At 35.3% G+C, this 557,463-nt stretch overlaps 33 protein-coding genes across 44 annotated transcripts; 18 read left to right on the forward strand and 15 right to left on the reverse strand.

Moving 5' to 3' along the window:
• The first annotated feature begins 3,609 nt into the window (after nt 1-3,609).
• LOC136801917 (heterogeneous nuclear ribonucleoprotein Q-like) lies at nt 3,610-6,471 on the forward strand. The gene is made up of 2 exons (XM_067058597.1): nt 3,610-4,160; nt 5,115-6,471. The coding sequence occupies exons 1-2, from the start codon at nt 3,666-3,668 to the stop codon at nt 6,018-6,020; spliced, it is 1,401 nt and encodes a 466-aa protein (XP_066914698.1). The 5' UTR covers nt 3,610-3,665; the 3' UTR covers nt 6,021-6,471.
• An 8,202-nt stretch (nt 6,472-14,673) lies between these two features.
• Nucleotides 14,674-15,315, forward strand: LOC136801979 (P2X purinoceptor 7-like). The gene has a single exon (XM_067058673.1). The coding sequence runs from the start codon at nt 14,869-14,871 to the stop codon at nt 15,313-15,315; it is 447 nt and encodes a 148-aa protein (XP_066914774.1). The 5' UTR covers nt 14,674-14,868.
• A 439-nt stretch (nt 15,316-15,754) lies between these two features.
• Nucleotides 15,755-39,940, forward strand: LOC136801918 (MRN complex-interacting protein-like). Of its 2 annotated transcripts, XR_010845930.1 has the most exons (6): nt 15,755-15,837; nt 16,520-16,691; nt 17,004-17,120; nt 17,697-18,286; nt 35,796-36,344; nt 39,563-39,940. XR_010845930.1 is itself a non-coding variant. In XM_067058598.1 (5 exons), the coding sequence occupies exons 1-4, from the start codon at nt 15,778-15,780 to the stop codon at nt 18,269-18,271; spliced, it is 924 nt and encodes a 307-aa protein (XP_066914699.1). In that variant the 5' UTR covers nt 15,755-15,777; the 3' UTR covers nt 18,272-18,286; nt 26,768-27,329. The 2 variants fall into 2 exon arrangements, 1 of the variants encoding a protein (XP_066914699.1); XM_067058598.1 differs by lacking the exons at nt 35,796-36,344; nt 39,563-39,940 and adding an exon at nt 26,768-27,329.
• A 7,967-nt stretch (nt 39,941-47,907) lies between these two features.
• Nucleotides 47,908-57,272, reverse strand: LOC136801942 (nucleolysin TIAR-like). 2 transcript variants are annotated; one of them, XM_067058639.1, is made up of 13 exons: nt 57,119-57,272; nt 54,807-54,841; nt 53,412-53,529; nt 53,109-53,204; nt 52,633-52,693; nt 51,940-52,027; nt 51,480-51,555; nt 51,157-51,253; nt 50,484-50,570; nt 50,181-50,265; nt 49,809-49,884; nt 48,563-48,718; nt 47,908-48,259 (listed from the first exon to the last, which is right to left on the reverse strand). In XM_067058639.1, exons 1-13 carry the CDS (start codon nt 57,122-57,124, stop codon nt 48,038-48,040), a joined length of 1,203 nt encoding a protein of 400 aa, XP_066914740.1. In that variant the 5' UTR covers nt 57,125-57,272; the 3' UTR covers nt 47,908-48,037. The 2 variants fall into 2 exon arrangements, with proteins under 2 accessions (XP_066914740.1, XP_066914741.1); XM_067058640.1 differs by having other exon boundaries at nt 47,908-48,256; nt 57,119-57,245.
• A 122-nt stretch (nt 57,273-57,394) lies between these two features.
• On the forward strand, nt 57,395-71,467 carry LOC136801941 (major facilitator superfamily domain-containing protein 9-like). The gene is made up of 4 exons (XM_067058638.1): nt 57,395-57,511; nt 69,403-69,534; nt 70,004-70,133; nt 70,418-71,467. Exons 1-4 carry the CDS (start codon nt 57,461-57,463, stop codon nt 71,329-71,331), a joined length of 1,227 nt encoding a protein of 408 aa, XP_066914739.1. The 5' UTR covers nt 57,395-57,460; the 3' UTR covers nt 71,332-71,467.
• A 6,680-nt stretch (nt 71,468-78,147) lies between these two features.
• Nucleotides 78,148-81,975, reverse strand: LOC136801919 (SH3 domain-binding glutamic acid-rich-like protein 3). The gene is made up of 3 exons (XM_067058600.1): nt 81,835-81,975; nt 79,096-79,263; nt 78,148-78,651 (listed from the first exon to the last, which is right to left on the reverse strand). Exons 1-3 carry the CDS (start codon nt 81,877-81,879, stop codon nt 78,589-78,591), a joined length of 276 nt encoding a protein of 91 aa, XP_066914701.1. The 5' UTR covers nt 81,880-81,975; the 3' UTR covers nt 78,148-78,588.
• A 1,255-nt stretch (nt 81,976-83,230) lies between these two features.
• LOC136801934 (coiled-coil domain-containing protein 186-like) lies at nt 83,231-104,660 on the reverse strand. 3 transcript variants are annotated; one of them, XM_067058628.1, is made up of 19 exons: nt 104,428-104,657; nt 96,897-97,250; nt 96,342-96,579; nt 94,529-94,663; nt 93,677-93,874; nt 93,119-93,223; nt 92,695-92,793; nt 92,316-92,402; nt 91,886-92,028; nt 91,358-91,538; nt 90,576-90,638; nt 90,122-90,206; nt 89,840-89,919; nt 89,662-89,693; nt 89,186-89,339; nt 88,061-88,257; nt 87,709-87,778; nt 86,076-86,225; nt 83,235-84,516 (listed from the first exon to the last, which is right to left on the reverse strand). In XM_067058628.1, exons 1-19 carry the CDS (start codon nt 104,454-104,456, stop codon nt 84,445-84,447), a joined length of 2,472 nt encoding a protein of 823 aa, XP_066914729.1. In that variant the 5' UTR covers nt 104,457-104,657; the 3' UTR covers nt 83,235-84,444. The 3 variants fall into 3 exon arrangements, with proteins under 3 accessions (XP_066914731.1, XP_066914729.1, XP_066914730.1); XM_067058629.1 differs by lacking the exon at nt 104,428-104,657 and adding an exon at nt 100,468-100,492; XM_067058630.1 differs by lacking the exons at nt 87,709-87,778; nt 88,061-88,257 and having other exon boundaries at nt 83,231-84,516; nt 104,428-104,660.
• A 4,739-nt stretch (nt 104,661-109,399) lies between these two features.
• On the forward strand, nt 109,400-114,231 carry LOC136801920 (charged multivesicular body protein 1B2-like). 2 transcript variants are annotated; one of them, XM_067058602.1, is made up of 11 exons: nt 109,400-109,505; nt 109,698-109,717; nt 109,868-109,945; nt 110,131-110,199; nt 110,384-110,461; nt 111,775-111,843; nt 112,136-112,243; nt 112,458-112,501; nt 113,195-113,279; nt 113,808-113,859; nt 114,165-114,231. In XM_067058602.1, the coding sequence occupies exons 1-10, from the start codon at nt 109,478-109,480 to the stop codon at nt 113,844-113,846; spliced, it is 618 nt and encodes a 205-aa protein (XP_066914703.1). In that variant the 5' UTR covers nt 109,400-109,477; the 3' UTR covers nt 113,847-113,859; nt 114,165-114,231. The 2 variants fall into 2 exon arrangements, with proteins under 2 accessions (XP_066914703.1, XP_066914702.1); XM_067058601.1 differs by lacking the exon at nt 114,165-114,231 and having other exon boundaries at nt 113,808-113,929.
• A 988-nt stretch (nt 114,232-115,219) lies between these two features.
• LOC136801921 (brefeldin A-inhibited guanine nucleotide-exchange protein 3-like) lies at nt 115,220-133,004 on the reverse strand. 2 transcript variants are annotated; one of them, XM_067058603.1, is made up of 24 exons: nt 132,634-133,004; nt 131,971-132,052; nt 131,536-131,670; nt 131,236-131,304; nt 130,834-130,944; nt 130,122-130,149; nt 129,726-129,822; nt 128,842-128,961; nt 128,269-128,572; nt 127,870-127,988; nt 126,028-126,362; nt 125,634-125,759; nt 124,600-125,031; nt 123,291-123,976; nt 122,635-122,992; nt 121,920-122,066; nt 121,200-121,407; nt 120,213-120,807; nt 119,692-119,871; nt 118,549-119,467; nt 118,254-118,362; nt 117,696-117,927; nt 117,226-117,356; nt 115,220-116,660 (listed from the first exon to the last, which is right to left on the reverse strand). In XM_067058603.1, the coding sequence occupies exons 1-24, from the start codon at nt 132,798-132,800 to the stop codon at nt 115,598-115,600; spliced, it is 6,753 nt and encodes a 2,250-aa protein (XP_066914704.1). In that variant the 5' UTR covers nt 132,801-133,004; the 3' UTR covers nt 115,220-115,597. The 2 variants fall into 2 exon arrangements, with proteins under 2 accessions (XP_066914704.1, XP_066914705.1); XM_067058604.1 differs by lacking the exon at nt 124,600-125,031 and having other exon boundaries at nt 132,634-132,894.
• Nucleotides 133,005-178,491: 45,487 nt separating this feature from the next.
• Nucleotides 178,492-184,852, reverse strand: LOC136801863 (uncharacterized). The gene is made up of 7 exons (XM_067058526.1): nt 184,275-184,852; nt 183,714-183,787; nt 182,964-183,065; nt 182,721-182,822; nt 181,333-181,428; nt 179,927-180,028; nt 178,492-179,527 (listed from the first exon to the last, which is right to left on the reverse strand). The coding sequence occupies exons 1-7, from the start codon at nt 184,850-184,852 to the stop codon at nt 178,497-178,499; spliced, it is 2,085 nt and encodes a 694-aa protein (XP_066914627.1). The 3' UTR covers nt 178,492-178,496.
• A 21,633-nt stretch (nt 184,853-206,485) lies between these two features.
• On the reverse strand, nt 206,486-242,076 carry LOC136801922 (uncharacterized). Of its 4 annotated transcripts, XM_067058605.1 has the most exons (19): nt 229,599-229,695; nt 227,741-227,932; nt 223,807-224,124; nt 222,920-223,099; nt 222,281-222,451; nt 220,014-220,184; nt 219,397-219,576; nt 218,772-218,942; nt 217,425-217,610; nt 216,974-217,144; nt 216,656-216,805; nt 216,348-216,497; nt 216,041-216,190; nt 215,783-215,932; nt 214,067-214,378; nt 213,519-213,716; nt 212,636-212,749; nt 212,244-212,496; nt 206,486-206,989 (listed from the first exon to the last, which is right to left on the reverse strand). In XM_067058605.1, the coding sequence occupies exons 1-19, from the start codon at nt 229,657-229,659 to the stop codon at nt 206,806-206,808; spliced, it is 3,462 nt and encodes a 1,153-aa protein (XP_066914706.1). In that variant the 5' UTR covers nt 229,660-229,695; the 3' UTR covers nt 206,486-206,805. The 4 variants fall into 4 exon arrangements, with proteins under 4 accessions (XP_066914706.1, XP_066914709.1, XP_066914707.1 ...); XM_067058608.1 differs by lacking the exons at nt 216,041-216,190; nt 219,397-219,576; nt 229,599-229,695 and adding exons at nt 241,310-241,484; nt 241,927-242,076; XM_067058606.1 differs by lacking the exon at nt 219,397-219,576.
• A 454-nt stretch (nt 242,077-242,530) lies between these two features.
• LOC136801924 (hatching enzyme 1.2-like) lies at nt 242,531-256,272 on the reverse strand. Of its 2 annotated transcripts, none has more exons than XM_067058610.1 (7): nt 256,144-256,272; nt 248,498-248,662; nt 247,861-248,031; nt 246,982-247,102; nt 246,152-246,327; nt 243,541-243,631; nt 242,531-243,111 (listed from the first exon to the last, which is right to left on the reverse strand). In XM_067058610.1, exons 2-7 carry the CDS (start codon nt 248,529-248,531, stop codon nt 242,958-242,960), a joined length of 747 nt encoding a protein of 248 aa, XP_066914711.1. In that variant the 5' UTR covers nt 248,532-248,662; nt 256,144-256,272; the 3' UTR covers nt 242,531-242,957. The 2 variants fall into 2 exon arrangements, with proteins under 2 accessions (XP_066914711.1, XP_066914710.1); XM_067058609.1 differs by lacking the exon at nt 256,144-256,272 and adding an exon at nt 250,478-250,655.
• A 766-nt stretch (nt 256,273-257,038) lies between these two features.
• LOC136801925 (uncharacterized) lies at nt 257,039-260,638 on the reverse strand. Its single transcript, XM_067058611.1, has 4 exons — nt 260,447-260,638; nt 260,144-260,254; nt 259,694-259,898; nt 257,039-259,405 (listed from the first exon to the last, which is right to left on the reverse strand). The coding sequence occupies exons 1-4, from the start codon at nt 260,618-260,620 to the stop codon at nt 257,259-257,261; spliced, it is 2,637 nt and encodes an 878-aa protein (XP_066914712.1). The 5' UTR covers nt 260,621-260,638; the 3' UTR covers nt 257,039-257,258.
• Nucleotides 260,639-261,770: 1,132 nt separating this feature from the next.
• On the reverse strand, nt 261,771-266,843 carry LOC136801932 (uncharacterized). The gene is made up of 4 exons (XM_067058625.1): nt 266,535-266,843; nt 266,139-266,240; nt 265,555-265,783; nt 261,771-265,079 (listed from the first exon to the last, which is right to left on the reverse strand). The coding sequence occupies exons 1-4, from the start codon at nt 266,649-266,651 to the stop codon at nt 262,513-262,515; spliced, it is 3,015 nt and encodes a 1,004-aa protein (XP_066914726.1). The 5' UTR covers nt 266,652-266,843; the 3' UTR covers nt 261,771-262,512.
• A 3,429-nt stretch (nt 266,844-270,272) lies between these two features.
• LOC136801864 (prefoldin subunit 5-like) lies at nt 270,273-270,761 on the reverse strand. The gene has a single exon (XM_067058527.1). It carries the CDS (start codon nt 270,759-270,761, stop codon nt 270,273-270,275), a length of 489 nt encoding a protein of 162 aa, XP_066914628.1.
• A 148-nt stretch (nt 270,762-270,909) lies between these two features.
• LOC136801943 (putative leucine-rich repeat-containing protein DDB_G0290503) lies at nt 270,910-272,068 on the forward strand. The gene has a single exon (XM_067058641.1). The coding sequence runs from the start codon at nt 271,009-271,011 to the stop codon at nt 271,972-271,974; it is 966 nt and encodes a 321-aa protein (XP_066914742.1). The 5' UTR covers nt 270,910-271,008; the 3' UTR covers nt 271,975-272,068.
• Nucleotides 272,069-273,020: 952 nt separating this feature from the next.
• Nucleotides 273,021-289,749, reverse strand: LOC136801935 (TBC1 domain family member 14-like). Its single transcript, XM_067058631.1, has 9 exons — nt 288,865-289,749; nt 278,620-278,985; nt 278,205-278,311; nt 277,816-277,994; nt 276,478-276,549; nt 276,064-276,192; nt 275,712-275,821; nt 274,113-274,216; nt 273,021-273,725 (listed from the first exon to the last, which is right to left on the reverse strand). Exons 1-9 carry the CDS (start codon nt 289,698-289,700, stop codon nt 273,523-273,525), a joined length of 2,106 nt encoding a protein of 701 aa, XP_066914732.1. The 5' UTR covers nt 289,701-289,749; the 3' UTR covers nt 273,021-273,522.
• A 15,771-nt stretch (nt 289,750-305,520) lies between these two features.
• LOC136801936 (uncharacterized) lies at nt 305,521-322,081 on the reverse strand. The gene is made up of 15 exons (XM_067058632.1): nt 321,981-322,081; nt 321,507-321,534; nt 320,825-321,037; nt 320,302-320,463; nt 319,334-319,393; nt 318,642-318,776; nt 310,622-310,730; nt 310,078-310,378; nt 309,807-309,834; nt 309,139-309,351; nt 308,480-308,641; nt 307,909-307,968; nt 307,051-307,185; nt 306,456-306,564; nt 305,521-305,916 (listed from the first exon to the last, which is right to left on the reverse strand). Exons 1-15 carry the CDS (start codon nt 322,043-322,045, stop codon nt 305,696-305,698), a joined length of 2,001 nt encoding a protein of 666 aa, XP_066914733.1. The 5' UTR covers nt 322,046-322,081; the 3' UTR covers nt 305,521-305,695.
• A 1,931-nt stretch (nt 322,082-324,012) lies between these two features.
• LOC136801946 (26S proteasome non-ATPase regulatory subunit 4-like) lies at nt 324,013-342,332 on the reverse strand. Its single transcript, XM_067058642.1, has 10 exons — nt 342,189-342,332; nt 331,377-331,517; nt 330,925-331,036; nt 328,105-328,191; nt 327,324-327,392; nt 327,059-327,120; nt 326,666-326,819; nt 326,245-326,406; nt 325,728-325,850; nt 324,013-324,486 (listed from the first exon to the last, which is right to left on the reverse strand). Exons 1-10 carry the CDS (start codon nt 342,212-342,214, stop codon nt 324,283-324,285), a joined length of 1,140 nt encoding a protein of 379 aa, XP_066914743.1. The 5' UTR covers nt 342,215-342,332; the 3' UTR covers nt 324,013-324,282.
• Nucleotides 342,333-342,461: 129 nt separating this feature from the next.
• On the forward strand, nt 342,462-359,453 carry LOC136801947 (DENN domain-containing protein 10-like). The gene is made up of 9 exons (XM_067058643.1): nt 342,462-342,559; nt 352,252-352,448; nt 352,634-352,666; nt 352,964-353,159; nt 353,345-353,456; nt 354,259-354,431; nt 354,950-354,988; nt 356,512-356,606; nt 356,946-359,453. Exons 1-9 carry the CDS (start codon nt 342,520-342,522, stop codon nt 357,114-357,116), a joined length of 1,056 nt encoding a protein of 351 aa, XP_066914744.1. The 5' UTR covers nt 342,462-342,519; the 3' UTR covers nt 357,117-359,453.
• A 3,272-nt stretch (nt 359,454-362,725) lies between these two features.
• Nucleotides 362,726-380,090, forward strand: LOC136801948 (transient receptor potential cation channel subfamily A member 1 homolog). Its single transcript, XM_067058645.1, has 21 exons — nt 362,726-362,886; nt 363,333-363,395; nt 364,641-364,809; nt 365,620-365,694; nt 366,173-366,324; nt 366,764-366,922; nt 367,364-367,559; nt 368,493-368,658; nt 369,161-369,347; nt 369,818-370,029; nt 371,082-371,192; nt 371,755-372,039; nt 372,704-372,822; nt 373,061-373,329; nt 373,858-374,007; nt 375,142-375,318; nt 375,784-375,908; nt 376,589-376,802; nt 377,412-377,588; nt 378,321-378,389; nt 379,058-380,090. The coding sequence occupies exons 1-21, from the start codon at nt 362,761-362,763 to the stop codon at nt 379,247-379,249; spliced, it is 3,393 nt and encodes a 1,130-aa protein (XP_066914746.1). The 5' UTR covers nt 362,726-362,760; the 3' UTR covers nt 379,250-380,090.
• A 2,822-nt stretch (nt 380,091-382,912) lies between these two features.
• LOC136801952 (innexin inx3-like) lies at nt 382,913-391,582 on the forward strand. The gene is made up of 7 exons (XM_067058650.1): nt 382,913-383,086; nt 387,839-387,986; nt 388,607-389,005; nt 389,321-389,516; nt 389,975-390,069; nt 390,435-390,565; nt 391,144-391,582. Exons 1-7 carry the CDS (start codon nt 382,940-382,942, stop codon nt 391,222-391,224), a joined length of 1,197 nt encoding a protein of 398 aa, XP_066914751.1. The 5' UTR covers nt 382,913-382,939; the 3' UTR covers nt 391,225-391,582.
• Nucleotides 391,583-402,204: 10,622 nt separating this feature from the next.
• On the forward strand, nt 402,205-403,582 carry LOC136801949 (probable palmitoyltransferase ZDHHC24). Its single transcript, XM_067058646.1, has one exon. It carries the CDS (start codon nt 402,515-402,517, stop codon nt 403,397-403,399), a length of 885 nt encoding a protein of 294 aa, XP_066914747.1. The 5' UTR covers nt 402,205-402,514; the 3' UTR covers nt 403,400-403,582.
• A 2,383-nt stretch (nt 403,583-405,965) lies between these two features.
• LOC136801950 (U5 small nuclear ribonucleoprotein 200 kDa helicase-like) lies at nt 405,966-428,742 on the forward strand. Its single transcript, XM_067058647.1, has 34 exons — nt 405,966-406,061; nt 406,292-406,464; nt 406,706-406,883; nt 407,020-407,085; nt 407,705-407,831; nt 407,981-408,039; nt 408,364-408,453; nt 408,736-408,888; nt 409,138-409,237; nt 409,391-409,527; nt 409,670-409,750; nt 410,045-410,218; nt 410,881-411,174; nt 411,426-411,860; nt 412,280-412,461; nt 412,900-413,107; nt 413,812-414,037; nt 414,520-414,737; nt 414,888-415,950; nt 416,307-416,467; nt 417,378-417,605; nt 418,256-418,447; nt 420,718-420,896; nt 421,267-421,429; nt 422,258-422,654; nt 423,075-423,151; nt 423,555-423,642; nt 425,087-425,208; nt 425,485-425,628; nt 426,344-426,520; nt 426,746-426,829; nt 427,170-427,246; nt 427,607-427,738; nt 428,168-428,742. Exons 1-34 carry the CDS (start codon nt 406,017-406,019, stop codon nt 428,364-428,366), a joined length of 6,429 nt encoding a protein of 2,142 aa, XP_066914748.1. The 5' UTR covers nt 405,966-406,016; the 3' UTR covers nt 428,367-428,742.
• A 942-nt stretch (nt 428,743-429,684) lies between these two features.
• LOC136801951 (mediator of RNA polymerase II transcription subunit 24-like) lies at nt 429,685-463,837 on the forward strand. 2 transcript variants are annotated; one of them, XM_067058649.1, is made up of 28 exons: nt 429,685-429,742; nt 435,587-435,687; nt 445,536-445,612; nt 446,625-446,663; nt 447,161-447,234; nt 447,580-447,685; nt 447,917-448,055; nt 448,418-448,544; nt 448,741-448,831; nt 449,049-449,117; nt 449,302-449,421; nt 450,880-451,001; nt 451,283-451,600; nt 452,053-452,096; nt 453,795-453,874; nt 454,320-454,471; nt 455,206-455,305; nt 455,569-455,681; nt 455,917-455,946; nt 457,715-457,800; nt 458,055-458,098; nt 458,595-458,720; nt 459,024-459,066; nt 460,162-460,283; nt 460,699-460,787; nt 461,180-461,247; nt 461,920-462,059; nt 462,864-463,076. In XM_067058649.1, the coding sequence occupies exons 1-28, from the start codon at nt 429,726-429,728 to the stop codon at nt 463,002-463,004; spliced, it is 2,778 nt and encodes a 925-aa protein (XP_066914750.1). In that variant the 5' UTR covers nt 429,685-429,725; the 3' UTR covers nt 463,005-463,076. The 2 variants fall into 2 exon arrangements, with proteins under 2 accessions (XP_066914750.1, XP_066914749.1); XM_067058648.1 differs by having other exon boundaries at nt 429,698-429,745; nt 435,590-435,687; nt 462,864-463,837.
• A 399-nt stretch (nt 463,838-464,236) lies between these two features.
• On the forward strand, nt 464,237-467,248 carry LOC136801865 (dynein axonemal assembly factor 4-like). Its single transcript, XM_067058528.1, has 5 exons — nt 464,237-464,571; nt 465,820-465,962; nt 466,269-466,410; nt 466,789-466,951; nt 467,232-467,248. The coding sequence occupies exons 1-5, from the start codon at nt 464,449-464,451 to the stop codon at nt 467,246-467,248; spliced, it is 588 nt and encodes a 195-aa protein (XP_066914629.1). The 5' UTR covers nt 464,237-464,448.
• A 2,310-nt stretch (nt 467,249-469,558) lies between these two features.
• On the reverse strand, nt 469,559-474,636 carry LOC136801955 (astacin-like metalloprotease toxin 1). The gene is made up of 8 exons (XM_067058652.1): nt 474,511-474,636; nt 473,948-474,076; nt 472,861-472,972; nt 472,357-472,466; nt 472,001-472,072; nt 471,358-471,579; nt 470,545-470,778; nt 469,559-469,879 (listed from the first exon to the last, which is right to left on the reverse strand). The coding sequence occupies exons 1-8, from the start codon at nt 474,575-474,577 to the stop codon at nt 469,689-469,691; spliced, it is 1,137 nt and encodes a 378-aa protein (XP_066914753.1). The 5' UTR covers nt 474,578-474,636; the 3' UTR covers nt 469,559-469,688.
• Nucleotides 474,637-477,145: 2,509 nt separating this feature from the next.
• Nucleotides 477,146-485,292, forward strand: LOC136801866 (dynein axonemal assembly factor 4-like). The gene is made up of 7 exons (XM_067058529.1): nt 477,146-477,200; nt 477,767-478,002; nt 478,536-478,642; nt 479,789-479,869; nt 483,058-483,130; nt 483,610-483,715; nt 484,579-485,292. The coding sequence occupies exons 1-7, from the start codon at nt 477,146-477,148 to the stop codon at nt 484,686-484,688; spliced, it is 768 nt and encodes a 255-aa protein (XP_066914630.1). The 3' UTR covers nt 484,689-485,292.
• On the forward strand, nt 480,755-482,541 carry LOC136801953 (synaptic vesicle 2-related protein-like). Its single transcript, XM_067058651.1, has one exon. The coding sequence runs from the start codon at nt 481,034-481,036 to the stop codon at nt 482,414-482,416; it is 1,383 nt and encodes a 460-aa protein (XP_066914752.1). The 5' UTR covers nt 480,755-481,033; the 3' UTR covers nt 482,417-482,541.
• Nucleotides 485,293-489,181: 3,889 nt separating the features above from the next.
• Nucleotides 489,182-502,650, forward strand: LOC136801961 (uncharacterized). The gene is made up of 3 exons (XM_067058659.1): nt 489,182-489,565; nt 501,739-501,897; nt 502,260-502,650. The coding sequence occupies exons 1-3, from the start codon at nt 489,263-489,265 to the stop codon at nt 502,557-502,559; spliced, it is 762 nt and encodes a 253-aa protein (XP_066914760.1). The 5' UTR covers nt 489,182-489,262; the 3' UTR covers nt 502,560-502,650.
• A 9,931-nt stretch (nt 502,651-512,581) lies between these two features.
• Nucleotides 512,582-519,743, forward strand: LOC136801956 (lebercilin-like). The gene is made up of 7 exons (XM_067058653.1): nt 512,582-513,711; nt 514,693-514,877; nt 515,276-515,425; nt 515,685-516,001; nt 516,495-516,674; nt 517,459-517,596; nt 518,104-519,743. The coding sequence occupies exons 1-7, from the start codon at nt 512,642-512,644 to the stop codon at nt 519,640-519,642; spliced, it is 3,579 nt and encodes a 1,192-aa protein (XP_066914754.1). The 5' UTR covers nt 512,582-512,641; the 3' UTR covers nt 519,643-519,743.
• Nucleotides 519,744-522,413: 2,670 nt separating this feature from the next.
• LOC136801958 (uncharacterized transporter slc-17.2-like) lies at nt 522,414-541,417 on the reverse strand. The gene is made up of 10 exons (XM_067058656.1): nt 540,947-541,417; nt 539,648-539,857; nt 535,420-535,453; nt 526,512-526,711; nt 525,875-526,058; nt 525,436-525,566; nt 524,854-525,003; nt 524,304-524,433; nt 523,600-523,838; nt 522,414-523,166 (listed from the first exon to the last, which is right to left on the reverse strand). The coding sequence occupies exons 2-10, from the start codon at nt 539,855-539,857 to the stop codon at nt 522,675-522,677; spliced, it is 1,770 nt and encodes a 589-aa protein (XP_066914757.1). The 5' UTR covers nt 540,947-541,417; the 3' UTR covers nt 522,414-522,674.
• LOC136801959 (zinc metalloproteinase nas-14-like) lies at nt 528,322-533,620 on the forward strand. The gene is made up of 7 exons (XM_067058657.1): nt 528,322-528,537; nt 528,692-528,733; nt 529,236-529,391; nt 530,158-530,281; nt 530,876-531,063; nt 532,307-532,406; nt 532,750-533,620. The coding sequence occupies exons 1-7, from the start codon at nt 528,486-528,488 to the stop codon at nt 533,438-533,440; spliced, it is 1,353 nt and encodes a 450-aa protein (XP_066914758.1). The 5' UTR covers nt 528,322-528,485; the 3' UTR covers nt 533,441-533,620.
• Nucleotides 541,418-557,463: the final 16,046 nt, after the last annotated feature.

The following is a 557,463-nucleotide window of genomic DNA, read 5'->3' on the forward strand; positions in this document are numbered from 1 at the left end:
ATATATATTTATAAAAAATATACAACTTGGTATTAGTAAAAACTTCGTTCTAAAAATCAGAGGATTAAGATTTATGACTAAAGAATAATAAGGATTAGAATAGAGACGCACGAACAATGCATGGCGAGAAAAACTAAAAGTATTTCAAACAAGAAAGAAAAAGACCTAAATTTGGCTAAAATAACTCTTAAAATTCGTTAAAATTTAGGGATAATAATTTCTCTTCAAATTTATCACATTCTACAATATTCACAATATCATCAGGTAGACGGTTCCATAAGCAAATTGAACTTGGAAAGAATGATGAGCTATATACTTGTATTCTGCCGTGTGGTTGGATGAATCGTAAGGTAGAGCAGCGTTGACGTTTTTGGGATATTTTCTGGATCTATTTCTTTCGTCCTGTGATAAATGGAATGCAACATCTTTAGTTTGGCAATTGACCTACGATCCTCAAGTGACTTTAATTTAGATTTGATTCTTAGTAATGTGGGGCTGACATCATAATCCCAGGGAGTTATAAATCCATCGCAGCGATTTTCGTTGGACCATTTCGATTTTTATCTCGTAGAGCATTATTATTGGAAGGGTCCCAAACTGTGCTTGCATATTCTAAGATTGGGCGAATAAAGATTTGTAACACTTTAAGCGAGTTTCGGAGTTGCTTTTAAACAAGGTTTTTCTTTGCAGGAAGAATCGAACAGCGTTGGCTTTTGCACATACATTATTAATGTGAGAGTTCCAAGTAAGACGTTTAGTTAGAGTGACTCCTAGGTATTTAGCCTTCTCTACCAGTTCAAGGTTGATATTGTGTATGTTGTAGGATTCTACAACAGTGAGTCTTTGTTAGTGACGGTTAGGATCTTACATTTGTCTGGGTGGAATTCCATCTGCCAATCGTTCTCCCATTTTGTTAGATTGGATAGGTCTTTTTGTAGCTCCTCTGCATCAGCACTGGTTGATATTGGGCGATACAGATAAGAATCATCTGCAAAAAGTGCAAGTTTAGAGCTTGTTACATGGGGCATATCGTTGATGTATACTAAGAAAAGCAGTGGGCCCAGAACTGTACCTTGTGGAACACCTGATGTCACAGCTTTACAGCTAGATGTAGCTCCTCTGACGACGACGGTTTGGGTGCGATTAGAAAGGAAGTCTGATATCCAGTCATGAATGTTTCCACAGACACCGTAGTGTCTTAGCTTTATCATGAGTTTTCTATGAACCACCTTATCAAAAGCCTTACTAAAGTCAAGCAATACACTATCAACTTGTTCTTTATCATTCATTACTTTTAGCAAGTTTATGTACGTTTGCAGAAGTTGTGTCTCACAGGATCTGCACTTTCTAAAGCCATGCTGTGATTCAATGAGAACTTTCTCACTTTCCAAGTGGTTTTATACATGGCTGTGAACTATGTGCTCCAAAACCTTACAAGTAGTTGAAGTGAGGCTGATTGGACGGTAGTTTTTTTCTGCCTTAGCTCTGTTTTTGTTACCCCCTTTGTAGAGAGGAGAAATGGTTGCTTTCCTCCATTCATCAGGGATTTTGCCTTGTTTCATCGAGGCTGAAAAGATTAAGATGAGAGCGTCGGCTACNTATTTGTCTATCCAGAATAAAGTGTTTCGATTTCGCGCGGCCGAGTAGTGGCGGAATACTATGCCCCAACAAACCACCTCTGGCGCTAAAGGATGCAGGAAAAGTGTGTAACCCGTTATCAGAAGTAAGTTCCCAATTTACGTTATGAATTTGGCTTTGAAAAGATGCTAATATTGGTTTATCAAACTGATCGAACCGATCAAACTTAATCGAACACTCACAATCTTTAAAAAATCTTAGAGCTTGATTAAATTTTTTAATCAAACTTTAATCATTCGATGGAGTTCAATTAGTTTGATTGTTTCCACAAGTTCGATTGATCAGGTCTGGCTCACTCGAACACATCGAATATTACCCAGGAATCGGCCTTTCGATTGAGATTCAATTGACTATCGACAATCGAATTGCAATTATTCGATTGCGTTCAATTGATTGGCGTTTAATTGACACCGTCTGGCCCTCTGGCAGTCTAAGCTTAAACTCCTATATCAGGAATAGAAACTAGGCTAGTCTTACCTCTTTCAGTCACAGAAATCCTTGCATTTGCATGGGGTGTGCTTTGCAACGGTTTCAACAATTTTTTCCAACCCCTGCAAGTGAGCTAGAACGTGTAAGGCAAAATGCACGAAAATTATCAAATCTCAACTTTAAAATGAAAATGACATAAAACGAAGACGAATGGCATTTTCATTTTTTTTCTTTAGAAGATTCTTTAGCCTTTTTAGAAAATTTTTGTCTACAGGTTAAAATTTTTATCTGTGCATTTTTTTATAATCAAGTGAAACATTTTTCCACTCTGTGTAAATGGAACGGGTTGCAGTGATCGAGTGTAATTGCACGGGGTTTTTTCGTCACTTTGGTTTTCAACCCATTGCATTTGCCGCATGTCGAACCCTGTAGTTTTTCTAGAAACCGACCAGGTGAAAGATAATAATTTTTTGACCCGACCGCAGACTATGGGTTAATCTATATGGTCAGGGGGGGGGGCACGCAGTTACTCTACAAGACATGATGTGTAGTAAGTGCTTTTTCAACACTTTTTTTCAGGACCACCACCCTTTGCAGTTACTACACCTTGGTAGTAACTGTTTTCAGAAAAGATTTCCAGGTACCACCCCTGTTTTTGAGTGATATCATCAAAAAAGCTCGAAATTACCCTAAATTGCAATTATTTTTCAACCTAAAGCCATTTTTGTGCTAGATTTTCTTTTAATTTACTTGGTTAACAGCGTTAGAACTTTTGATGATAATAGGGAAAGCTAATTTCAAAGTTGGGTCTGAGAAAAATTTCAAATTTTTTTTGTCCATTTATAACAAAAATATTTTTTTTAACAAAGAATTTTTTCACAAAAAACATCATTTTTTGTGAAAAATTTTTAAAGTTCTTTCTCCTTTTACAATTGATGAACTTTCAAATTGTGTTAAACTTTTTTCAAATAATAAATCTTTAGGCGTTGATAATATTCCAACTCTGCTTTGGAAAGATCCCGTCTTTATGGAAGCTTCTCGATTTTTGGGACTTACTACACCAAAAGTGCTAGTTTTAGTGGTGGTACCACCCCCAAACAGCAGTTACTACACTGTGTAGTAACTGTTTTCATAACTTCTGAATACAGTACCACCACGGTAGTAAGTGTCATACTGTCTTGTAGTAACTGCGTGCCCACCCCCCTGATATGGTTCATCATAAAGAAAATTAAGTTGACCGTTCAAGCTATCAAACGTCGTTTGGTTGATGTTCCCGCGTGTCAATCAAGTTTTGTTTGTTAGTACTTGATACATTATATTTAGGGCTTCATACTGTTTCTACATAAAAGTTATCTTTTTAAAGTTCTATTTCAATGATCTGAAGTTATCAAAAAAGCAAAAAAAAGTAATTTTTCAGGCCGGCCGCATGAAAGCTTTTTTTCTTCACCCACATTCCGGAAACACTACATTTTTTTATTTTGCCTAAACATAATTTTTTTTGCTGCTTTTTTATTTGATCATACTGCCATAGCTTAACCTGCATTCTCTTTTTTCAGAAATTCTGTTCCCAAGTATTTATTGGAAAGATACCAAGAGACATGTATGAAGATGAATTGGTTCCGCTGTTTGAGCCTTATGGTCAAATCTATGATTTACGTATTATGGTTGATCCTTTTAGTGGACTGAACAAAGGTTATGCATTTGTTACATACAGTACCAAAGAAGGAGCACAAAGTTCTGTCAAAGCTATGGAGAACCATGAAGTAAGAGGTGGGAAAAAGCTTGGTGTTTGTCTTTCACAAGCAAATAACAGACTCTTTGTTGGATCTATTCCTAAGACAAAAACCAAACAAGATATCATGGAAGAATTTAAGACCAAAGTTGAGGAGTTGACAGATGTTATTATGTACTTTTCTGCAGAGGATAAAAATAAAAACAGAGGTTTTGCTTTCCTTGACTTTGCCACACACAAAGATGCTGCTCAGGCAAGACGAAAATTGCAAAGTGGGCGTATCAAGGTTTTTGGACACATTACTCCAGCTGTTGATTGGGCTGATTCCATGGATGAACCAAATGATGAAGTCATGTCTAAGGTAAGAGATTACCGCAAACCACTCAAATTTCTTCCCCATTATACTCCTAATCATCATTTGAATTGCTTCCATTTTCCATTTTTGTCACAAAGAACACAATTACAATACAAGTGCTTTATTTATGCCCTGAAGTTAAAAAAATTAATATTTAGGGTTTACACCGCCAAAGTCAGCAATATTTTATTAAAAAATCCCAAACTTATTGATGTGAATAACCAAGAATATTGAAGTTTTGCGGAATTTAATTTTGCGATTTAAAGGGCCAAATTTGCATTAATTAATTCTGCATTAGTTAATTTTGCATTTATTTGTTCCCTCAAGGCAATACTGATCTGCTATTTTAGTAGTATAGTTCAGTTTATACATAGTTTGCGCCCCCTTTTTTTAATGGGGCGGGATGCTAGATTTTTGGGGGGCCTTTGAAGGGGTTACCAAAATGTGCCTAAATTTTTTGGGTGGGAATGTAGGGGGGGGTCAAAAAAGAAAAGGGGGTTTGGAAATCTGGTCAATACATTTCATATAGTCGAACGTTGTTAAAATAATAAATTTATGTCCCAACCAAAACATACACTTGGTATCTTAAACGTTCTTATATACGACTTGACAAAGAGAACATTTCTGGGAATAAATTTTGGTAAAAGATACGACAAGAAAGTTCAAATTATGACCTCTCGTTACCAGACCCCTTTTTTGAAAACGCTGTCTTGTATTTGTACGGTACAATATGAAGTACAGGATTTATGTAAGCATTTTAAGCCAATCAGATTGCTTATATTTTTCATGTTGATGATAAATAATGTTATATCTTGAAATTGTTACATTTTGGACTCTTTGATCATTTTTTTTGGGGGGGGGGGGCAAGATTGCATTACAAAAGGGGGATGAAATAAACCTAGGGGGTTCATACCCCTCTGCAAACTCTGTTATAGCAATCAGTTTTTCATTTCTTTTTAGGTGAAAGTTGTCTATGTCAGACATTTATCTCCAGCCATCGACGAAAACAAATTGAATGAACTTTTCGAACAATATGGTCCTGTTGAGAAAGTGAAAAAGATTAAGGATTATGCTTTCATTAACTTTGCTAACAGGGATGATGCAATGAGAGCTATTGAGGAACTTGATAACCAAGAATTGGACGATTTAAAAATTTCAGTACAACTTGCTAAACCTCAAGTAGATAAAACAGGTCAACGACGTGGGCAATCTGGGTTTGGTGCTCTTAACAAAAAGGGTGAGTCTGACAATTTTGTCCCCAGAGGAAGAGGTGGTTTTTCTGGTCGTGGAGCTGTTGGCCCAAGAGGGCGTGGAAGAGGAGGATTTGGAGGTGGTTTCTCACATGGAGGGAACTACTCTCAAGGTGGATATAGAGGTTATGGAGATGACTCTTATGATGACTACTATGCACCACCAGCCAGACCTCGTGGTGGTCCACCAAGCCGTGGCCCAAGTCGTGGTGGAGCAATGAGAGGGGGAAGAGGTAGTCCTCGAGGAGGTTCAACTGGTGGTTTCCGTGGTGCTTCCAGAGGTGGATCATCTAGAGGTGGTACTTATGGACAGCAAAGAGGAGGAATGAACAGAGGGCGTGGTGGCTTTGGACGAGGAGGTTCAGACTATGGATCAGGCAGAGGTGGATCAAGAGGAGGTACTGGTGGTTATGGCTCAAGAGGACGTGGTGCTGGGGCACCAAAAAGGAAAGCAGATTATGGTGGTGATTATGGCACCCCCTCTAAACGTAAGAATGAGTGGAACTCCCAACCCATTGCCCAACAACCCCTTGGTAACTCATCCAGCAACTATTACAATGATGACTACAGTGGCGGTGACTGGTACACAGATTTATCTGAGCCCAGATGGCAATAAAAATCTTTTCTCAAAAACACAAGAAAAAGGCATACACCAAATATTTGGATTTAAAACTCTAAAACAAGGCATTGCTTTAAAACTGAAAAACCAATGAAGCATTGATTTTTTTCAAGGATAACAACGATCACTAAATTAACCTCACGAAGAGTCAAAACGATTCAAATCTGTACAATTGTAAATTTACTGAAAGATTTTTAAAAGCTTTCTATGATTTGAGAGGAAACTGAGAGATTAAAACAAGGACACAAAAGCTCATAAGTTCATACTTGTACAGCCAAAATTTGCTGTTTTATTTTATAAAAAAATGTAAAAACTGGATGGTGCTTATGTGGTGTTGTCGAAATGTAAAAATATTTCTTTGCATCATTTTACAGGTTTCGCTAACAAAGAACATATATTTTTAGTTTTTAATAAACAAAACTTTAGTTCATTCTCTTTCTTAGATAAAGTGTTGATTTATGAAAACCTTTCTTTTTGGGGTTTGTAAAATTCAAATTTCGAATCAAAGTCTTTGTCTCTTTTGCTTATTCAAAATAAGCTGACTCCTTTAATTTAAATGTTAAAAAAATTCTTTACAGGGATTCAAATATATTCCAAATTTCATGTCGAAGTGATTGTTTTATCAAAAAAAAGGAAACTAGAAAAGGAGATTGTTTTTTACTATTATGTGTCCCTCTGAATTTTATTTATCTTTAAAAATGGTGACTTAAAATTGAGAATACCTTTTGTGTTTCACAAAACTTAATTTGGTTGACTCTTTCTGTCATTTATAAAACTGCTCTTATTTTGCTTAGCTATCAAGCAAGCCTTCAATAACTAATTTTCTTTGTTTAAAAAATGAAAACTTTTCAATGTCGAACTGGTGCATCACCTTAAAATCAACAATTATTTCAAGGTAAGTAGTATTTGGTAAGTATTTTGTTTTTCCTCTACATGTATAGTTGCGTTTTTATACCGGGTGCGCCACAAAAAAGTTTCTCTCTTTAAAACTAACTTTCTAGAAATCTAAAAACTTTGAAAGAACCATTCCTATTTCATTGGAAAGCAGAAAGATAAACTTAAATTTGGATGGGTCATTTATTAAATTTAGTTCATTAGATCAAAAGTTATCCTCAATTGAATAAAAAAGTTACTTTCAGAAAGTGCTTGAAAACGTTGAAAATTGACCTATCAAATTTTTATATTAAAATTGCAATCGCAATAGCCTTTACATAATTAAAAGCATTTTTCAGTAATTAACCATATAAATTTTGAAACTGAAAGGCCGAAAGGGTTTAAAATATTCATCAAAATCACTTTAATTTACCGAAATTTTCCTCCGATTTTTGGTTTTAGATTGGAAAAAGTCTATGTAATGCTTATCTCGAAACCCATATTTGATGTATTTTTGTGAATTTTACCAGAATTTTCTGCCTTTTATTGAAATTCAACCTTCTTTTACATAACAAAAGGTCATTTAGACAGCTAATTATCGTTTTTAATGACTGAAACGAAGATAATGATGTATCATGTAATTATGCTTCTTTTTAATTTGATAGGTCGATCTTTAACGTTTTTGAGCACTTTCAGAAAGTAACTTTTTTATTTAATTGAGCATAACTTTTGTTCTAATGAATCAAATGTAATAAATGACCCATTAAAATTTAAGTTTATCTTTCTTCTTTCCAATGAAATAGAAACGGTTTTTTAAAGATATTTAGATTTCGAGGAACTTAGTTTTAAAGAGAGAAACTTTTTTGTGGCGCACCCGGTATTATATATTCATATCACATTGGCTTTGTGATTTGTTCTGATTTTGGGACTTTTATGGGATATTTATGATATCACCTATTGACATGGTGATGTACCAAATTAGTGCGGTCGTTTAGCATAATTTACGGGGAAAAAATAAGATCTAGCTGAAAATTTCTCCAGACCTTCTCTATAGGATGGTTATGCCTTATGGAATAAATCCCTTAAAATCCCACTGGGGGAACATCCCTTTTTTGGGACATTTATTTTTTCCCCAAGCAAAACCCTAAGGGCGAAATTTTTTGAAAATTTCAAACTCATTTTCAGACATTATCAAGTATACCATTTAAAAGCTCTCGGAAAACTATAGAAGACTTTTAATTAGTGCACAGTACGCCAAATATATTCCGCGTGAGGCTGTAATTACTTTAAGCGTATTGGCGTAAGGAGCAGATATAAAGTAAGAAATGTGGCTCATGGTCATGATTCATTTGACTTCACATAGTGTGCACACCCCCCCCCCAGAATAGTGGGGGGGTTTTGATGTTTCCGGTCAGAAATTTCCAGGTGGGATTTGGAAATTTTCAGGTTTTAGGTGGGAGAAACAAGTTAAGGTGGGGATTAATTTCTTTAGGTGGGATTTTTGGTGTTTTGATAAAAGTTAATGTTAGTTCTTTCTTATTTCAAATTTAATTATATTTTTTTCTAAATTTCATATTCTATAAATAATTCTTTTACTATACTAAACTTTTCTCCTTTTTATTATTAAACAGTAAGAATTTTTGTTTAGTTCCTCGAATTACCTTAAAGGAAGAAATTTTGGCGGGAAGAAAATTTGGCGGATTTGGTCAAAATCCGCCAAATTAAGTTCCCGCTAAATTAAATTTTTTTCGTCATACGCCAAATTAAATTCCCGCCAAATTTAAGTTGCTCTATTTATCCCCCCAAATGTGTGCTATTTCAGGCTTTAAAACAGACATTTCCTTTTTAAATGGTGTTTTTTTTGGAAAAAAATGTCCTTCGTCCGCCAAATTAAATTCCCGCCAAATTTAAATTTTCAAGCTAACCGCCAAATTAAATTCCCTCTGAAAAAACTTTTTCGGCAATACGCCAAATTAAATTCCCGCTAAAATTTCTTCCTTTAAGGTAGTATAATTTTTCGTGGGGATAGCATTTTTAGCTGGGATCTGGGAGTTTGGATTGAGGGTTGGAATTTTAGGGTTAGGTGGGACCTGGAACCCCCTTGCACACTATGCTTCATACATTTCTTTCTTAGAAGTACCAGCAATTCAAGCTCTTTTTCTACAAATTTTGAACAATTTTAGGCAACAGAAGATAAGATATCTCAGAGCTTTCAGGACTTTGCCCCTCTGAACCCCCACCAGGGCTCAGCATGTTTGGGGGGCTTACAGCGCCTGCAAACCCCCTGCAATTTCGCCTGCCTGCGGAACTTTTTTTTGGCGTGCACCTCAGTTTAATCAAATAATAATTCGGCGCAGACTTTGCACCGTTTCCACACTGGTCAATTTTTGACCAAAATGTGGCGAAAAGTGGAACTTGCACATGAAATATCTCGAGTTAGGTAAGGAAATCGGCTATAACCATTTAAAAGTCTTCTATATAGCTTTTCGAGAGCTTTCGAAGGGTATACTTGATATTGTCTGGAAATAAGTTTGAAATTTTCAAAAAAATTCGCCCTTAGGATTTTGCCTGGGGAAAATAGAAATTGCCCAAAAAAGGAATGTTCCACCAGTGGGATTTTAGAGGTATAAGCATTATATAGAGAAAGTTTCAGCTACCTTAAGGGAAGAAATTTTCGCGAGAAGAAATTTTCGCGGAAGAAATTTTCGCGGAATTTAATTTCGCGAATTTGGGCGTAATTCGCGAAATTAAATTCCGCGAAACACACCAAAATTGTTAAATCGCGACATTAAATTCCGCAAAATTCGATTTTTTTTTTTCTTCTTCTTTTGTTTTGTTGCTTTTGACCAGGTATTACCAAAAAAGATGGACACAATTGATTTTTAAGCATTATAACGTGTATTTTTTATCAAATATAAACAACTCCATGGTGCTTAAAAGTTAATCTAAGTTGATAAATTCTTCTCAATCGCGAAATTAAATTCCGTGAAACTTTTAAAATCGGCTCATTCGCGAAATTAAATTCCGCGAAATTTGCCGTTTTGAAACTCTGATTCGCGAAATTAAATTCCGCGAAAATTTCTTCCCTTAAGGTAGATCTTATTTTTTTCCTACAAACAGCCTGTATTTTTGTAACACGACCACACTAAAAAACCTTGCTTGAAAACCTTTTAGCATGGCTTAATTTTTCCTCCCAGAAATTTCAAATCATATGTCCTAATGCCCTAACAAGTTGTGAAAAGGATGGGAAAACCTGTCATGAATTGAATATTGATGTTGACATCGAAAATTCTAATATTTCACAAATTTTTTGCTCTACCAGGCCTTGTCTAAAAAATTTTAAAAGATTGGCACAACTTAAATGGACTTCACAAAAAATTTAAAATCCCGAAATTGACTGAAAGCCCCAGGAAAATGAAAGAAATCTGGTAAAAGGAGGCTCGATTCGTGAAAAAAGGCCACCCAAAAATGAATCCACTTAAGATAAAATTCTGTGCTGTTCAGTTAGAGAGAGCCACTATGTTCTGAAAACATCCTTCGTGTGCACAGAGTTGTTAAAAGCAAACTAACTTTTTTAAATGATCAATTAGGTCAATAAGGCGAGACCAATTTGATTAGTTGTGTCCGACCCTTAAATTCTGAAAATCAAAATCAAAATAAAATTAATTTTGGTAGTACTCTTAGGTGCCAAATAAACGCCCCCTCCTCCCTCTGCTTGTTAATTTTTCGAAAATTTTCCCGAGAGTAGTCTTTTTTGTCTCCGCTGCAAATCATATTTTTAGACCAGAGGAATGTAAAGAGATGGAAAAACAGCTTTTCTGAATACTCAAAGTTCAACGATCACTACTATTGAAAATTCTATTGTAAAAACGTTGATTAGGTCATTAAATGAAAGTCCAGAAAAGACGGCTCGCCATACAAATCGGACGGTTTCTACATGATTTGACGATAAAAATAAATTTGTTTTTCCTTTTTTGCCGATTACTAGTTCCATTGTTAAGAATAAGGAGCAATATTTTAACCAATGTATGGTAAAAGAAATTCTTAGCGCAATGATATTAAATTGGTTCTTGTAAAACTGTCAGAAGTCGACTAAAATCAAGATGAAGTTATAATTTTCTCGAGCTCTAGCTTTCCATATTATGGTGCGGTCATGATGCGGTTATATTAGTAGAATCGCTAGGAAATTCTGAGCAAGATGATATAGGTACCTTTTCGTATAGGAGAGGTGTACCCAAAATATAAGCCCTAAAAGTTTGCGCATAATCAGGCTTGAAACAAAAGAATTTTGTCACAACACGCTAATTATGCAGATTTTTTATAGTGACAACAAAAGAAACCTATTTACTCGACATAAACTCCCTTAAGGGCTAGAGACCTGGTATATGACGAGCCGTTTTTCCATTGTTTTCAAGAAGCTGTTTTTCCATCTCTTTACATTCCTCTGTTTAGACAGACTTTATTTCCTTCACTTTCCTGAATGAAAACACCTGAGAGAAAGAATAAAACTTCAGGTCATTTTATTACACTTTTTCTGTAAAATTATGCTTGCAAGGGTTTGTACTGAAAAGGCGTCATCATAAAATCCCTTTAAAGAAATCAAAAAATTTCGAATGGTAGGCAGGTTTTTTGGTGGATGTTAGAGACGCTAGTGCTGAATTTCAGTAGTGAGCAGCTTGAATAGATTACCCTGAGTATCCAAATTCGGCCTAAATTTGCCCAAAGAATCATTTTTTCGAAAATCAAGCTCCATCAGAAATTAATCATTACCATTTTATATCATTAGTACTAGTAATCGTATGGTTTGGAGTGCAATTAACGATTAATCACGAGTAACAAAGGAGAAAATAGTAATTTGCACGAGTCCGAAGGAGGAGTGCAAATTACGGTATTTTCTCCTTTGTTACGAGATGCGTGCAGCCTAGGAATTTCCCTAAGTAAGAAAATCCAATTTTTACGACGTCATCGATGACGATAGTCAAAAAGTCGTCAAATTTCGAAAAAATTTTGTTTCGTTTGAAAGAGAACCATCTAGTGAACAAAAAATATTCCTAAAACAAAAATCTGAATTTCTCCCTATAAGCCCCTGTCGGCAAATTTGTAATTCATTAAATTTGCCTAAGAAAGGTTAGCCTCGGGCACGCCCAGGAATCTTTAAAGATCTTGAGAGTCAAGTCAAACGCATTTCACAGAATAATTTCCTAATAGCCCTCTACTATTATGCTCCTCTAATAGTATCCAAAAATGGTATGGTTTGTTAACTTTCAATGTCTAGATCTCGAGATATTTTGGTTTAAATATTGAAATTAACGATATTTCTTGCGTAGTCAGCAGTTTTTCAGCATTTTTACCCACCTTAAAAATGAATTATCTCGAAATCTAGGCATGAAAGTTAACAAACCATGCCATTTTTGGATACTACTAATTCAGGGCTATCCAGCTGTGAGAATGATTTTTCTCAAAATACTCCTATGAAAATGCTGACGTCATCGGAAAACGTCCAAAACGTCAATTTTTCGCCTTAAAATGCCATTTCTCGGCACCAGGTGGTCGAAACTTAACAAATAATCCCATTTTCTTTATATACTCTTCACACTGAATCCGTTGGTAGCCTCGGATATTTGATTTTCAGACTTCGAAAATATAGTTAGTAAAGGGATAAGATAAGTTCTATCGATTAACTCGAAAACCATCTAGATTCGAAGTGAAAATTTTTTTTGTCAATTCTACACCCTATTAGAAGCATAATATCAAAAATTTGCCCTGATTTAAGGGGTCCCCTACGAAGTGACACATTTCACTGCCTCGGCGGCTGTTCTAGTGGTGCAAACATAAACTCTACATGATTGCGTACAATCCTGCGAATTTTCATGCTTTTACCACCCTTTTTGTAGATTTTATGGGAAGGGGACCCCTTTCTGCTGGGAAAAATTGTACAAAATATGCTCTCTCGCTTGCCATCTGTCTTGTTATCAAAGACTAGACCTTTGTTTCTTTCGACGAGTTTCTTGGTTTTAGTAGAGGGCATTTTGTAAAATCGCTCGACTGTTTTGTTAAAAGCACTTGTTATACATTTTTGGAAAGCTAAGGGGTAGGGGAATCGAAATTACTGTTTCCAATTTTTTTTCGGACACTTTGGTGTGATTTTCGGACAAATATGACGGTCTCAGGCAAAAATCATAGGGTTAAAAATTAATGAAAATTTTAGCTCGAGAAAACGGACACCTGTTGTATATTTTTGGAAAGCTCTCAAAAAATTAGGATTAGAGATATATTGAAAGTATAGGTGATTTCAGTACCTAACTCGAGATATTGAACTTCAAAAAGCGCAAAAACTGGACAAAATAGCTGTTTCTGGCTGAAAAACACGGTTTTCAAGGGTTAATATCTCGAGTTAGGTACAGAAATCACCTATACTTGCAATATATCTCTAATCTTAATTTTTTGAGAGCTTTCCAAAAATATACAACAGGTCTCCGTTTTCTCGAGCTAAAATTTTCATTAATTTTTAACCCTATGATTTTTGCCTGAGACCGTCATATTTGTCCGAAAATCACACCAAAGTGTCCGAAAAAAAATTGGAAACGTAGTAATTTCGATTCCCCAACCCCTTAGCTTTCCAAAAATGTATAACAAGTGCTTCTAACAAAACAGTCAAGCGATTCCAAAAAATCGAACAAAATTCCCCCTACTATTTTCTGTAAAAAAATTTGGGTGGTCTGTCAGGTTGGGTGTTGAGATTGTTGTAATGTTGCAAATCAACTGAAGGTTCGATTTCTGTTCGCCGTACTCTTTGCCATTGGCTTGAACTTTTAATACCTTCGGCTCTTCCGCAGGGTGTCAATCATCTCATCAGCTTTCTCCTCTTATGTTCTCAAAGTGCATTTGTTTTTGAAAGGCTTGATTTGTGCTGTCTTGTCGAGTTGATGATGTACATCTTTCCGGCCTGCTACTCGTGGTTTGCCCCATCTTCTTAATGTCAAGATCCTCTGCATGTACTAATTATTTTTTGCCAATATTTCAGCGTCCTTGTATGAATTTTTCTATGGTGAAAGATTTAAATTAGTTTAAAACTTAGCTAGGTACTCTTAGGTTCCAAATAAACGGGGGGGTTCGAATAAACGAGGGGAGTGGGGTTGGAAAATGTTCTAGATTTTAATAAACGGGGGGGCCTAATTGCCGGGGGGGTTGGAAATTGTACTTCTGAAACCCAAAAATAGGCTAAAATCAGGCTATTTAGAGCAAAATAAGGGGCCTTCTCTTTGAAAGCTGAAAATATTCTTAGAGATTAATAAACGGGGGGGGGGTCCTAATAAGCTCCGGGGGGTGGAAAATTTTCGAAAAATTAACAAGCGGGGGGGTGCGTTTATTTGGAACCTAAGAGTATAGAAGTCTCTACGAATATTAAAGGGTAGTATTCACTTTTCGTCCTTAGCTGAATGTCGAATATACAAAGAATTAAAATCCTGGATGAAATTGTAATTCTGACTCGATGATGATTTGAAGAGTTGTGAGTTCATCTTCAAGAACTCAAAACCTTTTTCAAATGGGAATCTAATTATTATGACATTTGAATCCTTTGGTTCTGCTTTATTTCTCCCTGTTTGAATTTTTATAATTTCGACAGGTACTTGAAGTAGAAACTCAAAATACTTTAAAACAGTGAAAGTTTAAAAGAACTGCGGCAGAAAGGTTTCAGCTCTTGTATGATAATTTGTTCATGACACGACTTGAGCTATTTCTCAAATCAAAAGTTAGTGTTAGAATGGCATTCATGATGGTAGACAGGAGTATTCTATCAATATACTTCGCGTTTGACCACACCCTTAATACCAGGTTTCGCCTAGAAAGTGAAAAGTTGTTTTTAAAGTGGTTTATGTACTCGCGGGAATTTTCTAGATAGAAAACTTTTCCGTTTGCTTCACAAAAATTCTCATTTTATAGTGATTAAATTTAATATTCCGAATACTCGATGAGTGGCCCAGAAGAAGAAAATGGTTTTATTAGCAATGTTGAGTCAGGTAGAACTCAAAATCTTGAATGGTGTTCGTGTGGAAATTGTAGAATTGAGAGTGAATCAAGTGACTGTAAATGTTGTTGGGAAGTTGAACAATTGAATGCCAGATTCGTGCAAGAGAACATCACATGTATTAGGAACTTTTCTTCCTTTAATACGCTTTTCTTGGACAAAACAATGCTGGAAATGATGTTAAGAGACAAACATTTTATTAGAGGCGATCCTATAGACGACAAACTAACCAATCGTTCCTATCGAGTTGCAGCTTATAAACAATTCAATACATGGGCTTTTAGAGTACGACAGTTAGGCAAGAGAGAACGGCGAGGTCCATTGCCCTCATGTGTTGTGGCAAGGATTAGAAAAAAGTTTCCTGAGACTGATGGCAATTATGGATACTAAAAAATAAACATTTCGAAGCTTCATTCTTGAGGCTTTCTTTTCTACAGAAGTCTAAGGGATTTTCTACTTGTTTAGGATTTTCGTGTTTTAATTTGAGGAAAGAAGCAAATAAACCTTTCCACTGATTGTGAAACAGGTTCAATATAATTTCGGAAGTCTAATTTGTAGCCTTCAATTACTTTCACCCACCCAAGGATGCATGGTCTTATGCTTTACAGCACACTGATTTGCCCCTGATCAACAAAGTATCTTCATTATCGAGATCAACCCCTTTTTTCAACCTTAAGAATTTGCACTCAAACTTGATCATTTTCCATTACATATCGGGAACATCGGTCGACAGTATTATTATAATTGTCATTTATTACTTTACGGACTCAATTAGGCACCAAGAGGATGGAATCTAGAAACAGAAGCTATTGATCTATTCTTTTTTTGTAGAGAACATACTAAAAAGTAAAAATGGTACAAGAATTCAATGTGGTGTGCTGTTATTCGTGTCAAACCTATCAAGTTGACCAGGTATTATTAATTATAAAATTTCAATTGAACTCGGAGGCTATTGAAATTCTGAAAAGATATACTTTAGGCGTAGAAACTTTCGCGAGCAGAAACTTTCGCGATTTTCGCGAATTTTGGCCCTTTTCGCGAAAGTAAATGTCTTTAAAAATTCTAGGAAGGGCCATTCGCGAAAGTTTATGCTCGCGAAAAATTCTTGACAAAATAGAAAATCTGTAAAACTTCAAACTTTGAATAAAATGTAACTTTTATGGCACTTTTTAGCCTGCTAAAAGACTAATAAGTCAAATGTTTCAAGCCAACCAAAGAAGTATTTGTGTCTCGAAGCCATCTTTTCATGTGAAAATTCTCAATTTTGCGTCTTGATTCGCGAAAGTTTATGCTCGCGAAAAATATTTTTCCGTTAAATTCGCGAAAGTAAATGTCGTGAATTTCGCGATTTTTCGTCCTCGCGAAAGTTTCTGCTCGCGAAAGTTTGTACGCCTAAAGTAGCTTGTCCATTAAGAAATTTTGTAGGAATCTTTTATTGGCGCAATTGTTTATAGACTTACACGTATCGAGTTTGAATTTGATGGTGATTTATATTCGCCCCTTATTCGAAACACGGAGATTTTCGCTGTTTTTTCAAAAAAGAGAGCTAGCGAAGTTTGCAGTGGTAAAGCTCTATTAATTTTGTATCTTTTAGGTGAAGAAAAGTACCAACAAATGGACTTGTAAAATGTGCCAAGAGAAACAAACATTGAAGCAAGTTTTCTTCAGAGGCTCAGGGAAGGATTGTAGGCTTCAAGCTCAGCAAAGAAATTTAAATAGACAAAGACAAACTACTCAAGATGAAGAGGCTATGCTTTCAAAACGAGGTATTTTGAAGTCTTATCTAACTTAGTTTTGATCTGGTAATACCATTCTCGGGATGGATTTTTCTTAAGGGATATCATTTTAGGTATGTACTTTTATTTTCATACACCGTATTTTCAAACAGTTTTCCTTTCTACATTTCTTTCTTATTTATGTTATGTGAATGTCAGCTGGTAAAACGGGCCCAGTGAGTAGTTAGTATCTGGAATTATGTTCGCTGCCGCTGTTCACTCAAATAATAATAATTTTCTACGTGTACAATTTTTTCTGGAAGAACTTCTTCTCAATTTAGCCGTTTTTGTCTTTAAATACAGATGAAGAAGAGGAACACGATGATTTTGACGAAACCCACGATACTTATCATCAAAATTATGTAAAAGATCCAACACAAAGTAGATGGAACGCCTTTGTCAATAAAGAACAGAGTTGTGGTATGATTCTGTCAATTCTTTGTTTATTTTTTCCAAAGTTGCATCGTATCCTTGACTGAAGATTTTCGGGCGACCAAAATCTTAGAATTTCGCCAGTTTACACTATGAGATTCTGTCAGTTCGAAGCAATGGAATAAAATACCTTATCGGGGAAAAAGATGTCGGGGAAAAGTGACGAAAATTTTGAGGGGGTGACGAAATTTTTCCCTGCTGACGAAATATTCTCCCGATATTTTATCACTCGACCTCTATGCTCGACCAAAACTTGCACCCGATTTTCTTATCCCCAACCAAAACGTTTACCTGAAATTTTATACCGCAACCAAAATTCAAATCTAATTTACCGAATTTACTGCTTTAAACGTCTAATTACAAGATCCATTTTCGAGCTAGTGAAGGAAACCATTTCTTTTGGACAGTTTAGTCGGGTGAAAGTGACGAAAATGCCTCTAGGTGACGAAATTTTTCTTCGACGAAAGAAAACCCCGACTAAATAAAGCTCTGACATTTTTTCCCCGATGAGGTATCCATTCTGATCAAAAGCTAACCTTTCTTCTCATTTCTTTCTTACTTCAGATCTTGATTCGGAAGATGCGCCGCCATCAGTTGGATTCCGGGGTGAATATATTGGTACTAAACCAAGGAAGCGTAAATCTTCATCAGTGAACGAATCTAAAACAAACAATCACACAGAAAACGTTCAACGAAAGTTTTTCAGATCAGTAACCTCCCTGGACGGTCGAAATCATATGCAAGATTCGTATGGTTCAAAGACTGATTCTCCGATAGAAACATTTCCTAAACCAGCTAATACTGAAACGTCTCGAAGTAAGTTCTTTCGAAGTCATAAGACACTGAAAAAACCGTCCACGATGAACTTGAACAATGAAATAGCACCAAATACTTCTAGACAGGACGGCAGATACGAATTTGATTATGAGAAATTTTGGGATGATAAAAAGTCGACATTAGAAAGCAAGCAAGAGGGTTTGACTGAGACATCATTTCTAGAATTACAGTATGGAGACGAAAACTTGTTAGCCACAGAATGCAAAACGACTACTGAAACAAAGACGTGCAACGATTTTAAAAAGCCTTCCAAATGGTCCAATTTTTTAACGGTTGAAGATGAAGTTGACAGTGACGATTAATAAATGGAGAACAAGGTATGAATTTTTATTGGTCGACTGATTTCCAGTTATTTAGGCCTTTGATTTAATGTTATCTTTTGTACTTTTCGAGACAAGTTTTGTTGACTCGTTATAAATGATGTTATGGAACATCAGGTTTTGAATTCGAATTTTAACTAGCTTCGATAAGAATGAACCATTCCATTTTGAATCCATACAGAGGGACAGACGAATTTCCAGGGGGTAAAAGACTGATTAAGGTATGAGAAAAATTTTTCCGTGGGTTCTTTTGCAAACTTTGTCATTTTTCAGGGGGTTCTCGCACATTTCTAAGAACATTTGTTTTTCAAACCCCCTGTCCCTGCCCTGTATGGAAATTTAATGGAATAGCCCAATTCACATAAGACTAAGAGTGCGACGATTCGATTTATTATTTCCTCCATGAAATTAGAAAGAGTGACAGTCTTCATTTTGGCTCAATTAGCATTATTCTATAAGCTTGTTTGGTATTCTTGGAAAGTTAGCGTTTATATTGTAATTTTGTGTTATTTTTTGAGCACGTAATCTCTCCTCTAACGAAGTATAGGGTTTGTCATCGTTTCGAAACTTCGTGAATCAGATTCTTATACTTATATCTTTGCTTTCTGAATAAATTATACCACAGATTTCATGGTCAGTTGTTCCTCTGATTTCAAAAAATAAACGGGAAGGATGAAAGTAAATCTCTTACTGCTATTTCCTCGTTACAACAAATACTTCGGCTTATCTTTGTTTGTAAATTTCACATTGAGATGTATTGACTCAAGGCACGTGAGCGTAATCGTCTTAAAATCATTTAAACCCGAGATTAATCACTCCTAGAAGCCGTTAGATTCTTTATGAAATTTCAACATACTTGAAATATGCCTAGCTGTGCTATACTCTTATCTGTTTATGAAAGTACTTTCAAACTCCAACGCATTACTTAACCATTCTTTAGATTCAAAGTGGATTTAAACCAACTTTCAATTCTCAATTTTCGGTAAAATTCACACTGGGGAGTCTTGGCACGGACACTTTGACGCCTAACTGTGCAAATTTTTCGTTAAAATTTAGCTTTGGACCGAGCTCAAAGATAAAGCTTTTCGAAATGTATGTTCTGGTTTTTTTCCATGATTTAAGAATTGGTTTTACCCTAATGTTTCTCTATAAAGCTGTATCAAATCGGATCCTATCATGCATGTTCTTTTGTTTCAGAAAAAAATATTGCTGAATCTGATCAGGGAACACTTGTTTGAGAAAGGAAAGGTTTCATACAACCATTAGATAATTCTCAGTGAATTATGACTTGAAAATTTGATCGAGCGCGTGAATTAAAAGGGATAAGCTTTTTTGATGCTAATATTACGCTTTAGAGCTTCAACTATTCAAAAAGATTTGAACGTAAAGTATCTCAACATGATGAAATTCTTCACGTTTGACCTGGACGGTTTTGAAAATTTGTTGGCAGCTTCTGGATCGAATTACCAAGTTTATGAAATTTCCAATCATGTAAGGGAAGAAAATGTTGAACGGTGGGAACCGTGGGATTAGTCACCAGTGAAGTATTTTACTCATTTCTGAACCAATTTTCATGTTGTGTACATTGCGATATCCTAAAGATCTTTAGTGGTAAACTTTTGACCGGTCTTGTTTTATTTTGATTTCTCTAACTGTCAATATCAGCAGGTCAATGTGTAATATTTGGATTTTGGCAAAACTTCTTTCTCATTACAAGTACCTCGCACCTGCCAAGGTGACTTGAGTATTTTTCACAATCCTTTAACTTCCTTTCTCATGGTATCTGCCAAAGTTTTTTAATACAATGTCCTTTTTCACTTGGATAAGATTTGTTAGTTTTATATTTTCATAATGCAACCCTACCTCGGAAACTGCCGACACAAAACACATTGCCACTTGAAAGAAGTCCAGCCTTTACGAATATCGATATAAACTATACAAATGGGCACTGTTCACAAGTAGATCGAGAAATCTTAAACCTATTAACTGGGCAAGTTTTTCATGAAATTATTGCTCTAAAGATTAAAATACGAGTAGTATTTAGTTCATCCAAGATTTTATTTTGCTATCAAACGTTCTAAGTTTTTCACCCGTTTGCCGAATAACTCGATCAATTGGAGTATTTCAGTCTTTCCGCTAAGCGACGCATAGTATAGAAACGTACAGACAAGCGTTGATTTATTCTGTTTCGATTATCATTCATATCATTTCTAAAAAGGGAAACTCCCTCTATCATCTGTCATGTTTGGTGTAACAAAGGAATGTTTCTAAAGTGTTTCATATTTTGATATTTGAATCAGTGATGGTTATAATTAGAAACGTCTGTCGTCTTTGACGGACTTTACGGATGTCTTTGCGTCTGGCCTTCGACAGGACAGTCTCTGTCCAATTTTATATTTCCTATAATAATAAATCTACAAGGGATTGTTCTTACTGCAAAGCCCTTCCTTAATTGAATTATTACCTTTTGGTTAAGATTATTCAAAACCCCTTCTTTATTCTTAAAGCTTTACCACCACTTCTTTAGCTCTTGTTGTGACATCTTTCTATCTACAATATTCTTATGTCGACCAACCCCATTGCTTTTACTTTAAAACGCTTGTTCTGTGAACCAAACTCCCAGGGTGGTGATTGACATTAATAAAAAATTTCCTGCTTCCCTATAATCAACTTTCGGGGTTTTACTTACAATTTCCATAATTATGAATCACAGCCAAGTCTTTTTGGGACCTGAATCATATTTTTGACATTTGTGTTTTATTAAGGATCTTCGTTATTCTTCGAGGTGGTTTAGATTTTCAAAATAGCTCAAATAGCATTTTCTCTCAGACGTGAACGGAAAAAGCATTAATCAAAACACTTGTCAAAATTATAACGAATGACATGATTGTATTATAAATCAAAAGCCGATCAAATCTATAACTAATGTGTAACACAAACCTTCCAATTATCTTTTTCACTTTTCTCTTGAAATTCGGTCACAGGATTTCCCGAGAGCATTCTCTTTTTTCCTTTCACGGCAAGGTGATCGCGACATTGTGAGACTTTAGGTGACAAGGTGAATAATCTCTTCTTTCGATCAATTTTTCATGTTGAGACTTGTTATTAGTTTTCAAGTTCCTTGATTGTTACATGTTGGTGAATCTCCCAGTGGATGTTCTGGATTAAAGTTACAGTGCATAAAAGGTTTTCTCTTTTGTAATTGTCAGTTTTATTAGCAGAGCCACCACCCTGAAGTAATATAACCCATTAAAAGCAAAGTTTAAGTAAAATAATGGGGTGAAAGCTTCAGACAGAGCTGAATCTCAAAACAAAATTTAGATAAGGTTACTTAAACTGCAATACAGGATAGCTTTTGGGTTTCTTTGATGTAAAAGCCCTCCTTTCCACATTATATTAGTGAAAACAGGCATAAGACTATGTAAACAAAAAGCGGCGAATTGCTAAATAAGGTAACTGTTAGGTGACGACCGTTCTCTACATTTATTAACTACGGTGACCCATAAGGCTCACGGCGTACTTCAGGTTCTGACACAATTGAAGCTCACATATTTTATAAGAACTGGACTTGGCTTGGGGTTAATGGCCCAAAAGGCTCAAAATAGACACTACACACTTCTGACAAAAACAATTCTTAAAGAGTTTTAATGAAGTTTTAACTATACCTGTATGACAAAATATATTCTGGTGTAACTCAAATAGAGTCTGAGTTACAAGAGACGAGTTGAGTTATCGAGTTATTCAATTAAATAGTTGCGTTATCTGGTGTGCATGTCCTTCATGGATCATTATTGGCTTGAAAATTTTATTTCCCAGTTTGTTTAATCGGGCTTGATAAAGGTTTTTGAAAATTTATTTTACCGACTAAGTAATCACTCGCAAATCGTTTTTATAACTCTGCCTAAATTTCCCAAACTAGAAAAGGGATTTTTATGAAGAACATGTTGAGAAGTTTTTATTCTTGAGAATATATTTGTTGGCTTGAAAATTTCTTTCCAAAGTGCGCAGTGTCAGTTGAGCCTAGACAGTTCTGGTGCACAAAATTTAAATTTTCAAATAAGTTACGAAATACTTTTTGAGATTTATCAGATCCGATTATCATTTTAGTTAATTTGGGGTCAAATATTACTTCAATTTTCATATTTTTGCTAAAATTACGTAACGTGTCACAAAATCTTTTACTATTTTCAGACATCCAATAGCACTCTCTTGTTTACATTTTTGACAACTATTTGCTTCTACTGTCAACGAACTGATAATACAATCACAATTCAAGATTGTAGTTTTAGCGTTTTGCTGTTAAGTTACAATGACCACCCTTGAACCTTTAAGAGTGAAGTAATGATTACCCGTCACCTTTGGGATTTCTTTCTCCTTATCTCAAAGTGTCTGCGGACACCTAAGCCCAAAGCTCGCATGAAATTTAGTATGGTGACAAAACGCTAAAAAATGTTGCAAATTTTCTCGATTCTCTAGAGCTAGATAGGGCTTCCTCGTTTTACTTGCAAAATTCAAAGTATCATAAAGTATCGATATTATTTATGGATTAGTACGTGCTTACTGGAATCCAAATTTGGTTTATAATCGTTTCCCCTTTTCGCTTAACTGTCCTCTTTTGTTTACCCGGAGTACTCTTTCCCCAGATCTCCTCCCTTTTTATTGTATCAGGCGATAAAGAAATTCCTCAACTAAATGATCGCAAAAAAGAAGAAAGAATTTCCACGCATTATACATTTGCATTTCCTTAATTATTGAAAAGTTTATTTTTAGAGAGGTCTATACGCGCAAAGTGTTACTATATTTGTGATCGGTCGCTAACCAGTTAAAAGGTTGGATTCTGTTTTTTATAAGACAAAATTCAAGATTCTACCAAGCACGGCACCGCCGTTTCGTAGACTTAACATAGACAGTACTTCGTGCTACCCATGCTTGCTTGGTACAGCTACATTTCTCTAATTATGTAAATTATTCAAAGAAAAGCGCCTTACACTTGTTAAAATGAATCGAGTTTGCTTTACTTAGAGACTTTTTTCAGTAGCTCTTATCGATTCTTATAAAAAGTCATGTTTTTAATGATAGCCGTCGTTTGATGTTGATCGCTGGTGCAAGCGAAATATTTGAAGAGAAAAGAGGCTGTCAGTTTGGGGTCATTAGAGTAAACCATATTATAATTAATGCGAAATATTATTGAAAAAACAGTCCTTCTTGACGTCACGACGGCGCTGCACTGACATAGACCGGTTATTTAGCTGCTTTTATACAATTCTATTCTTTCTAGCGCCTTTTTTATTCTCTACATGATGATGTTGATGACGTTTATTTAAAAAGAAACAAAACAATAGAGTCTATCCTCTCATCTATGGATGTTTTTTTGTTTTCTTCCAACTCGGTCAGTGATTACCAAATTTCATTATCATTAAGGTTGTAATTGAGTGTTGATTTCATTCCAAAATTTCGTACATATCTAATGCTATTAGATAGGGGGTCGTTACCACAGGCCCACAGTCCCATCTTCCATTAGTTCCATCTTCTTCTGTTCTGTTTCAGTCTTATCCTTTGCCATTGATATCCTGATATCCTCTATTATAATACACAGTACGTAATAGGTCTACGAAAACTTCCCAAACCTCTGTTCTGAGCGATATTTTGGCAAAAACAATACTAATCTTATCCCTGATAAGTCCTTAGTCCTATCCATTAGTCCACAGTGCTATTTTGCCAGTTTTAATTGCAATATTGAGCTTAGTTTATGTACCAAATCTAAAAAGTAGATTTGGCTACGTTGACCCCACTGCCAAATTGATTTTGTTTTTTATTTTGCAGTGGTTCTTTTGGCATGAAATTTGATCGTTAGGATGCCATAAAAATATCGACACCCTTTTTCATCGAAATTCACATTATTACTTATTGACGTCAGAAAATGCTATACCAATTATGTTTTGCACATCTTTGCAAAAATACGGACAAAACATCTCTAGGAGATACAAAACGTTAAGGAAATTTATCTACCTAATCTTATTGATTAAATTCCTTGATTTGCTTTTGGGTGGGTCAGTTTGATTTCGTGTTTTAGTGGTTCTAACCACTGCGCTTCGTGATAGATCTATTCTTTCGATATCCACTAAATTTGCATAAAATCTTATCGGATTCATTTCAGTAAGATTTTTCTTTTTTCCACGTGATTCACTATTCATTCATTCATTCATTCATTGGCCCATTTATTTATTCATTCGTTTATAATTTTTCCCACAACCATTTCAGTCAAACCTTTTGTGTGATTTTGGTTAAATTCATCTCTTAGACGCCATCTAGATTTCTTCCTATCTGGACCTTAAAGTCACAGTCTAGCCTTTGAAGTTTATTCTTGATGTTAACTGATTTGGTGTTTTCTGTCATGAATTTTTTGGAAAGCGCAAATTGGACTTTCACCTACAGGAGTCAATAGTTAAAATGGTTCAAAGTAATACCTCCCGATTTGTGTCATTCCCGACTTAAACGCTATACGGAAACTTCTCAAAAAGTCCGACTTCTTTCTACTAGTTTGAAGTTCAAACTATTAATCTAGTGACAAACAACCGGCCTTTATGGGTGATTCCGTATAAAAAGTCACTCCATAAAGCTCAAAACATTCAGGGGGTAATTGAATTGTGAAACGAGAGTTTGAAACTGAGTAGAAAATTTCGCAATACGTGAGAGATTTACCACCTTGTTAAAATTCTACTGGACGTATTTCTTTGAAAACTGACCTCAGAATCTATATTCAGAGAATGTGTGTGCTGGATGGACTCGACAAAACACCTCATTTTGTCAAGAGCTTCAAATATTCCCTAACGGCTACCTTCCAGTTTATGAAGCACGGATATTTATGTATTCGATTTCAGATTCTGCTCTATATGGAACTTTATTATATGAAAACGTCGAATGTACGTCTTTCTAACGTAGCTCGGCAAACTTACTTCTAAAACGTGTTCTGATATCAGGCACAGTTTTTAGATAATGAGCTTTTTGCACGTTTTCCTTGAAGTCTGGGATCTTGTCGGGACTTTCAGACTTTTCGAGACTTAGTGTTTTCAGTTTTCATTCATTGCAGAACTACCAGGAGGCTTTTACTCTTGCAGACCTGTGTAGACCTAAGTAATGGTCATACTTTGGTTGAAATTTGGAACTTTTTTGTCCTTTGGTAAATAAGTGGGTTCTTTTTCTTTTTCGAAAACTTTTGGAAAAATGGAAAAAGAATCATGCTTTTTTATAATTATAAGCAAGTGTTTGCCCCTATATCAGGCTCGCATTATTCTTAGCATCCTATTGTTCTTAAACAATAAAGCCATTGTTCAGGTACCAAAAACTGAGCCTGCATCTGCTTATAAATGTTATGCTTATATAAAAAACATGTAAACTGACGAGCCTTGCACCGTAATTTCCTAAATATTTGTAGTATATATATATAGTATGAAAATAAAATGTTTTCTCCTGTCAGATCTACAAACAACAAAGAATGGCCGAATTCTTTTTCCTCTTAGAGAGACGATGTTATAATGAAAGGGTAATTAGTCCTCTCTGGGTCCCTCTGTCTTTATCCTGACTTGGGACAGGCTGACTGTCATTCAAGACAGGCAGGCGACATTACCCCAGCGGCCTGTACAAGATGACAACAAACTCCAGGTAGACTGGATATATATATAAATATAAAAGCAGATTTGTATGAAGTTTAATGACGTTGACTTTTCCAGTATGCAATTTGCTTGATCCCCGCCCGTTAAAAACAAGAGATTTCATCCAGTTTAGCATTTAACTCTTTTATTCATTTTCGAGCGGCTGCAAGATTTTAACCGGGTAAATGAGACAAGGATGTATGCAAAATTTCCACGCTTAAAAGTGTACTGTTCTACTTTGAAATCATGAGCATAATAGTGTAATACATAATCCAACAAAATAAAGAAAATAAAAGCAAAGCAACGCATCACAAAAGATGACACTCTTCTCGACGCTCATTAAGAAAAAAACCTTCCGTGATTGATTTAATTGTGTACGCCGTGTATAAAAGAGACATGAGTAATTGACAACTGATCAGTATTCGAGTGCAGCTCCAACTGATCACTACTCTTCTAACAAAAATAAACTCCTGCTCGAATAACACAGGCTAAAACAGAAAAATACATCAATGTAAGTAGCATTTATCTGTTTCTTTAGCCTCGGATCACATTTTTTTGTTTACTTTTCTTGATGAATGGTTCTCCAAGTTATGTGATTACTCTCTTAGACTGTTCTGTCGTTTTGAAGTTGACATCTCAACGAGTTGACGTATACAATGCTAATGTGTTTTCTCTTGTGGTTTTGCTGCGATTTTTGGATGTATTATTTCTCATCATTTCTCTCAGAACTTTGTTTACTTTGCTTACATATCTGTGGGATATGAATACATTATCTGAAGGTCTCGCTACTGTTTTATTTTATCGTAAACGTTTATTTCCTTTATAGATTTTTCAACCTCACAAATATTTCGAAAGAATTCACACAATCATGGCTACCTTATTGAGATGTTTATTTGCTCTTTGTGTTTTGGTCTCGTTAAGTTATGGACGACCCAGTAACAACGCACCGCTTTCATGTACACAACAATGCTTCGACAGAATGGACCTTTGCGGCCCCATGGACTTAACATCATTGGAAACATATTTCGATAAATGTTTCAAAGACTCGAAAAAATGCCGAGACCAATGCCGTAAAGCTGGACAACAACCTTCGTTGAAAGCAGCAAAGACATTCGATAAATTCGAAAAAATCCAACAAGCGTACAACAGTTTCAGACTCCGCGTTTTGAAGATCCGAATGAGTAGTTACTCAAATTAAATTGACGTGAATACCAATTTGGTTACAGAGTGAACTGGAGTATGCTTTTCGTGTAAGATACTGTGCGTGGTTTAAAATTGTGAGAAAAAATGGTTCAATTACTTATCGCGATTTTGTAAACTCACTAAAACACGATAGCCCACACACAAACACGGAGATGGAAGGGATTTTTATGTTGTTTTTTGTTGTTTTTTGTTGTTAAAAAATGGATTAAGACAATAAGCTATACTTATGACATTAAATATAGTCTTGGTCATGCAAGCTCGTGCAAAAGACTTTGAAGATTTTTGCTAATTTAATTTTGATTATTTTAACAGAATTTATACATAAGAAAGTTATAGGTAATTTATATTGTAAAACATAGTAGTGATGTTTAATTTATACTGAAAGTTTTTTTTTTCTTTTGTCATCTTTTAGTTTTGGTAGTGACCGTAGTATTTTGTACATACATAAAATTTAGACTTACTGTAAATGGAAAATTTAACGAAAATTTATTTGAGAATGAGAAAAATATCGACTATCCGAAAGTTAAAAATTTTCATAAGTCAAATAATCTGCTCAAACTTACAAACTTTGACAGTCTCTCCCCTCCTTTCAAGTCAAAATCCGCAAAGAATCTCAAGCACACCGAGAGGTCTCAAAAAACCAATCTCTTCATTGGAGTTAATTGCTATTAAAGGTACCACTCTGGGTAAAGGCTTTGCATTTTTTTATTTGCCTAACAATAAGCATGAGTGGTAGGTCTGATTTCAAAAATTACGAAAAAGATACTGATATTAAAATAACGGAAACTCGGGTGGGACCACCCGATTAGAAAATTCGGCACAAATTTCGTCTCTTGTGATAAAAATGCCCTACAATTTCAGCCCCACTGGAAAATTGACTTTGATTTCATCCCCATTCGAAATTCAATGGAACAATTGCACCCCAAAAACATCCCCGAGCTGGAGACTCGAGCTAGATTCTTTATCCCCATTCGATTGAACTTTTTCATACCCACTCCGGGAAAAGTTCCACCTGGGCTTTGAGACAGCGGTGTCACTAAAGGACATCTATCTATACAACATTCCAGTCTGAGTAAATTCTAAAGAGCAATCGAGTCTAAGCCAAAAAGTTACTGATATTTTTGAAAAGCCTATTGAAGAACTGGGTGTCAGAATAGGGTAGATAAAACTCTTGCTTAGATCAGTGATTTATGGCTTGTTACGATTTCGCCGCATTCTTTTGATTAGATGGTATGTCTTGAACAAATATAAGGCAAAAAGTTTTTTCCTATGTTTTTTTATTTGGTTTAAGTATCTGTCAGTATTTTGTCATCGCCAAGGAGAATGGTATGTACTGACAAAATGTCATTAAAAATGGACTCAATTAAAAACCTCAGACAAATCTTCGGAATTTTTAACTGCAAGTCGTGTATGCCTCCCTACAGGTTTTACAAAATTGCCAACACTTTTTTGACGTCAAGCGTTAAGTATAATTAGATAAAGATTTGATTAAATTGAATATTAAGAATAGGTTGACTCGTGTCGTGGGTTTGTTTGTATTGTAAATTCCATGCCATTTTTCATCTGTTTCTAATAAACTTCATTATAATTTATTCTGAGAGGGTTGTCAGGGGTTTTTAATCCCCTAGTTTATGGGTTATTTTCCGGTGTGTGGAGTATATTTAGACATGTATACAGGAAAACCACTCCTACTTAGTAGGAGTATTAATGCTGATGTTCAGCACTATTTTTGTAGAATTTTCTTGAATGCAGAATGCTTAGGTCTTATATCTATCAAAATGAAACTTTCAACGCCCAGCCGTGCTTGTATCTTCAATAAAGGTGTCGTGTGTATCAGGAGTTTTGTACCTGATGCTGTCACCGGGCCATGATATCCTCCATTGCATACATGTGTTCTCATGAAAAATCAATACACTTGACGCTCATTTTACTACAGTAAAACCTCTAATTAACGGACACTCTAAAAGGCGGACACCTGTGATTAGCGGACAATTTCATTTTCCCCGGCCGTTTCCTAGTCAAATCATCATAAAAAAGTTTCTAAAAGGCGGAGACTCAATTAGCGGACCCTCTGTGAAGCGGACAAATTTTTTCGCACGAAATGGCCAAAACCCCTATTTTAGCTCTCCAATTAGCGGACGGGTATATCAAACGGGTCACAGACGTGCAAAATCGAATTTTTTTTTTATTTCAAGCACTTATTATTATTTAAATTATTTCTACAATTTCCAGTTTCCCTTGACCCATTCAACGAATTTAGGTGGGCCAAAGAAATCATAAATCACTGATTTTCTTTTATTTGTTAAAAACTAAATTGTTGCGTTTTAATAACCTTTCTCTTGTTATTCTATGGCCTAGTGTCTGCAGATAAGTACTTTAGACCCTAATTTTGTATTTTCGACACCCTGGCTGGGATGGCCTAATTTCAAAATTGGAGCTGCGAGATCAAAATTTTCTAAAAGGCGGACACTTCTAATTAGCGGACACTAACCCCTTTCCCCGATGGTGTCCGCTAATTAGAGGTTCCATTGTATTCGATAGTCTCCCTTATTCAATGAAATTTAAAGTCCCCGTCAACAAGAAACTCTCTTAAACGACGCTCCCTTATTCGATGAAAATACAATTCCCCTTGAAGATCAAATTAGAGAGCGTCAACTGTATCCGAAAACAGAAAGTATTCATACAGAGTGTTTTGTATGTTTTCAAAGGGCATCAGTAAATGTATTACCGCCATTTCCTTACAAAGCATTTTCCCATCTTACACCACGTGAGCAAAGATTTTAAAAATTCATTTGTTATTTCTGCATTGTCAGCAAAGAGGCCTGCCTACATTCCTATATCATAAAAAAGAATATATTTAAAGGGTGTAAACTGTGAATTTCCAGCTGATGAGGATGTTTTTATGAAATTTTTATGCACATACACGAACCCCCTCTACATTTGCAAATGGACTGTCTGTGTCAACACAGTGCTTTTTACAATGTAATTACTTTTTTGTCAGTGTAGTGCAACCCGATCTAATATTCTGTCATAACTTAATTGCTTTCTGATCGAATTGATCGGTCTTAGTCAGTTTGCATGTAGTATTGACTTTTTGACCTGTTGTTTGGAGTTTCATTTTCCTCAACTTGTAATATTAGAGATGGATTCGTGTAACTTTACACACATCCATTCGAAATCAAAATGTTTTTAGCCAAAATTTGTTACAATAGGAAATTTCTCCGTTAAGTGATTATTCCAGAAAAACACCCCATCCAGCCCCATCCCTTCACAGCGGACCTTCATACTGATGAGGTTTTTTTCGAAGGTTATTCTCCCTTGGAATTCGGATTAGATTTCAGTTAACCCTTGTATTTTGCTTTATTAAAAGAGAAAGAGACCCCCTATATTTTCATCGAAATTTCATAACTCCCTTAGCTGATTGAAAGAAGAAATTTGACCTCGTCAAGACGGAGTAGAAGAGGAGGGGAGAGTAGATAATCTTTCTATTAAACCATTTTAAGAATTCCCCTTTCTAGGGTTATCATCAACATCCCCCCTTTTCATTATTTGAATGTTCTAACCCTCCCTGGTGTTTGGATTTCATCACTTACAATTTTGGTTTTTGTACAAATTTTTCCTCCCTTCTTTTACGTTAATACCTCTTAAGAAGGAAGTCGCCTTCAATGGTATTTATTATTTCTGTGCTTTCGCTTTTCAAGTGATGTGGTTGAAAGATACCCACAAGTCTTACCAATATTGGCACCCCTTCTGGCCGATCTTTTCAACATCAAGACTTTCGTTGTTGGGCTAAATTACTTTAAAGTACTTTCCCTTTCGTTTGGTTGCTAAATACCTCTTTGAACCCGACGGCCTTGTGAACATTTATTATTCCCTTTTTCCCCATAAGTTGAGCTTATCAAATGGTAGTGACCATTTCTAGAATTGACCTTTTAATACACCCCTACTCACAGACGGACTGAAACACGACGAGGTTTGAATATTCCCATGTTTTTATATGGCTGGGACTTGATTCCATTGTTGATGGAAAAATCAACACAAAATTTTTGCAGTGTGGATTTGTTCATTTGATTATTTTCAGCTAGGGTGAATATTGAGGTATAATTTTCCACTGAGTAAGCTAGGGTGAAAATTGGATTCAAGTTTTCCACTGGAAATGATATTTTGGTCAACTTTTTCCAGTAGGAGGGGTGCCACCGGGTCTGTGAGTTAAAAGGGGGTTTAACAAGAAGATTGTTCAGGCACCAGACCTTGTTACTATTGTAGAATGTGTATGAGTTGTAGCCTGGGCACTGTTTTTTTCAATTTTTATGTGATGTTATATGGTAATGTTTTGATTTATTTCAGTACCTTAATGGATTAGTTATTTTTAACATACATGCTTTTCCTTGTCAAAACATTGCTTGTGAGCTTTTCTCGTCAAAAATATTTCCACTGCTTTATTCAACAATATTAGATTCTTCATCTTTTCGTTCAATTTCAGTAATTTCTTCCTTATGACTTCTTGCATAACCCCCACAATAATACCTTTCTGTGTATTTGTTTGTTCGAAGCTTTGGAATCTCCACCAACAAACTCCTCGCATTTTTGTTTGCACGTAAATCCTCTCTATACAGTCTATCAGTTTCATTATTTCTATGTCTCGACGTCATTCGATATTCATCCAAGTAAAGGTTAGCATTCTATAACACCTATATCAACCCTTATTTAGATTTGAGCAAATTGGGTTAGAGTTTACCAACAGGTAGGATTGACTCTAAATGTCTGAAGTCGTTGCATCGATTTTCTCTTAGAGAATCTTGAATTTTAAACGAGGAACAAAGTTCTTTAAAATTTAACAAATTCAAGCCTTGTGGTTCCTTTAAAATGAAAAACTGTGTCATTTTTCAATAATTCAAGTGCTCCCAAACAGCCCCCCTCTCTGTGATTCAATTTTATCCCATACAGGTCTGCCATGCACCAAAATGTTCCCAAACCAAATGACCTGGTGCACAAAGATCTGTATTGTACGTAGTTACATAGGTATGTGAAAACTAAGAAATAATTTGACCCATTAGTAGAGGGCCAGCATTCTCAATTAAAACTGCGATTGACTATGTGGTTGAACGTCTGGAGGCGTAATCATTATAGAATGATAATTCGTTCAAGGTCAATATTTCGCAAATTTGGCAACGGATCCTATTCCTTATATTTGCTTTTCTTTTTGATTGAATTTGTTTCAGGATTTATGAAATCTTTGATATTTTTCATCCCGTTCAGTACCTTGTACCAGTACAAGAGGGTCGACTGTATGTTTGTTAGCTCTGGTTTAGAGGCCCACTTTTCGCCCTGCCTATTCTAATTGTGAATTATAGTGGGCATAAAGTGGGCTGTCTGAAGTCAATACATTGCCATCTTTTCACGTCAATACAATGACTTCTTTCAATACAATTTTCCAAACAAGGATTTTAATACCAATTTTGTGCCCACTTTCTGCCTACTCTTACAAGTGCAATAGGCAGGACAGTAAGTCGGCCGACTAAACTAGAGCTTACTTACTTGTACTTGTTAGTTTAGTTGTGTTATCAGTCTGAAGACTGTTCTCTGTCATAATGAACCATGACTCTTGTGTTTGAGTGCATTCTAGTAAAACGCATAAGAAGATTTCCCTACTTTGTCTTCCGTGTTTCTGTTGGTCGATCAATTTTCATTCGTTTGTTTGCATTGAATAGGAGCTTTTTCCTCAAGCAGTTGTTGAATATTCTTATCCAAGTGTGCAAGATAGCTTGCTTGTTGTTGTTAAGTTGATGCATTAACTAAAAATTTTTAAGCCATTTCAATGTTCATTGATTATGAGCGACCGTAGTGCAGTGGTAGAGCATCTGGCTACGATGCGCACCCCCAGCCGGGTCATACCAAAGATTTCCAAAATGGTACTTGATGCCTCTCTGCTTGATGCTCAGCAATTAAGAGAAGGGTCAAGGGTAAGTGGAACAATCCAGGGAGAAAGAGTGGCGCCCTCCAGTAACCTTCAGTTAGATAGCTATCGAAAGAGGAGCCTTCGGGTCGCCTCTGACTGTGGTCGCAGACTTACTTACTTCATGTATCGTGCATGTGTCAATTTGTCCAAACGAGATAGTTTAGGGTGTTGATAAACTTTTTCACATCCAATGAAGACAATACTAAAGCACTATTCAAACATTTACTACAATCTGGCCACAGTGGCTCACGCGAGTACGTTAATGGGCTTTAGTCGTTGCGTTAATGCGTTAATGCTTGAAAGTTTTCACATTCTGTACAGAAATCCATTTTATTGACGTCCCTCTCCCCGACTAGAGCAAAAAGTGAAATTTAAGATTCAAAGGTTCTTAAGCTTGCGGGGGAGGGCTCGAAGATCTTTAAATTGTTAGTTGGTTGCTCATTCATTACCAGAGATATTTGAACAACAGTTATTTAGGGTGATACCATGTCGTTATAAAAAAATTGCAGATCCAACATTTCATTTAAATTTGAATTTTCCATCTTTGGGGAGTATGGAGAATTGCCAGCTCGTTACCTTCATTTAGCTTCCTAGGCTCCATGTCAACAATTAAGTTTTGGCAAACAGAACGATGCAGCTTGCCAAAAGAACCACTTCTTGCAAAATAAGGTTTTTTAAAAATGGTTTTCGTTGAATTAACTTTTACTTGCAATTAATGATTCGTCTCTTGCTATAAAGATACGTAACTAGGATTTAAACTGAAGCTGTCTACTATTCAGGGCTAAGTATTCTAAATTCGTTATTTCAATTTCAATTAATTGGCTGAAACCCTACCATTGCTCGAATATCCTTAATGTTCCTACAAAAGAAATATTTTCTCAAAGTTCCGGTGATTGACACTGCTACAGATATGGGCGTGATAATTAATTACATAATTATTGACGCATGCTTCTTTTTCCGTTAGTCGTCTGTTTATCCCGTGATTTCTCTTCTCTAACGTATACATGATGTTTAAAAATTTGTTTTTACGAATCTGAATACACCTTTTCGACCGTAGTTGCGTGGTGGCGCGTGCCACTTAATCATTTAATTATCCCCCTAAACTCTAAACTCGATCCAATCCCTTTTTGACACATTTTTATATTGTCTATAGATGTGAAAAAAGGACTGGGACGGTTTTAGTGGGATAAAGCGGACAAAAGAATGTCCGCGCGGCAATTGGCGGCTACAGTCGAAAAGATGTATAATCGACGAAAGTCGGAGTGAATATGTGACCTGTAATGATTGATAAAAAGTATTTTGAAATTTTTGACAGTTTTCTCATATCCAATTTCTCAATCATGATTTTTGATCAAATTCTCCAGCAAACCTTCCTTTGGTTCCATAATTTGAAGTGACCCTTAAGTGGAGGACCTCAACATCGGAATGCCCCTTATAAAATATGATATAACGGTCTTTAACATATTGTAAGATTTTAACGTTCTACAGTCGTTTCCATGGTGAATTGACAGTTTTGAACGCCTATACTTTATCTTAATCTTGTCCTCAAATGATCGAAGATCAAAGGAGAAAAGATCAACTCTTACCTATGTCAGGAACACCACCAATTAATATTTTGTTTAGAATGTGCTACTTAAAAGAAGATATTTTGGCCGAAATTTATTTGGCGGATGGCCGAAAAAGTTTTTTCGGAGGGAATTTAATTTGACGGTTAACTTGAAAAATTAAATATGGCGGGAATTAAATTTGGCGGGAATTAAATTTGGCGGACGAAGGACATTTTTGTCCAAAAAACACCATTAAAAAAGTAAAAAACTGTTTTAAAGCCTGAAATAGCACACATTTGGGGGAATAAATAGACGAACTTAAATTTGGCGGGAATTTAATTTGGCGGATGACGGAAAAAATTAAATTTGGCGGATCCGCCAAATCCGCCAAATTTTCTTCCCGCCAAAATTTCTTCCTTTAATGTATACTAGACGAAACCCCCATATGGTTCCCATTTTTGGCCATTCATTCGGAGGGCTGTAGCTTTTAAGGTTTGGAATGATATAAAATTCTTAGCAAATTGTCTGTTAAATACACCAGTGAGTGCCCGAAAAAATATTGCTATCCATAAAATTCGGACTATTTTATCCAAAATTGTAAAACAAGTGCTTTGACTAAAAATTCGTACGATTGTACAAAATTCCCTCTACTATTAGAAATTCTTCTAGAGCAAAGAACAGAGGAAAAGAAGGTTTCTATTTTTACAAATGATATGCTACTTAAGGACAGAGAATCTATATATTGATCACTTTGACAGATCGCATGTCGTTTATCAGACGAAAAGCGGAACATGGAATCCCCTTTCTTCCGTTAGAGGGACATCCTAACATACATCAAATTGTGGATATATAGGTATCTTGAAAATGAAATATATAATTTTTGAGCGTTTAGCCGGGAGGATTCCTTATATGCAATATTCCACTCGTTCTTCAAAGGTACGGAATTGCTACAGTATATTATTTTTTTCATATTGAAGTAATGATTTTTATTGTTTTTCTAGCAGTAAATCGGAAGTCTTTTTAAGAAAAAGTCAAATAATTGACGTCAATAATATTCAGAAACGAACTGACGTCTAATTTCATGAGCATCGTTTTTTTTTCTATTCTTCGTTTTTATTTTCCTCTTTCTCTCTATATTTCACCAGATTTCGCCAGCCCGCTGTAACATGTTAGATATGGATGCTGATTCGTTACAATAAAATCAACATCAAAATGGCGTTTGGGCGATAAAGACAGATTTCACCTCCTCCTTCAACACGCAAGAAAATGATCTTTAGACAACAGAGGGATGGGTAGACGGCATCCTTTAGAGAAAAGTTTATCTATCTTCCCATTGGTTCCTCAATCAAAACAAAGTCTCGTGTCCAGCTCTCTTCAACACGAAAACCAATCAACATCCGTAAGCCTCGCGCGCCGTCAACCTCAAACAAGACGCCCGTCACAATGTCATCAAGTGGAAGTCAACTTCCCGCCCGCATCCGCCATCACAAACGTAGAACATCCATCCAAAGATTCTTTAAGAGATGAATTTTATTTTAATACAAAGCGAAAGTTGGATCAAGCCTCCAAATTCATTCCGAAGAAAAATGTTATGATACCTTTGAAATTGCCACCTATTTCGTCAAACGCGTCTTCGCTTTCGTCGCACTTTACTGACGGTCAATCATTGAATTTAATTGCCACTGCTAGCAAAGGTGAGCAGACTTTCCTTAACTTTTTCACTTTTTCCCCAGGAGTACTCAATTGCTAAAGGAATCATTGTTTGTTCAGCGGCGAAAGGTATGAGACTCTACTATATAAGTGCATCTTTTTCCGTTTTAAGTATAACATTTTTAAACATGTCCGGCTAAGAATCGGTTCTTTAAAAAACAATAGGACCTTCAAAGTATGTACCGACCCTTAGCAAATAGCAGACAGTACTTGTTAAAAAAGATAGAATAAACAGTTCTTGAAAATTTAATTTTCATCATTTTTTTCATCTATTAACAGCTGTTGATAACTTGCATTAGTTGTACTAGATTTTAGGGTGGTCGAAATCCGAAATACCATCGCTACACGGGGTTTCTCTTATCCAATGTTTTATTATGAACGTGGGTTGATCAGAAAGAAGTTGTGATCTTTGTTGGTGTCTGTTATTCTCTTTTGATCTTTTCTTTCTCCGTTACATTTTTGTCATTTTTTGACATCACCAAAATCCGTTACATGTCAGCGTTGCCAAAATTTTCGTCTCTGAATTTGATGAAAATAGATTTTTCGTGTTATTTTGTTATTTTTGTTGTTACAAAAAAACGTTTTTTGAATGTTGCTGCCAAAAATACTAACCTTTCGCTTTTTTAAAGTTAGAGCTATTTTCTACGAATCCTATAACCAGCTATAACAAGTGAAAAATGAAGTTTTTGAAATTTTTGTAAATTTTGCTTCCATATAGACATTTGCCGAAGAAAATTCCTTTTAACAGCCAAAGCCTCTTTCAAAAACTGTAATCGTGTTACAAAGGCTCTTTCTCCTTTCTGGTAAAACTTCCATTGGGATAGCGACCCTTTGTTGATTAATGGACCTTTATACAGTAGTCTCTTTAACTCGAACCTCTACAAATTGAATGTCTCCTTAAACCTCGAACAAGTTTTGTTTGTCCGTTTAGTTAAAAATGCCTTATAGACCTTTCTCCATAACTCGAAAGTTTTTTAACTCGAATACATTTTCCCCTGTGCGTATCGAGTTATGGAGACTCAACTGTACTGTGATTTCGATGGTGATCTTGTTTAACGGGAGCCAGTAACAGGCTACTTAATGGCATCGAATCGATCCTAGAAATACCACTGGAATGTTTATAAGTAACTCAGAAAGTAAAGTAGTTGTACGGTACATGTGATCCTCAATTCCGTCACCATCACGTACTATGATAATTTTCTTGTTTTTTTGTTCTTTCAAATGAAAAAGAAAACAACAAATCAATAACTATTTTCACAGTAAAGACTTTTCGGCATACGCTATCATGTGCTTGCAATAACTCTCACTACCAATATTTTGTAAACACGAGAAGTGATAGCCAAGTAAATGACGATTTGTTTTTCTTCATTATTTCGGAATTCCATCTTTGATTTTGAAAATCTCTCCTGGAAACCATTTTTCCCTGCCAACAACATACTAAAGTTGATAATCTTCATAGTCGAAAGGCTATTTTATATCTCTTTTCGCATTTTGTGAATTTTCTTGATAGATGCCCAGTCAACTACTGTGGCTACTGAACAATTTTTCTGGTCCTCTGAAATAATCATATGCTATTTTATCCCTGCTATTTTGAGTAAGAACATATTTAGCTAACCCTGGGTTTATAACTTAGCTAGATTTTCTTTTTAGAAGTATGCTGAAATTTTAACCGCAGTGACCCACTAAATAGCCCTAAATATGTTTACTTGACCATTACAAAGCTGTAAAGGGGTCATTAAAGAAGACAATTTGATTAGATACATACGTATGTAATTATCTTCTAGTTCTAAAAATAGCAACCAGATTCTTTGATGTGCACTGGGCTCCCGTTAGTAATTACCTCTTCGAAGTCTCGCCTCAACATTTTTCTCAGTGACGTTTTTCTTGTCACATATTACCACACCATTAGATTTGAAGAATGAAGTCAAAGGAAATATGAACATTTCCACCACGCACTTTGTTTGTTTTGTACATAGGAGGTCGTGCACAATCAGAAAATCTAACGGTTTTTCTCTATTCTCTCACGTATGTCAATGATCTAATAGGATATGGGCGTTCGAAGTAAATAATATCAAATAGGAGGGTCTACTACTTGCTTTAATATTGTAAGATCGGTTTTCTTGGGTTCATTGATATCTTGATGAACGAGAACTATACAGATAGTTTTTTGTCGTCTTTAATAACTAGAGTTGATAATTTCCCATTGGAATAAATATATCTAAACTCCAGTTAATACTGGAGAGCTGTTCAAGCAAAAGCCAAAAAGAGGTACAAGAGAGGTACTCTTTTGCTATTGGATTCTTTCCAAGAAGTTTTCTTAATTCATATAAGACAAGCAGCATTTCTCCATAAATCAAAAACCATTTCGTAATGTCCGTTTTTTGGTAATAAAAAACAACAGGAAAATAATTGCCATGATTTCTCAAACTATATTGTGAATTTTACGTCAACTCTGATGTCACCTAAAGTTGGTCAGAATGACGACAGGAAATTGGGTTCGGTTACGCCATAATTCATGTTTAAATATTACTGACGAATATTTTGAAAATGATATTGTGAAATGGATGTAAATTTTAAATGAAATTCTCATTCCAAGCATAATTTACTTTGGTCATTACCATTTTTACACTGATTCCATTGATGTCACTCGAATTCGGGCAATAGCCTTAAGACATGCTATTTATTTGACAACCATCTTTAGCGAAAAGATACAACACCCAAATTAAAATGTTCCACCTTTTCGTCAAATTGAAACTCCTTTCATAAAATTTGGCTTGGTAAAGGGGTCATCCATATAGTGTGTACACACAGTGAAGGGTTAAGCAAAAGCGTGCGTCTATTGTTTGAATGACGTAATTTATATTATTCACTGCGTACAAGAGGGAAGTGGGTGTCGAATATTTGGAAAGTTTTGATGTGTGTACTACATATATGTAACCTAACCGTAACCGTAACTAGTTACCATTTGAAACCCTAAGAACAAATTGCTTTGTAACGTGAACATTATCCTGATGAACTCTTATAATAAAAACGGTAATTCTGGTATCTTAATAGAATATCAGGTTGTCGAGCCCGTTCTAAATCGAACTCCTTTAACAAGAGAGGTCTTTTTCCACCTTAACATGATTCAAAACCACTAAAATTGCTTTACCGTGCGTATACCATCGAGCCAAATAGATTTCAAATTTTCATTTCATTTTAGAGCGAAAATGGAAGCCTTGTACATGTGGGCGAAAGAAGACAGCTAAAGACGATTTGTCCAATCTGAAAGACAAAACGGTATCTGGATCGTATCAAGCCGAAGAAACGCCACGTTTGTTCTCCGTATACGTACGTTGGAAGACGTATCGCGATGGCACAAGTGAGTACAACTTTCGTACGTTGCGCGATACATTCCAAACATTCGGAGAGATCGTAAATATTGTGTTTAAGACTCGTAACAGCGCTGTTATTGTTTTTACGACGAGTGATGCTGCGTGTACGGCAGCTAAAGTGTTTATGAATGTTGGACAAGAAATGAGATTGTATGTACGCTGGTTGAATGATATGACATAATGCAAACAAAACAGAATAGACCCTTAAAACGATAAATAGTTATTTTCTTGTTTGAGTTCTATTGAGGATCAAAGAATTTGACAGATTTTATATTCCTTATAACCGATCCAAGCAACAAATTTCGAGACATCCCTCTGGCTGCCATGACTATTAAGCATTCACGCCTATTCGATCTTGGAAATGGAAATAGCGTTCTCGTAGAGGAAACTTAACAAGGGCTTCCTAAACAGTAGGAACCTATTCTCATAAATTAATTTTCCAAGGAACCTAATCTCATTAATTAATTTTCCAAATTTTCCAGGGAGTTGTTAACCCACAAACACACATTGGTTGTTTGATGATCAGCAGACGAGTATGCGGTTCAGTATTTGATAGCATTCCCGTAAAATTGGCTAAAACAAGGATCGATTTTTGCCTGAAATTGGCCTAGATTTTCTCTATACTGTAAGGGTCTAACTTATGAGACCCCAATGTTTTTTATGGTTTTCAAATCGCGGTAGAATTTAAATATAAGCGTAAATGTGTTTTAAGTTTTTACTGTAAATAGTTCAAAAAAATTTGAGAAAAATGATTCCTGATAGTGGAATAACTGTTGCTAATTTTCCAGCATGAGATTCAAGTTAATTTTCTTGTAATGTGACGTAGGATAAAACTAAGTATTTGACGCCAAATAAGATCGTCACTTTTGTCGATCCAAATGGAGTGAAACTGACCGTCAATCCCTCAAAATTTCAATGATTAAAGGAGTGCGCCTTGCTTCCACCCAATGTAGGTCAACCGTCGAAAACTGAGTCCAACTCATCCACCAAGAAGAACTTCAGATTGAAAACAAAAGAAGAAAATAAGAGCGAAGATGCGCAAAGCCTTCAGATGCTTCTCGAGCTAACGAAAGATGATTGCTTCTGGAACATATCAAAAGAGCGTTTAGCTTTCGCCCAAGAACTCATGAAGCAATTGATATTTTTGAAGAGATTATGTTTTTTACGGAGAGATCGTAAATATTGTGTTTAAGACTCGTAACAGCGCTGTTATTGTTTTTACGACGAGTGATGCTGCGTGTACGGCAGCTAAAGTGTTTATGAATGTTGGACAAGAAATGAGATTGTATGTACGCTGGTTGAATGATATGACATAATGCAAACAAAACAGAATAGACCCTTAAAACGATAAATAGTTATTTTCTTGTTTGAGTTCCATTGAGGATCAGAGAATTTGACAGATTTTATATTCCTTATAACCGATCCAAGCAGCAAATTTCGAGACTCTGGCCGCCATGACTATTAAGCATTCACGCTTATTCAATCTTAAATTTAAATTTTTAATGGAAATAGCGTTCTCGTAGAGGAAACTCTAGCGAGCGTTTCTTAAACAATAGGAGACGATTCTCATGAATCAATTTTCCAAATTCTCCAGGGAGTTATTAATCCACAACAATTCTATATACTGTAGCGGTCTAATAATGAGACCCCAATGTTTTTTTGGTTTTCAATTCGCGGTAGAATTTAAATATAAGCGTAAATGTGTTCTAAGTTTTTACTGTAAATAGTTCAAAAAATTTTGAGAAAAATGATTCCTGATAACTTACTTAAGTGGAATAATTGTTGCTAATTTTCCAGCATGAGATTCAAGTTAATTTTCTTGTAATGTGACGTAGGATAAAACTAAGTATTTGACGCCAAATAAGATCGTCACTTTTGTCGATCCACAAATGGCGTGAAACTGACCGTCAATCCCTCAAAATTTCAATGATTAAAGGAGTGCGCCTTGCTTCCACCCAATGTAGGTCAACCGTCGAAAACTGAGTCCAACTCATCCACCAAGAAGAACTTCAGATTGAAAACAAAAGAAGAAAATAAGAGCGAAGATGCGCAAAGCCTTCAGATGCTTCTCGAGCTAACGAAAAATGATTGCTTCTGGAACATATCAAAAGAGCGTTTAGCTTTCGCCCAAGAACTCATGAAGCAATTGATATTTTTGAAGAGATTATGTTTTTTGCATTTTAAATGGCTTCATGGATGACATCAATTTGAAAACGCCAAAAATAAACTTCCGTGTGACCAAAAAGAATTAAGTTACGGTACATGATGAAAATTTTCATAAACAGTTTGAACAAGTAGTCAATGGAGAAAGTTACCGTGCCGGTCTTAATAATTTTTGTTTTGAAGAAAACCAGCATATCCCTTTACGATTACGCCAGATCTGCTAAGTGTATCTAAGCAAAGCATCCCTAATCAACAACGTCTGTCTCAATAAATCTGCAGCGGAGACAAAAATTCTTTGAAAGCTGTTGTACCTGAAAAATGGCTACCTTCTGTCATTATATACACGCGATTCAATCAATCTTTTTTTCTCTTTACAGTAGATTATGTGTAGTTGAAGTGTGAGATGTATATGATGTTTTTACTCTAGATTTTAATCTTGTTTTTATTCTAATTTTTAGCCTGATGATGATCTCAAAAATGATCGAAATATATTGTAAAAAATAAAAATCAAAAAGATTATGTTGGTTCCTCTTTATGAGGGAGACAAGAAAGGCTATAATTTTAAACGAATTCGCATTAGGTTGCGGTTTTGTATTCGTTAAAAAGCTCATCCCGAGTGGGGTATTATTAAAAAAAGAAAAAATCTAAAAATTTAAAGATTAAGATAACCAAGCTCAAGCCGAGTGGACCTAGTTGAAGATTAATGTTATAAGAAAATGGAACAAAAGGCAAAATGAAAAATCAGAAAAAATACCAAGCCAATCGCGAGAATGGCTCATTTTACCTAAAAATGACAAAAGAGAAATTCCCCAAATATTTCAGCCAAGATAAATTTTCCAGAAAAAAACGGCTTTAGCCACTTTTTAGAGAACCTTGTCCTCTGTCTTTTACTTTTCAGAACGAACTTCTGATTAAAGGACTGGGGGAGTTTTAAAATAAAGCCTTCGTTTTTAGAATCGTAGATTGCGTTCGTGTATTTGAAACCGCGCACTTTATAGAAAGCCTAGGTCTTCAGATTATATATTTCATTTCCAGCTACTGAGATACAACCTGGATATTTATAATATTTTTCAAGAATGTCGGCAAGAACATGTGTATTTCTTGTGGATTCTTTCGCTTAATTAATGGTCTCGTAGTTGTCTTTTATTTTACCACTTTCTTGAAATGTATGTAGTTGAAAGGAGACTTAGAAAGTTGGTGTCTGCGAAGTTTCGATCCCTGATTTAGTATTCGTAAGCATCATAAAGGTTCGTAATGCATGCATATTATTTGATTCAAGAATATAAAATAGGTTTTGATCTTCCTGGCTTCACTCTAAGACTTTGTACTCTTTAAAACTGATTAATGCTTTTTAAATGGACTGAACTATACTTAGCTTTATATCTCAGCCGGATAGGCTCTTCTTTTTCTTTTCCCACAGGGACACCCTTTTCTGAGATTGTAATTTTCTCAACAGTATTTTTCAATTGCAACAAATTCACCATTTTTTTTCTTCTTCTGTCGACTTTCTCTCAGATAACAAGAGTGTTGCCAAAAATGTCAAAATATATTAGATTTCCAATATTACTAATCGTAATCGTAGCGCACTTACCGTTTGTCTTTTTTTATTCTAATAGAGTTATTTTTATAATTTCATTTTTCTGCAGAGGAGAGCATGAAATCGTTCCTCGACGTTCGAAATTGCAATAAAACCCGGGGGGGGGGGCATCTAAAACGTAAAGTGACCCCCGACGTTTGACGATATGGGAAAACTTTGTGGACATTTTTTGGGAGTTCCGGAGGCATTTAAGGGTCAGGACCATTTTCGAGCAAAATTTTTTTGGCAAGACATTACCCTTTACAAGATAGAATAACATCAGCACCCCCTCCAGAGAAATAAAAGTAAAAATACAGAAGACTGAAAGATTTTTCTTTTTGGAAATGTTTCTCTGTAATGAAATATCACTTCGTTAGCTAGTCTTACAAGAAGATTGGACGATCTAATGCAAAAGGCGCCTTCTCCCAAAGGAAATTTCCACCTGTTTGTTATGTTTTTTTGTTTTCCCACGTGACTTTTTGTTTTGTTTTGTTGTTTTGTTTTCTTGACAGCGCGCGACAATGACATTCACAACTCCTATACTTCCTTAGGAAAAATTTGGCCGAAAGAAAAATTTGGCTGATTTAGCCAAAATCCGTCAAATTAAATGGTGTTGAAAAATCTCAAACTTATGAGCGGGGGGGGGGGGGTGGAATAAGAATGTCCTGGTGCATAATTTCGAAAAATTATTAGCTGGGGGTGGCTCCTGGCGAAATCATGATTTCCACTTGTAATATAGGAACATTTCTCCCCCCCAGTCTTTCATGAATTTCAACGGACTTGAAAGTCACCTTTCGAACGTGTAATATCGAATCTATTGAAAATCTAATATTCACGGATTTCCATCCATTGAAAGTGTCTTATATATTCAATATTTTGAAAATATGAAATTTTCATGTCGTTTAAAATCTCTGAAATATGGATTTCACCACGGATTCCGTGATTGCCGAATTTACCCTTTTTGAGATATGGCGCGCACTCTAACTGGCGGCATAGATCTTCAACAGGGGGTCAATAGAAAACCAATGTATTCGTTGATTCGTATTTAAATGTAAATAGTTTTAGAGATTACTCCAGTTTAGTTTAAATCACTCGAATATTTTATCGAGAACGCCTAATTGTTGGTGTCTATGTTATATTTTGAGTATCTTAAGCAAATTAATAAGTAACCCCCTGACCAGATGCCAGATTCGCTTTACGAATCAACATTAAAACAGTTTTCAATTTTGTGGTTTCTTTGATTGAGGTACTTGTAGTGGTGGAATGATAACTGATCTGGGTCTGGTGTACGAAAATGAAAGGAGAAATTAATTCAACACCAAATCATATGTGTAAGTTTTCTTCACCGATTTCTATCTATTTTTGCTATTCTATATATAAACTAAGGGCGTCAGACAACACTCATTTAGGATTTTTGCCTTTTTTTGCATTTTTTTCTTTAATTTGCTTTGCGATTGTCATTCATTCACCCAGATCAGGGGTCTATTTCTACTTTTTTTTTACTTTTTTGTAATGTTTTTTCCTTTACTGTCTGTTTGTTGTCAAATTTTGACTCTTTTGTCTTTCTACACACAGTCGGATGCTGTATATCATAACCTGAACCCCGCGAAACCATTTTCGTCACGTCAACAGGGTTAAGTACGGAAATTATCTGCTATTTGTATCTTACTTTTTTAAAAGAACTTAGTAGATAATTTGCTATATATGAGTATTTCAATTTTTTTTTTGAGCAATGCAAGTTTTTGGCAAGCTTCTTCTCAATTTTGACTATTCTGAGATATGATTAAAAGGTTTCTTGTTTGTGATGATGAGGAGCAACTCTAATCAGTTTGTTATTTTTATGCAGGTAATGCCTTCTCAATCACTGAAACTTGGACCACTCTCTGCACCATAAAGGACAAATCCAGATTCGCTACACCACATGATTCTGACACGACAAAACGAGAAAGGATTCTCTAACAGAATTAAATTAAATTTTTTCACCCCCCCAATTCTAGTCCATTTGCTTACAAGGAACCTTTTTCTCGAAACTAGAGATCAAATAAAATTTCCCGCGCGGGGGGGGGCACTAGTCAACTTGGGTATGGGGACGTTTGCTGGGTAGGGTCCCTTTTTTTCTACTATACTAACAGGGGAGGGATGCAAATTTTCCACTTTTCAAGATGAGTTTCCTGATAGGGCGAATTATTTTGATTATTTGGACCTTTTCAGGGTGGAAATGTAGAAAATTTAAAAGTTTTTCGGCTACTTTGATTAATTTTTGCATTCCAGGGTGAAAATGAGGAGATTTTAATTTTTTATTTGACAGGGTTCAATTTTGCCAAAAGTCCACATTCTTATAGATCAAACTTTTCGTGATACGATTCATATTTTACTTTTGATAGTTTGACCATATATTATCGATTTTCCAATTTCTTCAGAGAACACATGAAACTGACACTATCTTTGAAGAAGCTGATGACTATGATCTGAAAATCGAGTTATTGGAAGTGGACGGTTACTATTTCTTGATGTTTTGCGTGTTTGATTTCAAAGAGCTAAAAGGCTTGAAATAGGCGCTCCTGCATCTTTGGAATTTTAATACAACGTTGACCCATTATCAGTGTAACTTATTGTGTGTATATTATCTTAAGTTTGCCCATAGTGTATACACAGCATTTTGTATTTTCCGTATTTTTTACTTGCTAATTCGTTATTAAATTTAAAATTACTTTCTCTTATTTAATAGCCTTTTATTCTTCTAATATTGAAAATTAATACATTAAAATGAAATTAATATTTTATTTATTTTTTTTTTTTTTTATGTACCTGTGTCTTCCCTTCCTTTTCTCTCTATTCATTACATTTCTACTACTTTAAACTTTTGCAATTTATTTTTTTTTTTTTTTTTTTTTTTTTTTTTTTTTTTTTTTTTTTTTTGTTCTGGAATGAGTTATCACACACGCCCCACCCACCACACCACCCCACCCCCCCCCCCCACACTAGATTCAAAACTAAAACTTCTGTGTTGTGAAATGTTTTAAAACTTGAATTACATTCCATTAAAGTTAGTTTTAAATTTAATATTTTTCTCCCTTCTAAACTTTAAAAACTTGAAACTGTGTATTGTTGTCCTGACACGGGTGGGGCCCCTGCCTTGCTTTCGCCATCTCCTCTCGCCCACCCACCCCACAACCCGCCGCCCCATGTCGTCCCTCGCTGGACCTATCGCGAGTCTAGACTCCTTCTCGCGTACACCCGACACCGGCACTCCGCTAGCCACGGGTTTCGTTCACCTTGCCCTGCCTACCCCAGTCTCGCGCGCCTCCCTCGCGCTGGGTCTCGCGACGCCGGTCCATCTCGCTCCTCTTCGTACCTCAGTGTTCTCGCGGCCTTATCTCTCGGAGAGTCTTCACTTTCGCCACGCACATTGAGTATTTTTTGTACTTTGGCTCGCGAATAATTAGAAAAAGTTAGATTTCCTATATATTGCTACATTTAGAAATCTATGATTTCGCCCAGTGGACGGCTATTAGTACCCGAGAGTATACTCATCGACCTCATACTTTAAGTGGATTAATTTTGGCGATTGGCAGGAATGAGATTTATGGCAGAGAATTAATTTGGCAAATTGGGAAATTGGAGACACTGAAATGGATGAAAGATACTATAAAATATACTAATTAAATTTTGACGAGGATTTAATTTGGCGAATTTTGTCAAAATTTGGACCTAAGAGAATGGGAAATTCCCCAAGCTTACGTAGTGTGTAATAGCGGGGAATTTCCCCACTTACAAACGATTTTCTGTAAAGCTCGTGGTCCACTTAGCTTTTTTGGTCGCCCAACAACGCACTTACATATTCCGATCTTATTGGATCTAAAGCTCTGAGAGGAGCGGGCCCATATCACCATCGGAGACCTATAGTAGTCACCCGCATCCTTGTGTCTAGCTATCCTTACACTTTTTGCATGAAATGATCTCTGCTGCCTAGAGAAACCTTACAGAAAAATGAAAAATGGTAACCCAAAGGTTCCAGCTGTTAAAATTTTCCCGACCTTCAGAGCTTTAGTGTGTCGGAAGAAAATTTCTACATCGATTACCAGATAAACACAGCTCGAGCGTTTTGTTCGCTGAGCGCTTTTATACTTCCATTGTAAATAAGAAAAACATTACCCGCAAGAGAAAATCAAAACAAAAGCAATTGCACATGATAAAAACAAACACACACACACTATGTTTACCTTCTCGCCCGCTGATTGGCTACTTTAAAAAGAATGCAAAAATCGAGCCGTGCGCGTTGTTCGATGACCAGAAAAGGCCACGTGGACCACGAGCTTAATATATAAATTGAAATTTTACGTGCATGTGAAAAGGAATGATCAACCAGGCAGCAACTAACATTTGCGGAGAACAAACTTAAGTTACAAATACAAATGAAAACTAGAGTAGCAATTTCTTCATTTTTTATAAAATTTTCTTCTTTATAAAATCGACACAAGTTGTTGGTGTAGTTGGGTTTGTAACAATGAAAGCAAAACCTATTTACAAGCGCGCAAGCAGTTCGTTAAAAAAATAAAGTCGGTTAGTTTTGTTGTTGATAACTTTGTTGTTGGTGATCGCCTCCTTGGTTACTTCCAGCACTTTGTTGACCGTAACCTTGGTAACCGTTTTGTTGATAGTTACCACCACTGGCTGCAGGGTTGCCCCCAGCACCGCCGCCATTTTGTTGCATCTGTTGTTGATATTGATATTGTTGCATCCAGTATTGATAATATTGTTGTTGGTAGTATGGATTGTATTGCTGCTGGAATAGATACACAATGAGAAAATTATTTTTACTCTCGTTCAATTATCTGTTGTGTGAAAAGAGCTCTTAGAGAATAGAGAATAGTGGCTATTGAAAAGTAAATATGGCTTCATAGTGTATCTGGGCATCACAGTCTTTGAAATTTAATGTTTTGACTGCCGGATACAAGAAAGTTACTTTAGAAAGTAAGAGGATATGGATTCTAACATTTCCTTAAGAAGAAAGGGAAAGTTTTTTTTAGATGTCAACCCTTAAAAATAGGGGGGAGGTGTTCTATCTGAGAGGATTTGTTTCACTCACCATATATTGTTGCATATATTGTTGTTGCTGTTGAGGAGTCATGTTTTGCATGGCGTGTGTGTGATCTTTGTTGTATCCACCACCATGGTGAGAGTTGTTGTAATTGTTGTGTGGACGGCTGCTACCTCCTTCGGGTCCTTCTTTACCCCACCAACACTGTTATTAAGAAAAAGTCAAGTTTAAAGGGGAATTAATGTTTCAAATTTGTCAACAAACAAATGACAGATTCAAATACTGTAGAGCTCATTGAGACGATTTCAAATATATATGGTTTATAGGGCTTTACTCTTCTACATCCGGAATGGGCTCTTCCAGAAAAAAATTGTACATGGGGGGTGGAGGATATTTTGTCCAGGGGGTAGCAAAAAATCAAAATTTGCTCTGTCTGGGGGGTCAACAGATGATTGTCCGGGGTGTAAAACCTATTGTCTGGGGGGCCAAAAGTCACTCTGTTCGGGGGGTAAATCACTAAAAATTGTTATATCCTCCACCCCCCATTTACAATTTTTTTCTGGAAGAACCCAATAAGAGTTCTTTGAAAATTCCCTTGTGTTGCTATCGATACGAAAAATGTGACATAGGGTGCGAACTGTGTTTCTCTTTTTTATATGCAGTTTTTGAGTTTCTTTTTACCGTCAGTGAATTTACTGCACCTTTGGAATACTAACTACATTCTCCTAGTTTTATGTCTTCGACGTTTTGCTATAATTACTCTAAAAAAGATTCATTTCTAACGTTTTATATCTCTTTTACATAGAGTGTAACAGTGAGAATAGTTGCAGTGCACTTTACGTCAAAAAATACACAGAGGGGGAGTTTTTCTCCATTGTAGAGTCAAAATTGTGAGAAATTAAAGATTAATAACTCAATGAATAAAAGACATTTTGAAGTGGTTCTTTTTTGTTCGATCACATTTTTCTTCCTCTTTAATGTTTGGAAAACAAATTTCAGGGTTAATTCCAAACGTTAATTCCCCTTTAAATTCTCTTAGGGTGAGAATTTCTTTGTTTGCAAAACTGTTGATTTTCAGTTAAGTTTTGCATGATATTGAACCAAATAAGTGCCAAACAACACTTGTTAAACAACATTTTTGACCGGCCAAATCTAATTCCAAACTCAATGCTTCTTCACAACAAAATGCAATGATTCAGGCAAAGTTTGAGATCTTTTTAAAGAAATCTAAGTTCTATAGCTTTAGCCATTGTTTGCCTGCTGTGACAAAAGAAAGTGATAAGTTTTGCATTACCTTTAAGGTTGATCCCATTAAATCACTTCCGTTCGTTTTAACGATTGCTGTAGCTGCGGCAGCGTGTGATTCGAATCTAAGACGAAGAAATTTGTTTTGATCATTGTTTTACAAACTGTTTTTGCAAGCTCAACACTTTTTACAGCGATCCAGACCTCACTTTTTATACTGTCGATTTGGCTTTAATCAAAACCGCTTAAATTTTACTATCTACTTTTTTTTAACAGACTAAATAGAATTTCAACATGGTAGAGAAAGTTTTACACCTGAAATCGTCAGTCATTTCAGTCATTTGAAAGCAAATATCTTAGGAATTTACCTAAAACGATCATTTTGTGACTGTAACCCTTTTGATTTGCAGAAAATATTTACCTAACAAATGCGTAGTTTTTGGCAGGAAAGATCCTAACATCAGTAACTTTTCCATGATCTTCAAAATGTCTTCTGATTTGTGCATCTATTTAGAAAATAATAAAAATATGAAAGCAAACTGCAGACAGAAGAATTTCGAGAATTTTCCAAAGAGCTAACAATTTTTCATATTGACTTTAAAACAAATCGAATGCACTCTGTACGCCATGGCCTGGCCATAAAACGAACATAACACTATAGAAAGAAAGGTAGTTTACTTTGAAAAATATAGTGATTGCTGAAGATTAATCAGACATTGTATACCTTGACAATTAACAGGGATCCCACCAACGTAAACCGTGCAATTGGTTGTTTCTGTTTCTCGGAATACTTCATCATAGTCTAACTCCTCTGCAGAGAGAAATATTTTAAGAAAAAAAAAATCATTTTATTTGCTGAAAATTTAAGGAAATGAAATTCTACCGTTGAATGAAGACTTCGACTAAAATTGCTATTACTTTAATTGGATAAAGAAATCACGAAATTTTTTCGATTTAATTTTGCAAGTTAATTGTTTCGAAAAATTCTGTGCAGACTTAATCTAGAAAACGAGCCTGAAAAAAGCTGAAAATTTTCATTTTTTGGCATGAATAGTGTTTTGACTGGTTCCTCCACTGAAAAAGAGTTTTTTTAATTTCACGTTGATTTAATCTTGCAAGTCAGCAATCTCACACATTTTCTTTGCAAAATTTAATTTTGTGGAAGTTAATCCAATTCAAGTATTCTAACTCGAAGGTTGCTTTTTCCCTTTGCATGCCATCTATTTGGTTACCCATAATACTTTATGATTTTTTTTTTGAGATTTTAGTAATGACACTCTGGATCATGTAGAATTTAACTTTCTAATCAAAGCTGATTACAAATTTCATTCTTTAATGTTTTCTGTGAGTCGTTTCCAAGCCATTGTTAATAGTTTTAAAAAAAGCAAAAAACATACCTCGCTTTTGGTTTTGATTTCTTGTTGCCCAATTTGTCTTGATGCTCCTTGTTTTCAACATAGCCTGGTTCATGTCTCTGATAGCTTTTTCAGCATCCTAAAATAATCGTTTTTCACCTTGCAAATTCATGATATTTTAACCTTGTCTTTCATGCACCAAAAAATCATTAAAAGTTGAGATTAAAACTTCAGCTGCAAATACAAAGAATCTTTTTATGACCTTTTTAAAAAGTTGATTCTTTTCTGAAGGAGTCACAATTTAACACATGGGAAATACAAAAACAATATAAATAGATTCACACTCACAGATAGAAAGTACTCACAGGTTTGTTTGTGTAAGAGATGAATCCTATGTTTTTACTTTTGTTTGTGACTGGATCCCTGACAACTTTGATATTTCTGAAAGAAGGATTTAAACTTAAAAATAACAAAATGCACTTTTACAAGAAGTCTAAACTAAAATAACAAAAAGTAATAATTAAGTAAAAGAAAGGCATGCTGAAATACCAAAAAATTGAAATAATGAAAAAGAAATAAAAAAGAAAAAATGAGACAAATAGAATAACTATAGAGATTTACTCTTTTGCAATTCAGGTTGCTTTGATGTTTTCATTTTTGTTGGAGCCATCTACAATAATTATGAGATGATAAAATTATCATTTAGCAATTTATGAAAAAATAAATTTGAAAGTTTTAAATTGATATTGATATAAAAACAAGAAAATATGAAGATGGAAAAAGGATTAATAAAAGTGACAACTAATGAGTTAAAGAAAAACTTACATGATTTCTCCAAAGACTTCAAAGGCAGTTCTTAAGTCATTCTCGTCAATGGTGTCATCCAAGTTTCCAACATATATTGTGACACTTGCTAAAAGTAAAACAAGTAAAAGTTTTTTTCAATTTTGATTTCAACATGAAATTTTAATTATACTCTAGCACTACTTAGTTTAAAATACAGTGGTCAAAGCAAAGTTTTCATCACAGACGGAAATAGACTTTAAACAACAAATCTGGCCAGATTCTTCATGTTTTGCTGAATTTTTGTTGAATTTGGTGACGGAAAAGCCTCTTTTTGCACCTTGCTAAGACGGAAATCCGTCTGAGACGGAAGAACTTTAAACACTGAAAATAACAGGCAGTCAGGTTGTATGTACACAAACTCAGTATCTACGGCTTATTTCAAAATTCATTGCCGTAGAGGGTCTGTTGTCATTGTCTTTTCTCATTTGAGATTTTTCAAACCGACTGCTGCAATGGAGTGTTGGTGAGAGAGGGGAGACCATGAGAGAAGTGGTTGCTATTTTAAAATCATACTTCATCGCAGAGGTCTCTAGACAGGAATTTTTAATTAAACAGACAGTGAGCACCTAGAGTGTACTAAGAAGCGATAAACGCCAGGTACACTGTGGTACAGAGTAGCAGTCAGGTGGCATACAGAAAATAAAATGCATTAATAAATTAAAAAATATTTACTGCCAATAACTTTTGGAGGTCCTCCTGTTGTTGTATTTGTTGCCCAATTAACTTTCACTTTCTGTGGAAAAAAAATAAATATACACATTCTTTTTTTTAAGAAACTAGTTTTACCAAGCAGCCTCAATGTTTCTTAAAAAATCGGCCTTTTGAGCCTTAAATGTTTCTACACTTTTTGACATAATCAGCCTAATTTCATGCAAAGAAAAAAAATTTCTTTTGATTGGAAGGTTCTTAAAAAAAACGAATTAAAAAATGTTATTTTCTCATTCTCAGCCTCAGCATGTTTCTTAGATGTTTCTTAGTTTTTAGGCATTTTGAGCCTCATGTTTCTTAAAAGTGTGTTTCTTAAAAAAAAAATTTCATTTTTCATGATAGAAAGGTCTCATTGTTGATTTAGGTTTTGCCCACATGAATCTCAAATTATCCACTGTTACATTCATTCAGGATATTTCCCTGCCATAAGGATTTGTTACCTTTCCACAAAAATCACGACCATTCAAAAATGTCATTGCTTGACAAGCAGCATTGTTATCTTCAAATTGGACAAAGCAATAACCATCTGGATTATTCTGAAACAGAAATACAAATTTGAAATATGATGGAAATTCATTATTATGTCGGCATGGGTGATTTTGGTGACTTGATAGGCTTATATTCAATATACCTTGAACTTCCTTAATTCAGGATAATGCAAGCCTTAATAATTAATATATAAAAGTTGAACATTTTCACTAATTCACCCTTTAGATTTCCTTTTTTAATAAGATAATTATTACCATATCACCAGGAAACATATTGCATGCAAGAATTTTGTTTTCAATATGTCCAAGTCCAGTTTTGAGAATATTTATCATCATAGCGTCTGTAACTCTTTTATCCAAATTTCCAACATACCTATAAAAGAATTACTTCCATTTATAAATATTCATTATTGAGCAATGTTTGTTGGAAAGGACCACTTGACTACAATTTTTTAACTGCTAATCCAATCCAAGAACCATAGTCATCATCATATTTTCTATGTTTTGTATTTATGGCCTCAGTTAGCTATGTTTATCGGGACCTTAAGTATATGACCCAACATTTAAGATTTCTAATACATGAGGATTCTTGTCACAATCTAGCTGTGAGACAAATTTGTCAAAATAGTTTCTCTTTTCTTTTTCTATTTGGTTGAGTCGCAGGAGGCTTAGAGGCCAATTTTCGCAACTATAGACGCTTTCAATTAGCGCCCCGTCAGTACCTTGAACTGACTACCCAATTCCCCTCACATGGCATGGGTTGACCCGGGCGAAGGTTTATTCACTTGCCAAGTGAACCGCTGCGAGTGGGAATCGAACCTCAGTCACCTGTGCAGCAACCAAGGTCAATGACCATATACCACAGCGCCTTTCTTTTCATTAAAATGTTAACGAAATTTTCGTTCATTTTGTCTTTGTTTGCTGAATCTACCCAACGAACCTAACAACTCTTCGAGATGCTATGTATCCTTTGAGCACCTAACGAGTACAGGACAAACAAAGGGATTTGCTCAGCTTTTTTCAGTAAATTGAGGAGGGGAAAAAATCCAAGCCACAAATGACAGATTGAAACAAATATATGAAGGGTGGGATTTTACAGCCGCTCGTTGTGCAAGGCACTGAGAGGCAACGGATGCCAAAGAGAAGGGCCGTTTGAAATGCGGCAACCTTATTGGTGGAAATTTGATAAACAGCTGTGAAGGAGCGCTGGGAAGCAATCAGTAGAAGAGACAACTTTTGTTATTGTTGCAGATTTCGGAATAAACTTCTGAGGGATTACTTGTCAATGTACATGTACACATGTGTTGTGAGCATTGAATTGTTATAAAGGAAAAGATAAAAGAGGTAAGACCAGCCTAGTTTCTAACCCTGATATAGGAGTTTAAGTTTAGACTGTCTGGTTGGTTTTTCATTGTCTGAATTGACGCCATTTTATTTTGAAAGAATGAATGAACTAATTATTGTTGAATGGTTTTTTAAAAAAGTCCCACAAACCTGAAGTTTTGCTTCAACCAACAGGAGTTTTCCATCCAACATTTCATCCAACATTGGAAAGTCATGTTGGATGAAATGTTGAACTGGTTTGCCCTGGCCTTTAAACAAATCCCTGAATCATTGCCTTCATTACAATTTCTTTAGATGGGAACTTACAGAACTGTTGCATTGGCATCTGGGACATCTTGAGGCTAAAAGAGATAAAAACAAAGGACTTGAAAATTTGCACACATAAAATTTCCCGGGAGCCATAAGCAAATAGTGCCAGGAGGACAGTGTAAAACATGATTTTTAATTACCCAGAAAATCTCAATCGAACAGAACTAATGATTGAAATGTTATAATGGATTCATAGTATCCTCCCCCCCCCCTTTATAAAGGGGGAGAACCAATTTTCAAATTTTGGATGGGTGAGGGGGGGAAATGAAAATTTGAATAGTAAAGGGGGGAAAAAAAAGAGGGGGTAAAATATCGATAGTTGGCAAATTTGGTGGGGGAAGTTGTTTCGATTTTATTTAGGATTTTAATTTTTCATTTCATTGTTGTTTTAAGACTGCTTTTCTAAGCATGTTTGTTTACATTAACCCATTTTCGTTCTATTTTGTCTGGTTTTCCTTTTGCAGCAAAATTTTACGTTTGTGCCAGGTTGAAATTTATATGGGTATATGGGGGGAACTGATATTTTCAGAATTTTCTGGGGGGAAAGCAAAAAAGAGGGGGGAAACTAAAAAACTGAAAAGTCATAGGGGGAAAAAAAAGAGGGGGGAGATTTAAAAAAATCAAGAATTTGGTGGGGGGAAAATACCCTGGAGGACACTATGGGATTTGTATATTTGTCATTTGACTTTGAACCATAATAATCCTCCCTAACTTTTGATCCTTTTTTACCAATGGCCGTTCGTAAAAAATCCCTTGGTTCCCGTCATTCCAACCATCAAAAAGTGGGTATTTTCTGTTTGAACGAAACAGTCCAAGAGGGCGGAATTTTCCTTAGAAAAGGGTGGCAAATGAACGTTTGGTCTTTTTCAGCCCCTTCACAAAAGCTCCGCTGGTTTGTTTTGGTGCTTCCATATGGTAGGGTGGTCAGGCCAAAATTTTCCCCTCAAATTTTGAAAACCAAACTAATTTTATTTGAAAGTCCTTACCTTTGTGAGAAAAATGAGGGGTCATTTGTTAAAATTGGTTAAGTAGTTCCAAAGTTATTCCATTTTCAAACCACAAAAAAACCACCTTTTCAAAGAATCGCCTCCTTACACCACGCCAGCAAGAAATAATTTTCGGAAGCACCAAAATCGCGCCAAAAATGGCGGATGAAATCTAGTCTTCCGTGTGGCGGGGCGTGAGGAGTTTTGCTGGCGCGGTCTGAAAATCGGCCCGATGACTGTTAAACTTTAGCCTATCGCTAATGAGCTGGAAATGATAGCTAAAAACAAATTTTACCAATGAAAAGCTGAAACCCTTAGCTTTCCAACCATATATGGTAGCCCTGATAAAAATTTCAGGAAAGTCCCGAAAAATCGAAATTTCTTCTTTTTTCTCGATTTAAAGACGGCCCGTAGATTATCGAAAAGGCTACCACGTGACAAACTAAAGTACTATCTTTCCCGCGTTTTATAAAAAAAACCGCGAGTCTATAACTAATCCAGCTCATTAGCGATAGGCATTTGAAAAATGGTGGTCAAGGTAGACGGTGGTGCCACGAATTCCGAGTCGCCATTTTTTCACCTTGATGTCTAATAAATGGTATATCTTTTTATTGAAGGTAGGTAATGGGATGGGGTTTTTTTCTTTGTTTTCTCTGATAAATTATGAGTATTTAAAAAAAAAGAATGAACAAGTTTGGAGTTGTTAAGGATAAGTTATGATGGATGGAATGTTCTAATTTTGATTTTTCGACTTTTTCCACGCAAAAAATCCCGACGAGTGCGCACCCTACATATGGTCCGCAATGAAAAATCGGACTTGAAAATTGGGAAAAAACGGAATTAACGGGTTTCAAATTGTTTTTTGGGCGAGATTAACGTTAGCTCTTTCTCTCAAAAAAGAAAACATGGAGGGTGATGGTGGAGTTTCAGCTGTCAGGAATAATTTTTCAGTAGAAAAATCACGGTCGGTCGGGTGACGGGAACCAAACATTTTTTTACGAACGAACATTTTGATAAATGACACCCCTCGTTCATTTTTCTCAAAGAGGTAGCTAAGGTAAGGACTTTCAAATAAATTAGTTTCGTTTTCAAAAATTGAGGGGAAAATTTTGCCTTAAAAACCCTATCATTTGATGTGATTGAAAACATTGAAAACCGTCTGAAATTAGATGAGTGAATGCTAGCTGGAGAGACTAAATTTTGTCCATTTTAATTGACATTTTCAAATTTTAGTCTGAATATTCATTTTGCTTGCTTAAGTACCCACCCCCCTAAGAATGAACAATAATGAGAATGTTTACAAATTCAAACCCCTGTTCTTACCTCCATAGTGAAATCGTTTGTGTTTTGTCGATGGTAATATAATAAAGTTTTAAGGTTTCGAGGAAAGAGGACTTCAGTGTTCTTGCTTCGCTGCTTGCTGCTTGCTCAAAGAGAAGGTTAAGTTAAACGCATGCGCAGTTGGATGAAAACGTCGCGCGTGTCTTGCTCAGTCAAAATACATGTCTTTAGTTTTTTGGTGGATTTTGCAATAATCAAGCCAAAATATTCGACTTTAAAGATGGTAGCTCAGTTAACGTGAATTTCCAGGAATTGAAGAAGTTCCTTTCATTTTCGATCATAAAAAATATTTTTGGAGGGACATTTTCTACTATACTTTTGGAGATGAAACCTCACGAATCTATCATTAAACTTGTCTGCATATCAGGATTTTTGGTAAGTTATAATATTATCAAAATACATAAAATTGTACTTGCAAAAATTGGATAGATCTTTCCAGACGATCTCAATCGAACGGAATCGACGATCGAACCAATCGAACCAAATCGAACGCAATCGACCAATTGAAATTCGATTGTCGAACGCAATCGAATCTCAATCGAATGTCAAAATTCTGGGTAATATTCGATTGGTTCGATTGTTGTTCGACTGGTTCGATCGTCGATTCCGTTCGATTGAGATCGTCTGGCTTTATTCTTGCAGCTTCACAATCATCCAAGCTCTCAAACATCACAAGCTGAATGAAATTACTTTCGATTTCCCGTAGAAATTATGCGATGAACAATCCGGGGGTCAATGATTCGACGATCGAACGCAATCGAACGCAATCGAACATCAATCGAACGCAATCGAATATCAATCGAATCTGAAAGGTGCGGTAATATTCGATTGAGATTCGATTGCGTTCGACAATCGAATTTCAATCGGTCGATTGCTTTCGATTTGGTTCGACTGGTTCGATCGTCGATTCCGTTCGATTGAGATCGTCTGGATCTTTCATTTTGGTTATATTTTTTTCTTTTGGTTCTTTTATATTCTGAAGATGATATTACAAAAAAGAAGAAAATAGGCTGCCATATTTCAATCACTCTTTTGTCATTTGCATGTTTTTTTCCCCAGACATTGCACCATATTGCATTTACATTTGGTATGGAAAACCTGTTATAAAAATGCCACACCCCTGCATCCATCATGTGCATTCATGTGCATGTGCAACCCACCACTGCGGTCGGTGTGCAACTGCAAAGAGTTCTACTCAATAACAACTTAACCACTAGGCTACCAATCCGCTGAAAATTTACGTGATTTGAGCAAATTTATAAAGTGACATATACTATAAGTTGGTCTAATGAGGACCCTCTGCCGACGCACCGGACTTAACGAACACCGGACACGCGAAAGTCTGGTGTAAAATGAAAATTTTTTTTACCACTGGACAATTTCTAAACCAGACTTAAAGAAGTACGATGTCCGGGTCGGAGAAGGATATTTTTTCCCACCGGACAATCAAAACACCGGACATGGCCAGTCCGGTGGGTCCGGTGTTTCTTAATTTTTTGTTTCATAAATGTCCGGCGTCCAAAATCCTCTGTATGCAACACCCGACTGACACCGGACTTATTGCGTCCGGTGTAGCGAAAGGATACTTTTTGCCACCGGACAAATACACTGGACAGTCCGGTGCGTCGGCAGGGTCCTGTCTAATGTCGACATCCGTCTACTAAGTTAGGGAAACCATCCAGGATCCTGCCATTCTATAAGCCAGCAAAAACTAAATGCCACTTGTAAACTTAAGTTTCTTACTATTTTCCATCAATAACAACCAAAAACATTGCTACTTCCCAAAGCTGGAGACCAAAACAAATTATCTTCCAAGATTATGGCGCCCTTTTGGATCTATTGTCATGGCCATCTAAAATGGTGGAAAGAGTTGCGGAAAGACAGGGGCGCCCGCTAGCTTCGAGGGTGGTAACGCCAAAACGCCCAATATGATCTTCCAACAAAAAGCGAGTTAGTTACCGCGCGAGTTACGTCATACACTCCACCGCAGCGCACAACGAACGGTGTTTTAGTGAATATCAACAATTATAAGAATATCTTATGTGCTTAAATTCAGTAAACTTTGAGTGCTTCATTGAATATTAAGAAGATAAGAAGATAAAAAATGCGCTGGATAATTTCCATTGTAACAGTTTGGTCAATCATTGCTGAAAGTTTGAAAAAAATTTTCCGACGCAAAAAAAAACTTCAGCCAATTAAAAGCACAGTGTGCTTATATTTACTATGTTTGCTACATCGTCTAGGCTAAAAAAAGTGCAAAAAGACACGAACGTCATTTTTTAATGAGTGTTGTTATGATTTTTTAGATCGCGGTCGCGTACAGGAACTCGCCAAATGTTCCTAACTGTCTTTATAGATAGGAATAATAAGAAGGTCGAAATCACTGATAGACTAAAGATTTTTCCTCTCATCGCGCTAATCAAAGTCAATCAGCGATTCCGACCTTCCTTAGTTTCTATTGTTCCTATCTCTAAAGAAGGGTGTCAAAATTAGAAGACGGATGTCGACATTAGACCAACTTACGGAAGTACCGTGAGATTGGGTATATAACTTGAATCAGTGGAGGCTAACATGCATAGCCCTCAAATGAAAGACCTGGCTGGTCATTAAAATACAATAAAGTTAAATCAAGACAAAAGTGGTAGAGTAGGGCTGCGAGCGGAGCTGCGTACTGTAGTTGTATTTTAACGACCAGACAAGTCATTCATTTGAGGGCTATGCATGTTAGCCTCCACTGATGCAAGTTACCCAATCTCACGATATATAATAGACGTTTTTTCAAAGAGGATGTTCTGTTGAATAATAAAGTAGTCCATCAGTTATTATGTAATAGTCAGGTAGAATTAGCCTGAGACCTGGACAAAATTGCCATCAAGCTGAAAATTGGCACAGATGTTCTTTAGGGTATACTGAGTAACCAAAAAAAAAGCCCCATCAATCCGGACAGGGGAAACCACTTTTTCGGACAGTTTAAAACCGGACATGTCCGGAAATTATGTCCGAAAAAAAAATTGTTCAGATATACAAGTATTATATATCAAAAGAAAGATAATTTCAAGACGAACAAAAAATTTGCTTACAAAAAGTCATGGAAATAAACAAAGAAAAAGTTATGAGTATCAGAAAAAACCTTACTGTCCAATTATTTTTGAATTATGTAGTAGTATTCCCTATTCTCAATGGCAGCGAATCTTCTTACAGCTTCAAGCCATGTGTTTTTAGACCAGCTCCTGAGTGCCGGGTAGGGCTAGCCTAGAGGGGTAGTAATTTTCTATACGATTTTCATGCTCCTCAATATATTTATGGAATGAAGAGGTTAATAGCGTTTTAAGGGGGCTTTTGAATTATGGGGTCCTAAAAGAGCTCGGGTAAGGAATTATTATTGAGAAGCCGTTTTATGTCAGTAACATCAGTGCATATCTTTTTATCTTAGCCATGGAAATGTCTTGAAACTTGGTAAAATACTCAAAAGAAGTAGTAAAACAATCTTAAGAAATTTTTGAAATATGTTTTCCGGGGGCTTGCGGGTAAAAGTAGCCATTTTTGCCTATTTTTAGCCTGTTTTCATCCTCATTAACAAATTACACGCTTTAAAATATTCAAAAATGCAACAAAAACATAGAAAACGTTGGACTTAATCGAAATCGTTAAGAAAATTAAGGTTACGTTGTCATTACTGGCAATTTTCAACGCTTCAGGGGGTAAAAAATGCTATTTTTACCTATATTTTGACTATTTTGCTTACCTAAGCTAGTTGGAGAGCTCAAAAATGCCCACAAACCTCATAGAAGTGTGCATAATATTGAACTTCAAAACTTTTGCCTATTTTTCACCTATTTTGTTTACCTGCGAAAGCAGCCGGCGAGGCGACCTTTTTTTCAAATGTGTTCTGAGAGCATATTTCTGCTAGAAATTTTGATCTGTTCTGATCTGAGAACTTCAAAAATTAATCAGCTCGAAATAATAATGTGTTCTGACAAGACAAGGGATAATCAAGTTCATCTAACGTGTTCTTGTTGTCTAGGTAACCCTAGAAAGTTTCAGGAGACAGGGGTATAATCAAGAGAAAATTGATGTAATCTTGTTGCCTAGTAATCCTAGAAATTTTCAGAACACATCTTTTGTGGAGAAAAACAAATATCTTACAAGTTTATCTTGGCAAACTGTTTTTCCTAGATTTTAGAACACATCAATACGTGTATAGTTTGTGAGTTTCCTTAAGATTCACAGTCAAATCTCAGCCGCCTCAGGTTCCTTATAAAGGTGTTTCTTATAACAAAAATACAACGTGTAGTCAAATAAAAAAAATCTAAAATTTCAGTGATCCGCGAAATTAAATTCCCGCGAATTTTTCGAAAATCGATGAACCGCGAAATTAAATTCCCACAAAAAAAAAACAATTTGACCAACCGCGAAATTAAATTCCTGCGAAAATTTCTTCCCTTAAGGTACTACAATTTCACGACACGTTTATTTGCACTTTTTGGCATCTCAGGGGGCAAAATTCGGGGCATTCTCCGACCGCCATGTTGTACACTGAGTATCAACCTCAGGACGACCAAGTATAGAAATTTTATGGCGCTTGTGTCAATCCAATCACTATAGAGAGAATCAAAGATGAAAGATATTGCTGTATTAATGTCTAGCAGATTGTATCAGTATACATGCTTACCATTGACTGACGAATTCCCCCAGAAACCTCCGAGTTTAATTGAAATGTGTTTCTTTCAAAAGAAATCCTCTACATCATTCCCAAATGTATAACAGTAATTGTACTAAACTATTAATTATACTTCAATGGAATCGAAATAATACACAGATCTTTATGTTATCATTCTCTATCACTGACTCTTTTTTTAAAGCGTCGATGATATTTTTGAGATATGCTTTCCACGACGCGAGTAAAAGTATCAACTTTAAACTTAATCCAAGACCTTAGATTGTCGTCATGCTTACTTTTCACAGCGTTGATTGCGCGCTGAATAGAATTGATATTCGCTGTCACAGGTCAGAATATGATTTCGACATGTGATTTTCATGGTAGTCATGTTCTGATCGAGGTGATGTTTTGGTGTCAGTATTCCCTCTACCGGTAAGTAGGTACCTCTATCATTGAACATACTTTAATCATAGGAATCTTAGCAAGACTAATTTTAGCGTTTTGGCGAGTTTTCCCTATTTTCGCTAAAATTTATCCGCGCGAAATTTCTGGTTATATTGCCTTGATACATTTTTATCAATAGGAAGGGTTTCAGTACAAAGATATGCTAGAAAACGAAAGCGATTAATAATATAATACGAGTATTCGCTAAAATTTATCCACGCGAAATTTTTAGAAATCGTGATTCGCTAAAATAAATCCAAAAAAAATCAAGATTTTCCTGACTCGCTAATATACTGTAATATACGCTAAAATAAGTCTCGCTAAAATTTCTACGATTAAAGTAATATCTGTGTTTATTTTTCTCACTTTCACTAATTTTGTTGTCTGGTCATTTATTTTCACCAATTCTTTCTTAATATAAAGATCTAGGTAATTTTTTTAGTAACCCGCATGAGTTCAACACAATGTTTGCTGAATTGAAAAAATGTGGCATCATGGTACCGTGAGATTGGGTAACTTGCATCAGTGGAGGCTAACATGCATAGCCCTCAAATGAATGACCTGTCTGGTCATTGAAATACAACTACGTAGCTCCGCTCGCAGCTCTACTCTATCATTTTTGTTTTGATTTAACTTTGTATTTTAATGACCAGACAAGTCATTCATTTGAGGGCTATGCATGTTAGCCTCCACTGATGCAAGTTACCCAATCTCACGGTAATTACTCTTACCAGAATATGATTTATTTATTTGTTACGATATGCACTTGTATTAATAGACCATGGCTGCATTCGAATGCGACCCGAAAGCTTGGCTATCAACCCAAAGGTGGAGGAAGGTGTCACTCTTTCTCCCTGGACTACTCACTACTCCAATTACCCTTTATCTTTCTCTTTAATACTGAGCATTAGGATTGAACCTACGACCTCGCGCATCTTTTCACTATGGTTCGCTTCAACGTTTCATTTTCAGGGTTTGCAATTAACTGTATAGCGAGTTGATTTTTATCAGGCGGAAAAGTTGGGTCCAAATTAATTGTTTCATATCTAAGGAACTGTATCGTACGGGTTGTTCGACAATATATCCAAGCAGATTTCTGGGAAATTTCTTGTAACGGACTTTTTTGCTTTCATTTTAATGCTTAGGTCGTAAAGTGTTGTTTTCCCTTGCTCCTCATTACTAAGCCTTGGCGATTGCGTCAGTCAAAGCTGTTTCGAATGACGAATGACGATGCGCTCTCGAACTAGGTAAGGTAAGCAAAATAGGCGAAATATAGGTAAAAACTGGCAAAAATAGCATTTGAAACGTTGAAAATTGCCAGTAATGACGACGTAACCTTAACGATTTCGATTAAGTGCAACATTTTCTATGTTTTTGTCGAGTTTTTGAGTTTTTTAAAGCGTGTAATTTGTTAAAGAGGGTCCAAACAGGCCAACAATAGGCAAAAACGGCTTCTTTTTACCCGTTTTTCGCCTTGCGAGCCCCTGGAAAACGCTTTTCGAAGTTTTTTTGTTTTACTACTTCTTTTGAGTATATTTACCAAGTGTCAAGACATTTCCATGGCTAAGATAAAAAGATATGGACTGATGTTACTGACATAAAACGGCTTTTCAATAGTAATTCCTTACCCGAACTCTTTTAGGACCCTCTAATTCAAAAGCCCCCTTAAAACGCTATTTACCTCTTCATTCCATAAAATGGATGTTGAGGAGCATGAAAATCGTATAGAAAATTACTACCCCTCTAGGTTAGCCCTACCCGGCACTCAGGAGCTGGTCTAAAAACACATGGCTTGAAGCTGTAAGGAGATTCGCTACCATTGAGAATAGGGAATACTACTACATAATTCAAAAATTGGACAATAGGGTTTTTTCTGATACTCATAACTTTTTCTGTGTTTATTTCCATGACTTTTTGTAGGCAAATTTTTTGTTCGTCTTGAAAGTATCTTTCTTTTGATATATAATACTTGTATATTTGAACAATTTTTTTTTCGGACATAATTTCCGGACATGTCCGGTTTTAAACTGTCCGAAAAAGTGGTTTCCCCTGTCCGGATTGATGGGGCTTTTTTTTTGGTAACTCAGTATACCCTAAAGAACATCTGTGCCAATTTTCAGCTTGATGGCAATTTTGTCCGGGGTGTGGTGAAATTTCAACTAATTCTACCTGACTATAATGAAAAATACCTCAAATAGGGTATGGCGTCAACAGTCATTTTTGGGGCAAAGTCAGAAAATTCAAGATGTAGTGTTTTTTTATGAAAATTTAACCTATTGTGAGGCATTCTGCGCAATTTTTAAGGTCAGAAGTTCAAAATTGGCCGAACCCCCCTGGGGGTACTGATTCGCACTACAGGTAAAAATTGGAAAAAATGGCATTTTCTGGCCTTTTCAGGCCTGTAAATATGTCAAAACTATTGCAAATCTTATTTTTTTCACTTGCTGTACTAAATCTTATGAAGAAACAACAAAATAATCATATTGGATTGAAAATTGTGCCCATTAGAGCCCTAAACGAGCCGTTTTAAGCCAATTTTGGGTAACAAAATGCTTTTTAAGGCCAATTTTGCAAGCTCATAAACTTTAAACTGATTGATTCACATATCTGAAATTTTCAGAGATGCAAGTCTTCAATAAAGTCTTTCAAAAAATCATAATGGCGTCTTCAAAAATCGCTTTTTAGCAAAAAAAATCATATTTCTCAAAAAACAGCATTTTTTAAGGCACACTTCTACAAACTGAGTTTAAATGCTGACTGAAACTTTTTTTGTAGTGATAGTATACTTGAGATACTCCAGGGAAATCAAAATCATTTGGGTCTGGGATGCGTCTATGTCCGCCATTATGGAAATAAAATCCCTGCTAAGAACCATTTTTCAGGCCAAAAACCCAAATTTGGACTGAAAAAATCTCTAAAATGTCAATAGACATGGGTCGAAATTTTCTTGCAGTGATAGTATTCTGGAAATACTACAGGAAAATCAAAGTCATCTGGGCTTGGGATTTGGGTAAATCCACCATTTTGGAATTGAAATTCCTGCTAAAACGCAATATTTCAATCAAAAATCAATATTTCAATCAAAAATCAAATTTTTGACTCAAAAAATCTTAAAAATGGCAATAGACATGAACCAGGCTGCATCATTTGAAAATTTCAGGCGTGTGGTCAATCACACTCCTAAAACCTTAATTTTAGTAATTTAGGCGTGTGATAAAGAGTGCTATGCACAACTTTCAGTTGTGAAACTTACTTTATGGGGTGTGATTGATCGCACTCCTCAGACATTTTAGGTGTGTGTGGAGGTGTGCGCATGCTATCGCACGCCTCAAATGATGCAGAACCTAAAATCTTTTTGCAGTGATAGTCTTCTGGAAATACTCCAGGTAAATCAAAATCGTTTGGGTTTAGGATTTGGGTATATCCCCCATTATGGAATTGAAATATGTGTTAAAACTGGCTAAAATACAACGTTTCAAGCAAAAACCCCCGTTTTTGAATAAAAATTGCTCTAAAATGACAATAGACATGGACCCAAATTTTTTTGAAGTGATAGTATTCTGTGAATATTCCTGGGAAAACAAAAACATTTCAGTCTGAGATTTGTTTACATCCACCCTTATGGAAATGAAATCTCTGTTAAAATGCTACATATTTCCATCCGATACATCATAATTGACTAAATATTTTGTATATTATATTAAACAAAGAATGTGAATTTACAATCTTTTTATTTAGAATTACTAGTTGAAATAAATTATTTAAAAAATCCCATTTCACTCAACAATTCTTTATAGCCCACTTACATTTCCATTTTCAAAACTTGTTCCGTCAAAAAAAGATTGAATTTTAGCTTGAAATATTATATACATTTTAAAACTGGCTTCAGTTTAAAAATTGTGGTCCCAGAAGCATCTTATACCTGAATAGTTTTTACCCCTAGAATATTTACAGAACACTATCACTGCAAAAAGATTTTAGGTTCATGTCTATTGCCATATTAGAGCAGTTTTTAAGTCAATATAGGATTTTTGATTGAAATGTTGCAATTTAGCCAGTTTTAGCACAGATTTCAATTCCATAATGGGGGATATACCCAAATCCTAAACCCAAATGATTTTGATTTTCCTAGGAGAATTTCCAGAAGACTATCACTGCAAAAAGATTTTAGGTTCATGTCTATTGCCATTTTTAAGATTTTTTGAGTCAAAATTTGGATTTTTGATTGAAATATTGCGTTTTAGCAGGAATTTCAATTTCAAAATGGTGGATATACCCAAATCCCAAGCCCAGATGACTTTGATTTTCCTGCAGTATTTCCAGAATACTATCACTGCAAAATAATTTGGACCCATGTCTGTTGACATTTTAGAGATTTTTTCAGTCCAAATTTGGGTTTTTTGCCTGAAAAATGGCTCTTAGCAGGGGTTTTATTTCCATAATGGCGGACATAGACGCATCCCAGACGCAAATGATTTTGATTTCCCTGGAGTATCTCCAGTATACTATCACTGCAAAAGAAATTTCAGTCAGCATTTAAACTCAGTTTGTAGAAGCTTGCCTTAAAATATGCTATTTTTTGAGAAATATGATTTTTTTTTGCTAAAAAGCGATTTTTGAAGACGCCATTATGATTTTTTGAAAAAAGTGAAAAACTTGAAATTCATTTTGCTTAAAGACTTTATTGAAGACTTCCATCTCTGAAAATTTCAGATATGTGAATCAATCAGTTTAAAGTTTATGAGCTTGCAAAATTGGCCTTAAAAAGCATTTTGCTACCCAAAATTGGCTTAAAACGGCTCGTTTAGGGCTCTAATGGGTACAATTTTCAATCCAATATGATTATTTTGTTGTTTCTTCATAAAATTTAGTACAGCAAGTGAAAAAAATAAGATTTGCAATAGTTTTGACATATTTACAGGCCTGAAAAGGCCAGAAAATGCCATTTTTTCCAATTTTTACCTGTAGTGCGAATCAGTACCCCCAGGGGGGTTCAGCCAATTTTGAAGTTTTGACATTAAAAATTGCGCAGAATGCCTCACAATAGGTTAAATTTTCATAAAAAAACACTACATCTTCAATTTTCTGACTTTGACATTTGATGCCCCACCCTACCTCAAAGCAAATGATCGGCCGCAGTGACCACGCTGAGCTTTTTTTCTTTATGGTTGTTACCTATACAAGTGTCTACGCAGCAAGCTAGATAGTACAGATGCATTCATTAGATTGGGAATTCGAGACCTGATGGTGTATCTCCACTTTCTAGCTTGCTGTACTGACAATTTCATAGGTAACAGCTGTAAAGAAAAGCGTGCGTCGCTGTGGCCAATCATCTGCTTTAAGGTATTTTTCATTACGTAATTTCTACTGGACTATTTTATTATTTTATTATTAATATTAACGTCTATGGGTAACCAGACCTCACGAGTTAGGCTAATTGTTATGATCCCAAATCCTCCAAATGAGCCCCACCCATGCAAACATCCTTGGAGGGTAAACCTCCAATCAGGTGTGGGGGTTACTCGTTTTTTCCAGGTTGGGCAGCTTTGCTGGCTCACTCTATATAGGCACTGCGCGCCCTGTGCATGATACTTGTGTCTTCTCGGGATTTAGTTGCTTCTTCTTCCATGGGTCATTTTTTCGTACATATTTCAAGCCTATTCTATGTTCAGAAGAAATAAGATTGCATTGCTCTTCCCATTCATAAAATTATAAATTAAGCTATAATATATAGATAGATTTTTAGGCTTTTCACATGCCATTATCTCTCTGATATATAGTTGATGTACAACACAGTGCTGGTGAGTCCCAATAACTATAAGTCCCAAAAAGGCATACAATTGCTCTCAGGTAGCAGAGCAGAGCAAGTGTATGCAATCTCCAGATAGAAGGTAGTTTGACAGAAATTCTATGAAACCAGTAAAATATATACCTAATTGAAAAAAGAGACACAATATACCTATTAACCCTAAGCAGCACAGTTTGCTTTTTAGGGGTCTGGTAATGAATTTAAAAAGAATTTTTGTGGCATTTTCAGGTTAACTAAGTGAAACCAAGCAAATTCCTGCCTAAACTCTAGACACATTTTCATAGTGCAAACTATTTTAGCATTCAAATGACTTACCGTCAACTGCTCCAACTTGGGACTATCTGACGCAACATGGGACGGCCATGCCACCACCATTTAATCTATTTGTTAATCCCATTGGGCGGTAGGCAGTTAGGCGGCGGGCATTCTCTATCCTCCATTCGGTGTCCGCTCATTTTGAATGAAACAAAAGTTAAAAAGGTTGCACTATCAGTGAAAGTTATCGTGACATGTTATGACAGAAAGTATGATTGATAAACTTTGTGGAGTTATCAAAACAAATTTGTTGTCAACGAGATTTAACAGTAAGTGAAAATACAGGCCAGATATCAACAAGTCCCATGTTGTGACCACTTGTCCCAAGTTGGAGCAGTTGACAGTAACTATATTGATGTTACGATATCACTTCAATGCAAATGTATCTTTCATTTTTCAAAAAGCATTCCTACACTTGTTTTTTCTATATATTTGTCAAGAAAAATTTTCCTTATATTTTCATCACCAGTTTTTTCAAAAGCTCTAAAGGTTGTAATATGCATAGCAAAATTCACAGGATAAAAACATTAAGATACTTTAATCTGCAACGCCAATTAAATTGCCCGAAAACAGCCTGCTATATTTCCTAACACAAATATAATTCAAAACAAAGGACAAAGAAAGGACACGAACAAGACAACTTAATTTCTAATGCCTAAATTTGCACAAAGTATTTTGAAATACCGGCTGAATAGCTGATACAAAAAAATATGAGTCAGATCTGGACAAAGTTATTTTCTATCATGAATTAACGTCATAACGATGTTGAACCAATTTCCAAAACGTATACCACTGTCTATCAAGAGTTATTAACTTGATTCTTATAAAATAGATGCTTAGAAGAAAAATAGATATGCTCATATTGAGCATCTTTCCTTATTTACTTGTGAGAATTGATGTCGAAAGGAAAGCGTGCATATATACAATTTTTTTTAATTTGGCGTGTAGGTCCATCCCCAAAAATCCCCGCGAAAGTTTATCCCGTTATAGTACGCTAAGGCAAAATTAATAAAATTGTTGCCCTTTTTTACTTAACAGGATTTATTTGGTGTTGCTATGGTCTATCCCCAATTAGTCCATCGTGCAAAAGAGTTAGGGGCAAGCCCTCGCAATATTGGATTATTTGGATCAATTTATGGAACACTCCAGTTTTTTTCAAGTCCTGTCATGGTAAGTAGAGGATTTTGTATGAAAACTTTTTGTTGATGAATTACCCCCATATGTCCCAACTGCCAGATAACAATGAAATAAGGCATATATTTATATACCTCATTTTTCATTCAGATTTTGAACATGTTCAAAAAAAGTTCTTTGCCCAGCCAACTATCTAACAGGTGGTGAGGTGAGGTATTTACAAATTACGTATTACTGTAGTTTGAAACAAAGTTTTAGATTTAGGGTCATATGTAACCAATTGCTAGATTCATTATGAGACTAATATATATTTTAATAAACCAATTTACTGTAACAAGATAGCAGTGCATATTAGTACCGTGACAAAAGTAACTAAAAAATTAACTTGAAAAACATCATTGTAACAGTGTTTTGGTGAGAAATTATTCTGAGCATATCAGATATGTTATGTTGAATATTCTTCCTCTAAATTTTGTGTTATTTTTCTGCCTTTCTTTTTATTTAGGGGCAAATAAGTGATCACCTTGGACGAAGAAACGTGTTGATAGTTGCATTACTTGGGACAAGTTTGAGTTACTTCTTGTTGGGAACAGTTGGAAGTATTTTGTTTCTTAGTTTAGCAAGGATTCCCTCAGGTAGGTTCTTTATTCATGTAACAAAAAAATTTATATTAGCTCTACTTTTACATGCATAAAAACAATGATTTGCTGTGTTCTTGACACATTACAAAATCTTAGAAATCTTCAAGGTTAAAAATATTAAATTATTAATATTATTGTTATTATAAAATTGTATGGGAACTGAGTTCTGAGGAACTTTTTTTTCTTTGTCAAGGTCCTTCGCATTAAGTGCTTTCCTCCTTAAATTAAGTGAGCAACAAAGTTAACAGTTTCGTTTTCATTTCTTTCTTTACGTCTAGGGATCTTTAAATTCAGTTCCGCCATGAACAAAGCATTCCTTGTGGATATAAACCCGCCAGAATCGAGAGCTGGTGTTTTGGGTAAATTCAATGCAGCATCAAGTATAGGGTTTGTTATTGGCCCAACTATTGCTGGATGGATGATGCAAACAAGTGGTGGATTTCAATTAGTTGCATATATTTCAGGAACTATTTTTATTATCAATGCATTATTTAATCACTTTGTCGTGTCAAAATATTTAGATACGCTTATTGATGTCCAACAAAACAATCAGAGAGACAATGATAAAAAGCCAATATCATTATTTGCTGCATTTAATGTTTTTCGGGATGCACAGAATGTACCATGGCATGCAGTATGGGAACCGTTTTTGAATAGATTTTTAATGAGTTTTAGTTTGATTATATACAGAGCTAATTTCACCAGTATTTTAGCATTCAAGTTTGGTACTGATACATTGATGAATGGTTATATTCAATCTTTTAATGGTGCAACAAGTATGGCAACTGGATGGATGTTAGGAATTATCAGTAACTTCTTCCCTAGCAATACATTAATGCATAATACATTTTCAATCATATTGGTCATTTCTTTGTTTATTTTGAGTGTAACACCATCATTATATATTTACGTATTATGTATAATTCCTCTATGCGTATCATCTTCAGTCTTAAGAGTTACAAATGGAACTGCTATTGCTAATAGAGCTGGAGAGGAAGCAAGGGGACTTGTAATGGGTCTTGCAGACACTCTTACTGCACTTGCCAGAGCATTTGGTCCCGCTATTGCTGGATTTGCATTGGAAGTAAGTTATGAAGCACCTGGTCTTTGTGCTGCTACCTTTGCTTTGATTGGTACGTTGATTGGGTTGTATGCGAAATCAGAGGCTACACGTATGTTACATGTGGAATAGGTTATTTTCCATTTTTTTAATTTCAGTTTTTGAATTTCATATCATTTTTGATACAGGATATGTATATTAAATTCGCTAGTGTTTGAGTAATGCTCAACTGTAAGTAGCGTTACATATCCATCAAGAAAAAGAAAATGAATGAAATCGTTGGTTTTTTTCTTGATTGTAAAAATGTATTACGTAAATTTTGCATAATTAGCATATTTCGCATATTTACCTTTTTATATTTTTTTTCTTTGTATAGTCTTTTATTTAGATCACGTAATTATCTCGTGGTCTTCTCAGTATTTAAATTGTGAGCTCACCTTTTTAGAGCAGAGCTATCATTAGGAGTTCGAGATGTACAGAAGAGTATGTAAAACAAGTTAACTATCAAGAACTATTCTGCTAAGACCCATCTGAACTGACCTCCGATACATAAAAATGAAATAAAATGGAGACCTGGAAAACACGGTATATAATAGACCTTTTTTCAAAGAGGATGTTCTGTTGAATAATAAAGTAGTCCATCAGTTATTATGTAATGAAAAATACCTCAAAGCAGATGATCGGCCGCAGTGACCACGCTGAGCTTTTTTTCTTTATGGTTGTTACCTATACAAGTGTTCACGCAGCAAGCTAGATAGTACAGATGCATTCATTAGGTTGGGAATTCGAGACCTGATGATGTATCTCCACTTTCTAGCTTGCTGGACTGACATATTTACCTTTTTATATTTTTTTTTCTTTGTATAGTCTTTTATTTAGATCACGTGATTATCTCGTGGTCCTCTTAGTATTTAAATTGTGAGCTCACCTTTTTAGAGCAGAGCTATCATTAGGAGTTCGAGATGTAAAGAAGAGTGTGTAAAACAAGTTAACTATCAAGAACTATTCTGCTAAGACCCATCTGAACTGACCTCCGATACATAAAAATGAAATAAAATGGAGACCTGGAAAACCCGTAAGTCTCGAATTATGACGTCATTATCATTTTATAAATCGAAAAAGTTAATTTTGTATCTCTATCTAAGTCGAATTTTTTTTTCAGGTTTTAGTTTTCGAGTCACGTTACGTTTTTTCGAGTTAGAAAACTCGAATATTTATTTTACATTTCTCTTTTTGAGTTACGTAACTCCAAAACAAAACTTTAAAGAAATAATTCGAGTTACATAACAACAGTAAACAACCTTTCTGAGTTAAGAAGTCCCCTTATGACGTCATAATTTGAGACGCCACATTCGTTGTTACTCGGTTTTTGTAACTCGGGTTTTCTGGGCCTCAATTATTAAAATGAATGCAAATCCGATAAAGTTACAGTTTTTTTTTTTCAGTTTAATTTTAGATTTTTGTAATTAATATATAGAATTATTATTTTCTACCATAAAGGTTATTTTGTATTCAAATGGGTCTGTATGTTAAAGTTTTATATTTTATTTAGTCATATGAAGTTAAATTTTATTCATGTTATATATTAGTACTTTTACGATGGATATTCTGATATTTTGCGGGTAGATTTTATTTTATGAAAGAGTAGAATGATGGGGATGAATTCATTAAATGTTTCCAATTATTGATCATTTTGGTTTAGCATTTTCGGCATCAATTTTTAGTACTTTAATGGGCTTGTTGAGTTAACTGAACGTTCCATTGGTGTTTATCAGGTTGCCAACCAATGCCGTGTCAGTAATTCTTAATACAGGGATTTTGGGAGCTACCAACAGTTTAAGGATTCATGGCTTTATCTCATAGTTATGGTAGTGGTGTTTTCCCTTTGCTAGTATACTGTGCCTGTGTTAATACAGGATACGTGTAGTTGGAGTTGAATCAAAATTATAAATTATTACACTTATTTTTCAGCAAATTAAAAACAAGAAAACATAATGAGTATCAACTTTTTCGCAAAAAGACAATATAAACGTAAGACTACTAAACCCGATGATAAAGATGAAAAAGAAAACGATGGTGATGAAGCCACTGCTTCTCAAGAGAAGAAAACAAATATTATAAGTCTTAAAAGTAAGAAGTTAAAGAAAAACACATCCACATTAGAGCAAGAGAGACGTCGTCTTGGGGATATGGTCAAAGCGAAAATCCACTTCGAAAAATACGCCGTTAAGGCAAATTGCACGTGTACATGCAAAGATATTTCTAAAGAATTGTTTGAAAAATTAATCGTTCCTAATTCAAGTAGCGTAACTCCGGAAACCTTTACGAAAGAGACACCCGTCGTGGTGGCAACCGTCAAAGGCCCCCTAGCTGCAGCAGAGATCTTGGGTAAAACCAAGATCAAAGCTACCAGTAGGTTTGAATGTCGAGAAATCCAGAAAATGGATATTGTTTTTTATCCTCCTCAAGAGAGGGTCACCATGTGGTGGACTATGTACACTGATTTCGATGACAGCGAAGAAGAAGATTGATTTGATTTCAGATTTTAGCGAGTTTATGTATTTGAAATAAATCGAAGGAGACGGTACGAAGCAAAGTTGAAATGTCACCAGAATCGCCGTTCACTTTGCTCGACAATGATACTGTCGTCAGTTTAGGTGAGCAAAATTGATAAAGAGCCGTACATCAATTCTTTGTTTTGCGTTGGCTTCACTAACCGTCGCCCTCGATATCTTCCGATACATAAACTCGCTTTTATGGATCTTGATTGTGATGTTGTGATTTAATATTCTGAACAGGAGAACATTACCCTGAAAATCTTTCATTGGATATTAGTTTTTTTATGTTGCTAGATTACCAAAAGAGTGAAATATTCAAAACAATATTGTCATTGGATTTGGTTGAGTTAGTTGAAATCTTCCGTTGCTTGATCAATTTGGAAATTGGTTAAGAAAACTTTCCAACTTCTTTTTGAACCCTTGAGAGACATTCTTTATTATGTGGTCTGTGCTTTGGCTATTACGTGTTTTGTGTTGCTATACTGACGGCTAAAGACTTTGTCGTGTAAGTAGAGTAACGCACTTTTTACCTTAAGTGGATTAATTTCCTTGTGGACTTTTTTTTCGCGAATTGAAAATTACGTGGACAAAATTTTGCAAATCGGCCTCTTTTTCACCCATTTTTCATATTTTCATATTTTGACCAAAATTCGAATTTTTCGTGAGGACTAATTTTCGTGAGAAAATCGCAAAAAATTAATTCATTTAATAAAACGATATCCTTTAATGGAATTTTTTAGATGTAAATAAGATTTTTAAAGTATATATATATATAGGCTCTAAACAACTCATATCTGCTCAAGCAAATATATGACTTCGGGATATAGTAATATTCCCTTTCTGAGACTATAAGAGGGAACTTGTATTAGAGGTTTTAAAACTTTGTTTATCGGAGGGTATTACTAATCTTAACAAATTATTGCCATAGTGATAAACTCCCAGCAGATTTTATTAAAACTACTTTCTATTCATAAAAAAAATCATTTTAATGTCTCAAGGGACATACTTTAATGGGATAAACTTTCGCGGGGATGAAATTTCGCGGTTAGGCCTATCCACGAAATTCAAAAATTTCGTGGGAACTTAATTTCGCGGGTGGCACTATTGGGTGGCAATATTTTCACGATTTTGTGACTTTTACTGCCAAATCATGCCATGTTGGTTGTTGAAATACACATTATTTGCGCCTCTTTGATGCAAGTAACCATTCAAATAGTATTTATTCAGATTTATTTGACATTTTTGGAGTTTTGTTTTGAAATATTTCGCGGACGAGGCCCTTCCAACATTGGGACTTAATTTCGCGGATTTTCGCGGTTGACACCCAAATCCGTGAAATCAGCAAAATTTAATCCCCGCGAAAGTTTATCCCATTAAAGTAATCACTATGGAAATTGTTTGAATACGAGGCAACTGATGTTCGTGACTTCATTTATGAAAAGGTCTATTAAATGCCATCACTCTGTAACAAAGAATAACTAAGAAAAGAATTTCAACCTTGTTCAAAAAAGGGTGGCATTTGTCGCGGTCATCCCAGAAAAAGAAAAGAGCGTTCTCATACAGTGCCGTAGCAATTGGGGGGCTATGCCCACCCCAATAACTTTTAAAAATGGTATTTTGCAAAATGCTAAGTTTTATGTGTTTTTTTTCTCGAAAGCATTTTGTTTTGAGTGCATTTTCAAGGAATCTAGAGCTCAAATTTTCAAAATCCCCCCCCCCCTCGGGCCAAAACCGGTTGGCCCTTGCGGTGTCACTAAACTTCAACCCCCTCAATATAAAAATGCTTCCTACGGCACTGTCATATGATACTAGAGTAACTTAATGGGTTAAACGCAAAAAAAAATTATAGATGAAGATCATTATTTGAGCTCAAAATTCAATTTTTCGATCAACCAATTAATTAATTCATTTATAAATGACAACCTTGACTTGGCAATCAATCAATTTAGGCAGGGGTACTTCTAGGCCCACAACCTCGGTCAAAATATAATGAGAATAATTTTGGTTGATTCCTCGTTTTTAGCAATTTAAAGTTCGGGCGAGAACGTCGCTTTTGGGCTAATTGATAAATCAATTCGAGTTTTTAATTTGGGAGGGGGTTTATAGACTTCTAGGCTAATATTCCAAGCATTATTGGAGCAAACTTGAACTTTTGGATCTTAAGCTCCTAAGTCTTAAGTCTAGCGTTTAAACTCAGAGTTAGAACTCTTGATTATTCAACCATGGTGATCGTACCCCTTGAGACATTAAATGATTCAAAACGAGGCAGGTGATGTTCGTGGCGTAATTTATGAAAAGGCTATCCCTTTTTACATTTGCACGAATGGTTCAAAAGTTATGATCGCTTAAGGCCAGGGCAAACCGATCTAACATTTCATCCAACATGCCTTTTTTCTGATGTTGGATGAAATGTTGGATAAAGTTGGATGAAGTTTGATCGCCATCAAACATTGCATCCAACATTTGCGGCAGATCAAAGAAGCTCTCTCATTGAATTGTGTAATTTTTCGTGTTGGATTGGTTTGGTGGTACTTTTTTTCTTTTTGATGGAAGAAAGATTTGCGTTGGAAATCAAGCGAAAATCAAGGCCGGGGCAAAGCAAACTGATCCAACATTTCATCCGACATGACTTGGAAACAATGAAAGTTCAAAAAATATAGAAAACAAGCTAGATGCTGAATGGACCTACATATGATGAAAGTTAGATAGTAATGCAAGGAGAAAAAGGAAAAAAATCAGTCAGAAAACATAGCGTTTAGCGAAAATGCATAACGCAAGAAATTCATCATTGATTGATGGTAGGGGGAGAGGGAAGGGTTGTAGGGAAAAACTAAATAGAAAGTTCTGGTCGCAAAATTCAGTTTTATTGACAATAGACGATATCGGATTTAGATAAATGCAATGCATTCTGGTTTCTAGGGACTCTCAAAGGAATTATAATCTATTATAATTGATCTATTATAATTCCTTTGAGAGTCCCTAGAAACCAGAATGCGTTGCATTTATCTAAATCAGATATCGTCTATTGAATCATGCTTGATGTTACCATTGTTATCAATAATGTTTTTGTGTGAAAAACATAGAAATATAAGGAAAAATTCCAATGAAAATCTGCAAAAACGGCGATTTCCGGAATTTTCAACCGGAAAAATTTTTTTCTCAAAAATCGAACTCGGCCATGTTTTGAGCATTGCGAATACGCATCTTTCTGCAAAAAATCAGAAAAAACTAAAAATAAAAATTCGAGAAAATGTCAAAAAACCAGTTTTTCTGGCATATTTCCGGCATTTTCGGCCGGATAAAAATGTTTTTCGAGAATCGGGCTCCGTGACATTTTAGGTATTGTCATATTGCGTATGTGTGCAAAATTTCATAAAAAAATATAAAGTACAGCTCGAGAAATTCAAGAAATACTGTCTTTCCGGCGAAAATAGGTTAAAATTCCGGCGACTTTTAAAATAGTTCCGGCTTCAAAAATCAATTTTATTGAATATTGAAACATGCTTGATGGTGGGCATTGCTATTAATAATGTTTTTGAATGAAAAAACAACCAATTATAAGGAAAAAGTCCATGAAAATCTAGAAAAACGGCGATTTCCGGCATATTTCAGGCATTTTCCGCCGGAAAATTTTTTTTCTCAAAAATCGGCCAAGTTTTGGACATTGCTAATACGCATCTTTGTGCAAAAAATCAGAAAAAACTAATGATGAAATCTTGAGAAAATGCCAAAAAGCCAGTTTTTCCGTCATTTTCGGCCGGAAATGATTTTTTTTCGAAAATCGGGCTCCGTCACATTTTGGCCATTGCCATTTTGCATCTTTGTGCAAAAAAATCAGAAAAACTAATGAGCCAATCTCGAGAAAAGCTGGTAACAGACGAACGGACGGACGGACGGACGAACAGACAGAGGTTAATTCATAGGACCTCCACCGGGGCACCCGGAAGTAGGTCCAAAAAGTACCACCAAACCAATCCAATACGAAAAATTACACAATTCAATGAGAGAGCTTCTTTAATCTCACCGCAAATGTTGGATGAAATGTTTGATGGCGATCAAACTTCATCCAACACCGTCCAACACGATTTTTTTCTTCTTTTTTTTGAATTTTCATTTTTTTCCAAAAATTTGAATTGACGCAAACCGGCCCAACAACATTTCATCCAACATGCCATTTTTAGAATGTTGGATAAAATGCTGGAAATTCAAAAAAGTGTTGTATGAAGTTTTTAGCTTTCAATCCAACATGTTATCCAATGCCTTTCATTTACTCTCGTTCTCCCCCCTCAAAAGCAATATTTTAAAAATGAGCCTACTGCAGAAGCATGGCTCCAGTAAAACTCGCAATGGTCAAAGGAGGTAAATACCAGAAGAAAAATAATCATCGAAATTCATAGTTTATAATATTTGACATTTTATGTACATTTGATTTTGTATTTCAAGACTTAAAAATAAATTGCAAATAATGATGGACCATCAGTTAAATTTCATTTTGTTGTAACAAAGACTAGAAATAGGAACAGTTGACAGAAGAAAATAGAATACAAAATTAAGAAAATTCATTCTGGAAAATAAATAAAAACTTGAACAAAAAGTATAGGAACAAATAATATAATATTTGGCATATATAATAAACTATAAAATAGTGATAAAATTATATTTTCGAGTAAACTCTTCATCACAAGAAACAAGAGACAAGATGGAAGTTTTGAGATAGCGTTTACGTAGGTATTGTCTTTTTACTAAGCGATCATGCATTTACCGTTGGTGTTTGTTGGGATATTTGATCTGTGTGAATGTTTTAATGTTTTTAAAATAGTGAATAATTATTTTATAACTTCAGGAATTCGTTCAATGTTTCTTCTTCGACTGCAGCATCAAATGCACCATAGTCCTGTGAAGAAAAGTTGGGAAAAAATAAAATTGAATGTGGTATTGAAATCTACCTTAAAAAATGCAGAGTTGCTAAATACCATCATATGTAAATTACGTTTTATATCTTAAGTAGAAACTGTAAAGAACAAAATTGAGTTAATTAATTGGCTGTGAGTAAGTAAAGTTGTAAGTTTAAAAGTTTCAAAATGAGGTAATAATTATATAGACTATTTCATTCAATCAGAGAGTTTTGTTAAATCAATTTCTTTTTCATACAAGTTACAGATAATCATTCAAGATTTCTTTCCGCATAGGAAAATACAGGAGAAAATGGACCATGTAAATGGACCGCACCCAGGGGCAATCTTCCCGAAGTCGATTTTTGCATCTTTTCCAGATCAATCTTTTTTATTATCAAAGACAATTTAAGAGTAAAAATGATAAAAATGAAATCAAGACTCACCCCGCAGTATTGGTCACCGTTAGCAACTTGTGGTGGTAAAGCCTTTGGGTCACCAGCAATCTCTCTCATTTTTGCTTTGCCTTCTTCTGAAGCAGAAATATCAACGACTGTGTATTGGATTTTCTTGCCATCCAACACCATTTGAATCTTCTGTTGATGTTTCTTGATCTGAAAAATGAATAAATTTTTGGTGGCTGAATTTCTATTAGCTCATTTTGACAATTTGACCAGAATTGGGGGAAGTGTTGTCAGAAAGGTAGGATTGGTACCCTGCATTAGACTGAGAAGGGTTGATATTAAAGAAAAAATATTTTTTTCAATTTTTAAAAATTATATAATTATTTACCTTTTTATATATATTTTCGTGGGTACTAGTGAGGTCTGTTAGCACAAAAATACTTCAGATGGTGATTAAAGCATGAAATTTGGCACAGATGATCCTTAGAGGGTCTAAAACTTAATTTTAAACAGTAACACCAAATTTTTCCACCTGGCCACCTGCCAGATGACGTCATCAAGTGGCTGGTCAAAATATTATTTTTTTGAAAATATTCAAAATCTGATGGTTCCAGCGGAAAGAGCATGAAATGCTGATAAAAATTGAGGTATAAAACATGCCTTGAAAATTTTCCTATCAAAAGTTATGGAGGTTGAAAGTTTTTTGATGACGTCATCATAAGCCTTTCCAGGCAAAACTTAAAAACCTCGTAATTTTGGTACAAGTTGACCAAATTTCATGTTTTATACATGAATTCAAATTCCACACATGTAAATGGGTCGGCGTCTGGGTCTTTCAAATTAAATAAACGGGGGGCATAATTACCGGGGGTTGGAAAATAGACCTTAAAAAACCCTAAAAAGGGTCAAAATTGACTAAATTTAGGCTTTTTAGAGTAAAACAAGGAACTTTCCTTTTGGTAGCTGGGAATTTTTTCAAAAATTAATAAATGAGGGGGTCCTAATAACGTCCGAGGGGTTGGAAAAAAATTGAAAAATTAACAAGCGGGTGGGGGGGGGGGCGTTTATTTGGCACATAAGAGTAATCTTTGATACACATTTCGGCAGGACGCTAGTGTGACTAACTGAATAGACCTTTTCGCCTTTCCATCCGCCATATTGAATTGTATGCAAAAATTATGTGGCCGAATTGCCGTGGTGAAATTCCCTTAGAAAGTATGCAAAACATATGCAAAAAGAAAGTATTAATATAAAACTTACATGCATAATTAGCATTATATTAAAGTAATCTTGTAGAAGAAAGATTAAATTTGCTTCTTTTGAAAACTAGAAAAAATAATCAAATTCGCCCACTTCTTAGAACAAGCACTTCAAAAAACCATAACATTAGACATAAACTCAAGCTGAAAAATCACCCACGAAGGTACAAAAATAATCCTTATTCGGCTGACGGTAAATTATTCTCCTGGGAATAGAACCGCCAAACGATCAAATCAAAACATCGATCTGAACCCGCTGAATGAGTGACGTCATAATTACTTCTTTCAGTTTGCATGTTTTGAAAGTTGATGTGTGTACTCCGTCTTCGTGGAATTTTTTAATGGCATGAAAACAGAATATGCAATGTCTTTAAGAACAAATTCCTAAAAGGCTTTTGTTGTTCGGTAAATATTTCTTTTTGGATTAAGAAATTCCATCTTTTATTGTTCTAATGATTATAAAATTTATTTATAAGATGCTTTGTTGTCTTTTTAATCTTTGTGTAAACTTGCATATGTTTTGCATATTTTCCAACTAAATCAAACCACAGCTTTTTCGTTCCTATATTTTTGCATACAATTCAAGATGGCGGATGGAAAGGCGAAAAGGTCTATGGTATTATTAATGGCTTTCAAATGGTCAAAGAGGGTTACAACCCACCAGAAGAAGAACTGGAAAAGATTAGATTTTGCAAAGGGGAGGGGAGCTGTAATAAATTCTCAGACATCGTGTTGTCTTTCTGTGACAGCTCTTTATATAAAGCTGTGGTATTTTATCAACCACCCCTGAAAAATGGCTTGGTATCGTGAAGTCGGGTAACTTGCATCAATGGAGGCTAACATGCTTAGTCCTCAAATGACTAACCAATCAAAGCAGCAAAATTTCAAAACAAATGAACTACGCAGTTTCGCTCACAGCTCTACTCTACCATTTTTGTTTTGATTTAACTTTGTATTTTAACTTAAGGACCAGAAGAGGTCACTCATTTGAGGGCTATGTATGTTAGCCTCCATTGATGCAAGTTATCCGACTTCACAGTACCCTCAACTCACCAAATGGGCATAGTTATACAGCTAGAGGATATTTAGTAACTTATAGCGTTTATAGTCCAAGGCAATGACTTAAAAATGCAGGGGGGGCTATTGATTGGGCTGTTCCAAGTGTCCCACATGGATATCCATAACAATTAGCTTTTGAAAACTTCAACATTTCCTCAACATTAAAGATTCTTTTTAAGGAAAAGTCTTGGATTTCCCGATACAGATGACAACCAAATAATTAGGAAAATCCTTAGAAAGAACCTTTTCCAAAATTTCTTAGGATTTCCAAGTGGAAAAAATTCCAAAAAACCATGTTGTCTTCAGGGGGTAATGGTCTTTTTCTGGAACTGTCCATTACACAGAGCCTTCTATTTCATGTCTTTCTAGACTTTACTTTGGGACTGAGGTTGCTGGAAATATCATATGACTATGAGGCCTAAACTCTTGGATAAAATCAAACAGAATCAAAAGAAGACTTTACCTCCATGTTGCTGGAAACAGTTGAGAAGTAGCAAGTAATAGACATGTTGAATTTGACTTGACAGAGATAACAGATGACCCAAAATGAAAGTTGAGTGTAAAACTGAAACACAGTCAACCAAAAATCAGCCGAACCCTCTCCGTGTCTTGTCAAATGAGATATAATCGTAAAGCATAGTGGATATAGAGCTTCAAAATAAATCAAGCAGAGCTGAGCGATTAAACTCGAGTTTAAAGTTACAGTCCTTTGAAGGGAGATTTAGTTTTCTATTGAGGGCTAGCTTCGTATAGAAACAGCGGAGCGAGCGGTTTCCAATTGGAAACGGAAAGCCCCGCCTACTTTTTAGGTTTTTCCCTCTACGTTTTAACTTTTACAAAGTACAGTGTAATTGTTTATTTTTGTTGAGAAATTCATATGTTTTCAATTACTTCCATGTCAAATGACACAATTCCTCTTAAAGGCTTTATATATTTGTTTGGTAATATCCTAATCCTGATGGATGTGACAAGAACATACGCGCGTTTTTTTAAAAGAAAGTCAAACGGGAAGTCATACATAGCACATTAGCAGTTCGATTGAAGACCTTACTAATACTACCAGACTCAGTAGTCTGAATCACAGAACATGACCGCAGGCACCACACAAGGTAATATATGAGCACACAGCCGTTAGTGCATATCAGCAACCTAAAGATCTGAATGGTTTGAAGTGCCTGCCCTGCTTACCTCACAAAATGATCAAACGCGCTCGAGTACCGCGAGTATCACAGCTCGAATAAAAATATAGAAGAAAAATTGGTCTCTTGGTCTCAAAATAGAATAGATAGTTCGCCCAACAGGCCCTGATTTCTGCGGAACCTTCAAAAAACGTTCTGGTAAAGATTAGGGGCTAGAGATAGGCTAAAAGGGGGACACCATGTAATATATGAAAACATAAAAACAACAAACAACAAAAAGACAAAAATGATTAGCGAAAGGTTGACATTACTCGAAATACAAAGTATTCTATCTATCTAAATTGACCTTGAGAGAACGCTCGACACACACGTTCAGAATGAACGGATTGGTTAAACACGAGAAGGCATTTTAACATTATTTCAGATGATCTTCGTTTGGTATATATTTATTTGACAGTGTAGAAATAAAATCTATTCTCAAAATAAAATGTTTCAAATATGATAAAAAATGAAAACATAATTGTAGATCGTGAAATTGAACATTAAATTCTCATCAGATCATTTCGGATTTAGTTTTCAGGCGGAGACAGATTGTTGTTCAGTTTTCTTATAAATTCTTGAGAAAAAAGTATTAAAATTCGTCAACAAGTCGAAAGTCAACATGACCTTGCACGAATGAGCAGGAGGAGGGTTTGAAAATAAACGTCATACATTTATTATGCTTTATTGATAGAAGAAAACTTCATCCGAGTCATGTTTTGTATATTTTCATTGTAAAAGTTTTAGTTGCCATATCACCAATTCATATTTGGTGTAGATATTTCTACAGAATACGAAGCTCTACAACCTTGCTGAAAAGCTACTCACTTGAAAATTACGTATCTTCATGTGTCAGTGAAACATATATAATGTTCGACCTGAAGAAATTTTGAACCCGCCATCAGATCAAGTGACGGATTTCGGAACGAAAAAAACTAGAAGTTAAAACCAAAGAAAATACACGAACACCCAAATGAAAAAAAATCTTTAAAAATTTACAAAAAAACAATTATTTGGAATCTTTTATCAACTCTACAAGTGTATAAATGGGTCTATAATAATAAATAGAATGTATAAAAATTTATCAGAACCTGGATGGAAACCTTAATCATATTTTCAAATAGTTTCGTTCATGTCTTCTTGTATTCATTTTAAGCGAAATACATCCTTTCTATTGGTTAGAGGTGACGTAAAGAATGAATTAACCAATAGAATAGGCTCAAAATAATAACTGAAATATAACCAAGTGCGGTCAAATAGTCTCGACATTTAAGATTTCAATCATCTTTAATTCATAATCAAATTGAAAACAGTTTAGGTCCTTTGAACTGAAAGCATATGAACCCAGCCCCTCATTATCCAAATAAGAACTAACTAAAAAATGTTTATAAAAATCAAAAAAACATAAACATAAACAAAATTAACCAAAAAAAATAACGCTATAGACAATTCGGAAGATATAAACAATATTTTTCAAATACAGTGTGTTTCAAATTAATTGACCATATAAATTATAATTTTATCAGGAAACCTTGAAAAGAAACAATGGTCGAATGAATGTGCTATGAGAAATCTTAAGTGAGATAAACATATTTATATTCAAAGATAGTTGAACTTCTCTGGCCCTATCCTCATTTATTAGGCTGCACGCACCCCGTGGTAAGTTTTCATACCAGGGATCTATATCGGGTCAAAACCATTGTTTTCTTGGCATGCTACGATCTCTTGGTATACTACGCATCGCCTATATCAAAACATATCAGAAGGGATGCGTGCAGTCTACTTATTTGTTTGATTTCTTATTCGATTTTGTATTCATCATTAAAGAAACACATTGTATTTGATAACAGAATGACATAAAAATAATTCTTTAAAAAATTCTACGTAAAGTTGTGTTACGTTTTTTCTGCAACAGCCTTATCGTTTGATAGTTTTGCAATTTCAGCTCCTAATGTGTTGATATTTTCCTGAAGTGGTAAAAAACAAACACAAATGTTAGAACTCAATATCAAGTTCCCTTCAAAAGTACGAAAATACGGATAGGCATAAACTCCTTATGTTTCCTTAAAAATTTGCATGTATCCAAATTCTAAGGAAGATTTCCGATTCTCCTTCTTTGGTTTTTCGGAACGTAACGATATCCTTTTTAAGAAAGGGGAGTTCGAAATAGTGGATTTTGGGTGATAGGCGCTCAACACAACCAAAAAAACTCTTTTTTTGAAATGTTCACATAATACATAAATTCTTTTCGATATTAATGTAAGTCCGATAATCCAAGAGACTCGTGAATATTTTAGGCAAAATTCTTCTTCCGACTTCCAAAAATCAAAGAAATTTAAAAAAGGAGTTTGAAGGAAAAAATCACGCAAACCTCTAGGGGAATGAGATTTTTTTGGATATTCTAACAAGAGACTCCTTTATAGACGCATACAATTCGTTAGAAATTGCAGTTAAGCCACAAAAAAATGGTAGCCAAGCATACATAAAAATCAACACCGCGTGTTATGTGGAAATTGTACACTGAAACATGGCATAAACCATGTACATTATGTGAACAATCAAAACATTCACGCTGGGAAATCTCAATTATATGTGTATCAATATAAAGCCTCACAAGAAAGGATCATGCTGGGTTTTAACATTCGAAAGAAAAAACACTTTCATTGAGTAAAAAAGCCACTAATAACATGACTGAATCTCCATTAAATCTAGAAGCATTACTGCATGGAATACCTAGCTAGTATAAACCACTGCCTGAGTAGAAGAAATCCATGAAAATTACTTTTTCATGAACCTAGACGCAACCCTGCGTTTGCACACAAGGGATCGATGAATTTCGAAATTGTGTTACGTTAATGCATGAGGGGGAGGGGGTGGGGGTACCGAATCAGTGTACGGACCAATAGCTGATGGGTTGGTGTATAAGATAAATTTATACAGTGTACTATTAAAGGGTGGTATTGAAGCTCTGGTCGTAGAAATATGTAAGTACAATGTACTAAAAGGGTAGTGGCTCTGACTGCCGAAAGAAGTTCTAGTACAATGTACTAAAAAGGGTGGTGGTCTATTTTTTTGGAAGAAAAATTCCAAAAGTCAAGTTAGTACAGAGTACACTATGGGTTAGTACAGTTGGTATCCCGCCTGGTTAATGTTTGAATTGCGAAAAAAATGGCGTGACCGCACGAAATTTGGGTCAGAATGGGGCCACTAATAATTGCTTTAAAACTGAAAAGATCTTGGCAAAAAGGGATGATATATACCAATTTTTGGTTGAAAATTAGTGACTAAATGGTTGTGAAAACTCAACATAATGGGTGTACCTTAAATATATTCAAGGTAAAGTTCCAAAAGTTTGCGTAAAAATCGGTTATCAAATATTGTTTCATAGAGTAACTGTGTCATCCTGGATAATTCCCCATTATTTTGAACAATATTCATATATCAATCATCTTCAGTTCAGCTAGAGAAACATATGAGATCAAATCCACTCCAGATTGGAGTTTCATTTAGGAAAGAAGAAACATACTTTTAGAGTGATATTTTTCAATATGGTGTCTTCAAGGACAGCTTGAAGTTTTCGATTTATAGTTAATGAGAGATCTAGCGTCATCCCTTTATCGGTAGTTTTTCCTGAATACACAGACGCCATGATGCCACCATGTTGGCTGACTTCAGCCTGAAAAAAAAACGAATTCAAAAAATATGAAATGAGTAGACGGAGTGTATGAAAAACCTCTTCCTAATTTAGTAATAGGTAGCAAAGTTAGATATCGGTAGATACTTTGCAACAACATAGGGGTTTCTGAAGAGTTCACTTGCACTACAACGTTTTTCTATTTACGATATGCACCATTGCAATGTCTTCCACGGACCCAACAGCTGATTAATTGCAAGTGACGTATTGACTGATTTTACGTCACTTGCAACCAATCAGCTGTTGGGTCCGTGATGCAATATCAGAAGCCATTACAATGGTGCATATCATCATGAATTGGCTAACCGGAGATTAACGCACCCTGTCCATCCTAGCAATACATCTACCAATACTTAGCTTCACGAATGTGCATTAAAAAATGGAAAACCATAACCCCGACTAAAACTAGAGTCTAATGATTGAGTATGCACAAAGTTAATACAGACTTAGAAGTATCAACACAAAGTGTGTGATTCAGAAAATGTATTTAAGTCAATCAGTTCAAAAAGTAACAGTCAGTACAGTCAGTCGTGTGTCAATTATTTGTCAATAAAAAGTGAACGTGCATGCATGCTAGTGTAATATGTACAATACAGTAATAACGTAATGTGGAGTGGAATGGTAAGAAGACATGCATTATGAAAAACTGAAATAGGATGAAACACATGCACATAAAAGTATACTATATAACGTAACATATAATATCGTAACATATAAATTAGCACAATTAAAATAAATACTTTAAATTTTAAACCAATTAACTAGGATCCCAATAAAATATATGAGATAATAAAACAAAACATAATAACAACTAAACATGAAATCAAAATTCAAAATAACATATGCTATCCTAGTATGCATACACAAACGAGCATCATAGGTGTAAGCTAATATAAAGTTAAAATTTCTAACTAAGATATATACTATCGTAAACTATCAAAAATATAATTGAAAAATGAATTTAGTATAAAAATGTAATTGAAAAGAAATAAAATTAAGTTAGTATAATTTAAAATAATTATTGCAGGCTAAGAAAAAAATACCCGAAAAAAATAATACTAAACAATTTTAAAAATCCAACGTCTATTTAGGGTACTAAAATACTAAACGTGTAGCATAAGGCGCCTAGTAAAATTTATCAAAATAATATATAGAACGAAGAATAATAAGATAAAATAGATATAAAAATAAGATATATTTAAAGATTAATAGTCGAATTAAAATGCATTAAATAGCGTTATAGTGTGAGTTTAAAATAATTTAAATGTTTGTGTGTTTGGGTTAATGTTAAGTGATGACGTCATTATAATTGGGAAGAACATGGAAAGAAGAAAAGAAATAAGAAATGGACGTGGTGAAAGAAGAGTTTGTGTCAGTTGTGTGTACGTGTAGCGTCTGTCTGTGCGCATTTAACACGAGATGAAAAAATCTGAAATAAAGACATTGCTTAGCCTGTATACCCTACCTTGATTCGATCATAACGATCAGGGGCTATTGAGCCTGATTCTTCTTTGAGTACATACGATTGTATAATTCTATGAAAGTAAAACGACGTTCTCAGAATTGTTACAACTTTCTAAATAGTATTCACCATAAACCTATGGTGAAAACCTGAAAATTCAAGCTGAAGAATTTAGTATAATAGATGTTAATTTTACACGGGTACAGAGGAGTATCGAATATCCAACAAAAAAGAGCATAATTGAACGAACTAGATCGCTTCTTAAGAACACAGTAAATGAAGCCAGAACACAGATGATCAGAAAGCTGCGAAAAAAAAGAAAATAAACAAAACAAAAATAGTGTCTGAATCTAACTTTGTTTTTCTCTGTATATCTTGTGTTAACTGATTAATATGTTCTTCCATGAACTCTAGTTTCTCATTTTTCTTTGCTAACACTCTTTGTAATTTACAGATACGTTCGATAAGAACTTTCTTGTCAATCTCCACTTCAGGAAATTGTTGAGGTTGTAAGGCTCTGTGTGGTTGGCTGATGTAGTGATCTTGTGGTATCTATAGAAAATCAAAAATAATTTAGTTTGTAAGTAATATGTATAGGCTATAAATTGTGCATTGCCATCAATAAAAATAATTGACCAGGTAGGAAAAATGACCTAAAAGAAAGAATATATTAGTTTTAATTGATAATATCATAAAAACACGAGAATTGGTGAAATTACAGAACTGCTCAAGTGCTCAGTTTCAGTTACCGTACTTGATGAGCTCCCTTTACTTTAAAATCGATTATCGATAAGAAATCAATGCACCTAGACATCGATATGGCTTTATCGATTTCATCAATAATCAATTTCAATGATAGTTATCGATAAAGACAGCTTTGTAAGGTTTCCAAGAGACGGCAGTTAATAAAAAAATGGAATTCAAAAATTCCAATCAATACAGATCAATCGATTGAATTCAATGTACGCAAATCTAGGAACGGATCTAGGTTACGGACCTGGTCTGAAGAAGGTAGTTTACAGAAAAAGGATAGTTGTGAGTAAAATCTTTTGAATTTAGTATTTTAGGTAAATTTTATAGTTCTTAGAGAGGATTACGTGATTTTATTTATGAAGCAAACACAAAATATAAACGTTAACGAAAATACAAACACAACCATAGACATCGAAAGATAAACATTCATAGACTAACATTGAAAAACATCTATAAAATTTTAAAAGAAAACATCAAAAAGTTTCGTACCCTCACTTATAAATTAAGTACTAAAACACCTGAACATGCTATCTATCCTATTTATCATATCTTTAATTTCCATTAGATGTAATACTCACCATAAGTAACCACCCAGTGACGCCCACTCCTAAAAAAGTTCACGAGGACCCCGAATCTGAAATTAAAATTTGAATGTCAATAATCATGGAAGGATATGGAAAGCTATCAAAAAATAGCCTTGAAACTCGACTCCCTTTTTCAATCTTACCATAACACTTTCATGTTGAAGGAGAGGAGATGCATTAGGTGGTGATTCCGGATTTTGACCAACACGTTCCAATGAATTGCATGATGAAGTACGTGAACGGCTACTCAAATTCTCGTTCGAACCATTGTTTGATGACTCCATTTGCTCGATTTTTCTGAAATAAAGTATATAAGAATATTTGAAAATAATGTAACTGAAGGATGTAGTTGATTATTCCTTGGGTATGAGGGCAATGATCTCATAACAGACATCTATTCTACGTACACCATGGTCTGCTATAAAAGTATGTAGCACACTAGCTCTTTCGCCATGGCCTTTAAAGTGAAGAATCTGCTTGGAGATTAGGAGGACAACGAATAGGCCAACCCCCCCCTCCCAAAAAAAAAAAAATACGTAAATAAAGCGTCTGTGTCGGTATCTTATCAGGAAAATACAACTGTCAGAAAATCAATGAAATCAAAATCAATTGAATTTACTTTGTAGTTTGTTGTAGCTGTCTTTGAAGGTCCTATGAAGAAGTAGAAAAAATACTTTAAATACAAATACAGCGATACACACGAATTAAAATTTTAAAATAGCTTCAAGCTTTTTGTTGCGGAAAAATCCTATCGGGTAGGGATCCGAATCAATAATGGTAAAACCAAAAATGCTTACTTTGACGAGGGCCGCGTTTTTCTTTTTCAAAACTTTCAGTTCGTCTTTGGCTTCTTCCAATGTGTCATTGACTTTTTGCACTAAAAATAAAAATAAGATGAATGACAGGAACCCTGATTTTCAGGTCCTCTCCTCAGTCAATCAGGATTTAAAGGTAGAGAAAAAAGCACTGGGTCTTAGGTCGTTCAAAAACGAAAACATATGATATTTTTCATAAGTCATGAATGGATTTTCTCTTGATTATCAATTTAGATTATCAGTATAATATGAAATATTTCAAACCTTGTGTATCTTTCTCTTTGATTGTATTATTAGCAACGTCTAATGCTTCTTGTATTTGCTTCTTCTCCTTTTCTAATTTGCCAATCTGAAATCGAAAGAAAGCAACAAAGTGTTACGATAACAAAGAAAGGTGTGAACACAAGAAATTCTTTTTGTGTATTTACCTCGGCAACAGTAATGGAGTGTAGCTCGGCAGCACGTTATTTACAGGAACATAATTTTGGCTAAATATGTTCAAAGTCCATTCCGTTATTCGTTGAAATGGAGAGAATTGCCATTTATCAAGATAAATCAAGCATAAAAATCCAAGAAAAAATTCAAAATATAAAACATATTTTCTTTGAATGATATTTCGCGATCTTTACAGATCTTTATCAAGTTATTCTTCATCATTTATCAAGATACATTTTCTATCCGAGTCGAAGTTTTATACATAGAATAAAATGATACATACACTTGTTTGTGTTTCATTGAAATCTTTACTCGACTGTGCTTTCTCTAACATCACAGCATCCAACTAAAACATGGAATTACAACATTTGCATCAACATTTCAATATTATGCCCTTGCTACCCCGGCCTACCTCGTCAGGTTTTTTGCACTAAGGGCCAAAAAACTATAGTTGGTCACCCTTAAAATCGCACATGTATGGATTTTCCTAAAATATAGCTTTATTCCAATGTTGTAGATGTCGTCAAAACCTTCTTTGGTAGTTAAAACTTTTTTGGATTGCCACCAAATTTCCAGAGATTTTTTGCAGTACGAAGTTTTGAGGTACCTTGTTCATTCAGACACTATTTAATAAGAGAGCCCCTTCCTTGATTTTCATGAAATTTTTTCCACTAACAACCTTCCTTGATTTTCCAGTTTTTCGAGGAATGGTTGATTTAAATATCAATTGAGCGTTTGTTTGAAAACCACGCAGGTCACAGGTCTAGGAAGTTCACTTCTGGTCCTTCTGGCTTTCATTCCATTGTACAGATCCACATTATTATATTGTATCGGCCCTTGTTCACAGACTTTTTTTATAAGCAACTCAATTTTTCGGGTCAGGGCTTGAATTGCATAGCATTCTAGCTCATTTTCTGAAAATTAGCTTTGACCACTCCTGATATTATACCATATTTAGGCTTATTGGGTCAAGGGCTATCGTTTGCCATGCTTAGATTATTTAAAAAGCTTTTACTTTCAGAGATCGAGCCCTAACAACTTGGGTGCTTATAAAAACATGTGTACCTTTGTTTGTAGTTCAGCCACAGTTGATTTGGATGATACATTGTTTTCAGTGAGAGATTGTGAATATTGTAAGATTTCTTGATGACGTTCTGATTGCTCTTTGGCCTCTAGCTCCGCATCGTGTAATTGTTGTTTCAGAGTTGTCTCCACCATTTGAAGTCCTTTGATCGTTGTTTCATATCTGTCAAAAAGAATGGTTCGGTCAATGCTAAACCGTTTTGTATATTGAAGTTTAAAGGACACCTTATTTTATCAAGTCGATAGAGAAATACTGAAAATTGGGCAAATATTTAACACAACCTCATCAAAATAATTGTAATCTTTGTGGAAGATTCAATACTAGGACTATTTTTGAGCAAATGGACGATTGCAAAAATGAAATCGCGTTATCAATCTTTAACTAAGGTTTTATGTTGAAAAAAAAGAAAAAAGAAAAAAGAAAATGCCCAGTGATTAATTTTTTCGCATAGAGAAAGTCCAGTCCTAAAGAAACGAAACTAGATATGCATGCAGTCTTCTGGTTCTTACTCTAGTATGGTTGCTTGAACATCTTCGAATGTTTTGACTTTCTCTTTCATTTCATCAAGTTTTGTCTCCATCTCAGCATAATCTTTCGTCTTTTCATTCAATTGTAGCAACAAGGAACTGTTTCGACCTTCCAAAACCAAGAACTGTGCAAAGAGACGTAAATAATAATTTGTTGTTATGTCAAAAGGCGAGGTATTCCCACTTTCCTTGGAGACTATGGGCTAAAAGCTGTTTTTTTGGGTATTTTTACAATAGTTTTCAGATTTGAACATAAACGCCCCGTAGAGATTGTGGGATTGATGCAAAACCGGTAGTTCTTGGTTCATGCACCATAAAGTAGAATTAAAAAACGGAGGGTCGTCCAAAAATCATCCTTGACTTTGTTAACACCAAATTAACTGACAGTCTGACATTTTTGTTGGAGCATTACCTGGTTCTTCTTATCACACAATTCGTCTGCAAGTTTCGAATTATCTTCTTTGATAATACTGATCGCCAATTCTTGTTCTTTATTGATCTATAGAAGAAAAACAAATAGAAAGATTAAGATACAGTTATAAGTCATCACCCTCGATACATATGATATTTGAGGCTCCATAATTCAGCATTTAAAAATCACAGGTGTCAAAGAACAAAAATATAAAGAGTTTCGTAAAAAAATCGTTCCTTGTGCCAGTAATTGATACAGGTCGTATTCTGAGCGTTTGTGACCTAAGTTGTCATTTTTAAATATTTTCACCAAAGAAATTAGAGGGTAGATATTACGAAACAATTTCTTCTTGAATTTGAATGGCAGAGTAAATGCTAGCCTCGAGTTGTTTAGATGATTCTTCATCATGTTCTTTGAGTTTCGTTCGACATTCTTCCAATTCTTTGTCTAAACGAACTGATTTGATTTCTTCATCACCCTGCCAAGGAAAAAAACATATGCTGATTCTTCATTTATGACTTAATATTGAAGAGTGTTTTACATAGGGCAAGTTCTATTTTAAAGACTTTGTTCGATCCGAACTTCTTTGCTGGAATTTTGTAACATTTCGTGTCGGCCGACACATTATGGCTTGAAAACTCGATGATACGCTGTTGTATGCTTCTTACTCGATGTCTTTATAATAACCATCGAGCGCAAGCGAGGTTGAGCTATGCTAGCTTGGCTATGATCTCTACGATGATGAAGCTTAAATGATTTTAGAGGGACATCGTATTCATTCGACAACCAATCTATAAACCTACCTGGTATCTCTCGATCATTTGTTGGCAATCCTTACGAATCATGTCTCCTTCTTCTTTAGCTTGTTGGATGCGTGATTGGTATTGAGATATCAGTTTCTTCGTCTCCTGGAAGGTGAAAACATAGTCCGTATAAAAAACCTGATCTGCGGTAGGTTTTTGTTAGTTTATTTCCATTGTTCGTAACAAAGGATTAAAATCGATTTGCTCAGTTTTTGATCAAGTTACCAAATAGTCCTCTTGGGATTTTAGACTTAATCACATGATCAACAAGTAAGCAAAACAAACTAATTTCTCAGCGCACGTTCAAGTTAGAAACAGTAGAAAGAAATAATAGGCTTCCAGACCAGGGTTTCTTATACAGACTATGGTGAAAATGAACAAAAAGATGACCCAGAATACTAAAAATCGTTCTTTCTCCAAAATCAAGATCTAGACAAATTTGCAAGTTAAGTACCAGATGGTTTTTTTGCAACAAGCTTTTTAAAAGGGTGCCGTGTCATAAAATTAAATTCTACAGCCGATCCATTTCAAATTTCATTCCCAAAAATAAACGTTTACCTTGTGAGCTTCTAGTTCAGCTGTCAACTTATTCTGCGCCCAATTGATTTTTGTTTCTTGATTTTTGATCTCTTCCTGTTGTGTTTCAATTTTCTTGTGAAGTTTTGCGAATTCTTTCTCGTGAGATTCACTGTTCGAAAAGATGGACTTGATTTCGTCTGTTTTGCTTTTCAATGACGATTTTGTTGTTTCTATCTCCTGGAAAAAGAGAAAAATTTGTTGAAGACTATAAGATTCAGAATGCAAGAATGGCCGTCTGTTTGGCTTTTCAATGATATTATCTCCTGGTATTATATGCATATGTTTAAGTAATCGGTATTCTGTTAATAATCTGAATTAAGTCAAAAGAGCCTTCTTTACTGAATTCCAGGAAATAAGGTTTTCGGGCTCCTTTTCACTCTTCAGTAACTCAGCCAGTTAGTCTTCATTCAAAATCTTAACTCGCCGGCCTTGTGCATCTTCTATGTTTGTTAAAGTTATAAAGTTTCACAGTAAAGTTGCAACCAATTCAATTCAAAGATAATTTATTTGCCTGCATAACATTAAATTAGTTGAAATTTACAAAACTTGAAACTTATATAAATAAATTGGGGGAGCAGGCCAGGCTGGCCATCCATATAGAGGTTTAACCCGACTAATCAATGGGATAACTGCTGCAATCGACACCTTGACATTAACAATCCCCTTTCAAATGTCCTATCCCCTATAATATGACAACTCATAGGCCTTGTTTTGGTATACATGAGTTCCTAGAGAAAGAATGAAAGCATGTCTATCCCGAGGGTTTGTGTTCTTTGGGGGTCTCGAAAGATGATAAGTAGCCCGCAAGCTGCCCAATCCTTATTCACTTACATTTTGTTGATCAAGTATCTTTTTACTTTGCGTTGTATTGTTTTGTTTGAGTTCGTAATTCAAGGCTTCCAGTTTTGAGATTTTGATCAAGTGACCGTCTTTCTCTTTCATTGTGTCTTGGTATAGTTTGGTGACCTGAAGAAATGATATACCCAATAAAAGGTTTGCCTTTCATTTGATGCGCACTGGGCTATCGACTTGTAATTATTTGATATAGCCTCTGCCATCCCAATTACAGCGGAACAAGAAAACCTTTATTTTGAGCGATGTTTACAAAAACAGTTTAGTTCACAGGCTAACCTCTGATTAAATCCTTATTACTCCGATCACTCTGTAAAACATGACTCTGTTCAGAGTCAAGGGGGGGAGCGCTTTTATGTTTTTCATCTAAAAATAGGGATAAATTTTGAACAAGATTTTGAGTGCAAAAGGCGACGCGGTTTTGAATGTTTTGGCTGAACCATTCTAAAAAGGTTTAAATTTCTTTAAAAAATCCTTTGAATTTTGCATAAAACTCATAGCTGTTTGCAGAATGGTGCCATTCGATGTTAATTCGATTTTACAATCGACTCTATATCTCGATATTTTAGGAACTATCGATTAAAATATAGATTTGAATTATGTGAACTATTTCGTATCGCGGCTGATGAAGAGCTAGTTCGAATTACAGGCTTTACAGATCATACAGCCGGGAAAGATCTAAATAATAGCCAGAGATTCATTCATGACATGCGTAGGTTAGCAAAGTGTGCCCTAAACAAAACGAACAATGATACGACCCCCTGTCTTTAAGTCGGACATATAAATATAGAGAGAAGTGTCCCTTATGCTTGATTATAATTTTCATTTTCTCACTTTGCAAAATTAGGAAAACTGAATATAGTTTATATATTAAGGAAAGGTGGCGGAAAAATCATTTCCATATTATTCCTTATTGCCGATTCTTTCATGGTCATGGAATCATGGCAATAAAGTATGGCTAAGTCGTTTGGATTTTTTTTACAAATACTTAAAGAAGGAAAAGGATAAAGACAGAGATCTCTCTTTTCATTCAAAAAGATTATAAATACCGAAAATACGATACAAAGTGTATGGGAAATTGTGCGACGGATAAGACAAACAAAAGTGGGTTATATAACAGATAGTTTACAGAATGATACACCAACTAACGGATGACATAACATATCCTTGATGAAAAATCTATCTTAAAAAAATCACTTCCTCAAAAAACAAAAATAATAGCAATTTGCTACTAATTATTCATTAGCTCATTATCTTTTGATGCCAACATGTCATCATATTATAGAAATGTTTAAACGACACTTTGTATTACGTAGTTATTACAAAGGTTACGAAAGTGATTATAAAATACTTTTATGTGAAAATGTTCACTAAGGAAACCATAGAGTTTTGGTGCTAATGATCAAATTAGCGTATGTTTTACTTGAAATGTAACATTTTCAAAAGATGTAAATTTTACACCGCCATAGAGTAAGAAGAAACTCTAATGAATGACGTCAAAACCAAACTTGTGACAAATCCCTACGCGATTCTTTTAAATTTTAGCGAATGAAGTTAAAATAAAGTTGATAAACAAGCCCATCCCTTCCTGAGAAGACTTTGAAAATAACCTTATTTCACACATGGGATGTCAAAATTGAAAGAAAGCTTATAAAATTGCCAAAAAATAAAGCATTTTGTTGATGTTTTGACGCAACAAAAAACAATACATCTTTAACGAGGCACTTCTTCAGAAATCAAGATAGGAAAGGAGAGATTATCAGACACAATGAAGAGAAAATGTTGTCTTTACCTGTTCCACCTTGGCACCCATTTCCTTTTGCAGCACGCCGATCGCACGTTTGGCAGCCGCATCGTGGGCTGTTAGTTTTTCGTTCGATTCGCTCGTTAGCGCCTTTTGTTGTTTGATATCATTCTCTAGACGATCTATAGTCTTTTGATATGCAGTGGAGAGTTCTTCTCTAGATGCACTCTCTTTTTCTTTTTCCTTTTTTGACGTTTGATTTAATGTGTCTATTTGATCTAAAAGTCTGAAAAAAGATATTTCAAATCAAAACTTTGATGACGCTATGACATACTATGATAAAACCAAACATGACTTGACTGGACAAAACATTTCCACAAGAAAGAAGACCTTGACCCTTGAAAAAACATAAAATGTACTGTCCTCCAGACGAATGGGAATACCTTCCAAAAATAAGGTTAAAGTAGAGTACCTTCCAATGATTATAGAAAATTAAATTAACCGGAAAAAAAAGATGGAGAAAAAAGTTGAAAACTCGTTCACCTGTTGATCCTTGAGTAAAAAAATGAAGACAGAAGACTGAAGGGTCTTACGATAACTTACGATTTATTGCTTTCTTGTAGCCGTTTGATTTCTAACTTTTGTTCGTCTATCAGTTTTAAATGAAGTTCGTTCTCTTGAAATTTCGCTTCAACTTGCTTCTGTAATGCTACATAAGTGTCTTTTAATATCTCATATTCTGAGATAATCGATTTAAGTTCTTTTAAACCAAAATGGTTTTCTTCTTCGTTATTTTCATTAGAGTCATTAGAGCTTGCTCTATGTATTTCGATTTCATTAATGTGTGACAGATCTGTTTCCAAAATAGTCTTTAGCTGGGATACGATGTTATTATCAAAATCTTTCTGTGGTGTTTTGTCTTTGCTTCCAGTGATGTCCATCTTGACATTTTTCAGCCTGGAATAGAAATTTGAAAAAGCCATTGCCTAAAATGTGTCTCTTAATTATAGATCAACGCCATACAAAATGCACGTGAATAAAAAGTTATAGATGTATTAAAACCGGGTTGAAATAATACCAAAACAAAATCACAAAATCTAATTTGAAACATCATGAATTCTTAACAAAGAGATCAAGCTTCTCAAGAAAAGCTTTAAGAAAAAAAACTGAAAATATACATTGAACTGTATGTCTAGAAAAAGAGAAGAAAAACTCATTTATGTAAATATTATGTCACCATATATCATACTATCCTATTAGAAAAATCAGTTGATATTTTGAAAATTTTCTCTATCTGATTTCTGTAAATAACATTAGGCATGTTAAAACAATCAGAGGCTATCAGAAACGTTTCAGTCGGGTTGACATTGAAATTCATTAACTTATACATTTTTTAAAATACTAACTTATAATATCTATAAAACCCTATTGCTTAATTAATATAGTCGCCCTATAAACCAACTATATTGGCATAGCTCCCGACTTTTATTATGGAATATTATTATGGGCAATAAAAATAGAGTACAATAGAGCTAGTAAGTCGACTCCTTTTAGTGGGGATTTTTAGAAGACTGGAAGATGAAATGTTCATTAAAGTTATTAGTTTTTATAATTGAAATACCAAGGCATATGCTCATTAAGTGGCAGATACATGAAGTGCTTCTGATAGAGATCTACAACTGTTTGTAAATTAATTTTTAGATGGATATCACATTGATATTCTTTCTCATGTTTTTCATTTTTTAAACGTAGACTCTGAAGTGGAAATCTGCAGACAAGTCAATCTTTATTTTAATGATAAACATTTTAAATTTTCTTATTACGATGATGTCGCAATCACTGAAACACAAACTTTACATTTATCACACATCTTATTTGTTATACTTCATTTTTGCAAATTATTTTGATTGACAAGGATAGAAAAACTTAAAAGTCTAATTCCGTTTTCCTTTTTTGAACTGGTATAGATTAGCCTCTTTTCTCTTTTCCACTTTCTTTCTTTCTAGTCTCTAGTGCCTTTTTAAGCATTTTTTTCCACAGGTTACAACTTCATTGTCATTGTTATTATAAGAATTTGAACAATATTTGTTTCCAAATCGTAGGGTTTTTAACTACCTTATTGGAACTAATTTTCGCGGGTTTTAATTTAAGCGTTTTTCGCGGTTTTTCGTCAAAATCGCGAAAATTTGATCCCGCGTAAAATTTTGAGAGTTGAAAACCGCGAAAATTAATTCCCGCGAAATACAATTTTTTCCAATTTTATCGAAAATTTTGAAAAATCCCTAGGAAAATGAAAGAAATTTGTCCAAAAAAGGGCAAAGCCGCGAAAATTAAAACCCGCGAAAATTCCAGAATGGAAAAAACCGCGAAAATTAAAACCCGCAAATGCAATTTTTCGGATTTTATTTTTCGACCGCGAAAATTAGTTCCCGCGAAAATTAGTTCCAATAAGGTAGCAGAAATAGTATATACACCCCTGTCTCAGTGCCCCGGTGGCATGGTTTCAGTACATGATTTTTTTCAGTACATGGTTTCAGTACATGATTTTTTCGCAAATTGCAATTTGTAAAAAAATTTCATTTTCGCTGTCTTTATTGAGTGCCAGTGAAAATTGTTCCACATCTGCGACGATCTTATGAACTTCCAGATATCTCTATGGACACAAAATTAACACCCCGCATTTCGGGAGGCCCCTGGTGGCATGTGAAAAAAGTACCTTTCAACGCAATATTTTGGACGACACTTTTGCCTGCATATTTTTTCCTAAACTACAAGTAAGAATCGTGATTTTACCAAGAAAAGAAAAAAAAGAAAAAAAAAAAAAAGAAAAAAAAAAAAAAAAAAAAAAAAGAAAAAAAAAAAAAAAAAAAAAAAAAAAAAAAAAAAAAAAAAAAAAAAAAAAAAAAAAAAAAAAAAAAAAAAAAAGAAAAAAAAAAAAAAAAAAAAAAGGAAAAAAAAAAAAAAAAAGGGAAAAAAAAAAAAAAAAAAAAAAAAAAGAAAAAAAAAAAAAAAAAAAAAAAAAAAAAAAAAAAAAAAAAAAAAAAAAAAAAAAAAAAAAAAAAGAAAAAGCAATAAAAAAAAAAAAAAAAAAAAAAAAAAAAAAACAAAAAAAGAAAAAAAAAAAAAAAAAAAAAAAAAAAAAAAAAAAAAAAAAAAAAAAAAAAAAAAAAAAAAGAAAAAAAAAAAAAAAAAAAAAAAAAAAAAAAAAAAAAAAAAAAAAAAAAAAAAAAAAAAATGAAAAAAAAAAAAAAAAAAAAAAAAAAAAAAATAAAAACAAAAAAAAAAAAAAAAAAAAAGAAAAAAAAAAAAAAAAAAAAAAGGAACAAAAAAAAAAAAAAAAAAAGGGAAAAAAAAAGAAAAAAAAAAAAAAAAAAAAAAAAAAAAAAAAAAAAAAAAATAGTGATTAATACTACGGGTTGAGAGATAGGGGCTTGTTTGATAATGAGACTATTATCTCAAACATAGTATCGGATGCCAGAATTCAGTCAAAAGAAATCAAAGGAGTGCAGCTCTCTGACACTAAAGCTGAAAAGTTCCTTCTAAAACTACGAAAATTGATTTTTATGGTGACATATGAAACTTTTGTTGAAACATCAAAAGTATATGTGAGAATAATCTAACTAGACATTTTTCTAGCAGCTAGAATGACTATCTCCAAAATCCTCTCCATCTGAATCCAAATGTATAACAATAACACCATTTTTAGGGGTGTCCCATATTTACCCCTTAATTTTAACTGTCCCGTAATTACCCCAGATGACTATACTGAAAAAAATCATGTACTGAAATCATGCCACCGGGGCACTGAGACAGGGGTGTGTATATAAACTCTATTATTTTATGAGACTGATGATGGATTAAACTCTGGAAAGCTTCGAAAAAAGATTAATTTGTTATAGCTATGCTATCATTTTAACTTTGCCCTCAACAAGCCAAGCCCTCCCAAACACTGACTGCCTAAAGAAAAGTCATCATTCTAAGAACCAGTATAAACGCCTGGATAAATTCAATAAGTCACTCATTTCAAATGTGTGAACAAAACAAATTGCAAAAAAATATATATTGGTGAAAACATAAATTTTCCACACTGAGATCACTGAACTTTTATGGCTCTGGACACACTTTTTCTCCCAGTTCTGTTGGATGTTTGTAAAAAAGCCAACGCAATACTTACGACTTTGCCTGGCATCATAATATCTAAAAAAGTAGAATTAGTGCTACCTATTGATTAACCTTTTTTTTAGCTCTGATCAAAGATTTTGAAATATAAATCAAGGCCAGTGACCATTGCAAAGCTCTAAAAATAACTATATAAACAAATTTTAAATTGGTAATTTCTTTAGAATCTTGAGATAATTTAGTCAGAAGTTGGTGATTCATGGTCATGGTAAATTTTGGACCATTATTAATCCCAACTTGGGAAAAATATCTATTTAGCCAAGGTAAGGTAATTGACTAATATATCAGTTAAAAATCTCCTATATAGTTTTTAAGAACTTTTGAATTGTGTATATGATTACTTCAAAATAAGTTTTTAAATTTTCAAAAAATTTTGCACCTTCAGCAGTAGGCTTAAATAAAAAAAGAGTCAAAATTTTCAGTTTTGGCTTCATATATTTTTTTCCTACAATTACGAACAGTCTTTATCTTTAAAACATGATCATGTTAATATTGAATTTGAAAGGTAATTTTCAATATTCAACAAACTGTAACTGAGTTCTGTGTGACTGTAAAAGTTATTTTGCTTAGACTTCAGGCTGAAATCAAATTACAGCATTGTTTATAAGGTAGAAATTATGCAAGTCATATTATTCTTGTATGAAAGTTTTTATTCTGTGTTATGATTTTACTAACATTTGTGACATGTGTTCAGCGTCCATCTGCACGTTTGTTCCCTAAAAATCTAAAACCCTAAACAAGAATTTTACAGGCAAGAAAAATAATAAAAAATAGGATAGGCACAATCACTGCTTGGGAAACAATATTTTACTAAGTGAAAGAAAATTTGACTAAATCAGTGATTCCAACATCCTATCTAGTTCTTTCTTCAAATCAGTCCAAATAAGTAATTGGAAAAGAGTGGCCAAATTAGACCAAATTATCATTGTGTCAATTAAAGACAGTCTCAAGTCCATTTTTTCAATTTTGTAATACAGATGATTCAGGTGATGAAAAGAAATCTTACCTCTTACTAATCAACATAATACAAAAATAAAAACTCCAGGATTGACGACCCTTTACTCAAAAAAACAGTACTATAATTTCATTCACAAGAAGAATTTATAATGCCATAATTTTAATACAAGTTAGCATACTTTTAAGATAAAAGATTTTTCAAACACAAGTGATAAAATGACCAGACATTAGACGTGTAAAGAAAACCATTGGACTGTCGAAAATTGAAATATCTTAGCTTTAATAAACAGAAAAAGAAAGGAACTTTTATTAGTTTAAGAATAACTATATGTAAGATGTTTATAATAGCATTGTTACAATGGACTGTGAAAAAATGTTTGGGTAGCGGCTGGACGAAATTTAAAAAAAGTTCACTTGGCCAATTTCTAAGGGGTATCTATAACTTTTGTAGGACCAAATGTCATGTTGAATTAATTAAAAAAACTCCAAAGACTCTAGCATTAAAACATAGAGTTAAATGACAACACATCCTACAAGGGAATTTTTATGGCTTGCTCCAAAGGCTTTCAAATTGGATTTATAGTAGGACTTAAAAGGCTATATTGTATTGCACTGAAAATTTATGGGCTAAACTTGCAAGCATATTCAAGATTTAGGGCCTAAAGCTTTGAAGCTAACTATTTTGGATTGATTCAAAATCAGTTAGTTTTTTAGTTGCAAAAAACACCCATTTCCCACAAGCATTTTGTGGCTTTTAAGGCCATTTTTTGAAAGTGTGCATGCTGCAAAATAGGGTGTATGGCCTCAAGTTGATTCCAAAAAGAATGTTAACACCCTTGTGCTTATTTTCAACAATCAATTATTTGGTAAAAATATAGGAAATGCATCAAATCAAATGAGAAAAATACATTTTGATTTCGCTCACTTTCTTCATTTTTTAAACAATCTTCAACACCTAATAGAAAATCTCAAAAATTGAGTATTTTTGCACCTGGTGAGCAAGGGCTTTCAAGCAAGAAGTTTGGAAAAGTGTGCTGGGGATCGTACTTATTTTAAAATTTTGGAAGAGCGAGAAGACGTAGCTATCTTGATAATATATTTTGCAAAATAAAGCTGAATAAATTCTCTTGAAGTTGTTTGAAACATTTTTTGCTAAAAAAAACTTTCTTTCCTGGAGATTGGAAATTAGAATTTTTTCAAAAATCCTGTAATTATGTTACTACTAAGAAGACGTCAAACCGATTGGAGAATTAGAGAACGCCCGCCGCCCATTGCCCGATGGGATTAACAAAAAACTCGATTTAGTAGTAGACAGGCAGCTGACGACATCTGAAATCTGGACGACTTTGGGACAAACGTAGAGTTGATTTTTCTTATTCCCATATATCTACTGATCCTAAAAATTTTACTCGGCGTCCGAAAATTTATTTAACGGACATGTCCGGTAGTAATTTGTCAAATGATGACGTCACTACCAAAAGTGAAAATTTGATTTCAGCATATAATATTGATATATATATATACCATTCGACGCATTTTTCTATCTAGATTCTAAATCACATCAGTCTCAATAGGTTAAAATTTAGATTTCAAAAGTTATGACTTAAATTTGACATGTGATTTTGGTCAATCATGACCCTCTCACCCCCTAAAAATGTCAAATTTCAACGTCATCAAATCGAAAAACAATTTACACCATTCGAAAGCTCGTCAAAAACTATATAGAAGACAATTAAACGGGTATATTCGATTTCTCAGCCTAACTCGAGAAAATTGAGATCGTAATTCCTTATAAAATGAGGCATTTTTTCAAAAATGACGTCATAGAAGAGCTACGGACCTCAATAACTTTTCATATTCTAATTTTTACTTATTAAGATTGATGTGATTTGAAATCTTTATAAAAAAACGCTTCGAATGGTATATAAAACTTTGAAATTTTGCAACATCAATTTTTCACTTATTGCTTGTTACATCATCAATTAATAAATTATTCTCGGACACGTCCGGTAAAGATTTTTAAACACGCCGAGTAAATTTTTCTGACTCTCTAAACTATAAAGATTTCAAAATAAGTACTCAATATTTGTCCCTCGAATTTTCACTTATTCACTTTTTTTGATGTCATCAGCTGCCTGTCTATAGGCAGTTAGGAACATTTGCCGAGTTCCTGTACGTGGCCGCAATCAAAAAAATCATAACAACACTCATTAAAAAATGGCGTTCGTGTCTTTTTGCACTTTTTTTTAGCCAAGAGAATGTAGCAAACATAGTAAATATAAGCACACTGTGCTTTTAATTGGCTGAAAAATTTTTTTGCGTCAGAAAAACTTTTTCAAACTTTCAGCAATGATTGACCAAACTGTTACGATGAAAATTATCCAGCGCATTTTTTATCTTCTTACCTTTTTCATCTTCAATGAAGCATTCAAAGTTTACTGAAGTTAAGCACATAAGATATTCTTATAATTATTGATATTCACTGAAACATCATTTTGGGCGTTTTGGCGTTACCACCCTCGAAACAGCGGACGCCTCTGTCTTTCCGCAACTCTGTCCACCATTTTAGATGGCCTTAACAATAGATCTAAAATTGCGCCATAATCTTGGAAGATAATTTGTTTTGGTCTCCGGCTTTGGGAAGTAGCGATGTTTTTGGTTGTTTTAGATGGAAAATGGTAAGAAACTTAAGTTTAAAAGTCATTTAGCTTTTGCTAGCTTTATAGAATGGCAGGATCCTGGATGGTTTCCCGAACTGAAAGGAGGTGGTGGTTAAACTTCACTTCCAAATAGATCAGATTTCTTTAATATATATAATATATTTGAAGTACCTCCTTTTTTGGTTTGAGTGAAAAGCAGCTATGCTCATTGGGCCATCCCAGAAAATTTTTGTTACCCCCCGTCAAACACGTGCATTTCTGTCGTCCGCCCCCCTGTTACAGACATATTCTGGAATGGCCCATTCCAGGGACAGAAAAGGAGTAGAAAATTCACATACCATGATTGTTGCCTTTGAAAAAGTTTCATTATGTACTTGTAACTCTTTTAATAACTGACAGGAAAGTAACTTAAGTTGGTCTTTTGGTCTTGGTTGAACTAAGACCTCTTTCCTGGATGTTACTCAAACTCAAAATGACTTAAAGTGGAAAATCAAAACTCAGAAATTGTGACAAGGAAAACGAAAGTAATAGATGAAGAAAGGCTCATTTCCTGTTTGAATTTGGCAATTATACTGAAACAAGGAATGAAAATACTTATCAAAAAGAAATAATACATTAACTGATACTTTAATCTTCGATTTCGTAACAGACAATTAAAAAAACATGCCTCCTCTTCCTGATTTGCAATCAAAATCTTCAGCACAAAAAACTCATATAAACATTACCTTTCGTGTTTCGATTACACGAATACAAGATGGTTGACACGAAAACGGTAAGTCCAGGCTAAAAAGAACACTAGCCTGGGTTATCAACGCTTCTTTATCTTGATTGGTTGGTGATTACCTCATCTTTCTTTTTGCGATTTTGTCAACAAGGGAAAAAAAGGATGGCGGTGGTGGAGTTCCTAAACCAACTTTTTCACGAATGATGCTTTGCTTGCATTTTAGCTGTTTAGTCACTGATAATAATTGTATACAAGCGAATCTTATGATCTTCTAAGGTTGGTGAGTAATAATGAATTTGGTTATATTTTTGTGTAGACTTTCTTACAAAGACTTTTTTGTTCATTCATAACATAAAACCAACGTGATGATGATGATGATGATGATATTATGGTTGTGGTTGGTGGTGTGGATGCTTGTGTAGCAACTTTTTTTTTGCTTTGACGTAACTCAGGCTGATATTAGGCGCCAGAGCCCTGATATACTAGCGAGTTTATGTATTTGTGCTTTTGAGCACGGTAAAGTGACTGAAGCGATTTGGAATAACCCGCAGTTCTGCCCCGCAAAATCGAGGACGGTAAAAGTGATGATTTACCGTCATCCTCAGTTGGTTAGGATCTACTAAAATTATAACCTTACCGTCTCCGTCGCAGAAAACACACATACATAAACTCGGTACTAACTACTCAAGAGGTGCTACCATGTGCATGTCTGGCGCAGACAGACAGGCTAACATTTTTAATAGGTCAGTGTCAGTCAGGAGTTCTATCCTAATTAAGCATATTTTTTTCGATTGCACAGACTTTCTTAATTAGGATTATCCCTTTGTTTTTCAATCCTAATCAAGAATATATATCGAATTTCCAGTTTTTTTCCAAAAATACAAATTTCCGCAGATTCTTATCAGCCTCCAATGAAAGAAGTTAGTGTGTAGAGCAGATTTTGAAAGTTTGATACAGTAATATGGATGTAGTCTTGAGTTATGACATTTAGAAAAATGTTCTATTACCCGCGACAAAAACGCGTATAAAACGAGGGTGTATTGCCCTATCTACACCGTAGCAGATAAACATTTATAATGTAGCACGGGCTTTAATATTCCTAATTAGAACTAACGTGCCTAATTAGGCAGATTTTTACTTATGGCGTCATTTTGAAGCCCTCCGCCCAAATTTTGTTTTGATTTTTGGCTCAATATATCATCTTTGACCTGCTCTATCTATTGCTCATAGTTAGAATTTGCGGATTTTGTTTGTTGGTGAAGAATCTGAATTTAAAAAATCATATTCTTAATTAGGATTGAAAAACAAAGGGATAATCCTAATTAAGAAAGTCCGTGCGATCGAAAAAAATATGCTTAATTAGGATAGAACTCCTGACTGAGTGTGTGTATGTATGTATAAGCCAGACATACAGCATGGCAGTAGTGTATGGCCCGAGAATTCTCGGACCTCTTCTGGCCATGTTCGGGCCGAGAGATCCTTTTGGCCCGAACATGAGCCGAGTCATTCGGGCCATGTTCGGGCCATGTTAAATGTTAAATTGATTCAGTATGTCCAGTCAAACAAAATAGTACAAAATAAGATTTGTCTGTTTTGTTTATATCGCTCAAAAAAACTTTACGAGCTTCCCGTGGACACGCACCCATGGACACGCTTCAGTTTAAAGCCAGGACCAGTTTACTAGCAAATATTTCCACCCTAAGTATATTTATAACTATGTTTTCATACCAAATAAGACATTTAATATTTATATGAATTTACAACATTCATATATTTAATATAATTAAGAGAAACCAAGTTTTTCTCAAAGAAAATGTTAAAAAAATTCAGTCCTGAAATTATACGCCGAACACGGCCCGAATTCTCAGGCCAGCTCGGGCCATACTCGGGCTTTACGCGAATTCCAATGAAAGTGTTGTTTTGATTGTCGAACGCAATGGACCTTTTTTTAAAGAGGCAGCCATGCATGTTGAATAATTATGTACACCAGCATAAAAACAATGATATGATACAGCCATGCATAATTTTTAAAATATGCATGATACAGTAATTATGCATGGCTGTATCATTGTTTTTATGCTAGAGTACATAATTATTCAACACGGCTGCTTCTTAAAAAAAAGGTCTATCAAATCATAATAGAATCAGGCTTTTCCAGGAAGAAATAAGTAGGAGAGCGAGGAATCACTCACGTAACAAAGGCGGCAATCTAAAATATGTTCCGTTCGCGTCGCCCGACCGACTCACCTTCAAAACATAAACCCCGAGTCGGACAAGGCTGAAAATGTCGGAAAAAGTTTTTGATAGCTAAGCACTTCTTTGAATCATCATTCGCTACGAGTTTTTGTTTACTTAACCCACATTGAGTCCTGATTGAGTTTTTTCATGTACCCTTATTGAAATTTTCAAGTCGAAAAATTCGGCAACGCGGCCGAAAGTAAGGTCCGCTTTTAAGGTTCACATGCGCGCGCATATTTAATATGGCAAATCCAAGATGGTGGCAAGAGATTTTGTTGATTGCCGACTTGATTCTTCGGTATTTACTAGATTTAAAAAAACAGATAGAATTTACTACCAACCGACCAACCGACTGGATTTGAAGATGTTTTATGACGCAAACAGAACATAGTTTAGATTGTCGCCAAAGACAACGCGTGCAAAGCATGCAAAGCTTTTACGGAATCGCGCATGTGAACCAATTTTAGCATTTTTCTATAGAATCAAAGTATAATTGACGCGCACAATTTTTCGCTCACCATACGAGATTGAGGAACGTTTTACTATCGCGCACGCCTTATTGAAAAGCATGCGAATATTACCCAGGAACTTAGCTCTGGCAGATCATTTTGATGGAAGTTGTTGGAATGTTTACAAGGTTTGTCAATGATGACAGTGCCATTGTTAATTTTGTTAGATCTAACAGATTGATGTTTGTAATACACCTCAACCAAAATTCAACCTCCTCGCGTTGTTGCTACGCAACACTTTTTGGAAGGTAAATAAAGCGTGATATTGCGGTTTTCAGGCGAAAAGCCTTACAAAACATCCAAAATATTGATGCCAAAGAGCCTCCAAATCAACTGAAGAACCACCGAAGTTGTTGTTTTTCTCTTTCTTATAGCTTCTGCTAGCATCTTGAAAGCTTTGTTTAGTTTGTTTTTTTCAAATTCACTGAAATGAAGTGTATTTTTAGGAAGATATAAACAAGCCAGATATAAGCAAATGAGTTCTTGTTTTACGCGAGAACCATTTATGTTTACCTCCCAATTTCAACGGATCCATTTTAGCGCAATTGTTTTTGTGGAATTTCCGATGAGGTGTATTGCACTTTTGCAGTTTTGATTCACATTAAAGAATTACCTATATTCTAGTTTTCATGTTGTTAGATATGCTGTTTTAGAGTTTTGGAGAGAGAGAGATAAAAACTGCAATTATTTTTTTTTAAATTGACATATTTCGCGCGCGGACACGCATGTACTGAAAACCGCAATTTTTTTAACAATGAAATGCTGAATCAACAGAAAAGTAAAGAAAGTAAATCAATGAAAATTGCCATTTTCGGCAATTATTGCCCTTTTTGGAAAGAAAAGTTGATTTTATTATTGAACATGTGGTATTTGACACCATCGCAATTAGTAGGGCCACTGTGCCTTGTTTAGTTTTGTCTTCAACTGGTTTTGTTGGAAATGTAGACTAGAAAAAAAGTCAAGTCAAATGCAAACAAACTTACAATCTGTTACAATGGGAGTTTTGTTTTTTTCCTTCTGGCTGTGTTTCGGCATCGATGCAGGATCTTTTTACATATAATTTTAGAACTTTTCATGTTATTGAGCAACGAAGGATTGAAAAAGTCACTTTTAAAAATCCAAAAAACCTTTTCTTTGATGGGATTTTACAATTTTCAAACACCTCTGTCATTTTGACCTTAAGGACAACTTATTTTGCTGTTTTTAGCAATAATTGCTGTTTTTATTTTATTAATACCCAATTGAATGTGATCAGGTCAAGCCTGAAAATATCTGGATTTTCATTATTTTTTTACAGTTTTAGACGATCATCTGTAGAAAAGTGTTGTCTAACTGCCTTTTTATTAGGCTGTTAGGTTTCTAGGTGGGTAGGGCGTTAAAGGAAGGAACATCTCTGATATTTGGAACAATATAAAGGGTCTATAATACAACGACCCACAGTATGGCTCAAGATTTTTCGGGCCACTTGGTTATTTTTAACTTGAAAAAGTCCCAAACATTACCTGAACTGGCCCTTGCATGTTTGAGGGCGTGTTTGGGCCAGGTTTTTGGAGGCAAAAATACAAAATAGTTTAGCTAAAAGAATACCTATTTTGATTTTTTTGGTCCAAACATGACCCATAAATGTTTATACAGGTCATACAGTGGGTAAGTATATTAAAAAATTTGGGCAAATGCAAAGCAAAAAAAGATGAAAATGATGTAACTTTTGACCTAAATAGTTTATAAAATTGACCAATCAAATTTGAAGATAGCATTCAACTAGAACATTCTTTACCTTTCACACAAGAGTTAATTTCCACATCAATGTGAAAATATATTCACATGAGGTAATTTTAGTTATTAACTTTTATGACTTTTTAATACCTTTCAGTGATCAGTAAGATAGTTATAAAATAAGTGAAAGATAAAATCAACATGTTTGGTGGTGGAAATAATTTGGAGAGTATCCTTTTCAACAAATTTTACTAAATCACATGCAAAATACATGTCAACACAATTCCATTAGCTTAAGAACAGTGATCCCTTTATATTTCAAGATAAATTATGTTGAAAGGTGTTTATCAAAACAACCTAATTTCATGCATACATAATTTTCATATTATTCTTAACTTGGTTTCAAATTTGTTGTATGCAGAGCAACTTTTTAACTTGAAGGTAAGTCTCAAAAACTTTTTACAGTATTAAATGTTATCTATTATAGTAAATTGTCATTGAAAATATGCATAAGCCATCAGGAATGAAGCTGTTGAATGAGCTGTAACTTTAAATTAAAGATTGTTCAAATATATTGCTTTGTTTTTGTAGTTTGCAGCAAAAAACTTGGAAAGAAGCTCAAAGAAATGTGAAAAAGAAGAAAAGGCAGAAAAATTAAAATTGAAAAAGGTAACAATGATGTGCTGTGATGTGATGAAACTATTTATTCGTACTCTCTCTATATATATGATGTAGATATCAACTCCCTTTTATAGCAGAACTTCCAAAATAAAGTTGTAGCTATACCCTCAGCTTAGTATGAAAAAGTAATTATGTTACTTGAAATTATTTATAAAATGATATCCTAATTTTAGGCCATTCAAAAAGGAAATGTAGATGGAGCAAGGATATATGCTGAAAATGCAATCAGACAAAAGAATCAAGTAAATACACATTATTACACTGTTTTGTATATCGTTTGAAAATATTGTTTATTGATTGGAAATAATTAGCTATCAATAATTAAGCTTTTTAAATGCTTCTTAAAGGCTTTTGAAACCAATCAAGTTACACCAAGATTTTACAGTGGATATGCTTCCTACTGATTTATTTCTTTACCGTTTTCAGGCACTACACTTTTTGAAATTATCTTCAAGAGTAGATGCAGTATCACAAAGAGTACAAACAGCCGTCACAATGAAACAGGTACTTGTTGTTGCTTATATGGGATGCATGTGATTGGATATAGAAATTGGATTTATTGTATACTGTAAACCAGGGGGGTCGGTACTAAGTTGTGGGGGCCAGTGCCGGGTAGTGGTCTGATAAGGTAAGTAAAAAACAACTTAGTACATGGTACTAAGTGGTGGTCCTAATTGAAAAAGACATTTTTACAACTGTGTCAAGGGACTAGATGGTGGTCTCAATACCAAATATGAGGCATCAAGTTAGTATCTGGTACTCAAAATCCTGCAAAAGCATAAAAAATGTTCTTTTACTTTCTCTTGACTTAACCAATTTTTAAGAAAATGCAAGAAAATGCAAGAAAATGAGTTGAATAGAAAGTTTTTAAAGTTTTTTTGCTGTTTTCACAGCATGCAATTAGTGGTCACCATTTGTTTGATTTAATTTGTTTTTATTATTTTAGGTAAATTCTAATTATATAAGTGAATAATTTTTTTCCAGCAAATTTATTTTTTGATGTCGGTCAATTGTTGAATCTGTTTATTTCAGTAATTTTCATTTGGCTATAATTCGGTTTGCACTGATAGCTAGAGTAGCGTGTAACCCTTTGAATAACTGAGGAGAAAAAAAAACAGTTATTTATCAACTTAGCTTGATTAAAGTTTATGTTGATGATGTTTCAAATTAAAGATTAATTAATTAGTTAAATAGAGCTAAATTTGTTTTTATTTGAAACTTTACTTCTTTTGATTAAAAAAGAATTAGCTTGAAAATGATAATTTGGCTTGACCTAACTTGACAGGAATTTTTTCTGAGATATTGAGGGTTGTACAGAGTGGTGTGGTACAGAGTGGTGTTATAAAGTTTTTTTCGAAAATTTAAAGGAGGTGTACCAGAAAGTACCATTACGAAGAAAAAAGGGTGGTATACCTATTTTGAGGGAGAAAATCAACTCAGTAGAGGGTACTTAAGGGTGGTGTGTCATTTCTCAATGTTGATATCAAGATTGTACCCAGTTGTACCGGGTACTTAGGTGTGGTAGATCTATTTTAAGGGGTAAATTCAACTTAGTACCAGGGTACTAAGTGGTGGTGGTCTCAGATAAATTTCAAAAAACAAAAAAAGTACAACTTTTCAGCACTGGTCCAGTACCACATTTTGGTACCCCCCCCATGTGTAAACAATTTTCTTGATAATATGTATCGTTGATTTCTAGTACAGTCTCTACAACAAGATGATATTTTTCACAAAAACAACACCTATAAACATACTAAGGCTAAGCTTAAAATGATATAATGCATAATATATGTTATATATATTTATTTTTTTGTCAGGTCACAGGCTCAATGTCCAGCGTAGTAAAATCAATGGACTCTGCTTTAAAGAGTATGAACCTTGAAAAGGTAAGCAAAATGATATTATTTTCTCAGGTGTTTTAAAAAGTATAAAAGTTTGATTTAACATTCCTAGAAATATGTATGTGCCATCAATCTAAACCCTTTGCTGTTCAAAAGAGTTGAAAAATGTCAATTTAATTATGCTCTTTTATTTTACTTTGCGCGTTCCATTTCAAAAATTTATAACAATAAATTCAGATGTTCCTTCTGTTGTCTCTATTGAGAGGAACAACAATTTTCATGCGAAAGTTGTACGTTCACAAGGATGATATCATGATATCATGATCATGTTTTGCAGGTGTCAGCTATGATGGATAAATTTGAGAAGCAATTCGAACAATTGGACGTTCAAACACAAGTCATGGATGAAACAATGAGTGCTTCAACGACCCTTACTGTTCCACAGGTTACTATCATAATTATGAATATCAAGAATATGATGTTAATTATTCCCTTAATATTTGCTCTTGATATGGGTCTAAAATTGTGTTAGTTGTAAAAGAAATTCGTTGTCAGCATTCTGTTTAAAATTAAAAAAGTGGAAATGAATGGCTGAATCGAGGGAAAAATAGAAAATGAACATTCACGCTTTTCTAAATTTTACACTTCATCATTTTTAGAATCAAGTGGATAGCTTGTTGCATCAAGTTGCTGACGAACACGGGTAAGTTGCAAGAAATAAGATCTTAAAGTCACCGCTACATAAACCTTCAAGTGATTATTCTAGTATATGATAATGTGTAAGATTTGTTCACTGAGGAATTAAAAAACGTTAATGCTTGATTGTCTTCAAAACGCCATATTGTATCTTACAGTATCAAATCCGTCCAGCTGAGAGACAAATACATCACCATGATCACTAATCCTAAGGTTTCCGTCCATACATGCTTTTTATAGGCAAGTGTCGGCCCTTGGTCAGGCTCGAGTATGCTTAAGCTTCCAAAGCATTCAGGCATAGCATATGCTTATTATATGCTTATGAACTATTATGCTTTTGATTCACCCAACCCAATTTTTTATAAAACTTCAGAAATTATGTTAACATTCGATTCAAAAAGCATTTAGATTTTTGGAGCAGTAAAATGTGGCTATTCGTGGAATGTCTGTTTTTACTTGATCATTTCCAAACCTTTTTGAACAGAAAAAGATTGACCTCATGAAATATTTCAGGCTGGCGTATATCCTTTTGCCATGTTAGGAAATCTGCAAATCTGAGCCTTCAGATGCTCATAAGCTTTATGCTTATAAAAAAACATGTATTCACAAAACCTTGTTTTATTTTAACACAGATCTGAAAAAAAGTCTATGAGTTATTTTGTTTTTGTTAACCTTTATGTATCAATTATTGCACCTACAGCCTTGAAGTGAATATGGAATTACCGAACAGTGAAGCTGGAGCCATTGGAGCTGCAAGCGCATCAACCAGTGCCTCACAAGAACAGGTAACATTAATAGCATGTACCTCCTTCTATCTTATCGTCTCAACATGCGCGCGCTGCAATCGCACCTTTTGGCTTCAATCCTAAAAAAAGATTACGTCATAAAAATGTAGCGCACGCTCAAAAAAAGTTGAACAACCGCTACGTCAGATCGCGCCAATGGAGCTTCTTCATTTTTCTTTTGACCAATAGTTTGGAAGCTTTGCTTGAAAAAGTGCGATCGAAGCGCGCGCAAGTGGAGATCGGCCTTTATAACAAAGATCAAGAACATTCGTTGCATAATTTTGCCTCTTCGTTGAAGTGAAATGCAAGTTTGAAGACTCAGTATGAGCCAACTTTTGTTTTTTTTGCTCGGATAGCTAGAAATAGGTACGAACCAACCTCGAGGTTACAATAGAGATAGGCTGTGAAATCTATATAATATTATCCTTTTATGAAATAAAGGAACTTGCTTTCTATGTTATATTGCTACAAGTTCTTCTTCAAAATAAAGATAGATGTATAAATATTATTTACTTCTTCGCTTTTTAGGACGATTTATCACTTCGATTGGCCAAGCTTCGGCAGTAAATTCTTGGCTCCTCTACCACAGATATCTAAGCCCGAAGGGCTAGATTTGCAACTTTAAGCTTTCTCCAGCAAAAAAAAGTGAAGCTAAAATTTGACTTTTTAAATTTCGTGCCGATGGATAGGATCTAGCATTTTAATTGTTTTCGGAGCGCGAGATCAAAAAACGTAGCCGACAAACGCTATTTCACATCTCTCAAACCGTTGAAATTGCATATTTTAGTCACGTGACTCTGGTAGGAAATCCTTCCAAAGATGAGCTTCACTTTTTGATAAAAGCTGCAAATCTAGCCCTTCGGGCTTTACAGATATCTGTGTCCACTACATGATCTTTTGACAATGTTAAAAATGTTAAAATGAAATTATTTAAAAAGTGGAAATATTCGATTCAGGGGGGGGGGCACGCAGTTACTACAAGACAGTATCACACTTACTACCGTGGCGGTACTGTATTCAGAAGTTATGAAAACAGTTACTAAAAAGTGTAGTAACTGCTGTTTGGGGGTGGTGCCAAACACTAAAACTAGCACTTTTGGTGTAGTAAGTGCTTATATTTTAATTCTTTTTAAAGAACTTTCAAAATTTTGCACAAAAAATGATTTTTTTTGTGAAAAAATTCTTTGTTAAAAAAAATATTTTTGTTATAAATGGACGAAAAAAATTTGAAATTTTTCTCAGACCCAACTTTGAAATTATGCTTTCCCTAATTATCATTAAAAATTATCGTTGAAAAAGCACTTACTACACATCATGTCTTGTAGTAACTGCGTGCCCCCCTGTTCGATTTGGGATATCTTTGCTACTAATTGCACATTCACACACAATATTGGCTACTCATAAGAATTTAAGGATGAATTTATTTACGGAGATTCATATGCAAGTTCAAACAATAAAAACAGTTAGTCCAGTTATAAACTTTGGATGAACTGTGAACCCATTAAAATATGAATGATCTTGCTCTTTTGAGTTTGTCATGTAAAAATCATTGAAGAATTATTTTCATTTAAAATTTTAATTTAAAATGTCTTTTAGTAATTTTGTTGACAGTTATTTTGTAAATATATCGGAAAATCTTTATACTAAAGACATATTGTCTTTCTTCTAGCTAACAAACTTTAGATTGGGCCCTCCCAGAAAAAAAATTGAATATGGGGGTTAGAGGATATAACATATTTTGGAAATTTACCCTGCCCCCAAACAAGGCAAATTTTGTAGATTTTTCACTAACCCCCCCCCCCCCCCGGACAAAATATCCAATACATCCTCCAAAATTGTAACTGTACAAAAATTTTCTGGAAGAGCCAGTTTTACTAAATCTTTAAGCCTTAGGATCCGTGTTTTATAATTTTTAGAAAACGTTTTAGTGTGATCACTTTCCTGGATGACATTCAAAATTTATTTCTTCAAAAAAGATAGAATTAAAATAAAATATTTCCTGTTTACAAAAATATTAATTAATTATTTTCCCTTTCTTGGGAATCGACTTCGCATGATAAGAAGAAGTTGTGGAATCGAATCCCGCTTAAAATCGTTATTTCCAGATTTATGAAGCAAAAAATTCTAGATTGTAGTATCTCAAAACCTGGTCAAATTGTTCTATTAAATTACTTGATTAAAGAACTGGTTAGGGAAGAAAATATATATAATGTAAAGATAAGATATACAAATACAGTTAAGACTTTAAGGGGCTAAACATTAAAAAATAATCTACAATTTACAATAAAAACTACGAATGATAAATAAATACTATCCCATTACAAAATTCCATAAATGGACCCACAGCGTCGTACGACGTCGCAAACAAGTTGCCGTACTTTAGGTTCATGAACTGTTGTGATTAGTGACGTCACAGCTGGAAAAACAGCTGGTAATACTGATTTGAATTGGAGAGTTGGTAAGCCGAGTAGCAAGTCTAGCATGCTAATAATAAGCTGTGACCATGAAGTTAGGTGTAGCAAGTCATCTTCTCTCTTTTTTGGATCTATAAGGTTCATTTTCGTACTACTGCTATCTGTACTTTGTGTATCGAGCTGCCCGCCGCGTTTTCTAAGACGGAAAGGTGAGCTCTTTTTATCGATATAGGCGCCTTTCATTAAACGTGAGACGTCTAAACTTTCCTCTGAAACGTCCGAAAGATTTTTGTGTGGCGAGGCTTGAGGTGTTGATAGAGTACTTGATGAGTTGTCGATAAAACCAGAATCTTGTTCGATGAAGGTTTCCGTTTGATGAAGTTTATGGTACATTGTGCTGATCTGGTTACATGCTTCGTGTAAACGTCGAATAACCCAATCTATATTTTCACTGTTTTTTAAAAGTTCTAGTTTAGCTGGATTGATAGATGATTTGTGTGGGCTTTCTGGGCTAACCACTTCTAATAAAACTTTCTCTCCGGTTAAAATACGTTTTGTGTTTGAAATTGAAAAATGTTCTCCATCGTATTTTGAGATTTGGAATAAAGTGTTCAAATAAAATGCGAAGGATGTAATCGAGGTTCGAAGTAAATTTGCCGGAACATGAAAACGTCCAAGTTTCTGTGTCAAAGACCGTAATCCGGGCCTTGTATTGAATTCATGGGCCACATCATGTGTGTCTAATAGACACCCGAATAAAATATTCAAATTTAAGGGAGATAAATAATTCAGTAGTCCTGGTAAAGATTTCTCTTCGTTGATTCTCTTGATTAATCCAGCTTCTGTTATGGTGGAGATAATAGATCCATGAACTGCTGAGTCAGCACTTTCAAGGAGAATGGAACCGAGCATTTGGATGAGAATTTGATTGGATAATAAACTGATGGTGAGTGAACGAAATGGTACCCTAAAATGAGACGATAAAAGCAGGAATGAGAAGATGAAAGGTATCTTCAGATTATATTTATGATTGCAAATGCATACTTTTCATCTCAATAAACTACATATCAACTTTTTGTGAATGAGGCTTGCAAAAAGATGTCTTCAAAAAGACTAATTAAGTTCTCTGAACTTCCTTAGTTTTTTACGAGTTGCCATGAATTCGTTCGGCGATTCACTGTCAGAGTTATTTCCACCAGCTCTGTTTCTTTAAGCGTCGCTATTGCCCAAATATTTAGTCTTTTGAGTCGGTTGTCAGAGGTCCGGCCCATATGGCTCAACATTCTCCAATCCTTGCTCCCTCCCCACAGGTTTGTAGGCTAGCAAACTCAGAGAAAGCTACTAAGCCAATAAGCGCTCGTGAAAATCTTTAAAAGGAGAACAAAGGGGCTATGAACAAGAAGAGACTCAGAGATTGTTCATTAGCCCAGCTGGTACACAAAGTTTTAACGTTATATGGACGTTGTGAACATTAGATAAACGTTAAAACAACGTTATTTTTCAGCTGGGCGAAAGCTTTATCTAGATGTTACCTTATTTTCTCGTCTTTCTTTTTGTCATCCATCGGGGAGATGAGGAAAATATAAGACCGGTTATCATCTTCATCTAAATCCGATTCGGAACGTGGTGACGTCACTGTAAGTTGTGATTCAAGTAAAAAAACCTGAAAAAGAGGCGATTTGATAATTAATTGACTTACTTTTGGGTGGCTAATGAACCCCAATCAATGAATGAGCCCCCCCCCCCCCCCCGTTTAATAAAATTTGAAGATTTTTCCAAACCCCTTTTATTCCGACCCAACCCGTTTGTTAGGAAACTAAAACTGATAGCAAAAGGTTTGGGAAGATTTTCGCCATTGGTTTAACACAAATATTTGCTATTTTTAGAGTCGATAACAACTCTGTATCAGTATCAAGTAACAGCAATAGTAAGAAAACCCCATTCTAAATTATTTTCGATCCTCAATGTGTGAACAAAGTCTAATAAAAAGCCATCAACAAACCTGTTCTGCAAGTTGTAAAGCTCGCAAACTTTCGGTCGGTGTTACATCACGTCGAGCGACGATTTTAACTTGAAAACCATTATCGCCTGTTACACTTTTGGAGTTTGGGACAAAGCAATCAATCAGTTGACGTGTCTGTGAGAGGGTAGAGTCTACAATTTGTTTGATGCCAAGACATAAGATGTGCCATAACTCTTCGGTGAATTGTGAACCAGCTGATAGGAGTAAATGTCTGGTATGAAAAAAGTGAAATTTATTTGGTTATGTTCTTTGGATACAATGCATTATGCAAATTTGTTTAAATCAAGGATATTGCATTTCGGGAGCTCGAAAACTCGTCTAAAAGCCTGAAAATTCTATTGTGTTCCTTTTTTTAATTATTCCAGAAAATGAACTTTAGGTTGTTGAATGTACTCTATCGCTCTTATTTGTGTAGTAATACTAGGAGATATTTCTCAATTCTTTCGATTCTTTGTTTCTTCTTGGTGAAAAATTAATCGATCTTGATTTGGCTAATAACTTCACGGAGTTAATTGACTGTATAAAGGAAATAAATACCTGAGACATGAACAACCAAGTCTTGCAATGACTTCAATGTGTTGAGAAACACAATCATGGAATAAGTCTAACAATTGCTTCAACATCAATGGAACACACTCGACAGCTCCTATCGTAGGAAAAGAAAAATTTTGCCCTTTATTATACGATTTTTTTTATTCTCTTTGTGAAGAACAAGTATATGGACAACTTTTCTAATCACCTACTTTCGTCCATACAGATTTTCTATTAATTTTTTTTTTAAGTTATAAGGCTGTCGCGTCAACTTATTTTATCAACTACTTAAATTTCTAACCTTCCACTTCTAGGAAATGTCCAATTTCATCTGCCACAAGTTGAGTAGCCAATCCACACGCGTGTTTGAAATTGTTTAGTGTGTAATCCCAATATGTTTTCTTCCTTGCACCACGTTCAACCCAAGCTTGTAGCATCGGTAACAGTAAATTGGAGATTGCAAACATTGAGAAATGAGGTCCTGGTACAGCTGTTAGTGAATTCAGAATCTCAAAGAAAGATTGAATGATCATTGGTTGATATCGTTTCGGACTGTTGGCAACGCTACTGGTCAACCCTTCGAGAATTAGAAACCAGATTCTCAAGACACCAGTATCATCTATGGCTACTATAGAGTTTGCAGTGCTCAGAATTGCTGGTTTCGATTCTGCATCAGGACTGGTGGTGGTGCTGGATCCACAGGACCAGTTATCATCCCAGACTTTATCATGAGATTCTGCAATGTTGACCAACAGGATTGAATAGGATCCATGGAAAATGACTGAAGATGGTTGCAAATATATTGTGGATAATCGCTTGGAGATTTGTAGGAGGATGTCGAGGGATGGTTCACAGAGATCATGTTCTGGCGATGGTTCACTTGATTGGCTATCGGTATCACTTCTTGGGTCATCGAGACAAGGTGGAAAATCAAATGAATCTTCACTCGTGTTGGTGAATTCTCGCCCACCTCTGATAAATTTGAGAAGACATAAAACAGCACTGACCACACTGGATGAGAAAACATTCGTTGTTTTGAGTTGAACAAAATGTTCGATCATGTTGAATACTAATTTTCTTCTTTGTTCACCGTCATTGAAGTCGTTCAAGTTGCTTCGATTGTCGATCTGCGCATGACTGACTGCATTGAAAAGTGACCGCCATCCAGACTTGATGGAAGGTCCAAATCCTTCGACTAATTCGTACAGTGTGTATAAGATCTAATGAGAAATGAACAGAAAAGTTTTTGAAAACATCAAAGTTAATACAAATGCTCACAGAAATGTAGTATGTATTTGAGTTATTTTAGCCTGTAAATTGGTAACAGCCTTGGTAAAAATATATCGTAAAAATCTCCAAACTTAACCATGTTTCTATCCCTTAACGGAGAATAAGAGGGTTTCATGGTTTTAGTGTGGTAAAAAATTACAAAAATTTTCCTTACCTGATCATGAATATCATCTTCACAGCCATCCGCGGACATCAGCGTTTCGAACGGTTTGAATAACGCGTCGTAAAACCAAAAATGGGGAAGCTCGTTTCGTCTTTTCAACAGCTCACTCAATATGTCATGGATGGAAGTCAAAGCAACTTTGGAAATGTGCTTTTCTTTACTGTAAGCTGCCTGGAAATTATAAAAGATAAGATCAAGACTTTGGTAAAACCAGCTCTGTTTGACGTTAAACAATGCCCTGCGACCTGTTAAACCTGCTAAAGCGTGTAAGAAGCTGGTCAAAAAGAAATGGCGCTCATTCATTGGCTAAGAGAAAATTACCTATTCTGTCAGCCTACTAACATACCTCAGCGCATTATTTTGCAATTTAAGGGCGACTTTTATATGTGATGTTTTGGAATATAGGAAAACTTTTGTGTCATGTTTTAAATGTCAGTATGTCACATGACCATTATTTCTCAGCTGTAAAATCTGGTAGCTTCAACAATATTTGAAAAGCTATAACAAATTACCTCAACAAGATGGGATGAAATTATAGACCATGCTTCCATGACGTGTAACAAGGGCCTTGTATTATTTCGTGCGCATCGTAACATGACATCACAAATATGATAAAGATGTAACGTGTTCATTGAGATCAGCGTCTCTTTGATGGCTGCTTTGTCTAGTGGGCGCTCTGATAATTTAGCCTGGTCAGAAAATAATTGATCGTGGGATGCTTCGACTAACGATGCTAAAAATTCACGAAAAGCTTTAAGTGGTAGTGTAGTTGCAGCCATGTCAAACAAATTGTCCACGGCGCTTGATAGTGCGAATACAGCGCGACAAGCATCTTCTGCAGGTAATATTCCGTTGAGCGTTAAAGAAGTATTCGCTCGGCTGTTGGATAGATTACGATCGTCCGGAAATGAATTTGTACTGTCCGGAGACATGTCCGAGTCTTCGTCAGTGGAGTAATAATCAGGTGAAAGAATATTGGATTTTTGGAGTTGTAATTGTAGATGTGGATGAGCTCCACTTGGAGGTGCGGGAGGATAGTTTGGTGATGAACCTCCTGTTGGACTGTCGAAAGATGCATGCTCCAGATTGGAGATGTACATACAACACCTGGTATAAATTACAAGTTAAACATTAATTAAAGCTAATCTACAGTATACATTTTGCTGCTTTGCTGATCTTGCGAAAGCTCCATCAAAAATGTAGATTGTTCTTTTTAATTCTTATTCAAATTTTCAATGTCAAAGCGGTCTAAATTGATTGTCTGTATTAAGTTAATTTGGAAAGAAGACAGTTTTAAGAAAAAGTTCGGAAATTTGAAGTCAAAGAATGGAGTAAGAAGATGGTTTGATGAGCTACTACGGTTGAAATAAAGAGCTTCAAAATGAAACCCGAGTGAGTACAAAATTTGCATTATATGCCTCTAAGTAATAGTTTTTAGCTGTCGAGGTTACACAAAACTAAAGATGTATTTTCCATTAATTATTCCATTGTTAATATACCTGAAAACGTGGTTCCATGCTTGAGGCGCTCGACTTCCAAGTTCCAATCCGGCAGCCAGTAGCGCGTCCATACTCAAAACATGCGCGGCGTGCAGTTTGACGGAAGGCGGGATCCCGTTTTTTGATAACTGTTTCTTCTCGTTTATGAAATAACCACACGAAGCTTCGGATAACCGAGACAAAATGATATCACATCTTGATTGAATATCTAGGTAAACGAGACAAAAATATGGACAATTTTTTCACAAAATACATCTAGGTACTGAGAGAGAGAGAGTGAACCATCCTAGATCATTAGATCATCTAGGTACTGTATTGCTTTCAAAAGGGGTCAGATGCGATGTACAGTTTATAGGTGCGTATTCAACCAGTCAAAAGCAGCCACATATTTTTCATACTACAGTTTTTTTTATATAAGAACAACCAAAGCCTTAGGATGTTCTTAACTTTTTTAGCTTTAAGCCTAAAAATGTTCTTAACATGTTCTTAATTTCACTATTTTGTGAACATTGTTGGTCATTTTAGAGTCTGTTAAGCCTTAAAATGTTCTTAACTTTTTGGCCATCGAAGCCTTATGTTCTTATATAGTTTGTTCTTATAAAAAACGTGTACTTTGATCTGATGAAATATTATAAATCATCATCGTATTCAAAGACGTTTTAAAAATTTGTATAGATGAAGAAATCATTCTATACGATTGATTAAAGGGAGGCTTCATACCGAGATCACAGCATAGTCTAGCAGCTCTTCTGAATCCATCCAAACTCAAACATACAAGATCACGTTCGAGCATTTGTTTGGATTGAAGTTCAGCTCGGTTGTTCACATTGGTGTTGTTGATCAAGAACTTCATTCCGGCTGAGTCAGCTGAAAATATTGAAAAATCAAAATCGCTATTATAAGGGAAGGAACACCCAGTATTTTATATCATCCTTTTAGACTTTATCTCATCTAATAGACCTTTTCATAAATTACGTCACGAACATCACTTACCTCGTATTCAAACATTTACCATGGTTACTGTGCCCCTTGAGAAAAAATTGTTTTCTTTTATAAACTATGATATAATTTTAATAAAATCTGCTGGGAGTTTATCACCATGGCAATAATTTCAAAACGAAGCAAGTGATGTTCGTGACGTAATTTTATGAAAAACTCTAATGTCTTTTCATTCATCATAAATATTCCCACGAGTATACCCAAAATTAATCATCTTATTCCCAAAGCAACCAAACAGCTGTTTGCTTCCGATGATAAATCAGAATAGAACAAAAGGCGTTGCCTCTACATCTATCTTTATTACCTTCATAATATGAACAAGTACTATAGTAGAATATCAACCCTGTTTCGCTTAGAAGAACAGAGTAAACCGTATGCCTTTCTTATAAACATTCAGACTTGGATTTTGATCATTAAAAGAATAAGTATGACTTACAGGAGATCTGAGTTGTAGAACTAAGCGGTACTGCCAGCGTGTCTAAAACTTGGTCCCATGTCGATAATAAAAGACGTCTTGCAAATTTCTGTCCTTCACGTTTTCCAGCTGTAATCGGATCTCTAAATTTCCCTGAAGTTCCGATCTCATCCGTTTCTTTAATCCGGTTCGGATGATGAGTGTAAATCTTCTCGGAAAGAATTCCGATCAAAGCCCGATTTGTATCGCTGGATTCAGGATGGTAACCAGCTTTGGAAAGGATATCATATGTGGTGATAAGACGATAGACCTCGCTTAACCAAGTTCTTGAAAGACGAACTGGGAAACCAAAGTCAACGACAGACTGGATAAACGAGTTCTAAAAAAATGTGATTATATGAATTTTCACTATTTTCCAGCTAAGAGAACATAGGTTTATGTATATTCTTTAGAATGCGAGAATCATTGGATGTTAAAAATCAAAGACAAATTCGTGTCTTTGGGAAACCGGGTGTTAACGAGTTATTACATTTATAAAAGCTTCCCTGATGTCTTGAATAAAATATCGGCTTTTATGTTTTGTCAAATGAAAAGTCGGATAATAGGGCGTCCACTCCACTCTTAAACAATAAGCTTCCCTAAAACGAAGTCTGATGAAAAAGAACGAAATAATGTACCTGTGATACGTGAGGTGTTGCACCTGATTTCTCATAATAACCAAGTTGATTGAGCTCGTAACTCAATTTCAGAGCTTCGTAAACCGCTTTATAGACGCATTCAGCGTTTAAAGACGGGTCGTTTGTTTCTTTTCCATTTTCCTCGGCCGTCTTCATATCTAGTGTCCGTACAGTACCGAAATTCGGAACATTTTTTCGTTTCAGCGTCATACACGTGACTGCTTCACAGACATCTGAAGCGAACTGTTGTAGAAGTTCGTCCGCGGCAGACGGTTCGGTCGCTTTAAGAACACTTGGTAGGATACCCAATAGACAGCGAGCGAAATTGCGCGCACCCTCTTTCTCAAGCTCTTCAGGAGTTTTAGCGGAGGTCTTTTTCGGTGAATCTGCTTTGATGGATGACTTTTTGGGAGACGAAGCTTGGCCCTCTTTTGGTGGTGTTTGTTTTAGTTTCAACGAATTTGGCTTTTTAGCTGACTTCTTGCTTTGTGAAGCTTTTTGGCGTTGTATTTTGCTCAGTGGGATTCCATTAATGGTTGTCTCCTTGGAAGGTGATGTGTTTTCAATCTCAATTTTCTTTTTATTGGAATCTTTTGGTAGTGGTTTAGCGATTGGTTTGATGGGTTGTGGCAGAACACCAAAGATGTCACTGTCTGGAAATTGTTGTTGCTGGTCTGATGGAACACCTTAGAATAGAAGACAGAATTTGAATGATGAACAATAACATAGAATTCCAGTGAGTTGACACCCCTGTCTCACAGCCCCCAAAAATGAAAATTTTGTTGAAATACCAATGGAGATAGAAATTTTATTGTTCCCAGGTGGAGTATTTTTTCCCACTTGGTATGAAATTTTCCAGTTGGGCGGGGGTCCCATCGGGTCTGTGACAAGGACGTGAGTTGGGATAAGGAAAATGAGTATCATCTCTGATTTTAAATTTCATGTTGTGTAAATTAAATAAACATACACAAAACTTAGAACTATAAGATCTTTAATCTGTTACACTTCGTAGATTTCGATTGTCAATTCTTGTTATTCATGACGTAATCTTTTATACAGGAACACCAGAAAAACGCCGGACGTTTGCCACGTTTTTCATTGTTTAAATTCAAAACTGGCGGCAAACACCCGGTTTATTTCGGATGTTTCCGTACAAAAGATTACATCATGAATATCAAGAGCTACATTTATTGTCTATTATTATTGTAGTATTGTTCTATATCAATTCTAACTGTATTCAAATGACAAGACTATCATGCATCTTTCACCAGAAAGCATTAACTAAAATAAGTGATAAAACAACTTATACCTCCTCCTTTTTCCTCTTCACCGAAAAACCGATTAGACTTTCGTAAAATAGGTTTCGGCGATCGTTGCTGTGCTTCATCTGAGGTTTGTTTACTGTTACGAGATGGTTGTCGTAACTTTAAATTGCGTTTTCGTTCCTTCTCGAAAAAGGCGTGATTTATGACGACTTGCTCGACTTTTGACGGCTGTTTGTCTTTGATTTCAAGTTGAGAATAAGACTGGACCCTTCTTAATGGGAATTTCTGTATTCCTTTGTGTATTTTGATTGATGTTTTTGGTTCTCTCAGATCGGTCGCGGAGTGTGACCGCGAGAGATTTGTATAGTTAAATTGATGACGTTTGAGTTTAGGTAATTTTAATCCTGAGTCAGTTTTAGCCCTGACGGCTGGGTAGTGTGATTTGAGCTTTGGAGATGGAGATTTACGAGGTGGTTCTTAAAACGAGAATTAATTAATTAATATAATGAATGAATGAAAAATAAATAAATGGGCAAGTCACAGGCCCGGCGGAAGCGGGTAGACTGGGGAGACTTCACCCTCCCCAACTTTGAGTAAAGTAATTTTTTTATCAAATTTCTAGCGAATTTTATCTTATTTTGAGCCTTCAGCCTTCCCACTTTTACGATTGTTCCGCTCGGCCAGAGTGAACAAGGAACAAATGACTCTAGCAAAGAGACACATAGTCACATATCTTAGTATGCTACATCGAGACTCGATCCAACAGTGAATAACGAGTTTATGTATTTGCACTTTTGAGGACGGTAAAGTGACTGAAACGATTTGGAAAAACTCGCACTTCTGACCCGCAAAATCGAGGACGGTAAAAGTGCTGATTTACCGTCGTCCTCAGTTGGTCATGATCTAGTCAAATTAGAACCTTACCGTCTCCGTCACAGAAAAACACACATATATAAACTCGGTAATGTATGACGATTGAACGAAAAAAAAGAATTTTGTAATGGAGAAAATCTCGTCAATGAATATATGATTTCCTGAGAAATGTCAATACTTTCTTGACGGTGGGCTATTTACTTACCAATCTTGTTTTTATATTTCTGTGGATTGGCCATCATTTCACGGTTCTCAATAATCCTCTCTTCGTTATGTTCTGCCCATGACACAGATTTCGGTAAAATGACGTCATCATCCTCAAAGGTTGAATCTGAAGAAAATTGGAAAATAAAAGATTTTCAAATTACTTACAAAGTGGTACAAATCATCTTTACTAGGCAAGCACCATAGGACCCCCTTGGATTTTTTTCTCATTTTTTTGGACCACCCTAGATTTTTACACTCGAAAAACCAAGCTCCCTGGATTTTTTATTTTCCAGACCACCCTGGACGTCAAACCTCCTCAATATAAAGGGTGCAGACAATTTCTGGAATAGCCCATTGGTTGAATTTATCACTTGATAAAATCTTTCTCTTACTGTATTCATTCTCTTCATAGTCCATTTGCCAACGAATATGTTTCGATTTCGATGGTCTCTCCTCATCACTCTCAGCCTCACTTTCCCCCGAATCGAGGCTACTGCATTTCAAAGTAGGTGCCATGCCATTGTCATACAACACTGCTTTACCACTCAGCTCTTGAATATTGAGTGGTTCTTTGACTTTATGTAACATTTCAATGTTTTCGTCACTCAGACCTCGACCGTTGGAAAGATCTTCAAGTGTACCCAATAAAGCGACTACACAAGACACGCTTGCGTTTGAAACTGAAGGATCTGATTGGTTGGATGACTCTTGAATACCATCCATAATTCTGTGATTGAGAGAAGTATTAAGGTTATTTTTTGAAAAATGACTTTAATTCAATTTTCAGGGGAGTTTGGATTTTTATCGAATTAGTCGTTTATAAGAGTTTCTTGTTGAGAGCAACCTTCAATATCATCGAAAATAGAGCGTATCCCCTGGTAAAAATTCTTGATAAGATCTGAAAAGATCGTTGAAGATCTTTCAAGAATCTTTAATAAGTAAGAATCTTTAAAAATCTTTGTAAGATCTTACAACGATTCTTAGGCAATCTTGAAAATTTCTTCCAACAAAAAGATTTTTAAAGATCTTGTAAATAAATTGTTAAGAATTGTCAAGATTCTTTCCGCATATTTATAGTAAGAAAATTTATTATTTATTATTAAGTTCTTAAGCAGAATCTTACGAAATCTTGAGCCATAAATTATTTTAAGATTCTTTGCGTAACTTATAAAGTTTTTATAAAGAGACTTTCCAAATCTTAACTAACTATTATGTGCAAAGAAGCTTTAAGATTTTTAGTGGTTCTTATCAAGTTCGGGTTAAGAATCTTAAAAACACGTAAATTTCTGGTTATGATTGTTTTTCATAAGAAGGAGTCTTTAGACTCAAGGAGAGCAATCTCTTAGGATAGTATTTACGAATCAGTTTTTGGTCAGCTTCGAAATACGGTAAGTGGTTTTTCTTTTGTGTGTTTGTTATCATTGACTGTATATTAATGCTTGGATGATTAATGGGAAGTATTCACGAGGTCATCAGTTGAAAGGTGTCACTCGAGCGAAGCTTTCGGCTCTTATTCAATAACTGAAGGGGAATAGTAGTAAGATTCCGTCAGCGACCGTAGTGCAGTGGTAGAGCATCCACCTACGGTGCGCAAGGTTGTGGGTTCAACCCCCAGCCGGGTCATACCAAAGAGTCCCAAAATGGTACTTGATACCTCTCTGCTTGATGCTCAGCAATTAAGAGAAGGATCAAGGGTAAGTGGAGCAATCCAGGGAGAAAGAGTGGCACCCTCCCCTACCTTCGGGTGGAACTGCGGTCGTAGACTTATTTTTACTTAAGATTCCGTCAAGATCTTGAATCACTGTAAGGGACAAGAATCTTATTCAAAACTTATAAAAAAGTCTTATCAGATCGTTAAAGATCTTGAAAGATCTTGGCACGTTCGTAGTAAGAAACTGAAAAAGAATAAGCAAAGTTTCTTGATAAGATCTTTTCAAGAACTTTTCAAGAATTTTTACCAGGGTCGAATTAGTAGAACGTCGAATTAGAGTGTCAACAGTATGAGGAATTTGAAACAAAACGGGATTTCATGATGGGAAAACATGAAAATAGAGGTTTTAACAGCAATACTATGAATTACCCAACTTGAATTAGGACAAGAGTCAGTTATTAAGACTTTTCTCATAGATATGATTGGATACTCTCGCTTTTAAAATCAAAGATTTTTATTTCATAAGGAGATGGAATAGAAGCTTAGATCATACAATGATTTAAATTTCCAAAAAGAAACTTACAGTCTAAACAAATCGAGATCTGTTTTGCGTTGATCGGTGGGCGATTCCGGTGTACCGGGCTCCCGATCATCTATGGTCGGTCCGGCTAAATCGAAAATACGTTGCGGACTACCAAGAATCTAAATTGATTATAGAATTTCAGTTTCAGCATTTATGTATACACTCGTATTCCTTCTTTCTCCTTCGGGTTATAATATCTTCTTCTTACTTTTTAATACAAGCTACATAACAAAGACAAATATGGCAATATCATGTACCATTGCACACTAGATTGCTAGCTGCCTACAGATTTTCCGTGAAAGGAAGTCCAGAAAGTCGACTAGTCCACCATATTGTTTTTTAAAACATTCGAATCCCTTGGTTGACAACCAGAAATGACAAACAAAAAAAGTTACAAACCTCTTGTATGACTTTCAGAGCCTCAATTCGATGCTGTGGTTGAGAATACAAGACAATCCTATGAAAGAGTGATTCTAATGTTGGTCTCAAAGAGTTCAACGCGCCAACCAATCGCACTAGTTCACCAGCAATGACATAGATTGTTCGCGCCATAACTGGATTCAACGATTTATTCGTACTCATTCCTCTTGCACCGCGTCCGTCGTCCGGGAAACCATTTGTTAACCCGATTTGACGATTTCGAGTGTTGATATCGTTGATCGGGGAACCGAGAAGTTGGATCAGTGCTGGACAAAGCACTTGCCTGAATGATGAAGAAGAAAGATTTGTTAGTATTTGTACGATTTGCAAAGAAGAGAAATCTTCTTCTAGTCTCGTCAATAGCATCTTTGACTGGAATTTAGGGTATAGGCTAGACTAGAGTCCGTGTAATACAGTAATATGGGTGTCATATGATAATACGATAATTGCAATACAAAAATATAACAATTTGTTTCTTCTATTATTTTTTTGCTTTGTTTTATGTCTGAACTAGGGTCGTTTAGCATGCTAAACTAAGAGCAAGCTCAATACCAAATCAAGTTCACAAATTCTTTATCCTCTTGCATAGATGTGGAGAGGTTGTATAAGATCAATTCGATGCTATCCAGATGTAATTGTAAAGCTTGACTTTGGTGGAGTAATGGTGTTGCCCTTGAGTAATGAAAAAAAACACGGATATTAATTAGTTATTGCCGGTTGCTCACATAAAGTATAGATCTCTGTTTTATCATTGGCCTCGAAGAGACAAGATAAAAACACTGGTAAGACCTTGTCAGCCTCACCATATGATAAAACTACTAAAAGAACCAGAGAACTTTTATAGGTTGACGCCCGGGGGGGGGGTACTAGGTTTGCGAGGTGACGGGTATGTCCGAGCCGAAAATCGAAAATCGACCCTTTGAGAGACAAAATTTTCGCGATTTTGGGACCCTTTGAGAGACTTTTTCCAAAATTTTGGTCCATTTTTTCCAAATTTTGGTTTGATTGTCACCAAATTTTGGTCAAAATTTTTGGAATTCGTGACCCTTTGAGAGAGAAATTTTCGATTTTCGTGATTTTGGGACCCTTTCAGAGACTAACTTTTGAATTTGCACCCCTTTGAGAGACTTTTGAGGAATGAGAAAAGGTACCCTTATGGCTCGCACATACCCGGCACCCATTTTGCCTAAGTACCCCCCCCCCCGGGGGTTGACGTAACAAAGACAGTAATGCAATATGGGGGTATTGTGGAGGAAAGGCTATTCAGATTTACCGACGCAAGTCAAAAGATGAGGACGATGATGAGAAAACTTCCTGACTTATATCAGCAACAGAGGACAAACGGCTGCCAGATTATCGGTCATATTTCAAATTAACGGACTAAAGCATTATAGCCTTATGGGATAAAGGAAATCTCAAAATTTCAAACAACTTACGTATTTGGCTGCTGCAGTTTCAAACTGAAATCTTTGAGTAACATAACGATATCATGACTGAGCACTTTACTGGTGTCTGTTGATATATTACCAACACCTAATGAAAAGCAAGATCATTTTTTTAGTTTCAATCAGTTCCAATCCCAGGAGTTGATCAGAAAAGTCACATTAGGGTCTATTTAACGTCCAATCAACATCCGGATAATGTGTGATAAATGGGGGGGGGGCATGTATTTAGACTATCGAGAAAGACATAGTTAAAGAACAGATTTTCTGGGAGCTTTAAAGACTCGTTGTGATTTCTATCGAATCCAAATTTACCCAAGTGTATTTTTTTTTCATTTTCTCACATTATCACAAGTAGTGAATTAGGGGTTAAAATTAGTAATCACTTACCTTTTAAATCAGATGAATGTCGATTATGCTGAAAAAAAAAAAAATGAAAAATTAAGTCAGATGATCAGATTTATAAAAAAAGGAATGAGGTTTTAAGCGAACTTAGAATTAGGAACGAACTTGAAGAATCAATTCAAAATCGATTCGACAAAAAGAGGTTTATAAGGGAGAAGGCCCATGCCTGTAATTTCTTGGTTTCGATTAAGTTTATAGGTCGTGGCCAGTGGATTGTCATTGTTTCAAAAATAAAGAAAAAATTCAAAATGTCTGTGACCAACTTTTTGACATGTTTCTTACTCAATTTGAGGGTGCTGATTCCAAATCTGAATGTTACCAAGCTTGAAAACCCGCAGTTTTTGCGTGATTTGCGATTTTTTGCGTTTTTAGGCAAAATTGTAAGCCCTGAAAATTTGTGATTTTTGGGGGGTCTGCATATTAGGTGAAAAGATACTTGTTTTATAGAACACTTGACCAATAGTGAAATCCCGATGGGGATATAAATTTTATTGTTCCAAGCTCGAAAAATCCAGTGTGGATGGTTTTGACTGCAATTTTCTACAGGGGAGGAAATCAAAGTCAATTTTCCAGTGAGGCTGAAATTGTAAGGTATTTTTCCCACAAGTAGTAGGAAATTTTCATCAGGCCTCACAGGGTCTGTGACACAGGGGTGTTAGTACATAAAACGGAGCTGTTAATCAAGTGTCCAGCTTACCATACATTCTTGGAAGAGCTGACAAACCGTGCTCAACATCTCAGTTAAAGTTGCACGACATGCTGATTTGGTGGAAGGACTGATCGCTTTCACAAATGTCTGTACACAAATCTAAAATTTGAAGGTGGTACATATGCAGTGGTGACTCTTTAACTTGAGCCTCTATAACTCTAATGTCTTCTTAACTCGAATAAGTTTTCTCGTCACTTCATCTTGAAATTTCATTAACTCAGGCAAATTTGTATTCCCTCTGCGTGTTCGAGTTATGGAGATGCTACACTGTATTTGAGTGAGTTTAAAGCTTTTCAAAACTTCCATTGTCAATTTCCACGTTCAATGATATAATTTGATATAATTATTGAATGTTTATAAAAGTATATTAGTTTTGAGCAAATCACATACCTCCGCCATTTTGACAAGATTTGGTCCGTGCAAGTCACATGTTTTCGGGTTGACCAATCGCAGGAGAAGCTGAAAAAGAACACAAATGAAACAATAATATCAGAAGGTTTGCTAAAACTTTTTTAAACATGTATCCACAAATTAGTGCCCACTAACATCACGAATAATGTGCTCAGCTTGGAGAAATGATACAGATACTAAAACAACAATCCCATTGAAACTGTGTTAAAAACGATTGAAATGAAGAAAGCGTTCATCGAGGGCTGTGATGTTGTAGCAAAATGATGGATGTTAACTTACTTTCATAACTTCAATTTGAGCTTCGTCTGATTGAGAGGGAACAGCCGTAATAGCATTCAAGAATTGCACAGAAAATTGATCTTCGATGTTTTCTTCACGCCCGTCCGTTTGAAAACGATCGTCTGCAAAGATTTTCTGTTTAAAGATATTCAAAAATGTGACATTGTTTATCTTCAATAATGTTCGAAAGATTGTTTGGTGATGTTTTACAAGGGTAGAATTATGAAAACGCTGACCAAGTTAAAATTTGAAACTTTTCAGTTGTCCCGATACAATGATCTAGGTGGTAAGAAACGTAATGTATTTTTTCGTAATGTTATTTTAGGTTTCGTTATGTTTCAACCAAATAAATAACTGTGGATAATTTCTTCAAGAAAAGCTAAATAAACACTTAACAAGCTTCAGTAAATGTCGGATGAAGAAAGAATAATATACCTGAAAACCACTGATGGCGAGCGTGGCCAATTTTGTGGAGCCGGATTCCAAAGCGATCTTGAAGGGAAGGAAACACACATCTCTAAAACGAAAAATAACGATGATAATTCTGGCAGAACAAAACTCCAGTTACATCTAAACCTACCCTTTTTTATAGAACAAACAATGTATTGAGAACATAATGTTTTGGTTGCAACGAGACATTTTAAGGTTTTTCAAACGCGGAAATTCCTTAGGAAATGCACAAAATCACTCACAAAATGGTGAAAAAAAGAACATTTTTAAGAACATTTTTAAGAACATTCTTAGGCTTAAAAACCCAAAAATCTAAGAACATCCAAAGTTTTCAAAGGTTGTGATTTTTCTTATAAAAGGCCGTGTAGTTCAACATTATTTCATACGAAAAAGTTTTCAAAGTTTAATTCTAATTGATATTGCCGAGTCGACAAAGAAATTTTCTTTGTTTACGGTAAGGGAGCTTTGTTATTCAGTACCAATCTAGAGACCTGCTGTATTCAATTGGTGAATTATCATTAATATCAGCCATGATTTAAAGCTCAAACTTGTCAAAAAAGTAACCATTCGTTTCAGCTTATCGCAAGCACATTGATAGACAGTTAAAAATCTAAATGCTGAATAAGAGAAAGGTAATATCATTTTTACCGTAAGGCGTAGGCATCATAGAAACAGCTTTTATCATACCACGATTGCAATAAATCTGATGCTTTCTCGCAAGCCTCTTGTAAACCTTTATATTTTCCAGAATTCACATCTTGATTGAGTTCCGCTATAATATCCTCAATCTTAAAGCCATGCTCTTGGGACGCCATTATGTTAACAAATAAATGAGCCAAAAAATAATAATATGGCCAAATCCAATGAAATCAAGAAAAATGACTCGTCCTTTTTTACATTTTCTCTTAATTATAAGCATTAAGTTTGTGATTTTATATAAATTCTTCAAAGATAAAATTCAGAAAATTCTTCAAAAAAACACCACGTCTATTCTTCACGAAGGCTGGTCGACAAAATTTTGAAAATGAATTTGAGTAATGCGCAAGGGGAGCGGAACGTAGGCGAGTGATCTTTTGAGCGTGCGGTCTATAATTTATGTGAAGACAATTAAAAGAAGATACAGATAGAAGAAGTGTGTTCACTGAACGGTAACAAAACTGTTTTTTGAACTTTCGAAACACTCTTTTTGAAAAACAATGTAAACAAAAGAGTTTGAAATACATGTTTTTTATAAGCAAGTGTATGCCCCTTGGTCAGGCTCGTGTATGCTTAAGTTCTTAAAGCATCCAGGCCTAGCTTATGCTTATTATATGCTTATGATTCACCCGAGCCAAGTTTTTAGTGAAATTTTGTTAAAATTTGTTCAGATTTTGGGAGCAGTGGAATGTAACTAGCCGTGGAATGTCTTTTTTTACTTGACCTCTACCAAACCTTTTTAAACAGATAAAAAATGACAACTTGAAAAATATTCCAGGCTGACATGTATGCTTATGTTATGTTTAAGAATTCTGCAAATCTGAGCATTCATATGCTTATGAGCGTTATGCTTATAAAAGAAAAAACATGTAATAAAAAAAATAGCATTAAAGGTTTTGTTTTTAAATAAGAGTGATATTGTTTGCTTACTTATCAATTCAAATTCACAAGCTTTTTCACATTGGATTGATACGTATGTGGAGCAAGACTTGTCAGAAAAAGGAAATGAAAAACATTTTTTCGCTTATATCAGCATAATTTAACAAAAGCAGACACTGTCCTGATATGAAATATGTGTCTGATATGAAACGGGAACACTTATGTAAAAATAAAACCTTTAAAGTCTATCATCTAAAGTCTGTTCTGAAAGAATCAATTTCATAACAGATCATTCATTCTGCGAATACCGCGCACTGCCTCACCACACTTTTTTATCAGAGCATCCAAAAGTTTGAAGCCTCTGGATGTTAAGAAATGTTCTCAACCTGTTCTTAATACTTTAGCGATTGAAAGCATATGTTCTTATATAGTTTTTTTTCATATAAAAAACGTGTACAGAGATGGGGCGGAAGTAATGATCTGACAAACTTATTCAGCCAAAACATTCCCACTGCATTACTTTTAGCTTAGACTAACAAACTAGTCTGTTAATTAATCATGTCAAAGAGCGGGAACATAAAGGCGGCGGACGTTTGCTAGAATAGGAGCTGCGTAGGAGAAAGAGCAAAAGTTGGTGAGAAGCTGCTGATTTTATCTGGCACCCAGATGGTGAAATTTTCATTCGACACGCTAAAGCTCTGAAGGTCGGGAAAATTTTCAACATCTGCAGAAGGTTTAGATTACAGAATTTTGCAAGACTGCGTCAAGGATTCTGCAGCGGGAGGTCTGGTAACTCAGCCCTCGTTTTCGGGGATTGGAGGGTCCAGCTGAAATATTTTTAGCTTCACGGGCAAGGGCTGTTAAACCCGACTGCCGATGCGGATCATCAAAGGCCGACTATCATTCCACTCCGATGGGAAATTGGCCCGCTCCCTTTAGTGCTTTAGCGTGGGCGGCCATCAATCCGCCATCGGAATATCAGATAACTGCTGATTAACAGCTTTCAGTCCTTGCCGCCGAAAAACTTCTTCCTACAATTACCTAACTACTCACGCTCACTTTTCCCACGTGATACCGTTCCAGCCCGACTGGCGTGCCACTCTATGTTTAGCTGAATAAAACGAACGCGAGTACGACTGGGTATCGGTACTCGTCGGTACTTATCTTTATGATTGAAGTGTCTTTCGGTATGATTATCTTCAACCGATCACTGCGCGCTTAAAAGCTCATTTAATATTCATCCGATATCTGAATGAAAATACTCAGATTTCGCAGTTTTTTTTCTATTTGGTTTAGTCACATGAGTCTTTGAGGTCCATTTTCGCAACTATAGACGCTTTCAATAAGCGCCCCGTCAGCACCTTGAACTGACTACCCAACTCCCCTCACATAGCATGGGTTTACCCGGGCGAAGGTTCATTCACTTGTCAAGTGAACCCCTGCGAGTGGAAATCGAACCTCAGTCGCCTGTGTGTCATAATGACCACTATACCACAGCAGTCCTCTAACGGAGAAACAACCTTTAGAGCAAGTGAGTCGCGAGAGCAAAAACGAATAATTCTCCACACATATTTTCTTCTAGAAACGGCGAAAAAGAATTTAAAACTGTCGGGTTTTATGATTACGCTCTGGTTTTACTAGGCAGCCATATATGTAAACTGAGAAACTCGTGAAATACAAAATTTCATGTTTGTGTTCTTCTTGGCTTTATTTTATTATATTCAAAATCTACAAAAATATACAAATTTAAGTTTTCCTTGTTTTTCAGTGTCTTTCTGTTTTTTGTCACATGTGGACAGAGCTTTCTTTAAGGGTCTAGACACATTTTGGAAGTTTTCTTGCATGTCCACTTTGTTCTGGTCTTTGTCCTTTGTTTTGTTCTGCATTTTACATACAATTCAATTTTAGAATAATTTATATAATTTATGCACAAAAAATAATTGATTTATTCATAATTTATTACATATCTACTTTGTTTTTTTATAATTTTTGTCCACTTTGCTTTTTGACACAAAACCAGCACTTTGCTTTTTGTCATCAGTTGTCAACTAGCTTTTGAGGAGTTAACATCACTCTCAACTTTCAACTGAAGTCAATTCAACTCAATTCAAGATGGCTTCCAGTTAACTCTTAAGCTAAGTTGGGAACATCAATCAGTCAATTCAAATCAAATCTCAATTCAAGCTCTCAAGCAAACTTCATTCAAGCTCTTCATTTTGTCTAGGATTCTCACCACTACATTTCCTGGCATGCTGGTAAATATAGACTTATATTTTACATTTTTCTTTCAACTTAGACTTATACTTTCATAGACTTATACTTTCAACTCAGACTTATACTTTCAACTTAGACTTATACTTTCAACTCAGACTTATACTTTCAACTTAGACTTAGACTTTCAACTTAGACTTAGACTTTCAATCAATATCAATTTTCTTTGTACATTGCTGCTAGAACTTAGATTTTCACAAAGTAGGCGTGTCAAATTTGACTTTATTTTTTTGTTCAAGTTATTTATTAGTTATTTATTTTTTCTTTTGTATTCTTTTTTCAGTTTTGAATTCTTAATGAATTACAAAGAGCTTGCAAAGAAATTGGTGCACACCTTTATAACATTCAAAACAGCACACCAACAGCTACATGCGTCGAAGCACACGTGCGGCTGCAAACAAACCCATCAATTATAAATCGTTTGGCACTCAAGGCATACGATTGCCACCCGAAACAATCAGTCAAGCATCATCAAGCGATGAATCAGATGCTGATATATCAACATTAGAGCAAACGTTCAACTTATATCAAAGTTTATACGAGAGTGATACCTCTACACAATCAGTTGACGCAAATCTTTCACAACTTGTCCGAGGTTTAACAATCAAAGACCAAATTATGGAAAACGATATTAAAAACATTTCAATTGAACAGAACGTTCTCTCTAGTGAAATTGCTGATATCGGTACAGATTATGACATTGAGTTTATGACATACAGTGAACTGGAACAACTCTTTAAGGAAGTAAAAACAATGCGCAACCGCTTGAAAGTACTACACAATGAAATACTTCAATCTATCGGAACAGAAGAATACGAGAAAAACTTTCTGAAATCCTACAATGAAACTATCCATAATGCACAGACAGTCATTCAACGCGTCAATGCTCGTCGAAAAGAAGTCCGCCCTGATGAGAAAAACGCCCAACGCAAAAAATCATTATCAGACTTTTTAATGAAAGAGGTAAAATCTACTATTACTTCACTTGAGGCAGTTTTTAAAGAGGATCCAAGTGCATTTAGCTATGATGAACTTGTACTTGCTGAACGTAATCTTTCTTCACATCAACAAAGTATCAACAACCTGACAAAGCATATGGAGAAACTCCTTGTAAGTGAACATTTTCAAAAGGATGAAACTGATATTGTTACTAAGTCGTACGATGCACTCGCTAAACTGAAATCTACCTACATCACAAAGCTCGAATCAACACTCAAAGTTCAAGAGATAGCCAAGAGCAGAAATTCCAATCTTCAAAGTTGAACATTAAGCTAACAAAATTCAAAGGGTATGATTCATCTTCGGATTTTTACTCCTTCAAAAGTGACTTTGAGAAATTGCATTCAAAATCAACACCTTCCGCTCATCTTCCTGACCTCATCAAAAACAATTACCTTGAGGGGCCAGCCCTGACCCTTGTTAAGGGAGTTGACAACATCGAAGAAATATGGCGTAGACTTAAGTTATCGTACGGAGACCCAAAACTGCTTTTATCAAAGAAACTGTCTGATATTCAAAACACTACTCGTTTATGGCGTGTCAGAAGTGACCCTGAGAAACAAATTGAGTCACTAGTAAAATGCTAAACTTCATGAGAGATACAATGAACTTAGCTCAGAAACACCAAATTGAGAACTTTCTTCTTTATGGAAAAACACTTGAGGATGTTTATCAACTTATGGATGACACCCGCCAAATCAAATGGTTTTCCTTTCTTGAAGGGAAAACACTTCATCAATCAACTATCTGGGAGGAATTCATCAAATTCCTAGAGAAAGAAATATCAATCCAACAACTCAAGATGATACACTGTTCATCGCCAACAACAATCAACCCTGGTAAACAAACACCAGGAAATGGAAAGACTTCAGGAAGTGGTAGACAAACATCACCAGGAGGTGGTGGAAGCTCATCACATCTTACAGACAACAAATCTCCAATCATCCAGACAAAGTGCTTCATCTGCGGTGAGAAGGGGCACGTCCAAACCAATGGTCCTAATAATTCCAAGTTGCTACAGTACTTCTCCTGTCCAGAGTTTGTTCAAATGAAGCCATCTCAACGATTCAGCACCCTACGCCAAAAGGGTTACTGCACACAGTGTCTGTTTCCAGGCGCTCAACAATCAAAAGGTAAACATCAAGAAGGACGATGTCAACGCGAATTTACCTGTCCACATCCATCCCATGACGACTACGACATCAAAAAGCATGTTCTCATCTGTCAAGACCATGCTACAACTCCAGAATCCCACCAAGTCCTTCAAAACTTCAAAGAAAGATGTATTCTACGACAATCAAGACTTCAACAATTCTCTAAAGACATCAAACTTGCATTTCACATTGATACAAAATCTCTTTCCTTCAACTCTTCAACTATTCCAAACAACCATCAGCATCAGATACTGAGGAGGAGGATAATGACGCCATCTACATTCTTCAAACAATCAATGTTGATGGCCAACAGCTTACGATATTTTTTGATTCAGGATGCAGCGACATGGTCATATCCCAGAGTGCAGTCAAACGTCTGGGGAAGAGAGCAAAGATGGAGTATGGCGGCAACATCCCAATAGGAGGTGTCGGCAATGTAAAAACAATCAGCTCTGGCTCCTACAAAATCAACATTCCACTACATGACGGTCATGACGCACAACTTAAAGGACTCTGTCTTCCAAAGATCACCTCAACCTTCCCTACTTACCAACTCAAACAAGTGGAGGAGGACATCATCAATGCATATCGACAAACCGGATGCAACCCAGAAGATCTGCCATCACTCCCATCATCTGTTGGTGGGGAAATAGACATCATGCTTGGTATCAAATATCAACGCTACCATCCAAAAGAAGTATTCCAACTCAAGACCGGTTTAACAATCTTCCGCTCTTTGTTCAAGAACAGCGATGGCAGTCGTGGTGTTGTAGGGGGCCCTCATTGTGCCTTCAACGTCATCAACCAACATCACCTTGCAATAAATCAAATGAATGCGTTCCTTGCAACCCATCGTCAACTGTCAAGTCAGCAGCTTACAACCCTACCAGATATCGACCTGATTCACATCAAGGTAGAGAAAGACCATCAACAAGACCTTATGCTAGAGATCGACCAACATCCAACAGCACATGTCACCAGAAATATCAAGATATTTGAAGAAGCCGAAAATTCTGGTAGTCAAATCACGTATCGTTGTGTTCATTGCAGAGACTGCAAAGAGTGCAAAATAAGTGAATCAATTGAATCAATCAGCTTGAAGGAAGAAGTGGAACAACACTTGATCAACCAATCCGTCTCAGTCGATTTGAAGAATTGCGTATCACATGCAAACTTACCACTCCTTCACAACCCAGAGACCAAGCTGGCTAACAACAAACATAAAGCACTGAAAGTCTACTTCCAACAATTGAGAAAGTTAGACAAAGAACCAACCGACAAAGCAGATGTCATCGCATCAGAAGCCAAACTCCAAGCAATGGGATACGTTGACTACGTAGAGAACCTCACACCACAACAACAACATATGCTATCCAATACTAAAGTACTCAATTTCATTCCGTGGAGAGCGGTATGGAAGCCAAATTCCATATCAACACCGTGCAGAATTGTATATGATGCATCGCAACCAACTGATTCAGGATACAGTCTGAACAACATCCTTGCGAAGGGAACAAACAACATGAAACATGAAGAATGGCATTCTATACTATACTGGCAGAATTCTACCCACAAACAATATAACAGCAACCGGAAAACTCACTAGCATTATGCTCGATCTCACCACAACTTCATTTGTTGTCCCATTGGTGGATAGGCACTCTCCAATAGCCTTCAGCATTATCAATCATATCCATTGGAACCACCCAGTTGCCAAGCATGCTGGTGTCGAAACTGTCCTTCGTTATGTACTTCAAATTGTATACATCATTGATGGTCGGGACCTTGTTAAGCTCATTCGAAGGCGCTGTGAAAGGTGTCGGTACATTGCCAAAAAAACGATCAATGTGGAAATGGGACCGATATCAAATCACAATTTGAACATCGCCCCTCCATTTTTTTCGACTCAGGTGGATTTGTGTGGACCATTCACATCTTACTCAAACTTTCACAAACGCACTACAATTAAACTATGGATGGTAATCTTTTGCTGCACAACTACATCCGCCACCAAGATAAAAATCATGGATGATTATAGCACGCCCGCATTCATCTTATCATTTACACGATTCACCAGTGAAGTTGGATACCCAAAGTACTTACTACCTGACGAAGGAAGCCAACTTGTCAAGGGATGCGGAACCCTCAAATTATCGTTTCGAGATATCCAAAACCGCCTTTTTCAAGATGTTCTCGTTGAATTTGAAACCTGTCCTGTATCCGGCCATCACATGCACGGCAAGGTGGAACGAAAAATTCAGGAAATCAAGAAGTCCCTTGAAATCAACTTCGATAAGTATCGTTTCTCCGTGCTCCAATGGGAAACCGTCGCCAGCCAGCTGTCTAACACTATCAATGATGCACCATTGGCTCTCCGTGGACATACAGAATTTGAAGTATCTGACATCTTGACCCCCAACAGACTTTTGTTAGGACGCAACAATGACAGAAGTCCAACTTTTCCAGTCGAAGTCACAACTAAACCCGACAAATTTCTCAAGCAAAATCAGGAGCTTTTCAATGCCTGGTTTGAAGTATGGTTAACAGTTCACGTACCAAAACTCATGCATCAACCCAAATGGTTTGACAATTCATTCAATCTGAAAGTTGGTGATATCGTTTTATTCAAGAAACAGAAAACCTGCTTTGCAATACCTACCAATACGGGAAAATAAAGAACGTTGAGACAAGCAAGGATGGTCGCATTCGCAGAGTTGAAGTCCAATACCGGAACGAAACCGAAAACTTCGATCGTACCACCTACAGACCAGCGCGTGGCTTGGTAATGATTCATCCTGTAGATGAGTTGGATTTGTACAATGAGTTGATCTTAAATGATATTGACGACAATTGAAATTTTGCATATGCCGGCCGGGCAGTGTAAACTGAGAAACTCGTGAAATACAAAATTTCATGTTTGTGTTCTTCTTGGCTTTATTTTATTATATTCAAAATCTACAAAAATATACAAATTTAAGTTTTCCTTGTTTTTCAGTGTCTTTCTGTTTTTGTCACATGTGGACAGAGCTTTCTTTAAGGGTCTAGACACATTTTGGAAGTTTTCTTGCATGTCCACTTTGTTCTGGTCTTTGTCCTTTGTTTTGTTCTGCATTTTACATACAATTCAATTTTAGAATAATTTATATAATTTATGCACAAAAAATAATTGATTTATTCATAATTTATTACATATCTACTTGTTTTTTTATAATTTTTGTCCACTTTGCTTTTTGACACAAAACCAGCACTTTGCTTTTTGTCATCAGTTGTCAACTAGCTTTTGAGGAGTTAACATCACTCTCAACTTTCAACTGAAGTCAATTCAACTCAATTCAAGATGGCTTCCAGTTAACTCTTAAGCTAAGTTGGGAACATCAATCAGTCAATTCAAATCAAATCTCAATTCAAGCTCTCAAGCAAACTTCATTCAAGCTCTTCATTTTGTCTAGGATTCTCACCACTACATTTCCTGGCATGCTGGTAAATATAGACTTATATTTTACATTTTTCTTTCAACTTAGACTTATACTTTCATAGACTTATACTTTCAACTCAGACTTATACTTTCAACTTAGACTTATACTTTCAACTCAGACTTATACTTTCAACTTAGACTTAGACTTTCAACTTAGACTTAGACTTTCAATCAATATCAATTTTCTTTGTACATTGCTGCTAGAACTTAGATTTTCACAAAGTAGGCGTGTCAAATTTGACTTTATTTTTTTGTTCAAGTTATTTATTAGTTATTTATTTTTTCTTTTGTATTCTTTTTTCAGTTTTGAATTCTTAATGAATTACAAAGAGCTTGCAAAGAAATTGGTGCACACCTTTATAACAGCTTTATTTTATTATATTCAAAATCTACAAAAATATACAAATTTAAGTTTTCCTTGTTTTTCAGTGTCTTTCTGTTTTTTGTCACATGTGGACAGAGCTTTCTTTAAGGGTCTAGACACATTTTGGAAGTTTTCTTGCATGTCCACTTTGTTCTGGTCTTTGTCCTTTGTTTTGTTCTGCATTTTACATACAATTCAATTTTAGAATAATTTATATAATTTATGCACAAAAAATAATTGATTTATTCATAATTTATTACATATCTACTTTGTTTTTTTATAATTTTTGTCCACTTTGCTTTTTGACACAAAACCAGCACTTTGCTTTTTGTCATCAGTTGTCAACTAGCTTTTGAGGAGTTAACATCACTCTCAACTTTCAACTGAAGTCAATTCAACTCAATTCAAGATGGCTTCCAGTTAACTCTTAAGCTAAGTTGGGAACATCAATCAGTCAATTCAAATCAAATCTCAATTCAAGCTCTCAAGCAAACTTCATTCAAGCTCTTCATTTTGTCTAGGATTCTCACCACTACATTTCCTGGCATGCTGGTAAATATAGACTTATATTTTACATTTTTCTTTCAACTTAGACTTATACTTTCATAGACTTATACTTTCAACTCAGACTTATACTTTCAACTTAGACTTAGACTTTCAATCAATATCAATTTTCTTTGTACATTGCTGCTAGAACTTAGATTTTCACAAAGTAGGCGTGTCAAATTTGACTTTATTTTTTTGTTCAAGTTATTTATTAGTTATTTATTTTTTCTTTTGTATTCTTTTTTCAGTTTTGAATTCTTAATGAATTACAAAGAGCTTGCAAAGAAATTGGTGCACACCTTTATAACAATATAGGCATTCGTAGTGGATTAGTTTATGCAACATTAAGTAAGCCTTCGGATGTTCTTGACTATTAAGTTTTCAAGCTTAAAAATATTTTTTTACATATTCTTATTTTTAACGTGTTCCATAGTCAGCAAAACCTCTTGGAATGTTCTTAAATTTTGACCACAAAGCTATTAAAGAAGAAAGGTGTATATGGTTCAAAGAAAAGAAATTCTAAATGCGTGATGTCATAAGTGAAAAATTGACGTCTATGCAAATGAGATTTCAAAAAAGAATTTGACGTCAAAAAAGGCGGCTTGAAATCAAAATTAGTTCACGCTTTTAAGAGGATCAGAAAGTGACTTGTCTTGTGATGGAATGGCAACGGCAAAAAATGGCAAAAAATGACAAATTAAAGTAAGTAAGTGAGCTAAATTACTTTAAGATTATAACTTCTATATTGATAAGGGACGTATATACATTTGCAAGAAAATAAAAGGTTAATATTTTTACTAGCCTATACAACACTTACTCTTTCTTACATCACTCATTTTGAAGCCTTTCTCTCTGAAACCATAAAAATATTTTAAATGTTTATAGCTATTTATCTAATTTATTTAACTCATTTAGTATTTATTTCTTTGACTTGAACTTCTCATCACCGCCAATTTACATTTTCAGCTTGAGGATTCAACTTAATTTCAACTCCTAGTTTTCAATACCGCCCTGCCTTCACATTTTGGTATTCTCAGCACCAAGCCATTATGTTAGGCTTTGTGTCAATATTCTCAGCCTTTAATTCTCAACTTTACTACTTTCCTCGGTTTGATATGAGCTTTTTCTTTAGGAATTTTATATTATAAATTATTTTTGAATAAAATAAAGAACCAAACATTTTATTTTAACTCATTTTCATTTATATTTTTTGTTAAATGTTTTTATATGTAGGGAGAACGAACATGTATGTTTTGTTACTACTTAAATATATAGATAGATAGATAGAACAGACGGCTCCAGGGTATTACATAGGCTTTGGAAGAGTAAGAATTTCATGTTCGAAACAAAGAAAGATATGACGAAACATTTGTATTTACAGGAACAGTGAACACAGCGAAACATATCAGTTGGCAGAAACGCTGTAAATTGTTTTCGCAATTTCATTTTTCGAAAAAAAGAAACAGGGTTTCTGGCTGACGATATGTACAATCATGGACATTTTGAAACTTAAGATTAATTTAATAATTCAATTTTTACCGCCCTCTCAATGTTGAAAGTATCTTTCTAAAAATTAATTTTATTTATTATAACATAAGAAATTGGCGTTCCAATACGTTAATACGCTAAATTTGGAGGATAAAGGTATATAATTGAGGGGTGTCAGGGCTTCCAATATCTTCCATTGACCAATAAAATGCTGGAAAGTGACCATAAAACAACCAACAATTTTGGCAAAAGTCAGTAACCATCGAGTACAAAAAAATATTATATTCTTCTCTATCAGATGGTTATCGGTTACCCGTTGTTTGTATATGTAATCACATGATAACGAGTGCAATTCGAATATAATTGCACGAGTGATTTTTTTGTTATTAATTTTTCGAGTCCGAAAGGACGAGGGAAATTCGAAACAAAAAAATCACGAGTGCAATTTTCGAATTGTACGAGTTATTATGTGATTACGAGCTAATCGCACAATGGCTTTCACTACTTTTTCCCAGTTAGGAAAGTAAATTACAGAAATTACACTGAGAGTTTTATATTTTTCTCTTGCTTCTCTTTATGTCTTTCTTTTATTGTTGTTTATTGATTTTCTTTCTCACAAAATAAATTTCGAATGCAATTAAAACGTTCGATGCAAAAAAAATGTAAGAAAAAACATTAAAATTAATTTTGTAAACATTGGCGCGGCATTGGAGAGTGTGATTAACGATTAATTGCTCTCTACAGGATGCAATTAACGATTAATTGCTCTCTTTGAGGGCGTGCCAAATAAGAAAAAATAACCCATCGTGCGATTAAGTAGATTTATTGCAAGGGTATAAAGGTCAAAGTTCTATCAATCAAAGCAAAAAAATAATGACGTCGACGTATCAAATAAAAAAATTTGACGTTAATTTAATTAAAAAACAGAATGCAAGAGTGCAAAAATATTGATATTTTAAAGATGATAAACAAATTGGTTTAATGGCTTCATTTGTTTATATGAATATGTCGTTAGGATTTCTTTTAGAACGCCTTGGTGAATTGTCTTGATCAAACTAGATAACAAAAGACCAGAGGTTTGCGGTAAGTGTACACTTAATTAGCTTAGCTTCTCATTTTTCATAGAAAATCAGGTGATAAATGAAGAAAAAACTTGAAGTGAAAGGGAAGTTGACAATTGAGGCTGTCCGAAAGATATTCCATCAAACCTCCAAATATTCTACTGTTAAGAAGTTCATTCTCAGGGCATTCAGTTGAGAATTTAATCTACGAATATCAATAGCTGGAAAAAATTTGAGTCGAGAAATTCTACTTTGATTTATAGCCATGGTTGAATTCCTAACTTGAATGATTTTCAGTAGACCACTCAGACAGTTTTAAATGAAAACTTCATCTTTCGTACAAACATTAGAAGCTGGAAATAATCTGAATCGCGAAATTTTACTTTGGTTTATAGCAAAGCATTGAATTTTTCATCCAAATGATTTTCAGTAGACCATCCAGACAGATTTCAATTGAAAATTTAACCTACAAATATTAGAAGCTGGAAATAATTTGAGTCGAGAAATCTTACTTTGGTTTATTTTATAGCCATGGGTTGAATTTTTTATTCAGATGATTTGCAGTAGAGCAAAAACAATTAGGGATTATGGCCCTGAAACAAAAAATCAAAAATCGACTTGATTAATGGTTGGTTGCCCAGGCTGAAAATAATTTGAGCAGAGGAATTTCGTCATGGTTGTTATATCACTCGTGTTTTTTTGTTACAGATTATTTTTCAGTAGAGCTATCATACAGTCGAAATTACAACAATAATAATACAATAGTTTTTGGGTCTCTGATCTACAACAATGCAAACTACAGTTAATTTAAGGCTGGAAATAATTTGAGCCAAAAATAATTCCATCATAGTTTAAACCAATATGGCGCTTACTTTGGATTCAAATTATTTTTAGCGGAATTAGAAAAGTGCACCCAATGATCGATTATTTTTCTCGCTAATAAATTGCGATATCTAGTCTATTTTTGAAGGAGTCGTACAAGATTTTATGTTGCTCAGAAATAATTTAAGCCAGTTTGGGGCTGTTTCAAAGGGCGGAGTTGGGAAATAAAAAAGGGGGACTGAACCAATAATAGCTTTTCAAGGAACAGAATATGCACCCCTGCGATGGATTCAATTATTAGTTTCAGACAGACCATTTATTCGATGAATATCTTTCAACTTTTCCCTGTTAGCTAGCAAATAATTCAGCTGGAAATGATTTGAATCGATAAATTCAACTTTTGTTTACATCCATTTGAATTCTTCATTCAAATGATTTTCAGTCGGGCGAAAATTATACGGGATTATTGGTGTTTAGGTATTTAGTCCGTTGAAGACTTCTCTGCTTTTAAATAATTGTTAAACTTCAACATTGAGATATAAATTTCTTGATTTTGAGGTTGGATGTATTTATGAGCGAAAGTTGAGAAAATTAAATAAGGAATGGACTGTTCCGGCGTACGGAACTCCGGTAGCTGATTATTTGTGACCGGTTTTTGGGTATATTATTTAGTTTTAATCAATTAAAAGTATCACTTTAGATTTTTTCTGTTTTGTATGGTTAAAAAACCGTAAAAATGACAAAGGACACCTTTGCCGCAATTGAATATTTCACAATATAACTGAATGGTATTTATTTTGTTTTATCAGTATTTTATATCAATTGAAAATTTTCGCAAATGAAATAAATAATGATAAAATAAAATTCTACTGCAACAATGTTTATAGCGGGTTTGGGTTTGATTCAAAGCAGGTCGGGCATAAAAACGAAAGAAGCTTGAAGTTCCTAAAACGCCAACATTTGGTGACCTTAAGTTTTTAGTCATGACAATCTAATCTGTTGTTTTCCAAGCTGTTAATAATTTGTTCCGACAAATTTCGTCATGGTTTAGATCATTTCAGTTATTTTTTTGGAGCAAATTACTCTTCAGCAGAAAAACACAGCACTTGAAATGTAGCATAACTTTAGACTGAGAACGGGGCGAATTAAAAAAAACAATTCGCCACAAATCTTAATTATTTTGCCTAGAAATAATTTGATCGGAGAAATTTCAGCATAGTTCATATCAATCGGTAGCCTGTACCAGACGACCGATGACTAGTATATGTCAATATACTCGTACATGTCAATATACTCGTACAATTTGAATATAATTGCACTCGTGATTTTTTTGTTTTGAATTTTCCTCGTCCTTTCGGACTCGGAAAATTAATAACAAAAAAATCACGAGTGCAATTATATTCGAATTGCACTCGTTATCATGTGATTACGAGCTAATCGCACAATGGCTTTCACTACTTTTTCCCAGTTAGGAAAATAAATTACAGAAATTACACTGAGAGTTTCATATTTTTCTCTTCTCTTTATGTCTTTCTTTTATTGTTGTTTATTGATTTTCTTTCTCACAAAATAAATTTCGAATGCAATTAAAACGTTCGATGCAAAAGAAATGTAAGAAAAAAACATTAAAATCAATTTTGTAAACATTGGCGCGGCATTGGAGAGTGTGATTAACGATTAATTGCTCTCTACAGGATGCAATTAACGATTAATTGCTCTCTTTGAGGGCGTGCCAAATAAGAAAAAATAGCCCATCGTGCGATTAAGTAGATTTATTGCAAGGGTATAAAGGTCAAAGTTCTATCAATCAAAGCAAAAAAATAATGACGTCGACGTATCAAATAAAAAAATTTGACGTTAATTTAATTAAAAAACAGAATGCAAGAGTGCAAAAATATTGATATTTTAAAGATGATAAACAAATTGGTTTAATGGCTTCATTTTTCTATATGAATATGTCGTTAGGATTTCTTTTAGAACGCCTTGGTGACTTGTCTTGATCAAACTAGATAACAAAAGACCAGAGGTTTGCGGTAAGTGTACACTTAATTAGCTTAGCTTCTCGTTTTTCATAGAAAATCAGGTGAAAAATGAAGAAAAAGCTTGAAGTGAAAGGGAAGTTGACAATTGAGGCTGTCCGAAAGATATTCATCAAAACTCCAAATATTCTACTGTTAAGAAGTTCATTCTCAGAGCATTCAGTTGAGAATTTAATCTACGAATATCAATAGCTGGAAAAAAATTTGAGTCGAGAAATTCTACTTTGATTTATAGCCATGGTTGAATTCCTAACTTGAATGGTTTTCAGTAGACCACTCAGACAGTTTTCTAATTGAAAACTTCATCTTTCGTACAAACATTAGAAGCTGGAAATAATCTGAGTCGCGAAATTTTACTTTGGTTTATAGCAAAGCATTGAATTTTTCATCCAAATGATTTTCAGTAGACCATCCAGACAGATTTCAATTGAAAATTTAACCTACAAATATTAGAAGCTGGAAATAATTTGAGTCGAGAAATCTTACTTTGGTTTATTTTATAGCCATGGGTTGAATTTTTTATTCAGATGATTCGCAGTAGAGCAAAAACAATTAGGGATTATGGCCCTGAAACAAAAAATCAAAAATCGACTTGATTAATGGTTGGTTGCCCAGCAGTAGCGGCCTGGCTTAATTGTCTTGGTGGTGCAAATTATGAAATTGGCGCCCCTGGTATTTTTGTCCTTAATTGCGCCCTACACCATTAAGTGAAAATATTTAACTGTAAGAGCAGTGACTTGTTGAAAGTAACGCCCGGAAATCTCTGAGTTAACAAACTCTTATTTATACGAAGGTGGTGGTAATGACAACTCGATATCTACTTCCTTGTTATTTCCTGGTCTTACTTTACTCTCCATTTATGATCAATGGCTGAAATTCAAAAGTTGGCAGGGAATAAGGGTTCTTTGTAATTGTGGCGCCGCAGGCAAAAAAATTTGGTGTAAGAAAGGTCAAACAGCTTAAAAGATATTCTAAAAAGGAGAAAGTTAGTCCGCATACTGTATGTAAGACCACAAAAACCACAGCGAGCAGTTTCGATCAATCTCTCATTTTTGGGGTGAGCATCCGCTTTAACCCCTGGTGGATACACAACACTTCTCTTGCTTTGACTTTTCGCAATTCATTGTTGATAGTAGTTTTGAAAAAAATCGTAGAATAAAACGAAGCGCCGCAGGCGAAAAAAAATTAACATTGCACTTATAAAAGGCGCTAAAAACGTGTCAAAGGGTGCCAAATCGCCCAACCAAACATCAAAAAAAATTTGGCGCCCCCCTTGAAAAGCTTTTTTTGGCGCCCCTCTCAGGTCTTTCTGGGTGGTGCACTGCACACCTTGCACCCCCTGCCAGGCCGCCACTGTTGCCCAGGCTGAAAATAATTTGAGCAGAGGAATTTCGTCATGGTTGTTATATCACTCGTGTTCTTTTGTTACAAATTATTTTTCAGTAGAGCTATCAAGCAGTCGAAATTACAATAATAATAATACAATAGTTTTTGGGTCTCTGATCTACAACAATGCAAACTACAGTTAATTTAAGGCTGTCAATAATTTGAGCCGAAAATAATTCCATCATAGTTTAAACCAATGCGGCGCTTACTTTGGGTTCAAATTATTTTTAGCGGAATTAGAAAAGTGCACCCAATGATCGATTATTTTTCTCGCTAATAAATTGCGATATCTAGTCTAGTTTTGAAGAAGTCGTACAAGATGTTATGTTTTATTTTTACATCGTTGATCTCTCCTTCCTTTATGAAATCATTCATTGTCTCAATCTAACACCTGAGAAAACGATTGACCGGAATATCAAGTTTACAGCGTCAGAAAGCTCTTAGACTCTTTATGACATGAAACATCGGTGAATTACGTGAAACGTTTTAGGAAATCGACAAATTCTTTATACGATATTGCAGATATTTTATTACGTTTTGTGGATTCAAGTAAAAAATAGTGAACCATTGCTATATCGTTGCTATATTGCCCTGCAATACAACTGTCAATCATTTTTAAGAAAACTGATTGGATGATTAATGTCACGTGGCCGGTCAATATTTCCCCATAGTGACCAGTTATGAAATTGACATCATTAAAATGTCAATTTTTACGATGTAAAACAATAGAATACACTTGTTAATTACTTTTATTACTTTATTTTTGCAGGGCTATAAATGGATTATTAACCTCAGAAGCCCGTCTTGCAAAATATCGACCTCGTTCGCTCGATAATTTTCCAGAGAGACCGGCTTTTCAGTTAATAATCCATAACTATTATACATTTATTCCCCGGGGGGGGGGGGTACTTAGGCAAAAATAGGTGCTGGGTATGTGCGGACGGTAAGGGTCGAGTTTTTCACCTTTCAAAGTCTCTCTAAGGGTTACAAAAATCAGGAAATTTCAAAGTAGTCTCTCTAAGGGTGAGAAAAATCACGATTTTTAGAAAAAAAATTTGATTTTGAGAGAAAAAATTACTTTAAGTCTCACTAAGGGTAGGAAATTTTTGAAAATCAGGGAAGATTTTTCGAAAAGTCTCTCTAAGGGTCACTTTTTCACTAAAATTTGGTCTCTCTAAGGGTCGGTTTTCGGAGGTCCCGTCCGCACATACCCCTCATTCATCAACCCTAGTACCCCCCCCCCCGGGATTTATTCTCGGTGAGATTTTCAAAATAAGAATGAATGTTACTTTTCTGTCAAATTGATTTCTTTTATCTGAAACTGATCTGACGATGAGAGCCAGGATATGAATACTTATACTCCCTATACTTTTAATTACGGATAATTTCTTCCGTCGATTGGCATAATCCATTTAACATGTCAAAGTCAGAATACAAATTAAAAAGCCCACAAAACAGTACTTAATACCTCTTTCCTTAAGGCTCAGCAACTAAAGAGATGGATCAAAGTGAATAGGTCCAAGGAAAGAAGTAGTGTCCCCTACCTTCGAGTAGACTGCAAAATGAAAAGTGAGCTTACTTTAAGGTAAAATTTCGATTAAAAGATGACGTCGGAAGGTTAATATATTTGACGTCAAATAAACTTAATTCAGCAACATTAATAAAAACATTGAGACGAAACTTACCTTTTTGTGGAAGTTTCATTTGATTGACTTCATTGATCGATGAGTGGCTTGATTTGGTTCGTTGGTGGGTTTTTTCTTTGACTGTGTTGGTCTATAACGAATTTTAATATACACACTTTTTTATTTATAAGCACGATTTTATAAGAACACCAGCCTCAGATTAAGGATGCTGATTAATAACTCTATTGTTTGAAACAATAGAAATTTGAGAACAATCGAAAACACAGCCAAAATTTACTGGTTCTTATGTTTATTTTAAATATTCAGTTAGCAAGAAAATAAAAGCTTGATAGGGGAGTTTTATGTTCGAAACCAAGAAAGATATGACTTTACATAAATATTTACAGGAACAGTGAACACAGCTGTCAGTTGGCAGAAACGCTGTTGACTTGTTTTCACAATTTCATATTTCGAAGAAAAGAAACAGAATTTTTATTGGCTGATGTTATGTACAATCATGGATATTTTGAAACTTTACATGAATTAAATATTTCAAATTTTTTATGCTTATAGAGTGTTTAAGTTTGATTCAAAGCAGGTCGGGCTTATAAAGAAAGAAGCTTAATGAATACAATAACTTTTTATCGTCAATTTCTTGAAACCCCAACATTTGGTGACCTCTAGTTTTTAGTCATGACAATCTAATCTGTTGTTTTCCAAGCTGTTAATAATTTGTTCCGACAAATTTCGTCATGATTTTAAATCATTTCAGTTATTTTTTAGAACAAATTATTCTACAGAAGAAATACGCAGCACTCAAAATGTACCATAATTTTATACCGAGAACGAGGCGAATTAAAAAAGAGACTATTCGCCACAAATCTTAATTTCTTGGCTGGAAAAAATTTGAGCGGAGAAATTTCAGCATAATTCATATCAATCAGTTGAGTCTTTCTGTTCAAATAATTTTCAGTACGAAAAAATATACAAACGAATCATTTACACCGATAACGTTATCAATCAATTTATATTCGCGCGTTGAAGTCAATGTCAATAATCAATAACTCTCAAAAAGAGACAAAAACTTCACATTCGTTAACTAGTCAATAATCGAATATCAATCGAATACTAACGCGATTTAAAGATTCGATTAGTTCGGTTGCTGGCATATGATCAACGAACATTCGAATGGGATCGAGTACTCAAATCCCAATCGAATTTCACCTAAAAGTTTGCTTCTGTGCTCAATCAATACTTTTTATCAACAACTTCATGGTCTCCATAGTTACAGGTTACAGCAAGAGTACAAAGGTCAACATCTTAGCAAAAAAAAATAAAAAAAATTACGTCGACATATCTAATAAAAAATTTGACGTCAACTTGACTTAAAAACAAAATGTAAGAGCGTGAAAAAAAAAGCTTTGAACTTTTGAACAAATTGGTTTGATCACTTCATTTTTCCATATAAATGTGTCGTTAGGATCTATTTTAGAACTTCTTGGTGAATTGTCTTGATCAAACTAGATAACAAAAAATTAAGCCCAGAGGTTTGTGGTAAGTGTATACTTTTTCTTTTGCTGCTTATTTTTCATAAAAAATTAAAATATAGGTGAAAAATGAACAATAAATATGAACTTTAAGGGAAGTTGACAATTGAGGCTGTCCAAAAAATGGATTCATTCCATCAAACCTCCAAATATTTTACTATTAAGAAGTTCATTCTCAGAGCATTCGGTTGAAAATTTAAATTACAAATATTAATATCTGGAAAAAATTTGAATCGATAAATTCTACTTTATAGCCAAGAGTTGGGTTTCTAACTTAAATGATTTTCAGACAGATTTAGTTGAAAAACTTGATCTTTTGTACAAACATTAGAAGCTGAATTGAGGAATTTTACTTTGGTTTATAGCCAAGGGTTGTTTCTTTTACTAAAATGATTTTCAGTAGACCACTCAGAGAGACTTCATTGGAAATTTAATCTACAAATATTAGAAGCTAGAAATAATTTGAGTCGAGAATTCTTACTTTGCTTTGGTTCACAGCCAAGGGTTGAATTTTTCATCCAAATGATTTTCAGTAGGGCACTAAGACAGATTTAATTAAAAACTTAATCTAATGTACAAACGCTTGAAGCTGGAAAAAAATTGAGTTGAGAAATCTTACTTTCGTTTATAGTGATGGGTTGAATTTTTTATTCAAATGATTTTCAGTAGAGCACTCACACAGACTTCATTGGAAATTTAATCTACAAATATTAGAAGCTGGAAATAATTTGAGTCGAGAAATTTTACTTTGGTTTATAGCAAAGAATCCATTTTTATGACTCAAATGATTTTCAGTAGAGCACTCAGACAGACTTCATTGGAAATTTAATCAACAAATATTAGAAGCTGGAAATGATTTAAGTGGAGAAATCTTACTTTGGTTTATAGCAAAGAATCCATTTTTATGATTCAAATGATTTTCAGTAGAGCACTCAGACAGACTTCATTGGAAATTTAATCTACAAATATTAGAGACTGGAAATAATTTGAGTCGAGAAATTTTACTTTGGTTTATAGCAAAGAATCCATTTTTATGACTCAAATGATTTTCAGTAGAGCACTCAGACAGACTTCATTGGAAATTTAATCTACAAATATTAGAAGCTGGAAATGATTTAAGTGGAGAAATTTTACTTTGGTTTATAGCAAAGAATCCATTTTTATGACTCAAATGATTTTCAGTAGAGCACTCACACAGACTTCATTGAAAATTTAATCTACAAATATTAGAAGCTGGAAATAATTTGAGTCGAGAAATTTTACTTTGGTTTATAGCAAAGAATCCATTTTTATGACTCAAATGATTTTCAGTAGAGCACTCAGACAGACTTCATTGGAAATTTAATCAACAAATATTGGAAGCTGGAAATAATTTGAGTCGAGAAATTTTACTTTGGTTCACAGCCAAGGGTTGAATTTTTCATCCAAATGATTTTCAGTAGAGCACTCACACAGACTTCATTGGAAATTTAATCTACAAATATTAGAGGCTGGAAATAATTTGAGTCGAGAAATTTTACTTTGGTTCACAGCCAAGGGTTGAATTTTTCATCCAAATGATTTTCAGTAGAGCACTCACACAGACTTCATTGGAAATTTAATCTACAAATATTAGAAGCTGGGAATGATTTAAGTGGAGAAATCTTACTTTGGTTAATAGCAAAGTTTCCATTACTTTACTGAAGTGATTTTCAGTTGGGCACTCAGACGGATCAATTTAACACATGATCTACAAAGGATACAAACATTTGGAGGTGGACATAATCAACTTTGGCTCATAGTTACGGGTTGAATTTTTTAAACAGATGATTTGCAGTAGAGCAAAAACAATTAGGGATTATGGCCCTGAAAAAAAATCGCTATGATTGATGGTTGGTTACCCAGGCTGCAAATGATTTGAGCCAAAAATAATTCCATCATGGTTTAAACCAATGTGGCGTTTACTTTGGATTCAAATTATTTTTAGCGGAATTAGAAAAGTGCACCCAATGATCGATTATTTTTCTCGCTAATAGATTGCGATATCTAGTCTAGTTTTGAAGAAGTCGTACAAGATGTTATGTTGTTAACTACATCTAGAAGCATTAGTATGGTCGCTAATATTCATAATTTCAAGAAACTACTTGTACTCACATCTTGGTAAGCATAGCATGAGTTAAATTTTGCTTGATTAGTGACTTGAAAATACGTCTGATCCACGCTTTTTTTTATGAGAATGGTGTAAATCCATTTCATCATGGATATTCTTAACTTTTTTGGGAAGATCACCTAAAATATTCTTACAGCATTCTTAGGTTAGGATCCTAATTCAGACTAGATTCAGCAGTTAGTACATACGTCTCAACCATATAATGGCATTTTTAGAAAAGGAGTGAGCCTTACTTTGGGGTAATTGACAATTCATAATTGAAAATGCTCTAAAAATGGCATTCTTAGCTTGAGAAACAAAATTCCATGATGGTGATATTCTTAGCATTATTCTTAATTTTTTTGACCATTTTCATCATGAACATTTTTATAAAGTGTATTCTTATATAAAACAAGCAACATGCTGAATGGACCTACCTGATGATGAAACTTAGATAGCAATAAGGAGAAAAGCAATCATTAAGAAAATATAGCGCTTAGCGAAAATGCATTAAATGTCATCATTGATTGTTGATGGGGGGAGGGGTTTAGGGAAAAAAGAAATAGAAAGTTCTGGTTGCAAAATTGCAAAAGTTTTATTGACAATTGAATCATGCTTGATGGTGGCATTGTTATCAATAATTTTTTTAAGTGAAAAAACAAAGAAATGTACGGAAAAAGCCCAATTCAAATCTGCAAAAACGGCGATTTCCGGCATATTTCCGGCATATTTCCGGCATTTTCGGCCGGAAAAATCTTTTTCTCAAAAATCGGACTCGGCCATGTTTTGGGCATTGTTATTAGGCATCTTTGAGCAAAAAATCAGAAAAAACTAATGATAAAATCTCAAGAAAATGCCAAATAAACAGTTTTTCCGGCATATTTCCGGTATTTTCGGCCGGAAAAAAATTTTTCTCAAAAATCGGACTCGGCCATGTTTTGGGCATTGTTAATACGCATCTTTGAGCAAAAAATCAGAAATAACTAATGATAAAATCTCGAGAAAATGCCAAAAAACCTGTTTTTCCGGCATATTTCCGGCATTTTCGGCCGGAAAATTTTTTTTTTCCAAAATCAGGCTCCGTCACATTTTAGGTATTATCATTTTGCATCAGTGTGCAAAATTTCATAAAAAAATATAAAGTACAGCTCGAGAAAATCAAGAAATACCGTTTTTCCGGCGGAAATGGGCTGCACCGGCGATTTTTAGAAAGTTCCGGCTTCAAAACTCAGTTCTATTGACGATTGAACCATGCTTCATGGTGGGCATTGCTATCAATAATGTTTTTGTGTGGAAAAACAACGAAATAAAAGGAAAAAGTCCGATGAAAATCTGCAAAAATGGCGATTTCCGGCATATTTCCGGCATTTTCGACCGGAAAAAATTTTTTCTCAAAAATCGGACTCGGCCAAGTTATGGGCATTGCTAATACGCATCTTTGTGCAAAAAATCAGAAAAAACTAATGATGAAATCTTGAGAAAATGCCAAAAAACCGGGTTTTCCGGCATATTTCCGGCATTTTCGGCCGGAAATAATTTTTTTTCGAAAATCGGGCTCCGTCACATTTTGGGCATTGCCATTTTGCATCATTGTGCAAAAAATTAGAAAAAACTAATGAGCCGATCCCGAGAAAAGCTGGCAACAGACGAACGGACGGACGGACAAGGGTTAATTTAAAGGACTACCTTAGGGTAGGTCCAAAAAGCGTGTATCAGTACTCAAAGAAAATCGAACATTGTTTAATGAAATTTTGAAAATAATGTTTATGAGACAGGGGAGTAGTAAATTAGAACGGGGGTTATAACCAATGTATGTTCAGGAATAAATTAAGCGGGTTCGGGTTGATTCAAAGGGACGGGTTGGGAAATAAAAAAAGGGGAGACTGAACCAATAGCTTTTCAAGAAAGAGTATATGCACTGCTGCGAGGTCTCCTGACATTGCGTCACTTTTACAACGTCTGATCGGCTACAAGTGGCGTATTGGAAGCCCGAAAATTGTATAATTATATCATAAGTGCTTTAGAGTCAGCAAAGCCTTAAACTGTTATCAAGTTGAACTTAATATTTATGCCATCGAAGCCTCATGTTCTTTTATAGTTTGTTCTTATAAAAAAAAAATTCAGAGTGACTTTGGAGTGTTTAAAAAATCTATAAAAAACTTAAAATTCTTATAAGTCGTTTTAGAATTGAATTAAGGTGAAAAAAAAAGAAAAAATTCCGAATTCATCTACAAACAAATATATGGCCCAATATAAAATCGAAAAACGATCGTTTGGTTACATCTTTTAGCGCCTTCTTTTGAAAAGCTTTTGATAGTTCGAAATCTTTTTCATAGATATTTGGTTGTTCAGAAGCATTACAAGAGACGATATAAATGATAGTTTTCTCTTTTCAAAGCAAAGGTTGAAAAAAGCCTTGTGATATACACCCCTGTACCACAGCCCCGGTGGAATTTTTTTTCTCAGTAGGGATAAAAATCCCAATTGAAATCCTAATGGGGATAGAAATTCTATTGTTCCAAGGTTAAAAAACGCAGTGGGATTTTGGATTACAATTTTCGGGAAGTTCCAATGGGGGGATGAAATCAAAGTCAATATCCCGGTGGCGCTGAAATTCAAGGGTATTTTCCCACCGGGGACGGAATATTTTCTTCATTTTCAAGTGGGGCTGGGGTCCCAGCAGTTTTGTCAGGAGTGTTGATACAGAAACAGGCTTTAAGCATCACTTTACGGGTACGAAGTGTTTCTTAAAATCAGAAGAAAAATTTAATATTTCATGATTTTGCAACAACAGGTAAATCTGTCAATTTTTTCAGCATACTGTAGCATTATCTCATCAACAACTCCATGGCTACAGCCATGTAGCCAATTGTACAAAGGTCACACAAAAAATTACAGCAAAAACAAAAAAGAAAAAAAATTGACGTGGCAAATGAAACGAAAATATTTGACGTCACCTAAACAAAATGTTACAAAAAGAAATAAAAAAATTGAACATACTGTTCTATATTTGTTGCAGTGAGGTTGTGCAAAACAATGAATGTCACTTTAAGGTAATGAACGGATTGGTTTTATGGCTTGAATGATCCATTTTGGTCGTTAGGCTTTAGGGTGCAATAGGTTCGTCACGTTGACCTAGATAACAAAGAAAATATTTTCAAAAGTTTTTGGTGAGCATCTGGGCTGACATCTTCATCTTCTGCGAGTCACCCCCTTAGCTGTTTGGTGTACAAAGCTACTTTAGATTTTAGAATGATCATTTGACTTGAAAATCAACAAACACTATTTATTATCAAGTTGATCTACTTTTGTTGCCAAATAAGCAAACAGTCATTCTGCTGTGTTTTCTAAAACATACAGAGGTCTTTTTGGCTATTTGCTAACAAAATAATAATCATATATACCTGAAAAAAAAAGAAGAGAAAAATCAAAATCATAACAGCTGCATTCTTTTTCACCGCCCAACATAATCATATATACCTGTTAATCTCTTTCATCTACAATAATCAATGTCACTCACGACCATGAAATACCTTATTGGTTATTGGGCGGTCCAAGGTATTATTACACGCTGCAATGAACGTCAGTTCTTTCAAATAGTGTGAATTGGAAATTAAATTTTCCAGTTTTGCATTATTTTAAAGAATTGATCAGATTCCAGAATATGGTGTTTAGAAGCACCAAACTGATCTGTGGCGAGTTTTTTTATCAACGATTTAGATAAGTACAGTAATGAATTGTTGAACCACGTACAAAATCAAGGCTATGTTATCATTAGCATCCAGTAATTGACAAAGTGGTTTTACTCAGAACTTACTTGACCCTAAACATTTCTTGCTAGATTGAGAAACGAACAAAAACTCGAACGGGATAAAGAGTGACTTTATTAAATGCCATCTTTTTTAATCTTTCGAGTTTTTGATAGTTTGAAGAAAAATAATTGAAATGGTTTTTTGCTTTAGAGAAGTTCTTTAGGCAAATTTGGGGTTTAATTCCAGTAAAGGGTACAGAGTAGGCACTTGTTTTTATTTGACGTCAATTAGATCAGACGCTTTTGCAACGCTCTTCGAAAAAATGGCTGAAAACAAATAAAAACATCAAAATTCATGAAAATAACATCAAAATGGATAAAGATCAGCTTTTCGAAGCAGCCTCACCACCTCAAGCTTGCACGCCGTCAAGATGTACTGAAGACAATGACCTGGATCGCTTAACATGCAAAACATGTAAAAGATCAGTTCATTATTAGTGCACACAATTACCCCTGTATCAATTACAAATATTCGTGACATCCTACAACGATCATTACTTATGTTCAAACTGCGTACGAATAACGAAAAACCTAAGAAATAAAGTGGGAAAAAACACTCAACATATGATGCAAAATGAACTTAAAAAGAAAGACGACGTCATACAAAAACTGAACAATGAGGTCAACACCAACACAAAAACCCGTGATTCCATCAAAAATGACCTCAAAACCTACAAAGAGAAAACTACAAGAGATGGAGGAAAAGACAAGAAGCATGATAAAGGAGGAAATAAAGCACACAGCAGAAATAATGACGGAAACATCAAAGAAACATACGCCGAGATTACCAAGAAGCAAAAAAGAAGACTTAAAATCTGCCGAAGAACAAAAACGGAAGGAAGAAAGTGAAAAGAGAGACATAGAATCTAGAAAACTGAATATGATCGTTCACGGGTTTCTCGAATATTCAGGCCCAGATAAGGAAGAAGAAGAAAATGGGAAAAATATGACATATTTCGGTTCCGAGAACTCCTAGATGACATCAATATTCCAGAAATCAATGTTACTCACCACAGATTAGGAGACAGAAAAACAAAAAATGGCCGTCCTCTGAAAGTCACCCTGCAAAGTCAACATGACAAAGATCTTATCATGAAGAATTTACACATGCTAAAAGAAACTTGTTTCTTTCAGGTAAGTATAACGGAAGATTTCACAATCAACGAACGGAAAAAGATCAAGGAGATGCACGAACAAGCAAAGAAACTCAACAAAAACAATAACGATAAAGCATTCAACTGGCGCGTAAGAGGAAGCCCAAGAACAAAACTACGCCTCGTTAAAAAATTACAAAACCAAACAAAAATATTTTCAAATTACAAACCAAAATGCTCTACAGAAGAAATCGTCAGCGATTGGGCATTAACAGATGATGATGAATGAATCATTTTGTAAAATAGGCAGTCGAACTCTATTAGCTTTAAAGCTAGTACACATTTGTACACATTTTTCGACTTTAAAGAATATATACATTAACATTAACATTGAAACAAGAAGCCCGTTGGGCGTGAAGGCCCAGCGAAAAGTAATGTGTTGAAAACAAGCGTGCAAAACAGCAAATGTATGACCCCGTTGACATGGATCAAAGTGAAGACAGGAAAAAAATTTCAAAATCACCGCGGTACTTCTCATTGGTTAGACGCTTGAAATTTTATTGAATGGTCTCCTACCAACCGGGCCTACACAGGCGCAGGTTCAAATTTCCAATAAAATTCTAGCCTGTGTATCCAGACTCAAAATTTCAGAAAAAAAAATCTTACCTGGTGTAACTAAAAATTTCGGGACAGACTATCAAAACCCAGGCAGACACACATAATTAACATACCATATAACCTCTTTTACAAACTCAAAAAACTTTCAAAACTACTCTAAACTACATCAAAACATCAGCCACATTTTAAAAAGGCTCCTTTCCAGTGGCCATTTTGTTTAGAAATGAGCCTGTGTTTTCATTTTCAGTTGTTCATCTTTTTTCACAAGGTCAGCTTTTTCCATAAATTATGCGCGCCCATAGAAAAAAATAAAAAAATTCCCCGAATATTCTGCTTAGTGAGTGGGCACTTTTTAACGAATTAGGTGCACTCACATATGCAGGGAGAAATATCCCTGCAGGCATGTTAGTTGGACCAGACCGTAGACCAGAAAAATGATCTTCAAAGAACTAGAAGGTGAAATAGTTTTTATGGTCTGCATATCCAAGCTAATAAAATTCATGTGGTTAATGTGAGTTAACAGTTAATGCAGAAATGACCATTTTCACTGTTCATGCCTTGCAACCATGAGAAATGTTCAATCTAGTTTGAATTTACCCATGAGCTGCATTTTAGTCTCCTCTAACATATTCCATAATCAGCTTGAAATAATTCTGTGTCGAATTTGAAAAACCAAGCCACTGCACCAATCGTCAAACGAGACGGATCCAAAAAAAACCATTTTCACGTGTAGCCTCGTGGAAAAAGTACCAATCTTGTTCCAATTTACACATGAGGTCCATTTTAGTGTCCATTACCAAATTCCAGAATCAGTTTACTTTTAATAATCATGTGTTGAGTTTGAAAATCATACCACGTCCCACCACTGACCGCTGTTAGCGACATATCCAGAAGTGACTGTTTTCTTGTGTAGCATCAAGGAAAAAGTTCCAATCAATTTATAAATGAGCTGCATTTCAGTTTATTTATTTCTATATCAGAAGCCATTATTTCCTAAAAATAAAGTCTTTTCGAAAACAATAAACTAAAAATATAGGTGATTTAAGGTAGAATTTTCACTCATAAAACGTTATGAAAACTTGAGCAAAGACTATAAGATATGGCAGAATGTTGAAAAGGTTTATAAAAGAAAACCATTACAAAATATCTTTGGTTTGAAAGTCTCTTGACCACTAAAGCAAAGAAAATGTTCAAGAAAGTATGAATCAACCTCCTCGCTTCGACCGCCATCTTTGTTTTGTTTTGAAAATTGTTTTTGAAAGAGCGCGGAATCAGAAAATATATCTTTTATAGCCAGTATCCGACTTTAGCAACCTTTTCCCTCTCCAAACGGCAAAATTAAAAAGTGCGGTACTGGTTTTAAGCGCCGTTTCTACCAAAACGGACGGACAGACAGCGGAAGGACGGACGGAAAGTTGCAAATGAAAGGCCCTATCGCTAGCGCTGGGCCAAAGACTACAAAACTCTCAATTAATTCAAAATGTTCGAATTTTCAATTTTTTATATGCTTATTTTTTATGAGGAAAAAATAAGTTGCTTCAAGATTGGAAATTCCATTTTGCGAAGAGAATTAATAGTTTCCACTACAATATACAGCGATTAAAAGAAACAACGCGTAACAGTTTTTTCACGATGAAGCGTCTAGCTAAGTGTAAAGTATGAAATTATTTCATTGTCTCAATCTAACATCTGAGAAAACGATTGCCCGGAATATCAAGTTTACATCGTCAGAAAGCTCTTGAACTCTTTATGACATGATACATTGGTGAATTAACGTGAAAAGTTTTAGGAAATCGCTAAATCTTTTATACGATATTGCAGATACTTTATTACGTTTCGTGGGTTCAAGCAAAAAATAGTGAACCATTGTTATATATTTATACATTTATTCTCAGTGAGATTTTCAAAATAAGAATGTTACTTTTCTGTCAAATTGATTTCTTTTATCTCAAACAGATCTGACGACGAGAGAGCCAGGATATGAATACACATACTCTTAGGTTCCAAATAAACCGGGGGGTGGCGGTTGGAAAATTTTTGAAATTTTAATAAACAGGCTATTTATAGCAAAATATACTTGACGTCAGATGAACTGAATTCAGCAAGAGCATTAAAAGAATCATTGCGAAACTTACATTTTTGTGGAAGTTCATAAAGTTTGATTTGATGCGCTTCATTGATCGATGAGTGGCTGGATTGGTTCGTTGGTTGTTTTTTTCTTTGATTTGATTGAATTCAGATGACTGTGTTGGTCTATAGCGAATTTTGAAATACAAAAGTTTTATTTATAAGCACAATTTTACAAGAACACCAGCCTCAGATTAAGGCTGCTGATTAATAGCTTCATTGTTCGGAACAATAGAAATTTGAGTCTATTAAAAAGAAACAATTCCACAAATCTAAAGTTATTTTGCTACAATCCCCCAACAAATATCTTGAGACAGATAATTTCTAAACATTTTTGGAAGATAAAAATCCGTCCCCCGGACCCCACTGTCAGTGTTGTGTTGAGTCCGGAAATGGCCATGTGAAGTATCTCCAATATAAATTGGGGAATTAAAGAAATAATTTAAGCGGAGAAATTTCAGCATAATTCATATCAATCGGTGGAATTTTTCTGTTCAAATAATTTCCAGTTGAACAAATATATACAATCGAACCAATTTAACCAAATAACGTTATCAATCAATTGATATTCGCGTGTCGAAGTCAATAATCAATAATCAATAACTCTTAAAAGGAGACAATAACTTCACTGTCGGCTAGTCAATAATCGAAAGTCAATCGAATATTAACGTAATTTAAAGATCCGATTAGTTCGGTTGTGGGTATATAATCAACGCAGAACATTCGAATGGGATCGACTACTAAAATTAAATCGAATTTCCCTTAAAACTTCGCTTTTGATTGAGATCTGATTGTGATAATAGCAAACAGCTTTTTCTCACTCTACCCTACTCAAGCATTATTTTATCAACAACTCAAAGGTTAAGGGTTACAGTAGGTACAAAGGTCAAAACTCTATCAACCAAAGTAATTAGAAGCTGGAAATAATTTGAGTCGAGAAGTCTTACTTTGGTTTATAGCCATGGGGGAGATTTTTATTCAAATGATTTTCAGTAGACCACTCAGACAGATTTCGTTGAACATTTATTCTACGAATATTAGAAAGTACTTGGTTTATAGCCATGGGTTGAATTTTCTATTCAAATCATTTTCAGTTGAGCAATTAAGGATGATGACCCTGAAAAAAATTAAATGTCTTTTCCCTGTTAGCTAAGGAATAACCGAGCTGCAAAAGATTTGAGTCGATAAATTCAACTTTGGTTTACATCCATTTGAATTCTTCATTCAAATGATTTTCAATCGGGCGAAAATTATACGGGATTATGGGTGTTTAGGTATTTAGTCCATTGAAGACTTCTCTGCTTTTAAATAATTGTTAAACTTCAACATTGAGATATAAAATTTTTGATTTTGAAGTTTAGATATATTTATGAGCGAAAGTTGAGAAAATGAAACTGTGAATCGTAAAATTTGTTCCCCGGTGGGAAAGAGGGAAGTTGACAATTGAGGCTGTCCGAAAGATGGATTAATTCCATCAAACCTCCAAATATTTTTCTGTTAAGAAGTTCATTCTTAGAGCATTCAGTTGAAAATTTTATCTACAAACATTAATATGTTGAAAAAATTCGAGTCGAGAAAGGCTACTTTGGTTGATAGCCGAGGGTTGAATTCTTTACCAAATGATTTTCAGTAGGGCACGTTTAGATAGATCAATTTAATATATGATCTAAAAACATTAGAAGTTGGAAATAATTTGAGTTGAAAAATCTTACTTTGGTTTATAGCCATGGTTTGAATTTTTTATTCAAAAGATTTGCAATAGCGCAAAGATAATTAGGGATTATAGCCCTGAAAAAAAATCAAAAATCTACTTAATTGATGGTTGGTTGCCCAGGCTGCAAATAATTTGAGCTTGGGAATTACGTCATGGTTATTATACCACTTGTGTTCTTTTGCTACAAATTATTCTTCAGTAGAACTATCAAGCAATCGAAATTACAGTAATATAATACAATAGTTTTGGGCTCTCTGATATACAACAATACAAACTACAGTTAATTTAAAGCTTGAAATAATTTGAGCCGGAAATAATTCCATCATGGTTTAAACCATGAAACTTAATTCGGATTCAAATCATTTTTAGCAGAAGTAGAAGTCCATCCAATTATTTCCACGCTAATAGATTGCAATATATAGTCTAGTTTTAAAGAAATTGTACATGTTGTGATGTTAAGTTTTGCATGAGTAGTGGCTTAAAATACGTCCCATACACGTCAACACTCAAAGAAAATCAAGCATTTTTAAATTTCGAAACTAAGATTTATGAGAAAGGGGAGTAATAAATTTGAGCTGGGGTGATAAGGAACGAATGTCCAGGATTTTAGCGGGTTTGGGGTTGATTCAAAGAGATTGGAACCATGAAAACGAGGGGACTGAACCAATAGCTTTTCAAGTAGAAATTCCTAAAATCCCAAATTCTTATTGTGATCAATCTTCTTACAGCACGCCAAACCTCAAAATGGAGTCTACGTTTCTTATTTTCCAAGTTGTTAATAATTTGTTCGAGAACTTATTCCTCATGGTCTTAGATCACTCAAATACATGTTCAGAACAAATTAATCTTCAGTAGAAATACACAGTTCTCGAAATGTACCATAATGTTGGAAGAGGCGAATGAAAAGTCGAGTAATATGAAATTTGTTGTTCTTTTTTATCGTTCTTTATGAAATTTGTCGTTCTTTTTGTCTATTTTTTAGTAATGCAGGATTTGTTAGATAGACCCTCTCAAAAGGTAAATTGGTCAATTTTTTCTAAATTTTCATTGTACTCAAGCATTATTTTATCAACAATTCCATGGTCACAGCAAGAGTACAAAGGTAACAATTATAGCAAAAAAAAAGTAAAGAAAATTTGAACATACATTTGTTGCAATCAGCGGTTGTGCAAAACAATGAATGTCACTTTCAGTTAATAAACGGGTTGGTTTTATGGCTTTATTGATCCATGTTGGTCGTTAGGCTTTCTGAATCTCTTCGTGCAATAAGTTGACCTACACCTAGATAACAAAGAAAAAATTTTGAAAAGTTTTTGGTGAGTATCAGGGCTGACATCCTCATTTGTTGTATCTTTCATGGATATTCTTACAAGTTTTCATTAAGAAGAAAGATGACGTGAATTTTTTTATCTGTTGATCTCATTAGTTTAGCGCACACTGTTTCACTGGATCTTCAGAGAGGCTACTCGGTAAAAGTTGCGTGATGCTAACCAAAAGTAAAAACGCTATTAGTTGTAAAAGTTGTGAAAATTGAACTGCAGTGCCTTCTACGAGTCACCCCCCCCCCCCTTAGCTGTTTGGTGTAAAAAGATACTTTGGATTTTAAAATGATCACTTGACTTGGAAATCAGACAAACATTATTCATTATCACAGTTTGGTTTACTTTTGTTACCAAATAACCAAACCCTCATTCTGCTGTTTTCTAAAACATACATGGGTCTTTTTGCCTATTTGCTAACAAAATAATTATTCATCTACAATAATCATCAATGTCACTCATGACCATGCAATACCTCATTAGTTATTGCACGGTCTCAAGGTATTATTAAACGCTGCAATGCAACGTTAATTCTTTCTTGTCATGCGAACGGGAAATTCCATTTTCCATTTCTGCATTATCTGATAGAAATGATCAGCTTCCAGAACGTGTTTAGAAGCACCAAATCGAACTGGCGAGTTTATTTTATCAACCATTTGGATAAGTTCAGAGATAAGTTGTTGAACAGAGATTATACACCACGTACGATATCAAGGCTATGTTATCATTAGCATCCAACACTCGAGATAGTGGTTTTTACTTAAAACTGACTTGAACCTTAAACATTTCTTGCTAGATTGAAAAACGAACAAAAAACCGACAGGGAAGAAGATTGACTGTTAAACGCCACTTTTTTAATCCTTTGAGTTTTTGATAGTTTAGGAAAAGTGACTAAAATGCCAAGATCTTTGTTCAGAGAAATTTCTAGAACGTGGTGTTTGTAAGCACCGAACCAGAAACAGCAGAATATCAAGTTTACACCGTCGGAAAGCTTTCGCACACTTTATGACATAACACATTGGTGAATTATCGTGAAACGTGTTTCTGGAAATCGACAAATTCTTTATACAAATTTGTCTCTTTTTTATTACGTTTTGTGAATTCGAGTAAGAATAGTGAACCATTGCTTTATCGTCATTTTACATTTAGAGTTAGAGGGCACAATACTGTCTCAAGGGCATAAGGGCTATTAATGCACAGGCCAAATAGACGTTTGCAAAGACGGGAGAAGTCTAGTTTATCCTAAGCGAGATTTCAAATTGAGAATGAATGTTAATTGTCTGAGCCATTAACATGTGAATAAAGGTCAAATACTAAAGAATTAAAAAATGGTATTTGATGCCTCTCTTTTGTAAAGCTAAGTTAGTTAATGAATAGATCCAGGGAAATGGGTAGCGCCCTCCCCTACCTTCGGATAGGGGAGGCGTACCTCTGGGTCACCTGCAACTACTGCTGCAAAATTACTAACTTTCAGTTGTAAAAATGACGTTGCAAAGTCAAGTCAAATAAAATCAAACATATTTGAAGTCAGAAAATTTTAATTAAACATAAGCGTTATAAGAAGCAACACGTCGCGAAATTTTGATTTGATTGGTTTTATTGTTCGATGAGTTGATTGATGGATTTTTTCTTTGATTTGATTGGAGTGAGATGGCTTTGTTGGTCTATAACGAATATTAAAATATTACAAATAGTGGTGCCAGCTACAACATGTAAAAATGAGATACATTGCAGCAGAATGGTTGGTCAGACCCTCACAACTACTTCGACTGCCACTCTTCTGATTGACGAAAAACAATTTATATTTCAACGGGTATATTGAATTTTATCAATCAGAAGATTGAAAAAAGCCTTAAGCTTCCCGCTCAATTTTATTTCGTTTATTTTATAGCAATATATCGCAGGACTATGGGCTATTATTATAAAAACATGGATTTTGAAAAGTTTCAGACTTGCAGTTTCGGTACAATGAGTTGACTTGAATGTAAGCGTGTAACGCATTCACCAGCATAAGAATCATTTCTTATCCTGTTTCCGTTACGTAGTGACTGCAAATACCAAATCGATCGAATTTTTAGCGATAAGTTTGAGTAGATAACTTGTTGAACAGAATTTATGCATCACCTTAGCCTGGGAATCCAAGTGTTAAACTTTTTTCACAGTCTAGTTTATGATATTTTTGCTGCTGGTTTAACGCTTGGTGCAGGTAACTCGCCTGCAGGGAGATTTTTCCCTGCAATGTAGGTTCGGCCTGATTGGCCAGCTTTTGGCGTATTACTTAGCAGTACTTTCGCGCGCATTTTGATATTTTCGATGCGCGCGCATAATTTATGGAAAAAGCTGACTCTGCAGAAAAAAGGAAAACAAATGAAAATGAAAACATAGAATCATTTCAAAACAAAATGGCTGTTGGCTGGAAGTCTAAATACATGTGGCTGATGTTTTTATTTGGCTTTTAGTAGCTTTGAAAGTCTTTATAGATTGTGGAGGAGTTTTATGGTAAGTTGATTATGTGTGTTTGCCTGGGTTTCCAAAGTTCAGAAAGTCTGTCAACAAGGGTTCACACACAGACTGTTTATAACATTCTGTGTCAGACTAATCTACCTGCACCAAGCTCTATAATTTTAGAACTTTGTGAGGTGAGGTATTTTTTGTTTTTTCTAAAATTATGAGCTTGGATTCCCAGGCTAGCATCACCTTTGACATCCAGGCTATGTTAACATTAGCATAAAGCACTCTATTGGTCTTTACTTAAAACTGACTTGACCCTATAAACATTTCTCCCTGGATTAAAAAACAAACAAAAAATACCAAAAATCGAGCAGGGAAAACGTGACTGTTAAATGCCACTTTTTTATTCCTTCTAGTTTTTATAGTTTGAGCATGAAGGTAATAAAGATAGATGGAGAGTCAATGCCTTTTGTTCTATTCTGATTTATCATCGGAAGCAAACAGCTGTTTGGTTGCTTTGGGAATAAGATGATTAATTTTGGGTATACTCGCGGGAATATTTTAGATGAATGAAAAGACATTACATTTTTAACAAGTATATTGAAATATAATAGCCTTGTCATGAAAAATTGAAAAAAACTTCACATTATAAGCACAATACTCCAAACTTCTAGGGGAAGCTGCCCAGAAAGCCATCGATAGATTTAAAAAAGAATAACGTGTTACGATTAGGAACCTTGTATCGATCATTTTGTCAGAGTATGAAAACCGCTGCCCACTAAGACGTGAAGATTTTAAGATAAGAAACTTTCAATGATAATGTGATGCGACTCTCAATGTTCACAAAGTGCCAGCCCAAAAATATATCCTTATGAAATCAATATATTCTTTTATCCTTAAATCAGTTGAAACTATTTCGAATCGCATTTTAACTAAGATTTCTCGCAAAACTAAGTTTTTCAAAATAAACGGACCAGCCTTTTTCTGTTCATATAAAGTTATAAATTGATGTTTTTTGCTTCCAATGATGGTACATCAAAGAAAAGCCGCTTTGAATAGATTTATAAAAGATTTCAACGACCATTTAGGTCATTACCGAGACGTTTTCTCTCCATTTGTATTTTTATTACCTTCATGGTTTGAGGACAAATGATTGAATTGAAATGCCTTAACATGACGGAAGTTAAGTAAAGGATAGAGTGACACTTGGAAAGACTACAAAGCTCTCAATTTATTCAAAATGTTCGAACTTTCAATTTTTTATCAGCTTATTTTTGATGAGAAAAAGTAAGTTGCTTCAAGATTGGAAATTCCATTTTGCGAAGAGAATAATAGTTTTCACTACAGTATACAGCGATTGAAAGCAGCAACGCGTGACAGGTTTTTCACAATGAAGCGTCTGGCTAAGTGTAAAGTTTGTTCTCCATAAGCGATGATTTCTTCCCTTTTCTTTATGAAATCATTTCGTTGGCCCAATCTAACATCTGGCATAACGGTTTACCAGAATATCATGATTATACCACTTGCTGGGAAGGCTCTTTTGACACTTGATGACATGACACATCGGTGAATTATCGTGAAACGTTTTCGGGAATTGCCTTAACCTTAAGGTATGTGTTCACCTTTCTTGACACATTCTCTTTAATTGATCATATCTTTAGAACAACAAATTTTTATATATCAAAAGTATATATTTTCTGAAAGCCAATAATATTCTCTTTCTAATGGTAAAAGTTTCAGCTGAATTTAAAAAACTGGGCAGGATATAATTAAAATCTTAAGAATTTTAACCTTACCTACTTCAAAGAAGTTAAAGTCACCCATAGCTTTTGAATTTTGAAAAAATAATTTCGATACTTTGTTTCCAATAGATCGAACTAAAAAAGTGTCTTGGGATTTTTTTTGGAATTGACTTTAACTTTTTAAATCCTAAATTCTGTAAAAATATCGATAAAAAAGTAAATTTAAATGTGACTTTTTCAGTTATCTGTAAATTGAGGAAAAACAACTCGGTTAGAAATAAAATCCTAAGACACTTTTTAAGTTTGATCTTTTGGGAATCTCATAAAAAAAAAATGAAGTCGATATCTAAATGCTATGGGTGACTTTAACTTCGTTAAAAGTAGTATGGTGTGGTAAAATTTCGTTTTTTTCTACATCAATTTGAAATTTTTAACAAGATGATTGCTGTTTATTTGAGTAATCAGTGAATTGTGTCAAAAATATTACTATTCAATAGAGGTGAGAATAAACATTAGCTGAATTCTCTCTTTTGTCTTTGTTGTTTCCGAAAGAGACAATTATTTGAGTAAATAATCCATCATAAGACGAACTTTGTTTTGAAGTTTAAATGGTTATAACTCTGGATCAAAAAAATATTTTAAGATCGCGATTTTGCCAAAATGAAATCAAGTAACTTTTCTTCCACTTTGACTGAAAAAAAATTTTTTGACAAAAAATCGGAAAACAGGTGTACACATACCTTAATACGATATTGTAGCTTTTTCGTTACGTTTTGTGACTTCAAGTAAAAAATAGTGAATGCAATCTTAACTTGTTACACCATCGGATAGCTCTTAGATTCTTTATAATACAACACATTGGCGAATAATCATGAAACGCTACTGGAAAGTGACCATTTCTTTGAAAAAAAATCTCTTTTTTATTGCGTTTTGTGACTTCAAGTAAGAAACAGTGAACCATTGGTATACCGATTTCTTTTCACTTATTCTAGATGGGATTTTCAAAAAGAGATTGAATATTATTTTTCTGACAGTTTTAAATCTTTTATCTGATACTAATCTGACGACGAGAGAACAAGGATATAAATATACATATTCCGGCCTTATCCTTATAATCACAGTCCAGGGAAAGAGGTAGCGCCCTCCGCTACCTTCAGTCAAACAGTTATATGAAAAGGGAGCCTTCAGGTCGTCCACGACTATAGTCACGAGCTTTACTTAAAATCCAAATTTCGATTTAAAAAATGACGTCGGAAAGTCAATATTATATACTTGACGTCAGATAAACTGAATTCAGAGAGCGTTAAAAAGGATCATTGCGAAACTTACATTTTTGTGGAAGTTCATAAAGTTTGATTTGATTGTGGCTTCATTGATCGACGAGTTGCTTGTTTGGTTGGTTGGTTGGTTGTTTTTTTCTTTGATTCGAATAAATTCAGATGGCTTTGTCGGTCTATAACGAATTTTAAAATACACGCTTTTTTATTTATAAGCACAATTTTACAAGAACGCCAGTCTCAGATTTAGGCCCTTGGAACAGTAGCTCTATTGTTTAGAAGAACAATAGAAATTTGAGAACAATCGCAGTCTCAGCCTAAATTTACTGGTTATTTCAAAGAAAAGTGTGCATTTTAAATATTTAGTTCGCTTAACATTTTTGACTAGTCCACAAAGAAGACAGCTCCAGTGTGTTACACCTGAGTAGGGGAGTTTTAGGTTCGAAACCAACAAAAATGCAATATTCAAATTTTCAATTTACTTTTACTCAGAATCAACTTTCTTTGTATGTACAAAGAACTTAAATCTTTTTCACAAAGTAGGCGTGTCAATTTTGACTTTATTCCATCTTGTTCAAGTTATTTAATTATTTTCTTTTTTCATTTTATTTTTAGTTTTGAATTTGACCTGAAATACAAAGAGCTTGCCAAAATTTGGTACACACCATATTCATAGACGCACATCAGTTGGCAGAAACTCTGCAACTTTTCGTCGCAATTTCATATTTCGAAGAAAAGAAACAGGATTTCTATTGGCTGACGATATGTACAATTATAGACATTTTCAAACTTTAGATTAATAAAATAATTCAATTTTTTACGGCCTCTCAATGTCGAAAGTAACTATCTAAAAACCAATTTCATTTACTACAACATAAGAAAGGCGTTCCAATATATTTTGTCCATGATTGTTATAGAAAATATTGAAGAAATTAAATCGAGGGGTGTCAAGGTTTCCATTTTCTTCCGTAATCCCATAAAAGTGCTGGAAAAATAACGAGTAACCGTAAAGTAACCATCAATTGTGGAAAATCTAGGTAAAAGATGATTACTGACATCAAGTACAAAAAAATATTGTATTCTTTTATTATCAGATACAGTAGTTGTCGGTTACCCGTTGGATCCCATTAACCAAGGTATTCAGTCCATGGAAAACTTCTGCTTCTAAATAATTTTCAACCTTCAGTTTAGAGATATAAATTACTTGATTTTGAGGTTGGAATGTATTTATGATCGAAAGTTGAGAAAATGAAACTGGGAATGGACTGTTCCGGCGCAGGGAACTCCGGTAGGTGATAATTTGTGACCGGTTTTCGGGGATAATATTTGCTTTTAATCGATGGAGTTTTACTTAAGGTTTTTTTCTGCTTAGTATGATTTGAAAACTGAAAAATGACAAAGAGGACTGTCAAGAGGCGATTGAATATTTCACAAAGAAACTCAAAGAATTGTTATTAATTTTGTTTCATCAGGTTTTGAAATTTCAAATTTCGCATTTTAAGATGAAATGATAAAATAATAAAAAACATTTTTAATGATGTTGATAGCGTGTTTGGGTTTAATTCAAAGCAGGTCGGGCATAAAAAGAAAGAAGCTTAACGAATAACTTGTAATTGTCAATTTCCCGAAACCCAAACATCTGGTGATGTTTAGAACCCTTTAACTGCCCATGTCGGCATATGCCGACATGAGCATTTTCGATTTCTTTGCCCATGTCGGGATTTGCCGACATGAGCATTTTCGATTTCTTTGCCCATGTCGGGATTTGCCGACATCGGCGCTTTCCATTCCTTTGCCCAAAAATTTAACACTTCTACAAAGATTTTGTATTAGATGGTTTGAAATGAAAAAAGATAATAGTTAAAAGCTTTTCTATGTTGAAAAATAACTATTCAACAATGTTCAACTCAAAATTATAGTCCTTGGCTGATACTTCATATATTATTCAGAAAATGAGGTTAAAATCGCTACCTTTTGACCATGTCGGCAAATGCCGACATCGGGCAAATAGGTCGAACCTTCTTTTTTTCCCGTGGCAAAAAGGTCGAACTTTTTTTTTTCCCGCGGCAAATAGGTCGAACCTTAAAAAAAACGACGGGCAGTTAAAGGGTTAGCTTTTAGTTATGACAATCTAATTCAAAATTTTCCAGGCTGTTAATAATTTATTCCGAGAAATTCCGTCATGATTTTAGATCATTTCAGTTCTCTTTTGGAACAAATTATTCTACAGAAGAAATACGCAGCACTCAAGAAAATGTACCATAATTTTAGACCGAGAACGAGGCGAATTAAAAAAAGACTATTCACCACAAATCTTAATTTCTTGGCTGGAAATAATTTGAGCGGAGAAATTTCAGCATAATTCATACCAATCAGTTGAATCTTTCTGTTCAAATAATTTTCAGTACGACAAAATATACAAACGAATCATTTGCACCGATAACGTTATCAATCAATTGATATTCACGTGTCGAAGTCAATAATCAATAACTCTAAAAATGTAACAATAACTTCACATTCGTCGTCTAGTCAATAATCGAAAGTCAATCGAATATTAACGCGATTTAAAGATTCGATTAAAGTCTATTCACGATAAGTGTGCACTCTTTTTTCTTTTACCTATAACTTTTGAAGGAATTCTTCAATCTTTATAAATTTGCTATCGTTGGAGAGATATTAGTGAGTGGAACAATTTGAAATAAAAAAATCTTTAAAAAAATGAAGATGAAAATGAAGAAGAAAAAAATGAAGATCTTATGGAAAAGAGCTATAACTAAAATTTTCACTGAAGTGAATCCTTGATCATCGAACGTTATCACTGTGAAAAAAATTCTCAAAAATAATCATTCAGTCAAAAGATATCAAACAAAGTTATAAGCTGATTGACGTCTAAAAACGCTGTTTTCTGCAGTTTTTTGCTATTTTTTGGGGTCAATCACTTATTAACTTTGTATCATAACTTTATATTTAATAAATATTTTAATGAAATTCCTTCACAGTGATGATCTACGGTGGCCTACAAGGGCAAAAATCTTACTTTCTTTTTTTTTGGGGGAATCTTTGTTTTTTTGGGGGAATCTTTGTTTTTTGGGGAATCTTTCTTTTTTTGGGGGAATCTTTGTTTTTTTGGGGGAATCTTTTTTTTTTGGGGGGGGGGAATCTTTAATTTTGTTCGAATCTTTAACTTTGGAGGAACCCTTTTTTTTTGCAGCGGGGAATGTTTTTTTGAGTGTAAATACTGTATGAAACTAACGTAATTATAATTTAAAACCATGGTGTATTATTCGAATACCTTAAGGGAACTATTTTTTGCGGGAACTAATTTTTGCGCTTTGCAGTTTTGCGATTTTTTGCAGGAACCTAATTTTGCGGATTTCTCACTCATTTGAAAGAAAATTAGAGCCTCGTGAATTATTCGACCCTGTTTAACGCATTGAAAAATTTTGCGGAAACTCAATTTTGCGGTTTGGCCCAAATCCACAAAAACCACAAAATTCAGTCTCGCAAAAACTAGTTCCCTTAAGATATTATTTGCTTCTCTGTTTTCCAATTCCTGTCTTCCAATTGTGGATGAGAATTTTGCTTTTCCTCCCTGAAGATGTCATGTCAATCCCCACTTTCTTCATTTTTCGCAAATTAAACTCCCTTAAGTAGACTCTTTTACCGTGGCCCACAAGTGCAAAGAGAATCTTTTTTGCTTGGGGGAATCTTTTTTTTGAGGAGGAATTATTTTTTTTTTGAGTGGGAATCTTTTTTTTTTTGTGGGAATTTTTTTGTTTTGAGGAGGAATCTTTTTTTTTGAGGGGGAATTTTTTTTTTTTTGATGGGGAATTATTTTTTTTTGAGGGGGAATTTTTTTTTTGATAGGGAATTTTTTATTTATTTAGGAAATTTTTTTTTTATTCACGAAATTTTTTTGTATAAGGGGAATCCTTTTTGGGAAATCTTTTTATTCTTTGGGAATAAGTTTTTAAAGGGGGAATTCTTTTTCTTTTCTTCTTACGAAACTTCGCCACACAACTCGTCACTTTCCTTCATTATTCAAACCGTAGAATACGTTTCATGAATACTGTAAATTCGGAATTCGTAAAGTTGCCTACTTAAAACAAGCACACAGTGTGAAATGTAGATGGTCAGCCGTAATAAAACGCGGATACAAAGAGTTCGTTTACAAGCATCTCAAGTACGGGGGCGGTCTGAGAATTTTCGGTAGGGTTTACAGTCAAAAGTTTCATGCCGTTCGCATGTCGGAGCGGTCTGAAATACCGGAGCGCTTCAGTTAAAATTACCGAAAACAAAGTCCGCCCAGAAAATTCATGTAAAGGCGTTTATTTTTTAGTTCGGGATGGTCATAGCACTATTTACGGGCCGATGTCTGAAGATCCCAAATCAATTTACTGGAACTGATTTCTCTAAATTTTCTCAAACCACTCTGCATTTTGTTTTTCAGATCGGTTGTCAACATTCGGCCCGCTTAAGTACTACGACCACCCCCAAACCGAGCTGAAACACCTCATGTAAACAAGAAAAGGCTCAGAACGGTCAGAATCTCAGACCGTACGACAACCAGTAAACGGGCTCAAAGATTCAATCCGCCGAAACAAAATTATTAAGTCACTTTCTCTTGGTAGACCCCACGGTTCTTATCTAAGCCTTGCCAATTTTGATAACAATGAGTTCGAAAAGCATCAAAATCTGGTAAATTCCAAATTTATAAAATAGCTGCTAACGAGGCAAGTTTGCCACTGAAAGTCCACCTGGAGTTTACGGAAGGAAAGATGTTGACGGGATGAAAGACAAAACAAAAACAAAAGCAAAAGTTGAAGAGAACAATTCCATATCTTGTGTTGTGTTGTGCTCTTCAAGAAAAAGCCTATACGAGGGGAGGGGAGGGGGTCTGAAGAATATACTGTTTGGGTTGCCGATTGAAAAATGTTCAAGGGTAAACTTTTGTTTCCAGAGGGTCAACGACGGGGTAAAAGCTGTGACTAGGAGTAAAGTTTTGAAATATCCAAGGGTAAATCGCTGAAAAAATAATATATGAGTAAAGCCCCCATTTTCTTCTGGAAGAGCCCATTTCTAACTAAAAAATATACAGGAGGTACAATAAAAATATTGGGCATGCCAAATTCTATTTTAACTATTATATTTAAAACTTTAACTCTTGCTACAATCAAAAATCGTTTCCCTGTTCTGACAAAAGAGACTTTTATTTTGTGTCACCTGAGGATAAAATTTGTATAACAGTTCATGCTTAAAGACACGGAAGAAGAGAAAGGCTGCTTCAAATTTTGGAACAATTTCAATTGCACTCAAATATTTTTTCTTTGCTGGTAGGTTACGCTAAGCGACTTGATGTAACATCAGCAGAGTAGCACAAGTTAAAGCAAAATTCTGTAAATAACAGCTGAAAAAGAATTATGTGTGCTCAGAAAAATGTAGCCAATTCTTTTGTTTAAAAATACTGAGTGGGCAAAAAATGGGACTTTATCTGAATAATTGGTACAACAATTAAAAAACCCGTCAATCAATTTAAACTTGAAAAACTTCAAACACATTTGGATCATGTAATTTAGTCGATTTCTACATATTGATATTAAAAACCGTAACTAAAGCCAGTGTATTCGAATAGTCCCATTTTTTGCCCACACAAGATTTAGCAGCATCACTTTCCAGTTACTTTTGCTTACTTATAAAACACAATGTGGCAACATGCGAATAAAGTTTTGTTTTGCAATTTGAAGGTTAGAGAACTCGGGTAGTATCAAGAAATCACACAGGTAGTTGAAAAAATCGACGCTGTTCCTGTCAAAATTATTTTGGTCCATGTCATTTTCCAAGTTAACTGAATATCCTCGAACAGTAGCAATATCGGCAGGATTACACTGGGTACAATTTTCTCTGAAACCATTCGGCGGGAAGGAATATAGCACATCAGGGCGACCACTAGCTTCTACATTAGGAGAGTGCCTAATGAAATGTGAATTCCACTGTTCCATACAAGAATCAAGCTCGTGTTGAATCAACGGAGCAAAACAATAAAACGCACAGGCCCGGTGAAGATAATCGCCTGTATTATAGATACCTTCGTCCACCATATCTTGAAAAAAATTTATTAAATACTCGGTATTTAGTCGTCGAAATTGTGACCACCAACTTTCTATGCGCTGATTGTGATTTGAAGATCCATACAAATGAGCTCGATGATCACTTTGACGGTTGAAGTAGCATTGTGCTGCAGCTAAATAACCATTCTCTGTACCGCAGTCCGATCGCACACATCTGGGAAACACACCAATTTCTTCTACGGTTTTCAAAAAAAGGTTGCAAATTATTTTTGGATTGTTGTTACTGTTGATAACACGTAGCCACAAAATCTTCCTGCTGAAACCATCACAGCACCCATGAATTGGGAAACCATACCTGAAAAATTAGAAAATTTAAGATTTCTAACATAGAAATTTTACTAAATTATGGATTTAAGGATGATATCGAGATTGATGACATGTTGCGTTGCTTGAGATATTCAAAAACTAAGGGACAAAAATACCTTTTAAGTTTGTCATAGCCATCCACATGCCACGTGTAGTTTGGTCCATCTGATCTATAGCTTCTTCTCCGCAGGCGTCGAGATCTTCTATGTGCTGCCCCATCCGGGTCAAGAAACTTCATTGCTTCCATCACAAAATTTCGAGAAATTCTAATTCCATACTTGACTGATAGTCTGTGCCATATGGTACGATATCCAACAGCATCACAGCATAAATCTATTTCTCTTGAAATCGCAGCAAAGGCTTCAGCAAAGTCTCGTTGACTAAAATTCTTTCGATTAAGATTTAACCGACCTAAGTGTGATTTCAGTGTTCTCATGCAAACTTCCGTACCATGATGATGAGACAAAAACTGTAAAATTTCATCGTAATTGTATCCTTTGTAAAAGTATTTGATCAATAACTCATCAAATTCATTGTAAGGGAACCTTTCACCACAGTTCGAGCAAAATAGATACCTCCCAACGTGTTCACAATTCGGACATTTCATTTTTTTATTAGTGTTTTTCTAGAACGATAAAATATAGTTAGTGAAAAGAAACGGTAAAGAAAAAGGAATGCAAGCAAACGATAATCTTTTAAGATACGATTAAAGGCAAATGTGACTTTGATATTTCATAAGAGTGACAAACAACATTAGATATGAATTCAACAGTGTAACGTATAGTAGAACAGACTTTAGTATATTTCAACACACTTAGAAAGATATAAATCAATCTAAAGCTATCATAAGAAAAAATAACAACGTTTCCAGACGTTTCCGTGCAATATTGTTTTTAAAATAACAATAAAAACAAAACAGGTTATAATTTTGCAATAGAATATTAAAATTTTATGTACTTCGTATTTTGATCTCCACGAACACTCAAAGGTACTACTATTTCGGATAAATTTTACAGGATAAAAAGTCCCAAAACATCACATCTAGTAATACCATCGATGTTAACTAGTATCCGAAAGGAAAATTCAAATGTAGCATTTAATTTTTACAAACTCTTTTTGCAAAGTTTTGAGGTTTGAAAATATAAACTAGTAAACTGTTATCTGGTGATAAAACCTCGCAAATATGTAAACGTATAAATCATAAACATAACTCTATTTTTCACAGCCTTAATTGTAGATAAGGGGAACCTGATACAATGGATAGTCAAATTTGAAATTTCTATTACACTAGTATTAGTATCAACAAAAAAGTATTAGAACAACAAAAGGGAGCTTTAAGCTCAGGACAAAAGAAACCGGTAATGTTAAACAGACGAAGTAAAAAGTCAAAAAGAAATCATACAATATCAACTGTTCAAGTTCTTAAAGATTTTATATTTTACAATCAGCCAAAGTGAAAGCTGTATGCATATTTTGAGTTGAGAATATCCTTAAACTCTTGCTCAAAGACATTGTAGCTTTCATAGTCATCTTGAAGAGTAAGTGATGGAACACACGTTCGAGAAAGCGGTCCTCTTGGCGTTTGTTTCTCTGGAACAATGTTTATCAATATTTTATCTTCACCAATTAAATCTAATGCTGTTACAAATGTTAGAAATCTAAGCAAGTCTGCTTTGCTTAATTCTCTTAGGAATTTGATCAGATAATCTAGAGTGTTCCTTTGATTTAATGTTTCTGGTTCACTGTAACTTAAGTGCTCGATTACCTTCCTGTTGGTTGGAGCTTTATCAAGATAAAAATTCTGGATTGATTCCACTGTTGCAAAAATAGTTTTATTGCATTTATAGAAAACTGCTCTGAATATATTGGCTATATAATTTGGCTTTTGGATGAGTTCTTGAAAAGCAATTTCATTGATCAGACCCAAAACGTTTTCAGATGTCGGCTTTGTGTGTAATTGAAACTGCCCCAAAATTTGAAGAAGCCTTTTTCGTGACTCATCTGTGTCTTTAAGCATAAACTCCTCTATGCAAATTTTGTCCTCGGGGGACACGAATTTCCAAAAGCCGTCAATAACATCTGCTTCGGAAATACTTTCCTCTCCAAACAAGGTATGTGTGATAAAAATTGATGAAATAGTAATGGGAAAATAGCCAATTTTCTTACCATAGATGAGAATTTTCCCAACCGCTTCCCAATGTTTTTTGGTCATAGTATGCCTCACTATGGGAACTTTTTCAGCAAACCCTGTGCAATTAGTTACTCCAAATTTGTTCCAAAAAGAGGTAAACACATCACGCGTGACCCCGATTCCGATACCTTTTTCTTCTTTTCCTCTCGCATCAATGACATGAAATTCTAAGTTATACCCCATTATTGAATGGTCCATAAACAGCTCAATTAGATCTTCCACAATTTTAATTCGGTGGATCGTAGCCGATTTTGCAACCAAGACTTCTTCATCCATTGTTAAATCTATAGGGAATATGTTTATTTTAAAATGACAAGGACAAAAACCACTTTTAGTTGTGTATTCATTTAAATAGATAAAATCATTTTAAAGTATCCGCATCCGAAATGTACAAACTGCAAAAAAGGTGGTTCCTTGACAAAAAAAAAATGCCAAAGGTTACTAACCGCATGGATGGATAAAATAATTTAAAAGGAAATCTTTGAAAGATAACCCCAATTTTTACCAAATTTTTGAAAATATTAATGTTTAAAAAAATTCGATGCAAATTAGGGATCCATGTATTTTTGCAGAAAATGTTTTATAAAATACTGAAAGAACAAAGACAGTCTAAGTTATAAGACATTAGGCATTGCGTTTTGCTTTCATTTTGATCAAAACGGCATCTCTTGTTAAAAACATACCATGAATCGATGTAGAATCAATTGAAGAAAGAAGCTGATCATTTGAAGAACTTGCTGCCAGTTCAACAGAAGTGTTGCGAGAGACTACAGAATCAGTTGAATCTACAAAAAAAAAACAAAAAAAATAGCTAACACTAGATCTTCAACGAATTCAAAATGATAGGATACCGAGTGTGTTTCAAAAAACGCCCCTATCTTTCAATTTTTGACGTACATTTTTCTACCAGATAAAAATAAATGAAATTTTTAGAATAGATTTGAAATTCAATTTCCTACCCTTGGTGAAAATTATACATTTATATAGCCGTTAATTATGACTTTATGACAATTTTGCTGACGTACGTCAATTTTTGATTGTTCACAGATTTTGATAGCTGAATTTTCCCGTAGGGAACAAAACCCAAAAGCACACTAAGCTTTCATCTTCTTATTTTGTCTCGCAACTTTTAAAACATCGAAATGGCATAATTGTTTCATATGCCAGGTTATTTTTTGTTCCAGGATCAATATTTCATAGATATTCTAGCTTGTTCCAAATAAGTCATTTTCAACGTCAGTTGCGACGACAAAAAAAAAACACTCTTCAATCATCAGTTATGTACAAAAAAGCCGAAATAATCACTTTTGTCACTGCAAAATCTCCAGATTTTCATTTAAAGGTTTTCCCAAAAAAGGTAAAGAAACAGCTGGGCTTTTGAGATATATTAGGATATGTTAAATCGAGTTAAATAATGGAAATCAAAGGAGTTAAAGAAGTTTATTTTACTGGAAAAGGTTTTACATCGTCTTGAATACACTGTGTAAATTGCGAAAAAAAATTCCAAAAGCCACCTTTAATTTCAAAAAAGATAATTTGACATCAAATTAATTTTAGTTTAGTAAAATTCCCTTTTCTACATCTCGCTTAAGCTTTAAGTTTTCTTTAATAATGTCTTTGTTGGTAAAAGGAAATCTGTAATCTAGACGTTGTGACGTCTTTTTTGACGTCAATAGAATGCTTCTGTGAGCAACGCAAAAAGTGGTGATCTTGCAAGAATGTTCATTACTTTAATTAAATTTACCCAAAAATTAAAAAACTTACAAAAAATTACAAATTTTACTAGTTTTTGGTAGTAAACGTTTCTAAAAAATCGACACATAGATACCACCTATTTTGGTATTTTACTACCCTAGGTAGTAAAAGTTTTTTTTTTCCATTTTTTGTCACACCACCACCGTAGTAAAGGTCATTATATCTGAGATTTTACTACCGACCGACCCCCCCCCCCTTTGAATAGGGGCGTTTTTTAAAGCACACCCGGTATAAAGCTGGTGTTTAAAAATGAATTACAAAAGGAAACCCATCCCAGTCATTAAAAAAGTTCAGATAGCAAATACTGAACTATAACTATAACATTAAAACCTACCTTGAATTGAGTTTGGTGCAATTGAAGAAAGAAGCTGGTCATTCGAAGAGCTTGCAACCAAAGAAGTGTTGTGAGAAACTGTAGAATATGTTGAATCTACCAAGAACAAATAATAAATTGACAATAGTAACGTGTTAAAATGCACTGCGCGCAACTTCATTATCTAAAATGGAAATCAAAGGCTTTTTTTTTGTGGAAGTCAAGGCTATATTTTTTTACAAAAAGTGATATTGGGAAAAGCTTTACTTAGTCGCCATGATAATTATCAGTTTTCTTCCGAGTTTAAGGAGTTGATTTTTGTTAAAGTTAATTCATATAATCTGATGTACATACGTACATTCTGAGATTAATGAAGGCGCGTCTTTGTCAGACTCGATTCTAGGTGTGTCAAGCAGTAACTACTGTATTCGAACTTTGTTGACTGATACATAGCGTCAGCCTAGGTTTAGGTCCAAGCCAAAAATTTTAAAAGCAACTGGTCGAAAAGATTTGACTTTGTCGGGGCCTGTGCGCGCCATTGTCAATTGACGAGTACAGGCTGAAAAGTGTTTTTTTGACGTGCTATTGTGCGCGTGCGTAAGAAAAAACCACAAATGATCAATATACCTCCAAGTAATATGGTCAATTCTCTCTTTTTAAATTATATGAGATACTTTCCTCAAATGAATTATTAAAGCCTGTAAAAGCAAATAATTTTTTAACTAATTAACTCTTTATTAATTGCTTGCCCGATTCGAGTTACCCTCATAAAGCAGTTTCGCTAGATCCACCCCTGGGTGTGTTTGTTCTTCTTTATGAGTGATCAGTACTAGAAAAATCATTAAACGATCCTTCTAAAAGTAATCACTCATACGAACCTTTAACTGTACTATTATCACCCTGAAAACACTGAAATATCACAAGAATACAGTGCACTTTCATCTCCATTAGAAATTAAGTTTAAAATACTGTTCTTGCAGGAGCCCCTCCCACTGGAAATATCATCTCCAGTGGAAGTTTCTATCTCCGCTGAAAATGATTAAATAAATAAATCCTCACTGCAAAACATTGTGACTTCTCTGATTTGAAAATAATGGAATTTGAATACCCAGTCATAAAAAACGTGGGTATATCAATCCCCATTGAATTTCAGTCCTCAGTCTTTTACTTTTAAACTTCTTCCTGAAGCATATCAGTAAAATATTCTCGCAAAAAAAAGAGTAAAAAAGAGAAAATACAAAACGACAGAAAGAGACAGACCGATTATACTTGAAAGTCAAAAGTATGGTAAACTCTAGCCAGCCCCCCCCCCTCGAAATATTTGAAACAGATTTAGCCTCCATCTTTTTTGGGGTGTAACCTCACTTTTAAGGGGGGGCTATAAACACTCAACACAATTAAAAACATACCCTCAATTGAAGCAGGTGCAATCAAAGAACTGAGTTGATTGTTCACATGATTTGTTGAATATTCAAAAGAGGTGTTGCGAGCGGCGGCAGAATCCATTGAAGCTGTCAATAACAAAAAACATTTCATCAATACAAAGTGTCAAAAGAAAGGAATATACTAGGAGAACATTCTTTAATATGCTTGAATGATAAATTTTCACAAACCTGCTTTAATTAAAAATTTTCACTTATCAACAAACTTACCATGATTCCAGGGATGCGTGACTGAAGAAAGAAGCTGATCATTCTGAGAGTTGGCTCCAAATTCGACAGTAGAGTTGTGTGGATTTGCAGAAACTGTAGAGCCTATCAATAGAGAAATACAATTTTGAATTCAAAATAAACCAGCCGTTTAAAGGCATTATTTTTTTACGCTATATTTCAATATTTATAACTAAACAATTTCTACTGAATGTTTTAACTTTTTTTTTACCCAACTCATTTTTTATAAAAGAATGACTGGGTGAGTTAAATTAACAGAAATACCCATAAAGTGAGGGTTTACAAAGTTTGGAAATACCTCTCTTGTCCTACTTCCTCAGAAATTTGCCTTAGTAAATCTTGAGTTTTGATAAATAAAAACAGTCGAAAAATATTTAGATCAGACGAAAATACGAATGTTATATTTTTTAACTTTTAAGCAAACCAAAAGAACCCACTTAAACATTATCTATAATATGCATGCATTAAAATGATTAGCATGAATTATGCATGAATCGTGCATCTTAAATTACACAGACCTAAAAGAATTTTGAAATTCAATAAATATTGAGTTATTAAGATTGGAATTCTTAGATAACTGTATAGTAGTGTAATGATTTGAAAAAATGTTATGAATTATCAGGAATAATCAAATGAAGCCAAAATGTCATTTTTGTGAGAAGCCAATTCAAAAAACATTTCATAAATCACAATAAAAACACAATATTAATGATTTTTATCATGCAAAAATACTATTATTGTTGAATGATATTGCTGCTCCTGTATCAAAGATATTGAAAGGTAATGGATTCACTGGATTCTCGTCACTAAAAAAAAACGCATTGAATTAATAATTTACTGTGATACAGTACTAGAAAGAAAATTGTATATAGCTTTAAGATATCTTCTTTTAGCCTTTGGCACTACCCATATTAATAAGGACGAGGCGGGTGGGATCTTACTGGTTTGACAGGGTTGCTAAGTAAGTGGTACACTTTAAAGCAGCTCACAAGAAGACAGAATCTACTGTAGACCAGGGTCAAATTTGGTGTCTTAATTTCCTCATGGAAAAAATATGGTCACAATCTCAAAGACGTCAAACTTTGTCAAATTTTTGTTAGCATTTTTGACTTTTAAGCCCAATTTTGAATTATTTTTGAAAGAAATCCTGGTAGAATCTTTCTCCTGCAACAATCTTCAAAATTTGTAATGTTTTATTTACATTTCCTCAAAACTTTTCCTGAATAGAAAAAAAATTTAAATTCTGCCAAAAATTGTTTCTGAAAGGTAAACCAAAAGATATTGATTGCTTACTTTTGTCTTTTGCTTAGTGCAGATGGAAGCGGTTCATCATCGTCTTCGTCTTCAATGAACATTGGCAACAGATAAAACAACATATCTTTGTATTTCTTACAGATATCTCTTTGATATTTTTCCAATGTGAATGGAATGTTAGTTCCTGGAATTGTTTTACAAATATCACCATCCTTATTATATACAAGTTTTACATCTTCCAGCTGTTTTGATGCAATCAGTTTGTTGTAACGTTTTTGTTTATCAAAAGCAGCTTCTCGTAATTTGTAGTAGTCCCATTGAGGCTCACATTCAAGTGGGAGACGGGAGTTTGGTACTTGTTTGTAATAAGTCTCGAACTGTTGCCCAACAAATTCATTTAAAACAGAGACATTAACAGTAACTTTAGAAATCTTTTGTTTTTTGGACTTGCATATACGATCAGTCTTCTTCTCTTCTAAGAATTGCTGGAATGTTTTTTTTCCTTGATTTGATGTACTTGTGCTGGCACCAGTATTTTGTGTAGTATTTCGTTTACCACATGCAGTACAAAAAACTTGATTAGATGCAATGGGATAGGCGCAATGACAACAATACATTTTTCATTAACTAAATAATAATAATAATAATAACAATATCAATGATGATAAAGGATGGTGTTTCAGTGAATAACAATAATCATAAGAATATGTTGTGTGCTTAACTTCATTGATCAGATGAAGAAGGAAAATGATGAAAAATGCCTGTGGTTTAAATAGGGTTGTTTTAGCATTGTTGAAAGTTGAAGAAATTACTACCGACGCAAATTTTTTTACAGCCAATTTAAGGCACAGTCTGCTTATAGTAGCTATGTTTGTTATATCGTCTAGACAAAAAATAGTATAAAAAAGACAAGAACATATTTTTTTATGAGTGCGGTTTGATTGCGGCCCCGTACTGGTACTCCCCAAATGTTCCTAACTGAGTGAGTATTTGATTACCAATAGAATCGATAAGTGGTAATTTTGACCACCTTTTTTGATCATTTTCAATCATGCATTATTGATTATACTTCAATTACAATCGAATGTTCGATTAGTACTGCCTAGAGTACCGTCTGGAGTATAGCCTGGAATCCAGACTCAAAATTTAAAAAAAAAATCTTATATACCTTAACATACAAAGTTTAGAGTTTGGTACAACTAAAAAGTCTGGCACAGTTTGTTTGATACGGTCAGTATAAGTGAACCCTTGTTTACAGAATCTCAAAACTTTGGAAACCTAGGCACTAGGCAGCCGGGCCAGGCAGACACACATAATTACTTACCATAAAACCACTTTCAAAAACTCAAAAAACTTTTAAATTTACTTTAAACCACATCAAAACATCAGCCACATTTGCAAAGGCTTCTTTCAAGCAGCCATTTTGTTTTCAAAATAAACCTGTACGGTATTTTCATTTTCATTTGTTTACATAATTTTGCAACGACCCTGCCGGTGCACCCGACAGTCGGGTGCTGAAATTTCTAAATTTGCGAAAACACCCGACAATAGCACACCCAACAGTCGGGTGCTAAAATTCCTAACTTTGTGAGAGCACCTGACAATAAACACCCAACGCCACCTGATGGCATTTTGTTGGTAGTAAGAAGACCCTCTTGTTTCCGCCCTCTGGAAATCGCCACCCACTCGTTGCATGTGGGGTGCTGTTTTGTTAAAAGCGCCAAGATGTAGCACCCGACAAAATGCACCCGACTGTTGGGTGTTTAAATTTCTAACTTCGAACACCCAACAACAGCATCCCGACTGTCAGGTGCACCGGCAGGACCCTGCCGACGCACCGGACTTAACGAACACCGGACACGCGAAAGTCCGGTGTAAAATGAGAATCTTTTTACCACCGGACCATCTCTACACCGGACTTAAGGAAATCGGATGTCCGGTGTCGGAGAAGGATGCTTTTTTCCACCGGACAATCAAAACACCGGACATGACCAGTCCGGTGCGTAATCATAAATGTCCGGTGTCCAAAATTCCCCGTATGCAACACCGGACTGACACCGGACTTATTGCGTCCGGTGTAGTGAAAGGATACTTTTTGCCACCGGACAAATCCACCGGACAGTCCGGTGCGTCAGCAGGGTCCTGCACCGGCAGGGTCGTTTTTGCAAGAATGTCAGCTTTTTTTCCATAAATTATGCGAGCGTATAGAAAATAATGCAAGTAAAAAATTCTGCTCAGTGACTCGTAGAGAACTGGCCAATCAGATTCACTCGTCGCAGGGAAAAATATACCTGCAGTTACTTGGACCAGACCATAAACAACCAGAGAAAAGATAGACGGTGAAATAGTTTACGGTCTGGATATCCAGGCTACATGTAGTAGGGTCCATTTTTCAGACGACAGCAGAACACCCACTGCCACAAGTGTACCAAAGAGGTGCCAGAGCACTCCTTCATCCTTGTTTTCAAGATTTCAAAAGTGAAAAAATAATGACAATATCCGCAATATCTAGCCAGACACGAACAGACAGACTTGTGACCTGCAAGGCAGACCCCCTGGCCTGATGAGTGATCAAATAAAAGATTGAAAGTTAGTTTATCTATAATACCCTAATGTTTAACACATTTTAGCTAAGAACCAACCACACAGCCAACCAAACCACTTAACTTGGTTTTTAATAAAAGTTTTTCTGCTTGATCAGTGCTGTTTATTTGTACGTTTGCAGTCAGAGGAATGATGTATGTATAGTCTTCCAACCTTTCAATTTTCCAAAGCAGTACTTACACACAACACGACCAAGTATCCAAGTGTGATTTGATGCATTTGGGTTTAGCTGTAGTATACTAAAAACCCTTATTATGTTAGATTGTACTCTTTCCACGCTATAAGACTAAAGCATTAACGAAATGATATAATATAGCCTAATATAGCATAATTACAATACAAGATGTTGCTCCAATAATATACTATATACCACTGTCAGACCCGACTGATAGCCAGTTTATGAAACACGTGCACGAAAAAAAGAATCCAAAAAATATTCTCCCTCGAAAAAATAAAAATTCCAAAAAGAAAAAAGATTCCCCGAAAGAAAAAAAATTCCCCCTTAAAAAAAATTATTCCCCAAATAAAAAAAAAAGATTCCCTAATAAAAAAAAAATTCCCCTCAAAAAGAAATAATTCCCGCTCAAAAAAAATAATTTCCCCTCAAAAAAAAATAATTCCTCCTCAAAAAAAAGATTTCCCCTCAAAAAAAAGATTCCCCCAAGCGAAAAAAGATTCCCCCAAGCAAAAAAAGATTCTCTTTGCACTTGTGGGCCACGGTACTCTTTGCTGGTTGAAGTGGTGCATCTGCGTTGTATCCATTGAGTTTAAAGCCCGAAGGGCTAGAGGAGAATCTTTAACCTTTCTTTGGCAAGAAAAAGTGAAGGCTTAAAATATATGCCGTGTTTTTGATGACGGATTGAATCTAGCAATTCCTTTGTTTTCAAGTGATATTTTTTTCGAAATTAAGCGGTAAATTTTAGTTTTAATCTGTCATTTGTATAAAAACCAGGCGGATCGCTCAAGGCCGCGCAACTTTGGTGGGATTTGTCCTACCAAAGAGATTGACTTCTAGCCTTCGGCTTCTACTTCATTGGTTGTATCAATGTACTTTCTTACACAGGTTCAACACAACAATACACTCTTCTCGAGATTAAATAATACACTCTTCTCGAGATGCATAAATTTATTGTTGTCCTCGTTTTCAAACAGATTTCATTGCTATGAAATTATACATTTAAACCAATTTAAATTCCCAAAAGGCAAACATTAACTCTAAAACAAAAGTACATGAAATTCAAAATGTCTCATGAGGTGTAAACAACACAATTATCATTGTGAATATGTAATTTTATAGCAATGAAATCTGTTTGAAAACGAGGACAACAATAAATTTATGCATCTCGAGAAGAGTGTATTTAACAAAATTTAATCCAATGAGTCCTGAGAAGTCCATAACAGCTAATGAAATTTCTGACGGACGAAGGGAGTTGGAAACGGATTTCCTTACGGTTTGGGAACGAGTTTGTCATGTGTAGCGTGTGTAAATAAAAATGGTAGCATTTTTCATTATCGCCCTCGGCTCACTTGAACATCTGTGCAGTTTCATCATCAAAAAAAAAATAAATAAATAAAATTTTTTTTTTAATCTAATGCAAGCTTCTAATCGAGACTTCAAAAGAAGAAAGAACGATGGTTACAGCGTGTCAATCGGGTCGAACGGAAAGTTCAGTGGCGCTAAGGAAAAGACAACAAACAAACGACAATGATAAATGTTTTTGAATTATATTAATATTTTCATTTGTAGCTCAAAGGTTCTCCCTGTCAAAATACTCATACTTGGTATGTACTTCTGTAGTTCGTGAAGAGACTGAGGGTTTAGTCCATGAGGAATTGGGGCCCATCTAGCCTTCGGGGCCCCTATTCAGCCCTATCCGAAAGTTAGTCTGATTCGTCAACCTTGAGAACACGACAAAGAGAAGTACGTTTCACAATGTTGCAACCAGGCTAACACCTAGGTAGGAAGTAAGATATGTAATATACTGTACACTGTTCACGCCAGCCAAAGACCAAATGCTCAGAGAAAACAAATATGTGTATTTCAATGTGTTTTGAACCCTTTGCCGTATTGTATAAGGGTTGCGAAGCGATCCAGACTCCACCTCAATTCGCAAGTTGCTAGCAAAATAAGAGACACTCTAAATTAATAAAGCCGCTATTCATGATATGCACCATTGCAATGTCTTCCGTTCCACCCAATAGCTGCGAGAAATCTTACTTTGGTTTATAGCAAAGCATTGAATTTTTCATCCAAATGATTTTCAGTAGACCACCCAGACAGATTTCAATTGAAAATTTAAGTCTACAAATATTAGAAGCAGGAAATAATTTGAGTCGAGAAATTTTACTTTGGTTTACAGCCATGGGGGAGATTTTTATTCAAATGATTTGCAGTTGACCACTCAGACAGATTTCATTGAACATTTAATCTACAAATATTGGAAATTTATTTGGTTTATAGCCATAAGTTGAATTTCCTATTCAAATTATTTTCAGTTGAGCAATTAAGGATGATGACCCTGAAAAAAATTAAATGTCTTTTCCTTGTTAGCTAAGGCATAACCGAGCTGGAAAAGATTTGAGTCGATAAATTCAACTTTGGTTTACATCCATTTGAATTCTTCATTCAAATGATTTTCAGTCGGGCGAAAATTATACGGGATTATGGGTATTTAGGTATTTAGTCCATTGAAGACTTCTCTGCTTTTAAATAATTGTTAAACTTCAACATTGAGATATAAAATTTTTGATTTTGAAGTTTAGATATATTTATGGGCGAAAGTTGAGAAAATGAAACTGTGAATCGTAAAATTTGTTCCCCGGTGGGAACTCCGGTAGCGGGTTATTTCTGACCGGTATTTGGAGAATATTATTTGGTTTTGATCAACAGTATTATTTCGAATCTTTCTGCTTGTTAAGATTAAAAGACCGGAAAAATAACAAAGGACACTTTTGCCAATTGAATATCACAATGCAACTACAAGAATGTTATTGATTTTGTTTTATCAGTATTTTATTTCAATTGAAAATCTTTTAATTTTTCGAAAATCTTGTATACTTTAGAATATTCTCCTTGGAAATATCTTTCCAACGGTGTATAAAAACAAAGTATAAATTGGTGGTGAGAAAATACTAAAGAAAATAAAGTGTCCACATACTTTTGAGAATGACTTTACCGGAGGTTTGTGGTAAGTACACTACACAATACTTTTTCCGCTTCTCATTTTTCATAAAAAAATTAGGTGAAAAATGAAGAAAAACATGAACTGAAAGGTGGAAGTTGACAATTGAGGCTGTCCGAAAGATGGATTAATTCCATCAAACCTCCAAACATTTTGCTGTTAAGAAGTTCATTCTTAGAGCATTCAGTTGAAAATTTAATCTACAAACATTAATATGTTGAAAAAATTCGAGTCGAGAAAGGCTACTTTGGTTGATAGCCAAGGGTTGAATTCTTTACCAAATGATTTTCAGTAGGGCACGTTTAGATAGATCAATTTAATATATGATCTAAAAACATTAGAAGTTGGAAATAGTTTGAGTTGAAAAATCTTACTTTGGTTTATAGCCATGGGTTGAATTTTTTATTCAAAAGATTTGCAATAGCGCAAAGATAATTAGGGATTATGGCCCTGAAAAAAAATCAAAAATCTACTTAATTGATGGTTGGTTGCCCAGGCTGCAAATAATTTGAGCTGGGGAATTACGTCATGGTTATTATACCACTCGTGTTCTTTTGCTACAAATTATTCTTCAGTAGAACCATCAAGCAATCGAAATTACAGTAATATAATACAATAGTTTTGGGCTATCTGATATACAACAATACAAACTACAGTTAATTTAAGGCTGGAAATAATTTGAGCCAGAAATAATTCCATCATGGTTTACACCAATGTGGCACTCAATTCGGATTCAAATCATTTTTAGCAGAAGTAGAAGTCCATCCAATTATTTCCACGCTAATAGATTGCTAATAGTCTAGTTTTAAGGAAATTGTACATGTTGTGATGTTAAGTTTTGCATGAGTAGTGGCTTAAAATACGTCCCATACACGTCAACACTCAAAGAAAATCAAGCATTTTTAAATTTCGAAAATAAGATTTATGAGAAAGGGGAGTAATAAATTTGAGCTGGGGTGATAAGGAACGAATGTTCAGGATTTTAGCGGGTTTGGGGTTGATTCAGAGGGATTGGAACCATGAAAACGAGGGGACTGAACCAATAGCTTTTCAAGTAAAAATTCCTAAAATCCCAAATTCTTATTGTGATCAATCTTCTTACAGCACGCCAAACCTCAAAATGGAGTCTACGTTTCTTATTTTCCAAGTTGTTAATAATTTGTTTGAGAAATTTCCTCATGGTCTTAGATCACTCAAGCATATGTTCAAATTAAATTAATATTCAGTAGAAATACGCAGTTCTCGAAATGTACCATAATGTTGGACGAGGCGAATGAAAAGTCAAGTAATATGAAATTTGTCGTTCTTTTTTATCGTTCTTTATGAAATGTGTCGTTCTTTTTGTCTATTTTTTAGTAATGCAGGATTTGTTAGATAGACCCTCTCAAAAGGTAAATTCGTCAATTTTTTCTAAATTTTCATTGTACTCAAGCATTATTTTATCAACAATTCCATGGTCACAGCAAGAGTACAAAGGTAACAATTATAGCAAAAAAAAAGAATTGACGTAAGAAAATCAAATAAAAATATTTGACGTCAACTAAAAACAGAATGTTACAAAAAGAAAGAAAATTTGAACATACATTTGTTGCAATTAGCGGTTGTGCAAAACAATGAATGTCACTTTCAGATAATGAACGGATTGGTTTTATGGCTTGAATGATCCATTTTGGTCGTTAGGCTTTAGGGATCTCTTGGTGCAATAAGTTCGTCACGTTGACCTACACCTAGATAACAAAGAAAAAAATTTTTTGGTGAGTTTCTGGGCTGACATCCTCATTTGTTATGTCTTTCATGGATATTCTTACAAGTTTTCATTAAGAAGAAAGATGACGTGAATTTTTTTATCTGTTGATCTCATTAGTTTAGCGCACACTGTTTCACTGGATCTTTAGAGAGGTTACGCGGTAAAAGTTGCGTGATGCTAACCAAAAGTAAAAACGCTATTAGTTGTAAAAGTTGTGAAAATTGAACTGCAGTGCCTTCTACGAGTCAACCCCCCCCCCCTAGCTGTTTGGTGTACAAAGATACTTTAGATTTTAAAATGATCACTTGACTTGAAAATCAGACAAACATTATTCATTATCACATTTTGGTCTACTTTTGTTACCAAATAACCAAACCCCCATTCTGCTGTTTTCTAAAACATACAGGGGTCTTTTTGGCTATTTGCTAACAAAATAATTAACCATCTACAATGATCAATGTCACTCAAGACCATATGTAATACCTAATTAGTTGTTGCATGGCCCAAGGTATATTCCACGCTGTAATGCAACTTCACTTCTTTCTTGTCATGCGAACTGGAAATTCCATTTTCCAGTTTTGCATTATTTGATAGAATTGATCAGCTTCCAGAACGTGGTGTTTAGAAGCACCAAATCGAACCGTGGCGAGTTTTTTTGATCAACTATTTGGATAAGTTCAGAGATAAGTTGTTGAACAGAGGTTATACACCACGTACGATATCAAGGCTATGTTATCATTATCATCCAACACCCGACATTGGGGTTTTTACTTAAAACTGACTTGACCCTAAATATTTTAGATTAAAAAACGAACAAAAACTTGAACGGGATAAATAGTGACTGTTAGAAATGCCATTTTTTTAATCCTTCGAGTTTTTGCCAGTTTAGGAAAACTGATAAAAAAAATGCCTTATTGACAAGACCTTTCTTTAGAGAGGGTGTCCCGAACGTGGTGTTTGGAAGCACCAAAAGCGAGTTGTTTTCTGTGCGTTTTTGGAAAAGTTTTGTCTAAATCACAGACCTCTACAAAACCGCAGGTAGTATAGTTTTCTATAAGAAGCAAATGAGCAAAATGAACAGTTTCCAATATGCAGTGATTGAGAGCTGTGGGCATCAAAACAAACCGTGACAATATTTTTGTCATCAAGCGTTTGGATAAAGTGTGAAGGTCGTTCTCCATAAGCGGCGATCTCTTCTTTTCAACTGAGGCCTTGCTTTACGAAATTATTCCATTGTCCCAATCTAACATCTGACAAAACGATTGAACGGATAGCTCTTGAACTCTTTTCGATTGAACTCATTGGTGAATTATCATGAAACATATCTGGAAATCGATAAATTCTTTATTCGATTATGTCAATTCTTGATTGCGTTTTGTGAATTCAAGTAAAGAATAGTGAACTATCCACAAACTCTCATTTTATATTTAGTTAGAGAGCATCAACATAGCTATTGATGCGCAGGCTAAACCGGCGTTTACGAAGATAAGAAACGTCTAGTTTTTCTAGGTAAGATTTTGAAAATGAGAAAGAATGTAACTTTTATGACAATTTTGATTATTTTCTCTGAGATTGATACGACGTCGAGAAAGCCAAGATACACAAACACATTCTCCTTCACTTAACATTATAGAACGACGACGCAATCTGAATTTGTTATACCATCAGATAGCTCTTGGACTCTTTATGAATAATCATGAAACGTATCTGGAAAGCGACAAATTCTGTTTACGAATTTTCGATGTCTTTTTGTTACGTTTTGTGACTTCAAGTAAAAATAGTGAACCATTGCTATACCTCTATCTTTTCATTTATTCTAGGTGGAATTTCAAAAATGAGAATGAATGTTACTTTCCTGACAATTTTGATTATTTTATTGTCAGAAAAAGACATTCATTTTCATTTTAAAAATACACATACACATCCATTTGACATTACTGAGTGACATTCCCGTCTACTGGTATTATCAGAATAAACATTGAATTGAAAGGCCATAAAGGACAAAATACCAAAGACTCGCAAAATGAAATTTGATGTCTCTCTGCTTAAGGCTTAGCAACTACAGAGATGGATCAAGGGAAAGTGAATTAAGAGACTGGTGCCCACTCCTACTTTCTGGTTAACAGCCATCTGGAAAGAGAGCCCTTGGGTCGCCTTCGACTACAGTCACAAAGCTTAGTTCTAGTTTAGACGGCCCACTTTTCACCATGCCTATTCTAATTTTGAATTAAAGTTGGCATAAAGTGGGCTGTCTAAAGTCAATGCATTGCCCTCTTTTGACGTCAATGCAATGGCTTATTTCAATCCTTTCCAAGCAGCGATTTTGACTGTCAACTTTGTGCCCACTTTCTGCCTACTCTATCAATTAGAATAGGCAGGGCAGAAAGTCGGCCGTCTAAACTAGAGCTTACTTACTGAATAGTCTATTTCGATTATAAAATGACGCTGGAAAGTAAAGTCAAATAAATTAAATATATTTGACGTCAGATAACCCTCAGATAAACATTGCAAAACTTACATTTTTGTAAAAGTTCATACATATAATGAGGATTTTGATTTGATTGACTTCATTGTTCGATGATAGTTGCTTTTGATTGGTTGCTTGATTGGTTGGATATTCTTTCATTTGATTGAAATCGCATGGCTTTTCTGGAATGTAACAAATATTAAAATATTATAAAAAAAGTTGTACACAACCTAATCAACTGCAACTCTTCTGGTTGACGAAAAACAATTTATACTTTTAACGGGTATGGCGGTTTTTTTTCATTCAGAAGATTGAAAAGAAGACTTTGTAGAAAGCTCAAATTTGGGAAAGGGATGGTTCAAACTTGCAGCCTTGGTACAAAGAGTAAGTGAGAACAAGCTTGTAACGCATTTACCAGCATATGAATCATTTCATACCCTGCATATAATTAGATTTATCATAATTAACAGTTGAAGTAATTAAATAAGACTATGAAATGAACTGTATTCATTACTTGTAGATATTCAAATACCCTATTAAAGGGGTTGCTCTCTCTTCTCATTGACTTTTCTCCACACTGTTTGTATAGCACAGACATACACCAAAGAGATTTAAACCAAACATAAATTATCTCTAGACTAAATCTACCTTGCTTGTAAAAATCCAAGGTGCAAGTATTCGCAATTTTCATATTGTGGTGATTGAGCCGTGGATATTTTGGAAGCAAGAGATTGGAAAATCTTTTTATCAATTGTGACCTGTTAGTCCTATTTTGATCAGGTTTCTAATTATTACGTTATCATCTAATCTGATTCCTTTGGTCCAATAATTCGAATCTTGATTATCCGGAGTGTCCGACGAATGGGGAGCAGGAGCATACCTCTGGTCAGATTTCTTATTTTTGAAAAAGCCGAAAATATGTAACATGGTTGGAAAGTCACAAAATTCTAGCGATTCTTAATTAAATCTTGTCGGAGATGTTGAAAATCATATTTAGTTTAATTGTCTTACTTGTGAAAATCTGAAGCATCACTATCACGATTATTGCATCATGATTATCGATAATCAGATATTTGGAAGGAGGAGTTTGAAATAAAATTTTGAATAGTGATTTGACCTGTCAATCTTATATGGAAGGTTATTTTGGATTAAAAATCAAAGGCAACTATTCTTATCATTTTATCCTGGCCCAGATATTCGGAAATGACTGAGGGTTTGCTGTCAAATATTTGTGAATTACTCATTTGAAATTGTTAAACTTTCGAATCTGCGAGACTAAATATTTGTTGGTAAGAGATTAAGGAAGACATTTCTTGGGGGACAATGCAATCAGACATTTCCAGGTAAAAATCGCATTTTGAAAGGTTTTAAAACAAAAATTGACATTGAAGAGTGTTTTAGGATACTGAAACTGAGAGATGTTGTCTTAGAAAATTTGTTTTTATTTTATCATAAGAACCAGTAAATTTTGGCTCAGGCTGGGCTGTTCTTAATTGTTCTTATTGTAATACAACTTTAGATCATTATTCTTTCATTTAGAGTCTGTAATGTTCTTAATTTTGATAAGCAGACCTATTATTAAAACCATCCTTCGCTCAGCTCAGGGGGTGTGATTAAGTTATTTTGAAGTCGTATGCTGTTGGTACATTTGCATCTTTCTAACTCGATATTCAAGACCTGAGATGGATCTTTGGATCATAGAAAGCAATTTTACACTGAACGTTTTTAATAAGAAGATCTCTAAGAAGTTCTTCCAAAATATTAAGAACAAGTTAAGAACATTTTAAAGCTTCATGGGCTCTAAAACTAAAACACCCAAATTCTTAGGAAATTGCACAAAAATACTCACAAAATGGTGAAATTTAGAACATTCTAAGAAAATTTTTAGGCTTAAAACTCAAAACGTTAAGAACAAGGCTTTTTAAACATATACCTTCTATCTGAATGGGCGGGTAGTTTAAATTACAGAAAGATTCGAGTTAAAGAGGTTCGAATTAGAGAGAAAGTTGACTGTAATCATAATCGTTGGCCATTATTTCAAAAAGTCCAGTAAAAATGGTATCCAATATTACAAAATCTGAAAAGCAAAATTAAGGAAAATTGACGTCAATTAGAAATAATGAATTAAACAAAAAGAATTTTTTGAAAGATTTCACATTTTGGCATTTTGTACAAAACAGTGGTTGTGAGTTGGGTCTTGATTAGAAAATATGTTTGGTTTGCTTAATGGATTGATTGAGTCGGTTTGCTTTTAATCCTTTAGAATATCCTGGTGTAAGATCAATTTTTAAGCATTTGAACAAACTTTTTTGCAGTAAAATACACATTCATTCTTTAGAATCTTGAATCGATGGTTGAGTTGCAAAAAATTTCCTTTCAAATAATTTTAAGCTGATTCTATCAAAAACTCTTCTTTTTACTGAAGGATTCAAGTTATTTTTCCGCATGTTGAAAGAAGTACAATGTTTTTCAAAAGCTTTATAATCTTAGTAATTTTCGAGTTTCAGCACAATGGGACTTTCCTACAACAAAGTCATACCATATAGTGAAACTAAAGCTAAAGCATAGCATGGTTCCTAGAAATTTAATTTAAGTAGTTTTGGACTTGTTTCTCTCAATGTAGGATAAAACATTCTCTCTCCATTCTCTGCTCTAGCCCATTTTGGAGTGAAACAAATTTTTTCTGCGATCAGGAAAATTCTTGAAGAAAACATTTGAGCTTTTATTTCAAAGTTGTCTATTGAAGGATTTTCCGTTCGCCGAAGCTTTTAGCAACCCTACCCAATGAGTCAGCATTTCCAATGTTCTTTAAGTCAATCAATTTTTCACTTTGTAAATCGATGCATTTGTTTTGAGATGCATAAAATTATGACAGCCCCGTTTTGAAAGTAGTGTTGCCAAAGTCTCTTCCTAAACATTTTTGAAAATTGTTTTTCTTTTGCTTAATTGATACTTTCTCGCTAAAATTCTGTGTTTTTTTTAGAATTTAACGCAAACACAATTTTCGGGAAAATCGTGGATATTGCGTTTCAAGAATTTACGAGGGATTGTTGAAGCCGCGTTCATCTTACAATTAGTGAAATATACTTGTGTGAAGCACATTTTCCAAGAAAGTTAAATAATACGTAAGAGTGCATTACGGATGTTTTCAAACACTTTTCAAGAAAAGGTAACCTTTTTGGCTTACTTTTACTTTCGTTAAGTGTATGAAGATAATATGAAATACTCATCTTACAATAGCAAAATATGAACTGTGAAAAATACATCCAAGGAACTTTTTTGACTTGGCCTTTCTTTCGTGGTTAAAGAAGTTGAGTGATAGTTGATATATAAATAATGAAACATAAAAGATGAGCTAAGACTTGTGTGAAACACTGCTCAAGGCAACAAGGGAAGGTAACTTTTTTTGGCTTGTCTTGTTTTTGTAAGTGTATTTCAACAAGATATGAGTGATGGTTGATAAACGATTTCATCTAACACGGATGAACTATGACTTGTGTGAAACATTTCTCAAGGAAATCTAACCTTTTTTGGCTTACTTTATTTATAGTCAGGTAGAATTAGGTCATAAACTGCCAAAACCGGGACAAAAATGGTGTAGAGATGAAATTTTGCACAGAGGTCCAGGAATATGTCAGGAATCGCCAAAAAAAAGCCCCACGCCCAGGAAGATGGGAACACCCTTAAATCCATAATGGCGGACATGGTACTTTTTTCTACAATTAATCAAGGGGGACCCTTGACAACTGATTTTTAATTGTTTTAAAATGTCAAAAATAACTAGACAGGGAGATTCCTCTCGATGAGTAAATAAAGAAAATGGGGTCACTTTTGAAATTTGGACCACGTGGTCCCGAGATATGACCTCTAAAGTCCAAAAAATGACGATTTTGATGACGTCAGCATTTTTACTGAGATGGATAAATTGGTACGTCGATGAGCTAGTCATGTAGCCCTGATCATGGGCTTTCAGAAAAATATATGGTTTAGTATGTTTAAACCAACTGTTGGCGAGATATAACGATTTTAAAATCGAAAAAAAGTGCTGACTCAGCAAAAATAAGCGTTTTAAACGATTTTAAAATCGTTATATCTCGCCAACAGCTGATCTAAACATACTAAACCATATACTTTTCTGAAAGCCCATGATCAGGGCTACATGATGAGTTTGTCGATGTTTCAATTTATCGCTCTCAGTAAAAATGCTGACGTCATCAAAATCGTCATTTTTTGGACTTTAGAGGTCATATCTTGGGATCACGTGGTCCAAATATCAAAAGTGACCCAATTTTCTTTATCTACTCATCCAGAGGAATCTCCCTGTCTAGCAATTTTTGACATTTGAAAATAATTAAAAATCAGTTATCAAGATAAATTGTAGAAAAAAGTACCATGTCCGCCATTATGGATTTGAGGGTATTCCCATCTTCATGGGGGTGGGGCTTTATTTTGGCGATTCCTGACATGTTCCTGGACCTTTGTGCAAAATTTCATCTCTACACCATTTTTGTCTGGGTAGTTATGCAATTCTACCTGATTATTATGTGAATGGATTCCAACAAGTTATGAGCGATGGTTGGTAAATCAAAAAAGGATGAACTAAATTTAAGTTAAATTATGCTTGAGTAGTGACTTAAAAATACGTCTGATATCAGCACTCAAATAAAATAAAGTCGAGCATTATTTAATAAAATTTTGAAAATAAGATTTATGAGACAGGGGTGTAGTAAATTAGAACGGGGGTTATAACGAGTATATGTTCAAGAATATTTTAAGCGGGTTCGGGGTTGATTTAAACGGCTGAGTTGGGAAATAAAAAAGGGGGACTGAACCAATAATAGCTTTTCAAGAAACAGGATATCCACCCCTGTGATGTCTTTAATTACTCAACTATTAGTTCCAGGCAGACCATTTATTTCATGAATATCTTTCAATCTTTCCCAGGGCCGGCGAATCGGTTTTAAAAGTGAGGGGGCTAAATGATATAGTGACTAAGGAGGCCCCACCATGGTTGGGGCGGACGGGCTGGAAAATTTTTGAAATTATGGTACTATACATTGGCCTAGAAGTGGTCTAAATTAAATTTTTATTAAGTTATTGGATTGAAAAAATCAAAGAAGTTAGGCGTTTTTTCATAAGTAAAAGTAGATTGAGAGTATGCTTTAACAGACAGTAAGCATACAGTAATAAAAATTAAAATTGTCCAAAGTATTTAAAGCGATGCTCTCGAGTCGACACAAACTCTCTACCAACTTCATCTATATCAAGTTTATCCGTTAGATTTTTATGGATATGGAGCAAAAGAAAGATTGTTAGACCGTTTTGGCTTCATTGTTGAGCGTAGCCAAGTCTTTTTTTCTCTCGCCCTCTCTTTCTCTCTCTCACTCTTTTTTTAATTTTTTTGCAAAAAGTGGAGGGGCTACAGCCCCCCTAGCCCCCCCGGTTTCGCCGGCCCTGTTTCCCTGTTAGCTAGCGCATAATCGATTTGAGCCGACAAATTCAATTTTGGTTTACAATTTCTTCATACGAATGATTTTCAGTAGGGTAAAGATAATAAGGGATTAAGGGTAACGGACACATAATGTCCTGAAAAAAAATCTAATATCGACGTGATTGACGCAAGTATAAGTAAATGTTATTTTAGGCTTTTGATGACTGCTTTTCTCTAATAATCTAAAGCGCGCCGGTGTTCGAATACTTTTCTTGAAGAAGTGCAACGGACGAACAGGAGGATTGAAATTTCTGGGTCATGTCTTAAAATCAAGGAATGAAGAATTTAAAGAAATTTCAGCATGCTTAATACTAATTTCACTCTTACTAGTATTATGTTTTTCCTTGCACAAATCATTTTAATTGTGTTTCGTCATATCACTTATCCTTCTCTCGAAAAGCTTTTGACAGCTCAAAATCTTTTTCATAGATAATTGTGGTTGTTGAGATGCATTTCGAGCGATAGACAAAATAAATGATAACTTTCCCTTTTCAAAACAAAGATTGAAAAAAGCCTTGTGATATACAAACAGGCTTTACAAATTATTTTACAAGTACAAAGTGTTGCTTAAAATCAGAAGAAGAATTTAATATTGCATGATCAAGTATTTTGCAACAACAGGTAAATCCGCCAACTTTTTCAGTTTATTTTATCAAAATTCCATGGCTACAGCAAAGTACAAAAGTCACATTTATAGCAAAAACAAAAATGGAAAAACAAAAATTGACGTGGAAAATAAAATGAAACTATTTGACGTCAACTAAACAGAATGCTACAAAAGAGAAAGAAAATATTGAACATAAATTTGTTGCAATGAGGTTGTGCAAAACAATGTCACTTTCAAGCAATGAAAGGATTGGTTTTATGGCTTTATTGATCTATGCTATGTTGGTCGTTAGGCTTTAGGGATCTCTTGATGCAATGAGTTCGTCCTATGTTGACCTAGATAACAAAGAAAATATTTTCAAAAGTTTTTGGCGAGCATCTGGGCTGACAACTTTATTTGCTGTGTCTTTCATGGATATCGCATCTGTTATTGCATGATCAAAGGTGTAATGCAACACGCTGCAATGCAACGTCAGTTTTTTCTGACCATGCGAACTGGAAATTCCATTTTCCATTTTTGTATTATCTGATAAAAATGATCAGCTTCCAGAACTAGGTGTGAGAAGCACCAGATCGAACTATGGCGAGTTTTTTTATCAACTATTTGAATAAGTTTAGAGATAAGTTGTTGAATAGAGGTTATACACCACGTACGGGTTTTTACTTAAAACTTACTTGATCCTAAACATTTTAAATTAAAAGACGAACAAAAACTCGAACGGGATAAAAATGCCACTTTTTTAATCTTTCAAGTTTTTGATAGTTTGAAGAAAAATGATTGAAATGCCTTATTTAGATTTAGATGTTTAGATTGACAAGACCTTTCTTTTAGAGAGAATGTCCCGAACGTGGTGTTTGGAAGCACCAAAATGGACCTCAAGCGAGTTTTTTTTCTGACGCGCGTTTTTGAAAAAGTTTAGTCTAAATCACAGACCTTTACAAAACTGCAGGTAGTATAGTTTCCAATATGCAGTGATTGAGAGCTGTGGGCATCAAAACAAACCGTGACAATATTTTTGTGATCAAGCGTTTGGATAAAGTATGAAGGTCGTTCTCCATAAGCGGCGATCTCTTCTTCTCAATTGAGGCCTTCATGAAATTATTTTGTTGGCCCAATCTAACATCTGACAAAATAATTGACCAGAATATCAAGTTAACACCGTCGGATAGCTCTTGGTCTCTTTAAGATATACCACATTGGTGAATTATCATGAAACGTATCTGGAAAGCGACCAATTCTTTTTACGAATTATTGTTGCCTTCTTGATTGCGTTTTGTGAATTCAAGTAAAGGATAGTTAACCTATCGCCATACATACCCTTATTTTAGATTTAGTTAGAGAGCATCAACAATACAATCTTAAAAGCCTAATAGCTATTGATGCGACGGCTAAACCGGCGTTTACGAAGATGAGAATCGTCTAGTTTTTTCTAAGGGAGATTTTCAAAATGAGAATGTATGTAACTTTTATGACAATAATTGACTCTTTTCTCTGCTGAGATTGATATGACGGCAAGAAAGATACACAAACACATTCTCCTTCACTTAACATTATAGAACGACGCAATCTTAATTTGATACTCTATTGGATAGCTCTTGGACTCTTTATGAATAATCACGAAACGTATCTGGAAAGCGACAAATTCTGTTTAACGAATTTTTGATGTCTTTTTGTTACGTTTTGTGACTTCAAGTAAAAAATAGTGAACCATTGCTATACCGTTATCTTTTCATTTATTATAGGTGGAATTTCGAAAAAGAGAATGAATGTTACTTTCCTGACAATTTTGATTATTTTATTGTCAAATTGTCAGAAAAACAACATTCATTTTCATTTTAAAGTACACATACACATCTTCCTTCTCGTAACATTACTGAGTGACGCAATTGAAAATTCCCGTCTACTGGTATCGCTTGATAACAGAATAGACATTGAATACAGGTCAAAATACCAAAGACTCATGAAATGATATTTGATGCCTCTCTGCTTAAGGCTCATCAACTAACGAGATGGATTAAGGGACAGTGGATTAGGAGAGTGGCACCCACCCCTACTCTATGGTAGACGGCATCTAGAAAGGGAGCTCTTGGGTCGCCCTCTATTGCGGTCACAAAGCTTACTTACTGAATACGTAGTCTATTTCGATTTAAAATTGGCGCTGCAAAGCAATGATAAATAAATAAAATAAATTTGACGTCAGATATAAACTACATTAAGCAATAGAAGTTTAAGGAGCGGAACATGGCAAAACTTACATTTTTGTGGAAGTTCATACACGAAGAGGATTTTGATTTGACTGATTTCATTGTTCGATGAGTTGCTTGATAGGTTGCTTGATTGGTTGGATATTCTTTCATTTGATTGAAATCATATCGCTTTTCTGGAATGTAACAAATATTAAAAAATTATAAAAAAAGTTGCACACAAATTAATCAACTGCAACTCTTCTGGTTGACGAAAAACAATTTATACTTTTATAACGGGTATGGCGGTTTTTTGTCATTCAGAAGATTGAAAAGAAGTCTTTGTACCGGGTGTCTCTGAAAAAACTTCCCCCTGTTTGATTCAAAATTGCGAAAAAGTGAAAAAATATATTAGCTTGATTTTTTTGAAATCGTTTAGAGGAGGGTTTAACTTAAACTTTGGTATATCAAACTTTAAAATTGCTTCATTAGACCAAAAGTTATGAGAAAAAGAGTAAAAAATCTTTTTTCAAAAAGAGCGAAAAAAGACGAAAAAACAGGGTATCAAATCTTTTGTTAGAAAAAAAGACACTCAAACTTTCTCTTCTCCACTCAAATAGACTCGCTAAGCTTTGGAAACTTTTGGAAAAATTTTGATAAAAGTTTGTTGCTTGTTTAAACTTCATGCTCATTAATGAATCCAAAAGGAGCTCTAAATTGGCAATAAAAATCATTAAAAACGAATAATAAAACAAAAAAGATGCACAGAAGTTCAAAAGTAAAACTTTACTGTCAATAAAGTAGTGTTTTCTTGTCTAATTTGATACCCTGTTTTTTCGTCTTTTTGCGCTCTTTTTGAAAACAATTTTTTTACTCTTTTTGTCATAACTTTTGATCTAATGAATCAATTTTAAAGTTTGATATACCAAAATTTAAGTTAAACCCTCCTCTAAACGATTTAGAAAAAATCAAGCTAATATATCTTTTGACTTTTTCGCAATTTGAATCAAACAGGGGGAAGTTTTTTCAGAGACACCCGGTAGAAAGCGCAAATTTGGGAAAGGGATGGTTCAAACCATTGAGTTTAAAGCCCGAAGAGCTAGAGTTCAATCTCTAACCTTTCTAAGGAAAGAAAAAGTGAAGCCTTAAAAAATGCGCCGCACTTTTGACGACAGCAACTTTGGTAGGATTTGTTGGCTTATTTTTGCTGAGTCAGCACTTTTTTTCGATTTTAAAATCGTTATATCTCGCCAACAGTTGGTTTAAACATACAAACCATATATTTTTCTGAAAGCCCATGATCAGGGCTACATGACTAGCTCATCGACGTTCCGATTTATCCATCTCAGTAAAAATGCTGACGTCATCAAAATCGTAATTTTTTGGACTTGTCTCCCTGTCTAGTTATTTTTGACATTTGAAAACAATTAAAAATCGGTTATCGGTCCCCCTTCATTAATTGTAGATTTATGATTTATGATTATGGATTTGAGGGTATTCCCATCTTCATGGGGGTGGCTTTTTTTTGGTGATTCCTGACATGTTCCTGGACCTATGTGCAAAATTTCATCTCTACACCATTTTTGTCTGGGTAGTTATTCAATTCTACCTGATTATTGGTGTCGAGACGCGTTTCAATTCTAGTAAACTAAAACTGAGGAATGTTATCTTAGAAAAATATTATTTTTTCATCATTAGAACCAGTAAATTTTGGCTCAGGCTGGGCTGCTCTTAGTTGTTCTTATTGTAATTCATGATATGCACCATTGCAATGTCTTCCATTCCACCCAATAGCTGATTGGTTGTAAGGGATGTATTGACTGATTTTACGTCACTTACAACCAAAAAGCGATTGGTTCCGTGATGTAATGTCAGAAGACATTGCAGTGGTGCATATCATGAATACAACCTTAGATTATTTCTATTTTGTTAAGGCAGTTAGTTAGCCTTAATTAGATGAGTCTCAGGTCCCACACAGCACTCTCACCATTTTGCAGTTTGTCATTTTCGTGTTTTCTTTTGTTTTGATCATGTTTGTTTACCTTTTTCAGTTTGGTCAGCATTTTAATCATATTTTCTACCATTTTGAATACACTCAGTGGCAGGAAATATGCAAAAACTAATTTGAAATTTGAAATCGGCATGAAAAGTTGATCTTAAATTTTTCATTCAAAGTTAATTCAAAGTGAAGCATTTTCAAATTATAAATTTTTCTTAGTTTTGAAGATTTTAGTAAAAAAAAGACTCCAATACCAGGCCAAGGGTAAGAGTTGTGACGAAATCATGGCGTTCTAAATTCAAATGACATCATTAATTAGGTCCACAGGATTTTGACGTCAAAGCACGCTTGCTAGGCCTTGAATTTAGAACGCCATGGACGAAATGAATTTCAAATTCAGAATCAGCATGAAAAACTGATTTAAAAAAGATATCACATCACTAGAAAGCTACTCATTTTGTTTTATAAGCATAACGTTTTTAAGCATATTGAAGCTCAAATTTCCAGAAAAATTAAGCATATGCTATAAGCATACCTTGAGGCTCAGCCAAAGAAAAATATATAGAACAAACATGTATAATGCATATCAAAACTGGTAGTACTGTATTATACAGAATTCAAATTAATCCCTATATACTATATAATAGTCGAACGTGCACAACGCACTGGGCTCAACTTCAGTGGCTTCAAATCATTCATAGGCCCAATTGTAGACCCCCAGATATTCACCCAATGAACAAGTGTGCCAAATTTCAACCAAATCCGATCATTTTGGAGGCCTGTAGACTGCTCCAAAGCTTTAGCCTCGTTTTGGCAAAAAACTCGTTCCCAGGCCCCAAAAATCAAAATTTTTGAAAAATGCAAAAAGCGCCCCCAGATATTCACCCAAGGATCAAGTGTGCAAAATTTCAGCCAAATCAAACAATTTTTGAAGTCTCCAGGCTGCCCCAAAGTTTTAGCCTCGTTTTGGCGAAAAACTCGTCCCCAGGCCCCAAAAATCAAAATTTTTGAAAAATGAAAAAACGACTTCCAGATAATCACCCAAGGAACAAGTGTGCCAAATTTCAGCCAAATCAAACAATTTTTGAAGTCTCCAGGCTGCCCCAAAGTTTTGGGACATACACACAGACACACACACACACACCCATTCTCAGATTCTAACTCAACTGAAGTTGAGAATATCAAAAAGCACCAAGTCAAGAGAGAAAGTGTAGCAGTCTTTTTTTGAAACATGAACACAACACTATAAAGATTCGAAATCATATTGTAAACATTCGAAAACAATAGAATGTCTTCATTTTTCTCAAGATTAAAGATAGGGGAAAATGCGCGAAAATTCCCCCCCCCCCCCCCCTTCATAATTTTTTTACCAAGCATAGGGTTAAGCATAGTGGAGGCTCAAAATTGAGCTTTACTTAAGCATAGTGAGCTTCAGCCGAAATTTACCGTATGCTTATAAAACAAAATGAGTGTATTCAAAATAGAAAATTTCAAAAAATTGACTTTTTGCGGTTTTTTGCGGTTTTCCGAAAAAAAGGTCTCCGGTAGCCGGCCAGGGATAAGAGATATCGAAAAGTGGATTTCAAATTTGGAATCAGCATGTAAAATTGGTTAAACATAAAAATTCCCAAAAAAGTCATTTTTGGACCACCCCTACTAAATCAAGGTCATATCTGAGTTTCTTTCTTCATACATAGTAAATCGAACTTCAAATCGAATCCTCTTATCTCAAAACCACATCATCCGAGGTGTACAAATTGTGTCTACAATTCACCATTTTAAAAACCTCATATCGAATAAATTTAATTTGATAATAGTGACAGTGTTAATTCTCCATTCAAATTTTTGGGTATTATTACATTAAACTTTTTACAAAGGTTTAGGCATTGTTCAATTTCTCTCTACCCTAGTCTAAATTCATTCCATCTAAAGTCAACATTATTTTTTTAAGAAAATAAATTCTCTCAAATTCAAATTCGATATTCATGCCGAAAAACCGATTCGATTTCATTATTTGAATTGTTTTAAACTAAAATTGCTAAAATTATTATACGAAAATCAAAAGCTAATAAAATTGGAAATTTCTATCTAAGCTGATCCACATAAGTCGGATTATAATCAACACGTTCTCTATCATTGGATACAGCCATTTTTTTGAAGGCTTGGCGGTACAGGAGGGGTGTTATTCTGTGGTACATGGTTAATGTTATTCCGAAGTTGTTGTTCAAAGTTGTTTTGCAATTTTTTTTTGGGTACAGCGCGGTACAAACGCCCATTATCTTCGTCATATTCATTGCAGAGTGCCTTCGCCGTATCTATACGATGGTATGGGCTGGAGGCTATTCGGTGTAACATTGCCATTATGAAGTAAAGGTTGGCTGTCTGAATTCTCCTCATCTGTGGCCAATTCATCTTGATTTATTGATTCCGATTTATAATTCTTGTCTTTATGTAACAATGAAATAGATAAACTCCTGAAATTAAAATTTTAAATAAAATATTTTGGATTCTATCGAAAGTGTACAGGCCTAGCACCAAGCTAAATTTAGTGTTGACACTATATGAAATGGTCAATATCTATCACTGGTGATAAAAGTCAAAGACTTCCGTAGTTCTTGAGATCCGACAGGCCCAAAAGATCCGACACGGGGTAGTTGTGTACTTTACAGACCAGTTTGCAAAGGACCAGATATCATAGATTTATAAAGCCCGAAGGACTAGATGTCGTGCTTTGGCTGAAAAGTGTGCCGAGGTTAGATAGGAAATCCTGCCTAGGTCACGTGCGTGACATTACAATAGAATTTCTGCGTTTGACCAATAAGAAGCTTCGCGGGTTTTCGAAAACAATAACAGCAATATTTATTTGCGATATTTAGTTTTTTTTTGCTTGGGAGAGCTTAAAGCACGACATATACATGTTTTTTTATAAGCATAACGCTTATAAGTATATGAAGGCTCAGATTTGCAGATTTCCTAAGCATATTGTGAAGCTAGTAAACTAATCATTGATGAATAATGCAAACAGAGACTAGGACTGAGCCAACGCGATATCAATGAACTGAAAGATGAATAGAAATCAATAGAGTGGGGCTCAGGCCCTCGAGCCCAGACCCCTGAATAGGGCGAGCAAACATGAGCGAGAAAAGGAAAGAAATCGAGGACTTGGTAGGAAGAGCTCGAAGGAAAAGGACTTGGGAGAAAGAGCTCGAAGGAAGAAGACTTGGAAAGGAGAGCTCGAATAAAAAGGACTTAAAAAGGAGAACTTGAAGGAGAAGGACTTGAACAGAGACTATCGTTAATTACATGCCAGAGTTACTAAGTTATTTGATGTTATTTATGTTACGCTTATTTGATAAATATTACTTAATTGGAAAAAGACCTAAAGTCCCTTCGTTACACTGAAGGTGAACCAGAAGAACTCGCTTCGCAAGAATCAAAGATCCGAAAGGAGAGAGCTACATTACACCAAGGAACAAGAACAATAAAAGATTACACCACAGAAACTGAACTATTGTTGATTGGTAGTTTGGTTGATTTCGCGATTAAGGACACGTTATTTTGAAAAGGACAAAAGTGATTTTACATGAGAGTTTTACACAAAATCAATTATTTAAAGTCAACGAGAAGAGAAGTTTAACGTCGAACTCTCGGTATCAATTATTCAACAAACTTGAACGCAGTGAACCTTTGCCGTAACCAAGCATTGGTTACAATTGATTCAAGTAAAATAATACCTAACATTGTGCAGTAAATTTTGATTTCGATTTTGTGATGAATGGAAAGATAAATAAGTAAAGGAAACTAGGCAAGAGGAATACAGCATCTAGAGGTAACACATTTCGACTACTTATAAATCATTCAACATGCAACTCGCTAAAACGACAGTGTCGATGAAAGCGAAAACAAGCAAGTAATGACGAACATCTTCAAGATGAACGTAATCCAAATGACTTTGGACGATATACCACAATTCAATGGAACCAGTAATAAAAATATCAAAAGCTATTTCGAACGTTTCGAGAGCATAGCAACCATTGGCAAGTGGAGCTCCAAAGAACGTTTGAACGTTCTAACAGCATATGGCTTACAAGGTCACGCGATGCACTATTACAGAGCGCTACCAGCAGGCGTGAAGCCTTCATACAAGCTGATAAAGAGATGTTGCTGAACTACTTCTGGTCGTCCGATATCAGAATGTTAAAGAAAGCGGAACTAGCCAAACTCAAACAAGAGGAATGTTCATCACTAAATGTCTACATTGAAAAACTCGAAAATCTAGTTCATCAATTAAATTATAACAATGAGCAGAAATTGGACTCACTCATCGCCGGACTGAATGACGGTTTACGAATATCAGTCATTTTAAAGAGATTCAAAACCTTCAATGAAGCAGTGGCTTACATCAGATTGGAGAACACAATCAAGCCGAATTATAATGTGAACTCCACCAAACTATTCAAAGAGCTGAACGAAAAGATCGACAAATTAGCATACTGTCCAATTTTCCGGTGCAACACCAAGACGAGTGTCATTAAATGAGTACGCCGGTGAAAGAGATCTCGATGAACAAGTATCCGAGGTGATCGAACAAAAGTTACGAATGATAATGCCTCAAACAATCAATACGCTTGGCCGACCCCCAAATTTGCATCATCACAGACGGAATGAGAGAGATCGAAAGAATGCAAGCCAAAATCAAGAATCTCAAGCGACACGGAACAGACTTCCTCAACAAAATAGAAGAATCTCCTTAGATGGACGCCGTTACACATCAACGCGAACGCCAGTAAAAGATCAGGACCCTCGAGAACCCCCCCCCAAATCTACCCACCACCGATATTACCTACCGCCCACCGCCCCCTTATTCGCCAACACGCAAGACCATTTATAACCACCAAAGCTTCTCCGCCACCTATCATTATCGAAGTTCATCACCACCGAAATTTCATTCCGACCACCAAAGATTATTCGCCGACCACGTCTAACATGTCAACAACGCCGAATTTCACTCATCGAGGCAAATGTTTATGAAACGTTCAAACTTCACTCGTTGTCAAGGATTACAACCTGTCTCCAAGATATGCCATCTTTCGCTAAAAATCACAAGAAATGATTCACATTCTCTAGAATTATTCAAACCCCCTCCAAGGTTATCCATCAGCCACCAATAATTCACAGCATTGTCAGAAATTAGAAAAACCTGTCCAAGAATATTTGAAAGTCTTCCAGAATAACCCAGTCGAGAATTTGTAAAGCCGTCAAGATTGTTAAAAAGCCGTCCGAGATGTCAATAAAAGCCGTCCGAGATTGTCAAAAGCCGTTTGTTAAAAGTCATCTGAGATTGTCAAAAAGCCGTCGAGAGTGTCAAAAAGTCATCCGAGATTGTCAAAAAGTCAGCCGAGATTGTCAAAAAGCCGTCCGAGCGTCCGAGACTGTTAAAAAGCCGTCGAAATTGTCAAAAGCCGTCCGAAGTTTTGAAAAACCGACCGATATTATCGAAAGACCATCCGATATTATGAAGAAGCCAATTGGAGTATTAAAAATCCATGTTGTAGTGTTCAAGAGCCGTCCAAGAATATTGAACACCCGTCCAATAATATTCCGAAATCATACGAGAGTGTTCAAATATCCACAAAACAGTCGACAGAATGTATGACGCTTCAACTGAAATGCCGAAAATACCAGATAAATCGAAGCAGAAGCAAGATACAACTGAGTCTGCTACTGAAAATAATCTTACCAACGTTGTACATCCTGATTATGAATATCATATCGTTGATAAATCTTACATATACAATACCAAGTGAAGAGCCGGCAGCAACCAGAAATCAGTGAGAGAATTCTCAACGATGATAAAATATACGACCAGAAAAACCAATGGCACAACCGAAAGATCTACGAGTACAAGAAAAGAATTTGTGAAAAACAACAAATTTATCCCAGAAACAAAAATAAACTTCGTTCATTGTGTTGAGTACTCAATACTTAACCATGCTTGATAAAGTTGATATTTAATGAAACACGAATATTTAAAGAGCTGCACAGAGCACCAAACCAGAAAAAATAGTTATATCGAGTCAAAATTGCGTACATTGAGAAGGACAGTTAACTGACTACAACCAAGACAAAATTTAGCGCAGAGAAATTGTTGAATAAATTCCGAGATGTCGAATAGAATGCAGATATGTTTACCGAATGAAACTAACAATTACCTAAAGACTGAAATGTTAAAAGAGAAACTGAAATTGGACAAATAGTTTATTGATTTTATGACATTTTTAAGAGATGAGTTTATGTAATATTTATGAATCAGACGATAATTTGTAATTTAGTTGTTTTCAAATAAAATATTTCAGCATTAGAAATTGTTAACTATACGTAAAATTTGATATATAAAGAACCGACATCAACAATGAAAACAACTTGAAGACCTGCGAAGATGAAATGCAGTCCAGGATATACCGATTATGTTATGTTTTAATTTAGTGACGAGAACGTCACTTGTCAAACGTGAGGATATGAAGTCATATCAGTGTACGAACTAAAATCCAGAGAAGAATAAACATTAAACATTGTGAAAACTCGATAAGTAAACAACCACAATTGAGCACTTAATTGCACCAATCATCAGCACGAAAGCAAAAACATTAAAAAGTTAATGATTCCTGAGAGAAAGAAGTAAGCAAAACCACGATCTCGAATTTTTTTTGAAGTGACGAGGACGTCACTTGTCGAACGTCGGAGATGTGAAGCTAGTAAACTAATCATTGATGAATAATGCAAACAGAGACTAGGACTGAGCCAACACGATATCAATGAACTGAAAGATGAATAGAAATCAATAGAGTGGGGCTCAGGCCCTCGAGCCCAGACCCCTGAATAGGGCGAGCAAACATGAGCGAGAAAAGGAAAGAAATCGAGGACTTGGTAGGAAGAGCTCGAAGGAAAAGGACTTGGGAGAAAGAGCTCGAAGGAAGAAGACTTGGAAAGGAGAGCTCGAATGAAAAGGACTTAAAAAGGAGAACTTGAAGGAGAAGGACTTGAACAGAGACTATCGTTAATTACATGCCAGAGTTACTAAGTTATTTGATATTATTTATGTTACGCTTATTTGATATTTATTGCTTAATTGGAGAAACAGAATTGATGTTGATTGAAATCTATTAGCGTACCTTTACTACGTGTCCATAGACTTATCCGCAATAAGGGATACCCTGATCGAAGGAACAGTTAAGTGATCTGAGAGGTCCCCTCGATAACTAAAGGGTGACCCCAATCGCCTAACTTCCCTTCGTCACAATATCATGAGCATATACGCCAGCCTGAAATATTTTTCACGTGGTCAATTTTTTTCTGTTCAAAAAGGTTTGGAAGTGGTCAAGTAATAAAAGACATTCTATGACTAGCCACATTCCACTACTCCAAAAATCTGAACGCCTTTTGAATCGAATGTTAACAAAATTTCAGAAATATTATAAAAATTGGGTTGGGTGAATCAAAAGCATAACAATTCGTAAGCATATAATAAGCATATGCTATGCCTCGATATGTTGAAAGCTTAAGCATATTCGAGCCTGACCAAGGGGCATACACTTGCTTATAAAAAAAAAACTGTAGCCTTTTGGGATTTATAAATCTATGCCAGATACCCATTGGATCAAGCTTTTAATGAGAAAACAACTTTAAGGAACAAATTTAAGTTTAGTCTAATGAGCTAATCGAACTTACCTCCTAATCTTGCGAGCTAACTCCCTTTTATAAAAGTACCAAAGCACAGATTCAATCGCAAGACCAATTAAGAAAGTGCCGACAATCAACATAACGAAGCCTATAGAGTCGTCATTTTCGTCTTGTGAAACGTATTTCTGACCCACTTTGAGTACTGGTTTATCAGTGCTCGGTAAAGATGGCGGTGTTGTTGTTATAACACTGGTCGTAGTGATGGTAGTGGGTGATGTTGTAGTACTTGTTGTGTCACGTTCTATGGAATTGGAGAACAAATTACATTTTCGTTAATTTACTTTTTCCCGATAATGTATTGTGGAAATGGTGACCATTTAGGAAAGAAGGAAGACAGCATAAAATAAACTTCACTTGAAAATCAAAATGGATTTTCATACCTCTCACAGTAACGTTGAAATAAATATTGGCAATGGGGCATTGATGAAAACGAGTTGACCATTTAAGCTTGTATATTCCACCATGTCTCCGTTGAGGATTGAGAATCTCCAAAACTAGAATAAAAGTAGCACAGACTTTGAAAATATTACAACGGACAGACATATTGGTTCCCAGGTTTATTCGAATGACCATGTTAGAATACATCGTTACATTAAGAAACAGAAACATCGACACCAAAAAAGCTAAGCTGTGATCCGGGGCTGTGATAGAGCTTCTAATCACTTGTTTGGGCCACCAGAGCAGGGCACACGATCTAAAAGCTACTGTATGCGCAGAAAAAAATTAGGGTAGCAAAATTGGACCCTTAAAGTGCATAGAAAGTTATTCAAAAGAGTTAATTTGAGCGAAAAATCGACCCTCATTTTGCCAAAAAAACTTCGTTTTTCTCGCGTTACACACCCTTTTAGTGCACTTTGGGAAACCTGAAAAGAATTACCCTTAAGAAAGGGTAAAGGGCAAGATTCAAATGTCAAAAAATAGTCGATGAGAAAATTACCGTTGCAGTCGAAACAAATGTATTGTCTGCTGCCAGTATCCCTAGATGCATCTGAACTTTTTGCCCCGATGATGTGTTTAGGGGCCCCCAAAAAAGGTGAAAAATGAATAAATCAATAAATTTCGTTCTCAGCGCGACAACAGTCTCTTGCAAAACGACTTTGACGTTTCCTAGCAATTTGAGAATTTCTAGAGATATTTCCATGGACTCCAGGATGTGTAAGATTATTTTCCAAGAGAGGTTTTCTACTCTCATAAGCAAACTATTTCACGAAAAAATATTTTATTTACTACTGTACAAAGAAAACAGATTTACATTTTACTTACTTTGTGCAGTAGGGCCAAAATCATCAGTAGATGGCAAGTTATAATGAGGAGATGCTTTAATTAAAGGTTCTATCAAACTTTGTCCATTAACAGTCCAGCTTGTTTTAGATGCAGGGTCTTTTGCTTTCACTGCAAGTGTTAAATCTTCGCCAGCCAGGACGTCAAATTTATCTTTGCCATCATTATATTCCAATTGCACTATAAATTCAAAAAAGTGACATACTTTGATAAAATTAAAAAGCTTTTTTTCAAGTGACAATCCATCAACTTCATGAGACCTTTTACCACAAGATTTTTTACTTTAGTGATATCTTAAATTGTTTAACTGTTTCGTGATTTTCAATAATGATATGGTCATTGACGTGTCGTTTACCCGACTGAGATGTTCCACTGATGCTCGAAAATGGATGCTACGTTTACTAAAATTTGCGAAAAAGTGATCCTGGGTGGGACTGAAATGTTTCACTTTTTGTCCAGGTAGGTAGGTAGGTAGGTAGGTAGGTAGGTAGGTAGCCTCCCCCCGGGGGGCAAAGAGCAATTTAACTTACGAAAAGCTGTCACTTTGTAATCATAACAATCAATGTAGTTCAGATTAGCTTTCCTGAAAGCGTAAAATCCTTCGTGTTTAACCATACTGAAAGAACGAATAGTCAAACTGCTTTTTGTTGGATCACGGTCGGAGTATGTAATTGAGTACTGAGAATCGCTGTCCAATTGTACTAGTGAATCCTTTTTGCTCTTTTTGTACCATTCATATTGTTTAGCGCTGGCACCATTTTTTGCTTTTCCATGTAATGTATAGGAGCGTCCATAACACATAACCATTACTTCTTTTTTAGGTTCACAAACTACAATAAAACCTGTAAAATCATAAAAAAATTAATTTAAACTGCTTAACCAAAATATTCGGGTATACACCCCTGTGTCAAAGTCCCACTGGAACCCCAGCCCCACTGGAAACTTTGGCAAAACCATCCCCACTGGATTTTTTTAACCTTGGAAGAATAGAATTTATATCCTCATTGGGATTTCAATAGAAATATTTATCCCAACTGAGGAAAAAGTTCCACCGGAGCTGTGAGACAGGGGTGTGGGTATCAATTTACATCCAATTTTTATTTCATTGCTATCCTTTGTGTACATAATCCCAAAAAGCAATCCAGGTGCCTTTTCATGTTATTATATACATAAATTTACTTATCTTATATACTTTATAGTTATAGGAAAAAGTTTTAGCGAAAATAACATTTGGCAGAGCTTGGCCACCCTCCGCTGTATTAAGTTCCCGCTAAATTTAAATTTTCTCAGGCATTCCCAAAAAGTGTGCCAATTCAGACCTTAAAAACAGGCTTTTTGTTCATCGTGTACCATTTTTTTGCCAAAATTATCTTTCATTCGCAAAATTTGATTCCCGCAAAATTTAAATTTTCTACCCAAAATTGGTGTCCGGACAATTCCCCCCTGGTGAATTCCCTCCAGTAAATTCCCCCCTGGTGAATCCCCCCCGGAAAATTCCCACCCGGTGAATTCCCCCCTGGTGAATTCCCACCCATATATTTTCATATGTGTTTTTAAGTTTCGAAATCATGGACTGTAACCCCCGGGGGTACTAGGGTTGGCGAATGAGAAGTATGTGCGGACGGGACCTCCGAAAACCGACCTTAGAGAAACTGATATTTTTGCTGAAAAGGTGACCCTTAGAGAGACTTTATTACAATTTTTTCTATGGAAATCAAAAGATTTTCTAAAAATCCTGAATTTTTAGACCCTTAGAGAGACTAATTTAAAACTTTCAATCGAAACAAACCTCCAATTTTAGGGTCACGAATTTTTACAAAGTTTTAAGAATCACAACTCGCTTATTTCAAATTACATGATTTTTTAGTTCACCAATTTTCCGGGAGAGAATTCACCAGGGGGGAATTTACTGGAGGGGAATTCGGCGGGGGGATTCACCAGGGGGAATTGTCCGGGAATCCCAAAATTACACTCCCTAATACACGGGAGCAAAATTACATCGGTGCAGTCAAAACATGTGATTACTCGAAAAAGTTCAAGTGATTTTATTCCCATGTTACTTGCTTTACAACTTACAGTAAATTACTTTATTAGTGTCAATGAATTCGAACCAATCAGAAATAAATATCATGTAACAGGGACTTAAAAATTTCGAGTAAAAGCGTGATTTGTCTTCAGACTTTTACAGCCTGTGTATTGCTCGTTAGACCAGTCTCATAATATAAATTAAAAGCTAACAAGCTTACGAGTCGTTGAGGCACAAGTTTTAGGGCAATGTTTTGATACGTCAAATCTTCGGTCGCCACATCCAAGCACTTGACCACAATTCCTTTTCATATCAATACATTTCATTTTACAAACTTTTTCAGCTATTTCGTTTTCGTCTGTTGTCAGATCTAAAGTTTAAAAGAAATTTCAGTTAAAAGGCTATTTGTGGCATAAATGGTAAAAATATTACATAGTTTTTCATTCAAATCTTGAACTGAATTCTAAAATCAACTTACGAGTCGTTGAGGCACAAGTTTCAGGGCAATGTTTTGATACGTCAAATCTTTGGTCACCACATCCAAGCATTTGACCACAATTCCTTTTCATATCAATACATTTCATTTTACAAAATTTTTCAGCAACTTCGTTTTCGTCTGTTGTCCGATCTAAAGTTTAAAAGAAATTTCAGTTAAAAGGCTATTTGTGGCATAAATGGTAAAAATATTACATAGTTTTTCATTCAAATCTTGAACTGAATTCTAAAATCAACTCCACATGCAAGCATTTGACCACAATTCCGTTTGAATTCTAAAATCAACTTACGAGTCGTTGAGGCACAAGTTTCAGGGCAATGTTTTGATACGTCAAATCTTTGGTCACCACATCCAAGCATTTGACCACAATTCCTTTTCATATCAATACATTTCATTTTACAAAATTTTTCAGCAACTTCGTTTTCGTCTGTTGTCCGATCTAAAGTTTAAAAGAAATTTCAGTTTAAAAGGCTATTTGTGGCATAAATGGTAAAAATATTACATAGTTTTTCATTCAAATCTTGAACTGAATTCTAAAATCAACTCCACATGCAAGCATTTGACCACAATTCCGTTTGAATTCTAAAATCAACTTACGAGTCGTTGAGGCACAAGTTTCAGGGCAATGTTTTGATACGTCAAATCTTCGGTCGCCACATCCAAGCATTTGACCACAATTCCTTTTCATATCAATACATTTCATTTTACAAACTTTTTCAGCTATTTCGTTTTTGTCTGTTGTCAGATCTAAAGTTTAACAGAAATTTGCCGTCTAATTTTTTGACATAAAATCTCTTATAGTGAGGAGTCGTTCCTTAGGACACGTGATAACGATTTGCGGAGTGGAATTTGTTTGCGCATTCATTCACTATTTATAGATGTATTAACCTTCCTCTTTCTTATGTTATTCCTTACCCAGACATGGCTTTGCATTGCAATTCCGAACAACACTGTCAGAGTCTGCACAATTCAATCCGCCATGCTGAGGTTCAGGATTAGTACATGTTCTTGTTCTAGTTTGCTGACCAGTGCCACATGATGCACTACACTTTCCCCATGAGCTCCAATCCGACCATTTGCCATCGACTGAAAATTTATGAAATAAAGATATTTACTACTAGCTAGGTCAAGCCAAAAATTACATAATCGTTTATAGAAATATATTTTTTATAAAAGTCTTCGTGGCTTAGGCTTCGTGGTTTATTGTGGAGCATAAACTCTATAATTAACTAATCTCTATAATCTTAAATTTGAAAACTAAAGTTTTAACAATTTCCAATAAATTACCATTAGTTTTTCGTTATACAGCAGGGGTGCCTTCAAAAAATGAAATTTAGGAATACAAATTGAATTTCGTGTTGCTTACTTGGCTCACTTGGGCATAGGTGTGAAGTACATCTTCGAATTTCATTTTTACTATCAATGTCTGTACAATCCAATCCGCCATACTGAGGTACAGGATTAGTACATGTTCTTGTTCTAGTTTGCTGACCAGTGCTACATGATGCACTGCACTTTCCCCATGAGCCCCATTTTGACCATTTGCCATCGACTGAGAAATGAATGAAATGAAATATTGAATTAGTGGTTGATATGACGTGGTTGATCGAAAAGGGAGCTCTTCTGATTCTAGTAGGTAGCCACAAACTTTTCGATTGATGGACCTTTCCAATAACGGACCAACGGATTTTCCCCGATCGAAGTTTTCCTGATAGACAATTTCATAAAGGACGCTTTGTTGATGGTCGCCTCCCCGAAATAACGTTTCTATAAACGGGAAATTCCTACCCTGAGTATCAGAGGTTGAGAATATTTCAACCTCTGAAGACCAACGATAGAAACTTTATCGCGCATGTGTCAATCTAATCACTGTAGAAAAAATCTAAGATGAAGAGCAAATATTACCATATTAATGTCTAACAGACTGTATCAGTATGCAGTTTACTATTTATAAATTCCCCAGAAACCTCCAAATGTAATTGAAATGAGTTTCTTTCAAAAGAAATCTTTTACATGATCCCCAAATGTATAACAGTAATTACTAAACTTTTGATTATGGAAATGTCACTTTAATTGAATCGAAATAATAGACAGACTTTATGTTCTGATTCTCTATCATTGATTCTTTTTACAAAGCATTGATGACTTTTTGTAAGTTGTGTTTTCAACGACGGGAATAAAAATATCAACTTTGAACTTCATCCAAGATCTTGGATGGTTGTCATGGTTACTTTTCTTTGCGTTGATTGCGCGCTGAATAGAATCTGGATTGGTCGGCACAGCGTCGATATATGATTTCGACCTGTGATTTTCACCGTAGGAAATTCCCCGATCTTCGGGAAATGAAAAGTTGCATGAGGAAATGTTTATTCAGGCTAATAATGTCCGTTCGGGGGAATGGTCCGTGAGGGGAGTCCAGTCGAGTAATTATCAATTGGGGTAATGTTTGTCGGGAAAAAAGCCAGTGACGTTTACATGAGGTAAGTTTTTATGGAGAACCATTCATTCCCATATAAGAAATAATAATTGCAAAAATAACAGACTCCGTTTTTAATTCTTAGTAACTTCTGTAGCCGCAGTTGCAGTGTCAACAAAAATTCGATCGGGAAAATGTCTATCGGGTTATTATAAGTCAGGGTAAAATTTGTTATGGACTATCCAGTTACCACTTTCTAGGAAAAATAAGGAACAAATCATAATTGGCATTTCTTACTTGGACATGGCTTTGTATTGCAATTCCGAATAGCAGTACCAGAGCCTATACAATCCAATCCGCCATGCTGAGGTGCAGGATTAGTACATGTTCTTGTTATAGTTTGTTGGCTAGTGCCACATGATGCACTGCACTTTCCCCACGCGCTCCATTTCGACCATTTGCCATCGACTGAGAAATGAATGAAATGAAATATTGAATTAGTGGTTGATAGGAATAATTGGTAATTCTTTATAAACTAGACAAAGTTCTGGCTTCAACTCAACTGAATTTACGGGCATCGTGTAAAGAGATAAAGGAGAAAGCAGCCGCAAACTTTTTGATTGCCGAACCTTCCCAATAACGGACCCATGGATTTTCCCCGATCGAAGTTTCACGATAGACAATTTCATAGAGGACGCAGTAATTATCAGTTGGGGTAATGTCTGTCGGGAAAAAGCCAGCGGTGCTTACATGAGGTAAATTTTTAATTCTTAGTAACTTCTGTAGCCGCAGTTTCAGTGCAGTGTCAACAAAAAATCCGATCGGGAAAATGTCTATCGGGTCAGGGTAAAATTTGTTAGGGACCACCCAGTTACCACTTTCTAGGAAAAATAAGGAACAAATCATAATTCGCATTTCTTACTTGGACATATGTTCGTATTGCATTTCTGAATATCAGTATCATAGTCTGTACAATCCAATCCACCGTTTTGAGGTGCAGGATTAGTACATGTTCTTTTTCTAGTTTGCTGACCAGTGTCACATGATACACTGCACTTGTGTAATTTTGAACACCAAAATTGATTTTTAAGCGCCTTAAAAACTACAGTTGGAAAGTAGAGTTTTAACTCTGAGTTTTAACATGAGACTTGAGACTTAAGACCTTAGGATCTCAGGATTTAAAAGCTCAAATTTGCTCGAACAAGGCTTGGAATATAGACTAGAAGCCACCAAACCCCTCTAAAATCGAAATGTTTAATGGAAGAAAGTGGAAGTGCTAAAATAGCAATTCTCGCCCGAACTTTAAATTCTGAAAAACGTTAAAATACACTAAAATCTCAATATATTTCGAGGGTGATTGTAGCAAGTTAATATTACTTTTATACCTACCTAAAGTCTTAGTCTTTTTTAACCTACCGAATGTCTTGGTCGTTCTCCGCTATAAAGTGGCAAAAGGAAAGTTTCTCCGGATTTGAGAAAATTTAGTTTAGCCATCCTGCGAAAAATCATACTTGAGGATAAGAATTAAAATGTCCTTACCCGGACATGGCTTTGTATTGCAATTCCGAATAGCAGTACCAGAGCCTGTACAATCCAATCCGCCATGCTGAGGTGCAGGATTAGTACATGTTCTTGTTCTAGTTTGCTGGCTAGTGCCACATGATGCACTGCACTTTCCCCATGAGCTCCAATCTGCCCAGTTGCCATGAACTGTAAGTTTATATGAAACAAGCGATACTTTTATGGACCTACCTGGTTATCAAACTAATCAGTGAACATTGAAACAATGAAACACATAAGACATAACTGGTCAAAATACAAAAAATAAAGAAAATGAAAGCATATCTATTGAGAGAAACTATCAACACTATTGAAAAAGATTTTTGAAAAAGAAATAAAAAAGCTATTAAACGCTTTTCTTTATAAAAACCACTATCAGACAGAAAAATGCACAGCTTAATAAATAAGGTTTCCAGAAAACTCAAACAGTCGCACTCTACCGTGACATTTTCTTGAAAAAATGAAGGAAAACCGTTTTACGCCGGTTTTCGCCTGTTCCGGTGATTTTTAAGGAGTTCCGGATTCAAAGGATGATTTTTTTGGAAATCAAACAATGCTAAGTTTTGGGCATCATCATAAAGAACATTTTTCTGTAAAGAAACAATTAAATAAGTTGAAAAAATGTGACGGAAATGTGAAAAAAACGACGATTTCCGGCACATTTCTGGTTCTACAGACCGGAAAAAAAAATTTTTCGACAAACGGTTTTCGACACCTTTTCGGCAGTACTAATGTGCATCTATGTGCAAAAAATCGCAAAAAACTAATGAGAAAATCTCGAGAAAATCTCAAAAAACCGCTTTTTTCGGGACATTTCCGGTTCTACCGGCCGGAAAAATTTTTTTTTCGAAAATCGGGCTCCGTCACATTCGAGGGTTTATAGTAATGCACCTTTGTGCAAAAAATCAGAAAAATTGAATGAGCCAATCTCGAGAAAAGTTGGTAACTAACGTACTAACTAACGAACAATAATTAAATAATTTAAAGGACCTCCACCCCACCGGGGTAGGTCCAATAAAAACATTAAGTCTACTCAAGATAATTAACTCTTAGATATGCGCACGTACAATTCTGACGATTCAATTAAAAATAGGTCTCAAGCAGAGGTGATAAACTTTCATACGCTGTAAGAGGTTTTTTAGGTGACCCTTAAAAATGAAAGGTAAGTCACAAGGGATAACCGAAGTTGAATCAACAATGTAGGATTTGAAGCCAGTTATTTCCTATATAATATTATGCGGCCCGCATTAATTTAATACAAACGCAGGATTGGAAGTAACATGTACCCCAAGAATTCGACAAAATGAAAAACTCGGTAGATTTAATCCGCTATCCAATATATGGCGCATATGTTAAGGTTGAAGATTTGCCCATAGCTTTCGTCTTGAAACTGAATGGGTTAGGTCGTCTATTGGGTTAGTAATATTTTATGAATTTTCTCTGTGAAAAAGGAAAGGCTAACTTGCCGAATACGAGTATACTGGTAGTAGAGGTAATGAATTTTAAGCCCGAAGGGCTAGAGGCGAAACTTTAACCCTTCTCAGGCAAGAGAAATCGAAGATACTCATTTCCCATCCAAAACGCGCATAAAACACGCATATAACGCGCCGTAATAATGACGACGGATTCTATCTAGCAGTTCCTTTGTTTTGGAGGACTACATTTTTTGAAACCTAGCGATAGATATTACTTCAACCCGGTGTTTGTGTAAAAACTACACGCGGGCGTTCTGGATGGGAAATAAGTGGTTTCATTTCCCTCAGGAGTCTCGCCTCTAGCCCTTTGGGCTTGAAACTCAATGAGTAGAGGGGTCAAAATACCAGTAGTAATTCAAAGGGCTTTAACTTAAGACGAACAACTTTTGTTTGCTTTTTTATTGCATTTTTGAAATCTACATGAAATTCTACGTCCATTTGGTATACAATTTGAAGGCATTTAAAGCAAAGCTGAGGCTGCAGGACCCTCTGAAAGTCAAACTTTCGATAAAATTCGAATGTGTCAATTTTTCGATTTCTGTAAAGACTCGGTAGTGAACATGTTAAGCTTTTAAACTAAATCATTGGTACTTATTTCGGATGGTCTGTAAAATACCCCTTTCAAAACTCAGGAAACATTAAATTGTTCGATTAAAAATTTTTCTGCACATGAGTATTATACTATACAGAGGGGTAGATACTTTACCAAATATTCGATTTGAAGCCTTAGGGTCGTTCTCGAATGATCAAACTATAATTCGCACTTCTTACCCGAACAAGGCTTTGTATTGCAATTCTGAACAGCAGTATCAGAGTCTGTACAATCCAATCCACCATGCTGAGGTGCAGGATTAGTACATGTTCTTGTTCTAGTTTTCCGACCAGTGCCACAAGATCGACTGCACTTTCCCCAAAAGCCCCATTTTGACCACTTGCCATGAACTGAAATAAACAGATTTGTTGCGTAGACAGATTATAATTAAAGAAATGGAAACCATCAAATTAAATAGATCCAGAAGTTTAAAATTCAGAAATCCTTTCTTTAATACTAAAAGTACGGGACTTCGTAATACCGATCACTTTTCATATATCACCAACATTCATATGTATATTTTCTTAAACTCTGTTTCCCTTGTATCTCTTGATACAATTCTTGAAAATGTTTGGTTACCCCCTGGAAGATGGCAAAATTTGCAAAAATACCCTTGGAAAAAATCTTTCCATACCTTAAAGTGAGGGTGGACGAACTAAAATCAGTCATTTACCCCTGGAAATTTTAGAATATCTTTTTACCCCCTTGGAAAAATATAAAAACACCCTCTGGAAGTTTTTCTCGGATTACCCTCTGGAATAGTTCGTCCACCCCCATGTATGGATATGAAATGGAACGGCCCAATACATTATTCTTACTTGGACATGGAGGCTTCTTCTCGCAATTCTCAATTTCAGTATGTTTATCAGTTTTTGGACAATCCGATCCACCATACAAAGGTTCAGGATCGGTGCATGTTCTTGTTCTATTTCGCTGACCACTTGGACCACATACAGGACAACCAGTCCATGAGCTCCATTGAGACCAGACGCCATCAGCTAAAAATAATTTTATGGAAAAGTTGCTAGGGAATTCCATTACACACCAACGTTGCACTTACAACATGAGCAAGGTTTGGAATATTTAAAAACTAAATTATCAAACCAAGTGTATTATTTTCATTGTTGTCTGTGTTGTACTAACATGATCAATCTCTTACCGTCAACTGCTCTAACTTGGGACTATCTGACAAAACATGGGACGGCAATTCGGCCACCATTTCACCGAACCTCCAAAGTCATTTGATTTGACTTAATGAACGGCGTATTAAAAAATACACAAAAACAAATTTGTTGTCAAAGAGATTTAAAACAGTAAGTGAAAATACAGACCAGATATCAACCAGTCCCATGTTTCGACCAATCGTCCCAAGTTAGAGCAGTTGACGGTATATGATAACTTTTTTTAAGAAAGTTTAAAAATATTGTACCAAAATCGACAAGAAGATCAGGGACACTAAGGTGAAATTCATTTTCGCGGGGTTTTTTCTTGAATGAATCGTCCCCTTTTTCAACTGATTCCTTTAATTTTCCTTTGAATTTTGACAAAAAATCTAATGCTTTTGGCAGAAATCCTGATTTGGTTTGAGGATTTACGCGAGCATTAACTTTCGCTAATTTGCGGAGAAGCTTGTGAAACTCGCGAAAATCCTCGCGTAAATTAATCCACTTTAGAAATATTGTTTTAAAGATAAAACATGACTTACTTTTACACTTAGATAGAACCCAACAATAAGTTTTTTCATAACCGTTTCCTCTGGTCACAGGTGCAGTATGACCATAGCATCCCTTATTAGTCCAGTATCTTGAATAATCATGTGTGCGATAAGATCCAAAAGGCATTTCGCAGGCTGTAATACCACGTGTTTGAAGACACTTTTGCATACAGTTTTTTCTTTCCCATATTTTCCATCCACGCATTTCACTACTTAGCTCCCTAACACCTCGCCTGCTAGGCTTACGTCCATTTGGTCCAAGACAATACCCTTGTTCTCGTTTACATAATTTTGTTGTACGCCAGGTACCTATAAAAGCAGACACAGTTCATGATATAGATTTAGAACGCCATGAGTAGAGGGTGTTTATCTTCTCCTCGTAGAGTGCTCGATAAGTAAACAGAGCGTTACTATAATAAAGAGTTGACACAATATCTATGTTTCAAACTCAGATTTATGTAGAAATCTTTATGATAAAGGTTTTATTCTTTCATAAGTGTTCCCGTTTCATATCAGACACATATTTCATATCAGGGCAGTGTCTGCCTATTGTATAATTATGCTGATATAAGCAAAAAAGATGTTTTTGTTTTCCTCTTTCTGACCTATCTCTGTTTGAATGCTAAGAAAACAAACATGGCTGTATTTTCAACCAGACAGCTAGCACAACGCCACTTGCTTGCTGACTCGGTCACCGAGAGAAAAGTGCCGGCCAAGACATCGAAAGAGTCCAGAACTCCAAAATTCTCGGCGTCAAATCCGACGAGCATCTTGATTGGACTGAGCATGTTAATCAGACGCTAAAGTGCTGTTGCGCTAAACTTAGTAATTTGAAACAGTTTAAAAACATCACAACCTGACACCAATGCTAGTGGAGTCTTTGGTCTTCAGTAAACAAATGTATGGATTCGTGCTACTTTCAGATGCTGCTAAATATCAACTAAAACGTTTGCAGAAAGTTCAGAACGCCGCGGCTAGTTTTGTGCTGAAGCGCCACGCCTCCATCAAAGATGTTATCGAGCTGAAATGGCTACCCGTCACTGAAATGATCGACTTCACCATGGCAAAAACCGTACATAGCGCATTCCATAACCCCGATTGGCAATCTTACCTACGCGTATCAAAAGTAACCAATCCTGACAGAGAGCTGCGCTGTAAAAACATAATTTTTCATGATATTGAAAACATAAATCGTGTGGCTGGTACCTTTGAGCACGAGGGTGCTACATGATCAACTACCAGCTTGAAATTTTTATTTTGATAGGGTATTAGCTAAATCATCGAATTCAATTTGAACTTTGAAATTTTTCAATAGTTCACCTACAGTATCCGAAGTTATCTAAGTATCTCAATACCTAGATTCTTGACCGGGTTGCGAATTCTAATGTTTTACTACTTCAAGATCCTAACCTAACCAATCCTAGCCAGCCAACTTCATCCTTTCCTTCTCATTGTAGCTTACTTTAGGTTCTGACATATTGAGCTTTAAATTGTTTAAAATTTATTTACATTTATGCTTAATATATCTATATCTAATGTATAGCAATGTGCCCTCCCGGTTATTACCATAATGGCTTTATGGCAACTCCTGAACTTGGGCACAGGATGTACGGTTATTATATCTATATCTATGTTTTTAAAGATAAGGCTGTTGCATTTTCGTAAATATCCTCATTTTTTTTTTATATTTAGTAATTAATTCTATTAGCGACGTATCACATTCCTCAACTCAAACGCCACATAGAATCAACTACAATAGCTTTTTTTCACACTTCTCACAATCTTGTTTCTATGCCCAGTCCTCAGTCTATAACTATATAAAATCATAATACATTTATGAGATATTATTTATCTAAGAATAGTTTATTTATTTCTTACTGTCTGCCATAATTTATCTAGGACGACTATCTTTCGACCAAGCGTTGTCCAGTCTAAGCATAACTAATCGAAAAAAACTTCTGAACGGCATATCTCAGTATTCTGATTCATTTAGTTTTCCTTATTCCTTCCGATGAGTCCTTCTTCACTTTATTGCCGACCCAAAAAAATATCAGCGTTTTGATTGGTCGAGAGCATCGAGATATTTGCGATATTTCATATTTCTCTAGTATGGAAATATGACCGCGTTGACTTTTGGGGGACTGGGTAAGCGGCAGGAGAAAAATCAAAACAAAACAGCCGAAAAGAACTAGGAGAAACTGGGAGTCAAAGGGAAAAACGCAACAAAAATATTTTCAGATTAACTTTTACTTTGGAGTTCTTCCAAATAACACTAAAATCAAATCTGATAAACTAAGAAATTATAAAACTACTTGACACCACCCAAATATTTTCAGCTTTTGGTATAAAATTCGTCCGTGTGATAACCAAACAGTTTTTTATCAATGCATACAAAAAAATTTGAGATTCTTGAATGTTTGCCAATAAGATTTCTCATAACATAGCAAGGGAAGTGAAATGTCTTGTATTAAACCAAATGACGAGTGATTTTTTATAAAAGTTTTCTCCTAATTCTCGTTCTCGACAAGGTACGTCCTTGAATTTTCAACTCAACAATCATTACATCTTTCTTCTAAAATTCAAACCATTTAAGCTTGACGATAATCAAGAAAATATCCAAATTGTTTTGCTCTTGAAAATATGTTGTTCTTCAACCATTATTACAAGCATACATTTCCATCATGGAACTCCTTTCCTCTGCTATTCTTTTTCATGCATCGAAACAAAAACATAGAAAAAGACTGAATGTTATCAATAAGATCAATCTGATTAATCCAATGATGAAGGGTTTCTTCTCTTTCGAAACAATACTGTACACCATCTGCATTTTGAATTATCAATCTAGAAATTTTCAAATACATATCTGAAAAATCTACAACTCTTCAAAACAAAACTTCTGGGTCGAAAATGATCGAAAACGTCGAAAATGCTTCTCTGTTTTGTTTTTGTGTGAATATTTTCGGCGGGAACATATCGAATGTTTTATTGTTCGAATCTAACGTTCGAATTAGATTTTCGAATAAAAACATTCGAAACTACACAGAAGAAAGAAGCAAGGCGGAAGTAAGTTTTAAAACAAAAACAAAAAGAAATTTATATCAGGACAATTTTTTTGAGTCGACAATAAATTAGTTATCACATGACTTCTCGTGCAATACTCGATATTTTACTCGTTCCGACATTTTACCGATATTTTTCCTCGCCTAAAGGCTCGGAAAAATATTACGGAAAAATCTCGGAACTCGTAAAATATTTCTCGTATTGCACTCGAAGTCATGCGATAACTAGTACGTATCTGTTCGAGCTGTTAGTTATTTATATATTTTATACACACAACATACATTATAAAACACTTTTCTTGTAAGATGAACCAATACTTCTGTAGGTCAAGGAAATAATGTTTAAAAAAAAGCGATGGGCGTTTGCTAGAATCTAGGAGCTGTGCAGGAGAACTAGCAAAAGTTGGTGAGAGGCTGCTGATTAAACTTTCAACCCTAGACGCCGACAAAATTTCTTCCTACGCTTAACCTAACTCCTACGCTCACTTTTCTTGCGTTATACTGTTTCAGCCCGACCGGCGTGCCAGTCTTAAGGATCTCGGATGAAGTAGGTAATGTTTAAAGATGTTTTAATTAAGGAGTGGAGATGTCAATACATCAGATTTAAATACAATACGAAGGCGGGACTCTCTTCTCTAATTGCACGCCAGAGTAGGTATTAACAAAGAGACACTTACTTACTTAACCATGTTGAGTCAAACTTAAGCTTAGGTTCTCTTTGCTTCTAGATTTTGATAATGATTATGATGAAAAAAGACTCTCACGTTGGTATAATCTGATGAATAACACGAGAGTAAAAAAATCCAATATTGGAGTATGCGCGAGAGATTACAGAAATGCTAGGCATTAAAACATGATTAATATACCTCCTAGTTCACGCTCACATAGGTTTGTATTACACGTCTTATGTTCTCTGTTATCTCCTGCACAATCCAATCCGCCGTTCTGAGGTGCAGGATTGGTACATTTTCTCCATCTGTATCGGAAACCGGTACCACATGGTTTGTCACAACCACCCCAGTCGCCCCATGGCGCCCAGGTGCCATTCACGATTGCGTCTAAGAAATAACAAAGAATAACCGTTAGTTCACACATTACATTACGTAATCATACTGAGAAAATCTCAAAAAATATCTCTTGTTCTCTACACTGACCAAGTCTTAGCTCAAATCTAGGATCAGCTCCTTCAGACCATGGAGGTAATAAAAATATAGATGGAGTAACAACTTTTCTGTAATAGCCAGAGAAGTCATAAAACTCTTTAGAAATTTCTTTCAAATTGGCCTCCTTTGATTACCAATCCTTGATAGCAAAAATCAGTCAAGATATAGATTATAAGAACTAAAGTAAAGTTATTCTGTCCAATGAAACCTCGTATTTTTAGGTAAAATGCGATTTTCTTTCGAGTAATAACTTCTTTATACTTATAGTTTTAAAAGAAGTTTTTATTTTATCGGGAAACTTTCGAGAGGTAAACTTCTTCAAATTTTGCGAATTCTTTGTTGTTTGTGGATAGTTCTTTGCTATAAATATCTTTAGATCTAAAATAGCAGCTGCCTCAAAATTTTGATAGAATAAGTTGAAAGATTGGCATTAGCAAATATGTAAAAATTGACAACGACCATTTCAAATTCGATGTTCTGTGCTTATTCTTGCAAGGTTTTCTTATGTTTTATAAACAAAACTGTCATCACACAATGAACAAATTAAAAATGTAGCGTGATTTTATTCAAATTGTCTTCGACTCAAGTATTCCCATGAGCGAAAGCAAAATTAATGGCTTTTTCCCAAAGCAACAAAGCAACAGTTTGCTATCAACGATATAATACAATAGAATAGCAGGAGTGGTCCAGTGGCGTGGTGGGAAAATTCCTCTGGGGTGGCCAAGGCAAATAGGGCGCCCTTTTTAAAGATTTTTTGTTTTTGGCGCCCCTCTCTATACGCTCATTATGAACACAAAAAAGGGAGTGTTGTGCGAGCGAAGCGACAGGCACGACGGAAGCTTTTTATATCTGGTACGGCGAATGAGGAAATTTAAGCGATTTTATAGCGATTTTACCGACGAAGAGGAAAACTTCGGGTATTTTTGTGAAAATCTGGTACGGCAGCCGCCGTACCTGCCGTACCCGTTGCGTCGCGCCTGAGCGAGCCAGAAAATTTTGAGTTTTTGAGGTGATGAGGGGCACCATTTTTGTTTTTTCATTTGTCAATCTTTCGATATGGGCGCCTGAAAAATCCTTCTTGGCGTCCCTTATTTTTGGGCGCCCCTTTTCAAAAGGGCTCTGCTGGGGGGGGGCCTGGCCCCCGTGGCCCCCCCCTGCCACCACGCCACTGGTGGTATCTCCATGTATATTTGTATTAATCGTCAGCCGTGCAAAATTATTCGAATCTGATTGGTTTAGAGGAGTGCAATTAATCGTTAATTGCACTATTACCTCTTTTTGCACTCTTCGGCGGGGGGGACACTTTTGTCCCCTTATTCTTTTCTCTCCCAAGTCCTGTGTCAGAGACTTTTTTTACTATATAATAAAAAACAAAGACATTTTTTTTCTTCAATTTAAAAAGAACAAAGAAATTTTACGTTACAATAGCTTCTTTTGATTGAAAACAAAGAAAAATTACACTGCAATGTTTTCTTTTAAACAAAAGAAAAAAAGGAGGTTTTCGATTGTTTACTGACGATTGCTAGTACTAATCGACTCAATATTGTCAATAAACTTTTACCTTGGCTCTTTGAAGGATGAAGCAAGATGAAAAAAATGCTGAATGAAATAATGAAGTTCATTTTACATCATCATAGTAATTTTCTGTCCATCTTTATACGAGCTGAAGTGAACAGAAAATTTTTTTTTTACTTAACCAAAAAAAGTTTATTTACGACGTCAATTTTTTTTTGCATTATGAATAATATACTCAATCGACCGCCAGGGTCGTAATAAGTAGATTAGACTAGGAAATAGTCTCTTGTTAATCTTTGTCCCGACGCTTAGAGGGGGGGGGGCGAGTTGGCGTAATAACCCAGCTGGTGTGAATTTCGACTTTCACAGTAACTGTCGAACGAGCTAACTGCACTGGCTCAACCTCAGTATCTTTTAAATCATTCGTAGGCCCAATTGTAAACTTAATGGCTTAAGGAAAATTTTAGCATTTCTTAAATAAGTTTTGGCCTCGTTTAGGCTAAAAACTTGTCCCCAGGCCCCAAAAATGATAATTATCGAAAAATAAAAAAATCTTCCCAAAATATTTTCCAAGGAACAAGGGTGCAAAATTTCAGCAAAATCAGACAATTTTTGAAGTCTCCAGCCTGCCACAAAGTTTTAGCCTCGTTTTGGGACTAAAACTCGTGACCACGCCCTTAAAAATGAAAATTTTGAAAAAATGAAAAAACACACCCACCCAGGGAGGATCAAGTGATCAAAATTTCAGCCAAATTCGACCAATTTTTAAGTCTCCAGCCTGCCCTAAAGTTTTAGCCTCGTTTTGGGACCAAAACTCGTGACCACGCCCTTAAAAATAAAAATTTTGAAAAAATGAAAAAAAGCTCCCAGGGATTCACTTTTGAAGTCTCCAGCCTGCCCCAAAATTTTTGTAACAGACACAGACAGACAGACAGACAGACAGACATTCTCAGATTCTAGCTCAACTGAAGTTGAGAATTGAACGAAATCCTTTGGCGTTTCAGCAGGTTTCGGAGTATATTAAAGGGGTATCTTTTAGTGGCTTATAGAGAAAGAATTGGAAATAAAGATCATCCATAGCAGTTAGTGTACACAATTTTGTAACACTAATTGGAAAAATGGAAGTTTACGCAAAAGTTTTATTTTTTCTAATTTAAATTTAATTTAAATTTCGCCTTATGTTAAGAAAAAGGAAGATCTTTCCTCGCCGAAAAATAGTCCATAAGGAAGAACTCTTCTTCAAGCAATTAAAAAAAGCTTCATTGAAAAAGCATTTTTTCTTTACGAAGCATTTAGAAGATATCGAAGATATAAAGGTACCAAGAAAGAATCAAGCTTACCCAATTGATATCAACCATCGTTCTTCAAACATTTGAACTTTCTTTTTGAATGGTTTGCGCGGCAATTTCCAACATTGTCTCAAACATTTATTTTGTTGCATTACAACGGCTTCTTTCTTTTGTTGACGAAAGAGAAAATTTCGTAAAAGAATTTTTCGCAGTAGAGCGGCTTCTTTTTTTTGTTTATAGTTGTTTTAGGATTAGGGGCGGCGTAAAGACGATGAAAAAAGAAAATAAAAAAATTGGCTTCTGCGAGAAGAAAGCTAGACTAGTAAACTAGTCGTTGAAAACAGACCCATATACAAAAAATCAAGCTTCAAATAAAAAGAATCGAAGGGGTGAAGTTGCGTCTCTTTTCTGAATTTCAACGACTAGAAGCTACTTCCCTCAAAAAACGTTGTTTAATTTTACAACTTTTTTTAGGTTTTTGAGAATCCATCCAACTTTTTTGACTAAATGATATTTCATAGTAACATTGAACATGGGAACATATAAATAAATGAGCATTTCTAAAACCGCAATAAACAGAAAGAAAAATAAATGCAATCCCGCACGGGTCAGACATACAGAAATCTGTATGTCTCTCCTTACGATTTTAGGTGAAGAATAAAAGGCATTGGAAGTAGCTTCTAGTCGGTTATTTTCCTTTTCTCTCACGCGCGCTGAATATTTAATTAGTGTTTACATTATTTGATTGACAGTTTCATTATAAGGTTAAAAGTAATAACCGACTAGTTTACTAGTCTAGAAGAAAGCTAAGCTTGCCTGTACCAGACGACCACGGCTTTTTCCTCGACACCGTATCGAGGGCCAGGGTCAGAATTCGCCAGAAATTTGGCCGTTGAAATAGTTCCTCGGTCGGCGGAATAGTCGTCTGGCCGGCAGAAATGTTATCCGACCGGCGGAAAATTGGCCGTCGGAATAGTCATCCGGCCGTCGAAAAAGTTACCTTATCGGGGTAAAAAATGTCAGAGTTTTATTTAGTCGGGGTTTTTTTTCGTTGGGGACAAATTTAGTTTAGTTTTTAATTTCCCTAGAGGCATTTTGGTCACTTTCCCCCGACCAAAATTTCAAATTCGTCACTTTTCCCCAACGAAATTTACAATTTAGTCACTTTCACCCAACTAAATTGTCCAAATGAAATGGTTTCCTTCACTAGCTTGAAAAAAGATCTTGCATTTCGACGTTTAATAAAGCACTAATTTCGCTTAATGAAAGTGTAAAAATTTGGATTTTAATTTTTGTAGGGGTTTAAAAAAATTGGGTAAAAGTTTTAGTCGGGTGATAAAATATCGGGGAAAAAATTCGTCAGGGGAAAATTTCGTCATCCCCTCAAAATTTTCGTCACTTTCCCCTGACATTTTTTTCCCTGATAAGGTATCTGCTCCGCGGAAATTGAGGTCAAGTTATTTTTTTCGAGTCATTTTTTTGAGCTACGAAAAAACGAGTTATGTATATGATAACTTTTATGATAACTATGATGCCTTTGTCAATTTCGTTTCTCGGTTTTTTTTTGAAGAGGTAATGTGCAAAATTTAAGCAGGAAAGAATGTTTTCTCGCCTTTATAGTCAAACCTTCCTCTTTTTTGCCTGCGTAAAGCCTTTGGGCTACGCCCAAAATGTCCAAAATTATATTTCTTGAATAAATGTTTTGATATACTTTATTTCTGTCCCTGAGAAGTGAATGTGCCAAATTTGAGCGGAATTCAATCACTGTGTGTCTCATTTCCAACATAATTTGGGTAATTGGGTAGATGGAAAAAGATTGATTTGAGGGCACAAACCTTAGTCTACAAAAAGGCTTCCCACATTTTTTTCTTCATCTTTTTTCAAAAATTATATTTGATCCTGTCTACACTTATAATTTAGACCTCAAAAAAAATTTAGTTTGACATTTTTTTGAAAAAGCACCCTGTATAGCCCACTCTTACTTTAATTAGGACCTAGAGGACTTGAATCATAAAAAGGGAATATTTATGAAAATAAAGGAACCGAGTACCAAATTGTTGAAGCTTATCAAGCCAACGAAAAAGAACTCAACAACTCGGTTTTTCACAACTCAATAAAATAACTCGTAAAAGAAAACTCGGCCTTCTCAATTTCCGCGGACCGGATAACTTTTCCGACGGCCAATTTTCCGTGGGCCAGATGACTATTTTGGCGGCCGAGTAACCTTTCCGACGACCTTTCCCTGACCCCCCTGATAACACAGTGATAAAAAAATCGTGTGTTGGAATAAATATAGGCTAGAAGAAAGCTAGCTTTGCTGTCAATCAACGATGCGCTTGCAGATGATGACGATGAAAAACGAACCCGGGGGTCCCACACGAGATTGGATCAAACGGAGGGGTACCCACGGTTATTTACCAATATTATCTCAGAATTCAAAATTGATGATCTGAACAGTTTCTGAGAAAGTTCTTGGTCACATAGAAATAAACCCAAATGTTTCAGCGAACGAAACACAACCTGTTCTTACAGACGAGAGACTAGCGCTGACACATTAAAACTCATCTGCAGCATGACTGGGACATTTTCAGATCCAAGTTTATATCTCAAATTTACTTGTTTTTCAATTATCTTTCGAATAAGCCCAAGATCATCGATTTTCGAGCACTTTCGTTTTAGGCTAAATTGTACACATTAGGACCAAAAAATAATACCCAAAATGAGTAATTTGGGGTAAAATTTTGAAAAAAAATTTAGAATCTACTAGGGTTGAACTGTCGAAAACCGAAAAAAACAAAGATTGGAGTGTTTTTCCGGGCGGAGCATGACTATGTGACTCTTAATTGTTCTTATTATAATACGACTTTAGATCAGTTCTTTCATTTAGACCCTGCAATGTTCATAATTCTTGTTATCAGACCTATTATATAAACATTCTTTAATTGGCTCAGGGGGTGTGATTGACTTAATTTGAAGTCGTATGATGGTACAGTTTATCTCGACCTTCAATGGACTAAAGAATTTACTCTGGAAAGATGTTTGGATCATAGAAAGCAATTTTACACTACCTTCTATCTGGAGGGACGAGTAGTTTGAATTACAGAAAGATTCGAATTAGGTTCGAATTAGAGGTAGTTGACTGTAATCATAATCTTATGAGATGCCTTGGAGTTTTTACAAGATACTTCACTAATTGGTCATTTAAAGTGATAGAGATGATGCGTTCTTTAGAAAAAGTAATAAGATTCTTTTATTACATCTTAACGACCAACCAAATCAAATAAGAGCTTGTAAAAACTCCAGCTTGTCCCAATCTTATGGCCATTATCTATTTCAAGAAGTCCAGTAATACCATGCATCTCCAAGACTACAAAATTTAAAAAGCAAAATTATAGAAAATTGACGTCAAATAGTCAAGTGAAACTATTTGTATTGACGCCAAATAGAAATAAATAATTATCCAAAACAAATTTTTTTTTCGAAAAATTTCATTACATATATGGCATTTTGTACAAAACAGTGTTGTAGTTATTTTGTAAGTTTGGTCTTGATTGGCAATTTGCTTATTCCTTATTGGAATAAATTGGTTTTAACTCTTTTGAATATCCTGGTGTAAGATCAATTTTTAAGCATTTGAACAAACTTTTTTTGCAGTAAAATATTTGTTTTCTCGAACATTCATTCTCTTGAATCTTGAATCGATGGTTGGGTTGCAAAAATTTTCCTTGCAAATGATTTTAAGCTGATTTTATCAAAACTTTTCTTTTCTACTGAAGGATTTAAAATATTTTTTTCTGCATGTAAGAAGTGAATTCCATTTTTTATCAGACAGTACCAAAGATTGGTACTGTCCTAAATGCCTCCTTGGCTCACTTCCTTTCAAACCTGAAATTCAACCTTCCTCCTCTGGTGCTCTGAACCCTAAAATTCTCGAGATTGCTCGCAATCTTAGTCTTATCTCTGATCATTGCTCAAATAATTGTCTTGACCTTGACAATGTGATGACTGCCGACTGTAAGTATTACAAAACCTCTGATTTTCAAAAACTTGTTCGTGAAAACGGACCCTTTTCCTTTTCTTCTTTTCACCTGAATATTGCTTCCTTAGCTCTACATTTTGATGACTTAACTACTCTTCTTTCTAAACTTAACTTCAATTTTGACGTAATGGCTATTACCGAGACCCGTCTTTTGAAAGGCAAAAAACCTTCGTTTAACTTCGATCTTGAGAACTTTCATGTACCAATTCATACTCCTACGGAGGCTTCTGTTGGTGGCACTATGTTATACATCTCAAAAAATCTAGACTATGAACCTCGCAAAGATCTTGATTCTATGCTCTATTATCCAACTCTTCTTGAATCCACTTTTGCAGAAATATCTTGTCCGAACTCCACTAACACCATCGTTGGATCAATCTATAAACACCCACTTCTCTCTCTTGATGAATTCAACAAACTCATAGAATCATTTTTAAATAAAATTAACAAAGAAAATAAACAAATTACTCTTCTTGGTGATTTCAACATTAATCTTCTCAATGCTCCTTCCGATTCTAACATATTATCTTACCTGAACAACTTCGGATCACACTTTCTTATACCTAATATTTTCCTTCCTACTCGTATTACTGACCACTCTATGACACTTATTGATAATATCTTTTCCTCAATTTCTGAAAAACACAGTTTTTCAGGTAACCTGCTTTATTCCATCTCTGATCATCTTCCCCAATTTCACCTTATCTGTGGTTCTTCTAACAAACCAAAGCCTGGTAAATCTTCTAGGAAAGATTGGAAAAATTTTGACCAAAATAATTTTATTCTAGACTTTCTTGGCACTGATTGGGCAAACAAATTATATCACATAACAGATGTTGATCAAGCTTTCAAAACATTCTATGATCTAATTCAAAACCTAATTGATCAACATGTTCCAACTGTAATTGTGACAAAACGCCAACAAAAAACCAGAGCTAAACCATGGATCACCCCTGGGATTATCAAATCAATTTCTCAACGTCAATTTTACTCAAGGAAATATATCAAAACCAAAGACCCAATTATGAAAACTTTTTATTATCAACGATACAAAACTTACAAAAACCTCATAGTTACTCTTACACGTAAGAGCAAAAATAATCATTATTCCAGGTTTTTCTCTGTCCATGCTACTAATATTTTGAAAGTCTGGGAAGGTATCAGAGAGATCATTGGCTCAAATTCTAAATCATCTCCCTCGTCTATTCGTGTTAATGGTCATCTTACCTCAGATCCAAAAGTTGTTGCCAATGGCTTCAATGACTTTTTTACATCCATTGCAGAGACTGTTCGCTCCAAAATTGGTCCAACCAACCATCACTTTTCCCATTATCTTAAGAACCGCATCAGAAATTCTATTTTTCTTGACCGTGTCAACCCAGCTGAAGTTTTATTAATTATTAAATCCCTTCCCCTAAATAAATCATCTGGTCCCAATAGCATCCCCCAAAAAATCCTTCGCCTTTTAAAATTTGACCTTTCTGGACCGCTATCTTTTCTTTTTAACCTTTCTTTTGAATGTGGTTCTTTCCCCACAATGCTTAAACTTTGCAAAGTAATTCCTGTTTTCAAAAACAAAGGCTCCCCTCTTGAGATCTCTAATTACCGCCCAATTTCTTTACTTTCCAACATCGAAAAAATTCTTGAAAAACTTATGTACTCTCGTATCATTACTTTTCTAGATTCTCATCGCGTATTTTTTGAACGTCAATTTGGTTTTCGTAGATCTCACTCAACAATCCACACTTTGCTTAACATTGTTGAACGTATTCGTAAATCTCTTGATAGTGGTGACTTTGCATGCGGTGTGTTTGTTGATTTGCAAAAGGCTTTTGACACTGTTGATCACTCTATTCTGATTTCAAAATTAAATCATTATGGAATCAGAGGCAAAGCTAATGAATGGTTTAGATCGTATCTATCCAATAGATCTCAGTTTGTTTCCATCTCCTCCACTGAGTCTTCTATTAAAATAATTCCTCATGGAGTTCCACAAGGCTCTGTTCTTGGACCCCTTTTATTTTTAATTTATATAAACGATCTTCACAATGCCATCTTTTCAAGTGAAACTTTTCATTTTGCTGATGATACCCACCTCTTACATTTTAACCCTGATCTGCTTTCATTATGCAACAGAGTCAATCGTGACTTGAGATCCCTCCAAACATGGTTGAAAGCGAATAAAATTTCCCTTAATGCGGGGAAAACAGAATTTTTAATCTTTAGACATTGTCGCAAACCTCTTCCTTTCATCCCTTTTCTTAAAATCGGAGGTAAGAAAATCTTTCAAAGCTCCCATATCAAATATCTTGGTATTTTGATTGATTCGCATCTCAATTGGAAAGCTCACACTACTTTTTTGTCAGCCAAACTTGCTCGAGCAAATGGTATCTTATCTAAGCTCAGGCACTACGTTCCAACAAAAACTCTAGTTAACATCTACTTCGCTCTATTTCACTCTCATCTCCAATATGGTTGTCAGCTCTGGGGCCTCACTGAAAACACCACATCCAAACCTATATTTATTCTTCAAAAGAAAGCCTTACGTCTCATGACTTTTAATTCCTTTCAATGTCCTTCTTCTCCGCTCTTTTCTGATCTTAAAATCTTAAAATCTTTGACCTAGTCAAATCTCTTAATATTTCATTTGTTCACAAATTCTTGAACAATAGATTACCCCAAGATCTTCTTAATTTTTTTGAATTTGTTCAGCTTGAAGCTGAAGGTGACGATAATCAAGGTACCAGAGGAGCAAGATTGAAGCTCCTTTTTGTTCCTTCCTACAATACCATTACTTTTGGTAACAAATCTTTTTCTAAAATCTGCATAATACAATGGAATAGTATTCAGCGATCTTATCCAAATATTACTCTGAGCTCATCTGATTCTAGCTTTGTCAAATCTCTTGCCTTTACTCACTGTCTTAGGGAATACTGAGCACACTCCCTACCCACAGCTTATCTTTAATCCGTAAATAAATAAAAATTTTCAAATTAATCTACTGAAATAATTTATGTATTTTACAATTGTTACTTGCACTTAGGTGGCCGCATCTTTATGATTAGTCCAGGCTATAAGGCGGTCTCCATCCTTTTTATTTTGTGGATACCGTCTCTCATGTATTTTAAGTGTTCAAATGGTAAATAAATAGTTACTTATTTACTTACTTATTTACTTAATCTTAATAAATCCTAATTTTAATAAAGCTTTGGAAAATAATTCGGGCTTAAGCACCATTAGGACTTTTCTTGTAACAAACTTAAGGACTCGTATACGGTTAAGCTAAAGCGTAGCAAGTAGTGATTCCTAGAATTTTAATCAAGTATTTTTAGGCTAGTTCCTCTGAATGTAGGATGGACCATTCGCTACTCTCTTTCGAATAAGACATAAATTGACATTAAAATACCTTTCTGCGATCAGGAAAATCCTTGAAGAAAACCTTTGAGCTTCAAAAAGTTGTCTATTGAAGGATCTTCCGTTCGCTGAAGCTTTTAGCAATCCTACCGAATGAGTCAGTATTTCCAATGTTCTTTAAGTCAATCAAGTTTTCACTTTGTAAATCGATGCACTTGTTTTGAGATGCATAAAATTATCGTGGTATCGTTTTGAAAGTATTGTTGCTGATTGTTGCTAAAGTCTCTTCCTGGAAACATTTATGAAAATTGTTTTTCTTTTGCTTAATTGTCACTTTCTCGCGAAGATTTTACGGTTTATGCTGTGGTATAATTGGATCGGAAAAACAGGTATGGTTGCTTACCATTATCAGTTATTACGTTTCAATTATCAGAAGATAAAAGTCCGCAGAGTTTGCGATTGAGCACTTTACTTGAACTTTTCTAAATATCCAGAGAGGCCATAGGAGGAAGGTTAAATGCTATTATGAAGACTGAAATTTTATCAAAGTTTTGGTCCCGGGGGGGGGGGTATTTACAAGGTGTACGAGGTGACGGGTATGTCCGAGCCAAAAATCGAAAATTAACCCTTATGGCTCGCATATACCCGGGTCCCATTTTGGCAAAGTACCCCAACCCTGGGTGGTTGGTTGATGACTTTTTATGCTTAAATTGTTCGACGATAGAGAGACATGGGTTTTTCCTGTCCGTAAACGACAAACTATTCAATTCATCTTTTATAGATGAGATACTGATACCGGAACGTCGTAAGATATTACCCGATCCTATCGTCAAAACAAGATCACTAAAAATGGGAATAGTTTTAGAAGGTGGGATAAATTGGAAAACGGTAGTTCATAGTTTCTAGAGGGGTCAAGACCCCCCCCCCCTTAGGTAAGAGGACCCCCTTGGGAAATTCATTTAAAATTTTACACCCACCTTAGAAAATCAGTATAAATGAAAAAATTGGAATTTCGCATAATTCAAGGAAGATCCCCCTTATCTAAGAAGACCCCCCTTAGGTAAGAAGACCCCCCTTAGGTAAGAAGACCCCCCTTAACTGACAACCCCCTTAGGAAAGTCATACTTTTAACACCCTCCTTGCTTTTGGTTCATCAAAACCCAAGACCCACCCCCCCTAAATGTAGGGGGGGTAGAAACTATGTGGTTAGCCCGGGGCGCGGAGTAAGCAGTGGTTGCGGTGTTTTTTACAGTTTCTTCCAAACTCTACCGCCACTTTTTTCCCGTAAACCGCCCTGACGCCCTGACTTTGCGTATATGTATTTTTACGCGTTTACTGACCCTCTAACGGACGATACCATCGTCTAACAAGATATATGCCATTAAAACCAGTTTTTGGAGTACATTTAGATATCCCTTTATAGAAAGTCACCAGCAGATCTAATATTCACATTCATTCACGCAATGTTTTTTCAGAATTTAACGCAAAAACAATTTTCAAGAAAATCAAGAATATTGCGTTTCAAGAAATTACGAGGGATTGTTGAAGCCGCGTTCATCTTACAAAAGTGAAATATACTTGTGTGAAGCACATTTTCCAAAAAAGTTAACTAATACGTAAGAGTGCATTACGGTTGTTTTCAAACACTTTTCAAGAAAAGGTAACCTTTTTGGCTTGCTTTGACTTTCGTTAAGTGTTTGAAGATAGTATGAAATATTCATCTTATAATTGCAAAATATGAACTGTACGATACATCCAAAGAACTTAACCTTTTTTGACGTGCCCCTCTTTTTCGTAAACTGTGGTTCAAGAAATTGGGTGGTATATAGATTCAACATTAAAGATGAATTAAGACTTGTCTGAAACATTTCTAAAGAGAAGTTAGCCATTTTTCTGGCTTGCCTTGTCTTTGTAAGTGTATTTCAACAAGTTAGGTGCGATGGTTGATAAACGATTTCATCACGGATGGAATTAGACTAGTAAACTAATCGTTGAAAACAGACCCATATACAAAAATTCAAGCTCCGAATAAAAAGAATGGAAGGGGTGAAGTTGCGTCTCTTTTCTGAATTTCTGAGTTATTTTCCTTTTCTCTCGCGTGCGCTGAATGTTTAATTGGTGTTTACATTATTTGTGATTGGCAGTTTTATTATAAGGTTATAAGTAATAACCGACTAGTTTACTAGTCTAGGATGAAGTATGACTTGTGAGAAAAACATTTTAAGGAAATCTAGCCTTTTTGGCTTGGTTTTTAATTTTTAAGTGTATTTCAACAAGTTATGAGTGATGGTCGATAAGCGATTTCATCCAACACAGATGAACTATGACTCGTGTGAAACATTTCTCAAGGAAATCTAGCATTTTTTGGCTTTTTTTTTTCTTGTATATGGTTTTGAACAAGTTATGAGTTATGGTCGATAAACTATTTCATTTTACACGGATGAACCATGACTTTTGTGAAACATTTATCAATGGAAGGTAAGCTTTTTTTCGGTTTGCCTTTTTTCTTTAAGTGTATTTTAACAAGTTATGATCGATGGTTGATAAACGATTTCATCCAACACAGATGAACTAAGACTTGTGTGAAACATTTCTCAAGGGAATCTAGCCTTTTTTGGCTTGCTTTTCTTTGCTAATGGTTTCAACAAGTTATGAGCGATGGTTAATAAATCATAAAAGAGTGAAGTAAGACTTTTGTGAAACACTTCTCAAGGGAAGTTAGCCTTTTTTTGGCTTGGTTTTTAATTTGTAAGTGGATTTCAAGAAGTTATGAGTTATGGTTGTTAAACAATTTTCTCTAACACGGATATGAACCATGACTTGTGTGAAAAACCTTTCAAGGAAAGGTAATCTTTTTTTGCTTGGTTTTTAATTTGTAAGTGTATTTCAAGTTATGAGTGGTGGTTTAAAACCTATGAAACTTGATCGAATACAGCACAATCCTTTATAGATTATTTCGTTTATTTATTTTGTTTCACGAACTTAGCAATGAAAAAACTAGGCCACAAAAAACTTGAAATTACAGTAGTGTTACTAAAATTTCGAGACTCTCATATAAAAAGCTGAAAACTGTACCTTGATACGATCATGATGTATTATGATGTATCGTCCACACACTTCTCCCATTCAGGGTTGTAGGATAAACGTAGAAGGAACGCTAATTCCAAGAGTGCAATAATTTTCTGTCCAGCGATTTCATCGAAAGAGATTTTCCATTGTCGAAACCTTCTCGTCTGTCAACAAATCTCATCTGAAAAGAATAATCAGTTATGGTTTCAATATTTCTCTAAAATGTTCCAGTGTAATTTCCAGGGTTAAGTCCAGATTGGGAGAGCGGGGGTAGCCTGGGACCACTTATGGTTTTTAAATAGACTGGATGGGGCTAGTAAGATCACTTCACAGGGCTATAGGAAACCATCAGAAAGTAAAGTTCAGTCAAGAAGACTCTAGTCTAGAGCGGGAGAGCGCTCAATATACATATAGGTGTGGCATGACTAGTGCGACTCCAAGAGGGCCTATATTTTGCTCAAATATGCCCATATTTGCAAATTTTCTTCTGCAATGTAAGGGGTTCAAAATTGCATATACCATACAGTCGATTTCAAATCGAGTAGTACTCCCTTCCAGGTTATGAGCGATTAGTACTATGTTACCAGAATAAAATGTTGAGCTTGGAAAATAAAAATACCAACCTGGTTTCGATATGACATAATCTTGACTTTAAATACTCCAAAGGAGATGACTTCTACAAAAGTATCTTGAGGTTTCCTTCATTTAGCCAAACATTATCTAATTTTTTTTAATTTCATCTTTTTATTCATATCATCAATTATATATTTTTCCTGAAAATGAGAATGTAAAACTGCAATATATATCACATATATGGTAATTTCAAAGCTGTCCCCGATGATTAAAGCTACTTTTTCGGAGAGAAATCATACCAGGTTTAATTTTCTAAGGTTGTACGGTTAGATATTGGGTGAGCCATTCGTAATAAGGAAAATAGCTTCTAAAAATATAGGGCCTCTATTACAGCCTTTTAGAAAAATTCGGACATAAACGATTTAAACATTGTGAATTTTTATGCACTTTATTACAAATGATACCATACTAAATTACGAATTTTTATGCACTTTATTAGAAAATGATACCATACTAAATTACGAATTTTTATGCACTTTATTACAAATGATACCATACTAAATTACGAATTTTTATGCACTTTATTACAAATGATACCATACTAAATTACGAATTTTTATGCACTTTATTACAAATGATACCATACTAAATTACGAATTTTTATGCACTTTATTACAAATGATACCATCCTAAATTAGATTAATAAACTCCAATAATACCAAACAGAAAAGACGCCCAAAAATCCAATTGTCAATAACTTTTCTGGATGTTGTACTGATGACATAATGTGCCCGGGTTACATACACGTTTTTTTTATAAGAACATCTAAAATTTTTGAAGCTTTCAGATATTCTTAAATTTTTGAGTTTTAAAACCTAAAAATGTTCTTAATAACTTCTTATTTTCACCATTTTATGTGCATTTTTAGCCATTGTTAGCCTTATGTTCTTATTTAGTTTGTTCTTACAAAAAAACGTGCACCCCGAATCGCTGCAGGTCATCATGTATTATATACGTAAGGGTTTATCACCCAATCCATCTTGCAAATGCGGGTTTTTTCTCGATTATATTATACATATCATCAATCGTAATTGACATATTGTTTTCCACATTTATACTTCAAATTGATCTCCCGTAAATCGAGCGTTGAGAATCCGTTCCGTTGACCGAACGTTTGAGAAGGGTCAACCTTTGAACTGATTGTGACCAGGTCTGGTGTAAGTCCTCCAACACGGCTGGAATGGAGAAAATATTCACAAGGTAAAATTCCTCAAAACAGCTTAAAATTTCTTCTTAAAAGATTTCAATCTTCATCCATCTTGAGTATAAGGATGACATACCTCTCCGATAAAACGATCGAAAAGACTATTTTATATTTTCCTAGTCTGAATCGCAGACCTCTACAAAATCGCAGGTAGTATAAAAAGATGCACGAATTCGTTAGAGGATGCAAGCAGCCTAATATTTTCCCATCTTAAAAGGTACTCTAATCAACACAAACACCAAGAAATCACAAACACCAAGAAATCACAATTGAATGATTTATAAGGATATATCTTATCGGGGAAAAATTGCTCCAGTCTGTAAAATTTTATTAATTTAGCTAAAAAATGTTGCACCACCCCGGCCGGGGAAAAAACCAGCGCCAGGAGAGTAAAACTCACTTTCCGTAATGCATTAAGCTTTGTCCATCATACTCAGTACCATAAACAACATATTTTCCATATTCGTCCAAAGTGAACTGATTCCGATATTCTATGAAAAACGTTTACACATTATTAGCTTAACCTAGCTCGAAAAGCTTAAGATGTTATCTCATCGAAAGTAGGCACTTGAACGGTCATTATTCCTAACACAGTTTTATTAAATATAGTATTACACCAAATTAAGACGATCAAACTTCTACCTTGTTGTTGCATCGAGTTTAAAAATGACCATAAGGGGCTAGAGAAAAAACATTTGGATGAGAAGTAAAGCCTGTGTAGCGCTACCTGTTTTAAGGTTTATAGGAGTGTTTAAAAAATCAGCGTTATTATGTATTTTGACGTCAAATATCATATTTACAAAAAGAAATAAAAATCCGGAAATCAACATATTGTTTTCAAACACGACAACAAGAAGATTCATATCTACTGGCTACTACGTAATTCGTAATATCTCGCAAACTTTGTTACGTCTTCTTGCACTTTATATAACACACCATATAATACACCTGCCACATTTTGTAATACCTATTAAACATTTTTATTATTTTGATACTTTGTGATACCTTTCAAAATTTGTAATACCTTTCAAAATTTGTAATACCTTTCAAAATCTATAATACTTTCAAAATTTGTAATACCTTTCAAAATTTGTAATACCTTTCAAAATTTGTAATACCTTTCAAAATTTGTAATAACTTTCAAAATTAGTAATAACTTTCAAAATTTGTAATACCTTTCAAAATTTGTAATACCTTTCAAATTTGTAATACCTTTCAAAATTGTAATACCTTTCAAAATTTGTAATAACTTTCAAAATTAGTAATAACTTTCAAAATTTGTAATACCTTTCAAAATTTGTAATACCTTTCAAAATTTGTAATACCTTTCAAAATTTGTAATACCTTTCAAAATTTGTAATACCTTTCAAAATTTGTAATACCTTTCAAAATTTGTAATACCTTTCAAAATTTGTAATACCTTTCAAAATTTGTAATACTTTTCAAAATTTGTAATACCTTTCAAAATTTGTAATACCTTTCAAAATTTGTAATACCTTTCAAAATTTGTAATACCTTTCAAAATTTGTAATACCTTTCAAAATTTGTAATACCTTTCAAATTTGTAATACCTTTCAAAATTTGTAATACCTTTCAAAATTTGTAATACCTTTCAAATTTGTAATACCTTTCAAATTTGTAATACTTTTCAAAATTTGTAATACCTTTCAAAATTTGTAATACCTTTCAAAATTTGTAATACCTTTCAAAATTTGTAATACCTTTCAAAATTTGTAGTACCTTTCAAAATTTGTAATATCTTTCAAAATTTGTAGTACCTTTCAAAATTTGTAATACCTTTCAAAATTTGTAATACCTTTCAAAATTTGTAATACCTTTCAAAATTTGTAATACCTTTCAAAATTTGTAATACCTTTCAAAATTTGTAATACCTTTCAAAATTTGTAATACCTTTCAAAATTTGTAATACTTTTCAAAATTTGTAATACCTTTCAAAATTTGAAATACCTTTCAAAATTTGTAATACCTTTCAAAATTTGTAATACCTTTCAAAATTTGTAATACCTTTCAAAATTTAAATTACCTTTCAAAATTTATAATACCTTTCAAAATTTGTAATATCTTTCAAAATTTGTAATACCTTTCAAAATTTGTAATACCGCTCACTTTTTATTATCTCTCAAAAATTGTAACATCTCTTTTATAAAATCTTTCAAAATTTGTAATACCTCTCACGGTTTGTAAAGCTTTATGACACCTCACAATCTTTGTAATTTTTCTGAAATTTTGTAATACTTTCAACCTTTGTAAAACTATTCCAGTTTTGTAAGATTCTAAAACTTTGGTGTACCTTTCAAAATTTGTAACGTCTCTCACGCTTTGCAGCGCCTCTCAATCTTTGTAATTCCTTTGAAACTTTGTAATACCTTAAACAAAACTGCTTCCGTAACAACGGCATGAATCTATCATCAAAACTGATGGCAAAGACGAGCTAAGCAAAGCTCAATCGATACGAGCTACAGGACCGGCTTACGTGCCTCAAGAAAAAGAAAGGGAGGTACACCTACAAATTGCCCATTGATCAAATGGCATGTAGACAGTGAGCAAGATAGCTTAAAGAGCAGAAGAAAGTCATGCTAACTGAAACAGCTGGTAAACTCTTTGCGGACAAAGAACCCTTCCTACATTGAAGAACATGTGATTAGTCCATTTCGGATTCATTGGACACGCCTAGATATGTTGTAACAGCCTCTCAACATATATGTAATACCTCCCACAGCAATGTTTTAGCAAGTTATGTATTTACGTTTTTGAGGACGGTAAAGTGACTTAAGCGATTCGGGACGGCAAAAGTGTTGATTTACCGTCGTCTTCAGCTGGTCAGAATCTAGTCAAATAAGAACCTTACCGTCTCCGTCGCAGAAAAACACACATATATAAACTCAGTTTTAACTTTCAAATGGAAGAAATTATTAGAAGGAGAAACATCAAAGAGAAGCAGTATATTATTGATACTGGACAACAAATATCAAACAGAATAAACGACTTACCTGGCTTAATACGATCATAATGTATAGTGATATATCGTCCGCGATCTCTTCTACCTTGTTCATGTCTGAAACCCAGGACATGCATCAATTCGTGAAGTGCAATACCTTTCTGTCCACATATTTCGTCCAAAGAAACTTGTGTCAATCCTTTCTGCTTACCAACGTTGGCATAACAACTGAAATAAGAAATGAAATATAGTAGTGAAGTAGTGTAGTCTTGACTGCCGTCCAGGAGGCGGAGGTTCGACTCTCACTCGGTGCTGCGATTCACTTGGTGAGTGAATGTGCTAGGTGTCGATTCCACGAGGTGAGTACCCTGACCTTGTTCCCTAGTGGTTCATGCCGGATAAACGCACTTGATGTGTCTCAGGAAGGTAGTATAGCACATAAGACAGTTGGTTCTCAATACAGAACCTGACATAATCATATCATGGAAATCTCAAAATTCTTCATTTTCACTTTTGAATTTTATTGGTATAGCCTCTCGCCAACTTAAGGCGGTATTACTTTTATTTGATAACAAAAGATTGTATCAAGCAGTGCCGTAGCAACTGGGGGGCAAGGGGGGGGGGCTATGCCCCCCAATAATTTTTTCAAAAATGGTTATTTTGCAAAATGCAAAGTTTTTCTTTTTTAATTTATCATAATTGTCTTTATGTGCATGTTTTGAGTGTATTTTTAAGCAATCTAGAGCTCAAATTTTCAAAATTTCCCCCCTCGGCCCAAACCATGGTTGGCCCTCGCGGTGTCACTAAACTTCAGCCCCCCCAATATGAAAATGCTTCCTACGGCACTGGTATCAAGTAGATTAAGAAACAAATGATACGTACCCAAACCCAGAGGTAAAGATGTAAACAAAATCACTTTCACTTTGTCGGGGTACAAAACGAATGCATGTGTACTGGTTGAAGTCTTGGATAGCTGCTGCCATTACACCTCGTACTATTGGCGCTGATACGATAGGAAAACAAAGCTTATAAATGCTGGATTTATGCATTGAAAGAAACATATTATACATTAAAACAGGGATTCTTATGGCATATTACCTATCCACTATTAGGAGACAGGCAATATATGAGAGAGAAGCGAGAACAAAATTCTGTGGAGCCTTACTAGACGGAAGTTAGAAACAGGAGCGACAGGAGGGCCTATCTTTCTTATTATCATCAAAAAGTGACAATGCAGCAAGGAGAAGCACATATACTTTTGAGAAGATTTCCTTTCTTTTTGTGCTAAATACTATATGTTTAGTACCATGGGATACTGAAATACCAAAAAGGTGGCATGCAGTCAAAAATTTGAGAAATTTAGTACATTGCTACTAAAATTAGCGATTTTCATCATTTCTTGAATCTTCTTCAGAATTTTTCGTAATTTTTAAAATAAAAATTTAAAAATCTTCATTTGAAGAAAATTTTTCAAATTCAATCATTTTTGCATCCAATATTTGTCTTTAATGTTTGCTCAATTCATAAAGTAGCATTGTTTAAAATGGTTCCGAAAAGAGAAAATTTGTCCTGAGAAGACAAGAAGAAGGCGTGTCAAAATGCCCTCAAAAGATTTAGTATATGTAAGCAAAACTTGTTAAAATGTTCAAAGCTTAAAACTTGGATATCCCCAATTTGAAAAGAGTTTGGTTTAAGAATTTGTTGCTTTGGCTAAGGACTATGGAATCAGAAGAAGCCATTATATTAGAATTCAATTCTTACCAACGTCACTTCCAATGAGATACGGAATATAAACCATTCCATTGGAGTTTTGTTCCCATTCATATTCTTCGTCGTATATAGCAGCCCTTCTGTGACGTCCTCTGTGTTCTGCTGTTGATGGATTGTCGGACTTGACGTCGAATTCAAAAAGATGTTCTGCAATGTGTGCATCTAAACAATATATTTTAGGATGTTTCAGTTTAAAAGCTTTCTCTATGGTTATACAGTCTGGGGGTGGGGGTTAGTGGTCAATAGATGACTAAACTTATTATTGTTTCACTACAGACCGTCATGCATTAAAGGGAACTTATTAGCGTGGGAACTAGCGGGAACTGTCTATCGCAAAAATAAATTCCGCATAAAGCATCTACTTTGTGCCCGTGGCAGAGCGAAAATAAGTTCTACAAAAGTTAGTTCCTAGGGGTGCTTTATCGATTTCAACAGATCGGCGAACTGAAGAAGTGGGAGTTATAGCCTGTTCATTTTCATTTAGATTATCGTTAACGACTTTCAAGTGAAAAGTTTTACATTATATTAAAAACAATTAAAATTGAGTAGTTACACATATAAAATTGAGTGCACTATACAAAGAGTAATTAGTGTGTTTCCCAACGAAGATGGTGATCTCTTTTCGTACCTTTGCAAGAATTGATGCGGTAGATCTCATCCATGATATTTTCTCTGTCATCCCCTTCTTTGCATGCTGATTTGATGACGTCTGCATTTGTACTGGTGACGTCATGTAATGGTATTACCCAGTCCCCATTGGATATGATCTTTTGTTTAGGCTTGGTGCTTTTGGCTAAAAAGTTCAATGACGTGAATAGAGGATCGTAAAATATTAATTCATTATTTGGTTAAATTCTGATAAAATGACCTCGATGTACAATGCTCTTGAATAACTGGATACCGTATTACTTTGAATGAACCCCCCAGGCGGTTATCAAATCTCGTGGATTCTAGGGGGGGGAGCGTTTGTCCAAGGGGGCGTTTGGATGAAGAGAGCGTTCATTGAATAATCTTTAAGCAAGGCGACTTTAATAGTCCAGGAAAAAATGGCCAAAAACCCACCTTGAACGGAACTTTGTGAACCATGGTTTTTTAGCTTCCTATGTACCTATAGATCACGGTTTGGGATGGTTTTCAGGCTGAATAGGTGATAAAACCCTAAAATTTGACCTAAAACGGGGTCTTTTGCTCAATCAAGGGTCCCCCCTTTACTAGTCGATTTTTCAAAGTGCTCAAATGAACAAACTTTTGTGCTAATCTGATAGAGCTCGAAGTGCTGAGCAAGAAAATGGGGTCAAATGCTTGGTTTTGAACATCCGTTGCGGAGCTAGGGCCCGCCAAAGTCGTCAAAATGGCCGTTTTAGCCCTTTTTCTGCTGACGTCAGCATTTTCCTTCAAATTTTAAGGCATTTCTGACACTTTCGCTGGATAGCCCTGAAAGAGTACTTCAGCAAGAAAATGGTATGGTTTGTTGGGTTACAAATTGTAGATCTAGAGATAATCCCATTTATAGATCTTACAAATCCCATAAAAAGTGCTGAGTCAGCAAAAATTTGCACTTTTCAAAGAACTTCCAACTGAATTATCTCGAGATCTACAATTTGTAACCCAACAAACCATACCATTTTCTTGAAGTACTCTTTCAGGGCTATCCAGCGAAAGTGTCAGAAATGCCTAAAAATTTGAAGGAAAAATGCTGACGTCAGCAGAAAAAGGGCTAAAATGGCCATTTTGACGACTTTGGCGGGCCCTAGCTCCGCAACGGATGTTCAAAACCAAGCATTTGACCCCATTTTCTTGCTCAGCACTTCGAGCTCTATCAGATTAGCACAAAAGTTTGTTCATTTGAGCACTTTGAAAAATCGACTAGTAAAGGGGGGACCCTTGATTGAGCAAAAGACCCCGTTTTAGGTCAAATTTTAGGGTTTTATCACCTATTCAGCCTGAAAACCATCCCAAACCGTGATCTATAGGTACATAGGAAGGTAAAAAACCATGGTTCACAAAGTTCCGTTCAAGGTGGGTTTTTGGCCATTTTTTCCTGGACTATAATAAAGTGACTAAAAACCTTATTTTGCCTTTTCGTTTTCTTTCAGTTCAATTTTTGGAGATGAAAAAATCGGTCGAATTAGTTTGAATGTACTGAAAGAATACAATTATTAACCCAAAGTTTTACCCTTTTTATGATATGACTTAATGCTACTTGTTTCAAATAAACGCCCCTCCAAGAGTGGCCTCTACCTAGATGCTTGTAAACCAAGGGTCGGCAAGTTTTTAGCTTCACGCAATATCTAAATTGATAAAGAACGCATGCGCTGCCTTCTGGTATTGGAATGCAAATCATCGCTTTACGAATACGAGGCGGTAAACCAGAAACATCAAAAATGAAATAAAAAGCTTTCAGCCTAGATATCCAGGCGTTTACTCGAAGGGGGTTTTATTCGTATTATACGGTTATACGAAGATATCAATTCTTTCCTTTAAGGAGAGGTGTTTATTCGAAGGAGGGATCATTTATCCGAAGTAGTACCGTATGCTAAGATATCGTGTTTACTTAAAAATCAATCTCCCCTTTAACTTTCAAACTTACTAAAAAATATCCACTGACCTTTTACTGAGCATAATATACAAAACAACGCTAAAAATTGTAGCAACCAACTCATAACTCGCACACTTTATTTATTTCAGAAGTAATAGTTTGTTATCACAAGTTATTTTTCTTTCTCATTTCTTGAGGTTTTTTAAAAGAGATACACTTTCTACATACGATGTATTATAATATGAAGTCATACCAAGACGAGGCAGATTAAGAATTTTTCTCTGTTTTAAAGCATGTATTTCTAATTAATATGTGAGAATAGAGATTACAAATCGTGTCTCTGTATAAATAATTTACATATACTGTTATACTGTCAAGAGAGAAGGCGTTTAAAGTGACACTGTAATAGAAAATAATGTTTTGACATATGATGGCATCATGATTAAACACAAAGTGGATTCTTCGTTCGATATGGGAATCAAAGCTCGACATTTTAGAACAAAATTTCCTCTGATTACAAAGTTCTAACATTTTAGCAATAAAAACGTCAAAAATAAAAAATTGAACGAAGTTTACTGCTTGGATTCCCAAGCTATTCTTCTGTGCTTAATTGTAAGGGGGCGGAAAAAGCAGAGGGTACTCTAGCCCGGGGTCCACTTTGGCTTTTTTGATAGACGGGATGGCGCTGATAAGTAGCTCGGTGTAATCTGTCAGGCTCCCATTTTTTGGCTTTGCTTGAGGTGGTAGCAAATACATGCCACTAGATCCAGTCCTTTTTTGGAGAAAACCAAACAGAAAGCATGACCAATAGAGCAATTCTTTTTCAGATATTTTCAGGTATTTTCATGTTTTTATTATAGTTTAATAGTTTTAATAAACTTTGATGGGGTTTTAGAATATATTTTATTGATTTGTTGTTTTCTCATAATTTTTGAAAACGATAGTGAAAAATTCAAGATTCCACTTAACTAAACTCAACGCCATCAAAATCATCAGGAAGCAAAGTTCAGTCAGAAGTAGACTCTAGGGGTACTCTGGGTGAAAATCAGCTGGTGGTCATTATAAAATGCTATTGGGGTGATTTTTTTCCAAAACATTGCAAAGTAACTCCACCTACAATTAAGCACAGAAGAGTTCGACATTTAAGAATTGCTGTCGAAAACAGGAAGGATTTGAATGGTTTGATTCAATGTAAAAACTCTTGTTAAAAAATCAAACTGAAGTCAAAACCGAATTAGTTGAACAAAGAAATTTTGTATCTGGAGAACAAAGAAATTTGTATCTGGCCATAGAAGATTCATAATGGAAAAATTTTAATACGAAAAAAAAAAAACACCTAAATTATACACCAATACTTTATCAATCCTCCTACAATTTGGGCGAAGAGGTATCAGCAAATATACGTTTATTTTCAAGGGGTGGTTTCCGGCCATGGTATAAATCCTCCCACTGATGACGTAACCAGCTTTTACCGATGTTACAAATTGCCATGATAATCTCGTCCAACTTTTCATCATTCAAATCGATTTCTTCGTCAAAGAAGTCAGGAATCGATTCAGTCTTCTCCAAAAAATTTCCTACTCGATTAAGAATATGAAATGCCCAACCAACCGAGTCGGTCTGCCTCAAATATTCCATCCCTCCAATTTCCAAGCGTGATGTTAGTTCGTATAATAAGCACGTCTTAAGCAGATCTGTAGGTAGGTATTCGCTTGCTTTTAGAGACAGTTTTGGAAAATGAGTCAGATTGAATAATCTCGGACAGACTTGTTCGCTTCGGACAAGTTTTGATAGTTTGTAGCCTTCCAATACGCTCTCAGGTACAAGACGAAATACGGATAGCTCAAATGGTGTGTAATCTACTTTCCATAATAAATCAGGCCTATCCACATCAAAACTTTTTACATTTTGAGCGATCAAACGTGTCGCATGTGAAGTTTCTGACAAGTTGTCAAGATTTTTCAACAATTTAACCAAGTGTGTCGAGGGCTTTACTTCCTCCATTAAAAACACAGTGGGGATCAAATGAATAAGGATCTTCTTGTATTTGTAATTTTTACCCACCCAATGTACTTCGATAGTGCTTGTATTGCGAGCTAATTCTTTTGTATCCGGGTGCCATGACAACTGTAAGTTCTGCCATATTTGTTCGTCACATAGAACCTCGCTGATCGCTTTAGTGAAGGCACGAATCATATTAAAGGAAGATAGATAAGCAATGTCATCTATTATTTGGACTAATTTCGATTGGGCCGTCACTCCTTGATTAGACATATTCTTTTTATTATCTCGGTTGTTGATTGAGGTACGGACAAACCCAGACGTTGGATGGCTACCATTTTCGTTTTGTTTATCACTCTTGACGGCCGATTTCGCTAGATCCAGACTCTGTGATAATTCATACATTTCACAGTGGAACTCCAACGAGTCGATTTGTCCAATTTTGGTTTCCTCAGCCATGCTTCCAACCAAAACTGGTTTAAAACGAAAGAGTTGGTTTCGCTCATTGATTTCCTCAGAAATACGAGTAACCAACTCGATAATCGCGTTACAAACTTCATGATTTTCGTTTTCACGTAGCGATTGAAGGATGTAGAATTTCTCCATCGGTGTAATGAAATATAGGCGTCGATTACGTCGTAAATATTCTTGTTTCTGACGTAACCAAGCATCAACTTCTCGTAGTTCAACTTCCACTTTCGTAATTTTACTAACCTTGGGAGTTTCCAAATCGATAATATCCCATTCCTTAATCATTTTCAGCATCTCATGGCATTTACGATGGCCGTTGAAATCTGCGACTGTTAACAAGCGGTTATGAAGCTCTCTAGACTGTTCGTAAAAAGGATAAAGTTTCTTTACCAACTCCATCCGCCCGTGAGCGGCCGCGTAAACGATAGCAAAATCGCCCGCGTGGTCCCTCAAATGAACATTAACTCCGCAATCTAAAAGCGTATCAACTACGGACTCATCACTACACATACACGCGTAATGTAATGGAGATAACCCATGTTTATCAGGTTGCTCAATGTTAGCACCGTTTGAAAATAAGATACGGCAAAACGTTTTATTTCCGTTGATAATGGAATGGATGAGTGGCGTCTTCAAGGCAACATCGCCAGCATCTAAATCTTCTTTGCAGCTCAGGATACAAAGATATCTTAAAATATCGACACGCTCTCTACTGAACTTCTCTTCGCACCCCGTGCGTACACAAACATGAATAGGCGTGAATCCAAATTTGTTTTTCAATGAGATCGCAGGCCCACACATTTCGACAAAATTGATGACCAATTGTAAACTGACGTAATAGTTTTGTAGCAATCGATGAAAAGCTGAATCTCCGTTCTTCCCAAGCTCTTTAAAGTTTAGCTTCTTTTCTAACAACATTCTCAAGCATGCATCCAATCTCTTAACAACAAGATCTGAAGATTTATCATGGCCTACATCTTCCCCGCTTTTATCAACAATGTTTTCTACTAGATAAAACAGGGCCGATTCTCCTTCAAAGTCTTTTTGTGCCACATCAACTCGTCCTGTACTTAACAACATTTTCATGGTACGCTCGCAATGGTTCGCCGCTGATTCGTGAAACGGCGTCGTCCCGTATTTGTCTTGCGCGTTCACGTCAGCGTTATAACTGATTAACATTTTAACGAGCAAACACCCACAGTCATGCTCACTGTCATCGCTATGGAAATGGTCTCTATGGTAACCCATAACCTCGTGTAGTAAGGTGCGACCCAGGGCTTTCATTTGTCCGTTTGTAACACCATCTGAATGCAAGATCAAATCTTTAGCTCGTTCATACAATATCCGTGACACCGACTCTAGATTCTCTTGCTCATAGAGTGCGATATCTAGTCTAGTTTTGAAGAAATTGTACAAAATGTGATAGTCGCTAACATTCATAATTTCATGATAGCCTGTACTCGCATCTTGGCTCTTTAGTCCTTTAGCCTGTAAGATAAAGAGGACAACTGTGTCCAGGAGTTTTTGAGCGATTTTCCCAGGTTCTTGTTCATCCTCGTTTAATTCACCGAGGATTTCAGCCAAATCAAAACTCTTCTTTCTGTCCGAGAGCATGACAGAGCAGCGTTGGTTTCAACTTTTAAGTTTATCACAAAATCAATATATCATTGATCCTGAGTACATTGACGATGATAGAGTTCCGCAATATTCCGTGATAATCTTAAGAAGATTGTGTTCTGATCTCCAAATAACTTGTTAGACTTGAGCACTAAGATGTTACTGTATTTAAAGTATTCCAAGTGTTTTTCTTTGAAAGTCTGTGCAGTTTCCTCAGCTAACGTTTGCAAAGATTGCGCATTTTGAAAAAAAAGCAAAGCAAAATTATTTTGAATTGTGAATAAAATTTTGATTGATTAGATGAATGAAATATAATCAAATTCATTTCTTTTATGAATCGATTCCAATGAACAGCAACAAATTGTATTACGAAAAATTCTGCACACCAACAGTGTTGCAATCAATATTTTATGACTCTTTACAACTTTCTATTGTGCTGAAATAAAAATCAGAATGGCTTGAATAACGAAGCCTTTGAATGCAAGTGTAATAGAAAGAATACGATGTATCACGGTGTTTCATTCTCACTTCTGGAAGCACTTCTAGATGCTTCTGTATCTCAAAAAGTGCAAAATATCATACCAGACTAATTAGGCCCTCGAGGCCTGAATGGTATTTATAGACCAGAATGTAAACTTGACCAAAAATAATGTATCGACTCGTTCGAATTGACTAAAATTTGTTCCTGAAGGCTGATTTGTCAAATAAAAGAGCGTAGTAACAGAAAAAATTCGTTCCCATGAGTATTTGGTCATTGCCATTTTCTGAGAGATCCGGGCAAAGTGAGAAAGTGATTTCTTTAGATTTAGCAGCACTTTCATCTAAGCTTTTAAAGAGCTGTTGCTATGGGTAAACAACTCATTGCTAAGAGGTTTTCAGGCATGAAATCTTTAAACTAGACTCACTTCTAGGGCTTACTCTGACTCAAAGAGACTAGGGTCCTTGAATTTCTTTTCAGATATGGAAAGGGGGGGGTAATAGCACCTAATTCTTCAAAAAAAAATTTGTCAAAGTGAGGGCCGCAGCCATTATGGGCCGTGGGAACATTTCAGTAAGTTTAATAGTTGTTTATCTGAAAATCTTAACTGGTACATGTAGAAGTGAGGCCCAAGTAAGATATTTGATCTCAAAAAGAAGAAAAAATTTGGCGAAAACGTGGTTTCGGCCTATGATTTCTAGACACCGAAGAATATTCAGAACCTTGTTTTTCATATTTTGTGTAAAACTTATCCCATTTTTCCAAGAAATGGAGAAACCTCTTTATGACCTCTTTATGCTCAAAATGGGCTAAAATCAAATTAAAGAAGCTCATCCATTTTGCAGACCCAAAAATAGCCAAAAAGATCGAAATTTCAATGGGCCATATTTCAGCGACCGGAAGGAATTTTTCGAAAAAAAGTTCCAGGGGATGTTTTTTTCACTATGCTGAACAAAATATCCAAAAATGAGGGAAATCTAAGGATATCACTTCCTGACCTTGCCCATTTTTGCCTATCTTTCTCAGAAAATGGCTCTTAAGAGTCAAGAAATGATCTCTTAAAGGAAGCTTATTTCACTGATATTCGTACAACTAACCCATCCAAGGTTAAATCATTCTAGGCAGGTAAATAAGCTTCAAAGCAATAAGATCGAAGGAACGCTCTTACCAACAAATTGTCAATAGAACCATTTCTGATAAATTCTCCAATGCTTGAACTAGCTTCAGTGATGTTTTCCAATGTCCATGTGATCTTGTTCTCGTTTCATTATTTATACTTTTATCATGATTTTATAATTTCAAATTTTCTAAATTCAAAAGAAAAGAAGATTATCATCAATACAAACTCAAATATTTCACGATATATTTCACTGAGACTAAATGGTTTTCCATTCACCCAAAAACTTCACAGGGGATCTCGATATAAAATTGGTCAGGGGGCACAAATGGATGACCAGGAAATTTTAAGTGTGTGGGGAATTTTAAGGTTTGAAACCCGTAAAATGACAAACTTAGCGCATTTTATAAGTAAAAAAGGTATAAACTTTAATGGTTGCTTTCTTAAAAACTTTAATCGGCGTAAAGAATGCGATATCTGTAAAATATATACACAAAGAATATAAATGTCAACAAAAATAATACCAATGACAAACATAGCGGACTTTTATAGGTAAAAATGGTATAAACTTTATGGTTGTTTTCTTAAAAATTGTGATCGGCGTAAAGAATACGATATCTGTAAAATATATACACAAAGAATATAAATGTCAACAAAAATAATAGTCAAACTCTTTAAAAGATGGGCCATTTCGTTTTAGATCTATACAAGGGTGGACGAACATTTCCAGGGTGTAATTCGAGAGGTCTAAAGGAGGGTTTCAGGAGGTAAAAAGTTAAGGGGGTGAAACACTGATTTTAGTTCCTCCACCGTCACTTTAAGGTATGAAAAGAGTTTTCCAAGGTTTTTTATTTTTATGTATGGATTTTTAACGGAACAACCCAAAGTTTGAAGTTTAAGGAATAACCTTCCTTGAAAAAAATAGAAACATAAGAATGTATCTTTTAAAAGTTAGGCAGAAACTCCTTTCTGAATGAATTTATCGACAAAATAGTATTCCTACTGACAACGCTAACAATCATCCCCTACTACCGAAGCAGTACACAGCTTCCATTCTAAACAATAGAACAGCTGAAGACCTACAAAAATAACCATAGAATAACTATTCCCGAATTTTTGCATCGATCGGAGAGCAAACATCATCCAAGCGTCTTTTAAAAGTAGCATCATTTGCAACAAACTGTAAACAAACCAGGGAAAGATGATTTCAACTCCCTCTTCAACCTTTCAAGCTCTGCCAACCGTTTAGCATACTCTTTCAATTGCTTCTGATATTCTGTCTGTTTTTTCTGTAGAACCACTTCAATCACGCCATCAACCTGTCTTGCGATGCCGGTAAAATCTGACGAATCATCAGAAAATATGCAATGAGTTTTTTGTCCAATCCACCGCCTAGCTTCATCCATGGTTGGAAAGGCGTCAGGATTATGATAAATGAAGGTGTCGTTATCTCCTTTTAAAAAAGCGGTTACTACAGGGTGGTTACGGATCTCTGCATTAGGCTGCTTCCAACATAGTTGCGGTTTGATGGCGTTAGACTTTAAGGTAAGAGCACGAACAAGGAGAAGCGATCCGTATGCCTTCATCATTCCAAAATCTGCTTTCAAGTCGACGATGAGGTTTTGTAAGACGCTTTTCTTTTTGTAAATGAAGAAATTTAGAGTTCCGTTGACTTGGAATACTTTGGAAGCAAGCAAGTGGGGAACAACATCGGAGAAACAAGCGTTTTTCAGCAACAATCGAACGAGTTTGCGTATATGATTGTAAGTTAAAGTTGAAAGTTTATTACGTTTTGCACCATCGACAAACAAAATATCCATTGAATTGATGGTAAATCTGAGAAATTCTTTAAAGTTCTCCGTATTACGTATCTTCATTTCATACATCAAGTCCATGTGGTCATCAAAGTACTTTTTCACTATACCAGCTTCAAGCAAAGTTCTCAATATCTCCAACGAAGGTTCCCAATCATCATTGGAAATCAAAAATAACAGAATTTTATAATAAGTCACATTACAAGCATCAGTTAAGAGTTCATAATGAGTTTCCCAACGTTCTACTCTTCCAAAATAAGTGAGGAATTTTTTAACAAGTTTTTCATCAAAGACATTCCCATTTAGCAAAATCTTTGTTAAGCTGGCCATCTCCTCTATTTCACCTTCTGACCCTTCAAAGTCTGTTTCAAGACAATTATCTAAGTAAGCATTTAAAACCATAGTGAACCCATCCAAATTGTCAAACCGGCATGTTGACAATTCTAACAGTGGTTTTAAACAATAATCACGATGAATCATTTTGGAGAGAAGACAGGAACACAATTGATCTAATTCTTTCTTGAAGTGATCAAAGTTTTCACAAAGAGCTCGAAAAAGTTCGGTGAGGATTATTGGGTAGCTGAAATGATCGGCGAAACCAAACACCCTTTTGTCTTCAAATGATTTGATGCATTTTTTAAACAAATATAACATCTTTGGGTGGAGTGAATCATCTCGGGTTTTAATAGTTTCAATTGTTAATTGCAAAACCAGATGGTTGTTTTTCAAAATTTCTTCCGATTTCAAAAATAAATCAAACCAGCGGTCGAACATTGGTTGTTCATTGCAAACCTGGTGAAAAATGATTTGCCAAAGACGGCGATTATCATGAACAACCTCTTCTCGGTAATTTTCATAATTGTCATGTGCTTCAACAATGTTGGAAAAAACTATGGCAATCATTGAATTGATCAGTTCTGGAATTCCCGAGGATGTGGCGATGTTCGTCCATATCAAATACTGCGAGGAACCAATTTGGGAGAAAGCGTTCTCAATTATGTCTTTCAAGTTTTCCCAAGGGACAGTTTGGAGCAGCTTGCCAAGGGCATTTTCAACCCCTACTGGTGGTTGAAAATCCTCTTTCGTATGCTGAATGCAGAAAATCTCTCTTAAAAAGGATAAGGTTGCTCTAAAATTGCAAGCTTTTGTTAACAGTTTTATCAAAGTGACGAGATATTGTACATCGTTTCGATGATCGACGACTGGATATTTGTGCAAAAATGTCTCTAGATATTCATTGAACTTCGATGTAGAATGGTCTACTTCTTGAAGCAAAAATTGACCACTGAGTAGCGGTGATTTCGAAACACAAAACGACTCGAACTGGTGATTGAATGGTATTCCTAAAAGAATTGTTTTCTCTGAATCTTCCTTCTCCCAATTCACAGATGGTCCGATCAAGTCCAATTTGTTTACAGGTATGTCGGAGAAATCGAAAGTCTTACCATCGCATCTCACAGCTTCTTTAAGGCACGTTTTGTAGATGTAAACCTTGTCTCCTGTAAAAAGAAAAGGTAGAATAGTTTAATGAACATAATATTGGATACCTGCATTTGGTCGAAAAAAACATTTAAAAAGCAAGTAGAAAGATTTTTCTAAACATTTTTTAAACTTTTACACGCAGATTTTTTCATATACAAATTACATTCGAACAAGTGCAGAAGCACGAAACTTTAAGTTATGTACTTTTATAGAAAGAAAACTTTTAAATTTTACTTGGCTCTGGTATCTTGTTTGTTTATCATTGAGCACTATTCAATATGATTTCACGACAATGATTTACTTACCAGTCATGATTCTTTTTCGAAAGTCCAGTTTATTTGTATTCTTATTATACATCTTGGCTAGGTAAAATTTGAATTGTTGATTCGATGGTAATGTTTTGTTGGCAGTGCTCATATATTTAGTAACGAGATTAAAGTCTTCAAAATCAATACCATCTGCAGATGGGGATAAGACATGACCAAAGAATCTTTCACGAGTTTTGCTTATCTAAAAAAAAAACAGATGAAAATTGAGAGCCAGTCATCACAAGGTTATTATCTGGCAAAATTTTCTAGGCGATATCTGGTAAATGATTTGGAGCTAAAGAATTTAGCACTCCACATCAACATTCATCTCAAAGGTCTGGCAGAAAAAAAATTCCAGATAGATTTTGAAATATCCTTTAATTATAGCAGTATTTACAGCTTTCAGAGGTCATAAAATGGAGGAAAATTAAAATTTCAAAGTGATACCATAGATAGAAGCGAAGTCAACTGTGTTAATTTTGACGTTTCCAATTGTTCGTTTTTAACATTTGAAGCCGTTGTTCTGATTGTCTTCAAAAATACTTCAAGATTCTTCAACTAAAGAAAAAACGAAAAATAAAATTTTTGATGACAAATTGATGATCACTGCTATAGTCTTAAAATGTAGAAAAAATGGAAAATCACAAAGGATTGGCAAGTGTCAATTATAATATGGTAAAAGTGTGTGAGAAAAAGAATTGTGGAAATATATTACTATATGATTCCCTTTAGTAACCAACTATTACTTACTGCATGCAGCCCAAATTCACTTTCATCTTCGGCGTCACTTTGTAGATCATCGATTCCATAGCCATATTCATGATTACTCCAAAAATCTTTCCTCGGAGGACGAGTGTTACTTTCATCTTCACTTTCAGAATCAAAACCAATTGTGTCAAAATCGTCAATATCGCTATTAATCATATTATCTCTATTTATTTTGCTAAATTGAATATAAATAGAGAGAATAACAGTAAAAGATGAAAATGGTTATAAAAGATCTACCTTCAATACTATAGCTTACCCTCTGATTACCTTAGGAAGAAAATTTCATTGATTTTGAGGGTTACCCAAACTTGCCAACTTCTCACTTCAAAATTACATTTATAGGATACCTAGTTACATGTTCTATTTTCTCCAATTTCAGTGGATTTATGTGGAATCAGGAAGCTACAATAAAAACCAACTGAAAGAATAGTATTGTTATAAAATAAGGCAAAACTGCAGTTTCTAGGCAAAAACATCATAAGTTGACAAGCATGCCCTGATAGTGTGATATCGAGACAAAGGAAAAAGAAAATTATTATATAAACTCAAGATAAGTTTTGAAAAATAAGACCAAAACCATAATAAACATCTAATACTTCCACACAATCTGAAAATCACAAAAAAGTAAGTAAAGTTTTTTTAAAGTTTTTGAAAATTTGAAAATGTTTGAAAATACCGGGTGACCCACGAAAAAGTTCAGACGTTTCTCGACGTCTTGAGGCCGAAAAAATGTCCCAAATGCTTGGAGTTTTGATATTTAGAAAGTAGATATCCTAACTTAAAATTTGAGCCATCACTTTTTGAATTTGACCAACTTGTTCTCTACTTATGAGCTTTTAAAGTCAAAATTCACTTTTCAAAAAGTGTAAAAAACACGCAATAAAGAGGTATTAAATTCATGCAATCAATTAGAAAATCACTTACAAATTGACTAATTTAACGAGTTTTATGACATTAATAATTAGTAAAAACACCTTTGAAAGTAATTTTTGTTTAAAACAAGACTAGTTTTTATAAAAATTGGCGCTTTCATAGATTTTTTTCAAAACTGTATATCAAAAACGTCTAAAAATACCAAATTTGATACCCCTTTTTTACGTGTTTTTTACACTTTCCGTAAAGTGAATTTTGACTTTAAAAGCTCATAAGCAGAGAACAAGTTGGTCAAATTTAAAACGTGATAGCTCAAATTTTAAGTTAGGATATCTACTTTCTCAATATCAAAACTCCAAGCACTTTGGGACATTTGTTCGGTCTCAAGACGTCGGGAAAAGTCCGAACTTTTTCGTGGGTCACCCGGTATACACAAAAAAGATAAAAACAATGAAAAATAAATCTCAAGTACCTACTTAAAATAAAGACTTATTTATATAAAAAAGAAAAAGAGTTATATCAAAAAAAGAACGTATCAAATAATCGCAGGAAGCAGTTTACATTACATTAAAGGTTTTATTTTTTCATAAGGGTTCCCGTTTCATATCAGACACATTTCATATCAGGACAGTTGTCTGCCTATTGTTATATCATGCTGATATTAGCAAAAAAAATGTTTTTCTTTCCCTCTTTCTGACCAATCTTGCTCCACATCCCTGTCAATCCAATGAAAAGCTTGAATTAAAAGTGACCAGTAAGCAAGCCTTATTTAAAAAAAAAACCTTTAAGAGAAATGCATGATTTAGAAGCATAACACTCACAGGCATATCCAGTATTAAAACATTTAAAAGCCCCAACTATTCACACTCGGTAAGTATGTGGCACACAGTTTCAGAAAATTCAAAGTATTAAATTTATTTATGTAAATACTATTATATCTATTCAATATCTTTATTAACTTCTCTTTGCCAACCAATGTTAGTAGGTTGGATTTCAAACTATTATTTCATTCCAAAGCATATCAAATGTATACGTAACGCTGAAAAAGGCATTTCGAGGTTAAATAAAAATGCAATATAAATGTAACAAATGAATACGTAAGCTCTTATCAAGTTGGCACCGCTTCAAGGGTACAACTCAAGTTAAGCTTGACTAAATATTGGACTTTTCCACTTTCAGGGTACACCAGAACAATCATTTTGTAAAAGTCTCTTGTTGTTATGTTGAATGTAAAGCTCAGGAAAATGAAGTTTCAGTTTTCTTTTAAGTCTATGCAGTTCAGCCATATTTTTGAAGTAATATTTTTTCTCCTTTTCATATTGTTCCTGATGTTTTTGGAGAAGAACTTCAACAACTCCATTATTATTTCTGATGACTGCTGTAAAGATACGGTCAAAGCTATAAGATCGCACCCACCTTCTTGCATCTTCAGTTGTAGTAAAAGCATCTCGATAAATAAAAGTGTCTCTTTCACTTCTCAAGAAATCATTAACCAAAAGATGATTTTGAAAGATGTCGGATGTTGGTTGTTTCCAGGTGAGTTTTGGCTTTACGCTTTTGAATTCCAAGTTTTGTACCCTTATCAACATTAGTTGACCGTAAGGTTTGTCAGTATTAAAGTCTCTCTTAAGATCAGAGATAAGCCTTTGTAAGAGAGAACTATAATCTTTCATTGCTACAGAATCAATTTTTCCATTTGCTTGGAACGCTTCAGATGACAACAAATACAATAGAATATCAGTGAAGCAATCATTTTTAAACAAAATTCTCACAAATTTGAGTATGTGTTGATAAATGAAATCTGGAACATCCTTTGAATCTTCTTCATCATTTAGATATGCATTCAAAGCATCAACAGTGGATTTGAGAAACATTTTATAAGGTTCTGTATTACGACATTTCAATTGCGACAAACAAAACATACTGATATCAAAATCTTTCTTGTAGAATTCTGAATCAAGTAAGATTCTTAAAAGCTCAATAGATGATGGCCAATCACAATTAGTCACTAAGTAAATCAAAACACTTTTATATGTGTCAGGAGTTGGTAGCTGATTCGATTTCGTTGGTTTAGTATTGATGATGTTGACATAGCTTGTGAGAATTACTCGAAAATATTTGCTTGCTGTAAAGCCACTGAAACTCTTCTGGTTTGTGACAGAAAAAATTGAGGAGAGTGTAGTTTGGGAAACAAGAATCTTTTCACTGATGGGTTTGCTTTCCACCAAATCTTTCAAATACTTTGACAATGACTCTTCTTTAGTTTTCAATAAGACAATTAACAAAGAAGCCATCATTTCGCTATCAACATACCGATCATTCTTTATCAAAGTAATGTAATGTTGAATCAATTGTTCCAAAAAGTCAATTGAGCTGTTTTTCTCTGATATTGAGCATTGTTCCATTATCTTAATAATGATGTCACTAATACAAGATTCTCCCATCGTTTTGCACACAAATTTGAATAACTTTATAAACAAGGTGGAATTCACAATATTCCTTTGGATAAAGATTTTGATCGCATCCATTAATTCATCTTCAAATTCTTCTTCAATTTCATCGCATTCCGTTATGAAACTGTCCAAAGATTTCTCGTAGACCATCTCAAAACCCTCTGGATTGGGAAAATTTAACACTGATAATTTGAGCAGAGCTTTTCCGACCATGAAGTGATAGTTTTTGTCAAGCAAACATGTAACCAGCTCTTTTAATTCGCTTGAAAATTGATCATAATAATTGAATAACACTTCAAATATATCTCGAAGAACACCAGGCAATATTTCCTCATCAATGTAAATGAGATCTTCAGTACTTTTAATGGTATTTCTTAGAAGAGTAGAGATGGAAGGATAAAGTGTTTTGTTCTCACTTTTAATAGCTTCTATTGCAAATTTGGATGAAATGACAAAGTCAATCCTTATTGATTCATCATTCAACAATGTTTTGAACCAACGTTCATTCAAACACTTGCTCTTGCAAACTTCATGAAAGATTTTCTCCCATAGCAAAACTTCGATATAATCATCATATAGTTGAGCATGACTCAATTCTATAATGATATTGGCAAGATCACTATTATCAGCAATAGAAGCGACGTCCATCCAGGATTTATACTGCAATGGTTCAGTAAGGGTGATAGCATTTTCAACACTCTCTCTAATTGATTCCCATGAAATGGACTTCATCAACTCTCCAATCACCTTCTCCGTCCCTTCTTGGAATACGAAAACGTCTTTCTTTCTCTTTTTTTTCTCAACAAACTTGAAAATCTGTTTCAAAAATGAAATATTCTTCTGAACATCTCCTGCTTTCAACAACAGATTACCAGTGCCATTAATGACTTTAGAATCCCCTTGGTATGATTTGACAGGAAAAACTTTCAATAAAGTGTTAATATGTTCAGTTAGTTCTGGTGATTTTAAGTCTGTTTCTTCTAGCAGGTATTTGATACACTGATTGGGCTTTTGAGAACGACAAAGTGATGAAAAATGATGTTTTTTTGGTATCGCAAGAATGATAGTTTTTGAATATAGCTCAGGGGAGTTATCTGCATCAAAATTCTCATTTGAATCATTAGTAGACTTATCTGCTTCACCCCAAGAAAAAGAACCTTTTGTGTTGTAACCAATAAGATCGTCCATAACATCAAAGGGTAATCCATTAAAATCAAACCTCTGACCATCATGCATTCGAATGCCTACATCCAGACCAGTTTTGTAGACATAATTGTAATCTTTCTCTCCTATAGAAAAAAACAAAGGATATGGTAATCTATCAAAAAGCAGAAAGTGCAAAATTTTGATAACACTAACAGCCATTATAAGCAAGCATGTTTCCCTAAATTTTCTGGAAAGCTCTAACTTAAAGAATGAGTATATTTGGCATAGCGTCAGGGGGGGGGGTCGGTAGTAAAATCTCAGACATAATGACGTTTACTACGTTGGTGGTGTGACAAAAATTTGAAAAAACCTTTACTACCAGGGTAGTAAAATACCTCTTCCAATAGTCTGGGTGGTGGTATGTAAAAATCCTTTTACTACTCATATATGTCTGAGATTTTACTACCGACCCCCCCCCCCCTGATAGCGTAGCATATAATCTGCATCCAGATAATAAATCCACAAGCTTATCTTTGGAAGCATACATTAATCTTATTCAAAATACCTGAAAATACATATTTTGAATAGAACTTCAAAACCACGAATAGGATTACTTACCATGCACACGTCTTCTTCTAAAATCTAATTTTCCAGTTTTCTTTCGATAGATCATTGTTAAGTAGAAAGTGAATTGGTCTTCTGAAAAGAAATCTTTGTTTGCTGCTTTAACCATATTCCAAATCAATTTGTCATTCCCTTTAAGCATAGAAGAGCCTTCTTCAAATTTGGCAAGATCATAGCTATTTTCCAAAAGGAAACCAAAATATCTTCTCCTTGTTTTGCTAGCCTGAATATTAAAGGTTTAAAAAACAAAATTGAAATATATTTAGCTTGCTTAAATAAAAAAAACACAAACAAAAAGGCTGGACTTGAATAAATCTTAAAGCATGTTTTATATATTCAGAGAAATAAATAGAATCAAAGTCTTCAAGAAAATATCAAGAATCAAAGAAAGTAACTTACAATTGATACAGTGTAAGGCAATGTGGGTATTGTGTATTTCATTTCAAATCTATTTTCACCGTGCCAACATGAAACACTGCGGTCAATTGTTAATTCTTTATTTTTTGATATTTTCATATACCTTCAAAATAATTTTTAAATTTCAATTCAAAATATGATTTGTGTTAATGCAAAGTTACCTGAAGCAATGTAGAAGAGATCTCTGCTTTAATTTTCCCAAGAGTGTCATCAGATGTAGATTTATCTTTAATTGAATCTAACAAAACTGCAAGATTTTCCATCTAAAGAAAATGATCATTAACCAATTCAATTTTTCAGTTTTTTTGCAGCATAAAACTCAATCACTGTTGAGTCTCCATAAATCGAACAAACACAATGAATGCAAACTTATCAGGATACAAAAATTTTAAGTTATGGAGAGTTCATGAGGCATTGTCAACTTGAGCGACCAAAAACTCGTTTGAGTTAAGGAGACATTCCTTAAAGAGGTTCAAATTATGGAGACTAATTTTAAAAGAATCCTCCCCTTTCTGTAATATTTTTGCCGAGACAAAGTTAAAAAAATCATCACTTACAGTAGAAAATCCAAGTTCACTCTCACTTTCCGCATCACTATTCATTTCGGTTTGATATTCATCATCATAGTAATCATCACTGTCTTCAGAATCAACTAAATCATTGTTGTCCATCATTGTTGTAAATTGAATTTTATATCCTCTTTGTTTCTAAAGCATGAAATTCTAAAGAAGAAATATTATTTCAAAAATGAAACTATTCCTCAATATAAAAAGTACCCTCATGTGCATAATAAATTGGGGGATGGAAAATCTTATATTTTCAAAAATTAGGACAACAAACAAGGTTTATCCAGCGGTACTGTATGGGCTGATGGGTGCTTACCCATAGTAGTTACACAGAAAATTTTCTCAATCAATCCTTTATTATGATCAAACCAATAAAAAAGAAGACTTTTCCATGTTTTATTTTTCGCACAGTATAATCAAAATAAATTTTCATGATTGTAAATTCTTCTTATTATATTCAAAGACTTTTGTGGGACTTTACCATATAAGTCTAGAACTCCTATATCATCAGGATAAAAAAATATGATCTTTCAGCCTCTAGCGCAACATATGACTGTAAAAATATCAACCTACCTACTTCTTGTTACAGAATAAAAAATGAGAAGAATGGCATCTTTAGGGTTACATTCTTAAAGAAGTCCTTCTGAAACTTCACAAAATAACAGCAGAAAAGACAACTTTCTTTTTTGTTGTAGATTTGGATATAATAAACTTTGCATGGGAATATTTTTATCAAAGTGTTGTGTTAACTATCATTGTAAAGAGAAAGAAGAAAAACGACCTCACTGATGCACCAGTTCGGTGCTATTTTCAGGTGTAAAAAAGTATTCTTGACCTGTCTTGACTCAAAAACGAAACCAGACATAACACTTGTTATGTGTTCGGTGTAACATATGGAGCCCTGAAAAAATTGGAAACAAAAATGGCCACCAGAGGTACTTATTGGCCTAAGTTTTTTATGGCAACAGTAAGTAAGATAGTCCACAAAATTAGAAATTCATCATAGCTATCTGAAGCAAATGATGTTTTCTAAATGATAGACTACTGTAAGTTGGTCTAATGTTGACCCAGGGGTACTAGGATTGGCCCAGCAGAGACACTGATTTTTGCTAAAAAAGTAGCCCATATAGAGCCAAAATTGATAAATACGTGATCCTTATAAAGACATTTTCACAAAAATTTCTTAGATTCTTAAAAGAATTCTCCAAAACTTTTGAAAAAATTCTCTTACTTTCTTGGCTTTTCACTCTTCTGTGACCCCTTAGAGACTAATTTAACACTATTTGATTTCCCCAACCCTTAGAGAAACTTTGAAAGGTGAAAAAACCTAGTGCCCTTACCGTCCGCACATACACAGCACCCATTTTTGCCTAAGTAAGTATCCCTCAAGTTTTGACATACCTAATCTAATTAGAAGGTCCTCACCCTTCTGGCGCTCATGGTTTCAGCCAACTTTTAAGGTGCCCCCATTGAAGCATGGTGCCCCAAACGAGTTAGGTTCCCTTGAGAAATTGCTTTGAGATAGGTACCCCTATTCAGCCGATAATTTTTTTGAATTGACACTTTTTGTTCTTTTGTCATTCCTAAAATCTTAATGATTTTTAAATCTTTCTAATGATGAAATAAAACAAGACTATAGTGTTATTATATAATATACAGGAATGCAGCAAGGAATAAATATTAGTACCAGTAAAGATTTCAAAACGTCTACAGAAGATTGTTATCAGTTATGTTATGAGTGTGAAACAGAGCCAAAAACAAAACTAGCTACCATGTTTGTTTACTCTTATATCCTGACATTTTAGCTTCTCTATGATAGCGTGGGAAGCGCTCACGCATGAACGCCTGCTAATAAGCTTTGTTGTTATGCTATAAAGATGGCGGCTGTAAATCAAAACAATCACATTAGAAAATATAGCAAAATATGGCGTGATGGGAAACAAAAGAAAAATAGGATGGGAAACTAGGTGCTGGGGTAAAAAATATAACCAGCCCCCAGAGCCTCCATCAAGATAGCTAGGTACCCTTAATGAATAGGTAACCCCAAAGAATTGCAAAACATTAGCACCCCACTACTAACCTGGCCTAGATGCCCTTCAGATTTCTGGGGGGGCTGAAACCATGGCGCTCCGGAAACTTAAGCAGCTAAAAAAGCACTATCAGTCACAGAAATCCTTGCATTTGCATGGGGTGTGCATTTGCAACGGTTTCAACGATTTTTTCCGACCCTGTGCAAACGAGCTAGAACATGTAAGGTAAAATGCGCGAAAATTAACAAATCTCAACTTTAGAATGAAAATGGCATAAAACGAAGACGAATGGCATTTTCATTTTTTCTTTAGAAGATTCTTTAGCCTTTTTATGGGTTAAAATTTTGATCTGTGCATTTATTTATAATTAAGTTTCCTAACTTTCCACTCTGTGTAAATGCAACGGGTTGCAGTGATCGAGTGTATTTGCACGGTGTTTTTTCGTCACTTTCGTTTTCGACCTGTTGCATTTGCTGCATGTCGAACCCTGTGCAAATGGGTCCAAATGCAAGGATTTTTCTCTCCGGAAAGTTCCGCATCTTTCGGTGCTTCCGGAGCAAGTTCTAGCACGTTCTAAAAAAACGTTTAAACTTGGTTACAAAATATATTGATATGATGGTTCAGCCATTAATGAAATTGAGTTTGTCACATTATATTTGACTGGTCGAAATATTGAAAAAATAAAAAACGTGAGGTTTCACTTCCACGAGTCGGCTGATTTTTTAAAAATACATGTGTGCACAGTTAGTTATCGTATAATTATATCACGGATATCTTGCTCTCTGGAACACTGGAAGTGCTCCTGAATCTTCCGGTGTTCCGGAGCACAAAAAATAGCACTTTTTGCTCCGGATGTTCCCTCAGTGTCAGGAGGGCCTTAGAAGGGGGGTCTCTACATTACACCAACTTACAGAAGCTAAGGATGCATTTAAACACTTACCGCCAATGCAAATCAATTTTGAAAAGTGATACCGTGAAGTCTGGTAACTTACATCAGTGGAGGCTAACATGCATAGCCCTCAAATGACTGACCAATCAAAGCAGCAAAATTTCAAAACAAATGAACTATGCAGCTCCGGTCGCAGCTCTACTCTACCATTTTTGTTTTGATTTAAATTTGTATTTTAAGGACCAGCCAGGTCATTCGTTTGAGGGCTATGCATGTTAGCCTCCACTGATGCAAGTTACCCGATCTCACGGTAAGCGTGTAAATGCATCCTAAAAAATTCTACAATTTTAATATAGTAATTACGCATTTCAATCTCTGAAGTTAAGCGCATACCTTTAAGGGAAGAAGTTTTGGCGGATTTGGTCAAAATCGGCAAAATTTTAAGGTAATTAAAAGGATTTCCCTGAATTTAAACATGAGTAACACTGTTGAGAGATAGAAATTAAGTTAAAAAAAAGAAAAGCAACCAAAATTGCAAAATAAGCTTTTAAATATTTAAAGATGAAATATATAGAAAATATTGCAACTGAAAATGTAAGTTTACTACAAGTTGTATAATAATTAAATTCATATACATAAAAATTTAATTTCTAATACATAATTTAATGAAGATTGATTTTCAATGGCATTGAGTAGCATATCAATTTGAAAACAACCAAAAACAAAGCCATTTATTTGGCCATTATAATCATTTTATTTCTCCTCATCAATTCTTTGTTCATTTTCTTTCCCCTATATTATCTATGACTGTTAGGTCTTCTTGTCTCCTGGTTTTGGTGCCCCTTGTTGCTGGGTAGATAACTTAGCACTGAGTGCTTCAATTAAGGCATTTCTTATTCTTTGTTTTTCCAAAAGCATTGGGTGAATTTTCTCAAGCTGTTTACCAACAAATTCTATTTTTCGTCTGAAATATCTTTTCCCTTCCTCTACAGACTTTTCAACATAATACCCTGTGCCAATATCAACAACAACAGAACTTGTTTCGTCTAAAATACCAGGTACATACATTGAAGAAGTCATAGGAACCATGAGTTCTTTTCCTTCATTTTCAACAGTGACACGATTAAGATTTTCTAAGGACTCACTAAATTTTTGTTGGGCTATCTTCAGTTGATTGATGGACTCAGTAAAAACATTTATTTCTTGATCAATATCACGTTTTATCTGGTCGAGTTGTTGAACAGGTAATTGATCCAAAGGAATTTGTTGCATTTGATTTTCTGCTGTCCCGGTCGCCATCTTGATTCCTCTTGCCCTCCTCGCTGTTCACCCTCCTACACAGGTACTTTATTTCAAAGCATAATTCTCTGGGATGGAGAGTGTTACGGTGATTTCTCCATAATGGCAGATTATTTTGTAAACAACAGTAGAAAGACAGAATAAGAGACAGTAAGAGATCAAACTGATCAAACTCAAACTTCATTATTAAAAACTGTTTGTAAACTTTATTATTCACAAATCATACCACTGGGAAACATCACAAACAATGTCGTATAAAAGTATTTCAAGTGGGGTCAATGGAAGACCGAAAAAACAACCAGTCAATATTTCGTACAGTCGCCACAAGCCACTTGGTCTTGATAAAAATACAGTCTTGGAGGGATCTGCAATTGACACTCCATCATTGGAAAGGTTAGAAATTTGTAGCAGCAAAGATTTAAAACCTAGATTACAAGAAAGAAATAACGATTCAGAACGCTGGAAGGATAAATATATCTCTTTGCAAAAGACCGTACAAAGTCTACGAAAAGAATTAAAGTCTAAAGAGATTCAAATCATCGAACTGAAGGATGAAAAACAGAGACATAAACTACAACTCGATACGGAAATGGAAACCTTGCAGAAATCTTTACGAGAACAAGAGAAAACTTCCAAATCAAACATTGAAGAGTTAAAAGCTGAAAACAAACAAATGTTCCAAGAAAAAGAACTCAATGCGAATAATTTAAAAGAATTAACAGAGAAAATACAATCTCTGGAACAATTACATTCTAATACATTATCGACCATGCTGAGTGAACATAAGAAAGAACTAAAATCTTTATCAATAAAAAATATAGAACGTATTGAACAGATAAAAACGAACCATGGAAAAGTGATTGTTGAGAAAGACCAAACAATCGAAAAATTAAAGAAACAGATCGGCGAGTCCTTAAATCAAAGCTCAAAAGAACGTCAAGCTCAAATTGATGATCTAGTCAAAGAGTTGAAAAGGGTTTCTGAGGAAGCAGAATATGTGAAGAACGCTCTTCGAAAATTCAAATCTATAAATACAGATGATTGTAGCAGATGCAATATGTACCAAGAGAAATTCAAGGACATGTCGCTAGAATTGACACGTAAAAATTCAATTTGTCAAAACTTGTTTACAGTTTGTTCTAAAATGGAAAAGCAGCTGCAACAAAAGAAAGACCTTATGGAAATATGGAATACAGTCAAAGCTGCAAAATAGTATTATCTTCAAAACCGTGTATATTTTTACTTTTTTTAAATTATGGAAAATTCTTTTTCAGATGATGTATTACCAGATCAAAGGTATAATTTTACATTTTGTGTCATTTGTTTGTTTTTAAGCAACCCCGTATTCTAAATTATTTCAAAAATATGCTATCGAATTGCATCATAACAAATGACTTTCGATCAAATTACAAGTTACAGTACCAAAATTTGTCTCCTGTTTTATAAAACCATTAAAGAAATTTTTTCGTTTTACTGTTTATAAGTACATAACTTTTTCTCGACAATTATTAAATTTATAGCACAATTTTGTTAAAAAAATAAAAAATAAATTAATGATTCTCTGAAACATCTCCGTCAAAATCAAAGTCGTCGGCCGTCGTTGACCAAGATAAGACATGCAATTTTTACTACAGTTTAGTGTAGATTACAAAATTACTTGGATCTTTATTCTAAGGCTAAAAGAAACCTAATACTCTTTAGATAAAAAATCATGAATTTACGTTGATAAATATCTCCAACCAACAATATATAAAAACTTCTAGCAAAAAGAAATAACTTATTAATGAATTAACCCTTGAGTGAAGAGAACTTTAGCTCGTAATTCAAAAAAGTATATGCGTGTGTGTGCTTGCAAAGGATTATTTGGTTTAAATTAGAGAGCCCCCCCCCAGCGGCACCCCTAATCACGCCATGACGCAAAAAAATTTTTTACTTCATCACGCATCCCGAAAATCGCTAAAATTTGTCATCACGCAAAAAATAGCTAAAAATAGCTCAAATTACGCATCACGCCTCAAATTTTTGCCCTATCACGCATCACGCCATAATCTTGACCACGCCAAAAAAAATCTCTAATCACGCCATCACGCAAGCAAAAAGTCCCAATCACGCCATCACGCAAACCGCTGGGGGCCTCATTACAGTAGATGCATGTCACTCCGTATTTTCAAGAAAAAAAAGGAAACAAACATTATCCTAAAAAGTCGGTTTAAGATCCTTTACATTTACTATACAAATTCATAACCCAGTCAAAAATAGTTAAAAAAATAATAACATCAAGCAAAGTATTCTATTCTTGAGCAGGCAAGGGTATTCGTGGAAAGAGTAAAGTAAAGTGTCACAAAATTACAAAGTGCGTATTTTAAAGAAATTCATATATTAACAATTTAGTCTTCAGTATCCACAGCCCATTAGAAGCTTTCCTTTTCATTTGACAGTCAAAAAACTCTTCTTTTACATTCGCTCTCATTCAAGGTCAATCAGGTTGTTACTTCAACCGTTACGAAAATTTGAAAATCTGTAAGATCGCTAAGTGACGTTTTATTCAAAGGTGCACCAGACCGATTAAAAGAATGAAAAATATAACTGCTGATTGAGTGTTTCAAAAATCAGACGTCGTTGGTCCAGAAATGCTGCGACTACTGTTTTATGTCTCCCATTTCACCTCTACATCTTTGCTAAAGATTAGACATGCCCATTCGATACATTTGAACATGTATACCATAGTGTTAGAAATTCACCACGTTCCAATGATATTGCGTCACGTTGGTAAGGGAGGGTTCGTCCTGGCAATTTGTTTGTAATAACTTAGAGTCTGTGTTAACTTTTGTTTAGAGAAGTTGATTTTCTCAATGTATTTGAAAAGTACCTCAGAAGTGATAGTGTTCGATAATTTAGTAAGATATTGTGCCAATCTGAAAAACTCCATTTCTAGTAGGACATCTTCGCTCATGAGTAAAATACCTGAAAAATAAAAGCGATAAAGTTATTTACTTTCAGTTAGTAAAAAAGGAACCCAAGGTCCTTAGTAGTTATAGGCTGCGCACATTCCCTCTGATTGACTGCCTGAAACGACACGAAACTCCGAGTATGGTATAGAGCACTTTGTTGAATCACAAGTCAGATTTGAATCCCCTCAAGGGGATGCGTATCGTGTATACAATTACCGTCCGAAAGTTACCCCGTCTTTATTTTTGAACAGGCTGAGTGAACGTTACGCTTTCTGCGTGTCTTTACTCGAAAATCGGGTCCAGTCTGAAGTAGTTAGAAACTTAGTTACTTTTACAACAATTATTTCAACAAAAAGAAACATCAAAACATTAAGTCAACAAAAAAGGGAAAGGAACATACCAAGAGCGGTTCTGAAGAGAAACTCTTCACCATCTCGACAAAACAAATCCCAAACACGACAAGCTGTGTCCAATGGTAGTGATTTACTGAACAATGTGAAAATCCTACAATAGAAAATAAAAAATAAGAAATTAATTGTGTAGCTGTTAGAACATAATATAGTTGACCAACGCAATCTCCAAAGGAAATCCATGAGAGGTATTTTTCAAATTTTTACTCTCAGCCTTTCAGCTTCTCAAATCAGCTGTTCAGCTTATATTTATTCCCAATAGCATTAACTCAGGCATCAACTTGAATTAGAACACAGTTATTCAATTTGAGAAGTTATTAAGTTAATCTGAGAAGCTGGAAAGATGATTTGAGAAGCAAAATAATCAATTCTTAATTTTTGAAGAAGAAAAACTTTAATAGTAAAAAGATATCATAAAACTGAGAAGTTGAAATTATAATCTGAGAAGCCAAATTCCAAATCTGAGAGGCTGATTTTAGATTTGAGAAGCTAAAATTGTGATTGGCCGTATAGGTACTGCCATGGAAATCACATCGCGTTAACATTGGTTTTGAAAAAACAATTGTCCCAAGAGAACAACCATTGTTTTCCTATTGAAATGAGCCCTCTATTAAAAAGCTCTGTGTGCAGTGCGTGTTATGCTTTTAGCTAGATTTTGACACACTTTTTGACATCCACTGAATTGATAGAAAATTTGAATTGTTATTTACTGCAAATTTTGGATTTTTTTTCAAAAGATAAAGGTACCAATCTTTAGACAAATTGACTACGGATCGGCCTGATACCACTTAATCTTCATCTGGATAAATAAACGCTCATAAAATGCTGTTATCTGAAAAATATATGTGTGATTTGAAGTGCGATATCTCACGAATGAAAAGTGCATGAAGGTTGCCTGATACAAAATAAACAGATGAATGTTTATAGAACAATAATATCTCATTAAAAAATTCCTTCTGTGAGGCTGCCTATAGGAAAATACACTTTTTCTAACCCAAATTTTGGAAAAATATACATCATGTGATCGATTCTGTCCAATACAACGTTGCAAATGAAGCAAGTTTTTAGTTGATTGCACTTTTTACGATGCAAAATGTCATTAATATTTTTACAACCGTAACACGGATGTTTTTTGAGAATCAAGGCAAGTTGGTTATCTATTATTTTTACATCGTTGCTTGAAATTCCTACTTTTGAATCTACATTATTAAAGGAAGAAATTTTGGCGGGAATTTATTTAATTTGGCGGATGGCCGAAAAAGTTTTTTCGGACGGAATTTAATTTGGCGGATGGCCGAAAAGATTAAATTTTGCGGGAATTTAATACGGCGGTTGCTGGATATATAGGGTCAAAAATGATAGCAAAATCGTTGAGAACCCAATTTTGGAGCCTAAAATAGGACGAAATTTGGCAGTACGTCATATAAATAAAATTTGGCGAGAATTTAATTTGGCGGAAGGCGGAAAATAGAAATTTTGGAGGGAACTTCATTTGGCGGATTTTGGCCAAATCCGCCGAATCCGCCAAATTTTCTTTCCGCCAAGATTTCTTCCTTTAATGTACGAGTAAAAAGAAAATTGTTTCATACCAATCGATAAGATAGATGTCATGACTCAGACATTGTTTCTTCATGTGAGTGTACAATTTGGGAATTTGGTCTTCCAACAAGACATCGAACGTTCTGTAGTAAGCATCCATCTATGGGAAGAGCGAAAGAAATGTTCAATAAGACTTACCTTAGGGATTTCACATATCTAAACAGGCAAAAGTATCATAATTTGATTTGATTTTGATTTTCGGTAAAACCATCTTCAGTGCTAGATGTTTAAAAAGTGCGCAATGTACAATACAATGCTCCAGGAGTTGACTAAAATAGTTAAAGTAGGAAACTATTCTTTTACGATCAAATAGAAGACATAAAGAATAACACTTCGTCATACCATTGGTTGATCCACCATAAAGAAAGCCATTTGACACGGTCTGTTCAGCAAATTGGCAAACGCCACGAACGCATCAAACGTGTCAAGGTTCAATAAAAACATAGCAGCAAGAAAAGACATTCCTTGAACCTGAAAAATATAAAATTTAATAATGTCGATAAAGTACATTTTACTCTAGAGAGGTCAGCAAAATATCTAGGTGAAAAACGCCCTCGTATTATCACGGGTGGAAAATTTTAGTATTATAGCTTTGAGCCATGGCAGTTAGAGAGTTAAGTTAAGCAGGCCATTTAATTTAATCAAAAATTTATTCAAATCAGGACAATCTCAACTTGAGAAAGCAGTCTGCGATGAATATTTTTTGTTTTTGGAATTTTTCGTGAATCGAAGGAAACGAAACTAGCTAGAACTTACGTAGCCGACATCGGGACGGAAACATGTGTATGCTGCCAACAAGTTTTTCAACGGCTCGTGATAAGGTCCTCCCTAAAATCAACAAATAATTCATCAAAAGGTAGTCTACACAATAGACCTTATCGGCGTTTTTGATTTTTCTAAAAAAGCGATGCATTGTGAGATTGTTTCGGGAGTATTACAATAGTCGAACGTGCGCACCGCACTGGGCTCAACTTCAGATTTTCCCGTTATTAGAAGGCCCAATTGTAACATTTCAGGCCCCAGGCCCCAAAAATCAAAATTTTCAAAAAATGAAAAAAACACCCCCAGATATTCACCCAAGGAACAAGTGTGCCAAATTTCAGCCAAATCCGACCTTTTTTGAAGTGTCCAGGCTGCCAGCCTCGTTTTGGTGAAAAACTCGTCCCCAGGCCACAAAAATCAAAATTTTCAAAAAATGAAAAAAACACTCCCAGATATTCACCCAAGGAACAAGTGTGCCAAATTTCAGTCAAATCCGACCTTTTTGAAGTGTCCAGGCTGCCCCAAAGTTTTAGCCTCGTTTTGGCGAAAAACTCGTCCCCAGGCCCCAAAAATCAAAATTTTCAAAAAATGAAAAAAACACCCCAGATATTCACCCAAGGAACAAGTGTGCCAAATTTCAGCCAAATCCGACCTTTTTTGAAGTGTCCAGGCTGCCCCAAAGTTTTAGCCTCGTTTTGGCGAAAAACTCGTCCCCAGGCCCCAAAAATCAAAATTTTCAAAAAATGAAAAAAACACCCCCAGATATTCACCCAAGGAACAAGTGTGCCAAATTTCAGCCAAATCCGACCTTTTTTGAAGTGTCCAGGCTGCCCCAAAGTTTTAGCCTCGTTTTGGCGAAAAAACTCGTCCCAGGCCCCAAAAATCAAAATTTTCAAAAAATGAAAAAACACCCCAGATATTCACCCAAGGAACAAGTGTGCCAAATTTCAGCCAAATCCGACCTTTTTTGAAGTGTCCAGCCTGCCCTAAAGTTTTCGGACGGACGGACATACAGACATACATACAGACATTCTCAGATTATAGCTCAACTGAAGTTGAGAATAGAAATCTCTTAGGAATTCCTCGAGGGAATTCTTTTTTAGAAAAATCAAAAACTCCGATAAGATCTACATACAGCTACAGGCTTTTGGGCCTTCGTAGAAGCTTTAACTCAAAACAAAGGAAGACATGACGTGTAGCCTGATAAAAAGATTTTTCGCAATTCTTTATTTCCTCTCGCACCTTTGACAATACAAGAATTACCATATTTTGTCGTTGTCGCGTTTGTCATCAGTTCATTACTTACAAAATAACAAGGCATATCTCCTTTACCTTTTGAAAAATGCACAACGATGGAAAGGTCCTTGAGACATCCAGCGTAATCAAGCCAACAGTGTTTTCTTTGCTGACCACCAGTGAACTTTCAGAGTCGTGCAGATTGGCGACCGGTTCAGGATTCTTTTGGTTACGTATTCGGTCTCTGGCATTGGCCGAAAAGATCTGGAATAGCTCTGATATAAAAAGAGAGAAATTGGTAATAATAATACGACTATCGTTACCTACAACGATAGAATAGATTTTGGGTTTGGAAATTCCTGATACACTAGTTACCGAAACATAAATTCATTCACTAAACTTTTTGAAATTAGATTTAAGATGTTTTACAAGTATAATACGCGGTCCACAAAAGTATACACATTTTTTTGCTGAACAGCCATTACCTTTGGTGATGTTGAGATCATTACCAATAGCCAAACTCCATACTTTACCACGAACACTTGGCGGTACACCGGCCCACCATAAATCACGCACTTTTCGTGTACTTTTGCTAGTAAGAGAAAACAATAAATAAATAAGAAATTGCGATCAACGGGAAGCTGTTTGTTGAAATGCCGATTTTCAGAATCTCTTCCCCTCGTAGAATAAGACTTAGTTAGAAAAATGATCAAAAACCTAGTTCCCTGAGTCTGTTCGATCAAAACCTTTCCGACTCCCCCCCCTCCCACGGCATAGGTTGACCCGGGCGAAGGTTCGTTCACAAGTGAGCCGCTGCAAGTGAGAATCAAACCTCAGTCGCCAGTGTAGCAACCAAGGTTAATGACCACTATACCAAAGCGCCACTTTCCAAACACTTACCAATTATGCCAATTCGGGATAATGTCTTCTTTCCATCGTGTGACAATATTAGAGATTTGATTCTCCAATTTCTGTCTCTCCTTTAATTTTTTCTTCTCGACTTCTTTGTCTTTCAATTCTTTTCTCTTTGCAAACGCAATCATATTCTCATACTGCTCCCTGTGCTTCTGTTCTTCTTTGGCGGACTTGGGCGGTAAATGTAATGGGCGGTTTTCGAAGATAAGGGCGGTGGTTGATGAACCGACTGTTTCTTTCTTTTGCTTCCGCAATAAGTTTGGACTGACGCTGGGCGATGGCTCCTTTTCGACAGGCACTGCCACTTTACCAAATATCTTCCACGACTTTTGATTGGCTCGTTTTAGAAATCTAAAAGAAATATATTTTGAAATAAAAATTCCCGAATTTCAATACTTAACAGTTAACTTTGGGCATCAAACTCCAGGGAAAACTGTAAATCTAAAAAACCGTTTTCACACTTTGGAGTGAGAGAGAACAACCAAAACAAGACACATCTTTAAAATGTTCACAAATGCTAAACTTTCATTTTAAAATAACGCTGACAAATAAAGCCATAATGGTAACACTAGAGGTCTCTCAAAATTATACATACATGAACGAGGCACGAAAAAAAAAGTAAAAAAGTAAAGAAATTTGATACAAAATTTGTATTAAATTCCTGTGATAACACATAAGGATTTATTGCCTGGCAGCCAATTGTAATATTCAAGCGGACCTTTAAATTTAAAACCATCACAATATCATCAAAGTCCACAAGATATCATTTTCAAAACAACCCAAAATTATTTTGTTTGGGATCGAGAATATCAGCGTATGAAAAAGACTAAAGATTTTGAAAACCTTTAGGGTAAGGGTTAGTAATTCTTAGAGCTTAAATTTCGTAGAGATTTTCAGAGAAGTTCCAAATTCAAAAACTTCCCGAAAACCAATCTACCTCCACTCCTTACATCAATAAAAAAATCAAGATCGAATTGCTGAATATGTAGGAAAAGATCACTCAAAAAAACTAATCATTAAAATTACTTGTATGACATTAACGAGGGCTTGAAAAGGGAATAATGTGTTTTCCATTAGAGCGTACTGAGATAAGAACACATTGGAAATTAATGTAATCATGTAAACCTGATTGTAAATGTCAGATTAAACAAGCACTCAGTTCTCATATCACATCGCAGGAGTCTACAGCACGCCGAGCTTTACAAAAAGACTGAAACTATCGTTGTACGTCGTTGTCGTTGTACCTCCCACGAATCTACTGCTTCACAAAATAGTATACAACAGATAACTAGTACATTCTTTATTTCAGAGTCCTCCTTATAAAGTTGAGACTGTTTTTCTAGCAAGAGAAAACTGAATCAAACATCAACTAGAATTATCTAAAAATCATACGCCTATCATTATCCATTTATCAATCTAAAGATAATTCTTCCAAGATTCCATAATAAGCACGTCATAAACTTCAAAATTGCTATCAAATACGTATTAATAAGATTATATTGCTAACAGTTAAAATAGCAGTGCTATCAGTTACTTTCATTTTCAAGGTTTTTTTCCCCATAAACTGAAATTATTTGGGCGTTGAAACGAAAATACCGAGTGGACGAATATTCTTAAATAAATTCAGTCTTTTCTTAATATAGTAAAACATCTGACAGCAAGTTTTAAATCTAAACCTAAAGAAATGTCAGTTCCACATCACTTGGTACAATACCATACCATCGCTTCCCTTCTGTCAAAACAATAAAAAGAATATTACCACACAGCAAACATGATTTACTAAAATTTGTAGGCTTCGATTCATCATTAAAAAAAAACAATGTGTAATTTTAGAAATGCAAGATTCCGTAAAAGAAAACAGCCCACCCTCGCTCGAGTGGTAAGTAAAATAAGTACATAAATACAAAAACTTTCTCGTATCGCTCAAGTAAGGATTACAATGTACAACAATTTTTACATGTACATTATGTTAAACTTTTAGAGATTATGTGAGTTTGTTAAAGCATTAAGCGACATGCAGTAATGATTTGAACGTCACGAAATAACTGCGTGACATGCGTGTGGTTATGAGTGTGACGACAAAACATAGATAATACTGTCTTATGGAGAGTGACTAGTGAAAATGACGTCCTACTTATTAAGACAGCACTCAAAGCTTCAAGAAATTGTAGAATTAAAATTTTCTACCACGTTGGATTGGGAAGATGAAATTATTAATTAACGCTTGTTGGAAAGCCCTGGAAATCAACCTGGTAGCATTATTTTTTGTCGAGTATAAATGGATAATATAGAGTTCATGAAAAAAAAATCGATCAATGAGAAATCATAACAGCAGCCAAAAATCTTAGTGTGCCGGTTTTGCGCACTTGCATTCAACTTTAAATGAAGTAACAATGTTAATGAAGGAATCAGAAGCAAGACACAAGAGCGAAAGATGATTTCATGGAACATAACGTAACTGGAATGGATTGTTATCAGTGGGTGCATCTTGCAATTCCTGCATTAATAACACGCATGCGTAATTTGTCGTTCTTTTAAACCACATGTAGTTATGTCCCGAGATAAACAAAGAGAAATGAATCGCTAGGGGTGCTACAGTCACTTTCGGTCGGGCTTGTGGACGGTAAAATATGAAATTTGTTGTTCTTTTTAGTCGTTTTTATTAACTTTGTCGTCCTTTTTGTTTCTTTTTAGTAATGCAGGAATTGTAAGATAGAGCCTCTCTTATACTTTGACTTTCGTTACAGATTCTATCCATGTAATGCCTCAGCCCGTATTAAACAAACCATCGCATAGTTATGAAGTCAAATAAATGTACAACGACAAAAACAGCAACAACAATTTGTTTCCAAAGAAAACAACACATGACTAGACGAGATAAATCTCTGCTGAATGTTCTGCTCTGACATGAAAGTAACGAAAGTCATAGAAAATGATAGTAGATACACTTAACTTCAAACCTTTTTTTGCTTTCGGTTGAACAATGAGTTGAATAATCAACAAAAAGATATATGCCTCTAGTTCCTTGTTGCTAAAAAACTTCTGTAGTTTTGTTTGATTTTCTAAAATGTTTGCAGCAACAAGTCATAACACAAGCACGTTGAAAGCCAAGTATGTTACCAAGAAAATATCGTTTTTACTTGCCAACACAAACCAGAAATATAATTTTAGAAAAGTGGGAGTTCTGAGAAACATCAATATAAGAATGATACGAGGTATCTAAGATTAGAAAGATCTACAAATTTACGAACGCTGCTAGATAGATTCCATAAAATTGGATAGATCTAAGAGGAACATCGAGGTAAAAATTTACATGTCATTTTTAAAATGAGTTATATAAGAATCTTTAATCTCGAAGCTCATTATTCGTAAAACTTAAATTCTCTCATAGTAGCCTTGTAAAGAACTGAACAGACATACGTACAAACGTTCTTATCAAAAAACATGACTTTTGAAACAATCTGTTTTCGGATTAATTACAAAGTTTAATTGGCAAAGTCATTAAAATAATCATTTCTTCCATTCTCTTCTTGCTAGTTGTGAAAGCTGAAAGTTAAAATAAACCAACGTTGTAAACACAGTTGATACAGAATGACACATTTTTTTATTAGAACCTAGCCTATAAGAACACTTTGGCTGAAATTTGGGGGAAAATAAGAACATCGTAAGAACATCGTGAGAACATGACTAGTCTGAGTATTGAAAGGATCAGCCAAATTAGCTAAAAAAATGAATTCATAAAAAAACTTTCGTAATTGCAGTAATTCTTTAACTTCTCAAATTTAAATTAGAATGGATTCGTTCGACTTGAGTGTCAATTTTCTTAACCCAAGGTAATTCTGTATATTCAAGTGTAATTAATTTCAAAAATCTATAAGAACATTTTAGGCTTAAAATTGTCAAACAAATAGGCACATCCAAACTTTTATGTATTAGGAAGATCACAAATCCAGTTGGGCTTACCTACATCAGCCCAAACTAAGACGTTCTAATAAAAAAAGGTGTGGAAGTGAGGTAATACTTGATTCTCTCTTGACACCTGAACACTACTCTTTTTCTACATAAGAACAATTTTATAAGGCCATTCGGGCTCAAAAATGTCGAAAAAATGAGAACAATTTAAGAACAATACTGGGCCTAGAATCGTTGAATTTTAAGCAAAGTAAGTAAGAGTCAAATTTGTAAAAATAGGGTATTAAACTTAAATTATATCAGTTTTTAGCTCTAGAAGGAAGAACAGGATAAGAACAATTTCAGGCTCGAAGTGCTAAAAATAAGAAGCCAAGCATCATTAAAGATTTGTTGGTTCTTTATAAAAAAGAGTTTATGCAACAGTACCGGTAATGAGATCCAACTGTAAAGTCTAATTGTTTACGGTGAGAAAAATACCTTGCATTTTTTATACATTTTGTAAAAGTTTAAAACTTTCATCATAATTAGGAAAGATATTCAAGCTCCGTCATTTTTATCTTCACAATACTCCTGGGTATTCTCGTTAAAAGCTTGTCCATCAGTTTCCAAAATATTTTTATGCTTCAAAATTAGCTGTATGGTAGAACCCTGCTCAGGATTTTCAGTACACTTTTAGAGTAAGCTAGAAAACGAACATCCCCAGGACTAATCACACTAGCCATTAGCAGCACTACCACACGCAAAGACAAAAGCAATACAATACAGCGTGCTTACATAACAAGAATAGCTACATCATTAAAACTAAATTGAAGAAGAATTGGTATGTTGACATTTATGTGGCTAATAGTTAAACTATCAAAAGATTGACTTTTGTGTACCCGGAAACAGATTATCAAGCATTCTCATTTTAAACAGGGGGGGGTCAAGCAGTTAGTACGTCTTGTCGTCTTATCATGCCGGTTAGTACCGTGGTGGTATACCTACAAAATTTTCAAAAATCAGTTAGTACTTGATGGTACTAAGTGACTGCTAGGGTGGTGTCAAGTGAAAAATCTAGGAAAACAGTTAGTACAAATGAATACTAAGTGCTACTTTTTTACCTTTTCCAGAAAAATATTAAAAATAAATACTAAAAGCAATCAGGGAAACCCCCCTTGATAAGAGAAATCAAAGAACCTAAGACATTTTAAGTCTTCCCCTTTGGAGTTTGTTTGGTATTACCCTTTAGTTAAACACTATATCAGGGGAATTCCCTAACTATAGATTGATAAATAAAAGAAAAAAGTCAGTTGATTTTCCCCTAATGTTCGTAGGGTAATTCCCTGTACTTAAGAAAAGTTTTGTGTTTAAATGATGTCACACTTATATTCTATATATTAATAGCGGTGCTTTGTGTGTCTGTGTGTCACCACTTTCGTTTTGGCTTTGTTTGTGTTTTAAAATTATGACTTTTACTCTCTTGCTCCACAAACTTGTTCTATTGGATTCGCGCCATTTGCAAAAGATCGGATAGAGCTTGGTTTAGACTTTATTCAGCCTTTGTTTTGAAATTTAAGGCCCATCTACATTTAGTAATTTTAATTTTTGCCCAGACTTGCCTTTTTCTCTCTTCTTTTGTTTTAAATGTTTTCGAATGTATTTAACGATCGTATTTATTAATGACATTCGAATTCTTTTCAAAACAAAACAATCAAAAGTAAATCAAAAAAAAATCAAAAAGTTTGTGGACAACAACAGCATTCAAAGGGCGATATAAAGCAAGAGAAGAAATTATTTCACCTCTTCCTTTCTATAAAAATATTCAAGTCGTTGTTACTATTAAAAGTGTGTACGTCATTTTTTATGTTTAAATTCGAAAAGTTATGACAAGGGTTTAAAAAAGCAACTTAATCATAAAAAAAGTTTTTCTCGATCTGATAAAAACAAAGAGTTGCACTATTCTTTGTGACCTTCCCACTTTAATTCCTGAAAAATTGTCATTTAAACTGGACGGCATATTCAACGCAAGCGAAGCGAGAAAAATAACTACCTGCAGAGTAGACTAGAGTCTACTTCTGGCTGAACTTAGCTTTTTGATAATTTTTAATGATGCTGAGTCCAGTGAAGTAGACTAGGAGCATTTGACGAGGTCGCCATTTTGGAAAAAAAATATTTAAAATCCAAATAACAAAAAATTTACTCGAAGCTGAAAAATATAATTAAGAATGAGAAACAAACATCAATAACAGATTTTGACTGTTTTACAGTCCGCCTAGACAAAAACATCCAGTCTATAAAAAAGCTTTAAGTGGACCTCGGGCTACCTGCAGAGTCGTTTCAACGACACTGGTACAGTAAACGATGCTCTTTCTGATAACTTTTGACTTAAACAAAAAATTATGTCACGGGGGGGGGGGAGTACACGATCCAAATATGGTTAAAAGATAAGACACCCGGGGAAGGTTAGAGTTAAACGTTGTAGAGATTTCTTTTTTTTATTTGATCGCTTTTTTAAGCCAGCTTCAACATCTAAAGGACTTTTAGTGCGTTCAGCTACAGCTTAACCGGCGTGCGACGCCGGGTACCGGCTAGTGGTTTGATATTTGTGTTATTAGTAGAATAGACGCGGTGTTGGAATAAAGCTTGATGTTGTAGTGATAATTTTTAATGAAATGATTATTTTGTCTAATATGCATCTTTTTCTTAGAAATGTTCGAATGTTTTGCTTTTGCCAAACCTCTGTGAGAGTCCGATATTAGGAATTTATGATATTTGAAAAAATAAGACAAAGGAAATGGATAAAAATAAAAACGAAAATAAAACCGAAAACAAAAACGAAAACAAAAATGATAATGAAAATGAAAATAATAATGAAAATGTAACTGGTTCTGATTTTGGGAACATGGTTTGACAAAAAGTAAATATCACACTCTCGTTTGATAGGTTTTAAGGGGTGGTCCTTAGTGAATTTCCTTTGAAATCACTTAGTATATTTCATACTAACTGTCAAAGGGTGGTGGTGTGGCCTCTTTCCTCCAAAGAATCACTTAGTAGGCATGATGTCTTGTACTAACTGCTTGACCCCCCCCTGTTTTAAATAATATGAATGAAAGTGCTACAAACTATGTAATGAATAATAGTTCTCGTCAAAATTCAAGATAGAAGAAGACTCGATCCTATGTTTGAACTGACCCCCTGAAAACCATGAAGAGTTTGAGACTTTATAATGGATAATAGATGAATCTATGAAGCTTTGAACTATGTCTTGAATGTTAAACGATGCTTGACGAGTGCTCTACAAGGAGCATGATACAATTTTCAGAAAAAAATATACGAGTTGCTTTACAGTACTTGAAGTTTCGAAATGGAACGTCTTTTACAGTACATAAAAATTTTAGGCACCAAACATAATGGAGTACTTTCAGTGAAAGCCGATCTTTCCTCTGTATAATATGGTGGTCTTACTGACAATTTATTTCTGCAAGAACCTACCGACACCTACAACTAATAATAAAAAACAGTTCCATTTTTCTACTTTCCACATTAATTACAGTGAAATATCACACAATATCCAAAAAATGGGGAAAAGGGCAGGTGATAGGGAGAGAAAAGAGAGAGTGGGAAAGTAGGGAAAATGAAGGAAAAATATATCCAAAATTTCAAATATTCTGATATTCTTGGCTAGAATTTCGAAATTAAGGTCAGTGAACCTTGCTTTATTTGATAAATTGAAGACCTTCAAAAAAATATTGGTTTGGACTCAAAATAAAAAGAACAAAAAACACTAGTCCACCCACATAATGTTTATTTTTGCAATGTATCTTTTAAGAAACAAGCAAAGGATAGAAGTGATGAATTTTATGAACCTACTTGGCTGATCAACTGAAAACATTTAAATTCAAAATAAACAAAACGTCAGAAAAAAACTAATAAATAAGAAGATCCATGACTTTTAAGCAGAATTTAAAACCTAGAATTTAGGCGGCCCCTAATGGAAAAATATTCTAGCTGGGCCCCTAAAAGTTTGAGAAACTATGAAAATTTGAAAAATTAAGATGTATCTCATTGTTAAGCACAATTGAATGCAACATAAGTCTGTTGATAAAAATCCCAAAAGCTATTACCGTCTCACTGAGACAGAACTTATATTAAATGTGAAAAAATGTATATTCGAATCTCTGAATTGGATAAAGCTTTGAACCGTAGGGTAAAACTTTTGCTATTCATTCGCTGCGACCAAATTAACACAATAATCTAGAATTCAATCCCCATTTTAGTTTGAATAATGTAGGTGACCCCTAGCTGAGAAGGTGGCCCCTTACCTAAAACTATTTCTAGGTACCAGTTGTTGTTGAACCTTTCTTATTTTGGGTATACCATTTTGCATCTTTGTGCAAAAAATCTAAAAAATCTCGAAAAATGCTGATCACGAACGAACAAACGAACGCAGGTTAATTTTTAGGACCTCCAGGTGGGTCCATAAAATGTATTGATCATTAACAATATTTCGAAGGAAGACTGTTGATGCACTACTACAAATGAAAGCCAGTGAATCGTGACTGCGTCTCTGAGTAATTATGCATATGAATAATTATGTAGGTATGTGTGTTTAGGCTTGAAAATGTTCTTAATTAGTTTTAGGTCATGCTAACTTTTTATTGCAGAGCATAAAAAAAGGAGTTTTTATATCACCAATTTTTATATATCAAGGTTGACTAGGTTTTAGGCTTCAATTAGAGCTTCATTTCTTGTAAAACTTTTGTTCAAAAACAAAACAAAAAGAAATGAGCAAACACTGAAAGATTTTCCAAACATTGCTATTAAATTCATCTAGAGAACACCACCGCCAAACACATCAAAATTCTACATCTAAAAAGATACCAATCAATTTACCTATCCATTGGGTCGATGTAGCCTCCTGCCTTCTTTTATTCATCTCAAATATTCAAAAGGGATACCCTCTCAATCAAAACTGTACTACCAATTTGGTTACGAAATATCAGTTGAAATGTTTCTTATTCCAATGTTTAAGACAAAAAAAAATCCTGCACACAGCCTTATTGCATGATGCATTTTAGCCTTGACCAATTCCAATAAAAACAATATAAAAATTGTGAAAAAGCAATTCTTGTACATCTCCCGTTTCAAGTAATATGTCAAAACAGACTTGAATGTATTAAAAAGGATTCAAGTTCTTGATTTATTACTCAAATTTCAGCAGTACGAATCCTCATAGAATCTTATATAAGTTTAAGCTAATTTTGAGTATAAAATCTTAAAATCTTTTGAAATAGTAGGTCAAAAATAAGTTCATTTCACAGACAAAATATTAGCATAAATTATATATTAATCAAACTCATATAAATTGCATTATTTTGTCAATCTTGTTATGATACCCTCTTAAATCTTTTTTTTACTCTAATCTAAAGACTGTTTAAAACATAATAAAATGTTGAAAAAAATTTGAAGAAATTATACTATCATACACCGAACAAATTAGTCGAAACAACATCAGTATAATAGATATCATATTGTACAAACAGTTTGAAAAAGTAAACACAAATACAAAACCACGCACCATATTGCAAATTTTTAAAATCAAGATGGAATGTAAAATACATAAAATCAAATATAATCAAATATTTGCTTTCCAATATCATGGAAAGTAAAGGAATACAAACAAATTTCCATCGTGAATCTGTGCAAGAAGAGCAGTCTTGCAAATTCAAGTCCCCCTTTTTCACCCTACTTGAAATTTTAGTACATGTGACTCAAAGTGTCTTGTTACAATAAAAATAACTTACACAATGCAATCAATTCTTATGTAAACTTAAAGTTGCATTTTCAAAACTTTGAAGACGTTTGCCCTAATGTTTCACCTTTTCTCTAAATAGATTTCATCAAAATTTTATTCAGATCAAATTACCAGATACTAACCATCTCATCAACACCAGTAATCACTCAATTCTGCAATACAAGAAAGCCTAACATAATAGCAAAGGAAGTCCTTGAAATTTACAATAAACAATAATAAATTGTCCCATACCCTAATGGGAATTGGCCTAAGAATTGTTAGACATTAAAAAACTAACAAATTTAGGATATTTAGTGCCTTGAAACTAACTACCACCCATAACTACTACTTTGACCAGTGGTATGTACCCACGAAACAGAAAAATGTTTAAATCTACAACATCTAATGAGGAAAACTTTAAAGCAACTTTACCAACGAAATCGGTATACAAGGGTGTTAAAAAATCTGTGTAACTGAATAAGCCTAGTATAAAATTTCATAAAAGATGATAGACATAAGAAAAATCGCAAGGAAATTATTCTTACCCTTGCTTTGGTGGTGTATCCATGACTGAGGGTGGTTTGAGTGGCGTCTGTGAGCTTGGTAAAAGTTGTTGTTCGTTGGATGGTGTATATGTATTGACAGCTTTTGCTGGCGAAGGTGTATTCAAAGGAATGTCTGTAAAATCAATTTCAGAATCCTCATTTGAGAGGTCAACAGTTCTTCTTGAAGTGAAACTTGAATGTCTTCTTTGATGACTTTGAGCAATATTGTTCAACGAAAAATCAGGATCATTCAATACATGATCTAATGCTTCACTATCTTCGATTGAATTACAATCTAAAGTCTCATCAAAACTAATGTCAACTTGGTAAAAGTCATGTGGGTTACTTTTCAAAGATGATGTCTCAACACTTGAGCCTTGACCGCTATCATTTTTTCGGTGCCGGCGTAATTGGAAATCTTCCTCGTCACTGTCAATATCACTGAACTCGTGTGAGCCTTGAACGAGTACTTGTGGATAAAGATGTTTGAATGTTTGTTTATGTTCTTCAGATTCTTCGTCATCTTCTTCGGTTCCGTGAAAATGATCAGAACTTAGAGGTTCAATCCCTCCTTTACAGTCAACGCTCAAGTCAATATTTTTGGTAATACTGCCAATGTCTCCATTTGAATTGGTAACTTGGAAAATGTCTTCACTTTCCAACGACTTTGGTATTGAATCAGAATTAAACTTCTTTAAAGGTGATCTATTTGTTTTCTTTGTTTCTCCATCACTGTTCGATTTAATTAAAGCTAAATTTTCTGCATTAGCACTTTCATCAAAAACATTTGTCCTTGTAAGTAATTTGCTCTCTTCCAAGAGTGTTTGGGTCATCATTTGAGCGAACCCACAGGTCAGCTTTCCACTCTCATCATTGTATTCTCATCAATCTAAAATTAGAAAATATACAGAATAAATATAGTGAGTGATTGTTAAATTCATTCCTTTTGGCATATTAATGACTTTAACTGGAATGTATTTTACACAATTCACACATTAACCAAGGTGGCCTTTCTAACTTTTCACAAGCAAGAGCAAAAGCAATTTTATGAATGAAATATAAGTTTGTGAAAAAGATGGGTTAATAATATTTGGTCTTAATCTGCAGAAAAATAATTCAAAAGAAGAAAAATGTGATTGACTATGATTCATTTCAAGGTTTTCAAGGTTGGGTTTGTCATTTTCACATCCCACCCCAAGTAACCATCACAAATCATATCAAGTGCAAAAAGTCTGATCCCCAACACGCAACAGAGCAATGACATGATGAATTTTGAACTGGCATATTGCAAAAGCAATTATCATCGAACTTCATAGTGAAGTCTGCTACTAGCTGTATTTAAAAAGTTCGATGCTAATTGCTTTTGCAATATGCCAGTTCAAAATTCATCATGTCATTGCTTATGTTTTTCTTTTCCATTTTTTATCATGGGTATTCTTAACTTTTTCTCAACACAAATTGATGCCGTATTAAAAAGCTCTACACTGTTGGAAAGATATTTCCAGGAACAATAATCTAATAGATTAAAGTTTTATGAAAAATTGAAAAATCATGACATCAGAATTATTTAGAATATTTAAACCTTGGCATTATTGTAGCACAAAAAACTTAACCCTTTCACATCTCAGTTTTTTTTGTTCAAATTTTTTTTCTTTTTTCATAACATAATTTACAACAAAACAAGCTAGATGCTGAATGGACCTACCTGATGATGAAAGTTAGATAGCAATGCAAGGAGAAAAATGAAAAAAAAATCAGTCAGAAAGCATAACACAAGAAATTCATCATTGATTGATGGTAGGGGGAGAGGAAAGGGTTGTAGGGAAAAAAATAAATAGAAAGTTCTGGTCGCAAAAATCAGTTTTATTGACAATTGAATCATGCTTGATGGTGAGCATTGTTATCAATAATGTTTTTGTGTGAAAAACATAGAAAATATAAGGAAAGAATCCAATGAAAATCTGCAAAAACGGCGATTTCCGGAATTTTCAACCGGAAAAAAAAATTTTCTCAAAAATCGAACTCGGTCATGTTTTGAGCATTGCGAATACGCATCTTTCTGCAAAAATCCGAAAAAACTAAAAATAAAAATTCGAGAAAAAATGTCAAAAAACCGGTTTTTTTTTTTTCCGGCATATTTTCCGGCATTTTCGGCCGGAAAAAAAAGTTTTTCGAAAATCGGGCTCCGTCACATTTTAGGTATGTCATATTGCGTCAGTGTGCAAAATTTCATAAAAAATAAAAGTACAAGCTCGAGAAATTCAAGAAATACTGTCTTTCCGGCGAAAATGGGTTGTTCCAGCGACTTTTAAAATAGTTCTGGCTTCAAAAATCAATTTTATTGAAAATTGAAACATGCTTGATGGTGGGCATTGCTATTAATAATGTTTTTCAATGAAAAAACAGGATTTGAATGAAAAAACAACCAATTATAAGGAAAAAGTCCAATGAAAATCTAGAAAAACGGCGATTTCCGGCATATTTCAGGCATTTTCGACCATTTTCTCAAAAATTGGTCTCGGCCATGTTTTGGGCATTGTTAATACGCATCTTTGAGCAAAAAATCAGAAAAAACTAATGATAAAATCTCGAGAAAATGCCAAAAAAACAGTTTTTCCGGTATATTTCCGGCATTTTCGGCCGGAAATGAATTTTTTTCGAAAATCGGGCTCCGTCACATTTTGGGCATTACCATTTTGCATCTTTGTGCCAAAAATTAGGAAAAACTAATGAGCCAATCCCGAGAAAAGCTAGTAACGAACGGACGAACGGACGAACGAACGAACGAACAGAGGTTAATTTATAGGACCTCCACCGGGGTAGGTCCAAAAATCAACATAAAACATGGTCACATGATTCAAAATATTTTTTTTTCAAAAGATTTGAATTTAATTTAAAAATTTTAACAAAACAGAATTGCTTCAAATTTAGATATGTTTGCAGGGGGTACATAGTCGGGGTACTGGACCGGTGCCAAAATGTGTACTGATTTGCTTTTGGGAAAGGAGTTTTGACCACCACCCCTTCGTTCCTTGGTACTAAGTTGAAATATGTCTCTTCAATGTAGGTAGACCATCCCAAAACTACCTGGAAATACCCAGTAAAATCCTGATGATTTGACGGAAAGGCAAAGGCACATATTTTACATATATGTAAGAAGTTAAATGTATCTTCAAAGAGTGCTCTACCAAAGGAGCATAATATCAAGAAAAGAAAAATAACCAAACTTACTTTTTACAATACTTTCAGGGGGGGGTCAACATTTATAATACCAACCCATAGCCCAAAAACCTGACTTTTGACCTTTTGAGCTAAGTTAACACCACCACCCCAAAATTGGTATCGATACCAACTTGAAAATCATAATTTTCAGAAAAAGGGGGGACCCACCCCCTTATTTTGATATCGATACCAACTTGAAAATCGTAATTTTCAGAAAAAAGGGGGACCCACCCCCTTAATTTGGTATCGATACCAACATGACTTTTTGAATTTGACAAAATATCATGGGACCCACCCCCTAATTTAGTACCAATACCAATCTGACAAATTTGAGTTTAAAGCTGTTTAAAGGGAACCCACCCCCTCCCACACAAACAGGGTACTAAGAGAAACTTCAAAAAAACTCATTTTTGAAATACTCTTTCTTCAACACAACACAAAAAATGTCATATGCTAAAATAGAAAATGACTGAAAACTGACAATATAATAAAAACAAACCCAATGAAGTTAGCAAAATCAATCTGAATCAACATTATCTGAATATAATTGATGTGCAAAAACTAGGAGAAGCTATTATTAGTACATAATTTTAGAACAGAATAGATTCACTCATTACCAAATGCAATCACAGAAAAAATGCTTTTGCTTCAGGCTTGATCATAAATAAAACTTGAAAATAACGAGAAAGTCCAAATAAACAAACTTCAAAGTCATTTAAACTTATTACTCATTTACAGTCATTATACTCAAAAGCTAAAACAAATCCAATTGAAACCTGTTTAGACTGATATGTACCCCGGGGTATTTTCTAGCTATGAGGGCAAAAATTAGGAAAGTTTTGCTGTCATTTTGATATGGATACCAACTTTCTGAATCATATTATTTAAAAAAAGGGGTACCCACCCCCTATTTTGGTATCAATACCAACTGAGGATAACTCTTTTTTCTAAAAAAAGGGGGACCCACCCCCATCAATACCAACTTGACTTTTCAGACTTTTAAAGGAAAAAAAGACACCACCACCCGGCTATGGGTCTGGTATCTGGATGTTGACCCCCCCTGATACTTTAAGTTTCATGTTTCCAATCGTCAGTTGTAAACTAAATGTTGAACAAAATCCTCTTCCTATTCATACATCGTATAATAATTAGAGTAATTAACAAGGGAATCAATACGTGTCGTAAAATTTGAAAAAGAAATTCTATTGGGAAATAAAAAGTTAATCTTTTGATTTATAATTTGCCAATACATTTGTTAATATGGCGGCAGCTTCGCAATAATTTCTGATCTTTTGTTTAAGAGTTCCTTTTTGTTTTTATAGCTTAAAATTTCTAGTTTTTCATTCAGACATAATTGGCATGTTTTAGAAATGTTATTGTATGCCTTCGCTTTGGAAACAATTGACCATTTTAATGTGGGAATCACACTTTTTGATTTCATATCCCAGATGTGTGTCAAGAGTGTAGTGCTATTTTTGTAGCGCTCATTATTAAATGATGATTTGTGTCCATTGTAACGTTCTTTGAATGTCCTCTTTCTGTTAATCCTAAGTAAACCTTTTTGGGTACATTTTCCCCGGTAACTTCACATTTGTAAATGACCGATGAGATCTGGCAATTTCCTTCGAGGGGGCAATCATCTTTTATTGTACAATTACACGGCTCGTCTGTGTTGTTAATCCGTGACAAAAGTTTTTTGTTGTGAGATTTGATTATTGAGCCAATGTTTTGAGTGCAGCTATAGCTCACCTTTACGTTGTTTCAATTGAAAATTTTTCGAAGACCGTTTTCGTGGGTAAAATGTTTAACGATTAGGCGGAGAAATGATTTGGCAACGTTTGTTGATACGTTTTTGTTGAACGGTGGGTTGAACCATATTATATTACGTCTGCGATTTTTGGTGTGTGTTTTCGGTTTGCTAAATTTGAGTTTGAAGTCTTTGTAGCCGCTATTCTTGAGTGCGTTTTCGTATTCAGTCTTAGCTTCGTTAAAGATAGTTTTGTTTGAAGAGTTTGTTGACAGTCTATTATTTAATGAAGTCGGTAACTGCTCCAGGATATTAGATGGGTAGTTGGATGATGTGTTTACGTAAAGGAGTCTGTCGTTTGGTTTTTTGTAAGGCCGGTGGGTGCCATTGATAAGGTCAAGTGTTAGGTCTAGAAAGTTTACCACTTTTAGGTTAGTTAAAATGTCGATATCGAGACCTATGTCTTTGAAGGTGTTGATAATTGATTGTTTTATCTTTTTGATCAGTCGTTTTTTTTTTTTGTTTTTTTTTTCTATTTCTATTTGGTTGAGTTGCAGGAGGCTTTAGAGGCCTATTCTCGCAACTATAGACGCTTACTAATGAGCGTCCCGTCAGCACCTTGAACTGACTACCCAATTCCCATGGCATGGGTTGACCCGGGCGAAGGAACGTTCACTTGCCAAGTGAACTGCCGTGAGTGGGAATCGAACCCTGGCCCCTGCACAGAAGCCAAGGTCGACTACCTTTCTACCACGGCACCTCGTTTGCTGGTTGAGGTTGACTACCTTTATACCACGGCACCTCGTTTGCTGGTTGAACGGATTAGCATCAAGCCATCATCGAGATACAAACCGTTGTTGTTTTTGTCGTTAAGTTTTGATAGTTTTTCCAGGATGAAGATGCCTATGATTATTGCGAAGTGCCGCCATATTAACAAATATGTATTGGCAAATTATAAATCAAAAGATTAACTTTTTATTTCCCAATAGAATTTCTTTTTCAAATTTTACGACACGTATTGATTCCCTTGTTAATTACTCTAATTATTATACGATGTATGAATAGGAAGAGAATTTTGTTCAACATTTAGTTTACAACTGACGATTGGAAACATGAAACTTAAAGTATTGTAAAAAGCAAGTTTGGTTATTTTTCTTTTCTTCATATTTTACATAAAATTCTTCTGAAAAAGGGTCAACCAGAGTGCAGTACCAAAAGTGTCATAGATTTTTCCTTCCTTCAGAAAAAACTTTCTAATACATTGTTAAATACCGAGGTATTATAATCGACCATTCTCTCTGACTCAAAAGTTATTGGTCATGACTGAATTTTTAGGCCAAATTTTCATAAGGTGCTGAGTTGAAAATCAGCTTTAAAGTGATTTTACAGCTTATTCCGGTCAAGAATATACTATATATATACTTTTTATAAGAATATACTTTATAAGAATGTTCATGATGAAATTAGGCAAAAAAATAAGTATAACAATAGACCAAAGTACATAAAAATATGTTTATGAAATGTTGTTTTGAGAATATTTTGTCATCTTTCTGTTTTTAGGTTTTTGTGAATGTGTGCTGATTCAAGTTTTACTCTCTGTTTCTTAACTTGTTATCTCTTCCTGATCAGTTCCTAAATAATTCCTTATTTTTTGGACCATTTTTAGCCTCAAGTTCCTTATAGACGTGTAGTTGATATTAATGAAATTAAACAAGGTATGTCGGCGGCATTAAACAAAGTAACAGTTAAAGACTTGACTGACTTTTCCAGGATTTTTTCAACTGTCTTTATTTATACTGGGATATACTATAGCATAACATTGGAAAGATCCTCCTGAATAATTTCAACAGAAATTGTTGACATAGAAACGACTTCATTTTATCTTTATAAAATCAAAACTTATTAAAGACGTTTTGGTGTCATCCCACCACCATCATCAGTTTAAAAACATTAAAACCCAAGGAATTTCTATTCTCTGGGAAGTAGAATCTTGAATTTAACCATCGTTTTTAACCAAGATTTCCCTTTCCCACACTTAGTTAAGATTCTCCTCCTGACTTTTCCAGGATCTTTCTGCTTTTTTTCCCCAGGATACCAGGCTAGGCATGAGATTGGAAGCTGGGTTTTCTTCTAAAAATAAGGAAAATCTTGTGTTTACTTACAAAACAGCCTAACTCTTTTAGGCTTATTTTTGAACTAACCAGAGTTCTGGTCTTTTTCCTAGGTTAGAGCGAGAAAGGTGGCATGAAGGGGCACTGGTGTGGAATCTTAGTGCAGGAAGGTTGTGGCTTCTTCATAAAGGACCCTGCCGACGCACCGGAATTAAAGAACACCGGACACGCGAAAGTTCGGTGTAAAATGAGAATTTTTTTTACCACCGGACAATTTCTACACCGGACTTAAGGAAGTCGGATGTCCGGTGTCGAAGAAGGATATTTCTTCCCACCGGACAATCAAAACACCGGACATGACCAGTCCGGTGCGTCCAGTGTTTCTTAATTTTTTGTTTCATAAATGTCTGGCGTCCAAAATTCCCTGTATGCAACAGCAGACTGACACCGGACTTATTGCGTCCGGTGTAGCGAAAGGATACTTTTTGCCACTGGACAAATACACCGGACAGTCCGGTGCGTTGGCAGGGTCCTCTTCATAAAAGCGAAAGACACAATCTGGACGACTTATTTCATACTTTTCAGTCTCTAGTTTGTAGTTTCCACTTTCTTCAAAGAATTGATGATCTACACCTTAGGAGTGCCAGGGATTGAATCAAATAAAATGGGTGTTGCTATGAAGGTGAGATTTTTATACAGCTGTCCGTCGGGCAAGGCACTGAAAGGGCACTGAAAGGCCACGGGCGCCAAAAGGAAGAGCTGTGTGAAATGCAACAATGTTATTGGTAGAAATTAAATAAACAGTCTGCGAAGTAGCGCCATGAAGCAATCAGTAGAAGAGAGACCACTTTCATTTTTTGTTACATTTCGATATAAACACAGAGATTACGTTTGTCAATGCATTGTGTCAGCATTATATTGTTGCAAATATCCAGACCCAATCAATCGAACTTGTCGAACCAATCGAACAATCGAACTAATCGAACTCCATTGAACGATTAAAGTTTGATTAAAAAAATTAATCGAACCTAATCGAACACTCACAATTTTTGAAGCAATAGCTGTTCGATTAGTTTGGTCAGTAAAAAGTTCGATTAGTTCGATGATATTAAATCCTCATATCTTCCCTCGGCTCGCTTGCAAAAACTTTGTCCTGGCACGCGATTGCCGTTTCGACAGTTCCCGGACTTAACAGCTTGACATTTCTTGTACCCGGATATTTGTCTATCCGGAATAACGTCCGTAGCCCTTCTGTTGCGATTTCGCGCGGGGCCGAGTGGCGAAATTCTACGCCCCAACAAACGTGTGTAAAAAGCGTGTAATCCGTTTTCGGAAGTAATTTCCCTTGAATTTGGCTTTGAAAAGAAGCTAATATACGATGGCGGAGCAGCACAAACTTGTTGAACAAAATTAGTTTATCGAACTCATCGAACCGAAACCCATTGATCGAACTTAATCGAACACTCACAATCTTTTAAAAAATTTTAGAGTTCGATTATTTTTTTTAATCGAACTTTAATCGTTCGATGGAGTTCGATTAGTTCGATTGTTCGATTGGTTCGACAAGTTCGATTGATCGGGTCTGGAAATATGGTGGAAAGATAAAAAAGGTAAGACTAATAGTCCAGTTTATTCTAATCCTAATATATGAGTCTAGACTGCCTAGCCTTGATAGTATAAACCCAATTGTTAGCCACACCCAAACCACACCCATACCCAACCCTGCTAGGTCGCTTGCAGGTCCTGACGCTATTCCTGTATGCCAGGGATCTGAAAAATATATTTGTGTCTTTTGCTTCTTTGAAGAAACAAGAAACCAGGGAATCTTATGCAAAACAACAGAATCCCTGGAAGTGGATGAAATGTTATCCAAAATGACGATAAACTTTGGGTATAGGCATATCTACAGGTCTTGGGTTGATAAAGAATTATAAAAGGGGCATCTATAAAAGCGTTTCTATTTTTATCAGTAAGAACTACGACCCTGCCGATTCCCCGGACTCCGGGGATTTTCTTGTTGCGTGTCCGGGGATTTTAACATTACTTTTTAGACTTACCCCGGACGCCCCGGACTGAACGCGCGGTCCGCGCGACGTACTTTAACGATCGCGCGGGCTCTTCTCAAGTTTTGAAAAGAGACCTTGGCGTGGTCAAACGCCGTAAGCGATAAGCTTATCAAAACTTATCACCCATATATTTAATAAGATAGGCCAATGTTAAACAGATCTTTCCGACAAGAAATCCGGCACGTGGAATTTCTTATCAAAATCGTCAAAATCAAATCAAGATGAGAGTAGAAATAAACAAGTCATGATAGATAGATAGATAGATATATATTTTACCAGGATTATAAGACTCCTAGGAAATATTTACATATGTAAAGTATAAGCAATAACTAAAGCATATACAATGTTTTTCTTTTTTGATAAAAACTAAAAGTACCATGAAATGTGATATGAAAGAATTTGAAAGAAAGCAGATATTCCAGACCTTTGAACCTCACCCTCAACAGTGATGTCAACATCTCAAGGTAAGTTAATTTTTGTTCTTTTTTAATGCCTTTTCATCAGAGATCTCCTCACCCAAGTCCATGGAGAGTCCATTTTATATTCCCACCAGCCCAGCCATGGATATACCAATTTATAATTTAGTTTGTTTAGAGTTTGAAGTGAAAAGAGAAAGAAAATATCTTTTGTCTATCACTGATTCCAACTTTCCTAATCATTCCTATCTCCAAAAAAAGGGTTTTGGAATTTAGAAGAGGGATGTCAACACATGTCAACACATTATTAGACCAACTTAACAGTACTTTCTGGTATATACTTCCTCAGGCCAGACCCCCGCGCTCGATAGGATCGATCATCGGAACGGCTCGATGACGGATCGATATGTGATAGATGGATTACTTATCGATCCGGATAGGAGATCGATAGAGGATCGATACTCAAGATTTTTTTAAACTTATGATTAGTTATCGATCTATCATCGATCTATCATCGATCTTTTATCGATCTTATCGACCCTATCGACTCTTATCGAGTATATCGATTCGTCATCGATCGTTAATCGATTTATAATCGATGCATAATCGATTTATAATCGATTAACGATCGATGACGAATCGATATACTCGATTGAAATACTAGCTCGATAATGGATCAACGAAGGATCGATACTCAAGACTTTTTAATGGCTGAATCTTCCATCGATCTCCTATCCGGATCGATAAGTAATCCATCGATCACATATCGATCCATCATCGAGCCGTTCCGATGAACGACCCTGCCGATTCCCCGGACTCCGGGGATTTTCTTGTTGCGTGTCCGGGGATTTTAACATTACTTTTTAGACTTACCCCGGACGCCCCGGACTGAACGCGCGGTCCGCGCGACGTACTTTAACGATCGCGCGGGCTCTTCTCAAGTTTTGAAAAGAAAAAGACCTTGGCGTGGTCAAACGCCGTAAGCGATAAGCTTATCAAAACTTATCACCCATATATTTAATAAGATAGGCCAATGTTAAACAGATCTTTCCGACAAGAAAGAAATCCGGCACGTGGAATTTCTTATCAAAATCGTCAAAATCAAATCAAGATGAGAGTAGAAATAAACAAGTCATGATAGATAGATAGATAGATATATATTTTACCAGGATTATAAGACTCCTAGGAAATATTTACATATGTAAAGTATAAGCAATAACTAAAGCATATACAATGTTTTTCTTTTTTGATAAAAACTAAAAGTACCATGAAAATGTGATATGAAAGAATTTGAAAGAAAGCAGATATTCCAGACCTTTGAACCTCACCCTCAACAGTGATGTCAACATCTCAAGGTAAGTTAATTTTTGTTCTTTTTTAATGCCTTTTCATCAGAGATCTCCTCACCCAAGTCCATGGAGAGTCCATTTTATATTCCCACCAGCCCAGCCATGGATATACCAATTTATAATTTAGTTTGTTTAGAGTTTGAAGTGAAAAGAGAAAGAAAATATCTTTTGTCTATCACTGATTCCAACTTTCCTAATCATTCCTATCTCCAAAAAAAGGGTTTTGGAATTTAGAAGAGGGATGTCAACACATGTCAACACATTATTAGACCAACTTAACAGTACTTTCTGGTATATACTTCCTCAGGCCAGACCCCCGCGCTCGATAGGATCGATCATCGGAACGGCTCGATGACGGATCGATATGTGATAGATGGATTACTTATCGATCCGGATAGGAGATCGATAGAGGATCGATACTCAAGATTTTTTTAAACTTATGATTAGTTATCGATCTATCATCGATCTATCATCGATCTTTTATCGATCTTATCGACCCTATCGACTCTTATCGAGTATATCGATTCGTCATCGATCGTTAATCGATTTATAATCGATGCATAATCGATTTATAATCGATTAACGATCGATGACGAATCGATATACTCGATTGAAATACTAGCTCGATAATGGATCAACGAAGGATCGATACTCAAGACTTTTTAATGGCTGAATCTTCCATCGATCTCCTATCCGGATCGATAAGTAATCCATCGATCACATATCGATCCATCATCGAGCCGTTCCGATGATCGATCCTATCGAGCGCGGGGGTCTGGCTCAGGGGAAAATAAGCCTCATTTTACCAAATTATCAGAAGAAAAAAGCTAAAAAATAAAAGATTTCCTTATACTTGCTAGTGTCTGATTTTTGATATGGGTGGTACGTCAAGATGAGTTATATTTTCTAAGGAAAGTACCTGAAAAGGCCAGATTCTTATACAGATTTTGATCAGTGTATTTTTGCCAGATTTTGTGCTGTACAGTATATATTTTTCCCAAAATTCATCCTGTACTGTAATTGTATTTCTGTCCTATTTTGGAAAAACTAGGCTGGGAGGATTGCCATTAGGCATCAAGAATTACTGCATCTATTGTAAAGAATGCAAATTTCTGTAATTCTACTTGTTTAGGCAAACCAAAGTTGCTTAAAAGTTTTCAAGCTTGAAAGGTGAATTTAAAGCTACTAAAAATTATAATTCTTAAAATTTGACTGCAGCTTAGCATTGCGTAAACATAGTTTGCACCCCCCCCCTTTTTAATAGGGGGGGGATGCCAACTTTCTGTAGGGCCTTTGTAGGGGGGTACCGAGATCTGCCGAAAAAACTAGGGGGGAAGGGGGGATGGGAACGTAGGGGGGGATCAAATAAAAAAGGGGGGGACCTGAATGAAGAACTTTCAACAGAACACACACATTTTAGATTAGATTTTAAAATGATCAAGATTAATGAAAAACGCTAGTTATATTCTGTCATTGTTGGCTCGTGACTATAATACTTCATACTCTTTCTTGTTGATAATTTTGCTGGTAGGTGGGAAAGCGAGTTTCCTTCGAAACGGATTTTCTGTAAAAAAAAAGGGGGGATAAGATTTCATTACAAAAGGGGGGATGGGTATATAGGGGGGGATGAAATAAACCTAGGGGGTTCATACCCCTCTGCAAACTATGGTAAAGAACATTTCCAAAACAAAATTCTTTGATGACGTCATAAAAGTAGTAGTTTTAGCAGGCTGTTGTACACATAGATCTCTAAAGCCCGAAGGGCTAGATTTGCGACTTTTATCGAAAAATGAAGCCTAGGTTTAGAAGGATTTCCTACCAAAGTCACGTGACTAAAATATGCAATTTCAACGGTTTGAGAGATGTGAAATAGCGTTTGCCGCCTACTTTTATCTCGCACTCCGAAAACATGGATGTTTCTGGCCTATATATGCAAAACGAAAGACTTGATATTTATATATGTATAAATTTGAATATAGGTGATAAATAGTTCCCCTGTCGATAGAGTTTCACCTGGCCTTTTCTTAGATAGCCCCAAACGATAAAAATGTTCTCATTTTTATTTAACAAAGATGGCGCGCAAACGCATATCTCCGGGGGCTACAATTCGTTGCTTGGAATCGGAAGTAGGAAAAAAAGATTTAGAAGAATTTGTGGAATATAACCTATATCGAAATAAAATGAATTGGAATCATCAATATGTTTATTTAGGGCTATATGCTACAGCTAATGGGTATCACAAGATACGTAATAAACCTAAAGCTAAAACACCGATGAGGGTTGAGCGAGAACCAAATAACAGCAATGATCCCAATGCGATTAGAATTTTTGGACCTTCACCAGTCGAGGAAAAGGTTATTGGGATGATACCAAGGAAAGTTTCCGAACATGTTGCTAATTACATGGACAGAAAAGTTATAAAGCACGTCACAGTATATTATCTAGGTGATTTTTATCACAAGCCATCACGTGTATTTGGACTGGGTCCAAAACTAAAGTGTTTATACTTTTTTGAATTCAATGAAATTGGGAAGCGAGATGAACTCATGAAAAAACTTTTAACTTTAGATTCGATAACTCTTGCCAATTATCCATAAGGCGAAACACTATTTTTTTTCTCGGCATTTCGTATAGTATTACGTAGGATATATTGTAGCTATATTTTTTGATACTTTCTTTATTGAAAAAAGAAAAAAGATAACTTTTTACCTACATTTATATCTTTTGAGCATCGCAATTTAGTTTGAAATATAAATGTCCTGTTTAGCCTGTTTATTCATTCAAAAAGTACGTTCGTTCAAATTTTCCTATTTTCAGACCCCCCTCCCCCCTTGTTCAGCGTTCGTTTTGAAGTACCCCCCCCCCTTTGTACGTTCGTTTTTATCTCAAAATTTTTACCCTCTCTCTCTCCCCTCAAAAAAAATTACTTTTTCCTTTGAAGATAATTGGAGAATTTAGACAAGGCAAGTTCAAAGAATATGATTTTAGCGTTATTCTTTAATTTAAAGTGTTTGCTCTCTAATTATCTAATAATTACTAAACAATTACAACATACACAATTGTTTAGGAGATTAACAATTATCTTCAGTTATCGATTCAAAGAAAAAATGTAATTAGGAGATAGATAGAAAAAGATTTTTTTTTCATAGACTAAGTTAAAAGTCACGCTTTTTTGCTGACCCCCCCCCCCCCCCCCCCCCCTCGGCGACGAACGTACTTTTTGAATGGCCCCTAACGTCAAAATTTTTCTCTGGCCACTTTAATTTTTTGTAGCAAACTTAGACAAAAACGCCCGCTATCACGAAAACTACCCCACTCGAACTATGTCAAAATGTGTGTTCCGTTGGGCTGATAATTTACGCTCGTTAACCTCGACCTCTGAGCAGGAGGAATATTAGAAAAGAGAAGATCAATCATAAAAAAGCCAAACATTATGGAACTACAAACCTTCATAAGGATGGCCGAACTCTTTTCTTCTTGGAAAGACAATCTTACCGTGAGAAGATAGCAAATCTTCTCTGGGTCCCTCTGACTTTTATCCTGGCTTGGGACAGGCTGGCTGTCCTTTGAGACAGCCAGGCGCATTAACCCTAGCAATCATTCTTAACAATATCTCCAGGTATACCGGCACGCGGCAGGAGAAAAAAAACAATGATAATCAAGAAAAGAAAGGTGCCCTCAGTGTACTCAGTAGTTGAACCCGACTGGGAATGAGGCACATCATCCGTGATTCACTTATTCGGCCGCGCGGTTCACTTATCAAACCGCACGGTCCACTTACCTGGCCGCAGGACCAATTATCTGGCCGCGTAATAACCGCGCGATCCACTTATTTGGCCGCGCGGTTTGTTTCGAAATATACCCCGGACACTTTATAAAGTCTCGGAAAATAATGTCCGGGGAAACTTTTCTCGCGCGTAATGGTTCCCCAGACATGTGTCCGGGGGTAAAAATGTTTGTTTTGATCCCCGGACATTTGCCCCGTATTGTCCGGGGAATCGGCAGGGTCGTTAAGAACTTAAAAACTTTCACTTTGACAAAACAATAATGATGGCAGAATATAGAAACAATTTTATATCCTCTAAAAATAATATAAATCTAACAGCCCTCAATGGATTAGTCCATTGATTGATAATTCTCTAATACATGATATCTCTAAAAGTTTACATGTTGATTGTAGTCATCAGTCATTCATCACCATTTTCTCAAGAATTTGTGAGAAATTGTAACGTAACACAAAGTGTTGTGTATATAGACTTTTAAGCAAAATATTCTAGTCAATTGCCGTCTGATCGCCTATGTGTCGAGCGCTTTAGATACATGCTAACGAAAACAATCTTCCCGGCAAAGGGAGGCTGTCTCGTACATGGTGGGCGTTTGGGGCGTTGAATGTTTTGCCTGCAAGCGAATCGCGATTCATTGAAAGAAGGCCCAATTAAAAAATGAGGTAAAAAAATGGCATATGTCGGTGTCTAACAACTGGCTAGCGGGCAGTTGCAACCACAGATATCTAAGCCCGAAGGGCTAGATTTGCAACTTTAAGCTTTCTCCAGCAAAAAAAAGTGAAGCAAAAATTTGACTTTTTAAATTTCGTGCCGATGGATAGGATCTAGCATTTTAATTGTTTTCGGAGCGCGAGATCAAAAAACGTAGGCGGCAAACGCTATTTCACATCTCTCAAACCGGTGAAATTGCATATTTTAGTCACGTGACTCTGGTAGGAAATCCTTCCAAAGATGAGCTTCACTTTTTGATAAAAGCCGCAAATCTAGCCCTTCGGGCTTTACAGATATCTGTGGTTGCAACATACTAGTTTCTACATTTCTAATAAGACGACTTCTAGGACCAGACAACTCCTGTAGCAAAGGGCGGAAGTGAAACTCTTCTTTCCTCTAAGAAACGGATACAACATGTTACCTTCTCCGTTGGGCGGGGAAGCGGGCGAAAACGCACTTTTACAATGTTGTAGATCATACATCGTCATACAGTAGTCTGTATCCATTGGAGAAAATTAATGACGTCCTTATCTATGGTTTCCAAGGGAAGCATGTAATGATGCCATTTTGTATGAAAGTTCGTTGCTAACATAAACAAATCAATTAACTTTTAAAATTAAAAAGCATTCATGTTTTTATAGGTCAGGTTGATGACTTATCGAGGACTTACTATGTTTATGCCCCTGTATAAAGCAAGAATATTTATTTGTAGAGTGTAACGACTGCCTCAGCTTATAGCATATGTGTTTTGCTTGAATTAAAGTTCTTGTTTTATTCCCCTTTAATAAAACTCAGACAAAATGGCACAAGGACCGGGGATCACCAAAACAAATCCAGGGAGCGACTACAGTATATGCAATCTTCCTTTTGAAAAGCCTACTAAGGATCGTAATATCCATAATATCTAATTTCAGTTCCTCTAAGGCTAGTTAAAATAAAAGGAAGAACGATTTTTGTCCCTCAAAAGGCTAGATTTTTGTAAAAACAATTCCCCAACTTTCAGTGTTTATCCTATATTTTTTACCCAAAGAATTCCGATTTTCGAAATTCGAGCAGTACCCACCCGTCATCCGGCAAACCTACCAGAATAATTGTCAGGCGAAAACACTGAAAATATTTTCTTGCTCTGTCATCTTATTCTTTCTTCTAGGTAAAGATTCAAGTTACGCGGCGCCATGTGAAAGACGCTCTCATCTTCAATATCAGAGGGAAATATATTTTATTTTAAATAAAAAGATATCACACTTAATAATTTTAAAGCATCTTTAACACAAGATGAATTTTCCTCAACAAAAATTAACCATTAACTAAATATGATCAAAATCTACCCTACAAAAGCGTAAAAAAGTAAAAAATACGAATTACCTTGCTATTAAAAACCATTATCAAAATCAAAAGTTATCAAAACTCCGTTACAAAATTTCTTACAATTTTGCTTTCTCGTTATTCCGATGAACAGCAAGTGCGGAGAGTCGTGAATCTCGAAGTTTCGATCGTTCGATGATCGATTCGACGGGTGCGATGCGACACATCGATTCGTGGATTTTATCAATCGTTTCTTGTTTAAACTTGAGAACGGTTTCTGATTGTTCCTTTAGAACGGCTTCCGTTGGTGGCCCATATCGCTCATAGTAATCTTTGATACCTGAACAAAAAGGTGATCTTAAAATCATTCAGACCAAATGCACCAAAAAGCTTGCTATAAGGAAGGTCGCACGATCAACACAGTCAAATTACAGATTTAGCGTTTTTTACTTTTTTTGCTAAGAACAATTATACACTAACCCAAATGAGCCAAAATGTTTGCAAATGGCCTTAACTCAATAATTAAATCTCATAAAGAGATTTTAGGAAGGCCCCAGGATCAACAAAAGCCAACTATAGATTTGGCTAATTTTAGTTGACATGTCGCTGAATCTATATGGACCTATCACTTGGGTAGAAACAATTGAACAATGACCAAAATTAGCAAGAAAGCTTACAAATGGCCTAAACTAAGAATGAAAAAAGAGTCCAGTTATCGAAAAGTTACGCTGTGTTGACACAAAAAACATTGAAACATAAAAAAAAAAAGATGTTACAAAGCAAAACGATTCCTAAGGAAAACCCGTACCGAATCAATGCTAAACCGTAAAGTCCGGACATGGTCAGTTAGGCACTATTAAATCTAGTTAACCATCTTACCCTTTGGTGCATTGAGGTGGCCAGTTTCGAATGGACCAATCAGCGACCAGCGCATTGCAAGACCATCTGTAAGAGTGATATTTACGTCATCAGGGGTGCAAACGTCATTCTGAAAGATCAAATAATGTTAACTGTGGATGTATTATTCATTGTTCGCCCAAATTCTTTTTAACATCTCTGTCTCACAGCTCCGGTGGAACTTTTTTCCTCAGGGGGATAAAAATTCCTATTGAAATCCCAATGGGGATAGAAACTATATTGTTAAAAGGTTACTCCTTAGAGTAAAAAATTCAGTGGGAATGAAATATAAGTCAATTTCCCAGTGGGGCTAAAATTCCAGGGTATTTTCCTACCGGGGACGAAATTTTTGCCAGATTTTCCAGCGTGGCTGCGGTAAATAAGCTTTCTTGATTTTGCAAAGAGCGCGCTTCGTCAAATCGAATGACAACAGAGTTACGTGATTGTGTTTAAAAATAGGGTGCCATATGAAAAATGTTAAAGTTGTAACATTCCAGCGCAAAACAACAAGATTTTTGTTATGGACTATTTTTACAGATCCTAAGGTCCCTTACTACTACGACGACATATTTTTTACCTCCACAAGTCGATAAGATTCGGCTAACAGCGCATATTGTAATCGATTGAGAACAAAGCCAGCGACTTCTTTTTTGACAGTGATCGGTGACATTCCACATTCACGCCATAAAGATAAAGTCTTCTCAACTACTTCCTATGAATTCAATTAAAAATTTAAAAGTTTAAACTGAAAATAGACTGATGAAGAATTCAATGTTGTAATAATGCAATGGCACAAAATAGGGCCAAAACAAAAATGTCTCAACACTGCTCAACAATTTTCCTGATCAAGACTTTTGGAGGGGAGATCTTTCGGAAGATGTAATAGGTGGCCATATCGAAAAAAATAAATACTATATCAGCCAGGTGGATTTTTTTCGTCAACGAACGAAGACCTGATTTAACGACCGAATACCTGAAACTGCGGCTTTCGCAAATCTACGAATAACTACAAATACGACCGAATACCTGAATATTCTTGATTAGTGTAATTTATTAGAATTCATCAAGTACTCGGTCAGTTGATAAATATTTGAGTGACAGAAAACACAGCTTTGCAGGTCCTCAGTCGTCTAATCAGGTATTCGACCGCTAGTGAATTATACCAATTGAGAAAATTCAGGTATTCAGCCGAAGTTGCAAGCAGTCGGCCTTTAGATTAGTGAAAACTGCAGTTTCAGGTATTCGGCCGTTAAATCAGGTCTTTTTCAGTTAACGAAAAAAAACATCTGCTCCGGCGCGAGACAAGATTCTCGTTATAGAAGTGACTATTTTCCTCAGATGGTTTATTGTTAAGCGCCTGCAGAGGTTAAACGTGAGGTTAAATGATGACCATTTCTAGATTAGGTTAAGTTTAAAGGGATCATTATGAAGGTACCTGGTTGGTTTCAGTAGATGGCACGACCTCCAAGAAAGGGCACAACGCTGGTGGATTGACCTGTTGTAAAGAAATAAATAAATTCTTATATGCATTGAGCAGGTTTTTTCAAGAAGATTGATATATGGAATGATTAACAGGTTGTAAAATCAATCTTCATTAATGTCTTCCTTTTTTTTCAATTCGGGGGAAAATCAGTCTAAAATAGGGACATATTAAAACATATGAGTAGGTCAAAATCGAAATTCTTTTCTAGTCCACCAAAACCATGGTTGCGCTTCCTTAGTTCATATATTTTTGAACCCTCCAATTTCATAATCAAGACTTGGGCCTTGAATCTTTTCGGTTGTCAATGATTTTCATTAAAATCAAATCAACACAAACAGTAATTCATGATGTGAGAGGATGCATCGGAGGTCTAGAGGGTTTTCATGTTTGGTTAAGTTGTTGAATTTCCACCATTATTGATGAAATTCGATTTGAGATGGGATCGCCTCTATAGATTTGAACGTATGGTTCCAGAAATGGCTGAAATCGGTAACTTATAACCAAACATGACTTCTCTACTTACCGGATGAGAGACTATACAGTTCTTTGTATGTTTGAGATTGAGGGTGAATTTGGATGGTACAATGCATGAAGTAGACGAACTGAGGATCATATCATCTGAAGCCAATGAGTCGAATTCTTTGAAGACTTTCTGTTTCAATTCAAGGTTCTCTGGAACACTTTCCTATGAATTTAGAGTACACAAAAATAGGTTTTTCAATCTCACAAACAACAAGCAACATGCTGAATGGACCTACCTGATGATAAGAATCAGATGAAAAATATGACAAAAGGGAATTCCCCCAAATAAGAAAATCCGATTTTTACGGCCAAAAAAAATTTTCCGAAAAAAACTGCTTCAGCCTTTTAGAGAACCTTGCCCTCCATCTTTATGCAAAAAATCAGAAAAAACTAATGAAGCAATTTCACACACTAAGTCCAAAAAACTTTTTTAGGCACTTTTTGGCAAGAATTTCCCCGTAAAAATGCGTTCATCTCTTGGAAGACTTTGTGTTGCAAGGATCTCTGGATCAATGTATTAGTCAATCAATCATTCTAATTTCAAGAAAGTTATTATTTCCGGGAGGGCCCCAAGACTATGTTCTATGAAAATTTGGAGGAAATCCAAAAATCTATTCATATAGTATAGAAAACAAGAAAACATTCTTCTTTGAGACATACCTGCAAAAAGAACGCTCCACTCATTGCTTCTTTCAAGTCTGTTGCTGTAGTGACGAAACTAAATGCATCGTCAGCAGTTTTGACAGCCGTGTATTTTAGTAATCCTTTGCTTTCGAAATCATCAAGATTGGCTTTGATTAGAATCATGGCCTCCTTCAGTTGTTTTTCAACGTTGTCGTATAGACAGACTGAGTAACCAGCCTTGGAAAATATCTAAAAAGAAATAAAATCAAAAAGTTCCATTGAATGTTTATGGGGCTTTTCAAGAAAAAAAACGCTTGAGGAGATCCATTTCAGTTTCAAGGGGGTAAGGTTGTGGCAGAATTCCATAGAGAAATACAAAAGTCAAAAATAACTGCAAGTCCATTGACTTTTAAAATCCTACAAAAACTCAGAATTCAAAAGGGTTCGAGCCTGAAATTCAGGGGGTTTCGGCATTTCCAGCCGCCAAGGGTTGGACATACTTTCCGGAAAACCCATTTACTGTTATGTTTCATTTGAAAGTAAAATCGAATGTTTTGTGGAACCGTTATCACCATTACAAAGACAAGAGGAAATCTGCTGAGTATCTTGGTCGGTAACCCTCTCCATGGTTTTTAAATTTGGCAATCTGTTAATAGGGAGAAGCATGATAATAAGCTTTTGAGGTAGTGTCGATCTTTACTTACCACAGCGAAACTTCGGCCAACCAATCCACTATAAGAAATATTAAAATGAAATGAGAATCCAGAACACACTTTTTGGCCTAAGTTTTAAAAGACCTCAAACTCATTTTCACTCGCTATCAGGTATAACCATATGGTGCTTTATATAAAACCCTGGAGGTAGTTTCTCACTCGGCAACACAAAATCTTTGATAAGAGTTTTTTTGAGAGTAGCACCCGCAAAAAAGTGAGATGAGATGTTAAGTAAAAGAATACGAGTTAGTAGAATCGTTACCTTCCGACGATGCAAATTTTGCCTTTACTTTCCACTTTTGTTCTTTCGTTGCTCATCGTATCGCCGACGGTCGTCGGTACAGCGATGCCCGCTTTCTCGTTAATCCGATGAACAGCGAGTGCGGAAAGTCGTGAATCCCGAAGTTTTGATCGTTCAATGATCGATTCGACAGGTGCGATGCGACACATCGATTCGTGGATTTTATCAATTGTTTCTTGTTTGAAGACTGTATTAGCTTCAGTTTGTTCTTGTATGATAGGCTCCATACTGGCTGTGTAACGCTCGAAATAATCTTTGACGCCTATAAGGGGAGTAAAAAAACACCCTTTTCGAATTTCTGTTCCAAAGAACAAATAAGTTCGTTCGATAGGTGAATTTCAATTATACCTCAATTAACGTGTTCTTTAATTTCGCTATTTTTGATTCTGTTCGATTTACATTGTTGACTGCAGCGTTTTGGCAGGTCACGTAAACAACTGGCCCCCTAGCGGTCAGCTTCATAGAAGATGTCGAATGCTATATATGATGAATAATTATCGTATACCTTTTGGGGCATTGAGATGTATTGTTTCGAATGGGCCAATGAGAGACCATCTCATAGCGAGTCCATCTGTTAATGTTGTGTTGACATCTTCGGGTGAACAAACACCATTCTATGAAAGATTGAAACAAATAAAACATAAGTACAGGGTGTTCCGAAAAAAGTATCGAGTTCGAACATGATTCTGAGTAGAAGCCTACCTGTATAATGGTTCTCAATTTTTTTTGGTAGTAGAAAGAAAAGGTTTTCATTCAAAGATGTTAAGTTATCTTTCATGATTAAGAAAAGTTTACTATATCATTTCCCTGGTAAAACACCTAAAAATATAAATGAATTATGGAGCGATGGCCAAGTGGTCAAAGGCGTCAGCGTCTCAAACTAGGGATTCGCAGTTCGAATCCCTGTTCCTTCCGTTCAGTTCATAGATAGCTGAGCCAGCTGGCCGTAGACCCCGTGAAAACAATCGAAAGACTGTATAAAAGTCCTAGATTACTGGGCTATCCACGTAAAATATCGACTCTATCTATCTAATGCTGAATTGCATGATAAACAAAAAACAACAATAGAGTGCATCAATAGCTGTTGTTCCACAACAATGATCCATCATCCATTGGACATATCGACCAGAAGTACACTATCCATCTCGTTTGAAGGCTGTGCAATCGTGGTTTTCATCTTGACATTACTTTCCACCAAGATTTCCCTAGGTGTTTCCAGAATTTCCCCCAATGTTTCCAGAGTTTCCCTCAGTGTTTCTAGAGTTTCGAGCGTTGCATAAACCACACATCGTTTTACAGCTTTGCTTGAAATAATCATCATATCTTAATTCCATTAATTTTCGCGCGCCTCTAATTTTCACGCCTTCAATTTCGCGCAGCTCGTAAAATAGAATATTCCCGAATCCTTCAATTTTCGCGCATCTTGCAAATTCTGGGATATTTTCTGAGTGTTTTTTACGATTTAAAGTGAGTTTTACTCACTTTCAGTGTGTATTCAAGCTAGATTTTATATCCCAGAGGCTTATTTACCATGAATCGAGGTCCCATTTTATTAAAAGAGCCCTAAAATGAGATATCTACACGTTCAAAACGATTACTAATTCGCGCCCCCTTAATTTTCGCGCGGCCAAGTGCGCAAAAATAGGCCTATTTCACGGATTGTTGAACTGTGTCTTTACATGTATTCCCACCTTGGTTTCCTCTGGTGTTTCCAGAATTTCCACCATTGCCAAAAAAACCACAAGTAAATTTGCTGTCGTCCTTCATCCATGACACATATTGGCCACTTGTGCAATACACAGGTTGTTTATATTGGGCACAGTTCGTCTTTCTCATTGCAAAACTTTTCAACAGTGTTTACAGAGTTATGTTTTGTACGTCTGATGATTGCCGGTAATTTTTTTAAACTTCGAAATCTTGAAATAAATTTATGAATTTGCTCTACAAAGCACTCTTTTAAACGATGTTCGACAACAATATACAGGAGTTCTTCAAAAACGAATTTTATGAGCTGTATTTCGAAAGACAGCAAAAAGCAAAAAGGTTAAGGAATGTGTTTTGAGATTCAAGATCTAGAACGACATAGGGATATGTCTTAGATGAGCGCTCCGTATGGAAAAGAGAGGTTATGAGTTTCAAACAATCGAGAAAACCGTTAAAGGTTTTGTTTTTAAATAAGAGTGATATCGTTTGCTTACTCGTCAATTTTATTTTACAAGTTTTTTTATATTGAATTGACACTGATGTGGAGCAAGATTGGTCAGGAAGAGGAGAGGACAAACATTTTTTGCTTATATCAGCGCAATATAATAATGGGCAGGCACTGTCCTGATATGAAACATGTATCTGATATGAAACGAGAACGATTATGTAAAAATAAAACCGTTGAGAATGAGAACGTAAACGAGTATCAAAACAATGATACACTATATTTAAGAACAATTCTATAAGAACAATGAGAATTAAATGACAAATAATAAGAACTATTTTTAAGAATAAAGTTGAGCCTGGCATTGCTGAGTATTTAGCAAATAAAGGTCAATATTGAAAATTTGATAAAAGGTCTAAAATACCTCAGTTTTACACTAAAAATAAGAACAGAAATTAAGAAAAAATTGAAGCTTAAAAGACAACTGAGCTCGACATAAATTTACTGGTTTTTATTAAGAAAGGGAGTGGACATTTTTAATCCTAGAACTTTTAGAAAGTTTTTCGAATATTCTTAGACTACCTATGGTTTTGTAGTGGTCTGCAATTCAGACTAGGCTATCTTATGAGCCAAAGGTAAAATGGAATGGAAGGGGGGTTTGGACTGGGAGCCAATGATTAGTGACAAAGACATCTCAATGCTTTTCAAATTATTAAGGATTGGATCAATTCAGTATTTTTCATCAAATTCTTTGTATGACTATAAACTTCAAGATTATTGTGAAAAATAAAACTTTTCAGAGTTGCTGATCGATGCACAGGTGATGTAATGTAATAAATCTTTTAAAGTAAAAAAATAATAATAAGATATTGTACTCGCGACGTAATCTTCGAATAAATTATAATAAAAACATAATCTTTAAAATCAATATTCTCAGATAACGACCATTCAGCAAAAAATGCTTTGATTCAATTAAGAATAATTCAAAGTTTAATTCCCTTCTACATTTTCATCTTTTTTCAATTTTTCACCGAGAACTTGAGCATGTGGTCCATGAGCACCTTTAGTGACGTCAAAAGCGGCTTGGTCATCAAAAGGAGCCGAATGAGCGGCGCAACCAACATCAAGTTCGGGTGCTTGATGCGGCATCGATCGAACATCATCTTCTTTAACACCATGTGCACCATAACAAGCATGATCTTCAAATGGATCTTGATGTGCGCATGTCCGAGCTTCATCATCCAAATTTCGGACACCTTGGTTACCTAGCAACGGTTCATTCTCGTTGTTTTTTGGTTGACAAAGTTTTAACATTTGAAGACATTTGTTGGATAAATTGTCCATGAATTCGAAATATGTTTTTCTCAAATTTTTGTCGATGAGAATTGTGATTACTGAGCTGACCATTGGGCAAATGAGTGTTGCACACAAATATTGATTAGGTTGTCCCTTAAAGAAATCTCCATCAACATCTGGACTGAAAGTAGTTCTCACATCTGACATTATATTGACGAAAATGAATAATGATACAGTAATGATGAAGAAGAACCATACAGTGTGAGGACGAAGCTTATTGTCTTGAAATCGATATCTGGAAGCAAAAGCTATCATCACCAGAAACGATATAACAGCGATGAAACTGAAAGTTAAAACAGCGGCCAATAAACCATTATCGTTGTAGATTGGGTGGTAATATGCAATGATAGGTAGTGCTAGTGTTGCGAAAAAGTACAATAGTTTGTATCTGAGTAATATGTTAATGGTCCTATTGCGATAATAAGTTAAAATATATCGTAGAAGTATGTAAAGGAGGCTGTGTAGCTGTTGAACGAAAATCATTGTAAAAGCGGCGAAAACGAGTTTCCAGTTATTAAACAACCACTTGACGTCATTGAATTCCCTGAATGTAGAAACAAATATATTGAAAACCAAAGTCATTGGAAAGGTGTACGCAATTATTTGTACGATCAAAGTTTGTTGATATAAAAAGATTGCTGATTTTTCGATGTACGTTGATCGTTGAAATAATCCAATCAATAAAACATGCCAAAATAATGTCCATAAACATACGAGTCCCAATGATATTGCATTAACTCTTGCATGTAATGGATCAATTTCTGTCCATTGCCTTATAATTATATAGGTTGTTTGACTGCGTGATGTTTTCAGGGTAACAGTTTTTGCTACACTGACCCAAACACAAAAATAAATAAAAAACAGCAAAGAAACAAAGATGATTATTTTGCCAAAAATATGTTCCATTTCTAAATGTTTAATGTTAAAGTAAAAATCATCATATGTGTTCAATTAACGTAAACAAGTTTTATAAAGTACAATTTTGTCGAAATATCATACCATACCAAATAGCTCATATTACCATTACCTTAGATAAACAAACTTTACAAGAAATTTTTGTTTACTAAAAGAAGTCTTAACAGTAGAAGTAAGAAATCACTCACAGCAACATTCAAATAGGCACAATTGGAGCGTCCATCGTCAACATGAGGGTTTTATCTGTCGGCTCACTTATATTTTTCCTTACCTTACTGTTTCTCATATATTTTTGCATTTGGATAAATCATGCTTATGGAGTTTCAGTTAAAACAGAATATAATCATCAAATATACCCGGATACGGAAGTCCAAAACCAATGGACAGAGATAATGCCCTCAGAGGCGAGAAACAATGCTATAATTTTGGGATTCGTATGTTTATGGACATTATTTTGGCATGTTTTATTGATTGGATTACTTCAACGATCAACGTACATCGAAAAATCAGCCATCTTTTTATATCAACAAACTTTGATTTTTCAATTGGTGTCTTACGCGCTTGATATGGTTTTTTATGTATCGTATATCTACCTCAGACCACTTCCACCATATATCGAAGAGGGAAAACGTGTCAATACATATTTTTTTGAGCAATTTCAAACTATTGTAAACCATTTCACAAAAGGCATCACACTGAGTCAACAAATAAGTTGCATCTCATACATAGCTATGAGATATTTTCTGACTTTCCATCCGACAGGCACATACAAAATACATCTTTTCCTCAAATCACTCTTTTTCTTCATCACGTTTGGCATTCCTATACTCATTGAATATAAAGATGACTCCAATATAGAATTAAACTACATGGCCATAGGAATAATTATACTAACAGTTTTATCCTTTCTTTTGATGATTCTTATCGGATCAAGAAATCGACCGTACGGGAATAAACTTCAACACCATACTGTGTGGTTCTCTTTAGTGGCAACCACAACGAACACTTTACTCTGTGATTTAGACTTTGACATCGATTTTTACCAAGACTATTATGAAAACAGTGTTTGGTCGCCAGAAATAATTGATATTCCACTACCATCAACAATGTTGCTTTTCCCAATGGTCAGCTTGATAATCACCATCCTCGTTGATAAAAATTTGAGAAAATCATATTTCGAATTCATGGACAATTTATCCAACAAATGTCTTCAAATGTTAAAACGTTGTCAACCAAAAAACAACGAGAATGAACCGTTGCTAGGTAACCAAGGTGTCCGAAATTTGGATGACGAAGCTCGGACATGCGCACACCAAGATCCATTTGAAGATCATGCTTGTTATGGTGCACATGGTGTTAGAGAAGATGATGTTCGATCGATGCCGCATCAAGCACCCGAACTTGATGTTGGTTGCGCCGCTCATTCGGCTCCTTTTGATGACCAAGCCGCTTTTGACGTCACTAAAGGTGCTCATGGACCACACGCTCAAATTCTCGGAAAACGATCGACCGCAAATGAAAATGAAATAGTTAATGTGGAAAAATGATATGAGTACACAGAGGAGCAAACAAACATGAACATGAACATCGTCGATTTAGATTTAATAACTCTCCATTATAAATTTGCACTCAATTGAAAATTTTAAACGAAAACAACGTTTTTAGTTTTAACCTTAATAATGTTCTTAACATGTTCTTATTTTCACCATTTTGTGGACATTTTGTCCATTTTCCTAAGAAATTGGGTATTTTAGAGTCCCCAAAGCTTTAAAATGTTCTTAACTTGTTCTTAACATTTTGGCCATCGAAGCCTTATGTTCTTATATAGTTTGTTCTTATAAAAAACGTTTATTTGTGTAAATTAAATTTGTTAAAATGTAAAACAAAAGTTTCTTACTCTAAAACACCCGATTTCTTAGCAAAATGGACAAAAATACTGAAAATAAGAACATGTTAAGAACATTTTTAGCCTTAAAACTAGCAAAAAGTTAAAAAAACATCCGAAGGCTTCGAAATATTTGGATGTTCTTATAAAAAAACGTGTAGGTATTCTCTTTATGGAAACACTTCAATTTTAATCTTTTCAATACCAAAGAAACGCTTTCGCGTTCCCTCTTATTCGAAAACGAATTTGTTCAATTTTTAATGTTTGTCATCAAAATAATTATTTTTTAATTTAGCTATATCAATATTTTGAACTGGATTCAATCACCTGTGACCTTCCTTGATTATTTGAAAATCAGTTACATGTTTTAGTATGTCAAATGAATAAAAAATAGACTTTGAATGTTTGCTGACTCCAACTGAAACTGATTACACGAATTACACGCTTTTTCTATAAGAACCAGTTTAAGTTTGGCTCAGGCTGAGCTGTTCTTAGTTTTTTTTTTGTAATTTTTCAGGCTATGTTCTTACCATGTTCTTAAAACGCTTAGTTTCTTTACTTAAAATGGGGATTAAAATCTGTTAAAATCAGCACTTTCTATAGTCTCTGAAGTCTGAGGATTGTTCTTAATTTGTTCTTAGGTTTTTGCCAATTATCAGCCCCGTGTTCTTATGAAATTGTTCTTATAAAAAAGTGTATTCATTCTTCCAAATTTAGTAGTTTATCATAAAATTTAGTAGCTGTTGAAAGTCTTTCAAAGTTAAAATGCACCTTCGAAAAAGAGGTATTAAATTCATGCAATCATTGATAAAAGCTTTTTTTTTTTTAAATCATTAAAATATTTTCATGTACAATCTTTGTTTAATTTAATATTTTTCAAAAAAACTTTTACATCAAAAGAAACATTATTTTAAGAAGATAAACTTGCAACCTGAAAAAAGGTTAAGAACTTGTAAACGCTTTGAAAAGTTTTGATGTTTGCTTTGTTAGATGGATTTGATTGTCACTGGCAAAACTGATTGGAAAATTAATTTCAAAATTCTAGAACACTATCATCAATGTTAACTCAGAAGTTGAACGGGAGAGGGAGTTTCATCGTTGGCATAGTTACAAAGGACATAACAAATAATAAACAGTTAACATCTCTCAACCTTCGCTCAATCTTATGCCTGAACCAACTTGAAAAGTAATCAAAATACAGACTTTAGTTATCAAATTACAAGAGCCTTAGGTTGTTTTTGTTCAGTTATTATTTTTGCTGATTCAATTTTTAATTTGCATTTATACCTTACTTTTATCACTTTACGACCTTCAATATTGTCAGCTGTTCTTGAAATTATTATTTTCGAATTCGAGTTTCATTGATCTTAAGCAAGCTTTTCATAGTTTTTCTTGAAGTTTCATTGGGCGAGCGAATATAAAATTCTTTTGATGGAATAGCTCCTCCATAAAAAAATATTGAACCTTCTAAGGGGTTTGGTGTACGTTACATAATATAAGAGTTTACTAGCTTTGTTATCTTTGTCAATCGTATTGATAATAAAGCTGTCATAAATTCCTCAGGTTTCCACTGTGATTATCTGTCACTAGGTTTGAGGTCTTCCCCTTCTTATTGCTAATTTGAAGCACCGCGCACACGACAAAAACATTTTTGCACTGATAACCTTTCGCTTTAAGCCAGACACCTTACCTGGAACCCAGATCTTTATCCGACAAGCTAAAACTCTGAAGATCGAGAAAGTTTCCAATATCTGGAAGGTTTATATTACGGACCGCGTCAAGGATTTTGCAGCAGGATATCTAGACCACAGCCCTCGTTTTCGGGGATTGGCGAGTCCAACTGAAATATTTTCAGATTTACGTGCAAGGGTAGTTGAACCCAACTGGGGATGCGGCACATCAAAGGCCGTCGTTTATTTTCCCTCTCTGATGGGAAATTGGGCCACTCCTTTAGAACTTTAATGTGACGTGTGCGGCCGCCAATCCGGCATCGGAATAATAGATAGCCAGACAATGTGAAAAAATAGCGATAGCATGAACTTTTACCCTGACTACAGAATAACTTGATAGCCCAGCTGGCACACAACGTTTATCTAACGTTCACAACGTCCACATAACGTTAGATGAACGTTAAAATAACATTGTTTGCCAGCTGGGAGTTTTTAAACAATTGAAACGGAAACTGAGAAATGAAAAAAAAAAAGAAATTGAAAAACTTACCTCGACAAGGCGGTAGGCTTCACCCATCAAAGCGTATTGTAATCGATTGAGGACAAATCCAGCGACTTCTTTTTTGACAGTGATCGGTGACATTCCACATTCACGCCATAGAGATAAAGTCTTCTCAACTACTTCCTATGAATGGGAGATATCCTTTTTCAAACGGGCCAATCTCATAATAGTCGAACGTGCGCAACGCACTGGGCTCAACTTCAGTAGCTTTAAATTATTTATAGGCCCAATTGTAGACCCCCCAGATATTCATTCATTCATCCACAAGGAACAAGTGTGTCCAAAATTTCAGCCTGATCCAGATTGCTGCCCCAAAGTTTTAGCCTCATTTTTTTCTCACCCAGGCACCAAAAATAAAAGTTTCTGAAAAATGAAAAAAAAATCCCCAGATAATCACTTAAGGAACAAGTGTGCAAAATTTCAGCCAAATCCGACAATTTTTGAAGTTAGAATATTCAGAAAGTTGCCTCTTTTACACGAAAAAGGCAAAATAAAGGTCACCAAAAAAAAAACGGTGGCGTCACCTCAACTCGGACAGATTTGTTAGTTATGCAGACTCCACTGTTTCTTATCTTTGTAACATTAGACATTTTCATTTAAAGCAGAGAAATTGATTAAAGTTTTATTATGTCAGTTGATCTTCACAACGTTCATATTTGGAAAAGGGATTCGGAAATTACCTGGTCAGTTTCTGGTGAAGGGAGAATCTCAATGAACGGACACAGTGCTGGTGGATTGATCTATGGAGAAAGGATAGACCAGAGATATTTTCACGTTTTCATTGTTAATACTTGTTAGAAATTTATACTTTCATATCATTCTCCTCACTAGCTCGAAAATTCCTTTTGATAAAAGATAAACAGATATAACGGCTAGATCCGAAACTCCTGGATGGGAAATGAAGCCACTTATTCCCCATCCAGAATACGCGACCCGTGTGTTTTCAAATAAAATTTCTAAATGTGGGGCAAACTTAAGGCTTCACTTTTGCTTATTTACGAGATTCCTCTCTAGCCCATTCGGGGCTTCAAACTCAGTGATTTTCACATTCTGACCACTTTCTAGAATGATCAACGTAACATCTTAGCCGATAAATTTCGATAAATTTTGGATTTTAGAAATTGACGTTGGGAAACTCTCATCAATTTATTGTATTAAAAAGAGCATTATAGTAGTAGGCAAACCCTTTAGGACCCGTGTCATTTTTTATGCGGCGCAATCATACCTTGGTCCATTTCAAAAAATAAAGTATCTTTAAATCTTTTCGCGGGGGTGGTTTCAGCTAAGGTCAAGGAAACTTTTTTAGGACCCAAAAAATGACGTCACAGGCAAAACCCCAAAACCCCCCAAAAATTGACGACATCTCAAAGTCAATAAAACCCAAAACCACTTATGCCAATCGAAAGCTCTCAAAAACGATATAGAGGACTTTTAAGTGGATGCAGTCGATTTCTCAATCTCGAAAAAATTAACGTCAAAATTGCGTTTTGACGTCATTTCCAGTCGATTTACAAGAGCTACGTCACGGGTCCTTGCATGTACTATTAGGAATTTAAATTCAAACTTTCATTCCATTGTCAATACCTTAAAAAATCCTATTTGATTCATTGACACAGGGGTGTGCGAAAGGATTGTAATTAACACTTACAGGGTGCGAGACAAGACAGTTCTTTGTATGTTTGAGATTGAGGGTGAATCTAGATGGCACGATAGCCGAAGTTGAGGAGCTGAGGATCATATCCTTTGATGCCAATGCGTCAAATTCTTTAAAGATTTTCTGTTTTAATTCAAGGTTCTCTGGCACACTTTCCTACAAAATGAAAAAAGGAGAAAGTGTGGAATAATCAAGCCAAATAACACCCAAAGACCACGCTAAATTAGTCTAAAAATGAGAAAGCGAACACGCATAATTTCCATTTTAGCAGTACAAGGAAAGTCAGAAAAGTGATCTACTTTGACCAGAAAAAGAAGGCTTCACGAATAATCCTCAACGCGATATTCCCCTTCTTGGAGGGAGAGGTTAACGTCAGGTAAGGTACCTCTACCCCATTGATATCTTGGAGTTGGAGATGAGTTTCTTTTATCCATCGAACTCTACTGGCAATGAATTAAATTAAGTGTTAAAAAAGAAAAATGAGTTTTTTATCATACTTATGATAATAAAAATATACCTGCAAAAAGAATGCTCCATCCATAGCTTCTTTCAAATCAAGTGTCGTTGAAATCATTGAAAATGCATCGTCAGCAGTTTGGTGAACACAATCTTTCAGTAATCCTTTGTTTTCAAAATCTTCCAATTGTGCTTTGATGAGTATCATGGCATCTTTCAGTTGTTGTTCGACTGTATCGTGTAGACTAACTGAATAACCAGCTTTGGAAAAAATCTGAAATGGAAAATAAGACCCTGTTTTGTTTGTTCTCGAAACACACTGGTATGCAATAAGTCAAAAACCAGTAGAAGATTTCGATGATAACTTAGCGCATTCTTAGTTTAAAAAAACGGGACTTTTATCCCGCATCTGTTAAATTTCTCGCAATTTCATTACCCATAAGCCATCATGGGGATATTAAAAAATATACCGTATTTTTTCCCGCGCTAAGATTCACAAAAAAAATTAGAGAGATTGAGACGGACAAAATTTTTTGAATGTTTTGAAGCACAATAGACGGACTGAATCGAAATCTGATCCAGAATTTGCTGGTCCATTATATCCCGTATCCCGTATTCTACCCTCGAAAACGGCGTAACTAATTATATTTAGTGTAAAGTTTACGCCCAAATGATATTATATAGAAAACTCAATGAAAAAATGTTGCGCAGTATGATGCGTATTTAAAAAACTGAAAACTTACGACAGCAAAGCTTCGACCAACGATGCCACTAAAAAGATAAAACATTGAACTGAAATCACAGACAGCTTACACAAAACACTAAACGGCCATTCCAGAGGAAGTACGTTATGTCATACCCGTTTTTTACTGGATACTGCGCCAGCAGGGACCTAAGAGCGCCGCGACCATGCACCATTTAAGAGCACCCATAGAGGTGGTTCAATCTCCAAATTGTGATTGACAATTTCTCGGAATAACCCTACATTGTTTTTCTCGTGTGTTTAGGCAGAAATATTCATTATTTAAGACGAATCAATACAACAATTTTAAAATCACTATCCAAAGAATGTCCCAAACAACTCGTTCAGGTATCAGAAATACATAAAAATTAGTACAATTTTGTTAAGATATTGGTAATAGTAAAATTAGGCTGTTTGGCCTCAGATAGAAAACCCACTTATGCTAGCTCGATTTTTTTTAAAAATCTATCCTTACCTGCCTACCAAGCATACTTTTCCTTTGCTGTCAGTCTTGCTTCTTTTAGCATTCGGTTCAGCCATTATGAATAGTATTAGTGTAATTAATTTTTTTATTAGTACACTAGAAAAAAAATGAATGAATAATTAAAATATTAAGTGTAAAAATTCAGACGAGCAGTGATTTAAGGCTGAAAGAACTACCATTTATCACACTCCGGGGGAGGGGTACTAGGTTTACAAGTGACTAATTTGACCAAATTTCGATGTTTTTAGTGGGAATTTTTTTTCCGACTCTTAATGGGACTGACATTTAACTTTCTGATTTTTTCAATTCTTACAGGGACTGTACACCCGTGCCATTCACTTGTCTAAGTATCCCCCCGATCACACTATTAGTAAAGTTTCAAAACTGTAAGAGTTTAAGGGAAGATCTTGGATAAAATAAAACGAACAAAATGTAATGGTCGAATTGTATGGACACTTTGATGAAATTGCAAGCATCCTAACCATTCTCCCAAATATATTGACAGAAGTTATCCGGAATACTATTTACTTCTTTGAATTGACTTGATTTGTCCTTGTATATATATAAACAAACGAGTTGCTAAACACTCAGTCCTCAAAATGGCCCAAAAATTATGTAACACTAGTTGTATGTACAATGTTTAAATATTCTTACACAACTTAAGCCTGGATACCAAAAATTCCTAAGAAAGTTCATTCCTCAGAGAACCTAGTCTTTGGTCCAAAATAAGGATTGTCTGTACATTTTTCAGGGATTTTTGAGAGTTTTTTTTTTTTCAGAAAAAAGTTTGAAACAATAACGTAACTTTGGCATCTTCATCAGATGGATGGCATGTAGTTTGAGAGTGAATAAAACAAAAAACTACACCAATCAGGGGGGGGGGGGTCAGTGTACTAGAAGGCGGCATGTATGTGTACTACAAGGTATTTTTCAAAACTTGACACCCACCCACCCCTGAAGTACACCATACTACATGGAAAAATCCTAAAACCACCCCATACCCCCTATTTTCTACCCAGGTAGTACCTGGTAAAAAACCAAAACCACCCCATACTCCCCATTTACTACCGGGTACTACCTCGAAAAATCCGGAAAATAGAGAAACTTTTTTCCGAAAATCGGAAAATCGGGTAAACATTTTTCCAAAAATCGGGAAATCGGGAGATCGGGAAAACTTTTTTTCGGAAAATCGGGAAATCGGGAAATTGAGAAAACTTTTTTCCAAAAATCAGAAAAACAGGAAAATTTTTCTTAAAAATCCAAAATGGGTGAGAAATCAAACTTTTCAAAAATTACGTGAGACCATGTAGAAATGCATGAGTCTCACACTCAATGCGTGAGAGTTGGCACCTCTAATGTACGAATGTTGAATGTTTGAATTCAAATGTTCGAATGTTTACATTGACTCGATAAACCTTCATTTCAGTGGGATCTGGTAGGATTTCAATTCATTCCAAGAAGTTTGGAAGAATGATCTTGCTTGGACAAACTTGGCTTGATCAATTTATAATAGAACAACTTTACATTTCTATTTTAGCAGATAATTTCTTAACCTTTTTGTTTCCACACTGTTAACATCGATTTTGGACCCAACACCCCTATTTTGGTACACAGGTAGTAAAAATCAAAATCGATTTTGGACCCAACACCCCTATTTTGGTACACATGTAGTAAAAATCAAAATCGATTTTGGACCTAACACCCCTATTTTGGTACACAGGTAGTAAAAATCAAAATCGACTTTGGACCCAACACCCCTATATTGGTACACAGGTAGTAAAAATCAAAATCGATTTTGGACCCAACACCCCTATTTTGGTACACATGTAGTAAAAATCAAAATCGATTTTGGACCTAACACCCCTATTTTGGTACACAGGTAGTAAAAATCAAAATCGATTTTGGACCCAACACCCCAATTATAGTACACAGGTAGTACATGACAATTTTTTTTCTCAAACACCCACCCACCCCAGGATACATGCCACCTTCTGGTACACTGACCCCCCCCTGCACCAATATGTAAAAAAAAACAAGTCTTTAATTTTGAATTTCTTTCAGACAATTATTTCTATAAATAGTGATAAACTTTCCAGTATCCTGTATTCAAAACAATCGACAAAAGCAAAGAAAGACTTTGATGGGATACATTAACATGTGTTAAAATAGAGTCGAAATGGTTTCTATACTGAACATCATAAAATGTATATGCCAATCATAATACAGTTAGAGAACTTAGGTGAAAAAATAAAAAAACCTATCAACAAAGAAGCCATAATAAAAGGTTTCATTTTCATGATTTATCTTCTTCTTTTTTATCTTTATTTTCGCCTTCTTGGTTTTCGCTAAGTGCTTGTAATGCATTTTGAATATCAGCACTGTTAGGATCGACACCAGGTAGATTGCCAACAATTTGTTGTAAGAGTTCAGGGTTGTTCATGACTTCACTATAGTCTTGGTATTCATCCATAGGTTGATCAGAAGCAGGTGCTGGTGTCTAGGAGGGAAAATATGGTAGGTTTAGAATAGACTTTTTTCTAGTTAGAATTATGCTGAATAAGTAAAATCTCCAGCATCAAAATAATGAACAACCGATTAAAAATTATTTTTATCACCGTTTTGATGATGGAGTTTTAATTATTCAACATGACATCTTTATAGCAAAAGGTCCATAGTGCCATAAGTGTTTGAGAATGTCCTCAGAATATTGAGTACTAAATGGGTATTATTATCCATATAGCGGTCATTAAGTAAGCCATTAAAGATTCGAACGGCGGGCGGTATTGAAAGGTTCTATGACTAAAATAGTCATACCCGCGCTGAGAAAAGGCGTCGCGCTTCTGAGGGCTGAAATATCATTAACCGCCCTGGTTATAGGGCGATAACGTCATTTGCGGCCCGCTCGGAACTTTATTGAAGTCGTTGCATTGAAGAGAAAAGACGAAACTAACGTCAGAAAAAAACACTTTTTGGTCATTTGTGGCCCACTCGCAAGGGTACTCAAAACTTGTTGAAGTCATTGCATTGAAGCGAAAAGATTTGGCCGACGCTAGAAAAAAACGTTGTTTGAATGTCCGATATAAATAATAATAGTAATAGCGTTAAGCTTTCGTTCGTTGTTGTCATTAATTCTGCCCTTGCAGTTTGATTATTAGCCCTCTCGGGCTAATAATCAAACTGGGCGGGCAGAAAATAACAACAACGACCTCAAACTGAACGCTATTGTTATATTAATCGGTATAGAAAGCAAAATCTAACGAGTTCATTTTTATGAGAGAGTTTTGTAATTTACATTAATACAGATCTAGTAGAATACAAAATCTAGTAAGTAAGTATGCGACCGCAGTTGGAGGCGACCCGAAGACTCCTCTTTCGATAGCTATCTACCCGAAGGTAGGGGAGGGCGTCACTCTTTCTCCCTGGATTTCTCCATTTACCCTTGATCATTCTCTTAATTGCCGAGCATCAAGCAGACAGGCATCAAGTACTATTTTGAGAATCTTTGGTATGACCCGGCTGGGGGTTAAACCCCCAACCTTGCAAACTGTAGCCGAATGCTCTACCACTGTACCACGGTTTGCCAAAATCTATCTTAGAACAATTGTGTCATGTTGTGTTAGATAAAGACCTCGTTATATTCGTATTTAGTTGATGAATGTTCTTTTGGACTCTCTCTCTTTTGGAAATTTCTATAAGGAATTTCGAATAAATCATCATATTGAAAAAACGTTCTCTTACATCAGTATCCATGGCGGTAGGTGTATCTTTTTTAGCGTCATCTGCATTAGCATCATTCATTGACATCTGTATGGCTAATGCGATTTGATCTTCCTCTGACATTGCATTGAAATCAACAGAGTTCTGAAGAAATTTGAGTTCGTAAGGTAATATTTCAAGTCATCAATATTAATAAAGGAAAATTCTGTATAACTGTACATATATTACAACTTCACGTCACCAAGGACTAAGCAAAGTTGTTTTTGTAGGAGCAACGGAACTCTAGTTTTTTTACAAATTTTATTTTCAACTGAGGATTGTTTGAATAAGACATGAAACTGTCAGTATTAATACGATAATTTTCACTGCCTCAACTATCATATAACTTTACATATAAATCTGTATGCAACTTTTACACAACTAGACCATTCTATTACAGAATAATTTTTTTAGAAACCAAGTCAAAGAAAGGAATCACACTTTTCTGAATCCTGACAAGATTTTACTAAAATATCTGTAAAAAGCATAAATTTCTTACGCCACCAGGATACATGGCGTTCATCAAAAGAGAATCTTCAGTTCCTCCAGTAGTAGCTTCAGTTTTTCCACCAGCAGCCGGTGTAGTGGTAGCAGCACCTTCTCCTTCAGGTTTTGTTGGGTCTTGACGCAGCCTTTGCTCTTCCATGGATACTCTCAAAGCCTGAAAAAGGTTAATTTCATTTCATTTTACTTAAGCTGTACTTCTGAAGGAAACACGTGACAGAGGCATTTGTATTTTTGCCTGTGTTATACTTCTAAAAGAATCTGTAAATCTTTCCAAAACATTTATCATTTTCTTACATTTTTTGTTAACTATATTATAGTAATTTTCAAGGGCATTGTCTTCATTAATCGAAAAGTTGATATTCTGTTCAAATATGAGTAGATTTAAAAGAGACAAAAATGAGCTCAAAACTCACCAATGCTAATTCAGGGTCAAGATTTGGATCTACATCAAAACCAGATCCAAAATCACCACCAGCCGGTGTGTAGCCATCTTCTCCTTGCACAATTGGTGATGTACGTAAAGCATCTGTTAGGTTAGGACTTGGTGGTACAACAACCAAGTGACTCCTAAACGTTAAATGACAAGGATGTTTGATTTAAATATTATACAATTATTATCCTAAAGAGTGATGCTTCTCTTAGACATGCAATAATGCCATACGAAGTCTTTGACAAAATGCATTTTAGGCAAAAATATATGATTGTAATTCTTTATGCAATATTTAAATTACATAGGGCAATCTCTCAAAGAAACTTGAAATCTGAATCAAATGAACATTTTTGTTTGTCAAAAATGAGTGATGTACCCTGTGCCTTCTTTTCCATTTATAGTTTCAACGAATTGTGTGAGTTTATCGTGGGTTGGTGTCTATAAAAGAAATACAAGATCAGGTTTTTTAAAGAGGTGAAAAATATACGACTTAATACCACTCAAGTTTATGGTTTATACTGCAGAAAACCAGAAGAATTTGAACCAATCACTAATAAAGCTGTTACTTACTAACGGGCTAACAAGGGGTTGATTTATATAAGACTCTCAAGGTAGAAAAAAGCCAAAAAGGAGGTACTTACATTTTCACCTAATAACACGATATCCACATTGACTTTTTCTTTCTTTAATTTCTTAGCTACTTTTGTGAGCTAAACATGAAAAATAGAAACAAAAATATTAAAATTTAGTTGTTACCAGTGGATATCCCTTAAAACCTACAATAAAAGAGGTTCCCTCGTATATTCTGATTGAGAAAAAGTAAGGGCTGACACTTTGTCTGGTGAGTTTAGGCTACCTATGAATTTCTTCCCTAGGTATGGTTTTTGGTAAAAGCTGATAAGAAAATTTTTATTGCTTCGTGAAAAATGCAGTTTTAGATATTTATTTACCTCTTAAAACCTACAAAATGGTTTTCTTGAATAACTTTTTATAAAATAGTCCTTTTGGTCTCCAACTTTGAACAGTGATTCACTGCAAAGTTACTAATGCTACAATTAGATCATTTGTACCTAAATAATTTCAAAACTGTATGTTAAAATCAAATTACACCTTAAACCCTATACTATTACACCTTAAAACCTACAAACATTGACCCGTTGCTCACAACTTACTGAAATTGTGAAAATGCAATTCAGGTGCTGAACCGTGATTCAATTGATCAAATACTTGCTAGAAATCCATTCCCAAAACAATTTTTCTATTTTTAATGCCCATAATGCAATTGGGCCTGTTTTTTGTCATAAAATGGCTTTGAAGGGTCAAAACTTTTATTCAACTTTTATGTTTTTGGTATGCAATATGACCATGTTTTGAGAAATTCGATTTTCAGATTTTAGACAAAGTAAAGTATTTTTCGCTTACTTCTTTATCAACTACTTCAATAGGGCTGCCAACAAAGATTACAATTCTCATGCGATGATTCTTTCCTTGTCTGTGCTTTAAGGCTAGCTGTAGATAAAAAAAAATAAGATATAAAAAATAAAATCATAATTTGAATGTTTTCAGGGATCCCACGCTTGAATCTTAATCCCAATCTTAATTTTAGGACAAATTTTAGGAGAATTTTAGGAAAATTTCCAATTTTTTATAGGAGGATTTTAGGAAAATTTAAGAAATAAATTTCTAAAATCAACCTGAAGTCAGCAATCAGAAAGATGTTCTACTAAAAAAGATCACCCACAGGAAGACTGGAATAATGTAACAAAAATAAAACTACTTTACGTATTGGTAAACTATTATTCGTTCTAAAAGAAATTCTCTCAATATGGCTAAATCACCAGTCATACATAATGCTAACTTAGAAGATCAAAAATATTAACAAAAGTCATCTTGAATTAGAAAAACTGGGGACATATTTGAGATGTAATCTGAGCAATATAGACTGATTTTATTCAGAGTAACAAAAGATATTTCAACAGAAGGCTAGTTACCAAAAAACTTATCTTTAGATCTTCCAAAAATTGAATAGATAAAAAATACACGTTTTTTATAAGAATGGCGTAAATCTATTTCATCATGGATATTCTTAACTTTTTTGGGAGATTCATCCCAAAATATTCTTACAGCATTCTTAGGTTAGAATCCTAATTCAGACTAGATTTAACATTTAGTACATACGTCTCAAGCAGAAAATGGCATTTTTGTGAAAGGAGTGATCCTTAATTGGGGGTAATTGACAATTTATAATTGAAAATACTCTAAAAATGGCATTCTTAGCTTGAGTAGCAAAATTCCATGATGGTGATATTCTTAGCATTATTTTTAATTTTTTGGCCATTTTCATCATGGACATTCTTATAAAGTGTATTCTTATTAAAAAAAAACGTGTAGACGATGATAGCAGATGAAATAGAATGGCAAAACATTAAAGCAGATTATTTAGAACATTTTGTAATGCAGTTTCCAGTTAGAAAATGGTTGTCAGCGTTCATATTTCTTTTCATTTTTGCTTAACGAAACAAAAGAATAGTAGATTAACAGGGAAAGGCATTGTATTGTAACAAAGCTTATGCTCAAGTAAAAAATTCACAGATGAGGGCGCAAACCACCAAACCTTGCTCTTAAAATATTTGAGCCCTCTTTGTTTAATAAAGTCTGCACTCTTTCAATAAACATTTGTTTCAAATATTTCAGTGCAAAAATATATTTTAAACATGTTGTTTCAAGGTCAGGTAGCTTGCTCGCAGTTTGTTTTGACTTTACTGAGGAAAAATCTTAGTTTCTTGTCTGATTATACAAATACACAAACATAATCAGCTACCGTGATTTCAGATTTTTTAGGAATTTAGGAGAATTTGTTGAATTTTAGGAGGATTTTAGGAATTTTAGGAGGAGTGGGATCCCTGTGTTTTATAGTCGAACGTGCGCAACGCACTGGGCTCAACTTCAGTGGCTTCAAATTATTCATAGGCCCAATTGTAGACCCCCAGATATTTACCCAATGAACAAGTGTGCCAAATTTCAACCAAATCCGACCATTTTGGAGGGCTGTAGGCTGCTTCAAAGCTTTAGCCTCGTTTTGGCAAAAAACTCGTCCCCAGGCCCCAAAAATCTAAATTTTTGAAAAATGCAAAAAGCACCCCCAGATATTTACCCAAGGAACAAGTGTGCAAAATTTTAGCCAAATCGAACAATTTTTGAAGTCTCCAGGCTGCCCCAAAGTTTTAGCCTCGTTTTGGCGAAAAACTCGTCCCCAGGCCCCAAAAATCTAAATTTTTGAAAAATGCAAAAAGCACCCCCAGATATTCACCCAAGGAACAAGTGTGCAAAATTTCAGCCAGATCGAACAATTTTTGAAGTCTCCAGGCTGCCCCAAAATTTTAGCCTCGTTTTGGCGAAAAACTCGTCCCCAGGCCCCAAAAATCAAATTTTTGAAAAATGAAAAAAAAACACACCCAGATATTCACCCAAGGAACAAGTGTGCAAAATTTCAGCCAGATCGAACAATTTTTGAAGTCTCCAGGCTGCCCCAAAATTTAGCCTCGTTTTGGCGAAAACTCGTCCCCAGGCCCCAAAAATCAAAAATTTTGAAAAATGAAAAAAACAACCCCCCAGATATTCACCCAAGGAACAAGTGTGCAAAATTTCAGCCAAATCCGACCATTTTTGAAGTCTCCAGGCTGCCCCAAAGTTTTAGCCTCGTTTTGGCGAAAACTCGTCCCCAGGCCCCAAAAATCAAAAATTTTGAAAAATGAAAAAAACACCCCCAGATATTCACCCAAGGAACAAGTGTGCAAAATTTCAGCCAAATCCGACCATTTTTGAAGTCTCCAGGCTGCCCCAAAGTTTTAGCCTCATTTTGGCAAAAACTCGTCCCCAGGCCCCAAAAATCAAAAATTTTGAAAAATGAAAAAAACACCCCCAGATATTCACCCAAGGAACAAGTGTGCCAAATTTCAGCCAAATCGAACAATTTTTGAAGTCTCCAGGCTGCCCCAAAGTTTTGGGACATACACACACACACACAGACACACACACAGACACACATTCTCAGATTCTAACTCAACTGAAGTTGAGAATACAGTTAATAAGCATGTATCAAACCTTATCTATTCGCAAGGAATAAAAAGGTTGATAGTTGAAATATTGTGCTCTGCAATAAGAATATGAAAAAGGTAAGTTCAAATCAAATTGCATCAAGTCGGATAAAGGTACCATTATAACAAAAATGCATTATCTTACATGTGCAATTTTAACTCCTGTTAAGAAGTTTGCACTTCCTTTTGGTTGAACATTGTGAAGTTTGGATAGTATACGTCCAACGTCTGTAGTCAAAGTTACAAGAACTTCCAAACTAAAATTGAAAAGAATTGAACAATTTACCAAATACTTTGCAAAAATTATAATAAATTACATATATTACACAAATAAAAATAGTTAGCTTCACAAACAAACTATCACTTGAATTGAACAGGATTAACCTAATATTAATTTCCAATAAAAAAGTCAATATCTTAATTAATATGTTAAAGCTTCAAATATTATTCAACTTGTCCATACAAATCCTCCTACACACTGAGCACATTTTTGTAGTTGCTGATGAGCCATTCCAAGGAGTACCATAACATGGCTATTTATTGCATCTTACACAACCATTATGTACAACAAAAATTATTCCTCTATCCAAAACATACCTAGCAGAAGTCATAAGTGCAACATTATTTTCTGGGTTCTGTCTTGTTTTTGCATGGCAAATAACACTAACAGCATCTTGTTGCGCAGAAATTCTTGTTGGCATAAAATCCCCATTCCTCATCCACTCACTGTTATCCACACTGTATGAAAGACAAAAGAAAGATGAAAATGACATCTATAATGTTATGTTAACAATCATAGCCAAGCCTTGTTTTGACTTTTTTTCTCTATACAAAGACTGATCCAGATTACTTTCTGTAAATACAGCTTTCCCAAACATTTTTTGTAGCCCTCCACTATCTAGTATCAGGAGATAAACACACCCTTAGGATATATTTTTTTTCTTAGGGTTGTTAAATTTTTTCGAACTCTTTCTAAAAGTTTAGTATGTTGTCATTCTGTAAATTGGGCTCATAACAACAAGCCTAATCTGTCAAAAATATAGTTTCAATGAGTGATTCCTACCTTTCTTTAATTCCTATTTCTAAAGAAGCGTGAGAGTATTAGATTTGGGTTGTCCACAAATAATATTCAAAAGCTGTTAAAAGCTAAAACCCTTCTATCTTCCCTATTACAGCCAAAACCTAATACCCAGATGAAATCAATCGTACAATTTCGAACGAAAAGCGCAATTGAAACCAATAGAATATAATCCAACGGGATTGAATAATTACAATCCGATTGTCGAACGCAATCAAATCTCAATTGAACGGCCGATTCCTGGGTAATATTTGATTGTGTTGGATTGTGTTTGAATAACGTTCGATAGATTTTTAATTACAGTCCATTGATCTTTCAATCTGTTCAATTACAAATATGTTCCATAAGTTTGATTGCAATTAAATTGGCTCACTCCTTTAGAGTGGGAAAACCAGATACAAGCAAGCGCATGAGTACTGTATACTATGGGAATAAAGTAAGCAAATACAATTGAATGTAATCGAAGCAATGAAACAGCAGATCCTGGGTTATATTTGACTGCGATTCAATTGCAGTTGACAATCAAATTGCAATTATTCTATTGCTTTCAATTGATTCAGCATTTGATTCTTTCAATTGACAACGTTTAGACATACCTCTCAAGACTTTTCCAAATTTCAATAAATGATATTATTAAATATGATGCGGGTTAACCACCAACCCTAGTTTTTGGTGCATATGGCTTGTGTGAGGGCAGACATATTAATGCAAGCTAGTATTGGGCTGTTTCTTATTTTCAACTCTTAGACAAAAGCAGGAGTTTGATGTGAGAGTGTCACAAAAAAATCTTTCTTTTTGATGAAAGCAAACAACTTTTATTTGAGTGGATGTTACTTTTAAAATAACCACCACATGGTTGGGTTAATTCTGACTTTAGTGGTTTTAAGCTAAAGCTCAAATTTTTGCTTTTTCTGAAGTACAAAAGGTAATAGTTAGTCTATTGAGTTAGAGTAAAAGGGGAACCTTTTATCAAGAAGATATGGGCAAGAAAGACACTTTTTAGCAGAAATTAGATTTACTTACAATACACCTATGGACCCTTAACAGGATTTGAGGAAAATTGTTTCTCAGTAAGCAGCATTCTTAGCCTACATCTAAATCAAACCAAGCAAATCCCTGCCAAAACCCTAGTAAACCAAATGACAAAAAATAAGATTTGCAATAATTTTGACACATTTACAGGTCTAAAAAGGCCAAAAAATGTAATTTTTCTCTAATTTCTGCATGTATTGCAAATCAGTACCCCCAGGGAGTTTAGGCAATTTTGGATTTCTGACATTAAAAATTGCAAAGAATGTCTTTTTGAAAATATGATCTCTTTTAAGGTGTTTTTGCATTTTTTTGCTGTTTTTACGCCATTTTAAGGATAAATTTTTCAGCAAACGCCCAAATTAAATTCCTGCCAAATTTAGTTTTTTCGTCCATCTGCCAAATTAAATTCCCTTTAAAAAACTTTTTCGGCCATCCGTCCAAAATTAATTCCCGCCAAAATTTCTTCCTTTTAGGTACATCTTGAATTTTTGACTTTGCTCTAAAAATGATTGTTGACACCCTACCCTGACATCACACAAAATCAGCCTATTCGGCCAATATAGGCATAATTTTTGCATATCAATTTGGGAAATAGCGGAATTTTGCAGCTCTCGCTGTCATTCTCTATGCAACTTGCCAAGCTGATATAATTCAATATATGAAATGGAAAAGCAAAAAGACATTTTCCTAAATGCTAAGAGCGCAATGACCTATTTCCCTGTCCTATCTTTCACTTTACCTTGTTTCTTTGGACTTTTTGAGACTAAGTTTCTCATTTCTGAATGAGTTGCGGGAATTGTAAAATCTCTTAATCATAAAGGATGTCAACATCAGACCTACTTACGGTATGCATGACATCACTTTTATGATATAAAGATATAGCTGCATTTTACAACCTGTAAATTTTGTAAATCAGGTTTTTTATTTAACTTTGTAATTTAATGACCAGCTGCCAGGCCATTCATTTGAGGGCTATGCATGTTTCCCTCTACTGATGCAAGTTACCCAACTTCACGGTAGAGTAGAGCTGAGAGCGGGAACATTTCTTTTGAAATTTTACTGCTTTGTTTGGTTAAGCTAATGAAAGTTACCCGATCTCATGGTACATTTTACAACATGCGAATTTTGTAAATCAGGTTTCTTTTGATTTAACTTTATATTTTAATGATCAGCCAGGTTATTCATTTAACTTAATTTAAGTTAAACTTTTTGAAAATATGATCTCTTTTAAGGTGTTTTTGCATTTTTTTTGCTGTTTTTACGCCATTTTAAGGATAAATTTTTCAGCAAACGCCAAATTAAATTCCTGCCAAATTTAGTTTTTTCGTCCATCTGCCAAATTAAATTCCCTTTTAAAAACTTTTTCGGCCATCCGCCAAAATTAATTCCCGCCAAAATTTCTTCCTTTTAGGTACATCTTGAATTTTTGACTTTGCTCTAAAAATGATTGTTGACACCCTACCCTGACATCACACTAAATCAGCCTATTCGACCAATATAGGCATAATTTTTGCATATCAATTTGGGAAATAGCAGAATTTTGCAGCTCTCGCTGTCATTCTCTATGCAACTTGTCAAGCTGATATTTTATAAATCAGGTTTCTTTTGATTTAACTTTATATTTTAATGATCAGCCAGGTCATTCATTTGAGGGCTATGCATGTTCAATCTTAGCCTCCACTGATACAAGTTACTCGATCTAATGGTACCACCTGAATTATGGAATGGCGGATAGGGAAAATTATTGAGGAAACAAATTGCCTGTCGCGCTTGAGCATTTAGTGAGATCTTGTGAAAAGGTCTATTATCAGCACATATGGAAAACTTCTCCCAAATCTCCAGGAAAGATTTTAAAGATTTTCCATTTTGAAAATAAAAATATCCCTGGCTTGGAATACAGTGAATGGTCCTAAATCCAACAGCCCTGCCTAAATTCGACTTTTAAAGTAGGCTTTTAAATTGAAATATGAAAAAAATCCGTAGTGGAACACACACGAATGTCTGGAACAAAGAAGACCATATAGACCTTTTTTTAAAGAGGCAGCCATGTTGAATAATTATGTACTCCAGCATAAAAACAATGATACAGCCATGCATAATTTTTAAAATATGTATGATACAGTAATTATGCATGGCTGTATCATTGTTTTTATGCTGGAGTACATAATTATTCAACATGGCTGCCTCTTTAAAAAAAGGTATATTAGTGGCAAAACGATGGAGCGTTTGATGCCACTTCGTGCTGCAGGTTACACACTCGCTATTTGTTAATCCAATTGGGCGATAGTGGCAGTTAGGCGGTGGGCGTTCTCTAATTCTCCAATCGGTGGCGTCCGGTCATTTTGAATGAAAACAAAAAAATTAAAAAGGGCTCGCTATCAGTGAAAGTTATCGTGACATGTTATGATTGAGTATGATTGATAAACTTGGTGGAGTTATCGAAACAAATTTGTTGTCAAAGAGATTCAACAGTAAGTGAAAATACAGGCCAGATATCAACAGTCCCATCATGTTTCGTCCCAAGTTTAGCAACTCCAGAAGTAGCTGGAAGTAGGGAGGTCAGGGCAAAATTTCAAACTCATCTAATCACTTTGAAAATAAGTCCATTTGAAAAAGGGTAAAAAATGCAAGAAAATGAGGGGTCATAGACCTCTCAGAAAAAAGCGGTTCCGAAGATATGCCATTTTTTGTGGCTTAAAAAACAGCTCTTTCGGTAACAAATGGCTTAGGCTAAATGGGTAAGAGCTGACGGCACCAAAAACAGTGAAAAAATCACTTTTTCAGATTCAAAATTTAATATCTTTTCAACGGCTTATTCAATTGTTCTGAAATTTTCAGGAGAGTTAAACATGGATGTAAGCTTCCAAGTTTTGAAAAAAAGTAAAAAATCATTCTCTCGAAAATGTGTATTTTACAGACCCACCAGCTAATTCAAAGATCAAAGTAAAAATTTGATCAAAAACAGGTGTTCCTGGAGTCCGATTGGCTTGAAATCTTGCACACATGCTTGGATTCATGAAACTAGTCAAAATCTGAAATTAAAAAAGTTTTGGAATATCTGGCGGTATTTTACAGACCGGTCTGTAAATTACACATTTTGATAAAAAAAGTGATCCTGTCGTCCAATTTACCTGAAATTTCGCACACAAGCTGGGATTCTTAAAACAAGTCAAAATCTGAATTTTCAAAATTTTCGGAATATCTGGCGGTATTTTACAGACAGGTCTGTAAATTATTACAGACAGGTCTGTAAATTACACATTCTGGTCCAAAAAAGGGGATCCCGTGGTCCGATTTACCTGAAATTTTGCACACAAGCTGGGATTCATGAAAATAGTCTGAAAAGTTTTCAAAATTGTCTGAATATCTGGCAGTATTTTACAGACCGGTCTTTCTACACAATTCAATTTGTTAATCTAGCATGTACCTAAATGCGCAAATTTTGCACACAAGCCACAATTCATTTAAGTCAAAATCGAAAACCTGAAAACAGTCCCAACTTTATGAGATTTTATGAGATTTCCAAAACTATGCCATTAGTTAACAACAAGTTTTTCCCACTTTCTTGAAAAAAAAATTTGCAAAGCAGATTCATTGAGATTTTCTTTTCTAGAAAAATTTCCTTGCAGAGAGGTCCAAAAAAATTTGAAACTGGCAACTCCTGATACAAAATTTCTACAGGTTGATTAAGTTCGGAGAAGTTTTACTTCTTTGAAATGAAAGTTTTCATTTTCCTATGAAAATTTGAGGGCTTTCCTATTTTGGTAGAAGAAACGTTTGTCTCAGGAGGACACAAAAGTGTCAAGGCAGTAGCAAGAGATTGGGAATTTAGAGAAGATTTATCAAGAAAATAAATAAGCTGAGACAAATCATTTTATGTTACTTTGTTGGAGCTAACATCCCAAAAATCTGTAATTTTTTTTTGCATAAAAAATTTCTGAAAGCTGAGATTCAGTTGTTTGTTTATATTTTCTGCCATTTTGAGAAAAAAAAAGACCAATCAAAAGGCAGTTCGAACGTCAAATGACGTCACATACAAATCAAAAAAATTGAAAAAGTTAATGAGAAAATTTGTCTTACCATACCATAGAAAACTGGCTCATACGTTTGAGCAGAACAAGTTTTGGAAAAACAAATTATATAGCTGAATAGCAGAAGCATTCAGCTTTGATTTGATACCACGCACTAGCAGGCCTCCCAGCCTCAATTATGTAAAATAAAACAGAAATAACGGACAAAAAAATTCAAAAATACAGGAAAATACAGGACAAATCGTATAAAAAAAACGGGATTTTCCAATTCTTTCAATCAAAACACAGGAATTTCTCAGCACTTTCATGTATAAAATAGCACTAAAAAATCGGTAAATCAATATACTATAATAGTAAAACTAGTAGTGAAAGATATTAACAAGAACTTGGTTGGAGTTTCATTGAGGAAGATCTTTTTTATAAGAACAATTTTTTTAAGATCAAGGCTAGGCTCCAAAAAAACAAAAATAAGAGCAACTAAAGAGCTACGCCTGAAATGACTGAATCTTAAGCAGTGAGAACGGGGTAAAAAGCCAAAAATATTAAAAAGTATCAAAGTACCATCGCGTAAATGAGGCGAAATAGAACAAACAAATCAGAATAAAATGTGACAGTTCTAGAGTATATTCAGGCTAGTCTTACTTTACCTAAAACCTGACAACAAATATCAACTAAAAAAGCAAATACATACAAACAAAATAACGACGAGAAGAAGAGTTCAGACAGTTCAAATCTTCATCTTTTTCTCTACTTCACTCAATTCCCATGGCTCGCACCCCCCCCCCCGCCTGAGCGGGGGGAGCTACACCTAAAATTTGCCATATAAGAGGTGGGAGCTGCTTGTTTTTCCTGACAGGCGGGGGGAGCTCTATCTTGGGGGGGGGGCCTGCATTAGTTTATGTAATTCTGGGGGCTAAATAACACTTCCTAAATATTTTTCTTTACTGTTGGTTTTTAATTTCTCTAAACCTTTATGTTTTCATGCAAAGTGTGAACCCTTTAAGTGCCAATGTCGTATATATCAGACATGGGCTATGTAGGAGGGCGAAGCCAAATTTGGCCCTGAGAAACTTAATTCTGTCCTCCAGCGAATTAGTTTGAAGTTCTACCACTCGGCACCTTTCTATCATTCAGTCAGGTCCGCGCCTAAATCGGGCGGCGCCAAAGGCGTCTAAAAGAAAGAGGAGACTCTAAGCTATCCAACGGACTATAAACGAGCTTCTAACTCCTTCTAGATCTGGAGATATAAGCCTTTAAAGTTTGAACTAGCGATTTTCTTTAAAAAACTTAGCAAAAAAATGACCGTGGCACTTAAAGGGTTAAAATGCAAAAATGAAGACATTCTATTGCATTCTCTAAAAGTGTACACACATGTAAATAGAGCTTTGTGAATGCCATAAAATTTTTCCCCTATACTGGGACCTAAAATTTTATCAGGCTGGGGGGACCTTGTTCTCAGGGGGGACCTAAATTTGGCGGGGGGACCTAGAACCCCAGTCGGAGCCATGATTCCAATGAAAGTTCTGCTTTTCTTTTCAATCCCATACTTATTTTAGTTTGAGCACTGATTAGTTTATCTCTGTTTATGTTCTTAGTTTTAGTGATAGCTTCTAACTCTATGTTTCCTTCCTCAATTGTTCTTTTGGCAGTTTGCATACTTGTTAGTTCTTCTGAACCTTCTCTTGTTCCCTTTTCCTGGTTTTTGTTTCTTCCTCTTCTTTTCTCTTTTCGCTGAGATAATACTGATATATGGAATGCGCAGACTCACATCACCTTCTCAATTCCTTTGTAACTTCAACCTTGTTACAACCTCCATTCTCGATAATAAAATCCTTGACAAATCTTAAAGCTTCAAGAGTATCTGTTTGCAATGAGAATCCATGGACTGCTAAGATTGCCTTGTTAATTGAAAATCCTCTCTCTGGCTCAGCATTTCCATGAGGAAGTTCTCCACTTCCATTACTTGCACTGAAGCTTTGATTTGGATCTACAGAATGAAGAGCTTCAATAACTTCTGCATTTTAATTCTTGCTGCTTGTCTGACAAAGTAGGGCTAGTAACAGTTTTCTTGAGAGTAAATGTTGAAGAAAACGCTTTCTGTCCTTTCATCAACTCTCTAAGTTCTTAACATGCGTTGCAGTCTGACTGTGCTGTTTTTAATATCTGAAATTCCACCATTGCTACATTTGAAAGCTTTATTAAAAATAAATACTACATCTAGCTGAGTGCTTATCCTCCTTCACTTGACCTAGCCAGTCATGACTTTCCTCCCATGATTTATTATACTTTGTTCTAGTTATTTCTTTTTAGTAAACTAAAAAACAAGCAAAGGCTATAGAAAGACTGTTTAAAATTTAATGGTAAATGAGTAGTGAACTGTGTTAACCGTTTATAAACCTGAAAGACATTCCAATGTAACAATGCAGAGATTTGTGACAGGCTTCATTGATTTTAAAACTTTGGCTAAAGCGGGTCTGAAAATACAGGAAAATACAGGTATATTTGTTTTGATGAAATACAGGAAAAAACAGGAAAAAAATAGGAAAATATCAGAATACAGGAAATACAGGAAATACAGGACGGCTGGGAGGCCTGCACTAGTAAAAATGTTGTGAAATTCCTTTTTTCACGCGTAGATTCAAAACAAACTTGAATCACGAGGGAAGACTATAGTGAAAAAATTATACGGCTAACGATTTTTGCTCAATTGTTATAACCTTTTGAAAAAGGCCTATGTTTTGAAACGTCGGTGCCAGTTTCCGTGTCCGTCAAAAATGGTAGGCAGTCGGGTGTTTAAGATAAAAACTGCAATTATTGCTCTTTTCAGAAATTATTGCCGAAAACGGCAATTTTTTAACGAAGAAATGCTGAATCAGCAAAATGTGTTGTCCTTTTAAGGGCAAAGATGTCAGAGGTGTTTGAAAATAGTAAAATTGCATCGAGAAAAAGGTTTTTCGGATTTTTAAAAGTGATTTTTTTCAATTTTTCGTTGCTCAATAACATGAAAAGTTCTAAAATAATAAGTTAAAAGATCCTGCATCGATGCCGAAACACAGCCAGAAAGAGATAACAAAACCCCCGTTGTAAATTTGTTTACATATGACTCGATTTTGCTATCTGCATTTCCAACAAAAACCAGTTGAAAACAAAACTAAGCGACAATAAGCGAGGCACAGTGGGCCTACGTCAAATACCACGTGTTCAATAATAAAATCAACTTTTATTTGCAAAAACGGCAATAATTGCCGAAAACGGCAATTTTCATTTATTTACTTTTTTATTTTTCTGCTGATTCAGCATTTCATCGTTAAAAAAATTGCCGTTTTCGGCAATAATTTCCGAAAAGAGCAATAATTGCAGTTTTTATCTTAAACACCCGACTGGTAGGTGGGTTGCGATTATCGGACGATTGTGACTCAAGGAAGCAACGAAAACGGCTTGTTTTTTTTTTAGAAGACAGATTAAGAAATTCTCTATACTTAAAAAAAAAGGTTTCTGAATATCTTTTTTCAAAGGTGAGATATTTATCTCCAAACTTCTTTTTTACGAAAATCGGGAATTGTTACCGCTCCGCACGCGACCTCTCAGCCTCCCTACCAGAAGATTTTTAAGTTTGAATTTTTTTTTTCAAAACCTATCTTCTCGAGCTTTGAAACAGAAAGAAAATGAGAGGTCATAGGCCTCCAGAGGATAAGTGGTTGTAAAGACATTCAAATTTTAGTGTCAAAAACGTTCGGCACTTTACCAATTTGCCGTCTAGCCTGAGTAGCAACTCCAGAAGATTTTTCAAATTTTAATTTTTTTTTCAAAATCTATCCTATCTTGTAGAGCTTTGAAAAAGAAAGAAAATGAGGGGTCATAGGCCTCCAGAGGATAAGTGGTTGTAAAGATATTCAAATTTTAGTGTCAAAAATTTGACTAAAAATGTCAAAAAAAAGGTTAGGAAAATAGCTTGGAAAAATTCGAAAAATGTGTCAAAAAAGAAAAAAAATAAATTTTCCAGTCATGCTTCTTAAATTTTGCATATCTCTTTTTCTACTGTAGCTAGAGACCTCAAATTTGGAGGGAGAATTCTTTGATGGTGTTAAAATATTATTATATAAAAATATTTGTAAAATATTTTAGTATATTTATCAAAATAACGAAAGATATATTTTTTTGAAAAAAGAAGACATTGCATTTTTTATTTTTGTTCTTGAAGAAAATAGCTTGGAAAAGGTTGAAATGAGTCAAAAAAGGTGGTAGGACCCATTTTCAAGGGGTCTCTGGAAATGGAGGAACAAAAACTTATGAGTAAAGAATAAGTTTTTCTGAAAGGAGAAACCCCAAATGAAAAGAAAATCCATTTCGGCAGAAATAAAAACTTTTTTTTGGGACATTCCCATGCTAAAGAAGCAAAAAAAAAGTTAAAAAAACTAGATGAAAATGAAAGAACTAGAATTAGCGATTGTGATTTTTGAATTCCTCACCCTTTTTCTGATAAACATACAAAGTTTCAGCCTTCAAACATATTTTCCTCCGTTTCCAGACACATTTATTCATTGAAAGTTGCAAAATGTTTTTCTCCCGTCGGCAAACAATTTTCAAAATGTTGCAAAACGTTCGGCATTTTACCAATTTGCCGTCTAGCCCGTGTCCACAGTGTTATATACCGCTGGAAAGCTAAGATCACGGGCTTTCATTTAGTAAAAACCGGAACGCTTTAGCATACATAGAAACAAAGTTCCAAGGGTTCAAAGTTCACGGAAAAATGAAACATTTGGTTTGACGTCAACGAATGTTGCATGACTTCTGGAGTCGCTAGCCTGAGTCCGCAGTGTTGTATATACTGGTGGAAAGCTAATATCACGGGCTTTCTTTTAGTAAAAACCGGAATGCTTTAGCATACATAGAAAAAAGTTCAAAGGGTTGAAAGTTCACGGAAAAATGAAACATTTGGTTTGACGTCAACGATAGTTGCGTGACTTCTGGAGTCGCTAGACTCAATTCTATTCAATTTTCGAGAGTCGGGCGGGCGACGCAAAACGAAGATATTTGTGATTGCCGCCAAGTCCACAGAAAATTTCCACATGAAATCCAACAATGGCTTTTCCATTCCTGTATTTTGGTATACAATTCAAAGGAATGATGGAAAGGAGGCAAAAAGGTCTATTATTTTTGTAAACTCTCTGTATTGCGCCAGAAAGACTTTTTTGGGAGTAGCTCCTCTTCTCCTACATTTTGGTGAGGCAAGGTGGGGATGAGGAAATGTTATAAAAGCTCTCTTACCATACAATAGTTGATTCGAGGACCATTCTTGTGATGATTTATAATGATATAGACTTTATTGGCTGTTAGCTGCTTTTTGCTTAGTTTTTCTGCTCGATACTACTGCTACTGGATGTGGGTACAAAAAGTGAATCAGCAACCTTGTTTATTATTGCTTGGTTGCACGTGTTGACACTTTTATCCATAATGCAAAAGAAAGTTTAACATAGTAAAAACAACCACAAAATTTGTTAAAAGATGCTGACTCGGCAAAAGTATATCCAAGCTGAATGAGCACTCTCTGAATTTTTGGCTATGCTGAAAACTCTTGGATCTACCAATAAAAACAAATATGGCGGCCGTTGTAGGTTTGCAAGGAGCTTCGATTTGTGGTAAGAAATTTTTCTTTTTTTGCTCTAAGTCTTGCATTTCTTTAATAAACTTTTCGAATTTTGTCTTCAAATTCTTATCTCTTACTATTCTTTATTATTTGGACTTCGAAATTTTGCGGCAAAGCGCAAATTATTGTCAAAGTAGGATTTCTGAATGAGTCTAAAAAGTTTTTCAATAGGAATTTTTAAGTACTGTTAGAGTACCCTGCCCAGTTGGCGACCGAAATTTTTTTGATTCAAATTTTTCACTTACTTTTTACTTTTTTGAAAATCCTTTTCAACCAACGGTTAGACAACTTTTAACATGCTCTTCGTGTTTGTTTTGATTTTTTATTTGAGGCGATCTTCTTAGGGGAGCCGTCCATTTTCATTTGACAACGCAAAACGTCAAATTGACGTTATGAGGGGGTGGGGGTTTTCAAAAGTTAGGTTTGACGTTACAAGAAATCAAAGGTATACCTTTTTGTGAAAATCGCGGATATTTGTAACCACCAACCACACTATACTTTATAAGCTTTCGAAAACATATTTGTGTATGAAGTACATGAAAATTTGCTGCTCGCATAATCCCATTGGCTCGCGCTATGATATCATTACATCATATTTTCATTGTTTGCGCGATCGAGCGAACCACATCGCACAAGTGGGCAAAGAAAGGTTGTACGCCTAAAGCACGGTACGGACCTAGCGCCAAGTAAAGCTTTTAATTTCTTTTTTAAATAAAGGTCATTTGTTAAAAGATCACATACACGCACGGGTACAACCAAGTACGGACTTTGCGACGGAACGGGAAAACTTTGATGAAAAATGGCTACAACTTTTGGTTACATATCGCTTGACGTTATCTGTGGGGGGTGGGGGGGTTCAGAGGATAACGTCAATTTGACGTTTTGAGTTGTCAAATGAATATGGACGGGTCCCCTTAGAATAAAAAACTTTCGAAGCGAGCGGTACTAGTACCCAGTTCTCGACCGACGTACCAGTCTGCGACCGATCGCAAGAAGGAAAAAATTAGTGCTCTACTTGCAGGTAAGGTCATATTAATTGATCAGGATGATAAAAAAACTTATAAGCTTTCCCGTATTAAATTTATTTGCACTCATTCATTTGTTTTAAAATAGTTTACTTACATTTCCCTTCGGCATGTTTTTTCAGAATTTTTCTTCAAGTCGCCATATTTTTCTAAAGTTTGTTTTTGTTTTGTTTTGAAAGTGGCGGGTCTATGGAGAGTCTTCATTTGATAAAAACGCGGGAATTTTTTATGTCTGTTTTTTTCTCTTTGCGTCTGGAATGTTTTGATCAGTCGGGTGTTTAAGATAAAAACTGCAATTATTGCTCTTTTCAGAAATTATTGCCGAAAACGGCAATTTTTTAACGATGAAATGCTGAATCAGCAAAATGTGTTGTCCTTTTAAGGGCAAAGATGTCAGAGGTGTTTGAAAATAGTAAAATTGCATCGAGAAAAAGGTTTTTCGGATTTTTAAAAGTGATTTTTTCAATTTTTCATTGCTCAATAACATGAAAAGTTCTAAAATAATATGTTTAAAAAGATCCTGCATCGATGCCGAAACACAGCCAGAAAGAGATAACAAAACCCCCGTTGTAAATTTGTTTACATATGACTCGATTTTGTTATCTGCATTTCCAACAACCAATTGAAAACAAAACTAAACGAGGCACAGTGGGCCTACTTATCGCGAGGGTGTCAAATACCACGTGTTCAATAATAAAATCAACTTTTATTTGCAAAAACGGCAATAATTGCCGAAAACGGCAATTTTCATTTATTTACTTTTTTATTTTTCTGCTGATTAGCATTTATTCGTTAAAAAATTGCCTTTTCGCAATAATTTCTGAAAATAGCAATAATGCAGTTTTTAATCTTAAACACCCGACTGTTATCGCAATGTAGAGTCTTCTTTTCTTTTTTAGTTTGGTCGGTCGCAGACTGGACGTCAAATTCGAAGCTGATTGCATCAACTTTTTATCATATTCAAGCGAAGGAAACTGTATCGAGCTGATTTTACAGAAATGCTTTCTAACATATTCTCGTTTTGGACAGATTTTTTGGAGTGGGAGTTGAAGCGTTTTTCTTACGAAGCTTTTTTGTCCACAGGTAGCCATTTTTTATTTTTTTTCGACAAAACGGGTTTTTCATGTGCTTCCGTGCAAATTGGATCTTTCGGATTCTACTCGTTCTTTTCTAGAACTTTTTTTTACACAGTACGGGAATAGGTCAAGGCAGATTACTACCAAAAGAAATGCTCAAGGTTTGTTTTTGCATGACTTTTCTGGGTTTCAAAGAGTCGGTCGCCAACTAGACCGGTCGCCAACTGGCAGGGGACTCTAAACCAGTTAAGTAATCGTTATATTTTAAGAATATACCAAACTGTGAAAGGTTGAGGCTTTTCTGAAAATATAGGCCCTGGAATGGTAGGAAAGGCCAGATGTTCGTTTTCATTTTTACATATCGAACTTAAAATAAAGAAACAGAAAGTCATCTTATGGAAATGACCTAATTTTTTTACAGTTGTTCCCTTAAGCCAATGATTATTGGCTAGAGAAGATCAACCATATTTTGACAAAATTTACCTTTTAGAGCCCTTAAGTGGCCTGATTTAGCCTTAAAGGGATAATCCCACTCTCGCAAATCAAAATATTATGGTCAGTGTCTGGAATTTGATGGTCGAGCGCGATTCAAGTTACAATTTGATTGGTCGAACGGATTTCACTTCGTTTCGTAATCTAAACAACCGAAAAATACTTTGCGAATAAAAAGTCGAAGTTGGGAGGGAGGCGAAGAAAATCTTTCGTGTAATTTCTTCGTCTTGTTATACTTATCTGAAGGAAATTTTCTGTTTTGCTATGCCAAAATTGATTCACAAATGTAAATACTACGCAAGAGTTTTCTATACACACAGAGATTGTGAGATGAGAAATTAACAGTTCTGTTTTGTTTTCCTGTGTTCTTTGTGTTTCCTCAAGTCAAGAGCATGAACAAAAACAAATAGTAATAAAGCATAAAATTTTTTGAAAAAAAATAACATCAATTACAAAATTCCTGTATACATTTGGATTTTGAAAACTATATAAAGTATTTACAAATTCTTTATGGCTTCACTTTCAACAAGCAATAAGCAAAAGCTCGTCCCAGCGTTGAAAAACTCTTAAGCATATAGCTCTCACCCAACAAAATTGTGAATTTTAAGAATTAGATATTCAAGAATCGATGAAAAATTTGCTTTTATGATATATAACATCATGGGGTTTTGTGAATGTGCTGGAAAGATATTGGTTCTTGAAAGGTCAATAAATGGCCCATTTTGGCTTAAAATTTGATGAAACAAAAATCACAAATATGAATAATATTATTCTCATCGTATTTCAACATATTGCCTCAAAACATATTAATATTTCCCAAGGCATGTATTTTCGAAGATCAAAAATCATATACTGAAAAATTAGCACTGTTTAAAAAATATGGACATTTTTGGAAAAAAATGAGAATGAAACATTTTTGAAAAAAAATCTGTTAGTATTTTTCCATTGGCTATTTCTAAGGTATGACTAAGTCTAAAATTAAATTTTAGCAGCTAAATATTTACCAGATGACTTGTTTAAGCATGTCATATAAACATCAAGTTGATTGATGAACAAGTTTTGGAGAAAAGATAATTTTAAAATGCCAACCTGGATTTTCCGTCACGGCGCAACGCAAAACTTTAAAGTACACTAAAGAATTACCTTGGTGTTTTAAGAGTGAATTCCTTTAGTGATTCTCAACAGTCCTAATAGGTCTAATATTTTAAACATTTAAAAACTGAAAAAATTCTGCTTTGTTCAATTTTATTTAGAAATTATGATTTTCCGTCACGGCGCAACAGAAATTTTAGACCCCCTAAAAACTCCATTGGACATCTGAAAGACTTAATTTTCAGTTAACTTGAAAATTATCAATTTTTAAAAACATTTGGTAAGGTAAACTACTTTGTAGTCTTTATATGCCCATTTTGTAAAAATCTTGATTTTTGTGAGCTTTCCAGGGATTTTAGCCTGGAAATTGGAAATCTGGTCATAACTTTTCAATGGAGCATGTTCCTGCTCTGATTTTTTCACATATTGTTCATGAAATGATATTCTTTATGTCTATATAAAAAATTTTGACATTCTGAAAACTTCATTTTTTGCCATTTTTCAGATTTTTTGGGACGAGCTTTTTGCTTATTGCTAACAGTGATGTAAAAGTATTTGAATAATAATATGACCTCCTCTTTGAAGTTGCCTTCCAAAATATTTCTTTCCATTCAAAAAAAAATTCTCAATTAAAGCACCCTCAGAATTTTTCACACAGTAGCACTTCATAGGGAAAAAAGTTGCCTAGTAAATAAAATTTTATCAAAACTGTTGGTGAAAAAATACTTCCTTTTTTTAGCAGAAAATGTTTTTAATATCTTAAAATTTTATCATTGAGTATTATGTATTTATCGTCACTTCATACAACATCAGTCACAATATTCCACATTCACTCAAGTTAAACAACGTAAATAAAATGTAAACAGTTCTTCTTACAGCAGCATATCCATACGACTGTAAAAAATGCAGCTATGTCCATCCATCACGAAACAAACTGGTACATGAAAAATATGTTCAACTGGTACGAGGACTTTCAAAAAGGGTGCAGAGATATGTAGCTTCAGAGTCGAACCATGCCAGAAGCACAAGAAAACAAAGTCCCTTGATCGATGGTTTGATCTTAATTTTCAATGATAGTCACAGGATTTTAAATTTAATCAAATCAATGTGTCTTACTGCTACTTCCTCAACATTATTTCATAAAATTCCAAATCAGTACAATATGATGCTCAGAACCAGAGTTTTTCATTCATCGTAGAGTTACTTTTCACTTCATTTTATTTGGTTTGTGCAAAATCTCATGATACAGTGCTTTTATCGAGAAAATAATATCCGCGTTCCATGATTCTATCGAAGTATTCTGAAGTTATGTAGACTACTGTCTCCAGAGTTGATTTTTCAAGTCATTGGATGAACAAAAATGTCCCATATTCTGAAGTACGAACCATGAAAATCTTCTTTGAACAAGGCTTTCTTGTCTTGATGAGTTTCATTCACTTCTCAGATCCATATATGCACACTTTCGAGAGATGAACAAGTCTTTCTTGTCTTGTTGATGAGTTTCATTTCACTTCTCAGATCCATATGCACACTTTCGAGAGAAAATAGAAATCTCTTTCTCCCCTTAGTAGGGGGAATTTTGTTCGATTTTTTGGAATCGCTCGACTGTTTTGTTAGAAGCACTTGTTATACATTTTTGGAAAGCTAAGGGGTAGGGGAATCGAAATTTCTATGTTTCCAATTTTTTTTCGGACACTTTGGTGTGATTTTCGGACGAATAAAACGGTCTCAGGCAAAAATCATAGGGTTAAAAATTAATGAAAATTTTAGCTCGAGAAAACGGAGACCTGTTGTATATTTTTGGAAAGCTCTCAAAAAATTAAGATTAGAGATATATTGCAGGTATAGGTGATTTCTGTACCTAACTCGAGATATTAACCCTTGAAAACCGTGTTTTTCAACCAGAAACAGCTATTTTGTCCAGTTTTTGCGCTTTTTGAAGCTCAATATCTCGAGTTAGGTACTAAAATCACCTATACTTGCAATATATCTCTAATCTTAATTTTCTGAGAGCTTTCCAAAAATATACAACAGGTCTCCGTTTTCTCGAGCTAAAATTTTCATTAATTTTTAACCCTATGATTTTTGCCTGAGACCGTTTTATTCGTCCGAAAATCACACCAAAGTGTCCGAAAAAAAATTGGAAACATAGTAATTTCGATTCCCCTAAACCTTAGCTTTCCAAAAATGTATAACAAGTGCTTCTAACAAAATAGTCAAGCGATTTTACAAAATGCCCTCTACTACCTTGAGTGTTCAAAATTGACTACATTGTTATTTAACTGAAAGAGGCAAGAGAAGAGATAGTTCTGTATAAATTGGTTAGCAAAAGAATTCAACCTTGACATTAAATATCTTCTTGTATCTTCAGCATCATAGAAAAATAAACATTGAAACTTTGCACAAAGATAATTGAATAAAAACACTTTATGATTTTGATAATATTAACATGTTATAGACACCTAAAAGTATATTTAATCAGTGGTAAAAATATAAACATTTCACTGATCAAATTATTTCGCTTCCATTTTGAAAGCTTCGAAGCTTCTGATGCTAGTCTATCTTAACTTCATTTCTCTCGCAATTCCCGCACAAACTTTCCGTGAATCGTTTTTAACTTTGCTGGATAAAATGAAACAAGTTTATTTGCTAGCGTCTTTTGTTCTAGTATTGGATTATCCCTTTAAGAGGAAAAAAACAACGAAGTTAAGCAAATTTTCAATCGATCATATCTTTAAGAGACTTCAAACCCCCACTGAGATTTTTTGAGATTATAAACTAGACCTACTAAGGAAGCATTACTGAAAGTTTCAAAAAAATTTGTTGTGGGTTCAAAAAGATACGCCATCTTGAATTTTGCTCCAGATCTGCCAAAATAGCAATTTTTCGGCCATTTTTGACGGTTACGTAGAAATAGAAATCCTGAAAATGTTATTTTTGTGGCGAAAACCCACCAGTAAACCACTCCAGGTCAAAAGTTTGCTTCAAAAAAGTCTCAAGGACCATCAGCAGCAGCAGTTTCGGACCATGTTCGGGCCAGATTTTCGAAAACTTGCTACGATTAAATTCCTTGTTTTAGCAAACAAATTCAAAAATCTTCATCTTTATTCAAATATTCAAACAACCGCACTATGGGTGGTTTCAAATTATGACCTGTGAACACTGTGACTCCCGACCAAAAATGGCACATGTAATTATAAACAAAGTCAAAATGCCGCGAATGCGGTGGAAATCTCTTTGAACGAAGGAGGGAAAAAGTCTGACAAATTTACCGACTCACTGACTCACCGACTCAATTCTACTTAATTTTCAAGAGTCGGTCGGGCGACGCGAAACGAAGATATTTGTGATTGCCGCCTTACCTACCTTTTTCTAGCTTATCAGGTTCCATTCTTTGGTTAGATTTAGAATGCACAACTGGCCCACGCTTCTTGAGATTGAACTCGATCAAAATACAGGCCTCACATACGAAATGCCATTCAGAACATTACAACAGCTTTTCGAAAAAGGTGTTTGTCCACGGAAGAATATTTCAATAAATTCCAAAATACAACGCGCAGTCAGCGATTCCTTGAAAAGCGACCCTGTGTGCTATCTGGGGCGTCTGGGGTAGTCTCTCAAAAACAAATGATACGGACCCCGGGGCATAGGCAGGGTCGTTGTTTTCTCCGTAACTTTTAGTTCTAAGATCAGTTTCAGTCCAGTTTTCTGTGCGTTTTTCTGTGCGTTTTTGAGCTCGATTTTTTCCAGAGGCTACTGATCGAAGGTTCGATTATGATTGAAGTATAAAGTAAAGAGTGTTTCTAAGATCAGCTTTATAGTATCGTTTTCTTCGTAACTTTTGAGAGTGTTTCTAGGTTCACTTTTATCAGCTTGTCTTCTTTGTAACTTAACAGTTTGTTTCTAAGCACTTTTTTATCAAATCGTTTTCTTAGTATTTCTAAGTTCACTTCTTCTTATTAAGGTTAGAAAATATATCTTGTTGGTTGAAAAATTATGATAATTAAAAAAAAAAGACTGAATAATTTAACCAAGAAGATAGAATTTGATTTTTACTGGTACTAGATTTTGAGTTTGACCCACTGGATTTGATTTCAGTTGGACATAATGTCCAAGTGACTAAAATAAATTTATTTGCAGCCATAAGGTAGTGGTTTTAGTATGAAATTTTGTTTGCTTTCATTTTTGGTAGCTTGTGAGAGCCTGCTTGAATTTTTGGCTTTTTTGCCAAGTGCAAAAGTCTGACTTAAAAATTTGAAAATGAGATAAAATAGACTTTGAGAGAAAATATTTCAAGTTGCAACTAAGGTCACATGGTTTTTTCTGATTTACTGTGTAAGGAAGCAGAACTAAGGTTATATTATGATTGTTATATGTATGTTATAGGATAATATATATTATATGTTGCATGGATAATATGTTTGTATAATATATATTATAGCTAGGTCTACCATCTTTCCCTGACAGTAGAGATTATTGTTTGAACATGAGGCTAGTCTAGATCTCTACTGGCCCCCAGTGCACTTCTCCTTTGAGTTCCTTGCTGGGAGATTGGGCCGAGTGAGCTCTCCTCCTTGTGCCATGTGGTTTTGAGAGTCCATTCTCTCCAGCAAGGACAGTTGAAGCCTGACCATCGACAAGACAACAATGAATCTTCATATTCATTTAACTAATATATTGGCATAATCCAGATCAGCTAAGATAAAGTTTGGGATTATTTGGACAGTATGTCTTCATTGTCAAATATATATCTAGACTTTTTATAACATCATGTCTTCACCTATCGTTCGATCTCATCCAGCCCACACTAGCGTAACACGTTTTTTTTTTTTAAGAAACTAGTTTTACCAAGCAGCCTCAATGTTTCTTAAGAAATTGGCCTTTTGAGCCTTAAATGTTTCTTAGATGTTTCTAAACTTTTTGAAATAATCAGCCTATTTTTCATGCAAAGATTGGAAGGTTCTAAAAAACAGAGTTAAAAATGTTATTTTCTCATTCTCAGCCTCAGCATGTTTCTTAGATGTTTCTTAGTTTTTAGGCATTCTGAGCCTCATGTTTCTTAAAAGTGTGTTTCTTAAAAAAAAAAAAACGTGTAATCCGCTTTCTCACAACTGAAAGTACTTGTCATGTAAAGTGTCAAAATATCCATAAAAAACCATGTGACCTTGAACGCGCTTTCCATGATGTCGGCCTCTAGACAGTTCGTGGAAGTATATACTTCGATTTGTGAAGCGTCTTTACATCACATAGAACAAAAGAAAATAGCAAAAGAACAAAGGAATTACCCATAGCCACCATTTCGCAACCATGGAGAATCACGATTTTACGGAAATGGGAATCCTCATATCAAACAAAGCATCTTCTGAAGATGTCATTCTTCCCCATGAAGTGTTATAAAATTCCCTATAGAAAGACACATTCTCCTACGAAGAGGCTTAAAAAAAATCAGCATTTTTGAGAAAAATTGAGGCAAAAATGTTTTCTTAAGTGCGATTTTTTTAAGCTGGTGAGGCAAAAATAAGGCCCTGCCTACACCAGAAAAAGTTTCAAAGTTTTGAAAACCATTGAAAAGTACTGTTTACCACCAAAAGAGGGAAAACAATTCCAATTTTCAATCACTGTGTAAGCCTTGAATTGTCAATAGCCTCTGTAAATCCCTTGTAAAGTGACCAGATTTTAGAGAATTTTAGAGGGTGGGCTATTGCAAAATTTCCGCATTTTAATCAAATTTTTAGACAAAATGTGACAAATCTAACCAACCAGTATCCGTATCAGAAACTCAACCAACCACCCTTAGTTGATAAATAAAAGTTTTGGTTTTAGGTAATGAGATCATTCAAATGAAACTGGGGGATAATAAGTTTTTTAAATATTGTCTTTCGAAAGAATTGCATTGTATGATCTAATAAGCACTTTTAAAGTATGTTAAGAAATGTTAGTCTGATTTTTTAAAATCTTATTTCTGTTTTTTTTAAATCTTATTTCTGTTTTTACTTTAGAAAGGGACACAGATGGCGAATGTATGTTTGTATGGGTTTATCCACAGATCAGTCCAGATCTTAAAGAAGTTATACTCAATAAATGTTCCATATTAACTGAGGATCATTCTGAAACAAAGTTTTGTTTTTGTCAAGTGAAAGGGACCTGGTATTACATCCTTCGAACAGATATTTCTCAAGCACATGCAGTCAAAAATGTAAGCTTCCACTGTTATTTTTTTCCCTTTTTTAAAACTCTTTAACGTTTATATCATTTAGAAATTATATTTAGCAAAATTCTTTTGATAAAATTGTCTTGGATAAAGTTAAGTTATGTATAAAAATTGATTTTGAAAATCCTTTAAAACAAATTATTTCTTATTGTCCAATTCTTTTTCTTTAGGTCAATGATGTTTTCTTTGTCATCTTAGCAGAGGTATTCATTATCAAAAGAAAATGTATTGTTAAACTTTAAGATGTTTTTCTTCAACAATGTTTTCAAATCTTTGCTGTTTCATTAGTAATTTTCTACTTCTACTTCTCCTTCTGCTTTAGTTTCTCTTTTTTGAACATTTTTTCTTCTTTGAAATAACTTTAGTACATCCAAAACTGCCCCAAGCCATTCTTTATTGGAATAGCTTTATCCGAAACTACCCCTTAGGTACCCATTGTATTTTTTATGCTCATGTTGCCATGCTATCAATATCCTTACTAAAATTTTATAAATTTTCAGGACTTCAATCCAGAATTATATCAAAATCTAGCAGAATGCAGCACAAAGGATTATTTGAAAGGACATTCAACAACAAAAGTGCTACAAAACTTTCTCACCATGTACACAAAAGGATACTGCCTAAAAGATGACGATAAAAAGTTAGTTCACACTGATTTTGATAAAAGGAAAGCATACATGGAAACTTGCATTAAAGGTGAAATGTTTTGTTTGTGTTGTGTTTTTTTATGAAGTTGACTCTCTCTAGATTGAACACGATTCCTTTTCACTTGTAAAGTAAGTTTAGGGTTTTATTATTCTTTTAGAATTGTATCTGGAAAATAAAAAAAATATTGATAATGAAGCCTCCAAAAGAATTTATCCAGCTTTTATTTTTTATAGAGATGATCACATTATTTGGAATGGAGTCTATTCTCATTTACGTTGCTGTACTATTGAAGAAAAGGATAGCTATTTATCATCCCAAACTCACCACCTTACACCATATATGCAGGTATAATATTCATTGATATTTATAGTTCTTTAAGTCTTAATACTACATTCTTCTGCATTCTTATCTGTCTAGACTTGTAAACAAGTCTGTAATTACTCTGGCTATAAGAACTATATAATAATAATAAAAAGTAAACTATAAATGTCCACGCACGGGGAAAAGGAGAATTACAGACTTGAAGCCTCTTCCACGCCTTTTTTTTCTTCAGCTAAAATCATAAGCTCAGACATACAGATTTCTGTATGTCAGGTGCGTACGTGTTTACGTTTATTTTTCTTTCTTTTTATTGCGTTTTAACAATTGTTCTTTTATTTCTATGTTCCTAAGTTCAATGTTACTACGAAATAGCATTTAGTCAAAAAAGTTGGATGGTTTCTCAAAAATCTAAAAAAAGTTGAAAAATTAAACAACGTTTTTTGAGGAAAGAAGCTTCTAGTCGTTGAAATTAAAAAAAGAAAAAGAAACATCACTTTTTCCATGCTTTTCCTTTTGAGCTTGAATTTTTAGATAGAGTCTGTTTTCAACGACTTGTTTACTAGTCTATTATCTGTCTAGCAGTAAAGCCGTTGAGAACTTTCAAATACATAAATAACTAAATACTATTGAAAACGTGCAACCCTGTAATAGTGTTATGAGATTCTTAAAAATTTTAGTCACTATTCATATCATGATTTTCTGATGGGATAAACTTTTAGGGTTGTCACTATTTTTTTTTCTGGTTTGTAGAATTATATCACCTGGTCTGTGGCACTGGAGTGTAATTTGTTATTTATTTTGTCTTCCCTCTTTCTTTGCGTTCAAGATCACTGCCAGCTTTTTGCATCCACCGCAAGGACTGGAATATTGTGTATCCATTCTTAACACTGACAGGAGAGAAGGAATTGGAAGAAATCAAAAATAAACGCACCTACGTGGCTGGTTTTACGAATGGTGAAGTTGAGAACAGACCCGATCTTTATGACATATATCTACAAGGTACTTTACTTGATAAAGTCTACTCCAACTTCGCAATATTGTATTTACACATGTGTGGTGATAATTTTCAAAGTAAAATAAAACACGCATGTCTAGTGTGTATGCTGCTCTAGTGTAAATGTTAGGGTGTGACTTTCAATTTCGAATGGTAGACCATCACCCCATGATGCATGAATTTGAGTCCATAAATGCCAGCAAAAATCAATCTTTTGGGCCCTTTCATTTACTTAGAACCCTAGAAGTCACTAAATTACCCCTCTTTTCTTCCAAAAAATCCCTTTTTATGCGCCTACAGAGGTTTATCATGTTTTATTTTTATTCCCGCCATCATGGAAGCAAACTGAAGCACACGTTCTCATCTGTAGAGGCGATCCCTTACGCGAATCGAACGTTTGCTTCCATAATGGCGGAAGTTATGCAACTTAACAAGGCATTGAACCTCTTTAATGACGGGAAGAAGTTTATTCCAGTTGAGTTCACAGCTTTTATAGTGTTAAAATCTTGGTTTTTCTTTTTAGCCTCGGATGGAGAAATTGTATTGAACCCACAATCTAAAGGTAATGGTTTTTTTAATGCTTGCCACTATAACGCCTATTTTTTAACTTGTGAAAGTTGATATTGAAGTTTATATCACTTTTAAGGCCGTTCTCCACTTACGCACTGCGATCGCACCGTTTGGCTTCAACCCTTTTTGCTTGGAAAAAAGATTACGTCATAAAAATGTAGCGCTAGCCCGTTTCAACCGTTACGTCAGATCGCGCCAATGGAATTGCTTCATTTTTTCTTTTGACCAATAGTGTGGAAGCTTTGATAGATAAAGTGCGATCGCAGCGCGCGCAAGTGGCGACCGGCCTTTAAAGCGTTCTACCAACTTTTAAAAAAAATCGCTGCAAGACTGATTCTTCTAAATCTGTCGCCCTCAGCTAAGCATGTATAATTTCGAGAGTAAAATTAATACTAATACTGCTTAATATAACAGCCTTGCAGCCCGTTAAAGATTTTAAATACTAAAATTGAAACTGAAGTTGATTTGCGAAAACGGTTTTATATTAAATCAAATTTTGATCCCTATTTTTAGTAAGATTTTCGGAAATCTAACGTCTAAAAATGGAAGTAAATCTACTCGGAGCTTACATTAAATTTGACTTACTTGCACTGTGCACCATCCATCTTCTTAGTGGAAAAGATTTAAACTAAATCGTAATTTCCATTCCCAATTGAGATTTTAAGTTTGGAAAGTAAATTAATCTATGTATGAGGCAAAACTTAAACCACGCGTTTTTACTGCAATGTATAGACTGCCCATAAATTTTTTATTTCGTTAGCTATAACAGTAATAATAAAGTGATAGAATTAATACACTTTCAAAGGTTTTCTACGGGGAAAAAAGGAGCTTATTTTAGGCAGTGTCTTAATGCTGGGTCAGATATATTAAAGCTACTTTTTTGCACAACAATATCCTGCAAACAAGTGATCGAAAGTTGTTTCGAGATGTGACCTCACATTCTATTGCTTTTGTAAACAAAAAATACCAAAGCTGATTTCGAGCAAATTTACAACCGAATGTTTTGATTAAAAGATGGAAAACGTTCTATTTATTATAAACATAAAAACATTTGATAGAGTATCAGTAAAATTCCTTTTTTTGAGGAACTTTTTTTATACTACATGAACATCATCAGACCTTTCAATCAAAACAAAACCTTTAACAATGTCCGGTTATCGGCTGAGGTAAATTGAATGGTTGTAAAGTATTTTTAAATGAAGAAATCATACCAATACTAAATGGCTATTTGTCTAAATTAAGTACAGAACTACGACGCTCTCTTATTCGATTTTCTTCAATCTTCATCGAATAAGAGAGCGTATCGAATAATACAACGTCGTTTCTTGTTGACCACCACTTTCAATATTATCGAATAAAGGAACGCACTTAGTAGTAGAATGTCGAATTTGAGAGCATCAACTGTACTTTAAATATAACATTATTAAAAAAAAGTTCATACTAACACAGTCCTTTTTAAAGCAACATTGATATATTTTGATAATAAGTTGTAAATCTTGGTTTTCACTTGCTTAGAATGCTTTCAAATGGGTAAAATGCATAAAGAAATAGCCAAATTCTTGTTGCAAGCGTCCGAAAATGAAGATATGGCAGATGAAGACATTATTAAGGTATAAACATATCATCAAAGTTTTCCTGATTGAATCTAACCCCTTCATTATTGGGGAAGTCGATTTTTTATTTCATTTAGATTACTGAGAAAATTTTAGATCACTGTTGAAGTTGTCTTTTAATTTTCAGAAATGTTATTGTTGATAGATCTCCCATGCTGATTTTTTTCGTTACAAACTCACTGCAAACTAATTTAAAATGACCACTGAATTTGGGAATTAATAATACAATGGATCGCCAAATTTTTGTGAACATTCTAGGAGAGATTTTTAAAGAAGATTTTGCAACGTTGATTTTTCCAAAGACTGAATGGTTGTTATCAATAATTTTCATTATAGGAACTCACCAGACGAACAAAAGACATAATCAACAATTTACGATCTTTGGATGGAGAAAATCCTGATGACCCTCATATTTCTTTGGAATTGTTACAATCTAAGAACCTTACAAATGTGATGCAAACATTTCTGTTTAATCTGGCCTCAGCTGAAGGTTTGGTTCGCTTATAATGGTGCATGCAATTCAGTAAGAAAAATAGGCTTTCCATGATAAGTAATCTTATCGTTTTCTTCTGAAACCTTACCATTGATAGGGAAAATGATATCTTGAATCTATTCCATTTTCAAAACCTGTCCACATCTAACCAGCGAGCTGTAACCTAGCTGACCCAACCATTCAAATATATCAGATAAATTAGACCGATCTTGATTTTGATTTTGATTTTGATTTTGATTTTGATTTTGATTTTGATTTTGATTTTGATTTTGATTTTGATTTTGTTATTGTTATTGTAAATATTTTGAAAACAACCTGCATTTTTTCAGAGCTAATTTCATAAGCAAGGAGAGGCTGGGGAAGCTGCTATTTTTTTCTTTATTGAAACAAAAACACAGATATAATATACGGGGCCCCCCAGCGGTTTGCGTGAATGCGTGAATGGGCTTTTTTGGTTGCGTGAATGCGTGAAAATCGAAAAAAAATTGCGTGAATGCGTGAATTGAAAAAACTTGCGTGAACGTGAAAATCCATATTTCTATTGTGTGAATGCGTGAATCTGCCCTGTTTTTTGCGTGAACGCGTGAATTTTTCCTTTTCACAGTTTGTAGAAAACCCCAAGGTGCGCACCTATCCCAAATTCAAGGGATGCCAGGTGAAGGTGCACAAAAAATCAGCAACTTTCAAATTCTCTATTTTATTAAACGATTCATGATTTAGATGCGCTTTCTAGCAATCTAGACACCTTAAATTTCCAGATTTTTTCGCTCGGGCCAAACATGTATTGGCCCTCGAATCTTAAATAACTCTAATTTGCCCCCTTGAAAGTGTTTAAGACAAAACCATTGTTATGCATGATGAGTGATCCGGGGCCAGGGCCAGAGCCACTGGGGTCAGGAGGCGGCCATGACTTCACCACGTTTTTGCAAATAAAAATAAACTTATTTCAAAGAAATTTTTACCCATGATGTAGACTTTCGATAACCTGATTTTTGGCAAAATTAGTCTGAAATAGAGTCGTATTTAAGTACATCAGAGGGTTAAAATAGAAATTTTCTCCTGTCGGCGCAAAACATGGTTGCGCCTCCTTAGTCACTATGTTTTCGCCCCCTCCACGTTAGGAAATTAATTTGCGAGCCCTGATTAAAACCTTTCTTTTTAATTTTTTTTTGATCGATTCGCTTGCAACAAATGTTCATTCTTTTACCTCATTTTACAAGCTATCAAGCAATCGTACCTTGCCTCTAACGAATTTAGACTACATTCTTTTTCAATGGTGTCAAAGAGAGCATTTTTAGCCAAACGCGAGTGACAAAAATGCAAAAAATTCCTCTCTGCGTAAACCATGGTTGCGCCTCCTTACCCCTGAGCTAAGCATCATGGTGTCATACTCGAGTTTGTTTGACCAATTTTTGATAATGTTTAAGCTATTTTTTGTACAAAAATTCGCCTGCGGCGCATATTCACTTTTCACTTACTATCGCGATACGTTAACTGCAGAAGCTTCACCCTTTCCAAACGATCGTGACAAGTTAGAAGAATCAAATATTTTGCGTGATGGCATGTGATAAAAGTTGAAAAATTACGTAACACTTTCTATTTGGGGGCTTCTTGTGACGCTACCAAACACGGTGTTTTATAGTCAGGTCTACAGGAAAAAATCACTACTGAGTTAAGTTTTTCTCAAGTGCATGACCAGATCCGGTCGAATAATATCTCAAGTACAGCCTTGTCATATTTTTTTATGCAAATACAGCCTTGTCATATTTTTTTATGCAAATCGAACGTTTTACTCCATTAATGGCGGAAATTACGTAAATTACGTAACTTAACGAAATGTGCAAGATTTCTATTTTTGACATTTTCCCCGATTTTTCCCGAAAATTTCCCCGATTTCCCAAAAAATTGGGTTTACGCGAATTTTGAGAAAAACTTGCGTGAATGCGTGAATTGCGAAAAATCTTTGCGTGAATGCGTGAAATTTGGGTCCGCTGGGGGGGCCTCATATACGAACATGTACGAACATAGAATAGAATACAAGTAGGCATAATAGTCCCTCCTTTCCCTGTTTTTTACTTTAAAAAGTCCAACAGAAAAAATCTATTACCTTGAAAGCCATAGGTGAGAAGTCAATAGGACACTCCTGAAGGGGACTAGCTTTTTATTGGGAAATAGTTAGTTACAGCATCGATGATTACAGTAAATATGCGATACCATTGATTTGGATTTACTATCAAGAATATTTCAATTTTGATTACAATAATATTTTAAATTTCTTTATTTTGTACGTAGAAATTTGTAAATTAAACCATTATATTGTCGTAATTTCGAACAGAAAAAACTAAAACTGAGATTCTGCAACTTATCTATACTCGAGTGGCCAAAGAAAGGTACCTTTTTTGGTCTGTTTGGTCTGGGCAAAATTTAAAAACAAGAAATTTTTTTAACGTGCAAAAACTAGAATCGGTGTTCAGACATTCCAACAATTCTTACATGCCCATCCAAATGAATACATTTTGTTAGAGAGTCCTTAAATGTAGGTTTCGTTTTTTGGAGCCCAGTGAGTAATTTCTTTGTCTAGCCTTTGATTTGCTTCAAAAAAATGCATTCCGGGTAGAGGGTTATTCTTAAAATTGTACAGCGTAATATTGTGGGGGATTTCTTAAATTAATTAAGTCTTGTTGCTGTTTGAAAATGCTTCTAATAAAAAAATAAACATCTTTGTACTAATGGGCTCTTCCAGGAAAAAACCGCTTATAGGGTGTGGAAGATATATTTTCAAAGGGTATTGGAAAAATCTTGAAAACCTGCCATGGTCCATGAGGTGAATTTGCAGTGTGCAGGGGTTCAATTTGATGCTTGTCCAGGGATAAAACGCGTGTCCAGGGGGTGAAAAGTCGAAATGTCCAGGGGCAGATCATTAAAAAGATAATGCCCATAAACTCCATGAACGGATTTTATCTGGAAGAGCCCAATCAAATGATGGCGATGATTTTACCTACCCTTTAAAGGGCCTTCTTTTACTTTCGCGTACACACAGTGATTTAATTTGAAATTTCTTATCCAATTATTTTAAAGGAACAAGATCAAAAATCTAATTTTGAATTATTTTTAGAAATTAATCCTAAGAATGTTCACGTCAGCTTTAAAACTTTGAAATATGTGGAAAAAATCACTCAATAGTCGCGACAGTGGTTTGTTTTAGAGGAAAACTTTCCAACCGTGATCTACTAAGAATATATGGGAAAAACTCATTTATTATTATAATGATAGGTTTTATTAAGATGATAATCAGATAATCAATCAGCAATTTGGCTCAAATTCAACTAATCAGTATATAGAAATATGGTGTAACAGACGAGATATGAAATCCTTAAGTCAGCATTTTACAATCAAACCATAATGACATCTTTTTTCTAAATAAACTTTCAGCATTGAAATGATTTTAAATGGGTTAGTTTCAGGTTGCCTTGATTTAGGCATTTAATATATTCATAATCCATCCCATTGGTTTCCATTCTGAAATCAAATTTTTTTGGTAAAATTTTGCAATAAAACTTAGTCTATTGTACTTTAATGTTGATTAGATACTTTGTCAATTCTTATAGAGAAAGTTCTAAAATTTGCAGAATGTTGAGTCGAAACATCAGATTTATTTAAGAACATTGGACTCTGATTTAAACCGAAAACACACCCCTTTCTCACAGACACCTGGTAGGATTTTTTCAGGCAGCGGGGGTAAAAATAACGTACTAAAACTAGATGGGGATTGATATTCCTATGTTTTCGAGCCAGTGGGGATGGAAAAAATAGCACAAGATTTTGCAGTGAGGATTTCCTTTCTGATTATTTTCAATGGAGGACAAAAAATCGGAGGATAATTTTCCACTGGGGACGATATTTTGGCCAATACTTTTTCAGTGGGAAGGGATTCCAGTGGATCTGTGAAAAGGGGGTGTGAAACAGATTAAGATATGGAAATTTTAACCTCACAATGAGGAAGTAAGACACTATTAAAAATCTTTTTAGAAAATCACGAAAGAATGACTACAGAAGTCTGTCATTCAAAAATGTTGTGCTCTCCAAAATTTCAACATCAGAAATATAGATGGGAAAGAGGAAAAAGCTCCTAGAGGTTTTATTTCAACCATTTTGTTTCGACAGAATAATTCTATTATTTCCTATTTATTTGATGTTTTTCTTATATAGACGTCAGACGAAAATTATTTAGTCCTTGATAAAACTTAAAACAGAAACTAAAACGTAATGATATGCTTATTATTCAGTTTTGTATTGTAAAATCATAAAAGTAAAAATTCTTTAAAGATTACCTACCCCCTATATTGTTACGAGCACCCCTTTAAATAGGGGGTAAAAAGTCGTTCGAAACCTAGAGATTTTCCACTTTGGATCTTGAAATTGTAATGATCGTTTGTGTTTAAATTGAAAAAAAATCAGAACCAATTTTCAAACATTTGATACTGAAGCCTACGTTAACAGTGGTGCTCATTGCAGCACGCCAGAGATACTTAACTATGCTTCAGTAGTATAAAGAAACCAAAAATGGCTACAATAGTATTTAGCAAGTTTTGTTATGCAGCTGAGAGCAGTTTGAATTTCGTGTTTCATATAGCTGTCTACTTGAAGTTAGGGGAGAGTGCGTGGATTTTCTCTAATATTTAACCTTTAAACTACAGTTGCATAGCTTAGCTTGACTTATTTTCCTGGAAATTACCAAGTTAATGTATATGTGTTTTTCTGCGATGGAGACGGAAAGATTCTAATTTGTCTACATCCTGACTGACTGAGGACGATGGTAAATCAGTGCTTTTACCGTCCTCAATTTTCGGGACAAAACTGCGGGTTTTTCCAAACCGCTTCACTGCACCGTCCTCAAAAGTACAAATACGTAAACTCGCTACTGTATAGAAAAGCTCGGAAATGGCCCACAGTACAAATAGTCTTTAATCTTGGCAACATGAAAGACTATTGGTTTGCTTAGTAAATGTCTTACTGGGAAAATGCATTAAAGCGCCAATAAAGCGAACCAGCGTTCAGAGGACCAGCTTAAGAACACCCCTGTATCACAGACCCGGTGAAAATCCTCTCATATCACAGACCCGGTGGAACTTTTTTTCTCAATAGGGATAAAAATTACTATTAAAATCCCGATGGGGATGGAAATTCCTTTGTTCCAAGGTTAAAAAATTCAGTGGCAATGGTTTTGAAGTGCAATTTTTAAACATTGAATTTCGAATGGGCCAATCATAGTTTTGCATTGTTTGTTAGGTTAATGGCACCATTTTACCAGCCTATAGACTACATTCCCCATTGAGTAGGAGTTATTTTTATTTGCATTGTGTAGATCTTAGAAGTAAACAAATTTAAATCTGTTTGATTTTTATTAGATTGGATTCAATCTGTTCTTCCTGTATGGAGTCTACCAGATTGTATTTTCCATCCCCTTTTCAACAGTAAGATGGAGTGCAATGAGCTTCTATATAAGGAAATGCAATAGGAAGTTTAGTTCTCCTTTGTAGAGATTTTTATTAGATTTTATCTAAAAAGGACTAGATTAATTTTGTTAACAGATTTGAAAGAGTTTATTTTCAAATTGTTTTCGAGATTTTCAATTTTTAATAAAAGAAAAAATACAATATGGAGAATAATTCGCCGACAAACTCGGTAACTTCTGCTAGTGAAGTTCCTTTGATAAGGAGTTGTAAAGAGGTGGAGATGAGTGATGCTATTTATTTAACTTCTTCTTCTTATGGTTCGCTGAAGGTAGGTGTTACTCGTTTTTTGAGGCGTTCTGGAACTTTATCAGGGAACGTTCCTATTGTGAAGATGAGTGCTACTTCGATACTTTCTTTTATTCATGATGAGTCTTTCTGAAAACTTTTAAAATCCCCCCCCCCCCCATTATGTCACTTAAACAATAGAAAAAGTGACGCATTGGGTGAAAATAAAAACAGAAAAGTTGCATAATTTCATAAAGTCGTTGCAGTGGTGCATATCATGAATTTTGGGTAACGTCTATGCCTATTTCTAAGCTGTTAAAAACGTCAAAAAAAATAAAAAAATATTTCTAGTTTGTGCTACTGTGGCTTATCTTAATCCTCCAATAAAAATGTTTCAGGGGTTGTATTGGGATCTGAAGTGAGGTGTATGGTAAACTGGTTATGAATAGAATGTTTATTATTCATTTTTCTAATTTTGATTTTTTTAAGGAAACAATGGCACATGGTAGATCTGGGAAAATTTCCATTTGTTATCCGAATGAATTTCATGATGTAAGTTCAATAATTTTCATATATATAAGATTACTATGATTTGACTCGATCTATTGAAGTGATTTCATCCCAAAGAATAACTCATTGAGAATTTACTGTCTGCTAATATTTTATTTCTTTTTGAGCCGGGAACCTGGCAATTAGCATTTGGAGAAACCCAGCTCTGACAGACGAGATGGAGTTTTTATAAGATAATTTAATGATTGGTCATTTGAAGTAATAAAAATGACGCGTTTTTTAGAAAAAGTAACAAATTTGTTTTATTACTGGTTAACGACCAACCAAATCAAATAGGAGCTTGTAAAAACTCCATCTCGTCCCAGCTCTGACCCAGAAAATTGAGGACGGTAAAAGCACTGATTTACCGTCGTCCTCAGTCAGTCAGGATGTAGACCAATTAGAAGTTTACTGTCTTCGTCGCAGAAGAACACATATACATAAGCTCGATATTAATTTCCATTTAGTCAAGGAACCTGGCCATTAAAACCCATTTGCTGAATCCGATCATTCTGATTTTTATACCGGGTGCACCACAAAAATTTTAATGAATTTTTGACCTTTTATAGAAGAGTTTTTCAAAATCATAAAATCATAAAATCATTTTCCTTTGTAACTTTTTTAATATTGGTCAGAATTTAATGAATGGTACACCAAAATTTAAGTTACCCTTTCCTCTTTACGATACAAAAAAAACTTCTTCAAAATCCTAAATACTTTTCGAGAAAATTGGTTTCAAAGAGAGAAACTTTTTTGTAGCGTTCCCGGTAAGCGATGGCTTCAGCAACGGGTTAGCTGTATATCTCGCCAAGAATCAAAGCTAGATCCTCTGGCTAATTTACATTAAGTTTTTTTTTCTAATGACGAGTAGATTTACACCTTATCCCAAGTATGTTGTTTCACACATCACGAACTATCCTATATACCTTTTTGTCCGTAGCCGCCAATCGCTGCGCGGGCACTTTTATGTCCGTTTATCCCTCTAAAACCGTCTCAGTCTTTTTTCTCACATAAAAACAAAAAAAAAAGGTGTTAAAAAAGAGTGGACTGAGTTTAGGGGTAATTAAGTAATCAAATGGTATGCGCCTGACTGCGCGACTACGGATGAAAAGGTGTATTACTAACATGCTGGCACTTTGACTTCACTAAATACACAATGCCCCATGGGGTCCGTTGTTACCCATCATGATTAATGTTCCGAAAATAAACTTAATCTTACCTGAAGCATTTGTAACATTAACGTTTTAGGCCGCGCGTCACAATCGAGTTGAAGATTTACGCCGAATCTTATCAGCTTACAGCGGGAACAGCCATAAAATCAGTTCATTGAACAAAGAACGATTGAGTGCACTCCACTATGCTGTCAGATATGGTCATATACAATGTGTATTGGACATTATCCAGGCTGATGAATCAAGTATGTCTTGTTGTATATAGTTGACGCTCTCTAATTCGATTTTCAAAAAGAATTGTATTTTCATCGAATAGGCGCTGGCCCTAATTTAACGCTGGCCCCTTTTACGCCGGCCCTTATTACGCCACGAGCCCAAAAATAACCCCAATAAGGGCCGGCGTAAAAAATGCCGACGAGGTAGTAGAACGTCGTTTATGAGGATTTCTTGTTGATAGTGACTTTCAATGTTATTGAATTAGAAAGCGTCAACTGTACATTGGAAAGGTTAACTTCGATGGCTGTATATAGTAATTTGAAGTAATAACTTTGTTAAAGGAAGGAGATTGTGAATCATGTCTGATATTCTCGCTATACAAATGTAACACCCCTGTCTCACAGCCCCGGTGGAACTTTTTTTCTCAGTGGGGGTAAAAACTCCTATCTAAATCCCAACGGGGATAGAAATTCTATTGTTCAAAGGTTAAAAAATCTAATGGGGATGGTTTTGGAGTACAATTTTTAAACTTTGAATTTCTAATGGGGATGAAATCAAAATCAATATCCCAGTAGTGGGGCTGAAATTTCAGGTTATTTTCCCACCGGGGACGAAATTTCCCAGTGGGGTTCGGTTCCCAACGGGTCTAGGGTGTAATTTACGGGCTACTTTTTGCAGTGTGCCGATTCGAAACTTTCTTGAAATATTCATGCCGTAAACAAGAATTCAAAATTGATATCTGACTCCAATCAGGGGGACGGCTAAAGTCGCCTTTAAAGATATTGATGGATTTACCATTTACCCCGTTATTTTCTACAATTACATGTTCTTTGCTTCAGGTGTTCGTCGAAAGGGCAAACATGATGTTCAACCCATTCATTACGCGGCACGTTTCTACCGGAAGACGGATGACGGTAAGCAAACTTTGCGAGTAGAGATATTTTAATTTTGAAAAGTTACAGTTCTGTTTCGTTTTCCGTAACAAAAAATAAACAGTTCATTTCTTACAGTTTAGGCTATAGTAGTTTAGCTGATAAAGTAGTTTCATTTTATTTTTAATCCGGCCCGCAACGCTTGTTTCGGTGGTAGCTAATATGTAGTCTACTGCTTTTGTAAGGCGTTTTTAAGCAAAAGAATACACATAAAAGCGCGACCTTATAAGTGAGTGATTTTTTTAAGTGACCTACTTCCAAAGGCTCTAATTCCTATGGTGCGGAAGCGATTTAGAGGGTTTACAACCAGCTGGGAACAGTAGTTTTGCCAGAAAACAGGTTTTTAGGCCTCCAGAGCTGCTTGGGCTTTCTTCCTCGATGGTTTGTAAGGCAACTCAACGTTATCAAATTGGAGAAACATAATTTAAATTTTTTTATTTACTCTGCATTTCTTATACAGCCGATGAGAATGTGATCGAAATCTTGTTGAAACATGGTGCAGACATAGATGCTAAAGATTCATTCCACTACACACCGCTTCAATATGCTGCCGTCAGCGGAAATGTGGACGCGCTCCGAATATTACTTAATCATTTTAAGGAAAATATTGAGGTAAGATTTAGTTGTTCTTTAGTAAAAAAACTTCAAGAGTATAACATTTTCCAAAAAGTACGATGTGAAAAGTCTTATACCAACTTTTCATATGTGATTAATTTTCAAAATCAAATTCTCTGTAGGTACAGAACGGAAGATACCAAACAAAAGCTGCAATACACCTTTTCGACCGTAGCTGTCAGTTGCAGCGCGAGTATTTTTTTGTCAGTTTTACCAACCTAAAACCGTCCCAATCTTTTTTTCGCACCTAAAGACAATAGAAAAACGTGTAAAAAAAAGATTGGATCGAGTTTAGAGTGGTAAATTAAAAAATAAAGTGGCACGCGTCTGACTACGGTCAAAAAGGTGTATAGTTTTTTAGTCGTTTTTACTAAATGACTGATGCTTAAAGTTATTTAGTTTACTTATGTTTTTCCTTTTCATTACGTTTTCACAGCACGCAGATCCAAGTGGTGTCACTGCACTGCATAGCACTTGTTTGAAAGGAGAGGTGGAATGCGCTTTATTGCTTATCCAGAATGGTGCCAAAGTTTTTCAAACAGACAATAAGAAAATGAATGCTATTCACTATGCTGCTAAATCAGACTCCAGACAGGTTTGTTCACTTTTTTATAAAATCTAACGACCTTCTCCCGTGGTCTTGCGGTTACAAATAAACCTACAGCACTGGCTCTTGTAGCGAAGTAGTCTTTATCACAAAATGAATGTAAATGTAGTTGAATGTAGTTTTTCCTTCTCAAAGTGATCAATAGTCTCTTGTAATGCTATAGTACGACAGTATAGAAATATTTAATAGTTACTAGTTGTCAGTTGCTAAAAAGGCCTCAGAATTGATTAAATTTAAGCCTAACCAGGACAGGGTATTACGATGGAGATTAAACACTGATTTAAACCATGCTTCTTTTGAGATTCAAAACTGATTCCCTACACTACTAGCATTCCTATTATTGAAAATTTGCCCTCTTATCAATAATGATAAACCCCCCTGGATGATTGTTAAATATCCCTTGAATCAATCCATTGATTGATTTACCAGATCTTAGATCCATTAATTCAACTATTGGAGCATGATAACAACGCTTTGATCAACGGTGAATCACTATCTGTTCTTTTGAACATTGCCAACATCAACGGCGAAACTCCTCTCCATCTGGCTATCCTTGAAGAGAATCTGGAAGCTTGTAAAATTCTGATCGCCAAAGGTGCCGATGTCAACTTAGCCAAACTTAGAGGTGATTATTTCTTACAATTATACACGTGCTTTTTTTATAAGAACAAACTATATAAGAACATAAGGCGTCTATGGCCATAATACTAAGAACAAGTTAAGAACATTTTAAGGCTTTGCGGACTCAAAAACACTCGATTCTTTAGGAAAATGGGTCAAATGGTCACAAAATGGAGAAAATAAAAACATTTTAAGAATATTTTTAGGCTGAAAATCGAAAAAGTTAAGAGCATCCGAAAGCTTCAAAAAATTTGGATGTTCTTATAAAAAAATGCTTTTGCGCCTCCCTTTTTTTGAAGCAAACAAAATCTTGAGATTCCATACGTCATGTTTTTTCGGAGTTAAAAAAAACGTGTACGGATTTGACTTGAGGTCACTTCCCCTTCATCTGAAGCCTTCTCCCTCTGTCGTGGATCATTGATCGACCTTTTTTCATTTATCAAAAGGGTTAATCCAACATTGAAAAGCTTTGGTGTGTATTATCTAAAGCCATAGGCGAAGCGAGATACCCTGCAAAATTTATGAGGGAGTGCAGACGTTTATGACATATTCATTATCTTTAGATAAAACAAAGACAATAATTACAGTGTCATAAAAACCGCTCTCATCCATAAACTTTGCAGGGTATCTCGGTACGCCTATGAAAGCTTATGTTAATAACAATGCTATTGGTATTGGCTGAGCCTTAGAAAATACTGCAATATACTAGCTTATTCGAGCTTCTATTATTCGAATCTTTCTATAATTCGAACTTATTTCCAGTCCCCGTCGATGAGAAACCCTCTTAAAATACTTTCTCTAATTCGAATCTCTCTGTTATTCGAGCAAATAAGATTCCCCGTTCGAGCTCGAATTAGCGAGAGTCAATTGTACTTGATGCTTTTAGGCTCACTAGACAAATGCTTAAACATCGAACCTATAATTTTCAAATTTGAAGGACTAACGCCATTACATTTGGCATGCGTGAAAGATAGTGTGGAAATAGTCAAGTTGTTGGTCAGGGAAGGTGCTCGAGTGACGGGTACTGATGAAATACGTGAAATCCCTTTACATAAAGCTGCTCGTAATGATAAAGTGGAAATCGTCAAATTCCTCTTGGAAACGTAAGTCTCAGATTTTCGTACAGGTAGTGACGCAACGTTCATTTAACTGCATACCTAATGTCTAAACTCTAGTTTAGACGGCCCACTTTTCGCCCTGCCTATTCTATTTGTGAATTAAGGTGGGCAAAAAGTTGGCTGTCAATGCATTACCCTCTTTTGACGTCAATATAATGACTTTTATTGATTTTAAATGCCAACTTTGTGCCCACTTTTTGCTTACTCTAACAATTAGAAAAAGAAAGCAGGAAAGAATATGGACCTTCTAAACTAGAGCAAGGCTAAACTTCCAAATCTTAAATTACTAACTAGGGTATGTCGAAAATTGATTTTAAAAAATAAAGGAAATGTTGTTCTATATCTCTATACTGCAGTTAATAATCGACAAAGCATTGTTTAGGAAAATATTTAATTTTATTCCTTAAAAACATTATTAAGATGAGTAACTTCTCATTAAAGTTCCCGCTTATTTAATCTGACCCTTCCTTGTTACCAACATTTGCAGTGATCCAAGCCAAGTAAATATTGAGGATTTGGACAAGCAGACTCCTTTGATTGAATCTGCAGCCAAAAACAACTTTGCTATCACTGAGTTATTGTTAAGTCATGGTGCTGGTATAGAAGCTTGTGATAAATTTATGAAAACATCTTTGTTTTGGGCTGCTGAGAAGAACTCACTGGAAGTTTTCAAAGTAAGTTTAGTGTTGTATTATGAATGGAGGTAAATAAACACGGAAAAAGTAAACCCGGAATTATACAAATGAAGCTGCTATTAACCTTTATTACATATTAGCAGTACCATGAGCCCCGTGAATCTTAAGAGTGTAATCTTAAAGCTTCCTCTTTAATAGTTCATCGAAAAGTTTGTTAAAGAAGAGTTTGCTAATCTTTCTTCGCTACTGTATTACTGTATTTTAGCGGAGTTACCCATCCCAGGGTTGTTAGATTCTATCTATCCGCAGACACGTGTTTCGTCCTTCCCAGGATTCATCAGTGCAGCTCGGGTAAGCGAGCATAGACTGCTGTTGTTACTAGAGTGCTCAAAACACTTAGTATTGAGCTTCGCATAATCGCTTGTGGTGAACGGAGAAGCAGAGCTTGCCTCTCCATAGAGTCTATACCTATATTCGTATATTTATTTACTTTGGATCTTTCTGTCCAGGTCTTATTACAACATATCAAAGACAATGAACTAGATTTGAAAGAATTAATCGAGCAACGTGACACATACGAACACACTCCACTTCATATCGCAGCAAAAGGTGGACACACGGAGATAGTGCAAATCCTGGTGGAGCACGGTGCCACGGTGAGCACGCTCAATGATCAAGAACGGACGCCGTTACACACTGCCGCTGATAATGGATTTATTGAGTAAGATTCTTACTTATTGTTCATGACAATTTATATAGCTGACGATTCGATAAAGATGAAATTTAAAGGTTTTATTTTTACATAAGTGTTCCCGTTTCATATCAGACACTTATTTCATATCACGACAGTGTCTGTCTATTGTTATATTGTGCTGATATTTATAAGCAAAAAAAGGTTTTTCTTTTCCTCTTTCTGACCAATCTTACTCCACATCCGTGTCAACCCAATGTGAAAAAGCTTGTAAATTAAAAATTAAGAGTAAGCAAACGATATCGCTCTTATTTAAAAACAAAACCTTTAAAGTACTATCATAATTCAACTTTTGTTTTTTTTTCTTGCACACTGTATGAAGCTCTGGTCCTGATGTGATCATCGGGCACTCTTTGAAGGAATCATCTATCACTTATTGATATTCGTTATTCTTATAAACGCGCCATTTCACCATTTAATGGTGTAAACTTTTACTGAGCTGGAATCATGAGAAGACCAACTATTTAATTTTGCTTTAAAACATACCTACAATACCGGCCATAATATTTGAGAAAAAAGGGAAATTCTCACGAAGTCTTATAGCCACAATCGATTTGGAAGCGCTGTAACTTAGGTTAGAAGGGTAGAGTTTTAACATGAGATATAAAACTCAAAAGTCTAAAAGTTCAAGAATGGTTCAATAGGGTTCAGAATATGGCCTGGAAGTCTATAAACCCCACCCAAATTGAAATTGAAGAGTGAGTGTAAAGGAGTGGATTTAGAATTGAAATATTCGATTAAATCTAACAAATAACCCAAAAGCCACTTTCTCGCCTGAACTTTAAAATGCTAAAAACGAGGAATTAACCAAAATTCTCAATATATTATAACTGATATTGTAGGCTATTAACTTACTTATACAGCGAGATGTGCGGTCCTCTTAAATAAGTTTTTGCAACCTTACTACCTTATCGGGGAAAACTTCGTCCAAAATTTCGTTACTTTTCCCCGACGAAGTTTTCCCCGATAAAACAGAATTTTCTAATAATGAAATCTGGAAGAATCTTTGTATTTCTTTTTAGTGTTGCAAGAGTGCTGATCAAAGCCAAACCTTCGATGATCGATGAACAAAATGCTTCTGGATATACTGCTGTCCATCTTGCAGCCAAATCTGGCAAAAACGAAATGTTAAGGTACCTTCATCATTTTCTTTGCTAAATTCAACTCATCAAATATGGCCGAGAAAGTTGATTATTGCGTATAAGCTACGATAAGCTTATGTAAAGCAGGACTTTTCATAAAAAAAGTGCCTGTTTATTTAAGTGGAGGAAGATTTTGGGGAAGATTTAAGTCACTACCACCAAATATTGGTCACTTATACCCGACTTTATTAATCCGATAAGCAAACTATTTGGACAATAATTCTTTAATCCTGATAATGTTTGATTACACGTTTTTTTTTTTCATAAGAACATTCAAAATCCAAAATTCAAAATTTTTGAAGCCTTCGGATGTTCTTAGCATGTTCTTATTGTCCCCATTTTATGAGTATTTTTGCTCATTTTACCATTCTCCTAAGAAATCGGGTGTTTTTGAGTCCTCAAAGCCTTCAAATGTTCTTAACTTGTTATTAACATTTTGACTATCAAAGCCTTATGTTTTTATATAGTTTGCTCTTATTAAAAAAACGTGTATTGAAACGGTTACGATGATAAAAGGCTCCAAATAAATCCTCCTTATTCGTCTTTTTTTCAGTTTTCTGCTAGAGAACAATGCAGACAATAACCCACAGGACAACCACATGTTAACACCGCTCGCGCTCGCTTCGTACGAAGGCCATAAAGATTGTGTCAAGACTCTACTCCATTACCGTGCAGCTGTAGAGGCTAGAGATCCAAACAATAAAACGTCATTGTTTTTTGCTGCAGCAGAAGGCCATGCGGAGGTAGTGAAATGTTTATTGGACCATGGAGCAAATGTGACCCATAAAGATAGGACTGGACAGAATTTGTTGGATGTTGCTATCAAAGAAGGGAAAGTGTATGTGTATTGTCCTTTATTTTCTTCATGTTACGTGACGCTTACACTGTACCAGAAGTGTATCTCACGTTTATCGCTTCGTAGTACACTATGTGCGCATTATCTGTTTGATAAAAAGTTCCCGTACGCAGACCTCTGCGATGAAGTATGCTATGATTTATAAATAGCAAAGCTTCTCTCATCGTCTTCCCTCTCTCACTAACACTCCATCGCAGCGGTCGGTTTGAAAAACTGCAAGGGAAAGGACAATGACAACACACCCTCTACGGCAATGAATTTTGAAATCAGACGTAAATACTAGGTGTATACCCCTGTGTATAGACAACGTGAAGCTAGGCTACCAGGAGAATGATACGATATAGCTATATCATATATCCGGCGCTACTATTGGACTGAGTAGGGTCCCAAAAATACCGCTACTAGCACCCAATGAGGCTGGTCAATTATGTTCGAAGTTATATGAAATGACGGTTTTGAACCCTTATTTCTTATCCCTAAAATCCTGGAGGATTTGACCTTCAAAAAATTGACCACCTCGACATAAGTAGGGGGGTGTAAATTCTTTTTCTCTTGAGTAGCCCGTTATTTTGCTCGGCTTTGATTCAGAACTGCAAGGAATTCTTATTTACGAAATATCAATTTCCAAATTTTGTTTATCTCTTAGAGATGTTGCTAATGTGTTACTTGATCGACCTGAATGGAAGTGTGTATTGCGCAACAAATCGTTTGACGAATCTGGTGCATTGACAAGCCCCATGGGAAAGATGATCCAATCTATGCCAGGTACATCATTAACAATGTTGGAATTGGCGTTGTAATTTTTGGAAATATTGCTCAAATCCGGTTTTTGAAATTCAAATTTTTTATGATACGAGGATTAAATATATCAATTTTTTCGAATTCTGAAGTCATTCAGGTTTTGGAAAGAGAGAAATTTCCCGATTCTAATTTTAACTTTCTCATCAAACCTGCCTACCCTTCAATAAATGTGCATTTTTATCTAATCTCCCTTCCTTTTTAGCAATGGCGAAAAAAGTCTTAGATCGTTGCATGATAAGCCACGAGAACGCGCGACAAGTAGCGGCCGAGCGAACACGATCTGTCGAAATCACGTACGAGTTTATAGATGACAATTTCGCGGATGAGATGTTACCTGCGGATAAGCCAGAACATACTTATTTTGACAGTGTGGCTCGTATTGCTAACGAAGTTCTGTTAAGAAGTTCCTATTCGCGAAGACGAGCCGAGGAAAAGATGAGAGAGAGACATAATCCTCCACTTTCTATTCTGGTATAGTGGATTTCGAGATTTCTCTTTATATACTCTTTTCCTATTACCTTAATTTCACTAGCTAATTAGCACTTCTTCAGGCTACCTTTTCACACTTTGAAATTTAAAGGATCCAGAGCTTAAGATAAATCCCCTCTAAAAGGGTCACAATTTCTAAAATTTCCAACCAAACTTCGGCACTTACATCTCTGGAAGAGGGTCCCAAAAATTTAGTACCCCCTTCCCCGAGACACCAAAATTATCCGACTTTTAGCTTGGAAATACTTATCACTTCTCAAATCTAGAAACTCTACACTGAGGAAAATTACTCTGTTCGCACGTAACAATTCCGTCCCGCTCCGAAACAGAATGAAGCCATCCTATTGGTTACATTCAAGTTTTACGTCACTTCTAACCAATAGAATGGCTTCATTTCGTTTCGGAGTGAAACAGAATCGTAACGTGTGAGCATAGTCTTAATCTCCTAAACTCTTAGAATTTTTATTTGTTTTATTCTCGCTATAACCTTACTACTTTCATCTTTTCTAGTGCAAAAAAGAGGACAGTGACCTACTGAATCATCCCGTAGTATCTACACTGATTGAAATGAAATGGAAAAAGTTTGGAAAACCTGTTTATTATTCCAAGTTTGCAATCTTCATCATTTTCCTTTTCTTCTTGTCTGGATATGTCTTAGCGGTAAGTGAGCCAATATTTTTGTTACTTTCTTCCATTTAGACCATGTTCAGACGTTACGGTTCCGTTCTGTTCCGTTCCGTTCCGAACGTCAAAATTCGAAACGTCAGAGAAGAAGACGTTACAAAGCAGAACAGATTGAAACGGTTTCGCTCCACTTTTTTCGTCGGAACGGAACTGCTCCGTTTTCTTGCTCCGAAATGTTCCGAAACCAATATGAACACACTCGATCCGTAACGAAAATCATACCGCAGCGACACGGAACAGTAACGTATGAACATGGTCTTAGGTGAAAGAAGTATAGACAATTACACTCGTTTTAGTCGTTTTGATGATTTAATTTTAACGGGAAACATCCTGCCTTCCGTTCCGTCCATTCGGTTTGAAATGGTATAACATCTAAAGAAAGCTAGCAATTCAATAATCTTTTGTTTTGCTGTAAAATAAGGCGTTGCAACGACATAAGCGGGCTATTTGGACGCCAACTTGCCAATTGATGATGTGGCTGCAGTGAATAGTTTTCCGTTTTCTAGTAACCTAGAAAAGAGATTATCAGATTTTTAGCGTACTACACGGGTTTTTCATCGTGTAGGTGCTAAACTAGACTATGCTATAGTCTAAGACGAGTTTCATCTAAGAGGAACAAACGTTAACACGGGATTAACGATTTTTTACGGGGATGTCTGTTGTCGTAAACACAGACTCTATCCGCTGCGAAACATATTATGTTTTATAATATACAAACTATGTTATAACATAATAATATATTATACGGACGATACCATCGTCCAGTGCTAAACATGAGGATGATGTGAACACTGACCTTAACCATATATCCCTGAACCAAGCTATATCCGCCATCTTTAATCGAAACTTTTTTGAATGGGTACCCGCAAAGAAGCCACTGATGTGTCAAAAATTAACGTCTAACGGCGCTACATCATCAAAAGTATTCGAGGGAAAGTAAACCTAGCGCTCTCGATGCATTTACACCACTATTGAGTAGTGCCGCCATTAGGGTAGCACTTTTCAAAAAACTTCAATTTTACTTGGCCGGGATTGAGAAACTTGGTCCAGAGCATATAAAGGTCAGTGGATGTGAATGTTTTTGTGCATTTCCTGCAATTTTTTCATTAGGTTACTCCGTTATTACCGAGCAGAATTTTCCCTAAAGAAGGATCAAACACCACTGAAAATTGTGCTCCCCACATTGAAAGGAATTTCAAACTTGAGGATGACGTCATCAATGTTTTATTCTTAATTATGGGGCGATACATTGTCTTGGCATTGTCTTGTTTCCAGTTACTGTTAGAGGTATGATAGTATGATAGTTTGCTTTGGGCTATTCCTGTATGAGAGAAGTGAGAGGGAAGTGAACCATCTGAATCATCCGGAATGGGCCCTATCCCTAGATAGATACCTACCCTAGGATAGGGAAATTATTACGCTTACCAGACACTGCTATAGTTATTGGTGTATAGACGACGATACTCGAACTATACGGGAGGACATACATATTCGCAGGTGTTGAACCTTTGAGTATCGTCACCACACCACATGCAATGCCTACCCCATACTCTTCTACCTGAGTGATTGTACCCAGTTCCCCTCACAAGGCATAGGTCGACCCGAAAGTACATTCACTTGCCAAATGTAAGACTAAACCTCTTTTTGAAAGATTTTAACTTGAGTTTTAGCTTTGTTGGCTTTGTCCTAGGCGAAATATACGATGCATGCGTTTTTGTTTCAAACTCAAAATTATTTTTTTTTCGGTTTTAGCCGATCCAAATGATAAACAGACGTTTCAGTTATTTCTGTGACCTCACCAACTGGTTGGAATTGACCATGTACATACTTGCCCTACTTTACACGTTTCCAAATATGGATGAAGCTTACTTGACAAAGTATGCATGCATTATTTATTATGAAAACTAATCTCTAAGATAATCATGCAACTCTCTCTCTCTTTTATTCGAACCTCTATTATTAATCGAATCTTTTTGTAATTAGAACTAAATTATTGGTCCCCAGTCAACTGTACGCAATACACACTCGCAAATGAGGCTCAAACGAGGCTCGAGTCTCCGCTTCTCTTGATTTGCCCTTCACTTTATTAACTTCTGAAAAATAATTTAAAAGCTTTCTTAAAGTATTACATTACTTTACATAGCGTCAGCCCCCTGCTAGTTGGGGGGGGGATTACACCCTCCAAAAAGCCAAAAAGGGTAGGGCTAATGATATTTTAAATATTTGGGGGGACCTAATGTATTTGGGGGGAGCTGAAATCTCATCATTTAACGTGGGGGCTGAATACTTCATCTTAATGGTTGGCTTCAATTACTTAAATTAAAGCTAACAAAAACCTTTGGGGGACTTAAAAATCAGGGGGGACCTAATTTTTGCCAGGGACCTAAACCTAAGCTGACGCTATGTTTACAATCTCCTGTTGTTAAGGAGACTAGTTTATAAGGCATTGTTAAATAAAGGGACCAGCAAACCTGTCCGAGTTAATACCGAGATATTGGAGAGAAAGAGATTCGCGTTATGGAGATTTCTGTACTGGTTTTCCATTTTATTTTTTTAGTTGCGACACCGTTCCCTATAAAACGAGTCTTGGAGCATGTGCTATCTTCTTAGCATGGTGTGATCTCTTGTTGTTCATTCGAAAGTTCACCAATGTTGGAATTTATGTGGTGATGTTTATTGATGTGATGAAAACGTTCTTGAAATTCTCGTTAACTTTCTCGTTGTTCATTGTGGCTTTTGCGATGGTCTTTCACAGTTTGATTGGGCCTCACGTAAGTAGAATTACTTCTTTAGCAACTGTAGTGCAGTGGTAGGATACTGTATCCGGCTACGGTGCGCAAGGTTGTCGGTTCAACCCCCAGCTGAGTGATGAAAGATTCCCAAAATAGTACTTGATGCCTCTCTGCTTGATGCTCAGCAATTAAGAGAAGGATCAAGGGTAAGTGGAGCAATCCAGGGAGAAAGAGTGGCGTCCTCCCCTACCTTTGTGTAGATTGCTATCGAAAGAGGAGCCTTTGGGTCGTCTCCGGCTGCGGTCGCAGACTTATTATAACCTCATCTGCTATTTATCGCAAATTTTCAGTTGTAACATATTTTTTTTTTCAGTACGGAGACATAATATTTTACGCTCACCTTGTTTTTAGTTTTTACATGGTTTTTCACCTTGAATTGTTTGGTGTTGATTAATTGATGCTAAGAATGGCTAAGGATAATAATTTCAGGTTCACTTTTAATATGAACGAAGTTTTTGATTTTGTATACGTGTTTGTGTCCTAATTGATTGGAAAGTAATATTATGTCCCTTCAAATCAGATTGACAATCTTAAATTTTTAAATTTTCGGCTTAAGGATTGACTTTCCCAACATTTTATTAATTATAGAAAGAGCTTTTCCACACTATCGGTCGTTCGTTTGCCAAAACCGTTGCCATGACGATTGGAGAATTCGGTTACGAAGAATTGTTTTACGCAAAAGAAACGAGCAGACTTCCCATGATCACGTGGTTTCTGTTTGTTTTGTTTTGTATTGTCATGACGATCCTCTTGATGAATATGCTGGTAAGATGATTTTCATTTCACACACAACAGTTTTTCCACATTCACACCCGGTGTGACCCCCGTCGTTCAACTAGAAAATTTGGTTAAAATTTCAATCACGGTGGTAAAATACCCTACAATTTCAACCCCCACTTGAAAATTGACTTTGACTTGATCCCCATTTGAAAATTCAAAGGAAAAATTTGCACTTGAAAACCATTCCCACTGGATTCTTGGGAATAGAATCTTTATCTCCATTGAGCTTTTGATACTAATTTTCATCCCGCTGTGTGGTGGAAAAAAGTTCCACCAGGGCTGTAAGAGAGGGGTGTAAATTCATCTGTGGACCTCATTGGTTGAATGTACTTTTAAACGCCTTAATTTCTTTCTTATCTCTTCTTCTGCTTTATGAAATATAGCCGTTGGGTATTCCAGAAATAGTCTGTACTCCCTATGTTGAGGAGGTGTAACATTCAGGGTGGTCTGGAAAATAAAAAATCCAGGGTCTGGTTTTTTGAATGATAAAATCCAGGGTGGTCAGTAAAATCGGGCTGAGAATCCAGGGTGGTCAGTATAACGAGGTCGAAAATCTACGGTGGTTCAAGGAAATGGGAGAAAATAATCCAAGGGGGTCTCTGAAAAATTTGAAAAAAATCCAGGGGGGTCACTTTAAAAAAAAAACATAGGGGGTACAAATTTTTTCTGGAATAGCCCATGTATGGTATACTTCAAATCTACATTTCTCCCTAATAGGTTGGTTTGGCTGTTGATGATATACAAAGTGTTTTGAAAAAAGCTGAATTAACACGTGTCAAAATGCAGGTATGTGAAAATTGTTTTGTGTTGTCTTATCAATATCATGTGATCTTCACTCATTCAACCCAAGAAATGTAGTACCTGAACATCATGTCAAAGCTGCTACAATGATGGTCTTATTAGTGTATTGGTCGTTTAGTGTATCTTAGTTCGTTTAGAATTTAAAGTTCGGGCAAGAACGGCGTTTTTATTAAAAATTTGGAGCTACCAGTGCTTCTTCCGAAGAACTTTTCCGTTTGCCTTGAAATTTGACAACTTTCTTAACCTAAGCTTGAACTACCACTGGCGTAAAAATGAACATTGTAGTATAAGTAGAAAAAAGCTTTTTTGCAATTGCATATTTAACCGCTAAATATCGCGAGTTTTTCAACCAAAAATACATTTAAATATAGTGCTTTTGATTCTCTAAAATAAGTAAAAAAATATCCAGAATTATATTTGACTATCAAAAATAACAGGCATTGTTGTTTCCACTGCCAATTATATCTCGATACACTTCGATTTCCACTGGCATCATATGGGATCGCTCATACCTTGGAGCGCCGTGACCCATACCGCCGTCTTCTTTGACATTGTATTTGAAATTTAAGAAAATAGAAATTTGAAGTTACGGAGTAATTGCACTTAATGGGTCACAAAATCTTTAGTATAACAATATCCTTCCAACATTCCAGGTTGAACTTGTTTTGGACGTTGAAAAGATGTTACCAATGAAATTCCGTGAGAAATGGGGTCAGTTCACAACAGAGGAATTTACTCACTATCTACGCACCAATGTCTATAAACGAAGAGATCACAAATGTGACCACGAAGCAAATGATGATGGAGATGATGTTATTGGATGGGAGCATGAAGAAAAAGTATAAGCTAGATATCATGGAGATAATTATGATGGAGTCAATTTGTTGCGTTTTTTAATTGAAATTTCTGGTCTTTCTCTGTGGTCAGAGAGTGTGAAGAATAGATTTGAGCTGAATATTTTGGGGGATAATATTATTGATGTCTTTGTTTTTTTCTGGTGTTCTATCCACATGAAATGATTAAAAACGAAGTAATTAAATCGAACATAATAAATCAGAAGTATTACATAAACTTGAAAGAAATCCACCATTGCGCCAAGGATCGAATGCCGACTGGATGGAATATGGATGGAAATGGAACTAAATGAAATTTGTCATAAAAAGAAAATGAACACTGCGATGATCCAAAAAATATATAAGAACGCTCGCTTAAATGATGCAAAAAGATTTGTAACAAACCCGCTTCACCTTGTAGAGTCATTGGCTATCCCAGCTGGCACACAGCATTGTTTCGACGTTTATCTAACGTTCACAACATAACGTTAGATGAACGTTGAAACAACGTTGTGTGCCAGCTGGGCTGTATTGGCGTTGAGCTGGTTATTCGTAACTCTCGACTGTCAGTCAATTAAGTCACAAATTCATACATAAAAAGAAATAATTTTTAATCAACTAAAACAATTAAATTTTGCGGCTCATCGCAGATTTAGCTCAAACCCAAACTCCGTCTTTTCCTAAACAATCTTGCAAAATAAATGTATCATATTTATTTAAAACGATTAGTTATCTCTCTGATTAGGTATATTTTAATTTATTAAATATTCTTATTTTGATTTAGTTAGAGTTTAGGCCAAAATATTAATGTAAACATACACACGTACATTTAACAATAAAAACATCAAAATTTATAACAATGTTTTTTTCTTTGGGACCCAAGAGACAGCTTCCATGATATACTCAGGATGAAAGAAGTTACTCCGTCTGACTGTTGGTATATCCCAGTGCCCTAGTTTGCAGAGTGTGGCACGTTTGCTCGAGATGTCGAGTGCACAACTCGGAAAAAGTCGAGTGCAGGTGCAAAATTTGAGGTTTTCAGGTGCAAGTGCGGCCTTTTTAACCTCAGGTGCAAAGTTCAGCTATTTTTTTCCTCAAGTGCAGCTAATTTTAGCATTTTTTTGCCTTTGTGGGCTAATATCTGAGGTATAGGTGCACCTTGTCCGGACCAAAATTTATCAGGTGTGCTCTTTCAGTGCGGAACTTGGTATTTCCGAATTTTTCCTCGAGTGCAGCATTACCACACTTTGCAAACTGGCAAGTGCCCCTTTTTTGCCCAAAAACCCCCTTCTTATTTTTATTGTGTCCATAGTAGACAAATGGAATGGAATTTTATTTACTTACAAATACTCATCATAAAAAAAATCATGACTTCAAAAAAAGTAGGATTATAATCAACAATGCATTAGGAGTCACAAACCTTTTAGCACTTTACAAAAATGTCAAGTAAAAGTCTTTTTGTAGTCAAGTAGTAAAGAAAAATCTCTTTTGTTGAATTTGAAAGAATGACTTGTCACATTTTTTGTTTGTATTAAATGTTATCCTTATAAACATAAGGATCTCCGGTCACTCATACGTACTCCAGACAGTACTGTTTATAGGAAATAATTTATTATAAGCAGTTATGTGTTTGGGAATTTCAAAAGGAAACCCTCTTGATAAATAAAATGAAATGTGGCTTTAGTTCTACCTGCTCTGTAAATGACGTTCGCAATATCTGTATGAACGAGAAACACGTCTACAAGGGTGACTTTCTTTATTCCTTTAGTTTGACGTTGGAATAATAGAATGTTAGCCTGTCCACATGGCTAATTCTCAGGTCCCGGCGGGATACACCTTTTCGATCATAGTCGCGCGGGCATTTTTTTGTCCGCTTTATCCCACTAAAACCGTCCCAGTCCTTTTTTTGCATCAATAGACAATAGAAAAATGCGTCAAAAAAGGATTGGGACGGTTTTAGTGGGATAAAGTGGACAAAAAAATGCCCGCGCGACTACGGTCGAAAAGGTGTATTCTCTCTGGCAAAAATATCGTCCCAAGTTGAAAATTGTACTCCAATTTTTGTCCCACTGAAAATATTAAAATAAACAAATCCCTCACTGTGTTTTGAATTTTCGAACTTGAAAATAATGGAATTCAAATCCCCAGCCTTAAAGAACATTTAGGAATGTCAATCCCCATCGAATTTCAATCCGAATTTCCTCAACTGGCTGAAAAAGTCCTACCGGGTCTGTGAGAAGGGGGTGTACTACACCATACTATTATGCTACAGATAAAATTAGACACACAATAGACTTTATAGGATTTTTTTGATTTTTCTAAAACAGCGATGCATTGTGGGATTGTTTCGGGGGTATTACAATAGAATTCCCTCGAGGAATTCCTAAGAGATTTCTATTGTAATACCCCCGAAACAATCCCACAATGCATCGCTTCTTTAGAGAAATAAAAAACTCCGATAAGGTCTTTTCTGGCTCTGCTTTTCTTTCAGAATTATACAATAATGCTTATAAGAAACTGTCAACAATCTTGATCTGATGACGGAGATCTGGGTACGAGATTGGATCGCGTTCCTGTTTGTTTTGATAAAGCATTCATTGTTTTGATGATAGACACAGGAGTCTAGGTATGAGTGACAGTTTTTTAATATGATCTTTTTCTGTGTGTTATGGTTTTGGAGTCCACTGAATCATATATTTGATAACTTTCTTCTGTTATATGAGATTTTTAAGATGAGGATTTTTATGTGTTATTTTCATGGACTATCGTGTGTCTTAAAGTTTATTTTTTAAACAGGTTGATTCATTTTGGATTATTTTTTACCAGATTTGATAGATTTGATATCGGAGATTCGGTTAGATTTTAATAATGAGCAGTTTTTCTTGTGGTGCAAAGTGATTTTACTCAGCAGGGATATTTTAAGAGTATTGGATGGCCATATTTGATTTTTCAAGGTCAAGAGATTTCAACACGAGCAATGTTTTTCTTTTTTTAGTTACGAAATTATTCTACCAAACGTCTTATCAGATTATAAAACAACAGCGTCTTAATTATTTTGTTAAAGATTATCTTTTACCATGTAACTTTTAACACAGGCATTTGGCATATGGAAATATAGGGTTCTTGAATGACCGTATCATATGCTATTCAGTTTGGAACACAATTTTTTATAAGAATAATTATTTAAGAATAATGAGGCTCAAAAGTGTTAAAAATAGCGTAATGATTTAAGAACGATCCTGACTCTAGAATGACTGAATCACAGACAAGTTAAGGGTCATATTATAGGCCTTGTGAAACAACTGTAAAATTGGGGAGGCTGAAGGCTCAAAATTAAATAAAATTCGCAAGGAATTTTTGAAAAAAACCTCATTTGCTCAAAAGGGAGAGGCTGACGTCTCCCCAGTCTCCCCGCTTCCGCTGGGCCTGAATCAGTTATAAAATAGGGGGTACAAAGCGTTAAATAATCAAATTCAAACCTAACAAAAAATTGGAAAAAACAATTTGAGCCGCATAGTACCAAAAATAAGAAAATCAAAGCCTAAACAAAATATCTTGGTCAAAACAAAGGGTCTACCAAGAGAAGAAATAAAAATTTTTAAGTTCATCAGCATTCAGAAAATGGACTGCTGGTGTAGCTCCAACCATACTCAAGTCCCAACTTTCTTCTTTCAGATTTTCTAACCAATAAGAATCACCAGTATGGCACCACCAGATATTAAGAAGTTATTGAGGATCAAAATCAAGCCACGTAAAGATCCATACACGGATCAATTCAGTCGTATCTTCATGGTCAAGATGATGATGTTAACTGCCACCATCACTGGGTTGAGCTGGGCCAAAGATAAGGTAATAATAAACACTTCCTTCTTACAGACCCACTGGGGTCCACCTGGAAAAATTGGTCAAAATATCGTCCCCAGTGGAAAATTATACTCTAATTTTTGTCCCAACTAAAAATAATCAGAAATTATCGAAATCCTCACTGCAAACTATTTTTCCATCCCCACTGAATTTTCTGGCTCAAAAACAATGAAATTCAAATCCCCAGTGATAACGAACATGGAAATATCAATCCCCATCGAGTTTTGGTCTGTTATTTTACCCCCACTAGCTGAAAAAATCCTACCGGGTCTGTGAGAAGGGGTGTTAATAAATAGATTAATAAAGGCCAATAAAGGTATACCAGCAAATTTTATTAGTACTTGCTCCAAGTCAAACTTGAGATAACAAGGACTTTAATGTATGAAATTCCTGTTGATTGGGTTAAATTGTTTGAAAGTTGGAAGTTTCAGTCAAAATTTTCTCGGTTTCATTTTTTGTGCTCGGTCTTTTACAGTTTTTACAATTTTTTAGAGCAAGAAAAAACTATTGCTTTTAGGTCTCAATTGTTTTTAAATAGGTTCATTTGTGATTAAAAAAAAGTGATTACTGTTCAATTAAAAGAAAACGTTTTATCTGTGTCAGCACGATTTGTGAAATTCGTACACTCTAACACGATAATGGCATAACTACGATGAAACACGAATTTTGCACATAAAAATGTATAGTAAAATGCCTCAGTCATCATAAAGACTTATTTTTTCTCGACAAGAAATACTTTTAAGGCATTTGAAGGTCGTACAGTCGCTTGCTTCTCTTGAGAAGGACTTCTGGTTGTGCTTGTGTATAAAAAATGAGTCTTGACATTAGAAAATAGCGCTACGGAAAACACAAAACTGTCAACTGTTGATACACGTTTCCGTTCTCCTTGACCACAAAACTTGCTATGTTATGTTTTTGTTTTGGTTACCTCGAAAAAGGTGTCTTATGACTCTGTATTAAACTATAAGTGTTTGAATTTCTTCCATTTAATTCATCGTCTTTATACCTTATCGGCCCTGTTTACGCCAGCCCTAATTTAACACCGGCCTCTTTTACGCCGGCCCTTATTCCGCCACAGCCTAATTTTGGGCTTATGCCAATTAGGGCCGTAAATAACGCCAAAAGTTTTGGCCCTTTTTACGCCAGCCCTTTTAACACCGGCCCTTATTACGTCACGAGCCTAAAAATAACGCCAATAAGGGCCGGCGTAAAAAGGGCCTAGAGGGGCTCTTCCCTCTTTCCTACAATTGTAGGGTGTTTTTCTCATTGGGGACGAAATTTTGGCCAAATCGTCCTTAAAACAATTGATATATGTGTTCCTATTAAAATGCTTACTTTGTCACTTTGTTTGTTATTGCCGACCTAAAAAAATATCAGCGTTTTGATTGGTCGAGAGCATCGAGATATTTGCGATATTTCATATTTCTTTAGTCTGGAAATATGAACGCGTTGACTTTTGGGGGACTGGGTAAGCGGCGGGAGGAAAATCAAAACAAAACAGCCGAAAAGAACTGACTTTTGGAGAAACTGACTTGGGAATCAAAGGGAAAAATGCATCAAAAATATGTTCAGATTAACTTTTACTTTGGAGTTCTTCCATAAAAGACACTAAAATCAAATCTGATGAACTAAGAAATTATAAAACTACTTGACACCACCCAAATATTTTCAACTTTTGGCAAATTTGTCCGTGTGATAACCAAACAGTTTTTTATCCATGCATACAAAATACATGTTTTTTTTTTATAAGCAAGTGTCTGCCCCTATATCAGGCTCGCATTATGCTTAGCATTCTATTGTTCTCAAACAATAGAGCCATTGTTTAGGTGCCAAAAACTGAGCCTGCGTATGCTTATAAACGTTATGCTTATAAAAGAAAAAACATGTAACTTGAGATTCTTGAATGTTGGCCAAAAAGATTTCTCATAACATAACAAGGGAAGTGTAATGTCTTGTATTAAACCAAATGACGAGTGATTTTTATGAAAGTTCTCTCCTAATTCTCGTTCTCGACAACAACGTACGTCCTTGACTTTTCAACTCAACAATCATTACATCTTCCTTCTAAAATTCGAAACATTTAGAGCTTGACTATAATCAAGAAAGTATCCAAATTGTTTTGCTGTTGAAAAATGTTGTTCTTTAACCATTATTACAAGCATACATTTCCATCGTGGGACTCCTTTCCTCTGCTATTCTTTCCCTTGGCCATATGTCATCGAAACAAAAAAATAGAAAAAGACTGAATGTTATCAATCTGATTAATCCAATGATGGAGGGTTTCTTCTCCATCGAAACAATACTGTACATCATCTGCATTTTGAATTATCAATCTAGAAACTTTCAAATACATCTCTGAAAAATCTGCAACTTTTCAAAACAAAACTTCTGGATCGGAAATGATCGAAAAGTTTTGTTTTTGTGTGAATATTTTCAGCGGGAAGTTATCGAATGTTTTTGTTCGAATCTAACGTTCGAATTAGATTTTCGAATAAAAGCATTCGAAACTACACAGAAGCAGAAGAAGGCGGAAGTAAGTTTTGAAACAAAAAGAGGACAATTTTTTTGAGTCGACAATAAATTAGTTATCACATGACTTCTCGTGCAATACTCGATATTTTACTCGTTCCGAGATTTTACCGATATTTTTCCTCGCCTAAAGGCTCGGAAAAATATTACGGAAAAATCTCGGAACTCGTAAAATATTTCTCGTATTGCACTCGAAATCATGCGATAACTAGTACTTATTAAGCAGATATTCAATGGGTAAAAGTTGGTTATTGAGATTTATTAACCCGAGGTGATGTAATATTCAACGAGGCGGAGCCGAGTTGAATATTCATCACCGAGGGTTAATAAATCCAATAACCAACGAAAACCTATTGAATATATGTTTTATTATATACGAGTCTGCTAAATTGCGTGGGTTGCGTGGGTGCGTGGGTCAATATTTTTGCGTGGGTTAATATTTTTGCGTGGGTCATTTTTTTGCGTGGGTGCGTGGGTCAAAATATTTTTTGCGTGGGTCAAATTTTTTGCGTGGGTCATTTTTTTTGCGTGGGTCATTATTTTTTTGCGTGGGTCAATTTTTTTTGTGTGGGTCAAACTTTTTGCGTGGGTCAAAATTTTTGCGTGGGTCATTATTTTTTGCGTGGGTCATTTTTTTTGCGTGGGTCATTATTTTTTTGCGTGGGTCAATTTTTTTGAGTGGGTTTCTATTTTTTTGGTGATTTTTTAGCTAACTCGATTTTTTTACAAAATTGAAACTTTCGAGTTAGCTAAGACGTTTTTTTTGTCAAATTAAAATTTTCAAGTTATCTTTTACAAAAATGTGTTGTGTATATATCTACGAAAACTAAACAAAAGCACACAGTTTTTATGTAGTAACACCTTGTGGTTTATTTTACATAGCTGCACTTATTTACTATAACATTATACAGAATCAACACACACCCGTCTAATTTTTGTAGACACACTTCAGGATCACACTTTTGAATTTTAGCATGCTATATTTCAGGATTCCAGTGTCATGAAAATAAACACTACAACTTTAATTTTTTCCTCCCTTTTCTATTGCTTTGAAAAAAAGTACAGCGTCTTTATTTCGTCCAATTTTTTAAATTGGCCTTTAATGTACTTAAATCAAAGAAATTACAAGTGGGGTGGACGAAATAATTGACAACGATTAAATTGTTTAGTAATCGGTCGCCTAATGAATATAACTTTTGTAGAAAAATGTTCAGATTTTGTCTTCATTTGCTTTGTTCTTTAACACTCAAAGGAAACCCAAAAGACTAAAGCGTGCTATAAGAAGCTTTAAAGCTTCTAAAAAGATTCTATAAAAAAAAGCTTCCTCTTATAAAAAGACAGCTACAGCTATGCAAAATAAACAAAATAAACCAAAACGTGTTATGTAAAACACATCCAACATTTTGGATGTGACCAGTGCGAATTTCAAGGGAATGCATTTTTTCGAATTACATAGAGAATTTTGACCCACGCAAAAATTTTGACCCACGCAAAATATATGACCCACGCACAAAATATGACCCACGCAAAAAATAATGACCCACGCGAAAATTTTGACCCACGCAAAAAATTTAACCCACGCAAAAAATATGACCCACGCAAAAAAATTGACCCACGCAAAATTTTTGACCCACGCAAAAAATATTTTGACCCACGCACCCACGCAAAAAAATTACCCACGCAAAAATATCGACCCACGCACCCACGCACCCACGCAACCCACGCAATTTAGCAGACTCATTATATACCTAGAGGCAAAAACAAAACATTAATAATTGTGTCAATAGTCGAACGTTTCACATAAAACACTCCCATAATCGAACGTTCGAATGTTTTTCTTTTTTAAAGATTTTCTTAATTACTTTGAGACATAAAATTGTTCATGAAATTCACAATAGATTTTTTTAATGAATATCTTTGATTTAACAACAAGAACGACAAAAAGAATCAAACTTTGAATGAAAAATGTGAAAAAAAAATTCTACCGTGGTATAATAGCCATGGTATATCAGGAATTATTCGATGGCTGTTTTTGCCTACAGGTATATAATAAATCAATTTATTTATTTATTTTATCAAGTTCAGTTAAAATTTATAGGAAACTACCCCTTGATATTTTAACAAAATCGTCTTTACTATCTGAAAGGTCGTGAGTCATAAAAATACCCATTTTTATCTGTGTTATCTGTTATACCACTTTTCTTTTAGTTTACTTGTATCGTTCCAAAGAACCACGAGACAACGGCAGCTTTCGTTCAAAAAGCTTGTTGGATTAACGGTGTTTACATCTACAAGAATTTGAACCCTGTCTTCAACAGCTTTTACTACGGCATCCCTAAAGATATTTCGCATAATGGTAAGAACAGCTAAGGAACTTGTAATGTATAAAACTCATGAGTTGATAGATTTTTGAGCATATGTCTACTACATATTAAATCGCAGAACCAAGCACTCTTGAGTTGATAAAGCTCAGGCCCGGTGGAAGCGGGAGACTTCACTTTTGAGCAAATGAGATTTTTCTCTCGAATTCCTAGCGAATTTTATTTTGAGCCTTCAGCCTCCCCACTTTAACGGTTGTTCCGCCGGGCGTGAAGTTCAGTGCATTATTTTATTATGGAAGGCTGTCATAAGGCTTAATTAGCTCTCTCTCTCTTTTATGTAAAGCATTCGAAATTTTGAATAATTTCTCGAAATTTTCGTACTTTTTTATCCATACATTTCATGGCAAAGATGTTTGTAACGCGTGCTCTGCTGTTGTAACGAATTTTAAAGCCCACTTAAAAGTTTTATTTTTACATAATTGTTCCCGTTTTATATCAGACACATAGACTCAGACTCAGTTTTTTCTTTCCTCTTTCTGTCCAATCTTGCTCCACATCCGTGTCAATCCAACGTGAAAAAGCTTGTGAATTAAACTTGATGAGTAAGCAAACGATATCACTCCTTTAAGATCATTTAAATTTTCTTTCCTTTTAGGTGAAAACAATTATGGAGCCCTTTGTAACAGTGACAAAGACCAAAATTGTGATCCACTCGAGAAAACTTTTTATCTCCAATATCAATGGTTCCCACTTGGTGTTGCAGCCTTAGCTTTTCTATATTATCTCCCTTATTTACTGTACTGTGTTGTCAACGCTGATTTGATTCTCCTGAAGAACAGCATCAAAAAGAAGAAACGAGAAGAGGTGGATTACCAAGAATTGATTGATAAACTTTTCACACCTTCCAATTCGCCACATGGAGCTGCAAGAACTTTGTTAAACCTCTTGGTCAAGATTTTATACATCATTGTCAACGTTTTAGGGATAGTAACTATTGATTCAGCAATCAATGGTGAATATGTATCATTTGGAACTTCGTGGACAAAGTGGCTTCGTAAGTTTGTCTGATATCTTTTTGTTTTCAAATCTCAATTTATTACAAATTCATTGCAATGATTTGAAAAAGCATTTTTACACATTGTATTTACAACAAACTCAAGTCAAAGTTTTGAATGAAGCCGGACTTTGCAATCACAGTATGTATTCGTACTCTTGGATACTCGTGGCAGCTAAAATCCGTTTACTCATAGTACAAAACCGAAATAGCGGGATAAAATTCTATCGAAAAATCCGCTGGCAAAATCGAACTAAGTCTTATACCCTGAGTGTTATTAGAAATATGTACTTTTGCAAACTGTTTTCTCTTTAGGTCTTACACCTGACCAGCGACACGATTACACCGTACCACGAAATCCTAAAGCCGGACACTCCCTTTTACCAGCATTCGGTCTTTGCGAGGTTGTGACAGCAGCCAATGATCTGAAGAACACAATTTACAATAAACATACTTTCGTATGTGAACTCAGCCAACATGTGTTGTACCAATATATCTTGATCATCTTATGGTAAGAACGACCTCTTTATCTCAAATTTTTTTTAAAACACAAGCTGAAATATCTTATATACTTCATTCTAAAACATGTGGGTACTTCTGCTAATTTTATACGGAAATGTTCAAGAATCAGTATAGACCTTTTCATAGATTACGTCACAAACATCACCTGCCTCGTTTTAAAATTATTACCATGGTGATTAACCCCCAGCAGATTTTATTAAACTACTCTCTATTCATAAAGGGACATAATAAGGGACATAATAACCATGGTAATTGTTTGAATACGAGGCAAGTGATATTCATGACATAATTTATGAAAAGGCCTATTTGCTGTATTTATTTTCTCGTAGACAAAGAATTTTGACGCCGTTTCTTCCTGATATATTCGACTGAACACCCTTTGTGGGGTTCATCAATAAGGTTAATAACGACTCTTTTCGACCCTTTTCAATTGTACTCTCTCCACAGGTACATCATTGTTGCTGGTATCATCATTTCAATAATTGGTTTCCTCATGCACATCTTCAGTGATTTTACTGCTGCTTTCTGCATTGGTTTCCAAGGTCAGTCATTTTTATGGTTCCTTTCGTCTGTGCTAATGGTAACGAATAATTAAACGAGTTATTCTTCTTAAATGTTAACTATGGTTTTGTAAAAGGTTTCCGTTAACTTCAGTTACAAACAATCTTGGGAGTTGCGCGATGGCGACCAAAGGGCCTCAAAATGATGCCTCTCAGATCAATAATTTTTACCACTCTATTTTTTAAGCTCCACATAACTAGAGTGTTTTTAAGCCACAAGGAGGAAGATTTGTCCACGGACTTTCACGAATATTTAAGGGGAAAGACTTTTTCATCTGCATTTTCAATATAAATATCTTCACAAAAATATTTCATGGACGTACTATACAAATTCTTTTAACATATAGGTCGTGATATCAGCACACTGTATCGTGCTTTGAACACACGTGAACGCCAACTGTTGGACTTCGTACGCAAGAAGAACATGCCAGTCTTCGGAGAGTTGTTGGATAAACTCTACATTGCCAAAAACATCAAAGTGAGTAGTTAGCTCTTTATTACCGATTCTCGGGAATGATAAATCTTATCAAAATGACATCCCCTTCTCACAGACCTGGTGGGATTTTTTCAGCCAATGGGGATAAAAATAACAGAAGAAAGCTCGATGGGGATTGATATTCCTAAATTTTTTATGGCCGGGGATTTAAATTCTTTTGTTTTCAAGTCAGAAAATTCAGTGGGGATGGGAAAAGTATTAAATTATTTTGCAGTGAGGATTGGTTTATTTGTTTGAGGATTTGGTCCCAGTGGGAAGAGGTCCCAGTGGGTTTGTGAGAAGGGGGGGGGGGGTAAATTTTATCGGGAAAAGTGAAACAAAACACTTATATGGCTATAAACTTATGGCAGAATAAGCCTGATTTTTACAAACTTTTACAAACTCTAAGCTTTTGCCGAATCTGGATTTTTCTGGTCTTTTCTGGTACCATGAGTGAAGATTTACGTTCCCTTTTTCGGGAATCCCTAAAACACCCGGAATCTACATTTTAGGAAATCTTGCCCAATCAGTTCGTCTAAAATCGATAATTCTGTAAATTTATATTTTTCTTTTCTTTATAGCCTGATCCATTGAGTGAAGACCCTGATCAACGAGCAGCGATGAGCCGAAAAGAACAGATGATGGCTGACCAAGATTATTGAAAAAGAATACCACCATTTACCATAGCTTAGTAGCTATAATCACCAACAAAGATTTTTGTATTTGTTAAAATTCGGAGTAAAGTGCGTCAACTCAGTTTTTTTTATTTGATATTTTTAAGATTTAACTTTTCTAATGAACCTTGTAAATATCTGTTTTTCGTGTTTATTTTCCAATAATTTGATCACACAAAATCAAGCCTTCCTTCATTGTAACCTTAACTACATCGAAAGTTTATATCTAATCTAAGTTTGCACAATTTTAAAGATTTTTGAAATTATTTTTGTTTATGCAGAAATTTGTCATAGTTTTTTAAACTTTTTATGATACATCGAAATAAATATTTTTTAAATAACTCAATATCTTATGACATGAGACTCCAGAGCTTCGCAGATTCTGTCTTTTGATATGATGCACCCCCTTCTCACAGACTCACTGGGAACCTTTCCCACCGGAAAAATTAGCCAAAATATCGTCCCAAGTGGAAAATTACTAATTTCTGTCCCCGTTGAAAATAACGATATAAGCAAATCCTCACTGAAAAATATTGTGCTATTTTTCCCATCTCCACCGAATTTTCTGGCAAGAAAACAATGGAATTCAAAACACCAGCCATAAAAACATGGGAATATCAATCCCCATCGAGTTTTAGTTCGTTATTATCCCCACTAGCTGATAAAACCGGGTCTGTGAGTGAGGGGTGTTATAATGGATTTATTTTCCATACAAGGGGCTCGACGAACCTTTTCAACTCAACAATGATTCTTGAAAATATGTGGAAACCCCCTAAGAAATGGTAAAATTTGTAGATATACCCTAAAAAAATCTTCTTACATACCTTAAAGTGAGGGTGGACAAACTAAAATCAGTCTTTTGCCCCCTGGAAGTTTTAAAATAACTTACTCTCTGGAAAAATAAAAAAGCTCCCCTTTGATCCCATGGAAATTTTAGCTAAGTCTATTCACGATAAGTGTGCACTCTTTTTTCTTTTACCTATAACTTTTGAAGGAATTCTTCAATCTTTATAAATTTGATATCGTTGGAGAGATATTTGTGAGTGGAACAATTTGAAATAAAAAAGTCTTCAAAAAAAATGAAGATGAAAATGAAGAAGAAAAAAATGAAGATCTTGTAGAAAAGTGCTATAACTTTCATTTTCACTGGAGAGATTCTTTGATCTTTGGAAGTCATCACTGTGAAAAAAATTCACTAAAATATTTATTCAATACAAAGTTATGATACAAAGTTAACAAGTGATTGACCCCAAAAAACAGCAGAAAACAGCGTTTCTAGACGTCAATTAGCTTATAACTTTGTTTGATATCTTTTGACTGAATGATTATTTTTGAGAAATTTTTTCACATTGATGATGTTCGATGATCAAGGTTTCGCTTCAATGAAAATGATAGTTATAGCACTTTCTACAAGATCTTCATCTTTTTCTTCTTCATTTCCATCTTCATTTTCAGAATTTTTTTGAAGATTTTTTTATTTTAAATTGTTCCACTCACTAATATCTTTCCAATGACACCAAATTTATAAAGATTGAATAATTCCTTCAAAAGTTATAGGTAAAAAAAGAAAAAAGAGTGCACACTTATCGTGAATAGACTTTAGATAGAAAATGAAATGGCCCAATCTTCCTGATCTTCAAAAGCTGGATATTAACATCGTCACATAAAGATGGATCATCCTTACCAGACACTTCGAATGGAATAATCCCAAACTATCTACTCTCGATATTTAGTAAAAATGTACCTCACTATAGCTTCTAGTTATCATATGCTCTGTTTAGTTGGCTGTCAGGAAGTAGGCTACGTCATATCTTCCTTCGTTCCCGGGGGAGGGGTACTAGGGCAAGATGGGTTATGGGAATGCTCCGCTGGTCAGGGTACCTTTTCCCAGGTAGGGTCGCAAAAACACCAAAATAGAAAAATCAGTCCCTCGTAGGGTGCCTTTTTTTGGAAAATTTGGGTAAAAAGTAGAAAATTTGAGAAAATTTTGAAATTTCAGTCCCATTCAGGGTCACTTTTTTCACAAATTTCGAGTCCGTAGGGTCCATTTTTCGAACCTCAGCAGAGCACCCCCGTCGGTCGACAAGGGTAGTAGGGAGTACCCCCCCGGGCCTTCGTTTCGAGCGTATAACTCCTAGTCCTACTCCCGGGGGGGGGGGGGGTACTAGGGTTGGTGAATGAGGGGTATGTGCGGACGGGACCTCCGAAAACCGACCCTTAGAGAGACCAAATTTTAGTGAAAAAGTGACCCTTAGAGAGACTTTTTCGAAAAATTTTCTCTGATTTTGAAAAATTTCCTACCCTTAGTGAGACTTTTTTGTAATTTTTTCTCTCATAATCAAATTTTTTTTCTAAAAATCGTGATTTTTCCCACCCTTAGAGAGACTACTTTGAAATTTCCTGATTTTTGTAACCCTTAGAGAGACTATGAAAGGTGAAAAACCCGACCCTTACCGTCCGCACATACCCAGCACCTATTTTTGCCTAAGTACCCCCCCGGACTCCATCCTACTCCTAGTACCTCTGGTATGTACACGACGTCGTGACGTCTTACAAGACACGGCAACGAAGCCTACTAGATGTGTTCCAACAAAAACTAAACAGGCTAGTCAAAAGCGCCGTCAAAACGATCCAAGATGGCGGCAAGTTTTGGAAGGTTTATTTCGCACATGTCTTTTTTTTGCTTTATGGTTATTTCTGTGTTTTTGGATGTAGGTAAGTACTTATCTACTCGTTGTGGTTGTAAAGATATTTCTAAAGCTAATTCTTTTATCCAAAAAAGGATGGAGTGAAATTTGGAAGGATACAGGGTATGTATGTAAACGTAGGCAGTCAGGCACATCCTGGCAAATGAACAGGGTATTTTTCACTTGTGATTGGTGGCAAATGATGCAAGGGGTCGAAAACAAAAGTGATGTAATAGTGCTGAATACCCCACGCAATTGAACCGGGATTGAAATATTTTGCTTCATTTTGAAGAACTGCATAGATGAAATTTTTTTTCCATGGGTCAATTTTTTCTTCGAAGATTGATTGAAGAAACTTTTAACAAAAAAATAAAGTTCCCAGCTTTCTACCTTTTTTCCCGTTTTCAGTTTGAAGTTCATTTTTATTCATTTTCACACTTTTAGCCTGAGACGTCCTATCTCATTTGCAGTGGGTGACGAAAACCCCATGCAAATGCTCACCCCGTTCATTTGCCAGGATGTGCCTGACTGGTAGGGTTAAAATCAGAAATCTCACGGTATTTACTTGACTGCAATGCAGGATTCTATAGAGGAACAGACTGATATTGGGCAGTTCAAGTTATAGTAGGACCCTCCCCCGGTAGCTCTTTTTTTTTTTGCTCCGGAACACCGGAAGTAAGATTCCGGAGCACTTCTGGTGTTCCAGAGAACTTTTGGTGTTCCAGAGCACTTTTGGTGTTCCAGAGCACTTTTACGATACCACTCACTGTGCTAATCATGTGAAAACTAACGCGCACATGCGTATTTTTAAAAAATCAGCCGACTCATGCGTCATGGAAGTGAAACCTCACGTTTTTCGAGATTTTGACCATCAGGGCAGTGAAGTCTAGATTGAAGATATTCTTTATTAGAAAAAGGGTTAAAAGCAGTCAAAAAGCAATTTACCTTACCTTCTCTCCTGAGTTGGAAGAGGATAATTACAAGGTCTCAAAAGAAGGTTGTCTATTGCTCATTCCGACATCGACTTATAACCTGACTGAAATTCGAGCCGTTACTAGCAACCCTGCGGGGCCCAAGGCGCCGAGTATGCACCCGGCACAGTGACAAGCCGTTACTAGCAACCCTGACCCTACCTAACTGTTAGTTAATCAATTCCAAACAACAAAACCCCCGGATTATTTAAAATGTCAGAATGAGCAATAGACAACCTTCTTTTGAGACCTTGTAATTATCCTTTTCCTCCTGAGTTTGTCCTGGTTATGCTAAAATATAACAAACCTTTGTCATGCTGTCTAATTACAAAAACCTCCAATCACTACTTCTCCGCCATCTTGTTTCACTTTAAATGTTGTGTTTTAAAATTCCTTAGCCAGTCACGGAAATCCTTGCATTTGCACAGGGTTCAACATGCGGCAAATGCAACGGGTTGAAAAGGAAAGTGAAGAAAAAACCCCGTGCAAAAACACTCGATCACCAGTTCGGGAAAATGCACAGATCCGCAATGCTGCGAAATTCTGCATCTTTAGCGTTGTGATATTCCGCAACGTTGCGAAATTCCGCAGCTTTACTGCTGCATAATTTCACAGCTCTGGCCTTTGGACTGAAATCGGCATCACAGGGCAGTCAGGACCTCATTTCACTTTATCGATATTACGCAAACGTTCGATTTCAAGCAAAGGTCTTAGCAACAGGGCGCACGTACATAGCAACGGGGCTGGGTAGAAAAATCTAAACATAGAATTCAAAAAAAATACCGATCATCGTATAGAGCACTAAAAAATACCCCCTTTCTATGTTTAGTTTGTTCTACCTTGGATTATAACTGAAAATATCTTAAAATAACCTTTGCCCGCTATCAGCCCGCGCGGTAATCTTTGCCCGCTCCAATTCTTAGATGATGAATAAGAGAGGTGCGCTTAGCTAAGCCGTGCTCGCGGGCGATAAATTTATGTTTACTTTTCTTGTATATTTTACTGGTATTTATTCAATGAAAAGGATGTTGACATAATATGCACGACGCTGACAAAATATGCACGGCATTGATTATGACATCATTAAATATGTCAATATCGATTCAACGCCCGTTAAAGAAAATAATTTGTAAAAAGTTCTTTTTATCGTAAAATTTAGAAATACGAGCAAAAAAGAGTCAAATTTAATATTTGTTTCCTATCTAGATTATATTAGCGTTAGAATACGGTAAATTTTCACGAAAAATATTTCGCGATGGCGGTACGCCCAATCGCGCCCACGGTAAAGTTCCAATTTTTAATTATCGGGAAATCGGGGAAATCGGTTCACCACGTGGATAAAAAACGTACGGAATGAAACCTGACAGAAGGTTTTTAAACAGATTTATTCAAATAAAGCTATAAAGGTTCATTACTTGTGGATCTTAAAACCTACATAAGCAAAAACGAAAGTTGTTGGGAAGGAAAGAGTAAACGCAAGACAGAAGGTTTGGTTGTGTTGATCAGGTATGTTTTTATTCTATCCGAACTAATGTTAAAAAAGACCAAAGAGGTCCTGACTGCACTGGACTGCAGGGCCTGGACCGGGGTCCCAAAATAATGTGCATTTTGAATAGGCCGATGAAATTTATATATGAGTTTACCGTCGGCCGCCCGCATCTCTAAAAAGCACCCGCATGAAAATTTCATTATTTTCAAAATTCATAAATTTTTCATTATTTCCATATTTCTTTACAACTACAACCTCTATCTTTGTTAAAATCGTCTCTACGCATGTTTACACGGGTAAACAAAGAAGATTTATTACAGAAAATGCTGTCGCCCTCAATCCTACAACTGCAGTGGGCGTCCCGCCTATATATCTGCCAAACCGCCCTGACCGCCATTTTAGTTTTTTGTAAAATCTAGCGCCACTGTAGCAATCAATCTTTATTTTTCGTTCGCAAAAGTTGCGAAGGGTTGAAGCGAAGCAAAATTTTTTATTTTGAGAGAGCATGATTGGCAGAAATGGTGGATAAGGTGCTGTTGGGAAAATAATGAATAATGAATAATGAAATCATGCCGCATCTATTTTTGGGTAAGTTCACGACGGTAAACTCATATGTAAATTTCATCGGCCATAACAACAGGAAACTTTTCACCCTAGTATTTTCATCTCCTACCTAGCGATTATTCATTATCATTCTTGGAAAAAATGCTATTTCATTCAAAAAAGCGCTACTTTGTTCAAGAAAGTTTTTGCCTGATTGTGCATGTGTTTAGAAGAAAATTGGAAGGCGATAATTTTGGTGTTGAGCCCCGGGGATACTCAACAATAAAAGAGATTTTAAGATTAATGTTGAAATGCGTATTTTTTCGATAAGTTTAGGCAACACTCAACAAAAAATGAGGTGGTTTTACTGGGTTTTAAACAAATCTTTGACAAATTAGCGTTTGTTTCTGTTCTAATATATGCAAATCACGTCGAAAAAAAAAATACATTTCTGCCTTTACTTTCACTTTGGCTTTCGTGTTATGCGATTCTGCTTGCAGTGATGCTTTTTAATGTATATAATGTGACAAATTTAATTTCATTTAATGATAATGGCTGAACCATCATATCAATATTTTTTGTAACCATGCAGCCCTGTGAATCCAGGTCGGCATTCGGCAATGCCGACTTGAAAGCCGACGTAACTTGAGCTGAAGTCGGCTTTTATTTGCTGATGTAATTTACACTCTAGGTCGGTGTGCCGACCTAAAGAGGAAAAATATTATTTGTTAGGTTAATCTAATTGTGTTATCATTTGATAACACATGATAATCAAGCCTCATTCCATTCTCTTTATAAAACATAAAACTTAATAACACAATTATAGAGCAGCTGAATTTGTTAGGACGGCTTTCCCGACCTAAAATGACCTCTAGGTCGGCAGAATTTTGCCGGCCTACGGCCGGTTTTGGTCGGCACTTAGGTGCCGATATGATTTTGTCTGAATTCACAGGGCTGCCATGTTTAAATGGTTTTTTAGTACGTGTTAAAAATCACTTGCTCCGGAAACACCGGAAGAGCTCCTTCTGGAGAGAAAAAGTGTTTTTTAAATTGCTGCAGAAAACTCTGGAAGTTTCCGGAGCGCCGGGAAGGTCCTGTTATAGTCTGTTACCCCCTTGTGGACGACATGGATTTTCCATAACAATCTACTTTTGAAAACTTCAGGATTTCCTTAACATTCTAAGACTTTTTACAGGAAAATCTTGGATTTTCTCAGATACTTGGGAAGAAAATAGAGCAAATTTTACGGATTTTCCAATACTTGGCAAGAAAAAAGCAAATTTTATAGATTTTCCGATACATATAACTAAATAATGAGGAAAAATCCTGGATTTTCCAAAACCTTTTTCAAATTTCTCAGGATTTCCAAGTGAAAAAAAATCCAAAAAAACCCTGTCGTCCACAAGGGGGTATATAATGGTTTTCTGGAACTGCCCATTAGATCACAGTACTCTACTTTTTAAAGAATTACAATACCACAAAGTCGGGTAAAATACAAAGTTAAATCAAAACAAAATGGTAGAGTAGAGCTGCGAGTGGAGCAGTGTAGTTCATTCGTTTTGATATTTTGCTGCTTTGATTTGTCAGTAATTTGATGGCTATGCAAGTTTCCCTGGACACCAGTGGACACTGGAGTAAATTTGAGAATCACGATCAGATTTCACTGCTTGGTAGCATCAGAAAGGAAACGTTTTTTTCTAAAAACATACAAAATGGCTACATGTGGACAGAAAAAACTCTTCAACTGCTATTCAATGTCCAAAACAATGAGTATGTTAGAAAGCATTTCCATAAAAATCAGTGAAATCAGGTACAATACACTATCCTTTGTCTGAAATATTGATAAAAAAGTTGATGCAATCAGTTTTGAAGTCTAGGGTTCGACCTCCAAAATCAAAAATAAGAAAATAAAACTCTACATTGTGATCAAAACATTAGAGACGCAGAGGAAAGGAGACCTTACATTGCAATCTAAACTTTGGAGGGGCATGCCTGCGGTTATAAACTTTGGCTGTTCTAATCTGTATTTTCTAGCTCCAGTATGAAATAACAAAGGAAACAGGTGTATTGAATCTTCAGATAGAATAAAAAATTCCCACATTTTTATCAAATGAAGACTCTCTAGGTCGCCACTTCAAAACAAAACAAAAACAAACTTTAGAAAAAAATGGCGACATGAAGAAAAATTCTGGAAAAAATATGCAGAAGGGAAATGAAAATGGGCTATTTCAAAACAAAGTATAAAGAGCAAAAATAAATCTATATACTAAAAGTCTAATTCTCTATGAGCCGTGGGGGAGCCATTATGGGTTTTTGAGATGGGTGTTCGAGAGTTACGTGATTGATTTTGTGGTTGGATGGATGGATGGGTGGTTGAAAACGAAAGCGAAAGTGGTCAGGGGAAGAGTGTGAAAATTAGCGTTTTTGTGAAGAAGTCGTTGCAGTGCAAATCTTTCGCAAATTTAAAAACGCACTTTCCCGTGGAAATAATTGACGTTTTTTGTTTTTTTGGGACCCTTGGGTCATAAGCTACCCGTTGACCGCAAAAATTTCAAAATTCGCGAATTGACCTTTGACAACATTAGGGGTAAAGAGACCCAATGACGTCACAGATTTGGGAAAAGCTTCAAAATGCGATATCTCGAGTTTGAAAAGGAGTTGGGAGGTCGGTGACCCCTCATTGGATCGAGAATTTTATGGAGAATAAGATAGGAGGGTTTATATGGCTTGAGTAGGACTTTGAAATTTGGCTGAATTTTTAGGCGTTTTCAGTTCATGACGTCATCAAAACAGAAAAAATGCGATATCTCGAGATTGGATAGAAGTTAGGAAATGGCTGACCCCTCATCATTTGATCGGAAATTTAATGGAGAATAAGCTGGGAGGGTTAAGAGTGGGTATATAGAAACTTTCAAAAATAAATAAATTCAAATTGAGGCTTTTTGGGTCCGATGACGTCATCAAATCCTTAAAAATACAATATCTCGAGTTTGATAAGGATTTAAGCAATGGTTGACCCCTCATTGGATCGGAAATCATCAAGATAATCTTTTCAGTCAATGAAGAAATACTTTCAGTGGAGTGGCAAGTTTATTACCCTTTCGATGACGTCACTTAGGTCCCAAATGACGTCACCAAACATAAAATATGCGATTTTTCAAGCTTCAATCATTGATAAGTGGTAATATTTCGTTTTTTCCGCTTAGAATTCAATCTTATTACCCTCCCTCACCATCAAAAGGGCTTTTGATGTGTTCAACAACACTCTACTCGGCGGGTGTGACGCCGGGTGACGGCTAGTTTAATACTGTACAGGGAAATTTAAGAGTTTTTTATCATCCTGATCAATTCATAATACCTAGTCTGTAGGTTGCATACAATTGTTGGGGAACTGGGCACTAGTATTGCACATGTTTTTATTCTGAGAAGGTTGCCTCAAACAAAAATCAAAACAAACACGAAGAGTATATACAGGGGGGGGTTGATAGTAAAATGTCAGACATATATGAGTAGTAAAAGGATTTTTATGAATTTTTACATACCACCACCCAGACTCTTGGAAGAGGTATTTTACTACCCTGTTTTACTAGTAAAAGTTTTTGGGACAATTTGTCATGGAGACCACCTATTTTTTGGTTGCTTTTCGGACTTATTTTACAAAAAAAGCTAAAAAATGATTATTTCTGTGACACATTTTTCACTTAGTGCAAAATCTAAAGTTTTGCCCTTAGAATTAAAATCTTTTTTATATTAACAAAAAATTTGTTTGCAGCAAACAACTTTCGAACAAATTTTTTTTTCAAATTATAAAAATTTTCAGATTTTTTCAGAAAAGTCATCCAAAAAATTCAAAGAATTACAAAAATAGCTGAAATTTGCTAATTTTACCAGGTTTACTACCCAGGTAGTAAAAATATTTCAAAATTTAACACATAGCAGGCATCGAAATAAGGGATAGAAATTGCATCGCAATTTTTTGATAAGCGTGATTTTGCATCCTATAATGGATCAATTTTCAACTTTTAGCTTGTAAGTAATCCAAAAACGCATCGCGAATTGCGAAATGCGATACGCTAATTCGATCCCTGCATAGATACCACCCATTTTAGTATTTAACTACCCTGGGTAGTAAAATTTTTTTTCAATTTTTCGTCACACCACCACCGTAGTAAACGTCATTATGTCTGAGATTTTACTACTGACCCCCCCTGGTATATATTCAATGTTGTCTAAAAGTTGGTTTAAAGGATTTTCAAAAAATTTAAACATAAGTGAAAAATTTGAATTAAAAAATTTTGGTAACCAGCAGGCCAGGGGACTCTAATTGATTTGTCTTTTAAAACACAGCTGTTTAATAAAAAGATAATTTATCCCCTTTGTACTGGACGAGGGAAAGTAATATTTTTAATCAATTTGTTATTTAATAGACCTTTTTGCTGGCGTTCCGCTCAGGCAAAATGGGGCCCTCCCAGCACCAGCAGTTTGCATGAAAGCGTAAATGGGCTTTTACATAGTTCTACTTAAAAGAATACAGATTACAGCTGTTGTTTATTTTGAGTGTTGTATGATAATAGAAAAAGAGCAGTAATGACAGTGTTATTCACAACGTAGGAAATCAAGCTTTCAGCAGCATCATTTATATACATGATATTGTATTTGCAACAACAAGGGTGAAAGTTATCAAGTTCCCTCGATCAAGTTCCTAAGATGATTAATTTAAATTTGAAGGCTTGAAACAAAATAAAGCGCACAGCAGCGAAAAATTTTCATTCCCGAGTAAGGGTTTTGATTTATTAGGCCTTGATTACACTCTGAAATAAAAATAATTCTGCACATGTAAAAGGGTCAGTGTTTTAGGTCTGGCAAAATTTCTGGGAAACAGCCTATCTGGTGGTGCACGGACCCTTGTTCCCTGCAAATCTTTTTCTTGGAAAGTTGTTCCTGGTTGTTCTTCAAATTAGTTTTTCAAGTCGGACTGGGTCAATTCTTTTCATCTATGGTTGAAAATTTAGGTAATTTCTCTCTGTTTTTAAAAATGTTGATTTCATTAAAAAGCGCCTGTTTATTTTTTCATAAATCCCTTTAAAAGTTTTTGGGCACATTCTTTTGCTTACAAGCAGTTGCAAGTGAAGTAAACAATAAAATCGTTTCGCAGCTTTAATCTTTGATACGCATTTGAGCGGGATGCTAGTGTGACTAACTGAATGAAGAAGAGAAGAAGAAGATGGGGAACTAAAACCTCAATTTGACAGATGTAACAAAATCTTTTTGCAAGCAGCAATGCCATTTCAACTCAATGCTAAATCAGCAGTGAAAACATTACGTAATGACTCCAATGATCACCTAATAGAAGATTAATTTCCACATGTTTAATTTTTGTCTTACTGAGTTTCTTAAAAAGAGTGCTTGCACATGGTGCCTAAAAGTACATGTGTAGGAAGTTTCTTTGATGTTAGCGCAGTAAATTAAGGGGAAAGAATAATGGTAGGGCATATTTTTTCAAACAATATTAAATGTGTTGAATGTGTTCCGATTCACTTGAAGGAACCTTCATTTTGTTTTTGTGATGATAATATGTAATAATCTTCATGCTTTCAGCTTTCAGATTAATTAAAAAGTCAAGGATGGGTTTCTTCAGGAGGCTTTGGCCTAAAGACAATTTTGCTGATAAAGCAGCTTTCACCTTCACACATGTTGGATTGATTGGAATTTGCCTTTTTCAATTATTTGTTGTCTTACCACTTTATCATGAAAACTTTTCAACAATGTTTTACGTTCACTTTGGATGTGGGCTCTTTATACTTTATCAAGCTTTTTCTAATATGTACAAGTCAATTCTTGTGGATACTACTGTAAGAGGAAGTAGTTTCAATTTACCATCTGTCCTTTTACCAGATTGGCGGTATTGTCCTATTTGTCAAGTAAATACACCACTAAGAGCTCATCATTGTAAGATGTGTGATGTATGTATAATCAAAAGAGACCATCATTGTATTTTCACTGGAAAATGCATAGGATACTTAAACCATCGTTATTTCTTCGTTATGTGCTGTTACTTATGGCTAGGTTGCTTTTACACTCTAAATTTTAACAAAGAGTATTACTTGGATGTTCTTGGTGGTTTCCATTGGAGTTTGATCTTCCAGCTTATGTGCCCAATGCTAGCCTTTTTATTGGGAATGGCCAACAGTCATCAGTTAGTTATTTTGGTTGTTGGTGGAGTAAATATGATGGCCATGTTCTTGTTTTCATGTTTAATGTGTTTTCAAATTTTCTTCATCTCAAGAGGTCAAACTCAATTTGAGTGCAAGAAAAAGATCAAAGATTACTCCCAAAGTTTTTTAGATAACTGGATAGTTGTGCTGGGTAAGAGATGGTATTTGACGTGGATTTCCTTCACCATTGAATCTGATCTTCCTGGAAATGGTACCCGCTTCAAGAAAGGCACATATGAGAATTTCAAGACACTTTAAGATTGCTAATTAGGACCAACTACATTTGTTTCTGACATTATTTATTTCAATGCTTCAATATTATTGTTATACACCTACATTTGATTAATCTTTAATTAATTTTTGAATATACTTGATTTATTAAAAGTTAGCTGTAGTTTTTAATGCGCAGCATTTATGATTTTTAAGATTCACTAATTACTGACTAAGGGATCTTCTCAAAAATATAATCGATTTTCGATTATTAAGTTCGATTAATGATTCGACTATTTAATCGAAAAGCTGCCGTCGTTTAGTCGAATAGCTTCGACTATTTAATCTCCTATATTCGATTATTTAATCTCCTTTATTCGATTATTTAATCCTTGTATTCGATTAATTAATTCTTTTTCGCTTATATCTTAGGGATCCTCTCAAAAATACCGAATTTCGGTAAAATGGTTTTCGGTTAAATTCGGCTGTTTGTTTTGGACAATTTTCCTACCCATCGCAAGTGAAAGAGAATAAAAAATGCTAAAAAATGATATATAAAAAAGTACAGGTTGTAATCCAATTTTTATCGATATTTTTGCCTTGAAGTTATATTTTTTTTCAAATGCTGTACTGTAACGTCAATTTTAACTTCACGTTTCAATGGAAGCGCAATTTCGAAAAAGAAATCCCTTTATTTTACAAATCACCGACACATATCTACTCATTCTCTTTAGCATTTTTTACCTCCAAAATAAATAAAACTTACTGGTTATCCTTGGGAGTTTTTGATATCCAAAAATGAATCACCATTAATAAAAACAAAGTTTAGATAAATAAAGTCTCCCATCGAAAACTGAATTTCGAAGGGAGGAAAGTCTGTAGTGAAAACTGAAGCAAACAAAGCATTCCATTTCCATACATACATACCTCTTACAACCATATCTCAATGTAATAAATTTTATAACTTTCTGTTTTCAAAGTCTTTTCAAAATATGAATAAAATCACAATATTTTAGGTTTAATTTTTAGAAAATATTTTCTTCTCAAAACCAAACTCACAAATGAATTCAATGTTTTGATTGCAACATTTTCGAATTTTTCGAATGCGTGACGCAATTTGATTGGCAAAAAATAGAACTCGCGCGAAAAACAATGCAACGACTTCATTTTTTAGATGACAAAAATTGCAATCATCTGCGCGATGATTCGATCTCTTATCTAGCCATTAAAAAAAACCTGGATGTAAAATTCGAATCCATTTTTGCAAACAGAATAATAGAGCATGACGTAACTTGTAAGAAAAAAATGTTGCATTGACCAATCAAAACGCCATGATTGACGTTTGCGAACAGAACAATAGAGCAAAAGATTGTTTTCTTGACGTAATGACGTATTCTTGATCTTGTGAGCGCTCTCCCTTTTATCCTTTTATCTTTTTTTTTGTTTTGCCCTTTTTGATTTGAACATGAACACAACGATGGAGTGCTATTTTCGAATCGAAAAACAATAACAAAGAGTTAAGAAGCAACTGTGTTGAGAGGTTGTAAAAAGATAGATAAAGATGGAAGTACTTTATCGTGGAGAGATCGTGGAATTGTTATCCAAACATTAAGAAACTTAAAGATGATGCGATAATGTGATTCACAAAAGGATTATTCTATCATTTCATAATTTATGATGCCCCTTGGTAGATCAAAAATCCTTAAAGGTAAGAAGAATTATGCAGTCATTGGTTGATTTGACTACGGCTTTTTGAAAATATTTTTTCTTCTGTCTTTCAAATCCACAGTAGACAAAGGCTTGTTTGCGCTGTTTTCGATCTACGTAAGAAAAAATAACCGATATTCGACTATGTTTTGCAAAAAATTCGATTATATTTTGGAATCAAAAGGATTAATTAATCGAATAATAAGATTAAATAGTCGAACCGAGGGGACTAAATAATCGAACTGAGGGGACTAAATAATCGAACTGAGGTGACTAAATAATCGAATTTCGATTGTTAAATAATCGAAGTACTTCGATTATTTAAGCGAATTTTTCGCTTAAATTCGATTATTTAAGCGAATTTATTTTTGAGAAGATCCCTAAAACCTGCTAAAACTGATATTTTTGTGTAAAAACCGTCCTTCTTTGCTCTTAATGATTTGATTTTATATCCGAAATATTTGTCACATCTACCATAAATGATGTACATCATTACTTTGAAATCTCTCTGTTATATACATTCCAAGATTTTTCTTCAAAGGAAGTAGAAAATTGAATTTAAGATATAGAAAAACTAAGCACTCATATCCATTTTAACAAAGGCCTTAAAGGTCAGACTAATTTTGTATAGAATTTCAACTTTATAAATTCTTTCAGTTTTTTTGTTATGTTTTTTTTATTTCAGATGTTGGATTAATATTTAGAATTCAGGATTTTATATTATAATTATGATGTTTTTCTTAGGCAACTTTATTGATGTTAATATAATGCATGTATTCTTTCTATCTCTAGTCTATAATTTGAATTCATTAGGTCAAGAAAAACTAGCACAGCAGAACTGAAATTTTGAGTAGAATAATTAAGAAAAATTCTTGTTTGTATTATATTTTATTTTTCCATTTTTTAGCATGCAAAAATATATACAAATCTAAAGCGAAAAGTAAAATAAAAAACCAAAATGGCTGACGAATCAGCTCAAAAACGGCAATGGGAGTATAAAGAGGTAAGATTTTCATATTTACATTAATTACATCTAATTGTCTATTTCCAACATGTTTGATCATTCTGATTTTCCTTTGATTTTGCCTTGTTTGTGACTGGTGCTTTGACACTATAGAGAACAGGAACATGCTACAGTACACAAATGCTAAAAAAATTGTTATTCTATTTGAAAGATAACTGTTCTATGTAGGATAGTATTTGCAGTTTTAATTATTCTTTTCGTTTTTCTAGAATTCCAATCTTGTATTGCAAGCTGATCTTAGTCTCATTGAGAGGCGTGATCGTGATGAAGCTACTGGTGAAGTCTTATCACTTCAAGGTCACCTGAGTAGTATGAAAATGGGAGACAAGTATTTACGAGCACGCCCACCAAGTCTCATTGAGCAAGAAGAGAAAAAAGCCAAGTAAGTCAAAGTTAATTAACTTCCTAATTTTGTTGTTTGTTTTCATTGAGATTTTCTGGGTTACACTCTTGGAAAAGGTTAAGAGCTTTAATACAAAAGGGACAGTACAGTACTCTCCTTTAGCACCCAAAAATGGATGCTTTCATAGATTGTTTCAATTAGAAGGTAAGTTTCTTCCCACTATCTATTGAACTTATCTCGGAATTTGGTTTTGCTGATTTGCAACTTTTCTTTATCAAAGGAAACCAAAGCTCTCTGAAAGGGAAGCAGATTCAAACTATGGCAAAATGAAGAGCTCGACCCTGTTGTCTGACAAAATGGAAGATATGGCTGGTTTGTTTTATCGTCCAAAAACCACAGAAACACGCCAAACATATGAAGTACTTTTGAGTTTCATCCAAGCTGCTATTGGTGACCAGGTATAATTAATGACCTTTTGAGAGTGTATTTTATCTAATCTAGAGTTCTTCTGAAAAGTTTCAGTAAAATTGTATTAATTGAGTACAAGGATACAAAACATGCCAGCTTCTCTTTTATCTCTCTATCCAATTTTAGCCAAGAGATATCTTATGTGGTGCTGCTGACGAAGTTTTAATTTGTTTGAAAGATGACCGAATGAAGGTGAGACAATTCAAAGATAAATATAATAGAATTATGTTTGCCAGCCAATGGTATCCATGATTAACAGACAAAACTTTAATTTTTTAAGATCTTCTTTTTGTATCGAAATAAAGTATGTCCATTAAAAAAGAAACCTAACTTGTTATCTCAATGAGTTTAGAATGATTAAAATAATTTTGAATTTCTTTATTTTGATAAAAGCCAATAAATTCTCTGTGTAATTTAAAAAATATTTTGAAAAAAGGATTTGAGTAATTAGGTCAAAGAAATTTGTATATGTTATGAAGATATTTATCGATACAAAATCTGTACAAAATCTGTACAAATCATCTTTCTTGCCGGACACACTGCAGCCCTCGAATTTCAAGTGGAAGTAAGCTGGCACGTAAGTCAAAGTTTTGCCAACCTAGCAGGACCAAGGGTTGTTTCTAGGTTGGCAATGCCGATCTGAGCTTTATTGTAGGTCAGCAAAGTTGTTTATAAAGGCTACGGAAATATTTTTATTTATTTAAAAGCTACAATGTTTGGTTTAAAGGTCGAATGCCAACCTGAAATTCTAGGGCTGCACTGTACTTCATTCTTTAACTTACTTGAAATTAGTGTTCATCTTTACCAACAGGACAAAGAAAGGAAGAAAGAAATTTCAAGTTTACTTGGCTCGATGGCAGAGGAGAGATATGCTCTGTTGGTGAATCTCGGGAAGAAAATCACTGATTACTCTATTGACAAAGATGCTATTGGCGATGGTGATAATTTTTTTGACAAGTTTATAACAAAACATACAATTCATTTTAACTCCCTTTTTAGATTTAGTACAACTTTCTCATTTCAAATCTATTAAAAAAACCCTGATTTTAAGTACTTATTTTACTATTTATTTATTCAACTTTTGCAGAAGATGGGATCGATGAAAATTATGGTGTTGCTGTTCAATTTGATGAAGATGAAGAAGAGGTATTGTTTTAACTGTGCTATATTGAAGAAACATTAAACTAAAGACCTTCATAGACTTCAGTCTACTTCTGGCTGAACTATTTCTTTTGATGATTTTTGATGAAGCTGAGCCAAGTATGAAATCACCAAAATTTAAAACAAAAAAACTACTCATAACAGCTTAAAATAAGAATATCATATCGGTTAGAAAACCAACATTAAAAAGCATTATTTCCATTGATGATACAATTTTTATGGCTTCCAAAACAGCTGAGCCGAGGGGAATGTCAACTTGTCCATCAACTACTATTTTGAAGCATACTACTTAAACTTTACTGTTTGCAGGAAAAAGATGTTCGAGAAGTTCATGATGAGTCAGATGATGAGGATAATGAAGGTGTAGAAGCTGATGCCGGTGGTACTCTCCATGGAGGAGTATGTCCTTTTATAAAATCTTTTTCAGCGAAGAATTTGAATTGCTTCCCTACTATTTCTCAACCTATTAAAAGGAAAATAGATCTTGGCAGACACAGACAGATATGATATGTATCGAATTTTCATTACAAACTGAATACCTTTACCTACAAATACCTTAAAAGCTGTTTAAGATGATTCATTTGCAGTTCATTTAAGTTTTTTCAAACATTAAAATCTATACTAAATCGATTCAAAGCTTGGAGGCAATATGATTAATCAAAAATGGTTATTCATTTTTAGCTTGATGATGAAGAAGGGGGCTTCAAAAAGACAAGTGATGTTTTGCATCCACGTCAAGTTGATGCTTACTGGTTACAGAGAGAACTCAATAAATTTTATAATGATCCTGAAGTTTCCAGATCGAAATCTGAAGAGGTTCTAGAAGTCTTAAAGGTTAGTGTGGATAACCTTTTTATATTACATTCTTTCATTTAAGTCTTGGCCTGCAAATCAGAAATGTACCCTTCTTGAAAATTTAATGAATCCTTCTTAGCCTTTGTCACGTGCAAAGAGAGATCTCGCTATCCACCCCTCCATTCAAACTGCTCATCAAATTCGAAAAATGACTGCTTATGAATTTATTTTCATAATTTTATTTATTAACTTCAATCATTTTAACTTTATTTTATTTAATACTTGTAGACTGCTTCTGATGAACGTGACTTGGAAAACAAGATGGTTTTGTTGCTTGGCCATGACAAGTTCTCCATCATCAAAATAATTAGGAAAAATAGAAAAATGAGTAAGTTTGTAATTCTTGTTTTACAATGTTTGTTCAAATATATTCAACAAATCAAACTCTTGGTTTAACCTCGGCCTAATCGGCGAATCGATCGTTGATTTTTCAAATAAAAAATCCATCAAAATAATATTCGTTTTTCTTTCTAACTTTCAGTTCTATACTGTACGCTGTTGGCAACGGTTGAAACTGTCAAAGAACGAAAGAACTTGGAGAGCGTCATGCGCAGTGACCCTGAGCTGAATGAAATTCTTAGTCAGTTGGTTGAACAAAGCTCTGAAGATTTAGTGCATGTAAGTATTGGTATTATTAAAGATTCACTGATGAATTATTTTGTCTGAAGCTCCTTTAAAGTTGTAGTGTGCAAGCTGAGAAGTTACAGAATTTTAGAAATGTGAAATTCTTAACTTTGAGATAATATATTCTATTTAACAGGCTGAACAACAGAGGAAAGCAGCTGCAAGAAAATCCAAGATTGATGCAGATTTGAATGCTTTGGAAGGTGACGAAAAGATGGTAAGAATTTGGCGAAACTCTGAATTCCCTACAGGTCATTTTTTATAGCCAAATACCTTGATTTCTTGAGATTCTTTATAATCACTGTTTTAACTTTTTCTGTATATTGTGTATGATAAATAAAAACTGGACTCGATCAAGGCTCGAAATAACGATGCTGGACAAATTAACAATTAGGAATTGGTTTGGTTATTGACCAAATCAGATATGGACATGTATGAATCAAAAATGTTAGATGCTTAACCTTAATTTCAAGTCCTCTCTAATCAAAAATTACATTATTCTATTAACCAGAGTCGATATGCGCGAAAGATGCTTGATTTGGAGGATTTGTCTTTCAAAGATGGTAGCCATTTGATGGCCAACAAGAAGTGTCAACTTCCTGATGGTTCTTTTCGTAAACAAAGGAAAGGTTATGAAGAAGTTCATGTACCAGCATTGAAACCAAAACCCATGAAAGACGATGAGGTGAGTAAGAAGCTGTATGATTTATATATTAAATAGATCTGCTCATCTTTTTGTTGTCGTGGGGGGGGGGGGGATGACAGATTAGACTGATTCGGTTGGTCTATGGATCTATAAAGCCCGGATGGCGTGCTTTGACTGAAAAGTGTGCCGTGGTTCGTTAGGAAATCCTACCTAATTCACGTGACATTACAATAGAATTTCGGTGCTTGACCAATCAGAAGCTCCATGGACTTTGGGAAACAATAGCAACAATCTTTTTTGTAATACTCACTTTTTTAGCTTAAAGCAATCCATCTAGCTCTTCGGGCTTTACAGAAATATGTGGTAGCATTTAAGAACAAACATATAGGTTGAATAGATTGAATATTTTATTATCCTGATGATGTCGATCTAGCCTTATGCTACCTTTTTGGAATCAGTAAAATGCTCCATTACCTTCCTAACTGTAGAACAGTCTGCAGCAGTCAAACTATTTTCAGTGTTACGTCTTGTCCATTATAGACCACTTGTCCAGTGGAAATTTTCCGAATTGGATTTCTGACTTGATAATATACGGAAAAGATTAGAATTTTAGTGAAATTGGTGCATAAATCACATCCAAAACACATCCCGTCCAACTTCATTCCATACATTACATTCGTAGCACTTTTTCTTCGTTCTAGAATTATGTCATGATTAACGATCTACCAAAATACGCTCAAGCAGCATTTGAGGGATACGAGAAATTGAACCGTATTCAAAGTAGACTTTGTGAATCCGCTCTAAAATCGGACGAAAATGTTTTGTTGTGTGCTCCAACTGGTGCTGGTAAAACCAACGTTGCTGTGCTGACCATTTTACGCGAGATTAGTAAACATATCAACTTGGATGGTACGATCAACACCAGTGAATTCAAAGTCATCTATATTGCACCCATGCGATCGTTGGTACAAGAAATGGTCCAGAATTTTGGAAAGGTTTGTAATCATTCTCCTAGTTCTTATTCTAGCTAAAGCTCGATTCTATTTAACAGAAATATCAGGAATGGGGTTTCGAAACTATGTAAACCCGTAACATTTCAAGGTCATGAAGTCCAATAGCATCAATTTTAAATGGGTATTCATTATTTTAAATGTTGAATTGCAATTACCTAAGGGTTGTAGCGAATGAATATTTTTCCTGCTTTATATATTTGTTTGAAGTCATATACTTATACTTTTATGCTTAGCGATTACAATCTTACGGTTTGAACGTGTCAGAGTTGACGGGAGACCATCAGTTAAGTAAAGAACAGATCGACGCCACACAAGTCATCGTGTGCACACCTGAAAAATGGGATATCATCACTCGTAAAGCTGGCGACCGCACCTACACTCAATTGGTGCGTCTCATCATTATCGATGAAATCCATTTGCTGCATGATAATCGTGGACCTGTCCTTGAAGCCATCATCGCCAGAACTATCAGACAAATTGAAAGCACTCAAGAACCAGTACGACTTGTTGGTCTCAGTGCAACTCTACCCAATTACGAAGACGTTGCAGCTTTCATGAGAGTCAACGTGGATAAAGGGTTGTTTTTCTTCGACAACAGTTTCAGGCCTGTACCCTTGGAACAACAGTATGTTGGCGTCACTGAAAAGAAAGCTATCAAAAGATTCCAGGCGAGGGTCCTTTTTATTTCATCCACTTTAGTCTTTCTTGAATGTAAATATTCATTCATTTTCAATCAAGGGGAGAGTCAGTGGAAAAGTCTTTAAAGACAAAAACTTCGTTTAATTATTATATAGATAAACACTTACGTTATTCGGAAAAACAATTTGAATCAATACAGTGCGATCCATCCTTCGCAAGCAAAGAACCTCTTTAATTTTCAAATAATTCCAAGCGTAATAATTCAGGAAAAAAACCACTGAGAGTATTCCGAAGACTACATGTTACATTTCTAAGTTACAGAGAAGTCTCGTTAACTCGAATTTCCTTAACTTGAACAAATTCGCGTTCCCGTGCGTATTCGAGTTATTGAGACTCCACTGTATTTAAAATTTTTCAGTGATGATAGTTTCTAATTATTTTCCTGTAGGTCATGAACGAAGTGGTTTACGACAAGACGATCGAGAAAGCCGGCAAATCACAAGTCTTGGTCTTTGTACATTCGCGTAAAGAAACTGGCAAGACTGCGCGTGCTTTGCGAGACACATGTTTGGAGAGAGATACTCTTGGACAATTCTTGAGAGAAGAATCTGCCAGTATGGAAATTCTCAGGTAGAATATCCAGAAATTCGAAATTTCTGTTTCTGAACTGTTTTTCAATCGTTCAACAATAAGGGAATTCATGATATGCACCATTGCAGTGTCCTCCACGGACCCAACAGCTAATTGGTCGAAAGTAACGTATTGATTGCTTTTACGTCCTATACAACCAATCAGCTGTTGGGTCCATGATGTAATGTCAGAAGACATTGCGATGGTGCATATCGCGACTTTTGTTTTTTTTCTTAAGTACTGTATATTTAACTGAAGCTATCTATTTTCCGGTACTGTCTTCGAATATCAAATAAAGGGGATTAGCTTGGTTTGCTATACCCTTCTTGTTCAAGTTTTCAACATGTTATTCAATCACTAGTGTCTTAGTGATGATCACAAGGGCATTTTTCACATTTGATTTTAATATGATATTTCATCGCAATTTGTGTCCTTCAGAACTGAAGCCGAGCAGGTGAAAAATTTGGAATTAAAAGATTTGTTACCATATGGTTTCGCTATTCACCATGCTGGTATGTCGAGAGTGGATCGTGCACTGGTTGAAGACTTGTTTGCTGATAAACATGTCCAAGTGTTGGTTTCTACAGCTACATTGGCTTGGGGTGTCAATCTTCCTGCGCACACTGTTATCATCAAAGGAACACAGGTACGAAATTCTCACAAAATTTTAGCCTCGTCATAGTTCTTGGAAACATAACTACCGGGCGACCCACGAAAAAGTATAAGAGTTTGGAGGGTAACTGTGTCCGAAAAAATTGAATTTAAACTAAATTCTCTTTTCGTGGTAAAGAGGAAAGGCAAACTTAAATTTTGATGTATCATTTTTTAATTTTGGAAAAGTAGTTATCGACATATGGAGGTATAAAGTCAAAAGTCATTATAAAAAACAGTCAAAAAACGTCAAAAAAGACAGTTGGTAGAACCTAAGCATAGACTGCTTTTGACGTCAAATTTTTGGAACCTTTTTATTTAACTTAACTACATGTTTTTTATAAGAACATCAGCATTTTCTGAGTATTTTTGTCCATTGTCCTTTAAAATCGGGTGTTTCAGAGTCCACAAAGCCTTAAGATGTTTGTAACTTATTCTTAACATCTTCGCCATCGAAGCCTTATGTTTGTTCTTATAAAAAAACCGTGTTTAATCAGTGCCTAATGCAAATCAAAATTTAAGACGTTAAAGTGAATTTTTAAATTTAGGAAGCAAATTAATAAACTTTACAACTGATTTCAAAGCCTTAGATTGTTCAAAGTAATAGAGAGTTCTTTTACGCCAGGTGAGTGTTATTCGGCTGATAGGCTTTGTGTGTAATTGACATCAGTATCACACTGTTTCTTAATTTCTCCATAGATCTACAGTCCTGAGAAGGGAAAATGGGTCGAGCTTGGTGCTTTGGACATTCTACAAATGTTTGGTCGTGCAGGTCGTCCACAGTACGATACCAAAGGTGAAGGGATCTTAATCACCAATCACAGCGAACTCCAGTACTATTTATCATTGCTCAATCAACAGTTACCCGTCGAAAGCCAAATGATCGGCCACTTAGCAGACAACTTGAACGCCGAAATTGTACAAGGTAAGTCAACCAGAAGGTGCTTTAAACACACCCAAGTTCTATATCGGGCGACACCAATTATTTATAAAATCTAAGCTTGGATTCGGGTTAAGATCCGATTTGTTTATTGGCCAACGGGAAATTTCAGAGAAAAGGCTTCGTTTATTGAGATTATGCCCCACTATTTGAAAATTTAAAAATTAAAAATCGGTCGACAAAATCTATACCAAGCATAACGTTAACAGTTATCTTGGGAACCAACGCCCGACTGGAAGGACCTGAATTTTAATGGTAAAGTAGCTCAAATCAAATAACCTCTTTCGTTGGTGGCGATTGACTTAAGCTGAATTCCACCTTTTGGAAGTAATTTCTCAAGAAATCTTACTAAAATGACATGCTATATCGGAAGCCAAATTCGCCGGTGTATAGAACGCTGCTGAATACTACTACTCAAATTTTACTTTATTACTGGATCTTTACAAATATTTTTTCATCCATCTCAGGTACAATCCATAACGTGAAAGACGCTTGCACTTGGCTCGGTTACACCTATCTGTACGTACGTATGCTGAGAAATCCAACATTGTACGGCGTCAGTCATGACGATCTGGAACACGACAAACTGTTAGAGCAACGTCGCATGGATTTGATACATACTGCAGCTACGGTACTCGATAAAAACCAACTGGTCAAGTATGATCGAAAAACAGGTCTTCTACAGGTGAGAACCCTCATCAAGAAGAATCATTCTTGTTTTATGCCTATTTCCTTCATGATTTGAACTTTTAAATTTTCTTCTAGGTCGTAAGCAAAGTTTTATTTGTGTCTGTACTCGAATATATATATATATAATTTTTGGATATATTTCTAGACGACAGAACTTGGTCGCATCGCAAGTCATTATTACATCACCCACGATTCAATGGCAACATACAACAAACTCTTGAAACCAACGCTCAGTGAGATCGAGTTGTTCCGAGTTTTCTCACTCTCTTCCGAATTCAAATACATCAATGTGAGGGAAGAAGAAAAAATGGAATTACAACAGCTCATTGAACGAGTACCCATCCCCGTCAAAGAGAGCATTGAAGAGCCGAGCGCTAAAATTAATGTTCTTCTTCAAGCCTACATCAGCCAGTTGAAACTGGAAGGATTCGCTCTAACCGCTGATATGGTGTACGTCACGCAGTCAGCCGGTAGACTCATGAGAGCGATATTCGAGATTGTCTTACATCGTGGCTGGGCACAGCTGACCGATCGTGCGCTCAATTTGTGTAAAATGGTCGATAAACGTATGTGGCTATCCATGACCCCGCTGCGGCAGTTTAAGAAGATGCCATTGGAAGTCACCAAGAAGCTAGAGAAGAAAGATTTCCCTTGGGAGCGTTTGTATGATCTTGGACACAACGAGATTGGAGAGCTTATCCATGCCCCGAAAATGGGTAAAGTCATTCACAAGTTTGTACACCAGTTCCCTAAAGTCGAGTTGGTAACTCACATCCAACCCATCACTCGTGCTACACTCAGTGTCGAGTTGACCATTACGCCTGATTTTCAATGGGACGAAAAGATTCATGGTAATTCTCAAGCATTCTGGGTATTCGTTGAAGATGTCGACGGTGAAAATATCCTTCATCAAGAATATTTTCTCCTCAAAGCTAAATACGCTGCCGATGAGCACGTTGTCAAGTTTTTCGTTCCCGTGTTCGAGCCTCTACCTCCACAGTACTTCATCCGGGTCGTTTCCGACCGTTGGTTACACGCCGAAACGCAATTACCTGTGTCATTCCGCCATCTATTCTTACCGGAGAAGAACGCACCGCCCACAGAATTATTGGACTTGCAACCGTTGCCTGTCTCCGCCCTAAGGAATCCCGATTTCGAAGCTTTGTATCAAGACAAGTTTCCTTATTTCAACCCAATCCAAACGCAAGGTAACTATTTAAACAATTTTTTTAAGATACTGAAATCTTTACGAGAGAAACTAAACAGCAACTTTGACTGGAACCACAAACTTTAAAAAGTCTAAATTATATGTACAAGGAAAAATCTTATCTGTAAAAGAAATTCGTTGTAACTGTACTTTAAGGATGTACTTTAATCATCTAACATATTCCCTGCTATTTGCTCCCACAGAAATTTCAACAATAGAAGGAACAATTTTTCCCTTTCCTGCCTGCGCGAGCACACATTATGAGGAATTCTTATACTTTGCTAGCGCACCCCTTTCTATATCATATAAAAGAATATCTTTTAACTGTATTTTATTGTTTATATTTCCTCCCTTTAGTGTTCAATGCACTGTACAGTTCAGACGACAACATTTTCATTGGAGCACCTACGGGAAGCGGGAAAACAATTTGTGCTGAGTTTGCAATCCTACATCTGTTACTACAACACCACGATGCTCGTTGTGTTTATGTCACACCCTTACAATCGTTAGCTGAACAGGTATTTTAATGTCACTCCACCCTCCGCGCTCCGTCCTGCAAAATATTCGAGGGTACTCTTATGTGCCAAATAAACGGGGGGGTTGGAAAAAATTTTCAAATCAAATAAACGGGGGGGACTTAATTACCGGGGGGGTTGGAAAATGGAGTTTTAAAAACCCTAAAAAGGGTCAAAATAGACTAAATTTAGGCTTTTTAGAGTAAAACAAGAAATTTTCCTTTTGGGAGCTGGGAATTTTTTCAAAAATTAATAAACGGGGGGGGGTCCTAATAACGTCCGGGGGGGTTGGAAAAAAATCAAAAAATTAACAAGCGGGGGGCCCCCCGTTTATTTGGCACCTAAGAGTAGAGTAGGAGTAACGCCGTCTTTGTTTCCTATTTTGATAATATAATGATTCTTTATGTTTTTGATGTTCTTGACAACCAGAAAGGGAAGGAACGAGGTTAAGTTAATAAAGGGGACTCTCTCTAATTCGAAGATCTATTATTCGAATCTTTCTATGATTCACTATAGTTCAACTAGTTCATGGTCCCGTCAATGAGAAAACAGTATAATCAAAATCTCTCCGTAATACGAATTAATTAGCCTTCCCATCGGGTTCGAATCACCGAAAGCCAAAACTGAAAAGTACCTTTGCCGTAGTAAAGAATTTTAACATTATCTACTATTGGGCTATTCCAGAAATAGTCACCCTATGTTGAGGATGTGTGACGTCCAGGGTGGTCTGGAAAGCAAAAAATCCAGGATAGCCTGGTTTTTCGAGGGTGAAAATTAGTTAGTAAAATGAGGTGAATATCCAAGGTGGTCAGTAAAATGAGGTTGAAAATCAAGGATGGTCAGTAAAATGAGGTCAGAAATCCAGGGTGTTCTTGAAAAAAAATGAAAACTCAACAGTTTATTAATTTTACAGGTGTTTACAGACTGGCGTAGTAAGTTTGGAATCATGCTTGGCAAAAACGTCGTTTTACTAACGGGCGAGACGAGTGCTGACTTGAAACTCCTTGCTAAAGGGAACATCATTATTTCAACACCAGACAAATGGGATGTCTTATCCAGACGTTGGAAGCAACGTAAAAATGTGCAGAACGTGAATTTGTTTATTTTGGACGAAGCACATTTAATTGGTGGTGAGAACGGGGTATGTTTTCAAAGGAATTTTTTGCCAATATCGGGTGACCCAAAAAACTGAGACTGAAACACCGAGGTCGAGTTCTTTTTTAATCTCCTGGTACAGTTGACGCTCTCATATTCGACATTCTATTATTCGATCCGCTCCATTATTCGATAATATTTAAAGTCACCGTCAATAAGAAACACTCATAAACGACGCTCTACTGTTCGATACACTCCCTTCTTTAATGGAAACTCAATTCCCCTTGAAAATCGAATTAGAGAGCGTCAACTGTATTTTAAAAGTTTGAAAATCTGTCAAAGCTCGTGAAAGGGATTGTCCTGAATCCAATAAAGGATTCTTAAAAACAACATATTTATGTCTAATTCAGTATATTCAGTATTTGATAAGGATCTGTTTTTTTATTAATCCCGAGAAATTTAGCAAATTTTGACTCATTTGAGTACTTTTAATTAAAATGACACTAAATGGTCTTTCTCTCTCAACTCTATAGACTGGAGTAATTTGTAATCCGTTTAATACAGTAATATATGCGATCATATTTATGGGATAACATCAGTACTTGTAAAAGCTACTATTTGTATCTTCCATTATTTTTTGCTTATTTCCAACTATGTTTAAAAAAATGCAAAATTGTAATCTTCTTTTCATTTTAGCCTGTCATGGAAGTGATCTGTTCACGTATGCGGTACATCTCTTCACAAATCGAAAAGACTATTCGTATAGTAGCCTTGAGTTCATCTCTAGCAAACGCCAAAGATGTCGCCCAATGGTTGGGCGTTAGCACCAACAACATTTTTAATTTCCACCCTAACGTACGCCCAGTACCTTTAGAGTTACACATACAGGTGAATTGAAGATTCTTTCTGACTTTTTGTTTCGTTTGAAAGTTCTGAACGTTGTCAAACCTTAGAAACGAACCCTCCCTCTCGCAAGTAGAACTATAACAGGGTGTCTACGGGACCTTGAAAACCTTGAAAACCTTGAAAATTATCAATTTTCTTGAAAAATTGTTAAAGACCTTGAAAAACGATTTTTATTCAATATCATGAATAGGAAGTATCGTAACCCTTTTCAGAATAAGGCAGTGGCTAGAGTAAAGGTAGCTTTTTTTGAAAAAATTTGCCTGCGGCGCTACAAAGTTACCTTTACAATGATGGGTTAAAGTCATTGCATTAAGGGGAATCGGACTAAAAGTTTTTAATTTCCTAAGGGGGTCTGAATTTTCAAATGTATTTGCTAAGTGAGGATACCCAGGCTTTCAAAATCGGTGCAGCTCTTGAGCAGTGAAAAGGTACCCTTACAGTGCATTTTACCGAACGTTTCTGACCCTTACAGTGTAGTTTGTTTTGATTTCATATCTTATTTGTTGAAGCCGTCCAAAAATAAGCCTGAGATGTTGACATAATGTGCAAAACAATTCAAAATGGGTGCAAATCAAAACTATACCCTTAAGAGCGGCACATGCAGAGGTTGGGCCATATGAGTGCCCTCCCCCCCCCCGGGTGGATATCTATTGAGGAAGTGGTCTTCCTACCTTAGGGGGGGTCTTCCTGCATCAAATATATCAAATGACGCAGGGGGGGGGGTCGGTAGTAAAATCTCAGACATATATGAGTAGTAAAAGGATTTTTACGAATTTTGACATACCACCAGCCAGACTCTTGGAAGAGGTATTTTACTACCCTGGTATTAAAAGTTTTTTGGACAATTTGTCATAAAGACCACCTATTTTTTGGTTGCTTTTCGGACTGATTTTACAAAAAAAGCTAAAAAATGATTATTTCTGTGACACATTTTTTACTTTGTGCAAAAATTAATGTTTTGCCCTTAGAATTGAAGTCTTTTTTATATTGACAAAAAATCTCGAGAATTTTTTGTTTGCAGCAAACAACTTTCCAACAGAAAATTTTTTCAAGTTATAAAAATTTTCAGATTTTTTCAGAAAAGTCATCCAAAAAATTAAAAGAATTACAAAAATAGCTAAAATTTGCTAATTTTACCAGTTTTAACTACCCAGGTAGTAAAATTTTTTCAACATTTAACACATAGATACCACCCATTTTAGTATTTAACTACCCTGGGTAATAAATTTTTTTTTCGATTTTTCGTCACACCACCACCGTAGTAAACGTCATTATGTCTGAGATTTTACTACCGACCCCCCCCCCCCCTGAATGACGAGGTTTCCAGTGCAACTAACAAATGAGAAATATAATTTCTATGGCACTAATTGCTCTACAACCGGGGGAGGCACTCAAAATAAAAGATCTATCATATGTGGCTCTAAAGGGTCCTTTTTCCAAGCTTGTCAAAGTGCACTGTAAGGGTCAAAATGAAAAAAGACAAGAAAAAGTGCACTCAAAAGGTGTAAAATTTGGTAAATTTGACCATATTTTGTCTTAAATGGTCAATGATTTTCAAGAAAATGCACCATAAGGGTAGATTTTTCCCCAAATTTTCTCAAATTTGGCTAAATATTTTCTGCACTGTATGGGTTTGACTTTAAAGGCCTTATTTCTGGCCTCGCCTACGGTTTGTAAGTCTATAAGTTATTTCTGATTTCTATTTGCCTCCGAATATTTGTTCTCACAATGTATATTTTAGTATCTTATAAATCTTATCTGAGAGTTGTGCCAACTGATTATCAAAAACCTTGAAAAGTACCAAAATTTTTGCCAAAAAAAACTTGAAAAAAACTATTAGAAATGACCAAAAAAACCTCAAAACTTGAAAATGCGGAAAAAAAATTTGTAGACACCCTGTATTAATACACTAAAACATTGACGTCATTGATGTCATTAATTAATGTAGTTATTAAGGGTCCTAAGGTTTACTCCTCTACAACATGCTTTTTTATAAGAAAGATGTTTTTTATTCAAAAAAAAGCAATCTGAAATATTTTATCTTTAGCACAATTCTGTTTGCATTCTTACCATCTTCTCTCTGTTGTTGAAGAGCCCATACCACACCCACTAAAATCTACGTCATACTAAATTATAATTTGACGATGGTGAGGGGGTGACGTAAGACGTTTTGTGCTGTGACAACGGGCATTCTAGGATGATCCGTTGATAAATAGTCCCTTAATTCCTTTGCCCCATTTTTTGCACCATAGGGTTTCAATATCACTCATGCTGGATCCAGACTAATCGCCATGGTGAAACCAGCCTACAAAGCAATCTGCAGATTATCACCAAGGAAACCGGTCATCGTTTTCGTTCCGTCCCGTAAACAAAGCAAAATCACCGCACTCGACCTTTTATCCTTTTGTGGAGCTGAAAATCAACCTCAAAGGTAGGTACTAAGATCGAGGTCCAGTTTAACGTTATGTTCGTTGTAGAAACACAATCCAAAATTTTAGCGACGGTACACTTAACAACGGTAAAAAGACCAACTCTCGGGGTAGCTTTAACTTGTTAGGCGGTCAGTCTCAGAACCTTTATTTGTTGTCTACCGCATTCGTGCACATCAAAAAATTATTTTTGCCGGTATGCGTGTCAAAACTAGTGGAGAAATCCGGTAAGTAAACCAAGAATGTTGAGTGAGAAAGTTTACCCATCCTACGGTACAGGAACCCCGTCTATCGTCACGGGTTATCATAACTATTTACCTCACTATTGACACACGAAGTTAAGTGGTATTTTGTCTTTTATCTATGATTTAGGTTCCTGCATTGTACAGAAGAAGATTTACAACCTCATTTGAAGAGAATCTCCGAGAAAACTTTGAAAGAAACACTGACATACGGTGTTGGATACCTACACGAAGGTCTCACTGACATGGAAATCAAAGTGGTCGAGCAACTTTTCTCCTCGGGTGCAGTTCAGGTAACATTTATTTAAGAGCCCCCACCCCCAGCGGTAACTCTGAACACGATATCACGCAATTTTTTGTCTTCAATCACGATCACGAAATCAGCAAAAAAAATGGCTAATCACGCATCCCTTTGAAAAAGCCCAAATCAAGTATCACGGCTCAATAATTTTTCAAATCTCAATCACGTTTTGATCTCTTATCACGCAATCACGAAAAAAAAAGTTCCCCAATCAAGTAATCACGCTACAAAAAGTCCCTATTACGTCATCACACAAACCGCTTAGGGGCCTCATTTAACGGTCAAGCCACGTGCTTCTTTTGCTCTTCACTTTTTTGGTTATGGGGCTGTGCGGTGTTAGACGTTTCCTCTGCACAATTTATCCTAAAATGTGTACTTCTGAAAATGATTCAAGATCAGTCAAGATACAGAAAATAGAATAATACTTAAAGACAGATCTCCTTAATTCGAATCTCTATTATTGAAAATCTTATTTGTAATTCGAACTAAATCATGGGTCCCCGCAGCTGGAAAGTCATCTAAAATGATTTCCGCATTTCAAATTTTTTCTATAATTTGAGAAAAATTCTTGGTCATGAATATCAAAATATGAAAATCAAATTATAGAGAGTCAACAGTAGGTAGATCGGGTAATCATGTTGAAAAGGATTACAGAACTATCATCTGCGCATTCTATCGAATACTCGCATAAGTAAAATTAGTGCCCTTTGTCCACTATATATTGTCAGTACGTGCTGGTACGTGTACACTTTTTCGACGAGACGCCCAACGTATTTCGTTTGTTCTCTTTTTTGACAAATCCCATTTCGTTGATTTTAAGGTGATGGTTGTTTCTCGCAACTTATGTTGGACAGTCAGCACGCATGCGCAACTCGTGATTATTATGGACACCCTTTTCTACGAGGGGAAAATTCACACTTACATGGACTATCCTGTCACAGACGTCCTACAAATGATCGGTCGCGCAAATCGCCCGCTCATCGATGATACGGGCAAAGCGGTCATCCTATGCTTGTCCTCAAAGAAAGAATTCTACAAGAAGTTTTTATACGAGCCACTACCGATCGAATCACATTTAGACCATTGTTTGCACGATCATTTCAATGCTGAAGTGGTCACCAAAACCATCGCCAATAAACAGGATGCGGTTGATTACCTTACATGGACTTTCCTCTACCGACGAATGACCCAAAACCCCAACTATTACAACTTACAAGGTAACCTTTTCTCTCAACATTGCGGACAGTTTTAATGTACTTTTTCTTTCAAGAATAAAAGAGTCATTTTGGGACTATGAGGAGCTAGAAGCTACACATGTCGCCTCTGTGTATGTAAATACCCCATTTTGTTAGTCTATGAAATGCTACCCTGTTGACAGTACACACTTGTTACAGAAAAATGGTATAAGTAGCGCCCAAAACTCGAAAGATTAACTTAGAAGAGTTCGTAGTGGAGGTTCTCGACTATAAAAACACACGCAGTATCCATTTTCTTCTCAGACTCGATTGAGAAAAGGACAAAAAGATGGAATATTTAACGAAAGTACATTTCCATATGGTTACTGTTCAATTGGATAAGACTTTGATAGAACGTCTCCTAAATTCTCTCTCTCTCTTTCTCTCTCTGTCTTTTTTTAGGTGTATCACATCGCCACTTGTCGGATCACATGTCTGAATTGGTTGAGAATACACTCTCCGACCTGGAACAGTCTAAGGTAACAAAGCTTTTTATTTTATCAAAAATATAACTACAACCTGCAAATCTAAAAATCCCACCTTTTCATCAAAATGTAGTCTTTTGGTTGTACTAGAATCTTTAATCCTCAGATATTATAATTTTATCGTCTTAGAGTTTCTGAACTTTGACCATTTTATATGGTCATTGTCGGCTAGTATATGGTATTGAAGATTTATTTTGTTTTGCAGCTTTGGTTATAGATACTCTAGATGTGTATTTTTTCAGCCCATAGCAGCTGAACTTCTCATTCCATAATTACATCTAAGATGCATATCGGGTCTCCACTTTGATAAGCTTCCCAACTTTATCTGGAACTTCACCGCCGCTAGGCTTCTTTTTTATAGATAGAGATTCTAACAAGTTATAATTGTTCTTTCCAGTGTGTTTCCATTGAAGATGAGATGAACGTGTCACCATTGAACTTGGGAATGATCGCCGCTTATTATTACATTAACTACACCACCATCGGTATGAATCAAATGAATTTTTTTGTCAATTTTTTTGAAGGTCTTGCATTTTATTTGTGTTTCATGCATATTTATGATAAAGTTCTGCATTGATGACACTTTAACTTTTGAATGGAGTTATTGACGATGATACATTCAGTATTCATACTGTCTGAGCTGAACTCTCAAACGAATTTATTGTCAAAATTTTGGAGGTCTTGCATTTTATTTGTGTTTCATGCATATTTATGATAAAGTTCTGCATTGATGACACTTTAACTTTTGAATGGAGTTATTGACGATGATACATTCAGTATTCATACTGTCTGAGCTGAACTCTCAAATGAATTTATTGTCAAAATTTTGGAGGTCTTGCATTTTATTGTGTTTTCATGCATATTTATGATAAAGTTCTGCATTGATGACACTTTAACTTTTGAATGGAGTTATTGACGATGATACATTCAGTATTCATACTGTCTGAGCTGAACTCTCAAACGAATTTATTGTCAAAATTTTGGAGGTCTTGCATTTTATTTGTGTTTCATGCATATTTATGATAAAGTTCTGCATTGATGACACTTTAACTTTTGAATGGAGTTATTGACGATGATACATTCAGTATTCATACTGTCTGAGTTGAACTTTCAAATGAATTAATTGTCAAAATTTTGGAGGTCTTACATTTTATTTGTGTTTCATGCATATTTATGATAAAGTTCTGCATTGATGACACTTTAACTTTTAAATGGAGTTATTGACGATGATACATTCAGTATTCATACTGTCTGAGTTGAACTTTCAAATGAATTTATTGTCAAAATTTTGGAGGTCTTGCATTTTATTTGTGTTTAATGCATATTTATGATAAAGTTCTGCATTGATGACACTTTAACTTTTGAATGGAGTTTATTGACGATGATACATTCAGTATTCATACTGTCTGAGCTGAACTTTCAAACGAATTTATTGTCAAAATTTTGGAGGTCTTGCATTTTATTTGTGTTTCATGCATATTTATGATAAAGTTCTGCATTGATGACACTTTAACTTTTGAATGGAGTTATTGACGATGATACATTCAGTATTCATACTGTCTGAGCTGAACTTTCAAACGAATTTATTGTCAAAATTTTGGAGGTCTTGCATTTTATTTGTGTTTCATGCATATTTATGATAAAGTTCTGCATTGATGACACTTTAACTTTTGAATGGAGTTATTGACGATGATACACACAGTATTCATACTGTCTGAGCAGAACTTTAAACGAATTTATTGTCAAAGTTTTGAAGGTCTTGCATTTTATATGTGTTTCATACATAATTGCGATAAAGTTCTGCATTGATGACACCTTAACTTTCAAATAGAGTTATTGACGATGATAATTTTACCAAAATTTGATTAGCTTTAAATGCATTCCAATGGCACCCTAACCTTACAATCAATTTTTTCCTTATTTCAATAGAATTGTTCAGCGTATCGCTCTCAGCGAAGACGAAGTTGAAGGGATTGATAGAAATCATCTCTTCCGCGTACGAATATGAAAACTTACCTATTCGACAACACGAAGATGTCATCCTCAAACAGGTTTGCTATTTTGGATGGGAAAGTACTACTGTTTTTTTCTTATGAAACTCAACGTTATAATCATGCCTAACCTTTTACAATGCTTCATTATAATGAGTTTTTGTATGACCTTATTCGTACAGACATGAATAGTTCTTCGGATGTTATTATTTTTAATTTTTTGAAACTTTCCCTGAGAAACCATCAAAAACAAGAAGGAAAGAAAGAAACCGAGTTGTTTCTCGCCAAAAGGCTTCTTGTAATTTCTAACTTGATTCAATTTTTCCATAATTTCAGCTTTCAAACCGTGTTCCGTACAAAGTTGCCAACGCCAAGTTCACCGACCCTCACGTCAAAACAAACCTGTTGATTCAAGCCCATTTATCGCGTATGCAACTCTCTGCTGAAATGCAATCCGATACCGAGTTTATCCTCGGAAAGGTAAGATCTTGAGCATATTCATGATATGCACCACTGCAATGTCTTCTGACATTGACATTGCATCACGGAACCAATAGCTCATTGGTTGTAAGTGACCGAAAATCAGTCAATACGTCACTTTCAACCAATCAGCTATTGGGTGGAATGGAAGAAATTGCAATGGTGCATATCATGAATAACTAACATAACATCACATGGTGTTTTGAGCATTCTGGTGACAACAACAGTCTATGCTCGCTTACCCAAGCTGTATTGATGAGACCTGGAAAGGACGAAACACGTGTCCGCGGATATATGTAATATCTTATGGCAAAGATAGTAGACTTAACCCTTCGTGTGCTCACGAGTGCTCACGAGTACCCATAGACAGAAAGTTTGGAAGATCTTTTAGAAAACAACTCAGGGACACGTTTTTGAACAAATAAACCATTTTTAATTATTTTATTTTCAAACAGGGACATTTCTGATGTTATGGCTTTACACAAATTAACGGATATTCTACCTGCAGACTTTTTTTGTTTAGCCTGTCTGTGCCTGTTGAACAAACCATCCATTTCACGTTTTTAATTTTTTGATTTCTGATGTTATGCTAATCAACCAATTTCTTTATGCTGCAAACTCTTCTGTCTAGCTTGTTTGTGCCTGTCTAACGAATTTTTTATTACATTTTATTAAATTTTCATTACCTCGTCCGTTACCTCATTTTTTCTTTCAGGCGATGCGTTTGATTCAAGCGTGTGTTGATGTACTGAGCAGCAACGGTTGGCTCTCTCCAGCTATTACGGCCATGGAGCTCGCGCAAATGGTCACACAAGCAATGTGGTCTAAAGACTCTTACCTGAAACAGATCCCACATTTCTCCACAGATATCGTCAAGCGATGTCAAGAGAAGGTATGTATTCTTTTAAGCTTGATTTACCTTAAATCAGTAAAATCTCCTTAACCTCGGACCTCTATAAATTAAATGATTCAAACAAATTTTCTTGTCTCTTCAGGTAATAAGCTCTTAGAGTAAGTCTCAAATTTTAAGTCGAATTTTGATAACTCGAACTTGTGTTTAATTGAGTTATGAAGATTCAAATGCTTAAGAATATTTTTGATACATATTTTCTTGTAGGAAGTTGAATCGGTGTTTGATATCATGGATTTGGAAGATGACATGCGCAATGAATTGCTCAGCCTTTCTGATCTACAAATGCAGGTATGTTCTGTTGTTTATTTCATGCCATCCAATTAGCGCTCTCTATAGTTTCGGTCCTTACTAAGGAAAATAATATTTCAAAGTAATAAACGTAATCAGGGTTGTCTTTTCATCATAGCCTTGCTCTCTGTGTACCTTTAATAAAAAAGACACAAAAACTCGAACAAAAACGATTTTACCTAATGCTCTAACTTTCTAGCTCCCTTTTTCGGCAACGATCCGACTTCCAATCAGAAGACTTTTGATTTCATCTTGTCTAAGCTTTTTGTCACGCGTTAGAATCCCCAGATTCCCCGAGATTCAGGGTCTATTTTTATAATTAGTAATGTTTTTCTCCAAGGATGTCGCGAAATTCTGTAATCGTTATCCAAACATCGACTTGTCTTACGAAGTTGCTGATAAAGATTCCCTATCCAGGTAATTTTGTTGATCGATTCTCGACAATAATTTGATGATAGTTTTGTATAAGACTTCATTGTTCTCAGTCTTGCGCTTTATCAATTTTGCTGCGAGAAAATATTTGCGCCATTTCCTTACCTAAGAAAGATATGAAAAGTCTAAACGTGAACCTTTTCCTAATTATCACACACACACACACATAACGAAATGTAATCCAATGCAAATAAATTTAACCCATTAATCTAACTCTGCGAGATGAAAGCTAAACACTACACTCGTCTAGTGGAATCTTCACCAAATTTAGTTCAGATCCATATGAATCGCAGTCAAATTAAACAAAAAAAATCGAGCTGACTTTCTCATTATTTTCTGATCTAGTGGACGACCTGTAGTGGTGAACGTCAACTTGGAACGTGAAGACGACCAGCCAGGACCTGTCATCGCACCATTCTTCCCGCAGAAACGTGAAGAGGGATGGTGGCTTGTCATTGGTGATCCCAAGAATAACAGGTATACAACTGTCTCCAGAATCGCCCATCTTAATTATTTATCGAATGCATCTTTTACGCGGGACAGTCATTACTTTCAAAGTATTTTTCTATACAATATGCGTCAAAATATATATTGAGAATGTTGGTTATTTCCTAGTTTTTCGAAATTTGAAGTTCGGGCGAAAAGTCGCTTTTGGGAGGGCTATTTGTTTTAAATGCAATCGAATTATTCAATTTGGGAGAGGTTTATAGACTTCCAGGCTATATTCTGAGCCTAAATGGACCATTCTTGAACTTTTGGTTCCTCAGATCCTTTATCCAGGACGTTTCACTCCGAACCCTGACTATTAAACAATCGAGGAAAACCTGGCCAGAATATTAACAAGCAATCAACCCGATTTTCGAATTGAAGTGTTTTAAAGAGATATCTTTTCGCTTTCTTTTTCAGTCTGATTTCTATCAAGCGATTGACACTCCAACAGAAAGCTAAAGTGAAATTAGACTTCATCGCACCGTCAAGTGGAAACCACGCGTACAATTTGTATTACATGAGTGATTGTTACATGGGCTGTGATCAAGAATATCCATTGAAAATCGCCGTTACTGAAGGAAACGATATGAGTGAAGACAGTGATGACAGTGATTAAACCCGAATCGGATTATCGGGTTTCATCGCAAGATGGGTAAAATGTATTCGGAGCATCTACGCTTTCTTCGGATAGAGTGCTTCATTTTCTTGACGATGAAGCATGTTTTTTTTGTATCGATTGTTGAAATACAACGAACTATATCCGTGTGAAATACAACGCTTTCTACTGAAAACATTTGATGCTGGAATAATTTTTAACAGATGATTTCATGCGAAAAACTGAATCCGTGAACATTTGATTATTTTGTTGGTTCACAAAACGGAACGTTTTTATATAATTTATATATAACTTGAAGCTATGCCATCATTTTTTAGACATTTTTACTTTTTCGTAATATTCATGATGATGATAAAGAAAAATAGATAAAGACAAATTACGTTGAGCTGTAAATTCATCCTCGTTATACCGTGTTATTTAATTTACTTATTCGAAGAATAAGCAATAATAAAAAATTACCTACTCGTGAAAAAGGCCCGAATTTCAAAGAGAGTGGTAAATTTTACGGTGTACTCATCCATCGCACCCTCTCAAGAAAAAAGTTGAATTTTTACAACATTTACTGCGTAGAAAAAAACAGTGACGTCCAATAGAAAAATGAAAATTGGTCGAAAAATTCTCAGTTCCCAAATTATCTTAATTCTAAAAAATGAATACTGTAGTATGAAAAATTTCCACCGGCAGAGCTGAGAAATATATTCTCCGAATTTTGCATCCTTTCGGAATTCATGCTCCTTCCCCTCTTGTAAATTCATTTTTTTAAAGTTTTTTGAATGACCCTTTTTATTTAACTTTTGTCATCAAAATTGAATTAATAAAAGAAAGCAACTTTCTGAACTTGTGTACATCTTTTATTTCTCTCTGAAATTTTGATGATGTTATGTTATAATGATTCCCAATTCAAAAAGCACGCCATAAACATAAAGACACCCCCTTCTCGCAGTCAGTTTTTCAGCCAGTGGGGATAAAAATAACAGACTGAAAGCTGATGGGGATTGATATTCTCATATTCTTTATGACTTGGGATTTAAAATTTATTTTAATTTTATTCAGTCAGAAAATTTAGTAAGAAGGGCTGGGAAAAATAGGACAATATTTGGCAATGAAATGAGGATTGATTTGATTGACTATTTTCAGTGGGGACAAAAATTGGAGTATGATTTCCCACCGGGGAAGATATTTTGACCGATTTTTCCAGTGGGAAGGGGTCCCAGTGGGTCTTGTGAGAAAGGGGGTGTATAAAGCGGAACCGAGAAGCGGATGATTTTCGAGACGCCACTCGTTCTTCGTGCTATGTAATAATTCCAATTTTTCCCGATTCTAACCCCGTTTTTGGGCAAGGGCAACATCAAAACAAAGATGGCGACCAAAATCAACACATTGAACGACCCTGCCGATTCCCCGGACTCCGGGGATTTTCTTGTTGCGTGTCCGGGGATTTTAACATTACTTTTTAGACTTACCCCGGACGCCCCGGACTGAACGCGCGGTCCGCGCGACGTACTTTAACGATCGCGCGGGCTCTTCTCAAGTTTTGAAAAGAGACCTTGGCGTGGTCAAACGCCGTAAGCGATAAGCTTATCAAAACTTATCACCCATATATTTAATAAGATAGGCCAATGTTAAACAGATCTTTCCGACAAGAAATCCGGCACGTGGAATTTCTTATCAAAATCGTCAAAATCAAATCAAGATGAGAGTAGAAATAAACAAGTCATGATAGATAGATAGATAGATATATATTTTACCAGGATTATAAGACTCCTAGGAAATATTTACATATGTAAAGTATAAGCAATAACTAAAGCATATACAATGTTTTTCTTTTTTGATAAAAACTAAAAGTACCATGAAAATGTGATATGAAAGAATTTGAAAGAAAGCAGATATTCCAGACCTTTGAACCTCACCCTCAACAGTGATGTCAACATCTCAAGGTAAGTTAATTTTTGTTCTTTTTTAATGCCTTTTCATCAGAGATCTCCTCACCCAAGTCCATGGAGAGTCCATTTTATATTCCCACCAGCCCAGCCATGGATATACCAATTTATAATTTAGTTTGTTTAGAGTTTGAAGTGAAAAGAGAAAGAAAATATCTTTTTTGTCTATCACTGATTCCAACTTTCCTAATCATTCCTATCTCCAAAAAAAGGGTTTTGGAATTTAGAAGAGGGATGTCAACACATGTCAACACATTATTAGACCAACTTAACAGTACTTTCTGGTATATACTTCCTCAGGCCAGACCCCCGCGCTCGATAGGATCGATCATCGGAACGGCTCGATGACGGATCGATATGTGATAGATGGATTACTTATCGATCCGGATAGGAGATCGATAGAGGATCGATACTCAAGATTTTTTTAAACTTATGATTAGTTATCGATCTATCATCGATCTATCATCGATCTTTTATCGATCTTATCGACCCTATCGACTCTTATCGAGTATATCGATTCGTCATCGATCGTTAATCGATTTATAATCGATGCATAATCGATTTATAATCGATTAACGATCGATGACGAATCGATATACTCGATTGAAATACTAGCTCGATAATGGATCAACGAAGGATCGATACTCAAGACTTTTTAATGGCTGAATCTTCCATCGATCTCCTATCCGGATCGATAAGTAATCCATCGATCACATATCGATCCATCATCGAGCCGTTCCGATGAACGACCCTGCCGATTCCCCGGACTCCGGGGATTTTCTTGTTGCGTGTCCGGGGATTTTAACATTACTTTTTAGACTTACCCCGGACGCCCCGGACTGAACGCGCGGTCCGCGCGACGTACTTTAACGATCGCGCGGGCTCTTCTCAAGTTTTGAAAAGAGACCTTGGCGTGGTCAAACGCCGTAAGCGATAAGCTTATCAAAACTTATCACCCATATATTTAATAAGATAGGCCAATGTTAAACAGATCTTTCCGACAAGAAATCCGGCACGTGGAATTTCTTATCAAAATCGTCAAAATCAAATCAAGATGAGAGTAGAAATAAACAAGTCATGATAGATAGATAGATAGATATATATTTTACCAGGATTATAAGACTCCTAGGAAATATTTACATATGTAAAGTATAAGCAATAACTAAAGCATATACAATGTTTTTCTTTTTTGATAAAAACTAAAAGTACCATGAAAATGTGATATGAAAGAATTTGAAAGAAAGCAGATATTCCAGACCTTTGAACCTCACCCTCAACAGTGATGTCAACATCTCAAGGTAAGTTAATTTTTGTTCTTTTTTAATGCCTTTTCATCAGAGATCTCCTCACCCAAGTCCATGGAGAGTCCATTTTATATTCCCACCAGCCCAGCCATGGATATACCAATTTATAATTTAGTTTGTTTAGAGTTTGAAGTGAAAAGAGAAAGAAAATATCTTTTGTCTATCACTGATTCCAACTTTCCTAATCATTCCTATCTCCAAAAAAAGGGTTTTGGAATTTAGAAGAGGGATGTCAACACATGTCAACACATTATTAGACCAACTTAACAGTACTTTCTGGTATATATACTTCCTCAGGCCAGACCCCCGCGCTCGATAGGATCGATCATCGGAACGGCTCGATGACGGATCGATATGTGATAGATGGATTACTTATCGATCCGGATAGGAGATCGATAGAGGATCGATACTCAAGATTTTTTTAAACTTATGATTAGTTATCGATCTATCATCGATCTATCATCGATCTTTTATCGATCTTATCGACCCTATCGACTCTTATCGAGTATATCGATTCGTCATCGATCGTTAATCGATTTATAATCGATGCATAATCGATTTATAATCGATTAACGATCGATGACGAATCGATATACTCGATTGAAATACTAGCTCGATAATGGATCAACGAAGGATCGATACTCAAGACTTTTTAATGGCTGAATCTTCCATCGATCTCCTATCCGGATCGATAAGTAATCCATCGATCACATATCGATCCATCATCGAGCCGTTCCGATGATCGATCCTATCGAGCGCGGGGGTCTGGCTCAGGGAAAATAAGCCTCATTTTACCAAATTATCAGAAAAAGCTAAAAAATAAAAGATTTCCTTATACTTGCTAGTGTCTGATTTTTGATATGGGTGGTACGTCAAGATGAGTTATATTTTCTAAGGAAAGTACCTGAAAAGGCCAGATTCTTATACAGATTTTGATCAGTGTATTTTTGCCAGATTTTGTGCTGTACAGTATATATTTTTCCCAAAATTCATCCTGTACTGTAATTGTATTTCTGTCCTATTTTGGAAAAACTAGGCTGGGAGGATTGCCATTAGGCATCAAGAATTACTGCATCTATTGTAAAGAATGCAAATTTCTGTAATTCTACTTGTTTAGGCAAACCAAAGTTGCTTAAAAGTTTTCAAGCTTGAAAGGTGAATTTAAAGCTACTAAAAATTATAATTCTTAAAATTTGACTGCAGCTTAGCATTGCGTAAACATAGTTTGCACCCCCCCCCTTTTTAATAGGGGGGGGATGCCAACTTTCTGTAGGGCCTTTGTAGGGGGGTACCGAGATCTGCCGAAAAAACTAGGGGGGATGGGAACGTAGGGGGGGATCAAATAAAAAAGGGGGGGACCTGAAGAACTTTCAACAGAACACACACATTTTAGATTAGATTTTAAAATGATCAAGATTAATGAAAAACGCTAGTTATATTCTGTCATTGTTGGCTCGTGACTATAATACTTCATACTCTTTCTTGTTGATAATTTTGCTGGTAGGTGGGAAAGCGAGTTTCCTTCGAAACGGATTTTCTGTAAAAAAAAAGGGGGGATAAGATTTCATTACAAAAGGGGGGATGGGTATATAGGGGGGGATGAAATAAACCTAGGGGGTTCATACCCCTCTGCAAACTATGGTAAAGAACATTTCCAAAACAAAATTCTTTGATGACGTCATAAAAGTAGTAGTTTTTTTTAGCAGGCTGTTGTACACATAGATCTCTAAAGCCCGAAGGGCTAGATTTGCGACTTTTATCGAAAAATGAAGCCTAGGTTTAGAAGGATTTCCTACCAAAGTCACGTGACTAAAATATGCAATTTCAACGGTTTGAGAGATGTGAAATAGCGTTTGCCGCCTACTTTTATCTCGCACTCCGAAAACATGGATGTTTCTGGCCTATATATGCAAAACGAAAGACTTGATATTTATATATGTATAAATTTGAATATAGGTGATAAATAGTTCCCCTGTCGATAGAGTTTCACCTGGCCTTTTCTTAGATAGCCCCAAACGATAAAAATGTTCTCATTTTTATTTAACAAAGATGGCGCGCAAACGCATATCTCCGGGGGCTACAATTCGTTGCTTGGAATCGGAAGTAGGAAAAAAAGATTTAGAAGAATTTGTGGAATATAACCTATATCGAAATAAAATGAATTGGAATCATCAATATGTTTATTTAGGGCTATATGCTACAGCTAATGGGTATCACAAGATACGTAATAAACCTAAAGCTAAAACACCGATGAGGGTTGAGCGAGAACCAAATAACAGCAATGATCCCAATGCGATTAGAATTTTTGGACCTTCACCAGTCGAGGAAAAGGTTATTGGGATGATACCAAGGAAAGTTTCCGAACATGTTGCTAATTACATGGACAGAAAAGTTATAAAGCACGTCACAGTATATTATCTAGGTGATTTTTATCACAAGCCATCACGTGTATTTGGACTGGGTCCAAAACTAAAGTGTTTATACTTTTTTGAATTCAATGAAATTGGGAAGCGAGATGAACTCATGAAAAAACTTTTAACTTTAGATTCGATAACTCTTGCCAATTATCCATAAGGCGAAACACTATTTTTTTTCTCGGCATTTCGTATAGTATTACGTAGGATATATTGTAGCTATATTTTTTGATACTTTCTTTATTGAAAAAAGAAAAAAGATAACTTTTTACCTACATTTATATCTTTTGAGCATCGCAATTTAGTTTGAAATATAAATGTCCTGTTTAGCCTGTTTATTCATTCAAAAAGTACGTTCGTTCAAATTTTCCTATTTTCAGACCCCCCTCCCCCCTTGTTCAGCGTTCGTTTTGAAGTACCCCCCCCCTTTGTACGTTCGTTTTTATCTCAAAATTTTTACCCTCTCTCTCTCCCCTCAAAAAAAATTACTTTTTCCTTTGAAGATAATTGGAGAATTTAGACAAGGCAAGTTCAAAGAATATGATTTTAGCGTTATTCTTTAATTTAAAGTGTTTGCTCTCTAATTATCTAATAATTACTAAACAATTACAACATACACAATTGTTTAGGAGATTAACAATTATCTTCAGTTATCGATTCAAAGAAAAAATGTAATTAGGAGATAGATAGAAAAAGATTTTTTTTCATAGACTAAGTTAAAAGTCACGCTTTTTTGCTGACCCCCCCCCCCCCCTCGGCGACGAACGTACTTTTTGAATGGCCCCTAACGTCAAAATTTTTCTCTGGCCACTTTAATTTTTTGTAGCAAACTTAGACAAAAACGCCCGCTATCACGAAAACTACCCCACTCGAACTATGTCAAAATGTGTTCCGTTGGGCTGATAATTTACGCTCGTTAACCTCGACCTCTGAGCAGGAGGAATATTAGAAAAGAGAAGATCAATCATAAAAAAGCCAAACATTATGGAACTACAAACCTTCATAAGGATGGCCGAACTCTTTTCTTCTTGGAAAGACAATCTTACCGTGAGAAGATAGCAAATCTTCTCTGGGTCCCTCTGACTTTTATCCTGGCTTGGGACAGGCTGGCTGTCCTTTGAGACAGCCAGGCGCATTAACCCTAGCAATCATTCTTAACAATATCTCCAGGTATACCGGCACGCGGCAGGAGAAAAAAAACAATGATAATCAAGAAAAGAAAGGTGCCCTCAGTGTACTCAGTAGTTGAACCCGACTGGGAATGAGGCACATCATCCGTGATTCACTTATTCGGCCGCGCGGTTCACTTATCAAACCGCACGGTCCACTTACCTGGCCGCAGGACCAATTATCTGGCCGCGTAATAACCGCGCGATCCACTTATTTGGCCGCGCGGTTTGTTTCGAAATATACCCCGGACACTTTATAAAGTCTCGGAAAATAATGTCCGGGGAAACTTTTCTCGCGCGTAATGGTTCCCCAGACATGTGTCCGGGGGTAAAAATGTTTGTTTTGATCCCCGGACATTTGCCCCGTATTGTCCGGGGAATCGGCAGGGTCGTCACATTGATTGTGGATTTATGGCGGGAAAAGATTGATATATTTGGATTGAAAAGGAAGATTAAAGAGAACCAGGATGAAATTTCGGTTGATAAACTTATTGGTAAGATTTAAACTTTTAATTTATTTCACTCAATCCAGGGGATGTCAATCGAACTTAATAGTGAAGTAGTAGGCCGCACAAATTTTTTGTAAATCAGGTTTGTTTTGATCCAAGGGATGTCAATCGAAGTCGATTGAAGTTGATCGAAGTGATTGCTCGAATCAATCGAAGTCAATCGAAGTGATTGTCGAATCGATCGAAGTCGATCAAACCTTTAAAAAAATGTAAATCTTCGATCGATTTCGATTGACTTCGATCGACTACAATTGACTTTGATCGACTTCGATTGACTTCGATCGATTGACCGACTACGATTGACTTCAATTGACTACGATCGACTACGAATGACTTCGAGCGATCGACTGCATCAATATTAAACGATCACTTTCGATCAGAAATAGGGTGGACAGGCCAAAATTTTCCCCTCAATTTTTAGAAACCAAACTAATTTTATTTGAAAGTCCTTACCTTTGTGAAAAAAATGAGGGGTCATTTATTAGAATTGGTTAAGTATTCCCAAAGTTATTCCATTTTCAAAACACAAAAAAATCACCTTTTCAAAGAATCGACTCCTTACACCACGCCAGCAAGAAATAATTTTCGTGAGCACCAAAATCACGCCAAAAATGGCGGATGAAATCTAGTCTTCCGTGTGGCGGGGTGTGGGGAGTTTTGCCGGTACGGTCTGAAAATCGACCCGATGACTGTTAAACTTTAGCTTATCGCTAATGAGCTGGAAATGATAGCTAAAAACTAATTTCACCACTAGAAAGCTGAAATCCTCAGCTTTCAGATGGTGTATGCTGCTTACATGAAAAAATCCGCAATCTTGTTGAAAAATTGCAATTCCTCCCATTTTTTCAAAATTCCAGACAGCCTTTAGGTTTTCAAATAAAGCAGCATGTGATAGATTGTAGCCTAATCTTACCCTGGTTTACTAAAAAAACCGCGATTGAAAAGATGAACCAGCTCAATAGCGACAGCCATTTGTTTCAATGTAGGTCGAGAATTTTCCGGTGCCGTGGTCAGCACTAAATCGCGTTTTCACCTTGACATCGAAAAACATGAATATCTTTGGAAAGAAAATAGATAGATTTTACTTGTTTCCCTGATAATTCCTGATTGATTTAAAAAAAAGAATGAACAGATTTGGATGATTCAAAGGTAAGTACTAATGCATTGAAGTTCATTTTTGTAAATTCTTCCTCGTTCCGCGCAAAAAATCCCGACGAGTGCGCACCCTATCAGAGAGAGAATCAAACCCACAAAAACTAAGCACTTCACGGTGCGAGGGTATGAGATTGGTGTTATTTGCAGAACTAACTTTCGCGGTTATTCCGCGAAATTCTTTCTTTTTCCTAGGGATTTTTAAGTATTTTTAACTAACGTACACTGGTGTAAAATCCAAGAATATGACCGCAATTATTGACTGTAAACCTCTTTTCTTAGGATGCTTAGGGGACCCGTCCATATTCATTTGACAACGCAAAACGTCAAATTGACGTTATCCTCTGAACCCCCCCACCCCCACAGATAACGTCAAGCGATGTACTGATGTATACCAAAAGTTGTAACCATTTTTCATCAAAGTTTTCCCGTTCCGTCGCAAAGTCCGTACTTGGTTGTACCCGTGCGTGTATGTGTTCTTTAAACTAATGACCTTTATTTAAAAAGAAATTAAAAGCTCCCCTTGGCGCTAGGTCGGTGCTGTGCTTTAGGCGTACCACCTTCAGTGTAGCTGGAACCTCGATATTCCAGGATTAGAAAAAGCTATATATACCTGTTATCTTTTTTCTTCAAAGAATCAACAAGCCATCAACTTCGATAAATTACACACATTTCCTCCGAAACTTTTAAAATTATCTGCCATTATGACTTTCTTGAAGCCGTTCCGAAATTAACCAATCGGGTTAGGTATCGGAATTCCTATGGGAATTCTTTTCCGAGTTTTGTAAAATAGCTAAGTCTGCAAAAAAACTTTTCCCGGGGGTTTGAGGAATAAACAGAACTGTTATCATTTGTTTTTACTTAACCATATATTTAAATTTGCGCTCAAAAATACTTAAATAAATATGTTAATGATATTCAATATACTATTTGTATCTCTCAGAAAATAAACACTTACAGAACAACATAGTTTATCCCCCGTGTTTGGACCATTCTATCGTGGGCGCAAAATAGGGCGGAAACTAAGTAGCACCCTCAGTGCAGCCTCATCTTTATTCGCCTGCGCTAAAACGCGAGCTAATCATTTTTTCTCGCGTGTGAAGATGAAAAAATTTCTGCTATGCGTTTTTTTCGGAACACTGAAAAACTCTAATTTCGATCTTCCTTAAGGTAAAAAGGTTGCGAGATTTGGGTTAGCGAGGCAAAAATCGCTAAAAAACTGGTAAAATCGTAATCCTCAAAAATCGAAGTTCCAGCCTCACTGACCTTCTTTGCCCACTTGTGCGATGTGGTTCGCTCGATCGCGCAAACAATGAAAATATGATGTAATGATATCATAGCGCAAACCAATGGGATTATGCGAGCAGCAAATTTTCATGTACTTCATACACGAATATGTTTTCGAAAGCTTATAAAGTATAGTGTGGTTGGTGGTTACAAATATCCGCGATTTTCACAAAAGGGAATACCTTTGATTTCTTATAACGTCAAACCTAACTTTTGAAAACCCCCCACCCCCTCATAACGTCAATTTGACGTTTTGAGTTGTCAAATGAATATGGACAGCTCCCCTTAGGGTTGATGGATTTAAGAAAAAATTTAAAATGAAATTTTTCCGCACCTATTTTCCTACATTCATCTCCACACTTCCACACTTTCATGAAAAGTAAATGTTAATAAAAACAATCTAACAAAGATTGAAATTACAAATAAGTGAATGAATAAAATGAGTAAATTTCAAAGGAAATTAATATTGAAAAATATTTTTTGGAAACATTGTGACTGTGAAAGAACTTTTCATCGATCAACTGTTACTTTGTAATCTAAGATTCAGTTTTGTGAATAAGAAAATAAAATTAAAAGTTATTTTTTTTAAAGATTTTTAACAAGTTCTATCAATTCTCCTTTTCGTGCACTTTTCTTGTATTTTATTTACGTTGTTTTCATCAAGAAAATCCTGTAGCATTTTCACAGTCATTCCACCGCCTGGACCAGCTCTCTTCGGTGCAACATATTTCTTCCGAAGTTCCCGAATTTTCCTTTCCTCGTTACGAGATGCTTTTTCAGAAGATAATTTTAACAACACAGATGATATCAGTACAGTATCATATTTCCTTTGTGATGTCTCATCACGACGTCGAATTATGACACTGTACGATGATTTTTTATCTTCCTCGTATGTCAATACAGCAAATGTTGATTTGATTCCATATTTCTTCATGATCCGTTCAACCTTGCCATACACGTACGGCTATTGATCATGTTGTGCCATTGGTGGAACATATGCACAAAAATCTCCGATATGGTGAAAAGCTATTGGGCTATTTTTCGCTATTTTTTGCGTGATGACAAATTTTAGCGATTTTCGTGATTCGTGATGGAGAAAATTTTTTTGCGTGATGGCGTGATTAGGGGTGCCGCTGGGGGGCCTCCTAAAGGTCGGTCTCCACTTGCGCGCGCTGCGATCGCAACTTTGGCTTCAATCATTTTTGCTTTGAGAAAAACGCAGCGTGCGCTTGCTTTTCAAGCGAGTGATCGTTACGTCAGATCACGCCAATGGAATTGCTTCATATTTCTTTTGATCAATAGCGTGGAAGCTTTGCTCAAAGAAGAGCTATCGCAGCGCGCGCAAGTGGAGACCGACCTTAAGGCACAAAGGAGACACAATGTGGGTGAAATTATTTGCCGCAAGCAAGTTACAAGTTACAAGTTAAATTCGATTGTAGAATCGATCGAAGTCAATCGAAGTCGATCATAGAGAGGAAAAAAAATGTAAATCTTCGATCGACTTTGATCAATTCGACAATCACTTCGATCAACTTCGATTGATTCGACCGATCACTTCGATCGACTTTGATTGACTTCGATCGATTCGACAATCGAATTTTTCGATTGACATCCCCTGGTTTTGATTTAACTATTCATTTGAGGGCTATGCAAGTTTCCCTCCACTGATCTGATGCAAGTTCTAGAAACTAAAAATTCACCCTGTTTTATTTCATTGTTTTATATTAGGACCCTCCCGACGCTCCGAAAACTTCCAGAGTTTTCCGGAGCAGCTAAAAAAACACTTTTTATCTCTCCGGAAAGTTCCGGAGCTCTTCCGGCGCTTCCAGAGCAAGTGATTTTTAACACGTTCTAAAAAACTGTTTAAATGTTAAAAGAAAAAACCGTTTAAAGGTTAAAAAAAATATGCAGATGTTTTAATAACATGCTTACAGTCTTTGAGGATGATGGTTCATCCATTAGTGAAATTGATTTTGTCACATTATATTCAAAAGCATAGTTGAAATTTTGAAAAAATAAAAAAAACGAGAGGTTTCACATGAGTCGGTTCAATCGCAAACGCTTGTGAAAGTGCCAAATATTTTACTATCCAATCACAGCAATAAATATCAATTGTTTTATTTTGACCAATCAAAAAATTGCTGTACCATTGTTTAAAAAAAAGAAGTATCCAATCAAATGGAGGTAAAGCGCTTTCATCCAACCAGAAAGGATTCTTTGAAAAAATAACCTTCACATCAAATTCCCGCTTTGTTTGAAAACTAAATATAAAAGAAATTCAACCCATACAATCAACCATTGAAACAAATAAAGTTTTATATCATCCAAGATATAAATATTGCATGGGAAATACTTCTGTCAATGTGCATTATATGTGTCAACTATGTACAAGCATTTTATTGTTGGAATAGAAAAGAGAAAAGAGGTAAGTCTAGCCTAGCCTAATTATCAGCTGTTAGGGGGCACAAAAAGAATGTGAGAGCTTATTTCGCCGTGTCAATTCAAGACCGACTTTTAAGTCCATTTTTTCGAAAATTGACTTAAGACCATAACCCCCTATTTCAGCATGCACGCTTTCCAAAAATGGCCTTAAGTCCACAGAATTCTAATGGGAAAGAGGTGTATTTTGCAATTCAAAAAAAAATAAGAATTTAGAATGTTCCATAATATCAACCATAAACAGCCTTAAGTCCTAAATTTTAGGGCAAATTTTATTTTCTATGAAGCATTGACATGAAATGAGTAGCCTTAAGTCCAATACATCTCAACCTTTAAAGCCAATTATCTCAAAATGGAAAAAATGGACTTAAGGCTGTCTTGAATTGACACGGCAATTTGTATCAAAAACAAAACATACAGTATTTACCAAGCTGCCTGGATATCCAAGCTCAAAATTTTAGAAAAAACAAAATTACCTCAACATAGCAACATACAAAGTTCTAGAATTATAGAGCTTGGTCTCCCTAGAGATAGGACGTCCTGTATTTTTATAATCTGGTGTATACAGGACAGGTATGACCTGTGATTATGATTTCTGCCTCAAAAAATTTACAGTGGGAAATTCGAATTTAGTGCTGTCCTCACTTACTAAAATAAAAACCAAATTTGGGAAATTGTGTTTTCTCTAAGAAAGTGTGACCAGTGAAAGAATAACAGGATATGATTGGCCGTCATTAGGATTTGGGAAATTCAAACTCTCAGCCCATACCATGCTATATATTTCGTCATCAGTATATAAAATAAGAAATCATAGCATGGATCTCCAGGCTACCCTAGAGAATGAAAGTGCAAACCCATGTTTCCAAAACTTTCCTAGCCAACCCAGGGCAACCAAACAAAAATCAATGAAAAACAGCCTTACAAGATCTAAAACCATTTAACACATTCAAAGATTGCACCAAAGTCCATAAACAAGTTATATCACAATGAGCAACCATGTCTACTTAGAAAATGAACTCGCCTCTGTTTCTTCTTTTTCATGTTTTCATGTAACAGGAAGCTATATCTACACTAAGTAGGGGTATTAACCTAATTTGTTACAGAATTTCTAAGTGTCATATTGATCAGGTCTTACAACTTGAGCAAAGTGAGCGGAAGCAAGTGACGTCATAATTGAAGTTTAGTGAAATCATTTGTACTGGATTATGATGCCATCACATACATAATATAGGGAATTCCAGGCTTCAAATCCCACACCGTATTTACTCTAATAATGGTTATAACCATGATAAGTGATTTTAGGTTAGTTACTTTATGAAGTAACCCTAAAATTACCAAGAATGCAGTCAATTAAAGTAAACTTTAGAAACACTCTTGAAAGCTACAAAGGAACGAGTATAAAAGAATAGGCTAGTAACCAAGAATTGTGTTCAAAAGCTCACTCAACAAAAACAAGAACAATAAATCAAAAAGTCTGATCAAGTCCTGCCATGAGCTAACAATAAATGGTAATCAAGTTTTATTACTGCAACGCTATATTCTAACATCAGGCAAAAGAAGCACTTATACAAAACGGAGAGAAACAACAACACACATGTGCCATATGTGAAGTAACAAACAGTGAACATAAAGAACTACACGAGTACAATTCAAAGATTATAAAGTTGTTTGTCATACGAATAGGATACCGACATTGGCCGTGAGTTATCAATTCTTGCCCACGCAGCAGTTCAGCATTGATTGTAAGGTGACCATCAAAATCAGTCACTTTATGAAGCTTGTATCATAGAAGTTCGCCTAAGTGGTAATGACTTACGGTTTTTTGCATGCATGTACCACAGCCGACAGCAGGCATGTCGAGAAAACACATCAGACTTAATAAGCGCATTTACGATATTTCAGCCATCAAAAAATATTCCCATAAATCTTTTAGGGATTTCAACTTCCTACATTAGGGGAAAATGGACAACAAAACATCAGGAAAAAGCAAGAGAGAATCTTAGATACTCCGCGACTCTTTCCTCAGAACGAGACGAACACACGATGCGTGGACCGATGAACCATCTTGGTTGAGCTCATTCTAACGGAGAAGCCAACAAACAAAATCTGGAATATATCAGTCCATTGGGTAAGCGATCACAGTTCCCTGACCTTTAGCATAGTCAATGCATATGTAAAGCCACATCGGAAAGGTCAATTATGATAGCTGATTTTGAAGCATGAGCAAAATCTTGAAACAGGTACTGGCAAAGGATTTTCTAGATGCGCTAATGACAAATCAGTCGAGGAACGTTGCAAGTTTTCAAGAAAAAAGTAAGCGAATTGCAACCGTTTATACCGCTCAAACGATTGGAGTGAGGTTGGAGAAGAGGAAGAAAGTCCGTTCCAAAGATCTCAACTGAAATAGCAAAGAAAAGCGTCTACATAAAAATGGATGAAAGCATCGCCGCGGAGAAAGAGAGAGCGCGTGAATACCCCTGTACGCAACTGAGTGACGAAAGATACACAAGCCCAGAGAAATTAAAACGAAAAATGCAAAATTCAAAACAAACCAAAAGTTTTCTGGTCACATGTAAGGAGCAAATGAAACTTCCAGTACGGGATCATCATTAATTGAGGACCAATACAAAATTCGTTGAAAATGAAGACCTGAAAAGGCGAATAATACTTCACGTCAATTCTGCAGTGTTTCAAAGAGAGCCTCCTGGGGCTACCGGACGTCAAGAAAGAATGAGTCCGTATCGTGAAACCATATAACAAAGAATGATCCAATCGAAATAAAAATCTAAATCAAATAATCATTGGTCCTGATGGAAGACATCCTAAGATCTACTGTCGTTATCTGACTAAGTCTCGAACCTCTTGCGTATAATGACCATCATAAAGGAAGGGTCTCTACCAAAGGATTGGAAGAAGTCCGTATACCATATATAAGAACAAAGGTGCTAAATCTGCAGTAAATTATCGACCTGTAAGCTTGACTCAATAGTATGCAAACTGATGGAGTCAATAGTGAGAAAGCATATTATGGAGCATCTTCTTGATCAACATCTTTTATCGAACAAGCAAATGGTTTTTATCAAAATCGTCACTGTTACGCAACTGTTTATACTTGATAGTGCGGGAAAGTACATCGGAGGGAAAGGATGATAGATCTATTTGATTTCGCAAAGGCCTTTGACACTGTACCATCGCGTTTATGCCAAAACTATAGCATACGGCAAAAGGTCCGATAATGTCTTGGGTAAAGCATTTTAATGGACGAACCCAATCAGTGAAAGTAATTAAATCATTTTCGACAACGGATCACGTGGTTAGTGGTATCCCACAGGGTAGTGTCCTTGGACCGTTATTGTTCGTTCTTTACATCAACGATCTTCCTGAAAGAGTGATATCATCATTTACTCCTTTTGCTGGAACCAAAATCTTCCAGAGGTCAACACTATCGAAACTATTTTCCAGCCACAGGATATAGAGCGCTAGTTAAGTGGTCGAAAGAATGGTTATTAAATTTCCATCCCGGCAAATGTCACGTACTAACTATTGGCAAATTCTCTGACATCAAACATGCCTATCCATATTGTTTGGATGGAAATCAGCTTGAACATGTTTTTGAAGAGAAAGAACTTACATTCGAGGAGCATATTGCAAAGCAGGTAAAGAAGGCAAATTCAATACTAGGAGTGATTAACAGGAGCTTTGAACATCTGAATCCATCCATCTTTCTAGTACTATATACTTCATTTGTCCGTCCGCACTTGGAGTATGCTCAGTCGGTATGGTCACCTAAACTTCGAAAATATGTTAATTTGATCGAGGGTGTACAAAGACGCCAAAAACGCGTGCCTATCTGCAAGATATTCCGATGAAGAACCTTGCGCATACTTGACCTCCCCACCTTAATTCAGGAGCCTTTTGTGATATGGTCCAAGTATCAAACATCTCCATACTACGATAAAATACTTTCCAAGTAAATTAGCGACTCGACAGTCCGAAAGGAGACCAAAATGAGCTGATACAAATTTTGGGAAAGAGGTCCAGGCGCAAAACCAATCGTTCTTTTACAGGAGTATACCAAACTGGAATAGATTACCAAGACGTTGTAGAGGCAAAGACTGTCAAAATCTTTAAAGAAAGACTCAACGAAGCTTGGAAAAAACATCCGAAAAGATTCGAGACAAGACAATTGTAATCAAGATCCGGTTCTCAGAGGCCCTCGTGCGCCTTGAACTTGTATACATTATTATTATTATTATTGTTATTATTATTAAGAGACAGGGGTGTAAGAGATTTATTTTCAACTCTCAAGTTAATGGTTTATTCCTCTTTTCTTTCGGACATCATGACTGACACAAAAGATTTTCAGTCGGTCAAATGTCTTTTTCAGTTGGACATTGACCGATGACCAATGCTTATTTGCAGCCCTGCTTCACACAAAAAATCAAATTGCAGCGATTATCTTGTCCCTCGGTAACAGCCGTACTGTAAAAGACAAATTTAAAAATTATATGTTTCATCACAAGTGACTTTAAATACAAATAAAATGGAACGTTCCAGTAAAACGAAAAATTAATGTTCGTGAACATTCTTCAGAATGTTTGAACATTCTGGAACGTTCTAAGAACGCAAGAGAAGGTTCCTGAACGTTTCTGGTCGCTCCCTTTTATTTACTAGTTTAAGAATGTCTTAAAACGTCTCAGAATGTTCCTGACCTTCCCAATGATCCTGACCCTTCTTTAATTAATGTTCAGGAACGTTTCAGGAACGTTCCATTTCATTTGTACCTCAAATTGCTAGTGATGACACATGACATAATCATTAAAAAGGTTTATGCTGGAGTAATTAGTTATTCAAAAGAAGGTCGCATTCTCTCAAACAAATATTTCTTTTAGTAGTTCTCTATCTTGACCTATTTACTGTAATATTTAAAATATAATATGGTTTTTGTTTTCTAGAAATGGTTGTACATGCAGTTTACAATGGGCATACAACCCAAGGAGTCAAACACTTGAAACAAGGCATTGATATTGGGGTAGGTAGTAGCTTTTAAAGAGGTTTTATATTAACTCTTTTATCTTCAAAGACAGTGCATTTTATTATTCTAATATTTTATCTTTTAGCATGAAACCAATTATTGCTTGATGTATTTCAATTCATCTACCAGGTGCGCCACAAAAAAGTGTCTCTCTTTGAAACTGATTTTCTCAAAATCGAAAAATTTTTAAAAGAATCATTCCTATCCCATTGGAAAGAAGAAAGATAAACTTAAATTTTGATGGGTCATTTAATAAATTCGGTTCATTAGATCAAAAGTTATGCTCGATTGAATAAAAAGTTACTTTCAGAAAGTGCTCGAAAACATTAAAAATCGACCTGTCAAATTTTTATTTTAAAACTAGCAATCTCAATAGGTTTTACATGATTAAGAACATTTTACAGTAATTAAACACATAAAATTTGAAACTGATGGATCAAAATGGTTTAGAATCTTCATCAAAATCATTTTAATTTACTTTTACCTAGATTTTCTTTAGATTTTTGGTTGTAGACTGGATAAAGTCCATGTAAGGTTGGATGTACCTCGAAAACCATATTTGATGTATTTTTCTGAATTTTACAAGATTATTTGGCTTTTTTCAACGAATTTTCTTCCTTTTAATGTAATTCAACCTTCCTTTATATAACAAAAGGTCATTTAGACAACTAATTATCATTTTTGATGACTAAAACGAAAATACTGATGCATCATGTAATTATGCTTCTGTTTAATTTGATAGGTCGATTTTTAACGTTTTTAAGCACTTACAGAAGGTAACTTTTTTATTCAATTGTGCAAAACTTTCGATCTAATGAACCAAATTCAATAAATGACCCATCAAAATTTAAATTTATCTTTCATCTTTCCAATGGGATAGGAATGGTTCTTTAAAAAAATTTTAGATTTCGAGAAAATTAGTTTTAAAAAGAGAGGCGCACTTGGTATAATATACAGTACATGTAATATTTTTGCACTCTGAATTTTGTTCTATGTTTTTACTTCATAGGTTTTTTCTCCAATAATTGTCATTGATAACATCACAAAGGTAAGCGGCAAGTTAAAATTTTTGGCTCCACAGTTCTTCCATGATCCTAAATTGTAAAAAGTTAGTTCATATAAATTGAAGCAAAGAATCAAATAAAAATACGGGGTACCATAAATAGAGTTTTGTTGTATTATTGATTGGCCAACATTTTTTACCAGTGAAAAAGAGAAGATTGATCTACCACTAGACCATTATCATGCCTTTTTAGCATCAGATCATCGGGCGCTGCCCCTCTTGAATAATGAAAACTAATGATAAATATGGCCTTTTTTATGAGAAAAACAACAGAAAAAGTGTCCTTTTTGGTCTAACGGAAGCTGTCTTCCCTTTCTTAAATTTGGCATGACCACATGAACTTTTTCTAATATGACTATAGAGAACACAACAATTTTATTTTCACCTGAAATTCATAAGTACAGGTATCAAATTGGATACATTTTTTATTCCACGAAAATAATTGAATAAGACTACTTTCTAATTAACGTTTTTCATTATAGTTGCCCCTCGGAAAAAAGATCAAATGTTTCTCATCTGCACTAAGTGTTTTAGACAACTGCACAACCTCTACAAGGTAATTCTTTCCTTATGAACATGATTCCCTATGAAATTTTCGTGTTAAAAATGGACACTTCAATTGGTAATATTTTTCTCATGATTCAATTATTTTGTTTAAGTGGAGAATAAGTATGCTTTTAAATGATAATTTAACTTGATAAGAAAATGTAATAAAGGCTTTTGTCAAAACTTATAATTTATTTTACAATTTTAGGGGTAAATAACCCTTTATGCTTTTGAATTTTACTGACTTTCAGAGTTTTAGTGTGTAAAACAAATGTTTAAAGTCAGATGTCAGATAGGCCTGGCTTGGGCATATTATATTATTATTATTATTATATTATCTTCTAAAATATCATAGGCATGATTCTGGAGATTTCTACTTCCGTTCAATATGTAAAGCCATCTCTAGAGCAACTATTTGGGTACTGGAAAACACGATTGAAGTGTACCAAATGTTATACAATGTAAGCTCTACTCAACATCCAAATTTTGTATACTTTAAGTGAGCGCTTATCTTTGTTTTGCTTTCCATTTTCCAAACAATGCTTCTTTTGGTACAGAGGTACTTTGAAGCCTGATCTCAGCTATATAATTAGTTTCTCATTGTGTTTGTGCTCTTTAAACATGCTTCAGAATGTATCTTGACATATTTTTCAGATATACAATTAATGATATTCTTTTCTATTCCTTAAAAGGCACTAAGTAATGAATTGATGCACCCAGATCCAGAAACTTTCCTAGATGTCATTGAAAAATCGCAAAAATTTCTCAACAAATTGATATGCGATTCTTTTTACCAAGATTTAAATTTTATTGGAAAGCTCTCTTTTGCAGGTAAATCACATTCTCTGGTATGCTGGTGTTTGGATTGTTTTTTTAACTCTTTCAAAGGTGACTCGGAATTGTCCAGTTTTATTTGATGAACCCCTTTCTCCATATTCAAAATGGTTTCAAACATTTCTACTCACCAGATGAGATGGAGTTTTTTTAAATACTTTAATTATTGGTCATTTGAAGTAATAAGAATGACGCGTTCTTTAGAAAAAGTACCAAAATTGTTTTATTACTGGTCATAAAGGACCAACCAAATCGAATAAGAGCTTATAAAAACTCCATCTTGTTCCATACTCACACCTTTATTTTCTAGTGTGGACAAGCATGTGCTCATTTTTTTAATCATCTGAACTTTTTTCTAGATGAGTACCCATCATTACAAAATCATGTCAATGAGATTTTGAGTCTTCAATATGATAGAATTAATCAAAATCAATTGTTTTCAAAATATGAGTCAAACTTAAAAGAACTTGTTACGTTGATGACAAGGTAAGCTTTTGAAAAACTATCTGGGTAAGTTGTGTTTTCAGTAGTAATTGTGTGAATATGTTAGGCCCATTTATGATTTTCTTCACACTCAGTTTATTGCATTTATCAATCAGTGACACTCATACCAAAATAAGCCTTATCAAAGCTCATAGTTTTTCAAAAATAAAATCTAATTGAAATATATTTTGTTCTATAGATTCCTAGACACTTCTACAACATTTGCAAACTATCAACAACTACCAGGTGAAAGCCCTTCGCAAGAAATTTTCACATTCCTACAATTTCAAGTGAGTTTTCACTATTGATCCCTATTACCCTCTTTTAATACCAAGAGACAAATTACTCTTTATTTATCTTTTTTTCACCTCAATGAACCAAAAAGTAAATTGAGCGGCCAAATGTTTTATGTATTTTTTCGAGGGCTATAGTACAATATCTTTCTTTTTGACACATTTAACTTTTTTGTAGAGATAGTTAAAGCAGGTGCTTTTTTTGTTTTTATAGACATTGGAATATATCTGTTTACCAGCAAGTAAGCAAACAGACATTTTGGATACTTGGCTTAAAATGGAGGTGAAAATTTTTTTTTAATTTTGTTTTGACTTGGTTGTAATTGATTTACGATTCTTTTGATAAATCTTTTAATAACTTTTCAAGTATTCTTTTAGCAAGTATTTGCAGAAATTATTCAAATTAAATCATTAAACCAATAATTACCACTAAGTCATTAAGAAAATCTGTTCTTTGTAATTTTCAGAACTTGAATGTCAACCAGTTAGTCATTGATCTTGTAAAATTTTCGATACACAATATTTTGGTTCATAAGAATTCCAGTCATTTGGAGCAAATGATGTTTATTGGATATTTTCTCATAAAGGTAAACTCTTTACTCCATTTATTATGCTTGAAAGATTTTTTTGCATTGAGAGACACAAGTTTCATTTATCTTATATCTACTTCAGAAAGAGGTTGATTTTTGGACCTACCCCGGTGGAGGTCCTATAAATTAACCTTTGTCCGTTCGTTCGTTCGTTCGTTCGTTTGTTATTAGCTTTCCTCATGATTGGCTCATTAGTTTTTTCTGATTTTTTGCACAAAGATGCATAACTATAAACCCTCGAATGTGACGGAGCCCGATTTTCAAAAAAAAAAATTTTTGGGCAAATTTGGGCCAAAAAACGGCTAAAAAACGGGTTTTTTGGACTTTGTGAAAAATTAGGTCGTTAATTTTTTCTGATTTTTTGCATGTAAGTAGGGTACCATCGTAGGTAAAAGATAGTTTAAAGCAGATTTTTGCAAAAAAATTTTGTTGGCTCAAAAAACGCATGTTTATCTATAAGAATCACTATTAATAAGCATACATCAATGTTCTTAGTCAAATTACTCAATTTTTTTATGAGATAGATGTTTTTCTTTGCTCAGGAGGGCTTACTTTTAAAAAATATGTGTGTTTAGACATGAAATTTTTGTTGCTTGGCGTGTTTTTATAGGAAAATAGGCCAAATTCGATATTCTTTTATAAGCACATTATCAATTACTTAGGTATTAGCTTTTCTCGAGATTGGCTCTTTCATTCTTTATGATTTTTTGAACAAAGATGCATAACTATAAACCCTCGAATGTGACGGAGCCCGATTTTGAAAAAAAAAATTTGTGGGCAAATTTCAGCTAAAAAACGGCTAAAAAAAGGGTTTATTGGACTTTGTGAAATATTGGATCATTGTTTTTTCTGACTTTTTGCATGAAAGTAGGTAAAAGATGGCTCAAGCAGATTTTTGTAAAAAAATAATTTTTCAGCTCAAAAAACGCATCTTTATCTATAAGAATCACTATTAATAAGCATACATCAATGTTCTTGAAATTACTGAATTTTTTGATGAGATATGTTTTTTTGCTCTCGAAGTCTTGAATATGAAAGAATATTTCAAGAGCATGAAATTTTGGTTTCTAAACGTTTTTTTATAAGAAACAAACGACTAATTTTAATAGATCGTCACTATTTGTGTTCTGAATGATTGTTTCATGGTCACGCTTATGTAGATATCAATTATATATGTGTTAAATGCATAACCAGGTAGGTCCATAAAAGTATCACTTGTTTCTTATTTTTCCTGTTATTTTTCAGTCAATAAACTTTTCAATCATTGAATGATTTTACTTTAGTAGAGCTCTCTATCTTGTAACCTTCAACACTTCTTCAAACTAAAAATTATTCTCCATAAAAATATCCACAACTCTTTCAAGAAGGTTGAAGTAACCTTTTAAAAAAGGATATTGTGTGTGAAAAAGGCTTTGTAATTTTGTAATATAGTTCACTGATACTTTCATTTTCTAGTTGCCATCAATAGTTTGTGATTTGAACTCACGATACCCAGGACAAACCAGCAATGCATTAGCCTTCAACGTTTGTCAACAAATTGCTAAGCTTGATTTTGAAAACGTTAACTCTGTTATAAGGTAAGAAATGTCAATGCTGGGAAATTTTCCCTTCAAATGAATTATCCTTAATGTATTGGGTGAAAGAAATTAGCTTTCTGTCAGTCAAAAGTGCTTAAAAAGTCAATGAAAATTTATTCTTTGGATTTATATTCACAATTTAATGATCGCTGAGACCCGGTCTGTTTGAGAAATGTTACAGTTTCTTTTAACATTTACTTACTTAAAGAGTAACCATATATTATGTAAAAATGAGCAAATATGAGATTCTTTTTTTTAATTCCATAATTCTTTCCTTTAAGTGCGAACGGGTATCAGAAATTTGTCAATGCATGTCACATTAACAGATGTTTGGACTCCAGCCAAAGTGAACTTTTACTTAACTCATACATCACATTGGGAAATGTTGTCGAATCGGACAGCAGTCTGTTATCCAAACTACACATTGGAATGAGCAAACAAAATGATCTTTTAATGAAATTAGCATTAACAGGAGATGAGAATCGTGAAATCTTTTCTCAAGAAATGTCAGCTTTGCTCTCTTCGACAGAGATTTTACAAATTCTTGTGGCAATAGCTTGCACTGATAATATGAAAAGTCTTATCCAATCACTAATGAGGTAATGACTAATTTTGTTGTAATCAATTCATGATGATAATCAATTAATGATTTTTATCACCTGATATTTTCTACGGAAACGCCCCAATTTTAGCAAGTAGTGGCAAAATTTAGAAATTTTTGTCTAGTTTAAATGACCACTACTGGCAAAACCAGTGTGTTTCCGTAGAGAACATTACTTCATGAATATCTTGAATTCAAATAATTTTCTGTCCTATTCAAAGATTCAAATATTGATTTAATTCCAAGATGGTTGTGCGGAATAAACAAAATTTTATACTGTGGAATAAGCCATAATACCTGAAGCCCAAAATTTGAGGGTTTAGGTGGTATATATAATACATATAGTGAAAACAAATGTCTCAGAATTCAGCATTATAGGTTCATTCTGCTAAAAATGAAGTTATTCTCCTTGAAATTATCACTTTAAATTGGATGAACACTTTCTTCCAGGATAAATTCAGCTGCTGAAAGGTGCCCTGTTGGACAACCTGATGGTATGTATCATAATACTATGCATTGAAGAAGTCTTTTTTGATTTAAGAAAGCTTAAAATAAACAGCGAAACTAATACTCAGCATTTTACATTGGGGAGGGAGAATTGATTGTTCCGGCTGATAGCACGGCTGGCAAAAAAAAAAGTTTTGTAAATCACACACCTACCAGGGGGGGGTACATGTTCAGTGTAGTAACCCATGGGGTAATAACCTGATTTTCGGTAATTTTTAAAAAATCTGGGACCACCACCCTTTTTTAGTACATTGTACTAGTTTTTTCTGGGATTTTTTTTAAGGGACCACCCCTTTTACTACCATGTAGCTATTACCACCAATATGAATCCTTATACCACCCTTTAGTACCTTGTAATAGATATCACCGCCCATATAAATCCCTATACCACCCTTTTAGTAACCTGTAGTAGCTATCACCACCCATTTCAATCCTCATACCACCCTTTTAATACCCTGTAGTGGCTACCATCACCTATTTCGAATCTTTATAACACCCTTTTAATACGCTGCAGGAAACTAACCACACCTGTACCATTTACTTTGTCTTTATTTTAATACAATTAACCATTCTTTCTGGTTCTTTTGATACTAAACCATGATTTTTTTCTAAATTTTTTAATGATAGAAAAGCTTTCGCCTGCCAGCGCCTGCACCTTAAACCTACTTACTGTATTACTTCGAATAAACGCCCGAGGCGTTTATTTAATATTTAATTTTTTCGATTTTAAGAGGGGCGTTTATTTGAGGGGGGGGGCGTTTAAAAGAAGGGGGCGTTCTTTTAATTATTTTAGTCTATAAAAGTCTAATATTTAGAGCAACTATGCCCTTTGTTCTAGTTCTTTATCAGGATTTTAGTGCAAAACTTCTTTGGTTCAACGATTAAAATTGCATCGAAAACTGCTCTGGTTACAAGAAATGACTAAAATCTGTATTAAAGTCACAATTTTCTAATAAACGCCCCTCCACTAGAGAGGGCGTTCATTAAAAGGGGGCGTTTATTTGAGGGGGCGTTTATTAAATAATTTTTCTTTTAGGAGGGGCGTTTATTCGAAAGGGCGTTTATTCGAAGTAATACGGTAAACCTATTGAAAATCATTTCTTGAGTTAATGACTATTTTACGTTTTGAATAAGTAAGTCATTCAATAACATTAAACGTCACGGCGAAATCAGCACTGATTTATGTAAACATTCGAAATTCGAATATTTCAAACATTCGAAATTGAAATTTCTAAACATAACAAAAAGAAAGAAAGAGAAAAATAAACAAAGAAAGAAAGAAGAAAGAAAGATTTTAGTTATGGTACATGCAGTACAGTGCAGTTAGATAATACAACTGGCAGTTTTTCAATTTGGTTTGATCAAATCTAGCTGAATATACTACATTGTACTATCCTTTAAAATTAAAGTTTACTTTCTTGGTACCACCCTATTTAGTACATGGTAGTAATTTTTTCTGGGATTTTTTTAGGAGACCACCCTTTTTACTAACATGTACTAAATGGAAATAACTTTGAAAAACCACCACCTCACCGGCCATGGGTCACTACACTGAACATGTACCCCCCTGCACCTACAGTAAGCAAAACACCGCCAGAGTTACTTTTTCCAAAACATTTTTGAGCCTTTTTTTAATGCAAATCTGCCTAGATATGTTTAATCACTTTTTTATTGTTTTTTTTTAGTTGACGCTGATCAGAGATCTGACCTTTTCAATAATTCATTCTTACTATTAACATACATTGGAACTATATTTGGGGACCAGGTACACTTATATTATTTTTCGGTAGGATATTTGGGGACATTTACATAGTTGGGTTTGACTTAGAATTTTCAGAAATACATATTCAAAATCAACGACGCTCACAGTAATGATCTTAGCCTAAAATCATAATTTTCAAGCTAAAGCAACCCTGATCAGACATTTTGTCTGGGGCACTTAAAAATCGTTATTTCAGGCAATGAAAATTATAGAAAATCAAAGAAACAAAAAACGAAAAAAGTTGCAGGATCTGGCAGAATAGCAAACGAAAAATGTAAAATCAACTCTGTTTATGATATTTTGTTACCTTTCAGAACTAGCTAGTCTCAAATGATATACAGTATTTTAGAGTTCTGAAAACTTTTTTCTGAAAAATTTCCTTTTGATATTTTTATTATTGAACTTAATTAAAAAATTTGCAATAAAATGCTTTATCTGAATTTTTCAGGTTTTTGTGGAAAGTTTTTCAACCAATGACTCATCATTTTTCACTACATGGCACAAGAACTGCACAAAGATCACAAGTCGTAAAATGTATACACAAACATCAATGGACACAATGTTGGAACCTATACCGAGTTCACACAATCCACAAAATAAGTAAGGATTTTGTGCCAAAGGAAAATGTTCTCCCTTGCCATTTCCCCTTAAGTTCTGTAAATATGTAAAGGGAAGGGAATCTCTTGTTGAGAAGAGTTTTATTGGTTGTTGATCAAAGAGTTTACTTTCAAGAAGTTCTCCAAAACGTCAACAATCGACATATTATTACTAATAACATAATCGTAAAATTTCATTTCCCAAAATTTTAAGTTTCACTTCAACTTTCTTAGGAGACTAATCTTTGATGATATTTCAGTGCAAATAATGAAAATTTGCTCAAAATTTTAGTAAGTTTGCTTTGAAGTATAGAGTTTTAGGGTTAGGATAATATATATCAAGGTTTTTTACTTGCATGTATATGCTTCATTTGAAATGTGTGAAGACTGAAGAACGATGAATAGATCTCCTAATCTGACACTAGAGGCACTTTTTATTAATCAATTAAAGCCTCAACTGAACACAAAAGACGAGTATAGAAGCCGTACATTAGTAGTCAAGTTTTAATTGTAGTTTTTTATTCTTTTATTGTCTGTTGTCACATGGGATTTTCCTTAGTAGCAACAATTTTATTACATATTATATTTTTTTTTGCAGTAGCATTTTTATTTCTCACTTTTTTCTGTAAGCTTATGGTTGTTTTTACTGTAGATATGTGAACATATACATATACATATTGCTCATGCCACAATGTTTTTGCCAGATATCCTAATTGTTTCCACTTTCTTCATTTCTAGTAATGCGCAATGGGATGAATATTGTTGGAGTAGTGGAATGATAGTGAAAGAATTGACACAAGCACACCTAAGAAGACACATCAGCACGGATGATCTACAGGTAGTTCTACTTTGTTAACGTGTTTGTTCTTTGGCTGCCTTTGTCGTGATTAAATAGCTATAATATGTTCATCAATAATTGCTTCTGAGCAGTATCAACATGTTGACTTTATATGAGTTGAACCAACAAGCAGCAAAGCAAAAAATAATTTTGCAAGGGGTCATTGTTAAATTGGAAACCAATCACTTCGATGCTTTTTATCTTCCAGATGTTTTTTTATCTTATAATTATAACTTTATATATTTTGTCTGTTTTTCTTTTAGAAAATTTGTGAAGGATTTAAGAACAAGAAGCCAGCATTATGCATATGTGCGATGACGTGGCTTTGTTCTCAATACAAAACGATGCCTGTCTTGGAACGAGGGAGAGCGGTCAAGTATGGAACTTTTTTGTGCAAGCAAAAAGCTGTTAGGAACTTTACAGGATATATTACATGTGCCATTATGATTGCTAAGGTGTTAATACCTTTCTTACAGAGAAAACTTTTTGTGATTCCCAGAATATTCCTGGTATTTTTTTGACCAATTTTCGCCTTTGCCTCGCACAAGTTTTTCCTGGTTTATGTGGTTTATAGATATATAATAATTTCACTTTTTGTTTCTTCCATCTAGAATCATAAATCTGTTCATGAGGCCTTCAAAGTAAGTTCTTTTTTTCAATTTTTGGACCTACCCCGGTGGAGGTCCTATAAATTAACCCGTGTTCGTTAGTTCGTTCGTTAGTACGTTAGTTACCAACTTTTCTCGAGATTGGCTCATTCAATTTTTCTGATTTTTTGCACAAAGGTGCATTACTATAAACCCTCGAATGTGACGGAGCCCGATTTTCGAAAAAAAAATTTTTCCGGCCGGTAGAACCGGAAATGTCCCGAAGAAAGTGGTTTTTTGAGATTTTCTCGAGATTTTATCATTAGTTTTTTGTGATTTTTTGCACATAGATGCACATTAGTACTGCCGAAAAGGTGTCGAAAACCGTTTGCCGAAAAAAAATTTTTTCCGGTCTGTAGAACCGGAAATGTGCCGGAAATCGTCGTTTTTTCACATTTCCGTCACATTTTTTCAACTTATTTAATTGTTTCTTTACAGAAAAATGTTCTTTATGATGATGCCCAAAACTTAGCATCGTTTGATTTCCAAAAAAATCATCCTTTGAATCCGGAACTCCTTAAAAATCGCCGGAACAGCCGAAAACCGGCGTAAAACGGTTTTCCTTCATTTTTTCAACTTATACTCGACAGATTTTCATGATTTTTTGCACAATGATGTAAAATGGCAATGCCCAAAATGTGACAGAGCCCAATTTTCGAAAAAGAAATTTTTCCGGCCGCTAGAACCGGAAATGTCCCGAAAAAAGTGGTTTTTTGAGATTTTCTCGAGATTTTCTCATTAGTTTTTTGCGATTTTTTGCACATAGATGCACATTAGTACTGCCGAAAAGGTGTCGAAAAGCGTTTGTCGAAAATTTTTTTTTTCCGTCTGTAGAACCGGAAATGTGCCGGAAATCGTCGTTTTTTCACATTTCCGTCACATTTTTTCAACTTATTTAATTGTTTCTTTACAGAAAAATGTTCTTTATGATGATGCCCAAAACTTAGCATCGTTTGATTTCCAAAAAAATCATCCTTTGAATCCGGAACTCCTTAAAAATCGCCGGAACAGCCGAAAACCGGCGTAAAACGGTTTTCCTTCATTTTTTCAACTTATACTCGACAGATTTTCATGATTTTTTGCACAATGATGTAAAATGGCAATGCCCAAAATGTGACTCCTCAATCTGTGATGAAATAATGAAAACTGAAAACTAAATGTTTTTTTTACTTCAGTTTTAACTTTCTCTGAATGATTGATTAAAGTGTCGATATTATTTTTCTTTCACCGTTAAACATCGATGCGTTTCTTAATTGCTTTCTCCGTTCCAATAGATATATAAATCGAAATTTAAAATTATACATTACTTCCATTAAATTCTAATTATTCGTTTTATAAATAGGTAGGTCCATTAAAGTATTACTTGTTTTACCTGGATTCTTAGCAGATCCACATCACCCTCCTTATGAAGAATAGACCTTATCGTAGTTTTTTATTTTTCTAAAAAAGTGATGCTTTGTGGGATTGTTTCGGAGTATTACAATAGAATTCCCTCAAGGAATCCCAAACACATTTCTATTGTTATACTCCCGAAACAATCCCACAATGCATCGCTTTTTAAGAAAAATCAAAAACTCTGATAAGATCTTTTTGAGGAGAAAAACTGGGCTTCCTTTTCTTTAAACCTTTTGAGATTCTTTTTTTTTAATATGATTTATATAATTTATTACAATTTTAGTGAATATTGTTATATTTTTTTACTACTGCAATCAAGGTTTAGTGTCTATGTATGATGTAAACATCTTTCTTATTTCACCAATAGGATCATACCACTGAATACTATCCTCATCAAATATTCCATGCCGTTGGAAATTGATTTACAGTCGGCAGCAATGAAAAACAAAACAGGTATCATGAATGTTGTTTTTTTCATCATTTCTCGTATATAATTTTTTAGTCTGAAGTAAAGACTGGGGCAAGGCGTTTTAAATAGTTCACTTTATACCCGTTTATACGATTTGGAACATGGTACATGGTCATGCCATAGATCGATTGGAAGCCTTTTAAGGGGAAATTTTATACACGGTTTTTTCGGTGCAACTTTCATTACACTAATTTTACCCCAATAACCTCAAAGCTCTTTCAAACTTCGGCTCTTTTAGTTTCTCAAGAACAACCACAGACAGCTAATGAAGCATTTACCACAGTAAGACAGTGTCGTTCTTTATGATTTCTTTTATTATTGCCTTGACCTAGACTCTAGAGATGGAATATATTTGAAATCGTTCAGAAAGAATTGAAATTGAGTCAACAAAGTTGTACCAATTTACTGGCTTCTGATTTAAATCGCAGGTTCTACATAGACTAAGACATTCCCAAGATAAAGTCCCCCAAAATATCTCATTATTTTAAGTCTGTTGTTATAAGAGAACATTCTGTTTTCTACTTTGCTATTGGAAACCAAAGCAATTAGTCGCCGACATTAAATCCAGAAAGAATGCACTCTATCAGGAACAGCCTTTAATTGGCAAGTTTTCCTAGAGGAAAACGTTTTTCTGGTCAACTCAAAAAAGGGGAAAGCGAAGCGACAAAAATTGTTCTCAAAATGACGAAATTTTCTCCAAAGGAAATTTTACCAGACTAAAACCTTTGCCCGACAGCCCGACTAAGTTTTCACTTAAAAGCATAACTCCTTTTTTCAGCTTCTACAACAGATAAGCGGTCAAAAAGACGGGGTCAAAGTACACATCAACATGGAAGTGTTGAAGAAAGCACGCAAATGGTATATTGATTATGGATTGTCTTCTTTCACTGAACATATTGTCAAGGTATATTTAAATACGTTGGTTTTATTCTGCATAAATGTATTGATTTAAGTTAGGAAATGTGATTTGATAAGGCCATTAATGAAATGATTATTAAATGCTGAAGATTTAATTTAAAAATTTCACATACGATTTCATACCATTTTCTGGTACTGCTAAGTCAAAGCGTTAAGGAACCCAAAAACTTCTTTCGCAGTATTGGTTGGTCAAGGACAAACATAAAAACTTTTTTTCAACTTTTTTAACTTCTACAACTTCATTGTCACGTTATCTGCAAACGCTTACTTTACGAATTTAATTATTTAGTTAATCCTTCAAAGTGGAAAAGAAGAAGAATGTCGTTTAAATGGTAAGGGTGCTCCTTTTCTTTCGATGCTAGCCTAGTGGCAATAAAGGACATTCTATTCATCAAAATTTAGGGTGTTCCATTCATTAATAACTCTAGCTCGGGGCTACTCAAAATAGTAGTCTTTTCAAGTCGTGTAAAAAAAGCCAATTTGACACTTAACTCGGTCCATTTGTCAGGTTGGTCTAAAAGAAAGTTCATGCCTGCTGTGTTTTGTTGTTAATAATAACAAAATCACCAGTCACAACATGCCTGTGATTTGCCTAAGATTACTCAATTGCAATATACATATCATGTCATCAGATGTTTTAAACTACTTGTAATAGACTACTTATTCTATAATATTCCAAACACTTAATTCTTTTAATTTTGGTGGTAACATTATGAGACGAGTTTTGTTCGCTTGTTTTGTTATATGGTTATAGGAAATATTGTAGTTGTTTCTATAAATCATAAAGTAGCAAGTGAATTGATATTTTATATAGACAGAATGAAAATCTTTATAATTGAGTCTAGACCCATCTTATAAGTGTACTGCATAATTATTATTTCCTTAATCGTAGGGTTTGCGGAGTGCTTTTCACATTTTAAACGATATTTGAATCATGGTCACGTTTAAGCTTATATAGCTACTTAGCCTTTAGTAGAAAGTGTTTTTTGTCGATTATATAAGAAAGATTGAACATCGGTCGTGTTTTAATTTTATTAAGTAGTCGTAATCTTTGTACAGCTTTCTTGATAACATGCTTGATAAGTTTTTAAAGTTTTCTTTCGTTTATGTTTTGCTTTAAATGTTTGTCCATTATATACAAATTTTGGTATAGCAGATCTTCAAGGTCTGGAACTTTTCACTATAATATACTTCTTTTGCATGGTCCAAGAAGTTAAGAGAAATACGGAGTTTAGTTGCTCTACAAATATTATTTCTTCAACCTGAATCTTGCCGAGTAACTAGGCCAAACCGATTTTATAGATTTACACACTTTATTTATAAGAGCTGCTGGCTGAACCTTAGATTGTTCTTAATTTGTTCTAATGTTTTGTCCAATTTTCAGCCTTGTGTTCTTGTAAAGTTTTTTATTTTATTTCTTTTTTTAGGGGGGATATGTATTTGTCTTATATTGTTGGATCCGCTGTTCATCTTGAAAGATTTGTTCACTCGAGTACTGAAGAATTTCTTTCATTGTCCAAAAACATCCAAAATATTCTTAAATCCTCAGGTATGGAAACTTTAAGACAAACTTTACAGTAACAGTGAAATATTACTTAATTATGGTTATACATAATATATTCTTAGGAATAGTTTTTACCAACTCCCTATGAATAAGAAGCTCATACCAGCAAAACTGAAAACTCTTATGACTTGAAAACTGGTCCCGTTGAAGTTTTTATATGCTTTATTTTTTTTATTTTTCATATCTTTTGCTTTGTAAATTGTCTTTCAAAGCTTTCATATGTAGAAGTCTCAATTCCCTTCCATTCCATAATTGTCTTTGAATTTCTTGGAAGTTGATTTTAAGGTATCTTCATAATACCTTTCCTTTGACAAATGAAAGAGACTGAAAAACTCGGAAGTGAATCCACCTAGACTTCATAGATATAGCCAATCCAAATTATATGTGATTTCATTTTCAGGGACTCTGTCTAGCAAGATGTATTTCAAAAGCTTTTGCAATCGCTTTGTCAATCTATGACGTCAGTAGTATTGATGCTTTGAATCCAAGGTAAGCTTCTAGAGTTTTAGCCTCGGATGTTGGTGTTTTTCTTAGTAAGCTTAAGAAATCTCAAGCAACAGGCTAAAAATTATTTAAAGGCTTTAAATTCGGAGTACTTTAAGATTACAATTGCGTCACTGGCAATAACACCAAGAACCAATGGCGAGTCTGAGTAAACTTTAACCACCATTTTAGCATGGGTAGAAAAAATGTTTATGGGCCGCTTTTTTTCTTTAGAATCCCGACTGGTGGGACCTAGTCCTAAAGAGCGTGTGATGTAACGTAACGTACCCCTTCCTCTGGACAAAACCCAACGAGCCCAAAGTATTTTCTAATTATGATGCCATAGTTATGTCTTCATCAAGCTTGTTCCTCAGATCAGATTTTTCATCTCTTTATAGACCTGCCAAATCTATCAAATTATCCAAACCACAAAAGTCTCAACGTGAACAACTGATGGACCATTACGGTGAGAATTTTAGGGGAAGTGATTTAGAAAATCTAATGACTAATAAAATTAGGTCATCATCAATTTGTTTAAATTTTGCCTTTCTAGAATTTTCCCTTTTTTCGCAAAAATACCACCTTGCGAAATCATTAGAGATTTTTTAAATCAGGTTTTAGGCATAAAATTAATTTTAGCAAGGTTATTTTCCTTTGAAGAGGGGGGGGGCAGAAATTTTTATGAAAAAGGGGGGGATAGCAAGGAGGGGGGGTCGTTTAAGAAGGGGGGCTTACATATATTGTAGATTTTTTTCCAGCACTGTTATGAAATTTGGTCTGCATGAAAGGAAGTTCTTTATTTTCACTAAAAAGTGGTATTATATTTGCCAGACTTAATTTTTCTTTACTGTTTCCCTTCCCTTTTTACCATAAAAAATTTAGCCCAAAACCCTTGGGGGATAGGCATTTGTAAAGGTTGGGGGGGTGCCAAGAAGGGGGGGATCAGACCCCTTTCCGCACTATGCACGCGAAATGAACGAAGTTAAATTTTTTCGGATTCTCTGTCTCACAAAAACAAAGTTCGTAAAAATTGAGTATTTTCATAATTCAAAACATCACTTAAAATTGAAAAAATAACTGCAAGGAAGAACCACTGTAGTCTCTTACTAATTTCTTATTTGTTTTTTTTCCATTACAGTTTGCTTCTTAGAGGAAGCGATATTCATTTTCCAAACGAAGAAAAAGAATGCTGTTTCGAATTTCACTCTTAATCTTATTGAGCAAATTTCGATGGCGCTATCACTGTCAAGAACTCCTGTTACCATTGATGAAAGTGTTGTAAGTTAGGCCCGTTCTACTTCAAGGGATGGCGAGAGTTAGTTTTGCTAATTTGATCAAATAATTGCTTCTTCGCCAAAATTGTGTTTTTTCCCAAATAACCTCGTTTTTGTTTTGGTAAAAAATATTATTTTTTATTGATTTCCAAAATTAGATTCCTTTAAAGGTTTTATTTTTACATAAGTTTATTATGCTGATATAAGCAAAAAGATGTTTTCTTTTCCCCTTTCTGACCAATCTTGCTCCACATCCATGTCAATTCAACGTGAAAAAGCTTGTAAATTAAAATTGACGAGTAAGCAAACGAGTAAGCAAATTTCCCTGGCTTGTCACTTATTCAGTGCACATAGCCTTTTTTGTAAACCCATCACAAATATCATGATCTTATATTACTCTATTGGCCTCTGTTTATTTTTGTTTTGAAACTTATGTATAACTTTACTTGTATGGCAATTGCGAATTGAATCTGTGTTAGAAAATCAAACCGAAAAATGTTAACAATTTTAGACATTTATACGTCATTCTCGACTCTAGTTGACTCGAATCCAAAAAAAATTACAAGTGTTCTGTAATTGTAATTGTATATTAAAGTGTAAAAAGTTTTCCGTCTCAGATGGATTCCCGTCTTAGCGAGGTACAAAAGGAGGGTTTTCCGTCTTCAAATTCTGAAAAATTCTGCAAAATTTAATAAATCTTCTCTAATTTGTTGTTTAAAGTCCATTTCCGTCTGTGACAAAAGACTTTGCTTTGTCCACTAAATTATTGAAGTCAAGAGACTATTTCAATTCTTCTTTATTATTTCAGGCGATGAAGTTATTGGATTGTTTACCGTCTGGTGTGTCACGTGGTACAATCACCATGCTATGTAATTTATCTACTATCAATGGTCAAGAGGCTGCTGCTAAAGTTTTTTACCTTCAAGCTTCTAAAATGCATGAAAGTTGAATCTCTGGTAAGAGAGGACCTCATCTCTCTGACTGATGAAATGATAAAATCGACGATGTGGTAACTTGACCTGGTAGTTCTCACCAATAGTTGGTCTGTCCTTTGAGTGGTGGAATGATCAAATCAGCGATGTTGATAGCTACTTTTGCAGGGCAATGGGGAAAACTTGGTAGGGGTTAAATTGTCATGTATTAGCAATTAGTTGGCATGATCCATTCCCGTACATCTTTAAGAATAATGGTCTTTAGAATTAGAACGTCTTAAAGGTCTGATTTGATTTGATCCTCATAGAAAATTTCATTGTTGACTTTTTGGTCGGCCCAATAAACTCGTTTTGATTTATGACATTCAGTTTAACTTAATAAGCCAAAGGATAGGTTGTTCTAGAATTGTAAGTTCAACGATTTGCTTGAATTGTTGGACTTCACATCACCGATCACATTGTATCGTCCGGCAATATACCGATGCCAAAAATTAGTTCATTTAATTTTGGATTTTTTTATATATTTGAATAGTTAGGTTTTTAGAATGATAATTTTTCACCTTCAAAAAATTTGTACATATTGAAAATTTTCAACCCAAATTTATTTGTTTATAGATACTTATCTTAAAATTAAATTTTCCTGTCATTTATATTGTTCTAAAACTTTCTTTTGCCTTCTTTTAAAGCTTTTTATTGTCATATTCTTGTAATCGTGTAAACTTTTAACAATTTTTTTAATTTATGTCTGAATTTTTATTTCAGTTCGTAACCATCTGTGTATCAAATTTTAGCTGTAATATTGAGAAAAAATGATATTTAAAATTCTTAAGGCACTATTGTGCTACCCCAGTTGTTCTGTCGTTCGTTTTCCTTGATATTTGGAAGGTCAAATGACAATTCAGTTCAAGATTTTCATATTTAAGTCAGCTATCCACTCTTAAATGAAAAAAGTGAAATAAATAGGGATTGAGTTTGAATCTTGAGGTTGGATCAAATGGGTAGTGACGCGGTTACAAACACTGTTCAATTTTAGTAAGCATGGGCTCATTCCTTTTGCAGCGTTAGGGCTGCATTGCAATATTTTGTACGTTTACTTTATACCCTTTCAAGTTATTTCATGAATTAGTTTTTTATAGTATTAGCAGCCGATCCATACTGCACACTGAAGCTTTGGCGATTCTGATTTTATCTCTTGCCTTATTTTACAGTTATTCACAATTTATCCTCTTTTTTCTATTTTACAGATGAACTATAAACAAATGAAAATTGACAAACTAGATATTAAAGGTGATTGAAAAAAAAGAAAACTCAAATAAAGATGCCTTAAAGTAGAGGAACCAATCAGAGAAGCAAGAAATTACGTCACGTTTTGATCACATGATATAGAGAAGAACCAATCAAAAAGCAGAGATACGTTTCTATGACGTAACTTTGCTTTGTATCAGCCAATAGAAATCCAGAATGCCTTTGGAAATCAAGGAAATCGAATGGAGTGAAACTGAGAATAATGTTACCCTCAAAGTACCTTTGAAAGGAGCCAACACAAAGACATTAGATATCTTCTCAAGTCCCAAATATATCAAGGTATTTTCATTTCTTCTCATCTAAGATCCTATATCAATAATTGGCCATTCTATTTTATACAGAGAGTTAACGAACATTCACTGGGGGTAACTCGAGAAAAATTTCTAGGGTGTGGTCTAAAGGGTTGTTTTTTATTTTCCAGGGGTTAGAATGTTATTCTAAAATTACCGGGGGTAAAAGACTGGTTTTAGTTCGTACAGCGTTACTTTAAAGTGCGAAAAGAATTTTTTCGAAGGGCTTCTTTGCAAATTTCTAAGATTTTTTTTTGATTTGAAAGCATCGTCCACCCCTCCTTCCTGTCTTGATTTATTACGGAACAACCCAATTAATCTGATAAAAGTAGTTTGCACATTCCCAAAAATTATTTGTTGAAATTAATAAAAATCAGAATTGAAGAATGCGACTCTCCTCGACCTTCTATTTTACTTTCGTCGCCAAAATTAAACACAAAAATTTATAACCCTATGATGTATGCTTCCTCACTGAAAGTTGACGTCAACGATACACATCTTTAAAAGAAATACTAAGCAGATTTGACATATCTAGCTTAAAACTCCTAAAAACTAAAGGCTCGATAAAGTTGGTAGTGCTTTCATAGTTCGTATTCAAATTGAAAATCAAAATCTAGCAAGATTTTACCCTTTTGACCTACTGTACATGAGATTTTTTGTAGTCGATTCACATCACTTAAAAGCAGCCTAATCAATGGTAGTGTCGGAGGGTTTACCGGCTCTTTAGTATCGGGATATTACTGGGATTTAAAAATAGAAAAGTACTGGGGCCTTAATACACTAATCTTTACTGGGAGAATTGAACATGTGGTCGGGGCATGACTATCTCCAAGGTGTTTGATTGACATGTAAATCACATGCATTACGACAGTAGGCGGACTTTCAAGGAATTATCAGATGACTTTTGATATTTGGCTTAGAGATACCTTTTATGGTCCTAAAAAACACCTCCAAAGTTTTTGACCCAAATTTTTTCCAAAGCGGAGATATTTGACTGTGAAATCTCTAAAAATGAGTCTTTACACAGTCTTTACGTTGAACTTCTATTGTTTTCAAGTAAAAATTTGAAAATTCAAAGTCGAATATCTCAGCTTTGGAAAAAAATTGGGTCCAAAACTTTGAAGGTGTTCCTTAGGATCACAAAGGTATCTCTAAGCCAAATATCCAAAATCATTTGATAATCCCTTTAAGACAAGATTGTTATACAAACTAATGATTACAATTTCCATTCATCCAGGTCAGCGCACCACCTTACTATTACGAAGTTGCTTTGTATGATGAAATCGATGATGATACTTCCAAAGCCACTATCAACAATGGACAAGTGCTTTTCCATTTGCAAAAAGTGACGGACGGGTTATGGGGACAGTTGCACGCAAGGTATAAACATGTTATTCACTTCTTCACACTTTATAAATCATCATAAATTTTGGGCTCTTTATAACTTTTCAAACATATATATTTGTTCATCTTGTTTTTCATTGGTCATGTAGAATTCATTTTATAATGCATTTTCTTTTTCGAAGTATAAATTAAATTTCAAATTTGCTAAGGGAGCAGCTCATACACTCGATGAAGTCTCTAGGGTCCTAAGTGTACATTTCGCTAGACTCGGATTGAGATAGGTCTCCTTCACATTCATGATAATCAATCATTCTAGATTTTGAAATTTGAACAATTTTTCAGCTTGCACAAGGACAAGGAATATATGAAAGAATTACGCGCACAATCATTAGAACAAAAGCAAGCTAAAGAACAAGAAAAGGAAAAAGAACGTGCTGCTATGAGAGAACAACAAAAGAAATATGCTGTTCGTGAACAAATGAGGGTAGGTGGGGTCGGATGAGAAAATATGGCACTGGGTCACTTTTGAAAATGGATCTTCTAGGTAAACCAAAAGTCTTTAATAGCGTCGTCGTAATAGTGAGTTTATTTACCTAATCTTTCGTGGAAGGAAGAGTGCAAAAATCGCAAAATGGAGGACGGCAAAAGTGTTGATTTGTCGTTTTCTTCGGTCAACCAGGGTCTAGATAATTAAAAATAACCGTCTGCAAGAAAACAATATACATACGCACAAATGTAGTAGTTATACGATTTCGCTCATCTCAAATATAGCCAATGTGTTTTTTGATCACGTGACTCCTAAGATAAAAAATTTACAACCTCTGTTTAGTAGTAGCGTTTCTAGTTTCTACTTTATTCGTAGGTCGACAATGAAGAACGGAAAATGAGGGAGGAACAGAAACGGAAAGAAATGGAACAGATATCACGTGATATGGAACAATGGAAAAACAATGAAACTGGGTCGGGAACGAAACCTTCAGAAGAGAAGAAAACCCCAAATGAAACCGAACGAACACATGTCGATGGTAAGATGTTTTTTATGGATATACCTCATAGTCATAGTAACACGAATAATTCTATTCATTATCTGTATCTGATCGAAGGAAAATTTCCAGTAAATTAAAAAAATCCCCCGGTTGATATAGGCTGCTGGCATCCACTAACGGATTCGTGATCCTTATACTTATATACTACCTGGGGTTTTGTAAAGGTCTGCGATTCAGACTACGGTTGATATTGAGGCGACAGTTTTTATCCGTTAAGATTAAGAATTCGAACCAGAAATCTTATCTGTTCGAATTTCAGAGAGATTTGAATCGTAGAAAATTTTGTTAAAGAGAGGGTTCAATCAAATTCAGTCAAATGACTTAACTGCGGTTAAGGGAATTGCCTGGCTGAATGATAAAAGTTTCTGGGATTTGCGAAAATCCATTTTAGTTTAGAATTAAATAATTTAGACAGAATAGGGTAAGATAAGAGATTTACAAAGTATATATTTCCTTCAATTGTCTAATAATCGTTATATTCTTTATAAATGTTTCTAAACGCAGTCATATTGACAGTGGGTGGGATGATCGGAAACAACCTTCCTCCATAATTTTCATCCTCATCTGATGAAGACTCATCGTCTGAAAATGTTCTGCCAACATCTCTCTCATCCTCAACATCACTGTCTCCTCCACCAAGATCCAGTAGTGATCTAATATCCTCAAGTTCGTCTCGTAAATTGTCTCCAATATGACTATCCGAATAATTTTCACTCACTTCTGACGATCTAGAATTCAGCTCGTTCCGGCTGTTGCAATCAACGGCTTGTGTCTCAGAATCTCCATTTGTCTCTGCTTTGAGTTCAGAATTAACTTGCTCTCCGTCAAAAGGAATATTTGATATTTGATTCATGCTACTTTCGCTAGTTTCTAAAACAGGTTTAAGGGAAATAGCTGAAGATTGTCTTGTAACTGCACGTGATTTTAATGTACCTCTATCCATTGGGATTCTTCCCAAATCATTTGGATCGAGGTCAACTGATGAAACATTGCTTATTCGACTGAAGCTCCGTTCAGGCGGTAAATGGCGTTCGCGAAATAGAGAGGATAGTTTCTCAGCTAGTTGAATGACATCGAAATGATCTGAAGGTGCTTTACTAAGTCTGCGATCTTGTACGACGTTGCTCCGACGTCTTTTCGAAATATCATGGAACCATTCTAAGTCTGTACGCGGTTTAAACGAAGAAGAACCTCCTGATCTTATGGGCGGTTTTTCTTGTTGGCTTATGGTGGATGTTGCCCTTGTGGGTGGCGGTGTTTGAAGTGAATTTGGCGGAGTCGCAGTTTCTTTCACTAAATTTTTGGTATCTTTATTGTTATTCGTTGTTGTTTCAGATTTTGAGTTTTCTGATTTTTTTTCACTGTCAGTTTTCTTCACAATGTTAATGATACGACCATTTTGAACAGTGTGTGCCGCCTTTTTAAACGTCTTTTTCAACGGCTCGTCAGAACTCAGCAAAGGAATAAGTCTGTATTGGTTCAAATCTTCATTGTATTTTTGAGTATATTCCAAACCCGGTTGTTTATCGACGGCTGTCGTCGGTAGAATCGCATAGACGGCTTTTTCTTTCGACGTCAAAGGTTTATCTACTGTTTCGACGTTGTTTTCGAGAAAATTCTTGGTCTGTTGTTTACGTTCTTCAATTTTGACTTTTAGATTACATTCTCGGCAATATGCCTGTCCTAAGATCCGACAATAGACGTCGTTGTCGTGTTTTTTCCTGATCGGTGTAAAATCGGTTTTTGTATGATGCCGGTAGTTGTTTGTTAAATTTCGGATACGTTGTCGTTGATGAGTTCGTAATTGAACGACGTTACGTATCCATTGTGTTTTATCGTCGTATTGGGTTTGTTGACGTCGTAACTCATTTTCGATTCGCCGTATATTTTGTACGATTTTTAAGTTCGGTTTGAAAGCTGTTAACGGCTTTTCCCGTAGTACAATATCCTTGTATTGGTAGATCTCCTTCGATTCCATATTGTGGATTTTATTTTTTCTTGCGAAATTTTCGTTCCGCACTGTACTCCCTTTCCAAAGCATTTGCTCTACATCTGTTTTTCAAATAAATTTTCGGAGGTTTTTTGATACTTTCTCTATCATTTGACTTCACAAGTTAGTATATAGTTGATGACTTTCATTGTGATAATATTTTCGATAAATAAAGCAAATCGGCGAGCTCAATGGTTTTGTAATTATCTTGTCTCATTATTTTGTAACGACTTGTGTGCAAATAATAGGGAGCAGCCATTTTTGTGAGAAAAATAATTACAGTGTTTACTACTAGTTGCTATGAGTTACCAATATTGATGATTATGGGTCCGACAGTTGTCTACACTGTATACACATTTGTTAAAATCCATGTTCTTTTGGAGAGGTTATCAAAAATATAGCCTGTCTAGATTCGGAAAAGGAACTTCCTGGTAAATTTGGCGACAAAAACGTTTGCCCTAGTAATGCTAAAATATCAGAAGGAGAAGAAGAAGGTCTTATTAAAATCTTCAAATCAAATTTCCTTTCGTAGGATGTGTTTTGATAAAATATTTTTGTAAGGATGGCTAAACACCGGTGGACAGGCCACTGTTTTGTCATTTGAATGTTTTTTCGACAACGATTGTCATTCGAATATCTTTTCTTTTCCAGTCGTTTTAAAGACTAAAGTTTATATTCTAGATGAATAGTTCAATGAAAAAAATGCTACAAACAAACAAAAATGTGTTATATTTCTTCTTGTTTGAATTTGAGACGCTTTCCACTACAACCTCTATAAATCAGCGCTACAGTGCCGTCACGGGGGTACGAGCTTCCACCTTTGGGATGGATACATTTGCCAGAAGGTTTGTGAAGGATGGAGAAAGAACCGTCTGGTTGGATGTCCGTCCTTTCGTAATTCGATACACACTTGTTACCTATTAGATTGTGAGTTGAAAATTAACTTTTAAAGATTAAAATTCCTAAAAATGGAGGGGTACCTTAGTTTAAATTTGATAAAACGGTCAAGATTTGTTTATGGGACCCCTAATCATATCATTTGATTCCATTTTAATAACAAGCTGAGTCAGCTTGATACCCCAATAAAATATGCTCAAATTTACATCTTATATCAATTAAGGGGTACCTAGTTTTAATTTGATACACGTTTTTATAAGAACAAACGGCTTTGATGGCCGAAATGTTAAGAACAAGTTAAGAACATTTTAAGGCTTTGACGACTCTAAACCAGCCGGTTTTTTAGAAAAAATGGGCAGAAATGCTCAAAAAATGGTGAAAATAAGAATATGTTAAGAACATTTTTAGGCTTAAAACTCAAAAGTTAAGAACATCCAAAGGCTTCAAAATTTTGGATGTTCTTATAAAAAAAGGCGTAAACGACCAAGAATGATTTGTTTATGGGGTTCCTCTTTTGCTTCCATTTCGATTAGAAACTGTTCAACTTGAAAAATATCTACGTTAGGTTGTCTTTTTAAATACATAATAGGTAATTGACAAAATATCATATCAAAGTATCAAAATATCATATCAAAGTATCAAAATATCATATCAAAGTATCAAAATATGACCTAAATTGACCTACCTGCCATCAAAACATCATTTCTTCCGGGCTCGATACATCTCCATGTACCATGTACACGAAAATATCCTCCATCGATTTTCTCGAAAGCGTGTTTACAGCGGGTGGTGAAGATAAGCTCTCCTGCATTGTTCAATGAAAGACATCTCCAGTGACCATGCTTCAAAACCACTTTGGGTCCACTGGGTGCTTGAGTGGGAACAGTTGCTGGTTTTGGTGTGTTTGTTGGCGGGGCTTCTAAATAGATAGGGGACAGATCTTGTAGAACCACCACCATAGTTACTATATTACAGCCAACCAAAATCTTTGAACGGACGTTTTTGGAAAAACCAATGATATAATGAAATAGTCAGATGTGTTTATATTGTTTTACACTTTGTAGGCCTTGTCACAGTTATAAGACTTTCAAACAACTCTCCATGTGGATCACTCACCAGCCTGGAAATTTCATTGCTCGATGTGGGTCAATGTATAAAATTTCTTGACCCTCATCGAATAATGATACGGCTTGGCACCCTTATCGTATCACTATTCGATAAGGGACAAGAAATTTTAAACGGAAAATTGTATTAACTCGTTAATAGACTCGGCATCGAATTATGCTATCATTAGGAAGAGGTACTTTTTTCTAATAACTAATATCAAACTTGGCGGACATAGCTAAGTCCAGGGCTTTGAATACATGTCAGTCAGGTAGACACTTCTACATGACGTAATCTTTTTATCAAGCAAAACGATTGAAGTTGAAAGAAGTGATACCGGCCTTTGTTTTGCTTTGAAGATTGTAGATTGTAGGTATTTTAAAGATCATTTTACCTGAGCATTTATACATTCGATTGATTTGTATTTTATCAAGTTCACTGAACCCTTGTCGATTACCAATCTGGTGTTGATATTTTGGGTCTTTGGTCGTGATGGTTTGTTTCCCATTCTTTGAGAAGGCTTTCGACCCATAATGCATCACGCTTCGGAAATCATAAATTGTACCGTGTGATGTCACTTGTGATGATGAGAATTTTCGGAAAGCGTATTTGTATTCTGGAAATAATGTTTAGAAATAATTATTTAAAGATATAATTTTTCATGCTATAGAAAGAAGGCGCGCCTCCATGTAGCCTATACTAGACGTCACGGCTTTATTTCTACGATGTAACGTCTATTCCACTTTGCGACTTTTTCGAATGTTTTGAGCCCAGGTTTTCGATTTTTTGACGTCAGTTTTAAACGTTTGAAGCTCCTGCAGTATCAAAAAAATCGAATTTGCGTCAAAACACTTGTATTTTTGGAAAATCATCAATGTGGAACTCACTAATAAACGGGATGAAAAATGGCACTCGCTAGCCTCCATGCTGACAAAGCAGAATAAACAGAAAAATTTGTCCGAAAGAAGGAGAACGTTGTTCTTTCTTTTGTTTGAAAACGATATGTAAGCAAACGTTGAATTATTTCACATACTTACTTTCAACAATGTTTTCATAATGGATGTTGATGTATTTATCTCTGTCAACTCTCCCTTGTTCGTGGTAGATTCCTTTAGAAAGAGATAAATATGAAAATCAAACACTTTCAGGGGTACCCAATTCCGCAATTCCTTCAATCTTTTCCGTTATTTCCGTCACAGCGTCGAAACTTGCACGAAAAATTTATCACCGAAAATCTGTTAATCCAGTTTCTCATGAAAATTGCCGTCAACAAAAACAACCCAATTTTCTGTCTTCAACAGAAACTACTTTCCAAAATTACGTTCAGATTTTTACGTTTCAATACTCGATGCAAACCGCGATCGTCCATTGAATTTATTTTCGGAAAACTTACCGATTCGATGTCCGATTTCATGAATGACCACACCCTTGGATGAACACCCAGGTCCGATGGATACTGAATGTTTCCCTGAGCCTGGAAAGTATCCAACTCCAGAAAAACATCTAAAATCGAGAGAAAAAAAAATTATCATCTACCTTAAAATTGTATATGTATGTGGTAGTTTCAAGTTGTTCTTATGTAGCCTATACTAGACGTCACACTCACTAAGAAACAAAATTATAAAGGTGCTCGCTAGTTCAAATTCAATCAACTCGAAATTAAAAGTCGATTTTCCAAATTTTCTAACCTTTAATTTAAACTTTTAAAAACAAGTCCAAAAACTTTTCATAGGAGCAATCCAAAATCGCTCAATTATTAGTCACATTTCCCCGACTGTTTCCCCAAATGGCATGTTTTTATCCGAGGATAGTATTTAGTAGAGGACCATACCTTATGATGGTAATTTTTTAAATTGGTTGGTTTCTAGGCATTTGTAAAACGTATAATTTCACTTACCCTGACCCTTTGAAGAAATGGATGTAATCTTTCTCGTTCGTTCTTTTCACGAATTTGAAGCATGTGTACTTCTCATAATCGGCTATCGCATCTAAAATACTTCGCTCGTTAGCTGGAGCGAAAAAATAACAAAAAATTACAGTTGACGCTCTCTTATTCGACGTTCTGCTGTTCGATACGCTCCATTATTCGATAATATTGACACCCACCGTCAAGAAGAAACTCTCGTAAACGATGCTCTATTATTCGATAAACTCCCTTATTCGATTAAAACCAAATTCCCCTCGAAAATCGAATTAGAGAGCGTCAACTGTATTATCAATCATCAATTAAAGATCACTTATTGGATTTTTCTAGAAGAAAGTCTCCCTCCTCCTGCTGAGGAGGCAGGAGATTTTTCATCCGGGGCCTCCCCTAAAAAAACTGGAACTCTAAAGGAGGTTTCTGAAAATTTGAAATTAATACGAAAATCCAAAAGCGAGTACCTCAAAAGTCATTGACTGTTCTCATCATAAGTTTCTCAAGATATTCATTTTCTGTTTGAATTTCATTGTTTTGGATTAGATACCATAGCCCCGTTACTTTACCATACGATGGCCCCGTTACTTTATCATGACCCCTTCAATATTTTGCCAAGGAAAGCTACATTTAAGTTGTTTTCCTAGGGATTTTTTTTTTGAATTGACTCAAAACGGGTCACAGAAAAGCTCTTTCAGCCCCTTAAATTTAAAAAATCGCCTAGCCATTGCCATACTTTGTGTATCGATAAAATATCACATATCTTGTCACTTTTGAATCTTTGGATCAAGTAGGAGTCAATCAATCATTAGATACAATACACGATTTTCTTATTAGCAGATTCATGTAACAAGTTCACGAAAAAACGTCGAAAAGCTCTGATTGGCTGAGACACGCAAAGATTACTTCATACTCTTGACATTTTGAAAAAAATATATGCTTATGTGTACAATATTCAGCCAATCAGAGCTTTACTCGACGTTTTTGTGACTTTTTTACATGAATCTGCTAAAAGGAAATTTGTGTATTTGTGTACTATTTTTTCAAATACAGGGTAGATTCGTCTCACCTAGCGTAGGTTCCCAGTCATAATAAATGGTTCTTGGCCAGAAATTTTTCTTGATGCTAGTGAATCCATTTTGAACAGCCATCTGTTGATCAGGTGTCAACAACATGTCTCCTTCAAACATACCATCGTCTGAAAAGAGGAGATAGATGGTAAAATGTATTCATCGGTAACCTCCGACTAGATTCTGATTACTCCGTGCATGGCACGTATTCACTCTAAAATGGACTCCGTAATAGAATCTGTCCGGGTTGGTGAATCGCTTTGACCTTCTTCCAGATTTGGGAAGAATATTGAATAATTTTTTGAGTGCTGTGATTGGCTAAAGCAAAATAATCGCATCAAAACAAATGTTGATTATAAACATAATCATTAGAACCCAGGCAGTCAGTTTCCCTTTGAATTACAGGCAAAAGGCAAGGAGGTTTTGAATGCTTTGGCTAAAGAAGTAGGTCAGATCATTAAATTCGCAATATTTTTTTAGAGTAGAGTGTGATGTGCCAGGAATGGATGATCTGTTATGAGATTAACTGATTGGGGAAGGTTTTACAGTAGAATTTACTTACTTTCCATTTGCTTTACCCATGCGCTAACAAACGGTAATAGAAGAAGTAAAGCGAACCCAAATCTCATGTTTCAATGTCTGAAATGAATTCCAGCTCAATTTTATTACTCTTCTTCACTCTACTCTGTGGTCGATGCACAATAAATATTGTTGACTCCAAAATGAACCTTTTTATATGGTAAATCTTGACCTTGATATTTGTGTGTTTTAGTCTTTAAACAGCTTCATGTACAGTTTACATTATTTTTATTACCAATCTTTACAAATTTTGCTCACGGCTATTTGCACATTTTTATTATAAGCAACTCCAATTTACGGGTCAGCTTTAAGGCTGCTTAGCATTCTAGCTCATTTTCTGAAAAATCTGCTTTGACCACCCCTGATATTACACCATAATTCTGCTTATTGGGCTTATTGGGCCAAGGCCTATCGTTCGCCATGGTTAGATTATTGAAAAAGCTTTTACTTTACAAGATGTTGAAAATATTGGCAAATTTAAGACCTCGAGCTTTAGTAACCTGGTTGCTTATTAAAAGAAATGTGTACTCTGATATCTATTTTTGATATGACCAATCAAAATGAAAATCAGTACACTTTTGATTTTTTCATCACTGAATTATGTCAACCCAGATTGATCAAATAGTTATAATGTTTCAATTTTTCATAAGCTGGCAGGGTGCAAAAGAACCTTCGATGCACGCCATATCTTTCGTAGTAAAGTCTTTATTAAATGCTGTCTTAGTACGTCGTTTTATGGGTATGCCGTAGCTCTTTGAGCCCTCTATAGACTCTGTTGCAAGCTCTGTTTCTCCGTTCACAAGCTATTATGCGAAGCTCAACACTTAGTGTTTTGAGCACTCTTGTGACAGTCTATACTTGCTTACCCGAGCCGGACTGATGAGTCCTGGAAATGACGAAACACGTGTCTGCGGATAGATGTATGCCGTAGACCCTGCAATGTCCTATCGCATAAGGCTAAAGGGTGTTCAATGATGATTAAATTACTACATACATCTTTACTATTTTAAGCTAGTTTGATTCAGTCACTAGGATAAATCTGATCTTAAGTTGTGATTGAATAACAGTATTCCAAGGCAAACTTAAAATCCAGGCACGACGCAACGGGTACGGCAGGTACGGCGGCCGCCGTACCAGATTTTCACAAAAATACCCGAAGTTTTCCTCTTCGTTCCAGCTGGATATGGCGGTCTGTTCTTACCGAACTAAAGAAAAAAGTCTGCTGGAAAAAAGTGGTCTGTTCTACTGAAGATTGGGACCAGCTGGTAAAATATGGTCTGTTCTACTGAAGATTGGGACCAGCTGGAAAAATATGATCTGTTCTACTGAAGATTGGGACCAGCTGGAAAAAATATGATCTGTTCTTATGAAAAAATAGTCTGATATCTTATATTTATAAATAACGTGTCTAAGAATTTCCTATCTGTTCTGAGGGAATTTAAAAAAAGTCCTGAATGTGGTTGCCTGGAGTGGCAGCTGAAAATTCCGAAATTCTCCATCTGTTCTACAAAACATCTGAAAATTGTGGATCTGTTCGAACTGTTAGCTGGAAATTAAGTTTATGTTCTTAAAAGTCCTTCAATGTCAAGCTGGAATTTAGCGATCTGTTCTTATAAGATTTTGTCAGTCCTGCTAGATAAGAACAGTTAACTTGCGTAAAATCAATCGCCTGGTAATTTCGTATCTGTTCTGAAAGTTTTTTTACCACCTAGCTGGAAAAATATAACTGTTCTGAAGTAAAAATTTCTCGCCTGGAAAACGAGGAACTGTTCTTAATTTCGTGGAAATCCTTCCAGCTGGCAAATCAGAACAGATATTTGCAAATTTTAGGTCGGTGGCTGCTTCTGAAATCGCTTAAATTTCCTCATTCGCCGTACCAGATATAAAAAGCTTCCGTCGTGCCTGAAATCCGTAAATATAAAAAATCTTCAAAGCGCCGAAAATGATATATTGACATTAGCGTGTGAATACGGGTTCAGTTAACTAGGCTATATTTTACTTTGTACTCTTTTACAAGAATTGTAACCGTAGGAAAATGCACATTCGCAGAGATGATAGCCAATAATTTCTGTAATCGGAAAAGAACCTTTTGGTAGAGTTTCGAAGAAACGTTAAACTAGACAGCCTGTAAACTCCCTTGGTAAATTCTTCTTCACTATAGAACTTATTTCTAGTTTGTGATTTGACCTTTGTCTTATTGTTGTAAAGCTTGAATATCTTTCATTCAAATCTCTTCCGTCATTTATCATGTCCTTATTTGGAAATATTGAAAACTTGAGAATATCAAAGAACCCATGGATTCTTCTTCCCAGCTACTCTACATCATTCCCGATCCCGATCGCTATCTCATTTCCATTCTCGCACCCAATTTTACTCTACAGTTTTGGTTTGTCAATGTATTTCGCTTTCCTTAGTCTAAACGATTTAGGCCTTACTTCTATAGGCGGCCACTAGTAACCCCCACTGGGAATTGCTTATTAATAGGTTTAAACATAATAGACAACTTTCACAAAAGATGTTTATCAATAGAGATTTCAAATAAAAGAATGTTTAAAACACAGCTGATTGGCTTAGGTTTCGAAACTCTATTGTTTCATTAAAACCTCAGTGCACATGCGATGTATCCGGAGAATTTCAGTATTCAAAACAAGAGCAGTGCTCATATCCCGAAGTGTAGGAGTTTTACGCTCGAAACGAAGGAAGATATAACGTAGCCTAGCTTTCCTCTTTTTGATCTTCTTCCCCGGGGGGGGGGGGGGGTTACCAACTGACGGTATGTGCGGCGAAAAAATTGGCTTTTAGAATCCCACCCTTACAGTGCAGAAAAAAATCGGTGAAATTCGTGCCCTTACAGTGCATTTTTTCAAATTTTAAACTCTTTTAGAGCAAAAAAAATCAACATTTTCGAGCAAAAATTTGCAATTTTTCCCAGATTTGCTGAAATTTCCACCCTTACAGTGCATTTACTGACAGCCCCCCCCCCCCCGGGTCTTCTTCTTTTTGGCTTCCACAGGACAGATTTTGAATCTACCTTTTCATTGTGTCGAACACGCAGTGATTGACCACCTTCAAGATGCATTCATTTTTCTCTTATCTTTGATAAGAGCTTTGGAAGGGTACCGTACAGAATAATATTTGTAACTTAATCTCGTCAGTGAGGAACGTTCAGGGCTGAGCAAAGTAATCTTGTTTCTATTGATCATTTTTTTCTGAAAAAAAATTGAATTCTCTCTCTTTAGACGAGAAACTAATCGAAAAGAAGAATGAAAAAAACAAACAACCGACACCGAAATCCAGCCCTCGAATCAACACACAAATACCATTGCTTGGAACAACTGTTGACGCTTCTTCAAAGGATGGCAAAGATATCAAAATTTTACCTGCACCTCGCCAAAGTGGAAGTATCCAAGTGGATTTCACGCCGCGCAAGTTAGCGACGCCCGCTCGTGAATCGAAACTGCCTGAAGAGGAACTGGTAAGTTTAATGTAACCCTCAAGCCCTCAAGGGAAACGACCAATGGCACGCGATAGAGCTTAGACTTTATATCTCATAGTAAATGAAATGCACTTTCAGGGTAGAAACTTTATCCTTTGCCTGGGTAAACCAATAATTTTACCTGAAAGGATTTTAAGTCCTAATAATTTGAAAGGTATAAGAAAATGTGCTAGAATTTCACCCATTCCTTTCTCTGAGGTCAGAGTTTTAGAGAGACTCAAAGAAATATAAACCTTGCATGTACCCACGATTACGCCCTCGAGGAAAGAACTGTTCGATCGTAGTTGATAGCACTACGCGATAATGGTGGTATGATAAATACATCGGGAGCAGTTACATGTGACGTAGCACTGTTTGACGTTAGGCAAATCTTTTGATATAGCAATGGCTTCTTTGTGAGTAGCACTTAAAAAAAGTACGATCAATAATGGCGTCCATGGTATATTAAGGCTAGTGAGGTTACATCAATTAGTAACAATAAATTCATTGCATTCTATTCTTCATTTGAGCAGTGGTTGAAGAAGGTTTCAGAGATGAACAAGATGCGAAAAGTGGAGAACGCAGAAGATGTAGTGGATATGGAAGAAATGAATCCTGTATGGTTGAAAGACAAAGGAAAGTAAGTCCTCTTTGTTTTCACGCGTTATATTTTTTCGAAATCTGATGATTGCTTTTATTTTCAACCTGACTTTTGTGTAAAGACCAAGCGGGTCACGTGTTTTGGATGAGAAATAATTTCCCATCCAAGAGTTTCGACTCTAGTCCCTTCGGGGCTTTAAACTCAATGGTCTGTGCACTATAAGCAAGGTGATCGCTTTTACAACACTTATTAAGAACCAATCACCATTTCCATCAGCCCCTTTTCTTATTTTGATAGTAAAAATAAAGTTTTGTGAAGGGTTGGTGTTATTCACACCTTTTCCTCTTCACAATTTTTCTCCCGTAGAGTTTCACGGTTTTCTGAGAATTTGGATCAAATTGTATTGAAAATTGATCAAAATTTAGGGAGAAGGGCTCAGTCCTGGAAACTAGGGTCTTTTTGAAGTTCGATTTTACAGTGTATCCCGTATAAATTTCAAATTTATGCTTAATCATTATACTCTTTATGTAAATAGTATAATAACATCTAAGGTATTCATTACTCAAAAAACCTGAAAAATGTTAATCGAATTGTCATTTGTCTTTCAACGCCAACGTAACGTTTTTATTGAAAACTTACTCTTAGTTTTACGAAAACACAAAAATTCATCAATCACTGATACTGATAAAGATAACTGTATGAATTTAAAAAATTAGTTTTCATCTGCAGATGAGTCTCCATAACGCACTGGGAACACAAGTTTGTTCGGATTAAGAAAATTTCGAGCTTTGGAGTAAGGTTTATAAGGCATTGTTAACTAAAGGGAAAAGAAAATTTGTCCGAGTTAAGGAGACATTCAAGTTATAAAGGTTCGAGTTAAAGAGAACCCACTGTAACACGAAGCTATCTGCTTTATACGGGACTCACTGTAGGTACAATCTGATTGGTGTTCAGCGTTAATACCTACAGTTGACGCTCTCTAATTCGATCTTCAAGGAGAATTTGATTTTCATCGAATAAGGGAGCTTATCGAATAATGGAGCGTAGTTTATGAGAGTTATTTGTTGACGGGGACTTTAAATGAACTTTAAAAGAACGTCGAATTAGAGTGCGTCAACTGTATATTAACGAATGATGATATTTATGTAAAAAAAATCATATTTTTAATTTCCTTTCATTTTATAGTGGATTTTTCCAGCAAGGGAATTTCGTAGCAGCCATCAATGCGTACACTTCAGCACTGGTACTCGATTCATCTATACCTATGTATCCTTTTCGTCCGTCATCCGATTTTGTAAATCGACATTATAATGTTTTTAAATTGAACAATTTTCTGATCCTACTGGGCCGGGTCTAGTCTACGTACACAGACCCGATATTTATGGCTAATTTCAAAATTCATTGCAGTAGAGGGTCTGTTCCCATTGCCTTTTCTGATTTGAGATTTTTCAAACCGACCGCTGCAATGAAGTGCGGTTGCGAGAGAGGAGACAACAAGGGAACGGTTGCTATTTATAAATAACAGTGCCCCCCCTCCAGTGGTGGTTTTATTTGGGGGAGGGCGCCGAAAAGGAAGGGGCGCAAAAAGGCTCCTCAAAACACTGATTTTGGTGCCTCTTTCCCCTTTTTAACTCACAAGTGGCAGTTTTTAGCCCTATAAAATGGAGAAATGTCGAAAGGATTTCACACTTGCTCAAAGTTTTGTGGATTGGCGATATCAAAGAAAAATGCAAGATGGGCAGAGAGTCTTCTTAAATGGCTCTTCCTGTCCTTATTTTCTAGGCATAGAAAATAGTAAAATTTATGGTGTGTTTTCTTATAAGAAAATTAATGTTGCACGTTTGAATCGGTTGAGTAGCTTTTTAATTAAAAAATGTGGTTTCGCAACGGGTGTTTCTTTATGGTTTTTTTTATAAGCATAACGCTTTTAAGCATATGAAGGCTTAGATTTGCAGATTTACTAAGCATAACGTTAGCATATTTGCTAGCCTGAAATATTTTTCAAGTCAATTTTTTTTGTTCAAAAATATTTAGAAGTGGTCAAATAAAAAAAGAGCTTTCACAATTAACCATTCCACTGCTCCCCAAATCTGAATGTTTACAAAATTTCTGAGATTTTCCAATAATTTGGCTCGAGGTGAATTAAGAACATTGTAATTCGTAAGCATATTAATAAGTATAGACTCTGTCTGGTTGCTTTGAAAGCTTAAGCATACACGAGCATGACCAAAAAACATGTTTTGTATTATAAAAGCTCATTGACATCATCATCATTATCATATCATTTCATTATTGATATAACATTCTACAGCAATCTGTGTGGTATAGAGAAGTAAAAAAGAAAGGTTGTAAGACACGATAATTTGAGATTATAGTTTCGAAGAGATAGGCACTGAACACTTACATTTCAATAAAATGTAAAAACCGTCAATGATGGCTAACATTATGAAATATTTACCCACCAACAACTTGTTTTCTTTCAAAGTGGTTCTCCTCGCTACATTGACATCAATTCCAGCAGGTAGCGTTGTCTTCGTAAACACTTTAATAGCTCCTGCACTGCAATGCGAATGGGATCTAACGAGCATGGAAGTGACTCTTATATCAGTTGCTTTTTACGTTGGTTGTGCTATAGGCTCATGGTACTGGGGTCGAATAGCGGACATTTACGGACGCAGGAAAACCTTATTAGCTACTGTTAGTACTATGGTGTATTTTGCGTTACTTTCGACAGCTAGTTCTTCGTATGGTTTTCATCTACTGACACGATTTTTTGTCGGGGTTGGATACGCCTCTTCATTCATCTTAACCGTGATTTATAACACGGAGTTCACGAAAAGCACGGATCACGGAAAAGCTGTGTTTTTTTATAATCTAATGTACACGTTTGGATGTTTGTTTTCGATAGCTGTTTCTTATTGGACGTTAAACCGCTACGGATGGCGTATATACACACTAGCCTCGCTATCACCCAGCCTCGTATTGATTTGTCTCATGGTTGCTTTTCTACCCGAGTCCATCCTATATTTACAAGCTCAAGGACGAACTACAGAGGTTTTAGAATTATTAGATGATATATCTAAAACTACGAAAAACTATTTGCCCAAAGATGTCGTTTTCAAAAAAACGAGAACCATGGAACGTGACCAAGAAGGCTATATAGCAGTGTTTTTAAAACATCGTGTCAAAATTTGTGGACTTTGTTTTTACGGTGTACCCATGTTGTTGAATTACTACGGACTACCATTTTTCGTTGACTTTAAACTGCAACATTCTGGTACGTGTAAACTGCTTGCTAACAGAACTAAATTATCAGTCGCTTGTTCCATGTTAACCGATTCCGATCTTCTGCGGACGTTTTTGATCAACCTGGGATATATACCCGGTGCTTTTATTGGTTATTTTATTGCAGAGAAATTGGGTCGTAAAATACTGTTAAACATGACGATGGTTCTCTTAGCTGCATGTTATTTCAGTCAACTCATATGCTTACCTTACATCTTATCTCATTTATTACTGTTTCTCGCTTCGGGGTTTTCGTTATGCGCTGATTGCTTTATTGTGTTATACGCATCGGAATTATTCCCGACAAATGTAAGAACAACGGCGACAGGGATATCGGCAACTGTTTGGAAAACTTTTTCCATCTTATCGCCATTGTTGTTCCAGCATTTTATATATTTGAACACGACGGTCGTCATAGTTTTGATGGGAGCTTGGTGTATTATAGGAATGTTTGGTTTATACCCGCTACCTGAAACTCTTGGTAAAAACCTAAAAGATTTTGAGTTTAGAAAAACCTCATATGAATGATAGATTATTCGTATAAATATGAATAAAATAGATAGATATATTTGTAAGAATATACCGGGTGTCCCAGAAAACGGACCCTCTTTGAAGTGAATTTTCTCGAGTTCTATGAACTTTTAAAGAATCAATCTTTTTACATCGGAAATAAGAAAGATAAACTTAAATTTTGAGGGATCATTTGTCAAATTTGGTCAATAGACGATATCGGCTTTCTGAATTCTCCCCGAATGATTACCCATAATGCATTGTTAGGGTTTGGGTTATCGTCCGTGAATTTTTTTGCGCAATGCATCATGGGTAATCATTCGGGGAGAATTCGGTAAAGCCGATATCGTCTATTGGATCAAAAGTTATAATCTAAATGCTAAAACGTTACATTTCAAAAATGTCAAAAAAAAGATGAGGGTATTAAATCATCATAAAGGAAGCACGTCTTCTATCATAAAGCTTTAATCAGAAATATTGCAGCCAATCTCTACTCTCAAATGATTCGAAATGCTTTTGCAGGAATAGTTTGTCGTGGTAACTGCTCTGGAAAAAATAGAAATACATTTCCTGATGGATAAAAAAAAATATGTGTCTTTGTCTTGTTTTTTTTACTTCCACGTAAATTTTCCTTGACGTTTTGGTCATGATAATGTTAGGTTGTATGCAAATCGGGCTGCGTGTCACCTGAGTTTGAAACAACATCGAGAATGTATTCAAGATTGTACCAATGTAAGTATATCAGCGGCTACAAAACCACAGATACTTTATAAAAAACACTAGATAGAGTTACTCTGTCCTTGGCTGAAAACCGTCCCCTCTCTTGTAGGCTTCATAAAATAAAAATACATACATATCAGATGGATGCTGACAGCCTACAATCGTTGGGAAGCTGAAATTGTGCTAGCATTAATTTGAAGTTGTGAAATTTTGTGATTAGTTACTTTTTCTGATGTAAATACAGTTGAGTCTCTCTAATTCGATTTTCGAAAATTTTCTTCGAATTAGAGAATGATTTGAATTACAGAGAGTAATTTAAACCACTTTCCAGCTGAGGGGACTAATATTTCAGTTCGATTTACAGAAAGATTCGTATAATAGAGGTTCGAATTAGAGTGACTGAGTGTAATAGAAAGTGATAACGGATTAGAAAGCTTCACTTCTAAGAAGAGAGTAATATTTTTCATACATATTTTCTTCCATTTCGACAGGCTTTAGAACTTTATGATCCACCAGTTCAAGATAACGCCATGTCACGATGCCGTGCTCTCACGAGAAGAGGAACAGCTTATTATCAACTACACCAGTATGTTGATGGTGAGTGCATTTCTCGTTTGCTACCTTTAAAGGAAGAAAGTTCTAGCGGAAAGAAAATTTGGGGAATTTGGCAAATCTATCTTAAATCCGCAAAATCTTATTTATTCCATACATTCTCCTTTGCTTTGTTAGAGTTTTTGCTTATTTGATAGCGATTTTTGGTCGAAAACATACTTCAACCGCAAGATTTTTTCGTCATTTTGCTAAAATTTCTTCCTTTAAGCAGCCCTTTAAACTTTAATTATTAGTTAAGAACTAATTAAGTACAGGTTAGGCGGATTTTGCTATGATTGTACCGATTAAGAGACTTTGATATACTGTAATCTGTTTTCTTCAGTGAATTTGAAAATGAACACTCCAACCTCGAGAAACTTGTATATTACTATAATTATTGAAATTATGCCCTGCTTTGAGTCTGATTTAATTATTTCATCCTTTGATTAAGACATTCCTGGAGGAGTGAATAAGAAATTGAAGCAATGCATGATTTTCATGACGTAATGTTTTATACGGAAGCACCAAAATTGTTTGCCTTAGTGTCAAACACCCGTCTTTTTGTGGGTGCTTTCGTAGAAAACTTTATGTCATGAATATGGGAAATTTAATCATTTCGGTTCAACGGGCAGATGAGATGGACTTTTTTTAAGATTTTTGACTTTTTTGGTCATTTGAAGTAATAAAAATGACGCGTTCTTTAGAAAAAGTAACAAGATTGTTTTATTGCTGGTTAACGACCAACCAAATCAAATAAGAGCTTGTAAAAACTCCATCTTGTCCCTCAACGGGATCGAAAAACTGTCCCGAGGTTAATACGGTTCAATGACTGCATACAGCTTCTCCATGTTTTCTCTCCCACCATACAGCGTTGAGAGATTACGATGCGGCAATCAAGTTGGATCCAAAGAACCAAGCATTACGTACAGATGCGTTCAAAATCAGACGAACTTTACAAGGTGGTGAGTCTTCTGATTGATTGATACTCGTCTTGCTTGGATAGTTCGTTGCTTGTGTCAATAAACAGGAAGTTTTTGGTTTTATACTAGTTGCAAATTCTCCTGCAGACTCGCGCATCCTGATTATATGATTGTAATGCCCGGGAGGGGGGGCACTTGACTCAAAAACGACAGTACGTGCGGATGAACACATCCTCACATTTATTTCTACTATATGTGTAAATGAAATTTGGTGCGAAATTGGCCTGGTGTGGCCCAAAATTAGGCCTTTAAAATCGTATCCCTTACACTGCAGAGAAAATTTTGCCAAATTCGAGTAAATTTGAAGCATTTTCTATAAAGTTTTTGAACATTTTTAAGCAAAATATTGTCAGATTTTCCAAATTTTACGCCCTTAGAGTGAACTTTTTCTTATCTTTACTCATTTCGACCCTTACAGTGCACTTAGGGAAGCTTCGAAAAGGAACCCTTACGGGTCGCACGTACGGTAGGTCGTTTACCTTGAGTGCCCCACCTCCCAGGGTTGTAATGGTTGGACTTATTATCGATTATGGAACGTTTGTGACGGGATATTTTCGCAGTGTAACTTATGGTTCCTTGAAGATGATTTCTTAACTGTTTCAACTATTTTCTTAGTGTTCCTTTTTTTCACGTCTTGGCAGGTGCATGGATTTATTATAGAGGGTCTATATGACCCTCTATATTAAATCCATGGCAGGTGTTAAAAATAAAACTGACTTTCCGCTAAAAAATCAGTCTGGAAATAAACTACATTAATAACATTTACACGGTAGCTAAAAATAACTGGACCAATTTTTTTCTTATTTCGCTTTAGCGTATTTGCTCCATTATTCGCCGCCCTCTTATAAGCCCATCTATATTGTAGGTTTTGAAATAATATCGCCCTCTAATAAGCGCCGGACCTGTAAACACAAAAAATGAATTTTTTATTACACTGAGTACTGTAAATGATCTATGGCATGAGATTTTTGCGAGCTGTTTGTATAAATGGGCATAAAAAAGCATGAAATCTATGACGTCATTTTGCAAAAAACGGGGTTGGAACTAAACTTCTTCTAAACTTCTTCTCGTGTTGTAAATTTTACTTCGTGAATAAGTTCATGCTAATAACTCGCCATTGTCTTTATGTAACGTTAGTTTGGTATTTTATAATATATATTTAGAAGAAAATATTTTTGCAAATTAGCTTTTTATATTTTACTCTAACTTGATGATCTCTAAATGAGGCTGCAATTATTATTTCTAGTTATCTAAGTAAGGCTGATATAGAAATCAAGTTTTCAAACAAAATCTCTTCCAGAATCTTCACACACTCCAAGTGTCAAGGAAAATTGTATATTGTCCGGGGCGGGAAATCCTATTGTATGAAGTGAATGGCTTTTCCAAAATCTTAAATAAGAACTTTAGAGCTAGACGATAGAATATATATGCACAGAGTCAGGGCGTCAGGGTGGTTTACGGGGGGGGGAAGTAGTGGCGGTAGAGTTTGGAAAAAAACGACCCCACCACTGTTTACTCCGCTTCGGGCTAACCACCGTTTTCAAATTTACCCCGCCTCCTCTAAACTATTCCCTTTTTTAGTGATCTTGTAGAAGATAGGATCGTAAAAGGAGGCAGCCTGTGAGTCACCAAGTGATGATAATGTGGTTTTGTGATTTTTGTCAAATTAGGCCAAAATAGGTTTCATATTTTTCATCAAATTTATGCCTTCCGATATTCAAATCCTTATTCTATAGTAAAATGGTAAATTATATCTATTGTTTAATTTATGAAATAATTATTTATAGTGGTTATATGAGTTACTATATTTTCAAATTTTGTATTTAAAGGAATTCGTAGGTGCTTCTTTTTTGCAACCTTATATTTTATTTGAAATAACATTGTGTTCTTGTGAAAACTTTCTATTTGTTCTTGTGATTGTTAGTGGTCAATTCGGTCCCATATTCGTAATTTTTGTTAATTTTTAGGGCGACAACTAACTGTATTTTAGAAATATCATTGCCTTGAGAACGGACCGAGACCGAAACACGTCGGGGAAATAATTTATATAGATAATTATTGCCCCCGCAGGAGCGCAGCGACGAGGAGGCACTTATAGTTTCATTGCCCCCGCAGGAGCGCAGCGACGAGGAGGCACTTATAGTTTCACGCATAGATATTGGACTGGAATCTCGAATTTTTGCGTTTTTTGTTTTGTTTTGTTTTGTTTTGTTTTGTTTTGTTTTGTCGCGCAAGCCTACCCGTAGTTAATCTCTTCCGTAAATGTTCGGTTTTTTTTCAGGGACGGCAGTTGCTAGCCTAAAAACTTTTTCTTCATTTTGGCAGGCGCCGCGGGCCTTTTACTCAGCTTTCGACAGTAGATTCTATTCCGCTTGTAGAATTTTACTTTTGACTTTCGGATTAAACAAGATGTATACATATACCAATCAGTGAATTTGCTGACAGTCAAATTACAATCTGTCTCCTGTCTTAGACATTCAGGAGATTGATTCATTTTTCGATCCAAACAGTTTGTCCCCAATAATAATGAACAATGATTAAAATGATAATAGTAGAGCAATGATTGAATATGGACAAAAGTGATTATTGTTGGTGGTTGAATAGGTAACGGAATTCCACTGTAACTAAATTTATTCGACAATCGCCATTCAACATACTCTACTCTCAACAAGAATGCTTAAAAATCCTGTACTTCTCGACAGTAAGTATAAATATTTTTTTCTTTCTGTACTTTTATAAGACTTGGTTTTATTAATCTTTTATGTTTAACACAGGTCTGTGTTCTTGTTGATACTTACCAGGCACTATTTGGGAAATTATTATCAAAGATTGAAAGAAACTTTTGGTGAACTATTTTTGAGGAAATTTCAGTACACTCACCATATCATCTAATTTCATGTTTCTTATTTTCCCTTTAAGCTTTTTATGAATGAGGATTCGTTTACCTTGACAACGCAATATTACTGCTACTATTACCACGTTACGTCATGATTTTCCATCCTTCTACACGATATTGCCGTTACAACTGCAAGATAACTGGCATATCTTTTTAATGTAAACAATTTTGTCCGTGAGATTCCTTATCATGCCGTTGGAAAAAGTCCTGAATGTACGCTATTTCCTGTTAATACCTGCTTCCTGCTCATCAATATTGCCTCGTTACTGATACTATTACCACGTTACGTCCTATCATCTTCCATCCTTTACACAACGCTGTTATAGCTTCTAGATTACTGGTAAATCCATTTAATGTAAAAAATTTTGGATCACGATATCCTTTGTTAAACAGTTGGAAAAACTCCTAAGTACGTTGATTACCTGTCAATTTTTGGTTCCTGCTCGTTATGTTTCTGGCTCATAGCATTTCTTATACTGTTTGGTTCTACTATGTTTCATTTATACCTATTTCAAATTGGTTGAAATAAATATAGTTGCATGTCTTTTGTCTGGTTTAGTATACACAAAAACACAAAAACAAAAAACAAATCTGTAACTGTCTGTAATTGATTCTACCTGGACACTTTTCCTAATGAATGTTTTAAGATTCGTATTTTATTCTTTGTAAAAAGTAATTCATATTTTTAGAAAAAAAATGTTTCATTTATGTTAGCTTATTCATTGATATCTCAAAGAAAATGCTGAGAAGAATCATTCTAACTATTCCAAATCACTTCCAAACTTTTGCTATAAAGCATTAAAAAGCCTTAATTAGCATTAATTAGTTTTTACAAGCATTTGTATTAATTAGCGGGTGGCAGTTAGTGAAAGCTATGGCTAGTTCTAGACGCATTGTTTTTCACCGTTCAACAGTTTTAGGAATTCGTCAATCTCGTACCAACTAAAAGACACTTTTATTCCTTTTTTATTTTACTGATGGACGTGATACTTTCGTGAGAGCTCTCATGTTTCAGAATCATAAAAAGGGAAATAAGGAACTGGGTTCGAATTTAGAGTGCGGGTAGATGTTCCACGCATTATACGTGCCGCGACAATCGCCACACATTCGGTCTTGCAAAGAACACTGCCCCCCCCCCCTCCATCGTCGATCGAGTGTCAGACTCGACAGCTCACATCTAAAGAGTTGCGTCGCGATGCTTTGTCCTTCTCCCCAATTTGTATGACCCATTCCAAGATAGAGGGCTTGATACGCCATAATCGGAACCCGAAAAACTTCAAAGTTTAGATCAACCGAACTGTCAATCAGCGGATTACATATCACACGATCAGAGAAATTCTTTCGCCTAATTTAAGTCTATTTTCACCGAATTTTCTAAGTCGTGAGAAATCTCTTCGGAATTATGAGAAACTGAGAGTTAACCTTTGGTAACCATTTTTGTAACTGGTAAAAAGTTGAGTTGTAAAATCGAAGAAATCAATATCAAGTTTCCTCTCACGCGCGCATTTTATCTTTTCGGTTTTCGATAATCTTAAATGCGCATGCGTGGGCGCACAAAAACATCAACAAAAGATTTCAGCGTGTCGACATTTTCTCGGAACGTAAAATCATAACATTTCTCAAAGTTTTGAGTTTTACGTCGAGTTTTCTTTCATATTTCTGAATTTTGCCTTTAAAATGGAGAATTCTACAGCTACCCCTCAACAAGCTGTCCAAGTCAATGCTTCACAGGCACATATAATCCAACAAGGAGGAACAACAACAGCCCCTATCCAAATCTTTGCCCAAGATGGAGGTGGAGCGGGCAAAGCATTTTACATTATCGATCCTTCTCAAGTGACAAACGGTTTACAAATGATATCAAATGCTGATCAAAGATTTGAACTTAACAGTGGAAGCACAACTACAGCTTCTCCACAAACTTTGACTGCTGCTGCTAATGCTGGAGCTCAACAACAGGCAAATCAAGCTACTGTAGTGGTGAGTTTTCGCCATAAATTTGGTACTAAAATCGTGAAAAATGGCGCCGAAAAAACGAAAAACAAAACCTTTATTTTCAGTCTTATTCTGTTTAAAATCTAGTCTGAACTATAAATGTTTTATTCCTAATTGGTTTTGAATTTTGATTGCTAAAATTCAAATTTTTTTGCTGTTTTTATGCTTTCCTTGTGTGCACCAATACTTTTTGAGTGTTTTGTAAATTGGTGTATGGTGATTGGCTGTTGTTTTCCTGAAGGCTCATTGGGTGTTGAAATCAACTAATAGGAAAGCAGCTTTGAGTAGCTAGTTACCAATCAGATTTTCTGTAAACCAAAATGTATGTTTTTGATTTAGTTTGTTGATTCTGTTGGCCTGAATCACTTTAGAGGGTTACTTCTTTCTAGTGAAATCCTTCATTTTTATTAAGAAGTTATTATTTTTTGAAGGTTTTGATTCAAAATGAGCAAAATGGCCACTTTAAGGAATTCTTCAGGTAATGATGTTGTTTCTTACAGACTTGTATGAGCTCTTCCAGAGATAAAGTAGAAAAAATGGATGTGGATGGCCAATATTTTCAGTCATAAGAAGCCCAGCCATAGTAAAATTTGTTTTAAAATGTCTCTAAAATTCTAGATGTTTTTCATTTGAACCATACCTCCTCTGTTAAAGTAAAAGGCTCTTTAGAGTTGAGTGCGGTACCATAAGTTAGTCTAATATTGACATCCCTCGTCTTTCGTCCCTTCTTTAGAGACAGGACTAATATGAAAGCTTGAACCACTGATTGAAAAAAGGATTATTCCTCTCTGATCACTTAGCAAAGAAAAACAGTTTCAACCTTTCTATCAATTTTAGCTAATAAAAAGGTAGCCTGGGAATCCAAGCGTTAAACTTTGTTCACAGTCTAGTTTATGATATATTTTTTTCTATGCTTGTTTAACGCTTGGCGCAGGTAACTCGCCTGCAGGGAGATTTTTCCCTGCAATGCAGGTTCGGCCTGATTGGCCAGCTTTGGGCGTATTAAGGTGGTCGTTAACACTTCTGAGATAGGATCATCTTTTTCGGGTCGATTTTTCAATTTTTGGTTTAAATTAAAGTTTGAACCTTGCTAAACAATATCCTGAAGTTTTATTTCATATAAAGAAGAGGAAAGTCGAAAACTTTAGGTCTTTAGACACGTACCTGAGCAGATTTTGTGGTCCGCCCCAAACGCCCGTCCCGCCGCCCGTCACGAAAATCGCAATATTAGCCCTTCTGGTTCTTGGAGCGACTCCAAATTTTTACTGTCGCTACTTAGAGCCACAAAGAACATTCCCGGAAAATTTTACACCGGTACTGTTAATAGTTCCGGATTTATGACAATCGAAACAAACCCGCCATCTTGAATCTTGTCAAATTTCAAGTGTGGATTATTGTTAAAGGGAATGGCTGTTTCATGGCTTATTTTCTTGTAGTAAGTGATGGTTTGATGCTTCCTTTTTATATAAAGAGCTTCTCAAAACTCCAAGGAACATTTTTACTTGATAAACTTTCTAATTTCCTTCCCATTGGGATCAAATTTCAGCGCCACACAAAATGTGTGACAGGTACGTGTAATTTCTTTTGTTTTCTCTCTCTCTTTTTAATTGTTTAATTCATAATTTATTGTTTAAAACGTCCATAACTTCTTCTTCAAGCTATCTATACACATTTAGTTGGATTTTGATAGTGATATAGTTGATTTTGGTGTATTTCGGGGTTTTCGCAAAAGTGAAAGTGAAAGTGCTCTTTATTAGACTTGAGCGCAGCTTGTATTTCAAGTAATAGGGATAAAAATTTGCTTTGTTACAGTGAGATGTGTTACTTTAACCAATGAAAGGGTTAGGGAATACTTTTCAATCACTTTTCACCAAATTTAAGCTTTTTCGCAAGCAAAAGTAAGGTTCACGCAACTTTTTTGTATGTTTGCGGTAATCTCAGGGTTCTGCGCGACACCATAAATTTGCTGAAATATGCAGAAGAAAATGGCTTTACTTTCTATCTTAAGGTCAAAATTGAATCAGTGCATCAAGTTTAACTGAAATCTGTCAAAATTCCCATATTGAAAGCTTTTTTTTCCTCTCTCTACAGCAAAAAATAGTTTCAGGCCAGTTTACGCAAAACAGCAAAACCGGGGGTTTTCAATCTTGTGGCGGAAGAATCTCAAGATTGGCTGGTCCGATTTACTTGGAATTTTGTACACAGCTTTCTCTTAGTGCAAGGGGTGTTTTGAGTGAAACAGATTTTTAAAAAAATGTTTTGTTGATTTCAAAATTAAAAAAAACAGTTTTTTGCATTTTTACCCCCGGTTTTTGATTTTTTTTTAAAAAATTTTCACTCAAAACACAGTAGGTCAATATTGTAACATAACTGCCAAATATCAAAATCTAACTCCATCTGGTTGTTGAGATTCTTCTGCCACAAGATTTTGATATCTATTTTTTGAAATGACGTCATGACCCCCGTCTTTGAAATTTCTAACATTTTTTTCTATTTTTAGATCAAGATAATAATGAAGTATCATCATACAAAATTTCAACAATATATCATTTATACATTTTGAGATATTTCAATTTGAATATTTTTTGACATTTTCAAAAAGTTTGTTAACGACCACCTTAATTTATGGAAAAAGCCGTCTCTGCAGAAAAAAGGAAAACAAATGAAAATGAAAACATAGATTCATTTAGAAACAAAATGGCTGTTGGCTGGATGTCTAAATACATGTGGCTGATGTTTTGATGTGGTTTTTAGTAGTTTTGAAAGTCTTTAGAGCTTGTTAAAGAGTTTTTATGGTAAGTTAATTATGTGTGTTTGCCTGGGTTTCCAAAGTTCAGAAAGTCTGTCGACAAGGGTTCACACACAGACTGTTTATAACGTTCTGTGCCAGACTAATCTACCTGCACCAAGCTCTTCAATCTTAGAACTTTGTGAGGTGAGGTATTTTTGTTTTTTTCTAAGATTTTGAGCTTGGATTCCCAGGCTAATAAAAGGGTGTCGGAATTAGAAGAGGGATGTTGACATTAAACCAAGTTACGGTACCCAGCTGATGTGGATGATTATGTCCAGACGTTACTAATTGATAAAATTGATTGTCAATTAAAATTGATTGTCGATTAAAATTGATACCATGAGTGGTCCTAAATCCGACAGCCCTGCCTAAATCCCATCCCCCAAATACCATGAGAGGTCCTAAATCCGACACCACTGCCTAATTCCGACCCCGCAAATAACTGTTATGAAAAAAAATTCTATGTTTACAAACATTCCCTCTCTAAGTTGAACGATAAACTATTGCTAGAACTCTCAAAACAAAACATCTAAAAAGATTACTATAATGTTAAGATGTCAATAATTAATGTGATCAAAAACGTGTGAGTTGTAAAAATAATTACCACCTTTATTCTGTATTCTGAATCTATTACTCTTGTTTAACGTTAAACAATTCGGACAATTTTGTAATAAAAAATTATTTTTGAATAAAAGCAATTATTGTTATTTGGTTCAATTGGTTCAGTGTATCAAATTTCTCAGTTTAGTTGACACTTTGGTATCTTCGTTGCGTTACAGCGAAAGGTTTGTTTTTATTTTAGTTTGCAGGCATCGAAATAAGGGATAGAAGAAAGTGTATCGCAATTTTTTGATAAGCATGATTTTGCATCCTAAAATGGATCAATTTTCAATTTTTAGCGTGTAAGTAATCCAAAAACGCAATTTAATTATTAACAACTCATAGAAGTTTGAAAATCCATTTTTCTGTTGTTTTTTTTGACGGACCAACCAAGTCATTCCTTTTTGGATAAAGATCATTCAATAATTGATGAGACAATTGTAATTACTTTTTAATTTTATGCTATTGAATGTTTTGATCTGAAAATAAAAGATGACAAAACATTAAAGAAAAGAATAAACTATCAATATCCTCCATCCCCCTCCAGTTTTCAGTTCCTTTGAAAATTCTATTGGGACTTATGCCCACTGTCCTGTTTCTGCCACATATCTACGTGGTGCCTTACTAACACATCGAGGTCTGGGAGGGGTGGATGAAGGCTCTTCAGATGATTTCTTCGGGGTGCCCATCGATGACGGCACTGCGTCTTTGGGTGTTCCAGGTTGCGTCGCTGGTACACTAACGGGAGGCAGGGGCGAGATGGGCTGTGGAGCAGCTGTAAGAGGTGGAATGACTGGTTCTCTTACAGGTGTAGCAGGCGGTAGAACAATCAGACTTGATGGCAGTGGAGTCGACTGTTGTTGGGGTGGTCTAAATTGTTGCACGGTTCGTCTCTGCAGGTTGGGATCGTCAGGTCTTGGCAGTTTGAGAGTTCTTCTTTGGGAGTGGCGGCAATGGAGGTCCAACAAATGCGTCTCGGTTGGTGATGTCAACAGAGGCTGGTTCGAAACGTCGAAGGTAGCGTCGGTTGCAACGGGTTAGACGATCAGTGTCATCAGCTCTTTGATTGTGCCAGATCGGTCCCATCGTTTGGGGTTGTTACCAGTCTGGTTCTGGATATAGCATCTGTCACCGAGGCGGAGGTCAAGGAGCATGCGAGAGTGGTGGTTCCGCTCTTCAGCAGCATGATGGAATCTGTGACGTAGGGCTTCCTCTTTCTGTTGCCAAGCTGCGCGCCAGATAGGACGGACATGTTCGTTGCTGAATTTATCAAGGCGATTGATGAATGCAAATGCGTCACGGATGGGACGACCAAATACTATCTCCGCAGGTGAAAGTTGACAATCAGGGTCAGGTGTGTTACGCAGTTGCATCATTGCCCTCAAAAAGCGGTCAGTATCAAGCATTCCAGAAGGACCAGTGTTCGAACAAAGCAACCTCTTGGCAGACTTGACCGGAACCTCAGCGTGACCGTTTGATTGGGGATTGTAGACTGATGAGAGTCTGTGTCTGACACCCCAGCGCTCCAAGAAATCTTGAGTCAATCCAGACATGAATTCAGGGCCACCATCACTTGACATTTCCTCTGGTACACCGAATCAGGCAAAGTAGTTTCGTAGACACGTGATGAGTCCTTCAGATCCAGCTTGTGGTGATCCTTTTGGGGCTTGGAAGACATCGCCAACTACGAGGTAGTGCTGTCCAACGCAGTCAAAGAAGTCAGCATAGCTTTGTTCGAATGGAGTTGTTGATGGTGAGGCTGGCGAGGTAGGTAGGGAGTGGGATGGTGCATTACGGATACACTCTTGGCAGGCTTGTCTGCGATGCTCAATGTCATAAGTCATCCCTGGCCAGAAGACGATGGAACGTGTACGCAGACCCATGGTTGATACGGTGGGCGGCATGAAGGGCATCAAGGACTGCAGGTTGTAACGATTGTGGAATAACAACACGATCATTGTAGATGATGACACCATCTGTGATGTGAAGACTGTCACGGTACTGCCAGTAAGATGAAGTAGCGTGGTGGTCACGATAGTTTTCGGGGAAGCTGGCAAGAACAGCTTGGTATACGAGGGCAAGATTCTGATCGTTTTGGGTTTCGGATGACAAGCATTCCAGGTGATCGAGGTGACCTTTTCAGCATCGTTGCGGATGGCAGCAGCCACCATGAACTCGGGCAGCATGTGATCAGGTAACTCCTCCTCATTGGATGGTGATGGGTGGCGAGATGTAGCATCAGGGGCAAGATTGGTCTTCCCTGGGACATGAATGACACCAAAGTACCAGGGCAGGCTCCTTTCTTTCAGGCGAAAAAGTCGTGTGTTGTGAATTTCATCTAAAGTTCTGTCACCATATATTTTAATAAGAGGCTTGTGATCGGTAGCTACAGTCAATACACCGTTTAACAGTCTCGCCATCTCCACCGAGAAGCGGTAGGTAAAAATGCTCACTTTAGTACTGTGGAAGGTTAGAGAAATGTAAACATTGCCTTTTTTTTCTTTCCTTTAAAGAGAATGTTTTAGATGTTTGAACATGACAATTTTATGTATCTCTCCTGAAAATTTCACAAAAATTCATCTAGAGGAAAAGAAGTCATGATTGAAAGGAGTTCTTTACCTACCATTTCTCTGCTGGGTTTTCTTATGAGAACTGGATGTTTACCTACCATTTTTTACGGGGGAGAGTGAAGTTTCCCATGGTTGCCAATATCAAAACAATGGAAAATTGTTCATACGTGTGCGCAGTCGACACTGTTAAACGGTGTATTGATCACAACCTAAGGTGAAGTATTTCGTTTGTTTCAGCCCCCAGGTGATCGCGAGGGCCTCACTTTCAATCTTTCAATTGGTGCGTAGTGTTCCTCAGTTGGCTTGAGGAAACGGGATCCAGCCAAAGTAATACGCCAGCCATCCTGACAGCAGTTTGGCTTGTCGTCTGCACAGTCACAATATTTTTGTTGTAAAAAATAGCCAACGCCACGCTTCGACCAGTCCATGCGGAGACACATAGGTAGGTGGAGGTCGAATATTTCAACACCTGATCGAATAGCTTCAACAATGGCTTTCTTTGACGCTGTGAAGGCACGATCAAGCTCAGGGGTCCATTTGAATGGATGTTTTGGAGAGAGAAATGGACAGAACGGTTCTATGTGTTCACGGAGCTGTGCGTAATTCCCCACCTGGTTGTAGTGCTGATGGGCGTTGGGAAATTCTCTATGGCATTGTAGAATTTTGGGAGTGGTTCTATTCTCTCATCTGAGATGCGGAATCCGGCAAAGTCAACGGCTCTGCCAGCGAATTGAAACTTTTGCGGGTTGAGCACGATTCCTGAACGACCAACTGTTTTGAGGAAGTCGATTGTTTGCCACCAGTGTTCTTCCAGACAGATAAAAAGATTCACTAAAGTCTGTCTCAAAATAATTTGCAGCTGGAGACAAAAATGGCTGTAACTTTTGATAGAATTCGAATCAAGTTGCGATTGTGTGCTCGTTAAAAAGATTTTCGTGAGTGGAATATTATCAAGTAAAAAATTTGAAAAAAAATGAAAAATGAAAATGAAAAATGAAGAAGAAAAAAATCAATTTCTTGTAGAAATGTGGTATAATTACCATTTTCATAGGAGTGATTCTTCAATCTTAGATCATCATCACTGTCAAAAAAAAATTCAAAAATATTCATTCAATCAAAAGATACCTTAAGGGAAGAAATTTTTGCGAGAAGAAATTTTCGCGGAATTTAATTTCGCGAATCAGAGTTTCAAAATGGCAAATTTCGCGGAATTTAATTTCGCGAATGAGCCGATTTCAAAAGTTTCACGGAATTTAATTTCGCGATTAAGAAGAAGTTATCAACTTAAATTAGACTGGAGTCGTTTATAATGCGTGTAATACTAATAATACCAATACTAATAATAATACGGGATTTAGTTTGTATAAACGACTGGAAGAATCCGGTGTTCCAGCCTTATAGATACAGGGGCTAGCTACGCAGAAACTTGCGTAGCGAGAAAATAATTTATCAAGCAACAACAAACTCTCAAAACGAAATAAACTCAAATGAAAAACATTCAATACACAAATCCACACATATTTTTTTTGGCATACCGGATAAGTGGGATGGGGGAACCTGGGAACCTAAAGTGGGAACCTAAATGAACATCTGAAAAGTGGGATGGGGGAACCTAAGTGGGAACCTAAATGAACACCTGAAAAGTGGGATGGGGGAACCTAAGTGGGAACCTAAATGAACACCTGAAAAGTGGGATGGGGGAAACTAAGTGGGAACCTAAATGAAACACCGGAAAATGGGATGGGGGAACCTAAGTGGGAACCTAATGAACACCGGAAAAGTGGGATGGGGGAACCTAAGTGGGAACCTAAATGAACACCGGAAAGTGGGATGGGGGAACCTAAGTGGGAACCTAAATGAACACCGGAAAAGTGGGATGGGGGAACCTAAGTGGGAACCTAAATGAACACCGGAAAAGTGGGATGGGGGAACCTAAGTGGGAACCTAAATGAACACCGGAAAAGTGGGATGGGGGAACCTAAGTGGGAACCTAAGTTGTTTAATTATTAATAGAATTGAAATATTTTTCTTTAAAAACAAATAAATAAGCGAAAAAAATAAGACTTGCTCGATAGCAAGTCTTATCGTAGTTTAAGAAGAATTCCTTTATGTTTAAATAAATAGGTCTATTGAAAATGGCGATTTGTGTTTACTTTTCAAATTTTGAAAAATTTTGAAAAGATGTGCACATATTTTTTACCTGAAAAGTGGGATGGGGGAACCCGGGAACCTAAAGTGGGAACCTAATTTGTTATAATTATTATTTTTCTTTTAAAAAACAAATACATAAAGATAAGAAAGATATTATATGCAAGGAAAGAAAAAAACCTTTTATCATAATAAGAACACCAGTTATTTACTTTTTACATTACGGTTCGCAAACAATAATGTTGAAAATAAAACAAAGGGAATTTATTTATTCAATTAGCTCAAAAAAGCATGTTTATTTATCAGCAGTTTTATAGTGCATCTTTTTGAAAGGTTCTTTTTAGTAAATTGACTTAATTGACTTTAAAACTTTAAACCTTTTTAAACCGTCATATCTTCAAATCTAGAAGGAATTAGAAGTTCGTTCATAGCTCGATGGACAACTTAGAGCCTCTTCTTTCTTTTGCACGGATCTAATTTGCTTGAATACAGAATCTAGTAAAACATTATTTACGATCTAGTTTTTGTTCACTCTTGATGCAATACACATTGTTTTTTATTAGCAGCTCCAATTTTCGGGTCAGGGCTGGGGTCGCTTAGCATTTAACGGATTCTAGCTCGTTTTTCTTTCTGTACCAACCAAACAGTACAGCGTGTGAATACACTTCATTAATTAAAAATGTTTGATAGTAAAATAGAACATATTGCACGGCTTGCCACGTTTCAATACACATAAGCATAGATCCACGGGGGGGCACTCAAGGTAAACGACCTACCGTACGTGCGGCCCTTTTTTCCAAGCTTCCCAAAGTACACTGTAAGGGTGGAAATTAGCAAAAATGAGAATAAGTGCACTCTAAGGGTTTAAAATTTGGTCAAAGCCAGTCCGGCTTTTAGAATTTCATCCGAACAAGTGTCATGTTTTAACACTGGGTAAATTTTGGAACATCAAATATGTCCATCCCTATCAGGGATCTGTTCTAGAACATGTTGACCAAGAAAAAGATCTAGGAGTGATAATCGATAGTGACCTGACCTTTGAAGCCCATATATTCAGTAAAATCAAGAAAGCTAACTCTATCGTTGGCTTGATTAGCAGGAGCTTCGAATTTCTCTCACCAGATATGTTTCGAAAGCTTTTCATTGCATTTGTCAGACCCCATTTGGAATATGCACATGTAGTATGGTCTCCAAGGCTAATCAACCATATCAATGCAATCGAGGGCGTCCAACGAAGAGCTACAAGGCTAGTTAGTTGCTATAGAAACTACTCATACGAAGATCGGCTACGACTCATCAATCTACCTAGCCTAAAGACCAGGCGGCAAGTTGGTGATATGGTGGAAGTTTTCAAGAACCTCCACATTTATGACGAGTCTATAAGATCAGAGAAATTTACTCCTCGAACACGACCACGACGTCAGCATGATTACGAGCTTCAAAGGAACTTTGCTAATGACGGTATGAGAGGCTACCAAAGCAACTCTCTTTTTTACAGAAGTGTGAAACCTTGGAATGATCTAGAAGAAGATATTATTGAAGCACCATCCTTACAAGTCTTCAAAGAGCGTTTGATAAAAGAAAGGGAGAAAAAACTTTATAAAATGTAAAATCAAAAGTTCTGTTTCATAGGAGGTCAATAGACGTGCGAAATATATTGCCATAAAAAAATAAAAAAAAAAAAATTAGGTTCCCACTTAGGTTCCCCCATCCCACTTTTCCGGTGTTCATTTAGGTTCCCACTTAGGTTCCCCCATCCCACTTTTCCGGTGTTCATTTAGGTTCCCACTTAGGTTCCCCCATCCCACTTTTTCCGGTGTTCATTTAGGTTCCCACTTAGGTTCCCCCATCCCACTTTTCCGGTGTTCATTTAGGTTCCCACTTAGGTTCCCCCATCCCACTTTTCAGGTGTTCATTTAGGTTCCCACTTTAGGTTCCCAGGTTCCCCCATCCCACTTATCCGGTATGCCATTTTTTTTCTCAAGAATTATTTTGAGCAGGAAAAAATTATAATTGCAATATTGACACTTTTCTTTTGTTTGGAGTTGATGCACAAAGGTTTCTAGACGACTAAAATTGTTCCATTCATTACTTTTTGCTTTATTTCTACTATGTATAAATTAGTCGTCTAGCTTGCTAGACTAACTTAAATTAACTTTTAACCATCACTGAGTTATTTATATTTGTTTATATTTGATAAGAAATACACGTTATAATGCTTAAAAATCAATTGTGTCCATATTTTTTGGTAATACCTGGTCAAAAACAACAAAATAAAAGAAGAAGAAAAAAAATCGAATTTCGCGGAATTTAGTTTCGCGATTTAACAATTTTGGTGTGTTTCGCGGAATTTAATTTCGCGAATTACACCCAAATTCGCGAAATTAAATTCCGCGAAAATTTCTTCCGCGAAAATTTCTTCTCGCGAAAATTTCTTCCCTTAAGGTATCAAACAAAGTTTATTGCTGGTTGAGTCTATAAACTAGTAAAAAACGAAAAAAAACAGCCTTTTGTCGATTGTAATTACTTTTTAATTTTATGCTATTGAATGTTTTGATCTGAAAATAAAAGATGACAAAACATTAAAGAAAAGAATAAACTATCAATATCCTCCACTTTGGCCTAAAGACAATGCAATTTTAAAAAACGGGGGCACCTAATTGCTGGGGGTTTTGAAATTGTACTTCTGAAAACCCAAAAATAAGATAAATATAGGCTAAAATCAGGCTATTTAGAGCAAAATAAGGGGCCTTCTCATTGACAGCTGAAAATATTCTTAAAATTAATACTTATTTTGTTTCCGGTCCGTTGGCCGGGTGAAAATCTCTACCAAATTATAAAAAAAATTTCTGAGTTTTATACAATTTCCCATTTAAACATTTTCTACACTCAAGTGATCCAGAAACTTTCCCCCATCTTATCGATTTCACTTTTCAAATTTTAAATCAGAATTCCTAATATGAATTATGCTAGGCTTGAAGTGAAGTAGCATCGTCATGTATTCTGTCAAGTGACTGGCTGCCCGCAGGACTTTTTTCATCACTCTGAGGTCCAGAAAGATAAAATCTCTTACAGTCGGTATAAAAACTTTTTTTTTTCTGTTAGCCTAAGGGAAAGTAGGTTTCTGATTCTAACTTTTGATATTGATCTTTGTTTGGCAAAATATTTCCAGGGTGTTGCGTTAACATTAAAAGTAACAAACTTAAATACAGTAGACTCTTAAATTCTGACGTCAGCAGACGTCAGTAAAATTTCCGAAAAAACGTTTGCCTGAAATATGCTGATGACAGCAAAAGAAATTAAATTGGTGTGTTTCAGGCATCAATGCAGGCTCCTTTTTTATGTTATATTGAAAATTTCCATTTTTTTAGTTTTGAAAATTTTATTCATCCACGAAAGAATTTTATTTTTTGCTTTTTTCACATTTATATTTTCCTTGAAAAAAGTAAGGTGTTCGAAAAGTAAGGCTTGTGCAAAAAAAACTATTTCAAGAACTGCGCAAAATTATAAAAGTTAATTGGATTATGGTAGCTCTCTTATTTCAGCATTAAAATTTTAATATCTTTTGCTACTAGATCAGGCACTTGAGATACTACAAGTATTCAATTGTCATGCTAACAAAAACATTATTGAATTTTGCTTAGGTGTTTCATTCAAGTGTGTGGAGTGAGAAAAGGAATTTAAACTAAACAAAGTAGAATCTTTTATGCCATTAAATTTGGTAAGGAGATACCATCGTTTTTTCATAAGATTCTACTTCCTGCCCTGAGATTCGACTAACTTGTCTAGCTGAAAAATGAACTTCGGAAAATTAGACAGTTTCGTCAGTCAGCACAAGATTTTCCTTACCTTGAGAAAAAAATCTTTTCCAATCTTATACCGGTTATCCTGGGGAAAAATCCCTGAAAAGTCTGTATAATCTGAGTAGGGGAAGTTAAATCTTATGCAAAACGAGGGTAGAATCAAAATATGAATAGTGCAATATTTTAACAATTCATCTTGAAACGGTTGGAGTGAAGGAAACATAAATTTACTCATCTCTATTACAGTTAAACGGACAACAAGTGTTGGCGCAAAGAGTTCCAGTTGCTATGGAAGCTTTAGATGAGCCACTATATGTTAACGCCAAACAATACCATCGAATCATTAAACGTCGCCAAGCAAGAGCTAAACTTGAAGCTGAAGGAAAAATACCAAAAACTCGAAAGGTATCAATTATATCTCCTTAAGGATATTCTTTATTTTTTTGATATTATTAGTCTTACATTCTTGTAAATCTTGTTTTGTTTTGAGTGAATAATGATTTATTTCCAAAGGTTATTCCACATACAATATATTTTATTTATGTATATGCAATGGTTTACAACAAATGATTTTATAGAATGTTTTTCATCCTCATAAGGCGATTACTGAGCCCTGTAAGGAGAAATTATCTTGTGAAAGCTTTAGTTTGACATAAAACGTCCTTTCCCTAAGTCTTTTGTCTGTAGATTGTAAAGATGGTCTTCAACTCTACTTGCTATTGAGAGATTTGAAAGATTTTTATTTGATTCATTCTTTTTGTTCGTAGAAATACCTTCACGAATCAAGGCACTTGCACGCCGTCCGTCGTAATCGAAGTATGGGTGGCCGATTTGTCGGTAAACCGAACATGGACCTCGGCGCTGATGAGCCGGTAACACCGCGTGAACAATCGACCCTTTCGAACGTTACTCAACATTCGGTATCAGCTTTGCCCACAGCGACTATGCTACCCAGTCACACAATGATTCAGATTCAAAATAACATTCCTGTCATGTCTAGTACTGTACATAACACTGGTCCGGTACCTATAGTTGTTTCGACTGCATCTGGACTGGCCAGTTCTTGAGATTTGAAATTAATGTAATGTATTTTTTCGCAGTTGTAGTTATCTAGTCAGTTTTCTTGTAAACTGATAGAGTTTAAAACTATCAACCCATGCGTCATCTGAGCTTGGGGTTTGAGTTTTAGTCAACGGAATAATATCATGTCAAATCGGGTCAAATCTTTATCTTTCAGTATTTGTCAAAGTAATGAATTCAGACAAATTTGATGTCATTTGACCATGGTTTCTCGTGACGTATCTTCTCTTTCTGTGCATGGATTAGAACTATTAATAACAGTAAAGAAAATTGCAGATTGCTCCACGATTTTCTAAACGAGACCTAGAGTAATAACGTGTGGCTGAGACATATTTTTTCTCGACTTTTACAAGATGAGGATCTACTTCTTTCTTTGTTTCCAAGTGGAATTATCAGGTAGTTAGGTATCAATCGTACCTAAAAAGTCATTCGTTTAATATTATAATTTATGAAAAAATTAAGAGAATTATTTAGTTTTTGAATCTTAGTAACAAATGAACACATTGAGACATTGTTTGTTTCAGGTGAACTTTTTGTGAATTATTTTTTGTAAATATTGTAAATATTATAAATTTTTAAAGTGCGCCTCTTTTTCATTTTTTTTTGGTTAAGAATTGTTTTAAGATTCAAGTAACTCTCCGTTACAGTTATAATACAGACAAACTGAAAGAAATTTCTACAATCCTCTAATTTTTCGACTTGATTTAAAGCGCATGAAAACTTGATAATAAAAACCCTAGAATAAGCCTTTTAGTCCTAAGTAATGGATAAAAAATAAGTCTGAAATCGGGTCTGAAATGCAGACTTCTATATTAAACTCCAGGTAGTAAAGAAGCCTAATTTCGCCGAGACTACAATTCACTGAAATAGTAGCATTTGAAAAACATTAAGTTAAATTTACAGTACAGACACATGAATTAAAACAACGGATAAACAACGAGCTAGATTTTTATTGATATTGTTGATATATTGTTCTATTCTACAATCAAGGTCAAAATATGTTACGAATTTTGTGCCTTTTAATGTTTTTCAAAATTTAGAGTTCAGTTTATCGATACTAATACTTCCACTTTATTTCATTGGTTTTTTGTCTGCTACAATCTTAGCAAGCGTGCAGCGACTTCAACTTTGTGGGGGTTCAATTTTTCGAAGTCGTTAAATTGATTGATACTAGTACTAAATATACCACGGAGCAGGAGTTTTAGTACAAAAATGAATTTTTGTTTTGTTTCGGTAACCCTTCCAAAGCCTAAGCGTTAATCTAGGTTTGACTTCAATCTGTGTTATTGTAGGGAGTGTAAGTGCCAAAATTAGACCACCATAAAGAGACTATGAAAGAACGAAGAAAAAACGACAAATGAATAAAAACGATAAAAACCAACAAAAAACGAAAAAACGACAATAAAGAACGAAATATTTTATTTATAAAAATGTAGATGATTTAGCCTGGGGTGAGGGATCCTTTTCGGTCGATGGATGGCAAAGGGCCGCAAAAATCATGAATTTAATTTTGACACCCCACTAAACTGTCATTCTGGGCCTTTGGTTCGATTTACATTGTGTCATGATGTTTTGTCACACCAGACTGAATACATGTATCCGTCAAGTATTTTTGCAAATTTTTTTGACGAGATTTAACTTTGGAAACCCCCTCCTCACAGTCGCCTTTCAAATCACGCAATCACACAAGAAAAATTCCAAACCACGTTATCGCGAGTTAAATTTCCATTCTATCACGATCAAGTTGATCACGTTTGTTTCTCTGATCACGTACTTTAAACAGTCGGGGGGGGAACACTATATGGAAAATGCAACTATTGCCTTAACGGGAAATAATTCCCGAACAGGAAGGTGGAAAACTTCCTGAAATGGCTAGACTTTCCAAATCTGGAAGTTCACCAGTTTCTCGATCGGGAAAGTGGAAACAGTTTCCTTTTCAGGTTATTTTCATTTTCCCTTTCGGGAAAAACTTCCCGTTAAGGCAATAGTTGCCTTTTTCATGTTTGTACACGCTTTTGTTTTTATAAGAATACACTTTATAAGAATGTCCAAGATGAAAATGGCCAAAAAAATCAAGAATATGCTAAGAATATCACCATCATGGAATTTTGCTACTCAAGCGAAGAATGCCATTTTTAGAGCATTTTCAATTGTAAATTGTCAATAGACGATATCAGCTTTCCGAATTCTCCCCGAATGATTTCCCATGATGCATTGCGCAAAAAAATTCATGAAAAGTCAATAGGCCATTTCACAGTCGAAATGGATCATGGGTAATCAGGACTGATTGCGCCTCCATTACGGCTTTCTGTTGGCTAGACGCAATAATCTTCCAAAAATTTCAAAACTCTGGACCAATAGTAAGGCGTCATTAGCGCGCAGTGGTCCTGATTACCCATTACGCTTTGCGACCGTGAAATGGCCTATATCGTCCGTGAATGTTTTGCGCAATGCATCATGGGTAATCATTCGGGGAGAATTCGGAAAGCCGATATAGTCTATTACCCCCAAGTAAGGCTCACTCCTTTCACAAAAATGCCATCTTATGCTTGAGACGTATATACGTAGTAAATGTTAAATCTAGTCTGAATTAGGACCCTAACCTATCTAAGAATATGCTGTAAGAATATTTTAGGATGATTTTCCCAAAAAAGTTAAGAATATCCATGATGAAATGGATTTACACCATTCTTATAAAAAAAAGCGTGTAGTGTTAACCCATTCGAACATTTTAACGTTGTTTTCTTCATGCGATTGCTCATCCATTATTGTCTACTGAAAATAGAAAATGCTATTTCCCCTTATTAGAGTCTGAAAAGGTTTGTTTGAACAATTTAAAATGTATGACCCAAGAACCAAAGGGGGTAAAAAGTCGAGAAAAAAGTGTCAAAAAAGGGGGGGGCGCACGGAAATTATTATGATGCCATGGTAACAAAATACAATATTCGGGCCCCGGCACCTCGGCTTCGAGAAATCAAAAACATAATACAAAATGGCGTCGGTAGCAGTGGTAAGAAATTATGGATTTTTGCACTTTAGCATTCTTTTAACTTGAAAGTTTGTAAATTATTTTGTCAGCATCAGTCAGTTCTCTTTTCTATTGTCTGGTCCCTAAAATTTTTGAGTATTCCATAGCAGACACAGTAAAATTTTTCTACTAGGACACTAGAGGACTAGTAGAAAGATTTCCTAAACAGGAACTTTTCTTTAGATTTTGGAGGATCTTTATTGCCTGTAGGCTATTTTTAGAGATTTTTGGCTATATCTCAAGCAATACAAGGCAGTTTTTTTTTGCTCAAGAGGCTAATTTCTTCAAGATTTTGCAAGGATTCCAAATGAATAATAGACAAAATCAGTTGGAAATCAGAATTTCCTTTTAAGTTAACTTACACTGACAGCAGACAGGGCTCTCACAGGGCAGGGATTTCTCAGATCAGAACTGAGATTATCTAGTCTACCGTCAACTTCTCTAACTTTGGACTATCTGACAAAACATGGGACGGCAATTTGGCCACCATTTCACTGAACCTCCAAAGTCATTTGATTTAAGTAAATTGGCCCATTCCAGAAAATTTTTGTTACCCCCGTCAGACGATGTGCATTTTTAAATTTTTTCTAGCCTCGGAAATATTTTTTTTTCCAGTGGTAGTCGTAAATTCAGATAAAAATCCATAATATACTACTGCAAAATGCATCGAAAATTCCACTCTTTTTTGCCTTTTTTAATTCAATTGCCTTTGAAATTCATACATTTTCTTCTTTCAAATTTCAAATTTTGGTAAAAACTTTTGCCCTCCAAAATCCTGTGTCGTCCGTCCCTGTTACAGACAAATTCTGGAATGACCCAATGAACAGCTTATTAAAAAATATACGATTTCTCTTTCCCAACGAGTAGGCTTTTAAATCGAAATATGAAAAAAATCTGTAAACACACATACTTCTGGAATGAATGAGACCAAATTAGTGGCAAAACAATAGAGCGTTTGATGATGTCACTTGCACGGCAAGTTACACACTTGTTATTGGTTAATCCCATCAGGCAATAGGCTGCGGGCATTCTCTAATTTTCCAATCAGCGTCTGGTCATTTTGAATGAAAACAAAAAAGTTAAAAGGGTGCGCTATCAGTGGAAGTTATTGAGTGACATGTTATGACAAAAAGTATGATTGACAAACTTGGTGGAGTTATCAAAACAAATTTGTTATGTTGTCAAAGAGAATTTCAATATTCAAAACAAGAGCAGTGCTCATATCCCAAAGAGTAGGGGTTTTACACTCGAAAAGAAGGAAGATATGACATACCTTAAGATTTTCACAAAGGTGTTTTAGTTTATTTTTCAACTCTTCCAGGGCTCATTGATTAAAGATTTCCAGGGAGCCCTCTCCTGTGAGCTGATATCAACAGTGTAGGTGGAACTTTGATATTCCTTGGCTAGAAAAGCTATACCTGTTTTCTTTTCTCTTTACAGAATCGAAGCCATCGGCATCTACAAATTCCACACATTTTCTCATCAGAAACTTTTGAATTATCTGCCATTTTGGGACTTTCTTGAAGCAGTTCCGAGATTAACCAATCGGGTCATGTATCAGAATTCCTATGAGAGTTCTTTTCTGAGATTTTTTAGATACCGGGTGTTTCAGAAAAACGTCCCCCTCTTTGAAATGAAATTTCATGAGTTTTATGAACTGTTAAAGAAGTAATCTTTTTGCTTTGTAAAGAGGAAGGACAAACTTAAATTTTGAGGGGTCACTTATCAAATTTGGTTTACTACATCAAAAGTTATGATCTAAATGTTAAAACATTAATTCTCAAAAAAGTAAAAAAAGGCGAAAAGCGAAGGTATCAAATCAGAGCTAAGCATAGATTTTTCACATTTATCCTCCGGATCCTGAGGATATCCTCACCTTTTTTTGTATTTTCTCAAAATATGAACCTTAGGATCCTTAGGGTCCTCAGGCTTCTTTTGCTTAAATTTTCAAATTATAACCAGGGGGTGGTCATGCAGTTGGTACCAGACATCATGATGACTAACTGCACATTGAAAATTTGAGAGTACACCCACTACCCTTCAGCAGTTAGTACCCAAAAGTACTAAGTGTATTTGAATATTGACAGGTTGACACGACCACTTATCGCACTTAGTACCCCAAAGTACTAAGTGCATTTGACTACTGATAAGTTGACACCACCCCTATTTGCACTAGTACCTTGCACTACTAAGTGCATTTAGCTATTTGTAGGTTGAAACCACCCCCCATTCTGCCCTGTTTAGTGGTCTTGAGTGGCCGACACTCATAGTAATCACTACTTGAAATCTGTTGGTACCTTAGGCAGCCCTTGGGTTGATACTAACCTTGGTAATTTTTCTCTATTTGATTTATAATAAAGACAAAGCCAAGCATATGGTACAGAGCTATTAAAGGTTTTTGTTTTGATTGAAAGGTCTGATGATGCTGATGTAGTAAAAACAAGTGAAACAAGATTAGAAAACGGTTTTGAAAAAAATGAAAATACATTGAATAAAAAAACATTTCTCAAACAAAGGGACTTATACTGATAATAGATAGAACGTTTACTATCTTAGAATCAAAATATTTGATTGTAAATTTGCTCGAAATCAACTTTGCTATTTTTTGTTTACAAAAGCAATAGAATGTGAGGTCACATCTCGAAACAACTTTCGATCTTTCACTTTTTGCAGGATATCGTTGCGTAAATAAGTAGCTTTAATTTATCCGACTCAGCATAAAGACACTGCCCTAAAAAAAGCTTCTTTTATTCCCATAGAAAACCTTTAAGCCCAACATAGAAAGTCTGCTTTTATTAGATCTAAAGCCCCAGAAATGAATAACATCACTTTTGCATTGTTTGATACACTATTGGGTGCAAGGGGGTTAAGAAGATATCACAATGCTGCTTAACTTAATAAAACAAAAAGCTAGCTGAGGAGCATAACATAAAGTAAATCATAATGACCTAATTTATTGGTTGCACACAGTTTCGAAACAAGCAATCTTTGACATGGGAATTAAGATTCAAGCTGATTTATCTGGGGAGTAAAACAAATAAAGCTCCTACATTGGAAAAGGCTTATTGATTGAGACGAGACCAGCTATTTTTACAGTTAGTATCATTTGATTGACTTGAAATTTAAAGCACACCACCCCTCAATTCATAGCAGTTGGACATGTTCATAAAAAAAGGCAAGTTTTTGAGGTTTTTGTGACATTTCATACCTATGTTACAAAATTAGCCTACATCTTTCTAACAGAATTTGATCCTTCTCAAAGAATAACATGATGGTTAGCTCATTAGATTTCTGTTGGCAAATTAGGTAACAGCGATTTCTATAGTTTAGTATATTTCAAGTTATGACAATTTGAATCTTGCCAGAATTCTGGCTAATGATGTAACATTGCAAATTTTAGAAAAGCTGGCTAATGACTCTAAAACAGCTATTAGGCAATATTCACATAAAAAATGGTACATTAGCATCATTAGGGGGTTGAAGGGGATGCTATTGGTAATGCATTTGGGTTAAAAAGTTGATCGGCTAATGGTGTGTAACAAGGCTGAAATATCCCAATGTGCTGTTCCATTTAAGCCAGATTTTGTCGACATAACAACGAATCCTTAGTCAAAAGGCAATATATTGTTTAGTTCATGCATTGTTTTAGACAATATTATGACTTGCCAATAAATGATAGGACAAACTGGCTAATATGGTAACATTCAATCCTATAACTCTAATAATGGTCCCTTTTCAGGCCCATTGATAGAAGTATTTATTAAATTGGCTGGTATTCAGACTTTAGTCTAAGTTACCTTATAATTCACATCTCAAAAATAGCATCTCAATGACAGATAATTCACTTGATGAACCTTCCAAAAGCCTTTATTTTCATTAATCAGCCAAAATTGGCTAAATTTGTAACAAAATTGGGAAGAAATATCCAATTTTATTACTTTTTTAGCTGTTTCTGGGGACTGGAATGACAAGTTGTTTAACAGCACTATCAATATGATTCATGTTTCAATCAACCTTTTGTAATACTTATTTCAACATCACTTTGCAATGAGAGGTGTAACAGAAGTCATACTCGCCGAAGCTTGGCTGTCAGTATAACATGGGGGAAACACGATAATTTCATTGAATTAGTGGGATATCAATCTCAATCTTCATTTTTTGATGGTTACACTTTTAGCCTATTCCTGTTAAGAATGTTTTATCTTGAAGTACTTATTTCATAATTTTTTTTGTTCCATAAGTTCATTAGTTTTTTTAAAGAAGGTGTCAGAAGTTCCATAGCTGATAGCTTAGCATTACTTCTTAATTACATTTTTATTAAAACAACTAAGACAACAATATAATATGTTCTGTTACACTTTAGCCTATTCCAGTAAAGAATGTTTTATCTTGAAGTTCTTATTTTATAACTTATTTTGTTCTATTAAAACTCATTATATAAGTCTTTTTTTTTAGAAAAAACTTTCAGAAGTTCCATAGCTCAGCATTACTTCTGAATTATGACGTTTTCGATAAAACAAAAATATGTTATATTTGTTACACTTTTAGCCAGACATGAGCCTATAATTAAAAACTTTGACTTTAAGACAAGTAATAAAACAATCCTTTATATTTTTGAATTCTGTTGAACCCAATTCTTTAATTTTGAAACCATAAAATCTTGAAATTGGTCGAACACTGTTTTTGTTACATTTTAGCCAAAATGTGTATTTTAACAAGAAATAAGCCAATTTAAGGTATTTCCATAGCTAAGTTTAGTCTAGATAGTATATGGTAATTGTTTAAGTTCCATAAATTCTAAATTATTGAAATTATGAATAGAAGTTGATTTTCTGAGCATGTTACTTCTTTAGCCAATATCTTCAGTTTAACGATGTGCAATTTCCGCGAATAACAACAGCGGGAAGTTAACATACTAAAGTTTCATTTCCAAGCCTTGCTCTAATTTTTTTCACCTGAAATAAAAATTTAGGTCATTTATAATGAAAATGTTACATTTTTAGCCGTTTTTGGCAAAATAACCTACAAATCCAAAATCTTTCAATTCTAGTGCCTTTGGACCTTTGTTACCTTTTTAGCCAAAAAAATTTATTGATGTAGAGGCTATTTTGAAGGTTTTATCAACCTAAGACCAATTTTTCCTATTTTTTGAATGTCACAGAGCTTGCCTTATTTTATGAACATGTCCAGTTAGTCTAAAAGTATATACCATTTGATTGACTTAAAATTTATAGTACACCACCCCTTAAAGCAATTAGTACCCACAAGGTACCTTTGCAGAAGCAAACAACTACTGTCACTTGTGATCAATCGTTCTTTGTGTTCAACTTCAATGTTTAAAATTTCATAAAAATATTTTATAAATCCTTCTTCCAATTTGTTAAATTTAGAACATATTTCACATAGATTTTTTCTAAATATGAAGCCACCAAATTCGTACATTTAATTCTTTTTGCTAAATAAAACTAGCTTAATTGTCTAACTGATGCATGATCCTGTTTTTGATCATTTTTGGCAGCTTGTATATAGCTATACAAGTTTTAGGACAGCGCAATTTGAAAAATTCAGTTTTTGTCAGCCGCCAAATACGTACTATTTACACATTTTTAGCTTCACGAGGTCTGACAAATGTAGATTAACAGAAACTAGAAAAAGTTATCTTTAAAAAGTACATATTTGGTGGCTGATAGACACTTTCATAAAAAGAACCAAATAAAAAATCCTTTTTTTCAGCCGCCAAAATGGACCATTTACCCTTCAATTTTAATGTACATTTTTTATCTGCAATTTAGATTGACACTTCCCCTCAAGGATTTTTGTTTTAATTTTCATAAATTGTGAATGTACAGTCTGGTGGCTGATATTTTATGGTAGACTATATTTTTCCACTTTCAGCCACCAAAAACGTACTTTTTTCAAAAAAAACTTACTTAGCCTATTTCTTGTTGTATTTACTATGTTTTGGTGAAGTTTCACATTTATATTGAAAATATTTTTAGAGTTATTGAGAAAAATGTGTTTTTGTTGATTTTTTGATACTTCACACAATTTTTGACTGGCATCAATTTGTTATTGTTATTTTAGTTTATTCTTCAGCATCATTCATAATACTTTTTATTGGTTTACCTAAAAGGTTACTATAGTAGTCCTTTTGGAACTTTTCTTATAAAAAAGTGGATATCGCTAAATCGTCATGATTGAAGTTTACCACCATTTTTGAAAAAAATGTATTCAAAATCTGTCGCTTGTCTTTTGAATATAATATATTTCATTTTGGATGAAAGACTTTATAAATAATTGATTGAAATCCACTTCATTAGTTTTGTTTTGCTTCGAGCTTGGCAACCTGTGTTGCTTTTAGTTACATTGAATCAAAAAATCCAAAATTTAGTTTTTGTTTTTTCTAACAGCTCTCCAGTTCAGTTAGTTATAGTTTTGTGGATATTTTATGAGATTAAGTACTGGGACTAAAAAGTTCTCTGTCTATTTTGACTTTTTGATGATATTGGTTCTGAAAAAAATTCAGGGATTATAAATATCACCCTATATTTTCTCTAGTAGATTCAAAGATTTTGTTGAATTGCATGACGTGATCTTGAAAGTTGTTTGTTTTGTCCATTTCGTTGCTATTCTGTTGGTACTTTTTAGAAGAAAGTCTATGAAGTGGAAGAAATATTGATTATAGGTTTTACTTCTTCTTGTGTTTCTCTGCATGTAGAATAGTGTCTTCAAAAAAAATTGACGCCAATCATTAGAATCGAAGTTTTCGAGTAAGTGTTTTTTGATGTGGCGGCATTTTGGGATGATTATAGGTTTTAAGTATTCTTTAGGTTAAGATCGAAAGTGATTGATTATATAGCGATATTCGTTGCATATTCCTTCTGAGAAACTTTTTCAATAAAAATAGTGTCTGTTATACATATGATATATATAAATCCTACTTATTTTTATAATGTTTTGATTTCTTTATTTTTCAGCATTACTCGATCCTTAGAACTAAATAAGAAAAAGAGTACAAAAATACAAATAACTGTCTCGATAATGTCGGACTCAAAGTTCGAATTTGATGAAAAAGGAAACGAAAAAGCTTTGGCCGATGATGATGATTTCTTTGGGACTGAACCCGAGAAAGAAAAAATTATGTCGGACAGTGAACTTAATAAAGATTTAACAAACGGACATGTATCTGAAAACGACTTATTAGAGGACAGTCCAAGAAAAGATGACATTCCTTCTGTCAGTGACCATGAAGACGATAAGGGAAATGATGAAACTGAACCAGAGAAAAGAGACCTAGAGAGTCCTGATGATTTTATCCAAGACAGCCCTCGTAAAGATGATATGCCTCCTGTAGAAGATAGTCCCCGTAAACCAGATAAGGAAGAAAGCCCTCGTGAACAAGAGGAAAGCCCTCGTAAAGACGATGAAAGCCCTCGTAAAGACGATGAAAGCCCTCGTAAACATGATGAAAGCCCTCGTAAACAGGAGGAAAGTCCTCGTAAATCAGAAGACGAAGAAGACAAAGCTGAAGATCCTCCAGTTGAAAATAACGTCTCTGAACCGGAAGATGTAAATGAAGAACCAGACTCTGCTAGAAGTAATAAAAGTAGTGAGGATAAACTGAATTCAGCCAGAGAATCTCCTGTCCAAAGTGCAAGATCGAATGGTTCTGCAAAGAGCACTAGAAGTAACCTAAGAGGTGACTCGGCTAAGAGTAATGGTCGAGCCGAATCAGCTAAAAGTAATGGTCGAGCCGAATCGAGTCGCAGCAATCGAGTCGAATCAAGCCGTAGTAATCGAGTCAGTGATTCAGCTAGAAGCACTCGAAGTAATCGTGCAGAATCGAGTCACAGTAACCGACAACCTGTTGACAACGATTCACCTCGTAGCAGTGCTCCTGAGAGTGATGATGATTTTTTTGAAGACAAAAAAGACGATTCACCTGGTCGTAAAAGTACTGCACGATCAACACGTTCGAATCGTCATTCGGACACAGAAGCACCTGCACAAAACGGTGAAGCTGATCGCCAGTATGATGACAGTGAAGAAGAAGAAGAAGAAGATTTAAATAAGAGATATATGTCGGATACTGAAGGCGAAAAATCTCCAAGGTATGTTTATTAATTAGTATCCATGAATATGCACCACAAAACTGACGAAATTATTTAATCTCTGTTATTTTTTTACACACTTCACTCGCAACAAATCAGCTGTTGTAAAAGTCACGTAATGTCAGGAGACATTGCATGGGTGTGCATGTCTTGAATTTGTGATATGCAACTATACGACTCAAGAAAAAGTAACTCAGTGTGTTGAAAATGGGAAGACTCTCCTTACCAAAACTAAAGCGCTCAAGACAAGATTTTTTGGACCTACCCCGGTGGGGTGGTGGTCCTATAAATTCACCTCTGTCCGTTCGTCCGTCCGTTCGTTACCAACTTTTCTCGAGATTGGCTCATTAGTTTTTTTTGATTTTTTGCACAAAGATAACTATAAACCCTCGAATGTGACGGAGCCCGATTTTCGAAGAAAAAAAATTTTGGGCGAATTTGGGCCAAAAACGGCTAAAAACGGGTTTTTTGGACTTTGAAAAATTGGATCATTAATTTTTTCTGATTTTTTGCATGAAAGTAGGGTACCATCATGGGTAAAAGATGGGTCAAGCAGATTTTTGCAAAAAAATTTTGTTGGTTCAAAAAACGCATCTTTATCTATAAAAATCACTATTAATAAGCATACATCAATGTTCTTAGCCAAATTACTCAATTTTTTGATGAGATAGATGTTTTTTTTGCTCACGAAGTCTTGAATATGAAAGAATATTTCAAGAGCATGAAATTTTGGTTTCTAAACGTTTTTTATAAGAAACAAGCGAATGATTTTAATAGATCGTCACTATTTGTGTTCGGAATGATTGTTTAACGGTCATGCTCACGTAGATATCAATTATATGTGTTAAATGCATAACCAGGTAGGTCCATAAAAGTATCACTTGTTGGGTTTTAAAAGGAGTCTTTAGCAAGTGGGAATCGAGTGAAGACTGGTCTACTGTCAAATCTTCCTTTTCTTAAACTTTTATTTTCATTTTTAAGGAATTCAGACCGCAATTCAGGACGAGACTCTGATCGACGCTCAAGAAATTCTAGACAAGATTCGGACAACAATGATGGACCAAGGGAGAATGGTAACGAGAATTATTCGGATGATGATTTCTCTGATGGTGACGGAAGTGATCGTGATTCACCAAGACCAAGTGGTAGCGATGGTGGTTACTCAGGTATTACGCTCTTTTTTAACGATTTTCGCCTTTATTGTCTATACTATAGCCATCTGTGTCGTCTACTAGACATATTTTAGAGATTTTTGCCACCAGATACTTTGTTTTAGGGTTAAACCTCCAATTTTAGTGTTTGATTATTTCTCTCCGGAAAGTCCGAAAATTTTCAACTTAAAAAAAGATAATTTGAAAATTCTTCGAGCTATTGCTTATAAGCATAACTTTCAGAAAACTTTTTTGAATTAAAATTATACTATGACTACCAAAAACATTATTTTAGTCTTTTAAAATTCTTCTAAAATAAATAGGGAAATCAAGAAGAAACAGCTTTTTAAAGATTCATTGAGACTATGAACATTGTCAAATCCCTGTCTAACCTATCATTTCTTTTCCAATAGACGAATCAGATGAAAACGATTCGGAGGAAGAACGAAAACGAAAAGAAGAAGAAAATCGCAAGAAGAAAGAGAAACAAAAGAAAGCCAAAAAGCCACCGCTGCCTAGACAACAACTAGTGAAATCAAGTGGATACGGTGGCAAGAAAAAAGGTGGGGCGCTATTAACCTTTCGAATGCCCGACACTTTTTTTTAATTGTTGAGTCCAAAACTTCAAACTGGCATAAAAGCTTGTAAATTGAAAGTTTTGAGACTCTTTTGAACGAATATTTACGAAGATACATGTCGCTCGGGTTTGAAGGGTCAATGGAAACTTTCGAGGTTCAACCGTATTTTAGAAGACTTGTCTTTAGGGAAATCGGTGAAGTGTTGTGAATTGAAATACTGATACATTTTTGCTATTTCATGTAGGTAAAGCGCGAGTGAAGAGCGTTGATAAAATCAATGCAGGTGGCAACGGACAGTTCAATGATGACCGCAGTGTTCTCGTCAACCGAGTTTTATCCGCAAACCGGAACAAAGCCAAAGCTCTACATAACGTCATCTTCGAACTACAACAACACATCGAGACTCTAACCCAAGAGAATAAAGATTTGAAAAAAGCAGCTAGGATGCAAGACCGTGAATTAAAGAAATTGGATAACGCAGAAGCCGAGCTTCCAAGCTTGATTAAGAAACATCATGAGGAAGTCCGTGTGCTGCAACAAAAGTTCAGAAAACAGAAAGAGGTAAATTTTTTTATTCTAGTTTAGCTTGGATCTTTGTCACCCGACGTTATTTTCTCTACAGGGTGTCCAAAAAACAAAAACAAAAAATATCCATGATAGGCTGTCAGCAAACTAAGTATCGTACAATCTGTACCGACATACAAATTGGCGGCTTGAACTCATATTCTTCAAATTGTGTAACTTGACGTCTTTACTGGCCCACTTTTGACACATTGGATTTGACAGTCCTTAAGGAATAGAAATTTTGAAAATATGGTCGTTTGAATACACGTTCAAGTTTATAATTATACCTTATTACACAAATATTACTAGTCATTTTATTGACACGGATTGAAAAATTTCGTGTTAATAAAAACCCCCTTAATTAAAACCAGCTATGGTGTCCTTGAAAAAGCAATAAAATTCGTGTTCATTTTTGGCGTGTTAATTTCAAGGCCGTTAAATACTTCCATACTTATATTCGCGTAATAAGGAAAATGCTTAACTTTTGTAGGCTGCTGAAAAATCTCGTGAGAGCTTGAAGAAGCGTGAAGATGAACTAACGAAAACACAAGACAAGTTGAGGAAATATCAGAAGATGGTCAAAGATAAAGGGTTGATCGAGAAAAATAATTTGAATAAACGAGTCGAACAATTGGAACAGCAAGTCGAAGAAAAGAACAATAAAATAGCGGTGAGTGTTTTTTCGTGAGTAGGTTTATCAGCTATGTGCGACGAAAAAATTAGCTTTTAGAATCGCACCCTTACAGTGCAGCAAAAAATCGGTGAGATCCATACCCTTACAGTGGTGCATTTGTCTCTATTTTGCAACTCTATTAGGGCAAAAGAAAAATCTAAATTTCCGGGCAAAGATTTTTCCTGTATTTGCTGAAATGTTCACCCTTAAAGTGCAATTATCAAAAGTCAACCCTTAAAGTGCGTTTCTGCTATCTTGAAAAACATCCTCTCAACCGCCACACATACCCGTGCGTCGGTCAATTTGCATGACTGCCCCCCCCCCGGATCTGCTGTCATCAATATTCAGGATACGCAACTCTGAACTTTCTTCTATCATAACGCACCGTAGCATGAAGGTAAAGCATCCAGCTACGGTGCGCAAGGTTGAGGGTTCGATCCCCAGCCGGGTCATACCAAAGATTCCCAAAATGGTACTTTATGCCTCTCTGCTTGATGCTCAGCAACTAAAGAGACGGATCAAGGGTGAGTGGATAAATTCAGGGAAAGGAGTGACGTCCTCCCCTACCTTCGGGTAGACAGCTAGAGAAAAGGGAGCCTGCGGGTCGCCCTCGACTGCGGTCGCAAACTTACTTACTTACTATCATAACGTCACACTCGCAGATATAGACACTTGATATCATTCGACCCTGTTAAACACTCGAACCCAGTACCGTTTAAGCTTTAGGTTTATAAGACTTTTATGGATGATTTTCTATTTTAATTCAAAAATTTTACAACAGGAGTTATCAAGAAGCGTCCAACTACATGAGAAGATACGCTCCAGAGAGCTCCGAGACAAGAACGAAAAATACAAGAAAGCTATTGACGAAATGAAACGTTTGGAAAAAGAACACCGGGAACTTCAAGCTAAACTCAAGGTATGAGACATTTTTATTCCATCTTTTATTCTGGCTTTTAACTTTTGATAAAACCAGTTCTGTGATGATATATGTCATGAATTTTGACCAATATCTTTAACGCTCTGTAACGATCGGATACATACAGAGGCACGAGCTAACTATATATGCAGTAACTTCGCGAATATATACATGCGGTATCCTACTTTACAGTATTTTATCGGCGACCCAGAAAAAAGATCAGCAGTCTAATTGATTAAAAGTTTTAAAATTGGTGGAGATGTGGTGTTGCATTGAGATCGTAAAAGCAATCTTACGTCACTTTCTACCCAAATGTCTTTGGCTTTTTTCCAATACAAAAATTTGGTCACCGTTTTAATCAGTTATCAGAATAGGCTGCTGGCACCCACTAATGGATTCGTGCTCCTTACACTATCTGCGGTTTTGTAGAGGTGGGCGATTCAGACTATTACCAGACGGGAACTTACACAATATATACGTTCATATTATATTTCCGTTTTATTATAGGAAAAAGAGAAGGCCCTGGAATCCACTAATTTATACGCCCACAAAATACAACTGCGTAAACACAGCAAAGACGAATCGCTTTTCAGTGAAAATTCGCCCGTTCCCGCCCCTCTCAAACGCCAACAGCAAGAACGCCAACGCCAAGATCAAAAGAAGAAAGCATTCTTAACGGATAACGCATCAGTGGACAACGAACCTCAAAAGTCACCTCGATCAAAATACGATTCGCCTCGATCCATCAAACACGATTCTCCTCGATCGAACTTCGATTCACCTCGTGGTCATCGAGATGAAGTTCAAACAGCAGTCAGTCAACACAATGACGATTTTTACGAGAAGAAAAGTGAAGATCAGGAGAGATTGGAAGAAGTTGATCGTAAATTAGCTGAAATGAGGCGTAAAGATGAGGAAGACAGACTCGAAAGAGAGCGCAAATTAGCGGAAGCTGAACGCGAGCTTGATGAAAAGTTACGTCAGAAAGAACAAGAACGAATCGATTTGGAACGTGAAATCGCAGAACGAAAAGAACGCGAAAGACGGGAAGCAGAGGAAGAGGAGCGGCGTCGTGAGGATGAGCAACGCCGCCAAGAAGAACTACGGCGCCAGAAGGCCGAAGGAGAAAAGCGACGCCAAGAACAAGATGAAGAAGAAGACCGAATTTTCTTGGAGAAGAAGCGTAAAAAAGAACTGCTATTAGCTAGAATGCAAGCTATCGACAAAGGTGAGAATCCAGATAACATCAACGAATCGTCGCCTTCCTTCAAACGGAAAGAGAAACCAAAGAAGAAACCAATTTTCCTTCAAAATGATTCCGAAAAAGAAAATGCAAACAAGAGCTCAAAGGATGACGATAATGATGACTTCTTGTCTCATAAACCATTTGATTTCAGTGATAGGGGTAAAGATAACCAAACCAAACCGGCTCCACGGCGTCGCGGCACCAATGATAGTCTCAAAAGTAATGAGAATCTATCAAGGAATAATTCCGGTCGTAAGAACTCTTGGGAATTCACGCAACGCGATGAAAATCTTCATCGTGGCTTGCCAGCAAATGATTCACCCGCCGTACATCGTCGAAGTAATCTGGTAGACGACAGTTTTGATGATAATCACTCGAACAACTCATCGGCGAGTAAGAAAGGTCGTCGTGGAGAACCAATTAACGGTTTCGAGTCAACCTACTCGCCAACCGTTCTCGACAACAGTCCTCGATCCAACAACAACAACAACAACAACAATCGCAATAATCGACGTAATCAACAAAAATCACTTTTCGACGAATTCGAAGACCCGTTCAAAGAATCGACAAAAAAGCCGACAACTACGGCAAAAAAGACCACGATTTTATCTGATGGCGAAGATGACATTGACGACTTTTTAAATGATGACTATAATCCTTCTTCCACGACTAAAAAACAACCTCACCCACCTAAGACTCAACCAATTAGGTCCCGCCCTAATAGCGGGCGTCATAATGTAGGTCGATTATCTGCTGCCGCCACGCCTGATATAGACGATGTTGAGGAGATATCACTGTAATGGGTGGGAAAGTGCGTTTGGTTTTTAACTTTCTTCTGAGCTCTGTTAGAAGTTCAATGATCGAGTCAATCTGCCTTTGAAAGCTACTGAGAATGGCTCCATTATGATAATATAATAAACAATTCTTTTCGCGGTAACAATGGTTAAGTTATAGAGTTTTAGTTAAATCCACGATATGACTGGCAGATGATTACTTACGCTAAATTTGTACAGAGCGAACTCAATGGTCCAATTTTCTTTTCGTAGTTTATCTCTCAAACGACGAATGTCGTATTGGTATCATATGTTCGTCTCTAAACGGAAAAAAATGAACCGTTTACTTTAAAAATTGAGTTGTCTTTTGAAACGGCTCTATTCTTGAATGAATAACTTCCAATCTCTAAATCAAGTTTCTTATAATTACTTTTAATTTCTTAAGCAGGCCCGGTGGAAGGGAGACTGGGGAGACTTCCCACTTTTGAACAAATGAGATTTTTCTCCTTAAATTCCTAGCGAATTTTATCTCATTTTGAGCCTTCAGCCTCCCCACTTTAACGGTCAAGCTGGAGTTTTTACAAGCTCTTTGATGACTCTGTTGATCGTTAAATGTTGAGACAAACGTATTTATTACTTTTTCTACAGAACGCGTCATCCCTATTGTTAATCCCAATCAGTTAAGCACCTTGTAAAAACTCCAGCTCATCTCCCACTTTAACGGTCATTCCACCGGGCCTGTTAAGATAGTTTTGCTTACAAAGTCGTCAAGACAGCACGCAACGTTTCTTCGACGTTTAACGGACGGCTGTTTCTGTCATCTTGAAAATATTTTGAAGCCGTCATATTTTTTAGTAAATACTGTTAATACTTGTATCGTGAATCAATAATTATATAATAAATTATTAATTATTTAAAAGAACAATTGTAAATAATATATATTACATCCTTACTTATATCATTACGCTAATGACACGCTAGGTTTCGTTTGATCACGTGGACCTTAACAATATCATTTAGTAAAACAGTTCAGAGATTTAGTCGCTCATATCATCACCAAAACCCGGGGGGCACTAGGGTTGGTGGATGAGGGGTATGTGCGGATGGGACCTCCGAAAACCAACCCTTAGAGAGACTGATTTTTGCTGAAAAGGTGACCCTTAGAGAGACTTTTTTACAATTTGTTCACTCTAAATTGGAAAATTTTCCTAGAAATCGTGAATTTTCCGGCCCTTAGAGAGACAAATTTAATTTCTTCTGATTTTTGCTCAACAACATCTTATCAGGCTTTGAGAATAATTCACTACAGTTGACGCTCTCTATTTCGACTTTCTACTATTCGATAGGCTCCTTTATTCGATGAAATTTAAAGTCCCCGTCACCAAGAAACTCTCATAAACGACGCTCCCTTATTCGATAAGCTCCCTTATTTGATGAAAATCCAATTCCCCTTGAAGATCGAAGTAGAGAGCGTCAACTGTATATGCATATTTATCAAAAGTTGCTTTGAAACTCCAGTATCTCGGCAACGCCTTAAATCTACCAGTTTAATTATTTCATTTGTGATTTTTAATATAGTGTTTTTTATAGTTGTTGATATTTTATTTTTAGTGTATTGAAATGTGTGCAGGTGAAGTTTTTGTTTTTAATCCTTTTTATTTTATTTGAAAAAATGACAATTTTAAGTTCGGATCAATATATTACATTCAAAGTCTTAACCATAACTTTCCATTTTTGTTGATTTCTTCAATTATTTCAATTATTTCATTGTACAGTATTTTTTGTGACTTATACTTTACATACTCAATACCGGGTGTACCAAAAAAAGTATACAGTTTTGTGAAGATATCGCGAGCTTTACGATTAAAGATTTTTTGTTGATTCTTCTTTTATTTTACAGAGGTAAGCTTTACTTAAGGGCTCTGACCATAGTGAATTTTTCATAATTGCCGTGTTTAAAATGTGTTTTCTGACTGGTGTAACCAACAAAACTATGGCATGTTATACATTTTCTGTTAGACAAACTATTCTCGAATCTGAAAATTCAAAAATTGCATTGAAAAAATTTGATGAAGAAGAAAATGAAGACTTTTGCGAGGAAGAGTATTTCAACTTTGAAGAGCTTAGTTTCGGCGAAGAAAAAACATTTTGAAAAAGTTTTTGCAGTAGACGGTGTACCTTTTACCGAACAATAAAAATTTTTGCGGAAAATTTTTGTAAATGCTTCTTTGTCTCGAAATCTTCAAAATAGTGGTTTTTCATCAATTTTTCATCTGGATTTTGTTTAAAAAAACATTCATAACTTTTGACACATCTTTTTACAAAAATTTTCCGCAAAATTTGAAATAGTTCAATTCTTTGCAGAAAGTTTGAAAAAAGTTCGAAACAAAAAGATTAATTACCCATTAAAACTTAGCACTTTTTATAAAAGAAGGTGATGCAACATATTATTAACGTCTTTTTAAAGTTCATAACGTCATTTTTGCAATTAAGTTCGTAATTACTCTTAAGGGGTTTGATTAAAAAGCAATTTATAAAGGCAATTCTTTGTTAAAAGTGTTAAAGAATCTAAAACATAACTTTTATGTTCAGATACTAAAATCAATTTTCTGACTATGGTCAGAGCCCTTAAATTTTGGTTTGTACAACTTTCAAATCGGTTCATGCAATCAAAAGTCAAGTTAAAAAAAACTGAAAATTTTGATCCACCTAAAATGACATAATTGTGATGTCTTTATAAACCTGTATACTTTTTTTAGCGCACCCGGTATTAGCATAGCAGGCTTTACAACATTATCTTGGGGATATAATTTCTATTTAATTCTTTTCTCTATAATGCTATTTACAATAAAATATTTTTTTATAATTTCCATTCTTTATTACAACAGAAGGGGTTTGAATTTCTTTAAACCCTTAATTTAGAGCTTGAAAAGACAGCATTTCTTCCAGCTTAACAAATACCCTTGCATCTCTATCGTTCCAGCTTAGACATTTCAGCTGTAATAAACGCTACAAGGGTTACATTCACCTCTTAAGAATTTCTTTCTGATGTCTTTCAGTCATTCTTTTTTCGTTTCATCTTCTGGTTGAGCCGATGTTTCTTCTTTTGGACTCGTTGACCCGTCTTTTGGACTCGTTGACCCATCTTTTGGACTCGCTGAACCATCTTTTGGACTCGCCGAACCTTCTTTAGGACTTGATGCCCCATCATTCTTAGCATCTTCTTTCGGGCTCGATGAGCCGTCTTTCGGACTCGATGAACCAGACTTCTTATCAGCTTGAGGTGACTGTTTTGTAGGTTCTGTTTTCTTATCCTCGGTGCCCGGCGAAGATAATTTTCGAACATCAGTTAATTTAGCGTCGGAAGTTGGGTCCGGGCTAATGGACCGGGCTGGTTCATCACCGGACTCGATGGTGTCCGAATTTTTTCCTTCTCCCTCAGGATCGTTCCATGGTTGTCTGTCACCAGACACAGTTAGCGCAAAGAAGACAACACCAAAGGCATAAACGAAAGCGGTAATCCAGAATACCAATTGCCATTCAGCAGCAGTCTGAAGAAAAAAGAATTGATTACTAGAATGTTCTTACCATAAAATCATGCATCATCTCACATGAAGTTTTTTTTCTTCATAATTTGCATTTTTTCCTTTCTAAAACCCTCTGAAACTCGCATGATCAAATTAGCTTAAACTCTCCACAATTTGAACATATTTTCTTGTCCTTTTCAGCTCAGTGCTCAAACCATTCTATCCGACTTTTTGCCACTGGACCTTTCCTTGATCTGAATATATGTTTCTCTCTACGTCTCCATTACCTTCATTTTTTAAGACATCAGTGTTTTTTTAAGTCCTCTATCTGCTATATTTCTACTTTGAATTTTCCTGCCTGGAATTAAAATCGCTTGAACAATCATCGAACGTTATTTGAACGTTATTCAGATGTTAGACTCAGACTTCAATAGATTTACCAACCGGATTCACTTACATTTTTGGTGGTGATGTAACCCACAATCATTGGACTAATGAATCCAGGCATTGATCCAAAAACATTACTGAACCCAATAATTACACCAGCAAATCGAGGTGCTATATCCAGGATGTTGACTGCATAACCCGTAGCATTCAGACCGGTAATACCTACACCTGTACATAACAAACCGATAGCAACCGCTTTGCTTTTAGCGTAACCAACACCGACGATAAAGATACTGGCTGTTGTACATCCTGGAGGAAAAAGAAGATGTTAAATAAAGTTAAATTGAATGGTGTAGGGAAACCGTTCGTTGTCTATTTTAGCTCTTGTATCGTCGTTAAATTTGGTCATTCAGGTAATTTATTTGAAATTCAATGTACCAAAAAGTTATGGATAGTTTTCTCTATTTATCTGGTATTTCGTGGTGATAATCCTTGGTCCTCAATTCTCTGGATTCTTTTCGCCAATTTAAATTTATTTTTGTATGCTTTTATTTTAGTAAAAAAAATATAAAAAACAACCTAAAAGGAGTAAATTGGTCTCGAAATTGGTATGAAAATTTTCAAAAGACCATTAATCCTTTGGGGGAAACACAGGGGAAATAAAAAAACAGTTTAGAAAATCACTTTCATTGTCATTTTAGCGAAACATAGAATTAAAAATAAGATATAAAGACATCAAAGAATGGAGGAATCAGAAAATCACTTCCAACATACCAATAGTGAAGATGAGACGACGTGTGTTCTTGACACTAAACCCATTCATGATCATCATATCCGCAATAATACCACCGGATGGACCAACGATTGCTTTGATCAAGTATGGCAAAGAAACCAAGAAACCAGTCTAGTGGGTAAGATGAATTTTCAGTTATATTTTTCAGGATTTTATTTTCAGCGCTGTAGAATTTGGCAAATATCAAATATTATTTCTAGGTTGATTGGATTTAAATTGCCGGTTTCGCCTGACGAGTTTAATCTCACAGGGTCTGGGAAACTCAATTTGTTTGAAATAGTGAAATGATCATTTTCGAATTACAGAGAAATTCGAATTGCGGTCACTGAGAATTATTTCGACTTGTAAAGATTCACACCCCCGCGTCCCCGTATATCCCAGGCTTTATTTACGTTACTGATTAACGCTAGGGTATTATCTAGCGCTATCAGTAAGCATCAAAAAGCTGATAATACGCAGGAGGGAACGAGGTTGCGATTCACATATATGAAGCTTGAATTAGCGAGAGTCCCTTGAGTCTTATTTTCTTACCGTTGCGATATCGAAGTTCAAAACCTTTTGGAAGAATTTCGGGATACAAATAAGGATTGTATATAAACCCCAATCAGCTGTGAAGTTTGCAACAATAGTGGCCCAAACAGGAATTGAAGTTATAATCTTTAACCAAGGTACTGGTGGTGCCTAAAATGATAATAATCGTGTGTAACTAGTAAGCCCATGAAAGGCATTAAAAATTTCGATATCCAATGGTTATGCTTTGCTTCATCTAAATCGATTAAATACTGTAATTCAAGCTGTTTTGCATACTTCCTCTCGAGAATTTGAATATGCAAAGTATAGGAATATGTAAAGTAGTATACAAAAGTTGAAAAATATTGGGAACATGGCTAGAAAACACAGATACTCGATTTTATTAAGACCAACTCCGACCGTAAGAGCTCAGGAGAATTCACGCAGCGCTAGCCATAATAAAGTTATTTTCAGCTTATGAGATGGGAGATGACCGCCTGTCTTTAAGCTAATTCTTAACCAATCTTAGCTCCCTCTCACACTGACTCATAACTCGTTGTTTAAAACATGCTATGCAATATTTAGATTTGTGTCTTGACTAACCTTTTCGCCTTTTCTATTAGACAAGCTAGCCATGATATAGTTCTTTTCAGCCTGTGAGATGGTAGGATGTGTCTCAGGGGCTGGATGAATGACCAGCCACCACACAAATGACCACAACAGACCAACAGCACCTAGAAAGAACGTGAAAGTTTATAAGCATTTCGAAATGAATTGTAGAAATAAAAAGCGTTAGTACCATAACTACGGCTCTAACGTGAATGTTAAATCAGGGATTTACTTCTTTATTATCATTACTTTTTATTCAAAGTCCTCAAGTTAAGTGTGAAAATCTTAAAGATTACTTTTGTGAAACGCAAAAGCTGAGTGTTTTTATAATTTGTAAAGTCTCAAAAATTCGGTATTGAACCTCGATGCAGTGCTCATCCATCAAAAAAACGTTGCATGGACGTGGTTTTGCATTTGGTATTGACGAACTTACCAAAAACGTAGAATACGGAAGCCCAGCCACCATCAAATCCATATTTGGTCAACAGACCTGTCATAGGCATAGTCAAAATGGTGCCCACGGGACATCCTGCAGCTGTGATTGAAAACAAACGAGATCTTTCCAAAGGCGGAGCCCATTGACCCCAAATAGCGTGGTTACTTGGGAAAAGGACACCCTAAAATCAATAGAAGTTTACAAAACATGAATTTTACCAAAAAACATACGAAAGCTTAATTTATTTTCAACAAACAAAAGGCAGGTATTAAATTTAAAATTGTAATACTAATTAATCGTTGTAAGAAAAACATTTGAGGCAAACATGGTAGATGACAAAAAATGTAACTTGGTGGAAACTTGAAATTCAGCCAAATTTCTTCTTGCAAAGATTAGTACAAATAAGATTCGATCCTTGTAAATAGATCTTATCGGAGTTTTTGATTTTTCTAAAAAATGCGATGCATTGTGGGATTGTTTCGGGAGTATTACAATAGAAATCTCTTAGGAATTCCTCGAGGGAATTCTATTGTAATACTCCCAAAACAATCCCAAAATGCATCGCTTTTTTAGAAAAATCAAAAACTCCGATAAGATCAATTTCATGTTTTGCTGAATTTAAAAAGATACTTACCAAAGCAATGCCTTCAAGTACTCTCAAAACAATCAAGGCGTAGACGCTGAATCGTGCGGCCATCGGCGTCAAGAGTGTTAGCACAGACGCAAAGAACAAAGCGGCGCCGAAAATTCTTGTTCCACCGATTCTAGTGGCTAACCAACCACCAGGAATTTGCAGAACGATGTAACCATAGTAAAATGATCCAAGTACCATTCCTGAAATTGAATCATTGAATGCTTCAATACCCGTGTTAAGCCTTCATATAATCAATCACATAAGATGGACGTCAAAACGACACTGATGCTAGTTGAGTAGAATCTTATCTATAGTGCCTTAACCCTTCAAACCCGAGTGACGTGTATACACGTTCTAAACTTGACGATATTCCTAAAAGGGCATAAACAAGAGGAAAGGACAGGAAATAAAAGTGATATAAAAATATTGGTTTTCCATTATTTTATTAGTTAGATTTTTTTAAATAGTCGATCCAAGCCTGAAGCCCGCCTTACTGCTCGTAAATTATCAGCATTGACTGCTGACGGTATAAACTGGAGTTGACTCATCACATAGAATGATTGAAACTTGAAGTAAAAAGAGGTGAAGCAGATAGCCTGTACCACACTGTCAATCTTTACAAACTTTATGTTTGCTTTGGTAAGAATTTGTCAAGCTTTCAAGTACTAGCTTCACAATGTGTCAATGAAAAGATTACATATTGTTTTTGTCAGCAATATATGTTTTTCTTTTGAAGTGGCAAAAGGTTACATCACATCAATTAGAAAGCTATTTCTACCCACCGTTGCTATGGGCATTAATCACTTAACTTGAGTCATTGTAGCAATGCTTTATTACCATGATTAGAGATCCTCACATAGCCCTAGTTACATTACCATACATTTTAGGTTACTTATGTTTTGTTGTTATATTATTGTTATTATCTTTGAACGGAAATTATATGAGGAATTGCTGATTAAGAAAGAAATTCACCGACATATCTTGCTTGTCAAATACCCTTTCATGATCTTTCCAACGAGTTCTACCACAGTTATTCCCAACCCAAACTTCAATGTTTATTTAAGGGTTGGCCAGGTTTCTCTCTAAATGGATTACGTTCCCAATATAGGATACATCGATTTAGCACCGACATGGCAGATTGTAGTTTCTAGGTGGTGGATCCTCTTTTTGTGGAGAACTTTAGTTACATTGCTTGGTTACTTAAGCTCTTGTTATTGAAACTTTTCAGTAGCATTAATACAATATTGCAGTAATACCTATTTTGTAATCAGTTGTTCCTTTTAAGGAACAAGCTTCTTGTATCAGTAGCTACCGTACCATTTTGGGGCATTGGAGCTTTTCCAGAGAAGAACTTTCGTTATGGGGTTTAAAGAATATCAATTTATGAGCAATTTTAAACTCTGTGTAATAAGAAAGCATATCATTTTGAAAAAATAAATGAAAAAATAATTTTCAAACTTACAAACTTTTCCTTGTTTCATCCCAAAGTAAGTTTAGACTTGAGATACTTATTATATTGATCTTATCATGTTCAAATTTCTAGGGTATTTTAACTTAGAAACCCTATTTAATATACAAATAAAATTCAGCAATTCCGGCTCAATATTGTTCTTATGGAAAATGAGTGCATTTGATTTAATGTTTCTAATCTGAACACCTGTAGTAACTATTAATCAATCACTTATCTTCACCTGCCAGTATAAGACAATGTAAATAGTGCCATAGTTAATACAGGTAATTAGCGATCAATATTAGACGTTACATCCGGCAAGTGAACAATATAGAAAAACCGAAACAAAGTTTTGAAGTCAGTTCATAAATTAATCGAAACTTCTATATGTCACGAGTAGAAAACCTTAAGCGTGGAAGAATTTTAAAGGATTTTCGACAAAAAATTGGATTTATTTAATTGAAAAGACTTTGACTTGAGGCATTACAATTGCCTTCAAAATTTGATAAAAAGGAAAAAATTTAATGATGCTATTTGGCAACATGTTATTAGGCCTAATTGTGGCAATTTATGCAGGTAATTATCCTTTTCTGAGAGAGAAAAGTTTAATCAAGCCATTGATCAACACTATATCATTTATTTGGGATCAGAAAAACGGAACATTTTGTGAAAAAAATGGCTAAACTAGTCTTATTGTTGGAGATTTTGAGATTTTCTTTTCTTTTTACAGTTTCAACAGTTTCGTCAAGAGCTATCTTAACAACGCAAGATGGTACGTATTTAATGATGGAACTACACTACATCCCTATAGAATTCGATTTTAGGTCTATACTAACATACTAAATTCAAAGTCTTTCTTCTGATTTCAGGAATTATTTTCAGAATCAATCAGGTTTTAATTGTGACCAGTTTTCCCCATCTCGATATTTATTTGCACGAGCTATAGGTCTTCTCATAAATAATTTTGAGTGCCTCGACTGCCTCGTCTTAAAATCATTACCAGGGTGATTAATCCCATAAGTCTGGAAATGCTGCTTTTATAAATAAAGTAAGCTTCTGATGAACTCCTCTAAAAATCGATTACCATCTCAGCTGACACACAACGTTATATCAACGTTAAGCTAATGTTCACAACGTCCATATAACGTTAGATGAACGTTGAAACAACGTTGTGTGCCAGCAGCTGGGATAGAAATATAAAAAGAGGTAAGCGTTTTTCGTGACCTAATTTATGAACGATATTTATGTTATGATATTTTTATTGTTGATCATAGAGTCGTCAAACCTACCCAGTAACTTGGAGGAGGGAGACATGATACTCGGCGTGGTCACCGAAACCTCACGAAGGAAACGTAGTGTTCTTATACATCCACAGTTCTACTGGCCCGGTGGTATCGTACATTATGATTTCGACACTGTTTATCCGTTAAGTAAGTATATAAACTTTTAAAGACTCTACTAGGCAAGACCAATTTAATTTGTTTTTCTACAGGCCCGACCGACCCTATTTTTGCTAAAATCAAAAATAATAATATTGAGTTTCCACTACAATATATTTCACACACTAGTTATTTGTAAGAGTTAAATTTGAATAAAGCTGAAAATTAATTCAAGAAATTGAAAAATTTAGAAAATCAAGCATTCCATAAACTAAAATTTATTGTGATCTTCATCGAAGATAAAAAATGTGAATTTTTGATCCAGATATTTTTGGAAAATATTTTTGGTACCTTAACAACCCTGATAAATATTCTTATTGTACCGACCGACCGATCAATATTTTCTAACGATCTTCCCGTAGAACAACAAATTAAATTGGTCTCGTCATATTCAACTTTATACTGCTTTAACTATCAATTCAGACCTCCATCAATTCCTATTCACCGAACTTTTAATTTTGTGGAATGAAGAATCATTGGAAAAATTGTTGCACAATTGCAAGACGTTGTTGCGCATAGGCAAAATACAGTGAATTATGCTATCGTAGGCGGCACCTGATATCAAAAAACCGTCTAACGCTTAATAAACGTTAAAATTGACTGATTAATAGGTTTATATTTCCGCTTAAATTTAGGTCCTCTAAGGGGTCAGTGTTCGGAGGTCAGTTCCACACATACTCATCATTCTCTGGTCCCAATATCCCCAGATAATATTACTTCTATTATTACTTATATTTCCCGTTCCTCAATATCACAGCCGATGAAATTCACAAATTGACAAAGGAAGCTCTCCAACACATCATGGATAGAACTTGTATACAATTCATCAAACGAACAAATCAAATCAACTATATCAATATAACCAGTCAATATAATACAAGGTACTTTATCTTTTTCCACACTCCTGTGTTACAGACCCGCTGAGACCCCAGCCCTACTGGAAAATTTGCCAAAAATTTCGTCCCTGATGAGAAAATATCATGAAATTCCTGCCCCACTGGGAAATTGACTTCTTCCCCATTCGAAATTGTTTAAAAATTGCACTCCAAACCAATCCCCACTGGATTTTTTAATCTTGGAACAATAGAATTTCGATCCCCATTCGGATTTCAATAGGAGTTTTTATCCGCACTGAGGAAAAATGTTCCACCGGGGCTGTGGGATAGGGTTTTTTTTTCCTTCTGAAGAAACCCTTAATCCTAATTGTAAAGGAGGTTCATCGCAAAGAAAGTTTGGACTAAACTTAAAGGGAAAAAGAGTCCATTTTTAGCCTGATTTTAATGTTATCGATTTACTTATACGTTTAAATTAAATGGAATTCGTGTTCATATCGCTTCCAACATAAAACCGTTTTCACTCTTCATTCATAGATTTGATTCGGCATCGAATTTTCACATATTATAATCATTCTGGTAGCAGGAAATCATTTTATTCCTTTGAAAGTTTTAAAGATAAGTTTGTTCTTGTTTTTTCAGTTGCCACTCTTTTGTGGGTCGTAAAAACGATGGTCACCAAGAACTCAATCTGGGTGCAAATTGTCACTCACTATCGGTCATTGTCCATGAAATTTTGCATGCCCTTGGTTTCCTACATGAACAATCAAGACCTGACCGCGATTCATACGTTTACATTAATTACACCAACATTGATCCTAGAATTAAAGGTAAGTTACTCGTTGCCGGTCATTCAGTTTTTCAGCATCATTCAAAAATGATGACACTGCTTAAAAGGGTTCGAAACTTTTCCTTGCCTTAGAGGAAACATAACTAGACTGCGTCGAACCCACACTAAGCAAGCCACTGGCAACGCTTTACACCACGTGTAGACCAAAAATTAAGAAACCTCTATTTAATTTGAACAGGTAGATTTAAGTGCGCTATTCCAGAAGAAAATTTACCCGCTCTTGTTGAGAAGGTCTTTTTTTGGAAATGTGACCCCCGCTTGATTTTTTTTCAATTTTTCAGGAAACCCTTGGTGTTTTTTTTCTCATTTTTTGGACCACGCTTTGGATTTTCAAGCTCATTTTACTTACCACTCTGAATTTTCCACTTTATTTTACTGCTCGCCCTGGTTCTTTACACTCGAAAGACCACCTGGATTCTTTATTTTACTCTCCACTTTATTTTACTGCTCACCCTTCTTTACACTCGAAAAACCAGACCCCCTGGATTCTTTATTTTACAAACCACCCTGGACAGGGGGGGGGTCGGTAGTAAAATTTCAGACATAATGACGTTTACTACGGTGGTGGTGTGACGAAAAAAAATTTTACTCCCCAGGGTAGTTAAATACTAAAATGGGTGGTATCTATGTGTTAAATGTTGAAAAAATTTTACTACCTGGGTAGTTAAAACTGGTAAAATTAGCAAATTTTAGCTATTTTTGTGATTCTTTTAATTTTTTGGATGAATTTTTTGAAAAAATCTGAAAATTTTTATAACTTATAATTTTATAAAGTTGTTTGCTTCTAACAAAAAATTCTCGAGATTTTTTGTCAATATAAAAAAAAATTTAATTCTAAGGGCAAAACATTAATTTTTGCACAAAGTGAAAAATGTGTCACAGAGAAATAATCTTTTTTAGCTTTTTGTGTAAAATCAGTCCGAAAAGCAACCAAAAAATAGGTGGTCTTTATGACAAATTGTCCCAAAAACTTTTACTACCAGGGTAGTAAAATACCTCTTCCAAGAGTCTGGGTGGTGGTATGTAAAAATTCGTAAAAATCCTTTTACTACTCATATATGTCTGACATTTTACTACCGACCCCCCCCCCCCCCTCCTGCCCTGGACACACCTTTTCATCAAAGGGGGTACAGACCTTTTTTAGAATAGTCTGCCTAATAATATCATATTTTCGCTAAAATGTATTTAACTTTCAAATCCTTCTCTCTCTATCATTACTCTAGACAGCAACAAACAGTTTGAGATTTACCATAAAGGATCCAGTGGAGAAGCAAGCACACAAAATCTCCCTTATGATTTTGCAAGTGTTATGCATTACAATAGGTAAGTTTCATCCTTCAAACTATAAATAGTGCAGCCTAAATGTGCCAAAAGTCATTAATATTGTGCACAATTTTTACACAATTAGACCGTACTAAAAGTGATGACCAAACTAATGGAGTCTTGTCTAATTCATAATCTCTTTAATAAATGACACTTGATTAAATGACTGTTTGTTAAAATCTCTAAACCGGGAAATTTTGTCTTGATTATTTAAAAGCAAATAATTTTGGCTTCAAAATTTATCACAATATTTCAAATTTAAATTTTGAAGATAAGCTAAGTTAGATATCTAGAGCTTCGTTGAAAAGTATTAATGTAACACTAAATTTCAATGTCATTTCAGGTTCACATTTTCCAAGTTTTTCCCTGACGGAAAGATTCCTCACGCTGCCACCAAAACAAAAGATTTCATGACAATCTACGCCAAAAAAGATTGGACTATTTATCTCGGTAATCAAAAAGGTATGTCTGAGCTTGATATTGTAAGAGTCAACAAATTCTATAAATGTCCACCTAAAATGACAACGACTACAACAACGACAACAACGACCACTACTCCTACGACTACGACCGTTCCTGAAACGACAACGACCGTGCTATCAACTACTACGACCACCCCAGTTATTACTACGGCCATTCCTAAAACAACAACGACCACTCCTGAAACAACTACAATTTCAGAAACAACTGCACCGAAAACAACAATCGAGCGAGTCGAAACTAAAACTCAATCAACATCTACCACAACGCCATTATTAAAAACATTCTCAACGACTCCTACTGACAAAATTCTCGTTAAAACGAATCTTAGCACGACAGTTTCTACGAAAACGGAAACAAAACCGAAAACTGTAGAAACAATAACTACTCAATCACCAACTAAACCGTTTTTCAGGACAGTAATATTTGATAACGAAACTTATTTTGTCAACGAATTTGGTCTGCCCGCAGGCTCGACTCATTTAGTCCCAAACCTGTCACTAACTTTTATACTAACGTCGATCGTTGGTTTCTTGGTAGCTCTAATGTTATAGGACCATTAATGTGGCTACATATTTATAGATTTTGATTTTGAGTACCAACACTACAGTTGACTTCAAAAGCAAACAATTTGTCTTGAAAGTATTCTAAAAGTTTTTATCGCAAGATTTTTATTTTATTGATTGTATAGTAAATGAAATATGATTTTAAGGCTCAGGTTGAGCTGAATTTGACATTGGCCTTCCATGACTTCTTCAAGGTTTTTTAGCGATGCACGCTGCCTATTTCATTTCAACAGTAGAAAGAATTTTCACCCTTTTTCAAAAAGGCCCGCTAATTCACTCCGACAAAACTTTGTTTAAGGGTAAAAGGGAGGCGTGACGGTGTAAAAATGTTAAGACCATGGTAAAAATGGGCGATTTTTCAAGATTTGATTTAAGTTAACTTAATCGTTCCAAAACTCTACCGCCTCTTTTTTCCCGTAAACCGCCCTGACGCCCTAACTTTTTCCCGCGTTTACTGACCTTTAAACGGACGATAGCATCGTCTAAAGGGAAGGGCGAAAACAAATAATTTGTGAAGGCCGCGCTCGTCTAATAGGACTGGCAGAGACAGCAAAATTGCGTGATTGTGTTTAAAAATAGGGTGCCATATCAGGAAAATTTAATTTTTGACTTTCTGGTGCACAACAAGATTTTTCTTGTAAAATTTTCTGTGGGAGGATGGATTGTTTTCCTGATATGGTTAATTTTCAAGGGCCTTCAGAGGATTACCGTGCGCGTAAAAATTACTGACCAGCTGTTATCAGGTTAATATTTGGCAGATTGTTTGTTTTCATACATTCCTTTAGAGCTTCAGCGTGGTGTGCAGAAAACAATGACAATCTGATCTCAGGTTAATCAAGTAAAATGATTGAAATAGCATCGAATAGTCTAATATGGGGGTTTCAAGGGCTTTCTGATTCCTCAATTTGGCAAATTTTTTTCTCCAATTTCCGTCACACCGTCTTAAAAAGGACCAAAATTCCGCCACTGAAAATTCCTTTGAAATTCTAGATTTTTGTCAAAAATTGCGCGAATTTCGAAGATTTTTTGCAAATTACGAAATTCTGGACAACTTTTTGCTAAATTCCGTTTTTCTTCTTTGCCTTTATTCTAGAACAGCTACCGAAAGTACTTGCGATATGATTATATATCCTTATATATAGTGCTGTTACCCACCAAGGTGGAGTGGTAATTTTGAGAAAAAAAAGAAAGAGAAAAAAAAGAGGACTCTTTCTGAAATTCCGTCGAAATCTTCGTCAAATTTCGCCACTCCGTCCAAAAAAGGGCCAATTTCGCTCCTCCGCCAACCATAACCCCCCTGAAAGTCTCAACAAGAAATATTGGATAAACAAGTGTTAGATTTTTGCCTTCCCATGTTCTGGCCGTCCATCATTAAATAATTTTTCATATCATAACATTTTAATTTAATTTTTCATGGAAATTCACTCATCCAATTCCCAAAAGGGGCTTAAATTTTTCCTCTGAGAGTCTGATTCATTAGATTGTTATTTGGCATGTATTAAAAAACAAAAGAAACAAAAAGCATTTAAATAGTATTCTTAAATGATTCTTTTGCGTAAAAGTAATATAAGTGAATTGTATTCTTATGATGATAATCCATCGTTTAGGCCCCTTTGGGAATTCTTTCTATAGTCGAGAGTTCCCGTATGGGTACTTTTTTCTCAATTGACATTATAGGAGAGCGAAAGATTCTGTAATGTTGGGTTGGGAGGTGATTTTCTGATTTTGTGTTTTGAGTTTTGAGTTTTGAGTTTGAGCTTTTTTTGATGAGTGCAACAGCCGTCAACCAAAGTCAAGATTTTGGAGCTTCAATTTATAAGATGTGTTCAAATTATTGTAAGAAGTTATCTATCATGTATTTTCTCAACCTCTGCTCTGGGGAATTCTTTGAAGCTTAGTTAGTTGTTTTCTGTTTGCAAAATGACTGCGGGCAGAACTATGCTTGATGAAAAGAAATTCAATCTTACCTTGTGTTTTTGAGTCCCAATCAAACTCAGCGACCTAAAATGAAAAAGAAGAAGGGTTTTTATCTTTTCTCTTTTTGTCGTAATACAAAAAATGAAGAAGGAATCTTAGAACGAAAAAGGCGGAAGTAACTTCTTACCTTCCTACACTTTTACACTTTTCGAACGTTTTCATGTTTATTTTTGGCGAGACAAGATTCGAATGTCTACATTTCGAATGTTTTTATGTTGCATTATTTTGGCTGGGAAAAATCGAATGTTTTCATCGTCAGTTTCGAACGTTGATAGATAATTTTGGAATGTTTTTCTCACACAAGATTCTTTCCCAATCTCCCAGCGTGCGTGGTGGAAGAAAACATTTTGGTTTTGATTTGAAAAGAAGAAGCAGTTTCTTTCGAAGTTATGATTTTTTTAAAGCTGTGACATGTTTTCCTCGATCAGTCCAGACACCTAACTTTGGCGTAAAAGGTAAGAATACTTTTGTTTTTCTAGCGGTAGTCAAAAACATTTTTGTTTGGGACTTTGTGTTTGAAGTTTGTGTTTTAGTGGATTCTTGAAATTCTGCGCTTTGATGGGTGGAATTGCTTGTAAATGTCAATTTCTTCTCGCCTGTGGCTTATCGATGTAGATTTTAAAGTTATGGATGGTCTGCTAGAATGATGCTTTTGGATTTAGAGTATTTTGATTTTTATGCTTTTCAATATTTTTGGGAAAATATTTCTGTCTTTCTTTTATTGAAGCTTTACTTTACAAACCCTAAATCCGACATAGTATCGTCCTTTTTCATCTAGAGGGTTTTTTAGAGATAATTAGATAGATTTTGGCTATTCCAGAAAAAATTTGTACCCCCTATGTTGAGATCTTTTTTAAAAAAGGTGACCCCCCCTCCTGGATTTTGTTCCAATTTTTCAGGACCCCCTTGGATTTTTTTCTCCCATTTTTTTGGACCACTCTGGATTTCCGACCTTGTTATACTGACCAACCTGGATTCTTTATTTTCCAGACCACCCTGGACGTCACACCTCCTCAACATAGAACCAGACCCGATCAGTCGAACTAATCGAACCGATTTTTTAATCGAACTAATCGAACCCGATCGAACCTAATCGAACGATTAGAGTTCGATTAATCGAACTAATCGAACTTTCAGATTTTCCTTAAAATTGTGAGTGTTCGATTAAGTTCGAGTTTGTTCGATTAGTTCGATCAAGATATAGTTCGATTAGATTTAATGGTTCGATTAGTTCGATCAAGATATAGTTCGATTAGTTCGATTAGATTTAATGGTTCGATTAGTTCGACCAAGATATAGTTCGATTAATTCGATTTGATCGAATGGTTTGATTAGTTCGATCTAAGTTCGATCAAGACATTGTTCGATTAGTTCGCAGCAAAACCAATTTCTTGATTCCCTACATAGTATATTTCCGTCTGTATTTGAAAGCCTTAAAATGACGTCACAGCCAGTGAAAGTAGGGCGTTTAGCATAGAATTGGGAAGTAAGCCACACCCGAAGCCACAGTAGCCGGACGGTCTATCGACCCTAGTTCACCAACCACTACTCCGTTATGCTTTATATTTGGACCACACCTTCCTTGGGTGTGGCCCAACCCCATCCGGGTGTTCCGGACTTTTCAGACCCCTCCGGAACTCCCCGGCAAGCCTCCGGAACTCGCGACTTTCTGCAAGCTTTGGGGGCTCCTGCAAGGCTTGTTATAATGAACTCGAAAAGTGGAAAAGATGTCCAGGCATAAAGACCGGCGATTTGGGTCGTTTGGGGCATTATACCGGATTTTCCTGGTTCAGGAAAGTCCGGAAATGCCCTTTTTAAGAGTACCGTAACCACAGCTCGGTCTCGAGGCCCCCAAAAGTCCTGTAAGCCTTTCTTAACGTTGAAAACGGCCTTCGACCATTCCAGCCGCGAAAGTCCGGAACGAATCCGGAAAACCGTTAATGCCAACTTTCTAAATCTCCGGTTTTAAGGGCACGCCTGAAGCCGGACGGCCTTCCTTAATGTTCTGATGGGTTGGGATGGACGCAAGACATCAGTCCCGACCCGTACGACCCCCGGCGGCCCGGTCCTGACCCGGACAGGGCCGTCCAGCGGGTCAAAATGGCGATTTTTGGGCATGCGGAAATCCCTTTATAGCGAGACCCCCGGGACCTCCCAGACATCCAAACCGGTCGATATGCAAAGCATGTGTGCCATCCTTTTCGGCCCAGGTCGGGGGGACCGTTCAGGGACCCCCGTTTGGTGTCTGGGAGGCCCCGAAATCGGTCCACGGAGCGAGCCAGAACGATTTTTGCCGGCTTTTGACGATACTTTGAGAAACTTTGAAGGACCTGGTGCAGGGGTCTACCCTCACATCCCCCCGACCGGTGGGCACCAGTCGGACTCCCTGGACACCCGGCCGGGACCCCCAGGGGCCGTGCGCGGCGGTACCGTTTTTATCCAATTTTGACAAATTTTCGCAAATTTTCAAGCCTTTCCAAGCTTTTCCAAGCCTTTTGAAGGCTTCGGATGACTGATGGAGGGTGCTGGCCATGAGGGAGAGCAAGGCAGAGGGCATCCGAAAGGATGAGAAGGGCTGTGGTAGGCTGTGGAGGCCTGTAGAGGCCAAATTTGGTCTAACCGGGGCAGGTACCCAAAGAAGTCATTTTTACCAATTTTTGCCGGCTTTTCACGACACTTTGAGGTACTTTGAAGCACCCCAACCGGTGCAGGAGAGTACCTTCACATTCCCCCTGACCCTTTGGCACCAATGGAACTCCCAGGAACCCCTGCCAGGACCCCCAGGGCCGGTCCACGGTGGTACCCAAATGAAGTCGTTTTTTCCCATTTTGACCAATTTTCACCATTTTTCCAATTTTTGCCGGCCTTTGACGACACTTTGAGGAACTTTGAAGCACCCCAACCGGTGCAGAGGAGTACCTTCACATCCCCCCTAGCCGGTTGACATCAATGGAACTCCCGGGAACGTCTACCGGGACCCACAGGGCCTGCGCACGGTGGTACCCGTAGACGGCCGAATTTTGCTGGTGAGAAGGGGGTGTATCATTTTTAATTGAGTAGGTCGTTTTTGGCAATTTTTGCCGGCTTTTTACGGCACTTTGAGGAACTTTGAAAGACCCCAATCGATGCAAACGTGTACTCTCACATCCCCCTTGACCAGTGAGCACCGATCCGACCCCCCGGAACACCGGCCGGGACCCCCAGGGGCCGTGCGCGGTGGTACCGTAAGGAAGTCAATTTTTCCGATTTTGACCAATTTTCGCCAAGTTTCAAGCCTTCTAAAGGCTTCGGATGACTGATGGAAGGTGCTGGCTTTGAGTGAGAGCTAGGCAGAGGGTGTCCGAATGGGTCCGAAAGCCTGTGGAGGGCTGTGGAGGCCTCAATCGGTCCGACCGGGGCAGTCAGCCTGATTAGCCTGACTGATCCGCCGGTCCCGCCGGAGAACTTTGCCTGACTAAGTATTTACTCAGTCCCGCCAGAGAACTTTGCCTGACTGCTTAGTCGGCCTCGAGCAAGGTATAAATAGCAAGAAAAAGCACTCCAGGCATGCTCCACGTCCATACCAGGATGAAAACACCCGTTCTCGTCCGATCACGGAAGTTAAGCATCGTCGGGCCGGGATAGTACTTGGTTGTCGAACCAATCGAACTTAGTAGAACTAATCAAACTAATGAATTGGCAAGTTATCGAACTAATCGAACTAGTCGCTAGTTTAACTTATCGCACTAATCGAACCTAATCGAGCTAATCGAACCCAACACTGGTCAAGTTGCCGAACTAATCGAACTAATCCGTAGTAAACCAATCGAACTAATCGAAATTAATAGAACTAATCGAACTAATCACCTGACGACTCATCGAACTAATCGAACTCGAGTTTTATCAAAAATTGTTTGGTTCGATTAGGTTCGATTAAGTTCGATAATCGAACTCTAATCGTTCGATTAGGTTCGATCGGGTTCGATTAGTTCGATTAAAAAATCGCTTCTATTAGTTCGACTGATCGGGTCTGGATAGAAGGTACAACAGACTATTTCTGGAATAGCCCTTTATAAAGATTTGAAAATTTCGTAATTCATATCCCATTCTGATTAAGTTATCGGCGAAATTTGGTCAAATTTTCAAAAAGGATTTCTACAAAATACACTGTCTGTATTAAGCGGAACAGAGCTCGTGTGAAATGAAAATCCTTAAAATTCATTCATATTTATAACAAACCTTATTGACGTAGAATCCGTTCTCATAAATTGTATGGTTATTGCACATAGCACCAATTGCCACATTCAAATTCACTCGGAGTGCATACAACACTGAGAATCCGAGGAAAACCATCAAAGCCAATACATAACGCTTTGGAAAACCAACATCTTTTTCAAGCCGGTCGAGGCTTGTATCGGCGCTCTCATCTCCCTGTTTTTGTGTAGACATCTGAAAGAAAAATTCGTTGTGTAAATCTCGTAAAGAGAGTTAGCAAAGTTTATCAAAATGTTAAAAGTACAATCCTGGCCATAATATTTGAGACAAAAGGGAAATTCCCACGAAATCTTATAACCACAAGTATTTTGGAAGCGCTCTAAATTAGGTTAGACGAATAGAGTTTTAACTCTGAGTTTTAACATTAGACTTAAGACTTAGTACCTTAGAATCTGAGGATCCAAAAGTCCCAGAATGGTCCAACAAGGCTCAGAATATAGCCTGGAAGTCAATTAACCCCACCCAAATCGAAATACTCGAATAAATTTATCAATTAGCCCAAAAACGACTTTCTCGCCCGAATTCCAAATTTTGAAAAACGAGGAAATAAGCTAAATTCTCAATATATTTTGGCCGGGATTGTACGGTATTTCGGAATTGCGGAAATCGACCCTCTTTTCTTCGGAATTTCGGAAATCGGGCAAAATACCTTTGATGTTTCTGAATCCTGAAATTGTTTCGGTATCGAAATTTCGGTATTATAAGGTTTTATCCCTCTTTTTCGGAATTTAGACATGAAAAATCAAATTTGATGGAAAATTCAAAACGAGGAAAAATACCCAAAAAAATCGGTATCGGTATTGCAAGTTTTTTTTACAGAATTTCGGAAATTTGGCAAAATCATTGGGTATTTCGGAAATCGCAAACCCCGTACGCCCTCCTTTAAAGGCAGATTCCACGGAATCTCCAGGCTAGCTGTACTTTACCATTCTACTCCCCTGTATCACAGCCCAGGTGAAACTCTTTTACACGGTGGGGATAAATTTTTTATCGAAATCCAAATGGGGATAGAAATTCTATTGTTTCAAGCTAAAAAATTCAGTGTGGATGGTTTGGGAATGTAGTAATTTTCTGCATTCAATCTTGAACGGGAATGAAATCAAAGTCAATTTCCCAGTGGGGATAAAATGGTAGGGTTCCACCGGAGACGTAAATTTGGCCGAATTTTCTAGTGGGACTGGGGCCCCAGCGGGGCCGTGACATAGGGGTGTGTCATCCCAAAGGTGTTTTCTAAAAATGAAACTCAAATCTTTACTTACTCACCTTATTATTTCAGAGATCTTTTAACAATATTTTCAAATATTTTTACAGCAATATTACAGCAGCAATTTTCAAATTAACCAGTGATTTCCATTCCCATTGCTCTGAATTCTTACTAAAACTTCAAAAAACGTAAATATTATAATCAAAAGCAAGTACAAACTTAAAATCTCGATCTTATTGTCGACCTTTATTTTTGAAATTTTCACTTTTTCTATTGCAATATCAATTTATAAATTTTGGATTGCCGTTTACTCCTAAATGCTCTGTAATTTTCACTGAAAATCCAAAGACCTTTAAATTAAAAATCAAAAGATATTAGATGAAAATCTAATCCCAATTTTATAGTTAATAATGCGACTTTAATTAATTACAAATATAATATTTCTTTACGATTCTTCGTTTAAAGTGCCAATTGATTTCTTTTGTATTTTAATCGCTTGAGTGATTTTTCGAATCAACAAATTTGCTTCTTCTGTTTTCTTCGACCAGGAATTCTTAAATGTTCCCCCATATTTTTGATTGCACACTTTGAGCATTTTCGGAATATTTTGATTTTTATTAGTATTTAGATTTAGAAATTATAGATTTATCTGGGATAGAAGCTGGCAACAGTTGCTGGTTGCTACTTCTCGACAACACTCCCTCAAACCCCCAATGGACAGGGTTTTTTCAACTCAACTGTCATTTACTCCCATGTACTCCTTGGTCAACGACCCTAACCATTTCAAAATTGCCAATATTGAAACTGCCTTATTGATAGAAAACTTCGTTGAACTGAATGACACAATAACTTTGAGAATTCTCACTGTTCTTTTGAGCTGTATAAATTCAAAATCCGCAATGAAATTTTGCACTAATTAAATTATCCACACTAGCTAAAGAATGTTTGCAAGATTCTGAGATTGCTGAGACTACACTTTTGGTTATTTTTAGCCTCTTTTCAATTATATTTTGCACAAAATTGGTCAAAACTTCTTATCTCTGGGACCTGGCACTAGTTAGTTTGTTTTGCTACAATCAGGCCTACAAATAATTTGAAGCACTTTACATGAATGTTTCTGTCAGTCAACTTCATTTTATTTGCAACGGATTTTTTGTATTTATTAACAAACTCAACTGTCGTGGGAATCATACACTCTCTTTTATAAGCATAACGTTTATAAGCATACTTAGACTCAAATTCAGTAAAATATAAGCATAATTTTAAGCATACCTCAAAGCTAAAATGCAAAAAAAATCGTTTAATTTTTCTAAAACGCTGACCTTTTTGGACCTACCCCGGTGGGCTGTAGGTCCTATAAATTAACCTCTCTTCGTTCGTCCGTTCGTCCGTTCGTCCGTTCGTTACTAGCTTTTCTCGGGATTGGCTCATTAGTTTTTCCTAATTTTTGGCACAAAGATGCAAAATGGTAATGCCCAAAATGTGACGGAGCCCGATTTTCGAAAAAAATTCATTTCCGGCCGAAAATGCCGGAAATATGCCGGAAAAACCGGTTTTTTGGCATTTTTTCTCGAGATTTCATCATTAGTTTTTTTCTGATTTTTTGCACAAAGATGCGTATTAGCAATGCCTAAAACATGGATAGTCCGATTTTTGAGAAAAATTCTATTCCGGCTGAAAATGCCGGAAAATATCCCGGAAAATCGCCGTTTTTGCAGATTTTCATCGGACTTTTTCCTTATATTTCGTTGTTTTTTCACACAAAAAACCATTATTGATAGCAATGCCCACCATCAAGCATGGTTTAATAATTGTCAATAAAAGTGATTTTTGAAGCCGGAACTTTCCTAAAAATCGCCGGAACAGCCTATTTTCGCCGGAAAAAACGGTATTTCTTGAATTTCTCGAGCTGTACTTTAATTTTTTATGAAATTTTGCACACTGATGCAAAATGACAATACCTAAAATGTGACGGAGCCCGATTTTCGAAAAATATTTTTCCCGGTCCGAAAATGCCAGAAATATGCCGGAAAACCGTTTTTTTTTTTTACATTTTCTCGAATTTTCATCTTTAGCTTTTTCTGATTTTTTGCAGAAAGATGCGTATTTGCAATGCTCAAAACATGGCCGAGTTCGATTTTTGAGAAAAAAATTTTTCCGGTTGAAAATGCCGGAAATCGCCGCCTTTGCAGATTTTCATTATATGTTTTCCTTGAATTTGTATGTTCTTCACACAAAAACATTATTGATAACAATGCTCACCATCAAGCATGATTCAATTGTCAATAAAACTGATTTTTGCGACCAGAACTTTCTATTAATTTTTCCCTACAACCCTTCCCTCTCCCCCCATCAACAATCAATGATGAATTTATTGCGTTATGCATTTTCGCTAAACGATATATTTTCTGACTGATTTTTTTTTCCTCGCATTGCTATCTAACTTTCATCATCAGGTAGGTCCATTCAGCATCTAGCTTGTTAGGGTTACTTTTAAATCTGTTTGAGCTTCCTAAGACCAAAGATTTTCGCCTGCAGTGCCAAAATATAAATTTCATTAAAATCCCTGGAAGAAACTCTCTCGGGGTTAATTTCTGGGAGTACGTGACTGAGGAGTAAGTTTACTGATCTATTTTCAAGTAATTTTCTTCTCTGCTTTAATTTTGGCATTCTTGTTGGGATTTTGTCACACATCGCGGTTTTGCAAGGCTCTTCTGTTCTAGTTGATATCAATCAATCAAGTTGATTAAGTCATATTCGAAAGGGGAGGATCCTCTGCTACGGACTGGCAAAATATGTTTATGGCCTAAAAGAAGTATGCTGCAGGCAAAACAGCAAAGGATAAAAGTGGGTTAAAAACTGACGACGTTCAAAATTCAATCTCAACCGAAACGATTTATCGAGTATAGATAATGATATTCTTCGCAAAAGCTGACAGTATTTCGAACTTGTGCTCATTTCTTCGTGTGTTTGAGTATGAGATCTGTTTTAGTTATACTTTCTTATTTGTTTATTGGTACCTCTCCCCAAAAATAGTGGGTCAAACTTTGAAGGGGTGAAAACTTGGTTTGATATTTTAAAAAATGCACCTGCTTCTGTCAGTTCTAATATATTGATGTTTGTTTTCCTAAAGCCATCGAAATATTTTTACTACTTATTTTCTCACTTTTGAAGTGTTTGTGATCAAACCACAAAGAGTAGTTCAATTCGCCCACGACTTTGTACAAGTGTCTATCTGTTTAGACCAAAATAACAGTTTTTGTACCCTTTTAAGGAGCTAAGTATAAACGTGCAGCTCGTATTCTACTTGAGTACTATCTTAACGATTTGAATCATGTGTAAAAACGACAGAGATAATACTCGGGTCATGAAATCGAATTGGACCCACCCCTCACTAACCCAGTTTGGGAATTTAAGTCTTAAAATTCAAATTATACAAACCGACTCCTCATAGAAACCATGTTTGCGAAGTAGATTCTTATACTTTAATCCAGTATTTTTTTTACCCATTGAGGATAATATAGGATGGTACGTCTTTCTTTAAGGTTCGAAATTCCAGTTGGGATTCATGTTGGTTAGCATTCAGTGTTGTTTTCAGTTTCAGGTTAATTTTTCATCGTATTGGATTTTTTTAAGCTAGCATTTTCGAGTTTTATGTATTATCCTATCGAGGGCGACGGTGAGTAAAGTCGATGCAAAACAAAGTCAATAATTGATGTACGGCTCTATATTGGCTTGGCTCATCTAAACAGACGACGGCATTTTAGGATGTTTTTTACTGTCTTCCAGCAAAGTGGTCGGTGATTTTGGCGGCATGTCACCTTTGCTTCATACCGTCTCCTTCGATTTAACTCGAATACATAAACTCGCTATTCTAGTTTGTTGGTAGGTTTTCATGGGGTCTGCGATTTTTTACACATTGAAATGGTGTATGTCCTTTTGTGTTTTGATAAAGCGGATTGATTAGCTTGATTAAAGTCTATTTCAAATTAGCTGGCAGTGTTTTTTCAAACCTCAATAACTTTCGATAGAATTTGAATTAGTTGGCGGTTTTGTGCTCGTTAAAAAGATAATCCGAAGTGGAATATTATCAAACAAGAAAAAAAAATTAAATAAATGGAAACGAATATGGAAAATGAAGAAGAAAATCAACTTCTTGTAGAATAATTCTCAACTTCAGTTGAGCTAGAATCTGACAATGTCTGTATGTCTGTATGTCCGAAACCTTTGGGGCAGCCTGGAGACTTCAAAAATTGTTCGATTTGGCTGAAATTTTGCACACTTGTTCCTTGGGTGAATATCTGGGGGTGTTTCTTTCATTTTTCAAAAATTTTGATTTTTGGGGCCTGGGGACAAGTTTTTCACCAAAACGAGGCTAAAACTTTGGGGCAGCCTGGAGACTTCAAAAATTGTTCGATTTGGCTGAAAATTTGCACACTTGTTCCTTGGGTAAATATCTGGGGGTGGGGGTGTTTTTTTCATTTTTGCAGAGCAATGTGTAAACAAAAACTACAAAAGGGTTTCTTTTCTCCGAAGTAATTTATTTTGAAAGGCTCTGAGGACGAGGACACTATTCTAAAGACACTATTTCAACGTATATGAAAAAATTAAAAATGAAGATAAAAACAACCCCAGGTATTCACCCAAGGAACAAGTGTACCAAATTTTAGCCAAAACGGACAAAGTTATAATAATATTTGCTACCTAATACTAAAAATTTGAAATGTTACAATTGGGCTTTCGAATAACAAAATATCTGAAGTTGAACCCAGTGCGGTGCGCATGTTCGACTATGCTATGATCTTCATTTTTGGACCTACCTCCGGGTACCCCGGTGTCCGTCCGAACAAAGTCAAAAATAAAGGGGGTTTTGTGACATTTCTACCTTCTGTCATATCTGATACCATATCTGGTGGAATTTTGAGGTTACCATATCAAAACTTTGAAGAACTCAAGTATAGAAATTTCTCGTTGTTTTAGAAGAAACACGAATTTAAGAGGTTACTTCAATCCTGAGTAATACTTAGAAATATGATGTGGTTAAAGTGAGGTTACCCAAACGAGGTTACCTCATTCTAAAGCTTATAAATAATACCTACTGAAGCAAAATTGCCAAATTTAAATATGCCTCAAGTAGGCCTCATTCTAAGCAAAAACTAATTGATTTCTCATAAGCTGTATTTTGGGGCTAAATTGAGGTTACCAATTCACAGTTTTCATAAACCCCTTTATCATCTATTGGCTTAAAAAAAGTGGTATTTTGTTGGCAATTGGTTTGATAAAGGTAATAGAAGCTAAATTCTCATGAAAATTATGACTGATAACAAAAAGGTTGTTTTTATTTAAGGTTCCTCTTGTAGAAAAGCACCATTTTCACTGTAATCCTGTGTTAAGCTAAAGCTAATAAGGCTATAATCAAAGATCAATAATTTGTTTGCAGACTACATCAAAATCAAAACTAAATCACATCTCAAGATGGATTATTAGAAGTAGAAGAAATCGGAATCTGTTATATTCAAATTTTGATGGTTTTTGAGGTACTAGAATCCACGAAAAGCAACCTCAAAAATCACACCAAATCTTCAATATTTTTCGCACTTTTTTTGACCAAGTTTGCCCTGTCAGTATAGAGTCTGCGCTCAAGTTTTAGAGGTTAAAATAGTTTTACTAAAAGATGTGGTGTTTCAAAGGTTACCCTATAAAAATGATGGTAACCTCAAAAATACCCCATAAAATCATCCGAAAAATTTATGACAATACCGTGCTAAGACATCAACCCTGGGTGTAAAATTTCAAAGCCTAAAAATTATTATTTATGATTTTATTCTAAATTTACCAAAAAGAGCAATTTTTTGACTTTCCAAAAATGTCACACAATTTTTGACTGTGTTCGTCCGTTCGTTCGTTCGTCCGTCTGTTTTTTCTGATTTTCGGCACAAAGATGCAAAATGGCAATGTCCAAAATGTGACGGAGCCCGATTTTCGAAAAAAAAATTTTTCGGCCGAAAATGCCGGAAATATGCCGGAAAAACTGTTTTTTTGGCATTTTCTCGAGATTTTATCAATAGTTTTTCAAATTTTTTGCTTAAAGAAGCGTATTAACAATGAAAAAATATGGTTGAGTCCGATTTTTGAGAAAAAAATTTTTCCGGCCGAAAGTGCCGGAAATATGCCGGAAATCGCCGTTTTTCTGGATTTTCATTGGACTTTTTCCTCATAATTGGTTGTTTTTCATTCAAAAACATTATTAATAGCAATGCCCACCATCAAGCATGTTTCAATTTTCAATAGAATTGATTTTTGAAGCCGGAACTATTTAAAAATCGCCGGAACAACCTATTTTCGCCGGAAAGACAGTATTTTTTGAATTTTTCGAGCTGTACTTCATATTTTTTTATGAAATTTTGCACACTGCGAAATGACAATACCTAAAATGTGACGGAGCGCGATTTTCGTAAAACATTTTTTTCCGGCCGAAAATGCTGGAAATATGCCGGAATATGATGTTTTGAAGAAAGATGCGTATTCGCAATGCTCAAAGCATGACCGAGTACGATTTTTGAGAAAAAATTTTTGCCGTTTTTGCAGATTTTCCTGGATTTTCATTGGATTTTTTCGTTTTATGTCTTTATTTTTTTCAAACAAAAACATTGTTTTTAAGAATGTCCACGATTAAGCATGGTTCAATTTTCAATGAAACTGATTTTGGTACAGGAACCATGCAGGAACTTTCTAAAAATCGCCAGAACAGCCGAGAATCGCTTGATTTCTTGAATTTCTCGAGTTGTTCTTGTATTATTCTGCATTTTCATACTATTGTTGTCATTTTTCAATTGTCTTGTTACATCAATCTTCAGGTAGGTCCATTCAGCATGTAGCTTGTTGTATCAGAACTCTTCAATCTTAGAACATCATAAATGCGAAAAAAGATTTAAAAAAAATTCATTCAATCAAAAAATACTGCTTAAAACTTTGCCCTGGTTGACTTAAAAAAGGGCTCTTTTTTGTTGTCTTTTGATGATTTTTGAAGTCAATCGTTGATAAACTTTGGACTATATCTTTTGATGAGATGTTCTAAGATCAAAGAATCACTCGTGTGAAAATGATAACTTTACCATAATTATCGAAGAAGTTGATTTTCTCCTTCTTCATTTTCAATCCTTATTTTCCGATATTTTTTGAGCTCCGATCTTTTTTGAGTTCCGATCTTTATAACATTATTCCACTCCTGTTTGTCTTTAACGAGCACAAAATTTCTACTTAATTAAAATTCTATCAAAAGTTATTGAGGATTGAAAAAAACACTGTCAGCTTATTTAAAATAGACTTTAGTAAGTTTTATATGAGAGATCTTTAAATTTCATTAAACTTTGATTAAAAATTTGAATAGCTAGAGGTTAATAAAAGCATTGGAATTCTGAAGTTTTTAAAGAAAATTGAAACCAGGGCAACTTTCGGACGGGTATTTCATACACGATACGCATCCCCTATATCAAAATCATTTCTGGTGATGCTCGCAGCCTAATGAAATGGCAGAGACGGATATCGAAATCGGGAAACATAATTCCGATTGGATTATCATGATAACTGTGGTTTTATGTTTGTATTCCCGAAAAATAGGTTCCATATTTAGGGATATACATATTTCTATTGAGGACTCTGCTACCCTGGAGATGCCTGCCTTTCTCTAAAGATTTATGAACCGTATATTGTTTTTCTGAATCAATTTTTCTTAGAATGAATATGTTCAATAGACTAGGTGGGTTTTAGCCAAACAAATCTCAGCTTTTAAGATGGATTCTCAATAGACTAGGTGGGTTTTAGCCAGAAAAAAATGTAGGCTAACGTTAGCTGTATTATCCTTACCATTAGACATGTTTCTTTTGATTTGCGAAATTATTACGCATAAGATAAACTTTTGTTTGTGGGTGGAAGTAGGTGTATGAGTAGACAAGTATCGTAATCACTTCATTACGCTATCAGGAATGATATAATGTTTTTCTTGCATCATATCTTTACATTCTCTTCTTATAACCCGCTAGGAATTTTTCAGCCAGTGGGGACTCGATGGGGATTGATATTTTATTACTAGGGATTCGAATTTCACTGTTTTCAAGTCAGAAAATTCAGCGGGGATGGAAAATATAGCACAATATTTTGCAGTTAGGATTTTTTTATTTGATTATTGCTAGCGGGGACAAAAATTGGAGTACAACTCTCCACTTAGGACAATATTTAGGTCATTTCCAGCGGGACGGGGTCCCTTCGGATCTGGGAGAAGGGGGTGTATCTATAACAAAGTGTTTTGTATATATTGTTTAGCCTGAAGCTTGCGAGAATTTATCCAATATACAATTAACATGATGTACCTTTTTATGGTCTAAATTCCACAAGTTCTCTTTTGTGCTAAAGTCTAGGGGTGACTGGAGGGCTGGAGTAAGCGATTGCTACTTCACAGTAGTAAGTAAGTAAGTAAGTAAGTAAGTAAGTAAGTAAATGATTTATTTGTCCTAATAAGCGAGACGAGCGACCACACTCATAGACAAAAAAGCTAAACTAAGGAGGTGGCCGCACGATATAGTTACAAGATTGAATAATTTTAGAAGTCTTATTTTAAGTAGAAATTGACAAGAAATTTTTCGTAAAAATGCTTTAAAAAAACAAAGTTTAAAAATAAAATAACCAACTCAAATAACCAAATAACTAAGAAGACAAACTGTAACGAGAGCTAAGTATACGAAGACAAAAAGTATAACTTAAGAAAGTCCTTAAGACGATCCAATGCAAGTGTGGAATTGTCATCAAATGTTAAGAAATGTTGAATTTCATTCCAAGCAAGAATTGATTGGTATAAAACTGAGTAATTGCCATAAGTCACTGTTTTGACTTCGGTATTTTTAAAAGTCCGGACTTAGAACGGATAACTTCATGACGATCAGATCATTTAATCGCTTTACTCGAGACTTTGCAATAAAGGAGTAGGAAGTTTGTTTTTTAAGTGCTTGAAGAAAAGATAATATTTAGATATTTGGGACAAAATCGAAAAAGCGAAGAATCTTGAATTCTAAAAATAAAGGAGATGAATGTGCCGAAAGTCAGAGAAAGTCATAATCCGAAGAGCTCGTTTTTGAAGAATGTGGACCCTGCGAGCATAGATGTCTGCCGTTGACCCCATATTTGGGCTGCGTAAGAAAGATGACATTGAGAAATAGAATAAATAATGATGTTAATGTTTTCTTGTCGACATAATGCCTAAGTTTACTGAGAGCTCCATTAGCTCTCTTTAATTTTATTACAAACAAAGTTTATATGGTGTTCCAGTTCAAATGTTCATCTAGATATACACCCAAATACTTGACAACTTTGCTTGGTATGAGTTTGCGTCCATTGACTTTGATTTTTAAGTCATCGTGATCTTCTTCGGACCGAAAGATCATAAGTTCAGTCTTACCAACGTTTAACGAGTCTTGTTTCGCCTTCAGCCAGTTCATGAGAAGCTAAGGTCGATATTTGCTCGTTTAGCTATAGGTTTTAAAGATTCATCTCTCAGAAAGAGCATAGTATCATCAGCAACACAGATTGACAAGAAGAATATCGAAGAGCAGTATGAAGATCGTTCACATAAAGAAGGAAAAGAAGGGGGCCAAGAACAGAACCCTGGGGGACACCATGTTGCATGCGTCTAGATGTAGAATTTTTCCTGAAACTGAAACAAAACTGTGATCTGTCAGTTAGAAAAGAACGAAACCATCAAGAGATTTTCCCCGAATACCATATAAATCTAGTTTAGCTAGTAAGATGGAATGGTCGACAGTGTCAAAAAGCTTTTTGCAGATCAATAAAGATGGAACAACCGAAATCACCTCATCCAAGGCACTTGAGATTTGGTTAACACAGTAAAGAAGGCTGTCTCAGTAGAATGTCCAGAGCGAAACCGAATTGTAAAGAATATATGGAATTTGTCTGATCAAGAAAATTTATCAGTCGTTTGTGCATAAGATTTGAAAAATTTTGTCGATGTTTGAAAGAAGTGAAATGGGGTCTGTAATTTTCAGCATCAAAAGGGAATTTTGTTTTGAGATCGGAATGACTTTCGCTTCTTTGAGTTGACTTGGAAAAACACCAGTAAAAAAAGAAAGATTGATGATGTCAGTGAAGATCGAAGACAGACTATTTAGGTTAGAAGAAATAATACGATAAGGGATGCTATTGGGACCAGAAGCTTTGTTCTCACTCAAGGACATTAAAACTTTAGAGAGTTCGAGTTTGGAGACTGGCGAGAGAGAAAGTTATTAGGATTTCGACGTTCATTTGATAGCCATTCAGAAAGTGATGACGTGTGAAAAGGGTTTTTTGATCGTATCTTACCAGCAATCGTTGAGAAGAAATCATTGAAGCCTTCTGAGACTTCTTGAGGGCATGAAGAAAGAGAGTCATTGATGTTGAGAGAAATACTAGACCTAGAATTCGAAGAAGATATGACTTCCCGGACACCTTGCCAAAGTTTACGAAGGTTATTAGAGTTTTGTTGAAAATAGCGAGAATAATGAAGTTTTTTACTTGCACGAATGAGTGAAAATTTCGATTACGATAAAATTTATACCTACCTCGAAGGAAAGATTTGAGATCCTTTGCAGAATCAGGAACGCTCAGATAGTCATTTTTGAGATTATCCCTGATTTTCATTGAGGTACGAATGCCACTCGTAACCCAGGTTTCAGCAGGAGATCAGCTTGACGCCTAGTAAGTTGTTTCAAAGGGACATGCTTATCATACAATGAAGAGAAATGAGTTTGAAAAGTGTTAAAAGATGAGTCTACATTCCCCTTGTCGATTTCAAGAAGATTTTCCCAATCAAAAATGTCAAATTCTTCCTTGAAGCTGGCTTCATCAAAGTTAGACCATTCTCGACGAAAAGGAAGTTCAGGCTTAAATTCGGGACCGCAGTCTGTGTTTAGAACCAAAAACTGAGGAAGATGATCGGAAATAGCAACAGTAAGATTTCCAGAGACTGAAGTACAGTTGACAGGAGAGGTAAAGATATTATCAATGAGAGTGCTCGAAGTGTCAGTAATTCTTGTGGCAAGGTGATTGTTGGTAGGATTTGGTAGGCACCGAGATTGTCGAGAAACGCAGAGTGAGAAAGGTCAGTGTCACAAGTTAAAGATCGATGTTGAAATCACCTAATAAGATAAGATTTTATTTTTCTTGGCAGGCTTTCTTCAACAAAGGAGATAAAAAATTTTTATTAAAAAGATCAACATCGAGAAGAGGATGTTTGTAGTAACAACCAACGATGAAGTTTTTTCGATTCTTCAAAACAATCTCAGCAAAGGTGGATTCAAGATTGCCGCTGTTAGAATTAATAAAATTTTTGAAGATCCTCACGAGGTTTGCCTTTAAGAGATTTAGAAATAAAAAGGGCAGTACCCCCAGCAGTGGAGACTGCTGGAGTATCAAAAGTATTGAAGCCGCTGATGGAAAATTCGGTATCTTCAATTTTAGAATGGAGCCTTGTTTCAGTGATACCGAGAATACTGAAATTATGATTAAGATCAGAAAGTAAAGTTGTAAGATTGTCATGGTGTTTTTTCCCAAAGAACAGATATTTAGATGGAAAGCAGAAAAAGATTTTTTCTTAAGAGGCAGAGAAGAAAATTCTTGAGTACTATAATATTTGCAATTAAAGTGAGATACATGATCATCATAAGTTATATCGTCTTCTTGATCGTCGACTTGAGAATCAAAGTTAGAAAAATGATTAGATTTTGAGTTGAGATGTTTAAAATAGGATTTTAGATGACTTATGTCTTTACCAATAGGTAGTTTATCCTCAGTTTCAAAATTAGGTAAAGCGTCTTGCCTGCAGAGTTTACAGAGCCAGATGTTTTTTACAAATTTTGGTTCAACGCCGAGGCACTTTGCATGGGATCGTCCCTCACATTTTGGACAAAAATGAAAAATTTGAGTGGTTCTAGAGATTTTTTTTAGGCAAACAGTGCACTTCGCACTTTGCATGCTTGAAGAATTGTTAATCTTGTGTCTCAAAGTTCAAAGGGATATGTTTCCCGAGCCAAAACTAGTGTCATATAATATCAATAAGAGAATACTCTATCACAATAGAAAGAAATGCGTAACAAAAATCAGGGAATTATCTACTTTTTAAGAATAGAAAATGTCTTTATAATCAGGAAAAGATTCAATCAAGTCATTCAGATGTGTTACTTTCATTACTTCATTGTTATTGTCAGCAAAACGCACGTTAATTGTCCCATTAAAGACCCAAAACGACTCAATTGCATTCTTATTATAGAGTGATTTCACTTTTCCCCAAAGATATCGATAATAACTGCAAAGGTTATTGTTAACCTTTAGACGCCGAGAGACGTACCACGTACGTCGTATATACAGGCCGAGAGACGTACCACGTACGTTTTGATACTGGGGTCCTTTCAAAGTTTAATAAAATAAAGACCAGTTTGAATTTTTCTATTCTGTAAAATTTAGCAGACAGGATAGGGGTGAAGGTTCATACATTCAAAATTTTACGGGTCCTGCTTTTATACATCTCGAGATATCGGAACTCAATGTCGGTGTATTTTTCAAATGTCAACAAAACATCGTTTTAGTGGTGGACAGAGGGTGTTTGATGGATTTTTGGACTGAAAAGTCATGTTTATGTCTGGTTTTTTCTTGGTTTCAGCATATAAATATCATTATTATGAGATAGAGAACCTTTATTGGCAGTTTTCTATGTGGTTTGAAGGGGTTTTAGGGGGTATTTCCTGACATACATGCCTATCTCTAGCTCCAACAACCAGGGCTGTTTTGCCTCAGTTTTTTCACTATTCTGGTGTTTTTATTGCTGAATTTACATGATAGAGAGTCTGTTATGATTATTGTAGTAATTTTACAGGTTTAGGGTAAGTGTAGGGCCAATTTTAGAGCAACGGGACCACTTAATTTACCTGTTGTGGCCAGAGTGTCGATTTTGGTGGAAAAGTGTGCTTCGCCGAAACTTAGATTCTGAGATGAAATGAGCTTCTTCAGCCCTGAAATTTCACACAATGGTGGCTTATAACATAAACTAAAACAAAATAATTTTCTGGGACCAATCCTTACCTTGTACCCACTTTTTTCATTCAATTTGTCAAAAAAAAGAAAAAAAGTGAAAAAATCGTAAACATGGAATTTTTACTGTTTTGATTTGAGGCTGTGGTGTCAGGTTTAGAAGGGTGATGAGGCATCTTTTTGGTATTATCTGAAATGATAGATCCTTAGCTTTTCAAAATGGGTTTACTTTTTACTTAAGCTTTAGCGGTTCAGATTTTATGACATTTTCCGCGAAACCTCCATTTTCATGAAAAAAACAGCGGCAGCAGCGCGCACTGTTTTTAAAAACAGCGGTGTCTAAAGGTTAATATACAACGTGTTAGAAAGATTCACTTTTGACAAAACTTCTCTCTTTTTGAATTCCTTTCCTTTTTTGATGAATTTTTCTGCAAATTTTCTGTTTACGAATCTGACAATAGTCCGTTTTGGTCCGTTTTGATTTTTGTTTTGAGTGAGTCGATGACAGGCTTCAATATCCTGTGAAGAGATTGTAATGTCAACAGCTTTAGCGACTTCAATAACTAAAAAGCTAAAAAGTTGTCAGAACTAATTTTACTGACCTCTTCAGGATAAGCTGGGATTCTGTTGTTTTCAAGCATACATTCATCATTCAGTTAATTCAAAAGTTATCAGTTGAAGGTTACTGGTTGAAACCCCTTCCCATTCGCAGGATTGAATGCATTTTTACTATCGTGTGTATGAAAAAGACAAAGCTTTCTCGAAAAAGAAAATAAACTCCACTGTATCCAGAAATTTTAATCCAGTTCCTACAACTGGTAATCATCATATTGCAAAACAATATCAAATTACTATGGATTAATAGTGATCCATCTATTTGGATTAATGACTCACAACATGCACCTCTTACAACACACATGTAATACAGAGAAGGAAATCAACCCTTTCTGAAAATTTATGAGCCGGAAGTTGCTTGTCGGGTTTTTTGTTGTATTTGGTTGTTTTATGCTGCCATTATCATTTAGCTCTTTGTTTTTAATTTCGCATCTGTGGTATCGATATTTTTAATTCACGTATTAGTTGGACAAGAAAATGCATATTATCTCCAACACCATCATCGATCGGTCCTATTTACGCCGGCCTTTATTGACGTTATCTTTTCGTCGCTGGCGTGATAAGTGCCGGTAAAAGGATTTGGACCATGGAACAAATATACCTTTTCATAAGTTACGTCACGAACATCACTTGCCTCGTATTCAAACAATTACCATGTGATGTTCGTGACGTAATTTATGAAAAGGTCTATTAAGGCCGGGCTAAAAGGGATCGGCGCAAAACTAGGACTCTTCAAAAAAGGGCCAACAAGTATTACTCCCAGAATGAATTTACGAGCCTTTTTTCATTCATTCATTTCTTTCTCTCAAAGAAAAGTTTCAGAATCTTTTTACAATTTTGAGATAGCAAGAAAGAAAGCCTGTAATTTAAATCATACTTAAATCGCAAATCATACTTAATCGCGATATTTGGACGCCTCAATGTGCACACGACCGTTTATCGAGCTGTCTCTTCGTATCAAACGAAAAGTACGCTTATTCAATGTATATTCATGGCAATTATGACGCTATAATATGTGATAGTGTAACCTATCAGATGAGTAATATGGAAATGCTTTAAGCGGCAATTAAATGTCAGTACATCTCTCATTTTTAATGCGCAAATGACTTTATAATGTGGTATACATCTGCCCTTTTCAACATTTTAACGGCACCAACAAATAGTCATTTTCTCATCGGGCAGATTGTTTGTTTTTCGTAAATGACTTTCGTAACAATTTGATTGATTTTTGGCTTCCCTATTTCAATCAGAGGCACGTAATAAAACCTATTTGTAATGTTAATTTGATGCGTGCCCAATCAGCTTTATGTGTAGCCAATCAGCGTCATGCGTAACCACATCATTACACTATAACGACACATATACGTGTTCCATTCTAAAAAATTAGTGTCCTGGCGGGTTTTATTCAAGTCTACAATTAGTGAAAATATCCTTTTCCCTTGGTGACCATACAAAACTCTGTCAATTTTTAACTTTTGGTACTCGTATTTATAGTACTTTCTGCTGAAATTTGTGTATTTTTTAATGGATATTACGGTTAGCACGGCCAGTAAAGCATTGGTGGAGGGATATCGAAAACAGCTTCAGTCAATGAATCTTAAAGTTACTATTTCTTTGCATGGTCCAATCAACGCTGAGAAATCCACATGTAAGCCAGCATTTCCTTTGTGAAGAAATCCGTACAGTAACATGATATTTACAATGGTTGCATTCCATTTATGAAGGCCTGGCATCTCCCAGCTTCTATTTTGAGATCTTCTACCAAGAATCTCTATGAAAGATCTTTAATCACTCTCAGAATCACTTACCAATACCAAGAGACGTTTTAATCATTCCGAGTTTTTATTAAAATATAATTCACACTCTCGTGAACAGAAAACTCACTGTAACTTTTTGGGGATGAATATTACACGGTCAACAGCTGCATCATTTCAATAATTAACTTTGGAGTGCTTAGATTTTTCAATTGATCAATCTTTCCAAAGAGGTATTGCGATGAAGTTGGTCATAATTTGACAGAATATGCTTCTCAACTTTTGTTATCCGGAATTGTAAAAATGCGGAAAAAACAAGTGCGGGAAATGTCGGTTTTGTGGCAGGATAAAAAGTATTCAATTGCACCGTGCACTTTTGATGACGAAAATGCTAAAAGTGGTGTTGGACGTCAAATTTTTCGGGAAGCTTTTTGAGCAAAGATTAACCACAGCCGTCAAAAACTTCATCGCTACGATTTACTAGTCTACTACTTAACATTTTTATCTTACGTCTTGCTTGAGTTTGTTAACTCTTATGATGGGTGTGGCTGCCCTGTGACCCGTCTAATTGTTGCGTGCTATGCAGCGTACCATTTTTATCACAGGTTCATTCGGCAGATGTGAATCTCTCGATGGACAAGAAATACACTTTTCACTTTATTGATCACTGAAAAGGCATTGAATTGATTGAAAATCATATTTTTGGGCACGTTGGAACATTAACTGATCAACATTACGAAATGCATGGTTTTGTGACAATAGACACTGTCCAAAACTTCCTTTTTCTTGGATTAAGTGTTCTAGTACACCTCGGATGACGAGAAAAGGGGAATATTAATTGCAGCGAACACCTTTGGGAGATTAGATCAAACGTCTGGTCAATGAGACCAGATCTCTATCCCTCTCGAAATTCGAGCAACAATTAAGCTCGCTGATCAACACTTGATATGCAGCTGATGAAGCTTCATAAATAAAACTTTTCTTTTACAACGATGAAAGCTTAGAGTGCCAATTGTATTTATTGAGACGCTTCTTTTTGTTTGGCACTATTGCAGGGTTTATACGAAAAAAAAGATTTCCAAGGCACAGGATTATGTATAAAATATGTCATTTAGCGAAGGCACCATCAGTCGGTC

This window comes from Clytia hemisphaerica, unplaced genomic scaffold (genome assembly GCF_902728285.1).
Source record: "Clytia hemisphaerica strain Z4C2 unplaced genomic scaffold, Clytia hemisphaerica genome assembly, whole genome shotgun sequence".
In the NCBI taxonomy this organism is placed as follows: domain Eukaryota; kingdom Metazoa; phylum Cnidaria; class Hydrozoa; order Leptothecata; family Clytiidae; genus Clytia; species Clytia hemisphaerica.

What these genes read in the sequence shown, in the direction of transcription:
- LOC136801917 (XM_067058597.1), top strand. Translation starts at nt 3,666, where the DNA reads ATGTATGAAGATGAATTGGTTCCGCTGTTTGAGCCTTATGGTCAAATC. An exon ending in ATGATGAAGTCATGTCTAAG is followed by an intron (nt 4,161 to 5,114) that starts GTAAGAGATTAC and finishes ATTTCTTTTTAG; the next exon opens with GTGAAAGTTGTCTATGTCAG.
- LOC136801979 (XM_067058673.1), top strand. Translation starts at nt 14,869, where the DNA reads ATGAGTGGCCCAGAAGAAGAAAATGGTTTTATTAGCAATGTTGAGTCA.
- LOC136801918 (XM_067058598.1), top strand. Translation starts at nt 15,778, where the DNA reads ATGGTACAAGAATTCAATGTGGTGTGCTGTTATTCGTGTCAAACCTAT. An exon ending in AAACCTATCAAGTTGACCAG is followed by an intron (nt 15,838 to 16,519) that starts GTATTATTAATT and finishes TGTATCTTTTAG; the next exon opens with GTGAAGAAAAGTACCAACAA. An exon ending in CAATAAAGAACAGAGTTGTG is followed by an intron (nt 17,121 to 17,696) that starts GTATGATTCTGT and finishes TTCTTACTTCAG; the next exon opens with ATCTTGATTCGGAAGATGCG.
- LOC136801942 (XM_067058639.1), bottom strand. An exon ending in GTCGTGATTTTTGTGGAAAG is followed by an intron (nt 52,694 to 53,108) that starts GTAACAAATCCT and finishes TTTTTTCCACAG; the next exon opens with AAAGTGAAAGTTAATTGGGC. An exon ending in ACCTCCAAAAGTTATTGGCA is followed by an intron (nt 52,028 to 52,632) that starts GTAAATATTTTT and finishes TTTTACTTTTAG; the next exon opens with CAAGTGTCACAATATATGTT.
- LOC136801941 (XM_067058638.1), top strand. Translation starts at nt 57,461, where the DNA reads ATGAAACCTCACGAATCTATCATTAAACTTGTCTGCATATCAGGATTT. An exon ending in TTTTTTCAAGTCCTGTCATG is followed by an intron (nt 69,535 to 70,003) that starts GTAAGTAGAGGA and finishes CTTTTTATTTAG; the next exon opens with GGGCAAATAAGTGATCACCT. An exon ending in TTTAGCAAGGATTCCCTCAG is followed by an intron (nt 70,134 to 70,417) that starts GTAGGTTCTTTA and finishes CTTTACGTCTAG; the next exon opens with GGATCTTTAAATTCAGTTCC.
- LOC136801919 (XM_067058600.1), bottom strand. Translation starts at nt 81,879, where the DNA reads ATGTCTATTACTTGCTACTTCTCAACTGTTTCCAGCAACATGGAG. An exon ending in CTGTTTCCAGCAACATGGAG is followed by an intron (nt 79,264 to 81,834) that starts GTAAAGTCTTCT and finishes TTCATTTTTCAG; the next exon opens with ATCAAGAAACATCAACAGAA. An exon ending in ACGGTGACCAATACTGCGGG is followed by an intron (nt 78,652 to 79,095) that starts GTGAGTCTTGAT and finishes TTTTCTTCACAG; the next exon opens with GACTATGGTGCATTTGATGC.
- LOC136801934 (XM_067058628.1), bottom strand. Translation starts at nt 104,456, where the DNA reads ATGAAACTTTTTCAAAGGCAACAATCATG. An exon ending in CTACAAGAAAGCAATAAATC is followed by an intron (nt 96,580 to 96,896) that starts GTAAGTTATCGT and finishes ATCTTTTTTCAG; the next exon opens with ACTTTTAGATCAAATAGACA. An exon ending in CAGCTACAACAAACTACAAA is followed by an intron (nt 89,340 to 89,661) that starts GTAAATTCAATT and finishes ACTTTATTTCAG; the next exon opens with AAAAATCGAGCAAATGGAGT.
- LOC136801920 (XM_067058602.1), top strand. Translation starts at nt 109,478, where the DNA reads ATGTTTGGTGGTGGAAATAATTTGGAGA. An exon ending in TGGTGGAAATAATTTGGAGA is followed by an intron (nt 109,506 to 109,697) that starts GTATCCTTTTCA and finishes TGTTGTATGCAG; the next exon opens with AGCAACTTTTTAACTTGAAG. An exon ending in AGAGTATGAACCTTGAAAAG is followed by an intron (nt 111,844 to 112,135) that starts GTAAGCAAAATG and finishes CATGTTTTGCAG; the next exon opens with GTGTCAGCTATGATGGATAA.
- LOC136801921 (XM_067058603.1), bottom strand. Translation starts at nt 132,800, where the DNA reads ATGGCGTCCCAAGAGCATGGCTTTAAGATTGAGGATATTATAGCGGAA. An exon ending in AGCTCTTCCAAGAATGTATG is followed by an intron (nt 130,150 to 130,833) that starts GTAAGCTGGACA and finishes TTTTTTTTTCAG; the next exon opens with CATAATCGACATTCATCTGA. An exon ending in CTTTACAACTTGCAGAACAG is followed by an intron (nt 117,357 to 117,695) that starts GTTTGTTGATGG and finishes CCTCTTTTTCAG; the next exon opens with GTTTTTTTACTTGAATCACA.
- LOC136801863 (XM_067058526.1), bottom strand. Translation starts at nt 184,852, where the DNA reads ATGTATTGTTGTCATTGCGCCTATCCCATTGCATCTAATCAAGTTTTT. An exon ending in GCACTAAGCAAAAGACAAAA is followed by an intron (nt 183,788 to 184,274) that starts GTAAGCAATCAA and finishes GTTTTTTTTTAG; the next exon opens with TGACGAGAATCCAGTGAATC. An exon ending in TGCACCTGCTTCAATTGAGG is followed by an intron (nt 181,429 to 182,720) that starts GTATGTTTTTAA and finishes TGTTCTTGGTAG; the next exon opens with ATTCAACATATTCTACAGTT.
- LOC136801922 (XM_067058605.1), bottom strand. Translation starts at nt 229,659, where the DNA reads ATGAACTTCATTATTTCATTCAGCATTTTTTTCATCTTGCTTCATCCT. An exon ending in ATGTGAGCGTGAACTAGGAG is followed by an intron (nt 224,125 to 227,740) that starts GTATATTAATCA and finishes CTGCTTTTATAG; the next exon opens with GTACCTGGCGTACAACAAAA. An exon ending in AACTTGTGCCTCAACGACTC is followed by an intron (nt 216,191 to 216,347) that starts GTAAGTTGATTT and finishes TTTAAACTTTAG; the next exon opens with ATCGGACAACAGACGAAAAC.
- LOC136801924 (XM_067058609.1), bottom strand. Translation starts at nt 250,532, where the DNA reads ATGAGTTGGTTGCTACAATTTTTAGCGTTGTTTTGTATATTATGCTCA. An exon ending in TATATTATGCTCAGTAAAAG is followed by an intron (nt 248,663 to 250,477) that starts GTCAGTGGATAT and finishes TGAACTTTTTAG; the next exon opens with CCAAAAGCACCAAGCCTAAA. An exon ending in AGCTTAATGCATTACGGAAA is followed by an intron (nt 243,112 to 243,540) that starts GTGAGTTTTACT and finishes TCTCCATTCCAG; the next exon opens with CCGTGTTGGAGGACTTACAC.
- LOC136801925 (XM_067058611.1), bottom strand. Translation starts at nt 260,620, where the DNA reads ATGATTAATAGCGATATTGACGATTTTGACACAATTGGTTTTGATTCT. An exon ending in GTGAATTTGGGCTGCATGCA is followed by an intron (nt 260,255 to 260,446) that starts GTAAGTAATAGT and finishes TTTTTTCTTTAG; the next exon opens with TTGAAGAATCTTGAAGTATT. An exon ending in TGACTTCGCTTCTATCTATG is followed by an intron (nt 259,899 to 260,143) that starts GTATCACTTTGA and finishes TTTTTTTTTTAG; the next exon opens with ATAAGCAAAACTCGTGAAAG.
- LOC136801932 (XM_067058625.1), bottom strand. Translation starts at nt 266,651, where the DNA reads ATGATGGACAACAATGATTTAGTTGATTCTGAAGACAGTGATGATTAC. An exon ending in GTGAACTTGGATTTTCTACT is followed by an intron (nt 266,241 to 266,534) that starts GTAAGTGATGAT and finishes CATTTTCTTTAG; the next exon opens with ATGGAAAATCTTGCAGTTTT. An exon ending in TAGAAGAAGACGTGTGCATG is followed by an intron (nt 265,080 to 265,554) that starts GTAAGTAATCCT and finishes TTTTTTCTATAG; the next exon opens with GAGAGAAAGATTACAATTAT.
- LOC136801864 (XM_067058527.1), bottom strand. Translation starts at nt 270,761, where the DNA reads ATGGCGACCGGGACAGCAGAAAATCAAATGCAACAAATTCCTTTGGAT.
- LOC136801943 (XM_067058641.1), top strand. Translation starts at nt 271,009, where the DNA reads ATGTCGTATAAAAGTATTTCAAGTGGGGTCAATGGAAGACCGAAAAAA.
- LOC136801935 (XM_067058631.1), bottom strand. Translation starts at nt 289,700, where the DNA reads ATGATGACCCAAACACTCTTGGAAGAGAGCAAATTACTTACAAGGACA. An exon ending in TGATCTCAACATCACCAAAG is followed by an intron (nt 277,995 to 278,204) that starts GTAATGGCTGTT and finishes TTTTTATATCAG; the next exon opens with AGCTATTCCAGATCTTTTCG. An exon ending in TCTCTTCAGAACCGCTCTTG is followed by an intron (nt 273,726 to 274,112) that starts GTATGTTCCTTT and finishes TTTATTTTTCAG; the next exon opens with GTATTTTACTCATGAGCGAA.
- LOC136801936 (XM_067058632.1), bottom strand. Translation starts at nt 322,045, where the DNA reads ATGGCTGAACCGAATGCTAAAAGAAGCAAGACTGACAGCAAAGGAAAA. An exon ending in ACTGTCTTGTCTCGCACCCT is followed by an intron (nt 319,394 to 320,301) that starts GTAAGTGTTAAT and finishes CTTTCTCCATAG; the next exon opens with ATCAATCCACCAGCACTGTG. An exon ending in CTTCACCAGAAACTGACCAG is followed by an intron (nt 318,777 to 319,333) that starts GTAATTTCCGAA and finishes TCCCATTCATAG; the next exon opens with GAAGTAGTTGAGAAGACTTT.
- LOC136801946 (XM_067058642.1), bottom strand. Translation starts at nt 342,214, where the DNA reads ATGGTCCTCGAATCAACTATTGTATG. An exon ending in CAGGAGTTAAAATTGCACAT is followed by an intron (nt 328,192 to 330,924) that starts GTAAGATAATGC and finishes TTTTATCTACAG; the next exon opens with CTAGCCTTAAAGCACAGACA. An exon ending in CTACCGCCATGGATACTGAT is followed by an intron (nt 324,487 to 325,727) that starts GTAAGAGAACGT and finishes TTTCCCTCCTAG; the next exon opens with ACACCAGCACCTGCTTCTGA.
- LOC136801947 (XM_067058643.1), top strand. Translation starts at nt 342,520, where the DNA reads ATGGCGGCCGTTGTAGGTTTGCAAGGAGCTTCGATTTGTG. An exon ending in CATGGAAACTTGCATTAAAG is followed by an intron (nt 353,160 to 353,344) that starts GTGAAATGTTTT and finishes TATTTTTTATAG; the next exon opens with AGATGATCACATTATTTGGA. An exon ending in CAGATGAAGACATTATTAAG is followed by an intron (nt 356,607 to 356,945) that starts GTATAAACATAT and finishes TTTTCATTATAG; the next exon opens with GAACTCACCAGACGAACAAA.
- LOC136801948 (XM_067058645.1), top strand. Translation starts at nt 362,761, where the DNA reads ATGGAGAATAATTCGCCGACAAACTCGGTAACTTCTGCTAGTGAAGTT. An exon ending in ATCCGAATGAATTTCATGAT is followed by an intron (nt 363,396 to 364,640) that starts GTAAGTTCAATA and finishes TTAACGTTTTAG; the next exon opens with GCCGCGCGTCACAATCGAGT. An exon ending in GGCAAAAACGAAATGTTAAG is followed by an intron (nt 371,193 to 371,754) that starts GTACCTTCATCA and finishes TCTTTTTTTCAG; the next exon opens with TTTTCTGCTAGAGAACAATG.
- LOC136801952 (XM_067058650.1), top strand. Translation starts at nt 382,940, where the DNA reads ATGGCACCACCAGATATTAAGAAGTTATTGAGGATCAAAATCAAGCCA. An exon ending in TGAGCTGGGCCAAAGATAAG is followed by an intron (nt 383,087 to 387,838) that starts GTAATAATAAAC and finishes CTTTTCTTTTAG; the next exon opens with TTTACTTGTATCGTTCCAAA. An exon ending in TATATCTTGATCATCTTATG is followed by an intron (nt 389,517 to 389,974) that starts GTAAGAACGACC and finishes CTCTCTCCACAG; the next exon opens with GTACATCATTGTTGCTGGTA.
- LOC136801949 (XM_067058646.1), top strand. Translation starts at nt 402,515, where the DNA reads ATGCTTTCAGCTTTCAGATTAATTAAAAAGTCAAGGATGGGTTTCTTC.
- LOC136801950 (XM_067058647.1), top strand. Translation starts at nt 406,017, where the DNA reads ATGGCTGACGAATCAGCTCAAAAACGGCAATGGGAGTATAAAGAG. An exon ending in TAGGAAAAATAGAAAAATGA is followed by an intron (nt 409,238 to 409,390) that starts GTAAGTTTGTAA and finishes TCTAACTTTCAG; the next exon opens with TTCTATACTGTACGCTGTTG. An exon ending in GGTGATCCCAAGAATAACAG is followed by an intron (nt 427,739 to 428,167) that starts GTATACAACTGT and finishes TTTCTTTTTCAG; the next exon opens with TCTGATTTCTATCAAGCGAT.
- LOC136801951 (XM_067058649.1), top strand. An exon ending in AACAAGGCATTGATATTGGG is followed by an intron (nt 445,613 to 446,624) that starts GTAGGTAGTAGC and finishes TTTACTTCATAG; the next exon opens with GTTTTTTCTCCAATAATTGT. An exon ending in CCCTGTTGGACAACCTGATG is followed by an intron (nt 452,097 to 453,794) that starts GTATGTATCATA and finishes GTTTTTTTTTAG; the next exon opens with TTGACGCTGATCAGAGATCT.
- LOC136801865 (XM_067058528.1), top strand. Translation starts at nt 464,449, where the DNA reads ATGCCTTTGGAAATCAAGGAAATCGAATGGAGTGAAACTGAGAATAAT. An exon ending in TGGGGACAGTTGCACGCAAG is followed by an intron (nt 465,963 to 466,268) that starts GTATAAACATGT and finishes ACAATTTTTCAG; the next exon opens with CTTGCACAAGGACAAGGAAT. An exon ending in CTGTTCGTGAACAAATGAGG is followed by an intron (nt 466,411 to 466,788) that starts GTAGGTGGGGTC and finishes CTTTATTCGTAG; the next exon opens with GTCGACAATGAAGAACGGAA.
- LOC136801955 (XM_067058652.1), bottom strand. Translation starts at nt 474,577, where the DNA reads ATGAGATTTGGGTTCGCTTTACTTCTTCTATTACCGTTTGTTAGCGCA. An exon ending in TGACTGGGAACCTACGCTAG is followed by an intron (nt 472,973 to 473,947) that starts GTGAGACGAATC and finishes TTTTCGCTCCAG; the next exon opens with CTAACGAGCGAAGTATTTTA. An exon ending in TTATGAAAACATTGTTGAAA is followed by an intron (nt 471,580 to 472,000) that starts GTAAGTATGTGA and finishes CATTATTTCCAG; the next exon opens with AATACAAATACGCTTTCCGA.
- LOC136801866 (XM_067058529.1), top strand. Translation starts at nt 477,146, where the DNA reads ATGTATCCGGAGAATTTCAGTATTCAAAACAAGAGCAGTGCTCATATC. An exon ending in AACTGCCTGAAGAGGAACTG is followed by an intron (nt 478,003 to 478,535) that starts GTAAGTTTAATG and finishes TCATTTGAGCAG; the next exon opens with TGGTTGAAGAAGGTTTCAGA. An exon ending in ACTACACCAGTATGTTGATG is followed by an intron (nt 483,716 to 484,578) that starts GTGAGTGCATTT and finishes CCCACCATACAG; the next exon opens with CGTTGAGAGATTACGATGCG.
- LOC136801953 (XM_067058651.1), top strand. Translation starts at nt 481,034, where the DNA reads ATGATGGCTAACATTATGAAATATTTACCCACCAACAACTTGTTTTCT.
- LOC136801961 (XM_067058659.1), top strand. Translation starts at nt 489,263, where the DNA reads ATGGAGAATTCTACAGCTACCCCTCAACAAGCTGTCCAAGTCAATGCT. An exon ending in CAAATCAAGCTACTGTAGTG is followed by an intron (nt 489,566 to 501,738) that starts GTGAGTTTTCGC and finishes TCTCTATTACAG; the next exon opens with TTAAACGGACAACAAGTGTT. An exon ending in AAATACCAAAAACTCGAAAG is followed by an intron (nt 501,898 to 502,259) that starts GTATCAATTATA and finishes TTTTGTTCGTAG; the next exon opens with AAATACCTTCACGAATCAAG.
- LOC136801956 (XM_067058653.1), top strand. Translation starts at nt 512,642, where the DNA reads ATGTCGGACTCAAAGTTCGAATTTGATGAAAAAGGAAACGAAAAAGCT. An exon ending in AGTTCAGAAAACAGAAAGAG is followed by an intron (nt 516,002 to 516,494) that starts GTAAATTTTTTT and finishes TAACTTTTGTAG; the next exon opens with GCTGCTGAAAAATCTCGTGA. An exon ending in AAAAGAACAATAAAATAGCG is followed by an intron (nt 516,675 to 517,458) that starts GTGAGTGTTTTT and finishes ATTTTACAACAG; the next exon opens with GAGTTATCAAGAAGCGTCCA.
- LOC136801959 (XM_067058657.1), top strand. Translation starts at nt 528,486, where the DNA reads ATGATGCTATTTGGCAACATGTTATTAGGCCTAATTGTGGCAATTTAT. An exon ending in TATCTTAACAACGCAAGATG is followed by an intron (nt 528,734 to 529,235) that starts GTACGTATTTAA and finishes TGTTGATCATAG; the next exon opens with AGTCGTCAAACCTACCCAGT. An exon ending in ACCAGTCAATATAATACAAG is followed by an intron (nt 530,282 to 530,875) that starts GTACTTTATCTT and finishes TTGTTTTTTCAG; the next exon opens with TTGCCACTCTTTTGTGGGTC.
- LOC136801958 (XM_067058656.1), bottom strand. Translation starts at nt 539,857, where the DNA reads ATGTCTACACAAAAACAGGGAGATGAGAGCGCCGATACAAGCCTCGAC. An exon ending in TTGGGACTCAAAAACACAAG is followed by an intron (nt 526,712 to 535,419) that starts GTAAGATTGAAT and finishes ATTCAATTTCAG; the next exon opens with GAATGGTACTTGGATCATTT. An exon ending in GTTACATCACCACCAAAAAT is followed by an intron (nt 523,167 to 523,599) that starts GTAAGTGAATCC and finishes TTTTTTCTTCAG; the next exon opens with ACTGCTGCTGAATGGCAATT.